This window comes from Nematostella vectensis, chromosome 9 (genome assembly GCF_932526225.1).
Source record: "Nematostella vectensis chromosome 9, jaNemVect1.1, whole genome shotgun sequence".
NCBI classification, from domain to species: domain Eukaryota; kingdom Metazoa; phylum Cnidaria; class Anthozoa; order Actiniaria; family Edwardsiidae; genus Nematostella; species Nematostella vectensis.
In genome coordinates, this window is record NC_064042.1 from 7,131,323 (window position 1) to 7,694,765 (window position 563,443).

General features: G+C 40.8%; 57 protein-coding genes and 6 long non-coding RNA genes across 97 annotated transcripts in view; 29 read left to right on the forward strand and 34 right to left on the reverse strand.

The window, feature by feature from the left end:
* The first annotated feature begins 221 nt into the window (after positions 1-221).
* Positions 222-7,903, forward strand: LOC5518191 (signal recognition particle receptor subunit alpha homolog). Its single transcript, XM_032362659.2, has 13 exons — positions 222-400; positions 524-607; positions 1,281-1,587; positions 2,367-2,517; positions 2,816-2,975; positions 3,163-3,290; positions 3,808-3,923; positions 4,241-4,327; positions 4,869-5,041; positions 5,356-5,569; positions 5,685-5,770; positions 6,449-6,625; positions 7,126-7,903. The coding sequence occupies exons 1-13, from the start codon at positions 230-232 to the stop codon at positions 7,252-7,254; spliced, it is 1,983 nt and encodes a 660-aa protein (XP_032218550.1). The 5' UTR covers positions 222-229; the 3' UTR covers positions 7,255-7,903.
* Positions 7,904-11,799: 3,896 nt separating this feature from the next.
* LOC116601858 (hemicentin-1) lies at positions 11,800-21,627 on the reverse strand. The gene is made up of 14 exons (XM_032362661.2): positions 20,776-21,627; positions 20,296-20,637; positions 19,024-19,275; positions 18,378-18,626; positions 17,961-18,221; positions 17,396-17,644; positions 16,925-17,188; positions 16,337-16,594; positions 14,982-15,239; positions 14,229-14,498; positions 13,593-13,895; positions 13,138-13,281; positions 12,998-13,016; positions 11,800-12,370 (listed from the first exon to the last, which is right to left on the reverse strand). Exons 1-14 carry the CDS (start codon positions 20,867-20,869, stop codon positions 12,250-12,252), a joined length of 3,084 nt encoding a protein of 1,027 aa, XP_032218552.2. The 5' UTR covers positions 20,870-21,627; the 3' UTR covers positions 11,800-12,249.
* An 812-nt stretch (positions 21,628-22,439) lies between these two features.
* Positions 22,440-27,075, forward strand: LOC116601860. Its single transcript, XR_004290172.2, has 2 exons — positions 22,440-22,537; positions 26,849-27,075. It is a non-coding gene; the product is annotated as an uncharacterized LOC116601860 (long non-coding RNA).
* Positions 24,039-39,564, reverse strand: LOC5518193 (hemicentin-2). 2 transcript variants are annotated; one of them, XM_048732320.1, is made up of 20 exons: positions 39,310-39,564; positions 38,155-38,273; positions 37,496-37,721; positions 36,702-36,959; positions 35,980-36,237; positions 35,344-35,598; positions 34,677-34,931; positions 33,564-33,821; positions 32,879-33,142; positions 32,368-32,628; positions 31,680-31,946; positions 30,267-30,530; positions 29,649-29,906; positions 29,218-29,333; positions 29,075-29,133; positions 28,068-28,327; positions 27,598-27,643; positions 26,948-27,026; positions 26,365-26,629; positions 24,039-25,113 (listed from the first exon to the last, which is right to left on the reverse strand). In XM_048732320.1, the coding sequence occupies exons 1-20, from the start codon at positions 39,365-39,367 to the stop codon at positions 24,923-24,925; spliced, it is 4,017 nt and encodes a 1,338-aa protein (XP_048588277.1). In that variant the 5' UTR covers positions 39,368-39,564; the 3' UTR covers positions 24,039-24,922. The 2 variants fall into 2 exon arrangements, with proteins under 2 accessions (XP_048588277.1, XP_048588276.1); XM_048732319.1 differs by having other exon boundaries at positions 26,356-26,629.
* Positions 39,565-42,104: 2,540 nt separating this feature from the next.
* LOC5518195 (bone morphogenetic protein receptor type-2) lies at positions 42,105-63,611 on the reverse strand. The gene is made up of 10 exons (XM_048732478.1): positions 63,505-63,611; positions 63,179-63,235; positions 62,046-62,438; positions 61,625-61,866; positions 59,049-59,174; positions 56,129-56,285; positions 54,868-55,013; positions 48,832-48,982; positions 48,503-48,699; positions 42,105-42,862 (listed from the first exon to the last, which is right to left on the reverse strand). The coding sequence occupies exons 2-10, from the start codon at positions 63,225-63,227 to the stop codon at positions 42,659-42,661; spliced, it is 1,665 nt and encodes a 554-aa protein (XP_048588435.1). The 5' UTR covers positions 63,228-63,235; positions 63,505-63,611; the 3' UTR covers positions 42,105-42,658.
* Positions 63,612-66,159: 2,548 nt separating this feature from the next.
* On the reverse strand, positions 66,160-82,836 carry LOC5518143. 2 transcript variants are annotated; one of them, XM_048732479.1, is made up of 22 exons: positions 82,316-82,836; positions 80,945-81,307; positions 80,197-80,754; positions 79,205-79,552; positions 78,349-78,681; positions 78,075-78,190; positions 77,763-77,973; positions 77,215-77,541; positions 76,468-76,800; positions 75,696-76,028; positions 75,230-75,367; positions 74,915-75,150; positions 74,459-74,561; positions 73,804-74,058; positions 72,196-72,450; positions 71,270-71,530; positions 70,611-70,868; positions 70,233-70,499; positions 69,729-70,001; positions 68,565-68,831; positions 67,685-67,927; positions 66,160-67,410 (listed from the first exon to the last, which is right to left on the reverse strand). In XM_048732479.1, the coding sequence occupies exons 1-22, from the start codon at positions 82,383-82,385 to the stop codon at positions 66,881-66,883; spliced, it is 6,078 nt and encodes a 2,025-aa protein (XP_048588436.1). In that variant the 5' UTR covers positions 82,386-82,836; the 3' UTR covers positions 66,160-66,880. The 2 variants fall into 2 exon arrangements, with proteins under 2 accessions (XP_048588436.1, XP_032218572.2); XM_032362681.2 differs by having other exon boundaries at positions 79,205-79,549; positions 80,191-80,754.
* A 628-nt stretch (positions 82,837-83,464) lies between these two features.
* Positions 83,465-90,132, reverse strand: LOC116601868 (cell surface A33 antigen). The gene is made up of 8 exons (XM_032362682.2): positions 89,950-90,132; positions 88,680-88,910; positions 87,405-87,533; positions 85,593-85,853; positions 85,076-85,207; positions 84,891-84,939; positions 84,747-84,816; positions 83,465-84,456 (listed from the first exon to the last, which is right to left on the reverse strand). Exons 1-8 carry the CDS (start codon positions 90,008-90,010, stop codon positions 84,361-84,363), a joined length of 1,029 nt encoding a protein of 342 aa, XP_032218573.2. The 5' UTR covers positions 90,011-90,132; the 3' UTR covers positions 83,465-84,360.
* Positions 90,133-92,765: 2,633 nt separating this feature from the next.
* On the reverse strand, positions 92,766-109,190 carry LOC5518144 (gamma-tubulin complex component 2). Its single transcript, XM_048732403.1, has 33 exons — positions 108,885-109,190; positions 107,762-107,837; positions 107,322-107,413; positions 107,167-107,224; positions 105,965-106,120; positions 105,273-105,375; positions 104,584-104,675; positions 103,411-103,485; positions 103,249-103,330; positions 103,089-103,166; positions 102,908-102,975; positions 102,631-102,675; positions 102,324-102,416; positions 101,730-101,791; positions 101,605-101,647; positions 101,178-101,249; positions 100,911-100,972; positions 100,413-100,470; positions 99,639-99,693; positions 99,373-99,523; positions 98,965-99,056; positions 98,813-98,900; positions 98,408-98,478; positions 97,857-97,904; positions 97,468-97,532; positions 97,109-97,179; positions 96,881-96,934; positions 96,374-96,494; positions 95,782-95,874; positions 94,991-95,041; positions 94,710-94,823; positions 93,978-94,194; positions 92,766-93,406 (listed from the first exon to the last, which is right to left on the reverse strand). The coding sequence occupies exons 1-33, from the start codon at positions 108,935-108,937 to the stop codon at positions 93,186-93,188; spliced, it is 2,880 nt and encodes a 959-aa protein (XP_048588360.1). The 5' UTR covers positions 108,938-109,190; the 3' UTR covers positions 92,766-93,185.
* On the forward strand, positions 93,333-95,120 carry LOC116601881. The gene is made up of 2 exons (XR_004290181.2): positions 93,333-93,470; positions 93,890-95,120. It is a non-coding gene; the product is annotated as an uncharacterized LOC116601881 (long non-coding RNA).
* A 232-nt stretch (positions 109,191-109,422) lies between the features above and the next one.
* On the forward strand, positions 109,423-113,388 carry LOC116601877 (methyl-CpG-binding domain protein 4-like). Of its 2 annotated transcripts, none has more exons than XM_048732405.1 (3): positions 109,423-110,124; positions 110,350-111,371; positions 112,442-112,575. In XM_048732405.1, the coding sequence occupies exons 1-3, from the start codon at positions 109,542-109,544 to the stop codon at positions 112,511-112,513; spliced, it is 1,677 nt and encodes a 558-aa protein (XP_048588362.1). In that variant the 5' UTR covers positions 109,423-109,541; the 3' UTR covers positions 112,514-112,575. The 2 variants fall into 2 exon arrangements, with proteins under 2 accessions (XP_048588362.1, XP_048588361.1); XM_048732404.1 differs by having other exon boundaries at positions 109,425-110,124; positions 110,350-111,402; positions 112,442-113,388.
* A 10,086-nt stretch (positions 113,389-123,474) lies between these two features.
* Positions 123,475-128,245, forward strand: LOC116601878. 2 transcript variants are annotated; one of them, XM_032362698.2, is made up of 6 exons: positions 123,478-124,944; positions 125,067-125,139; positions 125,289-125,357; positions 125,923-126,027; positions 126,189-126,370; positions 126,744-128,245. In XM_032362698.2, the coding sequence occupies exons 1-6, from the start codon at positions 124,843-124,845 to the stop codon at positions 127,158-127,160; spliced, it is 948 nt and encodes a 315-aa protein (XP_032218589.2). In that variant the 5' UTR covers positions 123,478-124,842; the 3' UTR covers positions 127,161-128,245. The 2 variants fall into 2 exon arrangements, with proteins under 2 accessions (XP_032218590.2, XP_032218589.2); XM_032362699.2 differs by lacking the exon at positions 125,923-126,027 and having other exon boundaries at positions 123,475-124,944.
* On the reverse strand, positions 127,201-130,532 carry LOC125572215 (gamma-tubulin complex component 2-like). Its single transcript, XM_048732407.1, has 4 exons — positions 130,222-130,532; positions 128,402-128,477; positions 127,964-128,055; positions 127,201-127,866 (listed from the first exon to the last, which is right to left on the reverse strand). The coding sequence occupies exons 1-4, from the start codon at positions 130,272-130,274 to the stop codon at positions 127,803-127,805; spliced, it is 285 nt and encodes a 94-aa protein (XP_048588364.1). The 5' UTR covers positions 130,275-130,532; the 3' UTR covers positions 127,201-127,802.
* A 227-nt stretch (positions 130,533-130,759) lies between these two features.
* Positions 130,760-134,503, forward strand: LOC125572214 (methyl-CpG-binding domain protein 4-like). The gene is made up of 2 exons (XM_048732406.1): positions 130,760-132,517; positions 133,551-134,503. Exons 1-2 carry the CDS (start codon positions 130,882-130,884, stop codon positions 133,787-133,789), a joined length of 1,875 nt encoding a protein of 624 aa, XP_048588363.1. The 5' UTR covers positions 130,760-130,881; the 3' UTR covers positions 133,790-134,503.
* A 1,775-nt stretch (positions 134,504-136,278) lies between these two features.
* On the reverse strand, positions 136,279-138,057 carry LOC125572218 (uncharacterized protein K02A2.6-like). Its single transcript, XM_048732418.1, has one exon. It carries the CDS (start codon positions 138,055-138,057, stop codon positions 136,279-136,281), a length of 1,779 nt encoding a protein of 592 aa, XP_048588375.1.
* Positions 138,058-141,247: 3,190 nt separating this feature from the next.
* On the forward strand, positions 141,248-151,620 carry LOC116601882. Of its 4 annotated transcripts, XM_048732408.1 has the most exons (7): positions 141,248-144,451; positions 144,627-148,315; positions 148,438-148,510; positions 148,662-148,730; positions 149,296-149,400; positions 149,562-149,743; positions 150,118-151,620. In XM_048732408.1, exons 2-7 carry the CDS (start codon positions 148,214-148,216, stop codon positions 150,532-150,534), a joined length of 948 nt encoding a protein of 315 aa, XP_048588365.1. In that variant the 5' UTR covers positions 141,248-144,451; positions 144,627-148,213; the 3' UTR covers positions 150,535-151,620. The 4 variants fall into 4 exon arrangements, 3 of the variants coding, with proteins under 3 accessions (XP_048588365.1, XP_048588368.1, XP_048588366.1); XM_048732411.1 differs by lacking the exon at positions 149,296-149,400; XM_048732409.1 differs by lacking the exon at positions 141,248-144,451 and having other exon boundaries at positions 144,602-148,315.
* On the reverse strand, positions 150,942-153,892 carry LOC125572216 (gamma-tubulin complex component 2-like). The gene is made up of 4 exons (XM_048732412.1): positions 153,587-153,892; positions 151,778-151,853; positions 151,337-151,428; positions 150,942-151,239 (listed from the first exon to the last, which is right to left on the reverse strand). The coding sequence occupies exons 1-4, from the start codon at positions 153,637-153,639 to the stop codon at positions 151,176-151,178; spliced, it is 285 nt and encodes a 94-aa protein (XP_048588369.1). The 5' UTR covers positions 153,640-153,892; the 3' UTR covers positions 150,942-151,175.
* Positions 153,893-154,124: 232 nt separating this feature from the next.
* LOC5518147 (methyl-CpG-binding domain protein 4) lies at positions 154,125-157,857 on the forward strand. 2 transcript variants are annotated; one of them, XM_048732417.1, is made up of 2 exons: positions 154,125-155,856; positions 156,918-157,228. In XM_048732417.1, the coding sequence occupies exons 1-2, from the start codon at positions 154,252-154,254 to the stop codon at positions 156,987-156,989; spliced, it is 1,677 nt and encodes a 558-aa protein (XP_048588374.1). In that variant the 5' UTR covers positions 154,125-154,251; the 3' UTR covers positions 156,990-157,228. The 2 variants fall into 2 exon arrangements, with proteins under 2 accessions (XP_048588374.1, XP_001638111.3); XM_001638061.3 differs by having other exon boundaries at positions 154,127-155,887; positions 156,918-157,857.
* Positions 157,858-158,007: 150 nt separating this feature from the next.
* LOC116601875 lies at positions 158,008-209,910 on the forward strand. 4 transcript variants are annotated; one of them, XM_048732413.1, is made up of 12 exons: positions 158,008-162,560; positions 162,685-162,757; positions 162,906-162,974; positions 163,540-163,644; positions 163,806-163,987; positions 164,361-165,179; positions 184,811-185,629; positions 185,918-186,736; positions 204,299-205,117; positions 205,406-206,224; positions 206,509-208,754; positions 209,128-209,910. In XM_048732413.1, exons 1-12 carry the CDS (start codon positions 162,459-162,461, stop codon positions 209,807-209,809), a joined length of 7,554 nt encoding a protein of 2,517 aa, XP_048588370.1. In that variant the 5' UTR covers positions 158,008-162,458; the 3' UTR covers positions 209,810-209,910. The 4 variants fall into 4 exon arrangements, with proteins under 4 accessions (XP_048588370.1, XP_048588371.1, XP_048588373.1 ...); XM_048732414.1 differs by lacking the exon at positions 184,811-185,629; XM_048732416.1 differs by lacking the exons at positions 204,299-205,117; positions 205,406-206,224; positions 206,509-208,754; positions 209,128-209,910 and adding exons at positions 187,025-189,282; positions 189,641-190,423.
* Positions 201,671-204,066, forward strand: LOC116601880. Its single transcript, XM_032362701.2, has 5 exons — positions 201,671-202,593; positions 202,719-202,791; positions 202,952-203,020; positions 203,484-203,588; positions 203,744-204,066. The coding sequence occupies exons 1-5, from the start codon at positions 202,492-202,494 to the stop codon at positions 203,938-203,940; spliced, it is 546 nt and encodes a 181-aa protein (XP_032218592.2). The 5' UTR covers positions 201,671-202,491; the 3' UTR covers positions 203,941-204,066.
* Positions 209,911-218,878: 8,968 nt separating the features above from the next.
* Positions 218,879-231,178, reverse strand: LOC116601909. 5 transcript variants are annotated; one of them, XM_032362781.2, is made up of 7 exons: positions 231,040-231,178; positions 225,848-226,262; positions 225,645-225,705; positions 222,578-222,625; positions 221,954-221,995; positions 221,740-221,832; positions 218,879-220,959 (listed from the first exon to the last, which is right to left on the reverse strand). In XM_032362781.2, exons 2-7 carry the CDS (start codon positions 226,115-226,117, stop codon positions 220,466-220,468), a joined length of 1,008 nt encoding a protein of 335 aa, XP_032218672.1. In that variant the 5' UTR covers positions 226,118-226,262; positions 231,040-231,178; the 3' UTR covers positions 218,879-220,465. The 5 variants fall into 5 exon arrangements, with proteins under 5 accessions (XP_032218672.1, XP_048588602.1, XP_048588604.1 ...); XM_048732645.1 differs by having other exon boundaries at positions 225,848-226,267; positions 231,040-231,173; XM_048732647.1 differs by lacking the exon at positions 231,040-231,178 and adding an exon at positions 226,671-227,354.
* On the forward strand, positions 225,141-231,365 carry LOC116601910. 4 transcript variants are annotated; one of them, XR_007313746.1, is made up of 5 exons: positions 225,141-225,221; positions 225,658-225,724; positions 225,993-226,099; positions 226,202-226,285; positions 227,352-231,365. It is a non-coding gene; the product is annotated as an uncharacterized LOC116601910 (long non-coding RNA). The 4 variants fall into 4 exon arrangements; XR_007313744.1 differs by lacking the exon at positions 225,141-225,221 and adding an exon at positions 225,310-225,571; XR_007313745.1 differs by lacking the exon at positions 225,141-225,221 and adding an exon at positions 225,310-225,518.
* Positions 231,366-233,300: 1,935 nt separating this feature from the next.
* LOC5518149 lies at positions 233,301-243,518 on the reverse strand. Its single transcript, XM_048732419.1, has 11 exons — positions 243,181-243,518; positions 242,117-242,161; positions 241,799-241,868; positions 241,289-241,635; positions 236,891-237,178; positions 236,266-236,332; positions 236,050-236,085; positions 235,576-235,635; positions 235,110-235,132; positions 234,709-234,775; positions 233,301-234,633 (listed from the first exon to the last, which is right to left on the reverse strand). The coding sequence occupies exons 1-11, from the start codon at positions 243,388-243,390 to the stop codon at positions 234,218-234,220; spliced, it is 1,629 nt and encodes a 542-aa protein (XP_048588376.1). The 5' UTR covers positions 243,391-243,518; the 3' UTR covers positions 233,301-234,217.
* Positions 243,519-245,175: 1,657 nt separating this feature from the next.
* On the reverse strand, positions 245,176-258,449 carry LOC5518200 (ectodysplasin-A). The gene is made up of 5 exons (XM_048732422.1): positions 258,437-258,449; positions 258,197-258,337; positions 256,496-256,521; positions 256,362-256,413; positions 245,176-247,391 (listed from the first exon to the last, which is right to left on the reverse strand). The coding sequence occupies exons 1-5, from the start codon at positions 258,447-258,449 to the stop codon at positions 247,006-247,008; spliced, it is 618 nt and encodes a 205-aa protein (XP_048588379.1). The 3' UTR covers positions 245,176-247,005.
* Positions 258,450-259,313: 864 nt separating this feature from the next.
* On the reverse strand, positions 259,314-261,511 carry LOC125556805 (collagen alpha-1(XXVI) chain-like). The gene is made up of 3 exons (XM_048732423.1): positions 261,021-261,511; positions 260,647-260,713; positions 259,314-259,432 (listed from the first exon to the last, which is right to left on the reverse strand). The coding sequence occupies exons 1-3, from the start codon at positions 261,291-261,293 to the stop codon at positions 259,314-259,316; spliced, it is 459 nt and encodes a 152-aa protein (XP_048588380.1). The 5' UTR covers positions 261,294-261,511.
* A 2,521-nt stretch (positions 261,512-264,032) lies between these two features.
* Positions 264,033-268,517, reverse strand: LOC5518150 (ectodysplasin-A). 2 transcript variants are annotated; one of them, XM_032362640.2, is made up of 6 exons: positions 268,069-268,517; positions 267,139-267,235; positions 266,881-267,033; positions 266,759-266,772; positions 266,558-266,609; positions 264,033-265,241 (listed from the first exon to the last, which is right to left on the reverse strand). In XM_032362640.2, the coding sequence occupies exons 1-6, from the start codon at positions 268,345-268,347 to the stop codon at positions 264,889-264,891; spliced, it is 948 nt and encodes a 315-aa protein (XP_032218531.1). In that variant the 5' UTR covers positions 268,348-268,517; the 3' UTR covers positions 264,033-264,888. The 2 variants fall into 2 exon arrangements, with proteins under 2 accessions (XP_032218531.1, XP_032218530.1); XM_032362639.2 differs by having other exon boundaries at positions 267,130-267,235; positions 268,069-268,508.
* Positions 268,518-270,035: 1,518 nt separating this feature from the next.
* Positions 270,036-274,082, forward strand: LOC116601928. Its single transcript, XM_048732424.1, has one exon. The coding sequence runs from the start codon at positions 270,036-270,038 to the stop codon at positions 274,080-274,082; it is 4,047 nt and encodes a 1,348-aa protein (XP_048588381.1).
* Positions 274,083-274,972: 890 nt separating this feature from the next.
* Positions 274,973-275,731, reverse strand: LOC116601843. The gene has a single exon (XM_032362632.2). It carries the CDS (start codon positions 275,729-275,731, stop codon positions 274,973-274,975), a length of 759 nt encoding a protein of 252 aa, XP_032218523.2.
* An 845-nt stretch (positions 275,732-276,576) lies between these two features.
* LOC116601844 lies at positions 276,577-280,623 on the reverse strand. Its single transcript, XM_048732425.1, has one exon. The coding sequence runs from the start codon at positions 280,621-280,623 to the stop codon at positions 276,577-276,579; it is 4,047 nt and encodes a 1,348-aa protein (XP_048588382.1).
* Positions 280,624-284,546: 3,923 nt separating this feature from the next.
* Positions 284,547-289,063, reverse strand: LOC5518151 (phospholipid scramblase 1). Its single transcript, XM_032362774.2, has 8 exons — positions 288,774-289,063; positions 287,807-287,935; positions 287,621-287,698; positions 286,969-287,161; positions 286,595-286,706; positions 285,911-286,013; positions 285,481-285,539; positions 284,547-285,171 (listed from the first exon to the last, which is right to left on the reverse strand). Exons 1-8 carry the CDS (start codon positions 288,961-288,963, stop codon positions 285,133-285,135), a joined length of 903 nt encoding a protein of 300 aa, XP_032218665.1. The 5' UTR covers positions 288,964-289,063; the 3' UTR covers positions 284,547-285,132.
* A 1,799-nt stretch (positions 289,064-290,862) lies between these two features.
* Positions 290,863-301,638, reverse strand: LOC116601871. Of its 2 annotated transcripts, XR_004290179.2 has the most exons (9): positions 301,475-301,638; positions 300,641-300,897; positions 299,515-299,623; positions 299,075-299,197; positions 298,258-298,383; positions 296,084-296,117; positions 293,286-293,409; positions 291,715-292,740; positions 290,863-291,499 (listed from the first exon to the last, which is right to left on the reverse strand). XR_004290179.2 is itself a non-coding variant. In XM_032362684.2 (8 exons), the coding sequence occupies exons 1-8, from the start codon at positions 301,542-301,544 to the stop codon at positions 292,270-292,272; spliced, it is 1,314 nt and encodes a 437-aa protein (XP_032218575.2). In that variant the 5' UTR covers positions 301,545-301,638; the 3' UTR covers positions 290,863-292,269. The 2 variants fall into 2 exon arrangements, 1 of the variants encoding a protein (XP_032218575.2); XM_032362684.2 differs by having other exon boundaries at positions 290,863-292,740.
* Positions 301,639-302,146: 508 nt separating this feature from the next.
* LOC5518202 (RING-box protein 2) lies at positions 302,147-305,554 on the forward strand. Of its 2 annotated transcripts, XM_001638067.3 has the most exons (3): positions 302,155-302,365; positions 302,494-302,541; positions 304,667-305,554. In XM_001638067.3, exons 1-3 carry the CDS (start codon positions 302,188-302,190, stop codon positions 304,783-304,785), a joined length of 345 nt encoding a protein of 114 aa, XP_001638117.2. In that variant the 5' UTR covers positions 302,155-302,187; the 3' UTR covers positions 304,786-305,554. The 2 variants fall into 2 exon arrangements, with proteins under 2 accessions (XP_048588298.1, XP_001638117.2); XM_048732341.1 differs by lacking the exon at positions 302,494-302,541 and having other exon boundaries at positions 302,147-302,365.
* A 2,054-nt stretch (positions 305,555-307,608) lies between these two features.
* LOC116601872 (DCN1-like protein 1) lies at positions 307,609-313,815 on the reverse strand. The gene is made up of 7 exons (XM_032362687.2): positions 313,702-313,815; positions 313,385-313,598; positions 311,756-311,924; positions 311,540-311,670; positions 310,256-310,338; positions 309,721-309,817; positions 307,609-309,647 (listed from the first exon to the last, which is right to left on the reverse strand). Exons 1-7 carry the CDS (start codon positions 313,702-313,704, stop codon positions 309,565-309,567), a joined length of 780 nt encoding a protein of 259 aa, XP_032218578.1. The 5' UTR covers positions 313,705-313,815; the 3' UTR covers positions 307,609-309,564.
* Positions 313,816-313,968: 153 nt separating this feature from the next.
* LOC5518204 (sorting nexin-24) lies at positions 313,969-315,443 on the forward strand. Its single transcript, XM_001638069.3, has one exon. It carries the CDS (start codon positions 314,127-314,129, stop codon positions 314,664-314,666), a length of 540 nt encoding a protein of 179 aa, XP_001638119.1. The 5' UTR covers positions 313,969-314,126; the 3' UTR covers positions 314,667-315,443.
* A 3,527-nt stretch (positions 315,444-318,970) lies between these two features.
* LOC5518152 (prolactin-releasing peptide receptor) lies at positions 318,971-328,464 on the reverse strand. The gene is made up of 3 exons (XM_001638123.3): positions 328,099-328,464; positions 321,202-321,291; positions 318,971-320,449 (listed from the first exon to the last, which is right to left on the reverse strand). The coding sequence occupies exons 2-3, from the start codon at positions 321,230-321,232 to the stop codon at positions 319,314-319,316; spliced, it is 1,167 nt and encodes a 388-aa protein (XP_001638173.2). The 5' UTR covers positions 321,233-321,291; positions 328,099-328,464; the 3' UTR covers positions 318,971-319,313.
* LOC116601907 lies at positions 321,838-330,804 on the forward strand. Of its 2 annotated transcripts, none has more exons than XR_004290200.2 (2): positions 321,838-322,290; positions 330,298-330,804. It is a non-coding gene; the product is annotated as an uncharacterized LOC116601907 (long non-coding RNA). The 2 variants fall into 2 exon arrangements; XR_004290199.2 differs by lacking the exon at positions 321,838-322,290 and adding an exon at positions 328,488-329,016 and having other exon boundaries at positions 330,298-330,617.
* On the reverse strand, positions 330,550-344,167 carry LOC5518205. 2 transcript variants are annotated; one of them, XM_032362775.2, is made up of 9 exons: positions 343,494-344,167; positions 342,637-342,772; positions 338,851-338,962; positions 337,775-337,894; positions 336,658-336,804; positions 336,017-336,094; positions 334,514-334,694; positions 331,889-334,374; positions 330,550-330,930 (listed from the first exon to the last, which is right to left on the reverse strand). In XM_032362775.2, the coding sequence occupies exons 1-9, from the start codon at positions 343,852-343,854 to the stop codon at positions 330,778-330,780; spliced, it is 3,774 nt and encodes a 1,257-aa protein (XP_032218666.1). In that variant the 5' UTR covers positions 343,855-344,167; the 3' UTR covers positions 330,550-330,777. The 2 variants fall into 2 exon arrangements, with proteins under 2 accessions (XP_032218666.1, XP_048589027.1); XM_048733070.1 differs by lacking the exons at positions 342,637-342,772; positions 343,494-344,167 and adding an exon at positions 339,598-339,824.
* A 3,596-nt stretch (positions 344,168-347,763) lies between these two features.
* Positions 347,764-349,475, forward strand: LOC5518206 (ras-related protein Rab-7L1). Its single transcript, XM_048733072.1, has one exon. The coding sequence runs from the start codon at positions 347,834-347,836 to the stop codon at positions 348,548-348,550; it is 717 nt and encodes a 238-aa protein (XP_048589029.1). The 5' UTR covers positions 347,764-347,833; the 3' UTR covers positions 348,551-349,475.
* On the reverse strand, positions 348,874-353,578 carry LOC116601905. The gene is made up of 2 exons (XM_032362776.2): positions 352,867-353,578; positions 348,874-350,460 (listed from the first exon to the last, which is right to left on the reverse strand). Exons 1-2 carry the CDS (start codon positions 353,387-353,389, stop codon positions 349,700-349,702), a joined length of 1,284 nt encoding a protein of 427 aa, XP_032218667.1. The 5' UTR covers positions 353,390-353,578; the 3' UTR covers positions 348,874-349,699.
* A 58-nt stretch (positions 353,579-353,636) lies between these two features.
* On the forward strand, positions 353,637-357,637 carry LOC116601906 (anaphase-promoting complex subunit 16). The gene is made up of 3 exons (XM_032362779.2): positions 353,637-353,785; positions 354,971-355,036; positions 355,913-357,637. Exons 1-3 carry the CDS (start codon positions 353,683-353,685, stop codon positions 356,011-356,013), a joined length of 270 nt encoding a protein of 89 aa, XP_032218670.1. The 5' UTR covers positions 353,637-353,682; the 3' UTR covers positions 356,014-357,637.
* Positions 357,638-357,979: 342 nt separating this feature from the next.
* LOC5518154 (disks large homolog 1) lies at positions 357,980-387,106 on the forward strand. 2 transcript variants are annotated; one of them, XM_001638073.3, is made up of 19 exons: positions 357,980-358,197; positions 358,298-358,429; positions 358,760-358,890; positions 361,697-361,786; positions 370,460-370,504; positions 373,471-373,551; positions 374,079-374,306; positions 375,925-376,134; positions 377,889-378,081; positions 378,687-378,825; positions 379,181-379,337; positions 379,663-379,765; positions 383,425-383,527; positions 384,233-384,409; positions 384,710-384,779; positions 385,529-385,835; positions 386,178-386,350; positions 386,620-386,821; positions 386,978-387,106. In XM_001638073.3, the coding sequence occupies exons 1-19, from the start codon at positions 358,179-358,181 to the stop codon at positions 387,082-387,084; spliced, it is 2,667 nt and encodes an 888-aa protein (XP_001638123.3). In that variant the 5' UTR covers positions 357,980-358,178; the 3' UTR covers positions 387,085-387,106. The 2 variants fall into 2 exon arrangements, with proteins under 2 accessions (XP_001638123.3, XP_048589028.1); XM_048733071.1 differs by lacking the exons at positions 357,980-358,197; positions 358,298-358,429; positions 358,760-358,890; positions 361,697-361,786 and adding an exon at positions 370,022-370,306.
* Positions 387,107-394,761: 7,655 nt separating this feature from the next.
* Positions 394,762-401,878, reverse strand: LOC5518155 (mediator of RNA polymerase II transcription subunit 4). Of its 4 annotated transcripts, none has more exons than XM_032362794.2 (9): positions 401,784-401,878; positions 401,445-401,517; positions 398,307-398,361; positions 397,816-397,931; positions 397,202-397,259; positions 396,876-396,962; positions 396,227-396,375; positions 395,760-395,845; positions 394,762-395,456 (listed from the first exon to the last, which is right to left on the reverse strand). In XM_032362794.2, exons 1-9 carry the CDS (start codon positions 401,864-401,866, stop codon positions 395,402-395,404), a joined length of 762 nt encoding a protein of 253 aa, XP_032218685.2. In that variant the 5' UTR covers positions 401,867-401,878; the 3' UTR covers positions 394,762-395,401. The 4 variants fall into 4 exon arrangements, with proteins under 4 accessions (XP_032218685.2, XP_032218684.2, XP_032218683.2 ...); XM_032362793.2 differs by having other exon boundaries at positions 394,762-395,459; XM_032362792.2 differs by having other exon boundaries at positions 396,223-396,375.
* Positions 401,879-402,094: 216 nt separating this feature from the next.
* LOC5518156 (transcription initiation factor TFIID subunit 9B) lies at positions 402,095-404,998 on the forward strand. 2 transcript variants are annotated; one of them, XM_032362786.2, is made up of 5 exons: positions 402,095-402,301; positions 402,621-402,757; positions 403,253-403,384; positions 403,828-404,112; positions 404,605-404,998. In XM_032362786.2, exons 1-5 carry the CDS (start codon positions 402,127-402,129, stop codon positions 404,815-404,817), a joined length of 942 nt encoding a protein of 313 aa, XP_032218677.2. In that variant the 5' UTR covers positions 402,095-402,126; the 3' UTR covers positions 404,818-404,998. The 2 variants fall into 2 exon arrangements, with proteins under 2 accessions (XP_032218677.2, XP_001638124.3); XM_001638074.3 differs by having other exon boundaries at positions 402,096-402,301; positions 403,825-404,112.
* Positions 404,999-405,477: 479 nt separating this feature from the next.
* LOC5518157 lies at positions 405,478-408,944 on the reverse strand. The gene has a single exon (XM_001638127.3). The coding sequence runs from the start codon at positions 408,696-408,698 to the stop codon at positions 406,140-406,142; it is 2,559 nt and encodes an 852-aa protein (XP_001638177.1). The 5' UTR covers positions 408,699-408,944; the 3' UTR covers positions 405,478-406,139.
* Positions 408,945-412,798: 3,854 nt separating this feature from the next.
* Positions 412,799-415,278, forward strand: LOC5518158 (60S ribosomal protein L35a). The gene is made up of 4 exons (XM_032362787.2): positions 412,799-412,906; positions 413,111-413,156; positions 413,663-413,963; positions 415,204-415,278. Exons 2-4 carry the CDS (start codon positions 413,140-413,142, stop codon positions 415,225-415,227), a joined length of 342 nt encoding a protein of 113 aa, XP_032218678.1. The 5' UTR covers positions 412,799-412,906; positions 413,111-413,139; the 3' UTR covers positions 415,228-415,278.
* A 1,998-nt stretch (positions 415,279-417,276) lies between these two features.
* On the reverse strand, positions 417,277-422,532 carry LOC125572219. The gene is made up of 2 exons (XM_048732427.1): positions 419,028-422,532; positions 417,277-418,913 (listed from the first exon to the last, which is right to left on the reverse strand). The coding sequence occupies exons 1-2, from the start codon at positions 422,530-422,532 to the stop codon at positions 417,277-417,279; spliced, it is 5,142 nt and encodes a 1,713-aa protein (XP_048588384.1).
* Positions 422,533-429,082: 6,550 nt separating this feature from the next.
* Positions 429,083-429,910, reverse strand: LOC125572220 (transcription initiation factor IIB-1-like). The gene has a single exon (XM_048732428.1). The coding sequence runs from the start codon at positions 429,908-429,910 to the stop codon at positions 429,083-429,085; it is 828 nt and encodes a 275-aa protein (XP_048588385.1).
* Positions 429,911-441,791: 11,881 nt separating this feature from the next.
* Positions 441,792-443,921, reverse strand: LOC116603642. Of its 2 annotated transcripts, XM_032365197.2 has the most exons (3): positions 442,595-443,921; positions 442,147-442,455; positions 441,792-442,058 (listed from the first exon to the last, which is right to left on the reverse strand). In XM_032365197.2, the coding sequence occupies exons 1-3, from the start codon at positions 443,900-443,902 to the stop codon at positions 442,023-442,025; spliced, it is 1,653 nt and encodes a 550-aa protein (XP_032221088.2). In that variant the 5' UTR covers positions 443,903-443,921; the 3' UTR covers positions 441,792-442,022. The 2 variants fall into 2 exon arrangements, with proteins under 2 accessions (XP_032221088.2, XP_048588497.1); XM_048732540.1 differs by having other exon boundaries at positions 441,792-442,455.
* A 5,576-nt stretch (positions 443,922-449,497) lies between these two features.
* LOC116617493 (uncharacterized protein F54H12.2-like) lies at positions 449,498-450,808 on the reverse strand. Its single transcript, XM_048732429.1, has one exon. The coding sequence runs from the start codon at positions 450,806-450,808 to the stop codon at positions 449,498-449,500; it is 1,311 nt and encodes a 436-aa protein (XP_048588386.1).
* A 2,700-nt stretch (positions 450,809-453,508) lies between these two features.
* Positions 453,509-454,651, reverse strand: LOC125572221. The gene has a single exon (XM_048732432.1). The coding sequence runs from the start codon at positions 454,649-454,651 to the stop codon at positions 453,509-453,511; it is 1,143 nt and encodes a 380-aa protein (XP_048588389.1).
* A 4,428-nt stretch (positions 454,652-459,079) lies between these two features.
* LOC116615314 lies at positions 459,080-461,933 on the forward strand. The gene is made up of 2 exons (XM_048732542.1): positions 459,080-460,618; positions 460,754-461,933. Exons 1-2 carry the CDS (start codon positions 459,980-459,982, stop codon positions 460,982-460,984), a joined length of 870 nt encoding a protein of 289 aa, XP_048588499.1. The 5' UTR covers positions 459,080-459,979; the 3' UTR covers positions 460,985-461,933.
* A 13,078-nt stretch (positions 461,934-475,011) lies between these two features.
* On the forward strand, positions 475,012-504,973 carry LOC5503221. Of its 2 annotated transcripts, XM_048732882.1 has the most exons (28): positions 475,012-477,006; positions 477,223-477,291; positions 479,522-479,633; positions 485,312-485,377; positions 485,521-485,586; positions 485,935-486,000; positions 486,595-486,660; positions 486,779-486,844; positions 487,287-487,352; positions 487,929-487,985; positions 488,077-488,142; positions 489,872-489,937; positions 491,414-491,476; positions 491,570-491,704; positions 493,120-493,185; positions 493,265-493,333; positions 495,103-495,171; positions 496,174-496,239; positions 497,227-497,298; positions 497,700-497,771; positions 498,905-498,985; positions 499,054-499,235; positions 499,817-499,951; positions 500,772-501,575; positions 501,871-502,189; positions 502,781-502,946; positions 503,466-503,649; positions 504,086-504,973. In XM_048732882.1, exons 2-28 carry the CDS (start codon positions 477,234-477,236, stop codon positions 504,778-504,780), a joined length of 3,933 nt encoding a protein of 1,310 aa, XP_048588839.1. In that variant the 5' UTR covers positions 475,012-477,006; positions 477,223-477,233; the 3' UTR covers positions 504,781-504,973. The 2 variants fall into 2 exon arrangements, with proteins under 2 accessions (XP_048588839.1, XP_032227459.2); XM_032371568.2 differs by having other exon boundaries at positions 475,012-477,291.
* LOC116610898 (tigger transposable element-derived protein 6-like) lies at positions 481,443-483,511 on the reverse strand. Its single transcript, XM_032371569.2, has one exon. The coding sequence runs from the start codon at positions 482,851-482,853 to the stop codon at positions 482,395-482,397; it is 459 nt and encodes a 152-aa protein (XP_032227460.2). The 5' UTR covers positions 482,854-483,511; the 3' UTR covers positions 481,443-482,394.
* A 1,418-nt stretch (positions 504,974-506,391) lies between the features above and the next one.
* On the forward strand, positions 506,392-508,895 carry LOC5503208 (50S ribosomal protein L17). The gene is made up of 3 exons (XM_032371544.2): positions 506,392-506,591; positions 507,273-507,326; positions 507,632-508,895. Exons 1-3 carry the CDS (start codon positions 506,424-506,426, stop codon positions 507,878-507,880), a joined length of 471 nt encoding a protein of 156 aa, XP_032227435.2. The 5' UTR covers positions 506,392-506,423; the 3' UTR covers positions 507,881-508,895.
* Positions 508,672-512,550, reverse strand: LOC5503209 (myb-like protein Z). Its single transcript, XM_001624272.3, has 8 exons — positions 512,396-512,550; positions 511,006-511,256; positions 510,602-510,727; positions 510,470-510,519; positions 510,160-510,234; positions 509,855-509,975; positions 509,575-509,628; positions 508,672-509,296 (listed from the first exon to the last, which is right to left on the reverse strand). The coding sequence occupies exons 1-8, from the start codon at positions 512,421-512,423 to the stop codon at positions 509,246-509,248; spliced, it is 756 nt and encodes a 251-aa protein (XP_001624322.2). The 5' UTR covers positions 512,424-512,550; the 3' UTR covers positions 508,672-509,245.
* A 7,155-nt stretch (positions 512,551-519,705) lies between these two features.
* LOC116610888 lies at positions 519,706-520,645 on the forward strand. The gene has a single exon (XM_048732634.1). The coding sequence runs from the start codon at positions 519,785-519,787 to the stop codon at positions 520,607-520,609; it is 825 nt and encodes a 274-aa protein (XP_048588591.1). The 5' UTR covers positions 519,706-519,784; the 3' UTR covers positions 520,610-520,645.
* A 458-nt stretch (positions 520,646-521,103) lies between these two features.
* On the forward strand, positions 521,104-523,116 carry LOC116610894 (beta-2 adrenergic receptor-like). Its single transcript, XM_032371559.2, has one exon. The coding sequence runs from the start codon at positions 521,476-521,478 to the stop codon at positions 522,421-522,423; it is 948 nt and encodes a 315-aa protein (XP_032227450.2). The 5' UTR covers positions 521,104-521,475; the 3' UTR covers positions 522,424-523,116.
* A 1,489-nt stretch (positions 523,117-524,605) lies between these two features.
* Positions 524,606-527,526, reverse strand: LOC5503210 (leucine-rich repeat-containing protein 58). The gene is made up of 2 exons (XM_001624273.3): positions 526,908-527,526; positions 524,606-526,106 (listed from the first exon to the last, which is right to left on the reverse strand). Exons 1-2 carry the CDS (start codon positions 527,369-527,371, stop codon positions 525,494-525,496), a joined length of 1,077 nt encoding a protein of 358 aa, XP_001624323.1. The 5' UTR covers positions 527,372-527,526; the 3' UTR covers positions 524,606-525,493.
* A 3,188-nt stretch (positions 527,527-530,714) lies between these two features.
* On the reverse strand, positions 530,715-533,103 carry LOC116610895 (transmembrane protein 256 homolog). The gene is made up of 5 exons (XM_032371566.2): positions 532,976-533,103; positions 532,555-532,595; positions 532,257-532,337; positions 531,642-531,685; positions 530,715-531,573 (listed from the first exon to the last, which is right to left on the reverse strand). Exons 1-5 carry the CDS (start codon positions 533,061-533,063, stop codon positions 531,474-531,476), a joined length of 354 nt encoding a protein of 117 aa, XP_032227457.1. The 5' UTR covers positions 533,064-533,103; the 3' UTR covers positions 530,715-531,473.
* A 23-nt stretch (positions 533,104-533,126) lies between these two features.
* Positions 533,127-540,507, forward strand: LOC5503223 (DNA polymerase delta subunit 3). Of its 5 annotated transcripts, XM_048733147.1 has the most exons (18): positions 533,127-533,231; positions 534,437-534,492; positions 534,560-534,662; positions 535,300-535,339; positions 535,412-535,544; positions 535,626-535,753; positions 536,138-536,172; positions 536,485-536,656; positions 537,148-537,349; positions 537,462-537,486; positions 538,095-538,143; positions 538,233-538,267; positions 538,387-538,427; positions 538,500-538,543; positions 538,704-538,781; positions 539,513-539,662; positions 540,250-540,424; positions 540,458-540,507. In XM_048733147.1, exons 1-17 carry the CDS (start codon positions 533,166-533,168, stop codon positions 540,414-540,416), a joined length of 1,524 nt encoding a protein of 507 aa, XP_048589104.1. In that variant the 5' UTR covers positions 533,127-533,165; the 3' UTR covers positions 540,417-540,424; positions 540,458-540,507. The 5 variants fall into 5 exon arrangements, with proteins under 5 accessions (XP_048589104.1, XP_032227453.2, XP_032227454.2 ...); XM_032371562.2 differs by having other exon boundaries at positions 540,250-540,507; XM_032371563.2 differs by having other exon boundaries at positions 536,141-536,172; positions 540,250-540,507.
* Positions 540,508-540,609: 102 nt separating this feature from the next.
* LOC5503211 (emopamil-binding protein-like) lies at positions 540,610-544,688 on the forward strand. The gene is made up of 5 exons (XM_001624261.3): positions 540,610-540,824; positions 541,878-541,947; positions 542,228-542,363; positions 542,459-542,502; positions 543,359-544,688. Exons 1-5 carry the CDS (start codon positions 540,651-540,653, stop codon positions 543,541-543,543), a joined length of 609 nt encoding a protein of 202 aa, XP_001624311.2. The 5' UTR covers positions 540,610-540,650; the 3' UTR covers positions 543,544-544,688.
* The window catches only part of LOC116610896, a 22,213-nt gene continuing 2,069 nt past the window's right edge, over positions 543,300-563,443 (reverse strand). The window contains exons 2-3 of the long non-coding RNA XR_007313887.1: positions 544,743-544,824; positions 543,300-543,495 (exon numbers count right to left, since the gene is read on the reverse strand). This is a non-coding gene — a long non-coding RNA (uncharacterized LOC116610896). The remainder of the gene's footprint in view (positions 543,496-544,742; positions 544,825-563,443) is intronic.
* Positions 549,278-561,856, forward strand: LOC5503212 (glypican-6). Its single transcript, XM_048733145.1, has 7 exons — positions 549,278-549,637; positions 549,743-549,901; positions 553,235-553,929; positions 554,930-555,189; positions 555,423-555,595; positions 557,365-557,451; positions 560,646-561,856. The coding sequence occupies exons 1-7, from the start codon at positions 549,493-549,495 to the stop codon at positions 560,843-560,845; spliced, it is 1,719 nt and encodes a 572-aa protein (XP_048589102.1). The 5' UTR covers positions 549,278-549,492; the 3' UTR covers positions 560,846-561,856.
* On the forward strand, positions 558,314-558,999 carry LOC125572542. The gene is made up of 2 exons (XR_007313888.1): positions 558,314-558,377; positions 558,704-558,999. It is a non-coding gene; the product is annotated as an uncharacterized LOC125572542 (long non-coding RNA).

Here is a 563,443-nt window from a genome sequence, read left to right on the forward strand (position 1 = left end):
TCTTTTTCCTCAGAAACCCACAGGAACGCTTGCTAAGAAGGCTAAGTCAGCCACTGTGTTGTTCGTGTAGCTAACAAAAGAAGGTGGGGGAGGTTGTGCTAAGTTGTTCGTTCATATTCGTTTGCAATGTGAATCATCTTGGTCGCGAATTCTTTTTGGTATACCTGTGGAGTTTATATATAGTACCCAGTCTGCAACGGCCATACTAAACATGACGTCAACGTTACAAATGCGCAGGCGCGTAACCCATAAAACAAGAATCAAAGAAAGGAAGCTTGCCGTCATGTTAGATCTTTTTACTATATTTTCCAAAGGAGGCATCGTCCTTTGGTGCTTCCAGGAGAGCTATCAGTCATTTACTCTGCCCGTGAATGAGTTGATCAAAGGAGTTATTCTACAGGTTGGTATTAGCGTACTGCGAAGAACCTTTTCGGGTGTTTTTTCGTTTTGAATGTTATCATCCTCGCTCTACCATCCTAACATTACCGGGAATATCTTCAAATATTATCTTTTTGTCTGCCAGGAAAGAGGAGGAAGCAATGCGTTCACACATGACTCTCTCACTCTCAAATACAAACTCGATAATGAGTTTGAACTGGTCTTCGTGGTAAGTTGCTAACTCAAATCGAGTATAACTTATGCTAGTATTTTTATCATTCATACTTATAAAAGTGGGTGGATTTTCCACCCAAAAAAGTGTAAATGAAAAATTTTGTTTTAATGTGTAATAAAATTTACCCCGGTACTTGTACTAAGTACTGATTGACCAAAAGATGAGTCAGATAAAATGGTCAAAACAAGTCAGTTCTTAAAAATCACCCTTTCCTTTATGTGCACAAAAACGTTTTTAAGAGCACTGCTCTTGTGCTTTGTTGATCCGTGCAGTTCCGCTTAAAGCCACATTGTCACCAGTTCACTTCCGGAGGTCCGACGGGAACCTCAACCGTTAAAAGACAAAAGAATCTATTAGAATCGGAGATATTTAACATGCCATCCGCTCTAAATTATCAATCACATCCTCAAAGAAACTTGCAATATACACACTGCTTTCAATATTTTGAAATATTTTTCACGTTTTCCGTTAAAAATCATCGGAGATTGTGACGTAATCAACCATAAGTAAACTGGTGACAATGCGGCTTCAAACCCCGAATGTGCCTAGATTAGTTCCACTAAGTGTGTCCACAGCAGTGACTATAACAAGAAGCTGTGTACAATTACTCCTGTAGCCTACTACATTATAACAAACATGTGAACCCTAGTATTTATCTCTCTTACAGGTTGCGTTTCAGAAGATATTACAATTATCCTACATTGATAAGCTTCTGAACGACATTCAGCTTGAATTCCGAGACAAATACAAGGATGAGTTGAATCAGGGAATTATACGAAACTTTGAGTTTTCAGATGAATTTAATCGGATTCTCAAGGATGCAGAGAATATAAGTAAAATAGAGGCTAAAATTCCAAAGAAAATGCGCACTTTTGAAGAGTCCAAGAAATCTCAGAAGACAGTTGCATCTATGATAATTGACAAAAATGAAGAGAAGACGGGAAAAGGGAAATCAAAGAAAGAACAGAAAGAAGGTATCTGTGTTACTTTTGTATCTCAAGCTCACAATATTCATCCAAAACTTTCAAATAAACCTTTGCTTCTCCTCTGACACCTTGCAAGATTTGTGAATGAAAAAGACAACCACAACATTTTATCATGCTGACCAGCTGAACAACCTGAATCCACTCGTTCTAAGTATTGATCTAAATGATGACACTTGTAAAAAAACATACAAACAACACACAAACAAGGATGGAAAGTGGGTTCAGCTTGTTCAGCTGCTGTTGTGGTTGATTTTCCTACCCCCAAATTGCACCTCATGTGCCTCCTCTTCCCTTGACAAGTTTCAAATACAGTAGCACATTTCCAAAAGTATCATTGGTTTTATTGCTTTGTTTGAATGTAGAAATGCCAATTTAACTATCTTGAAAAGGCATCATATTCTTACATGCCAACACACTCAGCGGCATAGCCAAGAGTTTTAACAGGAGAGGGCCCAAAAGGCCTTTTCAAGGCATTATCTCCTGTGTTTTAGATAATGTCTTGTACATTTACTGTATTTTTGGATGCTAGAAGGGGGGCATGGGCCCCCTTGGCGACCCCCTTGCCTACGCCCCTGACACTTAAGAAGTGACACTGAACCACCTTTGATTTCTATAGCAGTGTTATCAATTCTAATCAGTTTATTACTTGCTTGCTGTATATAAAGATAATTTATAACAGCAGTGGGATCAAGTTTTTCTTCTTATCTGTACTGTGCACTTCGTACACCGTGTACATTAATTGTATGTTGTCGATTATGCTTTTGCAGTGGCACCAGCCCCTATCACACCATCTCCTGCACCAGTTGTCCAGGAAACTGCTGGGAATGGCGGACTGTCTGCCGAGGAAGTCATTCAAAGGAACAGGGAGAAGTTGATGAGAAAGATGGCAGGCAAACCAGTCAAGGCTGCCGCCACGAGGTGCTGATCTTAAACTCTGGCGCATAAAGCCAGCATAGGTTATGGGTGGGTCTCACATTTTGAGCACAATCCATAGTCTCACCAAAAGTATTGTTATGTTTCTGGCATGTGTTTGTATTCCTTTCCCTTGGTGTGATACTGTCTGACAATCTCATACACATGCATACATACATTGTATGACAGTATTTCTTTGTTAGTACAACTACTTTACAACTTTATTTGTAATAAACTTTTTTAAATAATAGGTGAATGTATTACAGTTGGAGTTTTTTATGTCTATTCTTTGACATTTTCACAGCAAAGGGTCAGCAGCACAGCCCAGAGAGCGTAAAAAGGAGGCCAGGAAATGGGCCATGTCTGGTGACGGCAAGGAGGTGGAGACTCTGGATTTCAGTGGTACCAATGGTAGTGATCACCAAGCCAACGGGAAAGATGATGAAGAGGATCTTATCAAAATGGTATGTCTAGCTTTATTTACCTTGTACAAGCTATTGTGTTGGTTAACACTGTACCTAAAAAAATATCTTCTTTTGTGTGTCACTGGGTGTTGATTATCTTGTACTTTGTGGAATTGAGTTACCTGTGTTATACAGTTGTTGTACCCACTAGTGTTAATGCTATGATGTGGCCGTCTCTTTGTTGCAGAAACCAATGATTGGTTCCATGAAAGGCAATGTTAAGCCCTTGGAGTATGAGAGTGATAGTGAGGTGGAGCTAGCTGATGAGATGACAGAGCCACAACCAGGTCAACCCTCACAAAACACAAACCAGAGGTGAGATCAAATTGCAGATCTCACACAATAAACACACACCAGAGGTGAAGCATATCAAACATCTCACAAAATAAACACAAACCTTCATTGATAAGACAAAATAAACAAAAACTAGAGGTGGCAAGACACATTAATCAAAAACTAGAGGTGTTAAGAAAATAAACAAAAAACAGAGGTGAGAGTATATTACCCATCTCACACAATAAACACAAACCATAGGTGAAAAGAGACAATAAAAAGGCACAAGAAATGAAAAAACAGCACATCAGACATGATAAAACACAAAACAAAAGACATCATTTCACAATGAGGTGTCATGTCTGAGGACGTCACACAATACACACAATGGACACAAGCCAGAGTCTAGAATGAGCTTTTTCTCAGTTCCTCATGCCTGCTTTCAGTCTGTCTTCCATGTGATTCTTTCTTAGGCTCTCAATCATCCACAATTTTTCATCAGAATTGTCCTAGTTTGTGCTGGGCCTTGACTGAGCTGTGGCTTGTGTTTTTATTGCAGCGGGTCTAATGTAGGTGGAAGTGTGTTCTCATTCTTCAAGGGGCTGGCAGGACAAAGCACCCTGGCAAAAGAGCAGATCTCACCTGTCCTGGAAAAGATGAAGGAGCATCTCACATGTGAGTTACTTCCATGTGTTAGGGGGAGGGGAGGGGATAACCCAAGCATCTTACATTACTTATGCTGTTGTTTATTTGAGGGGGGGAAGGGACCAAGCATCTTACACAGATCAAGTGTATATGATATACAATTCATATTTTGTATGATGTAATGTGGTGAGATATTGTTTTCACAAACCAGTTATTGTACACTGTTTTGTACTGGGACCATACAGCACACGGTACTGAATGTGATTAGAAGGCACAAGTTATTATTGGTTTTAGGTCTATTATTTTCTATGAAAATAACCACTTGAATTTGTTGTTGTTTTTTTTAGCTAAGAATGTTGCTGCAGACATCTCAGAGAAGCTGTGTGACTCAGTGGCCACTAAGTTGGAGGGGAAAGTCATCGGGACATTCAGTGGTGGGTGAAGCCTTAAGTCCGGACTACACGTTTCTCAAGGAATGTTCTGTATGTTTTGTCATAGAAAGATGCGAAATGTACTATAGTCTATATTGATTTTGATATAACATATATCGTGTACATAGCTCATTCCATGCTCACAGAATTCCTTTCCGTGAGAATGGTGTGTGCAAAACGTGTGCATGGAACCTAAAAGCCATATGTACGTTTTCCATGGGGGTCACATTTTAATGCTTAACATATTCGTAAGCAATCAGGGGTTTCATTAAGTTTCAGAGTAGGTGGTGGAGATTGATAAGTAGTGGGTGGAAGTTATTTTATTTTTATCAATTCAAATAAAACTTTATTTGACTTTTGAAAAAAGGAGATGGCACTCGGAAAATAGTAGCTGGTCATTCCGCCGGCCCTCTGGCCTAAATGATACCCCTGGCAATGTCAAACATTATAAATAAAATAAGGGGCTCACTGGTTCAGCATGAATAGCAGAGATGTGAGCATAATTAACAGACAAATTCACAAACTTTTCTGTGTATTCCATCAGGCATAGCGTCAACAGTGAAGAGCAGCCTGGAAGAATCCCTGATCCAGATCCTATCACCCAAGAGGCGTGTGGACATTCTACGAGATGCCATGGAGAACAAGCGCAAGGGCAAGCCTTATGTTGTCACATTCTGCGGCGTAAATGGTGTTGGCAAGTCCACCAATCTGGCCAAGGTATTTTACCAGCTGTATTTGTTTATTTATTTATCTATTTATTTACAGGTTACCTCCACGACAATAGTGTGATGAGGGTTTAAGAACGAACACGAGGTCCTGGCTAGGCAAACCCCTACAGCTTTACTGTATATACACTACTGAGAATTGAGATAATTATCCTATAGAAGTGCTTTTTACCAATCTCTCTTTCAAAGCTAGAAAGTTTAAGGTGGGAGATTTTTAATTGAGTCGGACTGTCTGAGTGGTGTGAGTGGCCCTGCTCTCCTTATGTCGGAATAATGTTAGTTTAACACCTCTACTTGTTTTTGCAGGTGTGCTTTTGGCTGCTTGAGAATAATTTCCGTGTCATGATTGCAGCATGTGATACGTTCCGTGCTGGTGCTGTTGAACAGCTGCGTACACATGTCAGGCACTTGAACGCACTCCACCCCCCAGCACACGCTAATGGCCCTCCATCTGTCCTTCTCTATGAAAAGGGCTATGGCAAAGATGCAGCTTCTATCGCAATGGATGCTATTAACTTCGGTAAAGGATTAAACAATGCATGATTATATTATTTAAGTGAATAACTTTGGTTGTCTGTTAGACATTAAAAAGGAGGGCAAACTTTGAGATTGAAGTTTGTTTCCACTTATTTTAGCTCGTGAACAGCGTGTGGATGTTGTATTGGTAGACACAGCAGGTAGAATGCAGGACAATGAGCCACTGATGAGAGCCCTATCAAAGGTATGCTTCACTTGACCCACCAAAGAAACAGGCCATAGAACACACCAAGAAACACAGGCCATAGGACCCAACCATAAAAACACAGGCCATAGGACCCAACCAAAGAAACACATGCCATAGGACACACCCAAGAAACACAGGCCATAGGACCCACCAAAAAACACAGGCCATAGGACCCAACCAAAAAACAGGCCATAGGACCCACCAAAAACACAGGTCATAGGACCAACCAAAAAACACAGGCAATAGGACCCCACCAAAAAACACAGGCAATAGGACCCCACCAAAAAAACACAGGCCATAGGACGCAACCAAAAAAAACACAGGCCATAGGACCCACCAAAAAAACACAAAACACAGGCCATAGGACCCACCAAAAAACACAGGCCATAGGAGATATACAGGGACACATCCAAGGAGAAAGACCATAGGACATGTTCAGTGTGACAAACCCAATTTAGTATGCATTACACATGTCACACATTAATGTTCAAGTGAGATGTTAGAGTGAGATATCTGTACTCTTCTCTGACTACGCCTTGTGTCTTGTGTAGTTGATCAAACCTCAATGTGGTGCATATTACACACTTGTGACACATAAATCTTTCAATGGTTATGTTAGAGTAAGATGCTGTACTCTTCTCTAACTAAGCCTTGTGGTTCTTGTGTGTTATGTAGTTGATCAAACTGAATGACCCCGACCTTGTCCTGTTTGTCGGAGAGGCCTTGGTTGGCAATGAGGCTGTGGATCAGCTTAAAAAGTTCAACCAGGCACTGGCGGACCACTCAAGCCAAGACCGGCCTCGCCTCATAGATGGCATCCTCCTCACCAAGTTTGACACTATTGATGACCAGGTACTGTGAAGCATCAATGAATCCAAAATAACCCAACAAACATTCACTTCCACAAAATAAAAAATAAAAAAACACTACAACTAAACCAACTAAAACTAATAAATTTCCCAATTACTCGAACTGACGGTCATTTCCCTATGATTTGGACCTGAATCTCACGTATTTTTTTAATGATAATTTGACCAATTCCTGGATAAACTTCCTTTTAACGCAAACTTCTAACTGTAATGATTTTTTTCTTCCCTTGTTCATTTGCCCCCTCAGTTAACTTAAACTTTCCTTTTCTTACTCCACAAATTTAGATTTAGGTGTTTTAAAGTTTCTTGTTACTCTTGAGTGCATTCCACCATCCATATATGGAGAAATGGAAACTGCATTTAATATGTGCGTGTTTATCTCAAAGTTCGAGCTAGCTGGGTTCTGCTGTAGTATCTGGTATCCCTGTGGTGTGCTATCGAGGCTCTTTTGTTTCTTTACTAAATAAGCTTTGATCTATTCAGGTGGGCGCGGCTATTTCCATGACGTACACCACTGGCCAGCCTATCGTTTTCGTGGGCACGGGTCAGACCTACAAGGACCTGAAGAGCCTGAATGTGAAGGCTGTGGTGCACGCTCTGCTGAAGGCCTAGGCCGAGCTAACGACACAAGTACAAGAACATAAGAAATCAACTAACCGCATGCTTAGGAATGATAAGGGGGGGGGGGGGGGTGAATAGGTTTGCGGATCGGCAGATTCGGCCCCGAAATGTTCACGGATTACGGATTTTGACGATTATTTCAGCGGATTGGCGGATTTTGGAAATACGGCGGATCACGGATCACGGATCTGTCGACAATTTGGGCGCGGATTTCGGATTTTGACTGCTTTGACGGTCGAATTTCGGATTTTTAATGAATTTCATTCGATGTTATTACTTATCTGTCAAACCATGCGGATCTAAAAATATCTGCGGATCCACGGATTTGCCCCGAAAATGTATCGGATCGGCGGATTTACATACCCTTATTCACCCCCCCCCCCCCCCTCCCCCGATAGGACTACGTAATATAGAATATATTTAAAGCAGGAAATATTTAGTCCAGTCACCCTGGAGGGTCTTGATGATCGTGCATACATAAGAACGTACCCTCGCTCCATGTAGGCACTGTTACTGTTGTTACTGTTACCTGAGCCTTGAGTTAGTGGTCAAACATGCCGATGATGTGTAATCTACCCATTGCCAAATGTCAATGATGAAATGTGGGAATACATTAATAATAATAAATTATACCATGCAATTCCGCGTTTTTATATTTCATATCTTTTTGATGACATATTGTCTTACAGTTATTGCTGTAACATCTAAATTGAAAGATGTTGTGTAAGTCGTAGCGCGAAGAGCTTAGGGGGGTACATGCGGACTGTTGAAGTTTCCTATCTGTCTATCTGGGAGTAGGATGGAGGAAGACAATTTGGTTCTAGTGTAGTGTGAGGCTAAGATATAGCAAGGATGCTATTTCACCAGGAGGTTTGCCCCAATCAATAGGAGGAAGCTGAATACGACGTTCAAAAGCCATTTCTCGCTGTTTTTTGGACAGATCGCTTTAAAAAAAAGCGATTCGGACTGGCTTCAGTTCTCGTACTGCTTGAAATCTGGTTGAAAATCGCGTTGAAGATGAGTTAGTCAGAATTAAATTACCATCCTTGTCTCACTCTGGATAAATGATCATATGTTTTATTATTACTCTCCACCTGTATTCGATAGCAGAATAACAATACCTTTCGGTCTTCGGGCTCTTATTTTACCATTTACGCTCGTGTTTTAAAGTTCTTATTTACCTCTCGTTCATATTACGTAACATATGCTATTTACGAAAAAGTCTTCCTAAACCTTCCCACAAGCAATTTTTGTCTCAACTTGCAGTGGCAACCTAAAGTCGGGTAAACATTCCCATAACCCTTTGCCGTCACACTGTTTCTATTTAACAATTAGACTACGAGTTCGAGTTTTCTATGAGCCAATAAATAGTTGACTATTTGACTCATAGAAAACGAGAACGAGTAGTCTAATTGTTTTAGTATCAATCCACTCACATACTACATTCGAATAACTGACGATTTTAATAATAATTCATGTTGTTTTTGTTATCTATCGCTCAATACTGTCGCTCAAGACTGTACGGGAGCCAATCAAATTGCTGGTTTCGTGATAGTATGTGAGTAGATTTATACTAATATCCTATAGAAAGGACTAGAAATATGGGACTGACTAGTAGAAACGTGAGGGGAAGGGTGGTGGGCAAAAAGCCAAAAAAAACTACGCGCAACAAAAAATATGGAAAAAAATCGTGCAGACCATCCCTACCCCCACAAAGCCTTGTGCAGCAAGAAAAAAATCGTGCTAACCTGAGGTTTCGGGAAAAAAATCCATCTGACAAAAAACGCCTACTCCTCCAATCACTTTTCTACTGGTCCGTACCAAAGTCTATATTTAGCCAAATGTTTGATTGTTGTACCCGCGAGAACAACAGACGATGCGTATAACAAAAGGCCCCGTGGTCAAAACATTGTACACCTACTCGGCTGGATCGGCTAGATGCTTTGCCTGATTGGGCGCTGTGCCTTCGGGCTACTTGGATATGTTATCTCTAGTTTTCTAGAGACCATTTCTCTGCGAAACAAAATCAATATCATTCATCAGTTGATGTTTAAATGACTCCATTCTCAATGCGTGTTCAAATGCGAATTTCGCGCTAATACGCTCAAAGCAGCTAAGCATGTGTTTAATTACTTTTCTTTATCTTAAATTCTTCTATGCTCGTCAAGGATCGGTGACCCTTTTTGTCAGCCAATAAATGGTCAGAAGGAGATATTAAAAATATGCGACCAATATGTAGTTTGCTCTGAAATTTTGAACCGAAAACATGGTGCTTTGTGCTTCGTGTCGTTTCGCGTAGAAACGTGTTGAGTGTTATCTTACTAAAGCACGTAGGACGACAATCAATCTTGACCTGTGTAGCTTGTTAAATGATCTTTCAGTGAAAAAGACACGATGACAGCATCGCCGGAATGGATCAACAAGTCGTCTATTTCAGACTATGGCGCGGTGAAAGAACGTAAGATGAGTACAAGTAGCAATACGAAAGCCCAGCGGAGTCGCTCCGCTACCTACATATCAAGGCATGCGATAAGTCCCGGGAGAAACCAGGGAAAGCAAGGCGGAGTCCATCACACAGGGGCAGCGTTACTTGAATCCTACATGCCCGTGTTTACTAAGGACGATGTACCGATACGAAAATACAAAGATCTACAGTGCAAGTCCAGAAATGAAGAGCGATCAAGACTTGAATGGCACAGTCCGCGTGAGCCTCCCTCACTCACTTCTGGCATTCGAGAGATGATGATAGCCAACAGGGCTGCCTCGTCTGCCTCGTGTAGAGACTCTTTGTCAAGCTGGCGCTGCAGTTCCGTTTCGTCGACGCGGTCTTCCTTGCCTTGGATCGCAGTCGAACACGATCGCGCTCCGCGAAAAAAGAACATCAATGCCTGGCTCGGCAATGCCGACTTTTCGCACTTGTTCAGGACTTGAGAGTTTTAATATCGTCTTGAATTATAATCGCCTTGAAGGACAGACAAGAGGAAATATAAGAGTTACGGGCTCTTGGTAAATCATTTATTCAGACACACTTCGAGAAAGGAACAATTGTGTCTTACAGCAGTCTAACTGTAATGGTGGACGGATTTTAGGGCGTTACAAGTCACGCAAAAATCGGGTACCGCCATTTGTGATGAGAAACACGGGTACACACATTTGAGAATTTGATAGAAGCTACACTGCTACCTATTTCTCTAGCAGTAAAATTAAACTTTTTTTATGATTAAAATATAAGCAAAACAAGTGAGTTTTATAGAAAATAGCCTTTTAGTTGAACTCCGTTAATGGATACCGTTGGGTCGGTACCCACAAAATTGTCCTCATTTAAGAGGTTTCCTCATTAACGGGATCGCATTTGCATCCTTTTTGAACATCTTTCATCGGAACTGAAAACTATGTGTCCTAATTAAGTGGGTATCCTAAGAGTGGTTTTCTAATGTAACTGAATTATGAAAATGTAAATAAAATAAGATGATCCCGTCAAGCACAGGATGAGCGATTCGATATCCTGATGACCTAGCTGATACCCTTCAGTCGCTATTTTATTAACGCTCTAGCATATTCATGCCGACTTGCGTTGCTATGTAGAGACCCGTAACGGGTGGCCCTGATCGGTAACGGATGAATCTGTGAATATCATAAAGTCAGGATAATGAAGAGATAACTATGTGCGATGAGTATTGTTCTTTACAAAAAAATATTGGAATGGCCCTAGCATTTGTGGGTACTCCAGGGACGAGGGACATTATCCCGAGGGGGCTGGGACTCCACTGGACTAAGGTATAAAGCATGGACCCCTTCCCTAAGAGGCCTCTTTTCTCTGTATTTGCTGGGCTGGCGTTCGCGAGGGAAAAAAACGCCAGCCCAGCGAGATACAGAGAAAAGAGGCCTCTCCTCTGCTAGCAGGAAAAAGAACACCTGGATCAGCCACTGATTTAATGTTACAGAAAATATAGGATATACGAGGGCAAAGAAAGCAAGATTACCTTGATTACCAGGGATACCAACCATCTATTTTCAATGTTTTTATTATGAATATAGTACATCCGAACCTCTATAAAGCGGTCACCCTCTATCAACGGTTACTTACTAGGGTCCAAAATGTTCTTTCCATATTTGCTGTAATGTGACCCCTATTTAGCGGTTACCTCTATTAAAGCCACATTGTCACCAGTTTACTTCCGGAGGTCCGACGGAAACCTCAACCGTTAAAAGACAAAAGAATCTATTAGAATCCGAGATATTTAACAGGCCATCCGCTCTAAATTATCAATCACATCCATGAAGAAACTTCCAATAGACACACTGCTTTCAATATTTTGAAATATTTTTCGCGTTTTCCATTAAAAATCATCGGAGATTGTTACGTAATCCACTGGAAGAAAACTGGTGACAATGCGGCTTTAAGCGGGCGTGGTCACCATATTGGCGGTTCCGTTTGTCAACTTTGACTGTATTTGACCTCTATTAATATTCAGTCTATGCGGTCACTCGGCCGAAGCTCACCCAGTTTGTAATTCCCTTTTTCGTTTTCTCTAATAAGTGTAATCTTTTATATTTTATAGCTCGTTCATTTTTAACGCAGTGCCATCGTATCATCTTTATAGACTATTTGAGAAGCAATTGGCAATAATACTGAAAAATATACATTTACTGGTATGATGTGAATGTTTGTTTTGTACTTGTTATTTCTTCATATGGGTTTTCGGCTGAGCTTTTGGCAAGACGACACAAGCGCTATTCCAAGGCAACGCTGATTTTCAAAGGAGAAAACCAGATCTGTAGTTCCTGGAAATAAAAATTGTGGCAGCAACATTGCTTTTGGAACATAAGCAAGATCTTCTTTCCCAACTTGTCCGAAAAATCCGGCTTTTTGCCTATTTGTAGTTTGACGGGATCATTAACGCTGTCCAGTAGCATCACGTGATTATCACGTGATTGTCGCATGGTCACGTGATCACATGGTTGCATGGTGGTTATCTCGTGGTATCATTGTTTGCGGATGATTCCGTATGGAGTTTCGATCTCTTGTTTTTCTGGTAGTCGATCCATCCCTCGGGTGCCGTCAGTCGGGTTATCGTACATGTTCAAAGATCTTGGTGCGGGAGTCCTGTTTTTTCCACAAAATATCAGATAGAAAGTAAGCAACATTCATGAATCAAGAGAGGGACCGGTCGGCCTTAGGGGGGGGCATGGTTCAAGAGAGGGCTCGGTCTGCCTTATGGAGGGTTCATGGGTCAAGAGAGGACTCGGTCTGCCTCAGGGGGGGGGGGGGGGCATGGATCAAGAGAGGGCTGGTTCTGCCTTAGGGGGGGGTCATAGATGAAGTCCAGAGGGCAAAGTCTGCCCTAGAGGGGTCATTGACAAATTTAGGGCTCGATCAGCCTCAGGGGAGAGGGGTCATTGACGAATTTAGGGCTCGATCAGCCTCAGGGGAGAGGGGTCATTGACAAATTTAGGGCTCGATCAGCCTTAGGGGAGAGGGGTCATTGACGAATTTAGGGCTCGATCAGCCTCAGGGGAGAGGGGTCATTGACGAATAGTTGGCATGACCTGCCTTAGAAAGGCTTGTCTCAGAGGAAAAGCAAAAACGAATAGAGAAGCTTGGTAACGTCTAAGAGGAAGGTTAAGAAAGGAATGGAAAGCTTGGTTCAGGTATCAGGGGAAAGAGGTAAGAGGGCCTTGGTGTCTCTTTGATGGAAAAGGGATTCATGGTAAAAGATTTATTCAAACTTACATTTCTATTCCAAATGAGGCTGGAAAAATAAGAGAAAAATCAATAAGTGTTTTCAGGAAATGCATGAAATCCTAGCTAATCGAGTGAGATAAGAGATAAAGCGATGAGAATATCAAAGAAGGATAAGGCTGAATTTGTACCTTCTCTCGTTTTTTTCTTGTGCGCCACGATTACAATCACTATGATTAGGATGAGTACCAGTCCCCCTCCGACAGCGATCCCAACAATAGACTCCGTGGTCAGCAAACCGCTGCTCTCTGATGCTGCGGGCTCGCTAGGGTTTTCTGTGATATAATATATAGACAGGATTTTAAAATCACGGAAAAGATAGTACAGGCGGGCACATGCCGTCACAGGCCCTTTCAGCTCTCGCATGAAGCTTCCGCCATATTGGAAAGTGCGAGTCTGCGCGCAGAGCATCATGGAGCTGACAGCAAGGGAGTATCCTGGGAACGAGGCTAGATTTGCTGGAGGAAGGACGAGGTGCGTTGTCATAGATGGAAAATGCATAAGAAAATATCCACTTTACCCACTTACTGCCACTTTTTGTCTTATAAGTTGTAGATAAAAAAACAGAAATATTACAAGTTGGTACCTTCTAACATCTTGGTTCTCGCCACAGTCTCGGCCTCTGATCCCAATCCCGCGCGGTTTCTCGCGTAGACCCTTACCCAGAATTCCTTGCCGCTATCTAGTCCTTCCACAATACAGGACCTTGCCTCTGTTTTATTGATGACATCACTGCACAACAGCCAATCGCCGGTCCCGTCTTTTCGTTTGACCATCACGTGATAGCCGAGTATCTCTGCTCCACCGTCCGTGTCTGGTGGCTGCCATCGGATGGTTACCCTGTGGTGGAATGACGTCACTTCCAGCTCTTTTGGCGCTCCAGGGGGGTCTAAATCAGAACAAGCAAATTGTCAACTTTGGTCGATATTTAAAAACATTGAACAAAGAACTTTTAAAATGTGGCTTTGTCAGTATCGCCATTTTGTCACCTAATCCTAGCTCACCTATAGAGCAAGTGGAAGAAACCAATTTGCCTCTACAATCGCTTTGGCGTTTTAAGCGATCGGAATTGGTATACTAAAGTAGACGCTATGTCTTTTTTTGGAATGTTATATGCAAGGTAGGCTAAACAAAATAAAGGAGAGGCTGACTGAATCCCTTTAAAATCGATAGAGGTCCCATAAACGGGGACTGTAGTGTACTGTGGATTACAAAGACGTACCGACTCTTGTCAGGGTAAGGGTGTGGCTGTTCCATCCCATGATATTCCTTGCCATGCAGATGTAGTCCCCAAAGTCCCTAGACTGCTTAGGTATAACTTCCAGCACACTGCGCATGCGCACAGGCGAGAAGATGATACTAAACTGCGACCGCTTGCGTGACCAGGTTACGCTTGGCAATGGACCGCCCTCCACGTCACATGTTAAGTTTATGGCTTTCCCCAGGGACGTCTCAAAGTGCTTTTTTTTCTGCCTCTCTATCTCAGGAGCAACTAGAAAAAAGTGCTTTTTTTACTTACCCTTTGCGTTGACACACAAAAGTCGGGCCAGAAACCAAATTATTCATTAAATCTGAGGTTGTTATCCCATACTGGAAGATCAAATAATGGTGATTTAAGTGAACTACCAAAAAAAAGTTTAAACCTCTGGTAGGATACACAAGAATAAGCCGCTCTTACCAATGTTGTACAACAAGTATGAGCTAAAATTTGGTCAACTTACGCGTGTAATCAGTCGGTCACGTCGGTCACGTCGGTCACGTGATATCCCGGACCCGATTTGTGTGCACTAATCAAATAAGCATACAAACATTCACGTTCACGAAACTGGTTGTATTGAAAAGCTATTTTCCCTTGTTTACCAGAAATTTCTGCCTTTTCGCCTTGTGGCGTGCTTGTGTGTTTTACATGCGTTACCATGGTTACTTTACTATTTGCTCACGTGACTATGACTTGTGTGTGAATGACACTACTTACAGTTGACGGAGAGCACTGCACTGGCTTTCGCGGGTTTCCGAATACCATTATCAGCCTTACACTCGTAACTGCCCGCCTCCCGCCTGGTCACATTATAGAGGGTTATCATGCTCCCATTATGCTCTAGGGGCGCCCCTTCGTGTGACCACGTGATATTGGGAGCTGGGTCACCACTGGCGTGACATTTTAGAGTCACGCTGTCTGTGCGGTTTATGGTGACTGAGACGTCGGGTGATATGGCAGTGATTCGAGGACGTTCTGAAAATAATTTCTCGTTAGCGAGGTGCTACCCTGTCATGCTATATTACTAGGTAGAGAATTTGTAAGAGAAAGTAAAGAATGTGACGGTGGGAGAATGTGTAACAGTGAAAAATTGTGATAGTGTGTGTGAAAGTGACAGCAAGTGAATGTGTGACATCGAGAGAATATGTGACAGTGAGGGAATGTTTTACAGTGTGTGACAGTGGCAGTAAGTGAATGTGTGACATCGAGAGAATATGTGACAGTGAGGGAATGTTTTACAGTGTGTGACAGTGGCAGTAAGTGAATGTGTGACATCGAGAGAATATGTGACAGTGAGGGAATGTTTTACAGTGTGTGACAGTGGCAGTAAGTGAATGCGTGACAGCGAGAGAAAATGTGACAGTAAGAGAATGTGTGACAGTGAGGGAATGTTTTACAGTGTGTTACAGTGACAGTAAGTGAATGTGTGACAGTGAGAGAAAATGTGACAGTAAGAGAATGTGTAATAGTGAAAGAATATGGTACAGTAAAAGAATGTGTGACAGTGTGTGTGACAGTAACTGTAAGTGAATGTGTGACAGTAAGAGATTGTGTGACAGTGACAGAGGGTGAATGTGTAACAGTGAAGAATGTGTGACAGTAAGTGAATGTGTGACAGTGAGGGAGGGTTTGACAGTGAGATAAGGTTTGACATTGTGTGTGAAGTAACAGTATATGAATGAGTGACAGTGAGAGAATGTGTGACAGTGTAATTGACCGTACAGAACATGAATGTGTGATCTAGTGTGAGAATTGAGAATATGTGACAGTGTGAGTGGCAGTGAAAGTTAGTGGATGTGTGATCTATGTGAGCATGATGTGTGACAGTGATGGGAGAATGTGTGACAGTAGGAGTGATAGTGAATGTGTGGTAGTGTGAGAATGTGAGAGAATAAGAGTAACAGTGAAAAGATCTGTGCAGAGAATGTGCTAACAGTGATATTAAGGGAATTTCACGGTAATTAGGTGTGACAAATTTTCTTATATTCTTTCTTTAAAGCTAGAAGAAAAACATACGTAAGAGTATCACATACACTCACAGAAAACTCGTACATAAATATTAACACACTCACCATAAACTCGTACATAAAGTTGCGCAGCTTTCCCCCAACCCATGATATTGTACGCCGCACACTCGTGACTTCCTTGATCTGCCTTGGTCACTCTATGGATTACTCGCGTAGCGTTACTAGACTCCGTGACAGTGGTGCCGTTAACCTTGAATTTGTATCGGGATGGCTGTGGAACTGCATCCGCGAGGCACTTGAGCACTAGCGTCTCGTTAATGACGGCAATGTCGTGGATTGATAACCGTGAATCATCGGGTTTGTCTGCAGACGGACATCGCAATTATGCATTTGCATAGTGATGAGGAGAAATGATAAAGGATATATGATAATGATGCTGCTGTGTGGTGTTATTGACAAATTCGTAGTTGTTTGTTTTGGTGTCGTTATTGTGTTGAAAATAATATATCTGTGTTTGTAACATAAACTGTATGCCCATGGTCGTCTTTGTGTGCTGTTTGTGTGTTTTCGCTTTTGTTCGTGTGTTGCTGTTGTTACTATGTTTGTAATTTACACTGTATATCCACGATCGTCCTTGTGTGTTGTTTGTGTGTTTTGCTTGTGTTGTTGTTATTTACTTTGTTTGTAACTTACACTGTATATCGACGGTCGTGTTGACATGCGTCTGTCCAAGATAGTTTGTAGCGGAGCACGTGTAAGTTCCTGCGTCCGATCTGTTGTTCTTTCCCACTTGAAAAACCGACCCACCGATATTTCTAAGAAGAACTTTGCCCTGATTGATTGTTTTTACCCACGTGATGTTTGGCCGCGGGTTGCCTGTGGCGTTGCAGTAAAGCAGTATTATATCTGTTTCGTTGATGGTTTGGTGCGGTGTGATCCATTCGATAGATGGCGGATCTATAGAGCAAATTTAAACTGATAACACATGCCTTTAGCGATTAGCAAATGTGTGGTTTGCCTGTGGATGATGCATGCGATAGACTGGGTTGAGTAAGCTGCAACAAGATCCAAGCCTCATTGAGACGAATGACGAAAAAACAACAAATAACACTAATACAAATATCCTCTTTATAAATAAAAAGAGGTTAAGACGTCTGTACATACAATGTACATTGATCGTCACCAGTCTCCACGCGAACCCGACCACATTCTGCGCCTCACACGTGTAGTCACCAGACCCCTCGCGCTGTATTCCTTTCTTTATTAGGAGTGACGTCCTGCTTACGATGCTTCCGTTACTTCCGGTCCACGTGATAGAAGGCTCAGGGAAGCCGCTGGCCGTGCATGATATAATAAGAGTGGAGTTTTCTATGACGTCAACACGCGCCGGTACCGTCATATTCAATGGAGGATCTACGAAAAAAAAGCCGCCGTGTTTTGTTATGCTTAACAGTGTTGTTCCTTGCCGTGGTTATTGCATCGTGTCGTGTTCTGCCGTGTTGTCGCAAAACGTGCCGTGTAATTGACCGCGTTGAAACGCTCTGTGTTGAGTCACCTTGTCGTTTGAGTTCCGACGTTTGGTCTCGTACTGTGACGTGTCATTTGCTGGCGTTTTATATCATGTCGTGTCGTTTGAATCGTATCGTATTATACGTTTCGCGTCATGTCTTAAACGAACTGTGTCGTGTCTTATTCCCTTTTTTACCCTAACAAAGTGTCTCATACTTACACCGTACAAGCACTACCATAGTGCGTGTGGTGTTGCCATGACCATTCTTCGCTACGCATGCGTACTCGCCGCCATCATCAAGTGTGACGTCATTCTTCGTGTACTGCGCTTCCCCAAGAGACGAATTTAACACGTTGAGCCCACGATAAATGAGGACAGTGGCAATTGGGTTAGCCATGGCGTAACAATTCAGGCGTAACGCACCCGTTACATTAACTGTCACGCTTTGCCTCGAAGGTGGGTGGATGATTTCAGGTGGATCTATAAAAAACAAAAAACACACATTATCTTCTTTTTTAAAAAAGAGCAAAATCTCAGACTTGCAAAAGATGTATGACTGCGTAGTCCCCCTCTCCCCTAAGCAAATCTTGGCTACTGCTTTTATGCCGTGTTTGATAATACCGTTTCGACACTCACATAAGATGTTAACAGTAGCATTTGCTTTGTAGCTCCCCAAGAGATTGACAGCCAGGCATGTGTAGGTACCGCTGACAACTCTGTCCGTTTTGTTCAATGTAAGAAAATTTCCTTTGCCGATTGTCCTGTATGCTGAGTTTTGCCATAGGATTTCTGGCTCAGGATACCCTGTGGCATTGCAGTACAGAGAGAGCCTGGTACCCTCTAATATGCTATGGTTGCGTGGTGAAGTGACGATAGATGGCTTGTCTGAAAAGGAAAGAAAAGCTCGTTATGACTAGCGCAGGGTGGGGCGTTGGGGGAATTGGGGAGCTGGGGCGGAGGATAGGCTAGCGCCCAAATGAGCCGCAAACTACCCCACCCGTTACAAGGTTTTTACACTTATTAAACATCCTTTTTTAAATGTTATCTTAAAAGAATTGGACTCTTTAATCTTCAATTGTTTGTTCACAGCGTTTTTTGGGGATCAAGAAAAAAAGTCTATTAACTGAGAATTGGGAATTCATAGAGTGTTAACTTGTGTGTAACAGCAAAAATAGAATAATCGAATCTCTCCATCCCACCTCCTCTCATGTTGGCACATGCAACAAATAGTGTTAAACATGTGTTAAACTGTAATGCTATAAAACAGTTACTCAATACTCACATTGCACAGTGAGAAAGAAACTCGCAGACACAGGCTTCCCAAAAGAATTATTTGCTGTGCATGTGTACTCCCCTCCATCGTGCCTGTCAATCAAAGTCTTATTAAGCCACTGCGTCATAGACACGTGACCTTTGGGAGCATGTGACCACGTGATCAGGGGCTTAGGGCGACCGCTGGCCGTGCACTGTAAGCTGATGACGTCAGACACGTTGGCGGTCGTGTTGGACGGCGATGACGTCATAACTGGGGGATCTGTGCAAAAGATGGAGTTAGCGCAAGACGTTGTTTACAACCCGTGCGTCCCCCTTCGTGTTATCCCTTTTACAGAAAACAAATATCTTTTGCTGATAACCAGTATTATATCCCGCAAGAACAAGTCATTTCTTAAGGATATAATTGAACTCGCGAAATTGAAAGCTGAGCAGGTTTTACGGTCTAGAGTAGTGAGTCACTGATTGAAATTTTAAATTCATTCATATCAGCAATCCTTAGCTCTGGTAATATGGCATCAGTAGATCCATCTAGAAACGCTTTCTATCCAAATACACAAATAAAATTAATCATCTCCAACTACCATCGAAGGCATCAACCGAGCTCACACATGAGCAGGGTGGGGTCCCCCCCCCCCCTTCTTGACACGAGCCTGCTAAGTTCTTATTTCGCTCCCCCTCCTCCCTTTTGAAATGAGCTACACAGATTACAGGTGATCCTGTACGATTAAATATGAAAGCTCGCTTGCCTTTCGATTGTGTTTGCCTACAAAAATGGGCTAAGAATATTGACCACTTCCTCGGGGTAACATAATCTATTGACAAGCCGTTACTTCTTTACTCGACTCTGTCGAGTGTTTTGTCTTTGAGGAGACGCTAAGGTTTAGAATATCAGTCAGACGACGAGCATCTTCAGGGTTTTTCGAGGTTAGAATGGTCGGAAGCCAATCCCATTCCTCTATCCCGTCAACTCAACAAAATGTCGCGTCGTGGTCGTAAGATCATCCCTATTTACGAACTATACGCCTAACTTCCGGGTCCTACACATTATCTTTTATCGCCTCAGGTTAATAAAACTTTTTCGTTCACCAAAAAAGTAGGAATCGATGTACACTTGACTATAAAATGCATTTATAACATTTAGAGCATTTGTTGACGGAAACCATGCTTCACTTCCGGGTACCGTATTACACGGCGTATATAATCTTTTACAATAAAGTTCACAAAAGATGACCGGTTACATTGATCTTTTTCCGTCTTTAGATGTTTATAACTCACTCACCGACAACTTGAAACTCAGCACACGAGGTCTGTAAAAAACCCTGACTTTCTTTTAAATATTCCACTTCACAGCAGTATTGGTCCGCTTCGTCATTCACGGTCACATTGTACAGCGAGAATGTCAAATTCTTTCTGCCTTTCAGGGATACACGCTCGGTATATGGTGCAAATTTTATTATTTCACCACCAGAGTTTAACTTTATCAACTTTTTACTCGAACGTAGAATAGTTATCGACGAAATGCTTTCCGAGGAGGACAAATTGAAGTTCCACGCGAGTGTAGAGTTCTCCCCCAAGTAGCCATACGTCGGGCTCGCAGGCTCCTTTACCCACGAAAACGTCTCTGTGTAGATATCAAAGGGTTACAATTAAATATACATTATATCAAATAATATCAAATAAAACTTTACGAGCACCAAACAACGTTTATAGATTTTGTTTTTTTGTATCTTTCATCTTGTTAGAGAAAATTTAGACTAACCTGTTGGACTTGCTTGAAGAAGGAGAAACAGCACTGCAAGTTCCCCTAGTACTAAAATTGGATTTCTTCCCGTTTGAGATAATATTAAACTCATCTTCGGAGCACAATCACAGAGAGATTCAGTTCGGGCGCGTTTTACAACCTGTCAAACTTCAAAGGTCATACTACCAGAATGAAGAAAAAGCGTTGTGTGTATTCTCGAGTTTTTCGAAATCACCTCACTTGGCAGTAGTTTTGACCTGCGTAAAAATGAGGCGTTTTATTTTCTTTTGATCCAGTTTAAGCAGTCGAAATCCGAGATGTTGACACAGCCAGAGGTTTCACCAAAACATCAAGAAAAATCTTGACAGGGTTTGATATTCATGGCTAGACAAAGACAATAAGCACAAGTCTCCCCGAAAGTGTGTTGTCGTTTTTGTAGGTTTAGAGTAATGCCAAGAAAAACTAACGGCTTATAATGGCTTAACATTTCCTGAAATAAGCGCGTTATAATGCTATTAAGGTGTATACCCTTCGGAAGGAAAAGGAAAAGCCGTACAGTCGTATCGGTTTACGTCTCTGTGAGACGCTGTGGGGGCCGTTTAAAAAGAAACAGTCAACTCGGGTCAGCTCGTTAAAAAAGATTACCCTTCTTCTATTACAGAAAGTTGTCGTTTTAAGCTGGAGATATTCCTTTGTGGGAAAAAAACAAATGTTGAAGAAAATAAGAAATCATTCCAATGTGCAGAACGTATTGTTTCAAAGTATACCAATCGGCATCCATTTTTAGATGCCAAGTCATCGGATGGAATCCCGATAAGTCATGGGTTAAACCTTATTAGAAATAGCGACGGTTATCCTATGGCCATAGCGTTTTTATCCCTTATAAAGCCTCTAGCTACGTTTGTAATGTTCAAGCTGTCGTCGTTATGGGGCAGCTGAGCTCATCATATCACACAAATGATGACGCGACTGTCGCTAGCCCGCCCTCGCATGTTACGCACAAGGACAATGGGTCGTTTTCAGGATGATGTAATTTGAGGGCAAAAGCGAGGGTTTGACAGGAGTTTGTTCACAGCTTCCTGGCAAACATTGACCACAACAGCATTTTAAGTCCTTTAGCTTCAGGCTTTATTGTGAAACGAACAAAAAGTTTCTAAATTTGCGAGACGCCTCTAAAAAACAAACATTTGCCTAAGCCTCATTTTCGCGCTCAATTGACATCACCCGGAAACCCATCGCGTGGCGAATTAGTGATTAGTATGACCCCCCTTCAAGGGGTATTTGACTAACAATTTGTTTCATGGAGAAAAGGATGGACAAGGAAGTAGGAGACCTTAAATAGGAACCTTGATGTCATGCGGATTTTGGGGGAGCAGGCACCACGGACGCGGATAAGTTAACGACACACACTGAGATCGTTTGATTTTCTCAGTTTTAAGGGATAACAAAAATAAACTGTACCATGTTGAAATGTACGGGATTTATAAGGTTCAAGGTCTTAGGGTCAGGGACTAGAATTTTACGTATGATCGTCCTATTCCTTGGAGCATAAAATTTGCTCCAAGTACTACCACGTAGGATCTTCACTTTTAGTGAAACCTTGTAAATTTTATTTTTCCTTTTTACTACCTAATTGTTTTCTTGCTAATGAGTTAGAATTAGGCCACCCTCCCACCGCGCCTCTCATCTTTCGTCACTCGAATCCAAGATGGCGGCCACAAGCTACGACTTCGGGTTTTCTAGGGTTTTTCTTGCCGAAAACAGCATCTAAAGCCTACAGGTAGGCTAAGTTTATATCAACAAGTTTATACCAACAATATATCACTTATTTCTATTTTAGTCTGTGCAACCACGCGAGACTATAACTATTGAGCAAGGACCACTGATTTTCGCCTCTTCGTACTCAAGGTTTAGGCTCGACCGCCAAAGTCGAGCATCCATGGGTATCCATACCCTTCTTTGTTCTTCTTTGTTCAGTCATGCACGTGTTAACCTGTCTTTCGTGATAAGGGATAACAAAAATAAACTGTACCATGCTGAAATGTACGGGATTTATAAGGTTCAAGGTCTTAGGGTTAGGGACTAGAATTTTACGTATGATCGTCCTATTCCTTGGAGCATAAAATTTGCTCCAAGTGCTACCACGTAGGATCTTCACTTTTAGTGAAACCTTGTAAATTTTATTTTTCCTTTTTACTACCTAATTGTTTTCTTGCTAATGAGTTAGAATTCGGCGCATAGTAAACGGATCACTCTCGTCATCATGTGACCAAGTCTATCTGCCAATCAGATCAAAGGTGGTTGAGATATAACTCCATAAATAATTTCCTATTGCATCTCACTAATGAAGTCTGTTGTAAAAGAATTGATCACACTGTATGATACAAGCCAAAGTGCCTCATTATCAAAAAGACAATAGAAAATTGTTCATGATATCATATCTTTCTTGCTTTACTTGGAAAATCCCCCTAAATCTAATATTGCTTTAAGTTAACTATGCCGACCACGTGATTCAAGCTATTAAACAATAAGATGGGATATTCTCAATTTATAATACCTTGAATTATTTTTCCATTGTTTGTCGTCAATGAGGTAAATTTGAGATAAATCCCTGATTTTGGCCTATATGGCAACAATTGAATTGGTGTAGAAAACGGCCCAAATTGCCATATTATCGAAAAACAATAGACAAATTTTTCATGGCGCCGTAACTCCCTTGATTTTAAAGGAAACTTCATCAAAACTTTAAAGTAAATTAGGCCTACATCCTTAATAAGGTGACCCAATTTATAAGTAAATCAGATTTAACGCACTCGAGCTATAGGACCTGAATAATTTCCCCATTGTCTCTCGATAATCAGATGAACATCACCTTCGGATCGCACTGTTGAATATCCTTGCAAAACGATCCAAAACGCCTCATGATAAAAAACAACAATGTAAAAAAAAACTATGACGTCATATATTTTAAAGCTAAGAAGAAATTTTTTCAAAATATTATCATAAAAAGAATTATTAAACTTTGCCAAAACACACATTTTGTTCGAATTGGGCTGACCGATTGCGCCACAGGGCCTTGGACGGCACTACTTTTAAGCATTATAAAATTATGCATGAATATTCGACCATGGGTGGGATTGAACCCTTTCGGTTAACAGTCGAGCGCGCTAACCGGTTGCGCCACATAGAGTGGCACCTAATGGTTTCTTGTAATAAAGAAACTAAGGGAATATTGAACTCACATTTCTTGTGGGTGGTCTAAGTATACCAGTCCAGTTTTGTTACAATTATCAAGTATATGCTCTTTATTTAAAACAAGAAACATTACAAACTTAACTATGAAAGAGTAGATATCGGAACGGTCTTAACCTTTCCATACTTTTGGTTCTTGCGATGTGAATGCAAGTTATTCCATGCTAAATACAAGATTTTTTAACGTTTTTTTTTTCATTTAGCGTGCTAATATGATAACGCCATATTGATAGTTACAAGGGCATCATTTTTCTTATTTATAAGCTGAGCTATACTTTAATTGACATCTACTTTGCTATGGTAAACTTCATTCAAACTCCAATGAAAATCAATCAACAAATAAAGGCCTACCTCTGAAACTAAATGCAACTTTTCAAAAGCTCTAGGTGTTCTTGGGCCTCGTGCAAACAGCCAGCTTTAGCCAGTATTTCTGGCACTTTTTCGATAGTCTGGCAATAAAACGAAACGACTTTCAATCGACAATGCTGGCGTGGTTATTTGCACGGGGTTTATACATCTTCAACTACCTGAACGAAGAGTATCACACTTTTATTCGTCTACATAGGCTCCTCTTAGGGGAAAGGGCAGTTACAGTAAAGCACTTTACAGGGAGCACACGCGAACAGCAAACAACGTCAAGTGTAAAGGCATTCTTTGAGGAATACTAAATTGAAAAAATCACACAGAGTGTGATTGCAGAATAATTTTTCGGCGCGACTGGCCAAAACTCTGGTATCTTCTAGGCGCAAATCGAGCAAATAAACATCATTATATTCTAGAGGCGAGCATTCGAGCACAACAAATGTTATTATTAGACTGATACTGCAAGCATTTTTTTAAAAAGAGTGATCAAGGGGCAATGGCGAAGACAGTGAAGCTCTGTCTGTGCTAACTAAAGCCCGCCCTCTCGTCGCTAGATGCTTTCATTTGTGTACTCGACCGTGGACTCGTTCCCCACAGACGAGGTCCTGGGTCGAGCCTCACTCCCAATCCTATTGGCCCTTGGTCTTTGCTGATCTTTCAAAATCTCTAAGATGCTGTACTTCCGCTGAGGAACCGCGCTTCCGCTTATGCTTGGCAGGCGCTGGCGGCGCTTGGGACGACCTGTATAAACAGGACAAATAAACGTGTTAGTTTAGGGCAACCTGGATGAATAGGGCAAGTGAATAGGACACACTCAAGGCTGTATTAAATAGGATTCACAGGATTTATATGCACGGGTAAGCTAAGTTGATTGCAAGCTTGTTTTCTGATACCTATAACAAGTCTGTGAAAACTTTTGTATAAAAATTTAATTTTGCCTTCTTTTCTCTGTGTTTTCCTTTTTTGTTTGAGAGTGCAGACCAGTGCTGACTTACTATGGTCTGTTTTATCGCTTGGCTTGTTCGGGGAATCTTAATAAGTAAAAAGAATTGGATTAGTCGCCATTATCGCAAATGTAAATCTCTATCATGGCGACTAGATTTATCAAAAATAGAAATATCAAAATAAACCAAAAAGAGGTAATCGTTATTTCGCTTTTATTAACCCTGTGCCAGCTTCGAGCAAAAATTATCTTTTTATCGAAATATACTCCGTCTGTGTCTGATAAGCAGCTAGTGGACACAATCGAAAATGGCATATCAATATTTGGGTGACCTTCAAACCCGCTCGGTCAATCTCTGGGAGGCCTGGGTCTAAGGGCTTTTCAATATTAGTGAGATAAAAATTGGCCAAGCTGTCAGGTTTTTTTTTTACAAATTCTTGCCACGAGTCTCAAATTGACAGGGATCAGCATTTTTTACCATATTTGCTGGAGATCAGGGAGCGGGAAAACTTTAGCTCTTCTAAATATGGGCATCAATGACCATATAAGGCAATGCAAACGAAGGACACTATCCTTGGGGAATATGTTTGATATGCTACTAAACAGTCAGAGTGCTTGTGTTTTTACTGTTAGCCACCAATCAGAGCGTGCGTACTATTTCATTCATCCAATCAGAGCGTGCGTACTATTTCATTCATCCAATCAGAGCGTGCGTACTATTTCATTCATCCAATCAGAGCGTGCGTACTATTTCATTCATCCAATCAGAGCGTGCGTACTATTTCATTTTACCAACCAGAGCGTGTGTATTATTTCCCTCTACCAATCAGAAGGTGCGTACTATTTCATTCATCCAATCAGAGCGTGCGTACTATTTCATTTTACCAACCAGAGCGTGTGTATTATTTCCCTCTACCAATTAAAAGGTGTGTACTATTTCATTTTACCAATCAGAGCGTGTGTACTATTACATTCTACCAATCAGCTAAGGCGTGCGTACCACTTATTTCTACCAATCGTGAGAGAGCGTGCGTACTAACCTGGCTCACCTTTGGTCTCAAGCCAGGCGAGCTCCGCGTACAGTCTATCCTTGGTCCCACTCTTCTCCAGCACCGCGGCGTACTCAGTCGGGATGAACTGGTCCGAGTTGGTGGTGCAGGCCCCTTCCCCGTGGGCGGGGCCCTGGGCAGGGTGGACGCGGTTTTTGTGGAGGGGGGTGTGCGGACGGGAGCTAGGGGCGTGCTCTGTGCGGGGGGAGAGGCGAGACACTCTGCTATCACGGTCTGAGTACATGTCCATCTCGATACCTTCATCCTAAAGGAAACATTCAACTCCGTGAACATTGACATAATGGCGATGATGATGTGATGATCATTGTAGTATTCATGATGTTAAGTGTGATAATGATGATGTTGATGGCGGATGTAATTATAATGATGATGAAATAATATTGTCAATGATAATAATGTGATAATAATGATGATGATGATGATGATGTAAAGATAATGATGATGATTATGTTAATGATCGCAGGAGTTGCGTTGACGATGACGCCGACGTAATGACGAGCGCTGCTTGTTGTGTGTATGCTTGTGGGGATTCGAAAGAAGAAAAAAATAGAAGCAGGTGTACCTCGTTCTGTGGGCTGTTTTCTAGACGTTTCTCTGTTGTCCACGCTTGTCCCGTGGCATTCTCGTGCTGCGTCTTGTAACTATAGGGAAATTATAATGATATCCATTAAAAGAGCCGCGAATAAGCTGTTCTAAGGACTAGTACTGATAACCACAATGACATGTAGGAAGGCTCTGCACCCCCTGCCTTTTCCTGGACCATTCCAAAACGACTGTTCACAGCAGTCTAGATCTGTCGGACAACAACACAATAGCACATTTTCGAATTACGTTCCATTGCTCTCAAACAAAAGCTTCAAATCGAGGCTCTGTGCTAAAACTACAGTTTAAATAACAGAAATGAGCACAAGGCCTCGATTTAAAGCTTTTCTTTAAGAGCCACGTGGAGCGTAGTTCGGAAATGGGCTATATAAGTACGGCACGATGCATAGGTGTCAAGGTTGTTAGTTGGTGGTCGCGTGAGGCGTGAACGTAGCGTCTTCCATCAAAGGCAAACCCTCTTTTACCCCCCCCCCCCCCCCCGGGTCAGGGGGTGTGCCCTGATGCGCGAGGATTAGCCTCTCCTTGAAGCGTATTCAAAATGACTTTAATAAACGTGGGAATGACTCGTGGAGAACCTCCGGTTGTACCGGGAATGATATGATGGATTACCTTTCGTTTTGATCCTCTGCTTCTTCTTTTGACTCCACTAGGGTTACTGCAAACAAGCGGGTCAGTTAACAAAACAGTCAAAGCGCTGACAAGACCAAATCTCCGTTATGGAAAGGATGACGTAGGGGGAAATTTGTTTAAGCTTGGTGATACAGACTGAATAAAATTGTGTTTACTCGAACTGAATCGGACTACACTTGATTGGATTTAGTTTGACTCGTGCTGCACTGGTGTTAAGACAGCAAATTTCAGGCTCATACCTAGAGGGTGTGCTGGGTGCTCGCACCCTGTAAATGGGGTCAATCCTTATCTAGGAGTCATTTCCAATCTTCAAATGCTATGCTTTTCCATCTGATACCTATGACTGCGCATCCTCCACAATCATCCTCCCTCTCAGCCAATCCTGGGTACGCGCCTGAAGGTAACATGGGGACGGTTGGCGAGCGCTTAGCACTTTGTGTAATCCCTACCGTTTCGGTTCCTACTGCGTCGGTACAATAGCCCAAGTACGATCAAGACTATCAACAGGAGAAAGAATACTGTCACCACGGAACCAACAGTCGCCGAGTCACTTCCTTCACGCGCACCTGTGTTACTCGGTGTTGCCATTGCGACTTGCGCCTTCAGGTTACCAAGGTAACCGTCAGTCAGTTTCGCGTTGAGAGATGATGTCATGTCTATCTGGCTGTCGTTTCGCGTCAAGCGGAAGGAGGTTATTACACTCCCAGATCTACGGATGGAATAATCACCCATGGAATAACAGAACACATCGCCCATTAAATAACAGACGATCACCCAACACATCGCCCATGAAATAACAGACGATCACCCATGGAATAACAAAACACATCGCCCATAAAATAACAGACAATCACCCATGGAATAACAGAACACATCGCCCATGAAATAACAGACGATCACCCATGAAATAACAGAACACATCGCCCATTAAATAACAGACGATCACCCATGGAATAACAGAACACATCGCCCATTAAATAACAGACGATCACCCAACACATCGCCCATGAAATAACAGACGATCACCCATGGAATAACAAAACACATCGCCCATAAAATAACAGACGATCACCCATGGAATAACAGAACATTTCGCCCATGAAATAACAGACGATCACCCATGAAATAACAGAACACATCGCCCATGAAATAACAAACGATCACCCATGGTATAACAGAACAAACACCAATGAAATAACAGACGATCACCCATGGAATAACAGAACATATGGCCCATGAAATAACAGAAGATCACCAATGGTATAACAGAACAAACATCCATGAAATAGCAGACGATCACCCATGGTATAACAGAACACATCGCCCATAAAATAACAGACGATCACCTATGGAATAACAGAATACATATTATCCATTGAATAGCGGAACATATATAACCCATGGAATATCATAGCCAATTATAACCGCTTGCCTTCTATTCGTCTGTCTGTCTTACCTAAAGCCCTTAACTCCAACACCTCGAAGAAACGAGTCTTGACTGTATTCGGACCACACCTAAACAACCAAATTATCGAATTACTAAATTACCATTGGCACTTCATCTAGAGACTATAAATTATATGTAAACTTTATCCTTACCTGGGTGACAAATTTTTCCGCTAGCTTAGTGTAACTGGCACTTTGTTGGTCATTAAGCAATGAGGACCAGACTTCCTCGATCAATCGTATCTCGTGGTCCGACACCGTCACATTCACTACAAACAGATCCGTTGATTCAGTAGGTTGCCGAGAAGAAAAAATCCGTGCCCAGACAAAAGTAAAGACTGATTGATCGAAGCAAATCACAGACAAGACGATGATGCTTGAAGCAAAATCACGAGACAATAAGGTGATTAACGAGATAAGCTCTGTACTTGAAACTAAACTCCCAAATGCATGCGCCTTCAATCGAAATGGCTACGTTTTTGGAGACTAGGAAAGTTGACATATTATTTAATATCATGGTAAATGGGGTGACATAAGATGATTTAACGGTTTATGACGTCATATGACGTGTACACACTTCTAACCTTCTGTCCCTTGACCAGCGCCTACTGCATTCTGCGCATGCGCTCTAACCCAGTACTCGCTAGCGATCTTGACGTCACTGATAACACAGCTCCTGTCTGTAGTTGAACAGCTTTTCCACGTGCTTTTACCAGTTCTTTGAACGGACGCGACATAAGACACCACAGGCGACCCACCATCACTTGCTGGTGCTTCCCAATTTAGTTTGATCTCATTGTCTGAGGGCTCGACCCTTGAGATTGACGGCGATGATGGCGGTACTACGGACATGAACAGGCTTAGTAAGTGGCTACCTTGGCTATTTCTTTAATGCACCCCTCACCAATCCCCCCACCCTTTCTTTTGGGCAGAAGAAAGAAATAAGCTCCGGGTGCTTTTCAGAGCGTTTACTGTCATTGACTAAAAAGCCAGGTAGTTTCTTGGTGTTACGGAGCACCAGCACCAAAAACACAATGGAACAAAAGCCAAAAACAAAGACCTTAGAACGAGACAATAAAATAGAGTACAAAGGCCTTGAGCACCAAAAACAAAGCTCTCCGTAACACCAAGGAATACCCAAAAGCCACAAATGAATCCAAGGAAGTGCAGATATCCATAGCAGGCTACAAACTACTGCTCACCTAATTCTATCAACGCTATCCTTGCGTCAGCCGAACCCGCGGAGTTACTAGCGGCACATACATACTCGCCGAAATCCCTACTTGACCGCGGGGTCAGCGAGAGCTCACTTGTTGCCTGGTTACCAGAGACACTCGTAGAAACTTGTCCAGGCCTTGACCAGGTAATCTGTGGTGCTGGCACCCCTAGAGCACTACACGTCAGGCTGGTTGGCTTGCCAATCCAGGAACTGATGGTATATTTTGACACGGACATCTCTGGGCCATCTGTAAGATAAGGGTGGTGAGAGATGCTTACAGCGTTTGGTAAAATTTTTATCGAGTTTCTTTAAGGCATGAATAGGGTTGATTTATTTGGAAATTTTGTTTTGAGTTTCTTCTTAAGGCATGTATAGGGCCGATTTAGACAGCACGATTTAGTTGTATGCGACCAGTCTTAGCCCTGAATTACACACTTTGGTAGTCGAGCATTGAGCGGAGTCGTAGGCTGATTCACACTCTACGACTCGAGTTGTAGAAGTGTCGCGGGCAAGTCGCATACGACTAAACTGGCTGTCTAAATCAGCCTTAACATTTGGCAATTAAGAAGAAAAGTTGCGCCATTGTTTGATTAAGCTCCTGGAAATGAAGCTACAAGGCAGAATCATTCATCTTGGGCATTTCGTCTAGTGTGATGTAGAAAGAACTCAATCACTACGAATCCTTCACCAAGCGACAACACTAGCCCTCAATTCATTACACTTCACCATGACACGTGACTGTGAAATCTACCGCCAACAACATCAAGACACTTACATTTCACGGTCACATTACACCCACGGTCACATTAACGGTTTCCCTTGCAAAACCTACTGTGTTACGTGCAGTGCAGATATATAGCCGAGCATTGCGCCTCGTGACACCCGCTATTCCAAGCTCACACATATTGGTTTGGATGCTATTACTGATGTTATACATCTTCATTGACCACGAGATGCTAGGAAGTGGGTACCCTTTAGCGTTATAGTCGGAGGGTACCCCCTCGTTAGAGACTTGGTTTGGTGATTTAGACTGTATAGCTGGTGGTTCTGAGAATACAGATATGGAAACATGCTGGAATATAATCAAATTGGCTTCTTCATGACCTACAAACTTGTTTCCTATGGATGTGAAAAGCTCATCACTCCTCAGAGTCATGGAGACATGTTTGTATGTCGAGTTGATCATTTTGCTTATAACCATCTAGCAGACATTGGCAATAAGATGTTGAGTCAAAGATATATATTATATAATACTTATGTTGCCATGCGTCGAGTTCTATATGGTGTCGAGTTCTATTTATACAATGGAAGGTAATTCCAAAAAAAATTGGATAGGTTTTTCTCGGATTTTTTTAACTTATTTTATAACTTATTTTATTCTTTTATGCACACTTGCCTTGATATGTCATGTTAACCGTCACCGATTCTCCCTCCCCTAAGCGATTTTCTGGTACACAGGTATACATCCCGGAATCTTTCAACTGCGCATGCTCTATAAGAAATATGCCGTCGCTACTGACGGCCACAGCGATACCGTCATGGTGAAAACGGTAGATGGTTGGTGGAGGAACAGCGTCCGCTGAACAGTTGAAGAGGACTGTGGACTCATGAAGTAGCGTATTGCTGGTTGCGTTGGTGAGAAGGACTGTGCGGACAGGCGGATCTAAGATATATCAATCATGATCATGATTATGATCATGATCATGATTATGATCATAATCATTATCATCAACATCATCAGCGTCAACAACACCACAATAAAATCAGCAACACCACCACCACCATCCATTAACCATTATCATCAAATAAAACAACACCAACATCATCAGCAAAATCACCGACACCATCACCATCATCATCAACAATATCAACAGCAGCATCATCATTATTAAACATCATCAGCATTATCAATAACAACAGCAACAGTATTAGCATAATCCCTATCACCATCCTTAACAAAATCATCAACATCAACAAAATCAGCATCATCTTAATCAACAACAACAACAGCAACAGTAGCAAAAACAGCAAAAACAACGATTCTATCCATTACAAGAAAAGAAAGTATTTCTTGACGCACTTACGTTCTACTATAACATGAATGTGTGCCGTATCGGAGCCGAGCGAGTTTTGTGCTTTACAAAAGTAAGGACCCGACGTCTCCTCGCCAGCATCCGGGATAACCAGACTTCCATGCCACGTGCTTGAAATCGGCGTGTTATTGGACCCTTTAAACCACGTGACGAGAGGTGTTGGATTCCCGGATGTATGGCATGTCAGGTTCAATGACTGAGATCTGTTTAAGGTTATGTACGGTGAGGGTAGGGGTGAGATGGATGGAGAGTCTGTTGAATAGAATAAAGGAGTGGTTATGTACGGTGGGGGTAGGGGTGAGATAGACGGAGTCTGTTGAATAGAATAAAGGTATTGTTATGTACGGTGGGGTAGGGGTGAGATAGACGGATAAAGGGATGTTTATGACTGTCTGTTGGATGGATTTGAAATTGTACGTTTTCTGGAAAAAAATCTTAAATATTGGCAATCCTATCTACGATATTACAACTACAAAACTAAACAAAAGTAGAAGTAGCTTACATTGCACATTGATGTGTGCTTGAGAGATGACGTCATTTCCCACACCGTTACTTGCTGTACAGCGGTATATCCCAGTATTGCTTCTCAAAATATTCTGGATGATGACCTTCTCTCCTGTAAGTTGCCGTTGACCAGATTGCTCACTTATGCTCCATGATATTCGAGGAGGAGGGTTGCCTGTGGCGTTGCAGTGGAGTACTATTGTATCTGTTTCGTTGGTGGTGATGTTGGGTTGAATGACGTCAAACACAGGAGCCGTGAAAACTGTGAAAAGGGAGACTAGGGGTTAATGATAACGTCTCTTAAAGTTAAAAAGTGTATATTTAACATCAAAATATTGAAACCTTGATATAAGTAAACTACGGAAACGTTTTTTTATGATAAAAGCCACACAAAAGACGACATCAGACGTGGTCTCAATTTTGTGTTTCAAACATTAAAATGGTAGGCAAACAAACTTTGGTATAAGCCAAGTCGACAATTATCACAATCACTTTACTCTTTTTTATATTTCACTCTTTACTCTACTACCGTTTGGTCCTACACATATTCCAGTGTGTTTTTCCTTTCCGTTGTGCAGCCGCTGACTCCCCTACCCCCACCCCTACCCCCCCTCCCTACCCCACACTGTTGTAGCTACCCCTTCCACAAATAACTGCACTCAACCAATGATCAATTCTCTTACCAATGATAGTAACCATTGCTGTAGCGTTGCTAGGCAACCCAACCCCATTTTCTGCCACGCATGCGTATACCCCCTCGTCTGACGTCATCGTTTTATTGATTGAGAGCGTGTGACCATGACCAACTGTGACATTTTGTGAGCCGGTCTTGACCCAGGTGATGTTAGGTGATGGGTTTCCTGTGGCGTTGCAGTAGAGCGAGAGTGGGTTCGATTCGTTTAATGTTTGGTCCTTTGGGCCGATGTGGATCATGGGAGGGTCTGTGGAGAGAATGATACGATGGTTTCATGCCTTTACGCATGAACTGTTATTTGCCGCCGCTGACTTTTGTTGTACCTCTCGTCTTTCTTAACGTTTCAGTGAGATCGGACATAGCCCGCGTGTAGCCGCTGACTCGCGAGGATATTTCGCGAGTCAGCGGCTACACGTAGGCTAGATCAGACATGGAAATAATATGCAATTTTTTTTTTTAAAAAAACGACCTTTTGGAGGCCGAGTGGTAAAATGCAGCAACTTTCCTTGTTATGAGGCACATCAAATATCAGCAAAGCATTTTAAGAATTGTTATATAATCGTTATTGCTGACAAGGAACCCAGGGTTTATTGGGTAATAAGTGGTTAAATGCGGTGTTTGCGCCACGCAGAGTGAAGTGTATAATAGTGCTCGGTGTTGGGTGTTTAGCGATTGAAAGCATATCGGGTGTCATTATCAGATGACAGACAACATTTAACATCCACTACCATATGATAACATCCAATCATCAACAGATCCTCCGACAACACAGTGATGCATCTTACACCATTAATGGTAATATAATCGATCATAGAGATAAAACCGAGACGAGTTGCAAGTAAAAAGTTAGATGTCTAAGATGCAATCAAAACTACTTTATCCATCTAATTTATACAACAACAGAAAAAAACTAAAGGCATTTGTAACCTTTTGGGATTCAGATGCGACTGAGATATGATATTTTAAATTATGGTAAATGCATCGAAGTTGTATTTGTAGAACTATATGATAGTCTACTACTGTTTCACAGTAAACAGGTCGCGTCTATTGGTCTTAGTAACCTTGGCACAAGGCCCCTTTCATGGGTTAGATTATCACTTACATTGCACATCCAACGTCACTTTCGCCTGAGCCGTCCTGATAACTCCATTGTCAGCGGTACATCGGAAGGTTCCAGTCTCTCTCCGATGAGCGGCAGTGATTTGAAGGGTCATTCCACTCGTCACCAGGCTCCCATTCCCACGTGTCCATATGATGTTGGGAAGCGGGTTCCCTGTGGCATTGCAGTACATGGACGCTGGTTGGCCCTCGATGACTGTTTGAGAGCGAGGCTGGATGACGTCAATAACTGGTGAAACTAAAATAAAGAAAGAGACAGATACCCGGGTAGCAGAGGCACATTAGTCACGTGTCGAGTAGCAGGTCTGTGGTTTACTTTAATGTATAGACTGTGTTCGTAATAAAACCGATATATATAACCGTTATAATTGTATAAAGGCGTGTTCCTCGTATATCGAGCATATTCGTTATATTTAGAGCCTCTGAATATACAGTATAATCGCTATATATAAGAAGTATTTTCGTTTTATTTAGAGTTATTCGCTATACATAAGTATATTTGTTATATTTAGAATGTATTCGCTAAAAATAAGTTTATTCGTTATATCTCGAGCTCACTCGGTTATATTCGTTATATATAGAGTGTATTCGTTTTAAGAGAAGTACGTTCCTTAGTAGATTGCTGACATATAAAGTTCAGGCAGTCGTACCTAACACCTCAACGGTGGTTGTGCTCGAGGCGTCCAGTCCTATACCATTGGACGCGGTGCACACATACACCCCCTGGTCAACCCCCTGGACGCGCCGTATCGTCAGCGAGTTCCCGGATGAAAGGACTGTGACGTCACTACCCTTGCTCCATCGTATCGCGGGCGCAGGATTGCCAGTAGCGTTACAGTACAACTCCAGGGTCTGGTTCTCTGTGATCGGTGGAATTCGTGATATGACCTCAATAAAAGGCGAATCTGCCAAGCAAAAAACAAATAAAAACATTACATTACTGTCAAATGTGTCAAGTAAACGTCATACAGTTGTACAAGAAAACATATGTTATAAAAAAAGCTACAAAATGGCTGAAGCCATGGAACCCTTTTCTCTCTTGGACTTATCGTTAATGGATTCGTCTATATACACTATATGGAGCGGAGCTTAAGGTTGTTTCTCACTTGGACGTAAGCGCAAGGGCAACGCACGTAATTTTCCGATTCTCACTAGAACGCAACTGCCTGATTTTCTTCCGCTTGCGCTTGTGTTTGACCGATTCTCACTTGTGTTGCGCTTCCGTTTGCGCTTGCGTCCTAGTGAGAACCAACCTTTCTCCCTGAAGCCTGGAGCGGGCCACTTACACTGCACGTTGATGGTAGCATTTGCCAAAGCAGAGCCCAGGACCCCGTTACTTGCGGTACACAGGTAGTCACCAGACTCCGACCTGTTGATGTTATTTATAACCAAATGTTCTCCTGTTGCTATAGTTACACCGCTGGACATCTTGCTCCAAGAGATCGAAGGTGCGGGCAGTCCGGAGGCATTACAGTAGATGGAGGTAATATCTGATTCGTTTACAGTCTGGAGTGTGGGCGTGATGGTGGTTATACTAGGAGGTACTGGTTTAACACGGAAATGGTGTTACTGGTCGAACGCCCAATTAACAATATAAAGTAGAAGTGTTGGGAAAATGTTTACCTGTGCTTAAAGGCTCTTAACAACTACAACAAATATAATTACAAAGAACCAACATTTTTGTCGCAATGAACTAATACCGCAACCACACTGGGGGGATCCAGGGTTGGTTTCATGAGTTCATTTATTTTCTGTGTTTCCTAAATGAAATGATGATGACGACAGGGACGAACAACTTGAGGACTTTGTAATTGCTTTCATAAACCCTAAACCCTTTATGAATCATCCGCCACTGATCCAATATCCTTTGACCTATCAAAAGCGAGGAAATAGTACAAACAGCAGTTTAGGTCTGACATAGGATTGTCACTTCCCCTTTAAGTCATCCACAGTGATAGTGGATGCTCATAGTGATGTATAAGACCAAGGGGATATGGCTCAAACTCACAGTAAATGTACGTGATCTTGTCATCAGTGCCGTGTACATTCTTGGTAAAGCATCTGTACGCTCCCACATGGTCGAGTCTCAGGCCAGTGATGGTGTAGCTGTTGTTGTTGGAGTTTGTAGCGTTGTGCAGGAGCGTACCGTTAGGTGAATACCACGTGACATAAGGCACAGGGTTGCCCTTCACCCAGCATGACAGGGTCACGCTAGCGCCCTCAATGAAAGACTCGTTCTCGGAGATCCACACCACGGTGGCGGGAACTGGGCACAACGATAGGAAGTACATGTTAGTAAAATCACGTGATAATGGTTGGTGCGGTGTCATCGCGCGGCATTGTTTTAAACTGTTCTATGACGTCATTATAAAAAAGACCGGATCCAAAAGACCTACCTAATAGCTTAAACTGTACCGTGGCGTCATTAAAAACCAGAACTACCTAGTATATCAAATTGTACCGTGGTAACATTAGTCATTGACCTACCTACGTTAAACTGTATCGAGGCGTTATTATCAGAGCTACCTAGTACGTTAAACTCTACCGTAGCGTTATCATATATCAGACCTACCTAGTACGTTAAACTCTACCGTAGCGTTATCATATATCAGACCTACCTAGTACGTTAAACTCTACCGTAGCGTTATCATATATCAGACCTACCTAGTACGTTAAACTCTACCGTAGCTTTATCATATATCAGACCTACCTAGTACGTTAAACTCTACCATAGCGTTATCATATATCAGACCTACCTAGTACGCTAAACTCTACCGTAGCGTTATCATATATAAGACCTACCTAGTACGTTTAGCTTTACTGATGCTGGAGACAAGCTCATTTTACTCTCGATAGAGCAGCGGTATCTCGCGTGATCAGACTCGCGCACGTTCATGATAATAAATGTCGCTTCCGCGTCAGCGTCAACTAACACGTGACCTTCGTCCCTGAGGATGCTGATACCCGAGAGGGAGGACTTGACCGCGAGGTTCACCCATCCGTGGGGCTCGTGGCGCGCCCAGATTACCTACACATAATCTAGTCAGAGTCGGCATGGGAAAAAATCGCTAGGGCCACAAGTTTGTACGTTTTTTTTAACTTGTATGTGCTACCTTAGTTTTGAATAAAGATTCTACCCATCTAAAATTTCTCAAGAGATTCACAGCTGAATAGCAGTTACAGCCTCATTTTCACCAGGTTACTTCCGGAGGTCCGACGGAAACCTCAACCGTTAAAAGACAAAATAATCTATTAAAATCCGAGATATTAAACAGGCCATCTGCTCTAAATTATCAATCACATCCTCAAAGAAACTTCCAATAAACACACTGCTTCAATATTTTGAAACATTTTTCGCGTTTTCCGTTAAAAATCATCGAATATTGTTACGTAATCGACCGGAAGTAAACTGGTGACAATGCGGCTTTAATAGCTACAAGAACCAGCAGTCTTTAAAATACCTGAAAGAAGCCGTTTGTGTCCTCCCCGGGGTCCAACTCGTAGTCCCACGCTAGGCTCACGTTATCACCGAGCAGCACGTGCGTGGGATCTGTGGGCACTATATTCCACGACAACGCATCTACACAGCAAGCTCATTGGTTAGAAATTACCCTAGACTGCAAGCTGATTGGTTAGAAATTACCCTAGACTACAAGCTGATTGGTTAGTAATTACTCTAGACAGAGAGCTTATTGGTTAGAAATTACCCGAAACCAAAAGCCCATTAGTTAGAATGTTACTAGAGACTGCAAGCTCATTGGTTAGAATCAATACTGCAAGCTCATTGGTTTGAAAATTTCTCTAGACAGCGAGTTCATTGGTTAGAAATTACTCTAGAAAAAAAGCTCAATGGGTAGAAAATTACCCAGCAATAGCTTATTGGTTTGAAAATTACTCGAGCAGCGCGCTTATTGGTTAGAAATTATTCTAGACAGCAAGCTCATTATGTTAGAAATTACTCAAAACAGGAAGCTAATGGGTTACAAAAATTACTCTAGACAGCGAGTTCACTAGTTAGAAATTACTCAAGACAATAAGCTGATTTGTCAGAAATTACAAAGCAAGCTAATTCTTGAAGATATCTCAATTATAAATGTAAATTTAAACGCCCGCTACCGATTTCTGTTGTTCTTTTACGGTATAATTCCAAAGTCTTAAATCATCAACTTGCACATAGAGATAATCATTTTTAAAGAAATCACAAGAATGTGACATTCGCTTTCGCCAAGATAGGCATAATCCACAAGTTCATTAATAATGTAAATGTGACGTGCGTTAATAGCTAAAAATGCAGTACAAAGTTTGCTGGCCAAGTTGTCATGGAACTGTGACGCCCAAGGGCGTTATATCCGATTTTTTCATAGTTTTAAAAATATATATATTTTTCATTATAATACGGTTTACAACTTCAGGCAAACCGGATAAAAAATGGATTTGAAAGTTTTATTAAAGCTAGCTCAATCTTCGCCGGTGCTTTGAAACTAGTTATGGAGTGCTTTGCATTTTTTAACAGTTTGACATTTTACCAGCGTGACGTAACAAATCTAAAATATGTGAATGTTCTAAATAGAAAAATAAAGTAAAAGCCAATACAGATAAGCCAGAACTTTACTAACCTGTAGTAGACGCGAGTATGATAGAAGCGAGGAGCGGTGTCAATAGTGAACGAAACATGTCACACACTGCTCCTACCAACGTATTAACCAGCTTCACGATTTCTTCCTTAGGAAGGTACCCGTCTTTCTGGTAGTATCAGATTTCTTTTTTTTTCGACGTTTTCAAAAGAAAATTTGGGTTGTGATTTGATCACGCCGAGTCACTTTAAGTTACCAGTTTGTGTTTTGTGTTTGTGGAAATATTGGGTCTCTATGTGACGTATCTCGGGAATATTTGGGAGGGTCCGTAGTTTATATATATTGTGCTTACTTAGACTCCCTATTAGTAAACAAAACATTTTCCGGACTCTAGTATTAGACTCAGTACCATGATTTTTTTTGTCTGATTGCAACAACGTAAAATGAGTATTCAACGAGTATCTGTTTTTAAAATGGATATTTTTGGCATCAGAACACATTCAAACGACGAAATGTGCGATTTTAACGTGTTTCGGGGGGGGGGGGGGGGTCGTTGTATGCCACTGAAAAAACGTAGTCTTTTTTGCACAATATTTCCAAGAAAGCCGAGTCAAGTCCCCACTTAATGCTAGCGTTGCTATGAAGCAAGCCTGCAATTATGAGTAAGCCCAACTCCCGGATATTACAGGGTGTATAGCCGAGAGAATAAACAGAAACAACAATAAGCAAAAAAGAAAAATTGCCCTCGGTTAATGTCTTCGTATTGGCTTCCAGGCCCCGGCTCATTAGTAAACGAGATCTTTTGTCTTCAAGCTGCTAATGTGTGTGGAAATTGCTTCACTTGCGACCAATATCACTTGGTCCGATTTCACGAGTTTGTTTGTGGTTTTATCGGTATTCGTAAACACACGCTGAAACTGTTTCCTGTAAAGTATTGTTTGGGTAATACTTATCGTCTTTCAGTCGCAGTGTTTCCGCCAACAAGCAATCCGGATTTGGTAAAGCAAAAACAAAACAAACTAAGTAGGTTGTTGAAAACGAATACCTTTTTCTATGGAAAACAACCGAAGACAGGGTATCTATTAATTGAAACACAGATTTAGTACGGTACGTCGGTAGGCGGTTGCAATCATCTTCGTGAAACCCCGATAACTCAATCCTTCAAGACATTATAAACTACAGAAATATTATAAAAACCCTGATAACTCAATCCTTCAAGACATTATAAACTACATAAATATTATAAAAATAGTAACAAATCAAAAAACACTTCGCACTTCGTATTGCATGAAGCAATGTTATTCAGGGCCTCGAATTATAAAAACTAAACACAATCTACATCATATTGCGACGCGGGCTAGCGTGGTTACCTTGCAAAGTTTGTTTCACCTTGCAAACACCCAGTTTGGGTGTATAACAGGGATAAGACCTCCTCTTTTCTACATTCCATTTTTACCTTCCATTAGCCATGGTAGTAATATTGCCTAGACTAGGAATATCTTTCAGATATGAAAATGCTCAAAGCGAGGGCAGAGACACTGTTCGACTTACACGGTGGGTTTTCTTTGTAATTTTGCTTTTTAAAATCATGGACGATTTCAAAACGTAGGTTATAGAGCATACGCGATTTTGGTGATCGATTGTAAAACGCGACGTACTTTTGGTTTCTTCAAATAACACGAATGCATAACCCAAATGTAGCCAATGAACCGCCGAGTCGATTGTAAGCTAACACAACCATACAAGTTCAATTTTGCCATTTTTTGCTCCTGTCTCCCCTTAATCGAAACATCTGTAACCGTACTGTTTAGCATTTCATAACATCAAAATACATCTTTTTTTGTCAGTTTTTTGTCTAGCAAACAAAACGTATAACGTTAAAATGAAACGTTACTCTTGCAAACTCTAACAGAAACCCTTTATAGGGTTTGGATAGTCTAACAGAAACTCCTTATGGGTTTGGATAGTTTTAACAGAACCTCTTTATAAGGTTCGGATTTCGGATAATCTAACAGAAACTCCTTATAATGGTTTTGTCCCGGGGGGACAGGGGGGGGGGGGCGAGGACTCCCTATACCGAGATGACGGGGATGCTCGTAGTACCTTTTAGGGGTAAAAATCACGGGTTTTGTACCTTTAAGGGGGTTCGTTGTCAAGCGCTGGCATTTTTTTGTGACACGGTACCTTTTAAGGGTCAGAACAAGCTGCTACTTCGATATTTAAAAAAAGTTTTATGAAATGGATTTAAATGCTTTTCAACTACAAATTGTACGTTGGTACGATGTTCGTTAGTACCTTTTAGGGGTGAAAATTGGCTCGAGCCACGCCCTTTTTCGTACTTTTTAGGTGTAAAAATGAAATTCGCTACGAGCATCCCCGTCATTATAATATGGGAGTCCCCCCCCGGCGGTTTTGTTAGTCTAACAGATTATCAGAACCATGGGGGGGAGGGGGTTCTTCAGGATAAAAGTATTAGGGATGCTTGTCAGGAAATTAAAAAAAATGCCGCTAAAAATACATGGACACCAGAAATTGCTACCCTAAAAAAATACCCTAGAAGCAAAAATTATCACTAAAAAATACCAAAACGCAGATTGAAGTATATAAGATTTAAGTAAAAATGATGGTTGAAGGCTTTCATAGAAAGTGCTCAATACTCGAAAGTAGAGCGGTGTATAGTGTTGGTTTGAGAAAAATACAAACTACATAGGTTTCCCTACAGGTCTGTTTCGTGGTTGCCCACTCATCAGGGGATTTCCCTGATGAGTGGGCAACCACGAAACAGACCTGTAGGGAAACCTATGTAGTTTGTATTTTTCTCAAACCAACACTAAGATTTAAGTATATAACATAGTCTCACGTGACAAATTTTCAAAATGTTTTTTTAGAAGTTAGAAGTATAAATAATCTAGAACACGTTGGCTCTTTCTGCGAGCCCCTAAAAAATACCATTTCTAGTAGAAAAGCCTATTTTCTCTAAGAAACCCCCTTCGACGAGCATCCCTATCAGGACTACATGGGAAGAAACCTCCCGGACAGAAACCATTTATAAGGTTTGGATAATCAAACAGAAACCACTTATAAGGTCTGGATAATATAACAGAAATCCCTTATAAGGTTTGGATAATCTAACAGAAACCCCTTATAAGGTTTGAATAATCTAACAGAAACCCCTAATAAAGTTTGGATAATCTAACAGAAACTCTTAATAAGGTTGTATAGACTAACACAATTCACCTTATCAGTTTTGGATAATCTAACAGAAACTCTTTATAACGGTTTGGGTAATCTAACGGAAACTTCTTATCAGCCAGTGTATCTGAAATCCCTTATAAGGATAAGATATTCTAACAGAGACACTTATAAGGCTCAAATAATCGTGGGGCATCCCTTATAGCGCTTGGCCAACCTCATCATCGTGGATCATTATGCTGACACACTTGCACTGCTCTCCGCGGTTTTTCAACTCTGGTTTTTCGGACAAGATTCCCTCAAGTCGGAAAGCCATCAGAGCAGGGTGGATACGTGCATCTGGATCACTGTCCCAGCATTCCACAAGCGTCTGGCGTAATATATATAGAGCCTGTGATGATCCCTGTGTGGACACAAGGTGATGTAAGGTGTAGTGTAGTGATGAAACAAGGTGATGTAAGGTGTAGTATATTCCTGTGATCACCCTTGGTGATGTAAGGTGCAGTGTATGCCTGTGATGACACAAGGTGATGTAAGGTGTAGTGTATCCTGTGATGACACAAGGTGATGTAAGGTGTAGTGTATCCTGTGATGACACAAGGTGATGTAAGGTGTAGTGTATTCCTGTGATGACCCCTGGTGATGTAAGGTGCAGTGTATCTCTGTGATGACACAAGGTGATGTAAGGTGTAGTGTAGTGATGACACAAGGTGATGTAAGGTGTAGTGTATCCCTGTGATGACACTAGGTGATGTAAGGTGTAGTGTATCCTGTGATGACACAAGGTGATGTAAGGTGTAGTGTATTCCTGTGATGACCCTTGGTGATGTAAGGTGCAGTGTATCTCTGTGATGACACAAGGTGATGTAAGGTGTAGTGTAGTGATGACACAAGGTGATGTAAGGTGTAGTGTATCCTGTGATGACACAAGGTGATGTAAGGTGTAGTGTATCTCTGTGATGACACTAGGTGATGTAAGGTGTAGTGTATCCTGTGATGACACAAGGTGATGTAAGGTGTAGTGTATTCCTGTGATGACACAAGGTGATGTAAGGTGTAGTGTATCCTGTGATGACACAAGGTGATGTAAGGTGTAGTGTATCTCTGTGATGACACTAGTTGCTGTAAGGTGTAGTGTATCCCTGTGATGACACTAGGTGATGTAAGGTGTAGTGTATCCTGTGATGACACAAGGTGATGTAAGGTGTAGTGTATCCCTGTGATGACACAAGGTGATGTAAGGTGTAGTGTATCCCTGTGATGACACAAGGTGATGTAAGGTGTAGTGTAGTGATGACACAAGGTGATGTAAGGTGTAGTGTATCCCTGTGATGACACTAGTTGCTGTAAGGTGTAGTGTATCCTGTGATGACACAAGGTGATGTAAGGTGTAGTGTATCCTGTGATGACACTAGGTGATGTAAGGTGTAGTGTATCCTGTGATGACATAAGGTGATGTAAGGTGTAGTGTATTCCTGTGATGACACTAGGTGATGTAAGGTGCAGTGTATCCTGTGATGACACAAGGTGATGTAAGGTGTAGTGTATTCCTGTGATGACACAAGGTGATGTAAGGTGTAGTGTATCCTGTGATGACACAAGGTGATGTAAGGTGTAGTGTATCTCTGTGATGACACTAGTTGCTGTAAGGTGTAGTGTATCCCTGTGATGACACTAGGTGATGTAAGGTGTAGTGTAGTGATGACATAAGGTGATGTAAGGTGTAGTGTATCCTGTGATGACACAAGGTGATGTAAGGTGTAGTGTATCCTGTGATGACACAAGGTGATGTAAGGTGTAGTGTATCTCTGTGATGACACTAGGTGATGTAAGGTGTAGTGTATCCTGTAATGACACAAGGTGAAGTAAGGTGTAGTGTATCCCTGTGATGACACTAGGTGATGTAAGGTGCAGTGTATCCTGTGATGACACAAGGTGATGTAAGGTGTAGTGTATCCTGTAATGACACAAGGTGATGTAAGGTGTAGTGTATCCTGTGATGACACTAGGTGATGTAAGGTGCAGTGTATCCTGTGATGACACAAGGTGATGTAAGGTGTAGTGTATCCTGTGATGACACAAGGTGATGTAAGGTGTAGTGTAGTGATGACACTAGTTGATGTAAGGTGTAGTGTATTCCTGTGATGACACAAGGTGATGTAAGGTGTAGTGTATCCTGTGATGACACTAGGTGATGTAAGGTGTAGTGTAGTGATGACACTAGGTGATGTAAGGTGCAGTGTATCCTGTGATCACACAAGGTGATGTAAGGTGCAGTGTATCCTGTGATCACACAAGGTGATGTAAGGTGTAGTGTATCCTGTGATGACACTAGGTGATGTAAGGTGTAGTGTAGTGATGACACAAGGTGATGTAAGGTGTAGTGTATCCTGTGATGACACAAGGTGATGTAAGGTGTAGTGTATCTCTGTGATGACACTAGGTGATGTAAGGTGTAGTGTATCCTGTAATGACACAAGGTGAAGTAAGGTGTAGTGTATCCCTGTGATGACACTAGGTGATGTAAGGTGCAGTGTATCCTGTGATGACACAAGGTGATGTAAGGTGTAGTGTATCCTGTAATGACACAAGGTGATGTAAGGTGTAGTGTATCCTGTGATGACACTAGGTGATGTAAGGTGCAGTGTATCCTGTGATGACACAAGGTGATGTAAGGTGTAGTGTATCCTGTGATGACACAAGGTGATGTAAGGTGTAGTGTAGTGATGACACTAGTTGATGTAAGGTGTAGTGTATTCCTGTGATGACACAAGGTGATGTAAGGTGTAGTGTATCCTGTGATGACACTAGGTGATGTAAGGTGTAGTGTAGTGATGACACTAGGTGATGTAAGGTGCAGTGTATCCTGTGATCACACAAGGTGATGTAAGGTGCAGTGTATCCTGTGATCACACAAGGTGATGTAAGGTGTAGTGTATCCTGTGATGACACTAGGTGATGTAAGGTGTAGTGTAGTGATGACACAAGGTGATGTAAGGTGTAGTGTATCTCTGTGATGACACAAGGTGATGTAAGGTGTAGTGTATCCTGTGATGACACAAGGTGATGTAAGGTGTAGTGTAGTGATGACATAAGGTGATGTAAGGTGTAGTGTATCTCTGTGATGACACAAGGTGATGTAAGGTGTAGTGCATTCCTGTGATGACCCTTGGTGATGTAAGGTGCAGTGTATCCTGTGATGACACAAGGTGATGTAAGGTGTAGTGTATTCCTGTGATGACACAAGGTGATGTAAGGTGTAGTGTAGTGATGACATAAGGTGATGTAAGGTGCAGTGTATCCCTGTAATGACACAAGGTGATGTAAGGTGTAGTGTATCCTGTGATGACACAAGGTGATGTAAGGTGTAGTGTAGTGATGACATAAGGTGATGTAAGGTGCAGTGTATCCCTGTAATGACACAAGGTGATGTAAGGTGTAGTGTATCCTGTGATGACACAAGGTGATGTAAGGTGTAGTGTAGTGATGACATAAGGTGATGTAAGGTGTAGTGTATCTCTGTGATGACACAAGGTGATGTAAGGTGCAGTGTATTCCTGTGATGACACTAGGTGATGTAAGGTGTAGTGTATCCTGTGATGACACAAGGTGATGTAAGGTGTAGTGTATTCCTGTGATGACACAAGGTGATGTAAGGTGTAGTGTAGTGATGACATAAGGTGATGTAAGGTGCAGTGTATCCCTGTAATGACACAAGGTGATGTAAGGTGTAGTTTAGTGATTACACAAGGTGATGTAAGGTGTAGTGTATCCTGTGATGACACAAGGTGATGTAAGGTGCAGTGTATCCCTGTAATGACACAAGGTGATGTAAGGTGTAGTTTAGTGATTACACAAGGTGATGTAAGGTGTAGTTTATCCCTGTGATGACACAAGGTGATGTAAGGTGTAGTGTATCCCTGTGATGACACTAGGTGATGTAAGGTGTAGTGTAGTGATGACACAAGGTGATGTAAGGTGTAGTGTATCCTGTGATGACACTAGGTGATGTAAGGTGTAGTGTAGTGATGACACAAGGTGATGTAAGGTGTAGTTTATCCCTGTGATGACACTAGGTGATGTAAGGTGTAGTGTATCCTGTAATGACACAAGGTGATGTAAGGTGTAGTGTATCCTGTGATGACACAAGGTGATGTAAGGTGTAGTGTATCTCTGTGATGACACAAGGTGATGTAAGGTGTAGTGTATCCTGTGATGACACAAGGTGATGTAAGGTGTAGTGTATCCCTGTGATGACACAAGGTGATGTAAGGTGTAGTGTATCCTGTGATGACACAAGGTGATGTAAGGTGTAGTGTATCCCTGTGATGACACAAGGTGATGTAAGGTGTAGTGTATCCCTGTGATGACACAAGGTGATGTAAGGTGTAGTGTATCCTGTGATGACACAAGGTGAAGTAAGGTGTAGTGTATCCCTGTGATGACACTAGTTGCTGTAAGGTGTAGTGTATCCCTGTGATGACACTAGGTGATGTAAGGTGTAGTGTAGTGATGACACAAGGTGATGTAAGGTGTAGTGTAGTGATGACACAAGGTGATGTAAGGTGTAGTGTATCCCTGTGATGACACTAGGTGATGTAAGGTGTAGTGTAGTGATGACATAAGGTGATGTAAGGTGTAGTGTATCTCTGTGATGACACAAGGTGATGTAAGGTGTAGTGTATTCCTGTGATGACACAAGGTGATGTAAGGTGCAGTGTATCCCTGTAATGACACAAGGTGATGTAAGGTGTAGTTTAGTGATTTCACAAGGTGATGTAAGGTGTAGTGTATCCCTGTGATGACACTAGTTGATGTAAGGTGTAGTGTATCCCTGTGATGACACAAGGTGATGTAAGGTGTAGTGTATCCTGTGATGACACAAGGTGATGTAAGGTGTAGTGTATCCTGTGATGACACTAGGTGATGTAAGGTGTAGTGTATCCCTGTGATGACACTAGTTGCTGTAAGGTGTAGTGTATCCCTGTGATGACACTAGGTGATGTAAGGTGTGGTGTAGTGATGACACAAGGTGATGTAAGGTGTAGTGTATCCTGTGATGACACAAGGTGATGTAAGGTGTAGTGTATCCTGTGATGACACAAGGTGATGTAAGGTGTAGTTTATCCCTGTGATGACACTAGTTGAAGTAAGGTGTAGTGTATCCTGTGATGACACTAGTTGCTGTAAGGTGTAGTGTATCCCTGTGATGACACAAGGTGATGTAAGGTGTAGTGTAGTGATGACACTAGGTGATGTAAGGTGCAGTGTAGTGATGACACTAGGTGATGTAAGGTGTAGTGTATCTCTGTGATGACACTAGTTGATGTAAGGTGTAGTGTATTCCTGTGATGACACAAGGTGATGTAAGGTGTAGTGTATCCTGTGATGACACAAGGTGATGTAAGGTGTAGTGTAGTGATGACACAAGGTGATGTAAGGTGTAGTGTAGTGATGACCCTTGGTGATGTAAGGTGTAGTGTATCCCTGTGATGACACTAGTTGATGTCAGGTGTAGTGTATCCTGTGATGATACAAGGTGATGTCACTAATATTCTTATCTCGTGAACGAAACATCATGACAACCAACCTCGGTAGGTGTCATGTTGGTGTCAAGGGGGGTGCTCCAATATGCTCACGTGATTGTGACGTCATCAATGTAGAAAACATTCATATCTCGTGAAAGAAACATTGTATAACAACCAAACTTGATAGGTGTCATGTATGTGTCAAGGGCGGTGCGAAGATATGGTCACGTGATGCGTGACGTCATCGATGACGTCACTAAAAGTAAAACTACCCTGACGTCGTAACATCGTATGACAGCTAACTTGTTATGCGAGGGGAAGGGGGTTTGGCAAATTGGGCGCGTGATTTGTGAAATCGTTGAAATCGTCAAAGACAGAAATATTAAAATAATATTTATTTTTTTTAAATTATTAAGCGAGCAAAGATTTGGTCGTTTGGAGCTCCGCTTTTAGGCAATGCCTAAATCTATATATTACAAGGTTAGGTGAGGCAACAGAGTCAAGCCTTCAGTTACCGGGTTTTGTTGTCGGAAGATTCGAGGGAACTCTGGTCTTAGCCCGAGAACACGAACGTGTTTATCCAGCTCGGCACGAGTCGTATTCTTGCCGAGTTCGTCCTCATAAGCCTGTCGATAGTGCGGCACTGTTCCTTCAAGTTCTCTGTTTTCAAGACATTTCCCAAGGTCGTCTTTGTCCTGTTCTTCAATTGAGTCTGTTTAAGCAAAATTACTCAATCCCATTGCTCGACATTTATTTACAGCTGCATTTAAAGTTTTTTTTTAAACTAAAATACTTGCAGGTAATTTATTGGGAATAAATTATCTAGTAATTTCGTTTGTCGTACCTGGGTAGATGTCTCGGCAGCGCATGACAATCTCCCACACAATGAGGGAAAGAGAGTAAACGTCTGCTTGGCACAGAGATTCGCAGAAAAACTCAAAGCTAATCGCTTGATCGAGGAGCTCAGGTGACCAGTAGCGCATCGTACCAGCGATCTGATAAAAGGCAAACAATGCATCACCCTTCTACCGTGTAGTCAACACCACCATGGGTCGCGTCTATTGTGAATAGGCCTATTCCTCAACTATCTAGGGTATGGGTGGCGTCTATTGTGTAGTATTGTGTAAAGGCTCATACCTCATTATCTAGGGTATGGGTGGCGTCTATTGTGTAGTATTGTGTAAAGGCTCATACCTCATCATCTAGGGTATGGGTGGCGTCTATTGTGTAGTATTGTGTAAAGGCTCATACCTCATCATCTAGGGTATGGGTTGCGTCTATTGTGTAGTATTGTGTAAAGGCTCATACCTCATCATCTAGGGTATGGGTGGCGTCTATTGTGTAAAGGCTCATACCTCATCATCTAGGGTATGGGTTGCGTCTATTGTGTAAAGGCTCATACCTCATCATCTAGGGTATGGGTTGCGTCTATTGTCTAGTATTGTGTATAGGCTCATACCTCATCATCTAGGGTATGGGTGGCGTCTATTGTGTAGTATTGTGTATAGGCTCATACCTCATCATCTAGGGTATGGGTGGCGTCTATTGTGTAGTATTGTGTAAAGGCTCATACCTCATCATCTAGGGTATGGGTGGCGTCTATTGTGTAGTATTGTGTATAGGCTCATACCTCATTATCTAGGGTATGGGTGGCGTCTATTGTGTAGTATTATGTAAAGGCTCATACCTCATCATCTAGGGTATGGGTGGCGTCTATTGTGTAGTATTGTGTAAAGGCTCATACCTCATCATCTAGGGTATGGGTTGCGTCTATTGTGTAGTATTGTGTAAAGGCTCATACCTCATCATCTAGGGTATGGGTGGCGTCTATTGTCTAGTATTGTGTATAGGCTCATACCTCATCATCTAGGGTATGGGTGGCGTCTATTGTGTAGTATTCTGTAAAGGCTCATACCTCATCATCTAGGGTATGGGTGGCGTCTATTGTGTAGTATTCTGTAAAGGCTCATACCTCATCATCTAGGGTATGGGTGGCGTCTATTGTGTAGTATTGTGTTTAGGCTCATACCTCATCATCTAGGGTATGGGTGGCGTCTATTGTGTAGTATTGTGTAAAGGCTCATACCTCATCATCTAGGGTATGGGTTGCGTCTATTGTGTAGTACTGTGTTTAGGCTCATACCTCATCATCTAGGGTATGGGTTGCGTCTATTGTGTATTATTCTGTAAAGGCTCATACCTCATCATCTAGGGTATGGGTGGCGTCTATTGTGTATATTGTGTAAAGGCTCATACCTCATCATCTAGGGTATGGGTGGCGTCTATTGTGTATATTGTGTAAAGGCTCATTACTCATCATCTAGGGTATGGGTGGCGTCTATTGTGTAGTATTGTGTAAAGGCTCATACCTCATCATCTAGGGTATGGGTTGCGTCTATTGTGTAGTATTGTGTTTAGGCTCATACCTCATCATCTAGGGTATGGGTGGCGTCTATTGTGTAGTATTCTGTAAAGGCTCATACCTCATCATCTAGGGTATGGGTGGCGTCTATTGTGTAGTATTGTGTTTAGGCTCATACCTCATCATCTAGGGTATGGGTGGCGTCTATTGTGTAGTATTGTGTAAAGGCTCATACCTCATCATCTAGGGTATGGGTTGCGTCTATTGTGTAGTACTGTGTTTAGGCTCATACCTCATCATCTAGGGTATGGGTTGCGTCTATTGTGTATTATTCTGTAAAGGCTCATACCTCATCATCTAGGGTATGGGTGGCGTCTATTGTGTATATTGTGTAAAGGCTCATACCTCATCATCTAGGGTATGGGTGGCGTCTATTGTGTATATTGTGTAAAGGCTCATTACTCATCATCTAGGGTATGGGTGGCGTCTATTGTGTAGTATTGTGTAAAGGCTCATACCTCATCATCTAGGGTATGGGTTGCGTCTATTGTGTAGTATTGTGTTTAGGCTCATACCTCATCATCTAGGGTATGGGTGGCGTCTATTGTGTAGTATTATGTAAAGGCTCATACCTCATCATCTAGGGTATGGGTGGCATCTATTGTGTAGTATTGTGTTTAGGCTCATACCTCATCATCTAGGGTATGAGTGGCATCTATTGTGTAGTATTGTGTAAAGGCTCATACCTCATCATCTAGGGTTTCGGCGGCGTCTATTGTGTAGTATTCTGTAAAGGCTCATACCTCATCATCTAGGGTATGGGTGGCGTCTATTGTGTAGTATTGTGTAAAGGCTCATACCTCATCATCTAGGGTATGGGTGGCGTCTATTGTGTTGTATTGTGTAAAGGCTCATACCTCATCATCTAGGGTATGGGTGGCGTCTATTGTGTAGTATTGTGTAAAGGCTCATACCTCATCATCTAGGGTATGGGTGGCGTCTATTGTGTAGTATTCTGTAAAGGCTCATACCTCATCATCTAGGGTATGGGTGGCGTCTATTGTGTAGTATTGTGTAAAGGCTCATACCTCATCATCTAGGGTATGGGTTGCGTCTATTGTGTAGTACTGTGTTTAGGCTCATACCTCATCATCTAGGGTATGGGTTGCGTCTATTGTGTATTATTCTGTAAAGGCTCATACCTCATCATCTAGGGTATGGGTGGCGTCTATTGTGTATATTGTGTAAAGGCTCATACCTCATCATCTAGGGTATGGGTGGCGTCTATTGTGTATATTGTGTAAAGGCTCATTACTCATCATCTAGGGTATGGGTGGCGTCTATTGTGTAGTATTGTGTAAAGGCTCATACCTCATCATCTAGGGTATGGGTTGCGTCTATTGTGTAGTATTGTGTTTAGGCTCATACCTCATCATCTAGGGTATGGGTGGCGTCTATTGTGTAGTATTATGTAAAGGCTCATACCTCATCATCTAGGGTATGGGTGGCATCTATTGTGTAGTATTGTGTTTAGGCTCATACCTCATCATCTAGGGTATGAGTGGCATCTATTGTGTAGTATTGTGTAAAGGCTCATACCTCATCATCTAGGGTTTCGGCGGCGTCTATTGTGTAGTATTCTGTAAAGGCTCATACCTCATCATCTAGGGTATGGGTGGCATCTATTGTGTAGTATTGTGTAAAGGCTCATACCTCATCATCTAGGGTATGGGTGGCGTCTATTGTGTTGTATTGTGTAAAGGCTCATACCTCATCATCTAGGGTATGGGTGGCGTCTATTGTGTAGTATTGTGTAAAGGCTCATACCTCATCATCTAGGGTATGGGTGGCGTCTATTGTGTAGTATTCTGTAAAGGCTCATACCTCATCATCTAGGGTATGGGTGGCGTCTATTGTCTAGTATTGTGTTTAGGCTCATACCTCATCATCTAGGGTATGGGTGGCGTCTATTGTGTAAAGGCTCATACCTCATCATCTAGGGTATGGGTGGCGTCTATTGTGTAGTATTGTGTAAAGGCTCATACCTCATCATCTAGGGTATGGGTGGCGTCTATTGTGTAGTATTGTGTAAAGGCTCATACCTCATCATCTAGGGTATGGGTGGCGTCTATTGTGTAGTATTGTGTAAAGGCTCATACCTCATCATCTAGGGTATGGGTTGCGTCTATTGTGTAGTATTATGTAAAGGCTCATACCTCATCATCTAGGGTATGGGTGGCGTCTATTGTGTAGTATTGTGTAAAGGCTCATACCTCATCATCTAGGGTATGGGTTGCGTCTATTGTGTAGTATTGTGTAAAGGCTCATACCTCATCATCTAGGGTATGGGTTGCGTCTATTGTGTAGTATTGTGTTTAGGCTCATACCTCATTATCTAGGGTATGGGTGGCGTCTATTGTGTAGTATTGTGTTTAGGCTCATACCTCATCATCTAGGGTATGGGTGGCGTCTATTGTGTAGTACTGTGTTTAGGCTCATACCTCATTATCTAGGGTATGGGTGGCGTCTATTGTGTATATTGTGTAAAGGCTCATACCTCATCATCTAGGGTATGGGTGGCGTCTATTGTGTAGTATTGTGTAAAGGCTCATACCTCATCATCTAGGGTATGGGTGGCGTCTATTGTGTAGTATTCTGTAAAGGCTCATACCTCATCATCTAGGGTATGGGTTGCGTCTATTGTGTAGTATTATGTAAAGGCTCATACCTCATCATCTAGGGTATGGGTGGCGTCTATTGTGTAGTATTGTGTAAAGGCTCATACCTCATCATCTAGGGTATGGGTGGCGTCTATTGTGTATATTGTGTAAAGGCTCATACCTCATTATCTAGGGTATGGGTGGCGTCTATTGTGTAGTATTGTGTAAAGGCTCATACCTCCTCATCTAGGGTATGGGTTGCGTCTATTGTGTAGTATTGTGTAAAGGCTCATACCTCATCATCTAGGGTATGGGTGGCGTCTATTGTGTAGTATTCTGTAAAGGCTCATACCTCATCATCTAGGGTATGGGTTGCGTCTATTGTGTAGTATTGTGTAAAGGCTCATACCTCATCATCTAGGGTATGGGTTGCGTCTATTGTCTAGTATTGTGTTTAGGCTCATACCTCATCATCTAGGGTATGGGTTGCGTCTATTGTGTAGTATTGTGTAAAGGCTCATACCTCATCATCTAGGGTATGGGTGGCGTCTATTGTGTATATTGTGTAAAGGCTCATACCTCATCATCTAGGGTATGGGTGGCGTCTATTGTGTAGTATTGTGTAAAGGCTCATACCTCATTATCTAGGGTATGGGTGGCGTCTATTGTGTAGTATTGTGTAAAGGCTCATACCTCATCATCTAGGGTATGGGTTGCGTCTATTGTGTAGTATTGTGTGAAGGCTCATACCTCATCATCTAGGGTATGGGTGGCGTCTATTGTGTAGTATTGTGTATAGGGTCATACCTCATCATCTAGGGTATGGGTGGCGTCTATTGTGTAGTATTGTGTAAAGGCTCATACCTCATCATCTAGGGTATGGGTGGCGTCTATTGTGTAGTATTGTGTAAAGGCTCATACCTCATCATCTAGGGTATGGGTGGCGTCTATTGTGTAGTATTGTGTAAAGGCTCATACCTCATCATCTAGGGTATGGGTTGCGTCTATTGTGTAAAGGCTCATACCTCATCATCTAGGGTATGGGTTGCGTCTATTGTGTTTAGGCTCATACCTCATCATCTAGGGTATGGGTGGCGTCTATTGTGTAGTATTGTGTAAAGGCTCATACCTCATCATCTAGGGTATGGGTGGCGTCTATTGTGTAGTATTGTGTAAAGGCTCATACCTCATCATCTAGGGTATGGGTTGCGTCTATTGTGTAGTATTGTGTAAAGGCTCATACCTCATCATCTAGGGTATGGGTGGCGTCTATTGTGTAGTATTGTGTAAAGGCTCATACCTCATCATCTAGGGTATGGGTTGCGTCTATTGTGTAGTATTGTGTAAAGGCTCATACCTCATCATCTAGGGTATGGGTGGCGTCTATTGTGTAGTATTGTGTAAAGGCTCATACCTCATCATCTAGGGTATGGGTGGCGTCTATTGTGTAGTATTGTGTAAAGGCTCATACCTCATCATCTAGGGTATGGGTGGCGTCTATTGTGTAGTATTGTGTAAAGGCTCATACCTTATCATCTAGGGTATGGGTGGCGTCTATTGTGTATATTGTGTAAAGGCTCATACCTCATCATCTAGGGTATGGGTGGCGTCTATTGTGTAGTATTGTGTTTAGGCTCATACCTCATCATCTAGGGTTTCGGCGGCGTCTATTGTGTAGTATTCTGTAAAGGCTCATACCTCATCATCTAGGGTATGGGTGGCGTCTATTGTGTAGTATTGTGTAAAGGCTCATACCTTATCATCTAGGGTATGGGTGGCGTCTATTGTGTATATTGTGTAAAGGCTCATACCTCATCATCTAGGGTATGGGTTGCGTCCATTCTGTAAAGGCGCATACCTCTATCTGTTCAACTTTGTTTAGGTCTCTCGTGGATAACTTCTTTGTAAACTGGAAGTCAGTAAGTGCGCATGTGCCGTCCCTCTTGACCAGGATATTCGAGCTGCAGAGGTCGCGATGAGCGTATGCCTCTATAGACACCATGTCTGAGAGTAATGATAATTATGATCAATGTGCCGGTGATAAATTGACTCACCACCTCCACTACATGAAGTCTATTTTTTTTGTATTCATGATGATGAAGATTATAATGGCAATGCTAGTAAATATGATTATGTGCAAAACGATAGAGATAAAGATAACAGTACAACTGTGCTCCTGATAATGATACAGATGTGGCAATGATGATGATCATGATGATAACGATGATGATTACGGAGATATTGATATTGGCATTGATATTATGCGATAGACGTACGAAATTTTATAAAAAAAACATGGAGGGAACTGGAGAAGAACACAACAATTGCATGGGCTTATACCAGTCAGTGCAGCCATTAATTTCAGTAAGATCCATAACCGATAACCACATTTAGTCTAGACCTACATGAGCCATTTTCCATGTTCTTCACCTTACCTTATTACACTTAATTTTCGCGACGTCAAAATTTCGCGATTTTGAGATGGCGATATTTCGCGCCACTTTATTTTCGCGATTTTCCTATTTTTTTAAAAACCAGATCACTTTATTTTCGAGATTTCGCGATTTTGGGATGACAAGCAAAACAAGCGGGATTGAAATGTGCTGTAATCATCAAAACTGAAACAATTTGTAACAAAAAGATGCGTTGTCTAAATTTAGTTTCATAAAGATCTATAAATACAAGTCCAACTCAACCCCTTACCGTACTATATGTACATTAGTTGACTAAATAGACAAGGTGTTTCCATAAAGCTTATTAAAGGGCCAATATTCCCCCAAAGTCTTCTTGTGTACTCACTTAATTTCGCGCATCCTAATTTTCGCGACACTCAATTTACGAGTCACTTTATTTTCGCGAATCTTTCAAAATCGCGAAATTAAAGTGACGCTAAAATTAGGTGTAATAAGGTTCTTAAAATAGGTAGATACAAGGGATACACAGCCGTAGCAGGGAGAGGGGCAAAAAAAATAATTAAAAAATATAAGGGGATGGTCAAAAGGGGCGTGGCTGTGTCCCGCCCCCAATATTTTCTAATAGCTCAGTATTTTGCCCCCCCCCCCCCCCCCCCCTCAATGGTACGTGGCCTGCTACGGCTCTGGGATAATACACAGCAGTACCGTGTAGATGCGCTAGTCCACGGGCGGCAGAGGAGGCCAGGGTGCACATTTCAGCCCACGACACGCTTGTACGTGTTAGGTAGTTAGCCAAACTACCACATGGATGGTACTCAGTCACGATCGCTAGACGAGGCCCTATCACCGCGGAGGTGATGAGCTTAAAAAAACAAGGATAATATATATATCAAGTCACAGATTGAGGCCCTATCACCGCGGAGGTGATGAGCTTAAAAAAACAAGGATAATATATATCAAGTCACAGATTGAGATCCTATCACCGCAGGCAGAAGATATTAATTAATAAGACACAAATTGAGGCGCTATCACCGCAGGCAGAAGATATTAATTAATAAGACACAAATTGAGGCCCTATCACCGCAGGCAGAAGATATTAATTAATAAGACACAAATTGAGGCGCTATCACCGCAGGCAGAAGATAATTAATAAGACACAAATTGAGGCCCTATCACCGCGAAGGTGACGAGCTTAAAAAACAAGGATAATATATATTTAATAAGTCACAAATTGAGATCCTATACTAGGTCCTGAAAGCCTCGTTATACTAGGCCCTGTAAGCCTCGTAATAATAAGGTGCTGTGAGCTTCGTTATACTAGGCTGTTATACTCGTTATACTAGGTCCGATAAACATTCCACATTCCACTGGAATGTTTATCGAAGAATGGAAAAATGCACGTGTCTCCCCGATTCACAAGAGCGAGACCGAAGTAATAATAGGCCAATTTCTATTTTACCAGTCATCAGAAAAGTATTTGAAAAATAAGTTTTCCGGCAAATATATGGTAGTTTGAATAAAAAAAAAAAATCCCTACTGTACGAGTTCCAATCAGGCTTCCGCCCCTATCACTCTACAGTGTCAGCTCTGATTCAGATGGTTGATTCCATGTTTGAGAGTATGGACAAAGGTGTGGTTTTCCTAGACGTACGGAAAGCTTTTGATTCGATCGATCATGACATATTACTTGAAAAATTGAAGTACTATGAATTTTTGGATGTGGAACACACCTGGTTCCAATCCTATCCGCAAATCGCCACCAACAATGTTTTATTTATAGTGTTTTGTCAACACAACAAGAAATCATTTGTGGAATTCCTCAAGGCTCCATACTCGGTCCATTACTCTTTTTTATCTATGTAAATGACTTGCCGAATTGCCTCAGATCTACCACCCCGTGCCTTTATGCTGATGACACTCAAATCTTCTACACTCAAATTTTCTAAAGACACATCAGTACTTGTGGATTCACTAAATTCTGATCTCGAAAATATATGTGATTGGCTAAGTGTCAACAATTTTCAATCGCATCCTACAAAAACAAAGGCAATGATTAATACGGTCTGACTATGAACCAAAGCTAGAAATATTACGGATGCTAGCCAAATGGGCAAGACGGATATTGCACGTGTTGACTCACAGAAATGCCTGGGGGTCCAAATTGATAATAGGCTCGGTTTCAAAAGCCACATTGAGACAACGTGCAAAAAATCTGCTCTGGCATTGGTGCCATAAGACGCTTTCGGTCCTTTATCCCGTTATGTTCTCTTGCGGCCCTTTATCCCGTTATGTTCTCTTGCGGCCCTTTATCCCGTTATGTTCTCTTGCGGCCCTTTATCCCGTTATGTTCTCTTGCGGCCCTTTATCCCGTTATGTTCTCTTGCGGCCCTTTATCCCGTTATGTTCTCTTGCGGCCCTTTATCCCGTTATGTTCTCTTGCGGCCCTTTATCCCGTTATGTTCTCTTGCGGCCCTTTATCCCGTTATGTTCTCTTGCGGCCCTTTATCCCGTTATGTTCTCTTGCGGCCCTTTATCTCGTTATGTTCTCTTGCGGCCCTTTATCCCGTTATGTTCTCTTGCGGCCCTTTATCCCGTTATGTTCTCTTGCGGCCCTTTATCCCGTTATGTTCTCTTGCGGCACTTTATTCATCTCTAGTTCAGCCCCATTTTGATTATTGCTCCCCCTTATGGGACACTTGTGGTATAACTCTGAAGAATAAGCTGCAGAAACTCCAAAATCGTGCCGCGCGCCCGCGGGTCATAACGGGTGCAAAACACGATATCCGATCTAAAGATATCTTATACAATCTTCAGTTGGATGCCCTTGAAATAAGGTATGCAAAAATTCAATGCACTCTTATGTTCAAGATCTTAAATGAACACTATGCGCCTTACTTATCGAATAGTTTTACCAGGCTAAAAGATAAAGAAACGAGGTATAACCCGAGAAATCTTGAAACTGATCTAGCACTTGCCAGGCCTAATAATGCTCTGGAACAGTCTACCTCAAGAGGCAAAGAAGGCACAGACAGTGTCTCAGTTTAAGCGTCAAATTGCTTTGCATTCCTTTATGAAGACATGCTGACATTTTTAATCAATATATTTTAAACGTATTTTACGTATTACATATTTATACATAGATTACTATGACTTCAACAATTGTGTCACACCCCTTCTGGAAACCAGTTTGAAACAAGTTTTATTGTTGCTAGTTGTGGAGGCCATAGTGTGCTATAGTGTAAGTGTAGTGTGCATAGTGTAAGCTATTATTGTATTGTATTGTATTGTATTGTGTTGTGTTGCAGGTATTGTATTGTATTGTATTGTATTGTATTGTATTGTGTTGCATGTATTGTATTGTATTGTATTGTATTGTATTGTATTGTATTGTATTGTATTGTATTGTATTGTATTGTATTGTATTGTATTGTGTTGTCATACTAGTTGTATTGTTATACTAGGTCCTGTAACCCTTGTTATATGCTAGGTCCTGTAAGCCTCGTTATATTTGTAATTCTCGTTATACTAGTTCCTGTTAAGCTTGTTATACTAGTTCCTGTTAAGCTTGTTGAACTGGGTCCTGTTAACCTCGTTATACTAGACGCACCTCCCAATAATAACTCACCCTGCATATCCCCGGATGATTCCCTTTAGCTTTGTACACCATTACTTCGTTCCTCCAGTACTTTTCATTGTCATTCGTATAGAGTTTTACAGCAACTTCCTTGCCCTTCCAAAAACCAGACAATACCTGAACGAGAGATTTTAAATTGGTAAGAAACATAAATGGATTCTAAGGGCCCGAGGGTATACTGACTCCTCAGGCAAGTAGGACAGACATCTAGCCCCTGAGAGAAAATTCGGGAAATTTTTGGCTTAATAAAAAGATTTACCTCAAGCCTACCAAGCCCTACCCCCACAACGGCCGAAAGTCCACTTTCGGTTCTCAATAGACGTGCTATTTGTAGACAAAACTATAAAGCATATAAGCTAGTATGTCATCAATCCATAAGTCTGACTTCTTTGTAGCCAAATCCGACAATATCCCATGGAGATAGTGCAAAGGCACTAAAAATCGCTTTTGTTCTTTCGGGGGTGGTCATATTTCTAACAAAAAACTCACTCCCTCCCTCCATCCCTCCCCCTCCAAGAAAAATTAGGTCCTTTAATTCGGATGTCGCACCCGCTAAGAAAAATCCTGGGTACGTGCCTGAAACCTGTGAAATTAAAGGAGGAAAATACCTGTAAAAAATCTGCAAAAAATAACATTGAACTAACTGGTTGAAATTTCCTGTGAAATAAATAAGAGAAATTCTGGAGGAAAATCTGTAAAATCATATAGAGCAATCTGTGAATAAAGTTAGTGAAAATAAATAGTGAAATTATAGCGGTACATTCCTGTGAATAAACCTGTGAAATTGTTGAGGGATTAATTCCTGTGAAAAAAATCGCAAATAAATGCGATAAATGCTATGAAACTATTACCCTTAATTCTTAGTATTGCCAACAGTATATTTCTTTTGATTTTGGCACTCTTTTTTTGTTTTTTCTGGAGTTTTGAAGGCGTTGTTTGAATCCGGAAAACCCGATACAGTGGTCGGCATTTGTTTATAATTAGGGTCAAGTGGGGTCAAATTTCGGCTTGTAAAAAGGCGGATTTTATTTGCCCCTAAATTTTATTTCACATATCGAAAGTAGAAATGATGCTCTTTTCGATGAATGCAAACATTTTTGCCAAATCCACATCTCATTATCGGCGATATTGGACGATTATTCTAAGTCTTTTCAAATTCATCTCAAACCTTAAAATGTGCTGACAGAACACCATATCTTTAAGCCTGGGAGCTCCTTATTATCTATTCTTTAGGTTTATATTAGCTGCAGTTGTTTTATCACGAGTTGCCGATCCCGATCAGTTGACTTGGGCTTTATTGTTATACGTTTCAGGCGACTGTTGAGAGAAATACACAAGCACAATTGAAATTTTATACCCTAAAAGATGTGACGGTCATCCCTGTCTACTTTTCTGGAGTCCACTTTTCTGGATCCCCCGGGGTCCGACCTCTATCATCCGGATATTTTTATCCGCTGGATAACTTTTATTTGGGGTTTGTGTTACCAAATCAAGCCACTTGCATAAGTTTTATCCGCTGGATAAGGGTTTAGCCGGTAGAAGAACCGATGATTTTTTCACATGTCTGTTAAATGCTGAAACCTGTGCTTGTTTTGGTATTTCTCTCAAGTAGTGAGCCAAACCCAACCACCTCCATAGCCAAACCCAACCACCTCCTAAGCTCTCCCGCTACCTCCCAACTCAAACCCAGCCACATGCTAGGCCCAACCAACTACCAGCCAAACCCAACCACCGCACTCCCAAGCCCCAAATCCCCTTCCAAACATAAAAACCTCCCAAGCCCCCAACTGCTTCCAAGCCATATATTCAACCACCTACCAAGCCCAAGCCAATCACCCACGATGCCCCCCCAAGCCACCTACTAAGCCCCACCCAGTCACCTACCAAGTCAACGCAACCATCTAGCAAGCCAGCCTACCCATGCCAAACCCACCCAATCACCCACCATATCCCCCAGCCACCTACCAAGCCAAGCAAGCCACTTACCAAGCCCTTCTAGTCACCTCTCTGTCCCTACCAACCACCTACCGAGACCTCCAAGTCACCGCCCAGCCCCTCCCAGCCATGGCTGATCAAGCACTCCCTGTCACGGACTAGCCCCTTCCAGCCACCTACCAAGCCGTCACTTGTCATTCCTTCCAAACTACCTACCAAAGCCAACACAACCACCTACCAAGCAGTTCAAGAAACTTACCAAACCCACCCGGCCGCTACTGGTCATTTCTTTATAATTTTAGAAAAAAACTGAGGGGGGGCATATGGAATGCCTGGCCCCAAAAGGTGTCACAGCAATGATAGCACTTGGGCCTTCCAAAGTAAAGGAGAAGATATAGGACAATGTGGCATTTTTAGGGAGGAGTCCCTCTCAGTTTTTATGCCACACAATATATGTATATCAAAGTAGATATTTATTGTGTTGCAGGGTTAGGGTTAGGGTTAGAGTCTTGAAAGTGGGAACCTAATGGGGCTTCTGAAGGGACCCTGGACTCTAGGATAAACTTGAGCCGTTAATTAAAGGACAATTTTGTTTTCAAGCCTTACTTAGGAAATAAGTTTAGTTTGCTAACCTGGCCATATGTTCCACTTGCAATCAAATGGAACTTGGACAAGTCAGCATCGAACATTTGCTCAAATTCTGCTTCTTTTATGGAGTTGGCTGGTTGTCCAATGTCCCGAGGGATATCAGCTTGTTCAGAAATCGGCTCTTTCATGTGATATGGCTTGACAATGCAGTAAACCGCAACTATCAATATCAGCAACAGAAGGGACAGCACCACAATGAGGGCATAAATGATTGCTTTTCTGCTGCCTAAAACAATCAAGGGACAATTATATTAATTAAATTGGTTAACCTGCCTTCTCCACAATCAAGATCGGGCAATGAACGAGGGTGGGCTCTAACCACTATCTACTTCTGATAGAACAAGAGAGGACACTGCTCACACATTGAAAATTAAACTCCTTATTCAAATTTGTAACTTGACCAACCTGTTCTAGTCTCCTTAAATTCTGTGATTGTCAAAGGCTGCGTAAATGCTGTTTCCTTTCTATGGTTGTTTGGAGTCGACCAATGAGTCTTTGTCCTTGGTACACTGTAGTTCTTGTTACAAAAATCCTCATTGCAGCAGCAGACATGGATATCAGAGGATAATGTACTATTGTATTCTGGGGTTTCAATGCAGACAGGCTTATTACAAGGTTGGATAAAATCCTGATATTTTCCATCGTCGACACATCCCCTGTACAGTAAGGCGGGGCCATCAGGGGAATCAAGCCAAAGTACATAGCAAAACCACAACGGAAAGGCACCATCACAAACTTCAGTCTTGTTTGCATCTGGGTTTTCATGGTTATGGTACTCACATATTAGACCATCAGTCACTGAAAATCAGTATGATTCATTATTTGGATTAACCACAGGGCAGATAAGGATGTGAGCAAAGGGAGCAAGAGCCCTTTTTGCTTTTCGGTCTTTATTTTACAGAGCCATAGTAGGCTACGTTTGGGGGGTCACAATACAGAAACATAAACAAAATATTAGAGGGGGCACAGCCACGCCCCTTCTGGTCATTTCCTTATAATTTTTGAAAATATTGGGGGGCACATCCCCCCAGTACCCCACACCCTGTTCCGGCCCTGTTTTGTATACACCTATCAATTTATAGCATTCCTTAAGGCTAGTTTTGGGGGGTGAGTGCTGGGCAGCACATTTAAAGTCCATACTGTATCTAATAGCCTGTGGAGAGAGGGAGTGTATCTGTAACTTCTGCACCCCACAGGCCCTGTAATAGAGGGGGAATTTTATCATAGCTGTCAACCCAACTTGGACAGAAATCTTGTTAATCGGATGAAATACAATAAATATGTGAAAAAAACAACAACAGCGCCAATGCGGGTGAATACAAAGAGTGTATGAAAATTCTCACGAAAATAAGGCTTGTGATGAGGTCCAAAATCTTGTGACATCCGTCTAATGCGGGTGAGTTGACAGCTATGTTTTATTCCCATAATAAATTGTGCAAATTCCTAAACAGGTGTGTAAAAATGGTACGAGTGATTACCAGTCTCAATCAAAACAAATCGATCTCTTTCCCCAACGATTGTGGCAGAACATTACTTACCACGAAAACATCGCAGCATAATTATACACACAAGTAGTAAAATAGTCATCGTTCAACCTGAAACACAATAAAATACCTTATATACCCAAAATCAACCCGTGGAGCTTTTGCTTCAGGTAAATAACGAAAACAACTGAAAGTCCGTGAAAATCGAATGTCAACCATAAGCTTTTTTGAATGAAGTTAACAATTTTCTTTCTTCAAAAAGCTCTTTTAAGACTTGATGAGGGGTGTTTGCGAATATCCTGCGTCATTTCTAATCCTACACCTGTGTTAAATAAGAAAATGTTCCGAAATACGAGCGGTTTGTAACAAATAAAACTTACCTCGAATTCCACGTGCGAGCTTTTGCCAAGTTTTGTCAAGAGCGCGCTAGTCACGGGTCTTTTACTGTCAAATCCGTTGTATCGCGACGCCGCATTCTCAAAACCGATTTGTTTTTGTCTCTTGGGATTTTCTGTTTCGCCAGTCAAGTTATTCTAAGCCAATCAGATTATTGCCATCTCTCGCCTAGTGCAGTTGCCTGGCTTTCTGTCGCGACACTGTCTGGGTTTCGTCCAGTGGATAGCCAGGGAAGTGCACAAAGCGAGACTGTGATTGGCTCGCAGAATGGTTTTACTGACTGAACAGAAAACCAAAACAAATCGTGTTTTGAAAACGCGGGTCGCAATACAACGAATTCGACAGTAAAACAGACAAGTGTCTATTCAAGAAAGGTGTATTGAGTGAGGGAGGCATCAAAAGCATATAAGGGAAAACTCATTATTTATCGAGAGGGGGGGGGAGGTGCTGCTAAGTTGAATTTTTTTCTGGTTCAAAAATTCCGATCATCTCCCCAATCTAAGCACAAAAATGGTGACCCTTCCCCAAAAGGCGACCTAAAATTAAGCCCCCCCCTCCCCAAAACAATACAACAACAACAAAACTAAAAAGAAGCGGTTACTTTATTGGAACTATACTCTAGTTTTGAGATGCTTTTCGTACGCCACGTTCTTCCAGGAGCACCAGCAAATTCTTTAAACAAGGGCCGTTTCAGGGGGTGGGGCACTGGGGGCACGTTCCCCCCCCCAATATTGAAAAAAATATATACGGAAATGACCAGGGCCGTGGCTGTTCCCCCCGATATTTTCTTAACTTTCTGTATTGTGCCCCCCCCAATATTTCGAGGACTGCTACGGCCCTGTAACCGAATAAGGCCCACAATAAACAACAAAAAATGTAATAAACCGACATATGTAATAAGTAGTTGCCCGCAAATGTAGTAAACCTACAATTAGCACTTTTTACGTTGTAGTGTTGTACAAACAAAGAAAGGGGAATTGGGCACTTATAAATAACAAATATAAATTGTGGGTAGACAGATATCCCCTCCTCCTGCCGCACGCCAAAACTGTGTGAGGGGGGGGGGGGACTGACTTTGACATGCCCAACACATTCATTTATCTATTTTATAGGGGGGTTGGATTCCCCCCCCCCCCCAAAAAAAAAAAAAAAAAAAAAAAGATATTCCAGACTTTTAGGCTGGGCAATTGATCAGAATACATGTTCAAAAAATAAGGCGCATCAAAATTTGAGGCCCTCCCCCAAATTTATGTTGCAACGCGTGCTACCGTACGATGTTTCCACCAGCGAGCTCGTTGGCTTTACTAAACGTAGAGACGTTCGAGGCTCTGGACCCGGGTACGGTAGCACGTGTTGCAATATAAAAGTTCCCAGGATTTCTAAAATTGTGCCCCATACATTTATCTTTGTTTGGAAAGTAATAAAAAGGGGCCAGGCCCCCTTGCTTCACCCTTGGTTTCTCCTAATGAATAATTACAAAGCTGAGCAGGGGTCTGGTACCAAGAATTTCGGGTGTAACCTGGATTTTACGATCCTCAATTTTACGATGGCGTTCCTTTTCTTTTTCCCGGCGAAAATGCAGTGAAATGTATAAGAAATTACCTCGATCTATAGATATAGGATACAACTATATTCTCGATTTTACGATACAAAATGTCCGTAAATAAAAGGCGAACGTAGACAACATTTTTTGACATAAAAAAAGCGTCAAGGTAGAGATAAGTGCCTTTTCATTAATTTTCTCTACAGTTTTTGCCTCTGTTGTAGTTGATGATTGACCAGACCTCGCTACAACGAGATTTTCAACAGGGGCGGTAAGGGTTATTTTCGTGATCTGTGAACGGCCCTTTTTGTTTATCGTGAATCGTGAAAAGGACAAATTAAAAACCGTGACCCGTGATTGCTACCTTCGCCGTGATTCGTGAATAGCGAAATTGGATCAGCGTGAATCGTGATCTATGCTCTTTTTGTCGTCAGTTTATCGTGAAACGTGATTTTCGATTTTTGAAACTCGTGAAACGTGCTGGGACCCTCCATGCCGCCCCCGTTTTACAGCATTTTCCTTTATACCATAAGATCAAGGACCTGTTAGTTTGCAACGACACCTCGATTTTACATTACATTTTCTTTCTCCCGAGGCATATTGTAAAATCCAGGTTCCACTATAGTATGTGGTTACCGTAGAAATGACCTTACAGGTATTCCAAATAAGGAATTGTATACTTGTGAATCTGTTCGACAAAAACGACAATTTACTGCATTTTTTGTTGAGTTCCTGCCGGCAAAACAAAAAAAAAGGCAAGTTTTCCCAAAATAAGGTCTGGTTAACTTCGGTAAGCTTGAATTTTTGCATCGAAGTTCCTTATGTCATGTAAACCAACATATCAAAAAGTGTTTTTTTCTAAGGAATTCTTCTTCGAGGTATGAGACTTGAAGTTTCAAATGTTCAAAGTATAAATTCTCCTCGTTTTTAGGGAGAAGTCGGGCTCTGATCAGAAATTTAGCCAACTTTGCTCGCTAATATCTTATACAAGGAACTCCTTATATGCGGAAATTTAAGCTTAAATATTGTGAATTCAAATTTTTCATGCCATTTTTTGCTCTGTAGTTCCCGCCCAACACTGTCAAGCAAAAGCGCATTAGCATAGAATGTTATCTTTTATTAACTAAATACTTATTAATTTTCTTATAACTATGTAAAAAAAAGAGAAATGGAATACTTGAAAGTTCTCATGCCTTGATATATTGACTTAATGAGCGACAGAGGTAAATTATTTACTTTACGGGTCAACTAAAAATATAAAACATTGTCTTTCTTATGATAAACAACAAACGAATGCATTCTTGGAAAGACGATTTGATCCCTTTCACATCTCGTGTTCCTTTTGTGAGACTGTGCACGTTGATATTTTTACGATCCTTTGTATCTGTCTTATTTAAATAAATCATAAAAAATATTTCTTGAAAGAAATTATGTAAACCCAAAAACAGTTGATATGTGCAGCGAATGCAGACATCTTTACAAAAATAGTTTTACTATTTGTTTTTTATAAAGATTTTCAGAGTATTTATTTCTTGACACCAAAAGAGAAAAAACAACACAAGAAAGAAATCGGAAATGTGTAAACTATTTATCTTGAATGTATGATGAAAAAAGAATATTATTTACATTTTGAAATGTATCTAAAATATATATGTTTTTTTTGCTGGCTTGCAGCAAATGCATGTAATTTGTTCTAAATATTTACAAAATCTATAGATTTGAATTATGGATAAATATTACCACAAATGCAATGGTTTGTGCTATGGCACAAACCATTGCATTTGTCATGAAAACCATGCCTGGCCTTTCCAAAGGCCTTACGTACTGACTGTCTGCCGTATCCAGTCTTTAAAGTAAACCACGTCTGCATACACTCCGGCATATCCCGAGTCCGCGCACCCATTATAACTCCAACTTGTCACACCCATCAATACCCATCGTCCTTTGCTCTCGCAAACGAGAGGCCCTCCACTGTCCCCCTTACACGTGCCCTTAGGCGTCCCATAAATCCCCGCGCACCGCATACGCGCGGTGATCGGCTTGAGGTTCCTATACTGTTCCTCGCAGGCGCGCTGATCGACCAGCGGTATTGACGCTTCCTGCAGGACGTTAGAGCCTGGGGATGACTCTCCGATCCGTCCCCACCCTGATACGTAACAAGGGGTCCCGGCAAGCAGCGCGGCCTGAGGCAGGCATACCTGGGAGACATAGGCGTTAAACGTGATTGGCTGGCGTAGCTTGAGCAGTGCGATATCGTAGTCGAGATCATTGTAAGATGGATGGACCACGATTCCTTCTATTGGGATGTTCTGCTCAGAGCCGTCAAGCTGGTACAATTGGTGCTCGCCTGTTAAGTACACGTGTGTTAGTAAGATGATGATGATCTTGAGTATGTATAATGATGATGATGATGAATTTGAGTATTTGTGATGATGATTATGACAATGATAGCGATGATGATGATAATGGTGATGATGATGGAGATGATGATGGTGGTGATGGTGCTGGTTGGGGAAGTGGTTGTGTTGGGTAATTGTGGGTGATGGTGGTGGTGATGGTAATTGGCTGATGGTGATGATAGTGATTGTAACGAAATAATATGACAAGAATGCTTTACTCACCTAAAGTAACATTAAGATCACTAAATGCGTACATGGTGTAGCGTGACGCTCCTGGAGGTTTCGTAGTCACGCAATGGGCAGCTGTCACGATCCACTGACTATTCACGATGGAGCCCCCGCAGATGTGTCCCATTGTTTTGTAGCCGATTTGAACCTGCCATGGCCACGCGCCGTGCTCCGTCACCTTTCCACCCACGATCTGTTGAAGGCTCGAACCGACGATCGGCCGAATGCCACACGGACCTAAACGAAGCAGTTGAGTGAGGTATGATTGGATAAAGATAGCAGCCGACGATCGGCCGCAACGTCGCGCGGTGCTAAATCATGCATTTAGGTGAGTATGATCGGATAAAGGTCGTCCGAAAGCCGCATGGACCTAAACAAAACAGCTTAGTTTGACTAGAGGAGTCGGCAAATGTACGGAAAAGAGAGTTGAACCTCTGTGATTAAAGGACAAGTGTTACTGCAAAGTAGAAAAAAGAATGCTTGGAGAAAAACAGTTGTGCAAGCAAGCAAAGTACTTCATACACCACACTTACCGGTGAGCTTAAGGGCAAGGAAGGCGGGTAGTAACACACTTTATACACCACACTTACCGGTAAGCTTAGAGTAAGGAAGGAGGGTAGCAATACACTTTATAAATCACACTTACCGCTAAGCTTAAGGGTAAGGAAGGCGGATAGCAATACACTTTATACACCACACTTACCGGTGAGCTTAAGGGTAAGGATGGCGGGTATCAATACACTTTATACACCACACTTACCGGTGAGCTTAAGGGTAAGGATGGCGGGTATCAATACACTTTAGACACCACACTAACCGGCTCCGTTAAGAGTAAGGAAGGCGGATAGCAAAGTACTTTATACACCACACTTACCGGCGAGCTCAAGAGTAAGATAGGCGGGTGCGCCTTTGCCTTGGTTGTTTTCCGCCACGCATTTGTAGGTGCCGTTATCAGCCGCGCTAAAAGTAGAGATGTTATACACGCCGTCAAGAACACTAACAAGATACGCGTCATTCCTGAAGATCTTGTATTGCGTGACGGGCGGGTTGGCGTCCGCGGTACAGGTCAGCGTCACCGACTCATTGATGAACACAGTGTTCTGGATAGCGCTCGATGTCAGTTTTGTATCGTAAGGAATATCTGATAAAACAAGAGATGAATGTTGTCAGCTTTGCATCGTAAGGAATAACTGATAATAATGATAATAATAGAAAGAGATGAAAGTAATCAGCTTTTTATCTTAAAGAATATCTAACAATAATCATAATAATAATCACTTTATTAGAAATATATAATAAAAATCTCTTTATTAGTAATATTTTATTAGTAATTAAGAGATGCATGTTCTTTATATAGTAAGGAATATCTTACAATAACAAATACATTAAAGTTCTGAGCTTCTTTATTTACTTTTTGTTTAATCATATACGAAACTTAGCATCTATAAAACCACCGTTTCGAAAAATAAAACGCTAATGAAGCGAGCTTGCTGTAAATAACCCTGAAAATTACCAGCATTTACCTATGAATACGAAGAATGTTTTATGGTCTTACAAACCATGGTGGTCTAATTTGCGTAATATTGGAAGAAGATAATCTATTATTGCCTTTCAATAAAACTCTTTAAATGAAACCCGAAAGACCTCAAACAATAGGGGCTTTTCTGGGTGGCAAATTCAAAGCAAAATAATAAAACAAAAAAATCGGAAATGACTGCGCCCGTCACACCAGAGAACGACGAAAAAAATAAAATCTTTAAATAAAACAAAACCCCTGAGAACTAAGAATTATGTCTTTTTTCGTAAGCGCCTAAATACGTTGCTTTTTGTTGCTGTTATTTTGCCGCTAAAAGCCTAAGCGCACTAGTTTGCCACTCAGACAGTCACATGGTCTCTTAGCGCAAGTCTACTATTGTACGTCTTTTGGGTGAAGTGAATAAGCCTTATACCTGAGTAAGTATGGTAACAACTCGTTGCTTGATTTTCTCGCCTAATTCCTGGTTTTCCATGGTCCTATCGCGCAAATTCGAATACTCACATTTAACGTCAACATATGCTGTGGCTGACTCCATGCGGGCGATGCCATTTCTCGCCTGACACTCGTACATCCCCCTATCCCTTCGCGTGACACCTCTCAAAACCAGACTCTTGCCCTCCGGTAGCGTGACATTGGCGTCATTCAGCTTGACCCACGTGATACTCGCCGGAAGAGGCATCACGTGAAAGACAGACGTTGCGTTACAGAAGAGCGTGACATCAGAATTTTCGGCAGCGGTTACGTTACGTGGCGCATGCGTGATAGACAGGGTTCCTAAACAAGACAGCAGAATTAAAAAATAATAAGCTCTTTTATCACTCAATGTCTTCATAAAGAATACTTTGCTTATTGTGTGGATACTAGAGACTTGGAGAAGATACCTAGTCATCCTTTATCTTCTCCCTTGTTCTTCTGGAGACAAACTCCTGAGATTATAGTCAAAGTACTTTGCGGCATCGTTATTTTTAAACTAGCTCAGGTAGAAAATGAATGAATTAAACCTACCAAATACGCGTAATGTGACGTTAGCGGTGGTACCATTTCCCACGGCATTTTCAGGCACGCACTGGTACACTCCCTGGTCGTCTTCCTTAGCCTTGTCGATGACGTAAACACCAGATTGTGAAGAAGATACAGGGAACCCGTTACGGTACAATAAGTAGCGATGTACGGGTGGATATGCGTCTGCGGTACAGGTCAGCGCCACGCGGTCGTTACCTACGGCAACGTCATTTGTGCGATCCGTTTTAAGGATGGTTCCATCAGGTTTGTCTAGAAAAAAAACATATAGGTATTTACAGGAATTAAAAGCTCTCTAAATTTAAACATTTATCGACGTTTGGATGGAATGCTTTTCTAAAAAAGAGTACATACTGTACTTACATTTGATTTCGATATAAAACAGTGCCTCCACAGGGTTTCCGACTCCATTCGAGGCCTTGCATCTGTAAGAGCCCCTGTTCTGTTTCGTCACCGGCAGAGTGAAAACTGGGCCGTTATCCACGTGATTAGGTGCACCCTCCCTCCACCAGGTTATTGTCGGGATTGGGAACCCTGTGGCGTTACAGAACAGCTGGATGCTCCGCACGGGATCCTCTACCATTGATACATTATGAGGGGGAGTGTCAATGAGCGGGAAACCTGTTGCGAGATAACGAATACGATAGAGACGTCAACTCTCCCTACTTATGATAATGCGACTAATATCCTGGTCCCGAAGGGGGAACTCTGAATTCCGTTTTCCGTTTCGTTTTTCGGTTTCCAATCCAACCTTTCCTGTGTCCATACCATTTTCAGCTTGTTTACCCAAAATCCCGTTTCCGTTAATAAAGCCTATAACACCTATTTTCCCCTCTAAAAATGAGGGAATATCCAGTTCCCCCTTTTCAATCCCAATTTTACCCAAGGTTTATATCAAACACTTATATTTGGACGACACGACTTGCTTGTGGACGAGCTTGGTGTGGATAAACCGGCTTGTGGACGAAATGACATTAAACCTTGATATCGACTTCAAAGTGTTCCTATATCGGTATACTCACGCCTGACGATATTAACAGTAGCGTTTCTCGTGTCCACGAATCCTTTTCCGTTACTAGCGTGACACGTGTACACGCCTTCATCCGTCCGAGAGCTCCTAGGAACCACAAGCATTCCCTGTATCGGAAGTGCACGGTCACTTCCGACTTTCCTGATGGTCGTCACGGGTTTAGGGTTTCCGGTGGCGTTACAAAATAAAGTGAAAGGGTCTGTTTCGTTGATGTTCAGCAGAGAAGGAGAAAAGACGTGGATTTGTGGCCTCGCTAGGGAATAAAAATATAAAAAGCACTGTAAGACTTAAGAATATGGACTACATACACTCCCCGACTCACTCACTCCCATTACACGCTCAGCGTGTTTGCTGCACTGTCCGTGCCGTATTCACTCACAATACACGCTCAGCGTGTTTGCTGCACTGTCCGTGCCGTATTCACTCACCATACACGCTAGCGTGTTTGCTGCACTGTCCGTGCCGTATTCACTCACCATACACGCTCAGCGTGTTTGCTGCACTGTCCGTGCCGTATTCACTCACCATACACGCTCAGAGTGTTTGCTGCACTGTCCGTGCCGTATTCACTCACCATACACGCCCAGCGTGTTTGCTGCACTGTCCGTGCCGTATTCACTCACCATACACGCGCAGCGTGTTTGCTGAACTGTCCGTGCCGTATTCACTCACCATACACGCTCAGCGTGTTTGCGGCACTGCCCGTGCCGTATTCACTCACCATACACGCTCAGCGTGTTTGCTGCAATGTCCGTGCCGTATTCACTCACCATACACGCTCAGCGTGTTTGCTGCACTGTCCGTGCCGTATTCACTCACCATACACGCTTAGCGTGTTTTTTGCACTGTCCGTGCCGTATTAACTCACCATACACGCTCAGCGTGTTTTCCTGCACTGTCCTTGCCGTATTCACTCACCATACACGCTCAGCGTGTTTTCTGCACTGTCTGCGCCGTATTCGTTTGAGCAGTTGCAAGTGTAAACTCCTTGCTTGGACGAGTCGAAGGCAACCACAGCAACCCCGCCGACCGAGCTGATGCTAGCGCCTTGGAAGTATATGTTGCAGGCAGCCTGAGGATAGGCACGTGATGTGCACGTGATGGCCACCGTTTCGCCAAGTTTGGCAGTGTTGTGTGACACGTTGAATGTAAGTGCCGTGTTGACAGGCTCATCTGTAGATAATTACATATGAGTTATGTGGTGAGTCATTAACAGCACGTTCACTGTACATGCTATCATATGTAGCTTTACGTTATGTATTATACGTTATTATGCGTACTGCACGTTGGTATGTACACTGCTGCTTTGGTGTGTGCACGTCACGCTGGTATATTTACTGCACCTTGATATATGTATTGCACGTTTTTATATATACTGCACGTTGATACATGTACTGCACGTTGGTATATGTTCTGCACGTTGGTATATGTACTGCACGTTGGTATATGTACTGCACATTGATACATGTACTGCACGTTGGTATATGTATTGCATGTTTGGTATATGTACTGCACATTGATACATGTACTGCACGTTGGTATATGTTCTGCACGTTGGTATATGAACTGCACGTTGATACATGTACTGCAAATTGGTATATGTACTGCACGTTGGTATATGTATTGCATGTTTGGTATATGTACTGCACCTTGGTATATGTACTGCACGTTGGTATATGTACTGCACGTTGGTATATGTACTGCACGTTGGTAAATGTATTGCACGTTTGGTATATGTACTGCACGTTGGTATATGTATTGCACGTTGGTATATGTACTGCACGTTGATACATGTACTGCACGTTGGTATATGTTCTGCACGTTGGTATATGTACTGCACGTTGGTATATGTACTGCACATTGATACATGTACTGCACGTTGGTATATGTATTGCATGTTTGGTATATGTACTGCACATTGATACATGTACAGCACGTTGGTATATGTTCTGCACGTTGGTATATGAACTGCACGTTGATACATGTACTGCAAATTGGTATATGTACTGCACGTTGGTATATGTATTGCATGTTTGGTATATGTACTGCACCTTGGTATATGTACTGCACGTTGGTAAATGTATTGCACGTTTGGTATATGTACTGCACGTTGGTATATGTATTGCACGTTGGTATATGTACTGCACGTTGATACATGTACTGCACGTTGGTATATGTTCCGCACGTTGGTATATGTTCTGCACGTTGGTATATGTACTGCACGTTGATATATGTACTGCAAGTTGGTATATGTACTGCACGTTGGTATATGTATTGCATGTTTGGTATATGTACTGCACGTTGGTATATGTACTGCACGTTGGTAAATGTATTGCACGTTTGGTATATGTACTGCACGTTGGTATATCTACTGCACGTTGGAATATGTATTGCACGTTGGTATATGTATGGCACGTTGTTATATGTACTGCACGTTGGTATATGTTCTGCACGTTGTATGTGAACTGCACGCTGGTATGTGAACTGAATAATAGTAGTATGTGGGCTTGCATTGGTAGTACTTACGTCGCACAACTACTGCCGTCATCTTGCTGTCATTCCCGTGCATGTTGTTTGCAACACACAGGTATACCGCAGTGTGCTTAGGCTCTGCACCAATCACAGCATACGTAGCATTGCCTCGACCTGATGCGAGGATCACAGAGCCATTCAGGAGACTGACAGTTGGTGATGGGAGCCCTGTGGCCTCGCATGAGATGGTAAAGTTTGCTTGCTTTTCAGGCATTTGGGGTTTAGTAAGGCTGGTGATCCTACTTGGGACTAAAACAAAATCCACCATTAGTTAGTAGGACAGTCGGTTGGTCGATCCTTTTTGTCAGTCGGTCCGTTTGTCAGTCGGTCTTTTCGTCAGTCGGTCTTTTCGTCAATTAGTCAGTCTGTCTGTTCGTCAGTCGGTATTTTCGTCAATTCGTCAGTCGGTCTGTTCGTCAGTCGGTCTGTTCGTCAATTCGTCAGTCGGTCTGTTCGTCATCCGGTCTGTTCGTCAATTCGTCAGTCGGTCTGTTCGTCAGTCGGTCTTTTCGTCAATTCGTCAGTCGGTCTGTTCGTCAATTAGTCAGTCTGTTCGTCAGTCGGTCTTTTCGTCAATTCGTCAGTCGGTCTTTTCGTCAATTCGTCAGTCGGTCTGTTCGTCAATCGGTCGGTCCCTTGGTGCACTTACTTGCGCTCTCGGCGGTCCTGTTGCACGTGTATGTATGGAATGACACGTCGTCAATCGCGATATCTCCTTTGTCTGTGCCGCCATGAACAGCTTCAATGATGACCTGAATACACCAGGAATGTCACGAGAATAAGCCGGGAATATGTTCGAAGCACGAGACGAACTGAGTACGACATCAGGACATGGGTTGAGTACAGCACTACATAAGCCGCCGATCGCATCACGATACCAACCGAGCACATCACAATACCAATCGATCACATTACGAAGTAAACTTGAGTACCTCAGGATATGAAATGGTACATCACTACGCAAGCCGAGCACATCACGACACCAACCGAGCACATCACGATACCAATCGAGCATATCACGATACCAACCGAGCAATCACGAATTAAATGTCAGAGCATAATATTAGGACAGATATGGCGAACACATCTCGAACCGAAATCTTACTTCAAATATACCAAAGATGTCCAGCGCTACGGTCGCCTTTTGCCACTTGTTGCCTTGGCTACCACTGAGTTCCCACAGCACTTTGCCGCCTCCTCTGACTCTTAAAGAACCGACCCCGCTACCGTACATGTGGTAGTAGAACTGCATACAGGACGCGTTACTGTCCAGCAGAGGGCTTACTAGACGAGCTGACTCGTTAAGCTTGTTTGACGAGGACTCCACGTACATGTAAAAGCCTGTGATAAAATCCCGTTAACTACTGCCTCTTAATAGCCATTCCATTGAAGTATTATCATTAAGTGTTACTATGGTTACCATTGCTGTTGGTGTGGTCAGCGGTAGGTCCCGTGTCCGCGGAGGGCGTTGGGCCATACTTCCTCACCCAGTCAAACTGATCGCCGTCGAAAGTGTTTTGCCAGTGGCACATGCCTTTGGTGAAGTCACAACCGCCGTCTGCAATGTTGTCGCAATTAGATCTATTTTCAGGTGAATTTACAGGACAAACAGCTTTATAACTAGTTGAGTATGGTCAGGAGCAAATAAGTAGTCAAAGTACCAAAAAGAGAACAATGCTTTTTGGCTGAGACTGCGCATGCAATTGAGCTAAGCCAGAACGTCAACACAAAGGTTGAATCTGATTGGCTAATCCGCGCGTCTAAAAATAGCCTGATCCTAGGAAACGCCGTGACACCTATATAATATCAAAATATGGGGAAGTTGATTGCCCCTACTTATGAGCCTCTGGTATGGTGAACTAAGGCAAGTAAGGAGGAAGGCGTACCTTGAGGTCTGAGGGGTTTCCTCACACACACTACACCGGCGGCCTCATTAGGCGCGCAGTCATGCTTGCCCCAACCGTCACTTGCGCAGTCCCAGATATCACTCTCGTTGCCATGACAACCCACTTCATCGAGACCCATCGGTAATGAGCCCGCACCATAATGTCCAGCGGTAACAGCCTTCACGGCACCGGGTAGACCGAGCATGTGACATATGACGTCAGCATCCGGGATACCCCAGTTATCATCGCAGACGGTTCCCCATTGGTTGCCATAAAGAAGTTCCACGCGCCCCTCTGTTGGCGTGCTGCCATTGGTCAGCCGAACAATGGGGGCTGAGCAGACGCAAAACAGGGATAAGTATTGGACAAAGGAATGGGCCGATGTGCATTTCAAATCAACACATTACTCCCTTTCCTTATTAACAATAAGACATTTTGTCGTCCTCGCGAAATATCAATCAAAGATCATCCTAACCATTAGCTGAATTAATTGAATTTGGTAAAGTTTACAACTATGCATTTAGATGATTATTTCGGGATAACACAATTTGTCTTAAGCGAATGGAAAATGCCGAATTGCAGTTCTACGAAAGGTGCTTCTAATTATTCATACAAATAGAAGTGATTAATAAACTTCAGCAATACTACAGCCATGCATTGATTGTCTTTAATTAATTGCCGTATGATTTTTCCTTATTCTCCTGTATTCGGTAGAAATATAACGAGACCCAAAGTACAGTTCGGTCTTAGAACAGCTGATTTCTGTACTCACGTGGTTTCTCCTTGGGATCATTGCCGCATCGTACACCAACATCATGCTCGTGCTTGCAGTCATGGACTCCAAAAGGATTATGACGACACTGCGTCAAGCTTGTCTCGTTACCACGGCAACGCACATTGTCCAACCAAATGTCTCCAGACCCAGGATGCACCAGACCCCAGTTCCCGCTGTAGTAGACATACTTGTATCCCAGCATGCGACACGTGACGAGCCCCGCCATGTTGTCCCAGTCATCCTGGCATATCGTGCCCCAGAACCTTGTATGAAACACCTCCACACGGCCTTCGGCGGGACTGTTACCGTCACTCAACCGCACCTCTATATCTACAAGATGTACACAGATCTGATGAACATATAGCATAGGGGACATCTATGAAACACCTCCACACGGCCTTCGGCGGGACTGTTAACGTCACTCAACCGCACCTCTATATCTACAAGATGTACACAGATCTTATCAACACATAGTATAGGAGACATATCCTATATCTACAGAGCTGAGCAGCAACACAGTTTCCTAAGGGTTACTTTCGCTGGATGAGCTTTCCTAACCTTCCCCTCTGTTAAATGACAGATTGGGCTATGTATATAAGCAGCAATATATAGTGTATCCTTTGTGTTCCAATTTTCACACTCGTATAAAAAGGTTTGCTAGTCAGTGTAAGCATAATCGAAAAACTATTCAGTAGGATAGATAATATGCGGCTACCATGCAAGCGAGGAGAATTGTTTTCGTACCTGGTCCAGAAGTGTTGCTGCAGAAAAGCACTACGTCGTTGCTATGGTTACAGCTATGGACACCCCACCCATCGTGAGGGCAATCGGCCAATGAGGACTCGTTACCGCGACACTTGACGCTCTGTAGCCAAATGGGCCCACTTTCGGTGAAATGCGAGTTCACCACTCCAGACATGCGCACGTACTTGTAACCCAGCATTCTACACGCGACTTGCGCGCTCTCTTGGCCCCAGTCCTTAGCGCACACTGTGCCCCAGTTCCCCTCGTATTCCACTTCAAGGCGACCCACGTATTTGTAGGACGTGCCGGCAAGGCGGACCTGTATAACTGGAAGCGATGGAGGGGTCTTAGCGAGAATGAATATTATCTATAAACATGTAGTTTATTTTCTTCGATTCAAATCTATTTTCTGTTAAGTGGTCGCTCCAGTGTAGATGACGATGGTGGGAAGGATTGTGAAGAGGACTATTTACATCCAAGGTTATTCCAACATGACAGCATTTATAATGGGTAACATGACATCATTCTTGTGCAATATGATGTCATACCTGGTATGTGTGAGCAGAACACCCCTACGTCTTCCTTGTGATGGCAGTCGGTTTTCGCCGCACCCACATACGGGCAATCAAACACGGACTTTTCACTTCCGGTACAGGCGAGCTCGTCCATGTTGATGGGCCCTGATCCCGGGAGGAGACCCCCTACATTGAACCTGTCACGCAACATGAGGTAACGGTATCCTAGCATACGGCAGATGACCTGGGAAAGAACATATGTGTGAGATGGCGTGACAATATTCACAACATACCGCAACAGAAGCGGCAGAAGAAGTGATGCACTTTTTCGTTAATATTACTTACCGTGGCATCTTTAGCATCGAAATTGTCGTCACAGATTGTTCCCCACGCGTTATTGATGAAGACCTCAACTCGGCCAGCAGCTTTTGTTCCGAACTTTTCGCTTTCTGCTAAACGAACTGTCGAAAAAAAAATTCGACAATGATTGAAAAATTGGACAGGAAACAACCGAAGCCCCCTGCAGCTTAGATTTAGTTTCTTTTAGATACTATCAAGTCTAAGATTTTTTGGACTTTATGATATGCGTGACAGATACAAAATTGTGTGACGCACTTACCCATCAGGTCAGTGTCGTTAACACAGTGAATCCCTACATCCATTGCGTGAGTACAGCTTGTCACATTCCACCCGTTATGGCGGCACTCAGAAAGCGACTTCTCCGTACCATTACACCGCACATTATCCATCCAAATCGTACCACTACCAGGAATAGAACCACCAACCGAACCAAAAGTACGAGCGTATCGGTAGCCTAACATGCGACATACAACAATTGCATCCTTGTAGTCCCAGTTATTAGCGCAGACGGTCCCCCAGACACCATTGCGCTTGACCTCAAGTCGACCGAACGAAGGATGATTGGCGCCTATCAGCTGTATTTCGAAGGACTCTGAAAAGTGGACACTTTTTAGATGAAGGCGAACCTGAACGGAGTTGTTTCAAAAGAAGAAAAGGTTACAAAGTTAAAAATCACGGAAGGAGGGAGTTTTGTAGAGAAAAAAACATTGAACCCAAAACAATCCCAGAATCACCATTTCAGCCCGTAAGATGACCTTACTGAAACAGCAAAGTGCAGACGTGATGTGATTAAACTATACTCAGGCCCGTACCCAGGATTTTTCTCGGGGGGATGCGAAATCCGAAAAAAAGGACCTAATTTTTCCGAGGGGGGGGGGGAGGGGGGGCGAGGGAGTTCTCTGATTAAAATCTAGCCACCTCCGAAAGATTTTTTTTATGGCTTTGCAGTATCTCCACGGGATGTTTATTGTCGGATTTGGCTTTATACCAGAGTGATCTAGCTTATGATGTCTATAGCACGTCTATTGAGAACCAAAAGTGAACTTTCGGCCGTTGTATGGGGAGGGGGGCGTTCACACCCCTGCACCCCCCCTGGGTACGAGCCTGATACTTACCAGGAGTTGGAGATGGAGTGATTGGATTTTCGCACCATACCCCCACGTCCATGGTATGATTACAGCTGGACACGTTCCACCCGCCATGCCGGCAATCTGCCAAGGAACTCTCTGTACCATTACACTGCACGTTATCCAGCCAGATAGCACCATGACCAGGAATTGAGACCCCGACAGAGCCCGTCTGTTTGACCTGTTGAAAGTTCAACATACGACACACGACCACAGCGTCATTGTTGTCCCATTTGTTGACGCACACCGTTCCCCAGTCCCCGCCACTTTTCCTGACTTCCAGTCGACCAAACGAAGGATGGTCAACGCCGGTGAGACGAACGAAGATGGGTTCTGAAAGACAAAAGAATTCGTGAGGATCGCTCGGCAACATGTGACTACATAACTACAAAGACTAAACTACAACCTCCACATCACAGCTCATAATAAGTATCAAAGCTGTTATAGCAGGCGTCGAAATGTTGGGGAAGGGGGTACGATACATAAACATGAAGAAAACATAGGAGGGGCACAGCCATGCCCCTACAGGTCACTTGCTTATATATATATATTTTTTGCTATGGCACTGCATGTAAGGGATATCAAAAGCACATGCAACAGACAGGTGGGGGGTTAACAACTACAAGTATAATTTAGTTTTGTGATAGTGTGAGCCAATAAGTGACCAATTAGGTTTTCCTTAGGTGAAGATACAGCGAGAAGATCTAGATATGTAATGCAATCCAATCCTGATAACTGATAACAGACATCAAAATATAATTTCCTGGCTTTTTATACATTTCTGTATTTTCTACCACTTAAACTCTGGATAACTAGCACTAATTTTGTTTATCCTTAAGGACTTGATTAGTAGGACTTGATTGCTCTTTAAAGGATGAAGTGGGTGTCAGGTAGTACTAGCTGTTATAAATGATGAATGTGCAATGGTTGATGTAGGTGCTGTGAGTGTCTGTGAGTGGCTTAGTATCCTGTACCTGGTGGTGGAGATGTTGTAGGTCCCACGGAAGATGTAGGTGCCAGAGATGACGTAGGGGCTAAAGATGATGTAGGTGCTATGGAAGTATGTGCCATTGATGATCTTGTTGCTGAAGTTGGAATTGTTGTTGTAGGTTCCAGCAAGGAGGTAGGCACAACTTTTGTAAATGATGTAGGTAGTTCTGTAGTTGATGTAGGTGCTATGGTTGTTGTAGGTGCTTTGGTTGTTGTAGGTGGCTCCAAGCCATAACATGTGACCCCTGCATCCATACTATGATCACATTTATGCTTTCCCCATCCATTATGTGAACACTCTGCTAAAGATGCCTCTGTCCCTTGGCACTGCAGGCCACTGAGCCAGATAGGGCCCTGCCCTCTGCCACAGTTGCCCTGACACGACGAGAGTGAGGCTCCTTTGTAACCCAGCATTTGACAAGTGACCATGGCGGCCTTTAGGCCCCAGCCTTCTGTACAGACTGTGCCCCAGTACCCATTGTGAAGAACTTCAACACGGCCAGTGCCTGAGACACTACTACCCACTAGTCGAACAGATAACGGCGGGTCTAATTAGAAACATATCACTGTTAGTGAGGACAAAGGCAGAGAAATACACAAGGCAGACACAGACAGACACTAGATAAAAAGGCAAAGTAAGACAGATGTACAGTTGGACCGACAGACAGATGACGGCCAGACAAAAGGGGAGATGGATATACATATACACCAAAGCAGATGGACAAAAAGACAGCTTACCCTTCACATTTGGCAGTAATATGCTTGCGGGTGCAGCAAATGCACTAAAAAGTCTGCATCTAAATCGTGTTTCTGAGAAAACACTTGTATTTGTCAACAAAATCTTAAAACCCTCGCCATCCAATAATTTCACGCCTTCGGCAGAGGATGCTAGCTGGTAACGATTGTCATGAGGCTGTTTTAAACCAACAGATATCCACTCATCACTATACAGATATTTCTCTCGTTCTAACATCAGCAGAGAGTATTTATCAGCTATCTTCTGCTCAGCAGGGGAGAGTGTGTAAGTCCAGTGGAGAGTAATATTATCTCCTGGAAGGGCTTGACTAGGTTGGTATTCAGAGACCCATTGAAAACCAGAAACTGCAACAAAACATAAAATATGAGAAGGATATTAAGGTGACTTAGGCTCAGTTCTAGAGTTTTTTTTAACGATTGTTAACAGATGACGGAAAAACTTTGTTAAACAAGTGTTTTTTGGGGCTCCATAACTATGCTGACGAAAGGTGTCGCCCGAGGCCCTTCCATTTTGCAGATGTTTTTGTATATCGTTATGACAGTTCTCAAAGTTTCTCTCACAATGCGGAAGATAAAACAATTCGGTATTATTAGGCAAAAGCGCGCAGCACCTCGCGTGAAATGTATTATAGTGAACAACAATTATAAAGATTATGCGTAATTTCCGGCGAGGAGCTATTTATTCAAGGCACACAAAAGATAACCATTTTAAAAGAGAATGTAAACAAACTTGAGAACGACAAAATAATTTCATGTAGAGTGAGAAAAATTCCATAATTTACATATTTTCGAGTAAGTCATTCATGACGGCGCGACAATTTTGTCAGTAACTTTATTATCAACAACTTCTAACTTACAAAACGAAATATACATCAATGTTACAAGCTGTTCAAAGAAGAGTACAATATTTTTTAAGTCTATCTTAAAAAGCAGGGAGGGATTTTATATCATGCCTAGCAGAAGTCTCTTGTTATTGAAGAATGATTAATCGCAGCTTGAAAAGTTTCGTATCTTTATCGGCATCACTTTTCATTGATTTGCTATTTCGGCAAAGTTTTGTTTACCGCTTTTAATGTCATCTGCTCTTGAATGTAGTTTCTATACCCGGAAGGCTCTAAAACGTTTGCCCTGTGAAACTAATAAAGATGCCTCTCGTTTGAAGACAAAATATCTTGGTCGTAAACAACTTTGATTGAAGTGCGATAAATAGGTCCGTCAACCAAGATTGTCCAGTCTTAGTTTTAGACACACTTTGGTAGAGTTTACAGCCGAAATCATACCCACAATGTTATGGCGGCATTTCTGACTACTCTAGATTCGATCAGTCAATAACGGGAGACGTAATGTACTCACCTAAATGGCACCATAAAACGGCTGTCAGCACGATGATCGTATAGCGAGCAAATTCTAGGTTACTAGACATGTTTTGGCAAGCGAACAGTTTTACAGTTCGTAAATTGTGTCACGAAGTTCACTAGCTATCGTATGTGACTCTAATTATAGGCCATCCATCATTTCATTGCAATTACTTGCATACAATACGTGACGTCATAATATTCAGACATGACCGCTTTCATCACGTGTGATTCAAAGGGAGGGGAAGGGAAGGAATGAATGACAACGCTTATGCCACAAATAGCAACAATTATTGGTAAATATGTCTAGACATTCACCCGCTTCTACTATTTTCTAATTGTCTGTTTACACTTGACACACAAGTCGCGACTAAATTATTATGCTTGACTTAAGCAGTTTGAAAGGTTTATACTGTTTTTAATTTTAATTGAAGACTGGCCTATTATATTCTAAGAGCATGGAGATGGAAAATGATGTTATTGCTTATTGTTATAGCTATAGGCTATGTGGGTTGCCGCACTTCAAGCTGGAATTGCGGGAATGGACTAAAGGGAATGTAGACTGTTATTTTTTTATCAGTGAAAAGTCTACAATTTTAATTAATTAGATGATGGTTCACCAAAAACTGGTACCAGTTTGGTAAGCCATACTCATCACTCTGGTTAACGAACACTACTATTTGGGTATTTTGATTAATTCCTAATTATTCAGAGATATTTTTGCGACTATTCAAGATGATTTGACGGTACGCGGTCATTCGCTAGAATCCTTGAATATAGTTTTTAGGTAAATACACCACAGCATATCTAAATGATCAACATGAGAAAATGTAAGATATTATGCTAAATGGATGCCCACTGGCTGAGCTGCCTATCTTTTTGCAGTAGTTTTACTTGTCACGCTCCTAAAATACAATGTGTATGGAGGGCGGTGGAAAAAAACTGGGGAGGGGGTTCTTTAGATCGGTGGGAATAAAATCGGTGTGCGCTCTTTAAATTCGAAAACGCTCCTGGAACCCTGGCGTGTAGATAGGACTTGTTTGGCTAGGATTATCATTTCTTTGGCGGCCGAGGTGTGTTGAGCCTCCCCTCCCTCCAATTTCTCATTAACGAGACGTACCACTATAGAAAACCTGATGGAAAGATAAAAAGCGTAAAATTTTTATTTCGCCATTTTTATGTACAAACTATAAATAATGGTGGTAGTAATTAAAAAAACCCTGTCTACACATATTGTAAAAAATATTTATATTCTTGCTTTCACTTCCTTGCCTAGAGAATAGTTCCCCCTCTCCCTTCCATAGAGCGAGGGAGGCGTTGTGAATGATATAATACTAAAGAAAATATATCATTATAATGATTTTGCGACTTTAAGTGGCCGAAGTAGATGCAACCGGTCCTCCCACCTACACCAACCCATGGACGCTCATGTATGCACTCTCTCGAAAACTCCTCTCTCCTTTTTTAGCTTTGCTTTGAAAAGTAAAACAAAATAGTTTGTGACTTCTGGTCTAATTGCGAAGCTGTGAGAGCTGCGTGCAAATAGAACATTGTGGCGTCTTTAAAAATGTCAAACGTCTTAACAAAAAAATTATTAAAAAAAAGAATTCTGTAATTTTGAATCAACACGTTCGTGTCGCCATTAAAATGTTTGAATCCCGTGACGTCACATCTGTGTTTGGAGGGAATATCTGTTTCAAAGATTATGGTGACGTCATATCTGTTTGGTAGGCATTGTGACGTCATATCTGTGTTTCGAGGGCATAGTGACGTCATATCTGTCTTTGCAGGGCATGGTGACGTCATTGTGCGTTCTGGGCCATGTTGGCGCTATACCATTGTCAAGGCATAGTGACGTCATATATGAAACAGTGACATCATATGGAATAAAACACGTGTTCAACACGCTCGTTGCGCCATGACATGTTTTCAACTCAATGTGATCTCTGTGTGTTTCGAGGTCATAGTGACGTCATGGTAACGTTATGAATTTAACACGAAGACAAGGTGACGTCATTTATGTGTCAGGAGGGTATAAGAACGTCATAACTGGGTGACACGTGGTGTGCCGAGGTCGCAATTCTGCAGGCTGAGGGTGCTAGATAACCTGCATCTGCCAGTGATGTACTGGCTGTCGTTCTGAAATGAAACGATTAGGAGTTAGATCGAAACATTTCCATGCCTGGTGGCTATTGTACTCATTCTCCTGCGCCGTAGCAGGGGGTGGGGCAGTTGGGGCATGTGCCCCCCAATATTTTCAAAAATTATAAGGAAATGACCAGTAGGGGCGTGGCTGTGCCCCCCCCCAATATTTTCAAAAATTATAACGAAATGACCAGTAGGGGCGTGGCTGTGTCCCACCCCCCCCCCCCAATCTTACGTGGCCTGCTACGGCTCTGCATCTATAGGATGGGGAGCTTGTGACTTACCACGACTTCAAGTGATTGGCTGCTATACATTCCAGGGCCGACATAAGACTCAGCGGCATCCACTTGCATGCTGAAATAAAACATCTTTATTTAGTATTTGAAACACGGAGCTTTGCTATTACTCACTGCACTTATAGTACTTACACTACTGGCTTGTTGGTCCTCATACGGCATTTGGTCTCTGCACTTTCTTCTATAACGACAATTACAGAGAAAAGTCAAAGGCACGGTATCACAAAAAATAATCAACAGTGGATGACCCTTCCAAAATGCAAAGCTTATATGGGCTCGTAAAGAAATCTTTAGGAATCAATATATTACTTATATACCTGTTGGCTTTTTGTTGTGGCATATGATGGTGATGAGGATGATGATGATGATTAACAGCGCTCCACCAATTGCTGCTGCTGCGGCGATGTACTCTATACTCAGGGGGGAGCTGGGCTCACTTGGGCGGGGAGCTAAAGGATATAAATATTGATGCTGTCAACAACGAAAACAGTAAAGGCCCTGTCACACGTACGTTTTTTCTTTTGCGACTTGTCTCGCAAAAAAAATGTTGTAGGTCGCACGCGCATTTTCTAGCGTGTGACATCCCCTTTGCAAATTGTTTTGCATTTTTCAAAGTCGCACGAAAATTAGATCGCTCTTCTACTTTCTGCAACATATTGTCTCAGGAAAAACTTCACGTGTGACAGGGCGCGTGCGACCTGCAACATTTTTTTGCGAGACAAGTCGCAGCCGAAAAGTCAACGTGTGACAGGGCCTTAAAGGCTGTAAGAAAAGAGTCCCCGCCCTGTAATGCTACAACTCTTCCAACAATCACAAAACCACCCCTTTTCTTACCCAGCACTGAAATAGTCACAGTAGCTGCTGACCCCCTTCCTAGAATGTTTGTGGGCACACAAGAGTATGTTCCCCCGTGAAAGCGGGATGATGCAGTCTTGATAACGAGCTGACCAGATGATGTGTTCTGTAGAAGATTGTCATTCAGGAAGAATGCGTAGCTTGGTGCGGGGTTTGCACGTGCTTTGCATTCCATCTTAAGGCTCTCTCCATGCGGTATGGCAACGGCTTCGGTCGAGATTTGAGCATCCATCGGAGCAACTGTGCAAACAGTCAGAAGAGAGTGGTCATGGGTTATGCACTAGTCATTTGAAACCCCCACTCCCATGGTCCCGGGGAAGGGTGGGGTTAAGGTGGGGGTTTAGAGAACTTTTGAACGAGAATCTGTCCCGAGGGGGTGGGGGAATTGACAATTAACTTATCCCCACCGTGGGGGTTTGGGACAAGTGAATAGTGTCACAAATATCATGTTAGTTTCTGGCTTGAGACTCTTTTGCTTCTGTAGCGAGCAATTCCATGTATCAGCATGTGGCATGCTGCACGGCGACACGTGCAAAAACGAATATTAAAAAAAAAATGGCAGATGAAGATGATTTATTTTTCCGTCTTTTTTTGTAACTGTTACCTTCATAGTAATTGGTACAAATGTACTCGCTAAAGTGTACTGGCTTTGAGAGATAAAAAAAGCTTGTTTCAGATGACTTGTTGTCCGGTAGTTGCCTATAGTTTGCATCCCAAGGGGTAGTGGCATTAAACTGCTGTTTTGTCCCGAGGGGGTGGGGGCTTTTCTCAGTTTTGTACAGGGTCAAAGTCTAACGCCCCACCCTTTCCCGGGACCATGGGGGTGGGGGTTTCAATTGACTAGTGCATTAGAAGCTAAATATGTCATAACAAGATGCGGTGATTCTCTTTGTCAGGTTGGGGTCAATAATCTTTATAATTAGGGAGGACGAAGGTAAGGCCCCTTCTGACAAAGGAACTATCTGGCTTATTCGTAAATGATGAAGAAGTGCTTTTTGATATTGTGATTGTGTCATAGTGATGTAATAAGATGATGTCACAGGTGACAATACAATGAAACATTTAACAAGGGTTGTTGTGTTGTCATAGTGATGTTGTGATGGTGTTGTCATGGTGATGGTGTCATGGAGAAATTGTGATGGTGTTTTGTTGATATTGTGATGTTGTCAATGGTGAAATTGCAGTGGTGTCATAATAACATTGCGATGGTGTTGTCATGGTTATGGTTGAATTGTGATGGTGTTGTCATGGTGATGTTTAAATTGTGATGGCGCCAGAATGATATTGTTGTGGTGATGACATGACGGAAAAACATGGAAATGCTCAATTCGAGATAGATAAAGAAAACACGATTTCTTGGCCTTTGGTTCCTTGTATTCCGGAATGATTTTCAAAACACAAATAACATAAGACCGAAATGCATATACCCAGATTTTGGCTTTTTAAGATATGTTTTCTTGATCACCCTTGCGCTATGTATGGGCTCAGGGACGAAAAGCTCAAATTTCAATGACACTTTACAAAAAGTCGCATCAATTTAAAAAAAGTTGCATTTGATATTTTTTGGCTATTACTCACTAATTACTCAGATAAATTTTCCGCCTTATTAGATGTGAAATGGGCTTATTTAAAGCATCATGTCATGTTTTTCCATCATGTCTGTGGTGACCATAATGTTGTGGTGTTGTCATGGTGATATTGCTTAATGTAATAATATCATGGTAATGTTGTTATGTGTCACCAGATGTAAGATTTTATGGTGATGTTGCAAATATTTAAACTGATACTTACATAGCACATTGAGCTGTGCCACAAATGGTGTGGTGTAAAAGCTACTGCTAATTTCGCACTTGTAATTAGAGTCATCATCAAGTGATACTTGAGATATAATAAGCGTGTTATTTTCCATCTGTATTTGACCTAGAAATGAAAAGTAATTTCAGTGTCCGACCTACAGACTTCAGAAAATAGGATTTTTTGTTGATGGCTGCTCCCCCTGGTAGATCAGTGAATCACTCATTTCTAGGTTGTACAAATGATGATGCTTGACAAAATAATTAATCATATCACACTTTTCCAATCAGTTTCTACAAAAACTGAGGTGAAAACTAGATTGACAACTGTAAATTATAATAGAAAATATCATTAAAATTTTCAAATATCTTGATTTTCCTATTCTGATAAATGTTGGGATTAATGAAATTCAAATGCTTGTAACAATAATCCATCTTATCACACTTTGTCAAAATTGGAAGAATCCTTATGAAATCAGAATGATTGGACACTCTGTTATTAGCAGAAATATCAGTCGTTACCAATGACAATTCAGAAGCAGATCCAGAATTTTATAAGGGACTAGGGTGGATATCCTTTTTATCTACTCAAAGGATATGGCAGTGTATACACATTGAACCTAATAAAATCCTCAATATTTTAGTACCTCTGCAAGGAGGGGTGATCCATGTAAGTTGATCAACAGAAACGTAAAGCAAATGTTTTGGAACATAAATTGGTAGTGTTTCTTGGATTTGGGTGGGTGGGGGGAGGGGTGGGTGGGTGGGGGTTGTTCATCTTTAGCCCTACATATAAAATTTTAGCCCAAAGGTGCGGCACTTGGTCCTCTCCCTGAAAGCTACACCTATGTTGTAAAGTAAATTTGACTTGAATCCATTGCAAAAAAAAGCTAGCTACACCTATGTTGTAAAGTAAATTTGACTTGAATCCATTGCGAAAAAAAAAAAGCTAGCTACACCTATGTTGTAAAGTAAATTTGACTTGAATCCATTGCAAAAAAAAGCTAGCTACACCTATGTTGTAAAGTAAATTTGACTTAAATCCATTGCAAAAAAAAACTGTATGGTATTAGAACCGTAGCTGGCCACAAGATTGGGGGGGGGGGGCACAATACAGAAACAAACAAATATTGGTGGCAATACCATGCCCCAATAGCCATGCCCTACTGGTCATATAAGGAAATAACCAGTAGAAGCATGGCTGTGCCCAGTGTCCCACCCCCTGCTATGGCCCCTGGTATACCGATTTGCACAACGTCAATGATTGATTCACCTCGCTGGTAGATGATCTGGGGTTCAGGCTGTAAGCTCGACTTGATGGCTACACCAGTCCAGTTCCCACTTCCCTTGGGATCCTCCTTACTCCAAGCCATAACATGGAAGGTGCGCATGCTCACACGCTCTGATGATGTCAGCATATAATCACATGGGAGTGAAGCTTGCAAGCCAAGGCTTGTACTGGTCACATGACTTGACTGTTGGGCATCTGACCACTGGAACCCATCTTGGAATAATAAAGATAATGCATGGACAAATTTTGGAATAAATAGAAAACTTCTCAAACACGGCAATATAACACGATGAAAACCTTGGAACTACACAGTAGGATATCGCCCCATGCAGGTTCTCCAATAGGGTTCTGGATTCCGTATCCTAGTGTGTGGATTCCGGATTCCATGTGGGTTTTTTCTCGTGGATTCCGGATTCCAGCAGCATGGATTCCGGATTCCATATCTCATTTTTTCATGGATTCCGGATTCCATATCTCATTTTTTCATGGATTCCGGATTCCATATCTCATTTTTTCATGGATTCCGGATCCCATATCTCATTTTTTCATGGATTCCGGATTCCGGATTACCTGTCATGGGGCGAAGGATACCCTCAAGGAAAACATTCCAAGTTTTTCCGAGTATAAGTAGCCTGAATATCAGGCCCTCCGGGAGAGGGCTTATACTCAGGCTAAGATAAGCAACTGAAAAATAATATCTAAAGTACCTATCTAATAAGAATCAAAAAATAATAATAATAATAATCAAGTTTTATTTATAGGGCGCCAAAATTCATGTGAATATGCTCTAATGCGTCAAAGTTACTCAATGTATTAGTTACTCAAGGTATGAATTAGAGTTGTTCTTTGTAGCGTTTATTTGTCAGGTAAAGTATGAACCTTTGTTTTCTCAGATATTAGATCAAACACAACCTGAATTTAAACAAACGTATATGATTATACGCTTTTAAACAGAGCAAAACTTGGAATACCAGTCCACATAATTTTGTTGCGTCTATCAATAGAAGGTTCAAAAGCACTAAAAACATTCCAATTTGAGTCCAGATGTTGATTGCGAGAAATTCGAATCAGTACAAAATCAACTTTGAATCAGACCAAATTACATAAATACTTGAATATATCATAAGCTTTTCGATCTAAGATATACTTCGAAATAACTTCGAAAATTAAAGCATACAGAGCGAATGACGTGGTTATTCATGTAATGTCGGTTTATCGAGATAATGAGCGAATCCATGTCAGTTTGGCTTACCTGTTGAAAGGGAGTATTTAGATAAAAGTAGATAAAAGATCCATCGATGTGTTGCTAACATGTTGACCCTGCTTGTAAGATAAAAACTTAACCGAATTGTTCAATTAGTCACAATGTCTTATTCGTCATAACTTCTGTATGACATGACGGACGGAAGTTATGCGGCTAATTATTATTCAAAAACCCACTCAACCGGAAGTAAACAGAGAAAATCTTGGAATCGGAATGGACTACGATCTAAATGGAATGACGGAGGGGTGCTCCTTACTAATAAACAATAACTTGAAAACAACTTATGTCAACACCATACAAATTCAAACAACCGGCGCCATGGAACGTATATATCAACTAAACCGCAAAACACCACACCCTCTGCCTTGGAAGCCTGTGGTAAAACAGAAGATAGGTACGTCACGGGATAGCTATAAACAAATGAAGTACCGGGGCCGGTTATATAAAGCCTGGATAAGTTATCCGCCGGATAGGCGCTAACCGCCGGATAAAATCCCTATCCAGCGAATAGTTATCCGGCGGATAAAATAGCGTTGCACAAAGCGTGGATAGAAGACTGGATAACTATCCGCTGAATAGCCATCATTTACCCGGAGGGTACAAAATGCAGGTTGCAGGTGAGATGCAAGGTTGCAGGTCGGATGCAGGTCGGATGAAGGTCGGGTGCAGGTCGGATGCAGGTCGGGTGCAGGTCGGATGCAGGTCGGATGCAGGTCGGGTGCAGGTCGGGTGCAGGTCGGATGCAGGTTAAGTACACAATGCAGGTCGGGTGATTTTACGTTTTTTTTTTTTTTGCTCCCTCTATTTCATTCAATTTCTACGGCTCACGTGACACTCAGATTCTCTTTTATAATTAAGCATAAGCAATCCCGTGACTGCACATCTACCAAACTTGGGTCAATTAATGTATAATGTCAGATGGACAAGTGAAAAAATATGTATAGGTGGTAACGTCACAGATCACGTGACCGTGGGAAAACTACGAATATCTCGCCAGTGATTTGCTGCTCATCAACCAAAAATAAATTGAATAAACTCCAAAATGTGGTGACTATATCTGTTAGATAAATGGTTCACTTTCTAGTATATAGCTTTTTTGAATAAGTCCAATGGACAACAGGGGTGAATCCAGGCATTTTCGAAGGGGAGGAAGGTGGGTGGGGGGTGCATCGGTATGTTAAAAATGTAGGGGAGGAAAATTCGTGGGTTTACGTTCTTATACAATTTTTACTGAGATATTTATACTGTTATACATTACTTGACCCAAGTTTGCTTGATGTGCAGCAAATCGCTGGCAAGATATTCGTATTATTCCCAAGGTCACATAATTGCTTAGTAATAAACGAGAATCTAAGTATTCAGTATTTTAACGCGTCACGTGAGCCGTAGAAATTGAATGAAATTGAGAAAGCCAAAAAAAAAAACTGTAAAATCACCCGACCTGCATTTTGTACTCAACCTGCATCTGACCTGAAACCTGCATTTTGTACCCTCCGTCATTTACCACTAAATGGCTTCCCGTTTCCATGGTAAACATGCAAAGCGCGCGCAGTTTTTCCTTCAAACAAAATGGCGACCGTTGAAAAAGCTATAAAATTCGTCGTTTGCATGTGTTTCAACTTTCACTGTGTCTAAAATTAATCTAAATTATGACGAAAAATTTTGAAAGCAAGACGCTATTCCGTTTTTTCATCACATTTATTCGGTGGATAAGATTTTATCCTACCTCTATCATCCGGATAACTTTAACCGCTGGATAACTTTTATTCGGGCTTTGTGCAACCGAATCACGCAACTCGGATAACTTTTTAGTCCAGTCAATCTGTGGTTTCAGGTGGAACTAATTGCAATAGAATTTCTCTCAACGGATTTCGAACAAGTGATACAACCTAGTTAACATACTAAAAGTCACCAAAAATCCCTTTGGTGGAACATCCTGAAATTTGTGATTTTTCCATTTCGGAGCAAAACCACAGGGTACCCGCGTCGGTAAAACGAAAAAATAATAAAATACACGTCTGAATCAGTACATTTGAAAGACCATTTGTCAAAATTGATTAAATACCCAGTAAATACCCGAAACGAAGCAAATTGCCCCTGTTTTATATCTTTTTACAATATTTCTGTAATCCAAAAACCACAGGGTACCCGCGTCGAAAACACTAAACAAATTTGAAAATTTAAGCTTGAATCAGAAAATTTCAAAGGTCATTGGCCAAAAATGATTAAAGAGAGAAAGAGAGAAAGTCTATCGCAATAAGTTCCACCTGGGCCATAAAAATTTCATAGATTGACTGGACTATTTATCCGCTGGATAAGGATTAAACCGGTGGATAAGACTTATCCAGGCTTTGTGCAACCGGCCACAGGTTTATAGTAAACGCGCTTTTTGCGCGGGAAATGCGCAAAACGGCGAGGTCCATCCAAGGACGGTCTTGTTCTCACACACCCAAACCCGCGTTTAGAATATTGCCTACTGCCTGCTCGCTACGTTCACCATGTAGAAAACTGATAGTTAGTCTTTTTTAGAGAATTTAAGCTCTGACTAAAAAGTCTTTGAGCGAGTTTTCCCGTTTGTAAGAAACTAGGGGCAGTGTACGGAAGACACTAATGCAAAAAAAAAAAGCATGCAGTAGAACTCGCAATGGGACTCGCAAGAAGGGATACTTGGATAAACTGGACGGATTTCCCTTCTTCTTAAAATTGCCTGCATATAAGAGATTTTGTGTATAACGGACACAGGTACCAACTAGTCCCGTTTATGCGAGTTCATTTATAGCATCAGGGAATGAGAATACACTTTCTACACCAAATGTTCGGCTTTATTACACCAGAAAACACACTCAGCATAAATGCGTTCCATATCATTATTAATAATTATTACATACGAAATCTAGAAAGATAAATAGTATTTTTTTAAAGTTTACTGCCTTTCGAAAGTGGCGGAAGCTATGAGCACCTAAAATGTCTCTGATAACTTCACCCTCAAGCGCACTGCCTCACTTGGTGGCTTTTGGTTAGAAGGGGAGGGGGGAGGTGCGAATCTTCACGTAGATAGTATCGGCAAGTGTTCCTTACTTGGACATTATTTACGTAAAGAATTTGCGAACCAGAGATGGTAATGATTGCCTGTTGCTATTCTAGCTAGGGCGAAAGAGTCGTCACCAAAGCTGCCCCCTTTTCAAAGGCACTCTTGTCACTGCACCACCTTTTCCAAGGCACTCTTACCGCTGGCCCCGTTTAACGTTTGAAAGGTCAGGCATCGAGACAGGCTTCTGAAGCCCCCTCTGGCGCGCGCCTATTGGCTCAGAGGCACCCGCTGACCGGCTAGTACCGGTAGCTCGCTGGAATCCTGGGATGTTTTCGATGGCGTCCTCGTCCGCCTCGGCAAAGCTGCCAGTGTCAACCTGATAGTGGTCAATCACTTCCTCTGTCATCTCTGGCGCTGTGCACCAAAAAGAGGATGTTATGTTTCTGTATCATTACAGAATTTAGATTAGGAAGACCAGGTAAAGCTCTAAACAAGTGCTTTTCTTCTCTCTTCTTACTTTATTATTTCATCATTAAAGAATGTCGATCAACCCTTTGTTATTGTTTATAATTGAAAATACAACGGTTATTTCGAAAGGAAAATTCAAAATAACAATCTACGAACGAAGTCTGATACGTTATTGACGATATTTGATATCTTGGTTACTCGCTTGAATTAGTCGATGGAAATGGATGCTTTCTGTGACTCATAAAATGGAGCATAAACTGGCGGCGTGATTGGCCTTATTTTATATGTTATTTCATGTCTTTACATGACATCATCCATAACATCAAATAATGTGAGAACCTCCTTGCACCCCATTGACACCTACATGACTTTTTCAACTTTACTTGTCAAATGATGTTTGAATAACGATAAAAGAATCCAATTTTTTAGGTCTTTGATGATGTCATTGGTAACGTGAAACCCTGTTCTAAAAGTATACGAGGAAAAGATATGAGGGAAAAGGTAGGGCGGTTGTTACCTTCTGCGGCGCGTTTCTCTAGCTGTGCTGTGTAGAAGCCGTTATGGTCAAGCCTGGCGATGATGTTCAGCATCTGGTGCTCGCAGTCCGTGGTCGAGTAATGGCTCAGTTTCTCAAGCAAGTCCAGCAGGTGTCGAGAGAAGTTCTTGTCGAAATTCATCACCGTCCGCTCGAAATCTTCTCCGCTAATCATTTGGCTGAGATGATCCGCCTCGGCCTAATGCAATGATTTCCAAGTTAGATTATGAATGGTGATTAACAAAAGCTATTGTTGGTGGTCGTGAATGAGTGTGATGGTGATGATGGTTGAAGGTGCTGTTGTTGGTTGTGATTGAGAGTGAGGGTACCAAAAGGTAGTGCTTTCAGCGGTTCATTTACGCTCCTCAATACAGGCTGATAAAGTTATTCGAGAAGACATGGGACTTGGCCGCCAAATGGTAAATGAGAGAAAAAGGCGCCGCTGGGGGTCGAGGGGTCGAGTTACTCATTTACCAGGTGGCGGCGGCGGTTACACAGCGCGTCGTTTGAAAGGCCGCAAGCTCATAGGGACAGAGCTCGCTGCAGGAGCAAAACCAAGGCAAACACATCCAGTTGAAGTAGGGATACGTGCTTATTCAACACTAACAAGACATTAGACTGCATTTCGGAGTCAAATTATCTTATAGCCCGTGGCTGGCTTCTCAAAATAAAGCCCTGCGCCTCCCTTAGTGGGCGCGGGAGGGTCAGACTCACCCGTGAGGCTGTTTTCCGTTTTTCCTCTTGGTCTGGAGGCGGACCTTTCTTGTTCATGGGGCTCTGCCCCGGCGTGTCATCAGGTGCATCTGCGCTTGCACTCTGGGTAAATCGCTAATGAAAACGAAAGAGTCGTTTTAGAAGGCGTGAGACCCGAAGACTTTACTCCATTGTCGCAGTTGAACAAAACGATTGAGCTGATATGGAACAACTTCTGGGTTATTCAGCTTACATAGAGAAGATCCAATTTCAACCCATTTTACCAAGCGTTGTGATCTCACCTGCATACAGTTGGTAAATGTGACACACACCAGCATCATCTTGCTGACATTCTAGCAAACACAAATTAGAGTCAAAACATTTATCTAGTTATCTGTTTGTAGACAATTAAAAGCCTACAATAAACCCTGACTCCAGACATGCGCAGTACCATGACGCTGCCCCTTTAAGTGGGAGATAACTGAGTTCAAAAAGTATTTAATTTGATATAAATCAAAGGGCCGAACTTCTTTAGTCTGGCCTTTAAAATAAAGAAAAAGCTTTGGCAGAGTTGTTTAAATCTGCGTTTGGCGTGACCTATAACACCCTTGAAAGCTATAAATAATCATCTTACTAAATACAGAAAGTATAGAACAAAAAACCGAACCTCATTCTGACACAACTATATGGCAACAAAATTAACTTTTCATAGTGACAGGTTGCTATAAGTTACCATGGTGACCTGATGCGAAGGTGATGCGTTGCATGAAGGAGGCAGGTAAGTATGACACGTTACCATTGTAGTATCATAACATATCATACCTTGAGCAGGTCGGGTTTTTTTTTAAGCGTGCAGTCCTTAACATATCATACCTTGCGTGCAGTCCTAAACACATCATACCTTGAGCAGGTCGGGGTTTGTAAGCATGCAGTTCTTAACATATCATACCTTGAGCAGATCAGGGTTTGTAAGCGTGCAGTTCTTAACATATCATACCTTGAGCACGTCGGGGTTTGTTAGCATGCAGTTCTTAACATATCATACCTTGAGCAGATCAGGGTTTGTAAGCGTGCAGTTCTTAACATATCATACCTTGAGCAGGTCGGGGTTTGTAAGCATGCAGTCCTTGAGGCAGCGATCCAGGAAGTCGTTATGATGCTCCAGAACGCCATCAATATTCGTCACCTAGGAAGCATTAAAACACATATTACCCAGTGACCATACCAGGGAGGAGAAGGGCAGCGCTTTATTGATACAAGTTTGTAAACGATTTAAAACAAGGTGCTAAAAACTGTTTGCAGGAGTTTGGAGACTGATTGAAGTCTTGGAAGGTTAAAAGCACTTAAAAAAGGCCAATCACGCCGCCATTTTTTTGCTACCGCTCAATGCCGAGTCACACAATGAATCAATGAATCCATTTCTGTCGGCTAAATCAAACAAGTAAACACGATGTTTTCAATTAAATATCGTCAATAAGGTATCAGACTTCATTCGTAGATTGTTATTTTGAAGTTACAAACCGCCGCATTTTTAATGTTATCAATAACAAAGGAGTGGATGACCGACATTCTTAAAATAATGTATAGTAGTAGTAAATCATTATCAGAACATTTTATCTAACCACTATTATTTGCACACACACATTAGCATAAGAGAGATGGACCGGCAGCACATGAGGATTTACCTCTTGCAGGGCCTTGTCCATGAGATGCCAGTTGGGCTCCAGCACCTCAAACATCATGTAGTGTTCGAACGTCTGAACGAAATGGAGCATGCGCTGACGCAGGGCAAACGCTGACGCATACCTGTAGGCACAGAACAGTATCTACTTTATCTTATTCTATTTAATTTGCTTTGCTAAATCTAGCAGCGAAGCCGCTAAAGTATCACACCAGCTACTGCGGGTCCAAGTACTTGCTGAACAGATAATTATGTTGGTTGAGGTAGCAAGTATTATTGTAGAAAGTAGTTGGTGATGTTGGTGGTGGTTATGTAGTGGTATGTAGTATACCAACAGAAGTCGATATTGTTGACTATGGAATATATCATTTTTGTCACTTATGCTCTTGTCTCTTAGGAATAGGTTTTTATCGAGGTCTGGTTTGGTCATCAGTTTATGGATAGGCTGGATAAGATTGTTTATTCATGGTTTGGTACGAAGTCTTGGTCTTGCATGGTTTGTGGCTCTTACCACTTAGCTGACTGAAGTTGGAATTGCTTTGCTTTCTTGTTGCTCAGCCAGACACTTAAAAAAAACAGAGCACAATAGTTTTACTGTATTCGCACACCTACCAAGTGGAGAGTAAGAAGTCATTCGTTGCAACAAAAGATGTCAACATAAGATTCTCATCCCGTGATGACTTGAATTGTTCGTTGAAATGGTTAGAGGAAGTTACTAATTGATCAAATACGAACTCACCTGCACAGCTGTCTTTCCACATGTTTGGCGTAAAAAAGATGGCGGAACAGCATTTGGTACTTGGTCAATGCCTAAAAAACAACACTTTAAATCTTAGGCAATATAAGCAATATTTGTACATAGCGTTCGCATTTCCATTCTGGCGCCATGGAAACTCATCAAAGGATATGAGTTTGGTGGACGATAAAGCTGTGATGAAGCTTAAACCAACAGCTTGAAGTTTAAAGAAATGAAACAACATTATTAAAGCGAAGTCATGGCTTCGGGCTACCAAATATATTTAAAACTATCTTGTCGCAGGCTTTACGAAGACATAACAGAGAACACCAGTAAGATCAAGTGCATTCTTAAATAATTACCTTTTTGCTAAGAATTAGAGAGACAGGCCACTTGACAACATAGTCGAACGAGAAAGACTCAAGCCCTGAAAATAGAAGATCATCAAAGCTCATAGATTCCTAGGCTGTGAAACCCTATGCACATAAGACGATCATTTCAGTAGTGAATTGAATCTGCTTGAATCATGGTGAATTTCAATCCATCCTACAACTAAATCAAATCAATTCTATTTATAAATTTTCAAAATTACAGGAAAAGTTTATTTTCGAAAATGAGCCAAGCTTTGAATATTCAAAACAGAAACAAAAAACATCGTCGCGCTAGTCGGATCTACGGACTTTTACGGAATGCTGAGCACAGATAATCATTGGTGAACAGTGATGCTGGAGACAGATGAAGACCAAATCACCTGATATCTGCATCTCTGTCGGGCCATGCTGAAACTGGGACATTCCACCTGGAATACAACAAGCAAAGAGCTCTATCACCTAAGTTGAATGAGGATATACGTACAGTGCCTCAATCCGTCTGCAATAATAACAAGCAACCAAAGAGTTCTGTAAAGGAACTGACCTCTACAGGCCCGAGGCCCCAAGGCTTGGGAAAGTGCACCGCCTATTTTCAGTTATTTTTTAAATGATTATTATAAAAGGACGTTCTTGAAAACTCAAACCAAGAGGAGTGCAACTTGAGAATATTCTTTGGCGGTAACGCGGCTTCTACTGACTACAGTATATATTTGGACTATTCGTTTGAAAAAAAAAACGCACCACAACCCAAATCTAGCCTACGGGCTTGCTCTTTGCTCACAGGAAACCGACCGACCGACCCCCTATACCTACAATATCTTAACAGAGGAAAGAGCAAAGAGATGCCCCATGAGCGATGGGGTGTAAAGGGGTGAAGGGGTGCACCACATATTGTAGCGGGATTGACCAAAGGCTAAGACAGCTGGGTTACCTCGACTATCATAAGCCACAGAGAGAATGCGGAACAGCTGAGTGATAAGATCATATGGCAGCAGCTCCACCCTGGAATCAAACGACAAAGGTATTAGAAGTGGCAACAGATATGGAAGAGGTGATGCCACAGAGATGGTGCTGGGAGATGAACTCCTAGATATAGGAGTGATGTATCAGATATAGGGGGAAATATCACCTATATACTGCAGGGGTGTGTGACAGATATTAGGGGGATTATCTCACATGAACAACTGCTAGTGACATACATGTAAAGAGGAGGTTAAAGATACCAATATGTGGACTAATCCCCCAAAAACAAATGAACGTATTATCAGGAGGAATAGATTGACACATCATAGGAATAGATACTAGCGCAAGACAAGCGACAGTATTATGTTAGCACCTGAGATCGTCTTTAAAAGGGTCACTGTTTGCAGTGCTCGTCCTCAGGGCTAGCTCCAGGAGTGTCTCCAGACGGGACGGCATGATGTCTAAGAGAGAGATGGGTGAGTTACGATCGAATACACCATGTCACAATAAGAATCACCGAATTACCGTCCATATTCTTTTTCATTTCGTCCTCTGCGAGGTCCATAAACTGCACGAAAAAATCCCCAAGGTCCATCAAGAAATAATGCTTGATTGATCTGGAGACAAAATACACAAATTCAAGGTGGAAATACAGACTTTCGGCGTTTTAATTTCAATTAAAACGCCGTCAAAGTTGGCAAAGAGAGTATTTCCGGACAAAATTGGAAAAAAAAATAATCTTACTATATTAATCTGTATTAAACAACATGAAGAACTTGTGTCTAACCCGTGGAATCTTCAATTGCAGCAACGAGGCACTACCTCGTGATGCGTTAAAGCAGTCCATATACTGACAAGTAGATTCAGTTACAGACTAAGCCAATGTCTTGTGATGCTTATTTGCGGCATACAAATACTAAATATTCACTGCACCTGAGTCTGGCCATGAGCTCTCTCTCGTCCATCAGCATGTCAAGCAGCGTCTTGCTGGCGTAGTTGTACGCTTTCTCTATCTTCTCCACATACTCTCGCTCACGCAGCGTGTAGATGATCTCTTCTGCATCTGGGCACTGCACGTTACGGCCTGTGGATGAAACACACAAGCTTTATTCTTAGTAAAATTTTACAAGGGTTTCTTACTAAGTATAATATATATTGTTTGTGTGAATAATAAATACTTTTATTTTTGACACACTTACCACACTGCCGTATCACATTCAGGTATTTCCCTGTGCTCAATATCTTTTGTGCGACCTTAAAAAATAGAAATATTTACAACTTGTGATGGTACAGTATTAGTCATAATTACTATTCCATGCTATTTTAACCACTTAAAGAGGTTATGTCGCCAGTGTTCTTGCGGTCGATTACGTAACAATCTCTAATGATTTTTAACGGAAAATGCGAATGCGAAAAATATTTTTCAAACAAAGCAAAGCAAGTGTGTCATTGAATTTGTCTTAGAGGATGTGTGTAATTTTGCTGGTTCTATCAGATTCTTTTGTCTCTTGTTGGTTGAGGTTTCCTTTGGCCCTCCGGAAGTACACTGGTGGACATGACGGAAAAACATGGAAATGCGCAATTCGAGATAGATAAAGAAGACACGATGTCTTACAATAGCCATTGGTTCCTTGTATTCCGGAATGATTTTCAAAACACAAATAACGTGAGGCCGAAATGCACATACCCAGATTTTGGCTTTTTAAAATATTTTTTCCTTGATCATCCTTGCGCGATGTATGGGCTCAGTGACGGAAAGCTCAAATTTCAATGGTACGTCGCATCAGTTTAAAAAAAGTCGCATTTGATATTTTGTTGGCTATTTCTCACTATAAGTACTAATAGAAGTTTTCCGCCTTATTAGATGTGAAATGGGCTTATTGGAAGCGTCATGTCATGTTTTTCCGTGATGTCAAACTGGCGATAATGCCGCCTAAAATGAGAGCTAATCTTTAGTGGCAACCACACTGTACCTTCTCTAGGAATAGTGGGATGTTCTCTCTGACCACAGTATAGCGTTGTTCCCAGTACGTGTGACAAGTTAAGGCCACCACAACTCGACAACGTGTTGGCTGACATCATTGCATAATCATTACTCAAAATTCCTAACTGTATGGCTTGGGATAATTTACACGTTTAATAAATAGTGCATCATCATTTCTCAACTTTACACAGTAAATTTTTAGGCGATTTTTTCCAAAATTTTACCAAATACGACCCATGTACAAAATATTGGTCTTTGCACTAAATCGGTAGTCACAAAAAATTCAATATCAGATTATGGGGCGATACACCCTTTAAAACTTCTAAGAAAATTAACGTCAATCCCCAGGAATAAGAGTATGACTTAATATTAGAACTCATTGTTTTTCTAGTCTATATTGTTCCAGTCGTGAGACGTTTTGTACATCTCACAAGGTAAACAGGGCAAATGCTTGTTTGATAAGGTCTTGATGTCTTGTAAAGGATATGCATCGTTATAGTCCTCGGTGACTTTCTCTTTCTGTACAGAGCCGTGCTCAGCCACAAGAAACTGAAAAATGGATGCAACCAGTTATTAGTGAGTAACTGATAAAAATAAAACGCAGAGACAAGGTTCGGATAATTTGCATGAGGTTACATTAGTCTGTGGGCAATGTCAGGTACTAATAATCTACGTAGTACGGTTACCTTACAGGCTACTGCTCTCTCTATTGTGTTTTGACATAACATATTGTAGAAGTGTTTGATTGTCCTACCTCGGAGTAGGGGTCATTGATAATGCCTTTGTAGATCCACTGCTCAAGCAGGTCTAAGTATGGTGCACATGCCTGCCGTGATAAATATGATTGTTAGGAAGTATCGACAAAACATGCAGGAGTTGAGATAACAAGCTACGCCCTGAATAGGCCAAAAGATGGTGATGTCCAACGCCATAGTTGTAAAGATGGTAACGCTACAAGCTATTGACCTGAATGGGCCAAAAGATTGTGACATCGCCTACAAAAGTTTTAAGATGATAACACAAGAAGCTATGATCTGAATAGGCCAAAAGATAGTTATGTCCAACACCAGATTTGTAAACAAGCTATGTTCTGGATAGACCAAAAGATGTCCAAGACCACAATTTTAGATGGTGATGTATTTTCAACGACTTGGCTCATGCAAGTTGGTGGATGTACTTACAGCTTGGGTAAGGAAGAGGCACAAATCCTGCGCCTTGCTGTCCCTGGGAAAGATCAAGAGTTCACATTACAATACTGTTGGGGAGCAATCTAACTCAGGGCAGTGAACCGACTTGATATACATACCCAGTTAGAGCAACAGTCTTCTCGTGAAGAAGGGTCAAAACAGACCCTCCTTTGCACCCACCCTACAAAAAACAAGGGGATCTTATATATAGCAGACATCATATCACATTATACAGTACATCATCATTAAACATGTAAAGCACTGCATTATAAATTGGGGTTTTAAGTTAAGGTTTTAACTAAAGCAATCAACTAATGCCACCATAGCTTGAATTAGTGTTAACAACAAACACTGATTGTGTTGGCAATAATGATACCAATTTCAGGAATGGGTATAGTGGTGCTGATGGTGAGGGTGGCAATGGTGATGATGATGTTGGAGCAGGTGATGGTCGTGGTCATTGTGGTGATGTTGTATGGTGGTGGTAGTGATGATTATCATGGCAATGGTCATGACACTGGTCACGGTAGTGGTGATGACAAAGGTTATGAAGGTGATGTTTATTGTGTGGCAATAATGGTAGGTAATGGTGATGGTGGTGGTGATGATAACGATCATGGTCTTGGTAGTGATATTGTAGTGTGATAAAGGTAATGGTGATGGTTATGGTATTAGGGAAGCCTGGCTAGTCCAGACAGCGGTAAGTCACACACCTTATCCACAGCAACTGCTATTGCAGAGAGAATCTCCATTGTCCTGATGCATGGCTGGATGTAAAACCACAGCTTTTGAAGAGACAACTGACCCTAAAACAATGGTAAGAACCATTTGAAACATTTAGAAATCAGTATGATGGGTCCACCTTAAGGTTTCAGAAATATATGTGAGCAAGGCAGAAAACTGAAACCAGCAAAGCAGATGTTATTTTTGTTGACTTCGACTACAAAACAAAAGTAAATGCAAACAAAATTTGAGAGAGACTTTTACAACTGGTAGTACTGTATACTGTATTTGTCTTACCATTCTGAACTGATGCTCCAGCTGAGCCACGAGTATAAGGTACTCCTACAAGAAATAAAAAACATAACCAATAAAAAGCTGTTATAGCTAAGCCACTACTACTTCTACAAGCAACAAAAGGAGTCATCATTTAACAAAACCTTTCAGTAAAGCAACTAGTGTGATACAGTACTCATACCAATAAAAACAAACCAATGAAAAGAACCATATAGCTAAACCACCAGCAAAATAAAAGTGATACAAAATTTCCAAGTATAGTATAAGGTATACCGAGTACCTTCAGCAGAGTTCTCATAGCGGCACACAAGGCATGGTTTACAAGACCATACTCAAAAGATGACTTTTCTGCAAAGAAATAAAAACTTACAATAAAACAAGAACTCTTACTTATCAATAAAAAAATTCTCAAGTCCAATTATGTTGGAAGTTTCTGCAGGAACAACTATATATTACTGTACCTTCAATAAACCGACAGATGGTTGAGTAATGTGAGCACACAGGTAGGATTCGATGGACCATCTCATTCATAGACACATCTAAAAGGAATTAAAAAACACTCAGTGTTTAGTGAGTGTTGGATTTCTGCTTGCTTTTAGTTATTAATAAAACTGAACTAACCCAAAGTCTTGTCCACAATGAAGATCCTTGGTCCATGTTTATCCTTGAGTGGTTTTACACGAATATACTTTCCTTCGACACCCTGGCAAGCCACAATATCAAAAGGTTAGAGCTAAGCTGACAATAATCTAAAATAACTTATTTGGAAGATGAATACTGTACCATCATCAAGAACAGGAGGTCTTCAACAATAGCTAGTTCTTGCATCACTACTGGGAGCGTTTTTATGGTCACTGCCTGAAAAAAAAAGTATGCAAAAATAACATATAGGGTGTCTTATTACTACTTCTACCAAAATCTTTATCATAACAAACATAACCACCATCTTATACCATATTTCATCTCAACCATCCACCTCATCAATATCACCATCACCATCATTTATCATCAACACCATCACCATCACCACAACTACATCAACAATAGCTAGTTCCTGCATCACTACTGGGAGCGTTTTTATTGTCACTGCCTGAAAAATAGAGTATGCAAAAATAACATATAGGGTATGTTCATTGATATTTCTACCAAAATCTTTATCATTACAAACATTACCACCATCTTATACCATATTTCATCTCAACCATCCACCTCATCAACATCACCATCACCATCATTTATCATCAACACCATCACCATCACCACAACTACATCAACAATAGCTAGTTTCTGCATCACTACTGGGAGTGTTTTTATGGTCACTGCCTGAAAAATAGAGTATGCAAAAATAACATATAGGGTATGTTCATTGATATTTCTACCAAAATCTTTATCGTAACAAACATTACCACCATCCTTTAACATATTAAATCTCAACAATCCGCCTCATCAACATCACCAACATCACCAACACCATCACATAACATGATCACCATCACTACCACCACCACCACCATCAATTTTATCACTATCACCACCACCACTACATTTTATCACCATTGCCATCACCACCATTAATATCATCACCATCATCACCAGTACCACCACCACCATCACATAACATAACCACCATCACCACCATCATCACCACCACCACCATCACATAACATAACCACCATCACCACCATCATCACCACCATCATCACCATCACATAACATCATCATCACCATCACCATTGCCATAACTATTATTCTAGTCAATCTGTGGTTTGACTTAAAAAATGCATTTTTCTCAGTGGATCCTAGAAAATCCCTAAAGTGGAATATCTCAAAATTTTAGTAACAAACATTACTGTAATATTGTCTCTTGTCAGCCATCTATGAAATTATTGTAATTCACAAGTATCTCCACAGCAGCAAACTTTACAAGAGTTTGTCTGAAACTATGCATGAGCTTACAGGAGCTGTTGGCTTCTCCTCTGCCATAGAGACATAGTCAGCACTCATGTATGGCCTCTCCATCATCCACGATGGTGTGCCAGGAAGATTTCCTGAAGACATGAATAAGTGATTACTAGTATATGGATGTTTATCTACAATGTCTGTTGGGGCATAATTGAGGGCTGTTCTTATGGATGTTTGCAAGCAAGGGTGGATTTATACTTTTTTTATTCTTGTTTGGGTCTGATTGGAGGGGAAATAATTTTCTAATGAATCACCGCCACTGTCCTAAATGCTGTCTTTTCTGAGGCCAAATTGATTCCAAAATTGTTTACACTGCTATCTGGGTCTGTTTCACCTGAAACTGATCTGTTTGGCATTTGGGTGAAAAGTTTTACAATCTGTGATGGCGGTAAGATGTCTCATGGGTTCCAGAAACCTTAATTGAGTGAACAATGTGTTTTTGAGGCAATGGAAAAGGAGCTGGAGGATCAAAATAAAGGTATCTGTGTCTTGAGTTGTGTTTGCAAGTCTCTTAAAGTGTTTTGTAGCAAGGGGCAATTCTGCTATTTTTTCCTAGTTTTATTTAAGAACCTACTTTTTTTAAGAACCTATTATCTTTCATCCAAGATGCTATATTATATAAGGCAACACAAAAGCACAGCAAATTGGTGGTGGTGACCCTGCCATTTTTATCTTGAACACACCTGTTCGTTTGGCTTGTTTCTCTCTAAGAGCCTTGAGCACAGCCTCTGGTGTTGTTCCAGACATCGCTGTGCTGCTGGTAACAGTTGCAAGCTTACTTCTCAGCTAAAAAACAGCCATATGTCACACCACTCATGATGTTGGAGAATGACAATGATGAATCGAGAAATTTAAAAGGAGATATATTTTTCTGTTCAAAAGGATAAAGTAGGACAACCATGCAGCCATTTTATACTCCCACTAAATTCCTAGTCACACAAAGCATCCATTTCCATCTGCTAATTCATGTGTCAATAATGTATCAGGCTTCATCCATAGATTGTTATAAGTTTCCTTGTGAATAAACCTATGTATTTTCAATTATAAACAATAACAAAGGAGAGGTTAATCAACATTCTTTAAAAAGAGTTTCACCACTTATGTTTCTTTACTAGGTATGTTGTAGCCATTTTGTTTCAAAACAGCAGACATTAGACACATGTATGACCTGGAATTCTAAAGTGAGGACAATGCACAGCTCAGTAAAAATTAGAATTTAATCAACCATAAAACATGTATTTACTATACAGAAGTACTGTCTATATCTTGATGTGTGGAAAAAACAAGCAAACTACTTTTTCATCCCTACAGACCTGTTTCGTGGTTGCCCACACATCAGGTGAATTTAAGTACTCATTACATATATACAGTATACCTCATTGAGTTCTTGATGTGACATGGTGCCAGATGCTGGTATGGCATCTTGAATACTTTGGACAGCTCCTAGAGCACTCACTTTCCCCCCAGCAGTTAGGGCAGACAGTCTGGCTCGTGTGCGTCCTTTGGAGTTCCTCTCAAAAAATGATACCATCTAGCCAAAGAGTGGGGAAAAAAACATTTAGGCACAAAGTGGAAAAACAATACCATCTATGTAGAAAACAGTGTAGGTCAACGAAACCATCTCAACAAAAAGTGGGAAAATGGAAATGGAACACCATTTTTCTTAGAAATTCAGTCACTAAATACTTTGTGCCTCTTACATCAACTGTTTTGTGTAGGGGAGTATGGGGTGTTTCAGAAGCTCATTGGAAAGTGAGAATTAATGAAGGCTAAGTATGTTTTTTTTTCAATTTTCATTAGCAGCATATACAACCATATTAAACAATATATGTTATCTATATACCATAAGTTACTCATGTATAACAATAACTTTTTCACGCGAAAACAACCTAAAAAATTGTGGTGTGTATTATACATGAAACTTTTTGTTTGAGAGGTAAAAAATATGCATAATATAAGTAAAACAATAGAAAGCTCTAGGGAATTAACGCCCACAAATAAGTTAGTCAAGTTGTTTAAACTCCACGGGGCATTGTTTTGACATACTGTATACCAAATCTAAATCAATGAAAATGTCTGGAACGTGCCGTGAAGGACATAGGCAAGAAAGAAGTCTACTTGTTATCAGGGAGCATATTATAAATAAGTGCATATAATACAGGAGTAAATACAGTACATATGAGATTTTATATATGTTGTGGTTTGAAATGCTTCTTGGTTTGAAATTGTTAAAACCAGTTTGAAAAAAATTCAAACCAAGAAGCATTTCAAACCACAACAAATGTGGCATGGTTTGAATTTTTTTCAAACTGGTTTTAACAATTTCAAACCAAGAAGCATTTCAAACCACAACATACATTATATCAAGACAGAGAAGCTTTTCATTTACATCTAAAAACCACAATTATTTCTATAAGATGTATGTACACTGTTAAGGTATAAATACTGCTTTTAAAGGTGGGACTGTAAAAAGTGTCCGCTCAACAAAGGTATATATATAAATGACTATATATTGCTATATAAATGACTGACAAAAAATCAGGGTTTTAGACTTTCAGTCTGGCGGTTCCATTATACCTGTTTATCTTCTACAAGTTTGGAAAGCAAGTAAACAAGAGGGTCTAGCTCACGGACACTGCAACGACAAATAACAGACATGTATAGGATCTTCCTTATTCATTTGTCTAATTAAATGACATGTTAGCAAAAGCAAAGTAAACACAAATCCTCACTTTTTAGATTTAAGCTCGTCATATTTCTTGAGAAATTCTCTTGGTGTAGTTGAACACTCAGCAATCTTGCGCTTTGCTGTATGAGCCGACACCTACAGTTAACAAAAAGACAATTGGGTACAGTAGACACTTTATAACAAACTTTATCCCTGCGGTTGACAAATAAACAAAGGGTAAACTGAACTAGAGAAACACTAGTTGGCATGTCCCACAATATATATCCAGTGAAATTGTAACATACATATTTTATCTATTTAGTACAAATAAATACTACTGTGATAAGCTTAAAGTCTCTTTTATGGTTTATCTGTGAAAAGAGCCTTTCACTTAGTGTAACATTTCTACTAACAGTTTTTTTTATCCGTGTTGTAACTTAAGGTGTCATGTTTTTCATCACTTTAATGTAACGTGACAAGGCGTTTCTACTAGTGGTATTTTACCTGTGTTGTAACATAAGGTGTCATGTTTTTCATCAGCATTTCTGTGTAGACCTCGGGTCCCTCCCCTCCTGAAGCCCTGATAAAACAAGATGAGGGAATGTCACCCTTAGATTAATATAAGATAAGGCCAAGCAAAAATAAAAACATGTTTATCATCCTGATAAGATCAAAATAGGGAGCATGCGGCTCTTTTCATTTATTTTTTTCCTTACAAAGAAAATTTCTACGATGTTGCGAAGGTAAAAAAATTGTAAGAAAAGCCTTGATGAATGAACCACCACAGCTCTCCTAAATGCTGTCTTTTCTGAAACCAAATTGATTCCAAAATTGTTTACACTGCTATTCTGGGTGTATGACCTGGAATTGATTTGTTTGGCTTTGGGGTGAAAAGACTTATAAAAAACCATCTGACTTTGGGGAGAGGAGTGTTGACTGGCCCTCCCCTCGTGAATTTTCCCCTGGATCTCCCAGAATGCTTTGCAATACGTAAAGACATCTACGTGGTTGTACAATCCTTCAAGGAGTGGACATTGTGTTTTGAGGCCATGGAAATGTACCTGGAGGATCAGAATAAAGGTATCTATTTGTGTCTTGAGCTGTGTTTGCTGATCTCTCTCCCTTGTGTGGTATTTTGAGCGTTTTATTGAGAGGGGTGATCCTGCTTTTCTCTCCTTGTTCGATTTGAGATTTGTCAAAGAACCTGTGCTATTATTTGGCTTAAGAGTAGATGCCAACACCTTGGTTGGATGCATGAGTATCTTCATCTTGTTGTGTTTATTTTGCATTTATGAATTTTTTGGGTTGTGGGTACTTCCCAAAGCCGGTACAGGCCGGTTGAGGGGTCAATGTGTTAAAAAAGACCCTTAAAAGATCCAACTCTATGTATGTCCGTGGCTTTATTGCTAGTTATTGATGTTGATAAATACTGTTGTTTTCGTGGTATAGAAATTTTGTTAATTAATTTGCTTATAATGTCAGGCGGGGCTTGAAGTTAAAGTTGCATTGCAGGATTACAGTATCTTATAAGACTGCGGAAGATGTTTTGACACCCAGATCGCTCATTAGTATCACCCTTAACGATGCAAACAACTTTAATAAAAATATTAAATGATAGATGACATACCCAAGAAGAGAGAGTAGCTCGGAGACATGGTGATGGATTCTGAATTCACTCATGTTTTACGAGTTTGAATGTAAACACTTTTTTTTCTGAACTTGGCGGGAAGTTGATGCCCGACTTGATTCTAAAAATGCTCGTTCTTCTAATACAAATATTCTTCAATAATATGCTTAGTATTCCATTTTAACTGCAGAAATAAAGTACTCGCACGCCCATGAAACGATGGACATGCTTTGTAAAGAGGGAAAAAAGAAAAGGAAAAAAATTATAATCACGACAAATACCACAGACTGGCCGCCATTTTGTGTAAAAAATAACCGCTGCCCTGCAACTGCGTCTGCTATTTTATGTTCATGGGGGGGGGGAGGGGAAGCAATCATTAGAAAACTCTTCAAACTGATGAACGTCACATATTCACAACAAACACACAAGAGTGAAATATGTAGGCTTATAGGTTTCAGTTGGTGATGCTTTGGCCCTAGGTAAATATTCTTTTCATTTAATAAAAAACATTCCTGTAATCGGTCTCCCCTCCTCCCCACTCCCCCTTGGTACCGTTTGTCGCAAGTTATTCTACGGATGTGCGGATCGCGTCTCGTGGATTTCAGCTGTTGATCAAGGCTTTGAAATCTATTCGGCAGAACGCATAATACTCGTCAAATGGACCATCATCCAAGAGATCTGCCAAAAGGGTGGAAAAAGGTGTGTGTTACTAGAAAAAGCGGCAAAACGAAGGGACATGTTGATGTTTATATACACGATCCATTGGGGAGAAAGTTTCGCTCTCTTGCTGAACTTAAAAGACATCTAATCGAGGCCGATTTGGGACTATCTATTGAACAGTTTAGTTTCAGAGCAGATGGGGCGAATTTCCTACATAACGCAGCCCCGGAAAAGCGACCAAAACAGAGCGAGAGGAAGAGAGATCAATCGGGATCAAAAGGCAAACTTGCTGGAGGAACCCCGAGAAAAAGGAAGGCAAAGACCCCCCACATAGCTGTCACAAAAGCAAAAAGGAATAAAAAAGAGCGCAGCATTAAAGGGATAGTAGTTAAGATAGTTCTTGGCAAGACTAAGGCTGCCAAGCCTAGAAGACCATCTGTTGTTAATGAGGGTAGCCATTTCACAGGCGTGGTCCCAAAGGGCTGGACCAGAACGGAATATGTGAGGAAGGGGGGACGTACCCAGGGAAGAGTTGATGTAACTGTTATAAACCCTGAAGGGAAACAGTTCCGCTCTCGAGTTCAGCTTAGCGAATTCATTAAAGGGAAAGTAGTTAAGATAGTTCTTGGCAAGACTAAGGCTGCCAAGCCTAGAAGACCATCTGTTGTTAATGAGGGTAGCCATTTCACAGGCGTGGTCCCAAAGGGCTGGACCAGAACGGAATATGTGAGGAAGGGGGGACGTACCCAGGGAAGAGTTGATGTAACTGTTATAAACCCTGAAGGGAAACAGTTCCGCTCTTGAGTTCAGCTTAGCGAATTCCTTAAGGAGCAGCAATCCAAATTGAGCGTGGACGATTTTGGATTTTTTCCACTGGGAGGAAGAAAAAGAAAAAGCACTGAAAAGTCAAGTGAGCCAGGAAGAAAGTGCAAAGCTGTGATACCTAAAGAGCCAAAAGTAAAAAAAGTGGCTTCCAAGGCTGATTCTAGTGAAATTAGTAAGCAGACACCAAGAGGCAAAAGAGCAACAAGATCAAACTCTGTTCTGAGTTCAGAATCTTTGTCAAGAAAGCGGAACAAGATGCAAGTTGGAAAAAGTGAAAAAAACAATGGCGTGAGAAGTGCTCATCAAAGCCCCACAAAAGCAAGTCTAGAGAGTTCCTACTTTTCTTCTAAAAAGACAAATGGGAAGTCTACAGAAAGTTTGAAGCATCGTTCCCAGTTAGAAGTTGTAGCACAGAACAGAGCAAGTGTGATCACTAATGAAGGGGTGCCTACTGGGTGGGTTAAGATTGTGACACAGAGATCCAAAGGAAAAACTAAGGGAACCTATGATGTTTACATAGTGGACCCTGATGGAAGAAAGTTTCGCTCTAAAGCAGAGTTGAAGAGGTTTTTAGATAAATCACAGTCTGATCTAACCATTGAAGACTTTGATTTTCAACACAAGAAAATGGTCATAACCAGTAATAAGAAAGAGCTAGATAAAGAAAATGATGACTCTCAGGAACCCTTTGATGCTGATTCCACAGCATGCCCAAAAGATGACGATGATCTTGATGAAAGTCTAAGTGGTGATTCATTAGACTCTTTAGAAACTTCAGCCAAACAAGTGGAAGCAACACAAAGTCCTTACTTCAAGGATGCTGCTCAGCCAAAGACCCCCAAATGGACACCACCCAGGTCACCCTTCAGCCTTGTGCAGGAGACGCTCTTCCATGATCCTTGGAAGCTGCTGGTGTCTTCAATCTTCTTAAATCGGACTGCTGGTACCCAGGCCATCCCGATCATGTGGGAGTTCTTTAGACGGTATCCAGACGCTGCTGAGGCAAGTAAAGCTGATCCTGGGCCCATTTCTGGTAGGTGCAAATTTCACCTCACTTTTAACCTTATCCACCTATAGAAGGTTGATCTGATTCAATACGAGAAGATTGATCATAAATTTAAATCTCCCCTAACCTCCACACAGCAAACCTATTTTCACCTGTGTTAACAACATAAGTTCCTCGCTTTTTCATCCTATCATTCCTCTGCTCAGTGAGTGCTGTAGCAGTTGATGGACAACAGAGAATTTACAATGAGAATGTGCATACCTAATTCAAAATTATGAGTTAACATTCAATTAAGATAATAATGTGTATCTACATAGCCATGGCTATGTAGTTTGTACCTTTAATTAAACTTTATATCTACTATCCTTTGCTATATTCCTACTTTCTTAGTAATATCTGAGGGAATAATATGTGTCTGTTGTTACGTAGATCTCGTCAGACCCTGTTGGCCATGTGAGAAGTAGGCCGACACCCTTATACCCTTAGATTCTTAACTGATTCCCTTAAGTAATTCACCTATTAATGTAAAGCCGGTGGGGGCTGGGAGGTGCAGCAAGGGGCAGGGATTTGAAATTTGTGTCAGGCCAAATTTTGGAGCCAAATCTTGAGAAATATCATTACCCCTGGCTACTTTATATTATTGTGATCAAATATCCCTTGGCAAGGGCATACAGCAGGAGAAATATAGAGATAGCATGAAGTATATAACATGCAATTTCTTTTTATTGATCCGCTGAATAGTGTAAAACACTGAAACTTCCAAGAATAACAAATAAAGTTAAGAAGAAATCAAACATTCGCAATGTGCACCGAAAACATGCCAGTCTGTTGGTCACATGAGTAAGCGCTAGATCAATAGATCTACAGGGGAAAGGATGAGTTCAACAAAGATCTCCAATGGAATAAACTTGATGGTCAAAACCATCTACTTATGGGCCAGTTTAACTGTTTTAACCCCCCCCCCCCCCCCCCCCCGACCAGCTTAACATTGATTGGTTTAAAACTGCTAAGTAGCTCATGTAAAATAGTAGAATCTGATTAATATAGTATTGTTTACATTACTTAGACCTCCTCAGACCCCTTGGACTGCATGAGAAGCGGGCCAAGGCCCTTGTTCAATTCTCAGCTGAGTTTTTGAGTCGTGATTGGATCTACCCTGATACACTTTATGGAATAGGTAAATATGGCAGTGACTCTTACCGCATTTTTTTCCTGGGTGAATGGAAAGATGTAAAACCAGAGGACCACAAACTTAACCTCTATCATGACTGGCTTTGGAAGCAAGAGAGAGAAGGCTTATTGTAGGGGGTTCCTGTATTGTTAAACCAAATAATATGTTCTGTTTTGTTAAAGGTAAAAAGTTAATGTTGTCTCTAAAAAGGTTGTGCAAAGGATTTGCATTTGCTGTACAACTCATACAGTTTAATCGAAGTCATACAGTTATATCTCAACATAACAGTAGCATCTCAAGATCGAGATTTTAAAGGGGTGTAAATCATTCTCCCCACCATGCAATCCATATTTTTTTTCCATAAACAAGGCAAATTCCAAACAGTTCACTGAAAGATATACATACTGTTGTGACTTTTGAAAGAAAATTCAACTTTGTGTTGGCTGTAAATGACTTGTGCTAGTGTTAAAAACAACACAGCATAAAGTGTTTAACCTTCATGGCTGAATGCCAACCCTGTATAAATGACAATCCTAACCCTGCTTTAGGTTAGAGTTAGGCATTGGGTTGTCGTTTATCGTTTAACCCTGGGGTAAACCACAGGGAAACCACACATTTGCAGGAAAAAAAATTATATTCAATAAGTTTTTATTCAGTAGAAAATTGTCATCTTGTTTTATTCATTCATTATATTCATTATTCATTGCTCTATTGACATTATTATCATAGTTCACATTTGACTACTGGTTAGTTTAACGTTCATACCAAGGATGTTTAGCCTTGACAATGCACTAGTATGTACATTTTCAGCAGAAAAGAATAAAGATAAATGGATAAGTTAACCACATGCCCAAGCTAAATGACTCCTCTATTTAAGTCGACCCATGACTATCATGGACAAATTCTTACTTGTGTTTACCCTTGCGCAAGCGTCCAGGTTTGACTATTTGCAAAAACGTCTCAAGAAAAAAGATAACTCAATCCCTTCCCCCCCATCCCCCCCCCCTGAAAAATTAGTTCCACTTTTTTGGATTTCGCCCCTCCCCCCATCCCCCCCCCCCCCCCCCCAAGAAAAAAATTCTGGGTAGGGGACTGATATATGAAAAACTCTTGAAAGTCACAAAGGAACACATAGATACTGTGTAGTTTTGGAGGGATAGATATATTTTAAAATGAATCTGGGCAGTTTAAATTTGAGTAGGAGCTTGTTGAGGTAATGTACCAAGTTATCTCCAAGAACATTTATCCTTAAACAGTGATCATCACTCTCGAAATACGAGATACAGTAAACTTAATGTTATATGCCCTAAGTATAAGCGCGAGACCGAAGGTGGGCTCACCTTTGCTGTCTCCGCATCAAAACTATGGAACAGTTTAAGTTTAGATGCCAGAAAAGTAGACTCTCTAAGATGTTTTACAATTAATTTATGGAACAAAGCTCTACATGATCAAAAGATTTTGCAACATTTTAACGTTTAATTTCTATAGTGTTTGATTTATGTTTATTTAGTTTTATATAGCTTAATATAGATATATATTTAAATATACTTCTCTGCCATTTTTTATCATATATTTTTAGTAAGTGTAATTGTAAATTTTTAGTATGTAATAGGTGAGGGCCACAAGGTTATTAGCCAATTGGCTATTAAATGCTTCCTCTTTAAATAAAGTCTTTATTATTATATTATTATATTGAGGTTTTGAGTATGAGCTGAGTTGAGGTCTTTTTAAAAAATAATATGAAATAAGAACAACAAGAGAAGCATTTATTTATGTATCTATTTTTTATGAGCATTGAAAAATATTAATAAAAAAATTGGTTTCAATAAAAAAAACAATTGAGCCATTGCACAAACCATATATAACTTACTGATTTCACTATGAAATAAACATGGAACATCACGGGAGCTGGTTAGAATTTGGTGAATGAAAAGATAATATGGTACAATGTGCAGCAAAATGAGTCAATCTTCAAGCACTATTCTCTATGGTGTGAACTGGAAATATGGTCTTTTGTCAAGACCAATTCAAACCTTGAAGAGAATACCATTCTTGCTTAGGGAGTGTTCATTATTTATGGCTGAGGGGGGAGGGGTCGGTATTCAGCGCCACTCCACTTGAGTTTTCTGTACAACCCCCCTTTTGTAAAAAAAAAACTTTGTTGACCCCCCCCCCCAGGAGAAACCCAAAAACCTTTTACACCCCCCCCCCCCTCCTCTTTAAAAATCCACAAAACTACATTTATAACACGAAATATAGATACATATTTAAACAAATCATGCATTAAAAAAACAACCAAGAAATGATATTTTTTATTGTAATAAGTCAAATGTGGCGTTTTGAAATAGAAAAGAATATGTATCTATATCTATCTTCGCATGCCATATCAGTAGTCCATATCACGCAGGACAATTTTATTTGCCAACCTGGCAATTATATTCTCTACTTAAGGGTTTTCCAGTAGAAGTAATATATAGATTTAGGCACTGCCTAAAAGCGGAGCCAGCATAAACACCTTTTGTGTTGACTGATCAAAGGTATTATTGGGGGATCTAGGATCCTGCTCTCTACTGAGATTTATTTATTGTACCAACCAAATGGATCCAGGCCTTATTCAATAATTTAAATTATTCAGTACATCAAAGTTAACAAACACAATTCCTGGTGTGGATATGGCTGTCAAAGTTGTCAAGAGTCTAATGGTAAATTCTTATGTCCCATCATAGAAGTTCCATTATGAATATCTTTTTTTAATCAAAACAATACTCCCACAAGCTTTGCCCTTGTGCAGAAAATGTCATGGATGTAACAGCATGCCAAAGATTCAAAACAATATATTTAGACTGTTTAGATGCCATACTGTGATTTTTATGTATTGATTCAGTGGCGATTCTCTCCTTCATTGGACCGAATATTCAGAAAAATGTCTGGAAATTAAAATCTAAAAATATATCTCCTTTTATGCATTACATATTGGTGCACCCCACTTTACCTAGTGGCCTTGTTGTTGGTGGCCTACTCCCAAATGAATGCAATGAAGAAAAAACAGATTGAAAATGCTAACTTCTAATTTCAAACCAAACACTTTCATTGATCTATGTTTGGGGTAGAGAGGAATCAAAGAATATCAATTGACTAAAAAATAATCGACGGGAGAGGAGATATAAAGTGAATTGACTCAACTTGAAAGGTTTGGTGAAAAAAATATAACAGTAATGAAAATAATTTGATTGAGCATTTCTTGACATTTCCCCTTTCCCATTATCTTAACCCTTTCACCACCACAGGCCTCTAAAGAGGCCATGTCTATGCTATCCAAGCTATGTGAACAGAATTCTATTATTGAAAAAGAACAAGGTTGTTGCTAGTGTTATAAAGTTTTAGTATCTTGCCCTAAAAACCCTTCCCCTTAATAAAAGTTCCATTAATGTACATTTGTAAAGCTACATTCTGACAAGATTTGTTCTTGCGAAGAACAATGGATGAAACAGGATTTCAAAGATGGAATAGTGTCAGACACAATTTTAGATAAGATGCAATGCTGAAGATTTTAATGTACCATTTAAAGTGGTGATTTTCCATCCCCATGGGAATTAATATCTACAAATATATATCCAGTAATGCATTATATTTTGGTGTTTTGAGAAACCCTGGATCTAACTATTCCAATGAAATAAATCTAAACATCTAAAATAAATGTAATGAGCAAGAGACTTGGAAAGAAAGTCCTAAAAAGAAAATATAAAGTGAAAGTTATTAAAGAAAATTTCTAATTTCAAAATCAAATCTGTTCATTAATTTATTTTTGGTGTAGAGGGGAAATAGTAAAGAGCATCAATTGCATAAAAATAGTCAACAGGGAGAAGAAAAAGGAAGAAATATGACTCTTCCTTAAATGTTTGAAAAGAAAATATAATAACAATAATGTAATAATTATATTTTTTTTAAATATCCCCTTTCCCATTATCTTTAGGTTGATAGAAAACTGTTTTCTTTACAGATTTATTATTTAAAAAGCAAAAGTTTGTTTTTAGTTTTATATTATATAAGTATCTTGTTCTAAAAAAACCTATGAGTGTGTACTGCTGAATCACATAGTAATGAACTAGTCATTTGCACCCCTTCCCTTATGGTCCCGCAGAAGTCAGGGGTTAATGTGGGGTTTTAGACCACTTTTTGACCAGAATATGTCAAGAGGGGTGGTGGTATTGACTGTTTTTGACTCTTAACTTGGAAACAGGCTTTTATTAAAGTTTAATCCCCCACCCTTCCCTGGGACCATGGGTGTGGGGGTATCAAATGACTAGTGAATAAGAACATCCTACTGTTCTCTTCAAGACATGATTTTTAATTCTCATGTCTTCCAGTCTTTAGCATTCATCTTGGCCCTCAGGTAGTTCCTGGTTCATAAAAGAGTGAAAACAATTATTTATTATTTCTTTCAAAACAATCTTTTTATCAAGCCATTTATAATCTAACTAATTTTCCACAACTATTTGAAAAAAAATAAACACATGAGATGCAAGATGCAGACAATACAATACATATTGAAAATAGGGTTTTTTTTATCCTCGGTAAGGAAAATTTCTCTTGTAAGTTGAAAAAGCTGCTGTGTCTTCTAAGGATATGTATCTTCTTAGGACTAAGAGCACAGGATATAAAGACAAGAACGGTCTTCTTTAGCAGTATTTGACAAATGCAACACGATATTGGTTAGCCTTTATGAAATATCTCAACACAATCAATCTGCCCTGAAAGAAGTCTTATTAAAGACGAATTCCAGTTTTTGTTGCACGTATTTTATTCAACAAAATCAAGAATATAGATAAAACAAAGAATGTCAAAACAAAACCTGTTATGCTCAAATAATTTGATTACTAAGTTAAGTACTCGCATTCTCAAAGCATACAAAAAGGACAACAAAAAGCCTAATAACTGTCATATCCTCAATAGACAATACAAATCGTCGTCCGAAACTCACCTTGCATTGTTCTTTTTTTTGTTTTTTTTGTCGCTTTCTTGATGTTCTGTTCGCTTTTAAATGTGAACTGTTACTTGCTTAAATTTACTAGCTAAAACCAGATAAATCTTGACGTGAATGAATGTTAGTAGATCTCCTCTAGTTGACTTTATCCTTAAGTCAAAATTTGAGGCAAAATAAATAATTATCGCATAATCGACAAGAACTTTTTCCCTTGCTCCGTGATTGTATTTAGTCGCCATTTCGGGGCCGAGTGGGGCCTGGGAGCCGCGCGGCTGACTGACTGGCTGGCTGGCTGGCGAGTGACACCACAGGGTACCCGCGCGATGACCAAAAAAACCAAGTCGCATACCTATACCATATTTCTATGCCTATGGGGCTACGCGCGCGGCCTGCGGCCGCGCTTAGCTCCGCTATTAGCTCCGCTAATAACAACAAAAAACCTCTCCAGGCTCGAGAAGTTTGGAATAGTCTCTTGAGAAGTTTTAGCGGAGTAAATTGCCGGATGTTTTGGGCTCTTGGACGTTTCGTTAGACGAAATGGGTTATTACTTAAAAGCTAGAATTTGTATTTTTTTAAATATCCACAAAGTAAGATGATTAATAGTTTGTTTATGCTTAATTGATGATATTTTTTTAATCGGATCTCTTAGTATGCTTCTTATATTCTCTACTAACTGTATTTAAGGTTTTCCAGTAAAAGTAATAACAACAAAAAACCTCTCCAGGCTCAGTAGTTCCGTGTTTTTGCGGCGAAATCAATTGACTGTTTAATTCGGGAAAGGCTGTTCCGAAACAAAGCCATCATCCGAAGTAGGCAAGAACAAAAAGAGTGTAATTTGGTAAGAGAAACCAAAGGTGTGCCAAGTGTCCTTAAGTTGACGATTCCAATTTGACACATTTTAGCTGTGACCAATATTAAAGAGTTTGATCTTAGCACGAAGCATTTTAGATCCGTCTAAAGCATCAAGTGAGTACATGGTTAGAACATTTCAGCTGATCAATTAACTACTGTACTAAGAATCGGCAAGAATTGACACTGATGCTCAGAATCTTGGGATAGCTTCGTTCAAAGGCTTTGGTTTTGCTAGGACAAGTTCTGTGTGGGGATAACTTTCTGCAAACTGTAAAAAACGCGACGCGAGAGGTGGCAACAGAAGAGCAACTTTGTTCATCCCGTTCTTATGTCAGGAATGGAAGTTAATAACACTACTAGCTTCGGCACAGGTCGTGTCTGTTCTGGTTATTTGATAACACCATCAGGGATTGTAGTCGAGGATCAATTATATCCGAACATTTACATCAGCGTTTTACCTTACACGTTACTACACATTTGATTTTGTTTATTGGCGTTGCTTTATACAATCGATCGAAACCGGAAACCCATTTCCTCCACTAGTCCCGATTGAGCTCTCACTTACTGGTTTCATCTTTCTGTGTCTCACCGCGAGTCTGAATCCTATTCTGTATTTCTGGAGGTTCACTGAGGTTCGGGCTGCAGCGGTCTCTACTCTTAAGTCATTGTTAAGATGTTCACAAACATTCACAAACGGAAAGTAATATTTTTTTTCAGTCCAAATTTCTTTTTATAGTTAGATTAGATATTAATGTGAATATAATATCAAATATAATAAAACTGTGAATAGATTTGCTACGGCCTTTAATGCGAATGGATCCTCCCGCCGCAAAACACATGCGCGCAGGCAAACACGGACGATAGCTAAAATATGTAGATCCCGTAAACAATCATCTTTACTAGAACCCTTAAACCAACAGGCTGGATTTACAAACCGTTACCTACAAAACCTTAGGACAGTATGACCACTTGAGTTTTTGTCTTAGACAGAAGTCTATGTTGTCAATAGGATTACTACGTACATCCACACCTCCCTCTACTAGTGGGCGTTGTTTTGGTCTAGATTGTACGCATGCTTGCATAGAAAATCCTCCGGCAATATCTGAAAACAACTTCTTACGTTCAATAGTATGTAAAGCAGAGAAGGAAAAGAAATTAGAGGCGTAAAAATAGGGCCGTAGCAAGGGTTTGGGCACTGAGGGCACGTGCCCCAAAATATTTTCAAAAACTATAAGGGAATGACCAGTAGGTGCGTGGTTGTGCCCCCAATATTTTCTTAGTGTTTCTGTATCGTGCCCCCAATAATTTAAGAACTACTACGGCTATGGTAAAATGTTTACCCCTGCGCGTGAAAATAAATGGAAGCGAAGAAAACGCAAGCGCGGGTAATTGAGGAAGAACATTTATTCTTCCTTTTCTGTTCCTATTTCACGTATACCCCTGTGATTTTCGCATGCACGGAAACACTGCAGTCCCAGTCTGATTTTACTTCACCCACTTAACCGGTGGCTGCCAAAGCTAATAAGGAAGTCCCATATGCCACTCAAAGTGGCTTAGCAAGCTTTCTTTGTCGTACATATTTAATGAAAAAATACTCATAAGAAAGAATAACAAGTCGATGTACCTGATACGCCTTCGTATCTCGTGCAAGCTAACGCTTTGAAAATCTGTCGCGGGAACCCTCGTGCCGCTAGCAAACTGTACGTAGACAAAGATATTGGATTCTCTGTACAAATACGCCAAAGGACCATTACCCTCCCCTCCCCCTCCTTCATCCCCTCTTCACGGGCATCTTGACCTAGGGAAGCAGAAGGACTGGTAGGTCCACGGCGAGCTAGGGAGAGCTACCTACCTAAGTTTAAATCGGAGTAGGAGCTTGCTGAGTGAGGGTTTTTTATGGGATGGTTTTTATTGAAAAAAAAGGAAAAGAAGTGAAAATATTATTTATCTATATTTTTCGTTAACACTGAAAAAGATTAATGAAAAAAATACGTTTCCGTCGAGTACCGAACGCACTGATGAAGAAACCCCCAATAAATTCGCTCTTACCTACTCAATCTCTAATAAACGCTGTGTGAAGAATAACGAGGATTTTAATGAATGATTTATATGAAAAACTTTGAAAGTCACAAAGGAACACATATTTTCAATATTAACAGACAGATGGGTACTGTGAAGTTTTGGAGGGATAGATATATTTTAAATATATATAAAAGTATAAATTTGAGTAGGGGCTAGTTGAGGTTTTGAGTAAGAAAAAAAATTAGCCATGGCACAAACCATATATAATTTACTAATTTCACTATGGAATAAAAATGGAATATCACGAGAGCTAGTGGTTAGAATTCGGTGAATGAAAAGACAAAAAAACGGTACAATGTGCAATGACAAAGATGCTACTACCCAACACCTTTGGATATAACAAAAATATATGTATAATCTTGTTTTTTATTGTATATGCCATATCACAACACTGATTGGGGCAAGAAAGGTAAGAAGCATCATCTCTTGAGGTGGGGATGGAGTGTTTGAAAATTGTTAAATATTTCTTAAACATTTTCTTGGTTCACTGCCCTCAATGTGCTATCACTTAGGGGTAAGTTTATTTTAACACCCAAAGTGAGCTATATTGTATTAACAATATAATTTAGGTTATAAAATGATGGTTGAAGGCTTTCATAGAAAGTGCTCAATACTCGAAAGTAGAGCGGTGTATAGTGTTGGTTTGAGAAAAATACAAACTACATAGGTTTCCCTACAGGTCTGTTTCGTGGTTGCCCACTCATCAGGGGATCCCCTGATGAGTGGGCAACCACGAAACAGACCTGTAGGGAAACCTATGTAGTTTGTATTTTTCTCAAACCAACACTAATTTAGGTTATATATATTATTTCATTTATGTTAGTGCAAAGTAAATAACAATATCTATTAATGCTATTATATTGTTCAAACATTTATATTTTGTAGTCTGTAATATCCAGACTTGAAATTATAGCATATACATATCATTAATGGCACTAGAAAGACAACACAAGTCTCTAGATTTCATTGAAAATGTTCCATAAAATTAAAATGACATTCAATGAGGGATAAAGTTATTTTAGGAAGAGAACAAACATTATCTAAAGGAAGGACCAAAATACCAACAAATTAGCACAAAAATACCAAAATAACTTTCATAGTTTTACATATTTTACACTACACATGGCTACTGACATGTGTACCTCTAAAAAAGTTACCAAACCAAAGCAGCAGGCTCAAGCTTTTCTAGTTGAGTTACTTACTTAAGCTTATACAATATTTTTTTACGAATATTGATGAACGGCATTACTAAAAAGCGGAACCGGCGGAACCAGAATATTTCGTTTAGTTATAGGGGTAGGGATGTCATACTAGGATCACCATTTATTTCCTTTCTAATCTGAACACATTCCTTTGTGAAATGCTAAGACAACATCACTAAGCGCAGATGTGCTACGTTATTTCACGCACATTTGACATTCTGTCATATGCAATTTGTATCCATCTGTATCCTTGTTTAGAAGCGCGTCTCTACATCAGGTACAAGGTTATTTTTAATCCCTAGATTTAATTGTTTTACATACCTTAATCCCTAGATTTAATTGTTTTACATACCTTATTTGCTGTCTCGATTTTAAATTCCTTATAACATGTACACTTCGAGTGTTTTAATCAAGCATTGTCATCTCTGACTTTTAGCTGAGGCACTGCTATTACTGTAAGTAAAGTCCATTTTCTCAGAATATACATGCACTCACTGCTGGATGAAACCTGGGTATAATAAATTTCACCTTCTGTCATCAAAATAGATGTGATTATTACAATACTCATAATCAATCACTCATATTTGTTGTATATCCAGTGCGGTCATGAATATTGGGGGTATGCCATTGTCTTTATTTACAGGCTGAAATTATATGGCTTTCAAAATTATTTCAGGAAGAGGGGGTAACATGTCCCGTCACCCCCTGCTATGGTGCTGTATAATTCCACTTTCTGGTAAATTTGACATTATTGCAGTATTCTAGAAAAAGGATTACCTTCTATATTTTCACATTGTTGTCTTTTTGATATGGATATGGTTGTTAGCATGATGTACACAGGCACGTACCCAGGATTGGCTGTGGGGGGATGTGCAGTCATAGGTATATTTAAAAAGGATAAGAATTTGCCCATTTTTTGTGGCCGAAGGGGGGTGAGCATACATTCTGTGCACCCTCCTGTGTACTTGCCTGATACACATGCAAGAGAAAACTCGAGTGAAGCATATGAGAATTTCTCAGTTTGCAGCACTGGTCAACACCTTAGTACCAAGTGACACATCTTGGGGCTTCTCCTGATGGAATTATTATGATCCTGTCTGGTAAAAGATGATGATGGTGATATAAAACTCAGCTTCTTATTGTAGAGATGAGTTTTGTGATGTTGTTGGAACAAAACAATATTTTCATAATGCAATAATCTGTAAGAACATTATTGTTCTTTAGACTAATATTTTTTTTAACAAACTGCATATTACCATGACAAGCATGTTTATAAAGCAAAACATCAAGGCACTTAAATTGACATCAAATGTTATTAATGTTATTCCAAAACACCTATTCGATTTGTCCATTATCAACATAGAATTCAAGCCCTTTATTATCTGTTATTATATTAAGAAAAGAGCTGTATACTGGCCATGTTGTATATAGAGATTAGAAATTAGATATAGTTGATGAGCATCAAGAAACCATATGACTTACATATGTGTGTGTCTAAGACTTGTCTGTTGGGACAACAGACCCTGTAAGATTTGTACAGGGCACAACAAATAATGGCTGTGACTCCAGATCCAAATGCAAGTCAAAAATGAAATCCATGGGCAGTGTTGGTCTTGGTATATCCCTTTGAGGCCACTCAATGAGAAATTGCATTTTTTTATGCATCAAATCCAAGCCTCATATGCTAAATTCAGTTTACTGTGACACAAGTTTAAACAAAGTTGCGTAGGGACAAGTAATATTAGCTGCAAACAGGTACATAGCCAGGATTTTGGGTGTTGGGGGGGGGGGGGGGGGTGTCTATTAATTAAGTGTAAACAATTTCTCTTGGCTAAGGCTCCCTAGCTCCCAGTATTTCTCAAGTTTATCCCAATCTCAAGGGTCTTTTCTCTCAAGGGAAAAGAGTCTCCGACTTTTCTGTTCGGATAAAGTGAAGAGAACTCTTATCACAATTCACTATTCTGAGTTCCCATTGGACAAAATGTCATTACCAGTCATGTCTGTCTGGAAGGATACCTCTGTTACCATGGAGGAAGCCCATGTTCTGTCAAAGTGAGTGTATTTCAATGTATGAGTCAATTACAAAAACGTGATCATTTCGGTATATAAAAAGGAAATAAACAACCTTTACTTTCTTCGACATCATGTTCAACGCCCGATATGTTTGTAGTCTCATTCTGACTATAAAAAATACAATTTGTTGCGGGATTTAAACTCGCTGTACTGATGACATTCTACCGGCAAAAGAGAAATAAAGGGAGACTTAAACACACTATTACAAGGTTTATAGTTTTATTAATCGCGAAAAAGTAAGTTTTTCACTAACATAGTTATCTTAAACCCCCCCCCCCCCCCCACATTCTTTTATAAACTATTGAAAGTAGCCTTGGGCTACGTGTGACAAAACGGGATTTTAATATTTACAGCGTAATTACACATTTCAGAATTACTTACAACACCAAAGACGACATTGGGATGATTTTCATACCTTTCAAAAACGAATTACTAGAAACTCTTGCGATTTTCGACTCGGCTCCTTTTCATTTAGAGAGACGAATTTCGCAGCTTTTCACGCCATTGTTCTGTAAATTATTTCGCCTTTTAGTAAAAATTTCCGCAGAACCCTGAAGAAACCTTCCCTCTTTTGAATAGATCGATTTGTACACTTGAAAACAGCGCAAATATATGACATTTTAACAGGTGCACGGCACTTGTACGAAATGTAGAACAACCATCTTTGCGTGTCTGTTTTGACCACCACTTCAACTTTGGCATATCTAATGTGGCGGATGTGACGTCATTTGCAACCCAAGAATACTGTCTAGCTTGCGCGCGCGTACACTTTATATATTCGGCGATGCTTCGAAGCTCGCGCTAGAAACAAAAAGGATCATGGGAATTTATTGATGGATTATTCCAAACAGCCTCTGGTGGTATTTTATAATATGTGACGTCACATAAGAAACTACTCAGTTTCGTTTTGTATGGGTGTGGTAATTAATAATATGTTATTAATTAGGGGAAACGTATTTTTCAACTTTGGTGAAAGCTCGAAGAGAGCTCGAGGATGATTACGTACTGTCTGATGTCATAATCAGCATTCCCCCAAACTGATCTAAACGTTCATGAAAGCGAAACGATAAACAAGTATTCATGGAGCGTACCAAGTTTTCAAAATGATAGAGTTTTTTAAGGACCACCCCGTTCTCACCGGGCTAGCAGTCTGCACAGCAGGAGCCGCAGCGTTCTGCTATTGCAGAAGTAAATCGAGTGTCGAGGTACGTAGCGTCGTTTTGTGAGAAAAAGTGCGTGCGGTGGCGTGTTGGTGTCAATGTACAGCATGGTGTTTCTTTAACACTTCTATTTCCTTATTATTATTTGTTTTGTTGTCATTTTCTAGAGTGATGGTCAAGGAAAAGAGACCAAAGAAGAAGTACCCGTCGCGGTACAAGACGCTGTCGAAGATGTCTCCGGTGAGTCCCGCCCTTTCGGTTTTATAATTATTTTTAGTATATTTCCCAATTTGATAAAAGAGCTTCTTTTTCAACGTTCTACAAAAAAAAAAATTCTAAATGCATTTAGTTTCTAAATCTTCGTTTGATCAAGATGTCTTTTGTATTAGCGTGTTTTCCAGCCGACCTTTTGCAAGCGGAGAAGTCTTCACAATGTCGAGAATTGCTTGTTTATCAAGGTATGTGGCTGACTTAATTTTACAAAAAATTGATGGATAATATGTTAAGTCTTGACATTCCGTAGCATGTATCTTTTTTGAGTAGCTCAAGTCAATTTGTGAATATTTAGCTAAGAAGAACATACGCCATTCTGTTCCATACGCCTTTTGCAAAATTCCGATAGTACTCGGATAAATGTTATTTAGCAAATAGATCTCATTTTTTGGAAAAGTACGCAACTTGTTGCGTGACTGTTATTCATGACATGCTGTAACGTCATCTGTGCATCTTTCAGAGGACAGACGCGCAAAAAATAAAATCTATTTGTTTTATACAACAATTAAAATATTATCTTACATTATAATCTAGTGTATGCGTGTGCCCGTGCTGACGCCAAGCGTGCGAGTGTCTTATAACACATGGACCCTAGACCAATCAGAGCGTGAGATTTACTATTGTCGTTGTACAGATTCCAGTAATGTTTCCTAACGGATGTGCTATGGTTGCTATTATTGTCCTTTCTCTATTCTTATAATCTTTATAACCACTAAGTGATGATGCTTAACTGTTTTCTCGATTCTGTAGCCCGTTCTTGGGAGCTTTTGCTGCCCAGCTACAAGCAAGTGTTCCCGGAGCTCCACCCCCGGAACCTGCTTAAGATCTTCATCAAGCCACGACTGCTGATGCCAAGTTAGTGCAATAATGATTATACACTAAATTAATTTAAAACATTTAGCCATCGACTGATAAGGCCTTACTAAAATGATATACAGATACTTACTAAACTTATTAATACATCATCATTTCGCGTCAGACTAAATCAATTTTTTTATTTTTCTTTGTCTCTTTAGTTGTAGTCTTTCCCGTGGCTGCTCCAAGGCAAGCAATCGTTGTCTTTGAGTGTCCCGCTCCCACCGTCGTGCTGGGGGATATCCTGTACCTGATGTCAGCGGTTACCTTCGCCGCTCTTATATGCTTTGTTATCAACTTCGTCATGAAGATGCATATCCAGTCGAAGGTCAAATCCCTTCAGGTGAGCGTTTATTAAAGTGTGAAGATTCAAGAACCACACCTCTACACCAACACGACGGGCAAAATAGCATCTCCAGTTTTATTGTTATACTTGCATTCTTTTTTTTATAATTCTCCCATTAAAGCTGTTAGATTTCGGGGAATCATTCTGGCAACTGTAATTATTGTTATGTTTATACTTTCAGACGATTTGTATGGATATAAAACGAGTGTACTTTTCTATTTTCATTGAAAGAGTGACCCATCGATCACCTTTAGTCTTTGGATTAGGTGCGCTAAACAAAACCATTTCCTATTTGTACAACATGAAAACGATGCCTCGAAAACGTTTTGAGACGTATTCACAGTTGCGTTTATTGCTCTTACATTCTCAGGGACGCCCTCTTGCCAGCATCACCGAGGTGCACCAGATCCAAGAGGAGACTGGTGCTTGTCCATCTATTGTGTCGACAGACCGCCAAGAGAGTGATGCTCTCGTAACCACCGAGGTGAACGTCCAGCCGTCCTCATCCGTAAAGTCGATTGTGACTGCATCCTCTACAGGACTCAAGGAGCTCCGCCCTTTTGACCTGCGTGCATCATGGGACACACAAAGCCTCGAGAGCCTAGCAGCTTGTGCATCGCGCCAGGGGCGTCAGGTCACACTCCATCCGCATCTCAACAAAAAGTGGGAAAATGGAAATGGAACACCATTTTTCTTAGAAATTGTGTCACTAAATACTTTGTGCCTCTTACATCGACTGTTTTGTGTAGGGGAGTATGGGGTGTTTCAGGAGCTCATTGGAAAGTGAGAATTAATGAAGGCTAAGTATGTTTCTTTTTTCAATTTTCATTAGCAGCATATACAACCATATTAAACAATACATGTTATCTATATACCATAAGTTACTCATGTATAACAAGAACTTTTTCACGCGAAAACAACCTAAAAAATTGTGGTGTGTATTATACATGAAACTTTTTGTTTGAGAGGTAAAAAACATGCATAATATAATTAAAACAATAGAAAGCTCTAGGGAATTAACGCCCACAAATAAGTTAGTCAAGTTATTTAAACTCCACGGGGCATTGTTTTGACATATACCAAATCTAAATCAATGAAAATGTCTGGAATGTGCCGTGAAGGACATAGGCAAGAAAGAAGTCTACTTGTTATCAGGGAGCATATTATAAATAAGTGCATATAATACAGGAGTAAATACAGTACATATGAGATTTTATACATTATATCAAGACAGAGAAGCTTTTCATTTACATCTAAAAACCACAATTATTTCTATAAGATGTATGTACACTGTAAAGGTATAAATACTGCTTATAAAGGTGGGACTGTAAAAAGTGTCTGCTCAACAGAGGTATATAAATGACTATATATTGCTATATAAATGACTGGCAAAAAATCAGGGTTTTAGACTTTCAGTCTGGCGGTTCCATTATACCTGTTTGTCTTCCACAAGTTTGGAAAGCAAGTAAACAAGAGGGTCTAGCTCACGGACACTGCAACAACAAATAACAGACATGTATAGGATCTTCCTTATTCATTTGTCTAATTAAATGACATGTTAGCAAAAGCAAAGTAAACACAAATCCTCACTTTTTAGATTTAAGCTCGTCATATTTCTTGAGAAATTCTCTTGGTGTAGTTGAACACTCAGCAATCTTGCGCTTTGCTGTATGAGCCGACACCTACAGTTAACAAAAAGACAATTGGGTACAGTAGACACTTTATAACAAACTTTATCCCTGCGGTTGACAAATAAACAAAGGGTAAACTGAACTAGAGAAACACTAGTTGGCATGTCCCACAATATATATCCAGTGAAATTGTAACATACATATTTTATCTATTTAGTACAAATAAATACTACTGTAATAAGCTTAAAGTCTCTTTTATGGTTTATCTGTGAAAAGAGCCTTTCACTTAGTGTAACATTTCTACTAACAGTTTTTTATCCGTGTTGTATCTTAAGGTGTCATGTTTTTCATCACTTTAATGTAACGTGACAAGACATTTCTACTAGTAGTATTTTACCTGTGTTGTAACATAAGGTGTCATGTTTTTCATCAGCATTTCTGTGTAGACCTCGGGTCCCTCCCCTCCTGAAGCCCTGATAAAACAAGATGAGGGAATGTCACCCTTAGATAAATATAAGATAAGGCCAAGCAAAAATAAAAACATGTTTATCGTCCTAATAAGATCAAAATAGGGAGCATGCGGCTCTTTTCATTTATTATATTTTATTTATTTTTTTCCTTACAAAGAAAATTTCTATGATGTTGCGAAGGTAAAAAAATTGTAAGAAAAGCCTTGAAATGGTAATGTCTGCCATTATTTTAGTGCCCAGGCACCACTAACACACGAAATTTGAACTTCTGAGGAACAAACAATCAAAAAAGCAGCAGAAATAGCTAAATAAAAAATATTGATGTGGCCCTGAAAAAAAATGCAGGCGGGGATGATTAACATGTCTTTTCTTTTACTTAGCCTAAATACAAGATGAGTAAAGTTCACCCTTAGAAAAATACAAGATAAGTGAATTTCAAAACACTAATCCCTTTCCATATGCTAACTACCTGTATGACTGGGTACCCCCTCTCAGCGAATCCTGTGTACAAAGCTAAACCCATTGACTCCTGGCTTTTTTAGCTGAATTTACAAAAAACAGACTGAAAACAGATACCTCCCCCCCCCCTATTCTGAGTTTTATACAGCCAATCAAACACAGCTGCACCTAGTCAGCGCGGTATCCAAGCTTTCCAACAGTGCTTTGCGGTCCCCACTTTTAATCCCTCGCGTTGTGCTGAAGCCAGCACAAGTTGATGGTTGCTTGTATTTTTAATCAAAAATACAGCTATGATCATATTAGGAGAGTGTCTCAGGACATCATGAAGTCTTTTGGGGCATAATTGAGTGCTTTGCTTATGGATATTTGCAAGCAAAGGTGGATTCATGATGATTTTTTCTTGGCTTTGCCTGGATAACAAAATAATTTTCTAATGAACCACCACAGCTCTCCTAAATGCTGTCTTTTCTGAAACCAAATTGATTCCAAAATTGTTTACACTGCTATTCTGGGTGTATGACCTGGAATTGATTTGTTTGGCTTCGGGGTGAAAAGACTTATAAAAAAAACATCTGACTTTGGGGAGAGGAGTGTTGACTGGCCCTCCCCTTGTGAATTTTCCCCTGGATCTCCCAGAATGCTTTGCAATACGTAAAGACATCTTCGTGGTTGTACAATCCTTCAAGGAGTGGACATTGTGTTTTAAGGCTATGGAAATGTACCTGGAGTATCAGAATAAAGGTATCTATTTGTGTCTTGAGCTGTGTTTGCTGATCTCTCTCCCTTGTGTGGTATTTTGAGCGTTTTATTGAGAGGGGTGATTCTGCTTTTCTCTCCTTGTTCGATTTGAGATTTGTCAAAGAACCTGTGCTATTATTTGGCTTAAGAGTAGATGCCAACACCATGGTTGGATGCATGAGTATCTTCATCTTGTTGTGTTTATTTTGCATTTATGAATTTTTTGGGTTGTGGGTACTTCCCAAAGCCGGTACAGGCCGGTTGAGGGGTCAATGTGTTAAAAAAGACCCTTAAAAGATCCAACTCTATGTATGTCCGTGGCTTTATTGCTAGTTATTGATGTTGATAAATACTGTTGTTTTCGTGGTATAGAAATTTTGTTAATTAATTTGCTTATAATGTCAGGCGGGGCTTGAAGTTAAAGTTGCATTGCAGGATTACAGTATCTTATAAGACTGCGGAAGATGTTTTGACACCCAGATCGCTCATTAGTATCACCCTTAACGATGCCAACAACTTTAATAAAAATATTAAATGATAAATGACATACCCAAGAAGAGAGAGTAGCTCGGAGACATGGTGATGGATTCTGAATTCACTCATGTTTTACGAGTTTGAATGAAAACACTTTTTTTTCTGAACTTGGCGGGAAGTTGATGCCCGACTTGATTCTATAAATGCTCGTTCTTCTAATACAAATATTCTTCAATAATATGCTTAGTATTCCATTTTAACTGCAGAAATAAAGTACTCGCACGCCCATGAAACGATGGACATGCTTTGTAAAGAGGGAAAAAAGAAAAGGAAAAAAAATACAATCACGAGAAATACCACAGACTGGCCGCCATTTTGTGTAAAAAATAACCGCTGCCCTGCAACTGCGTCTGCTATTTTATGTTCATGGGGGGGGGGGGGAGGGGAGGCAATAATTAGAAAACTCTTCAAACTGATGAACGTCACATATTCACAACAAACACACAACAGTGAAATATGTAGGCTTATAGGTTTCAATTGGTGATGCTTTGGCCCTAGGTAAGTATTCTTTTCATTTAATAAAAAACATTCCTGTAATCGGTCTCCCCTCCTCCCCACTCCCCCGTGGTACCGTTTGTCGCAAGTTATTCTACGGATGTGCGGATCGCGTCTCGTGGATTTCAGCTGTTGATCAAGGCTTTGAAATCTATTCGGCAGAACGCATAATACTCGTCAAATGGACCATCATCCAAGAGATCTGCCAAAAGGGTGGAAAAAGGTGTGTGTTACTAGAAAAAGCGGCAAAACGAAGGGACATGTTGATGTTTATATACACGATCCATTGGGGAGAAAGTTTCGCTCTCTTGCTGAACTTAAAAGACATCTAATCGAGGCCGATTTGGGACTATCTATTGAACAGTTTAGTTTCAGAGCAGATGGGGCGAATTTCCTACATAACGCAGCCCCGGAAAAGCGACCAAAACAGAGCGAGAGGAAGAGAGATCAATCGGGATCAAAAGGCAAACTTGCTGGAGGAACCCCGGGAAAAAGGAAGGCAAAGACCCCCCACATAGCTGTCACAAAAGCAAAAAGAAATAAAAAAGAGCGCAGCGTTAGAGGGAAAGTAGTTAAGATAGTTCTTGGCAAGACTAAGGCTGCCAAGCCTAGAAGACCATCTGTTGTTAATGAGGGTAGCCATTTCACAGGTGTGGTCCCAAAGGGCTGGACCAGAACGGAATATGTGAGGAAGGGGGGACGTACCCAGGGAAGAGTTGATGTAACTGTTATAAACCCTGAAGGGAAACAGTTCCGCTCTCGAGTTCAGCTTAGCGAATTCCTTAAGGAGCAGCAATCCAAATTGAGGGTGGACGATTTTGGATTTTTTCCACTGGGAGGAAGAAAAAGAAAAAGCACTGAAAAGTCAAGTGAGCCAGGAAGAAAGTGCAAAGCTGTGATATCTAAAGAGCCAAAAGTAAAAAAAGTGGCTTCCAAGGCTGATTCTAGTGAAATTAGTAAGCAGACACCAAGAGGCAAAAGAGCAACAAGATCAAACTCTGTTCTGAGTTCAGAATCTTTGTCAAGAAAGCGGAACAAGATGCAAGTTGGAAAAAGTGAAAAAAACAATGGCGTGAAAATTGCTCATCAAAGCCCCACAAAAGCAAGTCTAGAGAGTTCTTACTTTTCTTCTAAAAAGACAAAAAGGAAGTCTACAGAAAGTTTGAAGCATCGTTCCCAGTTAGAAGTTGTAGCAGAGAACAGAGCAAGTGTGATCACTAATGAAGGGGTGCCTACTGGGTGGATTAAGATTGTGACACAGAGATCCAAAGGAAAAACTAAGGGAACCTATGATGTTTACATAGTGGACCCTGATGGAAGAAAGTTTCGCTCTAAAGCAGAGTTGAAGAGGTTTTTAGATAAATCACAGTCTGATCTAACCATTGAAGACTTTGATTTTCAACACAAGAAAATGGTCATAACCAGTAATAAGAAAGAGCTAGATAAAGAAAATGATGACTCTCAGGAACCCTTTGGTGCTGATTCCACAGCATGCCCAAAAGATGACGATGATCTTGATGAAAGTCTAAGTGGTGATTCATTAGACTCTTTAGAAACTTCAGCCAAACAAGTGGAAGCAACACAAAGTCCTTACTTCAAGGATGCTGCTCAGCCAAAGACCCCCAAATGGACACCACCCAAGTCACCCTTCAGCCTTGTGCAGGAGACGCTCTTCCATGATCCTTGGAAGCTGCTGGTGTCTTCAATCTTCTTAAATCGGACTGCTGGTACCCAGGCCATCCCGATCATGTGGGAGTTCTTTAGACGGTATCCAGACGCTGCTGAGGCAAGTAAAGCTGATCCTGGGCCCATTTCTGGTAGGTGCAAATTTCACCTCACTTTTAACCTTATCCACCTATAGAAGGTTGATCTGATTCAATACGAGAAGATTGATCATAAATTTAAATCTCCCCTAACCTCCACACAGCAAACCTATTTTCACCTGTGTTAACAACATAAGTTCCTCGCTTTTTCATCCTATCATTCCTCTGCTCAGTGAGTGCTGTAGCAGTTGATGGACAACAGAGAATTTACAATGAGAATGTGCATACCTAATTCAAAATTATGAGTTAACATTCAATTAAGATAATAATGTGTATCTACATAGCCATGGCTATGTAGTTTGTACCTTTAATTAAACTTTATATCTACTATCCTTTGCTATATTCCTACTTTCTTAGTAATATCTGAGGGAATAATATGTGTCTGTTGTTAGATCTCGTCAGACCCTGTTGGCCATGTGAGAAGTAGGCCGACACCCTTATACCCTTAGATTCTTAACTGATTCCCTTAAGTAATTCACCTATTAATGTAAAGCCGGTGGGGGCTGGGAGGTGCAGCAAGGGGCAGGGATTTGAAATTTGTGTCAGGCCAAATTTTGGAGCCAAATCTTGAGAAATATCATTACCCCTGGCTACTTTATATTATTGTGATCAAATATCCCTTGGCAAGGGCATACGGCAGGAGAAATATAGAGATAGCATGAAGTATATAACATGCAATTTCTTTTTATTGATCCGCTGAATAGTGTAAAACACTGAAACTTCCAAGAATAACAAATAAAGTTAAGAAGAAATCAAACATTCGCAATGTGCACCGAAAACATGCCAGTCTGTTGGTCACATGAGTAAGCGCTAGATCAATAGATCTACAGGGGAAAGGATGAGTTCAACAAAGATCTCCAATGGAATAAACTTGATGGTCAAAACCATCTACTTATGGGCCAGTTTAACTGTTTTAACCCCCCCCCCCCCCCCCCCGACCAGCTTAACATTGATTGGTTTAAAACTGCTAAGTAGCTCATGTAAAATAGTAGAATCTGATTAATATAGTATTGTTTACATTACTTAGACCTCCTCAGACCCCTTGGACTGCATGAGAAGCGGGCCAAGGCCCTTGTTCAATTCTCAGCTGAGTTTTTGAGTCGTGATTGGATCTACCCTGATACACTTTATGGAATAGGTAAATATGGCAGTGACTCTTACCGCATTTTTTTCCTGGGTGAATGGAAAGATGTAAAACCAGAGGACCACAAACTTAACCTCTATCATGACTGGCTTTGGAAGCAAGAGAGAGAAGGCTTATTGTAGGGGGTTCCTGTATTGTTAAACCAAATAATATGTTCTGTTTTGTTAAAGGTAAAAAGTTAATGTTGTCTCTAAAAAGGTTGTGCAAAGGATTTGCATTTGCTGTACAACTCATACAGTTTAATCGAAGTCATACAGTTATATCTCAACATAACAGTAGCATCTCAAGATCGAGATTTTAAAGGGGTGTAAATCATTCTCCCCACCATGCAATCCATATTTTTTTTCCATAAACAAGGCAAATTCCAAACAGTTCACTGAAAGATATACATACTGTTGTGACTTTTGAAAGAAAATTCAACTTTGTGTTGGCTGTAAATGACTTGTGCTAGTGTTAAAAACAACACAGCATAAAGTGTTTAACCTTCATGGCTGAATGCCAACCCTGTATAAATGACAATCCTAACCCTGCTTTAGGTTAGGGTAAGAGTTAGGCATTGGGTTGTCGTTTATCGTTTAACCCTGGGGTAAACCACAGGGAAACCACACATTTGCAGGAAAAAAAATTATATTCAATAAGTTTATATTCAGTAGAAAATTGTCATCTTGTTTTATTCATTCATTATATTCATTATTCATTGCTCTATTGACATTATTATCATAGTTCACATTTGACTACTGGTTAGTTTAACGTTCATACCAAGGATGTTTAGCCTTGACAATGCACTAGTATGTACATTTTCAGCAGAAAAGAATAAAGATAAATGGATAAGTTAACCACATGCCCAAGCTAAATGACTCCTCTATTTAAGTCGACCCATGACTATCATGGACAAATTCTTACTTGTGTTTACCCTTGCGCAAGCGTCCAGGTTTGACTATTTGCAAAAACGTCTCAAGAAAAAAGATAACTCAATCCCTTCCCCCCCATCCCCCCCCCCTGAAAAATTAGTTCCACTTTTTTGGATTTCGCCCCTCCCCCCATCCCCCCCCCCCCAAGAAAAAAATTCTGGGTAGGGGACTGATATATGAAAAACTCTTGAAAGTCACAAAGGAACACATAGATACTGTGTAGTTTTGGAGGGATAGATATATTTTAAAATGAATCTGGGCAGTTTAAATTTGAGTAGGAGCTTGTTGAGGTAATGTACCAAGTTATCTCCAAGAACATTTATCCTTAAACAGTGATCATCACTCTCGAAATACGAGATACAGTAAACTTAATGTTATATGCCCTAAGTATAAGCGCGAGACCGAAGGTGGGCTCACCTTTGCTGTCTCCGCATCAAAACTATGGAACAGTTTAAGTTTAGATGCCAGAAAAGTAGACTCTCTAAGATGTTTTACAATTAATTTATGGAACAAAGCTCTACATGATCAAAAGATTTTGCAACATTTTAACGTTTAATTTCTATAGTGTTTGATTTATGTTTATTTAGTTTTATATAGCTTAATATAGATATATATTTATATATACTTCTCTGCCATTTTTTATCATATATTTTTAGTAAGTGTAATTGTAAATTTTTAGTATGTAATAGGTGAGGGCCACAAGGTTATTAGCCAATTGGCTATTAAATGCTTCCTCTTTAAATAAAGTCTTTATTATTATATTATTATATTGAGGTTTTGAGTATGAGCTGAGTTGAGGTCTTTTAAAAAAATAATATGAAATAAGAACAACAAGAGAAGCATTTATTTATGTATCTATTTTTTATGAGCATTGAAAAATATTAATAAAAAAATTGGTTTCAATAAAAAAAACAATTGAGCCATTGCACAAACCATATATAACTTACTGATTTCACTATGAAATAAACATGGAACATCACGGGAGCTGGTTAGAATTTGGTGAATGAAAAGATAATATGGTACAATGTGCAGCAAAATGAGCCAATCTTCAAGCACTATTCTCTATGGTGTGAACTGGAAATATGGTCTTTTGTCAAGACCAATTCAAACCTTGAAGAGAATACCATTCTTGCTTAGGGAGTGTTCATTATTTATGGCTGAGGGGGGAGGGGTCGGTATTCAGCGCCACTCCACTTGAGTTTTCTGTACAACCCCCCTTTTGTAAAAAAAAACTTTGTTGACCCCCCCCCCCCCCAGGAGAAACCCAAAAACCTTTTACACCCCCCCCTCCTCTTTAAAAATCCACAAAACTACATTTATAACACGAAATATAGATACATATTTAAACAAATCATGCATTAAAAAAACAACCAAGAAATGATATTTCTTATTGTAATAAGTCAAATGTGGCGTTTTGAAATAGAAAAGAATATGTATCTATATCTATCTTCGCATGCCATATCAGTAGTAGATAAGAGTGCTTCTTTTTCCTGTTTGCAATGATGTTTTATTACATGAACGAACGGAATGATAAAGAACTACAATGAGTTCTGACCGGGCTAGTCCCAGTCCTTCCACAGGGACTCCAAACAATGCTCTATCTCCCCCCAAGTATTTAGTGTTCCTGCATGGTGGGGATGATAAATACTGATATATAACATAACGATATAACAATGTGTCCTTTTGACTAATGTTTGTGTTCATTGTTCAAGTAGTTCTTTCTTGTTGTAGTCCTGTAGCCTCCTTAGGGCTAAGGGTATCTTCTTCTCGAGTGGGGGGTTGGATGGTGGTTTGGCTGGGCTTACTGGTTCGGATGCTTCCGCTGATCCTGGCTCAGTTTCTGGTGGTCTGGTTGGTGTATCACTGCCTGTTGTCCCAGTTCCTGGCCCAGTGTCTCTCGTGAGCGGGGGGCTAGGTCGTGTGGGTGTTTCGACGGAAATTCCAGTGGGGCTTGTTGTTGCTGTGCCTTTTGGGAGTTTGGTTAGGCTTTCTTTCGGTCTTGCTTGGGTTGCTCGGCTGATGAATTTGAGGTCATCGTTGAGTATCCGTGGTGGCTGTGGTGCTTGGACAGGGATGTATTTCCGTAGGAATTTCCGGTTACGGAGAGTTATCATTCCGGAGCCGTCGACACGCACAACGTATTGGTCAAATTGCCGTACCTCAATGACAATGCCTGTCTTGTCCCATCGTGTTGGATTGGGGCCTGTCTGGTTCTGGATCCTCACGTGGTGTCCTATGGCAAGAGGGGAAAGTCTCTTTGTATGTTGTGACCATCTCTCTGCTGCCCTCATGTGTCTGTTCCTTAAAGCTTCTTCTCTGAGGGCAAGGGTGTCCCGCCAAGTGGGGTGTGGGATATAGTGCCCTGGGAGGATCGGGATTGAATCCTTGATTGGTCTGCCGAATATGCATTGTGCTGGTGACAGCTTGGTGCTTGGGTCTGGGGTGTTGCGGTATTGAAGTATCGCTTGTTGGAAGGCATTGGTGTTGAGTTCACCATGTGGGCCGGTGTTGTTGGTGATGAGCCGCTTGACGGTTTTCACTCCTATTTCAGCTCTACTGTTGGAGTGGGGAAACGCTACTGAGGATAGGCGGTGGTGGACTCCCCACTCCTTGAGGAACTGCTGTGTAGGATTGGCGACAAATTCTGGTCCACCGTCACTTGCGCACTCATCAGGGATGCCAAAGGTGCAGAAGGTGCGCCTCAGACATTCTACTAGGCCGGCGGAGCCATCACGAGCCTTTTCGACGATTGGCCAGTTAGAGTGTCTGTCCACTGCTACCAGGTAAGTGCTGCCTTTGTAGTGGAAGAAGTCAGCACAGATGCATTGGAATGGGTAGGCTGGCAGTATTGGTGGGTAGGGTGGGGCGCTTGGCTGTGAAGGTGTTATGCGGTTACAGTAGGAGCATCGTTCCCGTAAGGCGACAATGGCAGGTGTGATTCCTGGCCAAAAGACTGATGACTCGGCGCGGGCAGTCATGGATGTCACGCCTTGGTGTGCAGAGTGGAGTGCTTTAAGTATCACCTCTCGTAGGGTTGGGGGAATGACGATGCGATCCTTGTAAAGGATGACTCCATCGATGGTGTGGAGGTCGTGCCGGAATCTGTGGTATTCTTGGAGTGCTGGGGCGAGGTCGTGCTGCGCTTCTGGGAAGCCGGACTCAATGATGGCGGTCAGGGAGTGGAGATTTGGGTCGCTGGTGGTTTCTAGTTTCACCGTCTCCCAGGTAACGGCCATGGTGTTGAGGGTGGATGTGGCTGAGGATACCAGCTCTTTGTCGATCCCGTAGGAGCAGGATTCTTCTGGTGGCTCCCTAGTGCGAAGGCTTGCGAGGGCAGCGTTGGCTGGGTGAGGGCTGTTGGAGGCATCGATGGTAGCTATGTCGTCAGGCAGCGTCATCATTTCAGGGGTTGTTGAGCCCGTTGGGTGGCGTGAGATGGCATCCGCAGCTTTGTGTCTTGCTCCAGGGATGTGGACCATGCGGAACTTGTAACGGAGGGTCTTCTCTTTGAGGTTCCTGAGCCGGCTGTTGGGAATTTCATCAAGGGACCGATCACCAAATACCTTCAATAGGGGTTTGTGATCAACGGCGACAATTAGGTTGCTACAGCCTAGGACAAAGAAGCGAGCCTTGTCTTTATCATAGATAAGAGTGCTTCTTTTTCCTGTTTGCAATGATGTTTTATTACATGAACGAACGGAATGATAAAGAACTACAATGAGTTCTGACCGGGCTAGTCCCAGTCCTTCCACAGGGACTCCAAACAATGCTCTAAGTAGTCCATATCACGCAGGACAATTTTATTTGCCAACCTGGCAATTATATTCTCTACTTAAGGGTTTTCCAGTAGAAGTAATATATAGATTTAGGCACTGCCTAAAAGCGGAGCCAGCATAAACACCTTTTGTGTTGACTGATCAAAGGTATTATTGGGGGATCTAGGATCCTGCTCTCTACTGAGATTTATTTATTGTACCAACCAAATGGATCCAGGCCTTATTCAATAATTTAAATTATTCAGTACATCAAAGTTAACAAACACAATTCCTGGTGTGGATATGGCTGTCAAAGTTGTCAAGAGTCTAATGGTAAATTCTTATGTCCCATCATAGAAGTTCCATTATGAATATCTTTTTTTAATCAAAACAATACTCCCACAAGCTTTGCCCTTGTGCAGAAAATGTCATGGATGTAACAGCATGCCAAAGATTCAAAACAATATATTTAGACTGTTTAGATGCCATACTGTGATTTTTATGTATTGATTCAGTGGCGATTCTCTCCTTCATTGGACCGAATATTCAGAAAAATGTCTGGAAATTAAAATCCAAAAATATATCTCCTTTCATGCATTACATATTGGTGCACCCCACTTTACCTAGTGGCCTTGTTGTTGGTGGCCTACTCCCAAATGAATGCAATGAAGAAAAAACAGATTGAAAATGCTAACTTCTAATTTCAAACCAAACACTTTCATTGATCTATGTTTGGGGTAGAGAGGAATCAAAGAATATGAATTGACTAAAAAATAATCGACGGGAGAGGAGATATAAAGTGAATTGACTCAACTTGAAAGGTTTGGTGAAAAAAATATAACAGTAATGAAAATAATTTGATTGAGCATTTCTTGACATTTCCCCTTTCCCATTATCTTAACCCTTTCACCACCACAGGCCTCTAAAGAGGCCATGTCTATGCTATCCAAGCTATGTGAACAGAATTCTATTATTGAAAAAGAACAAGGTTGTTGCTAGTGTTATAAAGTTTTAGTATCTTGCCCTAAAAACCCTTCCCCTTAATAAAAGTTCCATTAATGTACATTTGTAAAGCTACATTCTGACAAGATTTGTTCTTGCGAAGAACAATGGATGAAACAGGATTTCAAAGATGGAATAGTGTCAGACACAATTTTAGATAAGATGCAATGCTGAAGATTTTAATGTACCATTTAAAGTGGTGATTTTCCATCCCCATGGGAATTAATATCTACAAATATATATCCAGTAATGCATTATATTTTGGTGTTTTGAGAAACCCTGGATCTAACTATTCCAATGAAATAAATCTAAACATCTAAAATAAATGTAATGAGCAAGAGACTTGGAAAGAAAGTCCTAAAAAGAAAATATAAAGTGAAAGTTATTAAAGAAAATTTCTAATTTCAAAATCAAATCTGTTCATTAATTTATTTTTGGTGTAGAGGGGAAATAGTAAAGAGCATCAATTGCATAAAAATAGTCAACAGGGAGAAGAAAAAGGAAGAAATATGACTCTTCCTTAAATGTTTGAAAAGAAAATATAATAACAATAATGTAATAATTATATTTTTTTTAAATATCCCCTTTCCCATTATCTTTAGGTTGATAGAAAACTGTTTTCTTTACAGATTTATTATTTAAAAAGCAAAAGTTTGTTTTTAGTTTTATATTATATAAGTATCTTGTTCTAAAAAAAACCTATGAGTGTGTACTGCTGAATCACATAGTAATGAACTAGTCATTTGCACCCCTTCCCTTATGGTCCCGCAGAAGTCAGGGGTTAATGTGGGGTTTTAGACCACTTTTTGACCAGAATATGTCAAGAGGGGTGGTGGTATTGACTGTTTTTGACTCTTAACTTGGAAACAGGCTTTTATTAAAGTTTAATCCCCCACCCTTCCCTGGGACCATGGGTGTGGGGGTATCAAATGACTAGTGAATAAGAACATCCTACTGTTCTCTTCAAGACATGATTTTTAATTCTCATGTCTTCCAGTCTTTAGCATTCATCTTGGCCCTCAGGTAGTTCCTGGTTCATAAAAGAGTGAAAACAATTATTTATTATTTCTTTCAAAACAATCTTTTTATCAAGCCATTTATAATCTAACTAATTTTCCACAACTATTTGAAAAAAAATAAACACATGAGATGCAAGATGCAGACAATACAATACATATTGAAAATAGGGTTTTTTTTATCCTCGGTAAGGAAAATTTCTCTTGTAAGTTGAAAAAGCTGCTGTGTCTTCTAAGGATATGTATCTTCTTAGGACTAAGAGCACAGGATATAAAGACAAGAACGGTCTTCTTTAGCAGTATTTGACAAATGCAACACGATATTGGTTAGCCTTTATGAAATATCTCAACACAATCAATCTGCCCTGAAGAAGTCTTATTAAAGACGAATTCCAGTTTTTGTTGCACGTATTTTATTCAACAAAATCAAGAATATAGATAAAACAAAGAATGTCAAAACAAAACCTGTTATGCTCAAATAATTTGATTACTAAGTTAAGTACTCGCATTCTCAAAGCATACAAAAAGGACAACAAAAAGCCTAATAACTGTCATATCCTCAATAGACAATACAAATCGTCGTCCGAAACTCACCTTGCATTGTTCTTTTTTTTGTTTTTTTTGTCGCTTTCTTGATGTTCTGTTCGCTTTTAAATGTGAACTGTTACTTGCTTAAATTTACTAGCTAAAACCAGATAAATCTTGACGTGAATGAATGTTAGTAGATCTCCTCTAGTTGACTTTATCCTTAAGTCAAAATTTGAGGCAAAATAAATAATTATCGCATAATCGACAAGAACTTTTTCCCTTGCTCCGTGATTGTATTTAGTCGCCATTTCGGGGCCGAGTGGGGCCTGGGAGTCGCGCGGCTGACTGACTGGCTGGCTGGCTGGCGAGTGACACCACAGGGTACCCGCGCGATGACCAAAAAAACCAAGTCGCATACCTATACCATATTTCTATGCCTATGGGGCTACGCGCGCGGCCTGCGGCCGCGCTTAGCTCCGCTATTAGCTCCGCTAATAACAACAAAAAACCTCTCCAGGCTCGAGAAGTTTGAAATAGTCTCTTGAGAAGTTTTAGCGGAGTAAATTGCCGGATGTTTTGGGCTCTTGGACGTTTCGTTAGACGAAATGGGTTATTACTTAAAAGCTAGAATTTGTATTTTTTTAAATATCCACAAAGTAAGATGATTAATAGTTTGTTTATGCTTAATTGATGATATTTTTTTAATCGGATCTCTTAGTATGCTTCTTATATTCTCTACTAACTGTATTTAAGGTTTTCCAGTAAAAGTAATAACAACAAAAAACCTCTCCAGGCTCAGTAGTTCCGTGTTTTTGCGGCGAAATCAATTGACTGTTTATTTCGGGAAAGGCTGTTCCGAAACAAAGCCATCATCCGAAGTAGACAAGAACAAAAAGAGTGTAATTTGGTAAGAGCAACCAAAGGTGTGCCAAGTGTCCTTAAGTTGACGATTCCAATTTGACACATTTTAGCTGTGACCAATATTAAAGAGTTTGATCTTAGCACGAAGCATTTTAGATCCGTCTAAAGCATCAAGTGAGTACATGGTTAGAACATTTCAGCTGATCAATTAACTACTGTACTAAGAATCGGCAAGAATTGACACTGATGCTCAGAATCTTGGGATAGCTTCGTTCAAAGGCTTTGGTTTTGCTAGGACAAGTTCTGTGTGGGGATAACTTTCTGCAAACTGTAAAAAACGCGACGCGAGAGGTGGCAACAGAAGAGCAACTTTGTTCATCCCGTTCTTATGTCAGGAATGGAAGTTAATAACACTACTAGCTTCGGCACAGGTCGTGTCTGTTCTGGTTATTTGATAACACCATCAGGGATTGTAGTCGAGGATCAATTATATCCGAACATTTACATCAGCGTTTTACCTTACACGTTACTACACATTTGATTTTGTTTATTGGCGTTGCTTTATACAATCGATCGAAACCGGAAACCCATTTCCTCCACTAGTCCCGATTGAGCTCTCACTTACTGGTTTCATCTTTCTGTGTCTCACCGCGAGTCTGAATCCTATTCTGTATTTCTGGAGGTTCACTGAGGTTCGGGCTGCAGCGGTCTCTACTCTTAAGTCATTGTTAAGATGTTCACAAACATTCACAAACGGAAAGTAATATTTTTTTTCAGTCCAAATTTCTTTTTATAGTTAGATTAGATATTAATGTGAATATAATATCAAATATAATAAAACTGTGAATAGATTTGCTACGGCCTTTAATGCGAATGGATCCTCCCGCCGCAAAACACATGCGCGCAGGCAAACACGGACGATAGCTAAAATATGTAGATCCCGTAAACAATCATCTTTACTAGAACCCTTAAACCAACAGGCTGGATTTACAAACCGTTACCTACAAAACCTTAGGACAGTATGACCACTTGAGTTTTTGTCTTAGACAGAAGTCTATGTTGTCAATAGGATTACTACGTACATCCACACCTCCCTCTACTAGTGGGCGTTGTTTTGGTCTAGATTGTACGCATGCTTGCATAGAAAATCCTCCGGCAATATCTGAAAACAACTTCTTACGTTCAATAGTATGTAAAGCAGAGAAGGAAAAGAAATTAGAGGCGTAAAAATAGGGCCGTAGCAAGGGTTTGGGCACTGAGGGCACGTGCCCCAAAATATTTTCAAAAACTATAAGGGAATGACCAGTAGGTGCGTGGTTGTGCCCCCAATATTTTCTTAGTGTTTCTGTATCGTGCCCCCAATAATTTAAGAACTACTACGGCTATGGTAAAATGTTTACCCCTGCGCGTGAAAATAAATGGAAGCGAAGAAAACGCAAGCGCGGGTAATTGAGGAAGAACATTTATTCTTCCTTTTCTGTTCCTATTTCACGTATACCCCTGTGATTTTCGCATGCACGGAAACACTGCAGTCCCAGTCTGATTTTACTTCACCCACTTAACCGGTGGCTGCCAAAGCTAATAAGGAAGTCCCATATGCCACTCAAAGTGGCTTAGCAAGCTTTCTTTGTCGTACATATTTAATGAAAAAATACTCATAAGAAAGAATAACAAGTCGATGTACCTGATACGCCTTCGTATCTCGTGCAAGCTAACGCTTTGAAAATCTGTCGCGGGAACCCTCGTGCCGCTAGCAAACTGTACGTAGACAAAGATATTGGATTCTCTGTACAAATACGCCAAAGGACCATTACCCTCCCCTCCCCCTCCTTCATCCCCTCTTCACGGGCATCTTGACCTAGGGAAGCAGAAGGACTGGTAGGTCCACGGCGAGCTAGGGAGAGCTACCTACCTAAGTTTAAATCGGAGTAGGAGCTTGCTGAGTGAGGGTTTTTTATGGGATGGTTTTTATTGAAAAAAAAGGAAAAGAAGTGAAAATATTATTTATCTATATTTTTCGTTAACACTGAAAAAGATTAATGAAAAAAATACGTTTCCGTCGAGTACCGAACGCACTGATGAAGAAACCCCCAATAAATTCGCTCTTACCTACTCAATCTCTAATAAACGCTGTGTGAAGAATAACGAGGATTTTAATGAATGATTTATATGAAAAACTTTGAAAGTCACAAAGGAACACATATTTTCAATATTAACAGACAGATGGGTACTGTGAAGTTTTGGAGGGATAGATATATTTTAAATATATATAAAAGTATAAATTTGAGTAGGGGCTAGTTGAGGTTTTGAGTAAGAAAAAAAATTAGCCATGGCACAAACCATATATAATTTACTAATTTCACTATGGAATAAAAATGGAATATCACGAGAGCTAGTGGTTAGAATTCGGTGAATGAAAAGACAAAAAAACGGTACAATGTGCAATGACAAAGATGCTACTACCCAACACCTTTGGATATAACAAAAATATATGTATAATCTTGTTTTTTATTGTATATGCCATATCACAACACTGATTGGGGCAAGAAAGGTAAGAAGCATCATCTCTTGAGGTGGGGATGGAGTGTTTGAAAATTGTTAAATATTTCTTAAACATTTTCTTGGTTCACTGCCCTCAATGTGCTATCACTTAGGGGTAAGTTTATTTTAACACCCAAAGTGAGCTATATTGTATTAACAATATAATTTAGGTTATAAAATGATGGTTGAAGGCTTTCATAGAAAGTGCTCAATACTCGAAAGTAGAGCGGTGTATAGTGTTGGTTTGAGAAAAATACAAACTACATAGGTTTCCCTACAGGTCTGAAACAGACCTGTAGGGAAACCTATGTAGTTTGTATTTTTCTCAAACCAACACTAATTTAGGTTATATATATTATTTCATTTATGTTAGTGCAAAGTAAATAACAATATCTATTAATGCTATTATATTGTTCAAACATTTATATTTTGTAGTCTGTAATATCCAGACTTGAAATTATAGCATATACATATCATTAATGGCACTAGAAAGACAACACAAGTCTCTAGATTTCATTGAAAATGTTCCATAAAATTAAAATGACATTCAATGAGGGATAAAGTTATTTTAGGAAGAGAACAAACATTATCTAAAGGAAGGACCAAAATACCAACAAATTAGCACAAAAATACCAAAATAACTTTCATAGTTTTACATATTTTACACTACACATGGCTACTGACATGTGTACCTCTAAAAAAGTTACCAAACCAAAGCAGCAGGCTCAAGCTTTTCTAGTTGAGTTACTTACTTAAGCTTATACAATATTTTTTTACGAATATTGATGAACGGCATTACTAAAAAGCGGAACCGGCGGAACCAGAATATTTCGTTTAGTTATAGGGGTAGGGATGTCATACTAGGATCACCATTTATTTCCTTTCTAATCTGAACACATTCCTTTGTGAAATGCTAAGACAACATCACTAAGCGCAGATGTGCTACGTTATTTCACGCACATTTGACATTCTGTCATATGCAATTTGTATCCATCTGTATCCTTGTTTAGAAGCGCGTCTCTACATCAGGTACAAGGTTATTTTTAATCCCTAGATTTAATTGTTTTACATACCTTAATCCCTAGATTTAATTGTTTTACATACCTTATTTGCTGTCTCGATTTTAAATTCCTTATAACATGTACACTTCGAGTGTTTTAATCAAGCATTGTCATCTCTGACTTTTAGCTGAGGCACTGCTATTACTGTAAGTAAAGTCCATTTTCTCAGAATATACATGCACTCACTGCTGGATGAAACCTGGGTATAATAAATTTCACCTTCTGTCATCAAAATAGATGTGATTATTACAATACTCATAATCAATCACTCATATTTGTTGTATATCCAGTGCGGTCATGAATATTGGGGGTATGCCATTGTCTTTATTTACAGGCTGAAATTATATGGCTTTCAAAATTATTTCAGGAAGAGGGGGTAACATGTCCCGTCACCCCCTGCTATGGTGCTGTATAATTCCACTTTCTGGTAAATTTGACATTATTGCAGTATTCTAGAGAAAGGATTACCTTCTATATTTTCACATTGTTGTCTTTTTGATATGGATATGGTTGTTAGCATGATGTACACAGGCACGTACCCAGGATTGGCTGTGGGGGGATGTGCAGTCATAGGTATATTTAAAAAGGATAAGAATTTGCCCATTTTTTGTGGCCGAAGGGGGGTGAGCATACATTCTGTGCACCCTCCTGTGTACTTGCCTGATACACATGCAAGAGAAAACTCGAGTGAAGCATATGAGAATTTCTCAGTTTGCAGCACTGGTCAACACCTTAGTACCAAGTGACACATCTTGGGGCTTCTCCTGATGGAATTATTATGATCCTGTCTGGTAAAAGATGATGATGGTGATATAAAACTCAGCTTCTTATTGTAGAGATGAGTTTTGTGATGTTGTTGGAACAAAACAATATTTTCATAATGCAATAATCTGTAAGAACATTATTGTTCTTTAGACTAATATTTTTTTTAACAAACTGCATATTACCATGACAAGCATGTTTATAAAGCAAAACATCAAGGCACTTAAATTGACATCAAATGTTATTAATGTTATTCCAAAACACCTATTCAATTTGTCCATTATCAACATAGAATTTAAGCCCTTTATTATCTGTTATTATATTAAGAAAAGAGCTGTATACTGGCCATGTTGTATATAGAGATTAGAAATTAGATATAGTTGATGAGCATCAAGAAACCATATGACTTACATATGTGTGTGTCTAAGACTTGTCTGTTGGGACAACAGACCCTGTAAGATTTGTACAGGGCACAACAAATAATGGCTGTGACTCCAGATCCAAATGCAAGTCAAAAATGAAATCCATGGGCAGTGTTGGTCTTGGTATATCCCTTTGAGGCCACTCAATGAGAAATTGCATTTTTTTATGCATCAAATCCAAGCCTCATATGCTAAATTCAGTTTACTGTGACACAAGTTTAAACAAAGTTGCATAGGGACAAGTAATATTAGCTGCAAACAGGTACATAGCCAGGATTTTGGGTGTTGGGGGGGGGGGGGGGGTGTCTATTAATTAAGTGTAAACAATTTCTCTTGGCTAAGGCTTCCTAGCTCCCAGTATTTCTCAAGTTTATCCCAATCTCAAGGGTCTTTTCTCTCAAGGGAAAAGAGTCTCCGACTTTTCTGTTCGGATAAAGTGAAGAGAACTCTTATCACAATTCACTATTCTGAGTTCCCATTGGACAAAATGTCATTACCAGTCATGTCTGTCTGGAAGGATACCTCTGTTACCATGGAGGAAGCCCATGTTCTGTCAAAGTGAGTGTATTTCAATGTATGAGTCAATTACAAAAACGTGATCATTTCGGTATATAAAAGGGAAATAAACAACCTTTACTTTCTTCGACATCATGTTCAACGCCCGATATGTTTGTAGTCTCATTCTGACTATAAAAAATACAATTTGTTGCGGGATTTAAACTCGCTGTACTGATGACATTCTACCGGCAAAAGAGAAATAAAGGGAGACTTAAACACACTATTACAAGGTTTATAGTTTTATTAATCGCGAAAAAGTAAGTTTTTCACTAAAACATAGTTATCTTAAACCCCCCCCCCCCCCCCCCCACATTCTTTTATAAACTATTGAAAGTAGCCTTGGGCTACGTGTGACAAAACGGGATTTTAATATTTACAGCGTAATTACACATTTCAGAATTACTTACAACACCAAAGACGACATTGGGATGATTTTCATACCTTTCAAAAACGAATTACTAGAAACTCTTGCGATTTTCGACTCGGCTCCTTTTCATTTAGAGAGACGAATTTCGCAGCTTTTCACGCCATTGTTCTGTAAATTATTTCGCCTTTTAGTAAAAATTTCCGCAGAACCCTGAAGAAACCTTCCCTCTTTTGAATAGATCGATTTGTACACTCGAAAACAGCGCAAATATATGACATTTTAACAGGTGCACGGCACTTGTACGAAATGTAGAACAACCATCTTTGCGTGTCTGTTTTGACCACCACTTCAACTTTGGCATATCTAATGTGGCGGATGTGACGTCATTTGCAACCCAAGAATACTGTCTAGCTTGCGCGCGCGTACACTTTATATATTCGGCGATGCTTCGAAGCTCGCGCTAGAAACAAAAAGGATCATGGGAATTTATTGATGGATTATTCCAAACAGCCTCTGGTGGTATTTTATAATATGTGACGTCACATAAGAAACTACTCAGTTTCGTTTTGTATGGGTGTGGTAATTAATAATATGTTATTAATTAGGGGAAACGTATTTTTCAACTTTGGTGAAAGCTCGAAGAGAGCTCGAGGATGATTACGTACTGTCTGATGTCATAATCAGCATTCCCCCAAACTGATCTAAACGTTCATGAAAGCGAAACGATAAACAAGTATTCATGGAGCGTACCAAGTTTTCAAAATGATAGAGTTTTTTAAGGACCACCCCGTTCTCACCGGGCTAGCAGTCTGCACAGCAGGAGCCGCAGCGTTCTGCTATTGCAGAAGTAAATCGAGTGTCGAGGTACGTAGCGTCGTTTTGTGAGAAAAAGTGCGTGCGGTGGCGTGTTGGTGTCAATGTACAGCATGGTGTTTCTTTAACACTTCTATTTCCTTATTATTATTTGTTTTGTTGTCATTTTCTAGAGTGATGGTCAAGGAAAAGAGACCAAAGAAGAAGTACCCGTCGCGGTACAAGACGCTGTCGAAGATGTCTCCGGTGAGTCCCGCCCTTTCGGTTTTATAATTATTTTTAGTATATTTCCCAATTTGATAAAAGAGCTTCTTTTTCAACGTTCTACAAAAAAAAAAAAATTCTAAATGCATTTAGTTTCTAAATCTTCGTTTGATCAAGATGTCTTTTGTATTAGCGTGTTTTCCAGCCGACCTTTTGCAAGCGGAGAAGTCTTCACAATGTCGAGAATTGCTTGTTTATCAAGGTATGTGGCTGACTTAATTTTACAAAAAATTGATGGATAATATGTTAAGTCTTGACATTCCGTAGCATGTATCTTTTTTGAGTAGCTCAAGTCAATTTGTGAATATTTAGCTAAGAAGAACATACGCCATTCTGTTCCATACGCCTTTTGCAAAATTCCGATAGTACTCGGATAAATGTTATTTAGCAAATAGATCTCATTTTTTGGAAAAGTACGCAACTTGTTGCGTGACTGTTATTCATGACATGCTGTAACGTCATCTGTGCATCTTTCAGAGGACAGACGCGCAAAAAATAAAATCTATTTGTTTTATACAACAATTAAAATATTATCTTACATTATAATCTAGTGTATGCGTGTGCCCGTGCTGACGCCAAGCGTGCGAGTGTCTTATAACACATGGACCCTAGACCAATCAGAGCGTGAGATTTACTATTGTCGTTGTACAGATTCCAGTAATGTTTCCTAACGGATGTGCTATGGTTGCTATTATTGTCCTTTCTCTATTCTTATAATCTTTATAACCACTAAGTGATGATGCTTAACTGTTTTCTCGATTCTGTAGCCCGTTCTTGGGAGCTTTTGCTGCCCAGCTACAAGCAAGTGTTCCCGGAGCTCCACCCCCGGAACCTGCTTAAGATCTTCATCAAGCCACGACTGCTGATGCCAAGTTAGTGCAATAATGATTATACACTAAATTAATTTAAAACATTTAGCCATCGACTGATAAGGCCTTACTAAAATGATATACAGATACTTACTAAACTTATTAATACATCATCATTTCGCGTCAGACTAAATCAATTTTTTTATTTTTCTTTGTCTCTTTAGTTGTAGTCTTTCCCGTGGCTGCTCCAAGGCAAGCAATCGTTGTCTTTGAGTGTCCCGCTCCCACCGTCGTGCTGGGGGATATCCTGTACCTGATGTCAGCGGTTACCTTCGCCGCTCTTATATGCTTTGTTATCAACTTCGTCATGAAGATGCATATCCAGTCGAAGGTCAAATCCCTTCAGGTGAGCGTTTATTAAAGTGTGAAGATTCAAGAACCACACCTCTACACCAACACGACGGGCAAAATAGCATCTCCAGTTTTATTGTTATACTTGCATTCTTTTTTTTATAATTCTCCCATTAAAGCTGTTAGATTTCGGGGAATCATTCTGGCAACTGTAATTATTGTTATGTTTATACTTTCAGACGATTTGTATGGATATAAAACAAGTGTACTTTTCTATTTTCATTGAAAGAGTGACCCATCGATCACCTTTAGTCTTTGGATTAGGTGCGCTAAACAAAACCATTTCCTATTTGTACAACATGAAAACGATGCCTCGAAAACGTTTTGAGACGTATTCACAGTTGCGTTTATTGCTCTTATCGTTATCAGGGAGGTCGTCTTGCCAGCATCACCGAGGTGCACCAGATCCAAGAGAAGACTGGTGCTTGTCCATCTATTGCGTCGACAGACCACCGAGAGAGTGATGCTCCCGTAACCACCGAGGTGAACGTCCAGCCGTCCTCATCCGTAAAGTCGATTGTGACTGCATCCTCTACAGGACTCAAGGAGCTCCGCCCTTTTGATCTGCGTGCATCATGGGACACACAAAGCCTCGAGAGCCTAGCAGCTTGTGCATCGCGCCAGGGGCGTCAGGTCACACTCCATCCGCATCTCAACAAAAAGTGGGAAAATGGAAATGGAACACCATTTTTCTTAGAAATTGTGTCACTAAATACTTTGTGCCTCTTACATCGACTGTTTTGTGTAGGGGAGTATGGGGTGTTTCAGGAGCTCATTGGAAAGTGAGAATTAATGAAGGCTAAGTATGTTTTTTTTTCAATTTTCATTAGCAGCATATACAACCATATTAAACAATACATGTTATCTATATACCATAAGTTACTCATGTATAACAAGAACTTTTTCACGCGAAAACAACCTAAAAAATTGTGGTGTGTATTATACATGAAACTTTTTGTTTGAGAGGTAAAAAACATGCATAATATAATTAAAACAATAGAAAGCTCTAGGGAATTAACGCCCACAAATAAGTTAGTCAAGTTATTTAAACTCCACGGGGCATTGTTTTGACATATACCAAATCTAAATCAATGAAAATGTCTGGAATGTGCCGTGAAGGACATAGGCAAGAAAGAAGTCTACTTGTTATCAGGGAGCATATTATAAATAAGTGCATATAATACAGGAGTAAATACAGTACATATGAGATTTTATACATTATATCAAGACAGAGAAGCTTTTCATTTACATCTAAAAACCACAATTATTTCTATAAGATGTATGTACACTGTAAAGGTATAAATACTGCTTATAAAGGTGGGACTGTAAAAAGTGTCTGCTCAACAGAGGTATATAAATGACTATATATTGCTATATAAATGACTGGCAAAAAATCAGGGTTTTAGACTTTCAGTCTGGCGGTTCCATTATACCTGTTCGTCTTCCACAAGTTTGGAAAGCAAGTAAACAAGAGGGTCTAGCTCACGGACACTGCAACGACAAATAACAGACATGTATAGGATCTTCCTTATTCATTTGTCTAATTAAATGACATGTTAGCAAAAGCAAAGTAAACACAAATCCTCACTTTTTAGATTTAAGCTCGTCATATTTCTTGAGAAATTCTCTTGGTGTAGTTGAACACTCAGCAATCTTGCGCTTTGCTGTATGAGCCGACACCTACAGTTAACAAAAAGACAATTGGGTACAGTAGACACTTTATAACAAACTTTATCCCTGCGGTTGACAAATAAACAAAGGGTAAACTGAACTAGAGAAACACTAGTTGGTATGTCCCACAATATATATCCAGTGAAATTGTAACATACATATTTAATCTATTTAGTACAAATAAATACTACTGTAATAAGCTTAAAGTCTCTTTTATGGTTTTTCTGTGAAAAGAGCCTTTCACTTAGTGTAACATTTCTACTAAACAGTTTTTTTTATCCGTGTTGTAACTTAAGGTGTCATGTTTTTCATCACTTTAATGTAACGTGACAAGACATTTCTACTAGTAGTATTTTACCTGTGTTGTAACATAAGGTGTCATGTTTTTCATCAGCATTTCTGTGTAGACCTTGGGTCCCTCCCCTCCTGAAGCCCTGATAAAACAAGATAAGGGAATGTCACCCTTAGATTAATATAAGATAAGGCCAAGCAAAAATAAAAACATGTTTATCGTCCTGATAAGATCAAAATAGGGAGCATGCGGCTCTTTTCATTTATTTTTTTCCTTACAAAGAAAATTTCTACGATGTTGCGAAGGTAAAAAAATTGTAAGAAAAGCCTTGAAATGGTAATGTCTGCCATTATTTTAGTGCCCAGGCACCACTAACACACGAAATTTGAACTTCTGAGGAACAAACAATCAAATAGCAGCAGAAATAGCTAAATAAAAAATATTGATGCGGCCCTGAAAAAGGATGCAGGCGGGGATGATTAACATGTCTTTTCTTTTACTTAGCCTAAATACAAGATGAGTAAAGTTCACCCTTAGATAAATACAAGATGAGTGAATTTCAAAACACTAATCCCTTTCCATATGCTAACTACCCGTATGACTGGTACCCCCTCTCAGTGAATCCTGTGTACAAAGCTTAACCCATTGACTCCTGGCTTTTTTTTTAGCTGAATTTACAAAAAAACAGACTGAAAACAGATACCTCCCCCCCCCTATTCTGAGTTTTATACAGCCAATCAAACACAGCTGCACCTAGTCAGCGGTATCCAAGCTTTCCAACAGTGCTTTGTGGTCCCCACTTTTAATCCCTCGCGTTGTGCTGAAGCCAGCACAAGTTGATGGTTGCTTGTATTTTTCATCAAAAATACAGCTATGAGCATATTAGGAGAGTGTCTCGGGACATCATGAAGTCTTTTGGGGCATAATTGAGTGCTTTGCTTATGGATATTTGCAAGCAAAGGTGGATTCATGATGATTTTTTCTTGTTTGGCTTTGCCTGGATGAGAAAATAATTTTCTAATGAATCACCACAGCTCTCCTAAATGCTGTCTTTTCTGAAACCAAATTGATTCCAAAATTGTTTACACTGCTATTCTGGGTCTGTATGACCTGGCATTGATTTGTTTGGCTTCGGGGTGAAAAGACTTCTAAAAAACCATCTGACTTTGGGGAGAGGAGTGTTGACTGGCCCTCCCCTCGTGAATTTTTCCCTGGATCTCCCAGAATGCTTTGCAATACGTAAAGACATCTTCGTGGTTGTACAATCCTTCAAGGAGTGGACATTGTGTTTTGAGGCCATGGAAATGTACCTGGAGGATCAGAATAAAGGTATCTATTTGTGTCTTGAGCTGTGTTTGCTGATCTCTCTCCCTTGTGTGGTATTTTGAGCGTTTTATTGTGAGGGGTGATTCTGCTTTTCTCTCCTTGTTTGATTTGAGATTTGTCAAAGAACCTGTGCTATTATTTGACTTAAGAGTAGATGCCAACAGCTTGGTTGGATGCATGAGTATCTTCATCTTGTTGTGTTTATTTTGCATTTATGATTTTTTGGGGTTGTGGGTACTTCCCAAAGCCGGTACAGGCCGGTTGAGGGGTCAATGTGTTAAAAAAGACCCTAAAAGATCCAACTCTATGTATGTCCGTGGCTTTATTGCTAGTTATTGATGTTGATAAATACTGTTGTTTTCGTGGTATAGAAATTTTGTTAACTAATTTGCTTATAATGTCACGCGGGGCTTGAAGTTAAAGTTGCATTGCATGATTACAGTATCTTATAAGACTGCGGAAGATGTTTTGACACCCAGATCGCTCATTAGTATTACCCTTAACGATGCAAACAACTTTAATAAAAATATTAAATGATAAATGACATACCCAAGAAGAGAGAGTAGCTCGGAGACATGGTGATGGATTCTGAATTCACTCATGTTTTACGAGTTTGAATGTAAACACTTTTTTTTCTGAACTTGGCGGGAAGTTGATGCCCGACTTGATTCTATAAATGCTGGTTCTTCTAATACAAATATTCTTCAATAATATGCTTAGTATTCCATTTTAACTGCAGAAATAAAGTACTCGCACGCCCATGAAACGATGGACATGCTTTGTAAAGAGGGAAAAAAGAAAAGGAAAAAAATTATAATCACGACAAATACCACAGACTGGCCGCCATTTTGTGTAAAAAATAACCGCTGCCCTGCAACTGCGTCTGCTATTTTATGTTCATGGGGGGGGGGGGGGGGGGAAAGGAGGCAATCATTAGAAAACTCTTCAAACTGATGAACGTCACATATTCACAACAAACACACAACAGTGAAATATTTAGGCTTATAGGTTTCAATTGGTGATGCTTTGGCCCTAGGTAAGTATTCTTTTCATTTAATAAAAAACATTCCTGTAATCGGTCTCCCCTCCTCCCCACTCCCCCGTGGTACCGTTTGTCGCAAGTTATTCTACGGATGTGCGGATCGCGTCTCGTGGATTTCAGCTGTTGATCAAGGCTTTGAAATCTATTCGGCAGAACGCATAATACTCGTCAAATGGACCATCATCCAAGAGATCTGCCAAAAGGGTGGAAAAAGGTGTGTGTTACTAGAAAAAGCGGCAAAACGAAAGGACATGTTGATGTTTATATACACGATCCATTGGGGAGAAAGTTTCGCTCTCTTGCTGAACTTAAAAGACATCTAATCGAGGCCGATTTGGGACTATCTATTGAACAGTTTAGTTTCAGAGCAGATGGGGCGAATTTTCTACATAACGCAGCCCCGGAAAAGCGACCAAAACAGAGCGAGAGGAAGAGAGATCAATCGGGATCAAAAGGCAAACTTGCTGGAGGAACCCCGGGAAAAACGAAGGCAAAGACTCCCCACATAGCTGTCACAAAAGCAAAAAGGAATAAAAAAGAGCGCAGCGTTAGAGGGAAAGTAGTTAAGATAGTTCTTGGCAAGACTAAGGCTGCCAAGCCTAGAAGACCATCTGTTGTTAATGAGGGTAGCCATTTCACAGGCGTGGTCCCAAAGGGCTGGACCAGAGCGGAATATGTGAGGAAGGGGGGACGTACCCAGGGAAGAGTTGATGTAACTGTTATAAACCCTGAAGGGAAACAGTTCCGCTCTCGAGTTCAGCTTAGCGAATTCCTTAAGGAGCAGCAATCCAAATTGAGCGTGGACGATTTTGGATTTTTTCCACTGGGAGGAAGAAAAAGAAAAAGCACTGAAAAGTCAAGTGAGCCAGGAAGAAAGTGCAAAGCTGTGATACCTAAAGAGCCAAAAGTAAAAAAAGTGGCTTCCAAGGCTGATTCTAGTGAAATTAGTAAGCAGACACCAAGAGGCAAAAGAGCAACAAGATCAAACTCTGTTCTGAGTTCAGAATCTTTGTCAAGAAAGCGGAACAAGATGCAAGTTGGAAAAAGTGAAAAAAACAATGGCGTGAGAAGTGCTCATCAAAGCCCCACAAAAGCAAGTCTAGAGAGTTCTTACTTTTCTTCTAAAAAGACACAAAGGAAGTCTACAGAAAGTTTGAAGCATCGTTCCCAGTTAGAAGTTGTAGCAGAGAACAGAGCAAGTCTGATCACTAATGAAGGGGTGCCTACTGGGTGGATTAAGATTGTGACACAGAGATCCAAAGGAAAAACTAAGGGAACCTATGATGTTTACATAGTGGACCCTGATGGAAGAAAGTTTCGCTCTAAAGCAGAGTTGAAGAGGTTTTTAGATAAATCACAGTCTGATCTAACCATTGAAGACTTTGATTTTCAACACAGGAAAATGGTCATAACCAGTAATAAGAAAGAGCTAGATAAAGAAAATGATGACTCTCAGGAACCCTTTGGTGCTGATTCCACAGCATGCCCAAAAGATGATGATGATCTTGATGAAAGTCTGAGTGGTGATTCATTAGACTCTTTAGAAACTTCAGCCAAACAAGTGGAAGCAACACAAAGTCCTTACTTCAAGGATGCTGCTCAACCAAAGACCCCCAAATGGACACCACCCAGGTCACCCTTCAGCCTTGTGCAGGAGACGCTCTTCCATGATCCTTGGAAGCTGCTGGTGTCTTCAATCTTCTTAAATCGGACTGCTGGTACCCAGGCCATCCCGATCATGTGGGAGTTCTTTAGACGGTATCCAGACGCTGCTGAGGCAAGTAAAGCTGATCCTGGGCCCATTTCTGGTAGGTGCAAATTTCACCTCACTTTTAACCTTATCCACCTATAGAAGGTTGATCTGATTCAATACGAGAAGATTGATCATAAATTTAAATCTGCCCTAACCTCCACACAGCAAACCTATTTTTACCTGTGTTAACAACATAAGTTCCTCGCTTTTTCATCCTATCATTTCTCTGCTCAGTGAGTGCTGTAGCAGTTGATGGACAACAGAGAATTTACAATGAGAATGTGCATACCTAATTCAAAATTATGAGTTAACATTCAATTAAGATAATAATGTGTATCTACATAGCCATGGCTATGTAGTTTGTACCTTTAATTAAACTTTATATCTACTATCCTTTGCTATATTCCTACTTATTTAGGAATATCTGAAGGAATAATATGTGTCTGTTGTTAGATCTCGTCAGACCCTGTTGGCCGTGTGAGAAGTGGGCCGACACCCTTATACCCTTAGATTCTTAACTGATTCCCTTAAGTAATGCACCTATTAATGTAAAGCCGGTGGGGGCTGGGAGGTGCAGCAAGGGGTGGGGATTTGAAATTCTTGTCAGGCCAAATTTTGGAGCCCAATCTTGATAAATATCATTACCCCTGGCTACTTTATATTATTGTGATCAAATATCCCTTGGCAAGGGCATACGGCAGGAGAAATATAGAGATAGCATAAGTATATAACATGCAATTTCTTTTTATTGATCCGCTGAATAGTGTAAAACAATGAAACATCCAAGAATAACAAATAAAGTTAAGAAGAAATCAAACATTCGCAATGTGCACCGAAAACATGCCAGTCTGTTGGTCACATGAGTAAGCGCTAGATCAATAGATCTACCGGGGAAAGGATGAGTTCAACAAAGATCTCCAATGGGATAAACTTGATGGTCAAAACCATCTACTTATGGGCCAGTTTAACTGTTTTAACCCCCCCCCCCCCCCCCGACCAGCTTAACATTGATTGGTTTAAAACTGCTAAGTAGCTCATGTAAAATAGTAGAATCTGATTAATATAGTATTGTTTACATTACTTAGACCTCCTCAGACCCCTTGGACTGCATGAGAAGCGGGCCAAGGCCCTTGTTCAATTCTCAGCTGAGTTTTTGAGTCGTGATTGGATCTACCCTGATACACTTTATGGAATAGGTAAATATGGCAGTGACTCTTACCGCATTTTTTTCCTGGGTGAATGGAAAGATGTAAAACCAGAGGACCACAAACTTAACCTCTATCATGACTGGCTTTGGAAGCAAGAGAGAGAAGGCTTATTGTAGGGGGTTACTGCATTGTTAAACCAAATATGTTCTGTTTTGTTAAAGGTTAAAAGTTAATGTTGTCTCTAAAAAGGTTGTGCAAAGGATTTGCATTTGCTGTACAACTCATACAGTTTAATCGAAGTCATACAGTTATATCTCAACATAACAGTAGCATCTCAAGATCGAGATTTTAAAGGGGTGTAAATCATTCTCCCCACCATGCAATCCATATTTTTTTTCCATAAACAAGACAAATTCCAAACAGTTCACTCATACTGTTGGTGACTTTTGAAAGAAAATCCAACTTTGTGTTGGCTGTAAATGACTTGTGCTGGTGTTAAAAACAACAGCATAAAGTGTTTAACCTTCATGGCTGTATGCCAACCCTGTATAAATGACAACCCTAACCCTGGTTTAGGTTAGGATAAGGGTTAGGCGTTGGGTTGTCGTTTATCGTTTAACCCTGGAGTAAACCACAGGGAAACCGCACATTTGCAGGAAAAAAATTATATTCAGTAAGTTTATATTCAGTAGAAAATTGTCATCTTGTTTTATTCATTCATTACATTCATTATTCATTGCTCTATTGACATTATCATAGTTCACATTTGACTACTGGTTAGTTTAACGTTCATACCAAGGATGTTTAGCCTTTACAATGCACTAGTATGTACATTTTCAGCAGAAAAGACTAAAGATAAATGGATAAGTTAACCACATGCCCAAGCCAAATGACTCCTCTATTTAAGTCGACCCATGACTATCATGGACAAATTCTTACTTGTGTTTACCCTTGCCCAAGCGTCCAGGTCTGACTATTTGCAAAAAAGTCTCAAGAAAAAAGATAACTCAATCCCTTCCCCCCATCCCCCCCTGAAAAATTAGTTCCACTTTTTCGGATTTCGCCCCTCCCCCCCCACGGGCATCGGGACCTAGGGAAGCAGAAGGACTGGCAGGTCCACGGCGAGCTAGGGAGAGCTACCTACCTAAGTTTAAATTGGAGTAGGAGCTTGTTGAGTGAGGGTTTTTTATGGGATGGTTTTTATTGAAAAAAAAGGGAAAGAAGTGAAAAAATTATTTATCTATATTTTTCGTTAACACTGAAAAAGATTAATGAAAAAATACGTTTCCGTCGAGTACCGAACGCACTGATGAAGAAACCCCCAATAAATTCGCCCTTACCTACTCAATCTCTAATAAACGCTGTGAAGAAGAATTACGAGGATTTTAATGAATGATTTATATGAAAAACTTTGAAAGTCACAAAGGAACACATATTTTCAATATTAACAGACAGATGGGTACTGTGAAGTTTGGGAGGGATAGATATATTTTAAATTTGATCTGAGAAGTTTAAATTTGAGTAGGGGCTAGTTGAGGTTTTGAGTAAGAAAAAAAATTAGCCATGGCACAAACCATATATAATTTACTAATTTCACTATGGAATAAAAATGGAATATCACGAGAGCTAGTGGTTAGAATTCGGTGAATGAAAAGACAAAAAACGGTACAATGTGCAATGACAAAGATGCTACTACCCAACACCTTTGGATATAACAATAATATATGTATAATCTTGTTTTTTATTGTATATGCCATATCACAACACTGATTGGGGCAAGTAAGGTAAGAAGCATCATCTCTTGAGGTGGGGATGGAGTGTTTGAAAATTGTTAAATATTTCTTAAACATTTTCTTGGTTCACTGCCCTCAATGTGCTATCACTTAGGGGTAAGTTTATTTTAACACCCAAAGTGAGCTATATTGTATTAACAATATAATTTAGGTTATATATATTATTTCATTTATGTTAGTGCAAAGTAAATAACAATATCTATTAATGCTATTATATTGTTCAAACATTTATATTTTGTAGTCTGTAATATCCAGACTTGAAATTATAGCATATACATATCATTAATGGCACTAGAAAGACAACACAAGTCTCTAGATTTCATTGAAATGTTCCATAAAATTAAAATGACATTCAATGAGGGATAAAGTTATTTTAGGAAGAAAACAAACATTATCTAAAGGAAGGACCAAAATACCAACAAATTAGCACAAAAATACCAAAATAACTTTCATAGTTTTACATATTTTACACTACACATGGCTACTGACATGTGTACCTCTAAAAAAGTTACCAAACCAAAGCAGCAGGCTCAAGCTTTTCTAGTTGAGTTACTTACTTAAGCTTATACAATATTTTTTTACGAATATTGATGAACGGCATTACTAAAAAGCGGAACCGGCGGAACCAGAATATTTCGTTTAGTTATAGGGGTAGGGATGTCATACTAGGATCACCATTTATTTCCTTTCTAATCTGAACACATTCCTTTGTGAAATGCTAAGACAACATCACTAAGCGCAGATGTGCTACGTTATTTCACGCACATTTGACATTCTGTCATATGCAATTTGTATCCATCTGTATCCTTGTTTAGAAGCGCGTCTCTACATCAGGTACAAGGTTATTTTTAATCCCTAGATTTAATTGTTTTACATACCTTAATCCCTAGATTTAATTGTTTTACATACCTTATTTGCTGTCTCGATTTTAAATTCCTTATAACATGTACACTTCGAGTGTTTTAATCAAGCATTGTCATCTCTGACTTTTAGCTGAGGCACTGCTATTACTGTAAGTAAAGTCCATTTTCTCAGAATATACATGCACTCACTGCTGGATGAAACCTGGGTATAATAAATTTCACCTTCTGTCATCAAAATAGATGTGATTATTACAATACTCATAATCAATCACTCATATTTGTTGTATATCCAGTGCGGTCATGAATATTGGGGGTATGCCATTGTCTTTATTTACAGGCTGAAATTATATGGCTTTCAAAATTATTTCAGGAATGGTGCTGTATAATTCCACTTTCTGGTAAATTTGACATTATTGCAGTATTCTAGAAAAAGGATTACCTTCTATATTTTCACATTGTTGTCTTTTTGATATGGATATGGTTGTTAGCATGATGTACACAGGCACGTACCCAGGATTGGCTGTGGGGGGATGTGCAGTCATAGGTATATTTAAAAAGGATAAGAATTTGCCCATTTTTTGTGGCCGAAGGGGGGTGAGCATACATTCTGTGCACCCTCCTGTGTACTTGCCTGATACACATGCAAGAGAAAACTCGAGTGAAGCATATGAGAATTTCTCAGTTTGCAGCACTGGTCAACACCTTAGTACCAAGTGACACATCTTGGGGCTTCTCCTGATGGAATTATTATGATCCTGTCTGGTAAAAGATGATGATGGTGATATAAAACTCAGCTTCTTATTGTAGAGATGAGTTTTGTGATGTTGTTGGAACAAAACAATATTTTCATAATGCAATAATCTGTAAGAACATTATTGTTCTTTAGACTAATATTTTTTTAACAAACTGCATATTACCATGACAAGCATGTTTATAAAGCCAAACATCAAGGCACTTAAATTGACATCAAATGTTATTAATGTTATTCCAAAACACCTATTCAATTTGTCCATTATCAACATAGAATTCAAGCCCTTTATTATCTGTTATTATATTAAGAAAAGAGCTGTATACTGGCCATGTTGTATATAGAGATTAGAAATTAGATATAGTTGATGAGCATCAAGAAACCATATGACTTACATATGTGTGTGTCTAAGACTTGTCTGTAAGATTTGTACAGGGCACAACAAATAATGGCTGTGACTCCAGATCCAAATGCAAGTCAAAAATGAAATCCATGGGCAGTGTTGGTCTTGGCATATCCCTTTGAGGCCACTCAATGAGAAATTGCATTTTTTTATGCATCAAATCCAAGCCTCATATGCTAAATTCAGTTTACTGTGACACAAGTTTAAACAAAGTTGCATAGGGACAAGTAATATTAGCTGCAAACAGGTACATAGCCAGGATTTTGGGTGTTGGGGGGGGGGGGGTGTCTATTAATTAAGTGTAAACAATTTCTCTTGGCTAAGGCTTCCTAGCTCGCAGTATTTCTCAAGTTTATCCCAATCTCAAGGGTCTTTTCTCTCAAGGGAAAAGAGTCTCCGACTTTTCTGTTCGGATAAAGTGAAGAGAACTCTTATCACAATTCACTATTCTAAGTTCCTAATCCATTGGACAAAATGTCATTACAAGTCATGTCTGTCTGGAAGGATACCTCTGTTACCATTGAGGAAGCCCATGTTCTGTCAAAGTGAGTGTATTTCAATGTATGAGTCAATTACAAAAACGTGATCATTTCGGTATATAAAAGGGAAATAAACAACCTTTACTTTCTTCGACATCATGTTCAACGCCCGATATGTTTGTAGTCTCATTCTGACTGTTAGCTTTCTTACAGTATAAAAAATACAATTTGTTGCGGGATTTAAACTCGCTGTACTGATGACATTCTACCGGCAAAAGAGAAATAAAGGGAGACTTAAACACACTATTACAAGGTTTATAGTTTTATTAATCGCGAAAAAGTAAGTTTTTCACTAACATAGTTATCTTAACCCCCCCCCCCCCACATTCCTTTATAAACTATTGAAAGTAGCCTTGGGCTACGTGTGACAAAACGGGATTTTAATATTTACAGCGTAATTACACATTTCAGAATTACTTACAACACCACAGACGACATTGGGGTGATTTTCATACCTTTCAAAAACGAATTACTAGAAACTCTTACGATTTTCGACTCCTTTTCATTTGGAGAGACGAATTTCGCAGCTTTTCACGCCATTGTTCTGTAAATTATTTCGCCTTTTAGTAAAAATTTCCGCAGAACCCTGAAGAAACCTTCCCTCTTTTGAATAGATCGATTTGTACACTCGAAAACAGTGCAAATATATGACATTTTAACAGGTGCACGGCACTTGTACGAAATGTAGAACAACCATCTTTGCGTGTCTGTTTTGACCACCACTTCAACTTTGGCATATCTAATGTGGCGGATGTGACGTCATTTGCAACCCAAGAATACTGTCTAGCTTGCGCGCGCGTCCACTTTCGTCGATGCTTCGAAGCTCGCGCTAGAAACAAAAAGGCTCATGGGAATTTATCGATGGATAATTCCAAACAGCCTCTGGTGGTATTTTATAATATGTGACGTCACATAAGAAACTACTCAGCTTCGTTTTGTATGGGTGTGTTAATTAATAATATGTTATTAATTAGGGGAAACGTATTTTTTCAACTTTGGTGAGAGCTCGAAGAGAGCTCGAGGATGATTACGTAATGTCTGACGTCATAATCAGCATTCCCCCAAACTGATCAAAACGTTCATGAAAGCGAAACGATAAACAAGTATTCATGGAGCGTACCAAGTTTTCAAAATGATAGAGTTTTTTAAGGACCACCCCGTCCTCACCGGACTAGCAGTCTGCACAGCAGGAGCCGCAGCGTTCTGCTATTGCAGAAGTAAATCGAGTGTCGAGGTACGTAGCGTCGTTTTGTGAGAAAAGTGCGTGCGGTGGCGTGTTGCTGTCAATGTACAGCATGGTGTTTCTTTAACACTTCTATTTCCTTCGGCTTATTATTTGTTTTGTTGTGATTTTCTAGAGTGATGGTCAAGGAAAAGAGACCAAAGAAGAAGTACCCGTCGCGGTACAAGACGCTGTCGAAGATGTCTCCGGTGAGTCCCGCCCTTTCGGTTTTATAATTATTTTTAGTATATTTCCCAATTTGATAAAAGAGCTTCTTTTTCAACGTTCTACAAAAAAAAAATTCTAAATGCATTTAGTTTCTAAATCTTCGTTTGATCAAGATGTCTTTTGTATTAGCGTGTTTTCCAGCCGACCTTTTGCAAGCGGAGAAGTCTTCACAATGTCGAGAATTGCTTGTTTATCAAGGTATGTGGCTGACTTAATTTTACAAAAAATTGATGGATAATATGTTAAGTCTTGACATTCCGTAGCATGTATCTTTTTTGAGTAGCTCAAGTCAATTTGTGAATATTTAGCTAAGAAGAACATACGCCATTCTGTTCCATACGCCTTTTGCCAAATTCCGATAGTACTCGGATAAATGTTATTTAGCAAATAGATCTCATTTTTTGGAAAAGTACGCAACTTGTTGCGTGACTGTTATTCATTACATGCTGTAACGTCATCTGTGCATCTTTCAGAGGACAGACGCGCAAAAAATAAAATCTATTTGTTTTATACAACAATTAAAATGTTATCTTACATTATAATCTAGTGTAAGCGTGTGCCCGTGCTGACGCCAAGCGTGCGAGTGTCTTATAACACATGGACCCTAGACCAATCAGAGCGCGCGATTTACTATTGTCGTTGTACAGATTCCAGTAATGTTTCCTAACGGATGTGCTATGGTTGCTATTATTGTCCTTTCTCTATTCTTATAATCTTTATAACCACTAAGTGATGATGCTTAACTGTTTTCTCGAATTTGTAGCCCGTTCTTGGGAGCTTTTGCTGCCCAGCTACAAGCAAGTGTTCCCGGAGCTCCACCCCCGGAACCTGCTTAAGATCTTCATCAAGCCACGACTGCTGATGCCAAGTTAGTGCAATAATGATTATACACTAAATTAATTTAAAACATTTAGCCATCGAACGATAAGGCCTTACTAAAATGATATACAGATACTTTCTAAACTTATTAATACATCATCATTTCGCGTCAAACTAAATCAATTTTTTTATTTTTCTTTGTCTCTTTAGTTGTAGTCTTTCCCGTGGCTGCTCCATGGCAAGCAATCGTTGTCTTTGAGTGTCCCGCTCCCACCGTCGTGCTGGGGGAAATCCTGTACCTGATGTCAGCGGTTACCTTCGCCGCTCTTATATGCTTTGTTATCAACTTCGTCATGAAGATGCATATCCAGTCGAAGGTCAAATCCCTTCAGGTGAGCGTTTATTAAAGTGTGAAGATTCAAGAACCACACCTCTACACCAACACGACGGGCAAAATAGCATCTCCAGTTTTATTGTTATACTTGCATTCTTTTTTTTATAATTCTCCCATTAAAGCTGTTAAATTTCGGGGAATCATTCTGGCAACTGTAATTATTGTTATGTTTGTACTTTCAAACGATTTGTATGGATATAAAACGAGTGTACTTTTCTATTTTCATTGAAAGAGTGACCCATCGATCACCTTTAGTCTTTGGATTAGGTGCGCTAAACAAAACCATTTCCTATTTGTACAACATGAAAACGATGCCTCGAAAACGTTTTGAGACGTATTCACAGTTGCGTTTATTGCTCTTACATTCTCAGGGACGCCCTCTTGCCAGCATCACCGAGGTGCACCAGATCCAAGAGGAGAATGGTGCTTATCCATCTATTGCGTCGACAGACCGCCGAGAGAGTGATGCTCTCGTAACCACCGAGGTGAACGTCCAGCCGTCCTCATCCGTAAAGTCGATTGTGACTGCATCCTCTACAGGACTCAAGGAGCTCCGCCCTTTTGACCTGCGTGCATCATGGGACACACAAAGCCTCGAGAGCCTAGCAGTTTGTGCATCGCGCCAGGGGCGTCAGGTCACACTCCATCCCTCACTCGCCGAGTTTCTGAATACGCTGATGAGACCCCTCAGCTTAGAGCTTGAGCAAATGGAGTTTCCGTCATCAGCTAAAAGACCTGTGCTTGTTACCATGCATGGTAGACATGCAATCATTCGACATCGCGTCAAGGTTCATCTGATGGATTACTGCGCAACAGAACCAGACAACATGTCTACCCTCATATCTTCTGTCAGCCAGGTGTCACATGATGAGCATGAGTGGATGGTGGCAGAGATGTCTGAGCACCTTAAAGCTAACACAGTCAGTGTAACCACTCTGCAACTAGGCCTTGAGGGAATTGGCATGGATTTCATTGATACAACAGCCCGCCCTCTATCAGTGTCTGTATTTGGATGCTTGGAGGGGGAAGCTCAGGTCGAGACTAAACAAAACCAAGCTTGCATCATGGCGATTGAAGACATGTTCAAGCCGTCCTCGCGAGTGAAACAGATGGTGACGGAATTGCTTTGCGGTTTCAAGAAGCCTTACCGTCCTCACATTTGTGGATCATTGAAAACTCAAAGTGCTGAGGTGAGTGTTTATTTAATTGGGAAGATTGAATAACAACATCCCTACACAAACACGGCGGACAAAATAGCCTCTCCATTATTATAGATTCAAACAGTTATACTCGAATATTTTCATGTTATCATGTTTCCGCTAAAGCCTGTTTGAATTTATGGTAGCTAATCGAACATTTTAAGTATTTGGACTAGAAGCGCTAAACAAACAATGAATTATTTTTACATCAAACAAACGATGCCACGAAAGCGGTTTAAAACGTATTCACAGTTGAGTTCATTGCTCTTATCGTTATCAGGGAGGTCGTCTTGCCAGCATCACATAGGTGCACCAGTTCCAAGAGAATACAGGTGCTTGTCCATCTATTGCGTCGACAAACCGCCAAGAGAGTGATGCTCTCGTAACCACCGAGGTGAACGTCCAGCCGTCCTCATCCGTAAAGTCGATTGTGACTGCATCCTCTACAGGACTCAAGGAGCTCCGCCCTTTTGACCTGCGTGCATCATGGGACACACAAAGCCTCGAGAGACTTGCCGCTTGTGCATCGCGCCAGGGGCGTCAGGTCACACTCCATCCCTCACTCGCCGAGTTTCTGAATACGCTGATGAGACCCCTCAGCTTAGAGCTTGCTCAAATGGAGCCTCCGTCATCAGCTAAAAGACCTGTGCTTGTTATCATGCATGGTAGACATGCAATCTTTCGACATCGCGTCAAGGTTCATCTGATGGATTACTGCGCAACAGAACCAGACAACATGTCTACCCTCCTATCTTCTGTCAGCCAGGTGTCACATGATGAGCATGAGTGGATGGTGGCAGAGATATCTGAGCACCTTAAAGCTAACAAACCCAATGTTTCCACTCTGCAACTAAACCTTGAGAGACTTGGCATGGGTCTTATGGATATGGCAGTCCGTTCTCTATCAGAGACTGGATTTGGTAGCGAGAAGCAAGAAGCTTGTAAGGAAGAATCCGAGGAGACGAAACAAGACCAAGCTTGCTTTATATCAACTGAAGAAATGTTCTCGCCGGTGAGACAGATGGTAATCGATTTACCTTCCGGTCTCATGAAGCCCTACCTTCCTGGCATTCGTGGATCACGGAAAATTCATCTAAACTATGACTATGCCACAGCGCCAGAGCATATGGCAGCGCTTCCATCGTCTGCCATCCTGCTGTCACAGGATGATCATCAGTATTTGGTAGCAGAAAAGAGACCGGATTGCCTCGATGCAACTCCTGCAACAGATCTTGGAAGAGTAGACGCATGTTTACCAGCTATAGCAGTCCCTAATTCAGTGTCTGTGCCTAAGTCAGCTTCGTTTGGGGAGGAACGTCAAGGCGAAAACCCTGATCTTAAGCATCATGAATGTTGTGAAGAAGAGCCTCAGTACCCAATGACAGAGACATTACTCAACGGTGTTACTACGCTGGGAACAGATTTTGCAGGAGATTTACCAGATACACCAGTCCCAGCACCAGTGTATGAGTCTAAATCATCTTCGCTGGGAGAGGAAAGTAAAGGCGAAGACACTGCGCTAGAGCAGCATGAATGTTGTGTAAAAGAGCGTAAGAGTTTCATGTCAGAGATGTTACCCGAAGATATCACTGACGGTGTATCTATCAAGTATAAGCAGTATCTCAAAAAAGACTTAGAGTCGTCAAGTGTAGAAGAACCACAGCTGGTCATTGGAGGCGAAGAGGATCGGGTATCGAAGAATGACAACGATGCTAACCTAGCAACTGATGCAGGTGTTGTGCATACTCCAAATGATGGCGTTGATCGGGAGCTTCCCTCGGATTGCACACCTCCCATGTCTACTAATGATGGGGACACTAGCAAAGAAAACCAGCAGCTTCTTCATAAATGCGCCCAAGCACAGAAGAAGAAGGCAAAGCGCAAAAACCAAAGACCAAAAACATCTCAACGCAAATCACGGACAGGGAAACAAGAGTGTCAGAAGAAAGAAAACGAACCAGAATTATCGGTAATAGGAAAGGAATCCATCCTTCATAACTTCAATGCAGAAGCTATAGTCGAACAAGACGTCGTATCTGCTAAGCAATACCCCATGACACAGTCATCAGACGCGAGACCTGATGAAATCAGCCATCAGGCTGAAGAGAGGACTCCTCAAAAGACGCCGACAGCTTCTGAACTAGCCGCAAGTATAACGGATGCACAAGAAGGAAAGGTCAAGGGGAGTAATAAGCTAAACGTTCGGACAAAGCAGAGCAAGTCGAAAAACACGAATGCAGAGGCTGAATTATTGTCGGTGCAAGGAGTTAAGATCAATCTCCGAGAGAGCAAAAACCAGAACAGAAAGGAAAGCAAAAAAGGGAAGCATCGGAACAATCATGTCGATGATTACCCCAGAAAGGGCCACGCCTGTGGAGTAATGGGTAGACCTTCCACGCCTTCCACCACCAAGAGGAGTTCATACGCCACAGCGGCCCAAAAGGGAAACAGCACAGGGAGAGAAAACCACAGAGAATCATACCAGATGAATGGTATGGTACAAGATGGTGCAAGATCAAATAATAGGTAAGAGGCTAAGCAAGTTGATTTTTTTTTTCCGCTGGGTAGGTTTCCCTCGTAGGGATTTGAAAATGAAAAAGATTTATGATCAAAAACCTTATTTCATAATATGAGTAGACCTTGTCTATTAAATAAAATGACAACTTGAGTAGCGTGGATAGCAAAATATAAGAAAAAGGAAGAAATTTGATTGGAGGTTGGAGTGTTGGATGGAGGTTGTCTTTCTCACGAGTGCTACTCTATCATCCTGCATTCCTATTTTTGAGCTTTTTGCGCTATGCAGGTTAAACGGCTGAAATGGAGAGCGGGTGATATAAAGAAAATGCTAAATTGTTCAAAGATCATAAACTAGACGTTTTGTATTTCTGTTAATAGCTTGGATTCACGTGATGCGAAGAGCAGCTCGCGTCTTCTCGTCAAGGCAAACATGCACCAAGGGGATGCAAGACTTGTCATCCCAGGAGTTCAGTGTTGTTCCATTGCTCTCTGTGCCATCCTCAGGGCGTCCGGCAAAAGCCCATTGCTCTGGACGCCCGAGGACATGGACGATATAATCCTCACCGGGGACAGAAAACACAGGGAGACTCAAGAGAAGATGAATCGCTCCAAAACCTCGTTTCTCCACATTGACGAGATAGAGCTAGATATCAAACTACGGGGTCGGCACTTCCACTTGAAGAGAAGTGATGTAATGTGTGGTGACATCATGAACGATGGCTCAGACAAGAACAGCCCGCTACCAGGCATTGAGAATAGCATTGAAACTCTAAGCGAGTATGATATGTTTATTGTTAGATATTTATTGTATACAATCGCTCTATTTAAGACATCTCAAACATGGTTGTTGTTTGACTCGCATAATCGCGATCAGAATGGATTTAGACATCCTAACGGGAAGGCCGTTCTTCTCGAGTTCAAGACTCTAAGAAGTGTTGCGTGTTACATCAGGCGGTTCGTGAGTTCCAACGGCTTCAGTGACGAGACGAGTCCACGCCCGCTAGATGATTCGCAATTGAGCTATGAACTGGCCGGCATAAAGGTAGCAGTGCTTAGCTGAACCAGGATCCTTTGCGGTTGGCAATTACTGGCGATCCTTTGCTTACTATTCTTATAATATTGTATATTTTGTATATAGCTAATAAAATACGTTCAATATCATCTGTTCTTCCTATATACCCCGTCTGTTGATTAACAGGCTCTCTGGGTAAAGAAAGGCTCCCTTTTCGCGTGTTTTTCACCCCCCCCCCCCCCCAGTTTTTGAAACCAGTCATTTGGCCCCTACAAGTGTCAGAATTCCTCTATTATTCATACCCAAAATTTATCAAGGGACGGACTATCATAATCAACTAAATGGTTGATTATATGAAAATCAATTCTCATTACTGATAAAACCAAATCCATTTATTTTTATTAAAACATACCGACCATTGTATTTTTTAAATGAACTTCTTGAGTCTTGAGAACTTTGTCTATTTTGATTATGTTCGCTCAACAGTGCTATTGCGGGGTTGGTGTTCAAACGACTGCGCCTGAATGTTATCTGGAAAGTAAATGTCACATTTCACAGAAAAAAGTAAATCTCGAGTTAAACCTAAAACTTTGCGTTTGATTTGCCGTATTTTAGTAAATGTGTTCTTCGCACATAACACTTGAGCTGTATTTGAAAAGTTCTACAAATGTAATTGCAATTCTGTAAATTCACATCAAACAAATGAGCATTGGCCTTGCATTTAGTTGGAGAGTAAATCTGATAGCACATGATGTTTACATCGCATTTGAAAAGGTTGAAAATCTAATAACAAACTTCGGGCTCCGTATTAGATTTGCAATGTCGGCAAACATGCGTCAAAAGCGGAATTTACCGGATTTGTTTGACATCTAAATGATTTTCAATTCTAATGTTTACTTTTTAACAAATACAATCTATGTAAATTCGGAATTAACTTTAGATTTGAGTTAGCTTTGAGGTTGATGTAAATCCGTTTTTTCGTGCAGTGTTTGGAAAAAAAAAAAAAAAAAAGAGTGCAATTTGGTACGAGCAACCAAAGGCGTGCCTGTCCTTAAGTTGACGATTCCAATTTGACACATTTCAGCTGTGACCAAAATTAAAGAGGTTGATCTTAGCACGAAACATTTTAGATCCGTCTAAAGCATCAAGTGAGTACATGGTTAGAATATTTCAGCTGAGCAGTTAACTACTGAGAATCGGCAAGAATTGACACTGATGCTCAGAATCTTGGGATAGCTTCGTCCAAAGGCTTTGCTTTTGCTAGGACAAGTTCTGTGTGGGGATAACTTTCTGCAAACTGTAAAAAACGCGACGCGAGAGGTGGCAACAGAAGAGTAACTTTGTTCATCCCGTTCTTATGTCAGGAATGGAAGTTAATAACACTACTAGCTTCGGCACAGGTCTTGTCTGTTCTGGTTATTTGATAACACCATCAGTTATTATAGTCGAGGATCAATTATATCCGAACATTTACATCAGCGTTTTACCTTTCGTTTTCATCGCTTTGTCTGCTATTATTCTGAACGGCACGGTTTTGCTGGCCATTGCTAAAACTCCGTCACTCAGAACACCTTCAAACTTAGTAATATTAAACCTAGCAACAACTGACTTTGGTTTAGGGATCTCGCTCTTGGTATTTACCTCACCGGCGAAAATAGCTTTCAGATTCTCCGGTGAGGGTGTATATTGCCCGATACTCGAGATTTCAGAAGCGTCTTTCAACGTTTTGACTTCGGCCTCCTTTTTGACCCTCTGCCTTTCTGCCCTAGAAAGATTCCTATTTGTCAATCTCCATCTTCGTTACGAATCAGTCGTAACTGTCAAACGGGTTGGGATCGCGATAGGCGGGACATGGGCGGTGTCAGTCCTTGGAAATATTTGGCGTCAGTCCGGTTGGGCCCAGAAGCAGCTATTTCTATTCATATTGATCGTTGTTGCCTTAGGACTTATCTTGTCTGCACTATGTTATGCGCAAGTACTTTGTGTTTTACGTCGCCATCAGAGTCAAATTCAAGATCAATCGACGGAAGAACAGAACAACATTTCCAGGAAAAAAATAAGAAAATCCGTTCTAACGTTGGTATTTATCTGGCTCATTTATTTGCTTTCTTACACTACACATTTGATATTGTTTATTGTCGTTGTTTTGTACAATCGATCGAAACCGGAAAACCAATTTCTTCTACTAGTCCCGATTGAGCTCTTACTTACTGGTCTCATTTTTCTGTGTCTCACCGCGAGCCTGAATCCTATTCTGTATTTCTGGAGGTTCACTGAGGTTCGAGCTGCAGCGGTCTCTACTCTTAAGTCATTGTTAAGATGTTAACAAGATTGACTGTAAAAAGACTATTACAGAAATGATGAAGGAGCGGAAAGATGCTTGTATATGAACCTTAATTTCTCCGCACAAACTCCATTTCTCTTGACGCCAGTAACAGCATCTAGACTGTTATTATCACATCTTAAAACGCTTATCCGCATTGTCACCAGTTTACTTCCGGTCGATTACGTAACAATCTCCGATGATTTTTAACGGAAACGCGAAAAAAAATTCAAAATATTAAAAGCAGTGTATTTAGAGCGGATGGCCTGTTAAATATATCGGATTCTAATAGATTCTTTTGTCTTGTTTCCGTCGGACCACCGGAAGTAAACTGGTGACAATGCGGCTTTAGTCGCTTATCCACAGTCGGAAAGTAATTTTTATTTGTCCAAATTTCTTTTTATAGTTAGATTAGATATTAATGTGAATATAATATCAAATCTAATAAAACTGTGAATAGATTTGCTAAGGCCTTTAATGCGAATGGATTCTCCCGCCGCAAAACACCGCGCGCAGGCAAACAGGAACGATAGCTAAAATATGTAGATCCCGTAAACAATCATCTTTACTAGAACCCTTAAACCAACAAGCTGGATCAAGAAATTTCCGGCATACAATATTTCTATGATAGCCTTTGATAGGCTATAGAAATTCATTGTGTTAGTATAAGAACATGTGAAACTAGTCTAAAAAAAAATCAGTCCGATTGTCAAAACGCCCCAATTTTAAACTAAGCCTGATCTTTGAAATCGTACGTTATTCTTATATACACAATTCAATGTTGACAGTATAACCACTTGAGTTTTTGTCTTAGACAGAAGTCTATGTCGTCAACAGAATTACTATGCACATCCACACCTCCCTCTACTAGTGGGCGTACTTTTGGTCTAGATTGTACGCATGCTTGCATAGAAAATCCTCCGGCAATATCTGGAAACAACTTCTTACGTTCAATAGTATGTAAAGCAGAGAAGGAAAAGAAATAAGAGTCGTAAAAATAGGGCCGTAGCAAGGGTTTGGGCACTGAGGGCACGTGCCCCAAACTATAAGGGAATGACCAATAGGTGCGTGGTTGTGCCCCCAATATTTTCTTAGTGTTTCTGTATCGTGCCCCCAATAATTTAAGAACTACTACGGCTACGGTAAAATGTTTACCCCTGCGCGTGAAAATAAGGCGCGGGAAATTGAGGAAGAACATTTATACTTCCTTTTCTGTTCCTATCTCACGTATACCCCTGTGATTTTCGCATGCACGGAAACACTGCAGTCCCAGTCTGATTTTACTTCACCCACTTAACCGGTGGCTGCCAAAGCTAATAAGGAAGTCCCATATGCCACTCAAAGTGGCTTAGCAAGCTTTCTTTGTCGTACATATTTAATGAAAAAATACTCATAAGAAAGAATAACAAGTCGATGTACCTGATACGCCTTCGTATCTCGTGCAAGCTAACGCTTTGAACATCTGTCGCGGGAATCCTCGCGCCGATAGCAAACTGTACGTAGACAAAGATATTGGATTCTCTGTACAAATACGCCAAAGGACCATTACCCTCCCCCTCCCCCACCTTCATCCCCTCCCCCCCCCCCCCCCCCCCCATGGGCATCGGGACCTAGGGAAGCAGAAGGACTGGCAGGTCCACGGCGAGCAAGGGAGAGCTACCTACCTAAGTTTAAATTGGAGTAGGAGCTTATTGAGTGAGGGTTTTTATGGGATGGTTTTTATTGAAAAAAAAGGGAAAGAAGTGAAAAAATTATTTATCTATATTTTCCGTTAACACTGAAAAAGATTAATGAAAAAATACGTTTCCGTCGATTACCGAACGCACTGATGAAGAAACCCCCAATAAATTCACCCTTACCTACTCAATCTCTAATAAACGCTGTGAAGAAGAATTACGAGGATTTTAATGAATGATTTATATGAAAAACTTTGAAAGTCACAAAGGAACGCATATTTTCAATATTAACAGACAGATGGGTACTGTGCAGTTTGGGAGGGATAGATATATTTTAAATTTGATCTGGGAAGTTTAAATTTGAGTAGGAGCTAGTTGAGGTTTTGAGTAAGAAAAGAAATTAGCCATTGGCACAAACCATATATAATTTACTAATTTCACTATGGAATAAAAATGGAATATCACGAGAGCTAGTGGTTAGAATTCGGTGAATGAAAAGACAAAAAACGGTACAATCTTCTTTGAGGCGATCTTCAAGCACTGTTCTCGATGGTGTGAACTGGAAATATGGTCTTTTGTCCAGACTGATTCAAACCTTGAAGAGTTCTCTTCAAAAAAAGAATAATAAACAACAAGCGAAACGTTCCGAAAAAAAAAAACATTTAATTAATGTAGCGCCTTTCATATCTCGAATAAGTTTTTCGGTTTTAAAATGATCAAGTAAACAGTTTTACATTTACGAGAAAACACGTTTGCCTTCCTACACGGTGCTCGAGAAGTTTAGAATAGTCTCTTGAGAAGTTTTAGCGGGGTAAATTGCCGGATGTTTTGGGCTCTTGGGCGTTTCGTTAGCATTTCTCGCATTACTTTAATTGAGTTGTTGTATTAAACGTCGGGAGACCTGTGGTCCCAGTAATTGATTAATCATCCGCATGTATAGCATATACATATCATTAATGGCACTAGAAAGACAACACAAGTCTCTAGATTTCATTGAAAATGTTCCATAAAATTAAAATGACATTCAATGAGGGATAAAGTTATTTTAGGAAGAAAACAAACTTATCTAAAGGAAGGACCAAAATACCAACAAATTAGCACAAAAATACCAAAATAACTTTCATAGTTTTACATATTTTACACTACACATGGCTACTGACATGTGTACCTCTAAAAAAGTTACCAAACCAAAGCAGGAGGCTGAAGCTTTTCTAGTTGAGTTACTTACTTAAGCTTATACAATATTTTTTTACGAATATTGATGAACGGCATTACTAAAAAGCGGAACCGGCGGAACCAGTATATTTCGTTTAGTTATAGGGGTAGGGATGTCATACTAGGATCACCATTTATTTCCTTTCTAATCTGAACAAAAACAAACATTCCTTTGTGAAATGCTCACAACATCACTAAGCGCAGATGTGCTACGTTATTTGTATCGGATTAGTAACAAAAAAGACCTTGTTTTAGAAGCGCGTCTAGTTATAGGTAACACATGCTAGCGTTCGTAGGTTTAGCCTTCGTAGGTTTAGCGTCCCGATTTCCGTTGAAAGTTCCGAATAAGAAAAAAAAAATCCTTGTTTAGAAGCGCGTCCTGTTAGAGATAACGCCAAATATCATACTTTATGTTACCTAAAGTTTTGATTGACAACGGCAACCTTGGCTTGGCTATAATTGCATATTATCTCTAACAGGACGCTATGAACAACACTACTAACGCTACTATCTGGAACCTTCAACGAAAATGGGATACAAATTGCATATGAATGGATGTCAAATATGCGTGAATCGTAGCGCACTTGCCATTACTGAAGTTATTTTGGCAAGTCACAACGGAATGTTTAATCGCCTCGCCTTGCGTTTTGTGCATGGTACGTTACAGTACGCCGAGTGTTCCTAAAGCTATTAAGCCAATTGAATTATCAATCGCCGCTATTATCGCCTTTATCTACTGACAGAACCAGTTACTGATCAACGGACGCTATGAACAACGCTACTAACAAGACGCGCTTCTAAACAAGGATACAGATGGATACAAATTGCATATGACAGAATGTCAAATATGCGTGAAATAACGTAGCACATCTGCGCTTAGTGATGTTGTCTTAGCATTTTACAATGGAAGGGTTTTTTTTGTTCAGATTAGAAAGAAAATAAATGGTGATCCTAGTATGACATCCCTACCCTTATACCTAGGCGAAATATACTGGTTCCGCCGGTTCCGCTGGTTCCGCCTTTCCACCGCTGGTTCCGTCAAGTTAAGGAGTGAGTGTAAGGTATAGGGGTAGGGATATACAAGGATTACGATTTATTTTCGTTCTAAGGGGCGGACCATTTGACTTTTGAGGGGGGGGGGGGTGGGTGGTTTTGAAAAAAAATATCCTGCAAGCTACATTTCAAAGATAAAGATTGCATGCAAAGCAAATGAGCAGAAAAAAAATATATGCACAAGTTTAAGAAAAAGAATGTTGCAAAGCCATTGTGTGAAAAGATTAACTCTATGAAAAAAAATCAAAAGTCTGTGATAACTTTGATGTTTTTACTCTATAAAACTTTTTCCTCTATATTTTGCTATGTGTATTTTGTATTTCTCCTCACCATATTCTTGAAAGTTTCTATTGGTTGAGACTCGCCCTTTCCACTATCACACCTAATGTTGAAACTTAAATCTATATATTACACTATTAAACTAAATCATATATCCAACTTAAATACAGTCAAAGCTCTCTGAGCGACCGCTCTCGTAAGCGACCAGCCCCGATAACGACGACCACGATCACGAACCACCGATTGAATTGTCACACAAACTCTGTAATTCTAAGCTCTCGTAAGCGACCAGCTTATCGGCAGCCAACTGAGATTTTCTTTTATTTTTAAGCTCTCGTAAGCGACCACAATGATTTTTGGCTTTTCAACATCAGTCAACACCTGATAAATATCATATAAAATGCATGCTGAAATCACATATAAAGCGGAAATGTTGCAATGTTTCACAAAAGCTGCCTTTCCAGTAGACAACTATTAAAGAATTTCATAATTTCAATTTTCTAACTTCAATTTCAACCATTTCTTTGTCTCCAGAAAATGTGTAAATGCAAGGAATCTCTAGTCCATTGCCAGCTCAACGATTTATCCTTTTTCCAGTTACAATAGCCATCCACTTGTTTGTTGCACGCTTTAGAAATCGGCTAACAAAAGACGCCATGCGATCGTCGTAGACGCAGAAGATATTCTCATGACGAAAAGCTTAAGTCGTCGATATAAACGAGCATAACGAGCTATTTTGCGTAGAATGAATTGCAATTAAATAAAACAACTCACTCTCATGATAAGTCAAATACATAGTTTTAAAATCAAGCAATAAACCAAAATATCACAGCGTTGTTATTATCACGATAACTTTTAGATTTCATTTCAATTAAGCTCCCGTAAGCGACCAACACCTATTGTTCAAGTTTTTGGCGCCCAGTGGTCGCTTATGAGAGCAAGCTCTCGTAAAAGACCAGCTCCGTTAACGACCACAATTCTCAGTTCCCAAGGTGGTCGCTTACGAGAGCTTTTAAGCCTGATGCACACTGGCAATATAATAACATAACAAGATAGGCGCGCGCATTCTTATGTCCTTATTTTCAAGTGTGAAGGGTGCGACTTATGGCAATAACGTCGACATAATAACGTGGAGATAACGACATAAAAGAAAAAACATGTTTTTTCCCTATGCCATTATGTCAAATTCTTATGTTGTTATGTCGTTATATCGCCAGTGTGCATCAGGCCTAACTGTGTATCTAAATCTATATAATACACTATTAAACTGGGAAAAACAATCCATGCAGCAAATATGCCAATAAGATCAAGAGACCACTCAAACTCCATCTTCCGAATGAATATACTGGCAAAAAAAAATCAATTAGCAAATGTTTGATATGAAGGAGTTAATCGAAAATATCCCATTTGAAAAAGATAATAAAAATCATAATTTATTTGCTGAAAGACTGTTTACGTTGCTTTGTTATCCACAAACCAGACTTTGTAAAGGATCAGCCCATGATATATCGATAAAAGCGCCGGTTCATATTTATCTAAAAGGCAGATGATGTTGCTCTGCATGTGTAATTTCTTGTGCAAAGACAAAACTCCTCTCAGCCACTCAAACTTCGATAAGCATTCTCAGATATTTGTTAATTAAAAAAACGGCTTGAATTGCTAAGAAATGCAATGATTAAGTCATCTGTGTACAGGATTTTTGTTTAACACTGAGAAAACTACTTGGTTTTCGTCAACACTTTTGATAGCTGTATTATACGGTTGACCTATCGCTCTTCAAAACTAAATTTGCAGAAAAATTGTAAACTTTCTAAAAAAGCAACATTGAAGAGAGAGAGAGAGAGAGAGAGAGTTTTTGTTCTTTGTTTAAATACTTTATACATAAAGCTTTGTTTTACAAAAGCCTAAATCAACAACAGTATTTTCGAGTGATAATTTTAGTCCATAAATAGAAAAAAAATTATATAAATGTTACATTTCCGACTTGCCCCAAATTCAATGAGAGCCGGACAGCACGTTGTCTAGAGTTGACTCAGCCATTATTTTTATATAGTAACAAAACTGTGATGTCAAGAAGATTGCTGGTGGTGTTTCAAGTCATGTGGCGGTATAAATTTGGGGGTGGGGTGGGGTGGGGTGGGTGATTGGGGATAAATAAATGAATGAATGAATGAATAAATAAATGCGTTTTTGTTCAACCTTTACCATCATTAAAATGGCACAGATCTTCACATTCACGCATGAAAGTCTATGATAAATACAGACTAGTACTTGACAGTCGCAAAAAAGAGAAATTTTCTCTTTTTGGAAGGCTCAGTTTTCCAATTAGATCTCAAATAATGGATGTGCTGGCTGGGACAACTATATTATACAGGAAAGAATAAATCTGGCAGTGTGTCGATTTGGTTGACGAATTTTGAGCACTACGCAGAATGACTGTTGTAACACAAAAAGCGGACGCTAAGCAGATTAAATGACGGTTAGCTAGAATAGCATACTGGAAATCGAGCTAAATGATCAATGGCCCAACTGAATTAGCCTCGTCCCCAGGAGTCGTGACAGCTCTCTGTTGAAACGCATTCTATGCGATAAGCTGTCTTATGACGTCAGGCAAACACTAGGACCTGCCCGGGGATGGGTGTGACCCCCCATAAAAACAGACGGGCAAAATCTATTTTAACCCTAAGAGATAACAATTTCTAACTTAATAAAAATAGTTTTCTTAAATTGCGGTCCTTTAGACACCATCACAGCATATCTTTTTCCTGGCTACATTCATGTCCAGTTGTTATTTGGATGTGATTATCCACTAGCGAGAGAACCCCTAAGAGATAGCAGATAGCTCGTTCCCACGGCCCTCTCACTCGATTTAGGATAGATAAGAATTGTTTTACAGGTGTTAAACAGCAAAGTTATTCGGAGCTCTACAAATCGCGTGTCTGGACGCCATAAGAGCTAGACCCAGAATTGCTACGATTTTTCATCTTTGAATTTTAAGATAAACAAAGACGCGCCTAAAATTTGAAAGATTTTGAGGCAAAATATTTTTCGGGTTTCGTTCATTTTACGCGCGCAAGAAAATAGCGTTATAACCAACGAGCGTGCTCTGTTTTGTTTGATTTTGTGTATGATTTTTGCGGGTGTTGCAAATTCTTGGGTTTCAGTGACGTGAGTTTTAGCGTGTGAACTTACTTCCGGTTAATAAAGTGGTAGTCAAAAACATCAACGCGAGAACATGGCAGCTGTAGGCGAAAACCGCGTTTCTCTCACATTTTCCAATTAATTTTGCACTTTAAGTCTAAATATTCGATGGCATTACTTGCAAACGATGTGTTTTTGTAACAGAGCTGTCCCATGCATTCTAAAAAAATAGATTTTTAACAGATTTTCAACTTTTATCCTCTACTCGTCTTTCGCTTTGCAGTCCTCTTTTTATTCTTCAAATAAGATGAAAGATTACAAAAACATGCAATCCTACAACTTATTGTTTGTGGATGATTGAAAGACCTCGGTATTAAATGGATGAAAAATGATTGTCTTCTGGTAAGTGTATTTAATTATGTTTTGTTTGGCGAATTTACCGGATTTGTTTGACATCTAAATGATTTTCAATTCTGATGTTTACTTTTTAACAAATACAATCTATGTAAATTCGGAATTAACTTTAGATTTGAGTTAGCTTTGAGGTTGATGTAAATCCGTTTTTTCGTCCAGTGTTTGGGAAAAAAAACAAAAAGAGTGCAATTTGGTACGAGCAACCAAAGGCGTGCCTGTCCTTAAGTTGACGATTCCAATTTGACACATTTCAGCTGTGACCAAAATTAAAGAGGTTGATCTTAGCACGAAGCATTTTAGATCCGTCTAAAGCATCAAGTGAGTACATGGTTAGAATATTTCAGCTGAGCAGTTAACTACTGAGAATCGGCAAGAATTGACACTGATGCTCAGAATCTTGGGATAGCTTCGTCCAAAGGCTTTGGTTTTGCTAGGACAAGTTCTGTGTGGAGATAACTTTCTGCAAACTGTAAAAAACGCGACGCGAGAGGTGGCAACAGAAGAGTAACTTTGTTCATCCCGTTCTTATGTCAGGAATGGAAGTTAATAACACTACTAGCTTTGGCACAGGTCTTGTCTGTTCTGGTTATTTGATAACACCATCAGGGATTATAGTCGAGGATCAATTATATCCAAACATTTACATCAGCGTTTTACCTTTCGTTTTCATCGCTTTGTCTGCTATTATTCTGAACGGCACGGTTTTGCTGGCCATTGCTAAAACTCCGTCACTCAGAACACCTTCAAACTTAGTAATATTAAACCTAGCAACAACTGACTTTGGTTTAGGGATCTCGCTCTTGGTATTTACCTCACCGGCGAAAATAGCTTTCAGATTCTCCGGTGAGGGTGTATATTGCCCGATACTCAAGATTTCAGAAGCGTCTTTCAACGTTTTGACTTCGGCCTCCTTTTTGACCCTCTGCCTTTCTGCCCTAGAAAGATTCCTATTTGTCAATCTCCATCTTCGTTACGAATCAGTCGTAACTGTCAAACGGGTTGGGATCGCGATAGGCGGGACATGGGCGGTGTCAGTCCTTGGAAATATTTGGCGTCAGTCCGGTTGGGCCCAGAAGCAGCTATTTCTATTCATATTGATCTTTGTTGCCTTAGGACTTATCTTGTCTGCACTATGTTATGCGCAAGTACTTTGTGTTTTACGTCGCCATCAGAGTCAAATTCAAGATCAATCGACGGAAGAACAGAACAACATTTCCAGGAAAAAAATAAGAAAATCCGTTCTAACGTTGGTATTTATCTGGCTCATTTATTTGCTTTCTTACACTACACATTTGATATTGTTTATTGTCGTTGTTTTGTACAATCGATCGAAACCGGAAAACCAATTTCCTCCACTAGTCCCGATTGAGCTCTCACTTACTGGTCTCATCTTTCTGTGTCTCACCACGAGTCTGAATCCTATTCTGTATTTCTGGAGGTTCACTGAGGTTCGAGCTGCTGCGGTCTCTACTCTTAAGTCATTGTTAAGATGTTAACAAGATTGACTGTAAAAAGACTATTACAGAAATGATGAAGGAGCGGAAAGATGCTTGTATATGAACCTTAATTTCTCCGCACAAACTCCATTTCTCTTGACGCCAGTAACAGCATCTAGACTGTTATTATCACATCTTAAAACGCTTATCCGCATTGTCACCAGTCACCAGTCACCAGCCATCATCTCCGATGATTTTTAACGGAAAACGCGAAAAAAAATTCAAAATATCAAAAGCAGTGTATTTAGAGCGGATGGCCTGTTAAATATATCGGATTCTAATAGATTCTTTTGTCTTGTTTCCGTCGGACCGACCGGAAGTAAACTGGTGACAATGCGGCTTTATTGCTTATCCACAGTCGGAAAGTATTTTTTTTCATTCCAAATTTCTTTTTATAGTAAGATTAGATATTAATGTGAATATAATATCAAATCTAATAAAACTGTGAATAGATTTGCTAAGGCCTTTAATGCGAATGGATCTTCCCGCCGCAAAACACATGCGCGCAGGCAAACAGGAACGATAGCTAAAAAATGTAGATCCCGTAAACAATCATCTTTACTAGAACCCTTAAACCAACAAGCTGGATCAAGAAATTTCCGGCATACAATATTTCTATGATAGCCTTTGATAGGCTATAGAAATTCATTATGTTAGTATAAGAACATGTGAAACTATTCTAAAAAAAATCAGTCCGATTGTCAAAACGCCCCAATTTTAAACTAAGCCTGATCTTTGAAATCGTACGTTATTCTTATATACACAATTCAATGTTGAATGACCGATCAAATTTTAATATTTACAAACCGTTGCCTACAAAACCTTAGGACAGTATAACCTCTTGAGTTTTTGTCTTAGACAGAAGTCTATGTTGTCAATAGGATTACTACGTACATCCACACCTCCCCCTACTAGTGGGCGTACTTTTGGTCTAGATTGTACGCATGCTTGCATAGAAAATCGTCCGGCAATATCTGGAAACAACTTCTTACGTCCAATAGTATGTAAAGCAGAGAAGGAAAATAAATTAGAGGCGTAAAAATAGGGCCGTAGCAAGGGTTTGGGCACTGAGGGCACGTGCCCCAAAATACTTTCAAAAACTATAAGGGAATGACCAGTAGGTGCGTGGTTGTGCCCCCAATATTTTCTTAGTGTTTCTGTATCGTGCCCCCAATAATTTAAGAACTACTACGACTATAGTAAAATGTTTACCCCTACGCGTGAAAATTAAAGGAAGCAAATAAAATGCAAGCGCGGGGAATCGAGGAAGAAAATTATTTTTTCTGTTCCTATTTCACGTATACCCCTGTGATTTTCGCATACACGGAAACACTGCATTCCCAGTCTGATTTTACTTCAGCCACTTAACCGGTAGCTGCCAAAGCTAATAAGGAAGTCCGATATGACACTCAAAGTGGCTTAGCAAGCTTTCTTTGTCGTACATATTTAATGAAAAAATACTCATAAGAAAGAATAACAAGTCGATGTACCTGATACGCCTTCGTATCTCGTGCAAGCTAACGCTTTGAAAATCTGTCGCGGGAACCCTCGTGCCGATAGCAAACTGTACGTAGACAAAGATATTGGATTCTCTGTATAGCGAGAGAACCCCTAAGAGATAGCAGAAGAGGAAAGATTTCCTATGGGATAGCAGTTAGAAGAGTGCTTGACACCTAGAGTGGGCCTTTGAGGGCCACATGGTAGAAAACTGTAATTCGGTTAATATGCTACCCTCGGTAAATAAAGATTATTGTATTGTTGATAAGAATTGTACCAAATCCACGTCCCATGGAAATATACCCCCTGTTTTCCGGGCTTCTTTACAGAAAACCGTTAACATAATTTTAATTATTCAAGTTTTTTTTTGCTGTCGAAAAATACCGAAAAATCCGCCAATTTTTTTCGAAAAATGCATCCCCCCAACCTCGTTCCCTTGGCCCTCTTACTCGATTTAGGATAGATAAGAATTGTTTTACAGGTGTTAAACAGCAAAGTTATTCGGAGCTCTACAAATCGCGTGTCTGGACGCCATTAGAGCTAGACCCAGAATTGCTACGATTTTTCATCTTTGAATTTTAAGATAAACAAGGACGCGCCTGAAATTTGAAAGATTTAGGCAAAATATTTTTCGGGTTTCGGCAAAAGATGATTATTTTGTTTTGAACTTGTTTTATTTTTCATGGTTGTAGACGGGCCCCCTTCAATACTAGCGAAGTTTAAAGCGCAATAACAATTTTCTTCCTTTTTTATTTAAAATATCCTGCGTACCGTATGATTTTTGCGAGTGTTGCAAATACTGTCTAGCTTGCGCGCGCGTCCACTTTGTATTCGGCGATGCATCGAAGCTCGCGCTAGAAACAAAAAGGCTCATGGTAATTTATTGATGGATAATTCCAAACAGCCTTTGGTGGTATTTTATAATATGTGACGTTTTTTTTTTTTTTTTTTTTTTTTTTTTGGGGGGGGGGGGGGGTGTTGATAATATGTTATTTCTAAGTGAAATCCTGGAATTGATAAATTTTGTTTTGAGCACGAGGATGATTACGTATTGTCTGACGTCATAATCAGCATTCCCCCAAACTGATCAAAACGTTCATGAAAGCGAAACGATAAACACGTATTCATGGAGCGTACCAAGTTTTCAAAATGATAGAGTTTTTTAAGGACCACCCCGTCCTCACCGGACTAGCAGTCTGCGCAGCAGGAGCCGCAGCGTTCTGCTATTGCCGAAGTAAATCGAGTGTCGAGGTACGTAGCGTCGTTTTGTGAGAAAAAGTGCGTGCGGTGGCGTGTTGGCGTGTACAAGTAGTGTTTCTTTAACACTTCTATTTCCTTCGGCTTATTATTTGTTTTGTTGTCATTTTCTAGAGTTATGGTCAAGGAGAAGAGACCAAAGAAGAAGTACCCGTCGCGGTACAAGACGCTGTCGAAGATGTCTCCGGTGAGTCCCGCCCTTTCGGTTTTATAATTATTTTTAGTATATTTCCCAATTTGATAAAAGAGCTTCTTTCCCAACGTTCTACAAAACATATTTATATTTTTTATTTTTCTAAATGCATCAAGTTTCTGAATCTTCGTTTGATCAGGATGTCTTTTGTATTAGCGTGTTTTCCAGCCGATCTTTTGCAAGCGGAGAAGTCTTCACAATGTCGAGAATTGCTTGTTTATCAAGGTATGTGGCTGACTGATTTTACTAAAAATTGATGGATAATATGTTCAGTCTTGACATGCCATGCTCTTCCATACGACGTTGCCAAATTCCGAAAGTACTGGGAAAAATGTTATTTAACAAATAAATCTCAGTTTTTCAAAAAGTACGCAACTTGACGCCAGTCGAGTTGCGTGACTGTTATTCATGACATGCTGTGACGTCATCTGTGCATCTTTCAGAGGACAGACGCGCAAAATATGAAATCTATTTGTTTTATACAACAATTAAAATGTTATCTTACATTACAATCTAGTGTAAGCGTGTGTTCGTGCTGACGCCAAGCGTGCGTATGTCTTGTAATAACACATGGACCCTAGACCAATCAAAGCGCGATTTACTAGTGTCGTTGTACAAATTCCAGTAATGTTTCCTAACGGATGTACTATGGTTGCTATTATTGTCCTTTCTTTATTCTTAAAATCTTTATAACCACTAAGTGATGATGCTTAACTGTTTTCTCGATTCTGTAGCCCGTTATTGGGAGCTTTTGCTGCCCAGCTACAAGCAAGTGTTCCCGGAGCTCCACCCCCGGAACCTTCTTAAGATCTTCATCAAGCCACGACTGCTGATGCCAAGCTAGTGCAATAATGATTATACACTAAATTAATTTAAAACATTTAGCCATCGACTGATAAGGCCTTACTAAAATGATATACAGATACTTACTAAACTTATTAATAATCATTTCGCGTCAGACTAAATCAATGTTCCTTTTTCTTTGTCTCTTTAGTTGTAGTCTTTCCCGTGGCTGCTCCAAGGCAAGCAATCGTTGTCTTTGAGTGTCCCGCTCCCACCGTCGTGCTGGGGGATATCCTGTACCTGATGTCAGCGGTTACCTTCGCCGCTCTTATATGCTTTGTTATCAACTTCGTCATGAAGATGCATATCCAGTCGAAGGTCAAATCCCTTCAGGTGAGCGTTTATTAAAGTGTGAAGATTCAAGAACCACACCTCTACACCAACACGACGGGCAAAATAGCTTCTCCAGTTTTATTGTTATACTTGCATTCTTTTTTTTATAATTCTCCCATTAAAGCTGTTAGATTTCGGGGAATCATTCTGGCAACTGTAAATATTGTTATGTTTGTACTTTCAGACGATTTGTATGGATATAAAACGAGTGTACTTTTCTATTTTCATTGAAAGAGTGACCCATCGATCACCTTTAGTCTTTGGATTAGGTGCGCTAAACAAAACCATTTCCTATTTGTACAACATGAAAACGATACCTCGAAAACGTTTTGAGACGTATTCACAGTTGCGTTTATTGCTCTTACATTCTCAGGGACGCCCTCTTGCCAGCATCACCGAGGTGCACCAGATCCAAGAGGAGACTGGTGCTTGTCCATCTATTGCGTCGACAGACCGCCGAGAGAGTGATGCTCTCGTAACCACCGAGGTGAACGACCAGCCGTCCTCATCCGTAAAGTCGATTGTGACTGCATCCTCTACAGGACTCAAGGAGCTCCGCCCTTTTGACCTGCGTGCATCATGGGACACACAAAGCCTCGAGAGCCTAGCAGCTTGTGCATCGCGCCAGGGGCGTCAGGTCAGACTCCATCCCTCACTCGCCGAGTTTCTGAATACGCTGATGAGACCCCTCGGCTTAGAGCTTGAACAAATGGAGCCTCCGTCATCAGCTAAAAGACCTGAGCTTGTTACCATGCATGGTAGACATGCAATCATTCGACGTCGCGTCAAGGTTCATCTGTTGGATTACTGCGCAACAGAACCAGACAACATGTCTACCCTCCTATCTTCTGTCAGCCAGGTGTCACATGATGAGCATGAGTGGATGGTGGCAGAGATGTCTGAGCAACTTAAAGCTAACACAATCAGTGTAGCCACACGGCAACTAAGCCTTGAGGGAATTGGCATGGGTTTCATTGATACAACAGCCCGCCCTCTATCAGTGTCTGTATTTGGATGCTTGGAGGGGGAAGCTCAGGTCGAGACTAAACAAGACCAAGCTTGCATCATGGCGATTGAGGACATGTTCAAGCCGTCCTCTCGAAAGAAACAGATGGTGACCGAATTGCTTTCCGGTTTCAAGAAGCCTTACCGTCCTCACATTTGTGGATCATTGAAAACTCAAAGTGTTAAAGTGAGTGTTTATTTCATTGGGAAGATAGAATACCACATCCCTACACAAACACGGCGGACAAAATAGCATCTTCATTATTATAGATTCAAACAGTTATACTCGAATATTTTCATGTTATCATGTTTCCGCTAAAGCCTGTTTGAATTTATGGTAACTAATCGAACATTTTAAGTATTTGGACTAGAAGCGCTAAACAAACAATGAATTATTTTTACTTCAAACAAACGATGCCACGAAAGCGGTTTAAAACGTATTCACAGTTGAGTTTATTGCTTTTATCGTTATCAGGGAGGTCGTCTTGCCAGCATCACAGAGGTGCACCAGTTCCAAGAGAAGACTGGTGCTTGTCCATCTAATGCGTCGACAGACCGCCAAGAGAGTGATGCTCTCGTAACCACCGAGGTGAACGTCCAGCCGTCCTCATCCGTAAAGTCGATTGTGACTGCATCCTCTACAGGACTCAAGGAGCTCCGCCCTTTTGCCCTGCGTGCATCATGGGACACACAAAGCCTCGAGAGCCTAGCAGCTTGTGCATCGCGCCAGGGGCGTCAGGTCACACTCCATCCCTCACTCGCCGAGTTTCTGAATACGCTGATGAGACCCCTCAGCTTAGAGCTTGAACAAATGGAGCCTCCGTCATCAGCTAAAAGACCTGTGCTTGTTACCATGCATGGTAGACATGCAATCATTCGACGTCGCGTCAAGGTTCATCTGTTGGATTACTGCGCAACAGAACCAGACAACATGTCTACGCTCTTATCTTCTGTCAGCCAAGCGTCACATGATGAGCATGAGTGGATGGTGGCAGAGATGTCTGAGCGCCTTAAAGCTAACACAGTCAGTGTAACCACTCTGCAACTAAGCCTTGAGGGAATTGGCATGGGTTCCATTGATACAACAGCCCGCCCTCTATCAGTGTCTGTATTTGGATGCTTGGAGGGGGAAGCTCAGGTCGAGACTAAACAAGACCAAACTTGCATCATGGCGATTGAAGAAATGTTCAAGCCGTCCTCGCGAGTGAAACAGATGGTGACGGAATTGCTTTGCGGTTTCAAGAAGCCTTACCGTCCTCACATTTGTGGATCATTGAAAACTCAAAGTGCTGAGGTGAGTGTTTATTTAATTGGGAAGATTGAATACCACATCCCTACACAAACACGGCGGACAAAATAGCATCTCCATTATTATAGATTCAAACAGTTATACCCGAATATTTTCATGTTATCATGTTTCCGCTATAGCCTGTTTGAATTTTTGGTAACTAATCGAAAATTTTAAGTATTTGGATTAGGAGCGCTAAACAAACAATGAATTATTTTTACATCAAACAAACGATGTCACGAAAGCGGTTTAAAAATTATTCACAGTTGCGTTTATTGCTCTTATCGTTATCAGGGAGCTCGTCTTGCCAGCATCACAGAGGTGCACCAGTTCCAAGAGAAGACTGGTGCTTGTCCATCTAATGCGTCGACAGACCGCCAAGAGAGTGATGCTCTCGTAACCACCGAGGTGAACGTCCAGCCGTCCTCATCCGTAAAGTCGATTGTGACTGCATCCTCTACAGGACTCAAGGAGCTCCGCCCTTTTGACCTGCGTGCATCATGGGACACACAAAGCCTCGAGAGCCTAGCAGCTTGTGCATCGCGCCAGGGGCGTCAAGTCACACTCCATCCCTCACTCGCCGAGTTTCTGAATACGCTGATGAGACCCCTCAGCTTAGAGCTTGAGCAAATGGAGCCTCCGTCATCAGCTAAAAGACCTGTGCTTGTTACCATGCATGGTAGACATGCAATCATTCGACATCGTGTCAAAGTTCATCTGATGGATTACTGCGCAACAGAACCAGACAACATGTCTACCCTCCTATCTTCTGTCAGCCAGGTGTCACATGATGAGCATGAGTGGATGGTTGCAGAGATGGCTGAGCACCTTAAAGCTAACAAACTCAGTGTTTCCACCCTGCAACTAAACCTTGAGAGACTTGGCATGGGTCTTATGGATATGGCAGTCCGTTCTCTATTAGAGGCTGGATTTGGTAGCGAGAAGCAAGAAGCTTGTAAGGAAGAATCCGAGGAGACGAAACAAGACCAAGCTTGCTTTATATCAACTGAAGAAATGTTCTCGCCGGTGAGGCAGATGGTAACCGATTTACCTTCGGGTCTCATGAAGCCCTACCTTCCTGGCATTCGTAGATCACGGAAAATTCATCTAAACTACGACTTTGCCACAGCGCCAGAGCATATGGCAGCGCTTCCATCGTCTGCCATCCAGCTGTCACAGGATGACCATCAGTATTTGGTAGCAGAAAAGAGACCGGATTGCCTCGATGCAACTCCTGCAACAGATCTTGCAAGAGTTGACGCATGTTTACCAGCTATAGCAGTCCCTAACCCAGTGTTTGTGCCTAAGTCAGCTTCGTTTGGGGAGGAACGTCAAGGCGAAAACCCTGATCTTAAGCATCATGAATGTTGTGAAGAAGAGCCTCAGTGCCCAATCACAGAGACGTTACCCAAAGGTAACGCAGACGGTGTTACTACGCTGGGAACAGATTTTGCAGGTGATTTACCAGATACACCAGTCCTAGCACCAGTGTATGAGTCTAAATCATCTTCGCTGGGAGAGGAAAGTAAAGGCGAAGACACTGCGCTAGAGCAGCACAAATGTTGTGTAAAAGAGCCTAAGAGTTTCATGTCAGAGATGTTACCCGAAGATATCACTGACGGTGTATCTATCCAGTATAAGCAGTATCTCAAAAAAGACGAAGAGTTGTCAAGTGTAGAAGAACCACAGCTGGTCATTGGAGGCGAAGAGGATCGGGTATCAAAGAATGACAACGATGCTAACCTAGCAACTGATGCAGGTGTTGTGCATACTCCAAATGATGGCGTTGATCGGGAGCTTCCCTCGGATTGTACACCTCCCATGTCTACTAATGATGGGGACACTAGCAAAGAAAACCAGCAGCTTCTTCATAAATGCGCCCAAGCACAGAAGAAGAAGGCAAAGCGCAAAAACCAAAGACCAAAAACATCTCAACGCAAATCACGGACAGGAAAACAAGAGTGTCAGAAGAAAGAAAACGAACCAGAATTATCGGTAATAGGAAAGGAATCCATCCTTCATAACTTCAGTGCAGAAGCTATAGTCGAACAGGACGTCGTATCTGCTAAGCAATACCCCATGACACAGTCATCCGACGCGAGACGTGATGAAATCAGCCATCAGGCTGAAGAGAGGACTCCTCAAAAGACGCCGACAGCTTCTGAACTAGCCGCAAGTATAACGGATGCACAAGAAGGAAATGTCAAGGGGAGTAATAAGCTCAACGTTCGGACAAAGCAGAGCAAGTCGAAAAACACGGATGCAGAGGCTGAATTATTGTCTGTGCAAGGAGTTAAGATCAATCTCCGAGAGAGCAAAAACCAGAACAGAAAGGAAAGCAAAAAAGGGAAGCATCGGAACAATCATGTTGATGATTACCCCAGAAAGGGCCACGCCTGTGGAGTAATGGGTAGACCTTCCACGCCTTCCACCACCAAGAGGAGTTCATACGCCACAGCGGCCCAAAAGGGAAACAGCACAGGGAGAGAAAACCACAAAGAATCATACCAGATGAATGGTATGGTACAAGATGGGGCAAGATCAAATAATAGGTAAGAGGCTAAGCAAGTTGATTATTTTTCGCTGGGTAGGTTTCCCTCGTAGGATTTGAAATTGAAAAATATGTATGATCAAAAACCTAATTTCATAATATGAGTAGACCTTGTCTTTTAAATAAAATGACAACTTGAGTAGCGTGGATAGCAAAATATAAGAAAAAGGAAGAAACTTGATTGAAGGTTTGGATGGAGGCTGTCTTTCTCTCGAGGGCTGCTCTATCATCCTGCATTCCTATTTTTAAGCTTTTTGCGCTATGCAGGTTAAACGGCTGGAGTGGAGAGCGGGTGATATAAAGAAAATGCTAAATTGTTCAAAGATCATAAACTAGACGTTTTGTATTTCTGTTAATAGCTTGGATTCACGTGATGCGAAGAGCAGCTCGTGTCTTCTCGTCAAGGCAAACATGCACCAAGGGGATGCAAGACTTGTCATCCCAGGAGTTCAGTGTTGTTCCATTGCTCTCTGTGCCATCCTCAGGGCGTCCGGCAAAAGCCCATTGCTCTGGACGCCCGAGGACATGGACGATATAATCCTTACCGGGGACAGAAAACACAGTGAGACTCAAGAGAGGATGAATCGCTCAAAAACCTCGTTTCTCCACATTGACGAGATAGAGCTAGATATCAAACTACGGGGTCGGCACTTCCACTTGAAGAGAAGTGATGTAATGTGTGGTGACATCATGAACGATGGCACAGACAAGAACAGCCCGCTACCAGGCATTGAGAGTAGCATCGAAACTCTAAGCGAGTATGATATATTTATTGTTAGATATTTATTGTATACAATCGCTCTATTTAAGACATCTCAAACATGGTTGTTGTTTGACTCGCATAATCGCGATCAGAATGGATTTAGACATCCTAACGGGAAGGCCGTTCTTCTCGAGTTCAAGACTTTAAGAAGTGTTGCGTGTTACATCAGGCGGTTCGTGAGTTCCAACGGCTTCAGTGACGAGACGAGTCCACGCCCGCTAGATGATTCGCAATTGAGCTATGAACTGGCCGGCATAAAGGTAGCAGTGCTTAGCTGAACCAGGATCCTTTGCGGTTGGCAATTACTGACGATCCTTTGCATACTATTCTTATTATATTGTATATTTTGTATATAATTAATAAAATACGTTCAATATCATCTGTTCTTCCTACGTACCCCGTCTGTTAATTAACTGGAGGCTCTCTGGGTAAAGAAAGGCTCCCTTTTCGTGTGTTTTTTCACCCCCCCCCCCCCCGTTTTTGAAACCAGTCATTTGGCCCCTACAAGTGTCAAAATTCCTCTATTGTTCATACCCAAAATTTATTAACACATTGACCCCTCAACCGGCCTGTACCGGCATTGGGAAGTACCCACAATCCAAAATATTCATCAATTCAAAATAAACACAACAAGATGAAGATACTCAGGCATCAGTCTAAGGGATAAATGGTCTTGCAGATATGCATCCAACCAAGGTGTTGGCATCTACTCTTAAGCCAAATAATAGCACAGGTTCCTTGACAAATCTCAAATCGAACAAGGAGAGAAAACCAGAATCACCCCTCTCAATAAAACGCTCAAAATACCACACAAGGGAGAGAGATCAGCAAACACAGCTCAAGACACAAATAGATACCTTTATTCTGATCCTCCAGGTACATTTCCTTGGCCTCAAAACACAATGTCCATTCCTTGAAGGATTGTACAACCACGAAAATATCTTTACTTATTGCAAAGCATTCTGGGAGATCCACAGGAAAATTCACGAGGGGAGGGCCAGTCAACACTCCTCTCCCCAAAGTCAGATGGTTTTTTAGAAGTCTTTTCACCCCGAAGCCAAACAAATCAATTCCAGGTCATACAGACCCAGAATAGCAGTGAAAACAATTTTGGAATTAATTTGGTTTCAGAAAAGACAACATTTATGAGAGCTGTGGTGATTCATTAGAAAATTATTTTCTCATCCGGGCAAAGCCAAACAAGAAAAAATTATCATGAATCCACCTTTGCTTGCAAATATCCATAAGCAAAGCACTCAATTATGCCCCAAAAGACTTCATGATGTCCTGAGACACTCTCCTAATATGCTCATAGCTGTATTTTTGATGAAAAATACAAGCAACCATCAAATTGTGCTGGCTTCAGCACAACGACGAGGGATTAAAAGTGGGGACCGCAAAGCACTGTTTGAAAGCTTGGATACCGCTGACTAGGTGCATCTGTGTTTGACTTTGACGGGCTGTATAAAACTCAGAATAGGGGGGGAGGTATCTGTTTTCAGTCTGTTTTTTGTAAATTCAGCTCCAAAAAAGCCAGGAGTCAATGGGTTAAGGGACGGACTATCAGAAAACTGAAGGGGAGGGGATGGGTAAAGATAAAAAAAGATCATACACTATTAAACTGGGTAAAAAAAAAAACAAGCAAGCCAATATGCCAATAAGATCAAGAGACCACTCTAACTCCAAACTTATCTTGGATGAATTTTCTTCCAAATTAATATACTGGCAAAAAAAATAAATTAGCAAATGTTTGATATGAAGGAGTTAATCGAAAATATCCCATTTGAAAAATATAATAAAAATCATAATTTATTTGCTGAAAGACTGTTTTCGTTGCTTTGTTATTCACAAAGACTTTGTAAAGGATCAGCTAAAGATGTATCGATAAAAGAGTTCATATTTATCTAAAAGGCAGATGATGTTGGCGTGTAAAGACAACACTCCTGTCAGCCAATCAGGGCGCGGGACGGAAACAAGACTTCTTTAAAAGGTGTCAGACATCCTCGGGGACCCAGGGCGTCGCGGACATCGGGCACACAGGGAGCGCGGCGCGAGAAAGAAACAGGCTGAAAGACGCCCTGGGAAACTGCTCTGTAAAACCCATTTCTAAAAACTAAATCAAACTCACTCTCTGATTTGTCTCATTTTATAATTAAATTAAAATGAGACCAATCAGAGCGATCCTTGTGAATTTGAAAAGCAGACAGACCTCACGCTCAGAAACACTTCACAAACACCTAAATAACAAAGCCTGCTCGGTTTGGTAAAAGTCTCACGATCTGCTGGAGTCTGCAAAGGGTAGAGCGAGCAAGGAGAAACGTGAGCACAATATCCAAACATGTCTTTGCCCGCTCAGCTCCATTATGAAATAGCAGGGAATATACTTTTTGCGTACATCGGAGAATGCCCTAACATCGATAGGATTATCGAAGAGTGGACCACCGACTTCCGAATTATTTTCGGGCCCAAGGTTCTTGTTAGAAATGAACGATTTTGTGCATCATTGCAATACGAAATATACCACAGAAACGTCGTAGTACTTCTAGTCTGTGACGATAGGCTCATGCTCATTTCGAATGCGTTCGATTTCTCGATCGTGAATATTGTGTACATCAAAGGTTAATTAAATGGAGTTCAAGTAAAACCCCTCAAACTTGACTCAACCCTTGAAATGTCTAGAATAATTTAAGCCTTTCCATAGAATTTTCCCAAGTTTATTTGTTATGTTTAGCGCATAGTTTTTCTTTTCCCTCTTGATATGTAAATTTCGAGACTGTTTTTACAGGCGCTAATTGGAAAAAGGCGCCAGGTCTAGTCGGGCGACTAATTGGATTAGAAACCCTTTCAGAAATGGGTTTTACAGAGCAGTTGCCCATTCCCTGCTAGCAGAGGCCTCTTTTCTCTGTATTTCGCTGGGCTGGCGTTCGCGAGGGAAAGAGACCTCTGCCATGGGTCGAAACTGTTTCTGTTGCGCATGCGTTTGCATTAATAAGCGACGGACGTGCCAAAACCCGTACCATCGCGCGAAAGCTGTCAATATGCTAATATACTTTGCATGGGTTTTGTCGGAAATCATGAATCAAACTCCGGTTAGTTCTCCTCTTCGAAAAAAGAAAACAACTGTTCAATTTCAATCACCTAAAACGTCATTTAAAAGATTGAACAACAAACGCAGCAAAGACGAGTTTTGTCTTGTTTGTGGGATTAATTTCAAGACATCTGGACAGGCGAGTTTCTTCAATGTAAATATCGCACAGTTGGATTCGAAGAAAATGTTACAAAAGTTTTTGGTAGATCAGCTATTCCCAGAAGAATATGCAAAACCTGTAAACGGACGATTGACTCGTTAGTCAAAAGAGAGAAAATCCTGAATGAAGATAAGGCATTGAATAGCTTCTTTTATAATTCGTCGTGTGATATTTCTACGGAGGACGCCGTTTCGAATGCGGGCTTATTATCCCGCAGCGGATATACGTTTCATGCATGCGCTAGTCATTGTGGGCTCAAAATTTGGCCAGTAATTAACGAACGGAGCATGCGCTCTGGATCTCGTCCACGATCGTGGACGGCGGTTTGATCAAACGAACTTGCGACCCATGGCAGAGGTATCTTTTCCTCGCGAACTCCAGCCCAGCGAAATACAGAGAAAAGAGGCATCTGCTAGCAGGGAAAGTTGCCCAGGGCCTTCAAACAAAATAAACTAAATTGTATTTTTTTTCCAGTAATAGCTAGTGAACTTTGAGAAACTCAAAAGGATGCATCTTGTCTTGACCAACTTAAATCATATACATATATATATATGGTCTCCTCCTTTCAGATAAAACTAGTTTCCAATGGTTTTATTTTAGAAATTACAATCTGAAATAAAACAGTGCTGATGCTGCAGATTTTTCAATGATGATTGCTATAATGCCCTTTGCAATCATTTTAGAAAAAATTACCAAAAAGTTTACTTGTACAACAGAAGTCACAAACTTGAAATACCTTTTATTTATTTGTTGTTTTATTAAGACTTAATAAAACAACAAATAAATAATTTAAAAGGCTTAATAGATCAATATATAAACTGTAACATCATATTGTATATAAATAGATAAAATAGATAAATCTTTCATAATTAATTTGATGGACTTCTCCAAAATAAGATATAATGTGAATGAGGAAACAACTAAAATGGTTGTTCCCTCTTTGTGTTCACATATAGGCAGAGATACCAACCATCGATTAAAATTCAGGAAATGGGATCTATATAAATGCTCACCCCCTAAAGATTTCCTTGTTTTGTGGAATATTTCAACAGAACCTTAAAAAACATTCTAACAAATGTGAGTAATTTCAAAGAAGCTTTTTTTTGCTATTTTATCTGACTCAATATGCAAGGTAAGAGCTTGATAGCGAAGACTTGTTTGGCTATGACACGAAGGTATTACCATGTATAATCCCTATACCTAGTGAGTTTATTGAATTATAATTTTAATCTATTCGAAGGTAAAAAAAATGAAACACAACGTATGGAGTTCTATATTAGAGATATAGGACGAGAAAAGAAAAAAAAAACAGTGGGTAAAGGCAATAATAGCGGCGATTGATAATTTAATTGGCTTAATAGCTTTAGGAACACTCGGCGTACTGTAACGTACCATACACTTAAACATTCCGTTGTGTGCGCTAAATTATTTCACGCATATTTGACATTTATTCATATGCAATTTGTATCCCATTTCCATTGAATGTTTAATCGCCTTGCAGAATAGAAAGGTAATAAATGGTGATCCTAGTATGACATCCCATATCCTAGTATGACATCCCATATATTTTTATTAAAACATACCGACCATTGTATTTTTTAAATAAACTTCTTGAGTCTTGAGAACTTTGTCTATTTTGATTATGTTCGCTCAACAGTGCTATTGCGGGGTTGGTGTTCAAACGACTGCGCAGGAATGTTATCTGGAAATGCTAAGTAAATGTCACATTTTACAGAAAAAGTAAATCTCGAGTTAAACCTAGAACTTTGCGTCAGATTTGCAATATTTCAGTAAACCTAAAACTTTGCGTTTGATTTGCCGTATAACATTTGAGACGTATTTGAAAAGTTGTGCAAATGTAATTGCAATTCTGTAAATTCACATCAAACAAATGAGCATTGACCTCGCATTTAGTTGTAGAGTAAATCTGATCGCACATGATATTTACATCGTATTTGAAAAGGTTGAAAATCTAATAACAAACTTCGGGCTCCGTATTAGATTTGCAGAGTCGGCAAACACGCGTCAAAAGCGGAATTTACCGGATTTGTTTGACATCTAAATGATTTTAAATTCTGATTCTGCGTTTAGAGCGTTCTCCTTGGCGTTACTGGTCGCTTTATCGCCAGCCTTGGAGCGAAGCTTGCTCATGTTTTCTGACTGTATGCCCTGCTCCAGGCAATCCTCTCTCTCGACCTTTGACAGGTAAAGCTCCTCATACGTCTTGAAGACGTCGTAGCGGTTGGTGTCCTGGAGCGTTTCTCCTGCAAACGAGATTTTCAGGCGGCTCACGAGATTTCGGCCGACGTTGTTCACGACGGTATTATTCACATGGCCCTGAGACTAAGAGATCGAGACCGACCCTCAAGGAGCCAGGCACGAGTGTGACGCCTTCCGATAGCTTTGGGACCGCCACATATAGCGTCTCGCCTGGGGAGGCCGTCGACGGGTTGAGAGTGACCCAGTGAACAGTTCTCTCGGCTTTCAACCCCAGAGGAATTCTGGGTGTTCGCTGGGGGTCGAGTTTATCGCTGACTGACATCGTATACGTGTATTCACATAAAGTACGAAGTCGCGTGGCTATGGTGCGGACTGTTAGACATGTCTAATATAACATAGCACGAGTTATGCGCACGCATCATGGGTGACGTTGACGTTGACGATACCTTGCCGGGTGCGTCCGCCGATCGCGGGGCGGGGGACGACGAGACGACGCCCCTTATCCCGTTTGACCCCGGCGATGGGGAGTCGATCCCAATGACGAGCACGTCGTCGCGTACGCATGCTGCGCATAGCATGGCTTCGCGAAGCGCAACGGACCGCTGAAACCTCGTTCACCACAGGGGATGCAGCGACAAGACTCGGTCTCCTGTCCCTCAGGAAGGAATACCCAGACCTTAACGAGGATCTGATACGGTTCCAGTCAGACTGGAGGGGAAAGACGCTAATACAGGTTCGCGACCTCAAAAACGGAGGTTGGACTAAACCAAGACGGCTGTTCAACGAGGACGGGGGCGTCCGACAGGACGTTGCAAAGCTGAATGGCTTCAAGCTGGCGATGGGGCCCGTGGCAGAGGTAGACGCGGTCATCCAGGAGAACACAGAACGAGTCCAAGAGCTGCAAGGGGTGGTAGCCGCAGACAGGGAGACCATCGACGACCCTAACACGTCAGAGAGTCGCTGCCAAGAGGCCCGTGAGCGCAACGAGGAGAGGCTGTCCGAGATTGACGAACTAGAACGCGAAAACCGAGAGCTCGAGAACCAAAAGCCGCTAAGAGAGCGCATCAAAGCCATCTTCAAAAAGTACCGCTTTACCGTCACCGCTATCGGGTTGGCCGTAGCGACGACGATCGCGGCCATTGTGACGTCGCTCGGCAAGTCGCTCTCCTCCGTGGCCAGAGGGGTCGGTAACGGGCTTAAGGCCATCGGGAAAAAGCTGGGCGAGCTTCTCCCTGGGCTAGTAGGCAGCATCGCGAACTTCGTGTTTAAGGCCGCAGGAGAAGAGGTGAAATTCCTTGGCGAAAATGCGTGGCTGCTCTCTCTCTTTGAATATGTCTCGGACCCTAGTCGTGAATGATTTGTCCTCAGCCACGTGTATCTCCAGCTGCGTGAGTAGTGGGGTGATGTCTGAGGCCGTGCTCTCCACGGGGGTCGCGGGCACGGCGTAGAGCAGATTTTGCGCGAGGGTCAGAGACCTAGGGAAACCGGTTTTTGCGCGTTTGACTTGTTCGGCTATAGAGGCTCCCGCCGCAGCTGCCGCCTTCTTCGTCTCCTCCTCCTTCCTTCGGGGAACCTCATTCAGCATCTGCCAGCCTTCCCAATCCATGCTCAGCCCTGTTAAACACAAAGGCGGGCTATGTTCAACACAATGGTGATCCTACATGCTGTGTTCACCGGAGGCGAACTGACGCTCTTCTTCGAGCAGCCGATAAGGCGCCCACGCTTCGTGGCGCTCCGGCAGTGCCCGCTGTTTAACAGCTGGTATAATCTCGAGCGGGGGCATCAGATAACGACTATAGCCTCCCTCCCCCCCATCGCTACTCTGCCAGCCGGGCACCACACGGCCGAGTCCATCGTGGAGACGATCAACCGGGCTAAGAGCGATATTCTGAACGCGAAGCTGGATCCCCTCACCGTGAAGATCGTGCTCGTGTCCGGTGGCATTGTGTTCCTGAACGCCGAGCTTTGCGCATTATTTGGCCTGGAGGCTAAAGACGATCAGATGGGTATGCGGGGCCTCGCACTGCCCTTGGGGGCGCCCCCACTTAAGGTGACTTGCCGAAAATAGAGGCCCTCTACATCTTCTGCGACATCGTAGACCGCTCGCAGTGCCTCGCCTTAGACGAGCCTTCAGACGTTCTCGCTTGCCTAGAAACCCGCGGGAGGCCGCACGAGAAAGTCGTCTATGGGCCCGACATCCCCGTTTGTGTCGCAGTGTCTTCCTCTGAGTTTGTCTCGAGTATCCAAATATGGATCAGGGATGACCGCGGTAGACGGGTGGACTTTAAGGACAAGCCCGTTTGCCTCGTATTAGAGCTAACCTAGGCCCGACATAACAGGCATGGCGAACAGCGACGTTAGCAGCGGTGGCATATACCCCTCGCTCCCCAGCGTCTGCCCCCCCCCCCCCCCCCGCAAACGCCTACCGCTCCGGCGAGCACCGGCGGCGACGCGCAAAGTTACCAAGTCCAGATAATACGTGACACTCAGGCGGCTCTAGACAATGAGATAACGCATTATCGAAATGTGCGGAAGAAGTATAAGCGCGCCTTTGCCGTTACCCATGCTGTGTCTGTGGCATCCGGCATCGCTGCAGGGGCGCTTTCCAGTGCCGGGCTGGGAGTCTCTTTGAGTGGGATAGGGGTTCTGATCGGCGCGCCGCTGGCAGGGGTCGCTGGGCTGGTCGGTGCCGTGGGCGCGGGCGCGGGGGTGGTCTCTAGGGGTCTTACGAGAAAGGTGGCTAAACACGAAGACACGATGGTTTTAGCGGAGAGTAAGAAAAACTCGATCAGCGAGCTGGTCTCTAAGGCTCTGCAAGACGGGCGTATCTCAGACGATAAGTTTCGGCTAATACTTCGGGAACTAGAGAGATACAACGAGCTCAAGGCCGCTATCAGAGCTCGACATGGCCTCGCACCGCGCGATGAAAAAAGCGGGAAAGGGCCCTCCACGAAGGCACGCGAAAAGGCGAAAAAGAGAGTGCGAAAAATTCGCGAGGAGTTAGGGAGCGAGGTGTTCGAGTAGAACTCAGGTTTAAACGCCACGCCAGCGGCTTTGAATTTACGGCCGAAAAACGGTTATTCCGCACCCCGTAGGTTGGCGGCCCTCCTCGTTTTCGCCCCCCCCCCCCCCCCCCCGACGCCATCGCTATTTGTCCCAAAAAGTCGTGTACGCGAAACGCGCCCGGCCTACACCCTAATTATTCATGTACGCGAAACGCGCCGGCCTACAGCCCTAATTAATTATTTATGCACGCGAAACACCTGCAGCCCCCAGGGGGGTTTCACTCAACTACCCTGTCCCCCCCTTAGTGGGAGGTTTAGGGATGGCCTTGTCTGTCGGCGTTTTTGTTGCGACAATCGTTTGGGTCTTGGTTTTGTTGTGGTGCAGCTTGTGGATAAGTGGAACTCTGGGGCTCAGCTTAGGGAAAGGGAAGGCCAGTGGGCTTATCGGCTTAAGTCTATCTACCCGCGGGGTCTTAATAGTGATGACTTTTTTTGTAGTAGGAACCAACGTAGAGATGTAGACAGTTTGGGCTTTTTGATTCTATTCGTATGATTTTTGCGGGTGTTGCAAATTCTTGGGTTTCAGTCACGTGACTTTTGGCGTGTGAACTTACTTCCGGTGATGAAGTGGTGGTCAAAAACAGCAACGCGCGAACATGGCAGCTGTAGGCGAAAACCGGCTTTCTCTCATATTTTCCAATTATTTTTGCTCTTTAAGTCTAAATACTCGATGGCATTACTTGCAAACGATGTGTTATTGTAACAGAGCTGTCCCCTGCATTCTAAAAAAATAGATTTTTAACAGATTTTCAACTTTTATTCTTTACTCGTCTTTCGCTTTGCAGTCCTCTTTTTATTCTTCAAACGAGATGAAAGATTACAAAAACATGCAGTTCTACAACTTATTGTTTGTGGATGATTGAAAGACCTCGGTATTAAATGGATGAAAAATGATTGTCTTCTGGTAAGTGTATTTAATTAAGTTTTGTTCGGCGGACCAGCATTATCACTCGAGAAAAAAAGCTTTATTAAGGCTATTTAGTATCCTGAAGCCAATCGCTTCTCTACATCAGGTACAAGGGTATTTTTAATCCCTAGATTTAATTGTTTTACATACCTTACTCAATGAGCTTATTTTGTCGGTACATTTGCTGTCTCGATTTTAAATTTCTTTTAACATGTACACTTCGAGTGTTTTAATCAAGCATTGTCATCTCTGACTTTCAGCTGAGGCACTGCTATTACTGTAAGTAAAGTCCATTTTCTCAGAATATACATGCACTCACTGCTGGATGAAACCTGGGTATAATAAATTTCACCTTCTGTCATCAAAATAGATGTGATTATTACAATACTCATAATCAATCACTCATATTTGTTGTATATCCAGTGCGGTCATGAATATTGGGGGTATGCCATTGTCTTTATTTACAGGCTGAAATTATATGGCTTTCAAAATTATTGAAGGAAGAGGGGGTAACATGTCCAGCCACCCCCTGCTATGGTGCTGTATAATTCCACTTTCTGGTAAATTTGACATTATTGCAGTATTCTAGAAAAAGGATTACCTTCTATATTTTCACATTGTTGTCTTTTTGATATGGATATGGTTGTTAGCATGATGTACACAGGCACGTACCCAGGATTGGCTGTGGGGGGATGTGCAGTCATAGGTATATTTAAAAAGGATAAGAATTCACCCATTTTTTGTGGCCGAAGGGGGGTGAGCATACATTCTGTGCACCCTCCTGTGTACTTGCCTGATACACATGCAAGAGAAAACTCGAGTGAAGCATATGAGAATTTCTCAGTTTGCAGCACTGGTCAACACCTTAGTACCAAGTGACACATCTTGGGGCTTCTCCTGATGGAATTATTATGATCCTGTCTGGTAAAAGATGATGATGGTGATATAAAACTCAGCTTCTTATTGTAGAGATGAGTTTTGTGATGTTGTTGGAACAAAACAATATTTTCATAATGCAATAATCTGTAAGAACATTATTGTTCTTTAGACTTTAGAATATTTTTTTAAGAAACTGCATATTACCATGACAAGCATATTTATAAAGCCAAACATCAAGGCACTTAAATTGACATCAAATGTTATTAATGTTATTCCAAAAAACCTATTCAATTTGTCCATTATCAACAAAGAATTCAAGCCCTTTATTATCTGTTATTATATTAAGAAAAGAGCTGTATACTGGCCATGTTGTATATAGAGATTAGAAATTAGATATAGTTGATGAGCATCAAGAAACCATATGACTTACATATGTGTGTGTCTAAGACTTGTCTGTTGGGACAACAGACCCTGTAAGATTTGTACAGGGCACAACAAATAATGGCTGTGACTCCAGATCCAAATGCAAGTCAAAAATGAAATCCATGGGCAGTGTTGGTCTCGGCATATCCCTTTGAGGCCACTCAATGATTTTTTTTTTTGCATTTTTTTATGCATCAAATCCAAGCCTCATATGCTAAATTCAGTTTACTGTGACACAAGTTTAAACAAAGTTGCATAGGGACAAGTAATATTAGCTGCAAACAGGTACATAGCCAGGATTTTGGGTGTTGGGGGGGGGTGTCTATTAATTAAGTGTAAACAATTTCTCTTGGCTAAGGCTCCCTAGCTCGCAGTATTTCTCAAGTTTATCCCAATCTCAAGGGTCTTTTCTCTCAAAGGAAAAGAGTCTCCGACTTTTCTGTTCGGATAAAGTGAAGAGAACTCTTATCACAATTCACTATTCTGAGTTCCTAATCCATTGGACAAAATGTCATTACAAGTCATGTCTGTCTGGAAGGATACCTCTGTTACCGTGGAGGAAGCCCATGTTCTGTCAAAGTGAGTGTATTTCAATGTATGAGTCAATTACAAAAACGTGATCATTTCGGTATATAAAAGGGAAATAAACAACCTTTACTTTTTTCGACATCATGTTCAACGCCCGATATGTTTGTAGTCTCATTCTGACTGTTAGCTTTCTTACAGTATAAAAAATACAATTCGTTGCGGGATTCAAACTCGCTGTACTGATGACATTCTACCGGCAAAAGAGAAATAAAGGGAGACTTAAACACACTATTACAAGGTTTATAGTTTTATTAATCGCGAAAAAGTAAGTTTTTCACTAACATAGTTATCTTAAACCCCCCCACATTCCTTTATAAACTATTGAAAGTAGCCTTGGGCTACGTGTGACAAAACGGGATTTTAATATTTACAGCGTAATTACACATTTCAGAATTACTTACAACACCAAAGACGACATTGGGATGATTTTCATACCTTTCAAAAACGAATTACTAGAAACTCTTGCGATTTTCGACTCCTTTTCATTTGGAGAGACGAAATTCGCAGCTTTTCACGCCATTGTTCTGTAAATTATTTCGCCTTTTCGTAAAAAATTCCGCAGAACCCTGAAGAAACCTTCCCTCTTTTGGATAGATCGATTTGTACACTCGAAAACAGCGCAAATATATGACATTTTAACAGGTGGACGGCACTTGTACGAAAAGTAGAACAACCATCTTTACGTGTCTGTTTTGACCACCACTTCAACTTTGGCATATCTAATGTGGCGGATGTGACGTCATTTGCAACCCAAGAATACTGTCTAGCTTGCGCGCGCGTCCACTTTATATTCGGCGATGCTTCGAAGCTCGCGCTAGAAACAAAAAGGCTCATGGGAAGTTATCGATGGATAATTCCAAACAGCCTCTGGTGGTATTTTACAATATGTGACGTCACATAAGAAACTACTCAGCTTCGTTTTGTATGGGTGTGTTAATTAATAATATGTTATTAATTAGGGGAAACGTATTTTTTCAACTTTGGTGAGAGCTCGAAGAGAGCTCGAGGATGATTACGTATTGTCTGATGTCATAATCAGCATTCCCCCAAACTGATCAAAACGTTCATGAAAGCGAAACGATAAACAAGTATTCATGGAGCGTACCAAGTTTTCAAAATGATAGAGTTTTTTAAGGACCACCCCGTCCTCACCGGACTAGCAGTCTGCACAGCAGGAGCCGCAGCGTTCTGCTATTGCAGAAGTAAATCGAGTGTCGAGGTACGTAGCGTCGTTTTGTGAGAAAAAGTGCGTGCAGTGGCGTGTTGGTGTCAATGTACAGCATGGTGTTTCTTTAACACTTCTATTTCCTTCGGCTTATTATTTGTTTTGTTGTCATTTTCTAGAGTGATGGTCAAGGAGAAGAGACCAAAGAAGAAGTACCCGTCGCGGTACAAGACGCTGTCGAAGATGTCTCCGGTGAGTCCCGCCCTTTCGGTTTTATAATTATTTTTAGTATATTTCCCAATTTGATAAAAGAGCTTCTTTCCCAACGTTCTACAAAACATATTTATTTTTTATTTTTCTAAATGCATCAAGTTTCTGAATCTTCGTTTGATCAGGATGTCTTTTATATTAGCGTGTTTTCCAGCCGATCTTTTGCGAGCGGAGAAGTCTTCACAATGTCGAGAATTGCTTGTTTATCAAGGTATGTGGCTGACTGATTAAGTCTTGACATGCCATTCTCTTCCATACAACTTTTGCCAAATTCCGATAGTACTGGGATAAATGTCATTTAACAAATAGATCTCATTTGACGCCAGTCGAGTTGCGTGGCTGTTATTCATGACATGCTGTGACGTCATCTGTGCATCTTTCAGAGGACAGACGCGCAAAATATGAAATCTATTTGTTTTATACAACAATTAAAATGTTATCTTACATTACAATCTAGTGTAAGCGTGTGTTCGTGCTGACGCCAAGCGTGCGTATGTCTTGTAATAACACATGGACCCTAGACCAATCAAAGCGCGATTTACTAGTGTCGTTGTACAAATTCCAGTAATGTTTCCTAACGGATGTACTATGGTTGCTATTATTGTCCTTTCTTTATTCTTAAAATCTTTATAACCACTAAGTGATGATGCTTAACAGTTTTCTCGAATCTGTAGCCCGTTCTTGGGAGCTTTTGCTGCCGAGCTACAAGCAAGTGTTCCCGGAGCTCCACCCCCGGAACCTTCTTAAGATCTTCATCAAGCCGCGACTGCTGATGCCAAGTTAGTGCAATAATGATTATACACTAAATTAATTTAAAACATTTAGCCATCGACTGATAAGGCCTTACTAAAATGATATACAGATACTTACTAAACTTATTAATAATCATTTCGCGTCAGACTAAATCAATGTTCCTTTTTCTTTGTCTCTTTAGTTGTTGTCTTTCTCGTGGCTGCTCCAAGGCAAGCAATCGTTGTCTTTGAGTGCCCCGCTCCCACCGTCGTGCTGGGGGATATCCTGTACCTGATGTCAGCGGTTACCTTCGCCGCTCTTATATGCTTTGTTATCAACTTCGTCATGAAGATGCATATCCAGTCGAAGGTCAAATCCCTTCAGGTGAGCGTTTATTAAAGTGTGAAGATTCAAGAACCACACCTCTACACCAACACGACGGGCAAAATAGCTTCTCCAGTTTTATTGTTATACTTGCATTCTTTTTTTTATAATTCTCCCATTAAAGCTGTTAGATTTCGGGGAATCATTCTGGCAACTGTAATTATTGTTATGTTTGTACTTTCAGACGATTTGTATGGATATAAAACGAGTGTACTTTTCTATTTTCATTGAAAGAGTGACCCATCGATCACCTTTAGTCTTTGGATTAGGTGCGCTAAACAAAACCATTTCCTATTTGTACAACATGAAAACGATACCTCGAAAATGTTTTGAGACGTATTCACAGTTGCGTTTATTGCTCTTACATTATCAGGGACGCCCTCTTGCCAGCATCACCGAGGTGCACCAGATCCAAGAGGAGACTGGTGCTTGTCCATCTATTGCGTCGACAGACTGCCAAGAAAGTGATGCTCTCGTAACCACCGAGGTGAACGTTCAGCCGTCCTCATCCGTAAAGTCGATTGTGACTGCATCCTCTACAGGACTCAAGGAGCTCCGCCCTTTTGACCTGCGTGCATCATGGGACACACAAAGCCTCGAGAGCCTAGCAGCTTGTGTATCGCGCCAGGGGCGTCAAGTCACACTCCATCCCTCTCCCGCCGAGTCTTTGACTACGCTGATGAGACCCCTCAGTTTAGAGCTTAACCAAATGGAGCCTCCGTCATCAGCTAAAAGACCTGTGCTTGTTACCATGCATGGTAGACATGCAATCATTCGACGTCGCGTCAAGGTTCATCTGTTGGATTACTGCGCAACAGAACCAGACAACATGTCTACCCTCCTATCTTCTGTCAGCCAGGTGTCATATGATGAGCATGAGTGGATGGTGGCAGAGATGTCTGAGCACCTTAAAGCTAACACAATCAGTGTAACCACACGGCAACTAAGTCTTGAGGGAATTGGCATGGGTTTCATTGATACAACAGCCCGCCCTCTATCAGTGTCTGTATTTGGATGCTTGGAGGGGGAAGCTCAGGTCGAGACTAAACAAGACCAAGCTTGCATTATGGCGATTGAAGACATGTTCAAGCCGTCCTCGCGAGTGAAACAGATGGTGACGGAATTGCTTTCCGGTTTCAAGAAGCCTTACCGTCCTCACATTTGTGGATCATTGAAAACTCTAAGTGTTAAGGTGAGTGTTTATTTCATTGGGAAGATAGAATACCACATCCCTACACAAACACGGCGGACAAAATAGCATCTTCATTATTATAGATTCAAACAGTTATACTCGAATATTTTCATGTTATCATGTTTCCGCTAAAGCCTGTTTGAATTTATGGTAACTAATCGAAAATTTTAAGTATTTGGACTAGGAGCGCTAAACAAACAATCAATTATTTTTACATCAAACAAACGATGCCACGAAAGCGGTTTGAAGCGTATTCACAGTTGCGTTTATTGCTCTTATCGTTATCAGGGAGGCCGTTTTGCCAGCATCACAGAGGTGCACCAGTTCCAAGAGAAGACTGGTGCTTGTCCATCTAATGCGTCGACAGACCGCCAAGAGAGTGATGCTCTCGTAACCACCGAGGTGAACGTCCAGCCGTCCTCATCCGTAAAGTCGATTGTGACTGCATCCTCTACAGGACTCAAGGAGCTCCGCCCTTTTGACCTGCGTACATCATGGGACACACAAAGCCTCGAGAGCCTAGCAGCTTGTGCATCGCGTCAGGGGCGTCAGGTCACACTCCATCCCTCACTTGCCGAGTTTCGGGATACGCTGATGAGACCCCTCAGCTTAGAGCTTAAACAAATGGAGCCTCCATCATCAGCTAAAAGACCTGTGCTTGTTACCATGCATGGTAGACATGCAATCATTCGACGTCGCGTCAAGGTTCATCTGTTGGATTACTGCGCAACAGAACCAGACAACATGTCTACCCTCCTATCTTCTGTCAGCCAGGTGTCACATGATGAGCATGAGTGGATGGTGGCAGAGATGTCTGAGCACCTTAAAGCTAACACAGTCAGTGTAACCACTCTGCAACTAAGCCTTGAGGGAATTGGCATGGCTTTCATTGATAGAACAGCCCGCCCTCTATCAGTGTCTGTATTTGGATGCTTGGAGGGGGAAGCTCAGGTCGAGACTAAACAAGACCAAGCTTGCATTATGGCGATTGAAGACATGTTCAAGCCGTCCTCGCGAGTGAAACAGATGGTGACAGAGTTGCTTTCCGGTTTCAAGAAGCCTTACCGTCTTCACATTTGTGGATCATTGAAAACTCAAAGTGCTGAGGTGAGTGTTTATTTAATTGGGAAGATTGAATTCCACATCCCTACACAAACAGTGGACAAAAAAGCATCTCCATTATTATAGATTCAAACAGTTATACTCGAATATTTTCATGTTATCATGTTTCCGCTAAAGCCTGTTTGAATTTATGGTAACTAATCGAAAATTTTAAGTCTTGACTAGGAGCGCTAAACAAACAATGAATTATTTTTAAATCAAACAAACGATGCCACGAAAGCGGTTTAAAACGTATTCACAGTTGCGTTTATTGCTCTTATCTTTATCAGGGAGGCCGTTTTGCCAGCATCACAGAGGTGCACCAGTTCCAAGAGAAGACTGGTGCTTGTCCATCTAATGCGTCGACAGACCGCCAAGAGAGTGATGCTCTCGTAGCCACCGAGGTGAACGTCCAGCCGTCCTCATCCGTAAAGTCGATTGTGACTGCATCTTCTACAGGACTCAAGGAGCTCCGCCCTTTTGACCTGCGTGCATCATGGGACACACAAAGCCTCGAGAGCCTAGCAGCTTGTGCATCGCGCCAGGGGCGTCAGGTCAGACTCCATCCCTCACTCGCCGAGTTTCTGAATACGCTGATGAGACCCCTCAGCTTAGAGTTTGAGCTAATTGAGCCTCTGTCATCGTCAGCTGAACGATCTGTGTTGGTTAGCTTTAATGGAAGATACGCGACCATTCGACGTCGCGTTAAGGTTCATCTGATGGATTACTGCGCAACAGAACCAGACAACATGTCTACCCTCCTATCTTCTGTCAGCCAGGTGTCACATGATGAGCATGAGTGGATGGTGGCAGAGATGTCTGAGCACCTTAAAGCTAACAAACTCAATGTTTCCACTCTGCAACCAAACCTTGAGAGATTTGGCATGGGTCTTATGGATATGGCATATAAGATATGTTCTCTATTAAAGCCTGGATTTGGCAGCGGGAAGGAAGAAGCTCGTAAGGAAGAATCCGAGGAGACGAAACAATACCAAGCTTGTTTTATATCAACTGAAGAAATGTTCTCGCCGGTGAGACAGATGGTAATCGATTTACCTTCCGGTCTCATGAAGCCCTACCTTCCTGGCATTCGTGGATCACGAAAAATCCATCTAATCTATGACTGTGCCACAGCGCCAGAGCATATGGCAGCGCTTCCATCGTCTGCCATCCAGCTGTCACAGGATGACCATCAGTATTTGGTAGCAGAAAAGAGATCGGATTGCCTCGATGCAACTCCTGCAACAGATCTTGCAAGAGTTGACGCATGTTTTCCAGCTATAGCAGTCCCTAATCCAGTGTCTGTGCCTAAGTCAGCTTCGTTTGGGGAGGAACGTCAAGGCGAAAACCCTAATCTTAAGCATCATGAATGTTGTGAAGAAGAGCCTCAGTGCCCAATCACAGAGCCCAACGGTGTTACTACGCTGAGAACAGATTTTGCAGGTGATTTACCAGATACACCATTCCCAACACCAGTTTATGAGTCTAAATCATCTTCGCTGGGAGAGGAAAGTAAAGGCGAAGACACTGCGCTAGAGCAGCATGAATGTTGTGTAAAAGAGCGTAAGAGTTTCATGTCAGAGATGTTACCCGAAGATATCACTGATGGTGTATCTATCCAGTATAAGCAGTATCTCAAAAAAGACGAAGAGTCAAGTGTAGAAGAACCACAGCTGGTCATTGGAGGCGAAGAGGATCGGGTACCAAAGAATGACAACGATGCTAACCTAGCAACTGATGCAGGTGTTGTGCATACTCCAAATGATGGCGTTGATCGGGAGCTTCCCTCGGATTGCACATTTCCCATGTCTACTAATGATGGGGACACTAGCAAAGAAAACCAGCAGCTTCTTCATAAATGCGCCCAAGCACAGAAGAAGAAGGCAAAGCGCAAAAACCAAAGACCAAAAACATCTCAACGCAAATCACGGACAGGGAAACAAGAGTGTCAGAAGAAAGAAAACGAACCAGAGTTATCGGTAATAGGAAAGGAATCCATCCTTCATAACTTCAGTGCAGAAGCTATAGTCGAACAAGACGTCGTATCTGCTAAGCAATACCCCATGACACAGTCATCAGACGCGAGACGTGATGAAATCAGCCATCAGGCTGAAGAGAGGATTCCTCATAAGACGCCGACAGCTTCTGAACTAGCCGCAAGTATAACGGATGCACAAGAAGGAAAGGTCAAGGGGATTAATAAGCTCAACGTTCGGACAAAGCAGAGCAAGTCAAAAAACACGGATGCAGAGGCTGAATTATTGTCTGTGCAAGGAGTTAAGATCAATCTCCGAGAGAGCAAAAACCAGAACAGAAAGGAAAGCAAAAAAGGGAAGCATCGGAACAATCATGTCGATGATTACCCCAGAAAGGGCCACGCCTGTGGAGTAATGGGTAGACCTTCCACGCCTTCCACCACCAAGAGGAGTTCATACGCCACAGCGGCCCAAAAGGGAAACAGCACAGGGAGAGAAAACCACAAAGAATCATACCAGATGAATGGTATGGTACAAGATGGTGCAAGATCAAATAATAGGTAAGAGGCTAAGCAAGTTGATTATTTTTCGCTGGGTAGGTTTCCCTCGTAGGGATTTGAAATTGAAAAAGATTTATGATCAAAAACCTTATTTCAAAATATGAGTAGACCTTGTCTATTAAATAAAATGGCAACTTGAGTAGCGTGGATAGCAAAAGATAAGGAAAAGGAAGAAATTTGATTGGAGGTTGAAGTGTTGGGTGGAGGTTGTCTTTCTCTCGAGGGCTGCTCTATCATCCTGCATTCCTATTTTTGAGCTTTTTGCGCTATGCAGGTTAAACGGCTGGAGTGGAGAGCGGGGCTAGGGGGATATAAAGAAAATGCTAAATTGTTCAAAGATCATAAACTAGACGTTTTGTATTTCTGTTAATAGCTTGGATTCACGTGATGCGAAGAGCAGCTCGCGTCTTCTCGTCAAGGCAAACATGCACCAAGGGGATGCAAGACTTGTCATCCCAGGAGTTCAGTGTTGTTCCATTGCTCTCTGTGCCATCCTCAGGGCGTCCGGCAAAAGCCCATTGCTCTGGACGCCCGAGGACATGGACGATATAATCCTCACCGGGGACAGAAAACACAGGGAGACTCAAGAGAGGATGAATCGCTCAAAAACCTCGTTTCTCCACATTGACGAAATAGAGCTAGATATCAAACTACGGGGTCGGCACTTCCACTTGAAGAGAAGTGATGTAATGTGTGGTGACATCATGAACGATGGCACAGACAAGAACAGCCCGCTACCAGGCATTGAGAGTAGCATTGAAACTCTAAGCGAGTATGATATGTTTATTGTTAGATATTTATTGTATACAATCGCTCTATTTAAGACATCTCAAACATGGTTGTTGTTTGACTCGCATAATCGCGATCAGAATGGATTTAGACATCCTAACGGGAAGGCCGTTCTTCTCGAGTTCAAGACTCTAAGAAGTGTTGCGTGTTACATCAGGCGGTTCGTGAGTTCCAACGGCTTCAGTGACGAGACGAGTCCACGCCCGCTAGATGATTCGCAATTGAGCTATGAACTGGCCGGCATAAAGGTAGCAGTGCTTAGCTGAACCAGGATCCTTTGCGGTTGGCAATTACTGGCGATCCTTTGCTTACTATTCTTATAATATTGTATATTTTGTATATAGCTAATAAAATATGTTCAATATCATCTGTTCTTCCTATATACCCCGTCTGTTGATTAACTGGAGGCTCTCTGTGTGAAGAAAGGCTCCCTTTTCGCGTGTTTTTCACCCCCCCCCCCCCATGTTTTTGAAACCAGTCATTTGGCCCCTACAAGTGTCAGAATTCCTCTATTATTCATACCCAAAATTTATTAAGGGACGGACTATCAGAAAAACTGAAGGGATGGATAAAGATCAAAAAAGATCATACACTATTAAACTGGGTAAAAAAAACAATCAAGCCAATATGCCAATAAGAGACCACTCTAACTCCAAACTTATCTTGGATGAATTTTCTTCCAAATTAATATACTAGCAAAAAAAATCAATTAGCAAATGTTTGATATGAAGGAGTTAATCGAAAATATCCCATTTGAAAAATATAATAAAAATCATAATTTATTTGCTGAAAGACTGTTTTCGTTGCTTTGTTATTCACAAAGACTTTGTAAAGGATCAGCTAAAGATGTATCGATAAAAGAGTTCATATTTCTCTAAAAGGCAGATGATGTTGGCGTGTAAAGACAACACTCCTAGCTAATCAGGGCGCGTGACGGAAACAAGACTTCTTTAAAAGGTGTCAGACATCCTCGGGGACCCAGGGCGTCGCGGACATCAGGCACACAGGGAGCGCGGCGCGAGAAAGTAACTGCTCTGTAAAACCCATTTATAAAAACTAAATCAAATCTCACTCTCTGATTGGTCTCATTTTATAATTAAATTAAAATTAGACCAATCAGAGCGATCCTTGTGAATTTGAAAAGCAGACAGACCTCACGCCCAGAAACACTTCACAAACACCTAAATAACAAAGCCTGCTCGGTTTGGTAAAAGTCTCACGATCTGCTGGAGTCTGCAAAGGGTTGCGCGAGCAAGGAGAAACGTGAGCACAATATCCAAACATGTCTTTGCCCGCTCAGCTCCATTATGAAATAGCAGGGAATATACTTTCTGCGTATATCGGAGAATGCCCTAACATCGATAGGATTATCGAAGAGTGGACCATCGACTTCCGAATTATTTTCGGGACCAAGGTTCTTGTTAGAAATGAACGATTTTGTGCATCATTGCAATACGAAATATACCACAGAAACGTCGTAGTACTTCTAGTCTGTGACGATAGGCTCATGCTCATTTCGAATGCGTTTGATTTCTCGATCGGAATTATTTTGTACATCAAAGGTTAATTAAATGGAGTTCAAGTAAAACCCCTCAAACTTGACTCAACCCTTGAAATGTCTAGAATAATTTAAGCCTTTCCATAGAATTTTCCCAAGTTTATTTGTTATGTTTAGCGCATAGTTTTTCTTTTCCCTCTTGATATGTAAATTTCGAGACTGTTTTTACAGGCGCTAATTGGAAAAAGGCGCCAGGTCTAGTCGGGCGACTAATTGGATTAGAAACTATTTTAGAAATGGGTTTTACAGAGCAGTTGCCCAGGGCGTCTTTCAGTGCTCTTTCTTTTTCAAGCGCTCCCTGTGTGCCCGATCTCCGCGACGCCCTGGGTCCCCGAGGATGGGTGTCAGAATATTTATTGAATTCCACTTCCTATAAAATCTCGACAGGAGAATAACTAATTTCTTTGGCTGGGCTAAAAAATAGACAAGACTGCCATTTATTAGCTGTTTACCACCGAAAAAGAGGATTTTTAAAGCAAAATGACGTGTCGCTATTTGAAAGTTATCGACATTGAATCAGAAGGTAACCTATGTAGGGCCATCAAAAATAGCAAAGACAGTCTCAAATGGTTTAACAAGAAGCATTGAGAATTGCTCAGAACTGTTGCTATCTGACTGAATCAAGAAAATAACCATGGAAAACATGGTTCACGAAGAAATTGCACCAAAACGGGTGATTACATTGCCTTTACTCCTTTGAAATGTTTGATAACTCTCGCCATCATCATCGGCAATTCCTTGGTGCTAGTAGTCCTCAGCAGACAACGAAAAACAGCGAGTCAAAGAGTGTTCACCATTTTTCTTGGAAATCTTGCCTTCATGGATTTGTCAATTGCGCTTTTAATAATGCCATTATCCATTTCTACGTATATTCACGGAAAATGGCCATTCGGAAGGGTTGTTTGCGAGGTGAATGGTTTTACAACAATGCTATTGGGAATACTGTTTCGAATACTGGTGGCAAATTAATTGTATTTTCTTTCTGAACCAGCTTCACGTCAGAGAAAAACTCCTCATCTCAGTAGACAAGATCGTGAAATGGATGACAAATGAGTTCATGTTGGCGTTGCTTATGTTTTTCAAATATACTTATCATTGCCATTTATGACAAAGAAAACCTGAAGTTGGCTAAAACATATTACAAAATGAGTTCGATTTCCTTTGAACGAAGTCCAGGAAACAAAGTTATAGGCTTTGATGAGAAGAAACAAAATTTCATAAATCGTACATTAAAAAAGCGGTAATTACAGAAACGGATTATTCCTGAAGAAGAAGTGTATTAAAATATGTGATATTATTTGTTTCCGTGGGCAGCCTTCAAACAAAATAAACTAAATTGTATTTATTTTTTTTTCCAGTAATAGTTAGTGAACTTTGAGAAACTCAAAATGATGCATCTTGTCTTGACCAACTTAAATCATATACATATATATATGGTCTCCTCCTTTCAGATAAAACTAGTTTCCAATGGTTTTATTTTAGAAATTACGATCTGAAATAAAACAAGAGTGCTGATGCTGCAGATTTTTCAATGATGATTGCTATAATGCCCTTTGCAATCATTTTAGAAAAAATTACCAAAAAGTTTACTTGTACAACAGAAGTCACAAACTTGAAATACCTTTTATTTATTTGTTGTTTTATTAAGACTTAATAAAACAACAAATAAATAAATAAAAAGGTTTAATAGATCAATATATAAACTGTAACATCATATTGTATATAAATAGATAAAATAGATAAATCTTTCATAATTAATTTGATGGACTTCTCCAAAATAAGATATAATGTGAATGAGGAAACAACTAAAATGGTTGTTTCCTATTTGTGTTCACATATAGGCAGAGATACCAACCATCGATTAAAATTCAGGAGATGGGATCTATATAAATGCTCACCCCCTAAAGATGTCCTTGTTTTGTGAAATATTTCAACAGAACCTTAAAAAAAATTCTAACAAATGTGAGAGATTTCAAAGAAGCTTTTTTTTGCTATTTTATCTTACTCAATATTCAAGGTAAGAGCTTAATAGCGAAGACTTGTTTGGCTAAGACACGAAGGTATTACCATGTATAATCCCTATACCTAGTGAGTTTATTGAATTATAATTTTAATCTATTCGAAGGTAAAAAAATGAAACACAACGTATGGAGTTCTATATTAGAGATATAGGACGAGAAAAGAAAATAAAACAGTAGGTAAAGGCAATAATAGCGGCGATTGATAATTCAATTGGCTTAATAGCTTTAGGTTCACTCGGCGTACTGTAACGTACCATGCACTTAAACATTCCGTTGTGTGCGCTAAATTATTTCACGCATATTTGACATTCATTCATATGCAATTTGTATCCCATTTCCATTGAATGTTTAATCGCCTTGCAGATTAGAAAGGAAATAAATGGTGATCCTAGTATGACATCCCTACCCCTATAACTAAGCAAAATATATAGGTCCCGCCGGTTCCTCTTTTTAGTAATGCCGCAAAAATACCTAAGATGAAAATTTTCAGCCATTTTTAAAACACAGTACAAGGTACCAAATTGCTGGAAGATGCAACTACAAATCTTTGTGAATACAAATATTTCAATTCACTAAAAAGGGAAAGAGTGAGTTAAATGGCCCCATTACCCCAAGAGACAAGAATAAAGTGAGTCCACCATGTTTTCTTTAATTTCCTTTTTTTCATACAAATTCTCTTGCGTACTAGAATGTAGAATACAAACCGAGTGCTTGGGTTACCTGTGCTCGCCCTGCACCCGAGAATGCCCCAGGATGGGTTGTTCAGGCCTAGGGCAGAGTCTTCTGCTACAGCTCAGCGAACACTTGCAGAGATATCTCGATAGCTATACGCAGATAGTAGAGCCTTCCACGGCTTCCTGATTTTTAAAAATGGTTGATTATATGAAAATCCATTCTCATTACTGATAAAACCAAATCCATATATTTTTATTAAAACATACCGACCATTGTATTTTTTAAATAAACTTCTTGAGTCTTGAGAACTTTGTCTATTTTGATTATGTTCGCTCAACAGTGCTATTGCGGGGTTGGTGTTCAAACGACTGCGCAGGAATGTTATCTGGAAATGCTAAGTAAATGTCACATTTTACAGAAAAAGTAAATCTCGAGTTAAACCTAGAACTTTGCGTCAGATTTGCAATATTTCAGTAAACCTAAAACTTTGCGTTTGATTTGCCGTATAACATTTGAGACGTATTTGAAAAGTTCTGCAAATGTAATTGCAATTCTGTAAATTCACATCAAACAAATGAGCATTGACCTCGCATTTAGTTGTAGAGTAAATCTGATCGCACATGATATTTACATCGTATTTGAAAAGGTTGAAAATCTAATAACAAACTTCGGGCTCCGTATTAGATTTGCAGAGTCGGCAAACACGCGTCAAAAGCGGAATTTACCGGATTTGTTTGACATCTAAATGATTTTCAATTCTGATGTTTACTTTTTAACAAATACATCATTGGCAGTCCGTCGAGGCGACGATGACTGTTCTATTGTGTTGGTCCTTTGATCTTAACTCTCCATGCTGGACGATCCCGAGCAGTGGTTTGCCAAGAGTTTGAGCTTATATCCCTCCACTTCAGGTTCCTCTTTACCACATCTTTGAACCTGAGTCTAGGCCGACCCTGATTCCTGGTCCCTGTCGTGAGCTGAGAGTAGAGCAGCTGCCTAGGCAATCTGTCAGTGTCCATGCGGTGAACATGCCCAGTCCATCTGAGATTTTTCTCAATGAGTGTGTCAGCCATTGACCGTAATCCGGTCCTCTTGTATATCTCTTTGTTTGTGACTTTATCCATCCAAGTAATTTTCATTATTTCTCTCAGGTGTCGCATCATATATGCATGTAAATTTTTCACCTGGCTGCGATATACAGTCCATGTATGCAAAGGGTTGCGCAAGCAAGGAGAAACGGGAGCACAATATCCAAACATGTCTTTGCCCGCTCAGCTCCATTATGAAATAGCAGGGAATATACTTTCTGCGTACATCGGAGAATGCCCTAACTTCGATAGGATTATCGAAGAGTGGACCACCGACTTCCGAATTATTTTCGGGACCAAGGTTCTTGTTAGAAATGAACGATTTTGTGCATCATTGCAATACGAAATATAAATCTTTCATAATTAATTTGATGGACTTCTCCAAAATAAGATTTAATGTGAATGAGGAAACAACTAAAATGGTTGTTTCCTATTTGTGTTCACATATAGGCAGAGATACCAACCATCGATTAAAATTCAGGAGATGGGATCTATATAAATGCTCACCCCCTAAAGATGTCCTTGTTTTGTGGAATATTTCAACAGAACCTTAAGAAACATTCTAACAAATGTGAGGGATTTTAAAGAAGCTTTTTTTTTTTTGCTATTTTATCTGACTCAATATTCAAGGTAAGAGCTTGATAGCGAAGACTTGTTTGGCTAAGACACGAAGGTATTACCATGTATAATCCCTATACCTAGTGAGTTTATTGAATTATAATTTTAATCTATTCGAAGGTAAAAAAAATGAAACACAACGTATGGAGTTCTATATTAGAGATATAGGACGAGAAAAGAAAAAAAAACAGTAAGTAAAGGCAATAATAGCGGCGATTAATAATTTAATTGGCTTAATAGCTTTAGGTTCACTCGGCGTACTGTAACGTACCATGCACTTAAACATTCCGTTGTGTGCGCTAAATTATTTCACGCATATTTGACATTCATTCATATGCAATTTGTATCCCATTTCCATTGAATGTTTAATCGCCTTGCAGATTTGAAAGGAAATAAATGGTGATCCTAGTATGACATCCCTACCCCTATAACTAACTAAGTTCATAATTGCAAAATCCCATGTGCTATTTGTCATATTTCGAAAGTTTCGTAATGTTTTCTCAATAGGAACTAGAGAAAATGTTTTTTCCCACGGTCACGTGATTGATGACGTCCCGAGAATAACTAATACGGCGTTGTCTTCGTTATTACATTTGTACACTTAGGTTAAAGTTTGATGACTATCGGTAAAAAGGGGACGTAGATATTGCGACAATTGTGATGTAACGACTTGCCTGCTGGAACGTTCAACGTCACACAGTCACGTGATTAATAATATTTGATATCGTACATGCATGAATATGTTTGTTGTACTTTTTGTACAATCGTGTCAAAATTTCGTGACAATCGGCCATATACCTGCCGAGATATTAAACAAATCATCACATTTGAGTTGCCTGCTAACTTCACCGAGTTGCCTGCTGAGTTGCCTGCCAGCTTTACTATGGTAGCGAAATATATTGTTTCCTCCGGTTCCGCTGGTTCCGCCGGTTCCTCTTTTTAGTAATGGCGCAAAAATACCTAAGATGAAAATTTTCAGCCATTTTTAAAACACAGTACAAGGTTCCAAATTGCTGGAAGATGCAACTACAAATCTTTGTGAATACAAATATTTCAATTCACTAAAAGGGGAAAGAGTGAGTTAAATGGCCCCATAGCCCCCATGGACCACAAGAGACAAGAATAAAGTGAGTCCACCATGTTTTCTTTAATTTCCTTTTTTTTCATACAAATTATCTTGCGTACTAGAATGTAGAATACAAACCGAGTGCTTGGGTTACCTGTGCTCGCCCTGCACCCGAGAATGCCCCAGGATGGGTTGTTCAGGCCTAGGGCAGAGTCTTCTGCTACAGCTCAGCGAACACTTGCAGAGATATCTCGATAGCTATACGCAGATAGTAGAGCCTTCCACGGCTTGCTGATTTTTAAAAATGGTTGATTATATGAAAATCCATTCTCATTACTGATAAAACCAAATCCATATATTTTTATTAAAACATTTCGACCATTGTATTTTTTAAATAAACTTCTTGAGTCTTGAGAACTTTGTCTATTTTGATTATGTTCGCTCAACAGTGCTATTGCGGGGTTGGTGTTCAAACGACTGCGCAGAAATGTTATCTGGAAATGCTAAGTAAATGTCACATTTTACAGAAAAAGTAAATCTCGAGTTAAACCTAGAACTTTGCGTCAGATTTGCAATATTTCAGTAAACCTAAAACTTTGCGTTTGATTTGCCGTATAACATTTGAGACGTATTTGAAAAGTTCTGCAAATGTAATTGCAATTCTGTAAATTCACATCAAACAAATGAGCATTGACCTCGCATTTAGTTGTAGAGTAAATCTGATCGCACATGATATTTACATCGTATTTGAAAAGGTTGAAAATCTAATAACAAACTTCGGGCTCCGTATTAGATTTGCAGAGTCGGCAAACACGCGTCAAAAGCGGAATTTACCGGATTTGTTTGACATCTAAATGATTTTCAATTCTGATGTTTACTTTTTAACAAATACAATCTATGTAAATTCGGAATTAACTTTAGATTTGAGTTAGCTTTGAGGTTGATGTAAATCCGTTTTTTTGTCCAGTGTTTGGGGAAAGAACAAAAAGAGTGCAATTTGGTACGAGCAACCAAAGGCGTGCCTGTCCTTAAGTTGACGATTCCAATTTGACACATTTCTGCTGTGACCAAAATTAAAGAGATTGATCTTAGCACAAAGCATTTTAGGTCCGTCTAAAGCATCAAGTGAGTACATGGTTAGAATATTTCAGCTGAGCAGTTAACTACTGAGAATCGGCAAGAATTGACACTGATGCTCAGAATCTTGGGATAGCTTCGTCCAAAGGCTTTGCTTTTGCTAGGACAAGTTCTGTGTGGGGATAACTTTCTGCAAACTGTAAAAAACGCGACGCGAGAGGTGGCAACAGAAGAGTAACTTTGTTCATCCCGTTCTTATGTCAGGAATGGAAGTTAATAAAACTACTAGCTTCGGCACAGGTCTTGTTTGTTCTGGTTATTTGATAACACCATCAGGGATTATAGTCGAGGATCAATTATATCCGAACATTTACATCAGCGTTTTACCTTTCGTTTTCATCGCTTTGTCTGCTATTATTCTGAACGGCACGGTTTTGCTGGCCATTGCTAAAACTCCGTCACTCAGAACACCTTCAAACTTAGTAATATTAAACCTAGCAACAACTGACTTTGGTTTAGGGATCTCGCTCTTGGTATTTACCTCACCGGCGAAAATAGCTTTCAGATTCTCCGGTGAGGGTGTATATTGCCCGATACTCGAGATTTCAGAAGCGTCTTTCAACGTTTTGACTTCGGCCTCCTTTTTAACCCTCTGCCTTTCTGCCATAGAAAGATTCCTATTTGTCAATCTCCATCTTCGTTACGAATCAGTCGTTACCGTCAAACGGGTTGGGATCGCGATAGGCGGGACATGGGCGGTGTCAGTCCTTGGAAATATTTGTCTTCAGTCCGGTTGGGCCCAGAAGCAGCTATTTCTATTCATATTGATCGTTGTTGCCTTAGGACTTATCTTGTCTGCACTCTGTTATACACAAGTACTTTGTGTTTTACGTCGCCATCAGAGTCAAATTCAAGATCAAGCGACGGAAGAACAGAACAACATTTCCAGGGGAAAAAAAATAAGAAAATCCGTTCTGACGTTGGTATTTATCTGGCTCATTTATCCGCTTTCTTACACTACACATTTGATTGTGTTTATTGACGTTGTTTTGAACAATCGAACGCAACCGGAAAACCAAATTCCTTAAAGTCTCAATTGAGCTCTCATCTGCTGGTTTCACCTTTCTGACTCTCACCGCGAGTCTGAATCCTATTCTGTATTTCTGGAGGTTCACTGAGTTAAGATGTTAACAAGATTGACTGTAAAAAGAAATTATGAAGAAGCGGAGAGATGCTTGTATATGAACTTTAATTTCTCCGCACAAACTCCATTTCCCTTGACACCTAGTAACAGCAGTTAAGATGACTGTTATTATAACATCTTAAAACACTTATCCGCATTTTCAACAGTTTACTTCTGGTCGATTAGGTAATAATCTCCGATGATTTTTAACAGAAACGCGAAAAATTTCTTCAAAATATTGAAAGCAGTGTGTCTATTGGAAGTTTCTTTGAGGGTCTGATTGATAATTTAGAGCGGATGGCCTGTTAAATATATCGTATTCTAATAGATTCTTTTGTCTTGTTTCCGTCGGACCACCGGAAGTAAAGTGGTGACAATGCGGATTTAGTCGCTTATCCACAGTCGGAAAGTAATATTTTTTCAGTCCAAAGTTTTTTTTATAGTTAGATCAGATATAAATGTGAATACAGTATCAAATCTAATAAAACTAAAAAATAGGCCTTAAATGCGAAAGGATCCTTCCGCCGCAAAACACATACGCGCAGGCAAACAGGAACGATAGCTAAAATATGTAGATCCCGTAAACAATCATCTTTACTAGAACCCTTAAACCAACAGGCTGGGTCAAGAAATTTCCGGCATACAGTTTTTCTATGCTAGCCTTTGAAAGGCTATAGAAAATCATTTTGTTAGTATAAGAACATGTGAAACTATTCTAAAAAAAATTAGTCCGATTGTCAAAACGCCCCAATTTAAACTCAGCCTGATCTTTGAAATTGCACGTTATTCTTATACACACGTTTCAATGTTGATGACTGATCAAATTTTATTATTTTCAAACCGTTACCAACAAAACCTTTGGACAGTTTAACCACTTGAGTTTTTGTCTTAGAAAGAAGTCTATGTCGTCAACAGAATTACTATGCATATCCACACCTCCCTCTACTAGTGGGCGTACTTTTGGTCTAGATTGTACGCATGCTTGCATAGAAAATCCTCCGGCAATATCTGGAAATATCTTCTTACGTTCAATAGTATGTAAAGCAGAGAAGGGTAAAAAGAGAGGCGTAAAAATAGGGCCGTAGCAAGGGTTTGGGCACTGGGGCACGTGCCCCAAAATATTTTCAAAAACTATAAGGGAATGACCAGTAGGTGCGTGGTTGTGCCCCCAATATTTTCTTACTGTTTCTGTATCGTGCCCCCAATAATTTGATAACTTCTACGGCTATAGTAAAATGTTTACCCCTGCGCGTGAAAATCGAAGGAAGCGAAAGCGGGGAAGTGAGAAAGAAACGAAAATTTATTCCTTTCTTTTCTGTTCCCACTTCACTTTTCTGTCATTGTGATTTTCACATGCGTGCGCATTTAACCGGTTGCTCCCAACGCTGTAAAGCTGTGAGGGAGTACCATAGGCCACTCAAAGTGGCGTAGTAAGCTTTCTTTGTCACACATATTTCATGAAAAAGTACGCATAAGAAAGAATAATAAGTCGATGTAACTGATACGCCTTCGTATCTCGTGCAAGCTAACCTGCTTTGAAATTTTGAAGAGTGTTTATTGCGCATGTTGTTAATACCATTGCTGCTGCCGTCTTTTACGTATCTAGCGGGCATCAAGTAGCGCATAGCGCATGTCTTTAGTTTTGATAACCGCTGTCGTCCCTCGCCCAAACTAACTGCGCCTCAAACATGTTCATGGTTAGGGGCTTGTGTAAGACGAGCTTAACGTCTATTGCGGGAACCCTCGTGCCGCTAGCAAACTGTACGTAGACAAAGATATTGGATTCTCTGTACAAATACGCCAAAGTGTTGATGGAGACCATTACCCGACCACCCCCCACGGGAATCGGGACCTGGGATAGCAGTATGGTTCTATTCCTGGGAGACTTTTCCATGCATATACCGATTGTGCTGATATTACTAGCGAGGCGTTCTTTCAGTGTGAGCTGCACAGCAAGTCTGTAATCTCCCGCTATCTTAATCTTGATGTTGCCTTCTTTACCACTTGCGTTAATTTTGCCCTTTTTTCGCAGGGTTCGGAACTTTTGTCGTTGATTTGAGGCAAAGTTTCCCTTTTTACCCACTTTTGGAGGAAGCGAGTCCCAATTTGTGACTTTATACAGGTCGTTTCCTGAAGAAGAGAAAATTTCAATATCAGTACTCTCTGAACCGAAATTCTAGAGGACTAGAAAAATGATTTCCATACTACAACCTTCATGTGACTCTTTTTTGTTATTGAATAAACATTCGAAAAAGCAGCGGATTATTTCTAAGGAAACTTACTTTAAAATAGCCAACATTATGATGTCAGCTATATATATATATATACTGTACAATACTGTATATACTGTACAATATCAGTATCGGCCAGTACCATGACTCTTGGATTGTGAAGAGCCTAGTAACGGTTCCAAAATAATAAAAATGTGGTCTATAATGCGGCCAATATGATTGATTACTGTAATTTATTTTCTCGTGACTGCTAAGAAAGGCTAAATTTTTTTGTAATCTTTTTTTTTTTCTACTAACTTTTGTACAGGCAAAAGTTTAGTATACACATGTCTTTTGTACAGTTCATGTCAGCCTAGTCCCAGGCCTTCTTTTCGGGTTTCCTGTGGTGGGGTTTTCTGTGGGTGGTATGGGTCGTGACGTCACAGGAAGTGGGTGAGCTCGTCCCAGCCCCATGCTACCTCACGGTGAATCTCCGAGCACAGGAAACCCGATAAGAACGCCTGTGACTAGGCTGCAGTTATTGTGACATATCGTTAATTCTCTCAGCACGGGACCCATAGTGATCATAACTCCAGCAAATTTCGATCTGACTTAGAGAAAGTACAAGTTATAGAATTCAATTCCACGATAATCTTGGATAATAAGAGACATCTACTTATGACCGCTAACCAATACCTACCCATGAGCAGAAGGGGCATTCTCCGCCTTCCAAGCAAATGAACAAACACCGGTTCCATCTCGTCGGCCCGTGTATCTACCCTGTAAGGTAAGCCTATAAAAAGATATACAATAAGTCAGAAACGAAAGACATGAAGGAGCAGAAACACACAGAATTGGCATCCCCACCCCTCCTAGTCACGTGCCCCCCCCCCCCCCCCTGGGTCCAAACTTACCATTAGCTGTTCTGTTGAGTTTGTTGTTGATTTGCCGCGCGACTAGAGAGACAACCAAAATAATTTTAGGAGTTAAAGAATTTCGATCAACCACTCCATTGTTATTGTTTATCGTTGAAAATACAGTGGTTGTTTATGCGTGCGCAAGGAAAGTTAAAAAGGACAATCTACGAATGAAGTCTGAAATGCTGTTGACGATATTCGATTGGCGTGACCGGCCTTCTTTAACATATAGTTTGCGCATGTGCATGCGCATGTATACCATGTTCACGAGTTTTTTTTAAAAAAAGTGCGAAAGATAGGGTCGCAAAAGCAAGGCGACACGAAATTATGTTTTTGCATAGAAAAGGAAAGAGCAACAGTAGTGTTGCCTCGAAATAATCGCAAACCGAGGCGTAAAACTGGATTTATAGTAATTATATCCGTTTAGTGTGTTTTGATGCATTGTAAATAAGTAGATATACTTTTTAAAATCATGCTAGCTACCCAGGCGAAAAGTAATACTTAATGTCTACATATTTAATACTTAATTTGATTGTTTATCCTCTATCTTCTGATTGTTTGTTTTCTATTATTCTCCCTCATAATATCAATAATTATAATAGTATTATCATGATAAGACACCTTCGTCGACGATGTATCTACACTTCTCTGGGCGTTTGAAGGGGCACCCTGTGAAAAAGAGTGATGTAAGCGGTTTTTTTTTTCTCTCATTTTGATTCCCCTCTGAGGAGTGAGACTGAGAATTTACTAAGAGTACGCTTGGGTTACCTGTGGAGAGGGCATGACCTTGAAAAAGGACTACCGCAACTCTATGGCGTCATATCCCCGCCAAAATTCGATCTTGCGATTTGACCTTCAAAGGACTTTTCAATGTGCAACTTTTGTCATGCAATATTTGACGGTCACAATTTAACATGCGTGCATCTATAATGCGATTTTCTATGTTCACAATTCAACATGCGTGCTTACAATTCGACATCCATGTCCATAATGCAATGTGCTTTTTATCGCAGTTCAACTTGCTTCTTAAACCATTTGACACCGCACCTTAAAAATTCAATATTAATTTTGCAATCCAACATTCATTGTCGCAATTCAACATTACTGATGGAATCCAGAATTCGTGTTCGCAATCTAACATTCAAGTTCGCAACATTGAACTTCGCGCTTGAGTGATCTGACCTTGACGACCTAAGCCGCTGGTGTAACGCGGGCGCTTCGATAACCCGTCAAACCGGTTTGTTAACTGATACCGACCGGCGGTTTCCTGCAAGGCGGTGATTGAAGATGTAGATGGTGAAAGGTTGAGATAAGGAGGTGGAGATGTGGTTGTGTAGGGAATGGTGAAACTTAATTTATGTTTGTGAAGTTGCAGTGTGAAAGAAGAGAAAGGGGTGATGGGGTTATCAGGTTATGTTCGGGTGGTTGAGATTATGGATTATGAGACAACGAGTTAAGGTTTTTACAAGAGATGGGGTTGATAATAAAACGGCATGAGAGTTATGAATGAAGGGGTTTTTGTGTTGAGTGGAGAAGGTGGTTAGTAAATATGTTATTATGTGGGGATTGAAACAGTTCTTATCGGTAACTGGTGGCGAGTGTTGATGTGAAGAGGTGATGGCGGCATTAGTGAAATCTGATGAGGGGAGATAATGCGAGTGTGAAGGGGTGTGAACAAAACGATTGGTAGGAATATTGTGACAAGACTGTGTAGTTTTTTTGAGAAAGTGTGTTGTGTGTAGGGTAGGAAAGTAATATGTAGGATAAGAGAAAAAAAAGTGTTTATATTGTAGAAAGAAAATAGTGAGCGGTAATGGAGAAGGTGAAGTATGTGTGGAGGTATGTATCTAATGAAGTGTGTATGATTGACAGGTGAAATTAAAAAATAATAGAGATTGGAAGAGTGTTGCGAAAATGCTGAGAAAAAAATATGAAATACTGTATACGGTGAAAGGAAGTATTGTGGATAATGGAAAATGATGCTTGTAAGACGGCGAGAAGAAGATGAAGTAGGGGCGCGGGAGGTGACAAAGGGAGTGTGGCGAGAATGGAGATCAGGCCCGTACCCAGGGGAGGGGGGGTGCAGGGGGTGCGAACGCACCCCCCACAAGGGCCAAAAGTCCACTTTTGTTCTCAATAGACGTGCTATTTATAGACAAAACTAAGAATAATAAGCTAGATCCCTCTTGTATGTAGCCAAATCTAAAATTAAACGTCCCGTGGAGATACTGCAAAGGCATGCTTCAAAGGCAGCCTTCGTGGTTAAATTTTTATCAGAGAACTCCCTCCCCCTCCCCTCCCCCCCCGGAAAAAATAGGTCCACTTTTTCGGATTTCGCACCCCCCCCCCAAGAAAAATCCTGGGTACGGGCCTGGAGATGACACTGAAACGTAGATAAGACAGGGAGAATTGTTTACCCTAGATGAAGCAATAATCGGTGGTAAGAGATATGGGGAAAAGGCCAAAGGCATGAAGAAAACAACCGGCATGTATATGTAAAACAAACATAACAAAATAAAAGCAATAAGAAAAAAGTGTGTAGGCTATTTCAAAGAGCTCTGCGAAATATAGAACTAAAGTCATATAACGCCAACCAAGACTTCTCATCAGGGGGCGAGGTCTATTGGTTGGTCATATACGAACCTGGAGCATAAAGCGGGGAAAAGCTAGGGGAAAAGCGGCGATGATGGTGGGAGTACGAGTCTTCCAACTTGCAGGAAACCGCCGGTCGGTATCAGTTAACAAACCGGTTTGACGGGTTATCGAAGCGCCCGCGTTACACCAGCGGCTTAGGTCGTCAAGGTCAGATCACTCAAGCGCGAAGTTCAATGTTGCGAACATGAATGTTGGATTGCGAACACGAATGCTGGATCCATCAGTAATGTTGAATTGCGACAATGAATGTTGGATTGCAAAATTAATATTGAATTTTTAAGGTGCGGTGTCAAATGGTTTAAGAAGCAAGTATAACTGCAATAAAAAGCACATTGCATTATGGACATGGATGTCGAATTGTAAGCACGCATGTTGAATTGTGAACATAGAAAATCGCATTATAGATGCACGCATGTTAAATTGTGACCGTCAAATATTGCATGACAAAAGTTTCACATTGAAACCTCCTTTGAATGTCAAATCACAAGATCGAATTTTGGCGGGAATATAACGCCATACAACTCTGGTTTAACACATGATACAATGAGTGACAGTTCCTTCCTTTCTGGGAATGGCAAACTCATCACATCCTTATCAACTTCCCCTCTAGGTAAAACCAACTCAAATACTGTTTCTTATAAAAACAAATGTCAATTATATGCTTTTAAACTACGAGTACTGTTACTCCCTAAGTTAAAGCAAAACGCAAAAGTCTATGTTATAATAGTTGTTTGAAGACCGGATTGCATGAATTTAGTCATCACTTATTTATACATAACGGGTCGCCCTTCCGGCAAATTATTTGTTTAGAGCCTGAAACGAGGGGCCGTAGACTCGGAAGTAGATAAATAGGTCAAGCGTCGTAGCTCAGACGAGAGTCATAAGCTCACACCAAGGCTCTCGTGTGGTCAGTATTCATTTGAGGCTGTGTGTTACACGAGTCCAGACCGCGCGGCAAAGGTCAATGCATTGAGCTCAAGCCAGATTTCAAGCAATTTGGTACAAACTTGAAAAGATTATCTGAGCTACTTACCATTTATTCGCAGGCCGCGTTTGGTGCGAGGAAGATTGGGTGTGATTTCTTTCTTGTCTTTCTACAAAAAGGCAAAAGGTGTAAGTATGTGATGTACAAAGTCCACAACTCCATAACCATCAGCAAACACAATGAATGGTTTAATGGTGATCAAGCAATTGGCATACGTCTCTAATGAGAGATCGAGGGTGCATGATGTCTACCTGTTGACGTCTAATCGAATAATCCTGATCCATCCTGGATGGCTGTATAGAAGATTTGTCCCCCGCATAGAATTGCGCCTTCGCCTCGTTACTGTTGATGAATAGTGTTCCATCTTTCAAGTTCACTCTGTTGTCTGATTTTAAGGGATACGCGGACGATGAACTGAGTTCAGAGGTAAAAACGACAATGGCCGCCAATGATATATTGATGATCAGCCTTCCATTTCGCCTATGCCTCTCTGTAGGTCTAAGGTACTCGTAACTACCCATTTCGACTGAATGCCTTGTTATTTATAGAACGGCTATATGGCATTCATATGCGGTTTAATGTTCTTGTTCTGTGTGTCGATGCAGGGTAGGCCAAGAAGGAGCACGTCTCCCTCAGCCAAGCGATCCACGTGATCTCACGTAGAATCTGAACTAAAACAGAGAGAAGTTGTAAGTGTTGCCCTATATATATCGTGCGTGTAAAATATTTATTTAGTGATATAGGCCTCATGAACTAAGAATTCTCAGTGATTTGAGTCTAAACTTGTTAAAATCATACTAAACTACGAAATTGTGAAAACATTCTAAGCTTCTTGAATATAAAATTGTTGGAAAAGAGAGATAAATGTTAAATTTATCAGGGTAATTACTACAATTACCCATTTTTTAGGTACTGTGTAATAATAATCTTTAGGGGGTGTCCGTAAAATGAGCTTCGAATAATGAAAAATTACTTAGGACCCCATCCCCAACAGCGTCAAGTTTATCTCTGACCCCCCTCCTGTTTTTTAAAAATTACGAAGAGCTCCCTCCTCCCTCCTACATTCATTTATACCTGTAGTCACTTGTTTCCTAATGCATTCTACTTGAGGATAAACATCAGCACCACATATAACCTAGTTCGACTAAACCGCCAAATGTCCGCACTTCAGAATATTTCCTTTTCTGGAAACAGCCTAGCCGAAAGAGGTTGTGACGTCATCACTCCTCATCTCTCAAGCCTCTTTGATCTTTACCGCCGGAAAGAAAAGATATTCGATTTCAAAGCTATTTCCGATCTGTCTTTGAAAGTTTAGTGCATGCAATATGATAGATCATATTTCAAAGACACCTCGTGCAAGTTTTCGAAGCAATGGAGTGATAACATGGTGACGGTGAGTATTTATTCGAAGTGAGTTGGCGCTGCGCGACATAAGTATAGGCAACAAGGGCCCTCCCTACACTATCAAGTGGACTACTTCGTTTGATAGCTAGCCTAGCCGTATTTATTGCTATTTTTATTTTTTTGCTTTTTCTGGCTGATTTTAAAACCAGAAATCTTATACAGCGCTGCCAAAGTTATCATTAAATAGCTTAATTGAATAAAAATAAAATAAAATCATTGTGTGAGGCTGTAGTTTCAATTGGCTCCTCTGCAATAAGGCCATCATAAATAATAAGCTACTGTACTCTATAAATCAAATTGAAAATAAACCCCTTTCTCTTTTCTAAATATATTTGTTACAATTTATTTCAGATATTGACCATGGCAAAAAAGATGAAGATAAGTAAATATATAAGGATGGACAGAGAAATCATTGAATTTTCTCCTTTGTATTCCACTGTTAGTGATAAAAAACTTATACTATTCTTTTTTTTTTAAATATTTGTTTTATTTGTTCAAGCTATGTGTTATTGAATATTACATTTTTTGAAAGTATGGTTACAAACTGACCCCCTAGTTCTGTAGCACTGCCAAGAAAATAGGGGGGACCCCCTTCGTATTTACAAAGACGATGCTTAAAGAACGCTGCTTGGTGGAAAAATGGTATGAGATTATATGGCTTTCAATGTTAATTGAGATTTGCACCCCAGCCTCTGCTCATGAAAATAGGTTTTCTAGTAATAACATGTTTTCTAGCGAGGGAAGGTTTTTTCGACTTCTATTATGATCCGAGTATAAACCAAGAGCATGGATGAAGGTTGGTTAAAAAGTTTCTATGTATTAAATCCCCAGAGCTAACACAGTATTATACTTCTGGGTTTTTTAATTCGCACTACAACATTATATAAGACACTGCATATTGTGCATACAAAAGGTGCAATGGGCTTTTGAAATGAGAGGGGATCTATGATTATTTCACATCACTTTTATATATGGTGCTTGATTGTTAAAATTGTATGATTGGACAAATTGTTTCCACTTTTCTGAAAATTTTCTACCAGAAAGAATTCAAATCATTAGAATTCTGTTGGAGTAAAATTTTTGAGGAGAATGATAAGCTCATGAAAATGATTTGTTTTTTAGACATATTGCATTATACATATGCTGTAAAAACATTTACAACATAACATGTGTCCACTGCATTTCTTTGGGATTGAACATTTTACCAACAGGCTTGTGTATTTTGGGGGTGGCAAATTTCCATCATTTTTGGGTGTATGACATTTTGAGCTCTGTTTGACCATTCCATAATGTTTATAACTGAATACTGCCCCCCCTTCCAACCCCCCCTGGGCAATTATCACTCTAACCTTCAAGGCATATAAATCCTAAGCCCATTCAGCCTTTCGGCTATTAAGTCAAAGCCCATTCATGCTCTAGGGACATTGTCAAATATTTAAATTTAAGAGTTATACAAAAGATGGGCTTTGCGCCCAAAGGCTTTTCTACAAGTATTTCAAGTTTTGATAAGTCTAAAACCCTACCAAAAAGCATAAAGATACTGTTTTATGCTCTTATTCTCGTCTCTCTATGGCCGCCATGGTTTTTTTACTTAGGTCCAGCGAGTGTTATGACGTCATCTTACAATTTGATCTGTGATTGGTTGTTTCAATGTTTTGATGCCTCGAATGTCAAAACAAAAAAGTGTTTCCAGAATAAAAGGAAATATTCCGAGTTGGTCCGGGAAACAGTTGTTGAAAAATAATATCTTGCCTATATAAAATTAAGGACCAAAAAGCCCAAAGCGTTTCATTAGAGAATCTGAGAATTTTCTTTTTCTGGAAATGGTCCAAAGGAGATTGTTGTACGCGGCGTTTTTTTTTTTTTTTTTCATTTTTTTTTTTTTTTTCATCTAGGAGATACCTCCCCTTAATGCTTAACAAATCTTTAAAAACAATTCTTTAACTTTGTCGTCTTGGATATGGGTGCTTAAGTGACCGCTTCCTTAGTTTGAGCTCAGGCGACATCAAAACAAACAACGAGCTCATTTTGTCGCTAAGGGTTGAGAGATATATAGAGATTTATAGAACAGAGCGGTCCTTAGTGAGACAACTGCAAAGAGGTTCTTAAAGTTTGCATCGGTTTAGCGTTTAAAGGAAAAGATGATATATTTAACCATTTAAAAATTTTTAAATTTTGATAAATCTGGATACAAAATAAACTCTGGTTCATTTTGTAAAACCCTTTGGTTTTACAGCCCCCCCCCCCCCTCCTCCTGATAATTATTGCACAGTACCTTACTACTTCATCCCTGCTTTTTTTCAAGAGAGGAACGGTATAGTGAATCTTTCTCACTCGAGTTTGCTCATTTGGCTGTTTAATTTTTATGTTGTTTTGATACTGTTGTTGGTTGTTGATTTCAGGGTCGTACCAGGCCTCGAAATACAGGGGGAGGGGAACCACAGCCTCCTAATAGGCGTTTCAGTTTAGTCTGATTGTTTGCTGTTGTGTTAGCTAGAGAATTCTTGGATACGTTTAGATGGGCGTTCGTTGGTCTGGTTTCTCTGTTGGTTTGTGTTTTGGTCGTTGGCTTAGCTTCTTGGTCTGCTGTGCTTTTTAAATTTTTTTTGGTCTGTTGGTTTTTTTGGTTTGGTTTGTTGGATGTTTTTTGTTGTTGTGTTGTTTGGTTGTTTGGTAGTTTGTTGATTGTTTTTTGTGTTGTTTTTGATTGCTTTATCTATTGGTTTTAATATTTTATTTGCACAATAATTGACAAATTTATTAAGAGTCTAATGGAAAATTTTCACGGATTTACTAAAAAATGCATTTGCATTTTGTGCTAGCTAGAGAATTCTTGGATACGTTTAGATGGGCGTTCGTTGGTCTGGTTTCTCTGTTGGTTTATCTTTTTTTCGTTGGCTTAGCTTCTTGGTCTGCTGTGCTTTTTAAATTTTGTATTTTTTTTTGGTCTGTTGGTTTTTTTGGGCTATTGGTTTGGTTTGTTGAATGTTTTTTGTTGTTGTGTTGTTTGGTAGTTTGTTGATTGTTTTTTGTGTTGTTTTTGATTGCTTTATCTATTGGTTTTCATATTTTATTTGCACAATAATTGACAAATTTAATAAGAGTCTAATGGAAAATTTTCACTGATTTACTAAAAAAATGCATTTGCATTTTTCCCACGATCTTTATAATCCAGAGGTAATAGATGGAATAATCTTCCTTCTTTTGGGTTATTTTTCCTTTATGACTGGTACAAAATAAGCGTTATAACATTAGGAAGTAATAATGATAAGAAATGCTTGCTCTGATATTTGTTGTTAAATCTAATTTTTGTGTGAAATGGGTTATTTCCCAAATCTGATGCAAAGCATTACTCATTTTAGGGGAATGTTTGTGGGAAAATGTCGAGCTTGCAGTCATAGAATAATTGAAGTATTAGAATGATTGAAGTGTTATTCAAGTATTTAAAACTAAAGATTTTAAAGAGAGCTGAAAATAACAAAACCCTATTTCCCATCAATTATAAATAATTACATAAATAAGGTAATTTGATTTGATTTAAAAAAACACAAATTCCGTGTTGTGACGCTTCCATGACAACATACAATCGCCCTAAAATAATACACAGTAATAAAATGACCCCCTCCCAAAAAACAATAACAAGGATAATTTTTTTGTAATTATTTGATTTTTGCTTGCATTCATGTACTTTTTCTGTTGATAGATATACCCTTTCCTGGCAGGCAAGGAACTTCTGTATTTTTGGCAGTGGAAAAATAAAGCGGTCGAATAACCCAAAATGCTGTTACAATTCCCCTTTTCAAACAAACAATAACTATCAATAGAAATGTACTACATTTTACTGGGTAAATAATAGACAGCAAATTCGAAAAGACAGCGAACTCGATTTTAGGTGCATTCAAAGTCCTTGTTTTGGTAGTGCCAGGTTTTCAAGAAAACAAATACTCGTGAAATACTAATACTGCTCATTGTGCGAAATACTCGTAATTCTTATTGTTGCGAATACTCCACTCGCTTATTGAAACCCATTACAGTTTACCTGCAGTGCTAAGGGTACAACACTCGATGTATCGAAGAACGCCTGCGAGTTATATCTCACCACCCTTGCCTCAATTGATCTAAACAAGACCTGGGGGTTAGCGCCGTTGATAACAGATCATTGGTGTATTCCCCAAAGCCTCGTAGATTGCATCATCATCAAAAATTAATTCAGAAGAACTGCAGTAAAATGACATTTTGACAGCCGTTATTAGCATAGGTTATGTAAAAACTGGAATGGCGTGGAATTGATTGGATCGTACTATTCTACCATAATTGTTTGTACATTGATTATGAGAGTAATAAAAACACAGTTATACACTCAGACAGAGTTATTTTGTGCTTATTTTGCTGCTAACCCCATCTCCCCTGGTATGGTAAGACTGACCCCCCTATCTTGGCAACATTTTAACTTAGTGCAATCATAGCGATACATCTGTACAGGACCCGAAATGATCCCAGGACCCGAAACGATCCCAGGACCCGAAATGATCCCCAAAAGTACCCCAACTGATCCCCGGACTCGAAACGATACCGAGGAGTCCCCGAAATCAACCCCACGGAATTGCGGTAATGGACAAAGGGAAAGCAGAAGAAAGCACTTCCCATTTTTAAAGCATAATAAAGGGTTGACAGTGAATCTATTTCTAAATAACATGACTTAAAAAAAATAAATTCCAATACAATACTTCTATTTATTACATTGCCCCGGCGGTAAATCCATAAACAGAGTCCAAAACAAATACACAACTTTTAATTGCTACTGAAAGAAGTACAACATAAACATAGCACAGCCAAAGCACAGCCTTGCTCAGAACAACCAAACTTTTGACCTTCGAAACATTTGCAGTTCCATCACATGACTCTGACACTATAAATCTCGTTTCCGGTAAACATCACCTCTAAAAAATCTATATTCATTTGGCAACCAAACGCGTATTTCACCACGAAATCCATGTTCACACGGGCGAATATTTACCGACAGCCGGTTTGGCCGAGAAGATGGAATGACAAAAGCACACTGAGTAATGCACTCGAACAACCCTTTTACTACCGTTGCAAAATATTATGAGATGTGGATTTGGTTGAAAGCAATATGTGAGTTTTGAAATTCCTTATGTAGTAGTGTGTACACCACTGCATGATTTCTCTCTATCCCTCTTTATGATAGGTCTTTCATTCACCGAACACAAACAAACATTTTCCTACGGGAAAGCAGAGGCATGTCTAATCTGTGGATACTTTCTTTTATGGCTTGTTATGTATAAATGATTTATTCACGCCTGGTTCTTCAGGCGTTCATTGGACCCCAATTGCTGACTCAACCAAGCTGTCGAAAGCTCGAAAGCTGTATTTCCCGCGAAGTCGTAAATAAAAATCTTAATGCTACGGTTTTAGTTAATTCAAATTTCTGAATAGTAAAAAAATGACGCTAAAATGTTTAATATGTTTTCAAAACTGAAAGCCAATCCTTCCACATTCCTTTTGTTTGTCCATTACTGCAATTCATTGGGGTTCATTTCGGGGACTCCTGGGGATCGTTTCGGGTCCCGGGATCAGTTGGAGAACTTTTGGGGATCATTTCGGGTCCTGGGATCGTTTCGGGTCCTGGGATCATTTCGGGTCCTGTACACACGTTCTTATGCACAATATATTTTGTTTTATAAGGGACTGTGTATTAAAAAGAGCCATTTATCACATACAGAATGAGACATTTATCACGTACAGAATGTCACGCTTGCGAGCCGCGGAATGTCACGCAAGATAATCTAGTCTTCTTTAAAACAAAACAACAAACGAAATGTCATTGCAGAATAATAACCATTAGTTTGAAAATAACATCTGACAACTCTAGCACAATTAAAAATACCTTCACCATTCAACGAATTCTTTTCTTATTATTTCACTTCCGGTAAGATCATATGACCAACTAGGGGTTTTCCCCAGCCTCGTTTCGGCACGAGGCTGCAACGATCGAGTGGAGAAATTTGTGCTTAGTTAGGCAAGTTTCAAGCGCGAGAAAGGTCCTGTTTTTGTCCAAAAGCAAGCATGCTCTCCACTACGCATTAGGATCTGATCAGACACCAACACATGGCGCATTAATGAGGTGAGTTTGACCAAAACCGGCATAGATTTCTGTCAGGGATTTTAAGGTTAAGTCAAAGAAAGGGGCTTGAAATGTTACCATTAAAGATGTCGTACATAGCTCGTTTCTTCCAACATATATCTAGTCTAATCAATATAAGCAAAGTTACTATATGATTAAACCGTGAACCAAGCGATACTTTAATTCATTCTATGCTATGTTTAACATGGCTTGTTATTCGTGCTTTTTTATTAAGTTAATATTGGGTATTTTTGTCAATGTGCTTTACAAGCAGTTTATTGGAATATAACTTGTGTTGTGAGTTATCTTATAAGGTGTTTTACAAACAGGATTTCTATAGCATTTTCCTATGTATACAAAAACATTGCTATTGTTTCATTGAACCAGCGACTTACCAGCTATATACAGTATACACATATATTCGTCTTTAATGTATAACCTTTTTCTGACTTCTTTATTATTCTTTTTTCGCCCATACGTACTTCTGTTCTCACCTACAAGTGAACCTTATATATAAACTATAGAAATAATCCACAAAACACTGATATTGCATTCGTGAAAATTGTTCGCTTTTGCTGTTTATTCAAGTAGGGTGTGCATCTCTTCAATGTATACTCATTGCTCTTCTAAACGTCTCAACAAATTCATGTAACCTTATATATTGCACCAGGCATAGATACTTCAGGGGGCGAACCCAGGATTTCCAATAAAGTAGAGGCTGAAGCACAGATTTTGAAATGAGGGGGGTATCCTTATACCTCATATCTTTGAAAATAGAGAGGCCAGCGCCTGCTCGGCCCAACCTAAATCTGCCCATATACTTTGTGAAAACAGGGGGAGGGGTTATCTGTGATTGGTGAGTAGACCCATATTTGCTCCATATGGCAATTTGTGAATAATAATTGTCCGATGTGCATGCACCATATACCCAACCATATCTACATACTTTAACATAAAACTACTTGAGTTATAACTTGTTATATATCAAGCAAGGCCAAAATGAGGGAGGGGCTTAGATATGAGAGGTGGGATGGTTGAAACTGATATGAACTACTGATATCATGGAACCCTCCTATTTCTGTCTTGATTGTGTAGGCCTGATAGGTCTGTTACTAGTAGTTGTGGTTGCCGATGTAGCAGGAAATAAAAGAATAGCGCCAAAGTAGCTTGTGTTGCTGTACATAAACAGATATCTACTAAAGGGAACTCTGATACTTATTCTGTCACCAGCTTCAAGGAAAAACACCCCACCATTAAAATTAGTGTTAAACTTGCGAAAGGGGCCTTTCGGTACAGCACTTATACTCCTTAGCTTTGATTCTTCATTGATGTACACATCATGGCTCATGTATCTTGTCATACTATCATAGTAGTACATCTGTGAGTAAACCCAATAGTACCCAGAGGTGCCAACCAGCAAGACGCCTTCACGAATAAATCTCATTTTTCCTGTGATAAGACTTGTTTTCCAGTTTGTGATGTGATGAACTGTTGAAGTAATAAATTTGTTATGTCTACAGAAATATAGGCTCCAATAGAATTACACTTTATAGTGATACTAACATTTTTTACTACCTGATTTGGGTTTTATCTCTTCGCCATAACCTTCAATGTGTGCCAGAGATGGGGACTATATAAAGACAAACAATTGTTTTCCTTATTATATATACTATTATGTATAAATAAAATTAATACTGACATTAGTTTATACAGCACAAATATGTATTGTTGTTACAGTATTAATTGCTCTAAACTTAATCAATCAATAGTATCAGTATTACATAACAAATGATTACTACAAGTGTTGCATTGCATTCTGTACACATATTACAGTTTACGTACAGTAAATAAGCACATTGAATTGAGTTAACACTAAAACGTTATCAGAATGCTAGCTATTTTAAAAGCTAGATAGATGTTGATGCTCTGTGATTTATAAAGCCTTACTAAAATTTTATCCTTACCATATTTGTTTGGGAACTAAATTCTGAAAAAAGAATAAAGCATGAGTGACAGCTCATTTGGTTAGATTAATTTTTCATATTTTTACTGTGGTATGGTCTCATGCAATGTGTAACCTTATTTTTTTTCTATTTTACTCTGGTCTGCTTTCATCAATTTCAATGCTATTTACCATTAGTAGAAATGATTCACTATTTTAGACAAATATGTTGGAACAATTGCTGCATGAAGACAGTGCCGTAGCCAACCTCAGAATATTGGAGGGGCACAATACAAAAACATTAAGAAAATATTGGGGGGCACGGCCACGCCCTTACAGGTTATTTCCTAATATTTTTTTCAAATATTTGGGGGGGCACGTGGACCCAGAGCCCCACCCCCTGCTACGGTCTCGGAAGATATGTTATTTTGCTGACATGCACTGCATATTATTGTTTTTTTTACTTTAAACTTTAAGTTTTGAATTACCTCTTAAAATGGCATCATTTTGTTGGTGTTTACAAGGCTCTCCTCTCTCCCCTTTTGCACCTGGGGGCGAACCATAAAAACCCAGATAATGATCTTAAATAAAATCCACTTAGTTTAAATTTTTGGGTAGCTGGGTGGTGGGAATGAGAAATTCTTTAAAAAAATTTATATATAAAGGATATTGAATGGTAGCATATAGTAAGAGCAGAAGTTAAGCTGAAGTAATAATACAGATCAGGAGTTCCCAAAAAGGGGGTTTGAAGCAGCGGTTTCAAGAAAGGGAAAAGATATTAATATTCTGCCATGGATCTCCTTATATTTCTTCTTTATTCACCAATAATAGCTATGGAAATAATCCAATCGTACAGTCCTTTTTCTCAATGAATATTTTTTCACTACATTTTTCATTTGAAATATGTCCACGATAATTTAACCTGATTGTTCTATCTTGGGTCTACCTTATCTAAGTCTTACCTCTTTTTCCTCTTGGTCCCTGTGGACCCCTGGGCCCTGGGGAGGCAAATGTGTAAGTACCACATTGTAATGACAAATTTGAGGAGCCACCATTGTCCCTGATAGATGTTGGGTCGGCCATTTTTTTAAATGGGCGAATTTAAAAAGGTTTTGATAAGTTAATATTTGTTATTTTGGTTTGTTTTAAAAAATATATAAGTCACGATTAATACGAACCTCTTCTTCCTCTCCTACAACGACACTGCTTAGCTGCCCGTGGGACCCTACCCTCGGCTTCTTTCGCCTAAACACAGGATGTAAACAGTCCGCACAGGTCAAGTTTAGCAAGCACGTATAATTCTTTACGAACAACATTGTCTTTGGAACAATAACCAATGACCCTTTAGCACTGCTATTGTGTCTTATCTAATAACGTAAGATCGTTTAGATCGATATCATAGATCGATCAAAATGAGTCGATTTGTCGAAATTTATGAAGCCGTTTATTCTTTTACTAACAGAAAACCGATCGCAGATAAACATTGAAAATTTGACTTGATAATATTAAGTCAAATTCGAATATAATGGTTTAGAATACTATTCAAATTCGCTGCTTGCAGTCACCATATAAATGCATTATAATAATAGGCAAAGAATTTGAATGCACGTCTGACTAATCAATAAATTACAGATAGTGATATGCTGTAATAACTGCTTCATGACTCAACTATAAAAGCTGCTATGTTTACTACACGTAGTGCAGACATCATGTTTACGAGGTGCCACAGAATTTTTTTTAGGAGCGCGAGTCCTAAGTTTTTGCACGTTAGGGTACAGGGGGCAGGCTTAAACATGTCCATACCTTGATTACCAGTTGATTCAGGGTTCGCTCAAGTCGTCTGACTTCTACCAGCTCTCGTTTGAGTCTTTCCCGTTCAACGGCAATGTCTTCCTCGTCGCTATTGAGTCGCGCTAGTCCATTACTCAACCGAGAAGCTTCTGCTCTCAAATTGACAACTTGCCAGGTCGCCATGATAGATAGCGCAAATGATGCTAGCATTAGGCCAAACACAAACACCACTACCCAACAAGGCAAGGCAACTCGCTTAGAAGCCTTTTCCATCGCGTCTAGTGTGTATTTCTGCCTATTCTAGCAGCGATTGATAGATTTCAAGTACGTTTCGCTGGAGAAATTCTCGGAAAGCTCATCACGTGGTGTTTTAATAAATTCTATTGTGTGTTGTTGTGCGAGGGTGGAGTTATGGGATCGGGTGCAAGGAGTGAGAGCTGTTTTGCCTCATTTATAATCCTTGTAAGCCGTACGAACCGATTTTAACTACGTTTTCCATCCTCATTCTTTCATTCTCGATATATTAAACTCTGGCATATCACCAAAGTATTGTACCGGTATATTATATGGTAATGCCACCAACTGCCCACCTCCCTCGTACGATACTCAAGGATCTGTGGGGGTGGGGGTTACGCAGTCATAGATCTCAGATCGATTGAGTGATCGATGGGGGGATCTTACATTAATCCCATCCATTTAAATAATCTATTATCTTAGGTTCATAAACACAGTATATATGCCCGATAAACGTAGTCAAGTAGGCCAACAGGGCCTTCTACAGACTTTTCTCTATTACGGACTTCCACCTCTCAAACACGGGCACTAGGCTCTCAAATACGGAGAGCCACCTCTCAAATACGGACACTTTTACACAAATACGAACACCCAACTCTCAAATACGGACAACTACTCTTGAATTCGCAAGCGGGCAGCATATTTAAATTCAAAATCGATTCTACCCATGGTATACAAAATATATAGGCATTTCTGCTAACATTTTATTCCATATCTAACAATTACAAGAACTACGAGTGTGCTCAACCAACCACCCTATCACAAATATGAAGAGTTGGCCATATATGGGCATGGTGGGTGGCGAATTAGACAAATATGGACAAATGGGTGAAGAATTAGCCAAATATGGACATAATGGGTAGAGAATTAGCCAAATATGGACATAATGGGTGGAGAATTAGCAAAATATGGAGTTAATGGGTGATGAATTAGCCAAATATGGTCATAATGGGTGATGCATTAGCCAAATATGGACATAATGGGTGATGCATTAGCCAAATATGGACATAATGGGATGCGAATTAGCCAAATATGGACATAATGGGCGATGCATTAGCCAAATATGGACATAATGGGTGATGAATTAGCCAAATATGGACATAATGGGTGATGCATTAGCCAAATATGGACATAATGGGTGGAGAATTAACCAAATATGGACATGAAAGGTGGGCACTTGATAGTTAAAGAATTCGCCAAATATGGACATAGTGGGTTGCGAATTCGCCAAATATGGACATAATGGGTTGCGAATTCGCGAAATATGGACTTGAGGGATGGTGAATTCGCCAAATATGGACTTAGTGGATGGTGAATTAGCCAAATATGGACTTAATGGATGGTGAATTAGCCAAATATGGACTTGATGGATGGTGAATTAGCCAAATATTGACTTAATGGCTGGTGAATTAGCCACTTAATGGGTGTTACAGCATAGTTCGGCCGGATAACAAGTACGGTCAAAAGACCGGGAAATCACTTCGTGACGAAATGAATTAGACGTCTTGTTTACTCATATGCTGCCGATTCAATTCAGTTTTTTTTTTTTTTGCCGTCTACACCCCGTTGTTACTGTTAAAGCACATCGATCGAAAGTAGACGAATACATTTGGTCACTCGCGCTAAAATATGGGGCGTTTAACTTGTCTCGGTTTCACGAAAGATGAACTGCGCGTTCTCCACCAAACTTTTGGCGGAACTGCGCTGGCACTTCCGGTCGACAAATTCGTTGTTGTACTTGTTGTTCAGGTAGCAGCGAACCTGGTACGCTCCCTGATTGGTCAGCGTATGGTTCTCAATCACGTGACTCCCACGTGACCCACAATCATGTTTAATACTACTGGTTTCGACAATACGCTCTTGCACGATTTAGAACATTATTTCTTTATGCTAGATGTATTTGCGCCCTGATTGGTCATTGTTTGCTTCTCGATCACGTGCCCCCTCATGAGCCACAATCGTCATGTTTGATTTTCCTGGTTTCTACTATACTCGATTGCACGATTTAGAACATTTCTCATGTCTATGCCAAATGTTTTTTTTATTATCTAGAAAATGTATAAAATTATATATTGGCTAGGTAATTTTTACTTTTTGGTGCCAAATATTTGCTTACATACCAAAAATGTTCAAAAATCTCATCCAAAATTATTATTTTAAAATATTTGGGTATCCAGAAAACTTCATAAAATATTTGGACAAAAAACAACCATTTTTTCGTAATGTCGTCTGGAAGTAGTCTTCATTAAGTTCTTGTTTAAATTCTATCGATTTCTTAAAGGTGTTATAGGTAATGAAACTACGTCTACTGAATCTAAGATCACTGATAATATTATAAGCATCAAATACACAAATCTTTGAAATGACAAACAAACAAAAATAAAAGCGACCTTTTGCAACACCCTATTGTCTTTCCCTTTACAAACAGTAAAATAAAGTATTTCTTGGATCAATCACCTTTGTTGCGCAACTTGCGGCAGAAAATCCGCCAATGCCCGAATGGGACTGACATGTTTATTAAGCATTATTTGTCATTTGTTTTCCCCGTGGGTATACCTGGGAACCTTCCAGCACTGGCAACGTTATGATAAGTAAGCCTGGAGTATCGTTTGGAGACAAAACTCTGACCTTACACTAGTCTGTCAATCATAAATCACTATAAAAAAAAAACTGCCATAACAGACATCCCACTATTACGGACAATCTAATATCCTGAACATTCCGCTATAACGGACAATTAGCCTGCTTGCAGCTGGTACTTGGTGTTATCATCACGGAAAAACCCCGCACCCTTCGGTGATGATCGGACGCCATCTTGTATTTCATGCCGCGTGATTCCTGGGGGCGAGCGCAAAATCGGACGTAGGGCAGGGGGAAAGAAGAAAGAAGGGGAAAAGACAGACACCTGATTTTATGGACACCTCGTTATTACGCACACCCCGCTATTACGGACATCCCGCTATTATAGACACCCCACTATTACGGACACCTCGTTATTACGGACACCCCGGTATTACGGACATCCCGCTATTACGGACGCTCCACTATTACGGGCACCCTGATCTTACGGACATCCCGCTATTACGGACACCCTGCTATTACGGACACCCCACTATAACGGGGGGAGGGGTGGTAAAGATTGCGAGCTTAGATTGTAAATTTCGTGTGAAACTTTAAATTTTAAGGTATTCTATTGTTGTAACGGCTTTGTAATTGTTGAACTATGATTTGGTCATCTCTTCCTTAAAAAAAAAATCTTTTCCATGCTTTATGTTTTAGTGGTTTTTTATTGTGCATTCTATATCTACCAACGAGTCTGTGTATTCGGGTTATGCTGTCAGTCATTTCACAGCTATAAATAAAACATGGACAAAAATCACCTGAAATGAAAAGTTTTATTTTACACTCTATAAGTATGTACATGGGTCCTAAACGGCGCATTGATACAAACGAGTGGACATTTCACTTTACGAGGTCTACGTTCGTGGTATTTAATTACCAATTACTGTGATGTATGCGAGGGTTTTATTCTTCGAAGTAGTCGTCGGCGCCCTGCATTTGCGCTTCCCACCTCACAAGAGACAGAATCGTGCTTTTGCGAATAAGTTATCCATTCCATGCATCGCATTACCTGGGGCGGATCTGGGGGTGGGCACCCGCCCTCCCCTCCTCATTTTTAAGATATTTGGCTTAAAAATAACAAGAAATATATGGAAATCCACAGAAGAACAATGAATCCCTCCCCCTTTCTTGAAGCCCTTACTCCCCCCCCCCCCCTCGCTCCTTTTTGGAACACCTAGATCCGCCCCTGATAACTGTCACACTTTAAAAATACAGGGTATGACTTCAGTATACATGCAATATACATGTAGAATGATAGACATGTTCCATATATAATATAGATATAAGCCTGGTACAAGCTCTTTTCGTGTGTCGCGTAGTCTTTCTTGCTGTTGGACCTGTGAAGGCGAGTTCACTTACCTTTTACTTACCTTGTCTCTTTTATAGAAAAAATACCTTATTTAGCAGGCACTGGGCTTGTTTATTATATAGAATTCGCACTTATTTTTAAGCGAACCTCCTTATTCGGCCTACCCAGTAACCTTTCATTCAGACAGCGGCGACAAGGAATGCGCCGAAATAGCTTGCGGCGGCGTTCATGTTAAATCTTTTATGTACGAAGGGTATGCGAATACTGATCCTGTCGCCGTCGCTGAGTAAAAACACGCCTCCCTGGTAATTAGTCTGCGGCTTGTTCCGCTTGCTGGAGCTCGTAATACTTCGTAGTACTGTTTTACTATTGACCAATGTCACGTGGCTTGTCAGTCCGCCGCTGGCGTAGTTTATCTGGCTGTATATGAAGTAATAGCCGGGAGTGTAGACGGTGATGTAGCCCCAATTTGCGTCAAAGTGAATACTGCCAGTTGAGCGCATTACCCTCCAACCCATGACCTGACGATAATCTGGATAAAACAAGGTGTGCAATTGGTCAGTTATCAACGTATCTGATTAGAACAAGACATGCGATTTGTCAGTTACCACCCCATCTGATTAGAACAAGGCATGTGATTTGTCAGTTACCACTCCATCTGATTAGAACACGGCGTGTGATTGGTTTGTACATACCCACATGTCTGTGCGGCTGTGGCATGGTTTTCAAGGTGTTGTCGCCGACCACATGTATTGCCACGCCCCCCTAGAGGAATAACATATTGCGTGAGGATTTTTACGACAGATTGTAGGCAATGGTTCTTACCATGATGACAGAATAGGGGACACTTATAATACTATATTATAAGTGACTTGTAGAGTTAGGATAATAAATAAAAGATCATTTCTCGGTGGTAACATTATAACTCCTGCAACAATGTCAAGTACTGTTGTCAAGATGGTGTCAAGTACACTGACATTGCCCTTAGCGGTTCAAGTAATCGGATTACCTACCGGAAGAGATCTCACACGACTGGATAGATTCTGATTGAGGCTTCTCTGTTGAAGCAAAACAGAGTGTCACGGTTTGAGTACAGTTGTAAGGTGTGTGGTGGAAGAAAAAAGGAGGGAGGGGAGGGTTTGGAAAATGGTCCACCTACGTTTCTAACGAGAAACACACTAACATCTGAAGTGGCCGGCTTCTTGATCAAATTGAGAGCTGATGATCGCTAAGGATTCAGGATCCTTCTGCAGCGCACAACTCAAATGACAAATAACTGATCTCCAAGGTCACAGCATCGAAAACAAACAACAGGCTGTCATGGGATCCCGCCAGGACTAGTCAAGCAAAGCGCAAAAGGCAAAAGGTCGCAATGTGCATAACACGTTTGGCGCTACTTGTCAGAGCGTATATGTCTGCAAGCTTGTGTTTCTCAAGCTTTTGTTGTGAGCTCTAGCGTTCAAAAGAACCAATAACAAATAGTTCCTCGATCCAAAACAAGAAACAGCTCTAGGCTACTTGTAAACTAGATAAAATCTATAATTCGCTGTTTTGTCTTAAATGTAAAAAAGGACCTTGGATCAGTGGTTTAAATAAATGTTGACCTCCTGTTGAAGAGATAAACTGGTTTTGGGCAAAATTCCACCATAGAATTTTGACATGAAAACAACTTTATAATTAATCCTATCTGTAGTCCAGATGCGAATTCGGGGAAAACCCGGAAATGTAGATAAGCAGACGAAAACCTTTGATCATATGATCATATGAAAGTACTTTTTTTGCTTAATTAGCATATACGTCACGTCATATATATGTCACCCTCAGCAGTTTTGAGTCGAGCTTTTCATGTTCAGTTTCGAAAACATATTCCGGGTTTGCAGTCTCTTTCCTTAATAAAAAAAAAACAGCGCTTTGTTACTATATTTTATACAGGAATAACTATCAACCGTTTATTTTTTTATCATGAGTGCTTTGAGCGGTCTGTGGGTCTGTTGGGATCACATTACCTCGTGCTATATGATTTTCCCTGGTAGTGTTTACATGCCTTAAATAATCTACAAAGCCAGCCTTATCTCACCTTCGCATGTTTCGATTCCTCCGTTTTATTCCCCGGTTCTTTAGCGGCTGTTTGACTGCCCTCAAGTTCGTACAGTCTTGTCTTGATGTCTGTTAACTCTTGTGTAGTGTACAATGCAAATGTTATAGCTGAGAGAGTGAGCAAAGCACAGGACAGCATCACGATTCCTAGTAGGAAGTCGCGGCGCTCGGGGAAGAAGCGCTCCGGCATTGCTTTTGGATAGTACGCGTGTACAGAATTAGAAAGAGGCAAGCGAACGGACTGAAATCCGAAGCGCTTAGACAATGGTGCGATTCAGCTGCTTGACCTCATGATAAACATGCTGATTCTGGGAACTACCTTATTACACTTAATTTTCGCGTCACTTTTATTTCGCGAATTTCGCGATTTTAAAATATTCGCGAAAATAAAGTGAAGCGAAAATTAAGTGTCAAGAAAATTAGGATGCACAAAATTTAAGTGAGTACACAAGAAGCCTTTGGGGGATATTGGCCGTTTAATTAGCTTCATGGAAACACCTTGTCTATTTAGTCATCTAATATACCTATAGTACCGTAAGGGGCTGAGTTGGACTTGTATTTATAGATTTTTATTAAACTAAATTTAGCCCACGCATCTTTTTGTTACAAAATGTTTCAGTTTTGATGATTACAGCTCATTTTAATTCCACTCTTTTTGCTTGATTTTATTATCCCAAAATAGCGAAATCGCGAAAATAAGGTGATCTGGTTTCTACGAAAATAGGAAAATCGCGAAATAAAGTGTCACGAATTATCGCCATCTCAAAATCGCGAAATTATGACGTCGCGAAACTTAAGTGTAATAAGGTATACACTGGATGTTACTAAAACGAGGAACGGGGAACAGGGAGCGGGAAACAGGGAACGAGTGATCAGCGGTTATCGACAAATGCAAGATGGCGTCCTTCTGGGCTGTCAAAAAAGCAACACCAAAACGTTTTCTTTCTATTCCGGGTAAGCATTTATACATGATAACAAAATATAATGAAATATAATATAATATAAAATAAAAAAAAATGTCGGTTCTGATGATTCTAACAGCCCACATTCCGGCACAAGACAATACGAAAGCAGACTCGAAACACTCGAAAACAAAAACGCAAGAAATAAGTCAATAGAAACAATACGAACACGCTTCGTTAAAAATTCTTAATAATTTTCTGTTGGTCAACGCATTAAACCATTTATTTGATAAAAAAAGTGCAAAATAAAAAATTATATTAGAAAACAGTATGTACTTATACTTACTTCAAGAAGCCAAAAATATATTAACAGAAATGGGTCAAGCATGTACTAAACAGAGCATACTTTCAAGTGTGTGGCTTACTGTTTAGGAATGAACCAGGTATAAATCGGATCCCTGTTCCCTGCCCCCCGCTCCCCGTTCCCCGTTTTAGTAACATCCGTATACACAGATTAGACCCGAATAACGTTGCGTGACAAGGTTGAATACAATTATAGCATAATAGACATGTTGTTAGCTCGGGCATCACGCTAACTCTACTCAATAAAGGCTGGTTTCCATGTGACCGCACACGGTCGCACATGGCCGCACACGACCCCACCGATCGCCTGCGTTCATATTTAATTATGCCTTACTGCCGAATCCGTTGTATCGCGACGCTGCATTTTCAAAACATCGATTTGTTTTTGTCTTTTGGGATTTTCTGTTCCGCCAGTCAAATTATTCTAAGCCAATCAGATTTTTGCCATCTCTCGCCGAGTGCAGTTGCCTGGCTTTATGTCGCGACACTGTCTGGTTTTCGTCAAAAGGATAGCCAGGGAAGTGCACAAAGCGAGATTCTGATTGGCTCAGAATGGTTTTACTGACGAAACAGAAAACCAAAACAAATCGTGTTTTGAAAACGCGGGTCGAGATACCACGGATTCGACAGTAAAACCCAAATATGTGGATGTGCTTCATGTTTTTCCTTGTTTCTTACCCTCAATAACCTGACAGGAATATCTTTAAGTATAATGTTGAAAAAATATTTTTCTTTTCTTTTTTTCTGTTACAAATAATGGTCCTATCGCCCTTGTATGATTGCCTTGTGAATGTGTAGTTCTAACTCGGTTGTCCTATCGCCCTTGTATGGTTGCGTTGTATGTATAGTTCTAACTCGGTTGTCCTATCGCCCTTGTTTGGTTGCCTTTTGAATGTGTAGTTCTAACTCGGTTGTCCTATCGCCCTTGTATGGTTTTGTTGTATGTATAGTTCTAACCCGGTTGTCCTATCGCCCTTGTATGGTTTTGTTGTATGTATAGTTATAACTCGGTTGTCCTATCGCCCTTGTTTGGTTGCCTTTTGAATGTGTAGTTCTAACTCGGTTGTCCTATCGCCCTTGTACGGTTGCCTTGTATGTATAGTTCTAACTCGGTTGTCCTATCGCCCTTGTATGATTGCCTTGTGAATGTGTAGTTCTAACTCGGTTGTCCTATCGCCCGTGTATGGTTGCCTTGTTTGTGTGTAGTTCTAACTCGGTTGTCCTATCGCCCTTGTATGGTTGCGTTGTATGTATAGTTCTAACTCGGTTGTCCTATCGCCCTTGTATTGTTGCCTATGTATAGTTCTAACTTGGTTGTCCTATCGCCCTTTTATAGTTGCCTTGTGTATGTTTAGTTCTAACTCGGTTGTCCTATCGCCCGTGTATGGTTGCGTTGTATGTATAGTTCTAACTCGGTTGTCCTATCGCCCTTGTTTGGTTGCCTTTTGAATGTATAGTTATAACTCGGTTGTCCTGTCGCCCTTGTATGGTTGCCTTGTATGCATAGTTCTAACTCGGTTGTCCTATCGCCCTTGTATGGTTTTGTTGTATGTATAGTTCTAACTCGGTTGTCCTATCGTCCTTGTATGATTGCCTTGTGAATGTGTAGTTCTAACTCGGTTGTCCTATCGCCCTTGTATGGTTGCGTTGTATGTATAGTTCTAACTCGGTTGTCCTATCGCCCTTGTATTGTTGCCTATGTATAGTTCTAACTTGGTTGTCCTATCGCCCTTGTATAGTTGCCTTGTGTATGTTTAGTTCTAACTCGGTTGTCCTATCGCCCGTGTATGGTTGCCTTGTATGTATAGTTCTAACTCGGTTGTCCTATCGCCCTTGTACGGTTGCTTTGTATGTATAGTTCTATCTCGGTTGTCCTATCGCCCTTGTATGGTTGCCTTGTATGTGTAGCTCTAACTCGGTTGTCCTATTGCCCGTGTATGGTTGCCTTGTATGTGCATAGTTCTAACTCGGTTGTCCTACCGCCCTTGTATGGTTGCCTTGTATGTGTAGTTCTAACTCGGTTGTCCTATCGCCCTTGTATGGTTGCCTTGTATGTGTGTAGCTCTAACTCGGTTTTCCTATCGCCCGTGTATGGTTGCGTTGTATGTATAGTTCTAACTCGGTTGTCCTATCGCCCTTGTATGATTGCCTTGTGAATGTGTAGTTCTAACTCGGTTGTCCTATCGCCCTTGTATGATTGCCTTGTATGTGTGTAGTTCTAACTCGGTTGTCCTATCGCCATTGTATGGTTGCGTTGTATGTATAGTTCGCCCTTGTATGGTTGGCTTGTGTATGTGTAGCTCTAACTCGGTTGTCCTATCGCCATTGTATGGTTGCGTTGTATGTATAGTTCGCCCTTGTATGGTTGGCTTGTGTATGTGTAGCTCTAACTCGGTTGTCCTATCGCCATTGTATGGTTGCGTTGTATGTGTAGTTCTAACTCGGTTGTCCTATCGCCCGTGTATGGTTGGCTTGTGTATGTGTAGCTCTAACTCGGTTGTCCTATCGCCCTTGTATGGTTGGCTTGTGTATGTGTAGCTCTAACTCGGTTGTCCTATCGCCTTTGCAGGGTTGCCATGCACGAGGAAGGCGCCGAAGTAGCTCATACTTGAGTTCATCTTGAGCTTGGTTGGGGCTCTACGGGTGAGCCGTACCGATAAAAGGTCCCCCGCTTGAAGCTTGAGTACGCCACCGCTGAACATGCTGTTGTACTTTACTTCAGGGCTGTGAAGGCTGCCTCCGAGGACTTGATAACGGTTCACGAACACGCCATATGACACACGGTAAGCCTTATCATCATAGTACATGACCTGGCTGTACACGAAGTAATACCCTGCTATGGCTATTTGAATCTCGTGTGTGCGCCTGCGGTACTGAATGCTGCCGATGCGATGGTCTAGGCGCCAGGCCCCCACTCGGAGTCTCCCTAAGAAACATCGTTGAACATAAATCGAGAGCTTTGGGATCGTAAGGTATTTGTGATTGGTCTATGTTGGCGAATGCGCGTTGGCAGCATCCGGTACCCTAGGCTTATTGTGTGAGGCTAGACGGGATCCCTGTGGAACCTTCGGATTCCTGTCTGCAAAGCGTACGTCTGAATCACTTTATTATGAATAGCGTGTTATTTACAAAAGTTCAAATGATTAGGTTAATAGAAAGTCCTCGTTGTAGTAATGGTCGACTCTAAGTCGACGCTTTAAGCTTATAGCATTGTGAGTCGTCAAAGGTGACGGTTTTACGGCAGATATGTAAACTGGATCACCATGGGCATTAGGAACGCACCACGTGATACGCAACCTTCGCACGTTTTTATTTCTAAACAGCCAGTGGCGGATCCAGAAGTTTCAAAAAAGGGGGGCCGAAGCAAGGGTCTCAAGAAAGGGAGGCAGGATTGATTGTTCTTCCGTGGAATTCCTTATGTTTCTTGATATTTAAAAGCCAAATACCTGAACAAGGAGGGACCAAGGGCCGCTTAGCCCACCTCTAGATCCGCCCCTGACCGCACCCGGACTTAGCATGAGGGTGAAGCTTTAAACTTTTTGAAGCTGAAATCTATTGTAAAGAACGATTCTAATCATATAAAAGACCTTCAGAAAGAACATTCTTTCTTGGTCATCACGAGTGAGAAGTCTATACCGTGCCTTTAACAGGCCCGTAGCCAGGAATTGGACTCGGTCGAACCCACCCTGTCGAGTCGATGGTCCGCTCAAATGAAAGACAAATGATCCATAGACGATACCTCCCGCTCAAAACCATGGTTACGGGCCTGCTATAACACACGATCGAGACCAAGTGAATCGAGAGCCTATGTCACCCGCCATTTTCGCCGGCTATGATTTGTGGAAACCTTTTGCGGTATGTTCGACTGAATTTGGTAAATGAAGCGTACAATGCTATTTTTAGGTGGTGATTTCTTCAATAGTTTGTCTTCTAAAAGGGCCCTATAAGGAGACTTCTACATCGCTATCATGAACTACGAAGAATTCTACATCTCTATCAGTGAATTAAGAAGACTTGTACATCTCTATCAGTGAATTTAGAAGACTTTTACCCCTCTATCAGTGAACTAAGAAGACTTCTATCCCTCTATCAGTGAACTAAGAAGACTTTTACCCCTCTATCAGTGAACTAAGAAGACTTTTACCCCTCTATCAGTGAACTAAGAAGACTTCTATCCCTCTATCAGTGAACTAAGAAGACTTCTACCCCGCTATCAGTGAACTAAGAAGACTTCTATCCCTCTATCAGTGAACTAAGAAGACTTCTACCCCTCTATCAGTGAACTAAGAAGACTTCTACCCCGCTATCAGTGAACTAAGAAGACTTCTACCCCTCTATCAGTGAACTAAGAAGACTTTTACCCCTCTATCAGTGAACTAAGAAGACTTTTACCCCTCTATCAGTGAACTAAGAAGACTTCTATCCCTCTATCAGTGAACTAAGAAGACTTCTACCCCGCTACCAGTGAACTAAGAAGACTTCTATCCCTCTATCAGTGAACTAAGAAGACTTCTACCCCTCTATCAGTGAACTAAGAAGACTTCTACCCCTCTATCAGTGAACTAAGAAGACTTCTACCCCTCTATCAGTGAACTAAGAAGACTTTTACCCCGCTATCAGTGAACTAAGAAGACTTCTATCCCTCTATCAGTGAACTAAGAAGACTTCTATCCCTCTATCAGTGAACTAAGAAGACTTCTACCCCTCTATCAGTGAACTAAGAAGACTTCTATCCCTCTATCAGTGAACTAAGAAGACTTCTACCCTGCTATCGGTGAACTAAGAAGACTTCTATCCCTCTATCAGTGAACTAAGAAGACTTCTACCCCGCTATCAGTGAACTAAAAGACTTCTACCCCGCTATCAGTGAACTAAGAAGACTTTTACCCCTCTATCAGTGAACTAAGAAGACTTTTACCCCTCTATCAGTGAACTAAGAAGACTTTTACCCCTCTATCAGTGAACTAAGAAGACTTCTACCCCTCTATCAGTGAACTAAGAAGACTTCTACATCTCTATCAGTGAATTAAGAAGACTTGTACATCTCTATCAGTGAATTTAGAAGACTTTTACCCCTCTATCAGTGAACTAAGAAGACTTTTACCCCTCTATCAGTGAACTAAGAAGACTTTTACCCCTCTATCAGTGAACTAAGAAGACTTCTATCCCTCTATCAGTGAACTAAGAAGACTTCTACCCCGCTACCAGTGAACTAAGAAGACTTCTATCCCTCTATCAGTGAACTAAGAAGACTTCTACCCCTCTATCAGTGAACTAAGAAGACTTCTACCCCTCTATCAGTGAACTAAGAAGACTTCTACCCCTCTATCAGTGAACTAAGAAGACTTCTACCCCTCTATCAGTGAACTAAGAAGACTTCTACCCCTCTATCAGTGGACTAAGAAGACTTCTATCCCTCTATCAGTGAACTAAGAAGACTTCTACCCCGCTATCAGTGAACTAAGAAGACTTCTACCCCTCTATCAGTGAACTAAGAAGACTTCTATCCCTCTATCAGTGAACTAAGAAGACTTCTATCCCTCTATCAGTGAACTAAGAAGACTTCTACCCCTCTATCAGTGAACTAAGAAGACTTCTATCCCTCTATCAGTGAACTAAGAAGACTTCTACCCCGCTATCAGTGAACTAAGAAGACTTCTACCCCTCTATCAGTGAACTAAGAAGACTTCTACCCCTCTATCAGTGGACTAAGAAGACTTTTACCCCGCTATCAGTGAACTAAGAAGACTTTTACCCCTCTATCAGTGAACTAAGAAGACTTCTATCCCTCTATCAGTGAACTAAGAAGACTTCTACCCCGCTACCAGTGAACTAAGAAGACTTCTATCCCTCTATCAGTGAACTAAGAAGACTTCTACCCCTCTATCAGTGAACTAAGAAGACTTCTACCCCTCTATCAGTGAACTAAGAAGACTTCTACCCCTCTATCAGTGAACTAAGAAGACTTCTACCCCTCTATCAGTGAACTAAGAAGACTTCTACCCCTCTATCAGTGGACTAAGAAGACTTCTATCCCTCTATCAGTGAACTAAGAAGACTTCTACCCCGCTATCAGTGAACTAAGAAGACTTCTACCCCTCTATCAGTGAACTAAGAAGACTTCTATCCCTCTATCAGTGAACTAAGAAGACTTCTATCCCTCTATCAGTGAACTAAGAAGACTTCTACCCCTCTATCAGTGAACTAAGAAGACTTCTATCCCTCTATCAGTGAACTAAGAAGACTTCTACCCCGCTATCAGTGAACTAAGAAGACTTCTACCCCTCTATCAGTGAACTAAGAAGACTTCTACCCCTCTATCAGTGGACTAAGAAGACTTTTACCCCGCTATCAGTGAACTAAGAAGACTTCTATCCCTCTATCAGTGAACTAAGAAGACTTCTATCCCTCTATCAGTGAACTAAGAAGACTTCTACCCCTCTATCAGTGAACTAAGAAGACTTCTATCCCTCTATCAGTGAACTAAGAAGACTTCTACCCTGCTATCAGTGAACTAAGAAGACTTTTACCCCTCTATCAGTGAACTAAGAAGACTTTTACCCCTCTATCAGTGGACTAAGAAGACTTTTACCCCTCTATCAGTGGACTAAGAAGACTTCTACCCCTCTATCGAGTGAACTAAGAAGACTTCTACCCCTCTATCAGTGGACTAAGAAGACTTTTACCCCTCTATCAGTGAACTAAGAAGACTTCTACCCCTCTATCAGTGGACTAAGAAGACTTTTACCCCTCTATCAGTGGACTAAGAAGACTTCTACCCCTCTATCGAGTGAACTAAGAAGACTTCTACCCCTCTATCAGTGGACTAAGAAGACTTCTACCCCTCTATCGAGTGAACTAAGAAGACTTCTACCCCTCTATCAGTGAACTAAGAAGACTTCTACCCCTCTATCAGTGAACTAAGAAGACTTCTATCCCTCTATCAGTGAACTAAGAAGACTTCTACCCCGCTATCAGTGAACTAAGAAGACTTCTACCCCTCTATCAGTGAACTAAGAAGACTTCTACCCCTCTATCAGTGGACTAAGAAGACTTTTACCCCGCTATCAGTGAACTAAGAAGACTTCTATCTCTCTATCAGTGAACTAAGAAGACTTCTATCCCTCTATCAGTGAACTAAGAAGACTTCTACCCCTCTATCAGTGAACTAAGAAGACTTCTATCCCTCTATCAGTGAACTAAGAAGACTTCTACCCTGCTATCAGTGAACTAAGAAGACTTTTACCCCGCTATCAGTGAACTAAGAAGACTTTTACCCCTCTATCAGTGGACTAAGAAGACTTTTACCCCTCTATCAGTGGACTAAGAAGACTTCTACCCCTCTATCAGTGAACTAAGAAGACTTCTACCCCTCTATCAGTGAACTAAGAAGACTTTTACCCCTCTATCAGTGAACTAAGAAGACTTTTACCCCTCTATCAGTGGACTAAGAAGACTTTTACCCCTCTATCAGTGGACTAAGAAGACTTCTATCCCTCTATCAGTGAACTAAGAAGACTTCTATCCCTCTATCAGTGAACTAAGAAGACTTTTACCCCTCTATCAGTGAACTAAGAAGACTTCTACCCCTCTATCAGTGAACTAAGAAGACTTCTATCCCTCTATCAGTGAACTAAGAAGACTTCTACCCTGCTATCAGTGAACTAAGAAGACTTTTACCCCGCTATCAGTGAACTAAGAAGACTTTTACCCCTCTATCAGTGGACTAAGAAGACTTTTACCCCTCTATCAGTGGACTAAGAAGACTTCTACCCCTCTATCAGTGAACTAAGAAGACTTCTACCCCTCTATCAGTGAACTAAGAAGACTTTTACCCCTCTATCAGTGAACTAAGAAGACTTTTACCCCTCTATCAGTGGACTAAGAAGACTTTTACCCCTCTATCAGTGGACTAAGAAGACTTCTATCCCTCTATCAGTGAACTAAGAAGACTTCTATCCCTCTATCAGTGAACTAAGAAGACTTTTACCCCTCTATCAGTGAACTAAGAAGACTTTTACCCCTCTATCAGTGAACTAAGAAGACTTTTACCCCTCTATCGAGTGAACTAAGAAGACTTCTACCCCTCTATCGAGTGGACTAAGAAGACTTCTACCCCTCTATCAGTGAACTAAGAAGACTTCTACCCCTCTATCAGTGAACTAAGAAGACTTTTACCCCTCTATCAGTGAACTAAGAAGACTTTTACCCCTCTATCAGTGGACTAAGAAGACTTTTACCCCTCTATCAGTGGACTAAGAAGACTTCTACCCCTCTATCGAGTGAACTAAGAAGACTTCTACCCCTCTATCAGTGGACTAAGAAGACTTTTATCCCTCTATCAGTGAACTAAGAAGACTTTTACCCCTCTATCAGTGGACTAAGAAGACTTTTACCCCTCTATCAGTGGACTAAGAAGACTTCTACCCCTCTATCGAGTGAACTAAGAAGACTTCTACCCCTCTATCAGTGGACTAAGAAGACTTTTACCCCTCTATCAGTGAACTAAGAAGACTTCTACCCCTCTATCAGTGGACTAAGAAGACTTCTATCCCTCTATCAATGAACTAAGAAGACTTCTATCCCTCTATCAGTGGACTAAGAAGACTTCTACCCCTCTATCAGTGAACTAAGAAGACTTCTACCCCTCTATCGAGTGAACTAAGAAGACTTCTACCCCTCTATCAGTGAACTAAGAAGACTCCTATCCCTCTAACAGTGAACTAAGAAGACTTCTACCCCTCTATCAGTGGACTAAGACTTCTACCCCGCTATCAGTGGACTAAGAAGACTTCTATCCGTCTATCAATGAACTAAGAAGACTTCTATCCCTCTATCAGTGGACTAAGAAGACTTCTATCCCTCTATCAGTGGACTAAGAAGACTTCTATCCCTCTATCAGTGAACTAAGAAGACTTCTAAATCTCTATCAGTGAACTAAGAAGACTTCTAAATCTCTATCAGTGAACTAAGAAGACTTCTACCCCTCTATCAGTAAACTAAGAAGACTTCTACCCCTCTATCAGTGAACTAAGAAGACTCCAAAAGAGCTCGTCGTATCACCCATCTGTTGTGAGGTGTTGGCGACTGCAGGTCTCACTTTAATCTGATCATCCACTTGAAGGTCATACAAAGCGCCACTGAACTTGGTATTATAATACTTCCAGCTCCCGCGGGAGGGGCTTATCATGCTTTTCAAGGCTGGCTTGTTGTTGATATAAACTATATGGCCGAGAAGGGACGACCGGTCGTCGGTATAGAAGAGCTGTGCATACACGAAGTACACACCTGGGTGATGGATGATTATTGAACCGGTTAGCCTGTGGTATCGAATGCTGCCCTGCTTATGCGCCGGTCGCCAGTTCACAAAGCTCTGAGATATGGCTGAATACAAAAGACGAGATGAGGGGGGACATGAAGGCAAGAGGAAGGCCCACGTTAAACAGAAATGTATAGCATAGATTTCAAATTTCTCTGTGAATCCTACTCGACTGATCTTTACATGCACCCCCCTTGACTGCCCTCTACAGGTTAAAGAAGCACTGCAAAAACCAAGCTCACGTCACTTGGGGTAGAATCTACGCTGTTTGGCTCGAGAATCCCGTGGTACTATGCTAGGTCTCGCATCCCTACTCTTCCATCCCCCTCCTTTTAAAGCCGCATTGTCACGAATTTTCTTCAGGTCAATTACGTAACAATCTTCGATGATGTTTAACGGAAAACGCGAAAAATATTGCAAAATTGTCAAAGCAGTGTGTCTATTGGAAGTTTTATTGAGGATGTGACTGATAATTTAGAGCGGATGGCCTGTTAAATAGCGCGGATTCTAATAGATTTTTTTGTCTCTTAACGGTTGAGGTTTCCGTGGGTCCTCCGGAAGTAAACCGGTGATAATGCGGCTTAAATCTACACAGGCGAATCCCTGGGACGGATAGTCGGGTTTCTTGAGTACACCACAAATCTTTCCATCCACGCATGCGCCTAGTCCCACGACACACCAAGTTACCATGGCAACACAAAGCAGCATCCGACACATTCGACCACCAAGTTTATATAATATGTTTCACACCTTTGTGTTAACAATACTAAGCTAGTGCTAAGGAGTTTCCAAAACAAGTCCTTGCTTCATTTTGTGCACTAAGCATTCCGGATGAGCGTACGTCGTTATAGAAACTTTATTGTAAAGTAAAAAAAAAAACTTTATTGTAAAGTAAAAAAGAAACTTTATTGTAAAGTAGCATATGGTGATTAGCCTGCGTGCCGACAGCAGAAACATTCTGTGAGGATTATTTCCCGATGCATATCAGGATAATAGTGATCCGTAAGTGATTGGAATGGTCCGCGAATGGAAGTTTCTTGAAAACGTCATACTCCTTAGGAGGGCGAAATGGCGCTGTTACCGAGGCCTGGTCACATGTGAGCAAGAGCTACTCAAAGGTCAAAACAAAGCCTCTCTGTGTAAGGATGGAGCTCTGATCTCGATCCGACCCCTGCGATTCAGTTCAATACCTCAAGGTCCAACTTTAAACTCGCCGAATCTACAAAGCCTTTGTTGTACGAGGTATGCCCTTTGTGAAGCTTGTACTATGATCTCGATCCGACCCTTGCGGACCAGCTCAAGTAATCTCAAGTTCCAACTTTAAACGCGATTGATATACGTAGCCTCTGTTGCATGCAGTATCCCGTGTGTGAGGATGGAGCTCTGGTCTCGATCTGATCCCTCTAATCCAGTTCCAATCACCTCAAGGTCCAACTTTAAACGCGCCGAATCTAGAAAGCCTATGTTGCATGAGGTATGCCCTGTGTGAGGATGGAACTCTAATCTCGATCCGATCCCCCCGATCTAGTTTGAGTAATCCGCCGTGTTGCTTGGTTTGGTAGAGCGTGTATCCGCCGTGCTGGGGCGTGGAACTATGCCTAAGTACGCTTGCACTTTCCATGAGGGCCTCGCCATTCACGCACGTCATGTGACCGATAGTGGAGGCCCGGTCATGGTAGTAGAGCTGAGAGTACACAAAGTACATACCGGGAGCCGCGATCTCTATCATGCCGGTCAGCGGCCGGTATTGGATACTGCCCTGCTTGTGTTTCAGTCGCCATGCCTTTATGTTCTGGGACGCTGCTACACACAGGGAAACCAAACCATCAGGGGATCGCAACAAGACACAGGGAAACCAAACCATCAGGGGATCGCAACAAGACACAGGGAAACCAAACCATCAGGTGATCGCAGCAAGACACAGGGAGATCAAAACATCAGGATATCGCAGCAAGACACTGGGAAACCAAACCATCAGGGGACCGCAACAAGACAAAGAGAAACCAAACCGTCAGGGGGTCGCAGCTAGACACAGGGAAACCAAACCATCAGGGGACCGCAACAAGACACAGGGAAACCAAACCATCAGGTAATCGCAGCAAGACACAGGGAGACCAAAACATCAGGATATCGCAGCAAGACACAGGAAAACCAAACTAGTAGGGGATCGTCAAGAGACACAGGGATACGCAAACTATCAGGGTACCGCTGACACAGGGAAACCAAACCAGTAAAATATCGGCACAAGACACAGGGAGACCAAACCATTAGAGGGTCTCAAGACATAGGGAGACCAAACAATCAAGGGATTGCCACGAGACACAGGAAAACCAAACTCTCAGGGGATAGCAAAGGAAAACAGAGCCTACCACAGCACTCAAGGGGGGAGGGGGATAATCCTTAGGGGGGAGGGGGATAGTCGTTAGTGGGGAGGGTGATAGTCACACAGGCCTGTGCAACGAGACTGATTTACGTCTACCTCTACTCTAGCGTGTCTTTCTTGGGATAATCACAAGATGCCTAACAGCACTCACGTGGAGTAACATAATTCCGTATACAGTCAGCCAAGGTACTTACACGGTTGAATGACAGCCTGATTATCCCCCACCAAGTGTATGCTCTCTGCATCCTAAGCAAAGAAAAATCGCTTAATGCTGCGAACTGTCTTTATCCCCTCATCGCCTCCCCACTGTCTCGTGGCTGCTACTTACCACACGTCCGGGGGGTCCTTGTGCACCTGATAAAGAAAGATAAAGTGTAAAACTAACCTGCACAGTGCGTGACACAGTGCGTGACAGTTGTGTGACACGTGTGACACAGTGCGTGACAGTGTTTGACCCAGAGTGACGCAGTGTGTGACACAATGTGCGATTTAGTTCATTGTGTGACGCATTGCTTGCAAAAGGTGGACCACCTTATTATGTAAGAAAGTCAACTAAATTTGCTAGGCTCTACACCTTTTGCTTTTCATTACCGAGAAATAACCATTCATTTTAGCCAAAATTACAAACATTTACGCCGATGTACTGTCATTTAAGCGAAAGTAAAATCATTCGAACTAAAAGAAAATACATTAACGAACTTTACATAGTTGAGTGCACACAATTGCATTTTTTTCACATTAATTTACACTATTCGACAACCAGGAATAAAAAATCTATTTTCATTTGCTCAATGATACATAACAATAACACTTAAAACAAAATATCAATAATAAAAGACCTCGCAATCAATACAGTGAACGAAATATTCATTAACATTTTTATTACAGCAAGTGCAAACAATAGTACTTTGTGAAAGTCATTTGCGTGCTTCTTACAAACGTTAGCGCCTCCGTACAAACAATAAGCCCTTTATGACAAACAATATCCTAAAATAATTATTCAATTACTTCTCGTTTATTTGCGTCCTAATAATGCACATACATGCAAAATAAATGATACTAGTACCATTTATTTTGCATGTATTTGTATTATAAGGGCACAAATAAACGAGAAGTAATTGAATAATTATTTTAGGATATTGTTTGTCATAAAGGGCTTATTGTTTGAACGGAGGCGCTAACGTTTGTAAGAAGCACGCAAATGACTTTCACAAAATACTATTGTTTGTATTTGCTGTAATAAAAATGTTAATGAATATTTCGTTTACTGTATTGATTGCGAGTTCTCGTATTATTGATATTTTGTTTGTGCTATTGTTACGTATCAACGCGCAAATGAAAATTGATTTTTTTTTTCTGGTTGCCTAATGTTGTAAATGGATGTCAAGAAAATGCAATTGTGTGCACTCAATTATGTAAAGTTCGTTAATGTTTTTCCTCTTAGTTCAAATGATTTTACGTTCGCTTAAATGACAGTACATCGGCGTAAATGTTTGTAATTTTGGCTAATAGGACTGCGTATTTTTCGGTAATGAAAAGCAAAAGGTGTATTTCCAGTCGGTGTCAGTCGTTGCACTCATACCATCCTCGACGCAGCGATTCAAGACGAAGGGATCGGAATGTCACACTACTGTGGTTTTTCAACTCGCGACGCAGTATTAGTTGGGTTTCAAGTTCGAAGCGTCGCGAGTTGTAGAAAGTGTAGATGCGATAAACTGCCGCTCGCAAAGTTGCGAGACAAAAGCAAACACACAAAAAGACACCTTTTTATTTTAACACGTAGTCAGCTTTCTAAATTTCAAAAACATTCTTGACAAAATCTTGCAAGCGTGAAAGGTAACCAGGCAAATCAGATTATTTTATAACATCCTTGCGTTTTGAGCTGTAAAAATGATGCGTTATTCTCATGGGAAAGTTAGGCCAGATATAAAATTTAAAAAGTTGCATGCGGCACAATGTCTGGAGGCGGGCGGCGACCAGAAATGTCAATTTTTGTTTAAGTGACCTTATCTACAGCATCTTTACTAACCGCTCTCTCCCTTTGCTCCAGGTGTCCCTGGCTCGCCTTTAGGGCCCTGATCCCCCTGGGGCCCCTTCTCTCCTTGAAGTCCTCTGGTTCCGTTTGGTCCTTGAGGTCCTGTTACAAAAAAGGTAAAACTATTTACTTCCGCTTAAGCGCATCTAGGAAATAACAGCATGGCAAATTATTAACAGGCACTTAACGTTTGAAAAGAAACATCAATGGAGTGATTAGTCGACGGAAACGAACGCATATTTGTCATAGTGCTAACGCTAGCCAGGAGGCAGGGGGAAGTTGAAGCTAGCCAAGGCTTACTTAAAAAGGGAGGGGTGTCACTAGTCAGGGCTTACTTAGGGAGGGAGGGGTGTTACTAGCCAAGGATTACTTAGGGAGGGAGGGGTGTCACTAGTCAGGGCTTACTTAGGAAGGGAGGGGTGTCACTAGTCGGGGCTTACTTAGGGAGGGAGGGGTGTCACTAGTCAGTGCTTACTTGCTTACTTAGGGAGGGAGGGGTGTTACTAGTCAGGGCTTACTTAGGGAGGGAGGGGTGTCACTAGTCAGGGCTTACTTAGGGAGGGGTGTCACTAGTCAGGGCTTACTTAGGGAGGGAGGGGTGTTACTAGCCAAGGATTACTTAGGGAGGGAGGGGTGTCACTAGTCAGGGCTTACTTAGGAAGGGAGGGGTGTCACTAGTCGGGGCATACTTAGGGAGGGAGGGGTGTCACTAGTCAGTGCTTACTTGCTTACTTAGGGAGGGAGGGGTGTTACTAGTCAGGGCTTACTTAGGGAGAGAGGGGTGTCACTAGTCAGGGCTTACTTAGGGAGGGGTGTCACTAGTCAGGGCTTACTTAGGGAGGGAGGGGTGTCAATAGTCAGGGCTTACTTAGGGAGGGAGGGGTGTTACTAGTCAGTGCTTACTTAGGGAGGGAGGGGTGTCACTAGTCAGGGCTTACTTAGGGAAGGCGGGGTGTGGCTAGTCAGGGCATACTTAGGGAGGGAGGGGTATCACTAGTCAGGGCTTACTTAGGAAGGGAGGGGTGTTGCTAGTCAAGGTTTTCCTAGGGGGGGGGGTTAAAATTTGAGGAACACATGCATCCATATGACGTGAGAGGCAGGGGGGAGGGGTTCATGGGGGATTTCCATGGGGGGTATTAGAGTGTTTACCTTTGGATCCTGTATCTCCCTTGTCACCTTTAGATCCGGGGGGGCCCTGCTTACCGGGGGGACCAGGGGGTCCAGGGGGTCCTAGCACATTAGAAAGAGTCATTAGTTCGCATCAACTTCTTCATGCCAACAGAACAAAACAACAACAGTTGAAATGATTATGGTTTTATCTATTGAAACCCGTAACCCTAACTTAAAAGAATATTTTGTTTACAACTAACAAGGATCTAATTTATCTCTTGACCAACTATTAGAAGGTATCCAGGAGATGGATGCCCGTTGGTAATTTGCAGATAGTTCGATTTATGAATCAATTTTTATAAAGTAGTTTTTGCCATACTAAAACTGCTCATTAATGTGCCGTATTTAGCTCCTGCTGTATTGGGATTTAATTACACCATTTGTGATGCTAAGATGCTGCTAATTATTCTAGGTGAACAAAGGTGAAGGTTTCCAATTATCGTCTCATACAAAAATTATCAAACCAGATCGTATTTCTGTTGGATCTTTTTTTATTTCCTAACAACGAAGCTCACAAGGAAATTGTTTTAAATGAGCGTACGTCGATGGCAGGGGGACAACCTCGCCGAGACTTCGTCCTCCCCCCCCTACTTTCCTGTGAGCAGGAGCCTCTAATCAATGAAGCAAATGGATATATTATCGAGTGGCCGTATCGCTGACTGAAGCTCGTAGCTTCCAGCCGTACGATTATTACCATTACATTATTACCATTAGCATTACACGTATCGGAAAATATTCACAATTTTATCGATTAAAAGTTTCAGCAACGCTGTTAACGTTTAATGATTTTTTTGGCGCGAAAATAGAGAATTTCAAATTTGTATAGCACGGCCAGTAGTTGCAAGCATCAATTAAAATTGCTTACTCTAAACATCATCCATTCTTTAAACGTAACACATGTAGATATAAGTTATAAGGTTATCGATCTATTTAGGTTATTGCATTAGCGGTGAGACGTTTTATAGTATTTCGGTCAAAGGTCTTCGTCTTTTGGACAATAATACGATAACATTTGCATAAACCGGAAGTAAAAAACGTCGTACAATGAAATTTATCGATCGAATGATAATTTTGGTATTTGCTTATCAATTATGATAAAAATTATAAAGCGTTTACAGAAATCTTCTATAAGTAGAACGTAAGAATTGGTAAAAGATCTTGCTAAAACTCTCTTTGGCTAGTGGCCGGGTAAATGTTTTGAGAACTTTTGAGGTACTTTCTACGAAATTCTGTTTAAAAAGAAGCTCAACACTTGCACGGATTTGATGTTGTACCTTGCACACAGGGACAGTACGATGAAAACTGTCTTCTCTTCCTCGCGGTAGGATCAGTGGAGATGTCCTGAAAGTATTATCCAACAAACACATTCAATACAAAAACATGTTAGTGTAATAATGAAGACTTTTGTGTTTACATCTGTATGCAAATGCTGATAAATGTTGTGAGTTAGGTAATATTAGTGCTCCTGATGGCAAGTAAAGCTAAGATCACTTAGAGACGCGAGACCCGGGTTTTATTCTGTTACTTTAAGGTGATTGCGTGGTAAATATTGTGTTGGAATGTGGCCTGTATGTGTGTGTTGGGGAGCGAATTCATGTGTGTGCCCGCCAAGTAGACAGTGTCAACACTCTCGCACACATCGTATCACCTTGCGTCTCGTCTCCGTGTTAGCATCACCTCTCCCACCCTCGTCCCTCGATGGATGGTCGCGAGCTGTAAGGAGTTCCTTCTCTAGCACGTCAACGCGCCGAGATAGGCGACGAATCGATCCTTCTAGTTCGTCCATCCTGGCGGACTGTGCAATTGCTTGTCTTCCTTGTAGTGCAATAAACACTGTCGTTAACACCACAAATAGAAGCACAACAGACACAGTGACACACAGCAAGATACGCTCGGAGTTTCGTCTCTCGGTTGTTGGCATGGTGGTGGTTTACTGCCCTGGGACTGGTTGTGCTTGCATGTCCTATTGGCCGCCTGTTCAAGGTGTTCTGCTGCTAGCTTGTTAACTAAGGAGAACTTAACGCCTGGCTGATCTTTGCGCGGTTTCTTGGAAAAAGAAGCCACAAGTGCGCATGCTTCAGACTTTGATTGACATCTAAGATTACTGTAAGTTGGACAGTCAGTGTTTCTCAATGATTTGTCAGTGTTGGTAGGACCGGAACAAGCTTTCAGTCACGAAGGTTCGTAGAAAAAGAGATTCAGTCGTATTGTTTTTACAGTAGAGGCACTCAGACCAATAAGCTGAAGGGTAATATCATACACTTCCCATGATAACCAGTTCTTGGAAGATGCATGACACCCACACTCTCGAACCCTCATAACTGAACTACTCCTACCAATACAGATGAGTCACTTGCCTTACGCTGTTTTCCCTTTCCCACTTTACACTTTTCCCCTCCCTTTCTTTCCCATATACCGTTCAATTCCTTTACATTTTCGTTTCATGACCGTCTTACCGTCTCGTGTTTTGCTTTTCTTTTAATGTCCATCCAACTTACTCCCCTCCCACTGTCTCTCGTGTTCTTTGTCTACCCGTTCATTCCAAGCCTTTCATAGTTCATCACCCTCTCTCTCTCTCGGCCGCCGGTACAAACACATTTTTTAGTAACAGCCCCCTCTCCCTCCAGTCTTTTAAGTCATCATAACGACCAGATGTCGAATAAGCCCGTGTACACTCAAGTAGTTTGTAAACAGCAAGATATAAGAAAAGAACCTGTCTTCTCTCTCTACGTCCAAACGTGTGGAGCACGCACACACCAATAACGCGATAATGCATGCGCACATGAGCAACACGACTGAAACCATGCTATCACGCTCGTTTTTTTAATTAGATTTTAGAAATTTTTTAGGAACAGTACAAAACAAATCCTAGAATAATGGGGTGGATTTTTACCATTCCCACGAGAAATATCGATGTGCGAAAAATTGATGAGATGATGAAACTAGTCGTGATTTCGGTGTGCCCACGATTCAAGGAGCGACGCAAAAACAGCCTTAAACTGAGCTTCGTTGTACTCGGTCAAACAAAATTTGAGCGCCTTCCTTAGATCCGTTTATTTCCTGCTGCAGTACTAAAACTGCATCGCTATTATTAATTTCACGCTGTGGTTCTATTTAGGAGACGCACACTACGCTATATTTTTTCTATACAACAGAAAAAGCGTTAAAGTAAACAACGCCCGCATTTTCAAACTCCATTTTCCTAGGCTTAGGCGAGTTATGCATGCATTTCCCCCCACGACCTCATCGGCTAATCAGGGCGCGCAAGACTAGGGTAATAATAATAATAAGGGTTAGTGATTACCGTTGCAAAGGGAAGACTCTGTCGTTCTCGCCGGTGCCATGGCCCCTAATGTAATTCTTCTTTTTAATAACTGCTCGTATCATGTTCTTCACATAGATGGCAATTACACATCTTTGAGGACTGGAACTCTTTCAGACCTTAAACTCTTAGATAACTTTTCTACCTTCTTTTGCACCTCTTTTGGAACAAAGTATTCACAATTTTCATGAAATCACTATAGGAGTTTTTTCGGAAATTAGGTTAGTGAATCACAATCGCTTCAAAAGGTTTCTCTAGAGAAAAGACTTTAAAGTCCTGTACAAAATGCGCCCACATTAAGCAGCATTGCTGGCACCGCTACGTTCGGTTGGCCACAATGGAAATAATTTCACAGCACGTTCCAACATCGTTTACAAACGGCGCCAGTATTGTTGGGCAAAGTCTCTCCAGCTTTTTTGTGGCCTGGTACTTTATGTAGCCATCAATATAGTGTCCTAGATGCTTACTAAGTACTTCATGTAGCTAACACTATAGCCTGCGAGCAGCTACCCTGGGTACCAGAGGCTGCGAAGCTCGGAGCCTCTGGTACCTAGGGTAGCGAGCAGCCGGCTCTTCTGTGCGTTTTCCCTAACCCTATTGATCCCTAACCCTATTGATAATAGCCAGCTCTCCAGTGGGTTAATTTGGAAATTCTTGTTTTGGGGGTGTCGGGATTCCCCCACTTTTGATTTTTTTACGCCACGGGGATCCTTAACAACGAAAACACACAGGAGAGCCAGTTTGCAGGCATTATTGATAGCTACATAAAGTACCTTATTATACTTAATTTTCGCCACGTCAAAATTTCGCGATTTTGAGATGGAGATATTTCGCGACACTTTATTTTCGCGATTTTCATTTTTTCGTAAAAACCAGATCACTTTGTTTTCGCGATTTTGGGATAATAAAATCAAGCAAAATCAAAATGTGCTGTAACCATCAAAACTGAAACAACTGTAACTGTAACAAAAAGATGCGTTGCCTAAATTTAGTTTCATAAAAATCTATAAATAAAAGCCAAACTCAACTCCTTACCATACTATAGGTATATTAGATGACTAAATAGACAACGTGTCTCCATAAAGCTTATTAAAAGGCCAATATTCCCCCAAAGGCTTCTTGTGTATTCACATAATTTTCGTGCATCCTAATTATCGCGACACTTAATTTTGGCATAGTTTTTCTTCAGCAATGCTGCCGCTGTTTGTTTTAAGGCATTTTTTTTCACTGTGCATATATTTTGGGGGATGGAGGACCGAGTTAAACTGTTGTATCAAGGGGCCTTGAAAACTGCCGATAGCATACAGGGAAACACCAGTTTTTGGAGCGAAACAAAAATTGCGAAAAATGAACAGTTTATTAGAATTACATATTTACACATTAGAAACTACTTATTTACATTGTATCAAAATTTTGTAACCTTCCAGGTTTTGTTTAAAACCTGCATAGCATTTTTTTTCCTAATAAAAGGTGAGAAGAATGTCTTTGTACAGAAATATTATGTTGTTTGTGTAACGTACTAAAAATCATATATATGGTCAGCAAGATATTTTTATTTCAAATAGAATATTTAATGGAAACCCCATTGTAACAAACCATTTGATCTGGGATAGGAAGGTAACACATTTTTTCCTGATTTTTTTTTATCAAGAATTTTCACAGTGTTTCAAAGGCCATGTCAAACGTGAGTTTTTTCTCTAGCGACCTGTCTCGCGAAAAAAACTGTTAAATGTCGCACGCGCATTTTTTTGCATGTGACATTTCCTTTCATTGTTGGGCCCTTCACCCTCCTAGCCCTCCATTGGCGACACACTGGTATAGCCACACCCCTTACTTGGTGTACGGTTAACCCTCACTCACCTTCCCCATTTCTTTCCACAACTCTTTGAGACACAATGTTAAAACAAGATTGGGGACAAACCTTGCCATCTTATTTACAATTATGCCTCCTGACCACGGTTTCACATGGGCTTTGAAAAAAGTTGTGAGAAGACATGAAGAAGGTGAATTATAATAGTGAGAATGATCTTCTGTTTGCAGTACTTAGTACTGTTAATTTCTAATGTTTCCAAAAAAAGGAAAATATTACTCCATCTAACCAGTTCTCATGCCCAGGTATGCCAGTGATCAGAGAGTCTTGTAGCAGTAACAGCACCTTCTCTGTCCTCCAATAAGGCATAACGGCTCCCTCACTCTACTCAGGATGTATCATAAACATACCAAAGTAGCTATATTCCGGTCTCATGAGGTAGATTTTACTAACCAGTACAGTTACGCACAACTTGTCCCCTTTCTGGAGGTGGAAAACCCCTCCATGATAGTTCGTGTTGAATTTCCGGTCTCCACCGATAATGCTTGAAGTACTTCCCAAGATTTTCTGGTTATTTTTTAAGGTGTAGTGACTAAGAAGTTTTGTACTTCCATCATAGTAATACATCTGACTGTAGACAAAGTAGAACCCAGATTTCTCAATTGTAATTTCCCCAGTATGTCTGTTATAACGCATACTTCCTCTACGATGTTTTTCATCCCAATATTTCACAACACCTAAACATAAAGACAGTGTTAATGAAAAGATATAAAAAGCAAACATCACTGACCAATCAAAACAAGGTAAAAGATCAGGGTTAATATAAAGTGAGTGTTCTGTGATTCTATGTAGGTGTGTCTGATGTTACCTTGGATTGATCTTAGAGTTAGTTCATAATCATAAAATAATAGACAACTTAAATTTGATTACATGCTACCACAAAGTCTAGCTTCCTATTGCAAGGTTAGAGGAACTTTAGCCTGATAATCACTGCGCTGCATTTGTGAAGGACCATTTAGAAATACAGGGTTTCATCACTCGGTCTCATTTCTTTGCTTTCTCGCCCCAGTCAGCCTTGGCCTTCATGCACACCACAGGGTTCCCAAGGTTTAAAAAGAAAAGATTTCCAAGTTACCCCGAATGAGAGCTGGCTAGCATGCAAGAGGAACTTGGCAAACAACATTTTTATGTATGTAGCGAGTAGACTCAATCTCAAAATTTATAATTTTTTAAGAATTCATAGTTCTCAAGTACTTTATGGGTTCAAATAGCATCCATGCTGTATGTGTGGTGGATTAAAATCAGTAGGGGGAGATAGCTATTGTTAAAAGATTGATATGCAGAGCATAAAGGAATGGAAACAATCCTCACCTAAATACTAATTGGAAGGTGTTTAATGCCCCATTCTATCTTAAATGTAGGTTTGATAAATTTTGTTACACAGTACTTGGTAACTCTTTTTAGAAAATAAAGGTTGACAAGTTTCGAAAAACATTTCTTACAGTAGGTTCATGTCAGGTGCATACACAGGGGGAGGCATGCACCCCCCCCCCCCCCCGCATTGGCGGCCAAAAGTGGGTCATTCATTATTAAGTAATCTTCAAATACTATGCTTTTTCCATATGATACCTATGACTGCGCATCCCCCAGTGAAGTGAACACCTTTTGTATATTTTATTTGCCCCCTCTTGTCTTATACCTAAGAGAGACCACTTATTGTTAAAGGTAACTGTAATGTGGTGGACAGAGTGTCTGGTAAAAAATGTGAACATCATAGCCACCATCTGCATAGGTAAATTACATACAAACTTACAACATGACTTCTTCTTGTGTTTTTTAATGTCTAGAGGTTTATTACGTTCTTTTTTTTTTTCTTGACAAAAACACATCAGAAGTGATGTTGTAAGTTTGTATGTAATTTATTGAAATTCACAACAAAACACATGGCAAATAGTGGGCTTAGGAATTACACTCATCTGCTCATACAAACACTGTTATTTCTCATCGGTTTACAGATACATTGCCTGGGCTACCTGTGCCATCTCATGTATACCTGAGTGTTGTTTTCTTTTACCGTCCCCAACAAGATGCACACTTTCAGCAATCTAGAGTCAAAGAAAAGGTACAACTTAATCTTCCTGCCTCCTCTTTCAATATATCCAGAAATTTTCCTTAATCAAGAAATCCCATGGTTGTATTGTGCAAAATAGACTAGGTGTATCATTAACAAAATATATATCTGCTGATTACTTACCATTGTAAAATTTGCTGGAAAAACATAAGAGAAAAAAAATTAATTAGTTTTATTAATAAATATCAAAAGCTTGAAGGGAAGTCATTTTTTATATAGGCCATAATATCCAGATAAAAAAATACCTGCTTTCCCCTCTAGTCCTTGGGGTCCTTGGGGCCCCTGTGGTCCCTCAGGGCCTCTTATTCCTTGGGGTCCCTGGATCCCCTCAGGTCCTTGGTCGCCCTTTGCCCCTGTGGGGCCTTGTGGTCCTGGAGGTCCTTGTGGACCTGGTTCACCTACAATAAGGGACCATTTTGATATTGAGTGTATAATGTATATATAATATCGATATTAAGGTATTATGACCAGATTTCAGTTTAAATGAGGTGTACCTTTTTTACCTCTCTTCCCTCGCCGACTCTTGCATGTGATACATTCTTTCCTACTGTCTCGTTTATATCTTCCATCTAGAACCCTATCAGATACTGCCTTCCTGGACTGTTGGGGAAATAGTACAGCAAAGAGTTAAGCATACCAAATATGGAAACATGGTACAGAGGGCAACAGTAATACCAGATATGGAGCAATTGGAACATATATCTGGTTAGCAATAGGAACCCTGAGCTCATTGAAACAGAAACGGTGAGAATTGATGTCAACATACCAAGTATAAAGTAACTGGAATAAAGAAAGTGTTAACAAACCAAATATTTATATGGGAGAAATGATACAAATAAGATATGTCATCGCTAACCATTTTTAGCAGTCGAAGAAAGATTTCCCATCAAGCTAATTGAAGACATCACATCCATTACACTAAACATTAGATGATTGTAAAATAAGGCTGATTTTATTCTTTTTTCTATTTAAATGTGTTGATGTATGGATGTATTTTAGCAATTATTTTTCAAAGCGTGAGTTAAATTTGACCATGAAACCGATCTCTGTTGACCTTAACTCTACAAATCCTTCAGAATCCTACTAAGAATTCGGCGCGCTTTCCTAGTCGAATGTTTGATAATGTGACGCACAAACTCCACATGGATTATGCGAATAGTTTTTAATGCTTCGTACGTGTTCCATATCCATTGTTCTACTGGATAAACAACGGCTGGCAACCTCCAATGAAAATTATCCGCAATCAGAGATGAGATCGCAAATGTGCAAGCGATTACATCGTTGATAAACTAAACATTACAGCATTATCAATTACTGGGCTACCACAACTGAAGTGCAGTCCAAAATATTCTCTTCTGATGTGATGGAATGTTTATATACTTTCTTCTACTCTACCGTGTCTAGTATAATTGATTGGCAGAATAATGATTTACCTCAGTGAATAATTGTTCCTTGTGAGTCAGTTGTTTCGCGCTGAGCTCTACTTCGTTGTATTCAGGAGTCTGTCGAGTTTCGAGTCGTTTTTCCACCGAGTTAAGTCGCCGTTCGATCTTCAAAGTATAGGCTTCTAAAGCCCAGTGCTCTCTAGCGAGTAGCGAAACGAACACAGTCAAACTAACGCAGTACACGACCAGAAATAACACCGAAAACGCCACAAAATAACGTGAGCACTGTGAGCTTTGCTTGTCCACCATCTTTAGTTCCGGAATCATTGCATTTGCATGAGTGAATGGTTCCTTAAAACGGCGCTACGTACATGGCCCTCACTTACTCGACGCCTCTCCTGTTCTTTTGTTGTTGCGGTTAACTTGAGATGGCGCACTTCCCATCCGACTTAGTTCCGGGAAACTGTTATCTGATTGATTGACAGGTGTCAATCACGAGTCAGACAAAAGACGAAAGGATTTTGAAGTGATTTCAATAAAGATTGGCATGATTTGAAAGACTTTGTGCATGAATGAAAATGGTTATTTTTGCGAGTTGGATGTAATAAGTCAAAGTTTGTTGAACGCAAAAGGAAAGTTAGTGATGTTTATAAATTCGTGCGTTGAGTCAGTGTACACAAGAGTTCGCGCCCATCTCACCCCGCCCTTGTACTGTGTGTTGTATCATAAGGAAGCGGAAGGTAGCCGAGCCAGAGATCCGCTAAAAATAGGCCTTGTGGATGCCGTAGATAAAGGCATGAATAAGTCTCTAATATCAGAATCTTCCGTGACTATATCACGGAATCATTTACAACACGGAATTATTAGAGTAGGTTGGGTGAATATTCAGTTTTGTGTGTCGGGCGGCATCGTGAGCTATATTGATATTTTTAATTTCTGTTTGATATTGGAACATTCTGTATAGGCTAGTTGTTGGTAATTGCGTTGTTGTAATTACGCTATACGTTACTGAGATAAGACGGACAACGAGTTCATTGTGTTGAGTAGGCAAAGCCATAAATACCTCAACGCATCACTCGCGAACTTCTCTCGCATTGCCATGAAGCAAGTACACTTTTTTTTTTATAAAAACCTTTTTTTTTATAAGAACGTCCAGCCTGATATTTCACCAAAATTTAAGAACATGCTAAAAACATGTCGAGGCTCAGATAGCAGAAAAAAATATTTTTTTTAGTCCTAATGCGTTCTGAAATGCAGTAGTAGGGAAATGGCGCAGCTGGCACAAGTTTTTCATCTCCCCAAATTTCATTCCAAAAATGGCGCAAAAGTCTCCGCACACCTCCGCCAAGCCTCGCGACCTGCGCATGTGCGAGTTTGCCCAAGACTCCTTGCACACACGAACAAGCCCACCTGTCAATCACTTTGTCACGAACACGACCACACCCACCTGTCAATCACTTTGTCACGTGATAGCCAAGCCCACCTGTCAATCACTTTGTCACGTGATAGCCAAGCCCACCTGTCAATCACTTTGTCACGTGACGGACACGCCCACCTGTCAATCACTTTGTCACGTAACGGACACGCCCACCTGTCAATCACTTTGTCAAAAAAACCTGTCAATCATTTTGTCATGTGATGGCCACGCCCACTTGTCAATCACTTTGTCACGTGACGGACACGCCCACCTGTCAATCACTTTGTCAAAAAACCTGTCAATCATTTTGTCATGTGATAGCCACGCCCACCTGTCAATCATTTTGTCATGTGATGGCCACGCCCACTTGTCAATCATTTTGTCACGTGATAGCCACGCCCATTTGATCGTCGAAAATGGCGTGATGAGTTCGGTCGGCTAGGTGGAGGGGTGTGGGTCGGGGTTTACACTTCCGAGCTAATTTGACCAGAGAGATATGTCCCTCCCAGAGGTCCTCATACCAGCCCCAGGTTACCATGGAGATGAAAATGACTCCTGTGGTGGGTTGATGGAACTCCTGCGGAGGAGGTTGTGAAGGATGGGGGTGAGTCCTCTTTACACCACTGAGAAGCGTCTCAATGTTCTACCAACACAGACTGGTGAAGACGTGTCGGAGTTGTCCCACCAGACCCCCAATGGGATTCTGGAATCTTGGTTTAAAGACATAACTGGTTTGATAGAAATGGAAAACCAAACGGTGAGACAGTTGAAGGATCTGAAGGTGAAAGATCTGAAAGCCCTCGCCAAGGAGCGGGGTATCCCAAGATATTACTGGATGCGGAGAGACGAGCTCGTCGGGGCGCTGACCAACACGTCACCACCACCACCACCCCGACGGGTCCCTTTGCCCAAACTTCTCAAAGGGCTACCACGGCCACCCCGCATTATCCCATCCAACGCGTCGGAGAGTATTCTCGACGGTCCGATACCTGAGATTGATGTCCCCATTCTCAAACCCTCCAAACCCACACGGAGTTCCCACGTCCAATCACTCAAGCATTTTGCAAACAGGGAAGTCAACTCGATCAAGAGCGAGTTAGATGAGTTTGCGGATTGGATACTATCTTATGTCCCTGAGCCCGTCAAAAAGACCGCCAAAGAGGCTGTAGATAAACGGGTCAAACGTCTGAAGGAGAGGATTAAGCGTTTACACGGGGAAGCGGAAGATCGCTTCACACCCAAGGAGCAAAAGACGGCGTTGAAGGGATATCTTAAGACTTATGGGATAGCCGGACAGGAGGGTTACGGTCCCAAGGAGTTTATCACCAAGATCAGACCAAAGGTTATCAAACTCGTCAATGACCGAAAGAAGCCCATCAAGGTCAAGTTTGTCTTTACCTGCAGGTATATAAAAGAAAATCTGGCTACAGGTCAGATTGAGGAGGAGCTGGGATATCATCATACAGAAAAGCCTGAGATCGTGACGGAGTCGACTGATTTCTCTGATTTGTTTAATGCAATGACGAATCCTTTGATCGGATTAGTCGAAAAGTTCCAGAAGCAAGGCTCTGGGTGGCAGTTTGATCGGGTGGAGTACTTTGATATTAACATTGATCCCTTTGATCCTCTCTCCGGGAGCTCGTATGTTGAACTACCAAAGGAGTTAGCGGTAAAGAAGGCGATTATCAATGTGAGGAATGAGAATGATCACAAGTGTTTCAAGTGGGCGGTAACCTCCGCCGTGTACCCCAAGAGGGATAACCCTCAAAGACTCAGTAGAAAGATGATGGAGAACTCTGAGAGATTCGACTGGTCGGGGATAGAGTTCCCCGTCTCGTTGAGACAGATCGACAAGTTTGAGAGACAGAACCCACATACAGTCAATGTGTTTACGTATGAGGAGAAGAAAATATGTCCATTGAGGATCAGTGGGAAGGATCCATTCAATGCAATCAATCTACTTCTCATCTCAAACGGCGAGACGAGTCATTACTGCTGGATAAAGGACGTGATGTCGTTAGTGTCTAGTCAAATTGATAAGTATCACCATACCCGATTCCTATGTTTTAGGTGTCTAAACTCGTTTCGGTGTAAAAAGGCGTTGGAGAAACATTACGAGTACTGCTCAAAGAACGAGTCGGTCAGGATAGAGATGCCGATGGATAAAGACGGTAAGCCCCTTTACACTAGATTCGTGAACTTTAACAGAAAGATGCGGGTCCCCTTTGTTGTCTACGCAGACTTTGAGAGCTTCACAGAGAATATAGACACTTGCTCTCCAGATGAGAGCAGGAGTTTCACTAAACAATATCAGAAACACAAACCGTCAGGCTTCTGCTATCTCATCAAATGCAGCATTGATGACGGTGTGTTTTCACCCAAGCTGGTTCAGAGGACGGTCCAAGGGTCTGCCGAGGATGTCGCGCAGCTGTTTGTGGAGTCTCTCGAGTCAGACATCAAGGAGATTTACAATAAGTTCAAGTTCCCCAAGGAGGTGGAGATGACGCGGGAGGATGAGATGAACTATGACAATGCCACTCACTGCCACATCTGTGGGGGTGAGTTAGGAGAGGACAAGGTTTTGGACCATTGCCACCTCACCGGAAAGTACAGAGGTGCTGCTCACAACGCATGCAACCTTCGATTTAGAGCTCCAAAGTTCTTTCCTGTTCTATTTCACAACCTGTCTGGATACGATTCACACTTGTTTGTCAAGAATCTTGGTACGTCGGAGGGTAAAATAAACTGCATACCTAATAACGAGGAGAAGTATATCTCTTTCACAAAACAGGTTGTGGTCGACAGGTTTACGAACAAAGAGGGCAAACAGGTTGACGTTAAGCGTGATATCAGGTTTATCGACAGTTTCAAGTTCATGTCCGCTAGCCTCGACAGTCTAGTGAAGAATTTACCGAGAGAGTCTTTCAAGAACCTCATGATTCACTACAAGGGGGAACAGTTACAGCTGTTGTTGAGGAAGGGCGTCTTCCCATACGACTGGTTCTGTAACTTTGATCAACTAGACGCTATCCAACTTCCGCCTAAAGAAGCGTTTTACTCGACTCTCAACGATACGGACATATCGGAGGAAGATTACCAACACGCGCAAAAAGTGTGGGAAACCTTCAAGATGAGCACCATGAGGGATTACCACGATCTCTATCTTGAGTCGGACGTGCTCCTGTTGGCAGACGTTTTCGAGAACTTTAGAGATGTCTGTCTCGAGAACTATGGCCTGGACCCAGCCTGGTACTACACAGCACCCGGACTGGCTTGGGATGCAGCCCTAAAGATCACAAGGGTAGAGTTGGAGTTGCTGACCGATTGCGATATGTTACTCATGTTTGAGGAGGGTATTCGCGGAGGTGTCTCCATGATATCCACCAGACATAGTAAGGCAAACAACCCCTACATGAGAGAGTACGATCCCAACCTACCGACAAAGTACATTACCTACCTGGATGCAAACAACTTGTACGGCTGGGCGATGAGTAAACCTCTGCCCACTCACGGGTTCAGATGGATGACGGACCAAGAGCTGAAGGAGTGGGGACGTCACCCATGCGTCGTGGAGGTTGACATGGCGTATCCACGTCACCTTCATGATTCACATGATGACTACCCGTTAGCTCCAGAGAGCATCAAGATTAACAAGGTAGGCAAGTTGATCCCAAACCTCAACGACAAAACAAAGTACGTCGTCCATCATGAGACTCTGAAACTTTATGAAAGTCTTGGGTTAAAAGTCACGAAGGTTCATAGGGGTATCACCTTTGAGGAGTCTGGATGGTTGAAGACCTACATTGACCTAAACACGAGCCTCAGAGCAAAAGCGACAAACGATTTCGAGAAAGATTTTTTCAAGTTAATGAACAACTCTGTTTTCGGGAAAACCATGGAGAACATTAGAAACAGGGTGGACATCCGGCTGATCACAAACGAGAAACAGGCTAGGAAACTAATATCAAAGCCTAATTACAAGCATCGTACCATCTTTTGTGAAAACCTTGCGGCTATCCACATGAGGAAGACGAGACTGGTTTTCAACAAGCCCGTCTACTTGGGTATGTGTATCCTGGATCTGAGTAAGAATCTCATGTATGATTTTCACTACGGTTACGTTAAACCAAAGTATGGTGACAAGGCAAAGTTGCTGTTTACAGACACGGATAGTCTGATGTACGAGATAGAGACGGAGGATTTTTACAAGGACATTAGCGGTGATGTGAGATCCATGTTTGACACAAGCAACTATCCAAGGAATCACCCGTCTGGCATCGAGTCAGGGTTGAACAAGAAGATCATTGGCATGTTCAAGGATGAGACTGGAGGTCTACAAATCACAGAGTTCGTCGGGCTGAGAGCTAAACTCTACTCGTACAGGATGGACGGTGGTGGAGAAGCGAAGAAATGCAAGGGTGTCAAGAGGGCAGTCGTCAAGAAGAGCATCGGTTTCGATGACTACAAGGATTGCTTGTTTGGTAAGGAGCCTCAGATGAGGATGATGAATGTCATCAGGAGTCATGGACACAATGTCTACACCGAGACGGTGAACAAGAGGGCGCTATCTCACGAGGACGACAAGAGAATCATCTGTGACGATGGTATTCACACCCACGCTCACGGTTATCTCGGGAGTGTCTGAGACAACCAACAGAGTGTGCTGACGAGAAAGTACGAGTCTACTTAAATCCTACGAAGCATACTTTTAAAACACTTTAGTGTTATCTTGGAGGAGAGTGCACTAAAATCAAAGAAGTATCGGGGAGAAATAAGTAGGATCTCGAGCATAACCAAGATAGATATTGAGTACACCTGAGCAAGCTCTTGAGCACACCTGAGCAAACTCTTGAGCACAACTGAACACAACTGAGCAAGCTCTTGAGTACAACTAAGCAAGCTCTTGAACACACCTGAGCAAGCTCTTGAGCACAACTGAGTAGGCTCTTTGGCATAACTAGGGAGGTTCTTGAGAGTAACGTCAGGCAAGTCGATGTTTTGTGACGTAGGACGTGTTACAAAACTGGGTGGGTCAACGTCAATTCACGATGCACATCTTGCAACGACCCTTTCGTTCGCCGTGCCCGCATATTTGAGACCCTCCACATGGTTTACAGAATTGTCTCTGTCTGTTGTGCTCACATATCCGAGATCCCCCACACAGCCTGCAAATAGACTTGTGCTTGCCGTGCTCACATATCCCTCCCCCTTTACAGTCTTTGCAAACGTATCTTGTCCGTCCATGCTCACAGACACTACCGCCGCCGCACTCTCTGCATCGCGTCTTTCTTTTATTATGATGACATATCAGGTTACCCCGGCAGTCTCGTTTCACGGGGAGTGTCATCAGATCACCCACGGTAAGGTACTCTGACCGATCTGCTGTTTGTTCCCTCATTTCTCTAAACCAATCATGTCTTTAGACCAAGATTCCAGAACCCCATCGATGGAGTGTTGATCTGCCAATACGAGACTCTCCGCCAACCGGCTCTTCTCCTCCTCATCCAAACACCAATCCCAAAACCTATCTGGATTTCAGGTGATTGGCATGAGCTCCTCCTCCAAAACCTTGAAGAACTTTCGCTTGTGGTGGTGTCTGAAAAGCTCCTCATGCACCTCACCCCAACCGTAAGCTGGGTACAAACCTTTGAGTCTCCTGGGGAGGTGACACGCCATGAATCTCATAGTCCGCCCAAAACTCTTTGCTCCCCAACCCAGCAGCATCTTGACAACCCCCGTGTGACAGCCGGTGGCTACTCCGCGCAGGGCTCTCTCATACGATTCAACCCCCGCCTCCCTGCATCTCTTGACAGTCTCAACGTCTCCCAGGGTGACCGCCAGCGTCGTGGCATCGTCAATGTCGTCGTAAAGGTTCTCACCTAGCTCCTCACACACATCAGCCACGAGATCATTACCCACCATCACTGCAGCTGCTGAGGCATCACCAAAGTCTCTCAGACCACACTCCTGGAGAAGATGTAGAACGTCAACGTGACCACCACGCGCTGCAGCCACCAAGGCTCTCCTAAGGTCTCTCGCACCAAACTCTACACACAGTTCAACAACCTCTTCATGCCCCTCCCGCGCCGCAGCCTCCATGGTCTCTTCAAAGTCTGTAGCACCCCACTCTTCACACATCTCAACAATCTCAACGTGACCTCCCACCACCGCTTGGACCATAGCCCAGTCGAGGTCTACCGCATCATACTCTGCATACTTTTCGACAACTTCTACAAGACCCACCCGTGCCGCGTATGCCATCACACCGTCGACGTCTACCCCGAACCGCTCCATCCTGCTGAACCTGCCGCGTCTCTAGAACACTTTCTTCAAATCCTTTTGACACTTTGTGTTAGGTGCCCTCTCAGAGATGACACCCAAGCAGCTGAAACCTCTCTCACCATACCTGACCGTTGTTACTGTGACGAGAACAGTGTCGCCCTCCTTAATCCTCTCACCCTCCCTCACGTAGCAGTTGGAGCACGCCTCAAAGACGTACCCGTCGAGAGAGGTAGACGGGATCACAACCTTTTGTATATCTGAAACCTCCAAGAGGACACCGCCGGCCCAGACCATCCGCACCTCCCCAACAAGCTCACCCCCAACCCGCGGCCTCAACGTCTCCACCTCAAAACTCACTCTAAAGATGGTGTCACGAACATTGACAACCTCCGTCAAGCGTCCCACCGAGAGGACCCACCCGAGCTCCCTCGTGCACTCCCCCACCACCGTACTGACGATCTCATCCCTGACGTGGTTCATTATTTCACTGTCCAAGTATTTGGGGTCAAGGAACAGACGTCTCTTGATCACCACCTTCCTCAGAGCGTCTCCCATCTTTGTTGTAGCCGCAACACCTTTAGGCCTCCTCAGCGATGTGGTGTGAAAAAGCTCATTATTTTCACACTGTGTGGAGAGGAGCAGTCTCCACCCTTCACAATCATGGTTGAGGGTCCTCCGCAGGATTTTAAGATCTCCTGTGACGGTGTTAGCATGAATTGCTTAGCAACTGTGAGGAGACTGCTAGCAAGTACTGTCATCCGAGATGGTAGGAGCATAACACTAAAGTGTTTTAAAAGTATGCTTCGTAGGATTTAAGTAGACTCGTACTTTCTCGTCAGCACACTCTGTTGGTTGTCTCAGACACTCCCGAGATAACCGTGAGCGTGGGTGTGAATACCATCGTCACAGATGATTCTCTTGTCGTCCTCGTGAGATAGCGCCCTCTTGTTCACCGTCTCGGTGTAGACATTGTGTCCATGACTCCTGATGACATTCATCATCCTCATCTGAGGCTCCTTACCAAACAAGCAATCCTTGTAGTCATCGAAACCGATGCTCTTCTTGACGACTGCCCTCTTGACACCCTTGCATTTCTTCGCTTCTCCACCACCGTCCATCCTGTACGAGTAGAGTTTAGCTCTCAGCCCGACGAACTCTGTGATTTGTAGACCTCCAGTCTCATCCTTGAACATGCCAATGATCTTCTTGTTCAACCCTGACTCGATGCCAGACGGGTGATTCCTTGGATAGTTGCTTGTGTCAAACATGGATCTCACATCACCGCTAATGTCCTTGTAAAAATCCTCCGTCTCTATCTCGTACATCAGACTATCCGTGTCTGTAAACAGCAACTTTGCCTTGTCACCATACTTTGGTTTAACGTAACCGTAGTGAAAATCATACATGAGATTCTTACTCAGATCCAGGATACACATACCCAAGTAGACGGGCTTGTTGAAAACCAGTCTCGTCTTCCTCATGTGGATAGCCGCAAGGTTTTCACAAAAGATGGTACGATGCTTGTAATTAGGCTTTGATATTAGTTTCCTAGCCTGTTTCTCGTTTGTGATCAGCCGGATGTCCACCCTGTTTCTAATGTTCTCCATGGTTTTCCCGAAAACAGAGTTGTTCATTAACTTGAAAAAATCTTTCTCGAAATCGTTTGTCGCTTTTGCTCTGAGGCTCGTGTTTAGGTCAATGTAGGTCTTCAACCATCCAGACTCCTCAAAGGTGATACCCCTATGAACCTTCGTGACTTTTAACCCAAGACTTTCATAAAGTTTCAGAGTCTCATGATGGACGACGTACTTTGTTTTGTCGTTGAGGTTTGGGATCAACTTGCCTACCTTGTTAATCTTGATGCTCTCTGGAGCTAACGGGTAGTCATCATGTGAATCATGAAGGTGACGTGGATACGCCATGTCAACCTCCACGACGCATGGGTGACGTCCCCACTCCTTCAGCTCTTGGTCCGTCATCCATCTGAACCCGTGAGTGGGCAGAGGTTTACTCATCGCCCAGCCGTACAAGTTGTTTGCATCCAGGTAGGTAATGTACTTTGTCGGTAGGTTGGGATCGTACTCTCTCATGTAGGGGTTGTTTGCCTTACTATGTCTGGTGGATATCATGGAGACACCTCCGCGAATACCCTCCTCAAACATGAGTAACATATCGCAATCGGTCAGCAACTCCAACTCTACCCTTGTGATCTTTAGGGCTGCATCCCAAGCCAGTCCGGGTGCTGTGTAGTACCAGGCTGGGTCCAGGCCATAGTTCTCGAGACAGACATCTCTAAAGTTCTCGAAAACGTCTGCCAACAGGAGCACGTCCGACTCAAGATAGAGATCGTGGTAATCCCTCATGGTGCTCATCTTGAAGGTTTCCCACACTTTTTGCGCGTGTTGGTAATCTTCCTCCGATATGTCCGTATCGTTGAGAGTCGAGTAAAACGCTTCTTTAGGCGGAAGTTGGATAGCGTCTAGTTGATCAAAGTTACAGAACCAGTCGTATGGGAAGACGCCCTTCCTCAACAACAGCTGTAACTGTTCCCCCTTGTAGTGAATCATGAGGTTCTTGAAAGACTCTCTCGGTAAATTCTTCACTAGACTGTCGAGGCTAGCGGACATGAACTTGAAACTGTCGATAAACCTGATATCACGCTTAACGTCAACCTGTTTGCCCTCTTTGTTCGTAAACCTGTCGACCACAACCTGTTTTGTGAAAGAGATATACTTCTCCTCGTTATTAGGTATGCAGTTTATTTTACCCTCCGACGTACCAAGATTCTTGACAAACAAGTGTGAATCGTATCCAGACAGGTTGTGAAATAGAACAGGAAAGAACTTTGGAGCTCTAAATCGAAGGTTGCATGCGTTGTGAGCAGCACCTCTGTACTTTCCGGTGAGGTGGCAATGGTCCAAAACCTTGTCCTCTCCTAACTCACCCCCACAGATGTGGCAGTGAGTGGCATTGTCATAGTTCATCTCATCCTCCCGCGTCATCTCCACCTCCTTGGGGAACTTGAACTTATTGTAAATCTCCTTGATGTCTGACTCGAGAGACTCCACAAACAGCTGCGCGACATCCTCGGCAGACCCTTGGACCGTCCTCTGAACCAGCTTGGGTGAAAACACACCGTCATCAATGCTGCATTTGATGAGATAGCAGAAGCCTGACGGTTTGTGTTTCTGATATTGTTTAGTGAAACTCCTGCTCTCATCTGGGGAGCAAGTGTCTATATTCTCTGTGAAGCTCTCAAAGTCTGCGTAGACAACAAAGGGGACCCGCATCTTTCTGTTAAAGTTCACGAATCTAGTGTAAAGGGGCTTACCGTCTTTATCCATCGGCATCTCTATCCTGACCGACTCGTTCTTTGAGCAGTACTCGTAATGTTTCTCCAACGCCTTTTTACACCGAAACGAGTTTAGACACCTAAAACATAGGAATCGGGTATGGTGATACTTATCAATTTGACTAGACACTAACGACATCACGTCCTTTATCCAGCAGTAATGACTCGTCTCGCCGTTTGAGATGAGAAGTAGATTGATTGCATTGAATGGATCCTTCCCACTGATCCTCAATGGACATATTTTCTTCTCCTCATACGTAAACACATTGACTGTATGTGGGTTCTGTCTCTCAAACTTGTCGATCTGTCTCAACGAGACGGGGAACTCTATCCCCGACCAGTCGAATCTCTCAGAGTTCTCCATCATCTTTCTACTGAGTCTTTGAGGGTTATCCCTCTTGGGGTACACGGCGGAGGTTACCGCCCACTTGAAACACTTGTGATCATTCTCATTCCTCACATTGATAATCGCCTTCTTTACCGCTAACTCCTTTGGTAGTTCAACATACGAGCTCCCGGAGAGAGGATCAAAGGGATCAATGTTAATATCAAAGTACTCCACCCGATCAAACTGCCACCCAGAGCCTTGCTTCTGGAACTTTTCGACTAATCCGATCAAAGGATTCGTCATTGCATTAAACAAATCAGAGAAATCAGTCGACTCCGTCACGATCTCAGGCTTTTCTGTATGATGATATCCCAGCTCCTCCTCAATCTGACCTGTAGCCAGATTTTCTTTTATATACCTGCAGGTAAAGACAAACTTGACCTTGATGGGCTTCTTTCGGTCATTGACGAGTTTGATAACCTTTGGTCTGATCTTGGTGATAAACTCCTTGGGACCGTAACCCTCCTGTCCGGCTATCCCATAAGTCTTAAGATATCCCTTCAACGCCGTCTTTTGCTCCTTGGGTGTGAAGCGATCTTCCGCTTCCCCGTGTAAACGCTTAATCCTCTCCTTCAGACGTTTGACCCGTTTATCTACAGCCTCTTTGGCGGTCTTTTTGACGGGCTCAGGGACATAAGATAGTATCCAATCCGCAAACTCATCTAACTCGCTCTTGATCGAGTTGACTTCCCTGTTTGCAAAATGCTTGAGTGATTGGACGTGGGAACTCCGTGTGGGTTTGGAGGGTTTGAGAATGGGGACATCAATCTCAGGTATCGGACCGTCGAGAATACTCTCCGACGCGTTGGATGGGATAATGCGGGGTGGCCGTGGTAGCCCTTTGAGAAGTTTGGGCAAAGGGACCCGTCGGGGTGGTGGTGGTGGTGACGTGTTGGTCAGCGCCCCGACGAGCTCGTCTCTCCGCATCCAGTAATATCTTGGGATACCCCGCTCCTTGGCGAGGGCTTTCAGATCTTTCACCTTCAGATCCTTCAACTGTCTCACCGTTTGGTTTTCCATTTCTATCAAACCAGTTATGTCTTTAAACCAAGATTCCAGAATCCCATTGGGGGTCTGGTGGGACAACTCCGACACGTCTTCACCAGTCTGTGTTGGTAGAACATTGAGACGCTTCTCAGTGGTGTAAAGAGGACTCACCCCCATCCTTCACAACCTCCTCCGCAGGAGTTCCATCAACCCACCACAGGAGTCATTTTCATCTCCATGGTAACCTGGGGCTGGTATGAGGACCTCTGGGAGGGACATATCTCTCTGGTCAAATTAGCTCGGAAGTGTAAACCCCGACCCACACCCCTCCACCTAGCCGACCGAACTCATCACGCCATTTTCGACGATCAAATGGGCGTGGCTATCACGTGACAAAATGATTGACAAGTGGGCGTGGCCATCACATGACAAAATGATTGACAGGTGGGCGTGGCTATCACATGACAAAATGATTGACAGGTTTTTTGACAAAGTGATTGACAGGTGGGCGTGTCCGTCACGTGACAAAGTGATTGACAAGTGGGCGTGGCCATCACATGACAAAATGATTGACAGGTTTTTTTGACAAAGTGATTGACAGGTGGGCGTGTCCGTTACGTGACAAAGTGATTGACAGGTGGGCGTGTCCGTCACGTGACAAAGTGATTGACAGGTGGGCTTGGCTATCACGTGACAAAGTGATTGACAGGTGGGCTTGGCTATCACGTGACAAAGTGATTGACAGGTGGGTGTGGTCGTGTTCGTGACAAAGTGATTGACAGGTGGGCTTGTTCGTGTGTGCAAGGAGTCTTGGGCAAACTCGCACATGCGCAGGTCGCGAGGCTTGGCGGAGGTGTGCGGAGACTTTTGCGCCATTTTTGGAATGAAATTTGGGGAGATGAAAAACTTGTGCCAGCTGCGCCATTTCCCTACTACTAATGCAGAATCTAATTGTGCTCAAAGAAACAACCCAAGACTTGAACAACCTTATTATTGCTATTTATCATTAGTGTAATTCTCTTCCTAATAATTCATTGGGTATTATATTCTTATATACACAAATTTAAGAACATCGTTAAGAACATATTCAGCCTTAAAATGTCCCAAAAATAAGAACGTCTCAGTCTCAACTGAAAATTAGACGTTCTTATAAAAAAAGAGTGTACTTATCACTTTGAGTTCAAAGCGCTCGTAGATCTCTCATCTCAAAGCGCGCGTAGATCTCTCATCTCAAAGCGCGCGTATATGTCTTATCTCAAAACGGTATAACTAGAAAGACTACTGGCAAGCTGTAGAAAAACTGGATGGTCTGCGTAGGTGTGTAGACAAGGTATGAATCAACACAAGGTTAAAAAAGGTATGTTAAACGCCTCTGTGGAACAGAGTGGTTGCTCTGACGTTTCGAGCGTTAGCCCTTCTTCGGAGCAAAAGAAACTGAATAGGATGGGGGAGTGGTATATATGTAGTATAGTGTGCGAACAATAGGCAGTAAGCCGGCGCCGCGCGCGCGGTCTGACAAAGGAACAAAGAACAATAGGCAATTATAGCGGGGCGCGCTAAAGAAATCGTAATTATCTATGCAAAGGACAGTTTTCGTTTATACCTACCTAGGGGGGCTCTACAGCCAAGAGAGAAAATAATTATATTTTCTTTCTGGATGCGAGAGTCATTGGATCCAATGGGGAGTCGTACTCTGTCACGGACCATATCACATGCTTTGACAAAGTGTATCATGGGAAGGGTGTCATACCCCCCTAATCTCAAAGCGCGCGTAGATCTCTCATCTAAAAGTGCGCGTAGATCTCCCGTCTCAAAGCGCGCGTAGATCTTTCTTCTCAAAGCGCGCGTAGACCTCTCATCTCAAGGCTTGCTGCCTGTTGACGTCATTTCCGTATCTCCGTTCCCAACGCTTCGCTATACGGCGGAGAAACCACAACTTTAAAAACAAATAAACAAGTTCTTAACCAACTTACATTAATAAGGCAAACACTTTTATAATGATGCTATACGGGAGCGTTGTAAGAATCGATGCTCTCCTGACGTCACAGAAGAAGAAGTTGCGCGTGTTTCTTTTTCACATCCGGGATTCCAACTCTCAAACTACCGTAACTCTATGTGACGTAAATTTTAAACGACACACCGTAACCTCATTCGGTGTATAATGTCATATATATATTAGTCATTTTGCGGCTTGTTTCCGTTTCCACGTTTTGCCCGAGAGTCCCCTTACACTGTCCGGAGACCTGCCCTTCCGTCAGGAAGAATGGGGTTTAGCTGGTGAGAATTCCACACGCGTATGCTCAAATTTTAGTGGGTCAGCTAGCAAACAACAAGGGAGGGGGAGGGGTGCAGAGACCGTACCCAAGCTACGTGCGCCCGTCACCCCCTGGTCTGCTGTGATTATGTCTAGCCAGCCCTTATTACAGGGATAAGGCGAAAAGTATAGTCCGATATTTGACCAGAATTGCAACAGTTAACCTTATTGGCTATAATAGCTTGGAGCTGTTGGATCCCATTTGTTATAATAGGCTGGACTAGGGGACTTGCGCTAAAAGATCATGTGACTTTTTGTGTGGCAAACTAGCACGCTGTCAAATTAAGCCAAAAGTTTTTTTTTTCCGGGAAAGGGGTTTATTTTCATTTAAAGATTTTATTTTGTCGTCGTTCTCAGACCACAGACGTGACCGGGGCAGTCATTTCTGCGATTATTATGGCTTGAATTTGTCACACAAAAGGAAGCACGGGTGGCCTAGTGTGTTAGCTCGTCGGCCTCACCGCTGTGGCCCAGGTTCGATTACTGGCTCAAACTGGGGATTTTTCCGGGTTCTTGCCTTGATTCGAATGTGTCACAAGTGAGTTGAAGTTATACTCCCGTGTTTCCAGTCTTCTCGGATAAGGACACTAAACCGGAGGTCCCGTCTCTTCAAGCTGCACTACACTAACTTGAACCGAAGGGACGTAAAAGAACCACTGGGGACGCAATAAACCCTCTGGCAGTGACCATCCCCAGTGACAGTGCTTACTAACCGAGGGCCATATGTTAGAAAACTGTATATTCGGTTAAATATGTTACCTTCGATAAACAAAGATTAAACTGAAACTGAAACAAAAGGTCATGTGATCCCCTAGCGCATTTCCCCTATTTTCGTCTTATATAGCCTACAGTTTGTTGGTATTCACGTGAAGAAAAGGCCGCCATTAATTGTTTTTCTTTTTCGGGAACACCGAGTAAAGCTTGTGCGAGCAGGCTACTACGCCTAATATACAAGGGCAAAAAACGGATCTGTTCCTCAAAATATCTGTTCCACAGACCGTTCTTTTGCTGGCTGGGAAGATGTTAGACCCCTCGGTTGCTGGGGAAAAAATTATCCCAAATGATTCTGCTGGCAAATTTGTGGAGTCGAACTAGTTGTCTGGGAATATTTTTTAGGGCGCTGGAGCGGGTGCTTTGGAAAAAAATCGTCCCGATCGGTTATACGGGCAATTATTCATGTGCTAAAATGCCTAACCACTGCTGACTGGGAAAAAGAATTCCTAACCAATGTTGGTTGGGGGAAAAAAAATGGTCCCTACTGGGAAAAAGGAAAAGATAATTTTTTCGTTGTATGCCCTTGAATATAGACCTCATAGTTTTACGCTCAATACAAAAAAAAATGTAAACGCCCTAAGCTTCTGTGAAAAAGCTTTTATCTATTTCTTGGTTCGAGGGAGAGGTGGTGTTTCTAATTTTGCCATTTTGTGTACCCTCCTGTGCAGTGCTCTCTGTGTTCGTTACCCAGAAAGCTCTGCGCAGGACGGTACATTTTGGAGGGTTGACAAAACTTGTTGAAAAAAAAAAAAGAAGTTGACATAACCGAAAAAGTGTAGCGATAGTCCATCTTTTTTTATCCATACGCACAAATCTTTGGAGAATTTGTTTGGGTATGTCAATCAGGGCCGTAGCAGGGTGGGGCACTGCGGGTACATGCCCCCAAATATTAAAAAAATATATAAAGAAGTGACAAGTAGGGGCGTGGCTGTGTCCATATTTTCTATATTGTGCCCCTCCAATATTTCAAAGCTTGCTATGGCACTGCTAATGATTAAAGTCCAACAGTAAATTGTGTTTAATTATAGTGTTTATTTTATATCATGTGCTAAAACTCTAAAAAGGCACTGAACAGTATAATCACATGCTTTTTTCTTTCCAACATTTTTACAGTAAAATCATCGTTGAATGTAATTACCACATAACTCTTATATCATACACTAATACAACTCTGAAATATAAATAAAATTTGATAATGAATGAAATGATCTGACCTCAATCACCAAAACAAAACATAGGAGTTATTTAAAAAGCTTATGACACAATGGCGGAACCAGGGGAGCCCTTCAGATGGAAACTCCTGAAGAAATGTATGGAATGGGAGCTAAATTCTACAAATTGACTTGCACCCCCTCCCACACCACCGCTGGAACCCTGGGTCCGCCCTGGTGACACAAACTTGATTTTTTAAGAATTAGGGCTTTTAGCTGTCCCCTGAAAAATAGCTTTTGCACAGCAAGCCTACTTGATAGTTTCAGCCAATCTAATCACTTTCTGGGCAAGAGCAAAACATGAAGGTGGGGGGGAGGGGCACTACCCCCCCCCCCTCCTCTTCTTATTGTGCAGATTCTGTTTCAAGCTTGAAATACTGTTGGCTCTCAATCCTCATTTGGAGCTTTCTCAAAGAACATGAAGTCCTAGACAAAAAGAACAACAATGATAACAATGACCAGGTACAACCAGGCAGGACTTACATAAACAAAATGTCATAAAGATAACTTTGTGGGGCATTCCATGTCCATTGCTCCAACGCACCTTTGCTGAAATAAATAGCCCCATGGCAAGTACAAGAAATTTGTGCACTATAATGAGTGAAGTATAAATGTTTGATTTACTGTAAAAGCTCTATTATTGAGCACTCATCTCTTTAAAGTTTCCAAAACGTTCATAGGGCTTTTACGGTATTTATGAAGGAATTTGTGCAATACATGAGTGGGTGTACTTACAATCAAGAAAGCTGTACCAATGATGACTGCCTTCATCTTTACATCAAGGTCCATGGGGACTAAAGAGGAACTCTTAGTAAGCAAAGATTACCCAAATACATTCAACGCCAATTACTTTACTCAAGTAAGCAAATATGACCAGATTACTCTCAACACTAAGTTTTATCCACTATATCCACCTAGTTCAAAGGGCTGCCCTTGAGGACCCATGTAAGTGGCAATACATCAGATACTCAGAGGTTATTAAGTAAATCAATACAGTTGTCTCATGGGGAGGACTTTGAGACTGACACGAAGATGGGTCAACAGGAGACTAAGAAATAAACAAATAAGAAAAATGAGTCCAGGACTGGAGACATTATTCAGGTTTATCCCCTCCCATGAAGGATTACTGAATCTAACACCAAGGAAGGATGTACTGACTACTCACATGTAACACCAAAATTGTCGGCATCAGTGAAGGCTTCCTTGACTAGCCCTGACCACTGCTTGGACACCTTGCCCACCTGGTTCTGACCATCTGCCGACAACACCTAACAAAGAACAGTTAAAACATGGATTTTGTGATATGACTCAGAGAAAAATATGTACTATAAAACCAAGGTATTTAGGGCCTCATTTTACAATTACGAATGGAAAGAAATAAATATTATTGTATAGGTTTGCTATACCATTAATAAAATAAAAGAAATCATGTTTGCTTTTTATTTATTGACTGACTATTTTAGACAATACTAATGTCAGAGTGTATTATATTCCTGTATAAAGCTCAAATTATGCTAGGAAGAAAATATTTGCATTGTTGTAACATCATTCCAGCTCCATAAGTGCATTTGTGTAGAAAGCAACATTGTACAAAATCCAAAATAGCCTAAGCTACTGTAGGGAATTGTCATATCAAGAAGATCATTATAACGCTATTATGTTTTCTCCCCAAACAAAAGGAATGGAATTGACCATAGCTCTTTGTGAGACAACAGTAGAAGCTCCCTGAGACACCACAATTTTCAGTTCTCATGGGTGGTGGGGCTTACAAGAGCTTTGACTGTAATTCAGTAAGTGTCCCTAGCAACAAGATACTGTATGACAAACAAGAACGCAGGATGTGCAATACCTGGAACTCAACATCTCCACAAATGTTAAATGTACAAAGTGGCCCCTCAATCTGCAGTATGGTCTGTCGGTTTGCATCTTGTAATGTGTATTTGGGTATACATATGGACCACCTGGTTAAAAAAACAGCATATTTCCTGCCTGCATTCACATCGTATGAACAGAAAAACTGTAGTAAAGATTATTATTATTACCACAATATGTCAAATGCCAATTAACATTTTCTGTCATAGAGATGGATAATACAATGTACATACTGTAATGAAGATAGAGTGCATTGTAAAGGTAAAAAGAAAAGATTATGTTGATCTGGAATCCATTCCTGATGACCCATGGTGTCCACCCTACAGGCCACAAACTAGACAAACAACTTACGACTGACAGCAGTATCCCACGACTGTCCCAGGGGGAGATTGCACCTCAACCTCCTGCAGACAACATGGGAACCAGCATGATGAGCACCTCAGTGGGCGTGTCAGGTGTATCACTTCTCGCTGGGTATTGTCCATAATCTTAATATCAAATGGGCGGGATGGTCCACAGCACTGTCTGGTACAGCAGTCTGTATCTATAACGCAATCACACAAAAATCAAGTGAATAAAATGCTTTTTTCACTTAGATTAGCTTGATTTGTTCCTTTCTTTTGTGACATTTTTTTTTAATTCTTTTGTGGAATGTGCAAAATAAAATGCTTCTTTCTCTTTTTGTAAATGCTTTAACACTTAAGGGACAAACTACAAGTAAAAGCATTCTCTTAGAGAGAGGCTACAGACTTTAGCATAATTCACCATCAGCACCAACATTTACCATTTGACAGCCTACAAACATCTTCCACAATGCCCATATCTCAGATGGATTCATGGGATGAAACAAAATATTCCATAAAGAACAAAAAATTCATGATAATTGAATAGACTCTTATTCTTATACATTATTAATTCATAAATCTATTCAAAACCAAATGAAGAAGAACATAAAAGACTAGCAAAGACCCAAAATACAGTTCTTCTAGAATGAAATACATACCTTCTGCAGCAAAAAAGACTTGTTGACCAAGATTATTTGTAATCTTGTATTTATTATTGGTCTCAAACCCAGTAAAAGCTAAAACAGAATTTAAAATAAAGGTGAATAATTAACCTGCAAAATTAACAACAATTAAAAAATTTTGAAACTATCTGGGGAGATGTAAATAAAGAAGAAATATTCTACCTTCCAGCAATTCTACTTGTTGTTTAATAAGAAGCTGGTCCACCATGGTCAAATACTCTAGTCCAGGGGGGCAGTTCGCGGGGGCTGCTGGGGGAAGAGGCATCCACCCGGATGGAGCCATTTGCCCACCTTGAAATAAATAAAATATATATTCCTAACAAATATTTTAACATCGTAAAATGTTACTTTTTTTTAATATGATAATCAAGCCAACGTTTTTGGTAAATAAACATGTCATAAAATCCAAGATATGTATAATCTATGCAAAGTAAAAAATAATGATAGAATGCGGTTCAAGTCGTGCGGTTCAAAGTTCAAGTCTTGGCTTGATGTTAGAGTTTGTAACAGGTCTGTAATTTATCTTGCCGCATTATTTTAGATCGCGCGGTATTCTTGTCGAGAAAAAATGTTTATAATAGTCAAAGGTGTTTATGCCATCCAAGCGGAAAACAGACAAGTTTTATTTTTTTTCTCCCGCTGACTAAGGCAGTTGTTGAGAATAGGTGAAAGTAATAAATAGTGTCGTTTACAAGGAAAACATACAGCATTTATTACAAACATTTAGTTAAAAAGTGAGGAAGAAATCGTATAAGCGATTTTAGTCTTCCTTCTGAGTTGTACAGAACAGATCGTAGTATAAAAATTAAATTGCGAGTGCAAACGAGCCACGGCTCGACCTTTAACTTAAGTTATTTTAAACACCCACCACAACCTCTATGCCCACTCAAAGATGACACAAAAATGCACTACTTAAACTCAACGACACCTCCTTCTTTCCCAATAAAGCTCTAAAAGAGGAAATTATGATTTTTTTCAAAGCAAATAAACGAGTGAAAATAAAGAGCGCGCGAATTCACTCGACCAGAAGTAGAAAGGTTGAGCAAAGCATGAAACTTTTAGTACACTAGCCGAATTTCTAGTGATAAAAAGCATCAGGAGTTATCGTATGTGTGAGCAAAGTACATACCCGGTGGAGGGTAGCCGGGTTGTTGCGCCACTGGGGCTCCATACCCCGGTTGCTGCGGGTTGTAGCCCGGTTGTTGTGGTGGCGGGTAGCCGCCTTGTGGCGGGGGATAGCCTTGTTGCGGCGGTTGACCGGCATACCCTGACTGCACGTCGACAGGAGGAGGATGGCCGTATCCTTGAGGCTGAGCCATTGAGATTTAGAGGAGAAAATACAGCAAAAAAGAAGCCCTTTGGGTTCACGACCGTTGTGAATGAATCTTGTGGCGCGAAGGCTCATGCCCAGGCCCCACAAAGCTTCAGTCACGGAAGGTCCACATTTGCTGATTAGAAACAAAATATTATGGGGTCGTCATTGGTTACGGGCACTGTGAATAGGAAGTGTAAATAAACAAACATTTTGGAGGATTGAAATTATCACGAGATCAAGTGTTGCAATTCGTTGAAATAAAGTATTTTAAGGGCTGCACAATAGAAGACGTAAATATGAAAAACTCATGAAAAAAACTGACTGAGTAAATGATGAATGACTGACTCTTTGCTTGAGGAGAGAAATGTTATTTTATTTTGCTCCAGGCTACTCTCCTTACTCCACAGGTAGCCCAGGCAATGGTTGCTTGTTCGTAGCTCGGAATCCGGCTGTATCTGAGAGGGGGGACGAGTAAAGCGTTTTTTGTGAAATGTTGTCAATAAAATTGCCTTAAAACTTAGAATTTGCTTTGTTGTTGACAAATTCATGTGTAATACACGATTAAGTAGGGGGAGAGAAGTCATAAATTCCGTTGAGAGCCCCCCCCCCCCCCCCCAAAAAAAAAAAAAATCGTGTATTACACGTTAATTTGACAACAACAAGGCATGTTCTAAGTTTCACACAAAAACGCTTTACTCGTCCCCTCTCAGAACAGCCGAATTCCGAGCTACGGGGGGGGGGGGGGGGGGGGGGCTAGAATAAAAAAAAACACAGTTTGGATTTTGTAAAGGCTTTGCAACGGCGTAGCCAGGATTTTTAACAAGAGGGGGCCCAGAAGGGAATGTCAAGGCAATTTCTCTTGTATTTTAGATAACGTCTCATACATTTACTGTATTTTTGGCTGCTTAAAGGAGGGGGGCCCTAGGTCACCCATGGCTACGCCCCTGCTTTCAAACTTCTGCAATTTAAGTCGTAGATTGTAAATCAGCCCACGACTCCGCACATTGCTCGGTTGAGTTTAGTGCAGGCCCGTACCCAGGCCATCCGAAGGTCCACTTTCGGTCCGACGTGCTATCTGTAGACAAAACTATAAAGCACAAGCTAGATCACTCTGGTTTGTAGCCAAATCCGACAATAAACGTCCCGTGGAGATACTGCAAAGTCATAAAAAATCCCTCTTTGTTCATTCGGGGGCGGTCAGATTTTTATCAGAGAACACCCCACCCCCCCACGGAAAAATTAGTTCCACTTTTTCGGATGCCGCACCACCCACCCCCCAAAAAAAAATCCAGGGTACGGGCCAGCAGTGTGTACTTCAAGGCTAAGACATGTGACAGGTCACGACTAAATCGTGCTGTCTAACCGCCATCTAGGTCGCAGCATGCAAATCCCCCTAAGTACATGCCCGTTTTAGCGCCATAAATTTAGATTTTTTTTTTTTGGGGGGGGGGGTTGCTGTTTGAAACGCTTATTTTGAAATTGAGACTTTAGCTATATGAATAGCTTTATTTCAAGTATTTTAAAAACCTAGCCAGCGTGCATCCGTTTTACAATCACAATATAATAAGAATATACACGCAGGCTATACAAACCATGCTAAATCCAACAGTCATAAATTAAACACCTTCGACAAAAATCCTCGCTTTCGACCCACTATCTTTCATCTGTTCATAGGACGCCCATTAGCTCGACACATTGTCTGTAAACATTTTAGATAAAAAAATGCATTAATTCTGTGTTGTAACTTTTGCACAATTTAATCCTTTTTTTTTCATAAAAATCCGACGTTTTGTTGTCCGTGATATCTAACAGACAGCAAGAGCAATAAACATATAAAAAAATTGCATTAATTCTGTGTTGTAACTTTTGCAGAATTTTATCCTTTTTTTATAAAAATCCGACGTTTTGTTGTCCGTGATTTTATTATTACACTGTAGAACACTTATATGTACAATATCTATAGCACAAATCCATGCTTTGTGGCAAACAATACAACACCAGTAAAACCGTATTACACTTATTTTGCGCGAAGTCAAGAAATCGCGTTATTAAAATACCGATATTTCGCGATACCTTATTTCCGCGAATTCACCCATTACGTAAAATGCAGGCCACTTTATCATCGAGATTTTGTTACAATAATAAATCAAGCAAACAATTTATAATCAAAGCAAAGAATAACGCTCTAGTTATTGAATACCAATCAATAAAGTAATAAAATATAATTCAACAATTATAATATCAATCAATACAGAATAGAAAAGGGTGTATCCATAAAGTTTTGTTAGATAAATATTTCATCCAATGTCTTGGCTGTGTCGTCGTGTACCGATTCATGTAAGTAATGCAATTGTTTGACCAATGACGTAGTTCGGAACTTAATTTCGTTTAGCGGTACACGGACACAAGTCTTTGTGTTTACTCGTCAGGAGCGGATCTTAGCTTTTCGGGGGAGTTTGGCTCAGTGACAAAGGGAGGAGGTTTTTTTTTACATATGGCCTTCTAGCACCCCCTAAACACTCCCACTAGATCCGCTATTGCTCTTTCGCGCATCCCAATATTCGCGTCACCTTGTGACTTGTGAATTTTGAAATTCACGAAAATAATGTGCACGAAACTAACATGTAATAACTATATTATACACCAATTAATAAGGTTGCACTCGAGAATCCATTTGTCGTAGCGCCTACTGGTCTCTAAAAGCCATGTAAATGTTTCCGAGGTACATAAAAAAGAATACTTCATCTTTCAAAACCTGGATTTGTTTTTGTTTACGCTTGTTTATTTGATTCCCATGAACCACGGGCTACGACGCATAGATCCTCCGAGTGAAACCTTATTTGAAATAGGTGTATAAAACAAGGGCAGTCTAAAAGACAATCGAGATAATTGATTGGTCCAAATGAATTGGCTTCTCTAGTGACGTCGTATAATCACGTATAATCAATCTCTAGTATAGCTCATACTCTCTATTTTTGAGCTGTCATATAATGTTCCTCTATCAAGCAAATTCTTATTAAGGTTTTGGTGCACCCCAAAAGTGGGGGCGGGACTAAACTCAACTCAAAATGTGGGCCCAAGATCAACATAGCAGAGTACAAAAGCTTGACAAAAAATATATAAAATATTTAAATTATTTGTTCCTTCATTGTTATACTATTAAAGAGGTGGAGACATTCTGAATGTAGACAAATGGGAGTGAGGGAGGTCAAGCTCATGTTTCAGCCCCTGGGTGAAATGGGACTATCGGGGTAATACTGTCTATAACTAACCCAAAATATTACCCGGTTACCGGCTTTTTCTTTAAGAGCTATTTTACAAAAATATACCCAAAAGCTGAAATGTGTCTTCCTTCTTCATAGTTCCCTACCCGGTAACCACTTACAATAGTCCCAAATCCTAGTGCACTATCAGGCGAACCACAATGGTCTTCATTATTCCCCACAATTCCGATGCGAACCTTAAGGCCATTATTAAAGCCATTTCTGCCACAATTCTCCTGTAGTTTTGAGCCTGCGAGCAAGCCCAGCCAATCATTTCTCGCCATTGACAACTCCTTGAATTCCCCATCAGCAATGACGTCATACAGGGACTCAGAGGGATAGTGTAAGTTAAGCCATCTCAGGTCATCCCTGACCTTCATCCCGATGCAGATGTCTTTGAATGGAACATTCCAGTAGGTGGATAGCTTGGTCTCGTGTTGGTCTAAACCGGTTAATCCTGCTTCAGGGTTGTGTTCAAGCTTATTTGACCAAAGGGGTGAGTAATATTTAAACGTTTCCTGGAAAATCAATAGAGAGTTTTTTTTTATTTTTAGAAGCCGGGTCTCGGGGAGAGAGGAGGCTCTCCCGAACAGGGGAAGGTTGAAAGTTAGGATTTATCACTATGAAAATATTCCGTTCTTACGAAACATATTCTGCAATTCAATCAATACGAAATAAAAACTTAAGATTCCGAACTAATCACTGCAAGTGCATGTCTGACGATAAGGTGTCAATGAAAAAGATCAGCGAAACCACACACAAGAAAAATGCAAACCCCCAAAGCTGACCTCTTTACAGCTAGATTTCGGTACCAGCACCGCTTTCCAGAGATAACTGTTTGCAATTCTTAGGCACCAAAGGCAGAGGGACCCTCGTATTTAGTGAGGAGGCGATTACTAGGTTCCTAGCACAGTCTTATTCAGTAACGCCACACACAGCTTGCTGAGTTTATGATTGAGGTTATCATACCCAACCCCCTAGAGCCAACTGAATGCACAAATGTCCCTTCACCAGAGCAGCATAGGACAACAAAGAGTTAAAAGGGGCAAAACAGACTACTGACGTTTGAGCCATCTGCTTTCATGACCAGCGTCCATCCACCACTTCCGCAGATACTTGACATTTGGCAGTAAACGTCAGTCACTTTTGAGCCCACGAGCATAGTGTACACCTTGTCCATGCGCATACTGTTAGAAAAAGGTAAAAACGGGAATATAAAATCTCACGGTATTAATACTGATTGCTTATAAAGCTTCGATATGAGGCAAGAGACATGATATGAGCGTTATTGGGAAACGTTGTGTGACAGAAACTAAAAGGGGCTGCGAGGAGACTATAAATTTACGAGATAATAAAAAGGAGTTACTTTTTAACATTTGCACATATTAATGAGCTTTGATTCGATTTGCATGTGTTTTATTAAGAAGACGAACAAATACAAGAGTGGGCCATGACTCCGCGACGTTGTCTCGCTCTAAGCGTGAAAACTGATCACGTGGATATAAATGTCACACAAACTGCCGTAGCATACTAGCGTGACAAAATGTTTTAAAAAGGTGCTTTTGGTCTTTTAAAATAACACGCCCCGATATGTATGATGCATTATAAATATTTATTACCCATGTATGGCCGCCGAGGTTGTTTTGGCTAAACATCTTTTACTAAGTTCCCTATATTAGACTCATTTTCGGCTCGATTTTCGTAAATTTTTCAGATTTTATTAATACATCTATGCTTTGTCAGATCCCGCAAGATTTACACTTGTTTGAAATCAAATTATTATTTTTCATGCATTGTAAATGGAAGCAAATTTTTTTAATTAAAATAGAAATATCGAAATCTGCGCGATGATTTTTTTTCTAAATTCACAGTAACACCTAACCATACTCCAGCTTGAAGCACACGAATTTTTGGCTTAAAACTGACCTGTCAAACTCCGCGATTGATGAATCTTTATTTTACGCCAAAATTGTCCTCGCAATCTTTGAAAAAATAAATGCACTCTTGCCTACAAAGATCCATCCCCGAATTTACGCCCCCTGCTAAGCCCACACCCTAAGGCATCTTGTGTGAGAGGGGCAAGAGGACCAGTGTTGCACAAGAATAAATTCGAGATGGTCAGTTCGAGAGTATTATTATTAAGATAATTTGAAAACTAAATCATTTATTCCTTTTCAACATTTGAGCCTAAGCCGCGCCTCTTCTAAACTATTACCCGACGCTATGGCTAAAATAGGCCTTACCGCAAGTACTTGCTTAATGCAGTTGCATGTCCAACCTGCGTTTACGAGAAACTATAATCGAAAGTTGAGGATATGAACGCGCTTCCAACGAAGCCCACGCCAGCGTCACACATGGTAATCGACGGGCTGCCTTGTTTGTTTCACATGTGACAAATTTGCACGAGCGAAACTGAGATCCCATGCATCCCGGGTTGTGCATTTCATACAGATATCTCCTATTCTATTCTATTTGGTTATGCTACCGCCTTTGAACTCTTATTCTAGACTCCACCCGTTTAACCGTTTCGATTTTTTGAAATAAAAAATACATAAAGTACAAAACAAAAACTAGTCATGTGAGAGAGAGAGAGAGAGAGAGAGAGAGAGAGAGAGAGAGAGAGAGAGAGAGAGAGAGAGAGAGAGAGAGAGAGAGAGAGAGAGAGAGAGAGAGAGAGAGAGAGAGAGAGAGAGAGAGAGAGAGAGAGAGAGAGAGAGACTTTGTCACATGTGAAAGAAACAAGGCCGCTATCGTCGATTAACATGTGTGACACTAGCGTAGGCTTCGTTTGAAGCGCGTTCAGATACTCAACTTTTGATTCTAATTTCTCATAAACGCAGGTTCGACATACAACTACATCAAAGCAAGTACTTCCGGTAAGGCCTATTTCACCAAATGAGTCGGGTAATAGTTTGGAAGATGAGCGGGTTGCGCCGAAATGTTGAAAAGGAAAAATTCTTTAGTTTTCAAATTATCTTAACAAAAATACTCTCGAATTGACTATTTAAAATTTATTCTTGTTCTTGTGCAACACTGGTCCTCTTGCCCCTCTCACACAAGTTGTCATCGGGGAGGGATCTTTGTAGGCAAGAGTGCATTTATTTTTTCAATTATTGCGAGGACAATTTTGGCGTGAAATAAAGATTCATCAATCGCGAAGTTGCCAAAAATTCGTGTGCCTCAAGTTGAGTATTGTTAGGTGTTACTGTAGATTTAGAAAAAAATTCATCGCGCAGATTTCGAGATTTTTATTTTAATATAAAAATATTGCTTCCTTTTAACTTGCATGACAAAATATAATTTGATTTCAAACAAGTGTGAACCTTGCGGGATCTGATAAAGCATAGATGTATTAATAAAATCTGAAAAATTTACGAAAATCGCCCGAAAATTAGTCTTCTGTAGGGAACATAGTATATAAGCTGTTTAGCCAAAACAACCTCGGCGCGCCACTTAAAAACACACTTTTTAAAATTGTACATACCTTTTTCGGAAAAATGGCATATATTTTCAAATTATGCACTAGTCATTTGAAACCCCCACCCCCATGGTCCCGGGGAAGGGTGGGGTTAAGGTGGGGGTTTAGAGCATTTTTTCATTATTTTACTCAAAAAGGGGGGTGGATATCCACCCCTTCCACACCATGTAGGGTGGGGGTTTCAATCGTCTAGTGCATTAAGAAACACTAAAATATATGGATAATCATCAATTCGTGAAAATAGTTTGAGTTATGTGTTTTTAAACTCGTCTACTCTTGTTTGTGCACACATTTTAACACTAAATGCCGGTGCTAACACATGTGTCACCTTCGTATATTCTGCGAACGTAAAAAAATTTTAACGGAAACCTATTAATACAAACCTGGATTTCTCGAAGATATCTTTGCATGACCAATCTGCATCAAATGTACTCAATAAGTATGAAATGCAAATAAAGCAAATAAGGATGTAATGTAAAACTGCTACATAACCAGGATGTAGATTGGTTCTAGAAAACTGACATAACGACGTTAGAAAAAAAGCATGTTTTTTTTCCTCTTATGTCGTTATGTCCATGTCTTATGTCGATGATAAGCCCCGTCTACAAAAGCAACTTTCAGGTGACGATGTTACATTTTTTTAATTACCCGTGTAGATGAGCAGAATTGGCCAATTTTTGTGACAACCTGTAGTTGCCGTGCCAACTTGTGACCGCGGTGATCCTAGATAATAATCCCTCAGATACTAAACAGATACTAAAAATCGGTCAGGGGGGGGGGGGGTACTTCATAAAAAAAATAAAATACTAAAAGTAGATATTTACCTACTAAAATCAGCTAGAATCGATGAAAGGCATTATAAATATGGTTTCTTAAAATATTTACAGCAACCTCTGTAATTTGTGTGGATCCTAGACTAATGTCTGATTACAATACCTTGTCTGGTTTAGACGTTTTGCAAATTTCTATGCAATACCTACACAAGGGAATAGCTATAACGTGCATTTCTTAAACGTTTCTATACCGATTTAGCGCTTAGTTATTGCTAAGTTTTCAAACAGCAACCGTCTACTTTTGTACTTTTTGGCGCCGACATAATGAATGTTGTCGAAGGTGAAGACCACCCAAGGAAGTCACCCTTGGATCGCGCGCTTGGAAGTCTGGCTAGCTACGTCAAATACAGAACTGCGCTAATCGCAACAAGTTAAATATAAACTGGAGAGTTAAAAACTGGACTCGAATTGATCGTGATAAAATCAAATCACCCGAAAGAAGGAGATATTTTTTTCCATTTGAGATCTGATGATTTTTTGGACCAGTTTCTGATCTGTTTAAACAACAAAAAAGAAAGAAAAAAAAACATTTTTCATACCCAGCTGCTATTGATACGAACAAATCCAAGTTCGTTCCCCCGTATTTTTTATTTAGTTGTATTAAACTATGTGTATGTGTAGGATTGCCATCTGAATATTTCACGCTAGTGATGACTAAAATAGAAATTTAGCCTAAATCCGCTACGCTGTAAAAACTATTTTGACGTATTTCCAGCCCTACTCTCTAATTCTATGCAGAAAATAAGTAGTTTTGATATCTTTGTTATTAACAATTCACCCCCCCCCCCCGGCTATTAGTTTCTTATTAGTATCTGATTTAGTTTCTGATTATTATCTGTTTAGTATCTAAGACTATTTTAGTATCCAAGATCACCGCGGTGAACTTGTGCAACTTAAAATTATCACATACACTTTTTTTTATTAGAATCTTTTTCTAAGAACGTCCAGCCTGAGATTTCACCAAAATTTAAGAACATGCTAAGAACATGCCGAGGCTGATATATCAGAAAAATATTGCTTTTTGCTTTTTTAGTCCTAATGCGTTCTAAAATGTAGAATCTAATTGTGCTCATATAACCTCATATATTATTGCTATTGATCATTTGTTTAATTCGCTTCCTAATAATTTATTTGGTATTCTATTTTTATATACACTAAAATTCAAGGACATCGTTAGGAAAATATTTAGCCTTCAAAAATAAGAACGGCCTAGCCTCAACAGAAAATTAGACGTTCTCATTTAAAAAAAGAGTGTATAAAACCCTTCTGCTGTAAGTCGGCAATCTTTGTGGCATCTATTGAAAAAAGCTAGCAGGTTTGCTTTGTCCCAGCTATTAGAAATTGTCACAAATGAGAGATTGCTGGTTGGATACAGCAAATAAAAATGTGTAGTTCCAGAAAATATCCATACCCCCCCCCCCCCCCCCCCTCATTGAGGGGATTAGAAATTCCAGGGGAGTGGGGGGTTCAAACGCCCAGGAATTTCCAGAGGGGAGGGGGAATAAAATGCCCTTTTTCCTAGTTACCGTATTTTTTTTTTTTTCAGGGGGTTTGGAAATTTCAGAGGGGTGAGGGGTCATACCTCCGACCCCCTCAATAGGAGGGTATGGATATTTTCCGGAACTACACAATTGGCAAACTATTTTGCTGTTCAAAATAAATGCTAGCGCCTAAAAATTTTCATTTATTGCTCGAGTGGTTGCTAATAATGTAACTCTCAGTACCTTCTGGTAGACAAGAAAAGCCATCACCATGATAAGATGATTGACAGCTACAGCTGTACGAACCAATGGTATTATGGCACGTTGCGTTCACATTGCAATCATTCGGCCTTTCGCATTCATTGACATCTTAAAAAGAGATGAGCGGATAATTAACACGACTCTGATTGGCTTAACACATTTAAATTTTCAGGTAATTCAGTGCAAAAAAAAGTAATTCAGTGCAGAAAAAAGTTAATTCAGTGCAAAATTACTGGACGCTGATTGGCTTTCAAACAAATAAACCATAGAATACTCAAAGAGCCAGACGTGAAACGCACACTGAAATAGACTGTCTGGTATATTTCAACCGTTGTCCTCTAAATCACGACCATCTTTGAGACACAAATAATGTGTCTGTTTCTATAAAATTTTGCCATGTATAATCAAAACTCATGTTAACTCGTTTTGCCTTTTTAAGTATTCAACGAGCTTTTCCCTGTCCTGTTCACGCTAGACAATCATACCAGCGCTAAACCGGACACACGGTTGGGAGCAGACTACAACAAGTAATCGTCAATCGTATCATTCCAACAAGTAATCGTCCGAATGATACCCCTCCCTACCCCACCACCACCACCGCCGCCAAATCCTTCCATGTATATCCTGGCTACGCGGATTATAAGGCTTATAAAATTTCAAACAACGGAGTGTTTATCGATAAAAAGCGTAGTTCACTAGGTAGCAGAGGAAATGAAACAAAATAATAATTTAAAAAAAAAACAAGACAATAGAAATACACAGTAGCCACTTACGTTTCAATAATGCTTATTCTTCTTAACTGTGCAAATAAATCCGTCTCCGGTGAATCCCTGTGTGCATACGCACACGTAAGAACCGTGAGTGTTACTGCAGGTTGCGTTCGGGTGACAAGGGAAATCATCGCTTAAACATTCATCTACATCTGAAATAGAAACGCAATTTCAAGTCCCGTACAATCAGCGCCAACATTTACCAGTGTTGCTGGCACGTCCACGCTTGATTGAGACAACAAGACTATATAGATATGGGTAGACCGTACTGATAGTTGTGCTAGAAGTGGTAGTTTAGTTGGTAGTTATTGCGGTGTTGGCGGCGTGGTACATCCACCACTTTGTGTTTGTACCAGTGAAAGTAGTTGTAGGGAAGTGCTAGTTGTTTTCGTAAGGTTGCTGCACGTCGTAAGGGGATGGAAGTTGTAGGGTGGTGGTAGCTGTGTTTTTAGTGGCTGTTATTACAAACCATTTTCACACTGGGCTCCCGTATATCCTTCTGGGCAAGTGTGCGTGTCAGGGTTGAGTCCAGGGAAACACGTGGCATTTTCCGGGAAATGGTGCGACGAGCAGCCGTTCTGTTGAACCCAAAAATTAACAAATCAGTGTGATTCCCCTTTTCTCTTTATTTGTTTGTCTTTCGGGGTTATTTTTCAGGGTTATTTTTCGGGGTTATTTTTCGGGGTCATTTTTCGGGGTTATAAAATCAAGCCAAGTTTGAATACTGTACGTCACTGAGGACAGTTTTGCTGACGTTTCGACCATTATCCCCGGGGAATGGGGGAATCCGATAAAAACAGACGGGGGTGATCGACGGCAAAATCGATTTAACCCTAAGGGAAGGCACTTTGGGTGTGGTCAACATAAATTCTTACCCCTAAGAGGGCAAATTGGGCGTGGTCGATGGGATTTTTAATCCTTAGAGATGGCAGAATCGAAAAAAAACGTTAAACACCCCCTTAGGAATAGCAATTAGTCGAATTATATATTTTTTAGATTTTAGGTACACCCTATATCAAGTAGGGCAGAGGTTAGCCTTCGCTGTGCATGTTTCTCACTTGTGTAATATCTGGCGTTTATCTGTCATCAGTTTAACAATTACTGTTTGCCTGTTACATTCTATTTAAAGGCATCGTGTCCTTATTTGGAGAGCCACACGCTGTGTATGTTATAGTTGTTGTGTTGTAATAAATTAGTCTGTCTTGGCATTCGTTGCGAGAAGACATCCTGAGTTTGCTCTCCCTGCCTCCGAACCATCCTAAGAACCGACCTTAAATCCACCTGGTCACAAATATTTGTATGGCATTTTTGATTTGTACATTCAGATTTGTATTTCCAAACGATTCCTATTTTATAAAAGTCCATGCAACTCTTTATAGGCAAAAAGATTTGTCAGTTTAAGTATACACCAGCCCCATACACGCAGGCTAAACCTTTTCGTCTGCTTTTTACTGAAAAAAAAATCCTGGAGGCCTATTACTCGTTAAAAAAAATCTTGCACGCCAAATGCTTTGAAAAATAAATCCTGCGCACAAAAAAAGCCCCCCTCCCCACCCCCCTCAAAAGTCAAATGGTCGATCCCTAATAACTCCAACCTTAGTTCCACGGTACACGAATCCTGGCTGGGGGACAAGATCCTGTGGGTGCTGGAGGTGATCTGATGAGCTCAGTTCGCACGTGACCCCGTCAGATGAATGCTGATAGTTTACAGATGCGCACCGCGGGTTCAGGAAGCATTTTGTGGCGCAATTTTTCACGGTATCCAGAGACAAGTTAGCGATCACGTGGTTTTTCAGGGCGGTGTCATTGGATGCTGGGAGCAACGGCAGAATGCGACATGGGATTGATGCATCTAACGAGTAAAGAACATCAATGCCGTTTTAGGAAAAGGAGAAACTATAAACGTTTTCAGAAAATACATTAGTAAGGTCGGCAAAGAAAACACAAAGCTTAAAAATTTACGTTTGTTACGTCCCGTCGAGTTTTAGGCCCCTCCTGTCAAATTTTTCATGGAGGTAAAAAAACAGATTGTAAGATGTACGAGCCATCACCTGAAACTAAATGTCCTTGGAACATTTTAAAAGACAAGGAATTTGTCGAGTTTTGGCCGGTAGCCGTAAAGATTGTTTTTGTTTCAAATTTTTTCAAAAGATTTTCGAGCTAAGCGTTTCTTGCTTGATTGATTTTTTTTAAATCCCCAACTTGTAAAGGTATTTGGAAGAAGTATTTGTAAACGGTATTTGTTGAATACGCGAGGACGAAAAAAGCCGTAGAAACCTCCACCATTTACCGATCGCGATGAAAATCATTATGATGTAAATATAAATTTTGAAAACAGCAATAAGAAATGTCTTTTAAGCTAACACTTTTCAAACTTCCAAATATTATTTAACACGTATCTTCGGAAACACATGCCGCTCCTAACTCACCAGTTCCACCGAACACTACAACCGAAAGAAGCCCAAGAAGGGCCAAGATAACGAAGGACCAAGCTAACATTATGACCTCGACGATGGGTAAATTCTCTCTCCTAGCGCCCTTATTCCACTGAACTTGTGCCTTGGAGTTTAGAACGCCTTATAGCAGTAGCGGATCTAAATAGGAGCGAAAATAGAAGAGTACTGGCAGATGTTAAGGGCCCATCTGCAGCTGTAATTCGCTAAGACCTCTTATTGGCTCGATCTCGTCTGCACCAGACAAGGAATGTAAATAAGCGCTGGCTCACAACAAGACAAATAATGGGGAGTTTGTCCTATTTTGAAGTCAGTTTCGAAAGGGTTAATACGTCAATATCACTCTCAAAATTCAAAATTTAATCCCATTATCAGCTAAATAAAAACAGGGTAGTTAGTTTGCACTGTTGTCAAGACGGATTTGAAAGGTAAGCGTATTTTGTGCAGTTATTTGGTGTCTTTACTGTATTAATAGATTGATTCCTCGGTATTTAACCCTTACTTATTGTCTGATAAAAAAGTGATAAATTTTATGTCTGCTAAACTGACAGTGGAGAACTTCATTTCATAAATAAATAATACCTTACTCTAGGTCATCAAAACTAGGACAATATGTCTTGCGATCACAAGTTTTATGGGTTTCCTGTGCTTATTTCCGACAAGCCTGGGTCGAGTGGAGTTGATCCAATATGGCGTCCGAAGGGAAAGGAACAAAGATAGAACAAGATGTTGTTATGGAAGATCTGACCACTCCAAAGGACAAGGAGTCGCAGAAAATGTTCTCTCTAAAAAAGTGGAATGCCATAGCGATGTGGTCGTGGGATGTTGAATGTGATACATGCGCTATTTGTCGTGTGCAAGTCATGGGTAAGAAATTCATATCTTTTTACTAGTTGTAAGCTTACTAAAGTACTAAGTATATATATATATACTTACTTGACTTGTAAAGAAGAGTGGCAGTGAGTTTTTATTTGTAATATTTTTTTGCTGTACAGATGCTTGCCTAAGGTGTCAGTCAGACAACAAGCAAGAGGAATGTGTTGGTGAGAACAATCGAATTTTTTTTTTCACTTTAATCAACAGAAATTAATCCCAAGTTTCTGTTGAATGCGGTACTCTACACAAAATGTATTCTTATCCTTTTTGCGAGATGTCTCTTGCTTCACAACTCAGAGAAATCCATAAAATACTGGTGCAGTCGATCTCCTCAATACTTTGAACTGAAGTTTTGAGTTAAGAATCTTAATGCTGCTACGTGTTCTCGGCTCTGTAGGAGTTTGTGACATGCTCGAACTCTTGCTGATCTTAAAGTCAGATTTTTCATCTCACCTCAAAATATGGGTTGCATAACACTCTAGTTCATTACATTGTTCCAAAAACTGCCTAATTGTAGCTTATGTTGTCATCTTGATTAGAGACATGATTGATGAGTTAAGGATACCGTAGACGCAAGCAGTAATTACCCCGATCGTCCTGGCAAAATTGCTCGCGCTCGCGTCGGATTAAAGCAAATGCCAGCAAACTATATATCAATTTTAAGCTTAATGGGGGGGGGGTGAATAGGTTCGCGGATCGGCAGATTCGGCCCCGAAATGCTCACGGATTACGGATTTTGATGATTATTTCAGCGGATTGGCGGATTTTGGAAATACGGCGGATCACGGACCTGTTGACAATTTGGGCATGGATTTCGGTCGAATTTCGGATTTTAAATGAATTTCAATTGGTGCTATTTTGTTTATCTGTCAAACCATGCGGATCTAAAGATATCCGCGGATCCACGGATTTGCCCCGAAAATGTTGCAGATCGGCGGATTTACATACCCATATTCCCCCCCTAATGATTGTACTTTCCTCCTAAAATAATCATTTTTTATACGCGCTTAATTTTGAGTGCTTTTGCCTGGTCCGAAGTGCGAAATCGACCACTTTTAAACATGCGAATGATTTATACACCAAAAGCGCATAACCTCCCGGGATCTGCCTTATATCTTTCGTCATGTACTGAACTGACAAACCGTGTCTACAATTGACGTCACACAGCCTCGTTGATTAATAATCAAGGGTCAAAGTTAGACGTGGAATAATTTTGCTTCTTTGGCTACAATGCGCTAATTAAGTAAAAGCTATTGATTATCCGCGGCACGGTGTGACAGAACAATATCTATACTAGACGCTTGCCAAGTTGCGCAGGAATCGGGCGGTTAGAAGTGTACCTTCATTTCACATATTTAAAGTAAGATGGGGTGAAATTTGATTGCGAGATATCAGTGATTGGAGTTGTGTAAACATTAGAGGCAGCGTGACAGTAATGACAGACGAAGAGCAAATAGAGCCGCGTATGGCAACCAATCACATTGCACGCTCTACACGCAGCGGGAAAACTCTTAGGCACTCAAATGTCATAGCGCTAGTCATGCAAGTGAAGGAAGATGCCTAGACAGAAGCGAGCTTGCACCGAAGAAAAGAAGAGTGCGGAAAACTTAAAAAGACCGCGAACGGAGACAACTCTATGTTTTGGGCTTTCTTCCTCACTTCTTTGAAGGAAGCCAAGGATTCTTACTTAATCTTGGCGTAGTTTACAACTATACAAAATTTAGAGTAAACGCTTATAAAGTTGATATAAATACGGATAAATCTCAGATAAAACGTCGATAATGATACGCGCTTGTATGCAGGGGATGTAAGAGGGAAAAGCCGTAAAACTAAGTTCCCTGGATGTTGATCGCGGGACTTTGAGCTAAGTAAACATGATTATGGGATTATCGACACCTTCAAGAATAACGCTACACTCGTTTGAATTCAGTTTTTCTTGAATATCTGGCGAAGTATTTAAAATTTTGGTGGTATTTTTTTGCTAACATCTAGAGTGTGCCTATTGTCATCGAATGGCATAATAAAAAAATTTCACCCGAAATGAAGCCATTTGGGTCTACGGTATCGTTAACAGCTCACTTTCAACTCAGGTTCATATGCGTACAGAAGCATCATTTTAATATTTCTAGAATTGAAAACATTGATCACTAGGGATTTCAAAAGAGAAATTAAAAGCATAACAATAGGCAACAAAAGGATTTTGCTGAAAGATCTTTCCATGTCTCAACCAGTAATCAAACCTGTCAAAGCAGAGGGGAAAGGCCTGATGTAATTTTGATCTCATCTTTGCAGTTGTATGGGGAGAATGTAACCACTCATTCCATAACTGCTGTATGTCCCTATGGGTCGTCCAGAACAACAGATGTCCCCTCTGCCAGCAAGAATGGGTGGTGCAGAGAATTGGAAGATAGCAATGGATTCTCAATGATTACAGCAAGAGGAAACTTTTCTCATTAAGAACACTGGGCTTTCACTGTTGTCAGTGAAAGCCCAGATGGCACAGACTTTACCAACCTACAATATTTGAAAATATTCAGAAAAAATTTACAGAGCAACAATTTTCTATTTCTCAGGCAAAAATTGGTGTCCCAATGATTCTCTGGAAGGGACGAGTTCTAATCTGAGTATTTACCTGATTATTTTCTAGCAGTGATCCAACTAATAAGAATTTAAAAAATAGAAAAGTATTAAGTTGGATAGTTTAGTATGTAACATTTAAAGTTGAGGTTTCTGTCTCTATTAGATCTAACTACTTTAAACTATTATACCATCTGATGTTTGCACATTTGTTTCACAATTTGTTGCACAATGTATGATAATTTTGTGATTACCTAGGTATGATAGTGACTGAAACATCTACCAATCTTGTTCCTGTCAAGCAATAAGCCTAAAACACTGTTGATCAATAATTCTTCTTCTAGCAAAAACAATTTTTACTAGCTAATCAAATTTTTCTATGAACTTGCATGAAGGCTGTAGCTAGAAAACTTAAGGAGGCCAGTTTTCAGATTCTTGCTTCAGAGGCAGATATTTTTTCATGTCTTTTTTAAAATTCCTAAAAGCCCCCCTACCCTGCCTCCATGCTCGCTACGGCCCTGTGTGTCGAATTTTTGGTTGGAATGTCAGTGTGTTATTTATTACTATATTGTTCTGTATAATATATGTAAAGGTCTGAAAGCATTTTGTTTTACAATTACTGATTGATAAGAGTAGAACGTTTTTTTGGGGTAATCTATACAATAAGCAATTCATGTTGACCTTGTAAGCTCTTTCAACTAGGACAAAGCTTACAAGGTACCCCCCTACCTCTTAGATGACAAAGCTTACAAGGCACCCCCCTACCTCCTAGATGACAAGGCACCCCCCTACCTCTTAGATGACAAGGCACCCCCCTACCTCCTAGATGACAAGGCACCCCCCTACCTCCTAGATGACAAGGCACCCCCCTACCTCCTAGATGACAAGGCACCCCCCTACCTCTTAGATGACAAAGCTTACAAGGCACCCCTCTACCTCCTAGATGACAAAGCGTACAAGGCACATCCCCTACCTCCTAGATGACAAAGCTTACAAGGCACCCCCCCTACCTACTAGATGACAAAGCTTACAAGGCACCCCCCTACCTCCTAGATGACAAAGCTTACAAGGCACCCCCTACCTCCTAGATGACAAAGCTTACAAGGCACCCCCCTACCTCCTAGATGACAGAGCTTACAAGGCACCCCCCCTACCTACTAGATGACAAAGCTTACAAGGCACCCCCCTACCTACTAGATGACAGAGCTTACAAGGCACACCCCCTACCTCTTAGATGAAAAAGCTTACAAGGCACCCCCCTACCTCTTAGATGACAAAGCTTACAAGGCACCCCCCCTACCTCCTAGATGACAAGACACCCTCTACCTCTTAGATGACAAAGCTTACAAGGCACCCCCTACCTCCTAGATGACAAGGCACCCCTACCTCCTGGATGACAAGGAACCCCTCTACCTCCTAGATGACAAAGCTTACAAGGCACCCCCTATCTCCTAGATGACAAAGTTTACAAGGCACCCCCTACCTACTAGATGACAAAGCTTACAAGGCACCCACTACCTACTAGATGACAGAGCTTGCAAGGCACCCCCTACCTCCTAGATGACAGAGCTTACAAGGCACACCCCCTACCTCTTAGATGACAAAGCTTACAAGGCACCCCCCTACCTCCTAGATGACAGAGCTTACAAGGCACACCCCCTACCTCTTAGATGACAAAGCGTACAAGGCACATCCCCTACCTCCTAGATGACAAAGCTTACAAGGCACCCCCCCTACCTACTAGATGACAAAGCTTACAAGGCACCCCTACCTCCTAGATGACAGAGCTTACAAGGCACACCCCCTACCTCTTAGATGACAAAGTTACAAGGCACCCCCCTACCTCTTAGATGACAAAGCTTACAAGACACCCCCTACCTCCTAGATGACAAGGCACCCCCCACCTCTTAGATGACAAAGCTTACAAGGCACCCCCTACCTACTAGATGACAAAGCTTACAAGGGACCCCCTGCCTAATAGATGACAAAGCTTACAAGGCACCCCCTAGAGGACAGAGCTTACAAGGGACCCCCTACCTACTAGATGACAAAGCTTACAAGGCACACCCTGCTACCTCCTAGATGATAGAGCTTACAAGGCACCCCCCTACCTCTTGGATGACAAAGCTTACAAGGCACCCCCCTACCTCCTAGATGACAGAGCGTACAAGGCACACCCCCCTACCTCTTAGATGACAAAGCTTACAAGGCACCCCCTACCTCCTAGATGACAAGGCACCCCTACCTCCTGGATGACAAGGCACCACCCTACTTACCAGATGACAAAGCTTACAAGGAACCCCCCCACCTCCTAGATGACAAAGCTTACAAGGCACCCCCTATCTCCTAGATGACAAAGCTTACAAGGCACCACCCTACCTACTAGATGACAGAGCTTGCAAGGCACCCCCCTACCTCCTAGATGAAAAGGCTTACAAGGCACCCCCTACCTCCTAGATGAAAAAAGCCCTCCCTATCTGCTAGATGACAGAACTTACAATGCAATTTATGTGAGGGTCTGTGCAGAGGTTTGTGTGTTGCACAGGGAGGGGCGGGGCGAATTTGATTGGTTTCCAACATGCATATTAGATGAACATCACACTTGATGATCATAAATATAAAATATGAAATCCTTTGACAGTTGGTTGTAGTCAAAGTACTGACAAATGTAACAACTCTTTATTAGTATTTTTCAATGTGTCATCAGTTGTGGCTGTACAAATTGCAATGAGTTATGATGCTATCTAGGAACAAATATGAAAATAGTTCTTACATCAAGATTTTCTATTTTAAAAGTATTTGACTAACAACTAGTTGCTCTGTATCCCTCAAAATATGTTGACATTGAGGCGTGCCTCTCTGATCCAAACATCGACGACTTAAAAAGCATGTCAGCAACCAATTTTTTTATCTTAGCAAAGTAAAAAGAATAAGCCATTCTTATCGGCTTATTTTGGAAAACTGTTACAAAATTTTCAATTGAATTTGGTAATAAAGAATAAGATTTTGTATTCAGGTGGTTATTTTGGGGTTTCTTCTAATCATTTGTCTTCGCATATTGGTTGAAAGCAACAACAAAGGTGTGGCTGACAAGGGCTCTTTAAGTTGCTTGTAAGGCATTCACTTCATAGACAATTTTCATATTTTTAGTAAAACAATAGTGAAGAGACTTGGGCATTATGCTAGATATAAGGCCACTGCAAATAATTTCATCTGAAAACTGTCCACACTATGTATACAGGTAAACCCGAAAGGGTGAAGGATCTATGGAGTACGCTAAGTTTCATTACAAACCAGTATTTTTGGACAGGTGGGATTCTTTAGATACAGGTGATTAAAAAAATAGGTATGACTTATATTCTTAAAGTAACAGTTGCTTAAGTAATACATTATTATATATACAAGGTACAGTCCAGTTTTTCATATTTTATAAAAGAATCAAGTCTATGTTTTACATAACTGAAAAGTTACAAGAGTAAACTATAAACCATAAAACCTCATAAACAAGCCCAGTATTCATCTTGAGAAGAAGCACTCTGTTTTATTGATTTGGAATGAATGAGAATTTCATATAAAAAATTGAAAATGAGCCTATAAAAGGTCAGGGTTGCTTGTTTGATGAGCCATATTTCTTAAGGGAGGTTATGCTAAAAAAAACTCAGAAAACATACTTTAATATGCTGCATCAAAATTGATGGCCATAACAAAACAAAAACAACACAAATAATAGACTTGCTTACAAGATTTTATGCCATACTCTGTAAGAAGCAATAACTGTGCCTGGAAGAAATTACCAAGAAACCAGACATGTCTGTCCTGCCTGATATTTGATACTCTTATTATCAAAATCAGCTTTCAGATAAAATGTAGCAACTAGCTGTTGAATATATATTGGAAATAATCACATAATCCTAGAAATAGTATGAAAGTTTTTATTTAATTGTAACAAATCCCTTAATACATGAAATTTTCACAACACTTAAATTTTGAAAATTTATAATTCTCAAAATAATGCTAAATGAAAGATGCAATTAAAAGAAATTTTGTAAAAGATGACATAAAAACATTCACATTAAAAGGATTGGAGAAGGTTTGCATCAGCAATTTAAAGCCTAGTCTATTTCTAGGAGGTAATGTCTAGTTCTAGTTAAAAGTTTTGTACTTTTGTTGCATTTAAAAATCAAAGTTTGTTTTAGTAGAAAAGTTTGTTTTACTTGAAATGTCACAAAAATTTCATGTAATAAGATACAGTGTTTACTATACGTACAGCATTCTGCTCTGACCTACTATAGCCCAGCCCATCCCTTAGATAGAAAAACTGCTTTATGGGAAAAAACATGATAGCCAGATGATATTCCTAAAAAAGGTAATTTTCACAGGAAGTTGCACAGCTAAGCTGCTAACATTTAATTGGAATTAATTGTCAGAGTTTGCTATATAAGTAGTACTATAATCACCATGAAATCATGGCGTACTACTGTAGGTCCAATATTGATGTGCAAACTCTAAGAATCGTTGGCGTAGCAAACCACTACCCATTTGGGGGTTATCAGGCACCTAAACAATGTTGAGTGCTACGAATGCTCACCTCACGCTCGCTCAATCACTTCACATCATACTGTTGTCTGTTTACCAGGTTGGGTTATCCTAGGCTTAGCATACTCTACAAATTCATCAATCAACACAGGCCAGGCTCCTGCAAAACGGGAAAAATCAATCATCTCTATTTTATAAAGATAAATAAACTTATTCCATATGGGGTAAAGTACCTTCTTCGTCATAATTGCTCATGTCATCCTCAATCATGTTGCTGAAATCCAGCAAAAGGTTCCATGTATCTCTAGATATTGCCCTCTTATGATGATTCTGACAAGTGAAAAAACAAACAAAAAACAAGAAAACGATTAACAAAAGTGTTAGAGGAGGGATGGGCTGATTTAACCACATATGGGTAAAGGTTGGAGAGAGCATTAGGAAAGCGATTTAAAGACACTTAAAATGCTGTGTTATGCTCTATAAAATGTCCTACATGTAATCTTCTAAACACATGTTAGAAAAAGAATCAATCAAAATACTAATCAACATAGTTGTGTTCATTAACCAGAGTATTGAATTTGGTTAACCAAAAACTGGTACTTTTTCAAATGTTCGTTTTTTATAAGACTTTTTCACACAGACTGAAGAAGGTAAACTGGGTAAAAGGGAGGAACTGCCATCCACCCAGACCCCCTCCCCTACCTCAATAATAAAACATTGTGTGCAACAATTTAGCAAGTAAACAGAAACAAATTAGTGAGTACATACCAAAAGAAATTCACACCAGATGTCAAGAAACTTGAATCTTGAGTTAAGCACTATTCTCCAATATGCAATAGCCATTTCTAATTCTAAGCAAAGAAAAAAAAAAGAAGACTTTTATTATGACTTTAAAGAGATTATCTACTTAGAAACTGTTTAAATCTGTACTACCACAAAAGATTTCAAATTGAATGGGATGAGGGTTCCCCCCTCACCTCCCAAGGTTGTATGCAACTGAGTAAAATGACTACCATACAAGTAGTTCTAAAAAAGCACTGGAGCTCATAGAAACTAGACAAGAAAGAGACAAATATTTAATGGACGAAAGTTTATTGAAAAAAGCTATCAAGTTGTAAAATGATATAGAGAAAAAAAACTGTTGTAGTTGTATAAAATTGATATTAAATTAATAAAAACACCTTCGGTCTTTTGTGCAAACTTTTTGTGCCTCCCTAAAATAAACACCTCGTCTGAGAGTCGAAAAATTTAATAAGTGCCAGGGCGCTTATTCAAGTAAATACGGTATCTGTTATATGGAGGAGGGTGTCCGTTATATGGAGGGTGTCCATTAATATGTGGGAGGGTGTCTGTTATATGGAAGAGGGTGTCTGTTATATGGAGGAGGGTGTCCATTATATGGAGGAGGGTGTCTGTTATATGGAGGAGGGTGTCCATTATATGGAGGAGGGTGTCTGTTATATGGAGGAGGGTGTCCATTATATGGAGGAGGGTGTCCATTATATGGAGGAGGGTGTCTGTTTTATGGAGGAGGGTGTCTGTTATATGGAAGAGGGTGTCTGTTATATGGAGGAGGGTGTCCATTATATGGAGGAGGGTGTCTGTTATATGGAGGAGGGTGTCCATTATATGGAGGAGGGTGTCTGTTTTATGGAGGAGGGTGTCCGTTATATGGAGGAGGGTGTCCATTATATGGAGGAGGGTGTCTGTTATATGGAGGAGGGTGTCCATTATATGGAGGAGGGTGTCCATTAGATGGAGGAGGGTGTCCATTATATGGAGGAGGGTGTCCATTATATGGAGGAGGGTGTCTGTTTTATGGAGGAGAGTGTTCATTAATATTGAGGAGGGTGTCTGTTTTATGGAGGAGAGTGTTCATTATATGGAGGAGGGTGTCTGTTATATGGAGGAGGGTGTCCATTAGATGGAGGAGGGTGTCTGTAATATGGACCCTCCAAGGCACTATGGATCACGTTTCTAATAAAGCCCTCCTAAACAATAAGGCCTGTCAGGAGTTATACAGTATGTCATGAAACATAGTAATTGACTCACCTAAACTTTTCTGCCCTGGATTTTTGGCAAAGTTGAAGGTAAATTGATATAAATCTTTAAACTTTGAGGAATCTCGAAGTTCATTTTCTAGTGACGGAAGTTTACTTTTAAGCTTGTCAATGGAATCACAACTGAAAAAGAACATATAAACATAAGTAAGGGCTTCACTATCCCATGCAACATCTACCATGACATTTATATACTGAGAGCCCTTACCCTAATTCTGTCATCCCATCTGTGAATTCTTTCCGACTAAACTCGCATTGTGTGGCTGCCCTGAACTTCCATGCTATAATTAGCACCTTAAGGCTTGCAGGGTCTAGACTTAGATCTTGGCAAAAATGGCTGATGCCCTCAGCTAATATCTTATCATCCTCATCAGGCTCTAAAGCAAAAAAAAAAACATTCATTGAGTTGCCTTATCACCGTAGAGCTAGCATCAATGGCTCCATCCTTGATATACAAGTACAAACAGTATGAAGTTCACAGAGGGACATCAAACCAACGTTTGCAGGATTGTAATTTTCTCTTTCTTTTTTGAAAATAGAACACCTCTATCAATTAAAAAAGTTGATTTTGCAAACAAATGAGGCTTTCATAATTCGCGTGTCATCCGTCAACCGACCTGTGAATTCTGACAATCTTTTGCATTTTTTGGGGGGAGGGAGGGGAGAAACGAAAAGAAACATGTCCTAGTTAAAAATGAAACCCCAAACATGGCCCAAGTAGAAGAACCAACAAATTTTGAAGTAAATGCTGTTTGAAATTAAAAGCAAAAGTTTTTAATTTTCAAACTATGCCAAGCTTGACTGAACTACTATTATGCATTATCGGAAAGTGCAATAAAGCTTGGCTGAAGTTCTATATACTTTAAAGTGCAAGAAACTAGAATTACTGTAAACAGAACAAGTAAAGATAAGCATTTTGTTTCTTTTGTTGACATTGTCCAGGTCTTTTCTGTGTGACAGCCAAGAAAATAATAACTCAAAGATCAAGTAAAAAAACTAAGAGCCAAGTTAAACGTACCTTCATTTTCCCCACAAAGAATTTTACCATTGTTGCAGAGTTTTGCTGACACAGAAACTAATATATAGGAATATACCAAAATCACAGAGGTAATTACCTAAATTACTTCCTTTAAAATATTCTACAGTCTATTACCATCAATTCGTGATCAAAACAAACATGGAAAGGAACAAACTGTACAACAAACATTGTCCAGGTCTTTTCTGTGTGACAGCCAAGAAAATGATAACTCAAAGATCAAGTAAAAAAAGTAAGAACCATGTAAAAAAATTCCTTCCTTTTCCCCACAAAGAATTTTTTAACCATTGTTTACCCTTGCAGAAATTTGCTGACACAGAAACTAATATATAGGAATATGTAATGAATAGGAATATACCAAAATCACAGAGGTAATTACCTAAATTACTTCCTTTAAAATATTCTACAGTCTATTACCATCAATTCGTGATCAAAACAAACATGGAAAGGAGTCTCCTTGTTTCTAAGGTAGAGGTAGACCTCTGTTTAGTTCCAGGTTATTTTAGTGCATAGGATGTTATTATCGGATGTCATAGGGTATATAAATAGGTGAAACGCTGGGCACCTCGACAAGTGTGCTTGGGAGAATGAAACGCTCACTGTCCAGTGGAATTTTGTCTGTTTTGTCTCATGTAGCCCCTATGATCATTTATGCCGGAAACTCCAATATACTTATGACAAAACAAAATATATAAACACGAGCTATTTATCCGAGGGAAACAGAAATCCTGCCATGGTTTTCGATAAGAACAGAATCGTAGTACGCGAAGTAAAGCTGACATTCAGGGTCATCTTACTCACCTTTATAGCGATCAAACAGACTAGACAGCTTCTTCTTATCCAGTATCACTCTACTCTCGGTATCATATCGTTCAGGATTCTGGAAATAATTGTCTGAGGCAACATCTAGCCGCCAGTCGTGCTGGTTTAAACATGTAATCGCTGTCCTCTCGTTTGTCTCAGTGAAGGCGATGAACTGACGCACTTTTTCGCGTTGGGAAGATTTTAGCCTGTGCTGTTGGGACACAAATAATATTCCACGACATTAAGCATTTGCATGTGATCAATTGGGGAAAGTGATAGAGGTATTGGGTTGTTAATTCACGGGTAAATCTCACCATTTCCACATTACAATTTGCTGAACCAACCGCCCTGAGTACTAGAACACAATCCGCGCCTGCAGTGCGGTCAGCAGATACACTACCCTCTGTACCCTAGAGATAAAAAAAAACGCTTTAAAATACTTCAACAGTTCGAAGCAATTTCTGTCACTGCGATTAAATTACAATACAATAAACAATACTTGAATAATTTAGCTTTTTGCTTTATTTTTCTTATTTTACTTTTAATAGACAAAAGTTTATAATGTTTTAGCTAGAGCGATAGGACTACCCACCCCTCCCCTCCTACACCAATCTGTGAGCCATGTTAGAGCAGAGCGTATTTTTGGTAGATTGCATCGTGACAAGTTTTCTTTATGAATTTCTCGCAAGATAGCGACAAAAATTAAATCAACGCGGAATATCTTGGATTTTTACAGACCATGATTCGTATAAGTATCCCCAAGTACCGCAAAATCCGAGATGAAAGCGGGGAATACACGGTTTTCGAGATTCGTGTAGCTAGGCCAGGGGGTCAAGCAATGGTAGAGCGAAGGTACTCAGAATTCTCGAAATTTAACAAGAAACTACGGGAGATCATAGAACCACCAACGTTACCCCCAAAGACTATTCTAAACAAGAGCTCAAGGCTTTTAGAAGCGCGAAGAGAAGGCCTTGAATACTATTTACAAAATCTTATTGGGATTTATGAAGTGTATGGACTTTTAGGGGAATTTCTGGACATGGTCTTACCAACTGCCACTCCATCTAGATCAAGAACAAGCTCAATAGATGATGTTGATGCCGAAGTGGACTATGTATCGCAGCCAACTCACCAGAATCTATTACTGTTCACCAAGGATCTTGTCATGGAATATTTTGGTAATGGGGAGAATGGCTGCATGGACAGGAATTCATTACCAGATACTGTGATAAAGGGAGTATTGGATGGGTTATATGGGGACCAGAGGACAGCCAGGTAGAACTAGACAATTAGATCAGAAGAATCAGATTATTTGAGCATCCACACAGTCATAGCTTAAAGAAATCTTCGAATCAAGCAATGTGCAATTAGAATTGTATTTTTGAATGACTTCTGCTCATCTTGGAGAATATTTACTCCATAAAGCCTGCAAGCTCTATGGAGTAAATTAAAATTTTGTGAAGAATTAAAATTTTGTGGAACTGTTCATAGATGCTACAAGCCAAAAAAATACATGATTTTGTGGAACTACACATAGACACTGCAAACCAAAAAAATGTATTTTTTGTGGAAGAAGGCACTTTGTCCAGCCATAAAAAATTGAGTCTCATTTTTATACACCTATTAACTCTTAACTCTTAATAACCTATTATAGCTAAACGCTAATGCCTAGGTGCAACAGGCGACAGGTCTAAAGACATTGCAGGTGGCCAGGGATCTGCAAGGGTCTAATTGCTAGCAAGGCACTTGACTTAAGGAAGCTAAAGATGGAGCGTCCACTTCCTCAGAGGGTAGCAGGTTCCACACCCTAACAGATCTAGGGAAAAAAGAATAACCATGCGCTAGAATACTGAATTGTATCTGCCTATATTGGTAAGGGTTTCTTCTGGTAGATCTTGGATTGAACAGGATACACGGCAATAATTTAGCGTTCACAAATGTGTTGCAGATTTTATAGAACAAGCAGGCCTGGGATGGCTATTTCAAATAAGCTTGCATTTGAGGAAACAATGTTTTTTCAAGAATGGAGAAATATGAATAAATTGAAACAATCCAGGTTTGGAGAGTTGTATTATTCTTGTTTGTGAACATTCACGTGGCTTTAAGAGACCAGCATTTAGCCATTTATACATCATCCATTAACCAAAGTGGGTGTTGAAATATGGATTCTCAAGTGAAACCTTTGAAGGGGGTGAATAATATAGGCTGAAATACAAATCATGTATTACTGTTTGCCGTTAGCAATTTTAAGCTTGTTACCAAAATACTTATAATCAAATTCAATAAACCTATCCCTTCCTAGCTTTTTCAAGCCAAATTTAGAGAGAGAAACAAAAAATAGAATAAAAAGCAAAAAAAGCAAAAGAAAAACATCCTCCTATATCATGTTCCACACAATCAGTTCAATTTGACTACCACTGCCTTGAGAGATAAATGGCTGAAAGCTCCCAACAACGTTACGAAGTCACCCCTCAGTATTGTTTTTTTTTAGTGAGAACCTGCTGTTAACAGCTCAGGTGCGTACACAGGGGGGTTGCAGGGTGCAGGTGGCCAAAACAAATGGGTCATTTCTTACAAAGGAACCCTCAAATACTATGCTTTTTCCATATTAATACGTATGACTGCGCACCCCCCTTGGTTAACCCTAGGTATGGGCCTGCAGCTTTCCTTTTACTTTTACACATCAGGATACTGGGCTTGGATGTCATTAAAGAGACCATGACACGAAAAATACATAAGCTCTTATAACAAAATATAGCTATTGATGTTTGGTTTTAAAAATGCCTTTGCGCTCATTGATTACATTTTGAAAATGTCTTGTCTTAGCACCTTTTTTTTTTATTGTATGACGTCAAGAGTTGTACACACTTGATGGGGTTCAAGTCGAACTTCGCTTGCCATTGTATGAGGACGAGCATATCTCTTGTATTTGTTCTATTCCTCGCTTTACAAGACTTGGTAAAGAAAGATAATTGCATTGTTCAAAAAATGGATCCAATAATAACTTTTTCTATCACTTAGATGGGAGTTTAATCGAAACCTGAATTGAATGGAATAAAAAGACATCTCTGGAGTATTTACCAGTTCGAATCGATCGGTTCATTCAAGCAAATGAATTTCAACCGGGTTATTTTGGCTTGTTTTGATCACTACGCCTCATTTTTACCGGTAAGGATGAATGGTTTGATTATTAGAATATGTTCTATTGGATTGGACTTCATTTCAATACATTTTTATTCACAAACTGAGTTATTTATCTACAAAACGAACTGTCGAATTATCGACAATAATCAGTCCTTACAATCGGGAGGGAGGAAGGGTAAACATAAAATTCGAATTTGTTCTGGAGCCAAGAAAAGCACGGTGAAGGGTGCACGTTTTCTTGTGAGTGTTTTCTTATCGCAACGTACGCTTTGTTTTGCCAGTAAATGTACATTTGTGCGGTTGTTGTGCATTCCCTTTCACATATACCAAGTCTTGATGGCAGTTTTTTAAGAACTATTCAGGGATTATAATGCTAGTACCATCTACTGCATTTGTTTGTTTTTTTTATTAAAAGAGAATTAAATACAATCGAGTTTTTTTTTTTTTGCCGTTCACTCATTATGAGTTTCAGTCCTCGCATCTCAATCTACTTTTTCCAGTCGTTTGATATCTTGACGTTTTTTTTATCTCTTTAGAAATTTATAGCTTGCATCCCTTGTAATCTATAGGTTTCATTATTTAGTGCATTGTTAAGTGCGAAAAAAATGTTATTCTAAGAGCGTGTTTTGTTCTTGTGACAATTCGCAATAAATTGGACAAAAAAAGTATAAACATTTTTTTCTTTGTATTATTTGAAAGAGCATAGACGCTTTCAAAATATGCATTCTGCTTTGCAGAAAATATAGTTAATATAGTTACTTTTTGTCTTGTAATATCGTTTCGCAATTATTTACAGTGTACTTATATCTTATTGCTTTGATCACAATTGTGATCGAAAAAGGAGTGAGTTTGCCGAAAAGTTGGCTGATTCGCGCGCTAATGGTGTTCAAAAGTTTATAAAAAAATATTAATAAAAATCACCGCTCTAATTGCTGCAGGATTTCCTTATCGATTCTTTGCTCAGCTTACACTCAGCTATTTTCTGGGTAAGATTCGGGCTCCAAGATCAATTACATGTGTATTTTGGGTGGGGGGCGTCCTATTTTGTATTATTTTGTCAAATGTTTATCACCCACTTGTACAACTCTTGACGTCACAAGTGATATGCAAATTAGATATTCGGATGTCGCTGGTTTCATGCGAAAATTTGCCAAAATTGCTCATTTTAAAAGGATCAAAAATCAGGTTTCCGTTTAAATCAAGTATCGAAAATTGGAGGAATTATTGTTGGGATATTACGCTACGATACTAATTAGTCAATTTGTCAAAATAAGCAAAAGAGAATTTCGTGTCACGTTCTCTTTAAGTTTATGGATGTTTGTATTAGGGATGATTTTTTGTTCAGGCTTCACCTAATGAGAATTTTATAATGAATAAATCAACTAAATTTACTAAAACAGTTTTCAGACTTATTCTAGGTTCTTTTAAGATGGAAATGTTTTGTTCGGTATTATAAAAAAATAACGTTATTGGAGTGGAGGAAAAGTTTGGTACACCTCCCTTTTTAAACACGAGGTTCCGCTATAAAAGGGAAAGCTCCTTCCACGTCCAGGCTCAAGGGCAATCAGTTATCAATCAGCCGTCAATTAGAGAACATGTCAGGACAAAGCAAACTGACCCAAACTGAGCGCAAAAATTAAGATTTCGAATTGGAAACCTGAGTGGATAGCAAAACACTAATTTATCAATCTCTTTAAACAACTGTATTGTCACCTGTGCAAAAATAGTTTTATTCCAGCCAATTGAGCTGGAATAAGCAATCTTACAGGAGACTTATAATTTGTGACTGCTAGCTTGGCAGTGTTGTTATTATAATTGCAAATCCGAGCCCGGGGGTGAGAGGAGCTCTCCCTTTTATAGCGGAACCTCATATGTCCCATGATGCACTGCAGACATCATGCTGCTTGTGATCAGCAGTATTGGTGGTATATGATTCCAGCTGATGTCGGTAAAATAAGAACTTTTCTTAATGTTTCTGTACTTTGCCCCCAAATATTTCGAGCCATGCTACGGCATGAATCCCTATCACATTAATTTAGGGTTGGCCCCGTGGATTAAAAAAACTGGGGGGGGGGGGGGGCGGTGGGCAAAAACCCCAATCGGTTGTATAATGCATCTGCGTGTACCCTTTAGTTATACTGGAATTTACGTGCAAAAAAACGTCATCTGCTCAAAATAGTGTCCCCTCCCCCATACTAGTCCAATACTCTCACAAAAATTTACATGCAAGGCATTGTTCCTTACCATTGTTTTACCTTTTGTAATACGCTCCAGTGGCCTTAATTCTTACAGACAATGTTATGTCAGAGTATTGAACAACCCTCCGACAATAGTCCAGATCTGGCGACGTTTGATTTATGACAATTTGGGTTACATTTATGGGCGTTTGGGGGCTTATAGGGGTTAAATGGTAAATAACAAATCAAGGCTTCAATCGAACATGGTTGATTGGAATTTTTTTTTGTAGTCGAATGATATAAACAATAACAGCTAAGAAATGGTGTATCAATATTCTATTGTCGTATATGTAGCCTCTTTGGGACCGCGATCGTAAAGCCCATGGCCCAGAAATGTTGGCACTGATTGTCCATCATGCTGGAAGGTGCTTTGACGTTGTTCGCCAACATTTTCTTTGTCTTTTGGTCAACCGAGCGTAGCAGCGCCAGCAATGTTGGTCGATGTTAACACACGCTCTATTTCAACCAGGGGGGTGCGAAAAAAAATGCAGCCATCATGGAAGCTTTTGTCGGGGTATTATATTGTACACGGTTTCCCATAGCGCTCAGCGGTTTCCGTTGAATAGCTTTTTGTTCATGTCTTTCAGTTGGATAAGTTCGCTTGTCGAGCGCCTTTTGTGGTCAGGACACGGACTCAAGCTATTTCCGTATAAGGTGGATCGTCGCCTCCGATCAAGTATCGGCGTGGTGTTCGGAGTGCGGTCGGGAATGGTCGTAAATCCAGGATACATCTCGTGCTTCTGAGACACACGACAAAACAAAATGTTCGCGAATTCGCGGCGGTACTTTTCAGAAAAAATACCATAAAGAAGAGGGTTAATGGCTATATTTGATATTCCTATCCAAGGAAGAACTATGTCCACACGAAGAGGAATCTCTAAGTCCGGCGCATTCAGTTTCAAGAATTCGCGGATCTGTAACGGCAACCAGCACACCGCAAACACCACGACCACAGTTATCAACATGGCAGTGGCTTTCTTACTGGACGCATTCACTTTCTGCTGTGCAAGTAAATTCTCATTTCCAGGAAGCTTCCTTGACCATAACTTGATGGCGGTGGCGGCGTAAAGTGCTGCCACAGTTACTAGTGGCAATAGGTAAGTACATACCATGTAGGCCGATATAAACGCCTTAGGGTTGATCATTGGGTAGTCTGTCCAGTATTCATTACAGATGACGCCATTTGGTGTCTCTCGTACGCCAGTCACTATCATGACCGGGGCGCTGAACGCAACTGAAGCCAGCCAAATTCCTATGATGCTAATCTTCAGGACGGACCCTTTCATTGCTTTCTTCAGAGGACACAGGATGGCACAGCACCGATCTAGACTGATGAACACAAGCGTGAACACAGAAACGGCGATGGAGCCGGGCTGCGCGGACATGGCCGCCTTGCAGAGAAATCCCCCAACCCAACGACCGCCAAACCATTTCTCGTGGACAAAGAACCACTTTACAATGAACGGGATGTCGATAGTGAGGAGAAGGTCGCCCAGCGCCATGTTGAGGATGAGTACATTAGTGGACGTGCGCATGTGCTTGCGGGTACACACGATATGGATGACAAGGACGTTCCCGATCATGGAGAGGACAAATAATACGGACGCAAACACAGTGAGACCGATGGTCACATCAGATGGGAACTCCATAGCGCTACTGTTAGAGTTTGCAGAGGCGTTGCCTGGAGAGAGAAAAACCCTTTAACTTAGTTTTCAATAAGTGCGAGAGAGTCATTAGCTGCCTTCCACTATGTAATATCATTTTTGTGCCGCACTATTTTCAGGGACAAAATGTGATTTATCATACTTGCAACCATTAAAGGCCAAAAAGTTATTTCGCCTCAGGTGAAATTAAAAATTCAACAATGGACAAGATAAGATGTGTTTTCATCTGGCATGCATATGACCAAGATGTTGTTTAAATGCTGATTTCGTGAAAATTTCATGCCGTGACTTAATTTGAGGATAGTAGTAACCTACAAACAAGCATTTCTGTACCTTTTTCCATTAGGAGAGATCCTCAATTAAAACTCACAATCTGCAGTTTATAATGTGCTGGAACACTCTTTTGACAGGACATAGTTTCTAGTCTCCTAATTACATCATAGTATTTGAAAGACTTAATCAAAAGGGGGACCGCAGTAATATTAACAAGACGTGATAAAATATAATGGTTGTTTCAGAGCTTCATCTGTTTTTATCTCATCAACTTGAGCTCTCCCGCCGTGCGCAAGTTTAAAAACATCGCAATTAAATCGCATAATAAGAAAAAAAAATGTGATTCAAACAAGAAAACATTAGCTCTGTAAAAATAAAAAAAATATTTCAATCCGGCCTGAAGGGTTTGGTCTAGAGATGTGTAAAATATGATAATAATGGTGGGTTGGGTTGATTTTAAGGCGCGCTTGTAGGGGGAGACACGGGTAATTCTTACCTGAGCTTGGCGAGCCGAATGGTTCGGTCATGGCTTCACAACTTAATCGCTGTGCTTTCTTTTATGTGATCTTCTCAGGTAACTGAACCGCTGAGGATATAACAACAAATGTCCCAATGACGTCATTCACTTAAGAACTGTATTCATTACAGGCGTATTATTTTGAAAATGAACTTTTGGTGTTGATTTGGGTATTTGAAACCCAAATCAGGGAAGATGACTGAATCACATCAAGGTGTTGAACTTATCTACTATTGTACTGGGTTGTACAATGTCATAATCATCGATATTTATTACGTTAAAACGATTGGTGCGCGGTAGTTTATATGGTCTTAAGTATTTATAGCTTTTTTTACTTACTTTTTAACTGGAAATCACAGGGCTCGAAATTCTACGACTAAGATTGTACCAAGTAAACAGTGCAACGATGCAACAAGAGAAATATTTTCAGAAAACGTAAAAATTTACACTTTCAAGACTGACACTTCATAATAAAGCACTTACAATAAGTGAGAATAAATGCGGTTAAGAGTAATCTTAGAAAATAAAAACGTCATAAATAATTAAAAGCTCAAGAAAACTGCTCTTGAAATAAAACCACAACTTTGTGTGCTTAACCCACACATTGAACCCAATGTGGCAAAGCTTCGATAGAGATCAACTCATTTGAAAAAGGACAGATACAATCTTAAATACAATCATTGATGTGTACCGTTAGAGTTTTGAGATTTGGGGCAGATGAATCGATGTATTCTTTCTCTTGGTTTTCACATCAGAGTGACATATGTACTTGGAAACTTTGTTGCTTTGTTCAGGAAGTGATCCAAAACGTCAAAGTGCTGGATTTCCCCTTTTCGAAAACTACTTTGCATCAAATGTAAAACTAAACAAACTAGAGGAGAAATCGAGGAAGTCGCAAAGTCATAACCATACTTTTAATTAATGAGCTACCATCCTTTCGATGTGCGTTTGTTTGTTTGAATGGGGTGTTTTATAGGGTGACAACGATGGACATTAGAAAAACGTCGTACGTGTTTTTCTATTTTTGAAAGAGACAGTTTCCTTAAAAATAGCTCAATCTTCCTCAAGGTAAGAGGCGTAGTTTTATCTTCTTAGTTAACTTATGAAAGCACGTGTCGCAAACTCATCATTCGAGATAAAACCGCATTTTATCAGTAATTGAATTAATTATTTAACACAAAAATAATGTTATATTTCTCTTTTTTCACGTACGTTGGATGGAGTAATTTCCGCTAAGAATTTTTATCGCGCAATGTAGGCACACTTTTCTATAAAGATGGTTTAATTATTTATATTGGCGTCATCAAAAAGAAATGCGGTCTATTTCAATGACAAAAATACATCAAATCATGACGGAATCGTATTCGCAGCACGAGACATTAAGAAACAAGACAGCATGTAAAACCGTAGGGAAATGCAAATTACCGGTGTCAATCGTAAATAGAAGATCTAGTGCATATGTAACAGGGCCGTAGTAGGGGGTGGGGCACTGGGGACACATGCTCCCCCCCCCTAATATTTTCTTGTTATAATTAAATGACCAGTAGGGGCGTGGCTGTGCCACCACATATTTTCTTCATGTTTTGTTTCTGTATTGTGCTCCCACCAATATTCCGAGGCCTGCTACGGCACTGCGTTAACACACAGTGTCTGTCAGGTCTTTTTTAAAAGGAGACCGTCTGTGTACTTTCTCACTCACACGCGCAACTTTTGAGTGTTTTAAAAATAAACTCCTTGCTTAGCTCCCAGGAGTTTACTCGGTGTTTCGCGGAGAATTAATCCATGTTTCTTTATTTGGTAAACGAAACCAGGGCCGGGCTTTTAGAAAGCAGGTTAACGCTAACCCAAAGATAAATAAGGTTGTTATCCAATCAAATGTCTCGATAACCATATTTATCCGTAGATAAGCGCGAACCTGCTTAGTATGCTACAGTATGCCCAAATATAGACTTAAAGGCTGTAGTATGCCCAAATATAGACTTACAGGCTGTAGTATGCCCAAATATAGACTTAAAGGCTGTAGTATGCCCAAACATAGACTTACAGGCTGTAGTATGCCCAAATATAGACTTACAGGCTGTAGTAAGACACACTGGACCTGCTTCTTATAATAATCGTACTCTAAAAAGTGGTGAGATATTTCTTTCTACATTTAAAGAGCGTACACTACACTATAACAAATACAAGGGGACTTATACATGTTAACCACAAATAGACGTGATAGAACAATGGACACTTTATTAAAAAGAAAAAAGATAGTGTTTAAAATCCCGTTTCCTTTTAAAACAAAAATATATGAATATCCACAAAAACAAATGGAAAATGAATATCAGCAAGCTGATATTAAACTTAATATCAAAGTGTATAGTTTTTTTGCGCCATTCCATCTTGTTATATAAAATGAAAGTAATTCTATAGCTATATAAAATTGTGGTAGAGTCAATTGGTTCTACAACAGTAACACTATTAGTACTGAAAATCGTGAGTCTGATATATCACCTAGTTATAGTATACTACATATGCATAGTTTAAAAACATGCAGAAGTTAACTAATTAACGTGATGCACGGGCACGTAAGCACGTCAGACTGCGTCATATTGTACGTATACTTGTATCCAGACGTTGGCCTCGATTCGGAAATTAACCAACGTAGTCCTTTTCAAGAAGTAATTTGATAAATTTCCGACAATTTTTTTAAATGTTTCATACTAATATTTCAATGTTACATAGAAAAACTACGCACATGTCGTTATTCTTGCCATTTCGACTAGAATGTAACGACAATACAAAACAAAACCACATGAAACAAAAAAAAATTTCATATTCAATTTCCTTTTGCTTAGGTTTTGTGTCACTTGACGTCTAGACGCACGCGGAAGCTTTCTCTTCATTTTATATATTAATAACCTCTGGGTAACAGATTTGATGTATCCATGACAACACTTCCAAAAACCAATACTAAACAAACCTTCCGGAAATGCAAATTATACCACGTCTGTATGATGTCAATGTTTTGTGCGGTTTTTTTCTTTTACTTATTTGTTTCGTTCACTTGTTTTGTAACCGGAATCGAAAACATGCATTCTTCCAAAGTCGTTAACCTCCTCACTATATGGAGACATGTTACCATTTCGCTTATGTCCTGAGGAAACTAGCTTTATTGCGACGCGCTACAATGGCAAACAGTAATTAGCATGTGAGAATCACAGTAGTTGTGATCGACACAAACTTCATAACTGTAGTATTATGCAATAGTTAAGTAATGTATGTATGTTCCCTGTGTACATCCGGGACTTGGGAGATAGTCCGCAATCTTGGATTAAAAAACATTGTTTTTGATGTTCAACTGTGTGCTGGAGCTAATATATTTTAATATAACAATAACTAGAATACCCCGAAGTGCTATGATAAGCACTCAAGTATTTCTTTTTTTTGCCTCGGTGTAAGTTCTTGTCAATCTTTTCTCGTATCCTCATTGGATTACTCCACAAAACTGTCAAGGTGGCCACGGTAGCGCGCGTCGTACTTTATAAGAGCTTCGAGTCATTTTTACACAAGTACTTTGGAAATAAAAGGAATCAATATTGATTTCGTGAATAAGAGAGGGTTTTAGTAAAATACTTAAAAATCGCACAAGCTTACAATGGTGTAATACGACGAGACTTGTTTCAAGTGGTGAAGAAAATAAAAACGGAAGAGCATTCTCTGAGTATTTTGTAAAGCGGCATTTTTAATATCACTTTGATAGGATTGTGTAAGACAGTAAATAAATGCAGCCTTTTTACTGACTGGAGATAAACGTACTATACTTCATTATTAAGCCTCAGCCTCATCAAGACAGATTTGTTCGAGGTTAACGATTTCTATCTAATCAAGATAACATTATTCAACAGCAGACATTGTTTTGCTCTGGAAATAGTAAAGAAAGTGCTGAGCTAAAACAAAAGATTGGCACAGTAATTGTATGATTGAAAAAATTGATATAGATTGATAACATTTGATAACAATCAATAATCAAAATTTTAATTGAAAGAAATTTATATGTAATCTAATTGACACCAATTGACATGAAGTCAATATTAATTAATAGATAGGTAATTTATAACTGGAATGCGCCGAATTATTTGATAATATTTGATATCAAATGATAACAATTGATAACGGGAAAAATTTGAGTGACTATCAAATTCGTAAATTGATATCGATTATCATCAAATTTATCAATTGCCTTTCAGTAGCGGATCTATTGGGGGTTAGGGAGTTAAGACTTCCTCCCCCGTTGGGCTGCCTTTTTTGATTGTTTTCATTGTGTCTGTTTATTCCAAAATCGTCACGAAGGTAAAATTATTTTTTGGGTCAAACCCCCCCTTAGCAAAAAGTTAGATTCGCCCCTGCCTTTTGATTATCAATTTTTATCAATTAGTTACGTCGGGAACAAAAACTACAATAAGATATAAAGAAGTGCTGCATACAATATTTTATTATATACATACTGAGAAATACTCACTGAAAATATATTCATAAATTTTCGTTCGTTTACTGGTCTCAGCTAATCAGAGGCGCGAACGTTGTTTTTTCACCGTGTAGAAAAGTCATTCGCGGTTCTGATTGGACGAACGATATTTTATCGTACAAGCATTTTCAATTTAGTAATTCATTTATTTCATAGATTTTGAGATTTTAGAGATTAAAAAATCCACTACTTGTGTAAAATGAGCTACAGTCTTGTGCCTGACATTAGCGAGACAGATTCATTTCAATGTAAGTTTCTGTCTGTCTTCAACTGAACCGTCGAACAGCACAAACCTCGGAGCCTCTGCAGCCAAGTCTAATAAAATGTTATGTAATAAGCTTATTATAAACTTCTCAGTATGTATATAATAAACAAAATACAAAATAGAAAGTGCTTTGTACAGTTTTTATTCACTCGTTGTTTTGTATTAAAATACTCACTCGTTCGCTGCACTCACTCGTTCGTTTTTTTTATACTGCACAACTCGTGAATAAAAACCGTAAACACGCACTCTTCATGTAGTATTCTCTATATAAACGCATCTAGCAAATCAAAGCCACGTTTCTTTTTGTGAAAAAACGGGAGGATGTGTGCGAGCAAAAAGTTGGTAATTTCTTATTAAGGATTCCCTCTTAGCCAACCCCTGGTGCATGTCTTACATGACGTCATGAAGGAAGACGGTTTCGTATATTAAGCCCAGTGCAAACTGCACCAGCACCAGCCAGCATTGCTGGCGAATTTTCGCTTGACTGACTATAGGAAAAAGGAAATGTTAAAATGGGAAATGGACTTTCTGACTATTCCTTTGTCTTGTGGTCAGTCGAGCAAGAATCCGCCAGTAATGCTGGCTTGTGCTGGCGTAGTTTGCACAGGGCTTAATCCTCCGCCAGTCACATGGAGCAACCACAGGACTCGCATGATTATATGGAAACGTACTTGAAAGGCGATAGTGTTATGAGAAAGCACCGAATCACTCAATCGCGGCCCTTGTAACTTTTCCATGCGATTGCAGCGATTATTCGGAAACCAGCTTAAAAGTGCTTTCCCCGTATTTCCGTTAAGTGCTTCCTCTTGTATTGTAGTTTCAATAAAAATAGAACATAAATCTATTTTAAAAAAAATGTTTGAAAATGAAAGAGAAAATGTAATAAAGGAGAAAATTCGAAGGATTGGCATGTTTTTCGTATGTTAGCGCAGGAACGAATTGCGATAATTTGTGGTCGATACTCAAATTCGAAATGTTTGCCTATTGGTGTTCCGTGTGACTGATGTCAGTTGAATTGATAGAAAAATAAACACTAAAGAAGGCAAGGAAATAGCCCATTGAGTCGGGGCGCCTTTATTAGAATAACTCAGATAATTAAAAATGGAAAATTTACCGCTTTTTTATCAATTTTGCCTTTGCTAGGAAACCATTTTACGAAAAAAAAAAGAAAAGGGAATTAAATTCACATATATTGCGAATTTAGTTTAAAAAAGGCGAATAAAAGTCATTTAGAGCAGTGTAAATAAAATCAAGTCTCTACAAACGTGAATTAGAAATATAACCTGTTATTACAATCATCATTACGGCATTTAATTTCTAAGTAAATTAATGGTGTCAGCCCGTGGGATAAAGTTCTTATGAAAGTATATGACTATTTTGCTTAGTTGATCCAAAACAAGAAATGTTCAAGTGACAGTAATTGTAAATCTGATGTGACTGCGTGTCGTGTTTGAACTACTCGTTCAAGAAAAGATCAAAATTTTTTTAGTTTAGGGTAGCCGGTTTCTAAAGCAATATCGTCGAGCCTGTAAATATATTTTGAGAAGGGGGTAAAAGCTTTCTATATTGCCCGGCTTGCGTGAGTTTCCTTGAGTATTAAAGGATACATTAGGACCTAAAGTCTGTGTACTTCATGGTGTATATTAAATATTTAAACTAGAAATTAAAATATAGAATTGTAGCACTGTTTTGTGATATCTTTACCACTCAAGGTTATAAGAAAATCCTTATCGTCTCCGAACGAATATTCTACCTGAAAAGTCTACCTGAGAAGTAAACCCGTTTCGTCAAGTGAAAATCGCAACTCTTATCTTTAATAACATTTTTAATAGAGTACTGAAAAACTATGGATTATTAAAGATGAAAAGTTCTTTTAGAAAGCTCTGCATGCATTTAAACGAAAAGGGTGAGCTATGGTTAACTAAGTCGAAGGAGAAGTTTAGTGATAAGGGTAATAGAAGGTGCCCAGAAAGTAAAAACAAAGGTATTTAACAAACAAGTAAATCCTCGCCGTGATTCTGCTATTGTGAAAAACCGGAAAGCCTTAAAAGTGAGTACCCTTTATAAATGAAAACAAATGAAAAAAGAAAACTCTCACCTTTCGCTCAAAGTTAGCAAGTAGTGTAACGCTGTCTAACCGACGGTAAACGTATTGATGGAAGTGTTCCACTTTCCTTTTGCCGCTTGCAGAGCGCCGTGAGTTGTTCTTGATGTTATGAGGTGTTGAAGAGATTTCAACTCAATGTCTCACACCGTGTCCTGGCCAGCAACTTACCGAAGAGGTTATTGTTTACTTTGCCCCCAGTTGAAGCTCTGAGAAATCCGTTGCTTACATAATCAGTATACGGCGGTTATAAATTGATAGAGCTAACAACCGAAAAGTCTGTTAGGAGAGATACATTCTTTTCGAATTTGAGTAAAAGTAGGGCGACAAAAAGAATTTAGAAAATTGTTGATAACAAAAGATCTAAGGCCGCAAGGGGAAAGTCCTGATATAATTATAAAAGTTAATGCAAATGATCAATGGAAAGCAGCTGCGGTTATTATTCCTAATTCAGTTGCTTTAAATATTTTTTAGGGCACGGCAAGTAGTCAGAGCTCTTATGCAAAGCATTTTATGGTCTTTTTAAATAAAAAAAGACCTTGAAATTTATCATATTATACACTATTTGCGTCTTGGGAAGTTATTTTTCCATTAGCAGTTATTCGTAATTTTTTTACAGCGTGGAACCCAGGGGATGGTTATGCATATAAGCATAGGCAGTGTATTATGATAAACTCCCTACTATCGAATTATCTCCATCTGCACGGCACACGTTCACCGAAAGTCAAACAAAGAGTAACTTTAAGATCCTTAAAACGAGTCTTTATAAATATCTTTAATAAAGCACGGCTTATTTTGTTTATCTAGTAAAGTTTTGGGTGTACCTTTTGTTATCATTAAATCGCTTCGTTATAACGAGCTTTTGGTGAGTAGCAGTAGGATATAAACAACAACTCACAAAAACAGTCGGGGGTAAGCGGAAGCCACATGCGAATTTATACAACTCTACTTATCAACCACAGCTAAGCATAAGAAATTTAATTAGGTGTACTGAAACCTTTAATTTCCCGTGGTTTAAGTGCAAAAGGAAATTATTCAAATATCATTCTTTACACACTTATATGTCAAAAACAGTGACATCATGTTCCTAACTTTTTTCACATCATTGGAGCTTTTTGGGAATGAAAAGTTGAATTCTTGTAGTATTATAACAAATTTAATAATTTTGCTGGATTTGAAGAGGGTAATGTGGAAGAACCAAAACATAAATACTAAGCGCTAATTTATATATGCCGTTTCCCCGCTTGACACGTTCATTTGTTCACTTGTTCTGTTTCCTTTCTTCTGTGACATGTAACATGACATAGAAATCGAAAAGTAAATACAACGCTATAGCTAAAGATGGAAATTCAGTAAATGAGTTTGGTCATTATAAATCTCAGAACCTCATTAGTTTGCCGAGGTACTAATATATTTTTTAATTAAAAAGTGGACGGCAAAGTTTAAGTAAACCTGTTCAAGCCAGCGACAGCCCTCAAAGCTCGTTGAATTTTTTTTATTCGCAGAAAAAAAATAAATGAATATACCATCATTATTTTCCACAGTTCTGCTTTTTTTCTTATACATTTGTTATCTATCCTAAATCGCTATTCACATTTATTCATTGAAGGCCCCAGCTGGGTTAACACATCAACTTTGTCAATCAACTATACGTCAACTGTCAATCACGACCACGTCATTTGTCAGTCATCCATGGAGAATGAAGCTAAAATACCTGGTTCACTTGAAGCACCTGAAGCACCTTCGGACCCCAAAATGCAATATTGTCAATAAAAGAAAAATAACTCAATAACATTGCAATAAAATTAACGGCAGGGGAAAAACATCTATTTTTATGAAAGGAAGTTATCGCATTTCGGGTATAAAGAAGAACAAGAAAAGCGTTTTCTTCTTCAATTCTTCGGTCAGCCCGGTTAAAACTTAGTGAATTGATTATATCAGCAATGATAACCAATTGGTAGTTTTAGTGGCTACCAAGGGGTTATGAATCCCCTTGGGGATAATCTGTTAACCGATTAGTCGTGAACCGTTATTATAAAGGTCAACGTTGGCGAACGTTGTCGCGCACTCAATAACATGGTGTAGAAACAGCACCAATCCAATTGACTAGGCGATTTAGCAACTAATTTTAAAAATTGGCATCGAGTGACATAAATAGCTAAGGTTTTTATTTTTATTGATTTGTTACGACAGGAAATAGAGGAAACTTCTTTGGTTAGTGGTTGGCCAGGACACGCTGTTGATGTTGAAACTTCTTCAGTACCTCATCACATCACTCACGGCGGTCTGCAAGCGGCATTAGAAAAGTGGAACATTCATCACTATGTTTACCGTCGGTGATACAGCGTTACAATACCTGCCTAACTTAAAATGTTTAAGAAGAAGTACAGAGATGGAAAAACGAGTAACACAGAGCTCGCTTAAGGACAGCGATCAAGGTTGATGTAATGGCTTAAAATAGTTTATTTAGAATAACAAGTAAAAATATTTAAGAATTACAGCCTTCAAACTCTGCTAATAATCCTTTATTATAAAAAAGTTGAAATAATCATCAGGAATTTCTAAACAAAAAAAAAAACTACAACGTCATTTTACAAAATAAAAACTGTGTGTTAAGATTAACCATAATATAATTTATTGCTTTATACATCAGCTAAGAAATGGACTTGGATGTCAAGAACTTGTCATCAGGAGTTCAAATAGGTTGACATCTTCATTGTTCTCAGAACCACTTGACGACCGCTTCTCACAGAAGCGTGACACCACTCGCATGACGTCACACACTCTTGTGTTACGTTGTCGCAAAGACTGCTGAACCATAAAGAACTAGAGATCAAATAATAAGTTTATTTTAGCGTCTTTGCTGGAATCGAAGAATTGGACAAGGGAGGAGATGAGAAGGGGAGGGGGCAGGAAGGGGGCTGTCTCGATAACCTACCACCTAGACAGGGTACAGTCATATGTTCGAAATAGACTAAGGATCTGCGAACGGGCGCTAATTCTTATAAACGAAAAACTGGGTAAACATTTCTTTCTTGGATTTTCTGGTTGCATACAGCAAGAAACCCAAGCCATTGGGTATACATGAAGACATACGTCGTGCTCAGGCTTGACTAAGGGCTTATACGCGGAACAAAATAAGTTTCCTGAATACCTCGTGAAGTATACATGGTATGGAAATAAAGCTTGGCATAGTGGTAGATCGTGGTAACTTACAACAGTTGAAATTGTTGTTGCCATGGAAGCGCATTAAATCGCATTAATTTAAATTTTAATTAGCTAGAATCATTCAAGTAAAAATGGGGAACATTTAGGCAAAACAATTTGGAAATCTTAAGCCATATTTGTTTATTGACATTACACAGATATGAAATAGCCTTTGCACCTTTGCAAAGCAGCACATTTGCTGCTTCCATGGCAACAGACTGTGCAGATCATGTTTTTCTCCTATGGTTATTCACCATGCAAAATTTGGTTGTTGTAGGTTACCGCAGTCTTGTATTTTCGAAAAATCCTGGGATGTCCGCGTATAAGCCCGCAGTCAAGCCTTAATTTGCCTGAGTGGGGGGAGGGAACGATGCAATTACAAATATAGATATAAATTGCAAAGAGCTGAAAAGTAGGGAGAGCAGGGCCAGGGTCTGAAAGAGTTGGGACTCGATAAAATTAAGAGGGTGCGATTAAGAACCAATCTGGCGACGCCTCATAGTTCTAAAATGCTAAAACTACCCCCACATCCTCTATTTTCCGCCGCCTATAGAAAGTGAAATGGGGTGTTTCTCACCTTTGACATTTCCCCGTATCCATACGTGTGGTAAACGAGGACAGGGCAGCCGGCAACAGACGCCGCTAACCATTGAAGCACCGCCTTTAACTGCGGGTCCCCCCGGAACAATCCACATCCCCAATTACCAGTAGAGACGGGATATGGTGCAGGAGTACCTCCTGAAAGTCGTTCCATTGTGGAGACGAGCGAAGAGGCGGTCTGGATTGTTTGCTGAGACATGACGCCCGCGAACTCATGTAACATGGCGTGCGGTAGGTTATCAGGCTGTACACCGATACATACTACATCCCCACTTGCATTACTAACCCCTTCGACATTTACTCCATCACAAGCATCGATAACTATTCCCTCAGAAGCAACAACTTCTTGTTTATCAACAATTCTGTTTCTAGCTTTGTCTTCCAAGATCATTTCATCATCTTTGATGTAACTGGTATCATCACCTGTAGAACGTATCGGCCTATTATTCTCCTCAGACGCTTCATCACCTTTATCTCTTCGCTCTCTATTTTCATAATCCTCGTCCTCAAGTGACTGTGATATTTCTTTGCTTGCCTCCTTGAGGGCATCTTGCAAGATGGCCTTTGATATTAGCTCGGCGGTGTACGCTATCGCATCAGAATCATCCTCATATGATAGGGTGTAATTCTTATTCTCGAGACCACGTTCATTTACAGGTTGCGCCTGCTCGTCATGTTTTACCGGTACAGGCTGCGGCATCTCAACAGGCTTTACTGGTTCAGACTGAGCCTGCTCGACAGGTTTTACCGGTTCATGTTGGGCATGCTCAACTTGTTTAGTTTCGTAATCTATTTCATATTCCTGTTTAATTTGAGTTTGATTTAATTCTAACGATAGAACAGCTTCTTTAATTCCACAACTTATACAGTTTCCACTAATCTTTGCCGCGAAATCTTCAATTTCTTTTCCCAAATCTGTGAAACTAGAGTAAACTACTTCTTCGTCAGATAGTCGATCAAGGTCAAAGAAGTTGTCTTCGATTTCTTTCTCGATGTCTGAAGAATTCCAATCTCCATCAAGATCATTCCCATGATCGCTGTCACTCTCACTGTCGTGACTAACGTCCGCAGATACATCATTGTCACGCATGCTACCTTGTCTGTCATCTGTGGTGTCACGCATAGCTAGTAATGCATTGTTGCCCTCAGGAATTTGTTGAGTGCTTTGGCGCATCTTCAGAACATCGTTTTCAATCTCCGGATTAAGATTTAATACATTGTTATTGTCACAAGCCTCTTGGTCACGCAACACTTTTAGATTATCACGCAATACCTTCCGGCTGTCACGTAGCATGCGTTCTACTTTCATGTCCTCCTCGTTTAACTCAAAGTCATCTTCTAGGATGCTGTCACATTTCTCTTCGTATACAGCCTCGTCACGCATTCCATTTCCTGTGTAAACCTCATCAACTACAACCTCGTCACGCTCACTGTCGTGCACATCGCTCCTGTCACTTCCGGTGCTATCATTATCGCTTTCTGTCACCTCGTCATCATCGCTTTCGATTTTGTTCACTTCCCTCGTGTCGTGCAGTGAGACAGGGCTATTGAATAAGCCGAAAGCAGATTCCATCACAGACCTTGCCAAACATGAAGCGTAATCTTCGAACAGATTCAGTGCAAGCTCGGCTAGACTCGTTCGCCTCGCCTCCAACTCTTCCTCTGAACATGCGCACAAGTCGAGATAATCGGACTCCCTTGGAGAGTCCACTTGAGGAATACCACCTAAAGACTCTTTCCTCGACCAATCAGATTTCTCAACATCAATGACTGACGTAAGATCTTCGGTAAACTCGGATATCGTCTTGTAATTTAACTGCTTCGGTTGAACATCACTTGCGTCGTCGTAAACTTTCTGAGACAAGTACGACATGAATTTGTCCGCATTCTTGACGGGAGATCCAAGATCCCTTGGGCTTCTCCTAAATGTCTCCTTAGCAACCGATGCCGCCTCCAGTGGCGTGTTAGCAATTGTTGTTATGCTGTTTGCAAGTGATGACGTCAGAGACACACACGAGAGAAGAGACTTGGAGAGCGAGTCGGCAAAGCTTGTGCTGGACAGTGTAGATTGCGTAATTGAGCACGTGACTTGCAGGAAGAGGGGAGATTGGGTCCCACTCACGTTCTGGCTGCAAGGAGGGGTACTGGGCACAAGTGGTGACACAGATGCACTGCTTTGCTCGCCATGCTGCAGGCATTTTGGTAATAAGGCGGAGTTAGTTACGTGCTCCGTGTAAATACGTACTTTCTCCGGCGTTTGCTTAAACACTTCCTCTACTGATTTCTTTATTAAACTTGTGAGTAGTTTACCGCTGTCATCTGTATGTCGGTCGCCATTTAACGTCATGTCGTCCCAGACTCCTTGCAGGACGCGGTCAGCTATGAGTTGGCCAAGGTTGTGAATACCTGGTACTGTTGCCATAGCAACAGGCTCCTCCTGCGTAACTGTAATGTCAACGAATTCTGTGGACAAAACATAATCATCAATTAAATAACTCCAAGAGTGTATACATCATACTTCCCTGATTACTCTTAACTTGGTAATATGCATTTTTTATCTATGTTGTTTTAACTTTGTTGGCTGGGTAACATCAAGACTTACCGGTATCCCTTTTACGTGACATCCTGTTAAAACCGACTTCCGGTGAATGAAACCCCACCAATGCCTTGTTGAGCTCCCTAAGCACCATGCCCTGCTCGTACTGCTTGTCACGTGGCTGGTGCTTGAATGACGTGGCGTCTATGGCAACCACGGTCGTCTCTAGGTTTCCAAACATGTCTCGCTACAAAATTAACGTATCACAGGGTTATTAGTAACCTCCCCCGCAGGCATCGCTTTGCCCAGAAAGCAGCAGAAAAGAAACACAGGCGCTCGGGATTCCTGTGGCGATGCTACTAGAGCGCGGTTGTTTGTCTACCACAAGAAACCAGCGAGGGTCTTAGATTCAGTGTCGGTTTAGAGACACTGAATCTTAGAACGTTTAGAGACGCCTCTAAAAGGAGGCTAGGTTAGTAGCTGTTGGACATATTTTGACATTGATATTTTTTTAACTTTGGTAATTTAAGAATCTTAAAAAAACAAAGTTGATCCTCAATTTTCAACAATTATTCCTCGAGACCAAAAGGGCTATTGGCTCAGTGACCACGAAGGCGAGGGTATTATTGTTTCAGTCAAATCACACTAGTAGGCCTGCTCAGTGAAGAGATTAAGAGGAGAGGATGCAAGATGATAGGACATATTCTGCGATAAAACAAACAGAGCCACAATTGCGTAGGCTCTATCGTGGACGGCTGAAGGAAAAAGGAAGAGAGGAAGGCTTAAAACCACCTGGCTAGAAAAGTAGAAAGAGAAAGGAATATTGCGGGAGGGAAGGCATGGGATGGGGCAAGGCTGCTGCCAACAACATGACGGAAAAACCTGGAAAACGCGCAATTCCAGACTTAGAGAGAAAACACAATTTCTTACAATGGCTATAGGTTCCTTGTATTACGGACTGTATTTCAAAACACAAATGACGTGAGGCCGAAGTGCACATAACCAGATTTTGGCTTTTTAAGGTATTTTTTCCTTGATCATCATTTCCCTGTGTATCAGTTCAGGGACGAAAAGTTCAAATTTCAATGACACTTTACAAAAAGTCGCATCGATGTAAAAAAAAAAAAAATTCGCACTTGATAGTTTGTTTGCTATAAGTTTCTAAGTACTCAGAGAAATTATCCGCCTTATTCGATGTGAAATGGGCTTATTTGAAGCCCACGTCATGTTTTTCCGTTATGTCGCTGCCAACAGAACACACTGGAAGCATTTTGTGGATGACTTATGTAACACCAGTACAGTGTAACATCAATGTGTAACAGTGTAACACCAGTAGGTCAACTGTATAGCTAAAAAGTCTCCCAGATCGAATCTGGTCAGTCGCGATCGCCCCTCGGTGATCACTTAAGACCGCTAAAAGCAAATAGCTCGTTTATCAAACTCTACATATCTTAATCGTATGCATTTCAAAAATATTTGTAATATTTCGCGCAGTTGGTAGTAGTGTGCACCAGGCGCAAAGAAGATGACTAAACAATAAAAATGACCAAAACAGCGACTCTGTCTTACCTGGGCCAGGTCACGGACGTCCCCGTCGTAGCGGAATTCGTCTCCATAACCAGTATACGACGAGAACCTCTCTGTACCCTGTGACAATTTATTTTACAAAGAAAACATTTCATATAACAAATAGCACGTTTCAGTTTATCCTGGCATCTCATTCCGCCGCACCAAGGTCTGAGAAAACGGGTCCGTGATGGGATGTCGTTGCCTGAAGTCAAGGAAAATGGCTATCGTTCTCCATATTGATACCCTCCATTGTCTCAAGGAGCGCACTTTCCTACTCCCCCCACCCCGTGTCGATCTATATATCGGCGATCGTTATAATGGTAAGGCTCCACTAAACGTAGCCTCCTCGCAGGCGTCTTTGTGGCGTATTTTTAGCTTCTTTCTCGCATTTACAAGATTTGGGCTTCCTTTGGTGCCGGAATTGCTAAAGGAGTGGGGAGAAGAAAGAAGAGAAGAGAGACTTTCTTTTTCTTTCCTCTTTTCTGCCCCTCGCCTTCGATTCCTTCTCGTGCCTAGTCTTGCGCGTTTTCACCCCAAGACAGCCAACGCCCAGCAGCTAGTAGATATTTACCACAATATGAGTTGGAAGAGGCTCTACTAAAGGTCCCCCCCCCCCCCCCCCGTGTTCTGCCCATACCGACCTTTATAATAATCGCCTCATTATCCTCCATTGCCTCCATGAACAGCATGGATATCATCAACTCTGGACTCACGCAAAATCTAATCTCCTCCTGGGTGTTACCGCAGCCGAGTACGCCCCCTCCGATAAAACAGTTAGCGAAGTCAACCTGCAGGAAATGACAGAGGAAAAAATGGGATGAAATTTTCCAATTCTTAATATATAAGCTCAAGATTCCGCATACAAGGAGTTCCTCTTACCAAAAGCTAATATAAGGAACCGCTACGCAAAAATTCAACCTTACCGAAGATAACCAGACCTTATTTTGGGAAAACTTCCCTTTTTTTGCTCTGCCGCAGGAAATACATCGCATGTTCTGTATGATGCTTGTATGTTCTCATGGCAGGGAGGTTGGCAAATTGCAGCTTTATACTCTGGTGGTCGACTATAGAGCCGTTAGTTTCTTTTGCAGCCTTCCGCGTTTGTCAGTCTACAAAGCGCTTTCGCAACCGACAAACACAATTTGACTTCAGAAAGAGGGAAATGTGAAAAAAATATTTTGATAGGTTTTATCGTACAACCGAGAGGATTCGAGCGGATCTATTTCGTTTCACCCTAACATTGATCGAGTGCGAGTATACTAGATGGTGCGGGTGCCATATGTGCGGGCAGACATAAAGTATGTGAGCACCCTATGCCCCTCTCCTCTCATATTTTCTCAAGTAATGGTGAGAAATCAATCGCCTCCAAACCTGTAATAAGGATGTATGATGCTTGTATGTTCTCATGGCAGGGGGGTTGGCAAATTCCAGCTTTATACTCTGGTGGTCGACTATAGAGCCGTTAGTTTCTTTTGCAGCCTTCCGCGTTTGTCAGTCTACAAAGAGCTTTCGCAACCGACAAACACAATTTGACTTCAGAAAGAGGGAAATGTGAAAAAAATATTTTGATACGTTTTATCGTACAACCGAGAGGATTCGAGCGGATCTATTTCGTTTCACCTTAACATTGATCGAGTGCGAGTATACTAGATGGTGCGGGTGCCATATGTGCGGGCAGACATAAAGTATGTGAGCACCCTATGCCCCTCTCCTCTCATATTTTCTCAAGTAATGGTGAGAAATCAATCGCCTCCAAACCTGTAATAAGGGGCCGTCCGCGTCCTCTATTGGATGTCGCGTGTCGACTACGACAGGGCATAGTGGGACATCACATCGGCTCCAGTCGTCAAAACAAGGTAGCTCAGACTCACTTATTAACTAAAAAACACACGATTAGCTTGTTAGTGAATGGGAGAATACAAAAAAGTAGGGAAGTCATTTCTCTATTAAACAAACAATTTCAAATTGCAAGTTGCCGTCCGAAAATGCGCCCAAAAGTCACGAAACAACCCCGATGTCCTTTTGTTTCAAGTGTTACACAGCAGATAATGAACAATTATACCATTTCCATTGAGAGAGGTAGATATTTTTAAAGCCACCGAAATGGAAATGGTATAATTGTTTTAGTATATAAAACGAGCTTTAGAGCAATTTTCTTTTCGGAAACACTTGCAAATCGGCTGTTACACCCGCCATTTTGTTTGATTTCGAGGCGCAGGAAAATATCCACCTCCTAGTGTATATTGAATTTTATCCCGAGTTTCTCAACCAATCAAATCGCTTGTTCTTGCGAATTGAGAGGGTCCTGAGTTTTATATACTAACGGTAAATATGGGCAATTTTTTTATCTGCATGCTGTCATCTTTTTTTGCTCCCTTTTCTTTATATTTCTATTCCATTTTCCGCTGTTGTTTTGTTATATATAAAATTCGAAATTTCACATCGAAAATACCGAACAAGCCATTTTCGCGCCTTGGAAACGCCCGCTTGTAAACCGGAAATTGCACGCACATAGCAACCAAGTTGCATAACAAAGAGATACGTCCAAAAGAAAAAGTCAACAACAACGCCACGCCGTTTCAGAAAGTGTTCAGCGGCGTGGCGTTGTTGCCGATATTGTCTTTAAAGTATTATTTCATAATCAACTATCGACGCAGACCACAAGGTCCGAAGCACACCAGCAGATAGAGGCTGTCCGGTGGTTTTCTTTTTATCTATAAGATTGATGGACGTGTGATTATTTGAAGGGACAGCTTGTACGACTGGGGCAAATATATGGCAACAATGCGTTGTAGTGTATTGGCAATAGCACAAAATAATGCTCTTGATGATACCTGTCGTGTGAAGATTACATTGCCAGGAAGATCGAGGTTGACCTCAGCAAGACGCTCAAAGTAATGCAGGAAACACCGCAGTTTGGCAGCTTGTGTTTCTCGATGTCCCGGACTAAAATGACATTAACTCGTCATGTTTGGTTACAAGGAACGTTGGCAAATAAGAATATTGTTTAATTGACACGTATTTCACTAGCCAATCGTAGCGTGATAGATATGCTACATTCCAATGGCCAGAAATAGCGAACCGGAAGCCATTTTGATGTTATTTTCGAGCTCGCGCGCTTGCCAATCAACTGATTGTTTTTTCTGGTCTGTCATTGACTTATTTTCCGAACGGCGCGTTTGTTTATAAAATGGCGAAAAGACGGAAGGTTTGCTTTTACGCTACATTAAATCAGTTAACGAGCCTTGGTTCAAGTCCTATTGTCATATAAAGACAAGTTAAAGGGAAAGGAAAGCTCTGGGAAGTGGAAAGGCTGATCACTTCACGCCAAATTGCCAAAAATAAGGTAAGAACTAAGTTGTAATCAGGGAGAAGCGAGTTAACCTGCCGACTAGCTTTTCGTCGTTTTAGGGCACGTTGCTCTCGACGAGGTTTTAACGTTATCCGCCGTATTAGGGCCCCTTGCCTTCGGCTGGATTTGGTGGAAGTTTCATCCGTAAGGCGACCTATTTTCGCATAGTCTTTCAGTGCAACTAAGTTGATAATCAATTCTATTTGACAACCACGTGTAGTTAGAATACCTGGTGCTTTGGAGGGGTTTACTCGACGTACGATTCATTCATCTGATTGCATCCGGTATAAACGACGTTTAGGCATAAAATCAGCGCGTACATGTACATCTGTCAATTTGGTTATATTCAGAAAATTATAAAATGAAATTTGTCAGAGGGCAGAAAAAGTTCCTATTCTACGTCAGTTATTCAAAGCAAACAAACACTGGAATATCCTAGTTATAGCACAGGTAGCCCAGGCAATGGTTTCGAAGCTTGTCCGTAGCTTGGAATCGGCTGTTATTCTTAGAGGTAAAACGAGTGGATTGAAGTCGCGATTTTTTGTGAAACATTGCCAATAAAATTGCCTTAAAACTTAGAACATGCCTTGTTGTTGTCATATTTGTGTGTAATATACGATTTTGGGGGATTTTCGTAACGGAATATATGACTTATCTCCCCCTACTATAGTAGATTCTCTATGGTCAGCCAGTAAGCTTCTTAAAAGACTGTCAATCACCTGGAGCCTGTCCTGGTGTTGTTGTCATTTCACATTCATTGTTTAGCTTTTATCTGCACTTGCTGTTTCTTGCTAGATTCAGCATCAGAAATAGATGAAGTTATAGTGTTACTAGAGATTCAGAAATAGATGAAGTGAGAGTTTTGCTAGATTCAGCAGCAGAAATACATAAAGTTATAGTGTCACTAGAGATTCAGAAATAGATGAAGTGAGAGTGTTGCTAGATTCAGCAGCAGAAACTACATGTAGATGAAGTGAGATTGTTGCTAGATTCACCAGCAGAAATAATATATAAAGTTATAGTGTCATTAGAGATTCAGAAATAGATGAAGTTATAGTGTCATTAGAGATTCAGAAATAGATGAAGTGAGATTGTTGCTAGATAAAGCAGCAGAAATTACATGTAGATGAAGTGAGATTTTTGCTAGACTCAGCAGCAAAAATAGATGAAGTTACAGTGTTACTAGAGATTCAGAAATAGACAAGTGAGATTGTTGCTAGATTCAGCAGCAGAAATAGAAGAAGTTATGCTAGATTCAGAAATAGATGAAGCAAGAGTGTTACTAGATAAAGCAGCAGAAATTACATGTGGATGAAGTGAGATTTTTGCTAGACTCAGCAGCAAAAATAGATGAAGTTACAGTGTTACTAGAGATTCAGAAATAGACAAGTGAGATTGTTGCTAGATTCAGCAGCAGAAATAGAAGATGTTATGCTAGATTCAGAAATAGATGAAGCGAGAGTGTTACTAGATTCAGCAGAACTTGACACGAGAATGCCGGATGGTGTAGATGGATTAGATGGTGCACATTCAGCTGTTGTAGTGATGCTTGTAAAAGTCTCGGCTGTCTCTATGAGGAAAGCATCCCCAGGAACATTTCCGTTGAACCTAATCTTACAAGTAGTTTCGCACTGGATTGTTCTTCTCCACTCGGCAAGAAGTCCGATATTAATCTTGGGCCAGAACACAACTTTGTTTGCGTTTTGCAATTGATCCCTAACGTAACTTTAGCTTAAGAGTTTTGTGATTCTGTCAGAACAACCATAGATGGCTTAGAGTCTGACATTTTACCTTTGATCTCCTATGACATCTTGTTTTCATAGGACTCGATTAAAGCAAAACAAAACAAAAAGTGACTCGCGCTAAAACAACTTGACAAACTTGTTGCTATGATTGCTATGGTATTGGATGGGTCCTCATTACTAGGCTCTCTCGTGTTTGCGTTTTGCAATTGATCCCTAACGTAACTTTAGCTTAAGAGTTTTGTGATTCTGTCAGAACAACCATAGATGGCTTAGAGTCTGACATTTTACCTTTGATCTCCTATGACATCTTGTTTTCATAGGACTCGATTAAAGCAAAACAAAACAAAAAGTGACTCGCGCTAAAACAACTTGACAAACTTGTTGCTATGATTGCTATGGTATTGGATGGTTCCTCATTACTAGGCTCTCTCGTGTTTGCGTTTTGCAATTGATCCCTAACGTAACTTTAGCTTAAGAGTTTTGTGATTCTGTCAGAACAACCATAGATGGCTTAGAGTCTGACATTTTACCTTTGATCTCCTATGACATCTTGTTTTCATAGGACTCGATTAAAGCAAAACAAAACAAAAAGTGACTCGCGCGAAAACAACTTGACAAACTTGTTGCTATGATTGCTATGGTATTGGATGGTTCCTCATTACTAGGCTCTCTCGGCATGGAATGACAACGCCTAGTACATTTTCAGCAAATATGGCGGCGATCAGCACTCAAGGAGTCGAACAAAACACCGTTTTCTCGTGTACTCGCGCGATATTAGAGAAGTATTTGATACAAGAACACACGTGCGACATTCGCGACGCAATCATTGATAAAATCGCTATCATTTTAGTGGCAAAACCGAAGCGAAATCTTTGAAATAACGTTTTAAAAAAGGATATGTCACTGTTTCATTGTTCGGGATTCGAAATCAAGGCCGTGCAATTGTTGCTTCACAATCAATGATGCGGAAACCGAGGCAGCAATGCTAGAACTTCTGCAAATTGCCGCCATCACCCAGTGGATTACACGAGTTCCACAACCCGAATTGTTTTTTTTTTTAATCGAAATTAACTATGTTAGCCAAACAAACATTCTATACTTGCTCAGTAATCCAACCAAAGGCCGTGCAATGTGCGAATTTTATCATTTCTTTAAATATCAAGGTATGTAATTCTGGAGTCGAATACTTTACATTGATTCTTATCCTGCGAAAAACGCTGTTTTTTTTTTCAAAGTCTCGCGCGCTACTGCGCATGTCAGTTCGGTATTTCTGGCCACAGGGTGAGGGAGGAGCATTTACTTTTCCCTTGTGCCATCTTCTAGCTATATGCTTGCTTCTAGCTATATGCACCTGTGGCGTGCAAAAAAGAAATCCCGAAACTGAAATTCTTTAATTTACCCTTGGTACCAGGGGCTCCAAGCTTCACGCATCACTCGGCAATTATTTGGTACAGTGAAGCTTGGAGGCCCTGGTACCCAGGGTAACTAGATTTCTATAAATAAATTTTAGAAGTCATATATACCGGTGAAAGTAGGAGAAAAAGTTGGCAAAGTTGAGGGTTCTTGTACTTGACTCCTCTGGAGTAGGAGGAAGAGAACACAAAAATCCCGATGCCAGGACTGCAGAGATGAAGTTCCTGTTCAGAGGGACGGAAGACTCTGTAAAGTAGCAAATGATGGTATAAAAATATTATGAATATCGCCAGAATTCTCGAACATAGACTAAATCTGCTATATGTTTTGATTCTACTGTATGCAGTACAGGTAATAAGCATGGCTCTGCAAAAAAGGCTGTATTTGTGTCTTGAAAAAAATCAATCGTTTTGCCGCGACTAAATTCAAATATAACAAGAATCGAACAGAAATATGCCGCGAAAATTAGTAGTGTTTTAGTAAATACTTATTAATCTTTAATTGAATTCCTTGATGGCTCGTTACTAACGTGATGATGTAAACAATAAAGTCATTCATTGACAAGTTGACAATAATTAGATCAGTTATCGAGGATTTTTAATTGGCTTACATATACGTACTGTGAGCGACAAATAGTTTTCTGCGTGCGGCAAATTAACCAGGCCAAACACAGATCTCTCGAGCGTTAAATATTTTCATATCCACAGCAAAACTCTGTTTTGTAAATAACATGTAAGGCTATTTACATTAAACTAAACAAGCGATAAAAAAGATCAATTCATATCAAACAATTACTTGATATGCGAAGGAATGTATTTAGCGGTGAAATCCAGTAGAAGTATTCCGTTGTTTAGCGGCATAATTACCACAGCTACTTAAAAAATCTGCGGCTGTAAAATGGTCCAATTGAACGTTAAACGGTGATTACACACGTGATATTGTACACAAAACCACAATGCATACTCACCGGTCTGTCGACAAACAAACTCGAGTCCTTCGCTTTGACTATACTCCGTCAATTTCGACGCCAGACTTATAATCACCGGTAACAAAACATTAACAAATCCCTGTTTTTCCTCTGGCGAGGCGATTTCCTCGAGGAATATCTGCAAGCCTGTAAAGGGCCAATTCTCCACGCTTACGCCAACTTCCTGTGGTTTCCTTCCTTCTATTTTATTCCCGCTGGTTTTATGAATCTTGCGTAGTGTTGAGATGATTTCTTGGGAGGTTGTAGCGTTTCTCAGGGCGCAGAACAGCTCTTTGATCTTCGCCTGTTGCTCTTTGTCTTCTAAAGTGAGCCGTACCGTGCTCACTGCTATGTCTTCCATCTTGAGCTCCTTTCGAGAGCTCCTATCTTAAACAGAAGCGATCATATAATACTCCTTGCCGTCTCGGGCATCATGATCAAGATAACTAATGGCAGGGCATAAAGTTTGCGTCTTATATGCGCGCTCACCCGAGGAAAGAACTCGATACAGCACAGTGTGCGATCATGCGGAAATGTGTAATTCAATCTGGCACGCTCTCATTATATAGATCGCGGGAAGGTCACACAAGTAGTTTAGAAATTTCAATTTAGAAATTCGCTGCTGTTTTGGAAGAACTGTAGACTTCAGACCTTAATTTCAAATGATTGGTACGCTCAATAACTTGCTAGGTTTTTAAACGCCTTTCCTTTTTCTTTTCCCCTTTCACAGGAATCCCGAATCTCCTGAGAGCTAGCAGGCTATCGCGCGAAAAGCTGGAAACAGACACAGGGATCCCACTACCACAGGAGTGCAAAATCATATAGCAGTTTTCCTGATGAACAGGTTCATCATCGAGCACATCTCTTTTCTGGCTATATTCATGACCAATTGTTATTAGGATGTGAGGATCCACTAACGTGAGACCTCCCTAAAGGATAGCAGGAGCGGACAAATTATAAGTACCCACTTATGCCTAGTGCACACTAATGACATAACGACATAACAAAACAGGAGCGCGCACTCTTTAAGCCCGACATAACGACATGGACATAATGACATAAAAGAAAAAAACATGTTTTTTCTCTTATGTCGTTATGTCCATGTGGTTATGTTGGGCCATTCACACTTGAACATTTGAACATAAGGGTGCACGCGCCTATGTCATTATATTGTTATGTCCTTAGTGTGCATCAGGCATTACACGCACGCGCACTATAAAAGGGAGCTCCCTAGCAAAGCTCCGAAAAATCTGTCAATCAAATCAGTCGAGTCAAGACTTCAAAGCGTGCGGACGTGTTTCACGGAGCTCCCGACAAACCAGAAAATGAGTCGAGCTACAGTGCAAGTAAGTAAAAATTTGGTATTTTGTTATCAGAAACGTTTTAAAATGCAACGGTATCTGTAGCATAAAAGGTACAATGTTTTACAGCAGAAAATACACATCTCCATTGTAAATAGAATAAATTTTCTCCCCGTTTTACGTGAGTGCTAAAGTTTTCCCGTTCGGACTAAGGCATGTTTGTGACTTTATTTCATCATTAAATCCTGAAAATTGTTGAAAAGAGAGAAACCGGTAGGTCCTTCTCTCTCTTTTTAAAAAAATCCCTTACGGGTTTTAGATACCGACGACGTAAATGTAAACAAACGAGCGCACAACTTCATTTGTGTCGCTCGTATTTCGCTTCTAAAGTCCAAGGAGAAGTTTTTTGGCACTTGAGTTGTACATTTGCCAATGACTTATCCGCTTATGAAGTGCTTTTCTCAATCTTTACCCAAGTTGCATTGATTCTTTGCTATAGTATTCATAATAACCATTCCGCTTCTCAGTGAAAAAATGGCATAAAATCTTCTAAAAATAGAATAAGCTAATGCCTGTAAAAAACATTGATTGTTGCACTTAGATCATGTGTTGTAAATAAAGCGAATATAATAATTGCTTTTCTTCCTTTTTGTCACTTTACCTTTGACCTATTTACATTTCAATCACAGACCTATCCAAGTGCACAAAGTTTGAAGCCAAAGTTCCAATGGATCTTTTACTACTACCAGCTCTCCACTACCAGTACAATGTTAATATTTGTTTATTGTGAATACCTGGATTAGGCTTGATCAAGTGTGCTTTACATGCACAGACTGATCTATGCAGTTTACAATATCATTAAGGGAGTAAGTATGTAAGCACTGTACCTGAAGATTTTCCCAAAATATAAAGTGTAATTTAGTGTAAAATAAAGCATGAAAACATTAATAAAAACTACTTGTTGTTTGAGTTGATTAGGCAGCATGCCTATAGTCATCCTCACATTGTATCATATATGAGCCAACACTGATGACAGTGCATTACAAAATATGTCTTAGTCATCAATTGGTATTCTACTGGAGGCAGTCTCAAGGGGGAAGTAAGATGTGAAGGCTAATCCAGATTATGAGAGCCATGGGAGTGTAAGTTTGTATTTTCAAGGATGCATCAAATCATCTTTATTTTAATATCTGCATTTTCCTAATATTGGATGCAACTCCCAAATCGAAGCATGGGAGAGTTAGGGGTATGGGGGCCTGTTCCCTTTTCTCAAAATATAGGAATCAGAAAACTCTTGTTGTATAGATTGTTTGTTTTATCTGTTTTGAATGTTTTCACAATGATGGGAAAATAGACTGCATTGTTAGGAAAATTTAGGTTGCCTTTGTTATTGAATAGTTACACAAAATAGTTGTATAGGAAAGATGTGTCATGAACTACACAGAAATAACACACCAATTAAATATATTCAACATATATATTAACCGAGATGTGTTGTAATGCATTACGATGAAAAATATTTTATAAAAATAAAGATACACATTTTAGGAACCTGTGCATATGGAGAGGGGCTATCATTTGATAGTATGTCCTAACATGGCTTGCTGTCTTTTTCAAATTTAGATTTCTGGAGCACATAGCCATGAATTGTCAAGGGGTGTGCCCTGACATAGATATCATGCAAAAAGCAGAAGATTTATGTCTAATAATAAAGATGATGTACACACACCCTGCCAAAGACATGTATATGCAAAGCTACTGTATAAAACATAACAAGTCAACAAATGTTGTAGTATTGCTTGTTCAAAATCCTACACAGGACACTAGAACATTGTTCGGGTGAGGCGTGGGCGATGATTCAAAGAGGGGCATTTTAATTTAATTTTTTATGTCTATCCAAATATCTTCACATCATATCAGGGCTGCATCACAAATACCAGCATATTGTCTCTGTGATCAGTTGATTTTAGGCCATGAAGCATCATTCTGAACAGTAGACAATATAATGATTCTATTGTAGTCTTTATACATGACATTTCAAACTAATGAAGAAAGATACACAAACATCTTACCTAATTTTGACTTAGTATTTCACCACACTTCCAGATGACATAGTGAGTTTATCCACTACATGGAGTCACCGCAAACACATTGCATCTGCACGCTGACAGAATGGCCCTCTCTACAAAATGCAATGCTTTGCGGGTCAGAAAAGACTACAAAACGAACACTTTCGTTTTTTACTAAAAAAATAGACTGAGTGAATATATAAATTCATTGGACTGGCTTCCTGGGATTTAATCGAAAGCTATATGATAGGACTGAAGAGTTGAGGAAGGAACTTCAGCGTGAATAAGTAAGTTATAAGTACATATCAGTTGTTTATTGCTCGATGTTCGTCGCGAGTAGTGCTTCGATCAAATTGGCGTTCTGTGTCGTTGAGGTTTCCTTTGATGAACCAAGACGGGATTTGCAATCTTGTTGTTGATCCTTAATTCTCTTAAGTCGACCTTCGTCTCCTGTAGAAAGCTCTATGTTGAACAGAGTGCTTCGGTCTCAAAAAGGATTTCGCCACCATTGCAAATGGCCGTTGCACTGATAAAAGACTCGCGTTCGTGTTTAATTTAAAGCCGCATTGTCATCAGTTTACTTCCGGAGGTCCGACGGAAACCTCAACCGTTAAAAGACAAAAGAATCTATTTCAATCCGAGATATATAGCAGGCCATCCGTTCTTAATTATCAATCACAACTTAAAAGAAACTTCCAATAGAAACACTGTTTCAATATTTTGAAATATTTTTCGCGTTTTCCGTTAAAAATCATCGGAGATTTGTTACGTAATCGTCCGGAATTAAACAATAATTTTATTCCCTAGCACAATAACCCCCGTATTCTATGAGCCCCCACCCCTATATATATATAAAAAAAAAGAAAACCAGGCGATTGCGATTTATCATCCGTTGGCCGGTCTCGCTTTTTTTTTTCTCGACTCAACTCTATTTCTGGTAAAAGCGAGTTTGGACTCCCTGTGTTATTCAATGTCTAAGAATGTTTTTCCGCTTCCGCTCTTCTGTGTAAAACGTTGGGGCATCATTACTCCAAAGATGTCTGAAAAAAAGGCCGTGCCTCTGCAAATGCTCAATCAATACACGAGGAATTTCAAAGTACTGGTTGTCGGTGACATACTTACCGGGAAGCAATCGTTTGTTAAACGCTATGTGAACAACATATGGCATCCGTTATACAAGCCGACAATAGGGGTTGATTTTGCACTCAAGACTATTCAATGGGCACAAAATACTACTATCAGGCTTCAGATATGGCTTATAGCAGGTCAAGAGAGATTTAGTTCCATGACCAGAGTGTACTACAAGGGGGCTGATGCGTGTGTTGTCTTGTTCGATTTAGAACGCCAAACTACATTGGACGGCGCCATTAAGTGGAAAAAAGACCTTGATAGCAAGTACAAGCTTCACAGTGGAAAACCAGTCCCTTGTATATTGGTTGGCAATAAAAGTGATCTCCCAGATAGACCTGTTGACAAGGAGATTATCGACAAACTCTGCAAGGAACATTCATTCCTATGCTGGACTGAGATGTCCGTCAAAGAAGATATCAATGTTAAAAAACCTATGGAGTACCTTGTGAAGCATCTTATGGAAGATGGCAAGGAGGGGTCAGTTCCATACAAACCAGTGATGGACCAAAAGGATCCATTAGAGAACTTTCCAGAAGAGCCAGACAGGTTTATATAGTTTATATAATGTGCAGGAATAAGAAGTTGTTCATCCTTGGGAACCCAGGAGTATTTTCCTAGAGTGAAAGGTTAGAGGAAAATAACCCTGGGTTTCCGAGGATGGCAGTTGTTTAGACAAGTCAATAAATTAATCAAAGTGACTGGGATTAATAAGCAGAACTCGTTACCAAAATGGAACCTAGGAATCCATCCCTGTTGTATTTACAGACGTTATATACCATCACTTGACTCCTATCAGCAGACTGCTGAAAAGGTTTTCTCTTTTTCTGAATTGTTGCTATAAAGTAGAGCTCACGAAAAACAAGCCTAGTTGGGACCAAATGCTCTTCACCATTATATATTAAACCAATTTTATATACAAGGAATGTGTAGTGTTGCAAACAGTGTCTTTTATAGACACAGTGTGTCACCCTGACATGAATAGTGTCTGATATGCAAGCATGGTTTATGGTTCTACTGTACTTTTCACCTCACAATTTGCTTTGATATAAATAATATTAGTCCTTCACACAACACACTACAAATCTAGTTTGTCAATGTTACATATATCTAGCACATCAAACAATTATAAATATATAGAGTAAAAGAAAATTCCTTATCTGTATTAGTATGAGCTGTTGTGTAGATTCTTTGGTTTATCATTAGTTCTTTCATTATTATTCTTATTTGTAAGTAAAATATATGACCATATATGGCCTGCATTTAAGACCCTCTGTAGACTGTGTAACAGTAATGTGAATTTGGTGCTCCTCTATAGTGCTGAGTGTTGGCACATTGTTAATGCAGACTTGGATAACACCAATGTCTTCCACACCAGGTGCCTGAGGAAGATACGCCACATTTTCTGGCCTTTTCTGAACTGTATGACAACAAGGGCTCAAACAACATCATGCAAGAAAATAAAATGCTGTTTTCTAAAGTGACTTGGCCATGTTTTTAGAGCAGGAAAGGATCCCTCAAACATCGACTTGGTGGACCCCATTAGGGGAGCAAAAGCCTAGATGCCCAGAACAACTAGGCAAAGAATGTTTCAGGCTTAGCTGTTATAGATAGGGCTGACCTGGGGTGCCTAAGTTAGTGAAAGACCGCCAAGAGAGGCGTCACTGTGCTTCAGCCCTAATGCCAATAAGTAACACATTACATAACACTAAAAAACGGTCCCTAATGCTTCAAACCATGCCAAGAGGGTACTGTCGCATGTGGCCCAAACTTTAAACTCCTCATATGAGATCTCGCCATTCTTATCTGCATCAGCATAGGCAAACACATGCTCTACCATTTCATCTATAGCATCCTGTGACATCGCTTCCATGACAGGCCATGTCCCATCCTCCTCTCTTCTACCTGAGCCAGGGTGGTGAAAATGCATATTGGGTTTTCCTGAGGTTGATGGTTCAGTGTCACTAGGGATAGGCGCATTGAACACTGCAGACACAGGTTTGTCACCAGCATCATCAAATGCTGCCATCATCTCTTCCTCACAAGACCGGACAACATCTCGTACCAACTCTAAACTCACATTAAAATAAGCCTTGAACATTTGCCTTAGGTTCTCCTTGGTTATGTACCCTTTCTTCTCTGTGTCATACCCTTTGAATGCATGGGGTATTTTCTCTTCCTGGCTCCCTTTTACAAGGATAGACAGTGCTTGAATAAATTCTTCCAAGTCTATGATATTATCACCATTACTATCATAGAACTTAAACATCTGCTCCATTACTAGGTTGCTTTGCTGGCCTAAAGGCCCCAGGCATTGATCAAACACTTCTCTTGTGATACCCAAATCTTCTGTAGCAAGTGTCTTGAACTGTTCTATAAGAGCTTCTATTTCAACTTGGTCAAAATGACTCTTGTCTTGAAGTCGTCGAGTTTCCTCCCAAGAAAGTTGGCATGGGTGAGATTTATTTCCTGGAAAAAAATATGCAAAGATTATAAACGGCTGGTAACTTTCTTAGTGTCTTTCGCTATATATTCATTGGAGTCTGTTAACACAACTGCACGCTTTGGTTTGCGAATATAGAATGATATTTAATCACAGTATTTACAACTTATGGCATACGCCATGACCATATATGGTATTACAAATAATTATTATCAATAACGTCATCTCTGTTATATGATACTTAAGTAAAGTGTGCTAATACACTACATCCCTCCCCTTTTAGATAAAAACCTAAACAAACTGCGAGAACGACCCCTAATGGTTGACAAGGTAGTCAGCAAACTTGGCTGGTGGGTTCCGCACTCGTCCGCTCCGTCTGACTTCAGGTGCTGAAGTTTCGGTCGCCATAGTAACCGCATCTGGTCCTGTATGCTCTGTTTCCGGTTCAGGCTCTGAAACTTCTACTTCAGTATCGGGTTCTGCTACTTGTACTTTCTGCGCGAACTGAACATTCCGCCCTAACAGAACTTCCATTCTCCTTTGATTGCACTATCATGTCTGGACCATTAAGGTTGATTACCTTGTACTTTTCTGGTCAGAAATTTGGTTATAATTTACCTTTTGTCTCATTCCGCATTACTACTATATCTCCTTCCTGAATGTTGCTATCTGCCGCCTTCTTGTCTGCATAGTCTTTCATCTTTAGCTTATACTCCATATCTCTTTCTCTTGCCACTTCTGGAATGGCAGCAGCTGAATAATCTAACTGTGGTAGCTTATTCCTCATTTCTCTTCCGCACATCAGAGAAAAGGGAGTACACCCAGTACTTGTATGCGGAGTTGACATGTATGCTACTAGGAACTTCCTAAACTCTTTCTGGAGATCCTTTTTTCTCTACTGTGGCTATTTAAAGTATCTTCTCTATGGTTCTGTTAGTCCTCTCTACAAGACCATTTGCCTGTGGCCACAACAGAGTAGTTGACACCCACTTGACGCCATTGCTTTTAAGGTATGCCTCAAACTCTACCGAAGTGAACTGTGGCCTGTTGTCTGACCTGAGGGCTTCTGGGTAACCAAATCTCGTAAAAATGGCATCCAGAAAATCTATGACTGCCCCTGTCTTAGTAGATCTGAGCAATGCTGCCTCAAAGTACCTACTGAAGTAATCAATTATCACTATAACGTAACGACCATCTGGAAGTGGGCCTAGCAAGTCTGTACTACAAAACTTCCAGGGTGATTTTGGCATCTTTGTTGTTGCTATGGGAACTGGTCTGTCGTAACTAGACACTAGCTGGCATGACTCACATGATTTACACAGTTTCCCTACGTCCTTATCAATGCCTACCCACCACACTGTGCTTCTTAGACGTTGTTTACACTTGACAATACCCTGGTGTCCCTCATGAGCTAGCCTTAAAACTCTATCTTGTAAACTTGATGGAATGAATATCCTTTTCCCTCTCACGATTACACCATCACTCTCACTGAGTTCTGATTTGACTGCTTTGATGCTTGTTGAACATTTCTCCCATATTCCTGTCCTAATTGCTTCCTTGACTACTTGTACAACCTCACATTCATCTGAACTGGCCTTGATTTCCTGCCATGACATAGCTTCCGGCACTGCCTCCTGAACAATCATAGAAATATACTCCCTAGTATCATCTCCTACAGGAAACTCTACATTACCTCTGCAGCTCAACCTAGACATCGGGTATGCAATATTAGACTCGCCTGGCCTATAACTTATAAGGTGCTAATCGTAAACTCCACCTTTCTAATCTAGGTGTCGATGCTCACACGCCCACACTAAAGCCAAAGCTTCTCTCTCCGTCTGTGAATATTTATTCTCCACATCTGACAAACTACGGTGTCCATAAGCAACTACCTTTTCAGTTCCTCCCTGCTTCTGTATCAAAACTGCCCCAAGCCCTACAGGACTAGCATCCGGCACTACGAGAGTTTCTGCCTACCTATCAAAATAAGCTAAGGTCTCGCTGGCACTTATCACACGCTTGATAGCCTGAAAACTATCTTCTTGTCTGGGGGTCCACTCAAAGGTCACTGACTTCCTAGGAAGTTCCCTTAAAGGTGAGGAAAGTGTTGCTAAATCTGGGAGATACCTGCCTACATACTGAACTAAGCCTAAGAATCCACGTAGCTCTGTTACATTAACTGGTGCTCTAGCCTTGACCCTTTGTCTGAAATTACGTGTCCTAAAAACGTAAGGGGGGCCTGACAAAAATACATTTAATTCAATCCATTTACCAAACATTTACAGGAACTCCAACTCCAAGGGTGACAATTCCCATGATGATGATGGGATGGAAAATGGCAACCTTCACATTTTTCCAACCAAGCCGTTCCTATTCCGGAATAACAGATAAAAAAAATATTACTCATAGAAAGTCAAGGCAGTTCAACTTACCTGGGTAAAGTGATGGAAGGCATGGTGTTCTAGGGTTCGCGAGAGGTGGTATAGGAATACGAATTTTGATAAATGCGTGCGTTCTGTTATGCCTGTCTTGACTTTCACACCTCTCGCAAATGTCATAATCTACACAGTTTCCACATTTGTACCGCACACCGCATATTGGGCTAGCCTGACAGGTATTACAAGTAATACCGCGGTGAATGTAGCCTTCTTTGATCGCCTGATCCTCAGCAATGCAGTATAGAACGTTCAAGACATTTTGCGTTTTATCATCGGGTTGATCGGGTTCGGTCGAATTTGCTCCGATGTCGCCGTTTGTCCTGACAGGGGTAACAGCACTTCGTATTGAGCGAGCTCTTTCCTGTGTAGTTGCACGTCGCTCAGGAGTAATCACTTCAACGCCTGGCGTGGGATTGTTAAAATTGCCTGATAAAAATCCGTGCCGCAAGCGGGATGCGGCGACGAACAAGCCGACCCCTACAGCCGCTCCGCAAACAAACTGCAGCACAGAACTCATCGAGTCTCCGATTCCTACCACACACACTCACTTGATAAGACCAGAACCACAATACAATATAATATGCACCCTACTTGGACAGTAAAATAATCTAGTATTCGACGAGCAAAATTGATGAACACTCTGAAACAACCACACACAGTTATTTCTTTGGAGATGGCGCCATTGCGCCTGCAAGATATCAGCGGGTGTATGCTCTGCGCATGCGGTCTAAGCGATATTAGCGAGCCTGCGTTACTGTACTCCGCGGATAACAGTAAAGCGCATGCTCCTTGTGCTGTATAGTTTTAAAAATGGCGGCGGCAAAGAAGAAAGTTGCTGCTGGTGATGGTTTGAGAAAAGCTCTCTTCCAGTCACCGATGACAGAGGAAGAGAACGCTACGGATAAAACTACCGGTTAGTCATCTCACTTTGTGTTTTAAAATCAAGTTTTACATTATAGTATCACCCCATACAAGTTGTCTGCGCACGGTAGCTAAGATAGGATACTTTGTGACTGACAATGTCAGTGAATCACGAATAAAAATAAATTAAAGAAACTCTGTGAATAATGTTTTCATTACAACCTTTATTGTGAAATATCTCTTACCTCATAAGTCAGCGAATTCCGTAAAATGTTGCTGTAAAAGATATTCTAAATAGGCCATTACAGCATGCACACATTCAACAAGGAAACCTACCTCAACTACTGTCATGCATTGTGGCTTCGTTTATTGCGTGCTTTAAAAGGCGCCGCTGCATTCTGATTGTCGAGGTAGGTTTCTATGGTAATGCACGGGCAAGCTTATAGCTGGAATGGCCTAATCTTTGTATGGGTTACCGGCCTGGGTATGCACAAACCTAAATTTGGATTTATGTTTCACCTAAAAATAAGGACAGAGTCAATGTCTGTTCTAAAACCTGCTCATACATTCATGTATTTGAATCTTACCCAGAAAAGAGTGTCTGTCAACTCATCAATCATGTCTCCCACCATCAAAACATTAGCATAACTAAGCATGGTTTGGAATAATGAAATCTAGCCTAGTTTCACTCCCTCCCTATTTTATTTACTGGAGGCAATAAGTACACAAGCTGTGTCAAATGTTTTGAGAGTTAAAAACATTAATCGCTAGGGTTTTGAAACAATATAAATAAAAATATAACAAGATACAACAAAATAATTTCTCTGAATCATGAGACATTTCGTGCTTATGTTAGGAACTATTCTATTCAGGTTCAATTTTTTTACATATAAGATTAGGGTTTATCCTAACTCCCATGGTCTTAAATTGTACCAGTTTTATTTGTGTATCCAATTAAAACTCTCTCTCTTCGCCATATGCCATGTAACATGCATACTAACAACCCTTATCCCAATATTTGGCATAGTGTTTCATAACGTGTAACTACCACCACAGGTATCCCAAGCCCATCATGAGTTGAGCATTTTACAGTTTATTAAATTTGATCAATGGTTAAATGTTCATTGATTCATTCGGATTTGTGTCTATTGTGTTAAATTTTTGTTTATCATTTCTCCTTGAGCCTCTAATTGTGCTTAACTATGACATGCACTCTTCATTGTTATTATTTGTTTAGAGGCTCTATTGAACAAGTTGCAAGTAGAAATTGAGGTGGACAACAACCTGACATCACTAGACAAAGGTACAACAACAAATAAAGACAGAAAAAATAGAAATCAAGTACAACAACAAATAAAGACAGAAAAAAGAAAATTAGGCACAACAACAAATAAAGACAGAAAAAAAGAAAATTAGGTACCACAAAAAATAAAGACAGGAAAAAAGAAAATGAGGAACAACAACAAATAAAGACAGAAAAAAGAAAATTAGGTACAACAACAAATAAAGACAGAAAAAAAGAAAATTAGGTACAACAATAAATAAAGATAGAAAAAAGAAAGTTAGGTACAACAACAAATAAAGACAGAAAATAGTACATTAGGTACAACAACAAATAAAGACAGAAAAAAGGAAATTAGGTACAACAACAAATAAAGACAGAAAAAAGTAAATTAGGTACAACAAATAAAGACAGAAAAAAAAAATTAGGTGCAACAACAAATAAAGACAGAAAAAAGAAAATTTGGCGATGCTATTTGTGTTTGTTACAAAAGGTGACATAAAACTTGCCAAATACTGTGATCCGTTATGCATGCATTATGCACCTTGGCTTTGTAACACCTACAAATAGCATCTCTTCCTGATTAGATGTTGATTAACCAAAGTGGCTGTGACATTGATGATCTTTAGGACAATGAATTTGTTTTTGGTTGTTAATGAACTAATTTGCGAGCCTCTTTTTTAAAGAGGATAGCAGTTTAGAAAATGACATGAGTTTTAAGTATCCAAAACGAAAAAAAAATTGTCATGCATCAGTAGATAGTATTGGATCAGTAAATAGTGTTTTATAGAGTCAGTGGGTCCTTGTTCTTCTAGTGATGAGCCGAGTACACTATTGCTTTAATTATTGTTAATGTTACTACCATTATTGCTAATTGGTGTGTTTTCTTTTCCTCAGAAATGCATGAGCAAAGGTTATCAAAGCTACGTAAGGAGCTTGATCACAACAGTCAGGATGAGTGGAAATACAAACCAATTGAGCAAATCATTAGATTCTGAGAAGAAGAATAGCATTCTCCTTGTATATAAAGGACAGCATGAGGATGACAAGGATAAAGAAGAAGGAAGTGGATTAGGAATGTGAAGCAAATCAGATTCGTACAAGTGTACCGTCTCCTCAGAGGGGTGACTTAGGAAAGTGGTAGACAATATCTTCTCTCTACATAGAGTAGGTGCATACATAGGGGGTATGAAGGCTGCCAAAAAGTTGGTCATTTCTTATAGAAGGATCATCAACCATGTGCATACATAGGGGGTGTGCAAGCTGCCAAAAAGTTGGTCATTTCTTATAGAAGGATCATCAACCATGTGCATACATAGGGGGTATGAAGGCTGCCAAAAAGTTGGTCATTTCTTATAGAAGGATCATCAACCATGTGCATACATAGGGGGTATGAAGGCTGCCAAAAAGTTGGTCATTTCTTATAGAAGGATCATCAACCATGTTCATACATAGGGGGTGTGCAAGCTGCCAAAAAGTTGGTCATTTCTTATAGAAGGATCATCAACCATGTGCATACATAGGGGGTGTGCAGGCTGCCAAAAAGTTGGTCATTTCTTATAGAAGGATCATCAACCAACCACAGACAAAAAAGTTGTATGCCTCCATACTCTTCCAGGCTTTCATCTGTTTGGCCGTGTAGAATGATGTCTGGACAAAGAGGTAGTTCGAGATATCAGGGAACTTGACTTTGGGGAATTTATCTAAAACCATCGCACAATCTTTCTTCTTTAATGTGTAGGGGTCGATCCCTTGACACAATACAACTTTTTCTACAGTATTGTTCCTTCACATTTGGCTCTAAGCTTTCAGCATACTCTGAGAGAATCAAATTGTGTGCTTGCACAACGGCGGCCATGTTGGTTTGTTTGACCACTGCGCATAAACCGGAAGTGAACGCACACAAAAAAGTCACGTGACTGAATCTCAACAAATCCTTGGTATGACCCTGTAGAGGTGACATTACTTAAGTAACACACACGATGAGAGAGAAGGTCTGAATATGTAGATCCAAAGAGCAGTGGCAATGAGAAAAGAAAAAGAATATCATCAAGAGGTTTTTTTATGACCATGACGGGCATTTGAAATGTTTTTGGTGTCTCATGGCATATACTTGAAAATAAATATTTTGGGATTGTTTTTTGTGAATATTGTAAATATGGATACAGTTTGTGTACAATAATTTTTGAACATTTTCAATTTCTTACCTTTCGTGCTTCTTTATTTCAATACATTTTGTGAATATTTGTTAAGTTTCTAATTTGTGTGGTGTACAAGCACCAGTTAAAAAAAAGTCATCAACAATTTTTTTATTCTTCCATCATTCTATAATATTCAAACTTGAAACAATAGAGCTGAAAAAAGTGTTAATGAACAAAAAATAAATAGGCTCGATCTTCTTTTGTGATAACGAGTCTTAAGACGTAGGAAATGTGGGAATAACCTCTAAAGTATCTCAGGACGTGATTAGAGTTAGTTTCCTCCACAGCCACAGTGGGGCCTAGGTCATTGAATGCCCCCACCCTCTCCCCTTCAACTAGATAAGTGTGATGTGAAGTGATATTAATAAACTGTAAATACAGCACATATGTTGCATATAATAAAGTTAAAAGCCATACAAAAGCATTGCTAAATGCTCTCTCCCCCAACCACATTCTGAGATTTTTTTTTGCAATGTTAGAACCCCATCTCCTGCCCTCATGATTAAAATACCCCCTCCCATGAGGATTTTCTTTAAAAAGGACTCTCAGTTCATTTCTGCAAAAATAAAATCAGTTCGGATATCTGAGTTATACGTTTTTTTGCAAAAAGTTCATCCTTTAAATAAGTAAGCCGTGAAAGAAAGTAAGAATTTTGTTCCATCGGAAAGCGTTCGCATAGCGATTGACCAATCGTTAATGTGTATTTGGGTCAGATGATGCAGATTTCGTGACACGATTGGTGTATTTGTATCACGTGACATGTTCTCGAACGCAAAAGGCGTTCATGTTTGACTTCATTACATTGACTCCGAACTAAGTTTGTATCGATCGGGAAAACTCAGCCAAATCTCAATCTCTCTGTCCTTTAATAATTGCTTGAAATTGGTCATAGACAAAGCCTATTCTTTGTACTGGTTCTATGAGGTCTTTAGAGCGAATCCCTAGGTAGGACAAGCTGAAGAATGCCGGTTAGAAAGGAAGGTAGGTGAAGTATGCAAAGCGGTGCTATGCTCCCCATCCTGAGTTTGGCCTTGCTTCTGGTCACAAATCTAACGTTATTATTTTTTAATATATAAACTAGATGCTGACCGAGCCCTGCAGCTACTAGAAAGTTACCACGAAAAGCTGAACAAGCCACAAGATAAAGCTCTCCGCTCCGCAATCGAGCGAGTCATCAGAATATTTCAAAGTCGACTATTTCTTGCTCTGTTAGGTGAGAGTTTACGGTGCTGCAGTCGGAAATAACAAATGGAAATACATGGAATATTAATGCTAAATTCCCACATAGTACACGTTAAATCTCGTATAAATCTTTTGTTCGTGTGAACCGTAGACTAATATCAATTATAGGGGATCGCTAGTCGTATATCAGCTCAGATTGTCGAGTCAAATTTTAGCCCCATCATAATTTAGCTGATCTACTAGGTAACGACAATTTGTGCTGATACGAAATTTGCTTATAGTTTCTAACACTTCAACTAACAACATGCTCATTTTAGCGTGTCCACTTAACAATAAATGATTGCAATGATCGATTTTACAGATATTCAAGAATTTTATGAAGCTACTTTACTAGATGGGTCTAAATCGCCAGAGCAAAAAGCAAACGAGACGATTGAAGCTGTCGAGAAATGGGAAAACCAGCCAGAGATGGAGTCAACTCCGCTACCCAAGGTTGGTACAGAGAAGCGAGGAATTTCTGTTTTGTTTGCATTCATAACAAAACAGTGCTTAGGAGGCGGTTTCACTTCGTTGGATATTCGTGTAGCTGCAATCAGCGTTCTTTCCGGTTCAATGATTGCGGTTTTCAACGTTTCAAATTTTGTGACCATACGGATTAAAATTCGACAGCGTTCTATCTTTTGCGTCAACATGTAATTTTTGCCTAAAACCGCATGAAATCCGAATAATCCTATGTTGTCAATCATAATAGTTTGGGCTAAAATCTTTGTTATTTTATAAAAGAAATATGGAAAACTATGCCAACCCACCATCATACAAAGAAAATTATTTACACTTCGAAATTGGCCACACAATCAATTAATTTAACACAATAGATCAAACAATTTGTTCAATTTTCAGTTGTTTGACCAACGGTTCTTCAAGAGTTTTTCTTTAACGACCTTGCCTTTATTGCTATGCTAAATCCAGCTGGTTATTTGAATATTTTTCGCATGTTTGGGTATTTTCCAGTAGGGGGGCAAGTGATTACTAAAGCTCACAAAAGTTACTTGTGTCGATACTTATAAAGAATCGATACTTTCTATTTGTAATCCATTGGCTTATCTTTACAATAATATTCCCTATAACCCATAACACCTCCTTCTCTGTGACCTTAAATTGCCTTGTAAACTGATGGAATGCTAATTTGGTTTATCTCAATTTATCAGAGCCTACAATAGGTTCCTACTTGATATCCCTCATTTGTAGCAGATTTCACCGAGTTTTTGTAGCAAAAATGGAAGAGTCATTGACTGACAAAAAACAGCACCATGTTAATGACTTTACAGGATAGAACTCTATTTTGTTTTTTGAATCTTTAAATATCTAGCGCTCTTCGATCATACCAAAAATCTTTCTTTTTTATTAACATTTGTGTTAAAAAGCCTTGCTAGACATAGATGTATGCCTAGCTGTCTCTTTAGTGTCAGAACTTTGACTTCTGCTTTCAACACATGTGTGCGCATCATGGTTATAACAGCCATGGGACATGATGTTTTCAATTTAGCTTGATTTACATTATTTTTAGTAAGTTATGGCAATGAAGCGATAGCATTTTTTTACTGTTGCTAGAGTAGTAGCTATGAGGGGTCTTTCTGGGTTGTCTAGGACTTGTATAATCTTAATTCAGCAAGTTCTTGCTTGTAATAGGAACCATTGTTTGGCTTTATTGTAAGACTGTTTGCCAGTGGCATGGCTTTGAGGGGTCCTAACAAATACTGTATTTTGTGCATGCCATTGTCTTTAACTTACTTTCGCTTATTATTACTCGATTTTAAAAGGTCATTCCAATAAAGATTGTATCAAATCTAATTTTATAGTAAAATGTTAACTGTATGAAGTGGCATAACTATGGGTAGATCTCATTTGACAGATGTTCACAGTGTACTATTACAGTATATGTATGTTCCATATGGGACTTGCTTGATCTTAACTCTTCCAAGTTATGATTCATCTTGTAAAAGAAAACTTTCTTTGCACTGAAGGTTACGTTTAAAAAGACTTTTAAAACATTTGTTACAAATGCAAAATACAAATATTGAAAAATATAACAATTGCGGTAAGGCAAAAAAACTTCCGAACTTTACTTCCTTTATGTATATTTGAAAATTATACTACTCGTTTTCGTTTTATATGAGTCAATAGATAATCAACTAGGCACGTTTCTGTTTGCTCCTAGAAAACGAAAACGAGTAGTCTAATTGTTTTAGTATTAATCCACTCACATACATCAAATAAATGATGATTTAAATAATTCTCAGTTATAAATAATATAACAAAACACACAAAAAAAGTATTTTACAAAATCAAAACGTGCGCTCGTTTGAAATGGTGTGTTTTCTAGTGCTTTTGCGAGGGCATGCAGATAAACAAAAATTGAAAACTTTAGCTTTAAAAACTTGCAGTTTTCGTTACTCTTAGTGTCCTATTGGAGGGATGGAAAATAAATTTGCTAGAAAAGATTGTGAACCAAATTTGAATCAAGGTTTTTCGTCTCTTTTGCTTCAGTGGCTTTTTCGCCTGCTTTTTCACTACTCACTATCTATGGCTCAGTAGATAGTGAGTACAGGGCCAATCAAATTGCGAGATTTGTGATAGTATGTGAGTGGATTTATACTAAAATGATATATTAATGGAAGGCTCTTTCTTCTATTTATACTAGAATACTGCTCCTTTGTTTTTGCCAGCCTTCCATCCTACCTTTCTCAGGTTATCGAGCAAGTGCAAAAGCATGCTCTGTTCATTATATTTCCAGGCCTACCATATGATAGTGCCCTAGCTGCGGCAAACATAGGCTCACTGGCACAAATAAGGTCAGACGCTTGCAGCAAAGTCATCAGCTCCATACACCAAGACAATCACCTACATTGCTTGGTCAAGGACCGAATTACGCAGCGTAACACCAAATACACCATCAGATCCCACGGTGTACATATCATTAAGCCATGCAATACGACATGATTTTCATCTTTTGTCACAAACCAGTATGCTATAGACATTTTGTAACGTGGAAGTTCTGTACTTTATACTTATCTATACTTTATTATTGTAATTATTGTATTGTTGTCTGCTGACTGCAACTATAATTTAGAAGTCAGTTCTACAAGAGTTGCAATTAAACTAATCTATCTACCTACCTAATCTATTCATAATTTGGGATTTTAATCAGAGATGACTTGAAATGACTGGATTTTTTCTGTCTTGCGTACTGTCCCTATAAGACCTCATCATAAATTTATGCCAATTGTTGATTTTGCAGTACTACACTTCACCACCAGAAGATGAGCGTCCATTGCCAATTACATTACCATCCGAGCCAGCACCAACGTTAGAACACTACCCTGTACAGGTACTGTAGGCCTTTATCTATACCTACTGACCCAAAACCCCGAGATAATGATTTGTAGAAATAAAACTTTGTAGTTTGAAGAGTCTTTATTCAAATGAGATGTCCTTTCAAAGCTTTTTTGCACAAGGCTTTTGCTACTCACTACACGGCCATGAGATTTTGGGGGAATAAGGCATGTTAAAATCACCCTGAAGCACGATTTAAAGAATGTTTACTTTCTTTGTAAGTTAATCTTGGAAGAAAGGAATGCAGATCTAATAAAACATGACAAAGCACGAATTACTGTTTCAGGAAACTCTGACATATCGCAGGAGCACTCCATTGACTGAATATCGCAGGAGCACTCCATTGACTGAAAGCACTCTTTGAACTTCAGAGTTTTGTTACAAACTTTAATTACATTTTGCCACACTTGAACAATTTTAAAATTTTTTTGTTCTTTTTGAGGTACTCTTCAGCTTGATTTGTGTTGATTATGAGAAGGGGGCTCATACAATTCTTTGAAAAGAATCTGCCATTTCTTTGTTCGTGAACTATCAGACAAAATCATAATATCAGGGCTTCTGGAATTACGCGCTTGTGCGGAAGCGCGTAATTTGGCTTTTTCCGCGTAATACACAAATTTCCGTGTAATCCCGCGTAATTTAGCTAATATTTGAAAGACAAAACATTTAAGTGCACAGCTGGTGTGTTCTTTTTAGGGTTCTTACCTCTATTTCTTGTAAAAAAGACATAATTTTTCGTAAGAGTGTGATATTTCGAACTGAATTTCGAAAACAAATAAAATGACTAGGCGTTCTTTGCTAAACCGCGAAGGCCTAGGACTAATAATAAAATACATTTTTTAATTGGCTGGAGCCAATGAAAACTCGTGCAAAAAAAATAAATCTTTTTTAAGTTATTTCGTGCTTTTCTTCGGTACAAAATGTAGTTTTGGCGTAACCCTTGATATTCCATGTAATTTAGCGCGTAATTCGGTAAAGAATCCCAAAAAAAATTTGATTTTTAAAGAAAAATGTATTGCAAAATCACGTGTAATTTAGTGCCTAATGATTGATTTTCCGCGTAATTTAGCGCATAATTTAGCAAAGAATCCAGCATAATTTTGATTTTTTTCCGCGTAATTCCAGAAGCCCTTAATATGTTTGTTTTTATTTAGCGATTGAAATAATCAAATTTTCAATAGAGAGACTCCTGCAATTTATATAATCTGTAATCAACAATCCATCATATTCATTACCTATGAAACCCATTCAACTCTTTGATTAACAGACACGGTGAAATAGCTGTTCATTGCTAGCTCACAAGAACATCCAGTTATAGTTTCATCAAAAGGGAATCCCGCTACAGAAATGTCTGTTAACAGAGTTGATTGTGTTTGGGTCATTGATCTGATTTTGTATTTAATGATTTTTATTAGTTAATAATGGCATAATATAAACATGAAACCATGCTATAAAAGGGTATATGCCAGGAATTCGTCAGCTTCATTTGTCATTCAACCTCTCAGTCAACAAGAGCTCCCACTAGTGCTTTGACTAAAGAGGAATATTTTTTCCTCCATCCTAGAATATTGCCAAGCATTTCAACTTAGAATATCATAGAAAGTACAAGGAAAGCTTAAAAAGTCCTTGCTTAATGCATAATCAGAAAATGCAAACTTACATTGATATGTGATCCTGCTTTTTGGAGCATCATGTATTACTCCAGCACAAACCATCTGCTGGTAGAAAACCTGCAATAGTTCAATGGTTCAATGAAGGATCAATGAATAATTTCCTTCTAACGATTCAGGAATTACCCAGAGATATCACCTTTTTTTTTTAATTCAGAACCACAAATTGTATAATTGCTTCTTCGTTTCATTTTTGCTACAGAAATCTAAGATATAAAAGCAAATCAAGGCAATTCATCTGTTCAATTTGAGTTGCGTTGCCACCAGCCCTTTTTGTTTTAATTCAAAATGTTAATTTGTGGATAGTACTTACTTTTTTATTACATGGTTTCGTGTTTAAGCTTGGTAATTGACCAGGTAGGTTGTCATGGTGAGCTACATGTGTTATTAAAATTCTTGTGGTGCTAAGTTCTCAATGCACAGGTGCACATTTCACAGCATTGCGCATGGCTTTTATGCATGTTTCTTCAGTGCCTGTTAAATTATGCTGATTTTATTGGTTATGTTGGTAGGTGTTGCTTGAGTGTTGCATTAGTGGTTTGTTCAAGTGCTTTTGTTTGCATTGCTGGTTTGTGAAGGTGGTCCCTCTTGTATATGATAGCTTGCATGGTACATTAATAATAGTCTCCTATGTTGTTTTTTGAATCTTTATCTAGCGCTTCTCAATCATACCAAAAATCTATCTTTTATTTATCAACATTTGTGTTAAAAAGCCTTGCTAGACATAGATGTATGCCTAGCTGTCTGTTAGTGTCAGAACTTTGACTTCTGCTTTCAACACATGTTTGCGCATCATGGTAATAACTGCCATGGGACATGGCATGTGTAGACTATTCTCTGGTACAACCGTCTCATTCATCAGCATATTCATCAAGCAAGTCATTATGTGCATCAATTTTAAAATCCTACAAGAGGATACAAAAATTTCAAAGCCAATACAGGAAAACAGAAAAAATAAATCAAAGTCAACTTTTGTTATTAACAATCAATTTAAAAATCCTACAAGAAGGTACTAAAATTACTTTTTTACAGCCAAATTTGTTGTTGTGCGACCTCAGCGAATCCAAAATCCTTGTCTAGTTTGGGAATAGCGCGTAGTCAGACACAAGCTTTGAGGGTGGTTTGTCTGGTTTTGATTGTTTGGTTTGATTGACTACTCATTTTTCCCAAACGAAGAAAGGAATTTTTGATTCTGGTAGGTCGCGCAACAATGAATTTGGCTATAACCAAAACTGGTTCAATGTGACTTAATATTCATTATGGGCTAATGTGCGACAAAACAATATAGTTCTTAGAACAAAAAAGTTGGAGTAACTCTGAATCAAAGCTCAATCTTCTGGGTTATAATTTTTAAGTCTGAAGGCTTACAGGTATACAATAGTTTTTTTTTTATCAAGTATAAAGTTCATGACAAAGATGTACTTTTTAATGAGAACTTATTTACCTATATGGTCATATGCAAAATATCTTGGTCAGACCATATATCTATGGTCAGAGTATAGCAAATAGCTGAAGTTGTCTCAGTACTAGGGTTCTGTAATTTTTTTCCTGTAGAGTCATCTTTGTTTAAGCTCTTTCTTTTTAACCTTTCTTGAGTTATAAGCTATATTGCATAACACATCTTGGTTGCTGCAACGTTAGGTGAAAGCCTCCCTACTCTTAAGGAGACTTACTCTTATCAAATCATGCTGCCTGTTCCACAAGTTTTCCAAATTGAAATGCTAATTTGCTAATCTTACTAACAAAATAGAGAAATGATCATCACATTGCCCATAATGTTTTTTTTCTACTTTTAAGCTAATCAAATGAAGTATAAATAAATTTTTCATGGGTTTTCATAAATTTGTTATGGGTGGGTTCAGGTTTCTTTTACAAACTTGTTGTCTTTATCAGATTTAAAACATAGACTGAGATGGTATCACTATTTAGAAAATGACTTGTATTCGACTCTTGATCCTTATAGCTTAGACACCAAGCTTGAGTTTCCTGTCACCTTTATCTAATCCTCCACCTCTGCAATAACAAGGGCAAGAGGTGATAAAGCCAGACAACCCCATTTACATGCTGGTACCATGTCAGACTATACTTTTATGATGATTGGCAGCTTGTTGTTAAAGCGTCACGATCCATCTAATGACTTTCTCATCAGACAATCAAAATTATTAATTCATATCTGAATCACCACAAAAAAATTAATTGGGGTTTTTAAAAAAAGAATCCTAAACAAATAGGCCAAAGTGTTGATGATTTTTCTTTGCTCAGAGTTATAGTTTTCATTCTATTGTTGTTTATAGTTATTTTTCTGTGTTTTTAGGTTCAAGAAAACGGTAGCTCCAGCGATTAGTGGGAGAATTCCACAAGTGCAATCTATAAAATTTCCAATTGCAATATATTCCAATTAGGCAAATGTTGCCAATATAGAATTAATCCCATACAGTACAGTATAGCTAATTACACATATTCACATACTATCACATACATATATACCTACCATACATTTTTTAATAAACAGAGAAATGCTAGGTTTCCATTAAAATTCCCAATTAAAAATATCTCATATATTTTTCAGATGCTGTTTTTAACCTATATTTTGAGGAAGAGAAATGTCAAATGCAGCTCATTATTTTTTCATGCTATAATTCAGATCATTTTCAGAATGTAACGTAGACTAACATTGTATAACCTTGTCATTTAAAATAAAATAATTATTTGGAAAACTTGTGGATTGTCTCAGTACCAATGGCATTTGTAAGCCTAATGCCAATGTAAAAACTCAAGTGAATCTGGAGAAAACCCTAATTTTTGCAGAATGTTGTTTTGAGTTGATGCTTGAATAGGGTGTGGTACGGAGGTAAATTGTTGTGGCTCACCTTGGTGCAAACATCAGACCACATAGAATTTAGTCATTGACTTTTTCCCAGTAGAAACCTTAATTTAATTAAAAATTGAACCTTGCCTTTGATGGTTGTGTCTCACTGTTTTGTACTTTTCTTTAGTTGTATTTAGATTTGTTTTTCTTAAGGACAAGATTTTCATTTGTAGGTAGAATTTTCAAGCTTTCTCCTGGTTATTCTTCTTCTAGTAGTACTTCCAATTGGAGGGTTATAGTTGTTTGGTAGCAGATATTTTTTTATATAGGGATAAACCTTCAGAGGGGATATAACATTTTATATTAATGTTCAGGTTCAAGAAAGCTGTAATTTACATTAAAATCAGCACCTCAGCTGTGTTTTATAGGATAATGAAAACAGAAAAGAAGCTTGGAAATTTTCAAGGTGAAGTAATGCCTAAAAGCAAACAGTTGTAATCTATGAAGCTTAGCCTTTCAGGATTTAAAATAATTTTGAAAATTGCATTTCAACTGAATGCATAGCAGCATACAATAAAAATTAATATAAATTAAATTTCATAAAGAAATTCTAGACAATTACATGCTATCCACCTTAACATAACATAACATTAAATATTGCTCTTAAGGCACTCACAATTATCTGTGAGTTGCCACCTGAAATGTATTCATACAAAAGTAAATTTATTGCTATTTCATATCCACCAGTACCCATAGTGGGAATTAATAGCTAACACACCACATATTATCTTTTAAAGGAAGGTTAAATCCATCTGCTCCAAGTTCAATGCTATATTAGTCATGTAAAACCCACTATCAGAAAAAGGAACAACTTCAGCTTGCTGGGAACAAACACAATGTTGGCTAAGGTATGCCAATAACTGCTACTAAGACTTATGGTCTTGGAATTATCCTCTGACTTTGGAGACAAAATTATGACAGATGTCCAAAGCATGCTTTTTGTCATTGCTTTGTTTGTTTGTTTTAATCTAACAATCTAGATGTCAGCAAACCTGTTACTTTTAGAAAGAGATGTTTTGCTGATGAAGGGTTTGCTTAGATCTATTCAAGGAGAATGTATTCTAGTCTTGAGTTTGAACTGTTTAATTATGTATTAAATGCAACATTTTTTTGGCACTATGTTTTTGACTATTATAGGTGTTGAATTTGTCTGATTGTTTTGCTAAATATTTTCTCTTTGTGAAAATTCAAGTGAAAAGCATGATCAAACTAAAATAAGACTTTGTTAGTTTTTTTTTTTTCAAATGTAACCTAATTGGTGCTTACCACATGATAGAGAAAATCATGTAATCAGCTCTTCTGGCCTTTACATTTTTCTGTAAAGGCCAGGTAAAAATGGGCAGGGCTAAAACACAGGTCACCGAGTCTCAGGGTCACCAGAAACGGGAAAAGTGATGGGGGTGCCAAACGAATTGTACATGCGGCAAATATTCAAAAAAAATTCTTCTTCTCTCTGACTAGGCTCCGTTGTGGTGTCGTTTTCTGCAAAAATCCCCCCTGGAACTGAGCCTACTCTCTGACAAGCCCTCCATTATTTTGTCAATACAGCGGTGTTATTTACAGGCGCATAGAATGGTCATTTTGACTAGTGCGCACGGGTATGTACAAGCTTCAAAACTGTTTTTCTTCAAATAAAACAGATCTCAAATGGAAAAAGTCCCACTTGATAAATGTATATGCGTAAAGGGCGCTATGCGCCTGATTTACTATTTCTGTATGTGAAAAAAATGCCAACATTTTTTCCAAAAGTGTGTAGCTCGCGCCATGCTGGCTATGGCCCACTCCCCTTCACGGGGTATCCTTGCAGCCGGAAAAGAGCAATGCTGGATCCTCCAGCAAAAAAACCTCCCCCCTTCGCTTTTCTTTGAGGAGAAGAAATATGATTGACGTCTGAGAAGGGATGCCAGCCCATAAGCCAATCAGGTTTGCCCGGTGTTTTGGTCGCGTCAATTGTCTGGCTACTATTGTCCACCCGTGGGAAATTCACTTCGCTCTCTTGGAATCAGAAGAACGAAATGGTGAGTGAAGAGAGCGATGTTGGCGAAGTGTCTTTCCATTAAAACGTTTGACTTGCAAAAGTAAAATAAAATAAGTAAAAAATATCAAATAGATGGTGACCTGGCAACCTGTGTTTTAGCCCTGCCGGGTCAAAATTGTTAACTTTCTTGCTTTTCAATGACTTTTTTTTTTTTTCAAAATAATACCTATTCCATGTTAACCATATCTACCAACTGGCCCACAAGGTTGATTCTATCATCAACCATATGTTGTTTTTTTTTTTGCTCAAGTACCACCACTATATTTCATATATTTGAGCAGATTCGTCCATTGAAACTGCATTGCATAAAAATAGAAATAATAACTGTGTGTGAAAGGGTAAAAAGGTTTTAATGTTTGAAAATTAATTCAAATAAAGACATCCATGTTTGCTGAATCATAGCCTTTGGTAGTGTTCATTAAATACCCCGGAGGGGTGCCTGAGGGGTGAGGGGGTATTTGGGAAGGGGAGCTCCAGGTATTCTTATCCACGCAAAGGGGGCTCCCAAAAAATGGGCCTTCTAAGGGGGACTCTGAATGTTTTCTTAGCTCTTCTGAGATCCTGGGGTTTAAGGAGAGAAATGTTTTATATCGAAGGGGGGTTTTGTGAAACTCTTCCCTTCCACCCCTTATGGTATTTAATAAAACACTTCCTTAGGCAGCATGAAATTGCTGTCTAGAAATAAAGAGCATTTTATTGTCTGCATTTTGGTGTCAATGTTAGTGTTCATTGTATTACAGTCTACAAGTTTCACAACAACAAGTTTCTGTTTATTTTGTCCTGTGGAGTAAAAAGGTGAAATAAAAAATCCCAGGATGAAAATATAGGACAAAATATATACACCCTCTTGGTTATCAAAAAGGATTTTTTGCACTTTGCCAAATAACAGTTTAATACCTTTAACAGCCTACTTGGATGTGTGTGTGGTAGTGTGAAATCACTTCAAGGAGTGGGATTTTATGTTGTTATCCTTGAAGTTGCTGTCAACTCCTTGCTAGAAATATCTAAATCCTATTAGAAAAGTTTTTAGTATAATCCCTTTTACATTTTGTATCCAAACCTCATGCTACCCAGTGTTTAGTAACTTGTGGTTTTGTCTATTAGGGTTTCTTAAGTGGATATCTATATCCTGTAAACAAAAGGGATATAACCACAGAATATTAGAAATACCCCTGAAGCCACCATGGTCCATTTATACATTAAAATTAAAACCATCACTTCCTAAGCATGTCATGTCAAGAAATCAGTGGATTATGCTCTCTAATGTTGCTTGTACTTTTGCACCCAGTTGAAAAACAATTGCCACATGGCTTTATAAATAACATTTTCACTCAGTTTGTCATAAACATAATTTACATGTTAACTAGTTTTTTTTATTGATTTTGGGTAGCTATTGAGAAGATCACACTCAATCAATCAAACCTTTATTGCCTCACATTTAAATTCAATTTGATTCTCACTTCTTCACAGATGACTGTTAGTCATTGTCTCCAAGCACAACAGCAATACCAGTCAACCATATTACATAGGCAAAGTGAGGAGAGAATAGACATGATTACATAACATGATATGTGACTTCATGTAAATTCTCATAACTGAGGTTAATTAGGCAGACATTTTGATCTTATTAAGATTCAGCATGAGTCACAGAATAATTATTATTCATGGAATGGAGTACACCCTCTGCCATATGTATTGAATACAAATGTTTCACAGTTCTGGCCTAAACTGATTCCTTCAATCAACAAATTCATGGGACTTGTCTATCAGATTTCAAGCCAAGGCTAAATCTACATCTTGTGTTGTGATTAGCATATTCTACAGACCGCCATATTTCTGTGACTGCTTTTGGTTTGAAAATGTCTTGAGTTTGGATTGGAAAATGATTCTTGCATGATGGTGAAGGCATTTGCTTGTTGTGGTAGCTCTTCAGCAGTGGTAAATACAATGTTTTGCTGGTTGATTGTTTTATTTAGCACTAGATATAAGTGAGTTTATCCACACCATGGCAAACCAATATTATTTTACACACAGCCATGTCAAGGGAAGTTTTCCCTTCTCTGTTCTTATATTTTATATCTTTATCCTTAGCCTGATGCTGCCCCGCTTCCTAGTCCAACCAAGAGTACACCTAAAGTAAGTAAAACATTTAATGATAACACAGTTATAATTCTCTTATTCACCAAACCATTCCCCTCTTGAATTCGTGATCCTGAAGCTTAACAGTTGCACTTTATGAATATTCAATTATGTTCACTCAAGCCCTATTGTGTCACTGCATTTAGCTCCATTTCCTTCAAATAGTTAGGACAATTCTCTAAATTTCTGTGACATTAAATGATCTAAATATTTTAAATGCCATATTTGCACTTTTACTAATCTCCATATGGTCTGTTTGCTCTGCTGTGGTTGGTTTTTATCACTCATTCAAGAGCTTGTCTGTCTGCAATCTACAACCTTTGCTCCATTCTCTGTCATTTTTATTCTTTCACTGTAAATATATTGATTCATCCTCCATTTGTAGGCAGCTGCATTTGTTATTCTGCCTTGGTTTGACCCACAAGGTTTCTGTGCTATTTGTTTGACTTTTGTTATGCTGATAAAAGTGTATAGGCTTATTCTTTGCCCTACTCCAAAGATCTTCTAGGTCACTATTATCTCATTGTGATAATTTTCTTTTACTTGACTCTGAATACTAAAGCTTGATTTTTATATTGCTCCACCTAGGATAGATTTATTATGAAAATGTACTCATCTGTAAAAATCCAATAATGGAAACCAAATATACGTATTTCTTAGGTGTGAAACAATTTGAATTCATACAGTTATAGTCATCAGAACAATGTGCATGCCCCTCATAGCAAGAACTGACTATTTCATATTTCTCATTATCTTTGTATATCTCTAATCAGCAAAGCAGTATCACACAAAATGTCAAGAAATTTCTTAATTTCCTGTGTGGTTTCACCACACCTTGAAGTCAGCCCTGTTGAAACTAACTGTATGTGTATAAAAGTATGAATTTTGTGGGTTTCTATGAGTGATCTACCTATCCTTTGTCTCACATATGTTTGTCTCAATGTGGTTTAGACACACAATAGAAAGCCCTGTCGAGCTTCTTTACAATTTCTATTGTATAGCATTTATTCTCTGCATGAGACTTTAAGAACCAAGTGGTTTTACCACAAACCTTCATTGCTTTATCAGTTTCCATCAGTTTCTGAGAGCCGGTTTATTAATCATTTATTCTCTTAATGTATCAATAAGAGAAACAAAATCAGCATAACCTATGGTGGTACCTACTTTTTTGCTACAAAAAAAATGCTTTGATCCTGTCTGCACCACTGTATTTATGTTAAGGCTATTGCCAGAAGAAATATAGTTCAGTATAAAAAAACAAAGTTTAAAATTGAAAATTCAATTCTTTTCTCAAAGAGAGAAACATTTGTAGAATAACTATTTTATTTTGTTTGTCAATAGGTTTGAATGCTTCTATGTTTTTTTGGTAGTCAAATTCCATTGTTGCTTTTATCTGCAATCTACCACCATTAGGCTTGTCATTGTTAGATAACTTATTTATTGACAGTGTCTTATCAGGTATATAGGTTCAAGCTCTTTGGCAGCTTATTATCAACATGAAACTGTAGCTCCATGGATTTGTTTTTATTTGATCAAGTGTTAAGCTCTAGACACCTTTTAATTGAAAAAAAAAAAGATCAATATTTTCATTGTGGTTGCTGAATTTTGGCTATTCTATTATTTAAGATATAGGTTGTTTATATGCAGTGAAATATTGTGATTTGATTTTACTGCTGTTTATGCTTGGGAAGAGATGCTTTTTTTTCAATTTTATTTTCTACTACAGTTTTGTAGTGCACTACAGTTTTGCAATTGCAATGTGGTCTTGGGTAAGATATCCTTGCTATGTTCATAAATAATAGTGCATTTAATAAATTATTAGTATGGTTATCTTTTTAGTGACAATGCACTTTTTTTAGAAATTGCACTTTTATATTTTTTGTCTTTATATTTTTTATTACATCGAAATTATTTAAACAATGGAATAAAACATTTATAAATTGCAATAATCATTGCAGTGACCAAAAAATGCTTGTTCTTCTTTCAAACTCAGATTGGTTATCATACCTTTATTTCAAAGCAAGATCTGTCACACGTCCAATAACACATGTAATTGAACAAATGTCGTTTCTTAGGCAATGTATATATCACATTGGAGATTATTCCTATTAGGAACCTTTTTTGGGAAGTTAACAAAACACATATTTTTGTTGATTTCCTACAATGAGGCTTAGTTCCAGTGAAAAGAAATTAAAAATAAAAAACATTCAGCATTTACAAAGGATGTAAAAGGAAATAGTCAAATTGTCTATGTTAGCATAAAACCACTTGAAGATCATGTGGGTATTTTTCAGTCATGTCTACACCTGTATATGACATGTAGAAAGAAGTTGAAATTAATCCTTTTGCAGTTATAGCACATTCTTTTTCTGTCCTTTTTGTGCCAATAGGTATGATATCAGCTTTCTTGACAGAGAAAAAAATATTTGGAAAACTTGTTTTGTTATGTAGCAAAAACAAGTATAACTTTTACTCTCAAACTTGATGCAGGAAAGCAATGTTTGATTTTGAATTTTTGCCCTACAGTACCTGAGATCTTTTGATGTACACTTTTGATGTGCATGTGGCAGTGCATGTGACAATAGCGCCATTTTACTTCAGGTCATTTATGTTACATGCTACACTTTACAATCACCATGGCTTACTTGAAGCCCTAATTTTTAACGGAAATCGCAAAAATGCATTTCAAAATTGTAAAAGCAGTTTGTCTATATGAAGTTTCTTTGAGGATGTGTCTGATATAGTCATTTAGAGCAGATGACCTGTTACAGCAAATAGCATGAATTCTAATAGATTTGTTTATCTGCTGAGGTTTCTGACAGCCCACCAAATTTTTATGTAATCAATCCAAAGTAAACTGCAATTGCCACTTTAAGGGGTACAATTTCAGAGGCAATGAACTCTTACTCTATAGTAATTTTAACTATATCATATTAATAATATATTATTTGTCTGTTTCATAGCCAAAAGAAGAGGACAATGTTGAACAAGTAGTCGCATTGCCAACAACAAACTATGAAACTCTTGAAATCACTTTGGAAAGGGTAAGTTTATTGGAATATAACTGTGTATGCAGTCGAAAGCTCTTTTTCTTAAAAAAAAAACTGTATGCTTTCTGTTTTTATGAAGCATTGTATTAAGTGATAAATGCTGATTTTGTGGCTTTGTTTTTTTTAGCACACAAAAGGTGACTTATGCTAACAGTTTACATGACTTTTTGGTGAAAAATTTGTGTGCAATTTATTTTTTTAATTGTTTTCTGGCATGGGTCATTTCTGTGTTTATTTTTGCTTGAATTTCCACTCAAAATAGTCATGTGATCAGTCAGTTAGTGCAATATTTATATTGTTTACACCTCAGTTCCTAAAGGCATCTATTTCTTATGCAAAATTGGGTCCTGAGGAAGTGGTCTAGATCCCATTGTCTCACCCATTTTTGTTTATCAACCCATCTTCCGCTGCTGTTAGCCACAAAATCCATGAATAAAATCCTGTTCCAGTAACCCAGGGTCCCCTTTAGGGACTTGTCAAGGGTGTCTCCAGTGTTATCCTAAGTTATCCTTTTGTTGCAGGGAGGGTCTGGTCTTGGATTTAGCATTGCCGGAGGAACAGATAACCCTCACGTTGATGATGACTTTGGTATCTACATCACTAAAGTAATCCCAGGAGGTGCAGCTGCGCAGGATGGCAGGCTACAGGTCAATGACTGCATCCTGTCCGTAAATGGCACTAACACGGTTGATATTGAACACCAACAGGCTGTTGACGCTCTCAAGGCTGCTGGCAGCCAAGTCACACTGGTGAGGTTATACCTTATGTACCATAGATACCAAGTCACACTGGTGAGGTTATACCTTATGTACCATAGATACCAAGTCACACTGGTGAGGTTATACCTTATGTGCCATAGATACCAAGTCACACTGGTGAGGTTATACCTTATGTGCCATAGATACCAAGTCACACTGGTGAGGTTATACCTTATGTGCCATAGATACCAAGTCACACTGGTGAGGTTATACCTTATGTACCATAGATACCAAGTCACACTGGTGAGGTTATACCTTATGTACCATAGATACCAAGTCACACTGGTGAGGTTATACCTTATGTACCATAGATACCAAGTCACACTGGTGAGGTTATACCTTATGTACCATAGATACCAAGTCACACTGGTGAGGTTATACCTTATGTACCATAGATACCAAGTCACACTGGTGAGGTTATACCTTATGTACCATAGATACCAAGTCACACTGGTGAGGTTATACCTTATGTGCCATAGATACCATGTCACACTGGTGAGGTTATACCTTATGTGCCATAGATACCAAGTCACACTGGTGAGGTTATACCTTATGTACCATAGATACCAAGTCACACTGGTGAGGTTATACCTTATGTGCCATAGATACCAAGTCACACTGGTGAGGTTATACCTTATGTACCATAGATACCAAGTCACACTGGTGAGGTTATACCTTATGTACCATAGATACCAAGTCACACTGGTGAGGTTATACCTTATGTGCCATAGATACCAAGTCACACTGGTGAGGTTATACCTTATGTACCATAGATACCAAGTCACACTGGTGAGGTTATACCTTATGTACCATAGATACCAAGTCACACTGGTGAGGTTATACCTTATGTACCATAGATACCAAGTCACACTGGTGAGGTTATACGTTATGTGCCATAGTTACCAAGTCACACTGGTGAGGTTATACCTTATGTACCATAGATACCAAGTCACACTGGTGAGGTTATACCTTATGTACCATAGATAGAGTGGGGGGACAAGGGGTTACGGGCTATGTCTGAAATTTGAGGATTTCGAATGCATGGAAGCTAAAGTCAGCAATCTTTATGTATTTAATGTATTGTTCCCCACCTTTAGGATAGTCCCCCATTCTAGAATCCCTGGTGTTGCCCCTTGGAAGAATTTTTGGCAAGGATTACAACAGAATATGCCACAGAATAGATCAAAAGCCTCATCTTTTTAGCATTGGTAGACTGAAATTGAGGACTGCTTTTTGCATTGCTGCTGCCATCTTGGAATTCACTATGTGCAGATTTTTTGTTTTATATGTCCCCAACCCTCTTGGCTATAACAGGTGCCTAGAAAGGATTTGCTGAGGGGTTGTACAGTTATAAATATCATACAGAAAAAGGATAATATTGGATCATGGTTTGATAAGAAATGTCGAGAGGGGTGCACACACACCCTGCTTATCCCCCTAGTTGGCAATGTCACATCCATTGACACAATTGCAAGGTGTTATCCCCTATTACGACCTCTCCCATGGCAACCGACCTGAAACTTCAGATATCATGTTTATCAAATACATAAATGCAATTTCTTGTGCTTACTTAATAGAGAAACCATCGAAGCCTTATTTTTTTACACAGGTTATCAAAAGAGAGAAAAAACGGGGCAATGCACCAACAAGAGAGGAGATTGTTTTGATCAAGGGAAGCAAGGGCTTGGGGTTCAGTATAGCAGGTGGCAGTGGGAATCAGCATGTGCCAGGGGACAATGGCATTTACATCACAAAGATCATAGAAGGGGGGGCCGCCCAACAGGATGGGCGACTTCAGGTCGGCGACAAAATTATTAGTGTAAGTATTAAAAGATATTACATGATAAGTGCCATTGAGAAAAGTATTGTAAATTAAAATGTGTCAAATTGTGATACATATTTCCTTCTTTTGTATATCGTTTCATTGAATTAGATTTTAAAATTTGCTGTACGAAAAGTGTTTCTTTATGCCAAGAATGTTATTATACCAATTCTGGTTATATCAATATACATTTTACTGTCATTTTGCCGGGACATTTTGATTGTGTTATAGAGAGTATTGCTATATTGCTATTTTATTAGTTAGCTCGAGGGCATTAATACATGCCTAACAAATAATTCTGGGTAGCACAATACAGAGACATTAAGAAAACTAGGGGTTGGGGTGGGGGGTGCACAGTCATTCCCCTACTGTCATTTCCTTATGTTTAAAAGAAAAAAACTGGGGGAAAGTGGGGGGGGGGGGGGGGTGCACAGTCATTCCCCTACTGTTATTTCCTTATGTTTAAAAGAAAAAAAACTGGGGGAAAATGGGGGGGGGGGGGTACACAGTCATTCCCCTACTGTCATTTCCTTATGTTTAAAAGAAAAAAAACTGGGGGAAAGTGGGGGGGGGTACACAGTCATTCCCCTACTGTCATTTACTTATGTTTAAAAGAAAAAAAAACTAGGGGGAAGTGGGGTGGGGGGTACACAGTCATTCCCCTACTGTCATTTCCTTATGTTTAAAAGAAAAAAAAACTAGGGGGAAGTGGGGTGGGGGGTACACAGTCATTCCCCTACTGTTATTTCCTTATGTTTAAAAGAAAAAAAAAACTAGGGGGAAGTGGGGGGGGGGGTACACAGTCATTCCCCTACTGTCATTTCCTTATGTTTAAAAGAAAAAAAAACTGGGGGGAAGTGGGGTGGGGGGTACACAGTCATTCCCCTACTGTCATTTCCTTATGTTTAAAAGAAATAAACTGGGGGGAAGTGGGGGGTGGGGGGGGTACACAGTCATTCCCCTACTGTCATTTCCTTATGTTTAAAAGAAAAAAAACTGGGGGGAAGTGGGGGGGGGGGGGGGGTGCACAGTCATCCCCCTACTGTCATTTCCTTATGTTTAAAAGAAAAAAACTGGGGGGAAGTGGGGGGGGGGGGGGTACACAGTCATTCCCCTACTGTCATTTCCTTATGTTTAAAAGAAAAAAAACTGGGGGGAAGTGGGGGGGGGGGTGCACAGTCATCCCCCTACTGTCATTTCCTTATGTTTAAAAGAAAAAAAACTGGGGGGAAGTGGGGGGGGGGGGGGGGGGTACACAGTCATTCCCCTACTGTCATTTCCTTATGTTTAAAAGAAAAAAAACTGGGGGGAAGTGGGGGGGGGGGGGTGCACAGTCATCCCCCTACTGTCATTTCCTTATGTTTAAAAGAAAAAAAACTGGGGGAAGTGGGGGGGGGGGGGGTACACAGTCATTCCCCTACTGTCATTTCCTTATGTTTAAAAGAAAAAAAAACTAGGGGGAAGTGGGGTGGGGGGTACACAGTCATTCCCCTACTGTTATTTCCTTATGTTTAAAAGAAAAAAAACTGGGGGGGGGGGGTGCACAGTCATTCCCCTACTGTCATTTCCTTATGTTTGAAAGAAAAAAAAACTGGGGGGAAGTGGGGGGGGGGAGTACACAGTCATTCCCCTACTGTCATTTCCTTATGTTTAAAAGAAAAAAAAACTGGGGGGAAGTGGGGGGGGGGCACAAGCCCCCTGGCTATACAGACTGAATTATTTGTAACTCAAGGGTATCGTTTTTATATCAGGTTAACCTTCAAAATTTAGAGGATGTATCACACGAGGATGCCGTACAAGTCTTAAAGGCTACAAAAGAGCGAGTGACAATTGTGGTCAGTCGGCTTACTGCATATTACAGTGAACAGACAGACTCAGCACCCTCCCCGCCAACACTACCCAAGCAGACTCCTCCACCTCCCACACCTGAAGTCATTGAAACGGGTAAGTGTACATCCACCATTTGTCTCATAATTTTAGAACCATGTTCTTGGAAACTCATATACAGTGCAAGCTTGTAACCATGGCCAGAAGGGGCTGGCAATGATGTACAAAATAATATATAAAATAATATGGTGGGGGGTCACACCCTGTAATTACCGATTAGTGTTTTCTTAGCCGTATATTGATTCTAGTTCACAGTGGTAGTATTTTTTACCCCATTTGAGTGGACTTCCTAATTTGACTCTCACTGGCTGTGTAGGCTCAGTGCACATTAATTAAACACGATCATAATTCAGTCTAAAAACGTCCATGTTACAGTCTGAAACAGGCATATGGTGGTGAAATATTTAAAGAGCTCTTGTCAGCCACGTCTTTGTTATTGTTTTAAACCAAATTTACAAAAAAATATAAAAAAGTGACCACATGAAAACAAAGTTCCGTGCTTGTTCTACCGAAATCAATCGAAAATACCACACCACCTTCCCAAATCAGCCGGTGGAAACGGATGCTTTCTCACACTTGATACTTTGCTAGGATGACAAAATGGTGGCAGACATTTCTGTACCCCAGTAATCACTGCAATTATATTTTATTCACTTTTTCAGCACCCAGCCCCTCCCCTGGCGAAAATGGTGAAGTGAACCACGTCCCCCCTGAGTCCCCCGTCCCCCCTGCTAGCCCTCAGAGCACAAATTCCCTGCCGAAGAAGACCCCTGCTGTACCTGAGGACGATGATTTCACCAGGTATTTACACCTACCATGTAAATAGTATCTGTTAGGAGAGCCCTCCACTCATATAGTACAGAATAACACAAGGGATCCATTGGTTGATAAGGTCTTTTATGTTTTTTGTTTTTCTCAGAATTGAGCCATCCATTTTTCCATGGGCTAGTATTAATATTTTTTGTGCCTTATCTTGATGTCAAGTAATCAAGCCTTTTTTATGATCCCGAAATATTCATCAAGTCTATTGTTCTTGCATGTGAAACCAAGTCTTGTTGTATTTCATTGTGTGAATCAAGTCTTGTATTGTAAAATGTCACTGAAGCCGTTTCTGGCATGTGTAGACCAAGCCTTATTATGTTTTCACGTGTTACAGGGAAGAGAGGAAAGTCGTTCTTCATAAGGGCAACACCGGACTTGGCTTTAACATCGTTGGCGGCGAGGAGAACGAAGGCATCTTCATCTCGTTCATCCTCGCGGGCGGAGTGGCGGACCTGAGTGGCGAGTTGCGCCGAGGAGATCAAATAAAAGCCGTAAGTAAAGTCCCTCGTTAGGAGTGTGTCATGGGTTCGCTAGGGTCAGGAGCACAGTTTTTTCAGGAATGCTTAGAGGGGATGGTTGAACTTCTATCCATCCCCCTTTTTAGTATCTACAATTTGGTTGAATTTTCATTGAAGCACACATCCATTGCATCCTTTCTAGCTTGTGAATGCCAAAAATGAACAGGTAATAAGTGGTGGCGATATTACTCGTCTTAGTGGCCCCGTTTGGCGTACAAATTGAAATAAAAGCAGAAGAAACCTGTCACGTGCTAGACGCCTATTCGCGCGTGCGCTGATTGGCTTGTTCATTTGACAGGTGAATGACGTCGATTTGACCAATGCCACTCACGAACAAGCGGCTGCCGCCCTCAAGGGTGCAGGGAGCACCGTCACGATAACGGCCCAGTATAAACCAGAAGGTACGTGACCAAGCTATGCCCTATGCCCTAATTTAAAGAATGGGTTTTTTTTCTGGATTTTCCTGGCCACGGCTTTGCGAGCGCGAGCTCTAGTTAACGCACTCGAAAAAGAAATCTAGCGCAGTGAGGCTGTTACGTACACAAGGGCTGCCCCCCCATTTTCCCACATACCTTAATTTTCGCGAATTTGTTAAAGTTTAAAATCGCGAAATTAAAGTATAAGGTTTTTTTTTAAAAAACCGCAGGACTGGACAATTATTTATGCCGATAGTATCGATAAATAAGAATTATTTATTTGACGTTTGACCAATTTTTGTTCATGTTCATACTTCTATTTTCAATATTTTCTATTTGACGATTGATTTAGAGCGTTAATGATAAGATCGTTTTCCTAAAAGGAAATTGAATATACAATTTGCCTGAGATTTCACCAAATTCGAAAAACATGCTGAGAACGTGCCTAGACCTAAAGAATATATCGTTATTTGATGCGCTTTTAAATGTGGAATCAAATAAAGTTCATATGATACCGACCCTAAATATTATTGTTATTTATTTCTATGTAATAACGTTTTTATACTTCATTAACATTACTTCATATAATGCTTCATAGCAATTTGCACAAACAAGACTGAATAACCTAAAAAATACGAAATACGAAAAAACAGCCTTGAAATGCTCCAAAAATAAGAACGGCCCAGGCTCAACTGATAATTTTACGCTCTTATAAAAAAAAGTGTAAAGGCACTTCGCATCTCTGTTCTACTCGCTATATATAGTATGCAAATGTGAGATCAATCTTACATAATTCCAGCGAAAGACTTGATAAACAGGGAGAGTTTTATTTTTAGACTGTTTCTTATCTGAGGATTGATTAATTGATGACCAGCGCTCTATTCGTAGCCAGCAGGCGATTTCTCGCTTTGTCACAATTGCATCTCGAGCAAATCAAATACACATTGACGTCGTTGTCAGTAACGCGTTATAGTTATTGGGGCAGTAACGCATTTCACCCATCGCGGGACGTAAAAGTGCTATTTTTTGCGTGTGGAAATAATCTAAGAAAGAGGCACGCATTTAAAGCCAGACAGAAACCTTTTACAAAATCATGACATCGTTGTGTTACGGTAACGCTTAAGTCCAGCGTGACGGTAACGCAATACACCCACCGGGAGATTAGCGTACAAGTGCAGCTGTTTGCGTATGGAAATAGACGAGGCGCGCTTTGTGTGTAGCCGGCAGCAAATTGTCGCTTTGCCGCAGAACACCGCTCGCACGACCCGCTCCCATCACATGTCCTCGGCGTAGGGCATGACCCAGTGTTTCCTCTCAACTTGCTCGTCCGACCCTCGCCCCAACACGAATGGTAATGCTATCTTGCTAGCTGAATCTTACTGATAGTATAGTACACCAACATTTCCTGGCTTCGTGATTGTACTCCCCAATGCTTGTTTTTTTTACCATGTGTTTGAACTAGTACCGTCTTGCTCTATGAAGAGTCGATATTTTACCCAATATTTTTTCGCCGTAGTATTTTTCTCGCGCTAGGAACATAATAGCATTATGAGTGTTATTTTATACGAGGGCAGGTGATGCGAACTGTAAGTAAGCTGTCATTTATGCAGCCCTTCTGGGCTATTCAGGCTCATGCTGAATGCAGAGTATCTCATCTAAGAGCACCTGACACGGTTCTCTTGACACAGACTCGGAAAAGAGTGAAACTCGGGCGCGATGTCTAGCGGTACTCTCATTATAAACTTCCGCTCAACTCAAAATTCGAATACGATCTACATAAGGTTTTGCTTTATTATCGGTTCCATTGAATTCCATTTAAAACCACATGTAGTCCTTCGCTTCCCTCCGCATGGTTTATTTTATTTGATATCCGTGACCGCGAATAAATATCACGGTACGACCAATTCCAGAGAAAAAAATTGCCTTATCTTGTCGTTTTGTAATTATCCTATGACTTGAACATAATTTAGTCTTTGTTTGCACTGGTTTATCTTTACATAATGCAAAAATGCTTCCCTAAAATGTGTAATTTGCAAATTAACGCAAAAGCCAAAGTGAACATATCTAATGCTGTGTTGTTCACACGAAGATGTTTGCTCTGTCATAATTGAATCTGAACAAATATGGAATTATCTGAGCGCACAAAATTAAGCTAGAAGACTTTTCGCAACAGATACACAAACAAATACGCATAACAATCAAAATTTCATACGATGTGTGGTATTTAAAAGAACAGAATATTTGATATATGTTAAAATGTCCACCGTATATTGCTTTGTTGATAACATTTGCAAATAAGCTTTTTTATTTGCAAGAAATCGTTAAAAATATCCACCCTTGATTGTTATCTACGACATTTCAGTTTTTCAATATTTCAGTTACTCGCAAGAATTATAGATGAACATGGATGCATTGTGTGACTCGTGTGGGAGCGTAAAACGGCGGTGTGTTTTTGCTTCCTTCGAAATGGTTGATTATATCAACGCGCAATCAAATAGATGGTACATTAAGTAGCTCCAAATGTAGAATCAAAGGAAAAAGCGCCGAAGTCTTTAACGGTCGAATGAGATCCGGTCTTCGTGTGTTTAAAAGAAAAAGCTGGTTCGTTACTCATGCCTTGTAATCTAAGTTGAGTGATTTTAAAGAAGCCAATGGTAGTTGATTGCTAGACAAAAGAGGCTAAGTAAGTCACAGTATATTCTTCTCGCTGGTTAGCTACAGTTGACGTGGGTTTGTTTGCGCCTATCTCCTTCCTTCTGCGACATGATACGTCCCAGCACGGTCACGGCACAGCTTTGTCTCTTCACATTTGATTCCCAATCTTGTACAATCCTTATCACTTGGTCAGATAGCGGCAATAATGCTTTCTAGAAACCCTGAATAAATGATAATAAATCATACATATTCATTTATTCCTCATAATTCATTTATTCCTGTAATAAGTGTTTGATTGACGGCGCTTCTTTAGAATCAATCTCACTTCTGTGTTTGGTACTATCGGTCTGTGGGATCATCTCATTTGTGTGTGTGTGTGTGTGGTGCTACCAATCCGTTGAGGACTTTTCAAAGAACTGAACATAACAAAGAACTTTGGAGAGAATTTTTTTGTGGGGTGCTAAGCACTTGGGACCCTCTTGCCACGGGAATCAAGACTTCGGGCGGGTCTAAGACACAGAGGGCGCGAATCGATAAAAGACACCATTGAAATGGCATGCCAACTTTCCCTTAGCCGCCAGAAACACATTCAATGTACGGTTAAAGCCGCATTGTCACCAGTTTACTTCCGGTCGATTACGTAATAATATCCGATGATTTTTAACGGAAAACGCGAAAAATATTTCAAAATATTGAAAGCAGTGTCTTTATTGGAAGTTTCTTTGAGAATGTGATTGATAATTTAGAGCGGATGGCATGTTTAATATCTCGGATTTTAATAGATTCTTTTGTCTTTTAACGGTTGAGGTTTCCGTGGGACCTTCGGAAGTAAACTGGTGACAATGCGGCTTTAACGAAAACGAAAACGGTGTGTAACCATCCCTCTTCCTGAGGCGGTGCACTTTTACTCCCCCCCCCCCCCCCCCCCCTACTCAGCCTCAGCAAGGTATTGTACTTGTCTAACCAGTTTTTCCGGTTTCCTCCCACAGAGTATAACCAGTTTGAGACCAAGATCCACCACCTCCGCGAGAAGATGATGGTGACTAGTAACCAGGGGGTCGTGACGTCAGTCAAACGTCAACTCTACGTCAGGTTAGTCACGTGACGCACACAAACCAATCAGGTTCACACCCTTTCATTTAAACACCACGCCCTCCGTAACTCCTGTTGGACCATGGAAACTTATTACTGTAAAAGAAGGTGTTCAATAGCTATGTACTGCAGATGCCCAGAAGCACATAAACAGCAATTACGGGATATTTTTTTTTATTAATTACGCAACCCTGAAATTTGCTCCAAGTGGCTCTCAGGGTCCCCAAGGTCGTTACTAAGCAAGAAGAACACAGTCGGAACTTTAAATTAAGAAGGTGTACAAGTCGGGCATTATTTTTGTCATCAAAGTTTTGATGAGTGCTAAAGCCTATGACACGCTAGGCTCGTAAGAGCGAATTTCAATCGCCGTCTAAAAAACGCCAGGTCTCTTTGCAGCCGCGGTGGCGAATTCGCCAAAATCTAGTCTGATTTGTCCGATACTGGCGATCAATTCGCTGGCGATCGCCGGCAATTTAATTCGCTCATACGAGCGTACAAGATCGTCTAATGTGTCGTAAGCTTAACACGGCATGCAGTTCTCCAAACATGGATTAGTTTTTACTTGCGCTTGCACTAAATTTCCCATTTTTGCTACTCGAGAAGCACTACCAACACAGAAATTTATTTGAAATTTTGTTTGTATAGTCCAAACCTAAATTCTCCCCAAAAGTATGCTGAGGTCGATTCTGTGATTTTTTTTTACAGGGCGCTGTTTGATTATGACAAGACAAAGGACAGCGGTCTTCCCAGTCAGGGGCTCAGCTTCAAGTACGGCGACATCTTGCACGTGACCAACGCCAGTGACGACGAATGGTGGCAGGCGAGAAAACTGAATGCCGTGGGGGAGGAGGAGGGTAGAGGTGTTATTCCTAGTAAACGAAGGTACAATATGCGAGGATGGGTCAAGTATGTGTAAATGCCAGATGTGTTATTCTCGTCATCTTGTCGTTATATCTTGCCATCATTAGGCAGTGTGGTCATATCAGAAACGTCTGGTAAATGAACCTACCTTTGAGGACTTAGGGATATATGACAATAGTTTGAGCTAAAAATGGAATAGATAGAAATCTTGGATTGTCTCTATAGTAAAAAGTAAATTGATGTGTATTTCTTTGCTCCATCTAGAGTATATTGTTTCTATAGTAAAAAGTAAACTGACGTGTATTTCATCACTCCATCTAGAGTGGAAAGAAGAGAAAAAGCGCGAATGAAGAGCGTTAAATTCACGAGGACGAGCGACGATAAACTAAGGGTGAGTGTGATCAGTATCAGCGATTGTTAAGCCGCTAGTGCCGGTTTCGTAAGGTGTCGGTGTGATTGACTTGTGTGTGGTGTCGTGTGTCGGTTTCGTAAGGTGTCGATATAGTTGCCTAATGTCTGGTATCGTCTTACTGTCTAGAAACGTGACGGTTTGATTGACTCATGTCTGGTGTCGTTCTTGTATCATGTCGGTATAGTTGTCTAATGTCTGATGTCGTCTGTCGGTCTCGTATCGTGTCGGTGTGATTGCCTGATGTCGTCTGTCGGTCTCGTATCGTGTTGGTGTGATTGTTTCATGTCTGATGTCGTCTATTGCTCTCGTATCGTGTCGGTGTTTGTCGGCATGATTGTCTCATACCGTGTCGGTGTGATTGCCTCATGTCTGATGTCGTCTGTCGGTCTCGTATCGTGTCGGTGTGATTGAATGATGTCATCTGTCGGTCTCGTATCGTGTCGGTGTGATTGCCTCATGTCTGATGTCGTCTGTCGGTCTCGTATCGTGTCGGTGTGATTGCCTCATGTCTGATTTCGTCTGTCGGTCTCGTATCGTGTCGGTGTCATTGCCTCATGTCTGATGTCGTCTGTCGGTCTCGGATCGTGTCGGGTGATTGCCTCATGTCTGATGTCGTCTGTCGGTCTCGTATCGTGTCGGTGTGATTGCCTCATGTCTGATGTCGTCTGTCGGTCTCGTATCGTGTCGGTGTGATTGTCTCATGTCTGATGTCGTCTGTCGATCTGCAGGGCTCGTTCAATGACGGTACCGGCAGTGTGCGCAAGCGCAGTTTCAAGTTTTCCAAGAAGCTGCCTTTCTTCAAGAAGGAGTCGGACCTGGAGACGAGCGACGTGGACCCGAGTTACACGTCCAACGCGAGCGATTCCGAGAGCAGCACGAGCGCGCGCGCCGAGGAGCCGATCTTATCGTACGAAGCTGTCCAGCAACACGAGCTGAAGTACACGCGGCCCGTCATCGTGCTCGGACCTCTCAAGGACCGCATTAACGACGACCTCATCTCCGAGTTTCCTGACAAGTTCGGCAGTTGCGTCCCACGTGAGTAGCACGCGAGGTTACCACGCGAGAGCACGCGAGGATAACAGGGGAAATTTGCGTCACACGGTACAGTGCGCGAGAATAAACGAGAGGACAACACGCATCATGCGAATGTGAAACACAATTTGACGACACAAGAGTACAGAACGGTAGAATTATACGTGAACTAAGCACACGTGTGAGCCATATATTCTAAAATGTAACAGAACAGGCAAATATGTTACAAAATATTCCTGTAGAGCTAACTAAATAACAAGACAAAGTACTAGTAAATACACACCTTGTATTGTACGACTTGTGCTGTGCAATTTGTTGAGTTTTACACGTGTGTTATTTCTGCAGACACGACACGCCCCCGTCGCGAATACGAGAAGGACGGGTTAGATTATCACTTCGTGGAATCGCGCGAGGAGATGGAACGAGCCATTCAGAACCACATGTTCATCGAGGCTGGTCAGTACAACGATAACCTGTACGGCACGAGCGTGGAGTCCGTCAAGATCGTCGCCGAAAAGGTAAACGCAACACTAGTTGATTAACGCGCGTGATAATGCTAACAAAATGACTGCAAACATCCAGCGCAGACTTGTAGTAGAAACTTGGGCACTGGGGGCACGTGCCCCCCGCCGATATTTGAAATATATAAGGAAATGACCAGTAGCTGTTCCCCTCTAATATTTTTTTAATGTTTCTGTACCAGATCTTTCCATTTTTTCGAGCTTTCCGAAATCACACTGAAATCACTCTTCAGCAGTTGTGATATAAATGTTTCTATGTTCTGCAGAGTAAACACTGCATTCTAGACGTCAGTGGATACGCCATCAAGCGATTACAGGTCGCCGGTCTCTACCCCATCGCCATTTTCATCAAACCTAAGTCCATGGAGTCCATACGGGAGCTCAACAAACGCCTCACGGAGGAACAAGCACAGAAGACATTCGACCGCGCCCTTAAGCTGGAGCAGGAGTTTGGCGAGTACTTCACCGGTGAGTTGGATGAAACGCTTCGGTTCCCGCCTTTGCGTATTTCACACTAACAGCTAAAATATTCTGATATCTTGTTTGGTCAGTCCTGGCGCTGTTTTAAGGAGCTAAAGTAGCAAAGAACTGTTTGACTGATGGATCGTTTTATGTGTTTCGTAGCCATTGTGCAAGGGGACACGTACGACGAGCTGTACAATCGTGTCAAGGAGGTCATCCGACAGCAGAGTGGCCCCGTCATCTGGGTCCCATCTAAGGAGAGGCTCTAGACACTACCCACCCCTCCCTCCCTACTTTCCCCGATACGCATACGCTGCGCGGGCTTCGCACATGGAGTCCAAACGCGCTACATCCGGGGTAATGTGTGCGGTGTGGCCCAGGCAGACATATACTCATGTGGATTTTAAAATATTTTCATTCATGAATTCTTTCTACCTCTGGGACAACCACATCACAGATTCCTTGCTACTGGGCCTTATACTTCGGCGATTGGACGATCACATTGCATCACAGATTCCTTGCCTAATACGTCGGCGATTGAACAATCACATTACATCACAGATTCCTTGCTGCTTGGCCTCAACCTCGGCGATGGCACGATCACATTATATCACAGATTCCTTGCTACTTGGCCTAATGCCTCGGCGTTGGGACGAGCACATTACATCACAGATTCCTTGGGCGATGGAACTACCAAATCCCATAACAAGCGTTAGATTCCTCGCTATCCCCACTCATATGATATATTTTATTTTCGGGACTCTTAGACGAGGTGATGGAATACCTACAGCATAAGTTAATACTGAACCTTCTACAAGATATCCTACCTTTAGGGCAAGCCACTGGCACCACCTTCAAGAGTGGAATATGCCTGTTCGCCTTGTGCTATAGGGGAATGCTGGCGTAAAATAAAAACCCAAAGACTTATAGGGTTTGCTATATCAGCTGCGAGTGATCGCTACTTCCATTTCCCTTGCAACGTATATCATTAAACTGAAAACAGGGCTCCGTCTGCCTGCCTTTTTCTGTAGTAAATACTGGTATAATACTGTACCCATATGGTCATGTCTGGGTGTATTGCTCACACTGACGTTGACGAGCTCGCCAGGTATATTGTGGTGTAGAGCTTTATACGCGATGAGCCACAGTTCAAGGTCGTAACTCGCAAGCGACAAAGGGGTAGATGCCGCGCCCACTTCGAAGCCTAGGATTTTGCCTTGTTGTATGCAAGTCAAGTACAGTTGACGCCTCCTCCCTTATTAAAAGAAACGAAATTTGATCAGTGTTTTCTACAAAAAGATATGGGTACGGCCCTGCATTGACACGATTAAACACAAGGTGATATATCCCTATAATGACCTTTTCAAACCCCGTTTCGTATCTTTTTACTCAAGACTTGTATTTGAACATTCAACTACATATGAAATATAGGAATATTAAAGAGATTTGACGTTTCAATTCTTTTTATGGTTTTCCTGCGAAAGAGAGATCAACTCTAGAATTCAAATGTTAATGTCTTGGATTTATATACAATGACTTCATAACGACTAAGACTGTAGAACGTACAGTGCCATGTACGGAACATACTGCATTAAGAGAAGACACTCGTAGAAGGCACTCGTACATTGGGCCTTTTAAGTTCGTTGTAACGTTTCGTGATATCCCACGTTCCTTTCCCTGTCGTGATGGATGTACCGTGTCGTGATATCCCACGTTCCTTTCCCTGTCGTGATGGATGTACCGTGCCCTTGTTCACTTCCGTGTCGTGATGTTGTAACGTGTCGTGACATTGTAACGTGCCGTGATGTACCGTGTCGTGACATTGTAACGTGCCGTGATGTACCGTGTCGTGACATTGTAATGTGCCGTGATTATGCGTGTTCATTTCCGTCCCGTGATGTAGCGTGTCGTAACATCCGTGCCATGTTCCGTGTTCTTTACCGTGTCGTGCCGTGCCATGATGTTCCGTGTTCATTGTCGTGACGTACCGTGCCATGATGTTCCGTGTTCTTTACCGTGTCGTGACGTACCGTGCCATGATGTTTCTTGTTCATTGCCGTGACGTACCGTGCCAAGATGTTTCGTGTTCAGTGTCGTGACGTACCGTGCCATGATGTTCCGTGTTCTTTACTGTGTCGTGCCGTGCCATCATGTTCCGTGTTCATTGCCGTGCCATCATGTTACGTGTTCTTTGTCGTGACGTGCCGTGACATGATGTTCCGTGTTCTTTACCGTGTCGTGACGTGCCGTGCCATGATGTTCCGTGTTCTTTATCGTGCCGTGACGTGCCTTGCCATGATGTTCCGTGTTCTTTACCGTGTCGTGACGTGCCGTGGCATCATGTTCCGTGTTCATTGCCGTGCAGGATACGATGAGAGTCGTACAATATACATCGTCAAGTGCTTACTGTACGTTCTCACCGGGTCCTGACACGACTCTTATTGCATCTGACGTCTCAAAGATCGGCGTGTCGCACACATGACGGGGCCCTATCTGGTTCTGACCAAAGAGCTACATTACATGCGGTTTTATTTAGGCATGTTAGCTTCTTAGCTTACTGCGTTGGACATTTACCTCTATTAGTCCATAACTATGGTCTTTACAGTGAATGAAAATGGGTATTTAGAAAAAAACAGCCATTTTACGGTGTTTCAATTTTAACAAGCAGCTAATCTACATTAAGCCACTTAAAAATACTTGCTATTCTGTAAAAAAAAGCTTGTATTTAGATACGTCAACTAAGCGACAACTTGTCTCGGTCCGGTGGGTGGCCTTCTCATTCGCCGCCTGTTTCTGCCATTCTAATCTTGTGTGTTTTCTTGTCATGCGAGCGCACATTTACAGCAGAATATATTTTTTTGCGAGACACGGGCTGCGAATTTTGCGGCGATTTGATCGCAACCAATAAAGCGGCAATTATGACGACGATTTTTCTGCCATTTTTAGGCCTTTATAAATCATGGCTGATGAAAAATATGCTGACATTGTTGTATGCGCTATTGGCAGTTAATTGACACAACGAAGTCGCAACAACCCCCCTCTTTTCAATAGTTCAAACCAGGAAAGTGCACTTCTTTGTTAAAACACCTCTTTTTATTAGCCGCTAATTTGCATGTTGTTTACACGCGCGATTTGGGTGCGATAAAAATCGCCGCACAAATCACAGGTACGTGTCGCGCGACAAAAGTTGCTAGTGTAAACTGGCCTTTAAAGAGATACCTCAAATTGATAACCTTAAAAAAGTTTTAATGACGAACCAACCTTTGAATTTCTCCAAGCTTTAAGACCTCCTACTTGAAAAGCTAAAATAAAATTTTCGAATTATTAAAATGACATTTCAAACCGCGTGTTCCCAAACTTGTAATTTCTCCACAACTTTTTCGTCTCTTGGAAACCGTAAACTCAATGTGGTGTTATAAGTGAGCACACTGTGTGGTGTGATCTCAATTTTTCTCTGTAAATCGCGCACTTAAACTAAATAGATGATAAACTATCATTACTGTAAACGTGGAAAATTTTTCGTGCGCTTGAAAATTTTGTATTTGTTGTCATGGTGTTTATGTTTTTATATGCAAGTTATAACGACTAGAAGCGGAGACATAAATGTATTCGAATAAAGAAACATTTAAAGACCCTCTACTCTCGGTAGACCGCAGTTCTCGCTTGAAACGTCTTTTTTTACGGGACTACTAAACTCTAAACGAACTATTACAACAAAGGACTTGGGTTCAGATGACTGAGATACGTTTTTTCCTGTCAATTGAACACGAAAACAACAACGTGCTTTAAAGGAAAACTTTTTGTGTCATGCGCGCGGTTTTGTTTTGTAGACTACAGATATACCACCAAAGAGAAAAGCTTTTCAATGATATTCTGGAATTAGTGAAAAGAATGATTTAAATATTTAAAGCAAAACTTCGTTAAATCATATCCTAGTTAGCGGGGTTGGTGGAAAATTTATTCAAATGTCAATTTTTGGTTATTTATACAAAGTCAGCAGTTTTTGAAAGGGGGAAGTTAGAACGGATTTTTTCGAAACGCACATAAATAGAAATGACACAGCATTTAAGCTCATATTACATAGAAATAAACATATAGCACAAATATATAGTTTTGAATTTGGGAATCAGATGAAATTTAGTAACACTTTTTGGTCGATTTTTGTGATGTCAAAGCATTTAAACGATTGGTAATAGGGTATTAAGTTTAAAGCTTATTTTTCGCAGAAGTTATGATACACTTACCTTAGATTATTATATACATTTACCTCTGCTTTGGGATGAGAAACCCATTGTTTATTGGCTTCGTATTTCAATCGTGACAGAGTGTCGTAGCGTGGGGGATTTGCTCGGCTTCTTATATACTTACTCATGTTGTGTCGGCCCATGTGACTAGTGCCTGCCTGGGCTTGCGTCTAATGCATGCTTGTGACGTGGGCGTTGTACCGTGGGCGGAAAGAGCACAGTCATTAGACAAATTCTCAGCCATTTAATTTAGCTTTTAAGCGCTCTCCCACACAGAAAAAATATGAGTTCTTCTTCCTGAATTTACATTGAGAAATTGATGTTTCAGTCGACGGGTGTCTTGTTGTGAATAATTGAAGCGACATGTCATAGAAAAGAATGTCCGAACAACGTGTTTTCTATGCGGTTGAGATACCTCATAGATCAATATTATGCTCAAATTACTTTTCTTGTTGCAAGCGACAACTTGCACGTTGCTTAATGATGATATGAAAAAACTTTTCTCTTTAAAAAAAATCCATTTTCTTTTTCATATCATCTAAGCAACGTGTTTTTTCAAGGATAAACAGTGGTATAATTTCTCTGCGTTGAACGCCAGCCCATGAAATACAGAAAAAAGAGGCATCTGCCAGCACCAGGGAATTAGACTGTTAGATGTTACCTTATACTAGTTCACCCCTTTTTTTCGTGCTCTTTCGTCCCTATATCTCTTAATTTTTTAATGCACGTCTCAACGCTGCCATCCCCTTAAACCTGCCATTTTATAGCCCTTGAAATGAGCGCAAGTAAACAAAAGAAAAATATAACTTCTTTCCGAAACAACCCACACGCTCTTACTATTTCCTATCACTTTTTTGCTTTTTATCATTTCGCCCCCTCTTTTCTTTACCGCTTTTCATCTTATTCTATAACTATGCTTTTCGATTGCATTCGGTTCGACTTATCATTAGTATATTTAGTATATATTTTCAAAAAAAAAATACATCTTCACCACACACAATTATAAGGCTATTACTTGGGCTTTTTGGTATACCTGTGGTCTTGAATGTAATTTCGAGGTTGTTGCACGAAGAATAAAATAATCTTTCTTGACGCTAAAATCACATCTCAAATTGTACTCCAAACTTTTTTTTATAATGTTGTCGTGTTTGAACTAGGAATTCATAGACACAAAACCGGCGACAGTAGCAACTGTATTTGGGTATATTTCAAATTTCAAAACGTAGTTATTTCTTTGTAAAATCATTTTTAAAGAACTTTGCCCTACCGCGAGCTGTACACCGGTTCAACGTAGCTGTAGTTATGAGGCCTAGTGGGTGATAGTTAAAAGAGTTCTATTTTTGCGGAGATTTTCCTCCGATTAGTAGCCAATCAGGGGGTTTGTGAGCGCCATGCGTCAAGGGGTACTATGGAGTACTATAGCTAGCTACCCACGGCACGGTTAGGCAGAGAGAAGGCAGAGAGTGGTCAAGCGGGGATACGCATTTATAAAACGTGACCCGCTTTTAATTTAAGATTAACAAACATTTTGGATACATTTAAAAACGAAATTAAGAATTTATTACTAGGCCTAAATATAATCTATACAGCCGCGGGTATCAATATAGACAAAATAAAACGGTAACGCATTGTTTTATTTGAATAAAAGCGTGTTTAACGCAGCACTCCATGGGAGGGCAAAGCAAACGAGGGTCGACCAGACAACATGTCGTGTCCGAGCGCATCCCAACTCTTGTCATTTTTTTGGCAGTCTGTATCAAAAGAGCGTACACACACGTGGCATTACACACGGCATGTCGTACCTGAGTTATCCGCTCAAACAAATGTAAAGGCTTTAGGTTACAAATAGCGTTTTAGACCTTTTTTTGTAGAAATTGGAGTGCCTGCCAAAATATGTTGCTTTTTATACTTTATAAAATCACTTTAACAAGAATAAGAATGTGAAAACAGACAAAATAGGTTCAATAGACAATGGGCGGATCAATAAACAAAGGGGAGACACCAAAATCAAATCAGGTTTGAAAAATGCACCTATCATTCACATTGCACACAGAGAAAAAAAAACACCTGTATATCGCGTCTAATGTCCCTAGGGGTTGTTTTTATTTGTAAAAGATATGTAGAAGCTAATGAATAAGCCCTGCTTCTCGCAGATATTTTATTGCTTCTTTGTCACAAGCTGCTGTTTGTCTTGACCAAATTATGAGCTCCCGAAGCCATTGAAGTGTCGATTTGCTGCAAACGAATTTCTTCTGCGGAGGTAAATCGAGAAACATTTTTTTGTAAAAAAATAGGAGGGCTTCTACTTTTACATTTTGTACAAAGTTCAAGTACTTTTTTTTGTTATACGTTGACCCTTAATTCGACCACTAAAATTATTGGCCAATAACACCGCGAGAAAAGTGCATGTCTTAATAAACAAAAACGTGATAAAATACCACACTGCATGATTGGACGCAAAAGGTATCATAGGTAGTCACATCAACTGCTGACAAAACCCAGGACTCAAATGGTATCATAGGTAGTCACACCAACTGCTATCAATATCCAGGACTCAAATAGTATCATAGATAGTCACACCAACTGCTATCAATATCCAGGACTCAAATTGTATCATAGGTAGTCACACCAACTGCTGACAAAACCCAGGACTCAAATGGTATCATAGGTAGTCACACCAACTGCTATCAATATCCAGGACTCAAATTGTATCATAGATAGTCACACCAACTGCTGACAAAACCCAGGACTCAAATGGTATCATAGGTAGTCACACCAACTGCTATCAATATCCAGGACTCAAATTGTATCATAGATAGTCACACCAACTGCTATCAATATACAGGACTCAAATTGTATCATAGGTAGTCACACCAACTGCTGACAATATCCAGGACTCAAATAGTATCATAGATAGTCACACCAACTGCTATCAATATCCAGGACTCAAATAGTATCATAGATAGTCACACCAACTGCTGACAAAACCCAGGACTCAAATGGTATCATAGGTAGTCACACCAACTGCTATCAATATCCAGGACTCAAATTGTATCATAGATAGTCACACCAACTGCTATCAATATACAGGACTCAAATTGTATCATAGGTAGTCACACCAACTGCTGACAATATCCAGGACTCAAATAGTATCATAGATAGTCACACCAACTGCTATCAATATCCAGGACTCAAATTGTATCATAGGTAGTCACACCAACTGCTGACAAAACCCAGGACTCAAATGGTATCATAGGTAGTCACACCAACTGCTGTCAATATTCAGGACTCAAATTGTATCATAGGTAGTCACACCAACTGCTGACAATATCCAGGACTCAAAAGATATCATAGATAGTCACACCAACTGCTATCAATATCCAGGACTCAAATGGTATCAAAGGAAATCACACCAACTGCTGACAAAACCCAGGACCCAAATGGTATCATAGGTAGTCACACCAACTGCTGTCAATATCCAGGACTCAAATAGTATCATAGATAGTCACACCAACTTCTGTCAATATCCAGATGAGGTAAGCAGCCATTTGTGGCGGTACAGGTAATGGTCATGGTGGGATGTAGGTTATCTTGAAATCAAGCTCACATTATCAAAATTAACTGATACAACACATTTTAGAGACACCAGACCCCACATTGTTTCTGTGACACCCACAGTGCTTAGCATAGAACTAGAAACGATGCATATTATGAAAGTTTATTTATAAAGAGTAAGATCAAAAGCACATCACGTTATTTAGGGTAATATTTTTAATAATAAATTTCTACCTAATTCATTATCATTGGCTATTGTTTCTTTAAATGGATTTTTTTTTAATTCTTTTAACGGATATCTACATTTGTACAAAAAATATATAAATATTGCAGACATCATAAAAGAGTTAGGGGCAGGCACGTAGCTGCAGTGGGGGAGTGATGGCGAATGCACCCCTTTTCCGAGGGAGCTGACAACATGTAAAGGGCATTGTTCTCACTAGATGGTCACTGAATAATGATGATGCTGATGACATTATTGGCATGTGTCATGGTCTACCACTGGATGATGATGACATTGTTAGAAGGTGTCATGGTCTACCACTGAATGACGATGATGACGATGACATTATTGGCAGGTGTCATGGTCTACCATTGAATGATGATGATGACAATGACATTGTTGACAGGTGTCATGGGCTATCACTGAATGATGATGGTGACATTGTTGACAGGTGTCATGGGCTATCATTGGATGACGATGATGATGACATTGTTGACAGGTGTCATGGGCTATCACTGGAAGATGAGCATGATGACGATGACATAAACTCCACTTCTTCTGTCGTTAATTCATTCCTGCCATTTGCTGCTCCCATGGTAACATCATTTCCAATAGATGTCTGCTGTTAACATATAGATATAATATGAGTCTCTTTTCATGTTATTTAATCAAAAATAGTGTCTTTTTATGAATTGAAATGAGGTATTCAAGCAATTATAGTAGCCAAACTAGAAGCAAAAATATCTAAATCAGGGGAGCTTTTAGAGGAGCACGCTCATCCTAAATATTAATAAGCCTTGATTACCGGCAATTTAGGTTAGCAGGCAGTACAAGCCCAAGGACGGTACCACTGCTCCACCCACCATCAGCTGATTATAGAGCCTTGGCATGTACCCTAGTATCCTAGCTCCTGCGGACTCACCTCTGTTGTGCTAGGAATCCCAATAGCATGAAGGCTTGACTGCCACGATAATGACGATGCAGAAGGCCCATTGGCAACACCATCCACTGTGACATAAAGAGAAAATGAGCTGATATAGCACAGGAAGAGTCTCAAGTACACAACAAAAGTTAATGGGAAAGCAGCTGAGTTTTGCAAGTACAATATCCATGTGCTGGTATGACATGTGTGGTTCAATAGTACAATTACGGACTTTGATGGCCCTTTGGGTCAACCCCACACATTGAGTGCATGTACTGTAGCTTGCTTCTGTGATGCTAAATCAAGGATTTTCTCTTTCTTCTACTCCTACCAACTAAGTACTTTGCTGTACTTACTTGATTGCGTTAAGTGGCCGGGAATGTTTTGATAGTAAGGATGGGATTGTACACACAAGCAATTCAAATTACTAAAAATATTCAACCAGGGTATAACCTTGACATACCCACTCCATTAACAGGTGCGGTGACAGCTGATGTTTCAGCCACGCCCACAGTTGAGGTGGGAATCTCAGTTTCCATGGCAACACCCTCTCCAAGTCTGCCGAGGAGCCCTGACCTCATCTCAATATCTAGAGGGTAAGGTCTTCTTGGGTCGCCTGCAGGAAAGAAGGCCAACCATGTCATCATTTTATCCTCCCACACAAAACAGAATAATTCAAGCAAGTAACAGCTTCATTCAAATTGTGTTAAAAACATCACAATAAACCATGACTATAGCTATACCTAGACTAGACTACCATACCCACAATGAAATAGGAGCAGGTATTTTGTCTTTGCCTTTACATTTTGTCAATAAGTGACAAAATTGTGACTTTCAGATAAAAAAACCTATCCATAAAGGGGCACTTGCATTGTGCTCAAACCTTGAAACTGCTTTTAAAGTTTTTTAGTTACACACTTTTTCATATTTTATTGAGCATGTTGAGCTTTCTGAACATGGGTGCAAGTGTCCCTTTGAAGTGATACTGTATCCAATGGGTGAACTAATTTATGACATGATAGTGAAAAGGCACAAGACCCTGACCCCTTTAGGGACATGCTAAGATGACTTATTATTAGAAGTGAACTCTGTAGTTATAACTTTTGCTTGACTCACCAGCCATCCAGGTGGTGGGGGCCTCTACTGCGTTACTGCTACTGATTTGATGGGCATATTTGATGAGTTCTTCAGATGAAACAGAGCCTGAGAATACAAAACTGGTCTGTGAATGACAGAAATGATTACTTGGGTGTGATAATGTCTAGTACATTCATCAAATAGTTAAGGATCAAAATCCATTCATCATTGGTTTATGCTCAAAACACAAATGAATTCACTATTGGTTTATGTAGGCTCGAAACATATTCATCATAGGTTTATGTAGGCTTGAAACACATTCATCATAAGTTGATGTAGGCTGGAAATACATTCAAAATAACTACCTTTGTTTGCTTTCTCAATGGCTGTTAACTTTTTCTTTGCTTGGAAAAGAGCCTGTGACTAGGAGCATAAAACAAAATGATCAATAGCTCACCAAGTAAAATCAAGAATAAGCTACTCCACACACACAAAACACAGTGGATCATCGATTATGGATCACTCCACATACACAAAACACAGGGGATCATTGATTATGGATCACTCCACACACACACAAAACACAGGGGATCATCGATTATGGATCACTCCACACACACAAAACACAATGGATCATTGATTATGGATCACTCCACACACACAAAACACAGTGGATCATTGATTATGGATCACTCCACACACACAAAACACAGTGGATCATCGTTTATGGATCACTCCACATACACATCATACAGCAGTATAGCTAACACCACTAATTGAAATAGTCAAGAATACAAATACACCTATTTCAATTGAGATAAGCTATAAGAAAATTGAAAATTGTGAGTGTCTTATATCAGAAGTAAAGGAGAACTAAACTTTTACAGCGGTGAGAGGGACAGGCACAACAGAGCCACGCTTTGCCGATCGCACCATATATCCATCCCCAAGCACTCCCTATTGTCCATACACTACTTACAAGTATCTGTTCAGCCTCTTTTAACTGTACTTCAAGGGCAAGTATCTTCTCATCCTTCTTGGCAATGTGAAGTTTGAGAGATTCGATATCCTGTTGACGCTTCTGCTGTTCTTTTGCTTGATGTTAAGAAAAAAATACATATACCCTGAATCTTTTATTTATAATCAGCTATACAATACATTACAATAATATTTATTAATCGAGGGTAACACAGACTCATAGTCAATGTTCAGTCTTAAACTGGCATTTCACAACCTCCTTTTGTTACTTGAAAATGTATTCTAACTCAAGAACTATACTTGTTGGATCATGATTAAAAAAAGTGTCCAAAACAATAAAAGTCTTCAGGAGTTGTAGTAAACAAGGGTAAAAAGTACTTGGGGGAAATAGCAACTACTATGAGTAAGTGAGGGTGAGATTCAGTAGGTTTTGAGAGCTCAAGTTATCAAGTTTTTTTAAAAATCAGTATGGTAGTTGCCAGGACATTATACCTTGTGCAACTGCAGCTTGTAGTTCTTTGTCCTTTGAGGTCAACTTTTCCAAAACCTGCAACATGAGTATCATGGTATGAACAGTTGAGTATATAATATGTATTTTCAACCAATTTCCATGGTCAGAGGGGGGGCGTTCATTAGATAGGAGGCTTTTATTAGAAAGGGGCGTTCTTTACAAACTATGAAAATACAGTTAAAGCTCTCGTAAGTGACCACCTTAAGAACTGAGAATTGTGGTCGTTAACGGAGCTGGTCTCTTACGAGAGCTTGCTCTCATAAGCGACCAATGGGCGCCAAAAACTTGAACAATAGTGTTGGTCGCTTACGGGAGCTTAAAAAAATGGAATCTAAAAGTTATCATGATAATAACAACGCTGTGATATTTTGGTTTATTGCTTGATTTTAAAACTAGGTTTGGAATATCTCTAGCTCGGCACATAACAAGACAACTGCTCACTTCGATTCGTATTGTAGATTAACTTTATTCTTCAATTCAGATAATTATATAGTATACACCTTTGACCTTACATGGCATAACAATCACTTGTCACGTAATCATTACATACATAATCAATTACATCATCACTAGTGTTAATCCTATAAATAACTCAATGCTAATACACTACACTAGGTATTTGACTTATCATAAGGGTGAGTTGTTTTATTTAATAGCAATTCATTCTATGCAAAGTAGCTTGTTATGCTAGTTTATATTGACAACTTAAGCTTTTCGTCATGAGAATATCCTCTGCGTCTATGACGATCGCATGGCGTCATTTTTTAGCTGATTTCTAAAGCGTGCAACAAACAAGAGGATGGCTATTGTAACTGGTAAAAGGATAAATTGTGGAGCTGGCAATGGACTAGAGATTCCTTGCATTTACACATTTTCTGGAGACAAAGAAATGGTTGAAATTGAAGTTAGAAAATTGAAATTATGGAATTCTTTAATAGTTGTCTACTGGAAAGGCAGCTTTTGTGAAACATTGCCACATTTCCACTTTATAAGTGATTTCAGCATGCATTGGATATGATGTTTATCAGGTGTTGACTGATGTTGCAAAGCCAAAAATCATTGTGGTCACTTACGAGAGCTTAAAAATAAAAGAAAATCTCAGTTGGTGTTTTGAAATTGTGGTTGTTAATGGTCGCTTACGAGAGCTTAGAATTACAGAGTTAGAGTGACAATTCAATCGGTGATTCGTGATCGTGGTCGTTATCGGGGCTGGTCGCTTGCGAGAGCAGTCGCTTAGAGAGCTTTGACTGTATAACAAATCCAACAGGCCTGTAACCAGAATCAAAGTTTTACCAAGGCAAAGTTAGCCACTGGATGATAAATCCAGCAGTACATGTAGATGGTGTCTTTCTTGGTACTTTTATATCACATCGCTCCCTTGGAGGTGCCCTCCTTTATCTTGCTACTTATACTTCAGCTTCTCTATTAGCACCAGGACCCCCAGGAATTTCTACTGCAAGATTAATATTGGGTACAGGATAAGCCTGGTTTGGTTTTCCACCAATAAAGTGTTCTGAAAAAATACTTGAACCTGTGGTTGGTTGCCAGATCTTTCCCATTTTAGAATCTTTTTTGTTGACTATTTTAATCCACTCCACCGTCGGTTGTCACCATCAATCTTTTCCGAGGGGAAGGAAAATAACATGAATGGTGGATTGCATTCACAACTTCGCTGCTTTGATTTGTGTATGCTGCATTCTGAGTTCCTCCATTTCTCGAGTTTATATGTAGAATTGGAGCAGTGTTCGAAAACACAGATTCTCATCTCAATTGAATCCGGAACGTGTGAGAGAATAGATTTAACAGCTTAATGTACTTGTTTTGAATATCGAGCAATTTTAAAATAACCACGCTGCCCTGCTCTCGAAAACCTCTCTGTTTTCATTTGTTTAACCATTCAAAGCACACGATTTTCTGCTGGATTTGCTGGAACAAGTAATAAACTAAATTTTTATCAAGTTTTTTTTTGCCAAATAGCCAAGTTTTACAATGTAAGAGCTAATTTCGTTCACCAAATATTTTGCTTCTGTCCGTAATGAATGTATGGGAAACACGCAACTAATTGAAATTTTGGTCCGAGTTAGCGCCAGTCCCCCACGGTCATCACTAAACTCAAACTTGGCTAATAGAGGGAGGCAATTATTAGAAAGGGGTGTTCATTACGAACTTGTAAGCTTAGGGGGGCGTTCATTAGAACAGAGGCATTCTTTAAATAGGGGTTGTTTACTAGGTCATTTACGGTACTGGAAGAGCACTTGGAAGACTTCAAGCTAGACCAGGAAAGTTGCCAGGTATGTGTCACCATAACACACACCTTTACATCACCCTGCCATAAAACACACCTTACGGCACCATAAGACACCTTTACGCCAACATAAACACTTTTACGCCAACATAAACACCTTTACGCCAACAAAAGACACCTTTACGCCAACAAAAGACACCTTTCGGCACTATAAGACACCTTTGCGGCACCATAAGACACCTTACCTCCAACATAAGACACCTTTACGGCAACATAAGACACCTTTACGGCACCATGAGACACCTTTACGGCAACATAAGACATCTTTACAGCAACATAAGATATCTTTACAGCAACATAAGACACCTTACCTCCAACATAAGACACCTTTACGGCAACATAAGACATCTTTACAGCAACATAAGATATCTTTACAGCAACATAAGACACCTTACCTCCAACATAAGACACCTTTATGGCACCATAAGACACCTTTACGGCAACATAAGATATCTTTACGGCAACATAAGACACCTTTACGGCAACATAAGACACCTTTACGGCAGCATAAGACACCTTTACGGCAACATAAGACACCTTTATGGCAACATAAGACACCTTTACGGCAACATAAGACACCTTTACGGCAACATAAGACATCTTTACAGCAACATAAGATATCTTTACAGCAACATAAGACACCTTTACAGCAACATAAGACACCTTTACGGCAACATAAGACACCTTTACGGCACCATAAGACACCTTTACGGCAACATAAGACACCTTTACGGCAACATAAGACACCTTTACGGCAACATAAGATATCTTTACGGCACCATAAGACTTACAAGAACGGGACGGTGACACTCACCTGGGTAGAGTCTCCAGTAGAAACATCCTGTCGAGTACCTTGGTAAGGCGAGGAAAAACTCTCAAACAGCTGTCTAATTTGATAAACAGGGGGTACAAAAGTAAGTTTTTATAATATTAATGCACTTGTGACGATAGTTTACAGAAAAAAGGGATGTAAAACCTTTCCATAAGTTAGGAGAATTTACTACCTGACTGCTCGTCTGTATTTACAACGATAGATAAAAAACGATTCCCTAAACTGATTTTCTAAAAAACAAAAAAGCTAACTGGACAATGCATTTCACAAAAAAATAATCAAAAAATACATAGAGATTGAACTTATAAAAAGGTTTCTTACTTTGTGAGCCTCTCGTAGTCATCTAGTAGCCCATTTACTCTCTCTTTCGTATTTCTCCCGCGAATCGACTCACGGTCCGCCATATTGGAATGGATGAACGCAATGGCTGCTGGGTAATGTGAGAAAATAAAATAAATAAAACAGAATAAATTAAATATTAAATAAATAATAAAATATAATATAAAATTCTAACAAAACAAATCGCTTGCTTGACAGTGATTGTATCACTTGCAAAGCTTTTTTTATTGTCATTTCTACTTGTTTTTTGATCGCGGTGAATGCAGCGCCTGCATGCTGTACTAACTAGGCCAGCGGCACCCCCATTTTGATTGTTCGTTCCAAGATGGCGGCTTCTTCGAGTCAAGCAAACACAAACACATCTCAGACCGTGCCCGATGGAAATACCCCGGCGCGGAGTACGCCAAAAGATGCACTCGTCATGGCTGCCATCCTCAAAGAGATGGGAATCAGTGATTACGAACCGAGAGTCGTGAATCAAATGCTAGAGTTCACATATCGTAAGTTTGTTGAGTGTGTCTAGTCTCATAAAATAAGAGATTAATAACTTTAGTATGTTCAAATGTGTTGCATATAGAATAGATATGTAATCAATGTGCGATATCCGAGATATATCACGTACTTTCATCATCTTGTTTTATGTTTTGATGTTTTTAATTTCGTGGCTTAAAAGACTATTGTGTTGAGTGCTCCCTTTTAGCAGCTTTGCGCCGTCAATAGAGATTACCAGGCATTGTTACTCTTTGCTATCTTCTCTGCTTGCCCCTGATTTTAACACAGGTGATGAGCTAAAACCCTATGGTGTTTTCACTTCTACAGGCTACATCACCACTGTACTTGATGATGCTAAGGTGTACTCAAGTCATGCAAACAAGAAAGAGATTGATGCTGATGACGTTCGACTTGCCATCCAATCACGTCTGGACCACTCATACACCAACCCACCACCGCGAGATGTAAGTTGTATGTGTCTCAGGCACATTATGGATTCCTAAGACACTTTACATGATCTCCCCAATCTTACTGTACTAGATCTTAACAATTTGGAACTGACCCATATTTCGTCGAATATCACATCCTCTGATACACTCCACATGAAAGCAGGAGTGATTTTGCATAATTTCTCAAACTACTACTCCAGAGGAGTATCACTCCTGTCAGATATACACATGCTGTCTTATGGCCCTTTGTCATGACAGCTTTTCATACTTCTGGGTCCACCCACAGGCTCACCAACCTCTCAGTCAGTCTTCAGTCAATCCCAGTAACTAGCTCGAATATTTTCACCATTGATCACCTCCTGTATAATTGTCCTGGGATTGACTGGAGACTGACTGAGAGGTTGGTATGCCTGTGGTCCACGCCTCCCCCCCTTGAACCCCTACAAGCATTTCCCTATCTTATTCTTGTCTGTTTTACTGTTTTTCAACTGTGGTTTATGCATATTCCAGTTCTTGATTGAGATTGCCAGACAGAAAAACAGGACACCACTTCCTCAGCTCCAGCCCAAAAGCGGACTACGTCTCCCTCCTGACCGCTATTGCCTGACAGGAACAAATTACAAATTAAAAGCACAGAAAAAGGTTAGTGTTAATAACCTATGTCATGCTCATAATCAATGAGTAAAAGCGTCTACCACTTACTGGACTAGAGTCCATTAAACGTTAGAGAACAGTACCATAGTATTACCTGAGATAAAGAATAGTGAAGAGAACCAGAACATTTGCTTCAAATCTGCTGCTTGTAAGTAGATTCCCAAGAGGAGAAAGTGCAAAAGTGCTATTCAGGGTTAATATACCTTAGCTTGGGGTACTTTTTAGCTTGATTGATTATAGAACCCACGAATATGATCTGAAATCCACATGTTCATGCCCCGACATGTTTGATACATATAATGCTCCCCTTAAAAGATCCTTTATTCGCTCTGACGTACCTTGTCAATGGTATTAATAAAAAAACCTGTTTCCCCCTCTTTCTGAGTAGTAGTAGTAAGTGTGGTCCAACTATACCATGTTTTTTTTAGCAGACAATTCGGCCTGCACCTATAACCAGCAGGGTCCCATCCCTCTCTTCATCAATATCAGTCGGCACAGGTATCAAACCAGCTCAAGTAGTAATCCGCACTCCCTCTACCTCGACACCCATCTCTACCTCGACACCCATAGTAGCCACACTTCCTAGGACAGTTGCTATGGTAACACAGACAGCAACCCCCATCATTGCTGGGCAGACCTTAAGTCTGGTTACGGACGTGAAAAAGGAACCAGTTGTTGGCGTATCAACAAATCCACAGACCCTTACACAGGGGAAGGTTGGTCTTGTATGTTAATCACTTTAGTTTTAGCAGCTGTTAAAGCAATCTTAGCCTGTGCATAGCGGACATTTTCAGAGGAGTTCTTTGCACCCAGTTCTTTATTTTAATAAAAGGAGTATAAATGAAATAAGCAACCAAAAATAAATATATAAAAACTATAAACTAAAATTGAGGAATTTGATCACAAACCACAATATATCCCTTGCTATGTTAAAAAGACATGTTTTCTTTTTTGAGAAGCCTAGGAAACTGTTGTCTCATTATCATTCTGATTTATATGGGATCAATCAATGGAGTAGTAATCTTTCCAAGTAGTTAAGCTTTAAAAATTCTGTTTATCATGTTTTTCAATCTACCTTCTATATATTGTTTTCAACTGTAATCATGTCATAAGAGTTTAATCTTTTCTATTTACTAAATTGGTGTACATCATGGTGTACAAGAGTTTAATATTATCTTAGCATATTAACTATGTAAATCATTTCCTAGGTAACAATAGCAGAGAGTTCTCCAGCACAACCCAAACAAGCCACGCAGGTCACAGCAACAACCACAGCTAAAGGTGCTAGCAACACTGGTAACCCAGCATCCATGGTGACTATCTCCGCTCTGCCGAGTATGGATGAGACCCTTGCAAGCGCCCATCAACCCCTTATAACACCACTTAAGAGAAAACTTGATGAGGATGATTATGATGTCTAGTAAGATGTAGTCTCTCAAACAATGTTGCTTGGATATAATTTGGTGATAATACACATATTATATTGTACATTGTTAACGTTTTACACACACGCACAAAACAAATGTCCCAATGTACTGTAATAATTGTAGCTAGTATTGTATAATCGCATATATAAAATAAATAGTACCCTGTTTACTCAGAGAAGGTTTTGCTTACTGTATTTATCGGACTTACCACCATAAAATCCAAGGACAAAAAAGTGTTTTTTTCCAAATTAAATAGACTTATTCAAATGAGGTCCTATTGTTGGGAACCCAGGGCTTCGAGGTCTTAGGTGTAAGTACAAGAGGAACAAGGCGGGTGTAGAGGGTAGGGGGTGGGTGAGGAGAGAATGGAGCACGAAGACGTCTTCTTTTTCCTTTCTCTTCCCTCCTGTCCCATTCCCTCTCCACCACCTTGTTCTAGTGCCTCATTACACTGACCTCTGGGTGCCTGAGGATACACTGTAGTTCTTTATGTGTGTCATGAAGTAAATAAGTCAATAGGCATAATTGAACTTGAGAGTATGTTTGAGATGCTGTTGTATCCATTGTCTTTCGGACACAGGGTTTTTGTCATTTTTGAGCTACTTTTGTTGCGAATTGGGTCAATGCCACATTGATCTCAAGGAAGCAACACCATTTTTTACCTCAAATATCTACTTAATATTTTATTAAAACTAATATATACAAGTCAACACAGTTGAAAAGTATATTATAGAGTACAAATAAACATTTTTTGTACATGTATTAAAAATCACTCTGAGTCATTTGTGGCAATATGCATAAGAAAGAATTCTCGTCGATGATAAAGCTATCTTTGTTTAACCATAATGGTGATGTATTAGGAGTATTGCTTGAGGAACCAGTGTACTTTGTGGGCCATTTAAAAGGTCACTACTGCAGAAGTAATGACCTTTGGGAGTGCCAGCAAAGTAAGCTGGATCCTCGAGCATGATTAGGAGTGTGATGTAGAAACCATTTTCTATATGTATATACTGTATCTTGTACTATTGTGACATTACTTCCAACCATATTGTTTGAGAATATGATACAGCTGGTATCTTGTATCCTAAATCTTTTCAGTATGATTGACATTTCAGTGTGACTGGCATTTCAGTATGATTGACATTTCAGTATGACTGGCATTTTAGTATGATTGACATTTCAGTATGATTGATATTTTAGTATGACTGGCATTTCAGTATGATTGACGTTTCGGTATGATTGACATTTCAGTATGATCGACATTACAGTATGACTGGCATTTCAGTATGATTGACATTTCAGTATGATTGATATCATCAATCATACTGGTAGCCCTCAATATGCTTAATGTGCCGTGCAGTTGTTCTCTTGGAGTTGACAGCTGCAATGGTTCGTGCGCTCTCTATTGTTAACAGTTTTGTATTTGGGGGTTTCATTGTGGCCTCAGCGACTCTCAGTAGTTGCTGCTTAGTCATGGTACTTGATAGAGAAGGACTCTTCTCATCTGACTGTTTGGCTCTTGCTTGTACAACCTTGTCTGCAACAGAGTCACGGATGATGTTGGTAATCTGCATTAATGCCAGATACCCAGTGATCTGTGATAAGCGCATAACATTCACAGAATCCTCAGAGTCTTGAATGTGCTCAACAGACTCTGCAAACAGTCTGCGTCTCATTCTCTCTGATGCCAGTGGGCAGATGTTATCAATGGCTTCTGTGAACTCTATATCAGTCATAAATCCTGGTCTATGTCCCGGATGTGACAGCAGTTTGACCTCCATGTCTTGAAAGCGTGGTTCCCTGTATTTGAGGATGATGTAAAGAAGGTACTCTGAGACAAGCTGGTTGGAGATTTTATTCTCGCTAAAAGATGTGTAACCCATGGTGAACTGCTCAAGGTCTTCCTCGTGCATAAAAGGGTAGACGCACTGAGCAAACGTACGGATGTCTTCAACTGCCGCCCAGTCTACCAACTCAATGACATAGTTGATCAAGAGAACATACCGAATCACTACCGGGTCTAGACTTCCACACATTGCTTGGGCAAAGAGCTCTATGCTTCGACATTCCTGGGCATACTTCACCACACCTGATATGAAGTCATGCATTGCTAAGTATGCAACATTAGGCACAATATACCGGTCCTGGAAAAAAGTATGCATAGTCTCCAGAATAGACACAACATGCTCTTCTTCCATTGCATAATCATCCTGCCAAATCAGAGTGGAATAAAACTGGGTTATGATTGACAGCACTCGCTCTTTGCTTATTGGCCGTGGCAGCAGTCTACGCACATCAGTCCTAGCTGCTAGGTCATCCCACAACCTCTTGTAAGAAGTTGTCAATCGCTGCTGTGCTCTTACAACATGCTCATCCCCGTATGAGGGGGTGGCCGATCCTGAAGCTGACATGAGACGCATACTGTCTGGGGTGCCAGGAGCAGATATGGGCCTCTTATCGCCTTGTAGTATATGAACAGCTGGTCTCAGAATCTTGATGTGCGTTGAGTTGTGAGGAAGCGATATGATCTTCTCATCTACCACTTTGTGAGGGCACAAAAGAGTGGACTCTCCACAGCTAGGGCAAAACTTGGCGTCTTTGAACTCATGAAAGTTCTTTCCATGATTGCATGAGTAGTACATCATAGCAGCATACTTACTCAAGATACGTTCATGAGGAATAAATGGGTCAGCCTGACCAGGAGTGCTCATTATCTTCACAAAATCAATATCATCATCATCATCATCATCTGATTTCGCAGCTGCTTCGGGTCTCTTATCAAGAAAGCTTGTTCGTCTTTTTGGCATCTCGTCTCTCATCTCGTGCTCTGCATCTTGATGACTAAGTTGATCCTCCAGAGCAGACTTGTGAACTTCTATAAGTTGTAGCTCCTTCTTTATATCAGCTATGCTCTTCTTGTAGCGATTTTCCATATCCTGCTGTGCTTTAAGGTATCTTTTCATCTCTTCACTCTCATCATCCCACTTTTGAGTAAAGTTTGTTTGACTCTGTCCTGGCTCAAGCTCATTGTTGTTATCAGGCTTTACTTTATTCTCTTCTAGGAAAGTGTCATATTCCTCAATTATAACATTTTCCATCTCTAGAAGCTGTTGCTCTAATTGCTTTGCTGAGGCAATCTCTTGGACCATTTGAGCCCGTTTCGTTAGCTTTACTGGTTTGTGTGGTCTTTTCACAAAAACTGTAGAATCATTAAAAGCTTCTTCCAAATCATCATAGCCGTCTTTGTAGCGCCGAAGGAATTTAACCATTTTCTCGCATTTCTCTAACTGGTCTTTGAGATTTGTGATGCGTTTCTCATACCTTTCCTTGGTCAGTGCGTGAGATCTCTGCTCCTGCTCCAAATCCAATCGAATTTTATTCATTTCCAAATCAGAATTTTGTAGCTCCATCTTCAAGTTGAAAATTTCATCTTCATTTTCTCTAACTTTCTGGGTGAGCTGACTGACTTGTTCTTTTGCTGCGTTTAGTTCTACCTGAGTTGATTCCATGTTCTTACGAAGTCTCTCAATATCTTCTTGCAAATCATCCGCTCTCTTGTCCCTCTCTTCGTAAACACGGTTTACCAAGACGAAATATGGGATCCTCTGTAGGATTGGAGTCCTGTTTCTCCCCTTTTTGGGCGGGATGGTGGTGTATTCTTGGCTATGTACTGCTTCGTACAGCTCGTCACGTAACATAGACATGATCTTGCGGTAAACACCTAGCTGAGGAAGGATCTCATCGAGTACGTTGAAGCAAATTGGCATTCTCTCGTCGCACGGCCCCTTCTTCCTGTTAGCGACGTCTTCTAGTAGCAAAACCTCGTATTTAGTTGAGGGGGATCTCGAAGACAAAACTCTCCTTTCGTGGTCCATTTTCCCTTCTTACGCAAACTCAACAATATGTAGTAAACTTTTAAAAGTAATTTCGTTGGCTAGAACTTGTTCCGAGGGCTATGTTACTGCAACATTCTATGTTTTTTCTTAATTATTTTGACTTGTTCATTTGGTAACAGCCGCCATGTTTGTTTTCTGTTGCTAAGAAAGCTACCAAGCCACAGGTAACCCAAAAATAAATGTGAAAGCAAGTGAACAATATCATGGCCAATAACTCAAAAATTATAGATTGACAAAAAAGCTGTGATAATTGAGATGATACACACTCCTTCTTTCCCTGTAAGCTTATTTTCACATTTTCCCGTATTTTTAATTTCTTGTTTGAAATTGGTCACGGTAGACCTTCGTTTCCATCACCCAGGTTGCCCTTGGTCGTGAGAGAACTGGGAACTAGTCTACGCTCGGTTACGAACTTATCACCCGAACGACGGTGAGTTCCGAACCTTTTCCCGAACAATTCGCTGAACCAAAGACTGCCAAAAATACAAGTAACGTTCACATGAAGACATAAATCATCGCTAGAACAACCCATATGGATACGTTTTTCTAGGAGTGGTTTAATATTAACAGCACTGGCTTGATAGTCTTGGATTTACGAAAAAGGGCTGTCTGAGTTATGGAACCGAGCACATTGTTTACAGCAGGCCTCGTTTCCATAACTCATATTGACCTTCTCACTTACTTTTTCTGATACTTATAAGGGCTTGAAATTATAAAGATTAGTCTATTTATCTAGGTATTTTTTTAGATTTACTGTTAATTTCGAAATTCACAACAGCTGAAACTGACCCACATCTCTAATTTAAAACTCAAAATTAATTCCATTTTTTTATGTCATTAAGTTATATACAAAAGGGGTTAACTTAATGTACAGCTGCCTGTCGTACAACCTAAAAAATACCTCTGTTGGAAAAAAAACTACAAACTTAAACTACAAACCCCAATAAATACCAATAATTTTATTAAAACCTAATTCTAAGCAAATTGAGGAGTGTGCTTTTTTGCTGTCTTGAAAATTACAATATGGATAACATATCATATCTCATCAAAGCTTTATTTGTTCGTGCATTCTGAGACCCTAAAAAATAATGCAGCTCTGAAAAAAATGTAGTTTGCTTAAAGCCCTAAATAATACCAACTGCATATTTACCTGTGATAACAGTTTTATTAGATGACCCACAGGGGTTTCGGAAAAAAATGTGGCAACATTTTATTGCTATTTTTCTCAAATTCTTTGTTCTTTTGTTTGTAAAGTGAAGGTTGATGAAGGGGCATATGCATGTACCTGTATCAAAAAGACACTCATCCTTATCATTTAGTTACCATTGTCCTGCAGCAAAAACATGCAGTTTTATCATAATATCATGTTCTCTATTACCCTGGCTCCAGAGACTTGAACGGCTATCTATTTAGTGGCCAGCAAGCTTGAGCTTTTGCGGGCCACTAAATAGAGAGACGTCGAGGTTCTGGAACCAGGGTGGTTCCCTATATATCTTATTGGTGATTTTCAGTGGTGAACCAATCAGAAGAAGCAAGAACAATAGCTGCTAGTTGTCTGATAATATTACAAGGTTCCCCACATAAAATTTACCTTAAGCTGTATCGTACATAATAATTAACCCTATAACCAAAGTTAAATTTTTGGAATCATGTTGTGTTATGTGTATCTTATAGTATAATTTTTTGTTTTAGCTAATAAAATTTCTAGAATTAGGACCGTAGCAGGGGGTGGGGGTTTAAAATGATTAGTGCATTAGTAGAGCACTCTCTTATGGTTCCAAAATGCATATGGGGCGATACTATGCCTTGCATCTCGAGCACTGGGTATAGGCTTATTTCTGTTGTTTGGGAGCCGACAAACACAGTACACTTTTTTCTGAGTGTATAACCTAGTAAGCCTGGATCTTAAGATTGTCATAAGTGGGAACTGACACATTTTGAGTTCCTCTAGGCAAGCAACATAGTGCTGCCTACATACCTTGTTTAGTACTCCAGTTTCACTGGGTCATCCCCGATGCACAAAGATGTGGCACTTGCAAGGGCAAACAAGCTAAAATCTTAATTTACTGGTAAAACTAGAAAGACTACATACAAGCTGAAAAAAAACTAGATGGTAAGCATAGGCATGGTGTAGACAAGCTACATGCTGTATGTCTCTTTGTTTTGTTTTTCTCCAACAAATATTGCTAAACTTGGAACGTCAGTGCGACTCCACGAGGCATATAACATACTTTTTCAAACTTGTGTTTACTTCCCATTTGGATCTGTACATTATACTGATGTAATGTTCTGGGCTTTTGTATGAAGTGTAATAAAAAAAATTGTAAACATTAATTATATGTATATATACTTTAAGATAGAATATCATAACAACAATAAAAAGACTTCCAAGAACACAACGTTTAATGTGTTATACAATGTATATAATATACATATAGCTCTGGGGGGAATCCTATGTTTGGTAGCCTATGTTTGGGTATAGGGGTACCGCTGGGGGGTTTTGAAGCCTGACCCTGTTTAGGACAAAAATTCTGAAAAACCATACCCTGTCTAGGCCAACACCCTTGATTTTAGGACCCTGTTTCAGGACAACACCCTTAATTTTAGGACCCTGTTAGCATGTGAGAGAAAGCAAGGCAATCAGATGGCGGCAGAGTCAGTGGTTTAGCAAGGCAACCAAATTAGTACCCTGTTTAGGGCAGCCTTGTTTAAAATTATGTACCCTGTTCAGGACAAAGAGGCCTGAAATATATACCCTGTTCAGGTCAGAGAGGCCTCAAATGTATACCCTGTTTATGACAGAGAGGTCAATAACCATACCCTGTCCGGCGGAACGTCCCTGTATAGCCCATATAAGGGAGTACCTCCCCCCCCCCCCCCCCCGGGACATATAGCATATAACATATAATATGCTCATTACAAATGGTTATCCCTATAATTGAGAATCAGGTTAGCTATAGCTATGCATATTATCAGTTCCATTGTGTTCTGGTTAACCCCCAACCCCTCGGGAAAAAACTGCAGTCAAGTCGAGCCCTTATCTTTCATAGCCAGTACACTTAAGCGAGTCAAGGCTGTAGCAGGGGGTGGGGCACTGGGGACATGTGTCCCCATTTGTACCAATTACTATGAAGATAACAGTTACTAAAAAAATGGAAAAGTTAATAATTTTTATCTGGCATAAGTTATCATTTATATTCGTTTTAGCACATTTCGCCGTGCAGCTTGCCACACGCTGATACATGAAAATGCTTGCTACAGAGGAGAAAGAGACTCAAACCAGAAACTGACTTCTATCGTAGCAACATTTGAGTTCACTTATAGAAAAAAAAAATGTCCAAGGCTAGTAAGAAAATGTTTCTTTCCCTGTGGCTAAAAGGGTTCAGAAATTAGGAGGCATTTGACGATTGTATAAGCCTTTGAAAAACGAGCATCGTTTTGCCCCTTCTCGGCCGCCATTTTGGATTCCTTGAGACAAAGTCAATTTTTCCGCCCTGTCATCTGATCGGCTAATCCGCGCGTCTAAAAATAGCCTGATCCTAGGAAACGCCGTGACACCTATATAGTAACTACCAGAATGTTGGGAAGTTGATTGCCCCTACTTATGAGCCCCTGATACCTGCTATTCACATAAAAACTGTAAAATCTAAAAAAAAATTACCTGGATAAATAGACTAACCTTTATAATTTCAAGCCCTTATAAGTATCAGAAAAAGTGAGTGAGAAGGTCAATATGAGTTATGGAAACGAGGCCTGCTGTAAACAATGTGCTCGGTTCCATAACTCAGACAGCCCTTTTTCGTAAATCCAAGACTATCAAGCCAGTGCTGTTAATATTAAACCACTCCTAGAAAAACGTATCCATATGGGTTGGTCTAGCGACGATTTTTGTCTTCATGTGAACGTTACTTGTATTTTTGGCAGTCTTTGGTTCAGCGAATTGTTCGGGGAAAGGTTCGGAACTTGCTGCCGTTCGTGTGATAAGTTCGTAACCGAGCGTAGACTAGTTCCCAGTTCTCTCACGACCAAGGGCAACCTGGGTGAAACTGGAAACGAAGCTCTACCATTGGTCACCTGGCTACCTGTGGTGTGTAAGCTTGGACACTAGCAAACCGCTGGTGTAAGGCCCCGGCCCGCGGGCTCGGTCTTCCTCTTCGAACTGAGTTTTAAAAGCGACCGAGTACCGAGTAAGTTATAGATCAAAATCTTCTTCCATCGTCTCCGTTTCTCTGTTATATCTTTATTTCTGTAGATTTTATTATTAGAACTATATTGTGTAATTTATCTGTTATGATTTTGTGTTGTATTTTATCAAGGATGGTTTCGAATGAGCCATTACAATTTGGTTGATATATGCATGTTGACTCTGTTCTTGCTAAATTGTTGTTTAGGGTGCAGAGTCGTGAGGATTACTACCATCATGTCTCAGCCAGTCCGGTAAGACGATGTTACACTTCATCAGGGTTGATATTTTTACTTGATAGGATTTAGGATAGGAATCTTTTTAGCTATTATCGTCAGCGATCGTCAAAAATCAACCTTTCGAAACGTTATGTGATGTTCATATTAAGAAGTCTTCAAAGTAAATCAAGTACAACAAACCTTGTTATGAATAAGCTCTGTACATATACCAAATAATAACCATAGTTTCAAAAAAAAAAAACACTCCTACATAGTATAATATGAAGTCCTCTAGTTTGTTACTGGGAAATGAAGAGACACTGGCTAAAGTTTACCCCACCTCGCTAAAGTTTATCCCCCCCTCCTAAAGAGGGTTTATGTTTGAAACATCAGAGAAATAACTGTTTCAGGGGCATCTTGTAATAATTCCCATGTTCCAAGTCATATGTTTTAAAGTTAACACAGGGCACTTTTGGGCAGGGCACGATTGTTTTATTATCCATGATTCTGTGTTGTCAAATAACAAAAGCTTAAATTTACAGTTTATACACAAAAGGCATTGTCCTTGGCTTCAAGAGGGGCCTGCGAAACCAGCACCCCAACACCTCGCTTGTCAAGATTGAGGGTGTCGATGAGAGGAAGAACACAGAGTTCTACTTGGGAAAACGCCTTGCTTTTGTTTACCGTGCCAAGAACAAGACCGTTGCTAAGGGTGACAAGAAGGCCACCAAGCTCCGCGTGATCTGGGGCAAAGTTACACGAGCACATGGTAACAGCGGTGTAGTGCGAGCCAAGTTCAGGCATAACCTGCCACCGAAGGCTATGGGGGCAACTGTGCGTGTGGTAAGTCAAACGTAGCAGTGGAATAAGTTCAAATCAAAGAACTTGTTGAGCTCAACACAAAACACAATCCTTGTCACAAAACTTGGGAAGAACAGGGCACAGTCAACAACAATCAGTGCAAAACATGACACAACACAAAGTGTGACACAAATCTCAGCCAGGGGTTTCATTAGAGGGTGGCTAGCGACTATGAACCGCCGACTAATTCCATGCTCACCATCGGCAACTCTAATAAAAATTGCAAATGATGCGCGATTAGTGATAAAATACTAAATTACATTATGCTATTCTCACTATCATCTATTCTTGTTCTTAATTATTCTCCTAAAGCTAATTGTCTGTTACTTTAGAATATATTCATTCTTTATATCGCTTGAGAATCATAGCGTTTCCGTTGCCACCATCTTTGTATTGCTTCAAAGAGGATTATGGGGAATTTTGAGCACAAACTGTACAGTGGTCTTTGCTTTCTGATCAAAAATAGCAAGAAAACCTTGTTCAGTATTCTTCTATCATTTATCTTTTTATGAGAGGTCACATCTGTCGCTGTTGTAATTTTACATTGTATAAAGTAGCATTAGCAATTAATCAGATGATAGATTTGGGATTGGTCGAATCAATCTTTTGAACCCATATACCTTGATATTTTTTAACCAATTGCATAATCATTTTCAATGGAAAGTAAAAGACAATATTTACTGGCTATTCTGTTTTCACATGAAGGATTGCACCATTTCCATTGTTTTTAGTAGATCAATTTTTATCAACAAATTTTTATTATCAAAGCCCCAGCCGCCTACTTCCCAAGCACAACCTGCTACTTCAAAAGTTATTGAAATCCCTGCTCAGCACAAAACTAACACTTGGCAATAAACATGACACAAAAACAAAGTTCAGCATAGAGTATTTTACATGAAACTTGGCACAAACATGAAGCAACACTAGGCACAAAACACAAAACAAAACATGTTACATGAAACTTGGCCCTTGACAGACAAAGCGATCAAAAGTAAAGATGACCATGTCAATTGACACCTTGCCTGAGCTAACCCTGAGCATACCATCATGCCCCTTCTGGTCATTGCCTTATATTTTTTTGGAAATATGTTATTTTTTTTTTTTTGGGGGGGGGGGGGGCACATGTCCCAGTGCCCCACCCCCTGCTATGACCCTGACCCTACAGTAAATTACTATTGCAAATTTTGCAGACTTGTATTCTGATGCTATTTTGTCTTTGTAGATGCTGTACCCATCAAGAGTGTAGAAGCCAACAGTTGCCTAAAAATTGTATAATAAAGACAAGAACAACACCAAACATGTGTTCTTTCTACTGTTAGCTTGTAGTGGAGTAGGGGGGTTCAGGTCATGCAATTGGACCCTCATATGGAAGATACAACTGCAAGCTACGACACATATTTAGCCTCCCTCGCAGGCGTTTTTAGGCAGGCGTCGCTCGCTCGCTGCGATATATAAGGCCTACATTAAACGGTGTGCAAGGGTCACATAATTGTGGCGCCCTAGAAATGCCATTTTTTTGCACACTGAATTAGTGAGAAGCTTGATCCCACACTTGGTACTGCTCTACAGTCGAACCTCAAGGGTACCACAATAAATATGTCCACTGACTGGTCCTCATTTATCTGGCCAAAAAATTTTTTTTCGATAAACACTACAGTGCTATTTGTCAATATCTGTTAAATTGGTTACTTGATATTAATGGTACCAAAAAGTTAGTGATGTAAAAAGTCACAACTGACGTCAAATTCTAAACAGTTACTTAACAATATAACACATTCTGGGCAACATTAATATGAATCTTGGTACAATACTACTTGTTACCCTATCATGCTTTCAATTAGAGGAAAGTGTCACACAACACACCACTTGTCACTTTGTGTCCTCTGTTCTGGAGGTGTGGAAAGTGACATGGTGACAGAACCTTCCAAAGATCTGTTTTGGGCTACCTGTGGTAGACCGATGCATCTTGGGATTTTTCCCAATGTTTTGCGCGCGGAGATGTCGCGTGTTGGAAGTGGCGACACTGGCTCATTTTGCCTTCTGGTTTTGTCTTTCTCTTCCAACTGCTTGTAAACCATCCCCAAACGTTCGTAAGGTAAGATTAACTTGACTGCGTACCTTCGGTTGTGTGCAAGCAATTTCAATGAATGGTTTGAGACGTTTGTTCATGGAGGTGAGCGTCTTCACCAACTCATCTAGCAGCAAAATGAAAAAGTCGACATTTTACTACTACTACTAAATTCACTTTTTATAGCTTTTTCTTGAATTAATAGGACTTTGAATATATTCCTTAAACAGATTTCGGGTGCGGAAATTGATCCTAATTAACGGTGTCGTCTAACACTTATCAAAGATATGAACCACTAGAATCATCTTATTCTTATCTTGAGTTCGTACCAGAAGGTCCAACTACCCGATTTTGATTGAATTTTTCAAATTTCGAACATTTTTGTGATAGGAAAATCCTGATTTACAATAACGATAAGCGAGACACTTGTGGGGGTTTTGAGTGTAGTCTGTGTGTCTCCGTGCCAGGATCATACGATAATCACATGATGGGGATATCTGTTTACAAGTTTGGGTGAGTTAAACGGATGTCCTCACGTCTTCGACCTTGTAACAAAGCAAAAGTGTTATACATAATTTGCTGCTCATGGTCACTACTGGGAGGCAAAAGTGTTCTACATAATTTGCTGCTCATGGTCACTACTGGGAGGCAACATGTGAAATTAATGTAAAATTTGTGTGAAACATCATATGAAATTGTCACTGGTTTTCACATCATTATCATTTGAAATAATGATGCGAACCCCATTTGAACCCTTGAAGTTCTTTTCACATTAGTGATAATATGCCCATTTGTAGCAATATTCAATCATTGAATACATTGAATATTTTTATTCAATCATTGGATTCAATCCTATACAGTATTTTTATTCAAACATTCCGGATATATTCATCTTTAATCATTGAGTTTTCATATTCAATCTTCCTGGGGCGAGTGCGATCACTGCTCAGGCCTGGTCTCTTGACTCAGTGTCAGGGACAACCAAATAAACTCACTTATATTCTCTTTACTTTATTTCTTGATCACAAACTCTCCGTAGTTATAGTACACTCGCATCTCAACTCTAGGGGTACAACCCCCTTTTTTACCTATCTCGAATTACAACATGATCACATAACAAAACTAAATATGTAACGTAATACAGTATTATAAAGTAACGCAATCTTGCGGGTTTTCTACTTCCGGACACCCTCCCCCCATTTATGTGTCTACAGCAGCATAAATGTTCTAGTCTCCTTCCAGTAAAAAGATGCCCTTGATGTTGTCCTTGGCGCTGTCTTTTGCCTGACGTCTTGACCCAGCTCTTGGGATGAATACTTGAGCCTTAGGGTTTAACTTGATCCCCGGATCATCCCCACCAATCTCTAGGTCGCAAATCAACTGAAGAGGGCGTTCTATCACATATCCGTTCCCCATCTTCAGTTTGACTCCCCGGACTACGCCGTCTCTTCCTGTAATCTTCTCCACTACTCGTCCAATCTTCCATTGAGCCTTATTCTTGACATCCTCCTTGAGCAGGACTACGCGCCCTTTCTCCGGCACCTTCAGCTGCTCGCCACTGCGTTCTTCGTGCTTCTGCTGTCTCTCCTCTAGAGATTGTACGTACTCTCTTGTGAATCTCTTCTTCAGGTCTTCCTTGCTACGCTGTATAAACCTCATCCGTCGTGTCACGTTTCCGGCATCTGACAACTTCTCTAAGTCTTCTTCGAGGATGGGGACTGGTCTCCCCCTGAGCAACAGGTTGGGTGTGATGACGGGTTCATCAAACTCTTCCCCCTGGTACACTAATGGTCGGTTGTTCATTACCGTTTCTACGTCTAGGAGCGCATCCTCAAGCTCGCAGTAGTTGAGAAGGCTCCTCCCAACTGCTTTAGAGAGCGCATTCTTCATGACTCCGACTAGGCGCTCGAAGAAGCCTCCCCACCAAGGTGCTCGTGACATGTTGAATCTCCAGATGATCGCTTGAGAGGCCAAATAGTTTGATAGACTTTCGTCCTTCTTTAGCACTGAAAGCCATTTCCCTGTTGCCACAAAGGTCTTTCCATTGTCACTCACGATCATCTGAGGACATCCTCTCCTTGCGACAAACTCTTTGAGCGCTCTCTGGAAGTTTGGTGCTGATAGATCCGGGCAGAGCTTTAGATGGACTGCCCTAGTGGCTGCACACGTAAACAGCGCGATGTATGCCTTGCCTTGCTCGGACTTGGTGCGATAATAGATTGGGCCTGCAAAGTCGACCCCTGTTACGTCGAAAGGCTCAGAGAACTCCGTACGGAATGACGGAAGCTGTGCTGAGGCTGTTGATCCCGGAGTCAACACTGGCTTTATCCGATATCGCTTACATTTGTTGCAGTTGTGTATGACCCTTTTTACTTGAGCCCTCAGCTTTGGTACCCAGAACTTCTCCCGGACTAGACTCATAGTCATTGACACTCCCCCGTGTATGGCTTTCTCGTGGACTTGTTTGATGATCAAAGTCGTCAGCTTGTGGTCTCTGGGTAGGATGATGGGTTGGTATCCGGCGATGCGTCCGACACATTTAGCTATCCCATCTTCGCCTATCTGCACCTCCATGGAAGCCTCCACTTTCTCCCTCTTTGCCACTTGCGCACGACGAATCAGTGTGGACTCGGCTTTGTTGATCTCCTCTGTGGTGAGTGGTCCTGTGCGCTTGCTCTTGGATCTGCAGTTATGACCAAACCGTTGTATGTAAGCAACGACTCTCCTAAGCTTCCAGTAGGACGAACACTGCTCGAGCAAAGCGTCTACCTGTCCCTTTTCCTCTGGTTCTTCTGTCGCCACCAGTAATTTCTCCTTGCGGCTCTTCACCGTCTCACTCGCTACCTCATCGTTGTCTGTTACCTCTGGTTGTGGAGGCTATTTCGCCTTGTCTGACAGCTAGTTAGGCCCATGCAGCCACATGTCGCTTAGCTCCCCCGGTCCCGCTCCTCTGCTTCCTATGTCTGCTGGGTTCTCACCCGTTGGGACGTAATTCCACTTGAGGTAGTCCCTCTCTTGGATGACCTTTGTCCGGTTACGCACGAACTGTGACCAGGTACCTTTGCCCTTGATCCAGTAGAGGATGGTGGTGCTGTCGACCCAACACTGGTAGATCTGGATAGGTTGACCCTGCAAAACTTCCTTAACATGAGTCATTAGTTTTGTGAGGGTGTGTGCGCCAACTAATTCCAAACGAGGAATGCTCTGATTTTTAGGGGCTACTCTTGACTTCGCGACAAGCAATGTCTGCCTAACAGAACTGTCTGCGTGATGGGCTACTACATAAATCGCAGCCGATACGGCTGTCTTGCTCGCATCTGAGAACCCATGTAGCTCTATCCTTGTCACGTGCTGATCCACTACACTGCGCGGAATACTAACTGATGGACATGCCTTCATGCTCTTAAGCCACTTGTTCCACTCTCTAACAATCTCTACGTCTGTAATCGCCTCGTCCCACCTCTTCTCACTAAGACACACCTTGCTATACAGTACTTTGCCAATCACAGTGACTGGCGAAGCGAGTCCTAGCAGATCGTAGATGCGATTGATCACTGCTAGCATCTTCCTCTTTGTGAGTGCACCACTCACCTCTTCTTCGGTGGAATCGCTGAATGCGACCGTAAGCTCGTCCTTGTTCTTGTCCCAAGGTATTCCTAGGATCTTTACCGGTGGCCTGTCCACGGCCCGGTCTGCTCTCTCTGCTGAGGTACTCTCCTTCGCCTCAAGGACATTGCTGTGCCATTTGTGAAGCTGGAATCCTCCACTCTCCATGATCTCGCTTGCTTCCTGCTTAAATCGAAGCAGCTGTTCAGGGTCGTCTCCACCTGTCTGTACATCATCTACATATGTGTTAGTTAGTAACTGGTACACAGTCTCTGGGTACTTGTCACTGTAACTAGCCACATGTTTCTGCAGAGTAGCGCCCAGAATATAGGGGCTTGGGCCCGAGCCAAAGATTACCCTTGCGAACCTATACTCTACAATGTTTCGGTCTTTAAGGTTGTCGTACCAAAACAGTCTCATGCAGTCTCTATCCTTGGTGTCAACTTTAATCTGCAGAAATGTTTTTTGAATGTCTCCCGTGAGACAGAGACGATTCATGCGGTTGCGCAATAATATGTCAAATAGCATAGGTTGTAATGGAGGGCCTACTTCTAAGCAGTCGTTTAGAGATGGGGTGTTGTCATCCTCTCTTGCTGAACAGTCATAAACGATGCGAAGCTTGCTGGTCTGAGCATCGTCCCTCGTCACCATGGTATGTGCGATATAGTGTACGTTCTCCCCTGTTGGAGTATCTGGAGCTGGCTTTAAGATCCCTTCCTTCAGTTGCTCCATCATAATGTCATGGTACTCCTCTATCCTCCCAGTCTTCTCCAGTCTACGGGTAGTGCTCGCCAAACATGCTAGGGCTAGTCTTTTGTTAGACGGTAGGGATGTGTGATCTGGTTTCCATGGTAACCGGGTGGAGTAGGTTCCATCGTCCAATCTTTGCAACCCCTCCTGGAAATTCTTGTGGAATTCTCCTCCCTCTTCATCACTGTCCTTCAGTCCAAGTACTTCCTGGGAGCACATCTGGTTGAATTCTTCCTGTGAGTTGCTGAGGAAGAAACCCTTTTCTGTGTCTGCGGCGGAAATCGCTGCTTTGCCTCCAATCACCCATCCAAGCATGGTGAACTCAGCTCCGGGGTCTTTGTCTGGGTCGCTGCCAAGCACCGCTGGCTCAGTGGACTTGATGCGCTGGATGTCAGCTGCGCCAAGTATGACATGTACTGGTAGCTTGTCTTCTGTCGAGGTTTCATCACTGAAGGTCAGTCTTCTGAGTTTGTTGTATTTCTTCTTTAGCTCTGGGATCCTCGGGTTGGGAAGGTGAGTGATGATAGGTTTCTCTGCATTAATGCAGTGGAGCTCCATTCTAAAGCTGTCAAGGACAGTTGAGCCCAGCTGTATTTTGTAGAGCTCTACCTGCTTATCTACCGTCCCGTACATCTGCTCAATGACCCTCCTTTCGACCCTGCTTGGTTTAAGGTTTAATTTTGTTAGTAGGTTGGAGCTGATGTATGAGCTCCCAGCTCCACTATCCAGCATGATGCGCGCTGGGATGCCATTGACATTCGCTATGGCCGTAGCGTGTAAAGTAGTATGTACCTGGTCCACTGCCCCATAGAATCTATCTCTAGAATTACCCGGGTTGGCTGGGGTTGAGGGTGGGAGGCTGCTTTGTACTCTGTCGCAGATAGAGGTGTGATGCCTTGAATTGCACTTTGCACAGTTTCCCGCTTTGCATTTGGTAGCCATATGCCCCCCTTTGGTGCAGTTGTAGCACAATTTCTTTTGCATTAGGATTTCTCTCCTGCTGGCCGTGTCTAACACTTTTGTACAGTCCTTTGATTTATGGGATTTATCACTGCAGTAGACACACTGTGGGGGGTGGGGTCCCTGATTCTGCTGGTGCATTAACATTCTTTCCCTCCCATTATGTTGCCCACCCTGACCTCCCTGGGGCTTCCTCGTAAGTGACAGGGTGGGGGTATCTTCCCCTTGCAAGATTGGGTTTCTATCAACGTACTTCCCAAGATTTTCAACTAGCTGGATAAGTCCCCACCCTTCCCAGTCATCATCCCTTTGCACTATCACCTCCCGGACTGGCCCTAATTTGTCTAACAGCGTGTAAACAGCGCTCTGCGCACTTTCTAATTTTTGCATGGTGGAGAGTGTGCGCACAATTCTGGCTAATTTGTTATAAAAATCGTGAATACTACTTAATTTAGTAATGTCACTGATGGTCGGTAAATCCTCCAGGTCTTTAATAAGGGCGCGGTGGACTCTAATGTCCTTTCCATAGGTATTTTGTAGAATCCTTTTTGCCTCTTCGTAGCCCTCAGGGGTGTGGGGTAAGCCTAAAATATCATCCCTTGGTTTCCCTTTCACTAATTCTAATAAGTAATTAAATTTGCTTATCTGTGCTATGGTTGATCCATCCACCTCCACCGTGTACTGATTCCAGAACCTTGTCCAGTCCTTATAATCTCCTTCAAATGGCGTGATGGTGTACTTTTGTAGTTTGACCGCTTGAACCATTCCGGGTTTCCCTGGACTGCTTTCAACCATTCCACTATTTCCAGCCTTAGCAGCCAAATCTCCGAACTTCTTTTTCATTGCAAGCTCCTTTTCCATTTCTTCCTCCTTCTCCTGATCTCTTGCGTTCTCCAGTCTCTTCTTTATTTCGAGTCGCATCTCCCTAAAAGGCTGGATTTCCGCTTTCGCTTTAGCACTCCACTCCTGAATGTAGCTAAGTTCCTTCTCGTTATCGAGTAAATAATCCGCCGTAGCATCCTTGACTTTCTCCAAACTCTTGATGATGCTCTCTGCACTCTCCAATGCGATTTCTAGCTCTCCAGTATCCTTGGTTGTAGACATTATATCCTTTAGTTTGATATCGGCAAGTCCAATGTGCTTGGTGAACTTCTCTTCGGTTGTCATGTTTTCAAACTCCCTCGTTGGTTGAATTCCTCTCGCAAAACTCGCAGAAATGTAGCCGCACCGGGCGTTAGAACTCCTCAGATATGTGTCCTGGCGTGGTCGCCACTTTTGGTGTCGGGGACAACCAAATAAACTCACTTATATTCTCTTTACTTTATTTCTTGATCACAAACACAAATCTCAACTCTAGGGGCACAACCCCCTTTTTTACCTATCTCGAATTACAACATGATCACATAACAAAACTAAATATGTAACGTAATACAGTATTATAAAGTAACGCAATCTTGCGGGTTTTCTACTTCCGGACATCAGAGCAAAAAACAAAAGGGCTTCCGACGACGGCGATGAAAAAGTGACAGCATTGTTGAAATTTGTCCTGGCAAAAAACAAGGAAATAGTCCTACGAAGGAAGCCCATCCTATGATTTTCAAACCAAACTTCTCTCTCATATAGATTTTCTGGGCAAAGTAACAAACTTGCTCCTTGAAATTGAGCAGGATCTTCTGCAATGAAGTGGAAAGATCTGCTAAGGGTTTTCAGGGAAATTTAAAGAGAAGTCTTTGTTGTTGTTGATTGTTATTTTTGCAATTTTAAACTAGTTTGTTTACTACTAGTTGAGTACTGAATGCCAGTTGTATATGGGAGAAAAACAATTACATTCATTTGTTGTTATCAGCATCTTCTGAAAAACATCACATTCATTATTGCCTGATTGATTGTTATTTCTGTAGAAAATGCAAAAAACTAGTTTGTTTAGAATGCCTTTGTAATAAAGATGTTTGACATTTTTAAAGTTTAAATCAAGTCCAGTAACTTGAAGTATTTTGAACAAAAAGTTTGAATAAAATATTCAGTGATTGAATAAAATATTCAAGGCAAAGTAGAAACTCCAATATTACCACCAGCTAGCTATGTAGTTTGGCTTAAAAAATATTAGGTCAGGTTTAGCATTATTCATTATTTAACACAATTATTTTTTTTTTCGAAAAAAGAAGCATACCTGCTTTGCCCTTTTCCAATACTTCTTATTCTTCTGCTGTTTCCTTTGATAAATCAAAAGAAACAGACAAAATGACCTTCCTATAGCCTTCCAGCTGAGGATGCTGTTGGATCACCTTTTGAAAGGAAAAAAAACAGCATTTCAATGTGTTTTTGTTCATAACCACTTCACAGAGACAGATAAAACATTTTTCAACTAATGACATTTTCATTATGGTGTATTCTGTATGGCAGACAGGACTCACTGCTCCCGTTTCTACCTCAGGTGGTTGAGTCGCAGGGCACTCAGTAAACTCTGGGGTACCTACTGCTGGCTCAGTTTCCGTTATCCTGGGAATGGGCAACTCTCTAGTTTTAGGAAGGTACTTCTGATTCCTCCGATAGACTGCCTTCTCAATGCAATTGTAAATGGGCAATAAGCAATGTAAATGGGTGAATTTCCCCTCTCTATTCTTCTGCCAACAACTAACAGGTCTTCTTCTCGTGTGGAATTGTTCCACAATTCTCTCGGCTGAAAAAAAAAATCTTCTCTCCCGAAGAGTTTCTTAATTAAGGGTATTAAGAGGAATTTTCTTGATACTCCTGGAGGTCATCTCATCTGCTATCTTGAATAGATAAACGGTTTTGCCGTTTACTGCCCTAATCGGGTGTTAAGATGTTTGTAATGCGTCTCTCATATGACCTAAGGTGGCGTGCAGGTTTTCGACATGATTAGCCTCGCATTTACCTAATGCATTTTTTTAAAGAAACCGGAACAGACCAAAAAAATGCAGCGTGGCAGAACCAAGAGCTTCGTTTTGCGCGAAAAAATGTGCCTAACAACCAGTGTTTCTCATCGGCTGAAATTTGTACGCAGTTTTCAAGAGCCCAATTCTTACATTCTGCGGCTGAAGGTTTGTAACCCCATCCGCATATCATTCATGAGATCAAGGCAATTTCGTAATGATATAAATTTGGCAAAAAATGTATCACACTCAATCAGAACAGAAAGCAACATCTGTCAAAACCTGGTGTCTCGCGTGAAATGAGCCGTAGTCAAAGGTTGATTATAAAATTGTGTATGGGCGGTCGAGCATTTGTTATCTGACATACGGGGCTTGGGACCTAATGGAGGTGCTAGCATCTGAGCCGTAATATGAGCCAGTTTAGTGTCTTCATAAATGTTAGCTGACGTGAGTGATGGTTTACATAGAGGGACAAGGGATAGAAGGTGACTTTTTCATCAAACTCTCCGAATTGTTGTGTGTTTACTCCTACATGCCCAGCTTGGTTTCCCGTAAAACAAGGACATACCATACTCCACTAGCTACCGTTATCTGAAAGAAAGGGTCAGAGAACTAACTCTGGGTTTTAAAAGGGATTTATCTAATAGAAAATTCGATTACATAAGGATACACCATGCTGTTTAACTCTATCAACTTTTGTTCCCCCCAGAGATAATTTGAGAAAGAATTATTGGGACTTCATGCAGACTTGAAATGTAGAAAAATTCTAATTTTTTTATAAAACAAGAAGATATATTGTGAGAGGAACGTCGATAGTATTGAGAAATAAAAAAGTTGTTGTATATGGATATATGTGGCTCAGCGAGTGACTAGTGTAGACGATGTACCCATTAGCTATGGTGTCAAAATAATCTTCGACTGTGTCAAGTGTGTATGAGCAGTCATCGATTGCCGGTTCCGAATCCAGCTCCCTCCCTGCGAAGGTGGTGGCTTCCCTTTTTCTTCTTCCTTTTATTTAGGGGCCTCTGGCTGGTCCTTCTCTGCTTGAGGTTTCTGTTGGTCCGTCCAGAGAATTTAGAGTGTGGCATCCAAAAGGGATTGCTGATATGCCTCGAAGGAAGCACACTCTGACATTTTATTTATGGCGAGGCGAGAGTACCCTGCCCGCCAGGCTACCCAGGTAGTCTCCATGTAGCCCCTGGTGAACACCTGCAGACTTGCGGGAGTGGACTCCCATCTCTCCTGGTAGTCCCAAATTTCCTGTTGTAAAGTTTTTTCCAGAAATTTTTTTTTAATTTTTAGGTGTACTGCTAAATTGATTATGGCCGGCAAAGGAATGCTTGCCAACATTGTAATGCCAAATGATCTAGAAACAAAATGGCCTCTGTGCTTTCGTTACACAGGAAACCCGCCACTGTTATGCTAACCTCAGCTAGCACTCTAACGTCTGGCAACTCCGCTTTCCTGGCAAACGAAAAGAGGTCTGCCGCTATGGTAATGAACTTCTTAATAAAATGTAAGGTTATCTAAGATAACGTTATCCTCTATTGCGTTATTTTCCTCCGTGACAGAACAAACACATTAAACACCGGAGCAAGGGCAAAACAACCTGTAATTATTTATAAATCCAATCTTCTCTGGGCCTGTCACAGGCAATTCAAGCGGGTGTGACAGGCTGGAACACTGAGAAGCTCTCTGCTTTCTTCTCAATGCAAAGTGGCCTGGCTCCAATTTTTTTTACCCTTGGAGCTTCATGCGTTGGTTTGCCAGGGTTAATGTCATGAGGTGGCTAAGCCCTCGCTGTCTTGTTGTAATGAGCGACCCCGCTAGGGACAGCAGGGTCCTATAACGACGACCCATCAAGCGCTGGACGGGAAAAAGCTAAAAGCTCAGACTGTTCAGAAGCCTTGAATTTTCTGAACAGACATTTAACTGTTCTCACTACATTCTCTGATTTGCCATGGTTGAATTCCTACATGCAAAAAGTTATTGCATGTTCCATTTAGAATAATAATAAACGATAATGATATTTAATATATCTTGAGTGCAACTTAACATACAATGTTATGATAAAACGCGCTTTACAATAATAAATAATCAGTGATTCTAACGAATGATGTACTCTAAAAAAATACAATAATATGAAGGTAGAAATGATGTTAGATTTGTATATTATATCTAAATATTAAAAGTATTTTTTTTTTAAAGTTAGGTCTTAAATAACGATTTAAAGAAGTTAGATCCCCCTGGTTTCTAATATTTAATGGAACTGCGTTCCACACTTTTTTTTACACTTTATTTTGTCGACTGAAAATATACCCCATTGTTGGAGGAACTGAGGGAATCACAGGGTGCCTGTTTCAGCTTACCTAACGAGGCCAAATGTGATGGAGGTAAACCATGGCTACTGCTATTTTTAAGTCAATTATGATAGTTCACTGGGAGCCAGTGGAGGTCTTGAAGCGGTTGTGTAATGTGTTTACATATTGGCAATGAGCACATGAGGCGAGCTGCAGCATTTTGGACTTGTCGAAGCTTGTTGATGTGGGTTGCTTGGAGACCATATAAAAAACTATTGCAGTAGTCTACCCTTGACATTGTTATTGCTGTATTATTGTTTCACTGTCCTCATAGCGTATACATTTCTTAATATGTTTAATATTATGTGCATGATAAAAGTCTGAATTATTTTAACATTTGTCTAAACTACATGAGCATTTTTTCTGCTGAAAAGTAGTTGCTATCATTTTGGTTGGATGCTTACAGCAAAGACCTTACAGTGAAATTGTTAATTATTGATTGCTTCGATAATCAATAGATAAAACATTCTCAAACTCCGTCCATGGACCAGATTTGATTTCGAAACCATGCTCTGCTAAGTAAATGTTGCCCTTACTACACTTGTACGTGGGGTTCATCTTTTTTGCTGTTGCAACCGTTAGCAGTGGTTGGCATGCATTCGGAGTTATTAGAGGAATTATTGTTGCCACAATTAAAACACTTGCACAAAATAGAGCTGTAAGCATTATTGCGTATACAGGAGCATTTGGAATGTCCTTAAAGAGTGTCCTTGCATGATACGTGTTTATTGTCCCCCTTCTTTATAATACCACATGCACATCCTTTGGTCAAAGATGTAGACATGACCACTTTTTTGGATCCATTTTCGCACTCGACACAGCGACACTTCCTCGAACACTTAGCCTTCATATCAATACGTTTACCACAGTCCCCACACTTGTGGTACAGTTGGCAATATGACCAAGAATCCACATCCTTCTTCTTCTACCCAACCGACCCTCTAGGTTTGACACGGCGGTGATTCTCGAAACACGTTGGTGTACGGAAATATCTGTTGCACTCGGTACAATGTTTCCAGTTCCACCGGTGATCTTGTTCAGGAGGTGGTACCAATGGAGAGCACCCACTCTCACCACACCCATAGCACTGGTTAACACACTTGTGCCGCGCATTGTCGTACCCTATTTTGCACACTGTGCAATAATAGCAGCGTCCAAGCAACCCGCCATGCTGCTTATGTAATCGAAATGGCCCTTAGCGTAGTAGAGGTAAAGCTTGTACTTTGTACTGCCGTGTTCACATATTTGAGACCCTCCGCATAATTTACAAAACCATCTCTGTCTGCCGTGGATACATACCCCTTTCCCTTTGCAGTCTTTACAGATATATCTCACTCGTCTGTGCTCACAAATACTACTACCATTGCAATCTCTACACCGCGTTTTTCTTCGATTATGGGAGCATATTTGAGACCCGTGACAATCTTTGCAATAATATTTTACTTTGCCGTGAGGACATTTATAAGTGTTAGGTGTCGGTTCATCAAGAATATTATGTGGTGGTGGTGGCTGCTCTTCAGCCGTACGTTCAACCGTTCGTTTCTCCATTTTATTAAACTATTCATGTCTTTAAACCGCTTTTCAATTTTTTACGCCTCGATACTCACCCTCCTAGCCTGCCGACGTCTACCTGGCGAAGCATTCTTCCAACATCTCCTTTTCTTGTTCGTCTAGACACCAATCCCAAAATCTATCTGGATGCCAAGTTTTGGGGTAAAGTTCTTCTTCCAGAGCTGTGAAAAATTCGCGTTTGTGACGGTACTTGAAAAGCTCCTCGTGGATTGCATCCCAGCCGAGACCTCCACGACATATCGCCACGATCGTTTCCTCATCATTATCATATGCGATGTCCATGGCCGATTCAAAGTCCGTGGCGCCCCAACTCTTACACAACTTGACGATCTCGACGTCACCAAAAATCGCTGCGTTAATCATAGCCTCGTCAAAGTTCGTCTCCCCCCACTCTTTGAACAGCTTGAGGACCTCAACACAACAACTCGACGCCGCCTCATGCATAGCCCAGTCTAAGTCCGTCGCACCCCACTCTTTACACAATTTAACGATCTCGGCATGCCCACCCATCGCCGCGAGCGCCATGACCTCGTCAAAGTCCGTTGCACCCCACTCTTTACACAATTTAACGATCTCGATGTGTCCCTTCCTCGCCGCGAGCGCCATGGCCTCGTCAAAGTCCGTTGCACCCCACTCTTTACACAATTTAACAATCTCGATGTGACCGCGGGACGCCGCTTCTCTCATAGCTCCATTTAAGTCCGCCGCGGCGAGGGCTTTCAGATCTCTCACCGTTAGACTCTCCAACTGTTCCGCTGTTCGGTTCTCCATTTTTATTAAACTGTTCATGTCTTTAAACCATTTTTTCGAATTTTTTTAGACGTGCCAATTTACATCTACTCCGAACTGATAGTTTTCTGGAAATTCTGATTCCAGAGAAATCAGGAAACATCACACCACGTCGGGCGTACCTAGGACTGTAGCCACTTCCCTCGCCCCCCTACCGACGGTCAACTCGGAGGGGCCGGCCCTTTCGGAGAAATTTTTAAGAGTAATATCGATCCCCTTTAGCCGTACCCAGTAATAGGTTAAAGCAGCCGCGAAGGACTGTGGGCGAGCGCGATTCAACTTGGAAGAGCGGTTCTTAGATCTGTAGTAGAGCTGGACCACTTCTTCCTTCTGTGCGGGGGACGCCGAGAATCTGTACATCACGTCGCGAATGTGATCCACGACGGTGGGAGACGTTCCGTGTAGTAAGTAATCTTTAGGCACGTTAATACTAAAGATTTTTAGACCCTTAAGGCAACTCTTCTTGCTCAATCCAAAAGTTTCCATCAAGGTTTTCGGTGTCTGACACTTACCGGACATCTTGTAGGCGTAGTAGATACACGCAAAGACGATCGCCTTCCGTGGGTCGCCGCGAAAAATCTGACCTTTCGTCACCTGAGTGTATATCTCGTTAGCTTTGGCTACAATTACCCCACTAAAACCCATGTTTTCCACATCCTTGTCAATATTTCTATCCTCAGACCTACGCATCTGGACCCGACTTGGATTCGAAGACCGTTTGCCGCCGGAATGTCCGTAAAAACGCCATTCCCTTTCGTGCGCGATCACGCGCTGCATCTGTTCTCCGCACTCTAAGCAACTAGTGACCCCGTTTTCCGTGACTAGGTCGTCATGATTGCAAAGGGCGTTACTACTACCCTCGTCTCCCAAGGAGGCTCTACTAGTCTCGTATTTGGCGAGGGCCCGGTCAAAGAGCACAAATTCCGACATATTGGGGTTATTTTAGTATAGTTTTAAACCATTCCACCCACGCATTTCATTCCCAGCTTACCGGTCTCCTTCCATCGACTTATCAAGTTCGCGAACAGTCTTTGTGCTACTCCAAAAACCTTTGTGCTAGGTGCGATCAAAAATCTTTGCAGGACCCGTAGGGTTAAGGGTCAGTGAGCTGAAGCTGAATAACATGATATGTGCGGTTGCTGAGGCGCCCGGAGGGGTCCGCGCGGGGCGGTGCGATCTGAAGTCTCCGCACACCTTCGCCAAGTCCCGGACAAGGAGGACGATCAAAAATCTTTTTGGAGCGGTACAAAACTTTTGTCCCAGAATCGGCAATTTCCAACTACTGCCGTAGTCAAAGGTTGATTATAAAATTGTGTATGGGCGGTCGAGCATTTGTTATCTGACATACGGGGCTTGGGACCTAATGGAGGTGCTAGCATCTGAGCCGTAATATGAGCCAGTTTAGTGTCTTCATAAATGTTAGCTGACGTGAGTGATGGTTTACATAGAGGGACAAGGGATAGAAGGTGACTTTTTCATCAAACTCTCTGAATTGTTGTGTGTTTACTCCTACATGCCCAGCTTGGTTTCCCGTAAAACAAGGACATACCATACTCCACTAGCTACCGTTATCTGAAAGATAAGTCAGAGAACTAACTCTGGGTTTTAAAACGGATTTATCTAATAGAAAATTCGATTACATAAGGATACACCATGCTGTTTAACTCTATCAACTTTTGTTCCCCCCAGAGATAATTTGAGAAAGAATTATTGGGACTTCATGCAGACTTGAAATGTAGAAAAATTCTAATTTTTTATAAAAAAAAAAAGAAGATATATTGTGAGAGGAACGTCGATAGTATTAAGAAATAAAAAAGTTGTTGTATATGGATATATGTGGCTCAGCGAGTGACTAGTGTAGACGATGTACCCATTAGCTATGGTGTCAAAATAATCTTCGACTGTGTCAAGTGTGTATGGGCAGTCATCGATTGCCGGTTCCGAATCCAGCTCCCTCCCTGCGAAGATGGTGGCTTCCCTTTGTCTTCTTCCTTTTATTTAGGGGCCTCTGGCTGGTCCTTCTCTGCTTGAGGTTTCTGTTGGTCCGTCCAGAGAATTTAGAGTGTGGCATCCAAAAGGGAGTGCTGATATGCCTCGAAGGAAGCACACTCTGACATTTTATTTATGGCGAGGCGAGAGTACCCTGCCCGCCAGGCTACCCAGGTAGTCTCCATGTAGCCCCTGGTGAACACCTGCAGACTTGCGGGAGGGGACTCCCATCTCTCCTGGTAGTCCCAAATTTCCTGTTGTAAAGTTTTTTCCAGAAATTTTTTTTAAATTTTTAGGTGTACTGCTAAATTGATAATGGCCGGCAAAGGGTGCGAAAGGAAACGCAGCGCAGGCGTGTCTGGGAAGAATATGACATCCACGAGGATGTCGAATGCTTGCCAACATTGTAATGCCAAATGATCTAGAAACAAAATGGCCTCTGTGCTTTCGTTACACAGGAAACCCGCCACTGTTATGCTAACCTCAGCTAGCACTCTAACGTCTGGCAACTCCGCTTTCCTGGCAAACGAAAAGAGGTCTGCCGCGATGGTAATGAACTTCTTAATAAAATTTAAGGTTATCTAAGATAACGTTATCCTCTATTGCGTTATTTTCCTCCGTGACAGAACAAACACATTAAACACCGGAGCAAGGGCAAAACAACCTGTAATTATTTATAAATCCAATCTTCTCTGGGCCTGTCACAGGCAATTCAAGCGGGTGTGACAGGCTGGAACACTGAGAAGCTCTCTGCTTTCTTCTCAATGCAAAGTGGCCTGGCTCCAATTTTTTTTTACCCTTGGAGCTTCATGCGTTGGTTTGCCAGGGTTAATGTCATGAGGTGGCTAAGCCCCTTTATAGAGCCTCGCTGTCTTGTTGTAATGAGCGACCCCGCTAGGGGCAGCAGGGTCCTATAACGACGACCCATCAAGCGCTGGACGGGAAAAAGCTAAAAGCTCAGACTGTCCAGAAGCCTTGAATTTTCTGAACAGACATTTAACTGTTCTCACTACATTCTCTGATTTGCCATGGTTGAATTCCTACATGCAAAAAGTTATTGCATGTTCCATTTAGAATAATAATAAACGATAATGATATTTAATATATCTTGAGTGCAACTTAACATACAATGTTATGATAAAACGCGCTTTACAATAATAAATAATCAGTGATTCTAACGAATGATGTACTCTAAAAAAATACAATAATATGAAGGTAGAATGATCTTAGATTTGTATATTATATCTAAATATTAAAAGTATTTTCTTTTAAAGTTAGGTCTTAAATAACGATTTAAAGAAGTTAGATCCCCCTGGTTTCTAATATTTAATGGAACTGCGTTCCACACTTTTTTTTTACACTTTATTTTGTCGACTGAAAATATACCCCATTGTTGGAGGAACTGAGGGAATCACAGGGTGCCTGTTTCAGCTTACCTAACGAGGCCAAATGTGATGGAGGTAAACCATGGCTACTGCTATTTTTAAGTCAATTATGATAGTTCACTGGGAGCCAGTGGAGGTCTTGAAGCGGTTGTGTAATGTGTTCACATATTGGCAATGAGCACATGAGGCGAGCTGCAGCATTTTGGACTTGTCGAAGCTTGTTGATGTGGGTTGCTTGGAGACCATATAAAAAACTATTGCAGTAGTCTACCCTTGACATTATTATTGCTGTATTATTGTTTCACTGTCCTCATAGCGTATAAATTTCTTAATATGTCTAATATTATGTGCATGATAAAAGTCTGAATTATTTTAAAATTTGTCTAAACTACATGAGCATTTTTTTCTTCTGAAAAGTAGTTGCTATCACTTTTGTTGGATGCTTACAGCGAAGACCTTACAGTGAAATTGTTGATTATCGATTTCTTCGATAATCAATAGATAAAACATTCTCAAACTCCGTCCATGGACCAGATTTGATTTCGAAACCATGCTCTGCTAAGTAAATTTTGCCCTTACTACACTTGTACGTGGGGTTCATCTCTTTCGCTGTTGCAACCGTTAGCAGTGGTTGGCATGCATTCGGAGTTATTAGAGGAATTATTGTTGCCACAATTAAAACACTTGCACAAAATAGTGCTGTAAGCATTATTGCGTATACAGGGGCATTTGGAATGTCTTTCAAGAGTGTCCTTGCATGATACGTGTTTATTGTCTCCTTTATAATACTACATGCACATCCTTTGGTCAAAGATGTAGACATGACCACTTTTTTGGATCCATTTTCACACTCGACACAGCGACACTTCCTCGAACACTTATTGCCCCTTTTCAAACAGAAACGTCTTGAAGTGCTACTACTTTAAGCAATACTTGAAAGATATGATATGAAATGGTTTAATGAGCTTCATGCAAAGCTGGTATTACAACAGATTAATTAATATGCACCAAAATGCAAGGTTTTTTTTTGCGAAAATAATAAAGGAAAAAAAGGAAATAAGGAAAAGAGATCAGCAAACACAACTCAAGTTACAAATAAATACCCTTATTCTGAAATTCATGGTAAATTTCCACACTCAAAACACAATTTCCCCTTCTTGAAGGTTTCTGTAGTCTCCCGCGCAGCCATTTTTGTGTCGGTCACGCAACGCTCCCATCCCCACTAGTTTCTGGGACACATGGCAAACTTTGCCACCAGTACAGATTGTGAAGCATATTATGGGAAATCCATGGTTAAATTGTGGTGCATGTGATGGTCAAACCTGTGTAGCGTTTGGCTCCGCCTGAGTACATGACTTGGTCTGAAAAGTAAAAAGTAGCGCGCGGGGAATGAGGTAAAGAGAAAAAATGAATAGAGGCTGAGATAGGAGGGGGAAGTGTGTAGTGAACAAAATGGTGCATGTAAAGGTACTTGCTAGTAGCTGTATGTGGTGAACTAAATGATAAATAAGTGTGGGAACTAGTGCATTTAGCGGGAAGGGGAGAGAATACGGGTGTCTTGATGTGGTGGGTAATATATAGGATGTGTGGAAAGGAGGTGTGTATCGGCAGAGCTTCGATTGCGTGGCTTGAAGATATGCCGTATGCAGCGAAGTGAGGGGTTATGAGGGGATTGCGCGCGTGGTTATACGAGTGTTAGCTAAAAATAGATACAGCTGTTTCCGGATCTGGTTATGGTACATCCGGGTATTTATTAACATGATTGCGGTTTGGAAGTGGAAGCGCCTTTGCACATGTTTGCCCCAGTTGACGACTTTCTGTTTAGTCATGATGAACATTAATGCCTTAGCTTTCTGTCTGTAAGAGTACACATATAACTTGGTAACTGGTCTTTTCAGTTCCCCGTCTTTCATGGGCACCACAGCTTTGCGTGAATGATCCAGTAGGAGAATGATGATAGATCCACTGATAGAATAACCAATTACGTAAATTGGTGCAACAAACATGAGATTGATTGGTGTCACGCTTCAAAGGGTGAATTTTCCCTCTATTCTTCTGCCAGCGACTAGCGTGTATTGAGGGACTTTAATCTACTCTCCTTTGGTATTAGTTTGTGAAATTGTTCTATTGTTAGGGGACTAGCCGAGATCTTTAAGACGAAAGCGAAGACAAAGGCGAGGCTGATGTTTTCAAACTTTAATTGTAACTGAAATTATAACATTATTCTAATCGCAACAACATAATCAAATAAGAATAAACAAGTACATAACAACTGAAAACTACATTTCAACTTAAAATTTGCCCCAAAGTTCAAAAGTATAAAAGTTTTTTCTTCTCTTATTCTGTGGTTTTGTTCTCCACCAGTGTTAGGAGTCTCTATATCTTCTAGTTCATTCTTTTCTTCTGTCCTTTGCACTTTTTGTTCTCTGCCATTGTTAGGTGGAGACGAAGGTGGGACCGGTGTTTTCAAGGTTTGTTTGCCCAAGGGCCAGTACACAGCAGCAAAACATACAAAACGAAGCTCGCTATAATTATACGCTAGTACCAGACATCAAGCTATGGGGTAGTCCCACATGAAAGGAAATAAATGTAAAGCAATTCAAGAGGGAACGGGGAGAATTGGATACATTTGGCAAAACGAACCAATCAGGCAAAAGCGCGAGGGCCTAACATAAACAATATTACAACCCGTCCTTAACATACCCCCCTTGTCTACTTCGTGTTTGTCCCCAAACACAATAAATTATGAAACAACTATTTCAAAAGAAAAATGAACTTGGATCTAAGATCGTCCTATGCTCATCCTCCGAGTCTATTAATACTGGATTCTGTCGGCTTCCCTCTGGATACTCAGACATAGAACTGCTCTCGGAAGAACAATCTGAATTATAGTATTGCGATGTAGACACGAAACTGCTTTCGGAAGAATCTGAATTGCAACATGGCGATGCATGAAGGCACTCCATTCCTCCCATCATGGGACTGCTACAAGAACTAGAGCATTGTGGCGATGCAGGTGGATATTCTGCCCCTCCCGATTTAATTGGGTATAAATCAAGAAGTTCGTCGAAGTGATGCGGGTTAAGCATAAGGGTGTATCTAATGCCATTGCTGATGATTTAAGTCTCCTCTTTCCGCAAGAGCTGCAGTTTTTCTTTGAACGAGAGACTTGCCATCTGTGTAAGAAGCAGGACAGAACATGAAATCCACACAAAGCTGGCGTCGTATACAACAAAATTTCGTCAAAGTTGGTGAAAATACTTTCTTTAATTTATTTCACCAATGTCCATCTTACCTTTCCTCAACTTAGGCAGTAGGCCACCACTTATACATCTTCATGCTCTGTGGCATTCTATTTTTTTCTTAATCTTCTTCCAATTTAACCCAGCTCCTTCTTGTGAAAAATTCCGTGTGGGAACGGTGCAGGTTTCAATAAAAAACGGGGGGGGGGATGCTGTCTGGGTTTAGAAAAATAATAGTATAAATAATAACAATAATAATAATAATAATAATAGAAATGGTAAAAAAGAAAGATTTACTTTGACCTTAAAAGTTATTTTTTTGCTCATCTGCAGCAGCATCTCTTCATCAATCTCGTCTCCAAAGGTTTCTTTGATTGACGCCCGCTCTGTGAACTATCTAAAATACATTAATAATAAAGGGATCATATTTTCATAATCATTCATTTTCGTTTCCTGTGGTACGCTCTCCTCTCCGCTCGCCACGAGAAAAGGGAGGTCAATTGAGGGGTGTTCTGTATATCGACCGCGTCCTCGTAGTCTGATGGCGGCTCTTCCTCCCTCTGCCAATTGAAAACGCAATCCTATACCTTGTGCTCTCTGCATCCATTGTGGTCTTACTGGCATCCTCCCCGGATGTGCCCGCTTTGGCTGCAGTTGTGGTAGGGTAACATTCGGCACTCTACAGGTCCACAGTTGACATGGATACGTCAAGGTAATTCCGACCTCACTGAAATTCAGGTAGTTCGGGATGTGATCCCTTAGACGCATTCATACATTGGCGTAACCCGTTCTCTATAGTGCTGTCATTAAGCTTTCCCCTTCTCACAGTGAGTGGGAGATGAGTTCGTCGGGGAACTTGTAAGGTGTGCCATATATCGTTATGCAAAACACTGGGTGGTCGACATCATTAATCACCAGCACCTTAACGGGGAGTGCCCCCTTATAATCAGGCTTTCTCTGACTTTAAAAGTCCTCAGCGTGGCAACCAGAGTGCTTTGGTTCAGTTTCTGGAGCAGCAAAATGTCTTTTTGTTCCATCCCAGCGTCCTTCAAGGCTTCAAGCCAGTCGTGGCTGTTCGGTGCTGACTGGGGAATGCTCAGTGTTACGCTGGTTCTCTTGGGGCCTAGAGATTGGTTTCTTCCTCTTTCTGACTGTTGCAGAATCTTTGTAAGGTTCTCTTTAAGCTGAACTACTGTATACTGCTTCTTAAAACTCGACTTCTGAATAACGTTCTTATCAGGGTAAACAGCCCCTTGTACTTTCTTCCTCAACGATACCGTATACCCAAATGGCTTCATTTCGGGTGAAATTTTTTTATTATGACATTCGATGACAAAAGGCACACTCTAGATGTTAGCGAAAAAAAATACCACCAAAATCTTAAATACTCCGCCAGATATTCAAGAAAAACCGAATTCGAACGAGTGTAGCGTTATTCTCGAAGGCGTCAATAATCCTGTTTACTTAGCTCAAAGTCCCTTAGATCAACATCTGGGCAACTTAGTTTTACGGCTTTTCCCTCTAATTAGCATACAAGCGCGTCAGTATCATTTTCGACTTTTTATCCGAGATTTATCCGTATTTATATCAACTTCATAAGCGTTTACTCTAAATTTTGCATAGTTGTAAACTACGCCAAGATTAAGTAAGAATCCTTTGCTTCCTTCGAAGAAGGCTAAGCGAGGAAGAAAGCCCAAAACAAAACATAGAGTTGTCTCCGTTCGCAGTCTTTTTAAGTTTTCCGCGCTCTTCTTTTCTTCGGTTAAAGCTCGCTTCGGTCTAGGCATCTTCCATCACTTGCACGACTAGCGCTATGACATTTGAGCGCCTAAAAATTTTCCCGCTGCGTGTAGAGCGTGCAATGTGATTGGTTGCCATACGCGGCTCTATTTGCTCTTCGTCTGTCATTACCGTAACGCTGCCTCTAATGTCTACACAACTTCAATCCCCGATATCTCGCAATCAAATTTCACCCCATCTTACTCTAAATATGTAAATTAAAGGTAAACTTCTAACCGCCCGACTCCTGCGCAACTTGGCAAGCGTCTAGTTTAGATATTGTTCTGTCAAACCGTGCCGCGGATAATCAATAGCTTTTTTTGCTACGGACTTAAATTAGCGCGTTGTAGCCAAAGAAGCAAAATTATTCGACGCCTAACTTTGACCCTTGATTATTAACCAACGAGGCTGTGTGACGTCAAATGTAGACACGGTTTGTCAGTTCAGTACATGACGAAGGATATAAAGCAGATCCCGGGATGTTACGCGCTTTTGGTGTGTATAAAAAATTCGCATGTTTAAAAGTGGTCGATTTCGCACTTCGGACCCGGCAAAAGCACTCAAAATTAAGCGCGTATAAAAAATGGTTATTTTAGGAGGAAAGTACAATCATTAAGCTTTAAATTGATATATAGTTTGTTGGCATTTGCTTTAATCCGACGCAAGCGCGAGCAATTTTGCCGGGACGATCGGGGTAAATACTGCTTGGGTCTACGATATCCTTAAATGCAGTTACGCGTGCTAAGCCAAGCCTCCACACTGAGGTCAATCAAGAATCTCTTCAGTAGGCTTTCAAAGACCACCATGTTCCTCTATCTTCTCCACTAGCTTTCCTCTCTTATCTGTTTGCTGGCCTGGCAGTTGTTACACGAGATGTTTAGCAAGCATTTTCTTAGTTTGACCAGTAATTGTCAAACACAAGCTCAAGGATCTGCTTGTCATTGTATGCCAGTAATCACTGAGTTCAACCAACTTATTGAAAATGGCATCCTCAGTCCTGGAAAGAGCCTTTCTTTTCCTATGAGGACATCTTCAGCATCATAACTACACTCTCGTCCACATATCAATGTGCTGATATTTTTTGCTATCAGCTATTTAGTATTGAGAATTTACTTCACTCGGGGCCCATTTTTGAACTTCGTAAAAGTCATCAATATAACGGCAGACAACTTCCTTTTTGCTGAGAAAAAAAAAGGTTACCCCTCTTCTTTATGCTCGAAATATTTGACGGAAGGTTGAGATCAGGCTTTAAACAGCTTAAAGAATTTCAAACAAGAGACTCATGTGTCCCATAACTGCCATCATGCATAACAATGGAATCAATTGTTCGAAATAGCCGAATTTGCCAAAGCAAACTCTTGACTCATCATTCCATCTTACCAAATGCCAGGCTCATGTGAAAAGCTATGTCTTATCTGTTTGCTGGCCTAGCAGTTCTTCCCCGAGATGATCAGCAAACATTTTCTTAGTTTTGACCAGAAATTGTCAAAGTGCACTACTTGTCCTTCCAGTAAGAAAAGTAAATCACACCATGGAATTTTATTCGGTGACCACCTGGAGTCGTTCAAAAATATGCATTCGGCAACATCGACCCCTACCAAGGTAATTGACCGTCACGGTTTGACCGTCTACCAGCTCATGCATAAACAATTAGTTCGGCGGGGGCTTTTAATGAGATTATTTCCAGGCAATTCACAATAATTTTTTCTCTAAAAGTATATATTCGCAGTTAATGTTATTTCATATAATGGCAAGTTACAGGTGCGGAGGTGAAGCACCCAAAAATTACGAACGCCTTTGTTTTTGTGGAAAAACAGAAAGTGATAATGTCTATGTTTATGTAAAGATACTTTATCTCGGAAGCTTTTTTTTTTGTGTTTTATTTTCATAGTTGCTTTCTAAACTATTTGCGCTCAATATTTTATCCGATGGCCTATATACTTTATTACAAGCTGAATACCTTATTCGTTGAGGCTATTATGGTATCAATAGTAGGTGGCATAAGCGATTTAAAAGTAGATATAACTATTTTGGAATTAATAAATGCAGTAGAAACCCACAAAATTTATTTAAAATACACCTACTTTGAAATACTGTAAACTGCCTCGTTTTTAATTGAAACCTTGATATTCTTCACACAAAGATAATTTATTTTGCTAACATGTGGTACAATTGTTTCTAATTTGTTCAATTTCCAGGGGGGAGGGTTACAATCAACTAACATCCAAAAACGCATATACATGCCACGTTTCATAGATACATCTTTGTTTATTTTTAATAGCTGTTCCAATATCACAACCCCTATAAAATGCCAAAGGCAACCAGGGTCATACATTGGCCCTTCTGCCTCTTTGTTGTTGTCCTTGCGCTTCTTGCGTTTAGCTCTCTGAAACTCTTCAGTTTGGCATCATCAGTGGACTTCTGAGCTGCACCATACAGTCTTTGCTGGTCTATAGCAGTAAATCCAGCAAGATTTAACTTCCCCACCTCAAGACGGAGTCCTCTTAGCATAGCTGCCAGGGTGTGGGCACCACCAGCAATCGTGCAAGCCGAGACTACAGTTTCAGGGCCACCGAGGCACAGGGGCAAATGTCCAACAAGGTGATTTAGGGACTCATTTTCGTTTTGAGTGAGCCCCTTTGCAACACTTTGTAGCAAGTCCCTCTCACAGAGAGCAAGGAATGTAAAAAGGACCTGCCGAGTCCACCTTCTTTGGTTCGAAAGTGGAGGTCCCATTCGCTTGGCCTATTTGCCACTTGCACCAGGACTTAGAACCAGCTGGGCAGTAATGGTGCTGGGGTTCTTCCTCTGTTGATGCATAATGGTGCAGATGGCCCGTACAGCTCTCTCCATTGCATCTACGTCTCCTTTATTCTGGCGCAGGGCTTTCCCCATAATATCTCTGGAATGTGTCAATCAAGTTGTTTGTCAGGCGGTTAAAGAGTTTCTAAAAATGAAATCAGTTTTAGTTTAACCGTCTAGCCTAAAATTCCATCGACCTTTTCCCGAAAACCCCACGACTTCATCAAAAATTAGCAATTGTTGTCTACTCTAGTAGATACCACTTTTTCTATATTTTTGGCTTGCTTGAAAGGACTGGGGCGAGCCTGAGATTTGACCTTTCGACCCCGGATGTGACGCAAGGTGTTTTACAATAACAGTAGTATCATACGTATATTTGGTCCGCTTTTGGTCCGCTAGGGGAGGGGTGGTCAAGCTCGATTCTGATTGGTGGATATATGGTCCGGTGTGTGACGTCACAGGTGGTGTTAGCCAATGGGAATGGAGATATCTGGTTAGGGGTGTGACGTCACGCGGTACAGGGATTGGCTCCCGCGCGCGCGACGCCACGGTGACGTCAGCGCGGGAAAGGATATAACGGTGCGACGTAGTGAGACGAAAGCTACCTCACACACCTGAGAAAAAAAAAAATGTCAAAGACCTATGTAATGGATGTTGAGAAGAAAATGGCAGAGACACATATTACTAAGCACCATGGAGGAGAGCCAGAGACGAAGGAGAAGCGCCTAGTCAGGGAAGCACTGAAAGCGGAGAGGAGCTTGGAGAACCCTTGGGGTGAGAAAGAGCTCGAGAAGGAGGTGAATGTGGAGCTAGGAGCGTGGATGGAGCACGTGGGCGTGTGGGGTAAGGACTTCGACTGGGAGGAGTGGTCAAAGATAAGAAAGGAGGACGTCGCAGCGTACAAGGAGAGGAGCGCACAACGTGCGAAGTCGTTGGAGGAGGACTACCAAGCGGCACTGAGCAATGGGAGCGCCGCTACCTGCCGTTGCATGAACCCATGGGAGTGCACGGGGTTACCAGAAGTGGTCAGCCCAACCTTTTTGAACATCCCTAACATCCCTCTCAATATCCCCATCGACAAGGTGAAGAAGGAGGGTGAGACCGGCAAGAAAGGGGTGACGTTCGAGATGCCTGACGCCCGTGATGCCAACAAACTGGTGCAAGCCACCAATTTCTACATCTACAAGGTGATGGCTACCGCCGTTGACGCACTCATGTTTAAGTCCGATGCAAACGAGAGCTACTTCACAAACCCAAACCTCTATAGGCAACGCTGGGTCAAGTATTTCGACCACGTTAAGTCGAAGGCTACTGACGCCATCTGGTTTGGTACCAAACTACTGAATACAGCGCTGAGGGTATCCCCGCCACTACCTGATCTCAAGAATTATATTGGAGCGGTACTTGCTCTCCTCACCCCAGATGAGTTGATAGAGATGATGCAAGATTGGGTGGATGGCAATACGAACACACCAGAGCTGATAAGAAGGGGAGAGAAGACGAAGAAGGCTGTTTTTCACCTAATACGCCAGGTTGCCCTAGGCATAGTGGAGACATACCCCTACAACGATGAGTAGGGTGTTTTTTTGTGAAAAAGAGAGGACACTAGTCTTATGCTTGTAGCAGTTTGTGCAATTTTTTAATAAAAAAGGATATAGTAAAGAGAGAGTTGTCTTGTTTACAAAACTACTTTTTTTTTTTTTTTAGCTACCCCTTATTCGTAGTAAGTGTCCATTATCAGTCCTAGACTAAAGCGCTGGAACTCCTCTATCTCTTCTTCCGTTGGGAGGTGTGCAATCTGTGCGGGGGACTCTATGGAATTCACATGGCGTTGTACCACTGCGTCTATGTGGGCTCTGACCTGTTCGTAGATTCTTGGGTCTACAAAAGAGGAACGGGAGGTTGGGTGGTTTACTGACATACGCTCCATTATATAACGTACGTTGCCTGCTTCCATCTGTGACTGTACCTCTGGTCCTTGTTGATCCGAGGGTGGTGGAGTTATACGTGATGGTTGTGGTGGTGATGGTTGCGGTGGCGTCAGGCGCAAGCGTAGTCGCGGGAGAGGTGGATGTCCCCTACGCTGCAATAGGCTAAGTTGCGCCAGGTTCCGACTGGTTTCTTCAGTGCTTTGGGCCGTGGGTGTCCGTACACGTGTGGGTGATGGTTGTCTTCTGAGTTGTCTTGTTCTTTGTTGGTTAGTGGGGAAGGGGCGTATCGTCCTCCCCCTGCGTAGGTTGTAGACAACTTGTTCACTGTTCCGTACATCGCTTGCAACCTGCAGGGGGAGTAATGTGTTAGTTGTGTTCTTACCCTAGCAACACCAATAGTAGTACTAGTAGTATTATTAGTGATCCCCCCACCGAGTTTATTATCCAAACTAGACGTGTTAGTCGTTTATTATTCTCTTGTATCACCTGTTGCTCGTTGGGCGATGGTGTCCGTGTAGCTGCCTCTCTATCCACCTCTTCGGTTTCGTTGTTGTTGTTGTTATTGTTGTTGTTGTTGTTGTTGTTGTTGTTGTTGTTGTTTTGGTAATCTGCGCGTACTTGCATTAGGGCTAGGGCTATTTGTCTGGCACGATACCGTTGGGATCTGCGCGAGTGTTGTGGGTTGGCTGGTTGGTTGGCCAATAACACCCCTTCGTCGTCTTCGTCCTCGTCCTCCCCATGGCGTTCGGCCCAAGTGGTAGGGGGGTTGAGTAGTGAGTGGAGTAGTGAGTTGTCTTCATCTTCATCTTCCGGTGAGTTGTCTTCATTCTCATCCTCCGTTTCGTCACTGTTGCTGCCATCGTTCTGTTCCGTGTAGTCGCGGCTCCAGGGATGGTCGCGTGAGCGCCATCCTATAGGGTCATGGGCGTACCTCTCCCATAGGAAGTGGGAGTAGGGGGGCGGTGGTACCACAAAGGTGGCGTCGTAGGTCTCCCAAACCCATTTACCGGTTGGTAAATCTAAGGCCCACGCAGCGTAGGAATCTTTGAAGGCGTGGACGTAGGATTGTGGATGGAAGAGTGAGGTGTCCACGTTCTCCATGAAGGCAACCCTATCGCTTTCGTATTGGGCTCTTTTGTCGTGCCCCTCTGGGGGTGGTGGCGGTGTGATATCCTCCCTGAGCCAATGATACTCGTTATTTGCGTCTACTTCCCAAAGCCACTCACCGTACTTAGTGATTTGGTTGTTGTATTGGTGGGAGAAGGTGCTTATTGAGCGGCGTGGGAGTAAGAGAGGGAGCTCGAAGTCGTGGCGGTCTTCCTTTTCGCATATTTTTTGGGCTATAGGGTCGCATCTCCTGCACAGCACCCCAATGAAGAAACGACTCCTGTAATGGGCGGGGTAGAGTGCCATGAATTGTTTGAACCGGTCGAAGGCTGGCTGTATTTTGGTCTTTTCCTCTACGATGATTTGCTCCGCTGGGTGGTCATCGTACATGGGTTTAAAGTTACTGTCGACCCATAAGACCACCCCTCTTGTCGTATCTGGGAAGACGTACCTACAGTGTGGGCATGTGATACGTTCGGTGCGGTGGGTGTGTATCCATTTCCAGAAGCATTGCTGATGGCATGATTGTCCACAACAGGGTAGACGGCTCAATAGGGTGAGGGATGTGTTACTGGTCTCCCTGTCGTCTTGGCAAATGATACACGCCAACCTCTCAGAGTTGTAGATGTCCTTTGCTAGTTCACAGAGCTTTTTGGTGGGAGGCTCTAGGTGGGATGCCCTAGCCATAGTTGTGCTAGTGTGAGAGTATTTCAGGGTGAGTGCTGCAATTTATACGCTTGTGGGGTGACGTCAGCTCTGACGTTTTATGGGGAAGTGTGCTGTGATTGGCCTAGAGTTTTGGGTACTACTCTCTTATTGGTTTAGGTGTTTCTTTTGTGATATAACAAAGTGTGTGATTGGGTAGTATTGTACATCGATGCTGATTGGTTTGTGAGGGTGTTTCCAACCTATATATAAAAGGGTGAGGGCTTATTAACGCGTTTCTTTGTGCATCCATGGCGCCAGTGTGGGAGGAAGCTTTCACCTCGTTCGTCAGAGGGTGTTCGTTTGGGGTTGGTCTCTTTTTTGGCGCACGTATCACTTTCTCCTTATTGTGTTGGGAATTTACGGAATGGCTACAGGGAAAGATCCCAGTGGAGAGCAAGAGAGTGGAAGATGGGTCAGTGGATGGGAACAGTGGGGAATGATACCAGGCATATTGGACTACACCAATTATGTACTGCGTGGGCCTTTCCACGACACGCTCCGTGGTCCCTTTGAACCATGTGTTGCGCAAGAGGGTGTCTTCCAGAGCATTACATGTATCCTCGACGAGGATGGGTTTTATGTGAATGGCGTGTTCCATTGCAAGGAGGTGGGGTTCTTTCATCACAATGACGAGGTGATTGGTAGACACTTCACCTTCCCTATGAGGTACAGCGAGCTCTCCCAAAAAGACAGGAGGGTAGCACGCTATGTCACGCAAAATGTCACAGGGCTGAAGTTTGACCTTACAGCTGGCTCCAGCATCCCTCACGCTGAGCTGGGACGTGTCGTCAAAGGGTGGTACGATTTCTACGGTCAAGGGGGAATTGTTGGGTACAAGGGTGGTAGCTGCGAGCGTCGGCTCCTTATGGACCTTAGCATTCCTTTCGTGAACTTGGAGGTGTTTGGTTGTCCCAAGTACCAAGAGTTGCATGAGCACTACAGCAACATGCACGTGAGCTTTATGACGGGTGCTCACGAGAAGGCATGTAGGCATCATCTTTACTCCGCCTTCTCCGACACCCCCAAGCACTGCCCCAAGGCTGAGGTCTATTTGTTTGGCAAGTGGTTGAGAACCAACCAACGGCGTGTGTGCATGTTTACCGACCCTGAGAGCTGTCTTGAGTACGACAAACGGATGGAGTGCTATAACCTCCAAAAGGATGTAGAGGAGTGTAATAAGATATGGAAATGTACCCACCCTGTGTGTGGGGGCGCTGGTGTTGTAAGGGAGGGGGTAGGGGATAAGAAGAAGAGCCTACTTGAACTAACTAGGACCTACTAGTAAGGGTCATTACAGTACACATGTATTAAGGTGTTTTTTATTGCTATTAAAAAAAAAAGAGATCGTGCGTTACAGTGTATTGCTTTCCTCTCAAAGATCGTCCCATCGTTCTATTGTTTTCTTTGGTTTCTTTCTTCTCGCACCACTCCCGGTTGGCTTTGGGGTTGTAGTGGCAGGTAGGCGCCGTTTGACGTTTCGCCACGGGAATGGTCTTGGAATCCTACTCTTTGGTGTGTTAGTGGGCGGTGTTGGTAAAATCCCAAAGGGTGTGCTTGGTGACTCGCTTGGTGGTGAGGGGAGGGGGGTCCTGAGTTGGGCATCGGTCTCTTTACTCCTACCCTTTCCACTCTCCTTGGCTTCTTGGATCCAATCTAACCATTGCGTCAGTGCTGTGTTGTAGAGGCGTACTTTTACCTCCAATGGTAATGTTTTGTTGTTTAGGATCCTCTGTATATCTTTGTCCAGCCGTGCCACAATCTGCAGCTGTGGTGCCATGGCAACCTTCTCTTTGGTTACCAGTAGGTTTGCCATATGCTCAGGTACCAATGCCATACGGTAGGCTCCCCCTTTTTGTGTTGACATGGTGACTATCTTGGGTAGACTGGGTGGTATGGTTACCCCTTGGCCTTATTTATATTTTTCCGATGAGTTTCTGGACCAGGGGTACCCCTGCGGTACCTCCTAGGGCTCCTAGTAGGAGTGGGATAGCCCATCCCCCACGTTGGCTTACGAGCATTTTTTTCCTCTCCCTTGCTGGTAGTCTCTTGTTTGCTAGGGTACGTAGCCTGTGTTTGTGGACGCTTAGTTTGCTCCGTTGTACTTTGCTGAGGGGGACGTTGCCTCTTAGCAGGTTGTGGGCAATCTCGCCCAACGCGTTTACTTGCTCACCAGAGGCTTTTTTTAGGAGGTATTGTCTTGTTCTACCTTTGCTGATAGAAAGGTTGTTCAGGAACTTAGCGTTCCTCTTCAACCGGCGTGACATGGTGAAATGGTACCGATGGAGTACCTCCCCTTTTTTTATAGGGCTGCTACAGCCATGCAGGGTCAACCCTATCCAATTCACGTCCTGTCGCCCAGAGTTTCCGGTAACGCCCACCATGCTGTACCGTTTTACCAGTGTACACTCCCCTACGTGTATGTCTTCCCCTTCTGACGCGTGTGACACGTTTGGTGCGTCTTCTCGCAAAGCGTCCGCTCTTTCTCAATACCATGGTCGAGTGATTGGGGTCATTTATCGGTGAGGGCTTTTACAGTATCGTAAATAGCACCGATGTAATCTTTGGGTCCACGTTGCGTACCCCTACCACGCTGCGTACCCCTACCCCTCTGTCTGTAGCGATGGGGTCTACCCCTTTTCTTACACACTGTCCTCCTCCTCCTCAACCTAGTACGTTGGGTCCTTCTCACGCGGCGTCCCATAGCGGAGTGGTGTAGTGGTGTTCGTCGTTCGCTATTTATCCTAAAGCGCTTTCCATTGGCTTAGTGGTATCCCAAGGAGGTGCAATTCTTTCCTACCCCTACCACGCTGCGTACCCCTACCCCTCTGTCTGTAGCGACGGGGTCTGCCCCTTCTCTTACACACTCTCCCCCTCAACCTAGTACAACGGTTCTTGCTCACACGACGTCTCATAGTGGAATGGTGTTGTGGTGTTTGTCACTTGTTATTTACGAGTTTTTTTCATACCCAAACGGATCTCCATGGTGGATTATTTGCAGCACTGTCAACTCCACCAACACCGCCACCAACTTGTTGGTTGTCTACACGTTGGGTGGTGACGCACTTTGTTTTGGTGACATTGGTCCCATCTGCGCGACGTCTCTTTTGGGTGACGCACTTTCTTGTTGTTGTGGTCGCTCTTCCACCTCTCCCTCTTCCACCCCTCCTCCTCCCTCCTCTACCGCCACTACCGCCACTGCCACCACTACCTCCACTCCCACCTCCACCTCCCCCACTCCCCCCAGCCCTGCGCCTTGACCCCCTACGAGAGGTACTCCTGGAGGGTGTGGAGGGTGTACGGATCGTGGAACCATGTGACCCTAGTGGTCTTATCGCCGAGAATGTGGTAGGTGACCCATAGCTCCCAGGCGAGCGTAACTGGCTTTGGTCTACCGTCGTATTGGCAATTGCAGTTGCTTCGGGGCTGGGTAGTGGGTTTGCTCTCCCCCAACCCAGGAATCGTTGGAGAAGACCTCCCTGTGGCGGTGATTTCTTCTTATGATGAGCGCGCCCTGCGGCACTGGACGCCCGTTTTGGTGTCTTTACTTTCTTTTGCCGCTTTCTGCCAGGCTCACTGTATACTCTCTCGGGGGAAAGCGCTAGTGACGCATCCGATAGGCCTGAATAACCAGCCCAAGTGGGGGTACCCTCCAGGGGGAGAGTCGATTGTGGTAGATTGGCTGGGGTCGATGATGCTAAGGGGGAGAGTGATGGGAGAGCTGTGTTGAGTGGTGTTGGTAATGGCTGCGGATGTGGTGATGATGATGATGATGATGATGCTGATGACAATAATGGCCCTGGCCCCGAGCGTTTGCTGTACCGCGAGAGTGTTCGTGGTGCAAACTGGGTCCATGATCGCGGTGACGATGGTGGTGGTGGTGTTGACGACTTGCTAGATGAGGAGAGGGGGGTAACTCCGCTAGGGGGTGTTGGTGGCTCCAACCCAAGGCGTTTGTTGTACCGTGCCTCAGCCCTGTACTTGGCGCGGGTGTACTCCGCGGGCTTACGCCTTGCGCTTGCCGTGGGACGTACACGGGTCGCTGGGGTCCACCCTCCCCTTGGACCTCTTCCTCTTACGTTGGGCATCGCTGACTGATGTGGTACACCCATTCTCCCCCTCTATATATGCATCCTTACCCCTAGAGTTTTTGGGGAAGTAGGCGTACATGGGAAACCGCTCTGGTAGGATGTTGGAGCGGAGGCGAAGGTTGTCAGGGGTTGTTTGGTGGAAGTCGACCAACAGACAACTATAAGGGTCTTTAGTAGCTTGATCGTAAGCATCCATAACGTAGTCTAATTGTCCCGGGAATGCTTGCTGCGCTAGCGTGCGTATCCCTAACTTGTTCCTAGGGTCCTTGAACAACACAAAGAAATGGCTATTGATCGAAGCGGTGCGTGATTTTCCCCCGGGGAATAGGTTCTGTGAGATAAATATAGTTGTGATATCATGGTGGTGGGACTCTTGGGTGAAGATTTTCAAAGCCCTATCGATTTGGTCCATCAGGTCGTCTATGATGAGCAGACCAGGGGTGTCGTGCTTCCCAAACAGGTCAGTGACAGAGTCAGGCAGTCCTTGGTGGAACTCAACCCCTAGTTTTTTCTGCAGCCAATCGTACTTGGGCTGCCACTGTCCGTAACAACAAACTATTTTATGGAACCGTTTGTCAAAAGCCATAGGGGCTTGCCGTAACAAACTCTGCACCCATGTAGTTTTTCCTGATTGACTTGGGCCAACTACCATAATGGCACACGGACAACGGAACCGTCGGTCCTCCATCCTGGGGTGGCTGAGGGATCTAGTGCCGTCCACTTTTTACCCTCACCAGTATATATAAGCGATGGGGAATAATGAGTCAAGACACAGGGTACCCATTACATGTTTTTTTTTTATTGTAGTGGACCACTCTACACTAGGGCCACATCCATAGGTTGTGGTTGTTATAATTATTATTATTATTATTGCTATTGTTATTGTTACTATCGCCTAGCACTAAATGGTGTTGTTTCACAGCGCATTGGCGCCAAGGGCATCGTCTGCGTTGGGCGCAGTCCCTACCAGCGCCATGACAAACTAGATCGTGCACAAACGAACACACTACTTGGTCGTTCCAATTATACTGACTACCAAACTTTGAGACGATCTCCCTTAAGGTAACTCCGCGGGTACGGTGGTACAGAAAGAATAGGCAATACTGTCCGCACACGGCCGAGTTTAAAGCTTGGAGACGGTGTGGGTTCGTCACCAACCGGGGGCGCAAGGCGCAAAAGTCTGCCATTACATTTCCGTAGGCCTCAGGACCAAACCCAAAACTGTCAAACCACTCGCAACGGTCTGGTGTGAAGAAGGCTGCTAGCCAGTGGGTACCAGGTCTGCCACTAGGGTCAGTGTTCATGATGTATGCTGAGTAGCCATACCCATTCTCAGGGATAGTGGTTGGTAGAAGGTCCGAGGGGTACACCCCTTCGAACACAGGTTCTATATGACGGTCACGGAGGGCTATAGTCTCCAGCTCCTCTGTGGACATTGCGTCCTGTTGGAGGTCAGCATTCATGTCTTTTCTTTTTTTCTTATCCTTTACCCTTGGATGGTATACATTACACGACGGGCGGCGTCTATCTCCATGACGTTGTTGAACTCTCCGTACAGCACTACTGTAAGCACCTCGGTGGGAGCTGTACTGAAGGTTAGGTCCAGTGACACCGTGCCTTTATACTGTGGCTGAAAGTACCCGGATGAGGCGTTTCCTGCCGCTGTAAGATCGTAGACAATCAATCCATATCCCCCAAAGAACTCATCACGGTTGATGTTCAGGCCTTTTGTACGCCCCGTTTTGCCATTTATGCCTTCGTGCATCATGTAGTACAAGTCTATAGCATCCCCAGCAATGTTTTTGATGCTTGTGAAGGGGGTCTCAACACCATTCACCCGCAACTCAATGTTAGTAACGTTCGTCAAGAAGAAATTGAAGGGATTCTTATCGTAGTCCCCAGCGTAGGCAGCGTTGGTGATAAGACCAAATACCATTCGCTTTGGGATGAGTCCGTTCCACAGGTCATTGAACTTTTTGGTGAGTTTTCCGCTCTCAACCTGCTCTGTTTTAACCACAGCTGTGGTCACAGGGTATTTGGCTAATTTGTGCTGGACCAGTGCAGTGCCATGAGTTAGTGCTATAGTATCTGTTGGGGTGACGTGATACAATCGGAGGGTTGAACCTGGTGTTATGACAAACTTCCCACTTCCCATGAGGGCAAAGGCTGGCGTTGACATCTCCAACCTGATCTTCATTGGGACACCACTCAACAAGTATCGCCCACACTTGAAGAGATCAACATCTAGGTTGATGATTAGACCAACCTCCGCACTCAGGGCTGTGTAAGAGTTGCGTTTGTTCAGGCCTTCGTTTGTTGCTCCAGCACCCGTTACAGCGGTGACGTCCATTTTGCCGGCTGTGTCTTTATGCCAAAGACTAAGGCCTAAGAAGGAGTCTTGTCCCTCCCTGGTGTAGTTGAGTAGGTTACTGATGTAGGCTTTAAACGGATACGAGTCCGTTTGTAGAGTGATTGGCATATTGTTCAACTCTACCTTGACTTGTTTGAACAAGGAATGGCCAACATTGTTCACAAAAGTGGCAGCCTCATCGGCCGTGAGGTTCTGGTTATTGGTCTTAGTGATCTTGACTTTCAGTTTTATGTGTGTTTTTTGAAGGTCAATGTAGGTGGTAGTAGGATGAATGTACCACTCAATGTGGTCGGAGCTCTCATCGCTGGGTGTGTAGGGTATAAACTTCCCATCTTTCAAAGCGACATCCGTGGCTGGCATAGTGAACAATCCCATACCGGGGTTGGCCACTTGCTGTGACCCCTCGAGAACATGCGCAGTACTCATGGTGTAAAGGGAGCTCTTCTTCGTGGCAAGGGTGGGTGTGAACTGGGGGTATGACGTCACTTGTAGACAGTTTTATCTTTTTTCTCTCTAGTCGAAGATATCCATAGGTCTTCTCCCACCCCTTTGACGTCTGTGAGAGGGTGTGACTTTACGGCGCCGATGGCTTCTCCGAGGTACCCCTGTGGAGGGGGTGCCGAGAGGTACAGTCTTTGGCATAATTTTCACTCTATGAGCAATTTGTCTCCCCGTGTTGGGGGAGGTTGTCCCGAATGTTGTATGGTCAATTGGGATACTCCCCGAGGCGTCGAAGGGTAAGTCTGTGTTGAGTGACCCAAGGCCACCCCCAGTTTGTACCACCACAGGGTAACCGCGGAACGCTTCACCATGGGCGCTCCCCCACCCCAATTGACCAAGGGGAGCACCTTGGAACGCTTGGCTACCCATCCCCCGTTGCTCCATATCAATGAAAGGGGGTGGGTTTCTAATGTCATACCCTCTTATTACACCAGCGTCGGCTATTGCATGGGAGCCGCGCCCTTGTTGTCCACCAAAGAGAGGAGCAAGGATAGGGGCTAAGAGAGTTCCAGCTAACCCTGCCAAGAGGGGGAAGACCATAACTGTGCCTTGCGCCTAAAATGAAGTGTTACCTCGAAGCCCCCAGACAAGAATGGTATCGTTCTGCCTGTGTCATCTGTTATATAGAGGTGGATTTCGTTGATGAGTTGTAAGCGTAGGGGAAAGTAGAATGGTCTGTCGAAGACCCGCTCCACACCTATGTCACCAGGTTTCCCCCTGTCAGCCATTACGCGTAATACATTTCGGGTACTGCTCCCTAGGATGTAGTTGCTGGCGGTGATATTCGAGTACAAATACATGTTTTGGAAAGTTTTGACATCAAAAACAGGGTGGGGACTGGATGAATACTCACGGACGTTTGTACTCCCTTTGGGGAGGGAGTAATCAAACACAGTCCATTGAGGCAGCAGATGTGAAGTAGCAGACGTCTCAGGTAGGCTTGGGGGCTCTCTCGCGGTGATGGGGTAGTCAGGGGGAAGGACACCCTTTATCGCTAATGGGTGAGTAATGTCTCCTACACTGATTGGTGGTAATAACGTTGCGTAGAATGGTCCCTGGTCGGATAGAGAGGCGTCACTGTAGCCAAGCCTTGCAGCGAGCCGTTTCCGTATCAACACACGGTTACCCCATCCCACTTTGAACACAACTTTCTCGTTGTACTCATCGGGTACCATTTCTAAGTCTAGGTAATCCTGTTGTAGCGCTTGTCTCGTGGTTTGCCGGGATGTGTTAAACCCATCGATTACGACCCGTAGGTTCATTGTCAATTGCAACCAATTGCTTATCCTTGACTGCCGAAGGGTCAACTTATGCCATTGGAGGTAAGGCACAGCTGATGGCGAGTACGAGTGCCTGCACATAATCCAAAGGTCGTGCTCCTCGTCGGCGAAGGTGTCGTAGTGGGGGCTGTAGTTGACGGATACAACTCCTACCTCCCACCTCCCACCGCGCAGGTCAAGCGTCCTGGGAAACCTCACAACAAAATTGCCAATTTCACCACCCAACTCCCGGTCAGCGCTGGATACGTGAAGTATGAGCTCCCTGTTTGTCATCGTTCAAGCGAACGGAATAGGTTTAAAATGCAATGTCCCCACCACGGCACCAGACTGGAATGAGATGGGCCGCCCTTTGTCGTCAGTTATATAGAAGCGGATCCTATCCACAAGTTGGGTACGTGCTGGGAAGTAATAGGGTACGGTGAAATCACGCTCCACGGCACCATGGCCACTCCCCCCGGGTGTTATCACACGTAAGAGGTTGCTGCTATCACTCCCTATGACGAGGTTCCCCTCGGTCATGTTGGAGTACACATACATGTTTTGAAAGGGTTGTAGCTCCTCAATGATAATGTCAGACTCCTTAGAGGAGAATGGCCGTGTAGCTGGGGGGTTGAAGTCCTCGGAGCCCGGGAACAAGCTCAACTCATCATAGCTAAAGGGCACCCAATTCAATAGGGTCCTGTGTACTTCGGTTGGGCCAAACTGGTAATTGGGTGGAGTGACTCCATCGTTTGTAACTAATTGCATGAGCCACTCCCCAGAGACCCATTGTCTGAACCCTAGTGCCATTGCAGTCCGTGGCCGTAGGAGAAGTTGGCACCCCTTTGCTATTGCTATGTTGGTCTGTCTCGTCGGTGTGTCTATAGTCATAACCACATCCCACACACTACCTTGACCAAGTTGCTTTCTCACCCACACCCTACCCTCGTTGAATATGTCTATAGCTTTCTTGAGGCTGAAGGCGACTTCATGCCACTTTGGGACTTTGAAATCATCCAGCTTAATATGCGTCCATTTATTCTTTATTTTATCTTGAGGGATAAGGGCCTGTGGATCGTCCTTGTCAGCCCAACTGGCATACCAATTGGGGTCCGGGACTTTATGATAGATCCAAACGTCAGTATCCTCGGGTGAAAACTTTAGCCATGTCCTAGGGTAGATGAGGTGTACTAGCCCTACTTGCCACTTTCCATCACGTAAGTCGAACGTCTTTGGCGTCCGTATGGTAAAATCGCTGATGGTGTTACCAGGGAAAGCATCTTCGATAGCGTTACTGGGTAACGTGACGTAGAATGGCTCTTGGTCCGTCATGGTGCGTGAGCGTAACTGAGAGAGAACGTGCGTCTCACGCAATTTTATGCATTTGCTCAGCAGACACCCAACTGTTGTACTTAGCAGGCCACCCGCGCCATTTCACAAAGTATTCTTTACCCCTCCCCTTCCCACGTGACTTGACTACTCTTTCGATGCGGTACAGCTCCCCCTCCTCGTCGATGTGGACAGGTTGCAGTTCAGGTTCGTAAAACCGCCCCTCTAACCACGACCCGTCGTACTCACGAAGACGGTACGCATAGTCTTTCTGTTTTGGGTCATTGTACCGCTGGCCCACCGTGAACACCTCCTCCGTCCAGTTTGGGGTGTACCCTTTGGCGAAGATGTGTTTGACTTTACTGATTCGCACTTTATCCCCAACATGGAATTTTGGTAATGGTCTCTTTTTCGCTTTTTTGGGCTTCACACCCGTCTTTTTACCTCCATACAAGACACCCCATACCTCCTGAGCATCATCGTACGTAACTACATCCGCTGGGGCACGACGAATACTACGGTGGTAGGAGTGGTTGTAGTTGTCGACCAGCTCGGGTAACAACTCAATATACCGTCGGGTCTCCTTATGAGTAAACCAACGCCACATCCAAGTCTTAAGGGTACGATTAAACCGTTCCACCACAGAGGCCTTTAGCTCACTGCGCGTGGAGAAGTAATGGATCCCCTTCGATTTAAGGAACGCTTGAAATGTTCGGTTCTTGAACTCAGTCCCGTCATCTGTCTGAAGCTTTTCAGGTTGACGTCCACCCTTGAAAATTCCCTCAAACGCCTTAACGATCTGAGGACCTGTCTTGTCTTTCAAAGGGACAGCCCACCCATATTTGCTCAATATGTCAATCACGGTGAGTATGTATTTGTATCCATCATTCACCGAACTATACGCTTGCATGTCACACAAATCCGCTTGCCATTGCTCATCCATTCCATTCACGATCACTCGTTGGCGCGAGTACCGTCGCCTATAGGGTTTATGGACCGTGTAGGTGGATTGGGTCCGGAGCCACGCCTCCACTTGGGCACGACTTACTCCCTTGGAGCGTACCGCTCGGAGTAATTTGTCCACTCCCCCCAAGGCTGCTGGATGCTCCGGATTGTAATAGATTTGTTGGAGAAGATGGTAGGTAGCTTTCTTGGTCATCCTCTTCTCCCTCCCCTCCATCTTCCTTACTACTGACGTACCCACCCTTCCCCTCCCCCTCTTCTTCTTCTTCTTCTTCTTCTTCGTACCATACCCTTTTTCCACTTTCGTTTTTGTCGGGGGCTTTGCCATCGAGTTGCGAGTCCCGAATGGTGATGTTACCCCCACAACATGCGAAGAGACAACGCATGCGTTCTAACGCTGTACGGCAATCAAAACGGGGGTGGAGAGGATCCGCACCAAAGCAACCCATACCGCAAGTGATACCCTAGCCACACCCACCCTCTTATTTATGCTGAGAATAAGACGCTGACCACCACAGGTGAGGAACCCTCTTTTTTATTGTCATTACCATAGTTATTTGATAGACTTACAGTGAGTAATACCCATAAGGGTAGGTGAGCATCCCCCTACGCACCCGTTTGTTATACACCATTTTAAAAGTTTTATGCGCTGGCACAGTGTGCAAGGTCCTACCTATCGTATTACGGACAATAGTGTAAGGGAGAACCACATGACGTTCTTCGTCCCCCTCACCAGTCAAGAGCTCTATCATAGTCTTCTGGTTAACAATACCAGCCGTACGGACATTCAAGTGCAGTCCTTTCACCTTACATACAGATTTCCCACTGTAAGTGGTATACGCATAACTCTTTGGACCAGTCGAGGAGTAACAGTCGATGAAATCCCCCTCGTCTAACTCACTAGTCAAATCCCCTAGGTAGTCACCAAGGGGTGGCTTCCACTCCCCAGGGCGGTGTAGGAAGATGACACTATCCGTATCATGATACAGGCATCGAGGGCCTAGGCGTCTCATTACCCCAAACAATGCCAGCCGTGCAAACGCTGTGGTGAAGGCCGCTATGATAACATTAGTATGTGGCTTCAACTCTTGAAATCTCTCACCCAGTTTATAGTGAACTTGGATAAGGTCATCACTCACAATGAACACATCGTTCACCTCAATGCTATCGTTCGTCAGTAAATCAAAATACTCAATAGGCTCGCTAATGTATTTGGTCCGCCTTGGGTTTGGCTGCTCCCCAAACTTCCCCCACATACAATTTAACCCCATCTTTGCCACACTGCGGAGGCCTGGGTTCTTTGCGATCTTCTCTTTGTCCAATCGAACACCTTGGTGTTGCTCGTACTCGTCAATGTAACGCTGCTTATCCGAGTCAGTGTCACACCACGCTGGCCACCCCGAAGCCTCCTGCTTGAATTTCAAAAAGGTATCGATATACCCCTTGAACAAGCGCTCCCACTTCTCCCAATGCCATATCTCGTAAACACGGAGTACAGTGTACCCCTCCTCGATAGCCTTGAAGACCTCGGGGTGACACCACGTGCCTGTGAACGCCCGCTCCTCATCCGAATGGTTGCAGCTCCCTTGCTCCTCCATCTCAGCACAACTGCGACACAGTGGAAACATCAGCTTCTGATTAACCCTGACAGGGAGGACTGGAAAGAAGAGGTCACGGGGAGGTAGGACACGGATCTTCATGAGCCCCTTGTATGCGTGGAGGTCTTCATTAAAGTTCTCGGTGACAATCGCGTCGGGGTGGCCAACGGGGTACTCGCACGTGGCGTTTACCCAAGGGTACAAGGATGTGAAGTCGTAATAATGTATCCGTTCGCCCTCACAGACCTTTGCTTCGTAATGCAATTGAATGGCATTTGTCCTGCCACCAAAAAAGGCATCACGGGGGTTGAGGGGAATCGAATGCTCCACCTCCCCCACAAGGGCTTGCAGTTGTACATCACTGCTCAGCCTAGCGTCGAATTGACACTCCCATACCTCCTCGTAATTATACCCTAAAGCTCTTAGGCGTAACTCTGTAGCACGTGTGTGATCGCGGAGCTCCCTCATAGTAGTATGTGTCAAGGGGTTCACAGTATCAGGTAGGAAGCAAGTAGGACACCCATGGTAAAAACAACCTTGGTATTGGTACACAGTGTTAGTGTCAGCAGCATAACCATCCACCTTAATTCTACCAGCTAAGCGCACCTCGCCTCCATTTCCCGCATGTCGGATACACACACCGTCACGACGCTCCAGGTATTTCAGCCACTGTAGTGCCTTCAAAGACTGCACATCGTGCCCACGGTACCCACGTAAAGGGACTAGGCCAATTTTACCCTCCTCCAAGAACTTTGAGCGCAGAATCCGACTAGATAGCGAGGCTATGGTGATAGCTATCTTGAATGGATGGAGACCAACCGCATCCATGATGAGTTTATCGAAGGCTACCACTGCCCTCTTCAGTACTTCAACATCTTGGTGACAATAGTTAGCAAGTTCCTCCCTCAAGTTGAACACAACCCCACGGGTGACTTGCTCCTGATGCCATTGAGCGACAGCGTTTGCGTCCTCCTCCTTCATACTCCGTAAGTCGTAATAACTCAAATCTGGCATAGGCCCTACATAATCTTGGTGCTCGGTAATATTAAAAAAGTGAGGAAATACACCTTTCTGAGTGATGTGGTCGAACCCAAAAGCTTTTGGGAGCTTACTCAGTGGCATTTGAAAAAAATTCAAGGTACACTTCATCTCAATGTTTAACGAGTCCACCTTCAAATGCATCACCTTGCCACCAGTGAAGATAACATTGGGCTTAATACCATTCTCAAAAAGGTACTCCAAGATAAAATAGGAGTCGTACCCCTTAAAATTGTGTGCCAGGCAGGTGTACCCAGCATTACTGCCACCGAATAACCAGTCGCAAAACGCACGGGTACTGGTAAAACTATGCTTTCGGACCCCACACGTGGTGCACTCCAAACGATCCATGGGCCACTCCTTACACGTGTCGCACAGTTTTTGAGCGCCCACAAAATTAGGCTCGTGTTTATCACCCAATGGCATCGCCTCGACATCGAAAACGATAAGACGCATGCTATCATCACCGTCTTTGTCCTTTGGTAGAGCATTGGCACCAACAGTCACGTAACACAAATGGTCTGGGGGAACCACCTCTTTGCAGACAGTACACTTGTACTCCCCACATACATGTGACGTCCCCTCCTTCCGGGTGGCAAGCATATCAATACGTTTACCACATGTCTCGCATTTATGGTACATCTGACAGTACGACCGAGGGGTAACATCTTTCTTATTGGGTAACCCTCTAGGTTTGACGAGTTTATGGTTGTCGAAGCACTTAGGGGTACGAAAGTACCTGTTACACTCTGAGCAATACTTCCAATCCCAACGGTGGTCTTGCTCCGGTGGCGGCACCAAAGGGGAACAATCCACCTCTCCGCAACCATAACACGAGTTCACACACTTGTGCTGTAGCTTGGAGTCGTAACCCTTCTTGCATATTGTGCAATAGTAGCAACGCCCCAACAAACCGGGCATACTCTTAACGTAATCAAAATGACCCTTGGCATAGTATAAGTAAAGCCTATACTTTGGGTCAGGTAAGTCCCCAGAGTAGATCACAGTATTACCATGCTCTCGGGACACCACATTCAACTCGAACCCTTGACCCCTCAGATATTGTTGGAATTGCTGGATCTCAGGAATCCCACAAGGCCCTTCAGGTACACCAGCCTCGGCATGCAACACCTTGGCACGTTCCGTTTGCAAGGGGAGCGGGGGGCCACGCGTACGACCCCATGTGGGCTTATACAACTTGGTAGCATTAGGGTCCATGGTTAGGATAGCCATCCCAGTCACAATAGAGCGTGCAGCACATAACTCGTCGCTGTTCTCAATACGTATAATACTTTTTTTCCCCTTCCTCCATGCATCCAAATCGCACGTGTTCAATGTACAAGAGTTCTTCAATTTGTTTTTCCCAGCCCCTGATGGGAGATGAGTACGAATCACATGGAGCCTGAAGTCACCCTCAAACACAAACTGTTGGTTAGATTGCACAACCGTCTCTATGACGCCCATGATCCGTTGAGGGGTAAGTTGTTGACGTCGCATAAATGGTAACGAAATTGGGTTCCTCAAAGAGGGAGCATCAATGGTAATACGTGCGTAGTCATGCCCTTGCACCCCACGTAACGTGTCGTCTAGCACCCTGTCTAGCACTCCCTCAACATCCTCCAAAGCCTCCTCTAGATTATCACGTAGGGGTAAATCGACCTTCAAATCGTAGTCGGAGCAATTGGTGCGCATTTTGGTAGACCGCTTGGTGGATGTTTGACGCAACTCATACATCACATCATCCTTATCACTAACGTCCTCAGGGTCACGCTTCCGCTTCACTCCCCCGCTGCCGCCGCCTTGTTGTACACCCAAAGGGGTTTCCACATCCATAAAAGGGTCCTCGAAAGACACACAGTCATTCTCTACTAAATTGTTATAGTAGTTTATGTAGTCAAACAACTCATCGAGAGAAGCAAACTGGGGTGTGTCAGTAAGCTCATCATAGAAAAAATCAGGGGGGAGCTGTGCACCCTCTTCATCCTCCTCCTCATCCTCACTTGGGTCTGGTAATATCCCCAACAAGCGTCTAAGCCAATCGTCATCGTCGTCATTGTTGTTCGCCATGGTTGGAACAGTCGAAGGGACTGAGACCCTAGTAATGCACAGCCTCTTTTATAGAACTATCCAACCAATAAAACACCTCTTTGAAAACTACCCAATAACAGACCATGTCTTATAGGATATTATGACGTCACACACCACCTAGGCTGGCGATTGGCTCATCCGACAACCATAGTTCACCTAAACCAATCAAAAACCCTCCCAACGACCTTGCCACTATACTGTCTAGACAGTCCAAAAGGTATAAAAAGGGACGCATAGCACTAAACTCTCAGTCGAACAGGCACCCTAAAAAAACACACCATGGCTAACCCAAGCTTCGCCAACCTACCATATTGGGCAAGTAACCTCAGCAGCGTTGTAGATTGCAAGGCACACCGCATAATCCGTGAAATAGGAGCAAGATGGCAAAAGGGAGAGCTAGTGGAGCACGAAGCGATAAATGCAATGTGTAATTACTTTGCAACAGAGAACGAAACCCTCCGCTACAGAGTGATAATGCTAAATGAAATACTAGAAGAGAAGGAGCTGCAAATCGAGAACCAATGCCGCGATATCGAAGAGCTGAAGTGGGAGCTGAATAAAATAAGACGCGAGAAGAATGGTAACCTTGGAGAAGAACCCAAAGAAGAACAACAAGCCTGATAACCTCTTGACCCACTGTCTAGACATCCTAAGAGGCATTATAACCTAGAACCTATCAAAAACAAGTAACCTTAACCACTAACCAATCAGAGACTTAGCTAACGACGTCATCGGCGTCCCCTAAACACTTCTAAAGGGTATAAAAGGAGACGCACACCACAAAAACTCCTCATAGTCTAACCAGACCAAAAAAACACAAGATGACCAACCAACCTACCACTCAAGTCACCATCACCACTGAGATAGAAGATGAAGAGGAGGAGATCTCGGAGGGTAGCCACTATCTCACCTCGCGCTCGGCAAGAAACATGAATGCACTCAGCGAAGCGTTCCGCGACCACGTAGGAGCCGTAGGGGACTTTATGACCGGGAGATTGTGCAGAATAGCAGGACAAGTGGAAGAGGCTGAGAGGGAAAGCACTAGGTTGCGGGAACTATGCAACGATCACGAAGCGGAGATCTCAAGCCTCAATAGCAAGGTGTATGGTCTAGAAAGAGAAGTGTTGGAAGAACAGTCCACCAGCAATGCAAAAGACCTAGAGATTGCCAACCTCAACTACCAAGTTAGTGTTCTAGAGGGACGTGAGGAGACCCTACGCATGGAATACGACCTCCTGCGCATGCAAGTGGACTATGGTGATCTTAAAGACACCTGCGAGAAAGGGACGCAAGTGTCACACCCTGCCAGCAACGCAAAAGACTTAGAGATCGCCAACCTTAACCACCAAGTCAGCGCTCTAGAGGAACGTGAGAAGACCCTGCGCACGGAATACAACCTCCTGCGCGTACGCTACACCGATCTTATGGGTCAAGCGTCACAGCCAAACGAGGACCCACGGGTAATACACCAAAAAGAGAGACGGGTGAAACTAATACTTCACCTTTTAACCATACTCATAATAATTGGGATAGGACTAATGATGATGCTGTTGATAATCGCTAAAGTCATCTAACACTGTTCCAAACCCCAACAGGACGCGGACCAACCCAACAGCAACTACGAGTTAGGGTACAGCGCTGCAGTACGTACGTACCAACCAATGCTACTGGAGCTAGACGCTCAAGTGCATAAGTTCATGGGAAGCAACATGAGAGAGAAGTCCCAGAGAAACCAGCTGCTGAAAAAGCTCAAACGTATCCGCAACAGGTACAAGGATAACACCCGCAAACGGCGAAATGTGGACCAACACCAAGAGACTGAGTGACTTTTTTCACTACAAACACTTTTCTTTATTACCCTATAACCAGTAAATACATTTTTTTTTTTTTTTTTTTTTTTTATACTAATCATAGTGGTAACAATAAAAAAACACTAAAAAGTAAACAATGACTACAGTGTCTCTACATTTCCCCAATTGGGAACAGGTGGGCTACCCTCCCTATACGTTGGGCTGTGTCCCTGGTGGTTTCCCAAACCTCTGCCTCCTTCCCCTCTAGTATTCCTGGCAACTTCTCGTCACGGCACAACTTCACCATATCCCTTGGTACGACCCTATTGCTCACTAGATCCTCCATGTAGGTGAACCAAGGGCTCCATCGCATGGTGAACCCAAGCGCTTTCGTCATCCTGTCCAACCCTTCCCACATGTGACCAGTGTTCTCCCTGATGGCATCCCTAACCTCATAAAAGGTGTTCAACCAACTGTCCTTCGTACCTTGCTGGTGCTTGTAGTGCAACACCTCACCCATCAAATCCCATACCACCTTCTTAACGTAATAGTCCACACTATATAGATTGTTGGCAGAGTCCACTACATCGTTGTAGACGGTACCGGAAGAGACACCACCCACACCACAATCACTGTCGTCACTGTCTACCACTACCACCTTCTCCTCCACCTCGTAACTGTTGTTGCTATCGTCATTGTCTACAACCACTGCTTCTTTTGCTTCTTCATCACAGGTGCAATTACCTCCTCCTCCACTACCTCCTCTACCATGCCCTCGTCCTCCCCCTCGTCCTCCCCCTCCTCTACCACGCATGGGACCTTGCTTGGTGGTGGCGGCGGCTGTGGGACGTTTGCGTTTGCGCTTGCGCCCATGCGGGGGGTGAGGGTTTGCTTCCTGGCCCTTGCTGGCGCTTTCTTCTTCTTCATACTGGGAGGTGTCCATACTGCTGCAGGCTTCTTCCTCTCCGAATCTTTGGGCTCCTCCGCCCACACAAACTGCTTGCATTTTTGGTTGGGTGCCTGCACTGGACACTGAAAATAGACACGCCCTCTGGAGAACTGACCGGCGCTTACCACTGGCTTGCAGATGAGGTTGTGACCCTCGCACACAGGGAAGTCGAAGACTGTGTTCCCCTCAGGGATGTACTCTTTTATACTCTTGGCTTGCTCGATGGTAAAATAGTACCCACAACCAACTTGGTCGTTTTTATAGTCGATGTTGGCGCCACACCTCAACGCTGACCCTACTTGTTTAGCCTCGACACCGCAAAAGCACTTTACATTCATGGCTGAAAGGTTGCTGCTTAACCTGAAAAAACACCTAGAGCCTTATATCCTTTCCCGCGCTGACGTCACCGTGGCGTCGCGCGCGCGGGAGCCAATCCCTGTACCGCGTGACGTCACACCCCTAACCAGATATCTCCATTCCCATTGGCTAACACCACCTGTGACGTCACACACCGGACCATATATCCACCAATCAGAATCGAGCTTGACCACCCCTCCCCTAGCGGACCAAAAGCGGACCAAATATACGTATGATACTACTAATAACAATGCGAACTACAAAGAATCTCTTGGCACATTTCGATAGAAAGCGCACAAGAACGAAATAATGTCGGATAGTGAAAGTTTAAGTGACAGTGTCGAGTACTCAGCTGACAGAAGTCAGCCATCAAGCATTAGTGATTCCGATGAAGGACATTTATCGGAAGTTAGCGACGATAGTACCGAGGAGTATAGTACAAGCTTCGCTCCCTACGAAGACGAACCCCTTGCGCGTCCCGGCACTATAGAGGACGAAGAAAAAGGAGAAGAAAATGTGGATTTAGACGGGCTTACACACAGCATCTAGCGGAGAGAGAGGACGGGATCGTTCAACTAGAGCAATGGTGAGATATCTAGAGCACCTGAACTTGCGCGCGTGTTTATATTTTGTTGCTAACAATCTGAAATCGAACGGATGATTTTCAGGTGCAAGGGCTAGGGATGCAGAACTGAACGACTCGAGGTAGCACTCGAGCATCGTTGCTTCAGAGAGATAAAAAACATTGAAGCCAAGCTGGTGTGGGACGGGTCTATCGATCGGATAAATTTACCATCATTCAGTTTTTTATCTTTTTTGTCCCTTTTGGGCCGCCTTACCCTGCCTTCCATCCTCTTATGTATGTGGCCGACACATTCCACTTTCGTTATGTTGACAGCACCCTATGGACGAGAGTTTGATACATCTTTAAAACTGGAGCAATCGCCATCCCCAACAAACTCTGTATACCGGAGCTTATTTGTAGTAACAGATCTGTTCCTCATATCCACGGCCCTTCCGATTCCATGGCTTTGGATGTCTCTTTCGTTGTTTTACGACGTAAAGCTTGCCTCCTTAGCAATGACGTGACTATTGAACACGTTCTCAGTGGGATTGATATCAGGACTTCTTGCTGGTATTTTTTAGGAGGTTTGAATTTGCGCGTCTCATGGCGTTTTGCGCGCTTGCTGAATTCTGGCAGGGATCGCCGTCTTGTATCCACATGCGACTCGGTCCTTTATTTGCCCATTAGAACATTGAATCAAAGTGTTCGTCGATGAACTGCTCAAAATATTCGCCAGTCAGCTTTATAACGCAACCACTTGTTCCCTGTTTTTTCCCTTTAGCGGTAGGACCTGTTGTGAGTCAACACATTTCTCCAAACTCTTTCTTTCTGGGAACGGGCCTGATCAAGCGGATATCGCTAATATCCAAACCCGGTTCCATCGAGAATCTCTTAGTCCATACATCGGGATTGAATTCTTTTACCATTTTCCGGGCGAATATGAGCCTTTTCTTAATGTCAGCTGCAAACAAAAGTCCCTTTTTTTCTCGCTTGAAGAAAACTGTACCCCCTGTTGTGAAGAAAACGCCTCAGTCATAATTCTCTGAGCAGAGAAATTTCCCTCTTCTTTTCTCAAATATTTCAGGGCCTTGACGATCCGTCTTTGTTGACGAGTGGTTTTCGGACGACCAGCAATGGAACGAGTCGTTTCTGTGTATAGGAATTTCTGATCCGCCACACGGTAGACCTAGGAATAGCTTGTTTATCTGCTACTTTACGGATAGACATATTTTGCACTTCATTGAGGTAAAATATACGAGCTTTCGTCTCCGCATCCACACAGCTCTTCTTCAATGTGCTTTATTGAACAACTTGAAAGTTGTCTTTGCGGTTTTCGGTTTGTGCCTATTATACCTTGTCATGCCTTCTTGTTTTCCTTTTTTGAACATTGCCCTTAATTTATTTACTGAGGTCGGATTGGTTGGATGGTTACAAATTTCTTGGAGTACGATGTTCTTGCAGACTCATTTTGGGGAGTTGGTGACTTGGCTATAATTAGATCGAGATCCTCGTTGTTCCTCGATTACTTGTGCGAGGCAAAAATTATACAACAAATTTGGAAAGTGGTTATGCAGTGACGGGTATGAACTTTCCATTCTAACCCAGGGAATGCTCTTTCCATTCGGCCTTTCCATTCCCGCCCAGGCATTCCAAACAGCCCTGTCCCATCGCAAACGTTTGATCTATTATATAGAGAAGCTTTGCAGGAATGAGCTAAAGAAATATGGCCTTTTGATTAAAATGAAGAGCTTACTGCTCTATAGTGCTACTACAGCTAACGATATATGGTAAATAGAAAAATAAAACGAAACTGTGACTGCCTTAGCTGGCAGTTAGTCTCGATAAACCCCAGCTTGTGACAGCTCACTGTCTATTGATGCAAGTTAGCGCGATTTCGATAAACCCCAGCTTGTGACAGCACACTGTCTATTGATGCAAGTTAGCGCGATTTCGATAAACCCCAGCTTTTGACAGCACACTGTCTATTGATGCAAGTTAGCGCGATTTCGATAAACCCCAGCTTGTGACAGCTCACTGTCTATTGATGCAAGTTAGCGCGATTTCGATAAACCCCCAGCTTGTGACAGCACACTGTCTATTGATGCAAGTTAGCGCGATTTCGATAAACCCCAGCTTGTGACAGCTCACTGTCTATTGATGCAAGTTAGCGCGATTTCGATAAACCCCAGCTTTTGACAGCACACTGTCTATTGATGCAAGTTAGCGCGATTTCGATAAACCCCTAGCTTGTGACAGCACACTGTCTATTGATGCAAGTTAGCGCGATTTCGATAAACCCCAGCTTGTGACAGCACACTGTCTATTGATGCAAGTTAGCGCGATTTCGATAAACCCCAGCTTGTGACAGCTCACTGTCTATTGATGCAAGTTAGCGCGATTTCGATAAACCCCAGCTTGTGACAGCACACTGTCTATTGATGCAAGTTAGCGCGATTTCGATAAACCCCTAGCTTGTGACAGCACACTGTCTATTGATGCAAGTTAGCGCGATTTCGATAAACCCCAGCTTGTGACAGCACACTGTCTATTGATGCAAGTTAGCGCGATTTCGATAAACCCCAGCTTGTGACAGCTCACTGTCTATTGATGCAAGTTAGCGCGATTTCGATAAACCCCCAGCTTGTGACAGCACACTGTGTATTGATGCAAGTTAGCGCGATTTCGATAAACCCCAGCTTGTGACAGCACACTGTGTATTGATGCAAGTTAGCGCGATTTCGATAAACCCCAGCTTGTGACAGCACACTGTCTATTGATGCAAGTTAGCGCGATTTCGATAAACCCCAGCTTGTGACAGCACACTGTCTATTGATGCAAGTTAGCGCGATTTTGATAAACCCCCAGCTTGTGACAGCACACTGTCTATTGATGCAAGTTAGCGCGATTTTGATAAACCCCCAGCTTGTGACAGCACACTGTCTATTGATGCAAGTTAGCGCGATTTTGATAAACCCCCAGCTTGTGACAGCACACTGTGTATTGATGCAAGTTAGCGCGATTTTGATAAACCCCCAGCTTGTGACAGCACACTGTCTATTGATGCAAGTTAGCGCGATTTCGATAAACCCCCAGCTTGTGACAGCACGCTGTCTATTGATGCAAGTTAGCGCGATTTCGATAAACCCCAGCTTGTGACAGCACACTGTCTATTGATGCAAGTTAGCGCGATTTCGATAAACCCCAGCTTGTGACAGCACACTGTCTATTGATGCAAGTTAGCGCGATTTCGATAATCCCCAGCTTGTGACAGCACACTGTCTATTGATGCAAGTTAGCGCGATTTCGATAAACCCCAGCTTGTGACAGCACACTGTCTATTGATGCAAGTTAGCGCGATTTCGATAAACCCCCAGCTTGTGACAGCACACTGTCTATTGATGCAAGTTAGCGCGATTTCGATAAACCCCAGCTTGTGACAGCACACTGTCTATTGATGCAAGTTAGCGCGATTTTGATAAACCCCCAGCTTGTGACAGCACACTGTCTATTGATGCAAGTTAGCGCGATTTCGATAAACCCCAGCTTGTGACAGCACACTGTCTATTGATGCAAGTTAGCGCGATTTCGATAACCCCCAGCTTGTGACAGCACACTGTCTATTGATGCAAGTTAGCGCGATTTCGATAAACCCCAGCTTGTGACAGCACACTGTCTATTGATGCAAGTTAGCGCGATTTTGATAAACCCCCAGCTTGTGACAGCACACTGTCTATTGATGCAAGTTAGCGCGATTTCGATAAACCCCAGCTTGTGACAGCACACTGTCTATTGATGCAAGTTAGCGCGATTTCGATAAACCCCAGCTTGTGACAGCACACTGTCTATTGATGCAAGTTAGCGCGATTTCGATAACCCCCAGCTTGTGACAGCACACTGTCTATTGATGCAAGTTAGCGCGATTTCGATAAACCCCAGCTTGTGACAGCACACTGTCTATTGATGCAAGTTAGCGCGATTTTGATAAACCCCAGCTTGTGACAGCACACTGTCTATTGATGCAAGTTAGCGCGATTTTGATAAACCCCCAGCTTGTGACAGCACACTGTCTATTGATGCAAGTTAGCGCGATTTCGATAACCCCCAGCTTGTGACAGCACACTGTCTATTGATGCAAGTTAGCGCGATTTTGATAAACCCCAGCTTGTGACAGCACACTGTCTATTGATGCAAGTTAGCGCGATTTTGATAAACCCCAGCTTGTGGCAGCACACTGTCTATTGATGCAAGTTAGCGCGATTTCGATAACCCCCAGCTTGTGACAGCTCACTGTCTATTGATGCAAGTTAGCGCGATTTCGATAAACCCCAGCTTGTGACAGCACACTGTCTATTGATGCAAGTTAGCGCGATTTTGATAAACCCCCAGCTTGTGACAGCACACTGTCTATTGATGCAAGTTAGCGCGATTTCGATAAACCCCAGCTTGTAACAGCACACTGTCTATTGATGCAAGTTAGCGCGATTTCGATAAACCCCAGCTTGTGACAGCTCACTGTCTATTGATGCAAGTTAGCGCGATTTTGATAAACCCCCAGCTTGTGACAGCACACTGTCTATTGATGCAAGTTAGCGCGATTTTGATAAACCCCCAGCTTGTGACAGCACACTGTCTATTGATGCAAGTTAGCGCGATTTTGATAAACCCCCAGCTTGTGACAGCACACTGTGTATTGATGCAAGTTAGCGCGATTTTGATAAACCCCCAGCTTGTGACAGCACACTGTCTATTGATGCAAGTTAGCGCGATTTCGATAAACCCCCAGCTTGTGACAGCACACTGTCTATTGATGCAAGTTAGCGCGATTTTGATAAACCCCCAGCTTGTGACAGCACACTGTCTATTGATGCAAGTTAGCGCGATTCCAACTCAAACGGGTTGATTTAAAAACGATTTATTATGTACACGGAATCACACAAATAATCAAATGTTGAATAGTAGATAATATGAATAGTAAGATATGGAATCCGCAATTCGGGTCGCAATACCGAAATCGGAAAGTAGCAAGTCACTAGGCAATGTTCGTGGGTAGCGATGTTCTTAGTCCGCAGACTTTTGGTGTAGAGTTGATGAGTTAGTAGATTTGCAGAATTGTAGAATTTGTAGGTTCGAACTGAAAAAGAATGGTTAAATACAATTGTGGATTCTACTTCAAGGTACTTAGATACTAGAATAGAATAATATGATATATCTTGCGTTTGCAAGTGACATAGGGAAGGCATATGTAAAATACGGAGATATTCTGCTCCGTTGCAGAGTTGATGTGTGTCACGTGCATACGCGCACAACTTAAAGTACTAAAGCATTATCACTTCGGGAAGGGTTTACAATATCGGGGTGTAAACGGTAACAATAACGCATAGAGCCTAAATTATTACATGAAGTAGTGTTGCACTGTACGTTTAGATATATAGGCTTAATTCGTGGTTTAAGCAATAATAACCTTGCAGACATAAAACGCGAAATGATAGCCAAATTTATGACAGTTCAAAAAGACTAGAAAATAATAAAGAGGTTAACCTACTTTGGTTTACGCTTGCACCAATCTTGGTAGCAAAAAGGAAGCAGATCCCATTTTACTGCTGGTAGCGGTAGACTAACTAACTAAACGAATTTAGGGGTTGTATATATATATATATATATATATATATATATATATATATATATATATATATATATATATATATATATATATTTATCCCTGTTTGGGACGTGTCCTAACCTACGTGATACGTAAGACGTGGGCGAGCGTCGCGGAAATATAGGGCGTATTGCGTATTTCCTAGCAGTAATATTTACGGTCATGTAGGCGTTTTACCGACGTTACTTTTCCCAATTCTAGAAAAATCTACTACTAATAATAATCAAGTTGTCCTGTCAATCAAGAAATTAAAATACAGTTTCTCTAAAACTAACAGAAACAACATGTTAATAAATGAAATACTCCATACTCTTATTGCACTGAATGGCCTAACACCAATCTACATCACTAAAATGCTGTTGGTCAATGCTCAGGTCTGCCTAAAAAGATTTAATGAAACAGCGTTTAGCTAAATTAACTACATATGGGACACAGGTCTTTTTCATACAGTGCACCCAGACTCTTGAAAGCTACGTCACAGCTTACCTTTGCCTACCTTTATTACACTTAATTTCCGCGTCACTTTAATTTAGCAAATTTTGCGATTTTAAAAGATTCGCGAAAATTAAGTGACGCGAAAATTAGGTATCGCGAAAATTAGGATGCGCGAAAATTATGTGAGTACACAAAAAGCCTTTGGCCGTTTTTTAAGCTTTATGGAAACACCTTGTCTATTTAGTCATCTAATGTACATATAGTACGGTAAGGGGTTGAGTTGGACTTGTATTTATAGATTTTTATGAAAATAAATTTATCCCACTAATCTTTTTTTTAATTGTTTTAGTTTTGATGATTACAGCACATTTTAATTCCACTTGTTTTGCTTGATTTTAATACCCAAAATGGCGAAAAATAAAGTGATCTGTTTTTTTACGATAATAAGAAAATCGCGAAAATTAAGTATAATAATGTAGTTCAATATATTTATCTCTATTTGTTTTGTATCTGCGTCTTCTTTTTTTCATTCTCAATTGGGTTTTTATTTTCCTTCTTTATGTTGTATTTTATTTAAAAAAGCCTTTGTGCTTCAGGAAATGGAGCTATATGAATAAATTATTATTGCGATTACCATTTATCATTACCACCACTATTACTACTGCTGCTGCGGCTACTATCATTCTCAAGTATATTAAGGCCTGGTTAGATTGCTTTAGCATCGAATATAACTTTTCGCCATAAACTTTGTTAACATCGCCTTAAATTCGTTCTTTTTGGCAAGATGATTAAAGTCGACGGCCTTAACATTTTCGTAATGTTTTCTTGCTGGTGTTGACGTCACATAATAGATCACGTGACAAAATAGTTTTTTGCCTTTCCGCCGGTGGGGAAAACAGCTTGGACAAAGATGTTTACTAAATAAGTGTTAACTTTATGTGTGTCATATGATAGCGTTTTAGCATCCAAACTTTTCTCTGCCGTTAACAAGATATTAATTATTTTGTTAAGTCACGTGACCTGCTGCGAATTAAAATGTTGATTTGTGACAAAAAGGTAAAACGTTTCTTGCACATCAGTGTGCAGATGTGTTTCAAAGGAACATAAAAACATGCGATGTTTTCTTTTTCATAGCGTATCCACCAGCGCAGAATTTTTGGAAATTTTGATTTGCAAAAGTCACGTGATCTGCTGGATGACGTCATTACTCAAAATAAAACATTACCAATCAGCTAACATTGCCGAGTTTGATGTTTTGACCAAAAATGGTGCATTTAAGGCAATGTTAACTCACTTTAAGGCAACTTTTAAAATTTCAACTGTTTTAGCTTAGGATCCAAGCCTTAATACACTTGAGTTATCATTGTCATTATTATTATTACTATTACTATTAATTACTATTATCATCTTGTTTGTTAAAAGGTTTTAATCTCTAATTTTGGCCGACAAAAATCTTCTTTTATTACTGATATTTAAAACAGAATACCACTTTGTTCGACATGTATATAGCAGAAATAGCAAAAGGAGCATTAATACCGCGACCTATCATTTGGCATTTCCAGCCATGTGTAATCCTGGTCCTGGTTCCAGCGACTGAGCTTGCTTTAGTAACTCAACAGGGTTTTCGATGTCATGGACTTTTTCGGATGATATGCAACTTTCGATAACTGGCTGTAATAGACACTGGATGACTGGATGAATGTTTTTCTGCCTAAGGTACCACATTCCCTGATGTTTCTGGGGCAGCTCCTAACAACTTTCACTCAACTCCATGTTAGCGACGGTCTTGTATATTTCATCAGCTGTTTTTCTCTCCAATTATCCCAAAGTTCATGATCACTTTTCCATCCAATCCCGGTCGGTGCATTAAGTAATCCTCCTGAGACCATGTACATTTCAGTTTAGTTTCAGTTTCTTGTTTTGTCACTTAATACATTTTTTTAAATAAAGATAATAATATAATAATTTACATAGTGTGACAAGGAGGACCGTAAGAAACCGCAAGGCTTATACGAGACGTATAATACATATTTGATAGTTCGGACAGTCAGATTAATTATATAAATATTTGTTAGGAGAGCTTTCATATTTTTTTTCATACTTAAAACATACACACACACAAACACAAATCGAGTCTTTAACTTATTACAAAAAGAGTTAAGCGTTTTGGCAGACTGAATATCAGAAGACAATGAATTGAAATATTTAGGTCCCTGATGTCTTAACGCAAACTTATGTATATTTGTTCTAAACTTTGAAATATAGAACAAGTTAGAGCTTCTCGTGTAAAAATCGTGAATTTGAGAGTAATAATAATAATAATCTTTATTGAGGAGAGCTTTTTCATTTAAAATGATTTTCAAAAAGGACCTCGACTTATAAATAATAACAGTAATCTATAAAAAATATATGGAAAAAAAAATTAAGAAAAAAAATATATTGTTGATATATCGTTACATTAAAAAAATACTATAATCAAAATACCTAGGTTAAAATTTGAGAAATACTACGTTTAAAAGTACAAATATTTGTGCATCTCTTAATGTCCTGGCTAAGTGAGTTAAAATCCTTGACTGCATGGTACTCAGTTCTTTGTTTGCCCCAGTTTCTTTTCACACTAGGGAGCCTAATATTACATTTGTTTCTGGTATTATAATTATGTTGATCTTCGGGTTTTAACAGATCCATTTCATGCTCTACGAGACCATTTAAACATTTAAAGACATATACACATCTTCTAAGAAAACGCCTCTTTTCTAGAGGTAACCACTTAAGTTTGGCTAAAGCGTCTGTTGCCGACGAGTACAGTGGTCTATTAAGTATTATTTTTGCAGCCTTGTTCTGGAGGATTTGTAAATTTGACATGATAGTGACATTATGCTTATCGCCCCAAACTAAATCAGCATATTCGAAAAGGGGCAGAACTAGACTATTATAATAAAGAAGTCTAGCTCTAAAAGGCAATAAATGCTTAATGCGCCTTAGAAGACCGAGTCTTTGGTTGATTTTGCCAGATAAATATTCAACATGCTCTGACCATGTCAAGTCGGAAGATATGAATACTCCAAGATATTTGAAATTACTCACATTAGATACATTGTAATTTGAAATCGACACAGAAAGTTTGATTTTACTCTCTAGTTTCCTGTTGCTGCCTAAGAGCATACATTTCGTCTTTTCCAAATTTAGTGTTAGCTTGTGATCGTCCATCCATTTAGCAACGGCCAAAAGATCTTGATTGAGGTTATCGCTCAACTGCTTAGAGGAAGAACCATAACAGTAGATCACAGTATCATCCGCATAAAGAGAGGCACAGCAGGACTCCAAAACATCGGGCAAGCTGTTTATGTAGATGACAAACAGCAACGGGCCCAAGATGCTTCCTTGGGGCACCCCGTGAGTGACTGGAAGTTCCTCGGACAATGAATTACCGCAACATGTGCGCTGTGTTCTGTTGGCCAGATAAGAACGGAACCATGCCAGGGAGTTCAATTGAAATATCCTGTTAAATGTTTGGGGAAGTAACCTATTTTTAAATTGATACATTAACTTACCTATTTGAAATAAAAATAAATAATTGAATTTCAATATGTTTAGATTCCTATTTATCGGATCAGTGTGTGCATCATAGGATGCTCCAACAATTATACGTATTGCTCGTTTTTGAAGCATGAGAATACGATTTAAATTAGATGGATAAGTGGATCCCCAAACACTAACACAGTATTGCAAGTATGGATATAACAAATAATAATACATCGTCAATAGTGATTGCTTTGAAAGGCAAAAACTAGCTTTATACATAATTCCTACAGCTTTTGAAACCTTACGCGCGACATTGGTAATATGTGATAACCATGTCAAGTGTTCGTCAAGAATAACACCTAAAAATACTGTTTCTTTGACTCGCTTTATGTTCTGATCACCTAAGGTGACCTTTATATCAAGGTTTTGCCTATTTTGCTGTGGCCTTAAGATAATACAGTTTGATTTTTTTATATTTATAGATAACTTGTTTGCACAAAACCAATCTGTTAATTTGGTAAGTTCATTATTGATTGTGAGACATAATGAGTCTAAGTTTTTATGGGAGAAAAATATACTTGTATCATCAGCAAATAAAAGTATGTCTAAGGCGGTTGAAACGCTACATATATCATTGATATAAATCAGAAAGAGAAGCGGCCCGAGCACGCTGCTTTGTGGGACACCGCACTTCACTAATTTACGACAAGAAGAAACGCCATTAAAATTTACAAACTGCTCTCTATCTGAAAGATAACCTTCAAACCATTTGAGAGGAGTTCCACGTATTCCATAGTTATGCCTTTCTAGTAAAATGCTATGATTGACCGTGTCAAACGCCTTTGACAGATCAATAAAAACGCCTAGAGTATATTTTTATAATCAATAGCACTAGATAGAGTATCGTATAAATAAAGAAGTGCAAGAGCTGTCGAATGGTTCTTTCTAAAACCATATTGGTTATTTGATAGAATATCATATTTAATCATGAAATTATATAACCGTTTATACACAACTTTCTCGAAAAATTTCGAAAAAACTGTAAGACGTCTATAGTTTGCATAAAAAGCCTGATCACCAGCCTTAAACAGTGGTAAAACGCGTGCCACTTTTAACTTCTTTGGGACTATACCAGACCGAGTAGATAAATTGATAATATCAGCTATTGTTTGGAAATGATATCAATATTTGGCTTTATAATATCCATGTGTATATTGTCAAACCCAGCAACTGTGCCAGGACGAAGGCTTGAGCAGATCTCAATGATTTCTTGGTGATCAGTATCAGGAAAAAATATTGAATTAAGAATATCATTGTTCAGAAAACTAGAGAAACATTTATCAGAAGATGGTACTTTCTCCGCTAACGAGGGACCAAGATTTGTGAAATAATCACAAAAACCATTTGCAATCTCCATCGGATCGCTGACTTCACGGCCGGCAACCTTAAATGTAGAAGGCAAACGTGAATTACTTTGACGACGATTAATACCAAACCATAAGCTTCGTCTGGATCGCCTCTTTCACTTTAGCTTCTGAATCGGCTCACGACTCTCCTGGACTTTCGGGTATTCCGGACACACGTATATTATTACGTCTCGACTGGTTCTCGAGATACTCGAGAGCGTCCTTTACTTTAACAACCTCGCTGTCAGTCTCTTTAACTTTCTTGTTGATAGGCCCAAAGCGTTCAACCTCACTCTGAGTGAACTCAAGGCTTGCCTTTAGGCCCGAAACCTTCTCTACCAGGTCATCGACCCGGCTACTTATCTGCGATACCATTGATTCAAATAGGGATCTCATCATGGATTCCTGGACGGCCAGAAGATTTTTCACGGCCGCCATTGTAACCAATTCCTCGTCCTCGACGATAGTAGTCGGACCGGGAGATAAAGAATCAGTTCGGTTCTTCGCTGCCTTTTTTGATGACTTTCTCGACATGATTAAATACAAAGACGCAACAAATTAAAAGAGCAAACTAAACAAAATGGAAATAAAAAATGACTAGTTATGTTCTCCCATCAATGCTGTACTTTGATAAGTACATGTACAGCACCTCTAGCGTGTTACATTCCGTTAAAGTGTCGTCTACCAAACATCCTTTTAAGGAGTGACCTCTTTGCCTTGCGTCTCTTCACTTGGTGTTCTAATTTTAGTACCTTCTTGTCGGTGCTTTTTAAAATGGCTTCGTAGGCAATGACTTTCCCCTCTAGCGCCATGCTTTTTTTCTTTATCTCACAAAAACTTTCCCACAGCTCTGCTACTCTTGACTAGCCAGGCCCGTACCCAGTATTTTCGGAAAACGAAAATATTGACCTAATTCTTGCGGGGTGGGAAGGGAATATGTTCTCTGATAAAAATCTGACCATCCCTGAAAGAACAAAAGGGATTATCCACGCATCCGCCTCGATTCCGTGTAACCCGAGTAAGACCTTCCCGACGACGGGCTAGTGATAATACACACTGTCTCATAGCCATCCCCTCCACACCCCCCCCCCCCCCTCCCCGAGTTCCCCGGAGGCGTTAGAACCCCCTCAGTCCCGGTTCAACTTCGCCTACAATGCATTTAGCCACATTAAAACTAAAAAATCAACGACTCCTTGATTGCCTCACGTATGGTTGTTTCACCGTCTACTTCATTAGGAAGCAGCATATCCCGTTTAATATAACTGAGTCCCATTTCATGTGCTCCACACTCTCCTTACACTTTAGAACGGCGAACTAGATCTCTTTGTCTTTGGTTTTGTCAGCTTGTTTAACTAGGCTAGCTTCCTTACCACGCCGTTATTTCGGATAAGCAGGAGCTGCTGTTCGGAGCTGTTCGCTTCTGTTCAGCCTCAGAGAATTTTAAAAGCTTCCTCATATATATTCGCTACCCGCTCTGAGTCCTTAGTTTCGTTAGCCATGTTTGGCGAGGATTGTAGCGTTTCACCAAAATAAGAGAAGTGAGACAAATGAAGGAAGCTCCTTGCTGTGTTTATTTGAGCGTCTCATTAGAGAACTGAGAACCAAGTGGCTCATAGGCTGATTTCTTATATAGTTTCTAAAGGATAAAATCATCATCATTCTTCAAGACGTCTATCTCGAGATGTTCAAATTCTTATAATAGATTTAGAACAAGATCGACCCAACCTAATATTGCTTTATTTCAAAGGCGCATTGTTTAAACCCAATTTATTCCTTACATCATATTTGAGAGGGGTGTAACATTTTTTTTTACTACAGTCGTCTTTTTTTTTTTTGTCAAACTTGAACCTTCGTTTAATTATCCTCAATTGGTTTGGATTTACCCTAGCAGTGCAATAAACTCCTAATCTTCGGTGTTTCATTAGGGAAATTAGGTCAATATTGTATGTGGGCGCTTTGAAAATGTATTTTTTTAAGCCAGTTCTTTTAAATGGACGCGCGGTACCTTAAGGCGGGCGTTAAACCGCCATCCAATGAGAAAACTCCGAGAAGCACTAGAAGTCAAAAACAGACAAAGAGACAAACGCAAATGCACATTAAATCAACAACGATGCATTATTTATTTACTGGCATAGTGTTTATCAGTATTTTCTCGGTGGTGGTAGGTAGCATAACGAACCACTATGTTTTTTTTATTGTCGTTGTAATCGATCTAAGGCTGTTGCAGATGCAGTATTGGAACATTCGAAACTTATAATTGCCACCACGTGACCACTATGTGTGACTGAAATCGGAACTTTAATGGAGCTCTACCTTATAAATACTAGCAGTTAGGGTTTGTTTGTCAACTTTTAGGATCATCTTGGTCTCCTACCGGTATTTTCGAACTTGCTTATCATTTTGGTGTTGATTGTGCTGGTCAAAAAGCGATAAAAAATCCCAACCCTATGTGTGCAATTAAAACTCGTAACTACGCAAAACAATTCGCATGTTAATATATCTACTTCCAGTCTATCCAAGTCATTTATCTGAAGAATTTCATAATGACTTTGTTAATTTTACGCGGGTACGTAGAGGGTTTGTGGTTTAAAAATATAGAAAATGGTCCCAGCCACTCATGATAAAAACGGCTGTTGATCTCGACAGCCTAGAATAGATACTTTTGAAAATTTTATATGATCTTTGATAGATTGCAGATTTCTAAAAATATCAGACAATCAAATCTAAAGTGGCATTTTTCGTATTCTTATCAAGTAAGTAAACTCAAACTGTTAAACTGTTTGCTTTCCTTAACTTGAGTCATGGTCCGTCTATCAAAGTTTTATTTAAATATCGCCGGAAGGCTTCACCAGTATTGAACTGATAATGTGTTTTAGAGGCATTGAAAATCATTTCGTTCGACCTATTTAGTAGAAATGAGTTTTAGCTAACAATATAAAAAAGCGGAAAAAAACGAATCATTAATTGCGCCCGAGTGTTTTTTTTTCAAAGTCATGGAAGATAATTGTATATTAAAAAAGAGTTAATTGAAACGCTCTGCACGATATCAGAGGCATTTAGGATATAAACAGTAGATGGATACTGAATGGGAATATGCACCTGAATGCAGGGAGTCGATGCGGAATGCTTTTGATCTACTGGGCTGGTGATAAAGTCACATTTGTGAGTACATTCCCAGATTTTGTTTGTTTTGCGACTTACGTTAGACCCATATTCGCGCGATTAGTAGTCCTATCGTCCGTCCTTTACCTATACCAATAAACTTTGTCATGTCAAACCCATTTTTTTTTCTGTGCATACAACTTAAAACCTTACCAGCTTTTAACCTGTTAATTTTATTTTGTTAATAATACAATTGCATACGGCTTGTGTCCACAGTCCTCTCCGTCATGGTGTTACCATGGTTCAAGCTTCTCCTTATGTCTGAGCTTTGCATTATTGTCCAAGGTAAGAATCGGAGAACACTGAAAACCGTTTACATTGTCATTTCTATTGCCGTTTGATATTTGGAAATATAAGCCTTTGATAGTTAAGACGGGGTGTGTATGTCACAAGGGCTTTCACAATTCGCAAGTTTAGAAAAAGTTATTGTTATTGTCTTTTTTTTTGGCATATCCACAGATAGGATCTTTTGGTAGATTGGTTATGCCTTAGCGAAAGAAGTTTTGTGAAAAGTCTCGTAGAATTCCTTGAATGCAATAAGTGGTGGGCGTTTAAAAGGAACCTGCCCGAATTGCGCAACACGCATACATACATACACATTCCACTCAAGGACACTACTTACACACCTGCAAAAAGAAATCCTTCTCTCCTGTAAGCGAACACTTGTAAACGGACACTAAAGCTGTCTCGAAAAAAAAACTGAAAACTGAAAAGTATTCTGAAAACTCTCTTACTGTGCGAGAAATCTATGTTATATGCCTGGAGAAGGCAGATCTCAGTGTAAAGAAACAAATAACGTTCGTCTGATGATGGGGAAGATCAATGGAATCAAAATTGAATCGTGTTTTGACAAGTGTCGCCGAGAGCGCATAATTGATGCCTGGATTAGGATATCCTTAGGAAGCTTATGCCTTAATTTTTGGCATTCTGTTAAAGCCGGTTAAAGCATAGTACCTTGTTACCAACCTGTGACAGCTTCGGAAATTTTTCGCTAGAGCCGTAAAGAATATATAAGCTAGTATTTTCAGAAAAGTCTTCGATGTGGGTTGAGCGTGCGCATGCGCCTTCGTCACTGACGTCAATCGATCTTCTACGGTTCAGTCCAATTCAAGTTTTAAGTTTGTAAACAAAACAAGTAGAATGCTAGTAAAACTTTTGATTTCTCTTTGTCTCTTTGTTGTGGCCGATTCACGTCTCTAGGTTTTTGCGTTGTTTGATTGAATTTGTGCTGAAAGAGCGACTAGCCAAAACTGCGACTTTCAAGTCCGAGAAACATGAGATAAAGGTTCTGTTAGCTGGGTCTCTGTTTGCAGGGTAATAAGAAAAAATGCCTCTGTTCTAAGGTAAAAATAGAAGAGGATAGATTTCCACAAATTAATTTTTCCCATTCTTCCCAGTCAACTAAACTAAAAATCAAACAAACTCGTACAAACACATGGCCCCTACTTATTCATCGAATAGCGATTTTGCGCCTTTCTAGAGTGTTAACATGCACAAAACACATTGTATGACAGTAGCGTGATCAATTATTGCGGGAATTTTATTTTGTTTCCTGAAAGAATATGTTGATGTATGACATGCTAGCAAAATGTTTTTCGATCCGTACGATACCAGTAGTAGTAAAACTAATTTTAGTTGCACGTCGAGTCAGCAATGATACGTTAGTCCAGCGGTGCGGACACTTGCCCACCACCGCAGCGACCCGAGTTCGATTCCCACTAGTAGCGCATTTTTTTCTGTTTTTTTTATTTTATTATTTTTTTGTTCCTTTTTATAATAATAATGAATTATACTGTTCTTGGTGTGTCATGACATCGAAAAAAGGGATAAGGGAATTTTATGTACTTTCAGCATCATGGATGTGTTCATGTTATGTTCAGTATCCTGTATATGTTTTATGCACACAAGAAAATAACTAATTAGATACATCAATCACGAGTTGGCTCACAGAGCCTTTGGTTGTTTTTTTTTTCTTCGTGAGACAAACCAAGTACTGTATCTACAAAAATTAAGAAAAAAATTTCGTTCAAATTTATAAAAGAAAACAAGTGACCAAACCGCCGAACTAACGTTCGTTTGCTGAACTGGCAACTGACTAAAATAAATTTTTATACAACTTGTATTGAATCGAACCGATGAAGATCGATAAACGTCGGTAATAAATGCTATGCACATGCGCACGCTCAATCTACATGGAAGGCTTCTGAAAACCTAGGGTAAAGATATTTTACGGCTCTCTTTACACATTGACTATTGCGGTTACCAAATGATCTAAAGATTGGTGTAGGGAAAGAAAGTTTAGGGATGATCCATCCAACAGTCGAGTGATGTAGAAGTCCCCCTAATTTATATTTTTTTCTGATTTTCCGTATGAAGTTTTTAAATATAATACAGAAAACACAGGGCATTGCTGTTCTTTTTGTTCTTTCTAATCCTTTTAGCCTTGCACATGTATAATTCATACTAGACACGTTCCGGAGGGACCTCTAGAGCTGATTTTGGTACTTTAACACAGGAAGCCAATCGAAAGGGTGTAAAATCGTGACGTGGAGGGGAGTCGAGTTGGACTGTGTCAATGCAGGGCTGACCTCAATACCTACCGACATACCTCCAAACATCACTTCCATGTAAGTCTTTTTTGTAAGTCTTTTTTGCTCATTTTAATAAGTGTTGCTAGGGAAAATATATAAATAAACAATTAAAATTGTTTATTTATATATTTTCCCTAGCAACACTTTATGGGTAGATACAAAACAGGGTATTGCAAAAGTTTGTCTCTTTTGGTTGTTATTTCAGTGATTTGTGAATTTGGTGTTTAAAAATATTAAGCTATTTGTGGTCTAAAATAGACCGAGACAATTTTAAACCCTATATTAGTCTGATAGGGGGGGGGGGGGGGGGGGGCAGAAAACGAGCGAAATCGCTTCAAGCAAGCCAAAACCGCTTTCACTTATTAAAAACGCAGACGGGTTTTTAGCCCACTAGGTCGATGTTATATAATGTTATTTTTATGATGCTATTATTTAGATTTTCCATGCAGAGGAAGGTACGAACCTTTGTTTTCGTTAGAAAACATTTTAGAAACATTTCAGCTTGTTATTGATATCTTCGCTCAGCCTTTCACACATCGCATACTCACAATGTTTTACTTATTTTTAAATAAAGTTTGGGCTTTTGCAACACCTTGTTATAGCCTATTTGGAATACCTCGTTTATCTTGAGGTCATCGTACAAGCAGGCTTGGGAATTTACTTCGAGCATGTTAGACAACGATGATGAAGGAGATTACTCCGGTAGAAAGCAAACAAAAATGGTATTCTTTCGATGCAAAAAAAAAAAGCGTAATCAACGCGCGGTTCCATTCATTTCTGTTCTGCGGATTGTAAACTTTACTTTACGAGTATTATATAGCCTGATTTTCAGCCGGCGCATGGGTCCTACGTTTCACTACACCCTCCCCCTTCCCCCTCAAAATGAAGAACACGTAGAGTGAAACGTAGGACCCAGGCCCCGGCTGAATATCTGGCTAAGTATTATGCCAATGTCTTGCGATTTTCTCCGAAACCACACCTCACTTATACATTCTATTTTCCATCCGTTCATGAATCAAGAAATTTCGACCTCACCGTTAATACTTTCCGGACATGTGTTTTACCCAAATTCGCGATATTAAATTGACGTGATTATATCAAGTAATAAGTACTTTCAAGGTTTCATTGAGAATATTTGTGTCGTATCCAATTTTGTAGGTAACGCATACATAAAAAAATATTGAAATCCACACAGATACTTAGACATATCAAAACATCAAAAAATATTTGTGGCGCTGTTATTTGATAACCTTGAGGCAACGCGGGCTACAATACTACCCTATTTTGAATAAGTGTTTGACAACAGATTACTATTAATTGAATATAGTAGACAAAATGTCTGGTATTCCTGTTATGCCATATAATTGTTTGCGCGCTCTTTTAATTGTTGAGTTGCATATTGCATTAGGCCCCAGATTTGAGAATGCCTGTTTTCCCTATTTTATATAGTCATTCAAGCGCTACTCAGCCCAGATGCGGATCTAACTTTCCACTGAAGGGGGGCGCCGTCTTCGTCCCCTCTCCCCCCCCCCCCCATCGTCATCTTAAAGCTGCATTGTCACCAGTTTACTTTCGGAGGTCCGACGGAAACCTAAACCGTTAAAAGACAAGAATCTATTAAAATCTGAGGTATTAAAGAGGCCATCCGCTCTAAATTATCAACCACATCCTCAAAAAACTTCCAATAAACACACTGCTTTCAATATTTTGAAATATTTTTCGCGTTTTCCGTTAAAAATAATCGGAGATTGTTACGTAATCGACCGGAAGTAAACTGGTGCAATGTGGCTTTAAGTCCACTATTGGACTACGAGGACGGGAAGAAGTCGGTTATACTTTTTTGTGTTTTTGGTGAGGATAGCTTCATCTCGTAAAGTAACTCATTTACTTTACATAACGCCAGCGAAAGCTGCTCGTGTCCATAAAATTGGGCAAAGTCTTTGAGTTGCTCCGCTAGCCGGTCGGCTTGCAATACCGTCTTAATGGCTGGTTCTTTTAGCTCTGGATCATCGTCGTCATCTCCAACGACCTGTACGTCAGCACCGACTTCTGAATTTGTTTCATCATGTAGGTCATCACGTAGGTCCTCTCTCCAGTGTGGATTCAAGGCATCAACTAGAAGCAAACAAACAAGTCTTTGAGTTGCTCCGCTAGCCGGTCGGCTTGCAATACCGTCTTAATGGCTGGTTCTTTTAGCTCTGGGTCATCGTCGTCATCTCCAACGACCTGTACGTCAGCACCGACTTCTGAATTTGTTTCATCATGTAGGTCATCACGTAGGTCCTCTCTCCAGTGTGGATTCAAGGCATCAACTAGAAGCAAACAAACCGGTATCTCTTCTTCGTTTGAGAGAAATGTGCTCGCATCACAGGAACCGCCCACTTGAAGTTCTTGTAGGGCTGTTAACTCATCCTCGCCTTCAAAGGGATCATCCTCCTCTTCCATTTCCTCGGGGAACAGCTTCGTTTTCTTAAAACATTTAACTATGGTATCGGGCGATACCTCGTCCCAGGCTTGCTTTCCCCATTCAATCGTCATAGCCACGTTAATACCTTTGGCGATGTCGCTGGCAGTCTGCTCTCCATCAACTTTGGAGCAGACATACCTCAGTAGCTTTTTCTTGTATTTCGCCTTCCAGTTTGCGATGATGCCAGCATCAAGAGGCTGCGTCTTTGATGTCTTATTCTTGGGGAGAAACTTGACAGTGATGTTTGAAAAACTATCGGCAAGTGATTGGGGGTGACAGGAAGCGTTGTCCATGGACAGCAGTATTTTTCTACTTTTCTTTTTCAGCTTTTCATTCAATCGCCCTAGCACTTCTTCCATGATTTCTGACGTCATCCAGGCTTTTGGCTTTGGAATAGTACCAGCATCCATACGGCCGTTTGAGGTTTTTCATGTTTTTGAAACATCGGGGCTTTGCGGCGTTTCCGATAACAATCGGATCTTCTTTCTCTCCAGTAGAGTTGGCAAAAAATGCCCACGCGTTTCTCTGCTTGGCCGACTTTCCTCCGTTGCAGCGCTTTCCTCTCTCATTCAAACTTGAGTCTGGAAGTCCTTTCCAAAAACTCCCGGTCTCGTCCATGTTCCACACATTCTCTGGCTTCCATCCTCTTGTGATTTCTCTTACTCGCTCATTCCAGCTTTCCAACGTTTCCAAACTCACATCCCCGTCTTCGCCAGCAGTGGCCATTCTTTGCATGTTGTAAATGCTCTTTGAAACATTGAAGCCAGCCATTAGAGGCGGTAAAGCCATCTGCACCCAACTCCTCTGCGATAATCAAGGCTTCCTCCTGCAACACCGGACCACTACCTGGGACATTAGATAATCGGCAAACTGTATACCAATCCCATAGAGCGTCGTTCACATTTCGATAGGTTTCTGTGCGAATCCTCTTTTTCTTACTGGGTCGGACGTTGGTTTCATATTTAGAGAGAATTGCCTTACTCTCCTTGAGATTTTCTGCGCTTGCGTCCTTCCGACACCAAAATGTTTAGCGACTTTGCGGTAGCCTTCATTAGGGTGATCTTTCCCGTAGTTAATCAACTCGACTCTTTGTTTCAAACTTAAACAGTTCCTCTTTGGCGCTGTAGTTTCCCTGGCTCGTTTGCGAGATTTGGCTTTGGAATTGCCGTCAGCTTCGGTATTGACACTATCTTTATTATTTTCACCGTCCACGTGGCTGGAACTGGTGGTACATGACCAACACTGATACGCAAAACCAGATTTCCAGTTAGGGGTTTCCTCAGCCAGGGGTTTACCCCACTCCGATCTGTTGCATACGGCTCTTTCGCAGATTAAACAAATGTACTTGGTTTCTGCTTTGCAACTTTTGCAAAATAGCACAGAAGACATATTTCACTGCTGCTTCGTGTCAGTTTACATCGTCCGACCTTTAGCTATAAGATTGACGGCCGGAAACACAGGGAGCTCACCACAAAAGCTTGAATTCTGTGAAATTTGTGTGTTTTGTCGTTTTTTTTTTTCTCACGCTCAGTAGAGTTCCCTAGTGGTTTCGTTCTTTGTTGTTATGCTGTTATCTGTAATTTGAGCAATACACGTGTTCAAAGCGGGCCGTTGCCTGCTGAGTCCGCGCAATGTGATAATGAGACGTGTAGAAACAATCAGTTCCGTTGAAGGCTTGTTACATTGTATTGTACACAAGCATGTCGAGATGGCTCTAGTTGTGAAGGTGGATTCATTCATTCGGGGATACCATGAATGCATGACCAAGCCCGTAGCCAAGGGGGGTTCGGAAGAACCACCCCACTCAACTGGAAGGTCCGCTCTTATGAAGAAAAATTTAGTACCACAGCGAGCCAGGGAGAGCTTTTTAATAGAAAAGGTCGGCTAAATGGGTAAACGAACCCCCCCCCCCCCCCGCCAGCACTAGAAGATGTTTACAAACTTATGCGGGAATCAACTAACATAGAGGATCCGAATGCTGTTGCAATCGTAAGATGGAAACGGTCACCCGAATACTCTAGTTGTCGATTACGAAGTTATCGGGCATATTCTCAAACTGATGTCAACGTGGGTTACCAAGTATCTCAAGAGACCTAAGAACTGTTGGAAAGTCGTAGTCAAAGGGAAGCGGGTGAACAGAGGTGGTGGCTATGGACTCGAGATTCCTTGTGAATACATATTTGAAGGTGACAGTTTTTCTTCTAGCTGGCTAAAGCGGAAATTGGTAATCGAGGAATTTGATGCCACTGATCCGCACAAGACCACACAAGTCTCAAAAGACGATTAGCAATAGTAATTAGATTAGACAGTTAAAAATATGACAAAATATAACGTGCACTATCTGTTGTCATGCTAACAAATATTGATGATGACCGTTTAATAGAGGTGAAAAACAATAAAATCAACCAATTGGGACCCTCCTTTGGTGACCGCGTCCGCTTAATAGAGGTGACCGCTCGATAGTGGTCAAATTTACAGTCAACATAAGAGGGAAAATTTGGGACTTTGGTAAATGACCGTTGTATAGAGGGGGACCGCTCAACAGAGGTTCGACTGTCTTACAGGGCAGGCCATAGGTTGCAGCGCTTGCTGGTGTAAGAGTGGGGCCTGGCGCGAGCTATTATTTTCCAGCAAGTGAGGCTCCTGATATATTTGCCTAACTCAGTTCTTTTTTTAGATTTTTGGTTTAAAACAAGTGTGTTCGGTTCCTATATTTAGTTTTGAACTCTTATTGAACTTCTATGTCTCTTCCTCCTTGCTACTCTTGACCGTAGCTTGGTAAACGTAGCTTGGTCCTGCGTTAGGCGCATTCGCCTTGCAGTGGACACTCGTGTTTTTTTCCTGCAATTGCAGGTCTTCGCTAGTGCTTGGTCTTTTGAAGGACGTTTCCCTTGCACTCGTTTAATGTGTGCGCTGATCTCGTTTCCGATGTTTGCAGGAGTAGCTGAGCTTGGGCTTCAAAGTGTCCTTGTTTTAAAAATCTGCCGTAGCGGATAATCTTCTCTAAACGTTTTCTTTTTTTCTTTCACCTCTCCTCGTGATTTTGCTTCTAATGTTTCGGCAATCAATGTTTGGTGTCAGGGAAAGACGCTAAGGTGAAAAACAACAGTACTTTCAGATGACCTTCGTGGCCTGTGAGATAACCATCCAGTGGATCGCGCCTATCTGGAAAATAATGTATCCGAACTTTGAGCTACCGGCTTCCAGATGTTTTTTTTTTCTGATGCCTTTGCCTTTTTTTTTCTAGGGTTATTGAATTTAACAACATTACCATAATTGAAGCTGGGAGTCTGCCTGATTCTTTGACGTTTCTGTAAGTTGATATATAGCTTATACTTGCCATTTTGGGTCAGAACTTTATTTATATGAACACACATTGAAATATAGAAATCCTATTTATCTGTCTCCTGTATAAGAATTGGGATTGATCAGGAATCTTTCTGGATTCTATTTCAGCAATCTCGGATCTAACAACATTTCGACACTGCCTATCGGAGTGTTTCCTCGAGGACTCACGAGTCTGTAAGTATATCGATCATTTGCAGTAAGTAAGGTATGAACGCTCAAATATAGCATAGTAAGAGGAGTCCAAGGTGGGCCTTTGAGTGTAGAGTCAATTTTATCCTATTTGCATGGGTAATGCACCGGTATAGCGATTAGGGAAGTTTACTTGAATGCTAAAGTGCAATCCTAGCCGTTTTGTAAATGTTTGGTTAGTTTTTCACTAAAGGTAAAAGGTAAACTTTTCTGCTCGGTAGTAAAACCTTGGTCATTTATTCCACCCATTTATTTAATGCCTTCATCGACTCTGGCAGTTCGCTTTCAGTGATCCATTAATGGCAAAGTAATGAGTTTTCTTTGATATTCCAGGAAGCTCTCTAACAACAACATATCTCTTTTGGAGAAAGGAGTTTTCCTAGAAGGGCTTTACTTTCTGTAAGTGTTTTGATTTATTTAATTTTTTATACATATCTGGACATACCTGGATACAATAACTCTTAGCCCGGCGAAAAAAACGAACAATTTTCAAAGCTCTGTAGACATTTCCACCAAGCTGTTCATTTTGCAGAACCTGAAAGCCAGATCAGGCGCGCACCCAGGATTGGCTGAGGTGGGAGGTGGGGAGGTGGTGCGCAGTCATGGGTATCATATGGAAAAAGCATAGTATTTGAAGATTCCTCAATACGAAATGACCCACTTTTTGGCCGCCAAGGGGGGGGGGACCCTGCGCACCCCCTGTGTATGCGCCTGTAGATTACTATAAGTGAGACTCTTATGAGGAGATGGACAGTAATAACGAGATGATGTGTGTTTCACACTTGCGATTCACAAGACGCCATGTTGAATCATTCACGTTTTATTCCAAATATGGATTAGCCATATAAGGCCTTCAACCGGATGTGGCAGTACCGGAATGACAACTCGTGACACTGACGCTCGACTAAGAAATACAGACGCAGAAATGATTGGACTGCAGTTCTGTTGCTCTAATGCCTTTTAATTGAACGTATGATATTTCTTATTCTTTAGTGACCTCTCATACAACCAGATTGCTACCATACCGACGGGTATCTTTCCTCAAGGAATACATACTTTGTAAGTGCTGCAGCATGATGGAATCTCTTTTGTGAAAAGACAGTTAGTTTCAGCGGACGGGTAATTACTAATTGGAAGAACAGAAAGACGGGATATAGTGTTCTTTTTTTTTTTACAGGCGGTTGGGAAATAATCTATTAAAGAGCCTGGTTAAAAACACCATTCCTAGTTCTACAATGGAACTGTGAGTATTACAATACAGCTGTTAAGCTTTTGCTGGTTAGGTAATTGTGCGTCCTAGAACTATTGACGCATTATTAATGATATACTTATGGATGTCTGAGCACTGAAATTGGTTCAATTTGGAAATTTTTTTTTGTTCAAGCTTCACCGAGTGAGAAATTAATTGTCTAGAGAATTGTCTCAATACTCTTTCTTGTGGCTTTTTTTGCTAACCAACCTTGTTAAAAATATTTTCCCCGGTCTTTTTCTGGACCTGAAAATTTTTGAGAAACTATTGTTTATTACCATAATGTAGTGCAGGCAAGGAATCGGATGCTGAGAATGGCGATCTACAAATGTTGTAATCTTAAAATAGAGAAAGAGATTATTCTTAAAAAATTGTATCTCCAGGTTTATCTTCATATAAGCCTCTCAGGTCTCATTCTTCATTTTCTACTTTGCAGAATGTTGCAGAACAACCGGATACCGTATATCGCGCCAAATGTGCTTTCGTGGCGAATTTTAACAGTGTGAGTTATACAAAATGTCAGGTTAATCTATTTCAAATAAGGTTGCACTGGGAGAATCTATGTCGTAACCCGCAGTGTTTCACAAGTATCAAATAAACTATAAAATAAGCGTAAAAAAAAACAAAGCAAAAGCATTCTTGTTTATGCACCTCTAAACGTTCACACAGCGTTCAGAGATCAGGATTCAGCCATTTATTTTTGCATTAGTTATTATTTGGGGGTTATTTGCCTAGATTCCCCCTCCCCTCTCTTCCCCCCACCCCACCCTCCCGCCCCCCCAAAAAAGAAAAAAAAAACACACAAAAAAGCTTTCCTAACCAAAACATATTTTCATTTATTACAAAACAATGTTAAACATTTCAAAGCCGGCAAAGTATAATGTTATAGTTATGAAAAAAGCGCGAGTGAATTTATGGTTTCGACTTTTTGGGCATGTTCTACAATAACAGATATTGTTTATCGAAGTTACTATCTACCAATAAACACGGTATTATCGATAACATTTTATTTGTATTTTGTGCCATGTAAATGCATTTTCTTTTTGCTGAATTGTTTTCGGTGTTTTCTATCTTTTAGTGAGCTTACCAATAACTTGCTGACGGAGGTTCCTAGTGGTATGCATCCTGTCAACCTGTAAGTACGACAGACAGACACACGCACACGCACGCACGCTCGCACGCACGCACACACACAAAGTAAAGTTTTTTGTTTGTTATTATTTTAGGAAGTTAGAAAATAACAGGATTTCTGATCTCGGACAGGGATTGATTTCCAGTGAAATAAAGCAATTGTAAGTATCGTATGTTTAGTTGCGTTGTAATCTATATGCAGACTATTAGATACTATGGTATTTTTAAGTTCAATTAAGTCTTTCATTACTATAACGTCCTGAGACGCTCGTAAAATATAGGCCCAACTTCAAAACGTGAGAAATGCAAACTAAACATCACCAGACCCGGATACTCATGGATTAATCCAAGGCAAAGACGACCTTCAAAAGCGCATCCAAGCAATGTAATAGAATTGACTCCATTTCAAAATATTAACCTTGAATTCTGACCAATTTGTAAACAAATGCTTAAACTCAGAAACATTCCATACAAAAAAAGACACGAAATTCCGTACTACAAATAGACAAGTAAAAACAGATCAAGTCAACAATAAATGCCTTTATTGCGCTCCGTCAGGTCCCATTTTACAGCAATCAGTCACAATAATCAATGCAAAACCTCCATTAGAATCGAGTCTCCATGTTTAGGCTAAATTGCATGCCTGCACTGCATCATGGGAGGCTTGGAAACACCTTGACAGAAAGGCGGGCAATCTCCTCCCCCAGAATCATAACAGTTTTTTTTTATAAGTCTCTTTGCCCCAAAGCCAAACAAAACATTTTCAGGTCCAAGGAACCCAGAATAAGCATGAAAACAATTTTAAATAAGGTTTGGTAGCAAAGATGTACCTCATTGGATATTATGAGGCCTTTCACTAGAAAATTCCTTGCTCACTTGGTTAAACCCAAACAAGGAGTTATCCCATTGAATCAACCTCAGCGTGCAAACATCCATAAGCACAGCATGAATTATGCCCAAATAGACTTCATGATGTCCTAAGGCACTCTCCAGGTGTGAAAAAGCTGTAATTGTTAAGCAAATTACAAGCAAAACTGTTGTAAGCAACAGGTTGTAGCAATGGGATACTCTTGGGCAATGTAACACAATCCGTCTTCAAAAATTGCAAAATAGGGCGGCAAGGGTGATCACAAACAGGTCAAATGACACCCCTGCCACAGAGGCTCTAGCTGAATTGGGCTGGCAAACTTTAGAGACCCAGCGAGCAAAGACAAAAGCCAAACAAATGTTTAAAGTTTTGCATGATATGGCTCCAAACTGTCTCACGGACCTTTTCAGCTTAAAGAAAAATATTACAAATTACAATCTCAGAGGCTCCTCCACCTCGCTACAGCTGCCACTCCCAAAAACTGAATTTATGAAAAAAAGTTTCAGCTATGATGGAGCTAAATTATGGAATTCCCTCCCAGAGGCTAGTCGAGATTGTACAAGTTTATCATCATTTGTCAGAGAATTAGAGGCTCACACTTTTATCTAAACAAATAATTAGTTTAGCGTATTTATAGTATTATATATCCACATAGATCAAGTTTTTTTTTTTCTTTCGTTATTTATTTAAATACTTTTACTTATAGTTATATTTCTAATTATTATAGATATATATATATATATATATATTTTTTTTTTTTTTTCCACACGCCCCTTGTGGAAATCAGCTGTTGTTGACGGGGCAAGCGTGTCTTAAATAAAGTCTATCTATCTATCTATCTATCTATGCCGTCGCTAGATTAAAAAGACACCGCAAAGCAATTGCTGGAAACTTCAAGGCTTACCGTCTTGGGTCAGCGGTAGCTTAATTTAAATGGTAGTGTTGGACTTGAAATATACTATAACGTTTCTATCCTTGGGCTCGTTTCTAAAAGCCATAATCTGAAGTACGTCTTTTTACAGATATCTCAAGAACAACTTGGTGTCGACTTTGCGCAATGGAAGTTTACCGCCAAATATGTATACTTTGTAAGTCTTTGACTTAATACAACTGACTGACTGACTGACTGACTGACTGACTGACTGACTGACTGACTGACTGACTGACTGACTGACTGACTGACTGACTGACTGACTGACTGACTGACTGACTGACTGACTGACTGACTGACTGACTGACTGACTGACTGACTGACTGACTGACTGACTGACTGACTGACTGACTGACTGACTGACTGACTGACTGACCCACAAACATTTGAAACACTGGATATATTTGTCTTCCTTAGTGCGTGTAGGATATAAAATGCCGATAAACTAAGTAGCGCCTAGTACCGCCAATGTAGATTGTCAAAGAAGGCCAATCACGCCGCCATTTTATGCTCCCGCTCAATGCCGGGTCACACAAAGCATCCATTTCCATCGGCAAATTCAAGCGAGTAACCAAGATATTTTCGATCAAATATCATCAATAACATATCACACATTCTTAGAATTAAGTTTCCTTGCGAATAAGCCGCTATATTTTCAATGATAAACCATGAGCGAATACCGACATTCTTTAACATCTGGCCAGTGGTCGCACGACCAAGACCCCGTTGTTCTTGCTTCAGGCGCCATGGCTGTGTAATGAGCGTGCATGATGTAGTGCAGTAGCGCACCTCCTGGCTCAAATTTGCAATTATAATCAGAACACTACCACGCTAGCAGTCACAAATTATAAGCCTCCTGTAAAATTGCTTATCTTTGAGCATCAGTTGGTTGGAATAAAGCTATTTTTGCACAGGTAACAAGACAGTTGTGTCAAGGGATTGATATGTTAGTGATTTGCTGTCCACTAACGTTTTCTGTACAAAATTTCAAATTTTGCGCCATTCGTTATCTAACGCATCTATTATGGGCTGTGATGAAAATGCTCGTCTTTTAGAGCGAACACAGCTTGGTATAGCATTATTTTACTATAAATATAACTATTTTAGGTGGACAAGGGACAGACTAGAATTGACATTAAATAAGGTTTTGAATAAAAAAAAATTGAATTTAGCGCAATTGTTCTGAAATATTGTGCATTGAGGGCTGATTGATAACTGATTGTTCCTGAGCCCGGGGGTGGGAGGAGCTTTTCCTTTTAAAGTGGCACCTCGTGTTTAATCTTTTTCTGTGGGCCACCAAACCATACCCCTACCCACTCCCCCGACCGAGCGTTTACAACTGCCACCACCGAAATAACAAAACGGGTTTTTTTTATGCCTTTGCAGTATCTCAAAGGGACGTTTATTGTCTGATTTGGCTACAAAAAAGTCTGACTTGTGGATTTATGACACACCAGAGTGATTAAACTTATGCTTTATATAGTTTTTTCTACAAATAGCACGTCTATTAAGAACCGAAAATGGACTTTCAACCGTTGTGTGTACGTGTTGGGGGGCGTTTGCGCCCCCTGCATCCCCCCCTGGGTACGGGCCTGTATTTATGTGGTTTTGTTGTTGGTGTTTTTAATGACAGGGACGTGAGTGGTAACGCAATCGAGGAGATCGAGGTGGGATCCATTCAGCAGCTGAGATATTTGTAGGTTTGGAAAAGATTCTACTCTTCATTCTGGTACATTTTATTTTGCATTCATTAAGACACACCATAGCCAATAATCTTTTATTTCGGTAGAAACATGGAGTACAACAAAGTTAAAGTTCTTCAGACCGGCCTACTCTTCTCTTCCACGTGTATTATTTTGCTTATAAACGATAATGAGCTAACTGAGATTCAGCCATGGTCACTACCAAACAGCCTTACTTCCATGTAAGTCATAGCTACTAAACTAGTAGTTATTACCTACCATCTAGGTAGTAGTTACCAACTATTATTACGTTTTTACAGTGGCAGCTATACCTGTAAGAGCCCTCTTCTATGTTAGTCTAGTCGTAAGCAGGGGCTCCCAATCCAAACTCGGGGACTTTCGGCACGTAAACAACACTGGAAAAATTTGAAATACCGCAGCCAATTCTTTAGCCTGCGTGTGCCTGCTTTGGCTTATGCATGGAAGATAAATCATATGGTTTTGCTTCTATGGCTTTAATTGCATGCTCGAGGATCCAGCGTCCTTTGCGGTAGTGACCTTTGGAAGCGCCCGCAATGTACGCTGGATCCCCGAGCATGTTTTCAGTAAGGATCTCGAGTTTTTCCTGCTAACAATGCCTGCATCATGAACGGGCCATTGTTTTCTTGGCCTTCCTTGAACGCTGGATTGTTTCACTTTGGTTTACCATTATTGACAATCGAGTACGCGTGGAATTTAGTATCACGATAAAGCGTGCCATGCAGGCGTGTGCGTCTAATACGAATCCCGGTCTTTCAAACAATGGGAGCACTAAAACTATTTGCGCCACTTCCAAGAACACAGTTCTTAGAAGTGGCTCACCATTTATGCTAGAAGGATCAGGTCAAAACAAAAAAAAAGGGCGATTCTACCGTTTACAACCATACAGAATCCTAGACCAGGTTCACTCAAAGAACTCTGATGTAGTTCTCATAAATCTGGCGAAGTAGCACTTCCATTGATAAATAACTTTTTCCCCTTCTCTGACTATGCCATCTACATGGTTGCGCTTGCCTCCTCCCGTCACCCGTCTCTCTTAATTAGCGCTTTGCGCTAATTAAGGCCCTATTAGCCCATCGTTCCTTCCATTAGCAGACAGCCTATCACTTCTGAAGATAATTCAGGGTTTCCAAGGGTACCTATAGCTTCAAAAGTGTTCTTCAGATGGTCAATGTTTGCCAGCCTGCTCCAGCTCATGACATCCTTCCTTCGGGCAAGGTCTGCATGGGAGAGACTTCTTCTTTTGAGCAGGGCACTTTGTTCTTAACTCAACGAGCTTTCTTTAATATAGGAATAGAAGTGCTCCATCGCGCTGTCTATTGCTAGGAGTTCTCCCCTTCTGTAATGATAACTCTTCTTATTTTTTTCCAAAGGCTTTCTTTGGGAAGTTTCTCAACAGTTTTGTCCAGGATTGTAGCTCCGACTGATGTATTGAGTTCGAAATCCGTGCGATGAGGCCGTCGACTAAGCATAAATATCATGGCTTTGCTCTTGCCTTAAAAATAACTTAGCAAATTTGTCGCGTTTCCTAAGAGAGCTGGGATATAGCCCATAAATGAGTGGCAAAGTTGTTAAATACATAAGTAACAATGTTTTTTTTGTGATTATTTTAACCTAGGGACGCAAGCTCAAACCGCTTGGAACGGATTTTACCTAATTCTTTAGCTTTCACATCTTTAATTTCGTGAGTATTACTAAACAATAAATATTTCTAATTCTAACGCTATAACCAATAGAGTATAATATTTCTGCGTTGCTTGCAGATTGTACCTTCGGTCTAATAAGCTTAAGAAGATGGAAATGGATCTGTTGCCCAAGTCATTAACTATGCTGTGAGTTTAGACTTGCAAAATTGATGTTATCACATCATAGCCTGGCCTGAATTATAATCTTTATCGCTATCATCAACAAAAGTACATAATACCATGATCACCTCGGGTTTTTTTCTGTTTTCTCGGGACGATTACCAGCGACATTCCCCGAAATTCCCTCGAAAACAATTGATGGTTCTAAACTTCCCCATGCATTAACAATGTCCCTCGTGCATTAATAATGAGGGAAGTTTAGACCCTCGCCAAAGGCCAGAGTGTTTGATCTCGTGATACCACAAATCAGACAAAATGTTCGTGTATCAAAAATTTTCTTTAATATGTGTACTGAATATATCTGTTATAAAGCCAATTTATTGTAGTTATGTTGTCCTAGACTGATTTGGTTCCGTTTTAGCTGTGATTCGTAACAGTTTAGGCGGTTTTCCTCCCTCATCTCGGTTCACCTCCTCCCCACTCGTAATGAAATGCAACAGGAAGCTCCACGCCCTGGCAAACACAACTTCGGCTCTTCGAGGCAACTTTTTCGGCCGGGCCACAATAGAAAATACAATGCAATGCCATGGCAACTGCTGAGACCATTGTATTCTGTATTGTGTCCAGGCCCCGACCGCGCTCAGGGGACCGACAGTTTGTCAGCACCCTGGAAGAACGATAAATTTCAACTTTTCAGCGAAAAATTGCGGCGAAATTCTGGTCTTTTGGATTATTTTCTTCAAAAGACGTGTTCAGAAACTATTCTTCTATGGCATATAGGATTTTGAAGAGAAAAGCTGTCCATTTTCTGCCGAAAAAGTTGCCTCGAAGAGTCGAAGTTGTGTTTGCCAGGGCGTGGAGCTTCCTAACCACCTGTTGTATTTTATTACGAGTGGAGAGAAGGTGAACCGAGATAAGGGTGGAAAATCGCCTAAACTGTTATGAATAACGGCTAAAACGGAACCAGATAAATCTATGAAAACAACTTCAAGAAATTGGCTTTATAACAGATATATTCGGTAAACAAATTTTAAAAAAATATTTGATACACGAACATTTCGTCTGGTTTGCCCGTGGTAAGAATGTCGTGATCTCTAGAGGGATAAACAAAACAATGCGTATGCAATGCCCTGATCTATTGAACCGTGACGCTCATCCAAGTAATAATTACTCGTAGTTTTGAGTTTATTTCCTCGGTGATCATGGTATTACAAAGTTATAGCATGGCATCTCGGAGAATTTAGTGATGAAAAGTTCCCTCAACAGGATGACGGCGGCGTCGGGACTTCAACTAATCATCCCTCGGTTTCGGGGACATTTAATCACTAAATTCCCCTCGTGCCATGCTATAACTTATAATAATCACTTTTATTATAACTATTACTCATTTTGTTTGATCTTTAACATCATCACAAAGATTATGATCACCATCACCATCACCACTATAATCTACCGAATCTATCATACTTATATCACCATGACAGTAATATCCAGAAATCATCTTCATCGTATAATTTTCGGTAACTTTCGTGCATTATTATCTTAATCAAACAGCTTAAATGATGTATTTCGTGGCTTGTTTTCGGGAACCATGCTTATAACACAGGTAGCCCGAGTCGTGTTTTTTGTTAAAAATGAACATCTATAAAATCAGCTCCCGAACCGATCATCATCATCATCATCGCCATTAATATGTTTCTTTTACAGCACGTTAATCATGAGATGTCTCGTGCGCTTATCCATCACAATTCTAATTTATCACACAAAAAAATTTCTAAGGTTGCGGTTTCTTACAGAGACTTCAGTTTCAATCGAGTAAGCCAGTTCCGAGGTAGACAAGACGGCGAGTGCAATCTTGAGCATTTGTGAGTATAGCAATTTGTAATATCAAGATTACCTCAAGTGCTCGTGGCTTAACTGCAGTACTAATGCCTAGTGCACACTAGCGACATATCGACATAAAGACATAAGCGCGCGCACTCTTATCTTAGACATAACGACATAAGAGAAAAAACATGGTTTTTTCTTTTATGTCATTATGTCCATGTTGTTATGTCGGGCTAAACATAGTGCGCGCGCCCATGTCGTTATGTGTGCACTAGGCGTAAACAGTGTATAATGCCTAGTGCACACTAGCGACATACCGAAATAACGACATGGGCGCGCGCACTCTTATCTTCGACATAACGACATGGACATAACGACATAAGAAAAAAACAACATGTTTTTTCTTTTATGTCATGATGTCCATGTCGTTGTCGGGCTAAACATAGTGCGAGCGCCCGTGTCGTTATGTTGTTATGTTGCTAGTGTGCACTAGGCATAAGCCGCGCGAGGGAAGCATTTGGGGGTCGAACGTTTACTTATTCGTATGCAGTGTATGCAAGCTGCCTTTGACATGTCTGCTCTGAATTGCACACTATGTCTTTCGTAATCGATCAACGTAGCGGAGTCGTAGGCTGATTTACACTACGACTCGAGTTGCAGAAGTGTCGCGGGCAAGGCGCATTCGACTAAATCGTGTTGTCTAAATCAGCCACTATCCAAACGTTACTGACGTCATCTGAATGTGTTTGGCAACTATATGCGTCTAATTTTATTGTGGATTGTCGGATTTGTTTCACTCACTTGGATTATAGGGAGCAGGGTGCAGAACAATTGAAATCTAAAGCGAACGCCCCCTGAATGTCAATATAATTGTATTTTTTTTTGGCAAAAGTAACGCTTTGGTGTACGCAGGCTACCCTGGTTTAAAAAAAGTTCGAGCAAAACATTTTCTAGGCTTTTCTTGTTTCGCTAGCGCTCAATAAATGTTTACTTGTTTCGATTAATAATATCTCTGTTGTGAACTTTATTCTCATTGGCAGGTGGATGACGAGTAATCAGGTGGAATCTTTATCATGGGTGCACCGTTGCAGCAGACTTCAACTTCTGTGTGTATTCAAATGAGCCCTTAATAAATGAATGAATAAGTGAGTGAGTGAAAGTAAGCTATTAATAAATGAATGAATGAGTGAAAGTAAGCCCTTAATAAATGAATGAATAAGTGAGTGAGTGAAAGTAAGCTATTAATAAATGAATGAATGAGTGAAAGTAAGCCCTTAATAAATGAATGAATAAGTTAGTGAAAGTAAGCCCTTAATAAATGAATGAATGAGTGAGTGAAAGTAAGCTAAGATCTTAAAGGGTAAGGTGCGAGTGAAGCAGAGAGAGTGATCCTGAGTAAGAGGCGAGTAAGAGTGATCCTGCGCGTAAACGAGTTATCTAACGAGTAAGGGGCTAGCGAAAGAGTAATCCTGGGAGTAAGCGAGTTATCTAACGAGTAAGGGGAGAATGAAAGAGTGATCCTGCGAGTAAGCGAGTTATCTAAAGAGTACTAGAGGCGAGTGAAAGAGTGATCCTGCGAGTAAGCGAGTTATCTAAAGAGTAAGGGGCTAGCGAAAGAGTGATCCTGTAAGTAAGCGAGTTATCTAACGAGTAGGAGGCAAGCTAAAGAGTCATTCTGCGAGTAAGCGAGTTATCTAACGATTTTAGAGGCGAGTGAAAAAATGGTAAAAAGATAAGTAAGAGAGTTATATACAGTGTGAGATTGAAAGTCGCCAAAACGTTTTTAAACTTTTCAAGAGTACGTGAAAGAGTGATGTAGCGAGTAAAAGCGAGTAAACGAAAGAATTGCCTGAGGAGTAAGTGAGTGAAGATTACTTTAAGATTCAGGCTAAGTTCAAACGTATTATCAATGAGCCGTATTCAGCCGTAATGAACCGTATTTAATGCAAATGCATGGAAATGAAAATAAAACAATCGTCTTGATTCATTTGCATGAATTTGCATTGAATACGGCTCGTGGATAATACGACGTTTGAACTTAGCCTTAAAGATTAGAATCTTTCATGGTTTTAATGAATCGGTTATAATTTTAGGCACATTGGAAATAACAACTTTGAAGTACTTAATGCATCTACGCTTTCTTGCCCGCCAATGGTCAAAGTACTGTAAGTAGATAGTGAATATATCTTGTCAGGATATATCTTGTGGAGGAAGCGAAAGTAAATATTTATACTTTTAAATTCGGTAATACTTGGTACACACTAGCAACAAAACATAAGAAAACAATAGAAATACTCAGTGTTTTAACATGGCATGTTAACATGTTGCATTATTGCTAGAATAATTGTCAATTATTTATAAGCTGACGTCAAGACAAGAGTAGGGCAAAATCATTAAAAACAGCACATTTGACGTTAAAGACAGGCGAACCAACAGACGACAGACAAACAGACAGACAAAATTAGAAGACAGAAACCACACAGAATGTAAGAGACCAAAACAAGTAGAAGATATGTCAATGGGAAGATGAAACATGGCACTAATGTTTACAATGTTTACAATGTAGGTTCATTAGCAACAACCGCATCGAGACACTGTCCAACTCATCATTTGTGAAAGCGGCGTCGCTTGAAATACTGTAAGTGATCTGCTCTGTTGATGAATAGTATTTAAGGGACACCCCAGGCGCGTGTCCAGAGGTGGCGGGGGGTCCGGAAACCACACCCTGCTCATGTGACAAAATGAATTCGACTCCGGTTGACCCCTTTTTTGGCTGTTAAGATTAAAGCCGCATTGTCACCAGTTTACTTCCCGTCGATTACGTAACAATGTCCGATGATTTTTAACGGAAAACGCGAAAAATATTTCAAAATATTGAAAGCAGTGTGTCTATTGGAAGTTTCTTTGAGGATGTGTTTGATAATTTAGAGCGGATGGCCTGTTAAATATCTCGGATTTTAATAGATTCTTTTGTCTTTTAACGGTTGAGGTTTCCGTCGGACCTCCGGAAGTAAACTGGTGACAATGCGGCTTTAAGATTAAGTTTATGAATGAGATTGAGATTAACATTAACATTAAGATTATTAGTTTAATGTGTGTATTTGGATAAAAAAAAGCTTCTAGATGGATCTAGTGATCTAGTACCAGCTCTTAGGATGCCGATTTGACCTTAGTTGATCAGTGGTCAGTGAATTACTTATACTCTGGACCCCAACCTGCCTTTTTTCTAGACACGCCCTACACCCATAGTGCATTGCCTTGGTGATTGTATGATAAATGAAAGATTGGAACTTTCTAAAGCCTTGTAAACTTTTTAATTTGTCTTTCCTAACAGCATTAGTATCACACCATCTTTACTATCGTCGTCAGCATCAGAACAACATTCTATCGTCGTTAGATACACTATTATGATACCACTATCATAATTATCATTAAAGCCGCATTTTCACCAGTTTACTTCCGGAGGTCCGACGGAAATTTCAACCGTCTATTTAAATCCGAGATATTAAACAGGCCATCCGCTAAAAATTATCAATCACATACTCAAAGAAACTTCCAATAAACACACTGCTTTCAATATTTTGAATTTTTTTCGCGTTTTCCGTTAAAAATCATCGGGGATTGTTACGTAATCGACCGGAAGTAAACTGGTGACAATGCGGCTTCAAGCACCATCAGCGTCTTTTTCTTCTTTATTATCCATTAATGCAATCTAGTAAGTGCATTTTATTATGTCGTATTATATATTTGACTTTGATCATTACGTCACAGGATGATCGACAGGAATAACATTCAACAGGTTCCCATGTGGGAATTCCAGAACCTTCCATGCTCAAACTTGCAAATCGTCATGTATGTATTGATCATGTTGGTGACTTCCTACCGTTCACATCCGTTGAAGCACTTGCATTTCTCTGTAGAGCTCAAGATGACACCGTTAACTTCGGTGGGATTGTAATGTCAGGGAGATTCTCCAAATTTGCCCTTATGAGAGCATCCGGTTATATCTGTCATAGCAGAGGCCTAAACCAATTTTGTTACTCATGTGTGGCCGGTACTTATATGAAGGAGAACCCATCCGGTTGCGCTAAGTGCCCAAAAGGTGAGCAAGCTCGTTAAGTCAAGTTAGACATTAATGCCAAAGCAAACTTGCACTGAGCGAAATTAAACATACAAAGGATGCCTCACGCCCGAGAAAAAAATGCTTCAATGAAAATATGCCCTTTCTGAGAGAGAAACTTTCTGGCTGACTCATAAGCGCTGAATAAGTTTCTTTTTGTTGTTGTTATTTTCCCACTAAAAGCCGCGCAACTTGGCCACCCAAAAGGTCACATGATTTGTTAGCGCAAGCCGCCTATTAGATGACAGGCTGTCAGAGTGTCACTATGCCCTCCCAGTGCCAGAGTGAGTAGAGTTTGCCCCAAGGGAATTTCCACCGGTTTCTCTTCTCAACAAAAACGACAACAACAATTTCGTGATTGAGCTGTGCCTCGTAGTTCAGACAGTCGTAGAGTGGCAGCAAAGTGCTTCCCTAAGTTCGACAGTGTCTTATCTTTACCCAGGCTATATCTGTATCTTTACCCTCGTAATCCAGCAGTAGCCTTCAAATCAACCCAAACAATAAGCAATTAGGGTTTATAACGGATTATAATCGACTGATTTGTTGTTCTTGTTGTGGTTCAGGAGGGTTTTATCAGGATCAAATTGCATGGACTCAAATCAACGAGTTTGGTAACGGCTGTAAAGTCTGCCCACCGGGGCGATATTCAAATGAGGAAGGCGCGAAGTCTGTGCTGAGCTGTGTATCGTGCCCTGAAGGTGAGCAAGTGTAGGGAAGCTAACCTAACAGTTATTAAAAAAAGAGATTTTCAACTCAAGCATATCGGCTCAAGTATATCACCTAAGACAGGAAATTGCCATTTACTCAATGTTACCCCTGATGCATGTTACAATACCCAAACACCCAAAAGTGCACCTATTTCAATAAAGGTTGTCAGTGCAAATGGCGATTGGCAAATGGCAGTTCTACGACCGAAAGTAACCATGCGTCTCGAAGAATATGGATAAATCGAAACAATTATTCATTAAAGGTTACCAATGCTTGGCTCTGACATTGCTGGACTTTATTTAACACCTTTAATTTTACGAATAATTAGTACCCATAAGCCATTTACCATTCGCCATTTGTACAACAACCTTTTGTGAAATAGGTGTATATGTGGAAGTGTATTGTCTGTCGAATCACAAGCGAGGATTAAGATAACTGAAAATTGTTGAGATTTGTCTGTATTTGACTGATTTGAATACCTCGCGTGTGATTGGTTGTAAACAACGGGGTTAAGATTACTGCACAGCTTTGGAACGTTTCTGATTGACAGCTCAGACCACGTGGTCTACAGCTTAAAACCAGTTCCGCCTTCACAGAAGGGACCAGAGTAAAACTCAAGAAACTTAAAAAAACATTTTCATACACCAAGCTTCGAGACAAACAAAGGCGAGGTTCCAGGTGACAATGAAGATAGTGGGGAGCAACTTTGTGTTATATAAGTTTGCCGTTGACAGGCTTGAACAGCCAGATTTAGTAAAAAAAAACTGGTTTGAAGTCCCATCCATCCACAAAGTTTTTCTTGCTTTCCAGGAACCAAGTATAACGAATTCGCGGGGTTTCGAGCCTGTTTCTGTCGTAAAAACCATCACCGATTTGACCGCTTTGGCGCTTGTTTTACCTGCCCAAACGGAATGATATGCAGCAACGAGACCTTTACCCTGGCACCGGGGTACTACTGGAAGTGGGTGTCGCGACAAGCGGCAGAGACATTTACACGGTTCTCTACCGAGCTACAGCTAAAGAGTGACTCGTACGACAAACAGAACTCAAAAATAGACGTAAGCTTGATCCCTATGGCTTATTGGTGCCCAATTGGAGGTTCCTGTCTCGGAGGTCTGGAGTCTACTTGTGCGGATGGATACACGGGTACCCTGTGTAGTGAGTGCACCAAAGGACGGTTCAAAAGAGCCCATATTTGCCGACACTGCCACACTTTGACAAGCATAGTCTTACCGATTATCGTTATCATACTGTCAATTGTTCTAATTATTTTTCTGTTCACGCGAACACCGCCAACGATTGGTGGAGTAACCCGTGCTCTGACTGAAACTGTGTTATCAAGGTGTAAAATCATAATGGGATTTTACCAAGTGACGCTGAAAACCCTGCATAGGATGCCGTTCAAAACAAGTGGCGTACTGTTGGGAGTGTTCGAGGCCGTCAAGTCATTGGAGCTCGGCCTGCTTGATGTTCTGCCGATTGAGTGCATCAGAAAGGGATTTGACACCGAGACGAAACTTCTGCTTGCATCAGCAGTGAATGTTGCGGTTTTGATTTTAGCTCTACTGTGCTGCTGTATTTCACCAAGAGTCAAGGGGAGAGCGGGGCATAAAGGTTGGAATATTTAGTCCTGCACTTAATGATATGCCAAACAAGTGGTATGGCCTCTAACGGCCCCCTTTTGACATTCTTTCAAATTACCAAGTGAGAGAACATGCATTTCTTTCGATTGATTTTATGAAGCTCTATAGCAATGTTTTCCATTCAATTTAGTCAATGACACATAAAATTAATTCTAGTATATTCTTGTTATCGGGATATCACAAATGTATTAGTGATGTAGCCTGTCAAATTTCGAAACTGCAAGCATGATTGCATAATATTGAACATTACTAAATGTTTCTGCTAGGACTACGGGCATGTATCGGCGCTGCACTCTTTTTGCTGGTCCTCCTTTTCCCGTCGTGGGTAGAAAAAGTGTTCTCCGTTCTTCCCTCTACATGCTTTCGCATCTGCTCCGACCTAACGAAAAAGAACTGCCACTCTTACCTCAGGTCCGATGTGAGCATCGTCTGCGAGGGGGAGAGTCTCGACAGGCTGTCACTGTACGCGTATCTTGGAATTCCTCTAGTCCTGGGAATGCCCTTGATAATACAGTGTATGCTGCGCCTTTACACGAGGCGGGATGATGAGCACGTGAAACAAGGCATGAGATTTCTATATGAAGGGTAAGCCGGGTTACTAGAAACTCTATATGCTTACAGAAGCCCAGGTGGCGCAGTTGGCAGAGCGTCGCTCTGTAGTGCCTGTGCTTCTCACCACAGGTTTCCCGGTCGCTCTGTAGTGCATGTGCCTCTAACCACAGGATTCCCGGTCGCTCTGTAGTGCCTGTGCTTCTCACCACTGGGTTTCGGGTTTGATTCCCCGTTCCGGGTGAGTTGAGTTAGTTGGTCTTGCCGTTGCTCTGAGGGTTTTTCTTCGGGTTCTCCGGTTTTTCTTCCTCCACAAAACCAACAATTTCAATCTTAGCTGTGATCCGTGGTCCGACATGAGTTGTATGGCAGCTGCCTGACGCGCTTTCCCATACATTCAACACGACCACTTCCGAATCTGCGCTCCCGTAATTCAGCATCTAGCAGCCATGAGAGTGATTAGCTACTCCATTCTATTTATTTTTTTATGTTATTAACCGGTATTAAGATCTGGTCTTATTAAACTTGCTCTATTTACATCTACAACAAAAACATTTTTGGAGAGGAGTACTAATTAATGCTCTGTCTCATTTGTCCATCTGCATGATTTTTTTCTTTTTTTTCAAGATACAAACCGGAGTATTACTACTGGGAATTGATCGAGATGTACCGCCAGTTCGTGGTTGTATCGTCGACTGTTCTTATGGATGCTGTGAGTCGTACCTTCATCGTGCTGCCTGCCCTGATCTCGGGGATTTACGCCGTGGTTTTTGCCTACGTAAAACCGATGAAGGTAAACGCTGAGCCAGATAGTCGCCTTTATTCTTTCATCGGAAATCTTTTATACTAACATTTCTTTAATGTCTTTGTTTCGGCTTTCTGTCACTCGGCCTGCTGTTTCTTTGTCCACTTTTTTTCTGTTATGTGTCTGTTTTGGCTTTCTTTCATCCGGCCTGCCAATAACTTTCTGTTTATTGGTCCGTGCTGTCCTGTATTGTTTCTGTTTTTGCTTTCTGCCATTCGGCCTACCAATAGGTTTCTGTGGTCCATGTTGTTCTGTAAGGTGTCTGTTTTGGCTTTCTGTCATTGGCTTGCCAATAAGTTTCTGTTTGTCCACCGTTTGCAGTATTGCTTCTGTTTCTGCTTTCTGTCATTCGGCGCGCTAATTTGTTTGTCCATGGTGTCCTGTAATGTTTCTGTTTTGGCTTTTCTATTACCCGGCCTGCTCATTGGTCCATGGTGTCCTGTAATGTTTCTGTTCTGGCTTTCTGTCATTTGCTTGTCAATAAGTTTCTGTTTGTCAATTTGATAGCACACTTGTGACCACGTGATGCAGATAACTGCGCTCATCATGACCACGGTGAATGCTCAGGTCGCCATTCTTATCAGGATCCCTGAGGATGAGCTTGAGTACGTGATTGACAGGCAGACGCACTCAGATGGCTTACTTGTGCTAGTGTTGATTGGTAACATTCTGGTTTTACTGATTGCTGGAGGTGAATATGAAGTAGTTATATTTCCCCTATCATTAAGGTAATCATCATAATAACGGGATAGTCTATACAGATGAACAGGTACTTTCCCCAAGACGTCTGTTAGTATTAATCCTTTTTTTTTCAGCGCTACTGTATGCTCATGCTCGAAAATCCAGCGTACTTTGCGGGCGCTCCCAAAGGTCACCCCCGCATAAGAGTGTCCTTTGGAAACGCCCCCAAAGTACGCTGCGTCTTCGAGCATGTAATTACGCGATGTTTGTCTGGACTCAATTTTACATGGATGCGATTAGAAGACACATGGCACGCGGGCTGATGCTTCGCTGATCTGCTTTCAAATTTTCCGAAATAGATACCTCGGTTCTTGTAACACGAAAAACTACGAACATCAACACCTATTGTTTTTATTTTATTATTATTTTATTGTTATTACTTGCAGGTTACCTCATTTTCGCTATCACCACATTCCTGAGAACGACAACTTTCTCCCCTTATCAAGTAGCGGAGAATCGTGGAGTCGTTGGGGGCCATGAGGATAACCAAGGGTTTGTAGGAGATCAAAGCGTCGAAGGAGACAAGTTTATCCCACCGTCCCGACGGACCAGTTGGACAGATCACGTTACTGGCCAGAATCACGTGATAACTGCTGATACAGGGGGCGATGAGGATAACCAAGGGTTTGCAAGGGGTCAAAGTGTCGAAGGAAACGGGTCTATCCCGCCGTCCCGACGGACCAGTTGGACAGATCACGTGACTGGCCGGAATCACGTGATAACTGCTGATACAGGGGGCCATGAGGATAACCTAGGGTTTGCAGGAGATAAAAGTGTCGAAGGAGACGAGTCTAGTGCGCCGTCATCCCGACGGACCAGTTGGACAGATCACGTGACTGGCCAGAATCACGTGATAACTGCTGACGTACACGTGACCGATGCACGTGACCGAGACGTTAGATCTGAAAGCACTGAGAAGCTGGAAATGGATGTTTTGGATCGCATGATAGACCAAGATCACATGACTCAAGCTGGAACTCAACCAACAACCGCAAAGCATCATGGTTCTAAAGCACGTTTGCAAGAAATGTTTGAAAGTGAAAAGTCTCCTGATGAGAACAGTTTGGAAACAGCATTCTGAATTCATTGTCACTCATTTTGTCGATTTGGGTCCATTTCAAGAGTATCTATCTATAAACACTTTAATATCAACCCTTATTAACCTATTTGATAATCTTAGATGTTTAAGCGTAAGTAACGATATGTAACTGACAGTATGTCATATATATATATATATGAAATATGAAGAATCAAATAAAAATATTAAAACTCGTGTTGCCAGTGTTGTCAGCCCCAGGAGAAGGCACGGGGGTGATCGTCCTATTTTTTAGGGGGTCTCACGCTGGCAACTTGAAAGGACCGCAATTCAGGAAAACTGAAAAGGGGTTTGTTTTTAGTGCTTTAGTACTCATTGCGATTTTTCACAAGTCTTTTTCTTACACGAAGTATCTAGCCTACTGTCCTACGTCATCGCAATGCCTAGTTACCAGAAACCTTCTGCATAGTTTAAAACTGTGTTATGGCCGCCATCTTGATTTTGAGATCCCAGCTCTCAGATCCATGTTATTTGTGCAGTTGAAGGCCCGATTCGCAAATTATTAACTGCATATTTTACCATAGTCTCAATTTTTACCAAGTTATTTTGGAAAGTCATCTCATCTTGGAATGATTTCGCTGTATTTACTCGTGTTTCCATTTGCAACCCGAAGAGACCCGAAAACACGTGGATGCTCGAGATAGGAATTAAAGTAAAAGGGATGCTCGTCGGAAATTTCGAAAAATACCCCTAAAAAATACCAGCACGACCAAAAATTGCTACCCTAAACAATACCTCAGGCTTTTCTCTTAAATGGTCATTTTAAGGCTCCTTTTTTTTTTCTCTGATACCCCCTTAAAAAATTCCTGAGGCCCGATTTTGACCCCTAAAAAATACGACGAGCATTCCTATCAAGTCGACATGGGAAGAAAAATATTGTATTAGAAAAGTTAAAGGCCTGCTGCTTTGTCTTTTACATCTATTTATAGGTAAACATGTCAGTAGTCATGTGTAGTGTAAGATATATAAATCTATGAAAATTACTTTGGTGATTACCTTTTTGTATTTTGGTGCTTCCTTTAGATAAGTTTTATTATTTCCCTAAGAAAACCTTTATACCCTCATTGTCATTTTATTTTGATTTTTACATTTTCAATAAAATCTAGAGAATTGTTTGAACTTTGTATGTGTTGTTGATCTTGAAAATATGTATATGCTCTAATTTCAATAGTCTGGATATTCTATAGCCCTCTCATTTGACTTCGAAATAAATAAATGTTGTTGTTTACTTGGCACTAACATAAATAAAATAATACATTTCAATAAAATTATATTGTTTTTATTACTCACTTTGGGTGTTAAAATAAATTTACCCCTAAGTGATCAGCACCGTCTACTGTCATGGAGCACGACCTTGAGTCCACCCCCACCTCAATAGATGAGGCCTCGTACCTTTCTTGCCCCAATCAGTGTTGTGATATGGCATTTACAATAAAAACCAAGAATCTATATACTTTCTTTTATTATATACAAAGTGGGCAGTCACAACGCAGTGCCCAAACAAGTTGCAGATCTCAGGTATCCCAGTCAACCCTGCGCGCGCAGGGTCTAATTAAAAAATATGTTTAATGTTGGGTTCTCTGTGTTTTACTTACCGTTAGAAGACTGAGGAGATTTTAGAAGGCAAAATGGCTGCCACGAGACTGCGAAATTTTGAAGGACTACTAAAATTCAAGATTAGAAGTCGCGAACGGCGTAAACATTTGTACAAAAACCTTATCACTGCTCTTGTACAACACGAGAGGATAGAAACCACGCTAACCCGATGTCAGGACTTAGCGCGAGTCACTGAAAGGGTAAGATATTCGAGTTGGATATTTACCGTACGAGAGGTGTAGTTTTAGTTAGAGTGAGTAGAAGTGCAACAAGTAGACGTTTATCAAGCTGAGGCATTGTGTATCCCAAATGCGGCAGTAAGGGATGTCTCTATTTAATATTGCTATCACGGAGAGACTAGTGCTCATTGCCTCTCCTTGCCAACAATGAGGTAAATGGGTTATGGACAGCGGCAACAGGGATGGTGGGGAAGTTCACCCCTCACCCACCCCCTAAAAAGCAGGCTAACAGAGGAAAATGATATATTTTCGACCAGTTTTTTCTATTTATAAAGTATGCCCCCTCCTTAGCAAAACAATTTAATTTCTTCTGAACAAATTGCCCCCCTTTTTGCTTTTATCATATTTGTGGTTGTGGCTTATTCTTATGCCTGGTGTACACTAGTGACATAAGATATGAGTGCAGGCAAACTTATCTTGTTGTGTTCAAGTGTAAATAGTTCGACATTTTGACATAAGCCAGACAAGAGGACATGGACATAACAACATACTTGAGTCATTCATGTCGTTATGTTGGGGTAAACAGAGTGCGCGCGCAAATGCAGTAATGTCACTAGTGTGCACCAGGCATTAATGATCTTGAGTTCATGCAACTCATTTTGATGATGAAATTGATACTTTTTGACCTTGTATTCATCTCAGATGATTGATCTAGCCAAGCAAGGAGATGAAGAAACAGTTAACAGCTGGTTGATGGTGAGTGGCTATTTCCTAGTGGATTCCTATACAAAGATCTCCACTGCTTTTTTTCCACGCACTTGCCATTTTTAATCTCCCATTTCGAAATGTTTATTCCACTACTCATCAGTCTATCTGTCGAGTTGGGATGGCAGGATAAGAAATGATAAAAATGATGCAGAAGAAAACAGTCAGGGATTCTCCTTTGAAATAGAGAAAACACAATAGAAGGAATAGACAAAACATAGTTGTAATGATTATCCTAATTCTTATATGTTTATCATCTGAAAAATGGCCTGTTACTGTTTTAATTTATTTTTTAGAATAAAGACCTAGTTCCTAAAGTATTTGCTGAGCTTCTACCTCGATATGAAGGAATCACAAAAGGCTACACCCAAGTGTATAGAATTCCACCAAGGAAAACTGATTCAGCACAAATGGGGATTGTAGAACTTGTAGGTAATGACCTGCCTCAGTTGTTACCCAGTGACGAGGAACTGAGGCAGTTGAAGATTAAGAAGTTGAAGGAGATGCAAGAAAAGCAGATCCCCCCTGAAGGAACCCCTGTCTAACAATCATTATCTAAGTAACACAGTGGATTTAGTTGACCTGTGTTATTGTAGCTGGAATGCTGCTGAATTGCAAGTCTCCTCCACTTTAGATTACCTTTTGTAAATAAACTAAGTGTAAATTTAATCAATTGTTGGATTAATTTACCCCAATGTAAAATACTGTTTTTTGGGGACAATAGCATTCCCTGATTTTATTGCCAACTTCTCGAGTCCAATCTTGTCATCACTTTCATGGACTTTTGGTCAGTGTATCAATATCTACGGTAATTAAAAAGTAGACAGGGTTGGGTTAAGGTTATGTTGTATAATACCAAACATAGAATGTCACTTGTCTGATTTCTTTATACTTTCATTGTTTTTGTTCTGTGTATAGAGTGGTTTTCAAAAACCAGTGAAATACTATTTAGTTTATTTAGTACTAATACACTGTAATGTCTTTGTTCTCTTTTGTTATTGCTTGACTATTACACTATAAAAATTACATTTTGTTGCACAGGATTTTGAAAACCACTCCATGTTCTCATCAAAATACCATCTATTTGCATCACCTTTTTACACTCATGTTCTCCAGATGTGGTTGCATATCAACACATGAGATGCCGTACTGATTCAAAAAAAGTGCTTGACCTCAAATTTTGGAATAAGCATTCCCCCTCCCATCCTACTAGAAAAGTCTCAATCTTTTCATTATATTTAGCTCTTTTCAGTTTATCTAAAATTAAGTATTCAGGGCTGATTAAAACATTGCGAGCAACAGATAAGAAAACAACTTTATCACATAAACAACTTACTGGGTTTTATATTTTATTTTTGTAAAAAGATACAATAGTACATACTATTTGTATCAAGATAAAAAGCCTTAAGAAAGCCCTGTCAGATAAAATTTCTATGTCACAGAATAAAGTCCTTGTTTTAGCAGTAATCGATCTGCCCATGTCTAACTTGTTAAAATAATATTTGAGCATATAAAATTATAATAATCTTGTGTATAGTTGAATAAAACTATCACTATGTATCTTTCCATAAAATGTTTCCTAGCCAACATGGCAACAAAGATATAAATGCGGCAGAATGGCCAAAGAGTTGCTTTTTAGTAGCAATTTATTGCACTTTAAACCCCACAGAAACTCAACATTCTAAACTACCTTGACTTTAGGTGGTGGCTCTCACACTTGGGGCTTATCCCTAAGGCTAGTTCCCAGTGAACTATTACTAGCCATGTTTAAATTGTCTGCTTCAAAATCTGCTCTACTTCTATGTACGTTTTCTGTTGTATCGTATCTAGTTCTTTTAGTGATGAAAAAGCAGGCAATTTAATAAAATTAATAGTAAAATACAGGTTGGTTTGACATCATTATAAGCACTTTAAAACCTAATCTGCCTAGTAGTGAAGCGGTCATTCAGTGTCTTTTGGGTCTGAAAAACACAGGAAAACAGTCTATAAGATAATTTTGTATCAAAAGCAAATTTTCTTTTCGTCTGCTTAATAGAAGTTTGATTTTCAGAGTTTGAAAGACAAGGCTCCTTTTCAAATAGTCTCAATAACAATGGAAGGTGAAGCCACATCACCCTCTGTAAACAGTCAAACAAAATAGACACATCAGCTACCAAATTTCACAAATGTTTTAGGTGAAAATTTAGATTATTAAAAGCATTTTGCTTTGTTTCTTGAAATCATGTGTAGTAGAACATACCTTTCCAAGAACGAAGTCGAATCTTTTATTCAGATTGAAACTCTTGTTTTGGTTCTGAATAATTAAAGGGAATGTTACATGATTGAACCACAAAATCTGTTTGTCATCTTTAATAAGTTCATAGATGACATCACAGCATGCCATGAACAAAAACAAATGCTAAGATGAGACAGTGATATCACAAAAAAGTGATTTAGTCTAACTAAAATTTTGCAGGCCTCAGGCCAATCCAAGTAAACTGTTTTATAAAAGACATGATACATTCATCCCCATGCATTACCTTTCGTGTGTTGCTGTTGTTGAGTGATATCCTCAGCTCACTTAAATTTGGTTTGTTGTTGATATTTTGTCGTCCCCTTCTCCTTGGCTGGTTCTGAGACCGTTGCTGATTCTGATTTTGTCTAAAAAAGGATTATTTAGACTTTCATTTCATACATGGTTAACGTTGTGTTTTACATTGCTAAGCTTCCAAAATTTTACTTTATTCAAAATTTTACTTCGTATCACAATCTTGGTGATAAGGGTCTTTTATTTTACCTAAGTTCAATATAAAACATAATCATAAATAATTCCAACTTAATGTACCTTCTTCTTTGGTTATTATTGTTGTTGACAGATACTGTCAGTTGGCCACCTTTTCTTGGGTTGCTATAATTTTGCCTGAGAACAAATAAAGAGCACCCACTTAACACTGTGTTATTGTTTTTTTTTTGTAATGCACAATGAACGTTTTTTCATGGGTTTTAAATATCATTTTATGACACAGATTGTTTTCCTTGAACATGGGATTTCAAAGTCTTGTGCATGTTTCTGTATGGAGGAACATAGATAACAATTTGGTGCACCCTGTAATGCTACAAGAAGTTATATCAGCTTACAGTACTGTAAGCTGTACCTGTTTTGAGGGCCTTGCCTGTTTCTTGGGATGTTCTGCTGTGCTCCTCCCTATGATGAGTAAAATAAATTCATGAACACACTACTACACCACCTTTATAGGAATTTCAGTGATGCTTGCAGAGAACAGTACCTGGATGCCCCTACGCTTGTTGATAAGGTTTTGTCTTGCATCTTTTCTCCTCCCCTGTTGTGCCTGTGTATTCTGTTGACGTTTGTTTGCCTGGGCATTGACAGCTCTGTTTAACATCTGCCTTCCCTGAACCAAACATAAAATGTATATTGTAAATCGTTGGTAAAAGAATAGATTTATCTAAGCCAAAATGAAACACAGTAGTCACGATTACCAGCAAATTCTAAGGTCATTCCCTAAACAGCCTCAATGTGATGCTAAGTAACCTTGAGGTCCCAAAGGGATAAAATGCTCAGTAGATATATTTCCACAATCAATCAATTCATTGATTAATTTGTACTGCTATGGTTTGTTCTAGGTCTTCTTTATTTTTGGCATAAACTGACAAGTCTATCTGTTCGTACCATATTTCTCAAAGCTTGCACATTCTTAAGCTTGTTGATGACTACTTTCTGCCTCCTTCTTGGGTTGGCTTTGGCTGGCTTCCCGCCCTGGTTGACACCTGTCCTGTTATAATTTCCTTGTGCTGCACCTCCTACAGCTTTTCTGGTCTGTTTGTTTGCAGGAAAACCTTTTGCTTTTGACACAATCTGTTGCTTCTTCTTCTGCAGAAGTTCTTTTCTCCTTGCTTTTTTCTGATCTTTGATAATATCATCTGAAAATAAACATTCAATTGAAGTTATTATATAATGATACCCAATTACAATGAAGACTGAAAAAGTAATGAGCGTCTGAACAGAAGAAGTCACAAGAGTTAGAACGATGACTGGAGTCCTGAGGATTAGATAAAGACTGGAAGGCACCATCATGTAGTCAGGTTGTACTGTTTATACAACATTCATATGTTTATATTTGTGAAAATTTGCATAACAAGGAAAGCCATTTTGTATAAAGCAAATTTTAAAAGGAACAAGAAATATAATTGTATGATTAGCTTGTGACCAGAAAAATAACCTATCTGTGTTTTCCATAACAAACTGGTAATAAGTAGCAGATTACAAAACTCAAAAGATCTTTGTCAGGCAAAAGTTTAGAAAAGGGAAGTATGGTATAGAAGCTTAATACATTTATTTTGTCTTATAAAGAATTATTTTCCCTAGAAAATTGACATTGAACAAGATACTTTGGAAAAAATCCAGAAACCACACAGTGAAAAGCAATGCAATATGATTTACTGATAACCGTCCCCAGACACAATGGCCAAAAGGTATAACTCTGGGTGTCTTTAAAAAAGGTATGCTTCGTGAACAAGAAAAAAGTTGTCCTGAAACTTAATTTAATTGCTTCCCAGGAAGGTTATTTGACAAGAAGAAATAGGATAATACAATAGTTTCAAACCTAACAGACCAACGTTTTGTAGTAGAACACATTGCGAAGATAATATCAGACTCATGCGTTTGGAATAAAGGGGGGCAGTTTCTAGGATACGAGGATAAAACCTCACTTGCACTTCAGTTGACTAGCAACAATTTTCGTGAGTGGAGACAAAAACGAAAGCTGGGCGACAAAAAGCACCAGTAGTAAGACCAGTAACAAGCTATTCAACCTAGAAACATAAGCCAAATGTCGTATAAAGTGAACCTTTCTCGATACCCTAGTATATAATAATACTGTAAATAGAATAATAGAAGTATAAAATGATTTAGCAGAAATTTTGATTTGGTGTTTGCAAAAATTGACCGACATCTTGACAAATACCGGTATCAAAATTTTGAGGAAAAGCAAAGTAAACTCGTGTTTTCGATGGAATGAAAACCAACGGATGGTATGTTTAGTCAATAACATATAACTTACCTAGCGACCTATCAATATTATCGCTCATACTTGGGTTAGAGACGAGAAATCTTTGCAGAGAGGAGATAAAATGAGGCGACCAAACCACAACAATTTATTGCAAAGGACGCTGTATACCTTCAGCCTCGACCTTATGCGACTACCGCTGGACAATAATCATGTGTTCGCGCCCCATTTGTTACACGAGCTTTCCACTCTATCAAGGGCGGTAGTAGAGTGATTTTTAGGCTTAATTTTTATTATAAACCACGAATTTCCCTCTTATTTGTATAAGTTTCCCTCTTATTTGGCCTTGTTTACCCAGGCACGTTCGGCTAGTGCGTCGGGGACAGTTCGTGCGCCACGAAGTAGTAGATAGGATCCGCAACGGAATTTGTCCGGGTTTTCTAATCAAACACGGAGAGCTTGTCGCAAAAAAGGCACATTTTTAGCCGAATTAGAGGGGAATTCCTGGTTATTATCGGAATTTGGCCCAACAATCATTGTTCCTACCGCCCTTGCTCTCTGTTTATTTCGATTCAACTATTAGCTGATATATAGATTTAGGCGGAGCAAGCATTTTTTCACTATAAACCTGCTTTGGATCAGTTGAAAATTGTAATCAGCCAGTAAGAAATGAGAGAGTAAATCAAGCTTGATATGCATCATTTCTTTCCCTTTAGTTTTTCTTATTTATTCTTTGTTTATGTCGACATTGTTCCACTTTGCTTACAAAGAGAGCGGATTTTACTCCTCTTTTTAAAAACTGAAATAAAAACAATAAAAAAAGCTAAAGGAGAACGCGCCAGACAATATGTCTAACGATACGCCCGCTTCTCCCGTCACGCTAATATCCAAGTACCCCTAATTGACAGGTGTTTGAGAACCTCCACGTAAACAGTGACCCACAATTTTGAAAAGCATACTAAAACATCCTTTAGTAAGGTAAGTCTGCCAATACCGCCCTAATTTCAAATGTTTTGTTTTTTTTACTAAAAATGGCCCGGGTAAAGAATAGAATAGATTATTCTAGAATAGTTTAAAATCTTTTATTGTGATATATTCATTTTCAATTGACATAAAACAGGTTAACGGGTGTAAAAGGGAGAACAAGCGTTTTACTGATTAGCGAAAGACACGCTTGAAAAATTCGTTTTGTCAAAGTACGGAGTTGCGCACGAAACGAAACTTTCATTCAGTCCTTATTGAATAAACTGACATAGTAATTCTGAATAGGGAGAAATTTCGATTTGATATATATATATATATATATAAACTTGAGTGAAAATTCCAGTCAGCCAACAGCCAGTCTATCTAAAAGGATCCAAGATACCAGGGCTCAGTAGCGAAAATATAAATATAGTAGTGTGAAGAAAGATGCTACGATTCCCAACTTTTAGACATTATTAAAAATTTACTAAACGTTTCGGCCCTTCGGCCTTCTTCAGTATAAAATAAGTTAAAAAGCTTTTAGTAAATTTTAGTTTAGTAAATTTTTAATAATGTCTAAAAGTTGGGAATCGTAGCATCTTTCTTCACACTACTATATATATAAATCGACTCTGCCAAATTTTCGTCTTTAATAAGACTTCTTCAGGGCAGACTGAAGAAGGTGAATCGTTACAAGCTTATTTACATCAGAATAGTCTGCCCTGAAGAAGTCTTATTAAAGACGAAAATTTGGCAGAGTCGATTTCCAGTTTTTGGATTATTATCTTTATTGTTCTGGTACGAGATCGCGACAGTTTGGGCTTTTTGATTCTATATATATATATATATAACACAATCTCGGCCCTTTCAGAGATCTTATGTTCCCATAATACAAACCTTTAATGGATTTTAAAGATCAATAAAATGGGCCTACCATGAATACAAAGTTCGCTGTATCTCGGCATCTTTTAATCTGTCCTATAATCAGCACATGATTCATTAGTGGAGATGGTCTTATGATGGTTTTAGTTGTCTGAGGGAGGGGGGGGTCGCAGTCATAGTTGTCTCATGAAAAAAGTATCGTATAAGAAGATTCCTTAACCCATTTACCAGTTTACTCCTGGCTATTTTTGAGCTGAATTTACACAAAACAGACCGAAAACATATACCTCCCCCCTATTTTGAGTTTTTTACAGCCCGTCAAAGCCAAACACCGCTGCACCTAGTCAGCGGTATCCTAGCTTTCAAACAGTGCTTTTCGGTCTCATCCCTAATCCCTTGTCGCTTCGCTGAGGCAAGCACAAGTTGATGGTTGCTTGTATTTTTCATCAAAAAATACAGCTTTGAGCATATTGGGAGAGTGTCCAAGGGCATCATGAAGTCTGTTGGGACATAATTGAGTGCTGTGCTTATGGATATTTGCAAGCAAAGGTGGGTTCATGGTGATTTTTTCTTGTTTGGCTTTGCCTGGATGAGAAAGTAATTTTCTAATGAATCACCATTTAAATGCTGTCTTTTCTGAAACCAAATTGATTCCAAAATTGTTTACACTGCTATTCTGGGTCTGTATGACCTGGAATTGATTTGTTTGGCTTCGGGGTGAAAAGACTTATAAAAAAAACATCTAACTTTGGGAAGAGGAGTGTTGACTGGCCCTCCCCTCGTGGATTTTTCCCCCGGATCTCCCAGAATGGTTTGCAACCCTATTAATTGCATCTCAGTGGTTTTATTAGCCTCCTCCGCAGGCGTCCCTGAACGTTAGAAACCGAGACTCGGGATTCCTGTGGTCGACAAATTCCTTTGTTAAGGGGGGGGGAGGAGACAATGCCAAAAGCGGAAAAAGACCCGCTCGACGCATCGCTACAGAAATCCCGAGCGCCTGTGTTTCTTTTCTGCTGCTTTCTGGGCAAAGCGATGCCTGTGGAGGAGGCTATGGTTTTACAAGCTTTCAAGGAGTGGACATTGTGTTTTGAGGTCATGGAAATCGACGTGGAGGATCAGAATAAAAGTATCTATTTGTGTCTTGAGTTGTGTTTGCTGATCTCTCCCCCTTGTGTGGTATTTTGAGCGTTTTGTTGAGTGGGGTGACTCTACTTTTCTTTCCTTGTTCGATTTAAAACTTGTCAAAGAACCTGAGCTATTATTTGACTAAAGAGTAGTTGCTATCACCTTGGCTGGATGCATATCTTCAAGACCATTTATCCCTTAGACTAATGCCTGAGTATCTTCATCTTGTTGTGCTTATTTTGCATTTATGCATTTTTTTGGTTGTGGGTACTTCTCAAGGCCGGTACAGGCCGGTTGAAGGGTTAATGTGGTAATAAGAAATGACCTCCTTTTTGGCGCGCACCCCCCTATGTACGCGCCCGATTCCAAACATATGGATTCCTTTGGTTCGGATCCCGGATGTTATTCTCCGGATCCCAATACTACATGGGTTCTGAATCCCGGAATCCCTTTACATCAAGTGCAATCTCACTGAAAAATACCGATGTTTTGCTTCAGTTCTCAGCTTAGAACCCATAAAAATAAGGTTTAACAAAAAAAAAAGTTTGACTCGACCCTTTCCCCCCGGAGGCAAGTAATAGAAAAACAAAATATCAAATACGACTTTTTGTGTCATTGAAATTTGAGCTTTTCGTCCCTAAGCCCATACATAGCACAAAGATAATCAAGGAAAAAATATTTTAAAAATCTGTGTACGTTATTTGTGTTATGAAAATCAGTCCGAATTACAAGAAATCGATGGCCGTTGTAAGAAATTGTGTCTTCCTTCTCCATCTAGAATTGCGCATTTTCCAGGCTTTTCCGTCATGTCTTCCCGGAGTCGATAAAAGAACCGAAAAAATAAAATAAAAATTGCTGGAAATATATATAAGGATTGAATACCCTTATAAATTTTTAGTATTTTATGCTCAATTTTTTCGTGGTCGTTTGAGGCCGTGGAACAAGTGAGGTGGATGACATCATCATAACTCTTCATCTAGTTGTGAACGAAATTTTGATTATTTTATTAGGATCAAATTCTGATTTGATTCCCATCGAGAGGCCTTTAGTGACATTTAGTGGCAGGTTGACAGTACGCATAACAGCGAGTGGTGCATAACAGCGAGTGGTGCATTACAGCGAGTGGCGCATAACAGCGAGTGGCGCATTACAGCGAATGGTGCATTCCAGCGAGTGGCGCATTACAGCGAGTGGCGCATGACAGCGAGTGGCGCATAACAGCGAATGGTGCATAACAGCGAGTGGCGCATTACAGCGAGTGGCGCATTACAGCGAGTGGCGCATGACAGCGAGTGGCGCATAACAGCGAGTTGCGCATAACAGCGAGTGGCGCATAACAGCGGGTGGCGCATAACAGCGAGTGGCGCATGACAGCGAGTGGCGCATGATAGCGAATGGTGCATTACAGCGAGTGGCGCATAACAGCGAGTGGCGCATAACAGCGAGTGGCGCATTACAGCGAATGGTGCATTCCAGCGAGTGGCGCATTACAGCGAGTGGCGCATAACAGTGAATGGTGCACAACAGCGAGTGGCGCATTACAGCGAGTGGCGCATGACAGCGAGTGACGCATAACAGCGAGTGGCGCATGACAGCGAGTGGCGCATAACAGCGAGTGGCGCATAACAGCGAGTGGTGCATTAAAGCGAGTGACGCATTACAGCGAGTGGCGCATGACAGCGAGTGGCGCATTACAGCGAATGGTGCATTCCAGCGAGTGGCGCATTACAGCGAGTGGCGCATGACAGCGAGTGGCGGATAACAGCGAATGGTGCATAACAGCGAGTGGCGCATAACAGCGAGTGGCGCTAAACAGCGAGTGGCGCATAACAGCGAGTGGCGCATAACAGCGAGTGGCGCATTAAAGCGAGTGGCGCATTACAGCGAGTGGCGAATAACAGCGAGTGGCGCATAACAGCGAGTGGCACATTAAAGCGAGTGGCGCATTATAGTAAGTGGCGCATTACAGCGAGTGGCGCATGACAGCCATTGGCGCATAACAGCGAGTGGCGCATTACAGCGAGTGGCGCATTATATCGAGTGGCGCATAACAGCGAGTGGCGCATAACAGCAAGTGGCGCATTAAAGCGAGTGGCGCATTACAGCGAGTGGCGCATTACAGGCCCTTGGCGCATTACAGCGCGTGGCGCATAACAGCAAGTGGCGCATTACAGCGAGTGGCGCATAACAGCGAGTGGCGCATTACAGCGAGTGACGCATAACAGCGAGTGGCGCATAACAGCGAGTGGCGCATAACAGCGAGTGGCGCATTACAGCGAGTGGCGCATTATATCGAGTGACGCATGACAGCGAGTGGCGCATTACAGCGAGTGGCGCATAACAGCGAGTGGCGCATTACAGCGAGTGGCGCATAACAGTGTGTCATATTTATTATAACCGTGTGCCCCATCATGGAAAAGGCCTTAGAAACCGATATCTAAACCGAAAATATATGATATAATTCAGCCTAGTTTAGGAAAGAAATGTTCCTCCATTTCGTTGAAAAGCATGCGCCTTTGTGCACTAAACGAGTCCGATTATCCAAATCGCCTTGGATTAACTCGGATTTGAAAAAACTAATGCATCAGCGAGATGTCTTTAAAATCAAGGCTATTCGCTCTAAAGACGTAAACGATTGGAAGATATTAAAAAAGTATCGGAATTTCGTAAATTGCCAAATCAAAATTGCCAAGCAAATATATTACGGTTCGTTCGGATTTGAATATCCCTGATCTAGAAAACTTATGCATAGAGATAAATAAACCTCGTTCTACTCCTTTTTTGGTAAATACTTGGTATAGGCCACCAAATTCGCCTGTCAGTATATTCGCTTCTCTTGAAATATTAATTGGCAAACTAGACTCCATGAATGTCGAATATTTTTTATTAGGTGATTTAAACTGTGACCAAACCGCTGTAATTCCAGGCAATAATTCTAACCTGATGAATAATATTTCTGACATTTATGGCTTAACACAATTGATCAAAGAGGCCACACGAATCACCGAGAACAAGGCAACACTGCTCGATGTTTTTTACACTAATCACCCTGACAGAATTGCCTGTTCTAGTGTTTCGCATGTTGGTATAAGTGACCATAGCCTGGTTTACGCCTATCGCAAATTGTCAATTGTCCGCCTAACAAAGGACACTCTACTATTATATATCGCAAATTCAAAAATTTCAATTCTGATGCATTCCGCGCTGATATTGCATCTCTGAACTGGAACTTTCTTATTTCCTACAATGACCCGAATGTCATGTGGAATAATTGGAAAGAAATGTTCCTCCATTTCGTTGAAAAGCATGCGCCTTTGTGCACTAAACGAGTCCGATTATCCAAACCGCCTTGGATTAACTCGGATTTGAAAAAACTAATGCATCAGCGAGATGTCTTTAAAATCAAGGCTATTCGCTCTAAAGACGTAAACGATTGGAAGATATTCAAAAAGTATCGGAATTTCGTAAATTGCCAAATCAAAATTGCCAAGCAAATATATTACGACAATGCTTTTCGCGAAAATGAAGGTAACATTCGGAATACCTGGAAAGTGATCAGCGAAAAAACGAAAAACGAATAACTCTACTATAAAGGAGGTAAAGCTAGATGATGACCATTCTATTACAGATTCGCTCAGCTTGTCCGAAGCCTTTAATTCGCACTTTGCGACAATCGGACCTAATCTAGCGAATAACATAGCTGCTAGTAGCGATTTGTCTCATCTTAATTTCTTAACCAGAGCAGCAAATAACAATTATTTCAATCTGACCGTAACTAGCCAGTCTAAAGTTTTGGCTCTTCTTCGCAAACTAACTAAAACAAAAGCCACAGGTTTAGACAGAATTCCCGCTCGGATTCTGAGAGAATGCTCCGATCTAATTGCAGCATCTCTTTGTTTAATTTTTAACCGTTCAATTATCTCTGGAATTTTTCCTGATGAATGGAAAAGTGCTAAAGTCACTCCATTATTCAAAAATGGCCAGAGGTCCGACATAAACAATTATAGACCAATCTCTGTCACTCCTATTGTGGCGAAGATTTTTGAGAGAATTGTTTATTAACAATTGTACGATTATCTCAGTGAGATACATTTAATTTCTAGCTTTAAATCAGGTTTTCGGTCATTGCATTCCAGTGTCACTGCCCTTCTAAAAGCAACTGACGACTGGGCTTTTAACATTGACAAAGGGAATGTAAACGCAGTGGTCTTTTTAGATCTTAAAAAAGCCTTTGACGCCGTAGATCACGGCATTCTTTTGTCCAAATTAAATTTCTACGGGATCTCAGGTATTGCACACGAATGATTCAAATCCTATTTACTTAATCGTACTCAAAGGTGCTCTGTGAATAATTCTCTCTCGGGTCCCAAATTTCTTACTTGTGGTATTCCTCAGGGGACCATTTTGGGACCATTACAATTTTTGCTTTACATCAATGATCTCCCTAACTGTCTTGTTAATTCTTACCCACACATGTATGCTGACGATACTCATCTGACGTATGCCAGTAATAATGTGGGGAGCATAGAATCAAATTTGAATCAAGATCTCGCTAACGTCAGTGATTGGCTTAAAGCCAACAAACTGACCATTAATAAATCTAAAACTGAATTCATGCTGGTCGGCTCGCGCCAAAGACTAAGTACTTTTGAGAACTCTCCTCGTTTAGTTCTCGATAATTCCCTAATTAAGGAAGTCCCTAATACAAAATCTCTAGGAGTCTGCATCGATCAACACCTCTCCTGGAACGCGCACATTATTAATATTTCCAAAAAAATTGCTTCTGGAATCGGCGCAATCAAGAGATGTCGCCCATTTGTTCCACTCGAAACACTAAGGTACGCTTTTAACGCAATTGTTCAACCCCATTTTGATTACTGCGATGTAGTATGGGGAAATTGTAATAGTACCCTTGCCACAAAACTCCAGAAGCTCCAAAACCGTGCCGCGCGAATTCTGACTTTTTCCAGTTTCGATGCCGACGCTCACCCGCTCATCGAGAGCCTAGGCTGGTCGAAGCTGGTTGATCGACGCAGGGCTCATATGGCTACTATGGTGTACAAATCTCTTAACGGCCTAGCCCCGGATTACCTTCAATCTAAATTCGAACACCATCTAAGCCACTACCAAATAAGAGATTCTGTAAACAAACTCTCTGTTCCGCAACCCCGCACCAATTATCTAAAGAACAGTTTCCATTATAGTGGTGCAGTTTTGTGGAACAGCCTTCCTCCATACCTACGTCAAGCAGAATCTCTTAACAGCTTTAAGTCCGGCTGTGGGAATTTCTTTTTATAATAACACGGCTTCATGGAAAGCAGGCAATCATTGTAATATCATAGTTTAGATTATATAGTGTATATAAGGTGGTTTTTAATATAATAGTTTAGATTATATAGTGTATATAGAGTGTTTTTAATATCATAGTTTAGACTATATAGTGTATATAGAGTGTTTTAAGCCCTGTTTGTTTTACCGTGTATAAAATAAAGTTACAAGTTTACAAGTTTACAAGTTACAAGTTTACAATAAAGAGAGGGTGATTAGGTGAAGAGGCGGGGGTCAATTCCTTTTATTTCTTTTGCAATTTTCTTATTTAACAAAGGGAACTAAAAGCTACCCCCTGCCCCCAAGAAATAATTGTATTTGACCCATTATGTAAGTAAAACTAAACACAAAATGATTATGAATTTTAACAAGACCAAATTGATGCTCTCTTGACTTTGATAAAAATCATTTTTAAGATAACAAATATATCGAAAAACGTTGAGAAGGTGTCTATCATTGTAGCTGTGTACCTTATCTGCGGTTCTCTGCTAGCAGAGACTTATTTTCTCTGTATCTCGCTGGGCTGCAAAAGAGGCCTCTGCTAGCAGGGAATATCTGCGGTGGAGGCCGCTTCGCTTCTAGTGTTATTGTAATTGTTCGACTGAGTCGAATGACGGATGCGTGTCATTTCCCGTACCCCTTGTCATCGCTTTTCCGAAAACGGACCTATTCATTACTTGTCAAATTGACATTGTTGGAGTTAATTCGTAGCCCTCTCTTTTACTCTTAATGTCTGCTTTCGTCACCTAGGTAAATTCAAGCAGATGTTAAATGTATGGAACAGAGTACTGCACACATCTCAGATTGGCTGCTAGTCAAACTTCAACTTCGTTAAAATGTGGAACTCGTCAGAGCGATCGGTTATTGTGGGAGCTGCTTGTTCATCCTTGCCCTTTACCGTTAACATGGTACAGTACGTCCCTTCATTTACTGCATATTTGGTTACTCTATTTACATGCGTGTTCAATGGTATCTCCTGTTCGCTGACATTTCTTGCCAACTTACTAGTTTTCGCCGCAATTTTGAGAAAAATGGAGCTGCAAACGGCTCAAAACATTTCAATCTTGTTCCTGGCTGCTACCGACCTTCTGGTAGCTTTGATCGCGCAACCCTCGTTCCTGGTATTTCAAGCGAGCAAGGTCAAGGATACTAATGGTTTTTCGTGCCATGCTCTGGCGGTCTACACTACAGCAGTGTTTATATGCAGCGGATTATCTATTGTAACCGTTATTTTGATCACTCTGGAGAGATATTTCGCGATTTTCTATCCCTTTAATTATCAAAGATTTGTTACAAAAAGCAAGAGCGTTTTTTTTATTTCATTGGTGTGGTCCGTCTGGGTATTTTTCGTGTGCTACATTCGTTTTAAGCCTGGAACAAACACTACTATTCTGAGTACAATCGCATCTGTTTTGATACTAACTTGCTTTGGCTTGACTGCGTTTGTGTACTTCAAAGTCCAAAAGCTCGTTCGAAGGGTGCATTCAGAGGCAACACGGACGGAACAAGAACACAACAACAACACAGGGAACAGATTGTCTGATACAAAAAGCTCAAAGACTGTAGGTCTGATTGCTTGTTCACTAGTTTTGTGTCTTCTACCGACCCTCTTAACTTCAATAGTTTATCAGGTAAAGGTTGTAAATAAGAACTACATCTACCACATCATCTACCCAATCACTGATTCTTTTATTTTTCTTAGTTCATCGCTGAATCCCGTGATATACGTTTTCCGAAGTAGCAGGGTCCGTAGTAGCATGAAACAAATGCTGAAAAGGAACTAGCACCTTTTTCCTATGCACATAAAATACACGTAAATTAGAACGACTAAAAAACTAATACCGTAATTTGTAAATAAGAGACAAATGCCTTATTGTTAACTTCGATTATGTGGAGCATTGTGTTTTAATCTCCTTGTATACTTTTTCAAAACACAGCTTTTGTTCTTGTTATTTACCGATCTGTACATAATCCAGAATTACTCGTCACAAGAGTACGCAGCTATCAGTTTTTTTTTCTGTCCAAGTGCAAAACAAACTTTTGAACTCGACTTCTGTTTAAAGAGAAAAAATACAGGGAACGGACGCCAGGTTTTGCTCTTTGTTTGTTTACAATTAAAAACAAATACTCTGTTAAAAAAATGACGCGGTATCTATACTTTTTTTTACGAATTCGGTGACTGGTCTTGATTAATTTTATTTCTTCCCACCACCTGCTCCAGAATCATCTTGATTGACAAATATTAATTAGAATATATGTGTCTAGTTGAATATGATTTTTTTCTAGTTTATTACTATTTGCTGTAGATATCTCCAAGCCTTTGTCTTCACAGCAGTTCGAATAATAAACTTTACGAAAAATTGTCAGTTCTATTAGACATTTAATGAAAATGTCTTGAGTCTTGGTGTGTTTGTCGCAGTTAAAACTCTTATAACAGCGCCGTAGTAGGCCTCGAAATATTTGAGGGGTACAAATACACAAACATTAAGAAAATATCGGGGGGCACAGCAACGCCCCTACTGGTCATTTCCTTATAATTTGTGAAAAAATTGGGGAGGGGGGCACGTGCCCCCAGAACCCCACCCCATGCTACGATCCTGTATAACGGATAACCTAAAAAAAAAAGGATATGGTCACTGACCAGGGTCCCTATTGCAAAAGAGAAGGGGGTCATGTATGTTTGAGTTACGAGGGGGAGACAAAATGTTTTTGGCCGCTTATTTGAGGTAAAATACAAGTTTTCTTGGGAGCTAGTAATGGTGGCCGTAACCAGGTAACCGCTAGTGAACCTTGTTTCGTTTCACGCTGCCAGTGTACAAAACGGTATTTATTTATCTTTTTATGTATTAATATGTTTAGTATTTATTGCAAGATGTATTATGTGAGTAAATGAAAGATTTACAGGCGCGTACCCAGGATTGGCTAAGAGGGGGGGGGGGGGGGGGGCGAGTGCGCAGTCATAGGTAACATCGAAAAAGCCTAGTATTTGGTATTATACCTAGCCTGGTATTTGAAGATTCCTTAATAAGAAATGACCCACTTTTTGGCCTTTTACGCTCCTGAAATTCAACTGTCTGACTGTAGTCTCCTCTGCATATAACGCATCTGCCCAGGAAGGATCACAGGAAAAAAGAAACAAGGCTATTCGGGGGTTCTGTGGCGAGCGACGAATGCGTAGCGCTAGGAGCATTGTCCCCTTCCCCCTTAGCAATGGAATCTTTTGACCACAGGAAGCTTCGAGGGCAGAGGCGCGAGAGCGAGGCGAAACAAGGCTGGTGGAGGGGAAGAGGGTATGGGGCGGCTGAGAAAAGGTACTACTGTATCCCAGTTATTATGAACCCCTATTCTTGGGGGAAAACGAATTTTCGTCGTGTTTCTTCCCATGGTCAAGTGTCGGCCTTGATTTATATCTTATTCAATTTCGTCAATGTGGATTAAAAATCCATGTTTTCCTTGCCTATTACCACATGGTCGAGGGTTATGGCGGAACACTCGGGCCCAGACAGGCCAGGCCAAACTCCTCTGTCTTCCCCTAGATCTTTTCCACATAACCAAGTCCTCTAGGAAATAGATAAAGACATATCATAGACAGGTTAAAATCTTTTTTGTCTCCCGATAGTACAGTGATCGCCATCACGTCGTCAAACTGCGCAAGCGTTATTGCATAGATTTTCCCATATTTGGTCATCCGGTATGCAAGCGTTATTGCATAGATTTTCCCATATTTGGTCATCTGGTATGCAAGCGTTATTGCATAGATTTTCCCATATTTGGTCATCCGGTATATAGCGTACAGAGGGTTAGGTTTCTTGAAAGTGAACCTTTTTTCAGTATAATGCTATATATTTATAATGAAATTGTTGAACCAATTTTATTCTTGAACTTATGATGAATAATTACCACAAATAAAGTATTATTAGTCTTAAAGTATTATGCATCTATCTATCATTACAAATCCCATTAAACCATTTTTTAAATCTTTAAATTCACTAGCTACATTCATGCTATACATTTGCATGTTTTTTTTTATGTAAAATATCTACCAAACTTTTACATATCTACCAAACTTTTACATATACATTTGACCTCCCAAGCAAGGAAAAAAAAAATTGAAAACTGGGTGGTGGTTTTTAAAAACCTGTGAAATATTATCGAGTTTATTTAGTACTAATACACTGTAATGTCTTTCTTTTGTTATTGCTTGACTATTACACTTTAACAATTACATTTTGGTGCACGGGATTTTGGAAACCACTCTGTTAAGTAATACACTTTATCTTATCAATAACATAAATTGATATGAACACATCAAAGTAGCTTGATTGTAAGTTTTTTTTTCTAAATTAATGTATAATAAAATTTCTTTATGCAGCTTTTTTTTCGAATTTCCTATGTAAATATTCTGTCACAATTATCAGTGTAACTTCACCATTCAAACAGATGGAACTTCATTCTTTTTCCAGTTTTCATATTCCTTGCTCAGCAACATCTTGAAAAGATCCCAAGTATTTTACCAGGAAACTTTTACAAAAAGCTATATTACATTCTATATATAGAACACGGGCAGATCTAGCTTTATGCTAGAGGGGGGGTTTGGCTTAGTGACAAAGTGGGGAGGGGGTAATTCTATTTTGTTACATATACGCTACTGCAGAAATACATTATCAAATATCTATGTGACCTAAATTCATATCTAGAAGACAGAAAACATACATGAAGTAATTCAAAACCTATTTCTCCCCAATCTCATATCCTCATTAAAAAATATATATTTTTAATTATCTGCCATCTACCCCAACCAAAAATTTGGATCAGCCATTTCTCTTTTCTACAAATTCTGCCTGTTGGTCTCCATCACCCCAAGAGGACTTTCTTCATCTTATCTTCAGGAACAACATTCTCCTCTTCATCGCTACTGGTTGTAAATCCGCATGACAAGCTACCATCATCTGGTCGATAGTTCTCATGGGGTGAGCACAAGTACTGTTCAAGCGGCAGCCTGTACTTACCACAGAAATCAACAAACCTCACATTACGGACACGTGCATCAAAATACACACCCTTGCAACACGGGTTTACACATCTTCTGGCACTATTCAGGTAGCTTAACAACTGTGGTGGTAGATCCTCCTTTGAGTATCGGACACTGTTGTTCTTGATGCAGCGACCACTCAGTTCTAACAGAGAGGGAGGCTTAAAAGCCATATCTCGGACAAATCGGACGACTAGAGGGTTGTCCCTAAGGCTTAGCTCTTCTAGATTCTTAAGCTTGACTATCTCAACAGGTAAGGTTGTCAGACGGTTGTTGTGCAGACTTAGTGACCGTAGCCGTGAGAGCTTCGTCAGGGTTGAGGGGATGCTCTCAAGCTTGTTATCACATAAATACAGGGCTCGGAGGGTGCGAAGTTGGCCTACTTCAGGTGGGATGCGTAGAAGGCTATTACCTCCAAGATACAGAATTTCTAATCTGTAATAAAAAAAATATATATGGCTTGTAAGAATTTATACCAATAAAATCAGACTATTGACATAACAAGGCAGACTTGTTACGTAATATTAATTATTATTACATTTATGCGTAGAAGGCTATTACCTCCAAGATACAGAATTTCTAATATGTAATAAAAAATATATGGCTTGTAAGAATTTATACCAATAAAATCAGACTATTGACATAACAAGGCAGACTTGTTACGTAATCAGTAAAGAAAAGAGAATAGTATATTGTGATTAGAGTTATATACATCAGTACCTGTTTCATGATTTTCACATAATATGTCAGACAAAAAATGTACATTATATTTTCACGTCATATGATAAAAAACATATAATAAGCATTAGATATGAAATGAGAGAGATATTTTAAGCCCAGTCTTTACTTTAAAAATAGACATGAGTATAGACAAATGGTATAACCAGAAAGACAACAGGCAAGCTGTAGAAAAACTAGATGGTCTGCGTAAGCATGGTGTAGACAAGGCATAAATCAACACAAGGTTGAAAAGGTATGTTAAACGCCTCTGTGAAACAGAGTAGTTGCGCTGACGTTTTATTTCGAGCGTTAGCCCTTCGTCTAAGCAAAAGAAATATAAATTTCAATATTTGGGAATTTTTGTTGAGATTGCAGCAATATTACATTTATGTGCTTAACATTAGTGGGCAAAATGTCTATAGTAAAACCCTTACTTTACAATCCAATGAACATTGGATCTCGTATCCGAAATATCATAACAATTCAACAACAAAACGTCCGAAGAAGATTACTGACCTTTTCATTTTGTAGATTTGAGGCGGTACATTGTTGATCTTATTTCCACCCAACAGAAGGACTTTCAGTTGAGTCAGCCGAAAAATCGATGGTCCGAACGACTCCAATCTATTACCACTAAGATTCAATTTCTCAAGCTTCGCTAGGCTTCCAAATTCTTTAGGTAACTCATCAAGATTATTATTTCTACCGATGAAAGTCAGTAGTTTATCCAGCTCTGAAATCCGCGCTGATATATAAGCTAGACCATTTGAAGACACATCTAAATGAACCAGGTTCTTAAAGTTCGATATGGAATCTGGAAGAACAGAGATTATGTTCCCTTGTAAAATAAGACTGGTGACTTTCAGTGGGTTGAAGCTGAAAACGTGGCCATTGTCGGGTAGTGCTTCCAAATGTCGGTGTGATAAATTGAGTTCCACGCGCTCGATCTCTGTGTTTTCTCGATGCCTTTGATCGTCCATGTCTTCTATGGGATTTCGATCTTCTTCAAGAAATGTCCGGGCTCTCTATAGTAAAGCTAAACTTGATATAATTACTGTTTGTAGCGACTACATGGGGGATGTTGTTGTCTTCTCGCCTTGGTTGGCCTCGGTTGAGTCATTTTAGTGCAAAGTTCACGAGATTATCACGTGAACAAACATAAAATAAAAAAAAGGGAAGCTTCTGATTGGGTTTTGTGAAATGTGGGTTTGTGTGCTATGTTGACCGCCCTATATCTTCAAGCTTGAATTATTATTATCCACAAATATTTCACCATATACAAGGCAGCAAAGTTATTTTATTGTTTTTGGTGCAACGTGAATTTACGCGTGCCAAGCCCCACTATCGGGACCAGACATCATCCTCGGTGACCCAGGGCGTCGCGGAGATCAGGCACACAGGGAGCTGTACAGGACCCGAAATGATCCCAGGACCCGAAACGATCCCAGGACCCGAAACGATCCCCAAAAGTACCCCAACTGATCCCGGGACCCTAAACGATCCCCAAGAGTCCCCGAAATGAACCCCAAGGAATTACAGTAATGGACAACTAAAGGAATGTGTAAGGATTGGCTTTCATTTTTAAAAACATATGAAACATTTAGCTTTGTTTGTGTTATTAAAAGGAAATTTACATTAACTAAAACTATAGTATTAAGATTTTTATATACGACTGCGGGGGAAATACAGTGGTTGAGTCAAAAATTGGGGTCAACTAACAACTCATGTGATAGTAATTTGAGGAGCCCGGCGTGGATAAATCATTTTTACATAACAAGCCATAAAAGAAAGTCTTTACAGATGGGACATGCTGCTTTACATAGGAAGCGAAATGTTTTAAAGTTATTTTTTGGCATGTTTGTTTTCGGTAAATGAAAGACCTATCATATCGTGAGATCATGCCGGGGTATACGCACGACTACATGAGGAAATTCAAAACTCACATAATATTGCTTTCACATCCTCTTAATATTTTGCATCGATAGTAGAAGGGTTGTTCGAGTGTATTACTCAGTGTGCTTTTGTCATTCCATCTTCTCGGCCAAACCGGCTGCCTAAAATGTGTAGGTAAATATTCGCTCGTGTGAACAAGGATTTCGTGGTGAAATACATGTTTGGTTGTCAGATGAATATTAATTTTTAGGGGTGATGTTTACCGGAAATGAGATTTATAGTGTCGGAGTCATGTGTCGGAACCGCAAAATGTTAAGAGTGTAATGGAAGGTCAAAAGTTTGGTTGATCTGAGCAAAGCTGTGCTATGTTTATGCTGTATTCCTTTCAGTAGCAATTTAAAGTTGTGTATTTGTTTTGGACTCTGTTTATGGGTTTAACGCCGGGCAATGTAATAAATAGAAGTATTGTGTTGGAATTTAATATTTTTAAGTCACGTTGTTTAGAAATCGAGTCGCTCTTAACCCTTTATTATGCTTCAAAACTTGCAAGTATTTCTTCTGCTTTCCCTTTGTCCATTACCGCAATTCCTTGGGGTTGATTTCGGGGACTCCTCGGTATCGTTTCGGGTCCGAGGATCAGTTGGGGTACTTTTGGGGATCATTTCGGGTCCTGGGATCGTTTCGGGTCCTGGGATCATTTCGGGTCCTGTACAGAGCGCGCGAGAAAGAAAAAGCATGCACTGAAAGACTCTTTCTCGCAGGAGTCACGAGCAGTGACTGTATCCAAGGTTAAAATTAAAAACAAATCAAACTTGATCTATATAGGCTTGTCCAGATATTATTAATGAAACGTGGATGACTGTGCCTCCCCCGAATATTTTCTTAATGTTTCTGTATTGTGTCCCCCCCCCCCCCATACCTGTCAACCTCCGAAAATCTCAAGGCTTGAGAATTTTTAGGGGGGAGGGGTGGGGTATATTCATATTTTGGGGGGGAGGGGTGGGTTTAACCTTGCAGGCGTTTGCCGTATAAAAAGCTTTCACGAACAAATCCACTTATGGATCGCACGAGGGTGTTAGATAAATTGCGCTACGCAAATGAATTATTGTCTCAAATATTTTAGTAGAAAATAGTCAAAATGACGATTTTCTATAGAATAATTTTTCGGAAGCGATAAAAATCGCTAAAAAGCGGGAGATTTGGTGCTCAACGCGGGAGAGCGGGAGAAGGGGTCCAAAATCTTGAGACTCCCGCCTAATGTGGGAGAGTTGACAGGTATCCCCCCCCAATATTTCGCATGCCTGATGCTACGACCCTGTACCCGAGCTTGTTCTAATTTATTTTTTGTTGGTGATCAATACCATATCACAACTACAACGTGTGTATTTTTATGGCAAGGGGGCCAAGGGGGCGTTGGCAGGCTGGCCATATTCTCTTTACTATATTTTGCAAAAACCTTTCAAAATTCTGGTGGTTGTTAAAGAGGGAATTTTTGGTGCGAAATCCAGATTAGCAGACCTAATTTTTCTGGGGGAGGGGGATTGAGTTGGTGGAGTGGCTGAATTTCCCGTTAAATATCTGACCAACACTTCAGGGGCGGCGGAAGGGGAGGGGCAGCCCCCCACTTTATTGAGTGGATGTTCTTTAGATATATATGAATGTTTTTTTTTTAAACCAACGGGTTTCAAGCGGTATATATGCAACTGACAACAAATTTGTTGAAAAGTTTAAAATCCCCGCGTTCTTATAAATAGGATTTGGAACCACCACCCAACCCTCCCCCCTGAAACCACCACTCCCCCTGAAACCACTAACCAGCCCTCCCCCAAACTGCGCCCCCCACTTATGGGACCACTCTCCCGCCCCTGACCTTGCACCCCCCTGGGTACGGATGTGGGGTGGGGTACCAATTTTTTTTTACACTGAAGGGGGGGGGGGGGGGGGCGAGGTGTGGAATATTAAGGTGTTCTTAGCCAAAATGCTAATCTAAGTGAGATTGGCACCTGAAAAAGATGATCGCTAATAACAGCATGAGACATGAGGCTACAGGATATAGCCTTTACTTTTTACTATTTAGGAGGAGACCACAGTTACAGATTGAGCGCTTTCCCCCTAACTTGTTACATTTGGAATTCATAAGTGTATAATTGCAGATTGATCAAAATGCTGCCGCTCCACCTTGCTATTGTTGTACTCTGACCTCCTAAATAATAGGGATCCATTTGCAAAGAGGGGTTAGGATAGAGTAGAGAAACCCTTTATACTCTGACCTCCTAAATAATAGGGATCCATTTGCAAAGAGGGGTTAGGATAGAGTAGAGAAACCCTTTATACTCTGACCTCCTAAATAATAGGGATCCATTTGCAAAGAGGGGTTAGGATAGAGTAGAGAAACCCTTTACGTTTTCTTTACAAAACACATAGAATGCAACAGTTGCAAACAATTTTAATTTAAAATCAAGTTTATCTGACTATGCACAATTCAATTTTCTTTTAAAAAAATCATTTGGCAAAAGAAAAATTATAAGATAAATAATTACATTTTCAGAACACCCGTTAATAGCACTATTTGGTGATTTTCACATTTCATTTCTGTAATTCCACTCATTTGTTAACTACCACCCCCCCACCCTCACTCCACCAGCTTATTATTACCAAGGTCTCAACTTCCTTACCTTGGTCTAAGGCCTGATTAAAATGATGAACCAATTAATTTTATCAATTTCATTATAGTTGCAGAAAAAAGGGACAGTTTCAGGGTTTCAGGCTGTCAAGTTGTTTTCAGAGCTGGCAACAGAGGTCAATAGAGTCCTAAAACTTGGTTTTAAGAGTATATTTATGAACACCTACAGTAACTGACCTTTCAAAATCAGCTCTCAACAAAAATGGACACATACATGCTTCCTAGTCTTTTTCTAAAATGTGACTTTCACTAAGAAATTATGTGACTTTTTGCATGGCAAATGCTACCAAAAAGGTAAAAGCTTTCAATAAAAATAAGCCCTTTCTAACAAAGAAACTTTCTGGCTGATTAGTAAGCACTAATATTTCAAGCACACAATAATTTGCCACGCAAAAATTCAAGCGATTTCCTAGTGAAAGCTACCTCTTCCTTTTTGATAAACCCCAGAACACTTAAGGCAAATTGAATAAGACAGAAGGGGTGATCTATCTATCCAAGTTTTGTGGTTACAGCAGCAATGTTAACCAAGCAGCCATGAGTGTGACCCCACCAATAGGAGCAAGGAGACCATTGCGTCTATTCTGTGTTATTGCAGCAAGGTAGCAGCTATAAGAAAAAAAACACAGCATGGGAAAAGAAAGGTTTAGGGAAAAAAATAATGAACAAAGCATCACCTGCCAGAGAAGAGAACCATTCCAGCACACATAAGTCCTCCAGTCTGGAGACAGACATAAAAAACATTTATTGACTAACAACTAATTAAAAAAAAACTTCTTGATCACATGCTTAATTACATGGATTTTGGGGTTGTTCAGAAATCTAGAAGATGGAAATAAAGAAAAGAGCGGAATGAGTAGAAATGATAAAAAATATATATAATACAGATTATTCTCATGGTTAGGTAGTAAACATAAACAATATCTATATGACAGATTTACCTACTGGAAATCAGCATGCTCTGAGGTTTTGGCCCACAAGAGAATTCTTAGTCTATTTAAATTTATTGTTATTTATTATTGATATTTTTTAAATTTCAAGGAATTCTTTGAAGCACCAAATCTTCACCCAGTTTAAAACCCAGTTTGAAATAGGACATTCATTTTGAGGATGGAGTACGGAAGGCAGTGGAGATTGATAATTAGGGTTTATTTTTTTATTAGTTCAAATAAAACTAAAATCAGCTTAAAAAAAAGTAGCCTCGCTTGGGGGAACATAGCTGGCGGCCAGCTGCCAGGACATAATGAGACCCCTGGAGTACAAAAAAAAAAAAGGTTTGTTAGAGAATTTACCAAATTAGGTCTGTTAGAGAATGGTACAGCAAGCAGTCCAAGGGTGTGGATCAGATGGTATAAGTTTCCTGTCTCCATCACCTGTAGAATCAATAAAACAGACTTATCATATAACCATACAAAGGGCATAATCAGGATCTTGGAAGTTGGGGGGTTCAATCGTACAAATCATATTAATATTACAGATTTCAAGCTGTTGTTTGCGGATCTTAGGGTCTTACAAACTATTGGCTTTAGCGCCACCATAGATTGCACACATGCAGACACTTTACTTAAAACAAAAAGATGCTAGTATTACCTTCTGGTGAATCTTTCCTTCCTGTTTCATAAATTGAGGAGCTAAAAAAGCAAAATATATAATTCTAAAATTCTGGCCTATAAAATTTATCCCTTGGTTATAAAAAGGATATCTATATTAAATAATAAGATTAAATTATCTTATCTAGCTTATGTAGGATAACGGGTCAAGTGTTTTCCGGACCTTTGCTATCTTTTATGTTGTTTAACCTGAAACGGAAAAGCCTATAGATTTAAAGTATCCGCATTATAGGAAAGGAAAGAATCTAGAGCACTGATTGGAAGCTTGAACGAGAAGACAGCTCCACGAGGTTTTCTTGTTGTTATGTCATAATTTGAAGATGTCTATTTTGCTAAAAAAAAGATAAACGCGATAAACAATTTTGATTGCATCATATTATGCTATGAGAAATATTAACTACCATGGGCACCATAGGCTCCTGCGACAACTGCTACAAAGCCAGACACCCCTGCTATCCGATAAAATATAGAGCTCCCTGCGGCAGCCATCTTTGTTGTTACAGTAAAAAATGACCAAAACACAGGTATCCCAAATATCCCATGATGCAGTGCAGCGGAAGTATATTATTTGGCGCGAAACTTCGATCCAAGATGGCGGGCGATGGTGAACTGTTTATGGACAATTTGGAAGAGTTCGTTTACGACGAAGACCGAATTGTAAGTGTACTGATATTAACACTGCTTTCGACGCCTTTTTTTGGTTGTGACAATCCATTTTAAACCCAAAAAAATATTTTTTTTATAAAAAAATGACATGTTTATGCTATGTTAATTATTGTTCATGGTGCGTTCGACAAATAGAATTTACGCAAATTGTCTGTACTCCTTGCCTATAGCTAAAAAGAGTTGCCCCAAAATAGAAAATAACCAGGTGTTTCGGAGTATCTCTGACTTACCGACAGAGTACATAGTTAATCCAAACTAAATCACACTCCCAAATCAAATTCTAATCACCTTACAATGCAATGAGGTTGGAAATGCAGTCATACACAACTCATACATATATTTAGCCATATAGTTAATGGGCAGACTAAGGGATAGGGGACTGGATGGTTGGAGTGCTGGAATGGGACCAGGCGCGCACCCAGGGTTGGCTGAGGAGGGATGTACAGTCCTAGGTATTTTTAGTACAGGGCTTCTGGAATTACGCGGAAAAAAACTCAAAATTACGCGGGATTCTTTGCTAAATCAACCGCTTAATTATGCGGAAAATCAATCATTATGCGCTAAATTTTGCTGGATTTTGCAATACGTGTTTCTTTAAAAAATCAAAATTTTGCAGGATTCTTTACTGAATTACGCGCTCAATTACACGGAATATCAACTGTTACGCCCAAACTACATTTTGTACCTAAGGAAAGCACGAAATTACTTGAAAAGGTTTATTAAAACAGGTATTTTATTATTAGTACTAGGCCTTCGCGGTTTAGCAAAAAAACACCTAGTCATTTTATTTGTTTTGAATTCAGTTCGCAATATCGCACTCTTACGAAGAATATCTCTCTTTTTTTTATGAGAAATAGAGGTAAGAACACATCAGCTGTGCACTTAAATGTTTTGTCTTTCAAAATTTAGCCAAATTATGCGGAAATTTGTGGTTTAGAAGCCCTGTTAGTATTATTATATTTAAAAAAGACAGTATCTGATGGTTATTCAATAATGAACCACATTTCGGAGGGGGTGCGTGGAGAACAGGGACAATAGAGACCAAGATTTCTCACACATCCTAACTTTATTACTGGCCACAAACTATTGGAAACAAAATCACATGTAGGTCAGTTATCATCATCATCATCATATAATCACAAGACACAGTGCAGCTTTATAAAATTTGTTACTAATGTTACTCCTACACTATATAGGTTACCTACAAATGGTTGAGCAGAACACTCACAGTAACAGCAAATCAAGCCAAACAGTAAGACTGTTTAGTAGATTCTTTTGCTGATTGCTTTAGTCCTTATTTAAATTCCTTTTTTTTTAAGGATGCTGTATGCATTTCTTACAACACAACAAGAAAAAAAGAACAAACCTCAACTTTCAGTAACCTACCTTGTTGGTGGTAGAATATTACAACATGGAGAAATGGTAAGGGAGCTTTACAAATTATTATGGTTAGGTTATTTTGAATAGTGACTTTAGTAAAGTGGAATAAGTGGTGAAAGGATTTCTTTTGTGTCTATAGTATTAGTCGACATGACGGAAAAATCTGGAAAATTCGCAATTCGAGATAGAGAAAGAAGACACAATTTCTTACAATGGCCATTGGTTCCTTGTATTCCGGACTGATTTTTGAAACACAAATAACTTGAGGCCGAAATGCACATACCCAAATTTTTGCTTTTTAAGATATTTTTTCCTTGATCATCCTTGCGCTATGTACTAGCTCAGGGACGAAAAGCTCAAATTTCAATGACACTTTTCAAAAAGTCGCATCAATTTAAAAAAGGTTGCATTTGATATATTATTTGCTATTACTCACTAAGTACTTAGAAAAATTTTCCGCCTTAGTAGATGTGAAATGAGGTTATTTGAAGCGTTAAGTCATGTTTTTCTGTCATGTTGTATTAGTCACAATTAGCTACCATTTCATTTGTTTCAAAAACAGTAAATTTCATCAGATATTTACAGTTTTGGATAATACTATGTTAGTCATTCAAATTACACAAAGTGCAATATCCACTGATTAATGACTAATAAAACAAATAATTTGTTATCCTTACAGTGTAGTCAGTATGTCCTAACGACTGATGATAGACTAGAAGGTAAGTTTTTCATCTCATTTTTTCCTTGTCTACATCCTCTCTCTTTTAACGATGCATTATTCTTGTTCCTAGAAACCAAATCCCAGTTTGACCCTGTAACGTCAGTTCACATCTACAGTATCCAGAAACAAACCCTGAAAGACTCCAACTCACTGTACATGGTTGACTATGATATAAGTCGTGAACATAAGCATGAGGAAAACAGGTACACTGTCTGATCTTTGATCTTGAAGCCCTGGCACACGTTTGTAAAACCTTGCATTAAAATACAGCTGTATTGTCTCAGGTGGAGTCACATCTACTGCAAAGAAGCTGCTCGGTTAGGGGATGGGGGTGAAAGTCGTGCTGCTGCAGGGCGCTCAGCACTTGGTAAGGAAAACAGCCACCCAGGACTGAAAACAGCAAATGGTCATAGTAAGTAATGTGTTTGAAATGTGACAATGTGTGTGTCATTACTTTGAGCCCTACCCAATTCTCTAGCTTTAAAAGTATTACACAGTAACTGATCTAGGGGGCTGGTTAAGGGAGTTAAGACCCTCCTTTGAGCTGCCAGAAAGCCATATGTAACAAAATATAACTACCCCTTTGTAACTGGGCCTAATCCACCCCCCCCCTTTAGCTAGATCTGCCCCTGTTACACCATATAATTGGTTATTTAATTTTTTTGTTCTTTTAGTGAAAACTAAATGACTCCAAATTTTCTGTAATTATCTGCTACAATTCATTCCTCCTATCTGGATTTGCCTGTCTGGATTACTCTTTGCAGTATTCTGATTTGTGTTCTTATATGCATTGAAGCAGGCAGCTCAGCAACAGATGTGCAAAAGAATAAGGTAAAAAACTCAAGTGTAATAGATGATAATTAAAGATGTCCATATCTGTATAACATCAAACACATTTTAATAAATACATATAATAAAATATTAGTAGGGTACAATGTTTTGTGACAGTCTCTATGGAACAATAACAAACATCTCATGGCAAAAGAACGTGACATGTAGTAATGCATTACATCATTTTCCAAATGCTGACTTTATAAGGCTCATATCCACCACATGTATTTTTTATGACAAAGTGAAAAGAATAGCTGTGTGTCTGGCACTACAACTTATAAATTGCTTTTAATCAACGACATTTGATTTTAGGCACCTCCTCAAAAGTCAAAAAAGGGCCAACTTCCTACCATGGGAATGTTTGCTGTAAAGACAGAAAAGAAACCAGAACCAAAGGCTGAGCCTGTGAAACCACCAGAGACCAAGAAACAAGATAAATCAAACTCTGGAGGGATGTTGTCTTTCTTTGGGAAGCCAACAGCAGGTCAGTTAAGGCCCTTCCATGCCCGTGAAAAGTGGGAAAGGAGAAGGGACTCATTTTCAGTGCATGCGAAAGGTGGGGAAGGGAGAGGGAGCTGCTTACAGTGCATACAAAGGGTAGGGGGAGGTGTAGGGTCTTCTAGTGCAAAGGAAGGGTGGTGGAAGCAGAAGGGCCTTCCTTTGTTTTTAACAGAGGCATAAGTCATACCATTTGAGCCTTTTGTTGAATTATTTTCCTGAACTAAGAAACAGACACACAAAGAAATGTATGTTTATGTATAATTGAAGTATGGTAGACTTGAATTGACTTGACTTGAATGAAACATGTCAAAATTCACAGACACATTTATTTCGATTTAGTACCAGAAATATGTAACCCTTTTGGGGTATTTATCAGACCCTTGGACCTCTTGGGGTGCATAGCTATATGGACAGCCTGGATCATGTCATGTCACCTTTACCACAATAAAGCATTGTGTTTTTTGTTTCATTAAGGTCAGTCCAGAAAGACTGAAGCAAAGCAAGAAAAAATTGAAAAGAAATCACAAGAGCAAAAGCCAAAAGAAGAGAAAATTCATGAAAAGGAGTCTGCTACTTCCAACGAAAAAAAGGAACAAGAAAAAGAAAGGAACAAAAGTGAGGGAAAACCAAAACCAAGATCAGAAAAAGAAAAACAGCCAACCAGAAAACGGGTTAAGTGAGTAATAGCTGAAATGAAGTGACATTTGAGAACTTTTTCTAAATTAATAATCAAACCTACATTATGCAATAATAATAATAATAATAATATGTTTGTTTTGGATGTTTAGGAAGTTTGAATCTTCTGATGAAGAGGTAAGATAATTGTTGTCACCCTTAAACTGCCCTGGCAACTGTCCTTAGGGGAGGTTATGAGTGACAATGGCTGCCTACAGTTCCATAGACAGGAGTCTGAGCAGGTTTTTCCACCTTAACTGTTCTCAAAGTATCTTCTTTCATTTCTAATTATTTGTAACATTGTAAATGGCACGCTTTATCTTTCATGTGGGCTTTTTGTGTGGTGGTTGGAAAACTGTTTGTATCAAATCTCTGGTCATAGACCTGGCCTAGCTTTCGCCCAGGCAGACCCAGGGCGTTTCCCAAGAAGAAAATAGATTTTCACTTTATGCTGGTACTCTGACTTCTCTTTTTCTGGTTACATTGTTAAAAAAAAAAAAAAGCACAATAAATGGGTAGAGGCATGCAGGTTAGAGGAATGCCTAATTGAAGCTCCATCTCACAAATAAGAGGGAATTATACATATACACATAGGCTACTCATAGGCTACAATTTCCGGAATGAGAATGAGATTTCACACCTGAACTCCGTAGTCTAGGTCAATTACCTCTAACAGGTGTTAAAACCCCCAATCCCCCTCCCCTCCCATAGATCCGTTACTGACAGCTTGCTCCCCTTTAAACTAGGAGCCGCTGCCCAGTAGAATCACAGCTGCAGGCAAAGACTTGGATTCAGGTATTCTATTACTTTTTTTAAATGAGGAAAGACATTAGGTATTTAGTGCAAAAACAATTGACAATGTAATGAATTTGTCTACTTTTCAGAGGAGGATGAACAGCCAATAAAGTCAAAGTCGGAAGTAAGTTTAGTCATATCTTGACAAAATACCGATGCGTTTATTGAGTTTGGGCGACACCATTGTGAAAATAATTTAACATATTTTCTGCCTAATTGTTTATTTGAATTTGTTATTTCCAGAAGAAAAGCAGGAAAAAATCAAATGATAATAAACGTAAAAAGTGAGTAATAGTAAGCGCTAATACTGAGTATGGAAATTGAGAATTTGTAACTCATAACTATTAAACATTTAGGAGCACAACTTCGAAACAATCCACAAGGAAGTCCTCTTTAGAAGGTAAGCAAGCGCAAGGGAATAAAGTTGCTTGATTTTCTGTGACTTTGCATTCAACCAGTTCTCACTTGTGTTGCGACTACGTCCTTGTGAGAACAAGCCTTAATAATTCCCTGATAGGATCATATCGAAAACAACAAAAGCTCACTCGGATTTGTTCCAGATGAGCCGGCTGGTGAGAAGACAAAACAGAAAAGAAAAAGGGCTAAGAATGTATTATCGGACGAGAGCACAGATGACGGTAAAGCGTTATAGAATTTCGTTGTCTTTACTTTAGCCACAGAGGTTACACCTCGTTGCATGGCGAACCCGTAAGTGGACGCCCTCAAAGAATGTAGGTAAAACCACCATAATGATTAAAATAAGCGCCTCCTTTAACCCCCCCCCCCCCCCCCCCCTTCCCCACATCCTCGACCTCGACTGTCTTTAATGTGCAAATATGCAAATTTGGTCCGCCATTACGGAAAAATCTTTATTTGCGTATATTACTTTAAATTTTGGAAACTGCCTTACCATAATGCTTTTTACCACCCTAATTAGAAGGTCAACAAACACAATAAAAGTAAATTTGGGATGATAACATACTTTCTCAGCATACTACATAAATATGTAAATTGTGGGTATTTCTCGTCAAAATGTATAATAAGCGCCCCCTCTTTAATAAGTGCGCCCTCTCTCCAGGAGACCCGAAAAATTAAATAAGCGCCCCGGGGCTTATTCGAATCATTACGGTACTTTCGACATCATGTCATCAAGAAACTGCCCCGTGCTACCAGGACAAGTCAAATCGGGAAATCGAAAAGGTGTTTTGTCCGTATAGAATTGACTGTATTTTCGCCGGAATTTTTGTTTTTGTTTTCTCCGCTCTTAATTTGTTATCATGTTTACATTTCATTTTCGCGGAAATGCCTCATAGCTTTTACTCGTAGCATTAAAAACGAAATAAACTAAAAGATCAATTGATTTTTGCAGAGTCGCCGCAAGCGAGCGAGCAGTCCGTCATTTCTGAGACACCTGTCGCCGAACAACAGACAAAACCTCGAGTCAGCGAATCAGCAAAGAGACGCAAGCGTCAGAAAGTGCTGCATTCCAAGACCTACATGAACGACGAGGGCTTTATGGGTAAATCACGTGCGAAAGCTTATTGCTGGAAATAAACAAAACACTTGGTGAGGCGGTAGAGCTGTCCAACACCGACCCGCATTTCTTACACCGCCGTGCGCGACTGACCACAGTACAAAGAAATGTGTTGAGAGAGTTCGCAGAATATTGGAAATCGCTATCATTTGAGACAGGAGCAAAAAATGGCAAAGTTCAAACTGTAAGGTTGTGTGAGCTTATAATCGCTTGATTTTTTGCATAGATGTTCCTTGTGTTACCCAAAATAAACCCAAATAAGCTTTAGTACTTTTTGGTAGATAATCCGTTCTTTAGATATTGCAAATTGTGAGAATCTTGATTTGTCTGAAATTTCCCAAATTTGGGCGAAATTGCTAATTTTTTCATGATTTATGGCAACTTAGCTGAATCGTATCTCCAGAACAAATCATCTACCAGAAAGAACCAAAGCTTTTTTTGTTTTATATGACCAAAGGAACCTTTAGACAAAATATCAACAAAATATAAGCTAACACAACCTTACAATTTGAATTTTACCATTTTTTGCTCCTGTCATCTTTTGATTAATGATTGGAACTTTTGTTTTTCAGTAACCGAGAAGGTGTACGAAAGCGAATCGACTGATGCCAGCGATGAAGAGCCTGTTGAAGTGAAACCAGCTGAGCCTAAAAAGACAAGTCCGCAGGCCAACAAGAAAGCACCCGACCCCAAATCCGCCAAACAATCTTCTCTCATGAGCTTCTTTGGAAAGAAATAATGTAAAAGCCAAACTTTCTTTCAAAATTTGTGGTTATAAAACGAGTTGTTGGAGGGAAATTGAATAAAATAAAATGAATGTGTCCTCTTTATTTTATGCTCTTCGACTAGTAGCTGGGGATTCTTAGTCTTTTTGGACAAATAAAATAAGTGACAAGTATCGCCCTCCCCTTTCCCAAACACCACAGGTATCCCACAACATAGCAGTCGTTATTTTGGCGCGCGTTTCTCCAAGATGGCGGTTGTTTACGAAGAACATGCAGTTAGCGCTGCAAGCCTTGGCTTAATGGCTACGCTTTCCCTGATCGCCTGTGCGCTTGGCCATTGGTCAGGCAGCAAGCTACCCTCGAGCTATGACCGATGGGTTTTGACGTGGTTGTTCTTTGATTTCTTTACTCATTTGCTTTTGGTAGGTAAACGCCTCGTCATCATACCAAAGAATACATACACATCATGAGCTTTATTATTGCAAGTGGGAATTGGGGTCTTAAAAAGAATACTTAAAACTTGAACAGAAACAATTAAAACTTGTACAGATCTTATAGCAATCGCCTTTAAAACGCGCAAACTTATTACGATAAATCGAGAGAGTTTTGTAAATTCTATTTCATCAAAACCGAAATTTTGGCCCCCTGAAATTAAGAAATTAGTCATTAAAGCTAATTTTTACCAAAAAAAAAACTAGAAAGAAAGACAATTACACACAATCTCTTGCAACACACCTTTGTTTGATTTCAAACATCACACCTCCAACAAAAGGCTGTTTGTAAAAATTTGTTTAATCGATTAGATTTGTTCCTTTAATTTTAGGTGGGTAAAATATAAATGTTTTATCCCTTCATTAGATAAAAATCACCATAGAAACACCAACTTTCACATTCATCTTATCCTGTCCTAGAAACGGCTTGCAAGGTGCAGGCACAGAGAGTAAACACAGAGACTAAAGCATAAAATTAACAAGTGCCAAATCCCGTGCCAAATACCCGATAACCGGGCAGGGGCGGATACAGGGTGTGGATTGAGTGGATATCCACCTCCTTTTTGAGTAAAAAAAAGTCACTTTGTTTGAAGAAAATAAATGTCTCTGAGGGACGGGAGATACATACTTTCCATGTGCCTTCACCTGCTTGACTTTGCGGATCCGACTTTGCTGATGCAACAAATCCAATTCAGCATGAAGTATGTAAGATATAAGTAGTGACCTACCAAGAACCACTGGGTCAGCTATAAGTGGTCTATCCGGCCATTATCCACCCCCCATTTTGAAATCCTGGATCGGCCCCCTGCCAGAGCATATGCCCAAATACTAAATACTGGGCAACTTTGAAGATTTTGTAAAAATTAGCCATATAATTCATATTTATAAATCCAAAACCATGTAGCTTTGTTAAGAACTTGGAAGCAATTCTGATATACTAGGTGTTAGTAATGGTGTTCCAGTGATGGTTATTGTTGGTTACAGGAGGGAAGCTTTGTGTACATTTCTCTAACAGGGACAGTTAAAGAGTCAGACAGCCCTTTGGCGATCCTCTGTAAGTATGTCTCTTGATTAAAAATGCTCAACTTGCACCAAATACTTGATCAAAAGCATGATAATTATCAGAAAATATGGCATAATTAGTTTGGACAATGATTGGCAGATAGTACTAACTCAAGATGTCTGTTAGATCATCACCACAATTGCACATTATTCTATCTAAAAAAGAAAATTTAAGATGGAAATCTCTATCATAAATCCTGAGTAGAGAAACAGGGTTTAGAAACCATATTTTTTGACCTCACTGAAAGTCTGCATTGACCATTCATTTTTAGGGAAAGAGTATGGCCATGCAGACAACCGCTACCTGAACTCTGACCCAACAGTTGTGGCTATTGAGCTGCTTACTGTAGTACTGTGCTTGGTTATAGTAGCCCTGATCCATGCCATCTGCAATAATACCTACTACAGGTTAGTTAGTTTCAAAATTGGAAGTGTTTGTGTTTCAATTCCTTGAGCCAACATGAGCTTTTTTAACACAAATTATCTGGATTTCTTTTTCACAGGCACTTTCTCCAAATCATTCTCTGCATTGCAGAGCTGTATGGAGGTAAGTCTATGAGTGTTATGTTTATGGATTTAGGCAGTGGAACAAAGAATATGAGGCCTTTTTTTTAGACAAGGACCTGCGGGCGCAAGGCGCACGCCCACTCCAAGTTGTCACTCCCACTAGAGTACAGAGCTCCATAAAATGAAGCTAAATAATGGGATCACGTCCGAAAATATGTCTTAAAACATTAATAGTTCAAAAAGAACTACATTTTTAATATTCTCTGGTGACTGGGCATAAAAGAAATAGAATTTGAAGAGATTATGAAGCAAAAATGTTTTCAGGTTTTGTAATTTTCATGCACACGCTAAAAAATAGCGTCATTTCCAATTAGTGTGCACTGTTTTTGAATTTTTTTTTCAATCACAAATTTTGTCGTTGTTGGTGTAGAAAACCACTTCCAAGAAGCTCGCTGTTATTGCCTTGTGTATACAAAAACAAAACATTCTTATAAACTTACAAATGGTTGAGAATAATCTACGGCTCTGCTTTTTCAATATTTATGGAACTCTATACTTGAGGTGGTCCAGCAGGAATGACGACTTGGACCAGGTCCTGCTGTCTTGCTGATTTGGTTGATTTATTTCAGATTACATATTGCAAAATAGTCATTAGTTATTTGCACTAATGTAATTTATCTCATTTCCACTGAATGGCAAATTTGGAAAATGTGTCATTTATTCTTGTGATGAATCTGCATTTCACTGACATTAATAAACTTGAAATCGATGTAGTAAGCATTTTAAACAAACCATATGTGAAGTGTGCGAAAGTAAAAAGTATTTGAAAAAGTCAACAAGACTGACTGATAATTTATTGATTTAAAAATATTTAATATTACTTGATGTACTTCTAGGCTGGATGACATTTTTCCCTGAATGGCTAGGCGGATCACCAAGTCTAGATACCTCAGACCCTGTCCACCATTATCTGTATCTTTGGTTCTTCAATGGCATATGGGTGCTTGTCCCATTTCTGCTCTTGTTCCACTCCCTGATGGCAATGAAAGACAGCCACCTTGGTCACAGCAAGAGGGACTAGGGTCACAGCGAGAGGGACTAGGGTGGCACAGGCTCATCAAGTGAGGGGAGGGTGAGCAAGATGATGGACAGTTGAAAACTAGATGATAGACAGACAGACACTTGATTAATGATGACCTGACAAGAGTCAGTTGGTAATAAGACAGATAGATAGATGAAGACATACAGACACTTGATTATTGATGATTTGGCAAGAGTCAGCTGGTAAAAGACAGATTGATAGATAAGGACAGACAGACAGACAGACAGACAGACAGACACTTGATAATTGATGGCCTGTCAAGAGTCAGCTGGTAAAAAGACTGATGGTTAGATGAAGACATACAGACAGTTGATTATTGATGATTTGGCAAGAGTCAGCTGGTAAAAGACAGATAGAGACTGACAGACAGCATATAGACAGACACTTGATTATTGATGGCCTGGCAAGAGTAAGCTGGTAAAAGACAGATGGATGATGAAGACAGACAGACAGACAGTTAAATACAAGTTGAAAGGAGACTATTGAGGTATGTTCAGGGAGTTTAACGTCATAATGACATACTTATGCCGCACAAACTCATCACTGGTCCCTATGCCATATTAAAAGTTATGATTGTAAGTTGACCAAGCATACAAGATGTAGATCTTAGAATAGCCAAATTTGTTGTTACGCGACCTCAGCGTGTCCTGTCTCCTTGTCTCATTTGTGAAAAGCACGTCAATCAAACATCTAAACCAATTGATGGCTTTCATGTTTTCATCTGACTGCACACAGCAAGTTAATTGATTGGTCATGGTGGTATGATTTGACTATGCACCTTTTTCAGACGAGAAATGGATTTGAATTCTCGGCGGTCGCGCAACAAAGAATTTGGCTATAAAATTACTATAATACTTGGTAACATTTGCCTCCCATAAAAATAGTTTTGTTAACCTTGTCTAGTTGTGTCTTCATAGCAAAGTTCTCGTTTATCTTTTCTTGTCTAAAAAGTTAAAGTAGATAATTGTATAGTGTGTTCGTAGACAGTTGTGTTTGTAAATTAAATTGATAAAAGTTGCATAGCATAATTGGGGAGTACTACCTGTACTACCTAGTAAAGAAATAGAGCCCTTTTACTAAATGTTGTATTGTGTGTGTGCATATTAAATAGCAGCACGTAAAAATGCGTTTTATCTGATAAATTTCAAATTTTCATAAAATTTCCACCAAAACACTACCTGAAAACTCCAACTTTCACGGACAATTGAAGACGCGGTAGTTTGCACCGTAAACTTCTCCTCCTGTAAACGACGCTCGCTCCTGTAGAAAAAATAGGACAATAAGTTGACTTTTGTAGGGCATAACGTTTATTTGTGGCCCTAGTAGCATCATTTGCGCCCGAGCTCAAAATCTTCGAACATTCCTTTGTTTGCGCACTTGTTGTTTGGTTAATATAATAGGTAAGGCGTTTTTTTTCCTATGCTAGGTTATTTTGCAGATTTTCTTTGTGTACACGCCAAGTTGGGAGAGAAAAGTTATAGCCGATGCTCGCACATAGTGGTTTGTGCCACAAACTCGCACTAAAATGGTATCCTCATCTCATTGGTCGAGCGTGGCAGCAGAGCGCGAACATCAGAATAAGGGCGGTAAACTCCATTTGTGGCCTGCACTGTTGCTATTTGGCCCGCACAAATAGATCGTTTTAGAGATGGCTATTTACGGTTTGGGCGCGCGTAGTGATAATAATGTCCTTTATTTATATTGGTCTCTGCCAATAATGTTTTGTTTATTCCATTGTAATTAAATTGGAATTAATCGCCAAGCGAACACATTTCTTTCGATAACGCTGTCGCAGCCGAAGGATGACGGCCCGCTAACAAAAACACCCCACTCAAATTCAAACAGGCAATCCTTCCCTTAAAAGAACAGCGACATTCCAGAGAAAAAAAGGAACAAGCAAACTATGAACAAACTTGCCACGGAAATATTATGTTACGTCAGAGCTGTAGCAAAGGGGCGGGGGATGATGGCACGATACAGAAAAATTAAGAAAATAATGGAAGGCACAGCCGCGCCCCTACTCGTCATGTCCCCATATATTTTTTATATTTGGGCGGGAATGGGGGACACGTGACGCTAGTCCCCCAGACCCTTCTACGGCCGTGTACCTCCCCGTTGATGTCGATGGGGTTTGATGCTCACGCGGTGAGTGTTTTAAGGCAATCGGATCTCTTCTTCTATCACCACAGGTTATGTCTTGTCTTCTACTATTTGTTGACTAGACCGGGGATAAAAAGGCGTCACCCCAGGCGGTTTTCGCTAGGATTAGACGTTAAGGTTATCTTCGACTTCTTTTCCATCTGTATAAGGACCGTCCCATTCGAACGCACGATTCAAAAGCGCTGCATTGGTTTAATCTCCAAAGTTGATGTGCGTCTTGTTATATATAAATTGTAGATAAGGTCGGAAGCAATAAATCACGCTTTGGGCTTTGAACAAGTCTAGCCTTTTAGGGATGGAATTAATTAGGATTTTATTTATCTGCCAGTCAGTGGTAATAAACGGGAAACCGCTACAGCCTTTCTTCTTGTATTATTTTCATGGTGACTTTTATTCATCTATAACTATTTATGATTCTATGGGAAATTGTCCTTTGCAGATGTTTTTGACACACCCTGCGTAACGATGATCCTGCTCTGTACGTAAGCCGCTGATTATCTTGTTATTGTACTAACAAAACTGAAGTTACAGACCTCCACAGTTCTGCTCCAGACTTTCGCTTTTCCGTCGTGTCCAGCATAGTTAGCTTGGCTTGCGCTTATTTTAGGACAGTCATTTGTATTTTTTAATCATCGCCTGGTTCGTCTGCTAATATCAGCTACCCTTTGCCCTTCTTACCCGTCAACCATTCAAGCCTTAGGAGAGCGGTAACCGTTCACACATAGACTATTTTTACCACCTCTTCTATGACAGAGTCCCGCGGTCGAGTGGTTATCACCTAGAGCCTTAACACGCATTTGCCTCTTTTCCATAACAGGGTCATGTGGTTTTTACCTAGCCTAAACAACCGCTAGCCTCCCTTATAACAAGGTCACGTGGTCTTATTACATACAGGTCCCATGACCTCATTTCAGCCTAAACATAAGCGCATGCCCAAACACGTAAACATTAACATGTACCTCTTACATTCTTGCAAGTTTTCCGATGGCAAATTTGTGAAATATTTTCGTTAGCTCTTGAGGAGATTATGATCACTTCCCTTTTGTTGTGAATGGGGGAAGATGTGTTACGAGGGGATTCGTTCCATATACGTATGGAAACTCAGACCGATGAAAAATAAAAGATATATTTTATACGCATATTCCTCGTTATTTTGCTTTGTACTATAGAACTTTGAGAAATGATAATCTCTGATATCTATGTCGTTACATGGAGCTTTCACTGTATTTACTTATGGCGTGTACTGTCAATATTCCACACCTATCTCTTTTCCATCAAAATGACGTGCGTCTGTGTTTCAGCGAAAAAATATCAACCAACAAAAATAATCAAAATTCCTAACTCTTCCCTTTTCCTTTCCAAAAGAACCTAAGGACTTTGACTCAGCATGACTTATGCATGCGGAACCCCGCGCACAAAGATAGGTTTACCATAGAGATAACACGAGAGGCCGCCAAAGACGTCATTTTGCAAACACGACCAGCTCTCACGAAATTAAGAATACCGCATTCTATCCATATTCCTCTATACACGATAAGCCTTAGGTTATTTGAAGCCGGTGATTTGACCCGAGGAGAGGAATAATACTTCACGAGAGAAGATCTATTTTTTTTCTATTTTTGGTTTGGAAAGAAAGGTGGATGCGGTGAGGTATGGTGAGTATAGTCGAAGCCAATCAAAATGCATCTCAAATATCACGTGACTCGAAGCTGAGAACCGGCCCTAACGATACCCTGGAATGAAAATAATTCATGTTGTCATTTCCTCGCCTAGCATAGCCATGCATCGGAAAGGGGGGGAGTATAAGATACTTGTCTAGCCCCTCTCTTGGCGGTTAGGGTGAAGAAGGCATGCCCTGCCCAGCGGTTGCTTGCAAAGTTTGCTTTGCAGTCTTTTGCTTTGCGTGACTTTTTACGTCAACAGTATTTTTTACCCGACATTTGGGAAGGCCAATTATTTCTAACGGAATGTTTTTTTTGCTGTTAAGTCGAAAATCGCGAAAAATGAGAGAATTCTTCGTCAGACATTTGGCGCATTCCTATGACAGCTGTAAGTTGAGCATGATTTCTCAGACGGAAAAAAACAAAATGGGATTGGCGCTTGACTGCGATCGATGACCTCCGGTTATCGGACATGGCGCCCGCCCTCCTCACACCGTCCGGCTGACACGAGCCTGGAGGGTGTGTATCCCATGCATTTCTTGATAAATTCCGTATATGGAGAACCACAAGGTCGCTTACATCGACTCCCAAAGACAACCGGTAACGCTCTGAGGAAATCCGGCACTCTCAATAATGACCTGATTGTCTTGCCCCGCTAAGTTTTGCTCAGCTGGGATATGCTGTTTTTGTTATTGCGTCATATTTATTAAAAACAATTTTATACTCAGGCACATGTTATGATTACCTCCATATGTCGTGACTATTGCGTTTTGTTGTTGAAAAAAATTAAACCGACTTCGACAAGACAAGTTTTATTGGACGGGCATCGGAATCATGCTACTAGCACTCGATTGGGTTTCGAGATATGGCCAAATGAGATGGTTTTATTTTTAAATGTACAACTCTTAGTGATGCGTGGCCTTAATTTTTAACGAGAAGAAGACGTCCTCCTGGGAGGGAAATGAGATTACAAATGAGTCGCTCAGTTTGAAAAATGATAAAATACACAGAAAGGTAGAAAGGTACTTGCCGCGGAATGGCTTTCCCTGTCGAGGGATTTTGACTGCGAAATGGTCTCCCCTAACACCTCAAATGGCGCACTACGAATCGGCGTTGGCTACCAATTTTCTATCCTTGTAATAAAACCAATAATGAATTATGTTTGTTTTATTTTGAAGAACAAGGGGATGGAATATTCTTAATTATATCGCTTTTAACTTGAAAATGAAACACACTACTTTTGATTGCTTACTCCGTTTAATATTTTAACCTCTTTATAAAGGAGACGCAATATCGAGGCCTTCATTAGGAATCGCGCACAATACACCAGAATTTCCAATTGCATTAAAAAATTGTTTCAAATAAAGTCAATATTGAGGATACTAAATTTTGGCCCAAAAGCAACTAAGTATTTTTTAGTCAGTGCCGTTTTACAGCACTGTTGCAGTCATCCGTTTCTAATAATGGTATTAAGATTTGTGACGAAACTACTTCACGGCCGATCACGCTGATTCGCAATAAAAAAAAAAACTCACATGGAAAACTCAACATGCCAAAAAGAAACACCACAAAACTAATCAACTAAGTCATTTCTGTGGTGAATTGACGCATTGTGCTCTTTGCTTTAAAAAATTAAACTGGTTCTTTTGGATTATTATGACAGCGATTTTCTGTCAAGACTTGTTCATAGCTAGGTTTATATCGAAGTAAGAGAGCATTGATTTCATGTCACTCGCGAAGTCCGCTATCCTCAGCTGTTCCTGGTTACAACTCATTGGCAATTCATCTATCCCGTGGGCTCTTTTTCTATCGTGTATTGTGTTTATTGTGTCGGGGATCGATTAATTAGTTTGCGACCAATACGAGAGGCCAGTGCCTCGGACTCCAGTTGCGCGTGCCTAACTCAACCTGTCAATTATCTACTGCGGCCCATGAGCTATGACCTTTCAAACTTCCCAGCGTACTAAGAAATAGAATCAACAACCACCAAATTGTGCTCGGCTTGGGGAGAGAAAGAAGGAAATCCCGTGCTTGGAACATCGCGTGTTTTCGTCGCATCTCCTTCGTTATAAAGGACTTTAATAGTCTCTCACACTTAACAACTACAATGACACAGTTTCGCGGGCTATGGATACCTTGTTTACTCTCATATATGGCGTGTTTATGGACTGGCTATGTGGAAGCTAACGGCTTGAGCTGTTCAAAGTCTCTAGGAATAGGAACGCCGGCGAAACCCGTCTATGCATTACAAGGTTTGTTTGATCGCGCTGGGCTCACACACACCAAGGGATAGGGGCTCTATGAGCGGCCAGTGTTTGAATGTGTAAGTGAATCATGTTTTTCTGCTGTTATTTTAGGCTCGGCGCCGCAAATATGCGTGAGCGAAAAAACATGCTGTACAAATCAAATGGAAAACACGCTGAGGCGAAAAGCTCTAGCCAAAATGAAGGCGAGCATCGTCAGGAAGCTAGAAGGTCGAAAAGATTCGACTAGATCGTTACGCGAAGACATCAAAGGTAAGCTTACGGTAGATGATTAGTGCCAATAATAAATTAAATGAACTTCTCGAGCGGGAGAAATAGAAAGAGGCTTACATCTAATTCAGGGGTCTGTTGAATGGAGGCTTCATCAAGGCTTTCTCCAAGTGTTATTCTATTCTTTAGATGTGTTAGATTTCACTCACTCAGACACAATACGCTCAGTTGTCGAATTAAGTACCGACTTTGTACGCACACGATCTAGCCAGCGAATATTAAATGCTAAAACCCTTAGGGAAATCATCTAATTTCAGTGCTTTATGCTCTAAATTAAGTGTCCGTGTCGAAACAACTTGATTGACTTGCCGAAAGCAAATCACTGACTCGAAAGCTGCCTTATTGTACCTCATCGAATATGACATAGGCAGACTGCCAACAGACTTAAGTACGTATAACCTTTAGTTTGCGAATTGATCTAAAGCTGATTTTTCATGTTGTGTAACAAATAGATACTCGAAACCCCACTCTCAACTACTCTTATGCATCTTTGACTACTTCAAGTAGCAATAGTCTGTGTGTTTGACGATCCACCAGCCTTCAATTTTCAAAAAAGCTAAGCTGCCATTTCTATTTATGCTTGCCGTTTCCGGCGGCGAATTCGTGCCTCGTGTTTCTAAACGCAAAAAGCCACCAGTTTCTTCTGGCGACTTATTTATAGTGGTTGCCGCAAATTAAGACATTCCTTCGGGGTATAGGTAAAGTGTGTATGCTTCTTTTAAAATTGTTCAATTATTGAAGGTTTCTGGCGAGCGTCTTAGGATACCATATGGGTATACGTTTGTGATAACGTCATTGAAAAATTTACTTCGCTTCTAATTTAAAGCAGATTTCAAAGTTTGCCCAGTAATACATTCGGTTTCATTGCCTAGCTAAACAAGGCCCTTGTGGAAAGAGCTTGGTTCACATCTTGTGCAAATAGTGGCCTGATGAGCCGTCAATTTGTCTAGCGGATTCTATAATTATTTTTCACTTCGCTGAAAATTAAAGGCATCTAGAAGAGCTAGCAGCTGAATAGGTTCCTTGCAGACTACCGATCTCAGCGGGCGGGATATTTGCACGTTTTCAATTGAATCACAGTGCTTCAAAGGATTCATTCGAATCCATTCAAATACATACATGCTTCCAGTTTAGCTCGAATCTCAACAAAAATACAGAAGGACCACAAATACATACTTCGTCTTAAATAGACGTTCACGAATTTATTTTTAAAACGTTGATCCGAGTTATTTAGCTTATACTTAATTCTTCTCAAGTTACCGTGAAATCAAGACATGGAAATGTAAAGACTTTAACTCGACATTTCTGATTAATTAAGGCATCTTTTCTGATTTAGCTGAGTGAAAAGCCCTTATCTCAGCAAGTGCAATTGAAATTCGTTCCTGGAAAAATATTGTCTTTTTTGAAAGCCAATTTTAAGGCCCTTGCCTACAAAAAGACAAAAAAAAACATTTTTTTTCTAAATCACCCTTTCATTACAAACTTGCCAAGCTTTCAAAAAATATATTAAATATTGGTGGATTTGTTTGTTTTATTTACGAATTATTCAAGGTAGGTCTCCAAAAATACTTCTAAATTTACTCCATCTGATAACAGCGTTTCGCGGACAGGAATTGATAGAGCCCTCCTAGGAACTTTAATTTATTTCCGTGACTATTCCTTTCTAAATGTTATGTTTTCCATTTCTCTAATTTACAGTACAGTTTAGGTGTGAGATAGAAACATTCTTTTTGCCTGTTTTTGTCTGTGGCCATATTATGCCAAGTGCATTTTGGTGAATCGCTAATTGTGGTTGGATTTAATGAAAACAATACGTTTAAAAGATAGTTTACTTTAGAGAGGATTGGTATTGACAAGCACTCGCGATTTGAATAAAGTTTAATGTGCATGGCAAATGACATCGATTTCCCCAATCAACAAACATGGTTTTGCTTGGTTCGGTTAGACTGAAACAGACCTAACTTCCCGTGTTGTATTCTCAGAACAAGAGACATTTTGAATTATTGTCAAATCATCAAACCTCTTTGTAATCCATTCGACTGGATTTATGGGGGTGGCAAAGGGACCCAACATGAACATTCGATAAAATCGAATGCTTGCGGAAACCGTTTGAAGGGGGGCTGAATTGCTTTTCTCTGTCTATTGTGTCTAAAACTATTTACAGATTTATAAGGCGTCAAGAATGTCACAAGATTACTGCTTTATTGTAGTTAATTGACCCCGAGTTCCTAGGCGTTTATCGTGTGCAAATCGTATTGTATTTTAGTTATAATAAAACTATTGAAATATCCCTGTAACTCAGTTGAGATAAGTGTGGTATGGAATTCGCGATAAGGATTTTTTAATTTTCTGATCATGCACGCCGTGAGAGAATAACATTGGCTTAAGGAAAAATATACATTTATTTGAAATAAGGTTGCCCTCGAGAATTCATGTGTCCTAGCTCGCGTAGACTCATGGGTAACATATTTTTTAGCATTTATGCTATTTTTTTATACCCGACAAGCGACACATGGATTCTCCGGGTGCAACCTATTAAAAAAAATATTTATATTATTAAATTATGATATTATTAGCTTGGTGAAAGCATGGGAGTGGCAATATATAGCAATATAAACTTTGGAAGGCATTACATTGAACATTAGTGTTAACTTGGAATTCTTTTTTATTCTATTTTCTGTCTTCTACAAATTGGGATCAACTCTTTCTGCCCTGTCCCCTATAGGACCCTTGAATCCCTCCTCCCCCCCCCCCCCCCCCCCCTCCACACACACACACACACTCTACCAAGAACCTTACATAGCTACCAAGGTTACCTTTGATGTTCCCTGCCCAATGTGATTTTTAGAATAACTGTCAAGGATATAAATTTACGAAATCACTAACCGCCATAAGAAGGGGCCTACTTCACACAGGAAACCGTAACTCATCTTTTCCAATTTCTCCTTTTCGTTCACTTACACTGACGATATCCTACGATCATAGAATACCATTCTTCTTTGTCACGGTCACGGACATAAAACTTTGAGGTCATATGGAAGTAGTTTCAGTTGGCTTCTACCTGTTATCTTTTCTCCTTATCTCTCTTATTAGAGGGCTTCGAAATGGTCAAATTATTGCCTCAGGATGAAGGTTCTAAATTCCATTCCAAGGCTCCGAGCACATTCTTCGATTTCAATTTTCTTTAAGAGATTTTGGATTGCCCTTTTTCGTTATCGACCCATCATATTTCAAATGGTCGGTCCCTTTACCTGATGGCCTGTTAATCATGAATATTTTAAGAGAAGCTGAAGTTGATCATCTAAATATTCTCAGGTTACTTCAAGAGTGTTGTGCAGGACGGCCATCAGCACAGCTTGCAGTTCCTTAGCACTTCAAACGTGAACCTCTCGCGCGCGGGACGCCCGCTCCTCGCGAGATTCTTCCAGCGCGTGGAACTCTCCATCGACAACGAGAACGTGAACCTTACGGATGTTGTCCTGGAGTTCTTCCGTGGTTCATTTCCTCTCTTATACAAGTACGCTTCGGGAAGATCTGAACATCTTTCCTCTCGCTACGAGAAGTGCCTTCGGGATCGCATGGAGGACATCCAGCCATTTGGCGACCACCCGAAGCAGATTGCGAACGGGCTGATCGAGGTGATCAAGCCTGTACAGGTGTATCTTGACAGCTTGACATTCGCGATGAAGATCATAGATGGGTCACGGCTGCTCAGCTTCACTACTGGATGCGACCCTGTGCTCTTACAGATGACCTACTGTTCCTTGTGTAAGGGTTTATCCGAAACGTTAAAGCCATGTCACCAGTACTGTCTGGAAGTGATGGAGAAGTGCTTAGCGCCCACCCTGCAGCTTCAGAAGTACTGGAAAGTGTATTTCGAGTCGCTGGATTCGCTCGCAAGTAGCTTGGCCGGAGAGAAGAGTGTTGGGTCTGTCATGACGTCTGTGTATAAGGATCTCTCGACTGCTGTAGCCCAAGTTCTCACCAGGGTTAATGAGGTCAAGCGCAAGGTTGGTGCTGGTTTCCTTTGTTTATGTAACAAATAGATAGACTTGAAAAACTTCATTACTGAATAACGTATGCGCATGCGCGTGTTCTGGCAAAAACAAACAAAATCTCAGTGTTGAATCGTTCGAGTAAAGGTACGAAAGGCTGACTTCGGTCGCTATTTTGACTTACTGTACAGCATTAAAACCATACTGTACAAAAGATGGCAAATTTTTTTGATAATGAGGGAGTCATAAAGAAAATTATAGCCTTAGGTTTGGTCTAGTTTTCTTAGCATTTGCCAAAATGTGACAGTTCACCGGTAAAAAGCCGCCATTTTAAAACAAAAAGGCTGGTTTAACCGCGCGGTACTGGAACAAGTCTTGCGTTTTTCAGCACTGTCTTCGCCGCCACATTTACCGCACATGCGCGCCTTACTATTGGGAAGTTACAGGCGTGTTCCCAGGATATTGACTGGGGGAGGGGGGGGGGGGGTAATAAGTAATAAGAATCATATGGAAAAAAACATAGTATTTGACGATTCTTCCATAAGAAATGACCCACTTTTTGCTGGCCAAGAGGGGGGAGGGTGGGGGGTGCACGCTGCGCACCACCCTGTATACACGCCTGAGTTATATGTCCACCATTCCTATCACCATCTTCCACAAGCTATATTAACAACACCACTACGAGCAGCGCCATGACCCCCACTATTCCCATTGCCCCATACAACAACCAATAACACCACCATCATAATAACAACCACCCCTCCCCTTTTGTCATCATCACTATCATTGTCATAACGAGCTCTTAATATCACCGTAGTTCTTTATTCCAATTTATCATATTTTGCTCAGTTAAAACACTACATGAATTGTATTGTCGTTTAAAGTATCAACAATTTCAAATGTGCAAAAAAAGCGCGCCAAAATAGAAAAAAGGGAAATGCGTAGCAGGTGACGTTGCTAAAAAATATCCATGTTTACAATCACCATAGTAACAGGCTATTCTCCGTCCTCCCAGGCGTACACGTATTGTGGGACTCCCCAATATGTAAATGAAGCACCTTCCTTGCCTAGTGCACCCCCTCCCCATAGACCAACCAGTGATAGTCACCTCCGGACCCCCCTGGAATCCAAGATGGAGGGTGCTAAGTCCAAGATGCTGCTCCTAAACACGCTGTTCGGTGAGCTGCCCAGTCTCGTTTGTGTTGCGGACGGCGTGGCTGCAGTTAGCGAGCGAAAGGGAGTAGAGAAATGCTGGAATGGAACGGCAATGGCCAGGTAAAGAACGATGGAAGGATCGGAGTGGAAAAATAAAAATGATTAAATTGTAAGATTTGATTGAATGATTAATTTGTAGATTGAACTATGAAAAAGGACTTTGAGCGTATAAGGTTTTGCACTATTTTTACATGCTAGTAGTCACAAAATCAGATCAGCTTCTTGCTAAGAAAGGTGGCCTTTGTGTGATTTGTACTTGTTATTGCTGGCTTTAATAAGTACCTAAATTGTAGGTACATCGGTCCTCTGAGCGCATCAATGGACGCATTCCAAATCATCGCGATTGATAACGCCAAGATCAGAACTCTTGTCAGCGAGATGAAGCAAACCATTAAAACGATCCAGCGTCACACGCGGAGAGAAAAGATAGACACTGGCAGCGGAAGCGGAGAAGGTGGAAGTGGAGGTGAGGGTTATTTCGCGGTCTAATCGCGGTTACGAGTATATCGAGGTCAAATCGCGGTTACGAGTATATCGAGGTCTAATCGCGGTTACGAGTATATCGAGGTCTAATCGCAGTTACGAGTATATCGAGGTCTAATCGCGGTTACGAGTATATCGTGGTCTAATCGCGGTTACGAGTATATCGAGGTCTAATCGCGGTTACGAGTATATCGAGGTCTAATCGCGGTTACGAGTATATCGAGGTCAAATCGCGGTTACGGGTACATCGAGGTCTAATCGCGGTTACGAGTATATCGAGGTCTAATCGCGGTTACGAGTATATCGAGGTCTAATCGCGGTTACGAGTATATCGTGGTCTAATCGCGGTTACGAGTATATCGAGGTCTAATCGCGGTTTAGAGTATATCGAGGTCTAATCGCGGTTACGAGTATGTCGAGGTCTAATCGCGGTTTAGGGTATATCGATGTCTAATCGCGGTAAAGAGTATATCGAGGTCTAATCGCGGTTACGAGTATACCGAGGTCAAATCGCGGTTACGAGTATATCGAGGTCAAATCGCGGTTACGAGTATATCGAGGTCTAATCGCGGTTTAGAGTATATCGAGGTCTAATCGCGGTTACGAGTACATCGAGGTCAAATCGCGGTTTAGAGTATATCGAGGTCAAATCGCGGTTTAGAGTATATCGAGGTCAAATCACGGTTAAGAGTATATCGAGATCAAATCGCGGTTAAGAGTATATAAGGTCAAATAGCGGTTTCGTGTATATCGAAGTCAAATCACGGTTAGGAATATATCGAGGTCAAATCGCGGTTAAGAGTATATCAGGTCAAATCGCGGTAAAGAGTATATCGAGGTCAAATCACGGTAAAGAGTATATCGAGGTCAAATCACGGTAAAGAGTATGTCGAGGTCAAATCACGGTTAAGAGTATATCGAGGTCAAATCACGGTTAAGAATATATCGAGGTCAAATCGCGGTTTCGAGTATATCGAGGTCAAATCGCGGTTACGAGTATACCGAGGTCAAATCGCGGTTTCGAGTATATCAAGGTCAAATCGCGGTTTCGAGTATATCGAGGTCAAATCGCGGTTACGAGTATATCAAGGTCAAATCGCGGTTTCGAGTATATCGAGGTCAAATCGCGGTTACGGGTATATCAAGGTCAAATCGCGGTTTCGAGTATATCGAGGTCAAATCACGGTTAGGAGTATATCGAGGTCAATTCACGGTTAGGAATATATCAAGGTCAAATCGCGGTTTCGGGTATATCGAGGTCAAATCGCGGTTTCGAGTATATCAAGGTCAAATCGCGGTTTCGAGTATATCAAGGTCAAATCGCGGTTTCGAGTATATCGAGGTCAAATCCCGTTTTTTTGCTCTTGTGTACGTAACATAGCGATGGAATCTGCACAAATGGAAGTAAAGGCGTGATGTTATCGCGAAGGGGTCAAAAGTTACCTGGTTTCTTTCGGACATATGTATATGTTGCGGGCAAATAGCCCTAGGCTACGCGGCAATATTTCGAACGTGCAATATGTTGGCCCTTGAGTGACATTGTTGTTTGCATCTTGCGTGACATTATCATGTGCGCCTTGCGTAAACATTGTTATGTGCACCTTGCGTGACATTTTCATGTGCACCTTGCGTGACATTTTCATGTGCACCTTGCGTGACAATATCATGTGCGCCTTGCGTGACATTATCCTGTGTGCCTTGCGTGACATTATCCTGTGTGCCTTGCGTGACATTGTCCTTGTTCCCTTGTAGGTTCCAATGTCATAGATGGTAGCGGATGCGATTCAGACGACGACGATTGTGCCAGTGGAAGTGGAAAGAATACGGTGGACTTCAGAGGTGAACTCGAATAAGCAGCTTGTAGAGCGAAGCGTATCTTTTACACCACTGTTATATTTTTTTGCCCGCCTGCCTACCTGATGCTAAATTACTAGGGCGTAGACAGGAGCTGGTTGAGTCTCTCACGTCTAAAAGGCCGACGTATAGACATACGGAACTTAGCCCATTACTAGGAGTGCGCGACAGGGGGAGCCCATCACTAGGAGCGCGTGACTATATCATTGTCTTGAGTGAGCCCATCACTAGGAGTACACAACACAGATAGCCCATCACTAGGAGCGCGTGACTATATCATTGTCTTGAGTGAGCCCATTACTAGGAGCGCACAACACAGGTAGCCCATCACTAGGAGTACACAACACAGGTAGCCTATCACTAGGAGCGCGTGACTATATCATTGTCTTGAGTGAGCCCATCACTAGGAGTACACAACACAGATAGCCCATCACTAGGAGCGCGTGACTATATCATTGTCTTGAGTGAGCCCATCACTAGGAGTACACAACACAGATAGCCCATCACTAGGGGCGCGTGACTATATCATTGTCTTGAGTGAGCCCATTACTAGGAGCGCACAACACAGGTAGCCCATCACTAGGAGCGCACAACACAGGTAGCCCATCACTAGGAGCGCACAACACAGGTAGCCCATCACTAGGAGTACACAACACAGATAGCCCATCACTAGGAGCGCGTGACTATATCATTGTCTTGAGTGAGCCCATCACTAGGAGTACACAACACAGATAGCCCATCACTAGGAGCGCACAACACAGGTAGCCCATCACTAGGAGCGCACAACACAGATAGCCCATCACTAGGAGCGCACAACACAGATAGCCCATCACTAGGAGCGCACAACACAGATAGCCCATCACTAGGAGCGCACAACACAGATAGCCCATCACTAGGAGCGCACAACACAGGTAGCCCATCACTAGGAGTACACAACACAGGTAGCCTATCACTAGGAGCGCACAACACAGGTAGCCCATCACTAGGGGCGCACAACACAGATAGCCCATCACTAGGAGCGCGTGACTATATCATTGTCTTGAGTGAGCCCATTACTAGGAGCGCACAACACAGGTAGCCCATCACTAGGAGCGCACAACACAGGAAGCTTATCACTAGGAGCGCACAACACAGGTAGCCCATCACTAGGGGCGCACAACACAGATAGCCCATCACTAGGAGCGCATGACTATATCATTGTCTTGAGTGAGCCCATCACTAGGAGCGCACAACACAGATAGCCTATCACTAGGAGCGCACAACACAGATAGCCCATCACTAGGAGCGCATGACTATATCATTGTCTTGAGTGGGCCATTTAAAAGACTTGCTATTTAAACCTTGCAGAGGGCTCTTGGCCAGTGTAGAAGATCTATGAGAGACTTAATGCTACTCAGTCCCATCTATTCTAAGGTGTCTCTTGTCTCTATAACGCTTGTCGCGCTGCCTCTTCAACCGCAAAGTAAAGAAAATTCAAGAACGCCTGCCCCCAGTTTTTCGATGTCGGTTACGTCCTTGAATTCAAACAGCAAAGTAGAGAAAAGGACATGACGGAAAAACCTGGAAAACGCGCAATTCCAGATAGAGAGAGGAGGCACAATTTCTTACAATCGCTATAGGTTTCCTTGTATAACGGAGTGATTTTCAAAACACAAATGACGTGAGGCCGAAGTGCACATAACCAGATTTTGGCTTTTTAAGATAATTTTTCCTTGATCATCATTGCCCTGTGTATCAGTTCAGGGACGAAAAGCTCAAATTTCAATGACACTTTACAAAAAGTCGCATCAATTTAAAAAAAGTCGCACTTGATGTGTTGTTTGCTATAAGTTACTAAGTACTCAGAGAAATTCTCTGCCTTATTCGATGTAAGATGGGCTTATTTGAAGCGTCACGTCATGTTTTTCCGTCATGTCAGAGAAAAGGGGTTTAGTGCGCATCAGAGAACTGCATAATCCTTCTAGTCATGAAGTGTCTTCGAGTAAAATCTGTGATCGTCGCATGTGCTAATTAGCTAAACCAAGAGAGCATAAGATAAGAGAGGGACACTTGGGTATTACCCGCGCGCCATGTCGATTCCCATCCTGGCTATTTTTAGTGACCACCACCCCACCACTGCGCGTGAGAATTTGCTCCTTTTATTTTGTCCTACTCCCCCGCGGGTTGCGTGTTGTTGTTTTGCCAACTCGATAGGAATGAAAAGAGATCATGTAAATAACTCGGAAGAAGAAAACAAGTCTAACTTAAGTTACCAAGATTGGCAAATATACTCACAGAAAGCTAAATCCCTGAATAGTTTGACTTACAGATTTCGTTTGACCATTAAGAAGATAATGAATGTTGAGAAACCACGAAAACGCAGCAAGTTAGAGCGGAAGCGGTGTTTGAAGCACGAGGTTTTTCCGCTCTTGATTTTGAATGAAGTCGTTTTTAATAATAATAATAATATAATAATAATAATAATGGTTTATTACAGATTCCAACAATTAAGAGGCTCTTCTTCTGTAAGATACTTACAATTAACAATGCACGTTTTCGAAATCTCGCAATCCTCGAAGAAATACATCCCCTTAATAAACCGCAACTGTCTGTATCCTTGTTGCTAGAATAAAATTTTCGATGCTATTTGTGCAAATAGGGTGTTTTTTTCGGTTTCAAGTCACAAAACAGCGGCAAACAACAAGATGTAAATGCCAAAGCGCGGGGGTAGGTAGGGTGGTGGTTACTAAAATAAGCCGGATTCGGACGCGACATGGCGCGCGGGTAATACCAAAGTGTCCCTCACTTATCTTATGCTCTCTTGGCTAAACTTTGTATTGGTGGTCACGGTAGCGCGCGTCGCATGGTTAACTTTGTCTTAGACCCCGTCCCCACTTATCCGTTTTCGTTTTAAAACGCAACCTTTTTGTTCCGTTTTCGAAACGATCCGCGTCCACACGAAGCGTTTTCATTTTTATACGACCCGTCCCCACGAAAACGATAACAAGTTCTACAGCGCCTGCGTACTCGCGCGCCAAGTGGACTGCGTTTTGAAACGAAAACTGATACGTGGGGACAGGGTCTTAGTGCGCGTGTCGCATGGTTAACTTTGTATTGGTGGTCACCGTAGTGCGTGTCGCCCTAAAACTAGTTTCCGCGCACCTTTAATGTTACTTTTTCTAATGTTTTTGTTTTTACAGGCGACGGAAGAAAAGACGATGGCGACTTCTACCTAACCGACACCACCACAGCAAACCCAAATGGCAAACCCACCGTGCAGCTTGATGGCGGAGTCCTGGGCGCCAAAAACGACAAACGCAGCGCGGCTACAACCGCGGGACTTCATCATGCGTTACTCGCATGCGTGACCGTACTAGCGGTCCTTATACTCGGAGTATAGCCCTCGGCGGGGTTCAAATAGTGCATTAATAGGTTCCCGGGTCAATACGGTAAAAGGCGTCGCTAATGACGCCCGCGCTTTTAAAGACTTTTAGAAATTGGGACCATAACTTTCCTTGACAAAATTACACGCTATTTTTGAAATAAGGTTTCGCGGATACCCTTGAAAATTGCGAACGTTTACGAAGGGTCCTATGATATCCTACTTTGTAAGAACCCTGAATCCGACCATGGTAAGGACAGACAAGGTTTATGAAACAAGAAATACTCCCTTGCCCCCCTCTTCTTAAAAAGAGACATTTGTCAAGGAATGTGAAATTAGCCGTTTACAGTCAATAAGGACTCACACCCGAATATTACAACCTTTAAGTCAGCCGTTACATCACCGCCGAATAGTACCGAGTACGAAGCCGTCACGAGTCACCTCGGAATAGAACCGGAGTCACCCCGACTCGTGCCGACTTACAACGGAATATTACTGCCATTAAGTGAGCCGACAATTATCAAATTTCCTGAAAAATGAAGCTCCATACATTTTCTATAAAATTAGTTAAGGGACCGCTTTGGTATCTTATGGGTATGTTACAAAAATCCCCTAACAAATTCGAGGGATTCAAAAATTTGGGGAAAAACGAACCTGCCAATCCTTGGCTTACTAAAGGAATAGCGCATTTCAGAGGAAGAAAGTCAAGTTACCCAACTACCTGTGGAAAAAAAGATATCGAGGGGTAAAGAAAAACTACCCGTCGCATATCAAATAGTCGGTCCTTGACCCGTTTTACCAATGGCAAGGGGCCAACGGTGATAACGGGTTTCTGCTAAACAGTGCTAAGCTGTGTGAATCGGTTTCTGTAAATCAGACTTTATCCTTACTATCCTGTAATGATATTATTCTTTGTGTACTCTTGCTGATAACTCCTACTAGTTTCGAAATTATTGTAAATAACTACAATTTATTAATCTTTATTTGGTACATGATACAACAACGTGACATCATGACATTGTTATTCTTGTTTGACTGGTGTGTTTTTATCTATAGGGTTAGACGATCAAAAGCTTGGGATTAGCGATATCTAAAAAATGTCCTGCTTTATAGTATGAAAAATGTAGCCTATTTTCAGGCGTTTACCCGTTGTTTTTCGCTATGTTTACCTGGTGTTCTTTGCTATGTTTACCAGGTGTTTTTTGCTGTTTACCCGGGTTTTCTCGCTATGTTTATCCGATGATTCTCGCTATGTTTACCCTGGTTTTCTCGCTATTTTTACCCGGTGTTTTTCGCTATTTTTACCCGGTGATTTTCGCTATGTTTACCCGGTGTTTTTCGCTTAGTTTATCCGGGTTTGTCGCTGTGTTTACCCGGGTTTACTCGCTATGTTTACCCGGGTTTTCTCGCTATGTTTACCCGGAGTTTTTCGCTATTTTCACCCGGTGATTTTCGCTATGTTTACCCGGTGTTTTTTGCTTAGTTAACCCGGGTTTTCTCGCTGTGTCTATCCGGTGATTTTCGCATTGTTTACCCGGTGATTTTCGCTATGCCCCTAGTCGTGGCTGCAATCTTGATTTGTTCTGGCCGCGCGCGAGCTGTTAAAAAGAAGAGGTATTGAGAGAGGTATTGTCAAAACTAATTTCTCTAATACCTCTCCCCTCCCCAGCTCGCGCTAGCACACAGGCCATGACAATATGAAACACAGGAAGATCTCTAAAATATAGACATTGTCATACCCTATTTTTCTCATTTTAGGAAAACGAAAACCTTTGACTGATTCGCACATTTTTTCCCGCGCTTCGTCATTCCTTAGTCTTTTCGCACCATTTAGTGCGCAGTACCATTTCTATCCATGACAAGGAGAAGTTACATGGTGTGCGCGGTGTTTTGAAGGTTGTAAATTTCTTGGGAGAAATCTAGACTATTATTGAGAGTGCATTGCAACATACAATTGGTCATTCTCTAATACCTAGCGTACTTGCTAGAATAAGCGCTTCCCCCCAAATGCGCTTTTCTGGGAATGAACACCTCGCCTAAAAGAAAAATACAAATAAGTCCCTTCCAAGAATAAGCACCTCGAATAAGAAAAAAAAGGCGAATATAGTGCAACTATAGCTGATGGGGGGTGGGGGGGGGGGGGGTGGGGGTGGGGGTGTACGTTTGAAGAAGTAACGAAGACTGACAGTTCTTTCTGAAAATATTTTTTAGTAATTCGTGAGCGCGCGCGCCGTTTTTGATGCCGTTCGTGTTGACTTGCTTAAGCTCTCTAATAAGAGGCCTGCTACGCACGGCTATGACATTACTTGTGCTACTAGATGGGCAGACCATATTGCCGTAGACCACACTGCCGTGGGCGCTTGGTCTGAATGGAAAGACCACACTGCCTTGCGCGCATGGTCTTGGTAGCCTGGTCTGGTCTGGATGGGAAGACCACACTGCCTTGCGCGAAGAGTCTGAGTGGGCGAACAATAATGCCTTAGTAGGCGCCTTGCCTAGACCTACTGGCCGTCACGTGTTTGTTTTCATTTTCACTGCCCTTTTCCTCCTTTTACGCAGTTTGAATGCGGCCTTTTGTCTTTCCTTTGGCCTGAAATATCGTCCTCGCAATTAGCA

Bases quoted from the DNA above. Each gene is read 5' to 3' on its own strand.
- LOC5518191 (XM_032362659.2), top strand. From the start codon at position 230: ATGCGCAGGCGCGTAACCCATAAAACAAGAATCAAAGAAAGGAAGCTT. The intron at 401-523 runs GTTGGTATTAGC...TTTGTCTGCCAG, and splicing joins TCAAAGGAGTTATTCTACAG to GAAAGAGGAGGAAGCAATGC. The intron at 3,291-3,807 runs GTGAGATCAAAT...TTTTTATTGCAG, and splicing joins TCACAAAACACAAACCAGAG to CGGGTCTAATGTAGGTGGAA.
- LOC116601858 (XM_032362661.2), bottom strand. From the start codon at position 20,869: ATGAGTTTAATATTATCTCAAACGGGAAGAAATCCAATTTTAGTACTA. The intron at 19,276-20,295 runs GTGAGTGAGTTA...TCTTTTGCACAG, and splicing joins TGCTGAGTTTCAAGTTGTCG to ATCCCCCAGTTATGACGTCA. The intron at 17,189-17,395 runs GTATGTACAGAC...TTTGCTCTATAG, and splicing joins GGTGACGATCAATGTACATT to ATCCGCCATCTATCGAATGG.
- LOC5518193 (XM_048732319.1), bottom strand. From the start codon at position 39,367: ATGTTTCGTTCACTATTGACACCGCTCCTCGCTTCTATCATACTCGCG. The intron at 36,960-37,495 runs GTAGGTCTTATA...CGTTGTGCCCAG, and splicing joins AGTAAAGCTAAACGTACTAG to TTCCCGCCACCGTGGTGTGG. The intron at 31,947-32,367 runs GTAAGTGCGTCA...GATATATCTTAG, and splicing joins CATTCATGTTATAGTAGAAC to ATCCGCCTGTCCGCACAGTC.
- LOC5518195 (XM_048732478.1), bottom strand. From the start codon at position 63,227: ATGACTATTTTACTACTTGTGTGTATAATTATGCTGCGATGTTTTCGT. The intron at 61,867-62,045 runs GTTGGTCAAGTT...TGATTGTTTTAG, and splicing joins ATTTAAGGAGACTAGAACAG to GCAGCAGAAAAGCAATCATT. The intron at 55,014-56,128 runs GTACTGCTGTGT...CATTACTCTCAG, and splicing joins TGGACTAGCGCATCTACACG to ACATGGTGTCTATAGAGGCA.
- LOC5518143 (XM_032362681.2), bottom strand. From the start codon at position 82,385: ATGTCTAGTAACCTAGAATTTGCTCGCTATACGATCATCGTGCTGACA. The intron at 79,550-80,190 runs GTACAGGATACT...TTTGTCTTTCAG, and splicing joins TACAACATCTCCACCACCAG to AACCCATCTTCGTTCGTCTC. The intron at 74,562-74,914 runs GTAAGATTTCGG...TGGTGTATTCAG, and splicing joins ACATCTTTGGTATATTTGAA to GTCATCATTGAAGCTGTTCA.
- LOC116601868 (XM_032362682.2), bottom strand. From the start codon at position 90,010: ATGTTAGCAACACATCGATGGATCTTTTATCTACTTTTATCTAAATAC. The intron at 85,208-85,592 runs GTAAGAAAAGGG...TATATCCTTTAG, and splicing joins TGTGACTATTTCAGTGCTGG to CTCCCCGCCCAAGTGAGCCC. The intron at 84,817-84,890 runs GTAAGTACTATA...GTTTTATTTCAG, and splicing joins AGGACCAACAAGCCAGTAGT to CATGCAAGTGGATGCCGCTG.
- LOC5518144 (XM_048732403.1), bottom strand. From the start codon at position 108,937: ATGAGTGAATTCAGAATCCATCACCATGTCTCCGAGCTACTCTCTCTT. The intron at 107,838-108,884 runs GTATGTCATCTA...TTGTTTTATCAG, and splicing joins GAGCTACTCTCTCTTCTTGG to GGCTTCAGGAGGGGAGGGAC. The intron at 101,648-101,729 runs GTATGTATATCA...GATCTTTCCCAG, and splicing joins AAGACTGTTGCTCTAACTGG to GGACAGCAAGGCGCAGGATT.
- LOC116601877 (XM_048732404.1), top strand. From the start codon at position 109,542: ATGGACCATCATCCAAGAGATCTGCCAAAAGGGTGGAAAAAGGTGTGT. The intron at 110,125-110,349 runs TTCAGCTTAGCG...TCCGCTCTTGAG, and splicing joins GAAACAGTTCCGCTCTCGAG to TTCAGCTTAGCGAATTCCTT. The intron at 111,403-112,441 runs GTAGGTGCAAAT...TACATTACTTAG, and splicing joins TGATCCTGGGCCCATTTCTG to ACCTCCTCAGACCCCTTGGA.
- LOC116601878 (XM_032362698.2), top strand. From the start codon at position 124,843: ATGATAGAGTTTTTTAAGGACCACCCCGTTCTCACCGGGCTAGCAGTC. The intron at 124,945-125,066 runs GTACGTAGCGTC...GTCATTTTCTAG, and splicing joins GAAGTAAATCGAGTGTCGAG to AGTGATGGTCAAGGAAAAGA. The intron at 125,358-125,922 runs GTATGTGGCTGA...TCGATTCTGTAG, and splicing joins AGAATTGCTTGTTTATCAAG to CCCGTTCTTGGGAGCTTTTG.
- LOC125572215 (XM_048732407.1), bottom strand. From the start codon at position 130,274: ATGAGTGAATTCAGAATCCATCACCATGTCTCCGAGCTACTCTCTCTT. The intron at 128,056-128,401 runs GTAAAATACTAC...TGTTAACTGTAG, and splicing joins CACCTTATGTTACAACACAG to GTGTCGGCTCATACAGCAAA. The intron at 127,867-127,963 runs GTGAGGATTTGT...TTGTTGTTGCAG, and splicing joins GACGAGCTTAAATCTAAAAA to TGTCCGTGAGCTAGACCCTC.
- LOC125572214 (XM_048732406.1), top strand. From the start codon at position 130,882: ATGGACCATCATCCAAGAGATCTGCCAAAAGGGTGGAAAAAGGTGTGT. The intron at 132,518-133,550 runs GTAGGTGCAAAT...TACATTACTTAG, and splicing joins TGATCCTGGGCCCATTTCTG to ACCTCCTCAGACCCCTTGGA.
- LOC125572218 (XM_048732418.1), bottom strand. From the start codon at position 138,057: ATGGTCCACATCCCTGGAGCAAGACACAAAGCTGCGGATGCCATCTCA.
- LOC116601882 (XM_048732408.1), top strand. From the start codon at position 148,214: ATGATAGAGTTTTTTAAGGACCACCCCGTTCTCACCGGGCTAGCAGTC. The intron at 148,316-148,437 runs GTACGTAGCGTC...GTCATTTTCTAG, and splicing joins GAAGTAAATCGAGTGTCGAG to AGTGATGGTCAAGGAAAAGA. The intron at 149,401-149,561 runs GTTAGTGCAATA...TTGTCTCTTTAG, and splicing joins GCCACGACTGCTGATGCCAA to TTGTAGTCTTTCCCGTGGCT.
- LOC125572216 (XM_048732412.1), bottom strand. From the start codon at position 153,639: ATGAGTGAATTCAGAATCCATCACCATGTCTCCGAGCTACTCTCTCTT. The intron at 151,854-153,586 runs GTATGTCATTTA...TTGTTTTATCAG, and splicing joins GAGCTACTCTCTCTTCTTGG to GGCTTCAGGAGGGGAGGGAC. The intron at 151,429-151,777 runs GTAAAATACTAC...TGTTAACTGTAG, and splicing joins CACCTTATGTTACAACACAG to GTGTCGGCTCATACAGCAAA.
- LOC5518147 (XM_001638061.3), top strand. From the start codon at position 154,252: ATGGACCATCATCCAAGAGATCTGCCAAAAGGGTGGAAAAAGGTGTGT. The intron at 155,888-156,917 runs GTAGGTGCAAAT...TACATTACTTAG, and splicing joins TGATCCTGGGCCCATTTCTG to ACCTCCTCAGACCCCTTGGA.
- LOC116601875 (XM_048732413.1), top strand. From the start codon at position 162,459: ATGATAGAGTTTTTTAAGGACCACCCCGTCCTCACCGGACTAGCAGTC. The intron at 162,561-162,684 runs GTACGTAGCGTC...GTGATTTTCTAG, and splicing joins GAAGTAAATCGAGTGTCGAG to AGTGATGGTCAAGGAAAAGA. The intron at 186,737-204,298 runs GTGAGTGTTTAT...TTACATTATCAG, and splicing joins TGAAAACTCAAAGTGCTGAG to GGACGCCCTCTTGCCAGCAT.
- LOC116601880 (XM_032362701.2), top strand. From the start codon at position 202,492: ATGATAGAGTTTTTTAAGGACCACCCCGTCCTCACCGGACTAGCAGTC. The intron at 202,792-202,951 runs GTGAGTCCCGCC...CTTTTATATTAG, and splicing joins CGCTGTCGAAGATGTCTCCG to CGTGTTTTCCAGCCGATCTT. The intron at 203,589-203,743 runs GTTAGTGCAATA...TTGTCTCTTTAG, and splicing joins GCCGCGACTGCTGATGCCAA to TTGTTGTCTTTCTCGTGGCT.
- LOC116601909 (XM_032362781.2), bottom strand. From the start codon at position 226,117: ATGGGTAGTTACGAGTACCTTAGACCTACAGAGAGGCATAGGCGAAAT. The intron at 221,833-221,953 runs GTAAGTTTGGAC...ATCTTTTTATAG, and splicing joins ACTCAACAGAACAGCTAATG to GCTTACCTTACAGGGTAGAT. The intron at 220,960-221,739 runs GTAGGTATTGGT...TCTCTTCTTCAG, and splicing joins AATGCCCCTTCTGCTCATGG to GAAACGACCTGTATAAAGTC.
- LOC5518149 (XM_048732419.1), bottom strand. From the start codon at position 243,390: ATGCCGGAGCGCTTCTTCCCCGAGCGCCGCGACTTCCTACTAGGAATC. The intron at 241,869-242,116 runs GTAGGTAATCCG...TTATTCCTCTAG, and splicing joins GTCGTGTGAGATCTCTTCCG to GGGGGCGTGGCAATACATGT. The intron at 236,086-236,265 runs GTTCGTATTAAT...TTGCCTCCCCAG, and splicing joins TTGTAGGAGAGGAAGAAGAG to GGCCCAGGGGTCCACAGGGA.
- LOC5518200 (XM_048732422.1), bottom strand. The intron at 256,522-258,196 runs GTTAGTAAAGAT...TTTCTTTATCAG, and splicing joins TGGAGCAAAGGGAGAGAGCG to GTGCACAAGGACCCCCCGGA. The intron at 256,414-256,495 runs GTAAGTAGCAGC...TTCTTTGCTTAG, and splicing joins AAGGACCCCCCGGACGTGTG to GATGCAGAGAGCATACACTT.
- LOC125556805 (XM_048732423.1), bottom strand. From the start codon at position 261,293: ATGCCAACAACCGAGAGACGAAACTCCGAGCGTATCTTGCTGTGTGTC. The intron at 260,714-261,020 runs GTGATACGATGT...TAATACTTTCAG, and splicing joins ACACGGAGACGAGACGCAAG to GACATCTCCACTGATCCTAC. The intron at 259,433-260,646 runs GTACAACATCAA...CTAATGTGCTAG, and splicing joins GTACTGTCCCTGTGTGCAAG to GACCCCCTGGACCCCCTGGT.
- LOC5518150 (XM_032362639.2), bottom strand. From the start codon at position 268,347: ATGATTCCGGAACTAAAGATGGTGGACAAGCAAAGCTCACAGTGCTCA. The intron at 267,236-268,068 runs GTAAATCATTAT...TTTCCCCAACAG, and splicing joins AGGAACAATTATTCACTGAG to TCCAGGAAGGCAGTATCTGA. The intron at 265,242-266,557 runs GTATACATGAGA...CTTTATGTTTAG, and splicing joins TAAAAGAAAACAACACTCAG to GTGTTGTGAAATATTGGGAT.
- LOC116601928 (XM_048732424.1), top strand. From the start codon at position 270,036: ATGGGGGTGAGTCCTCTTTACACCACTGAGAAGCGTCTCAATGTTCTA.
- LOC116601843 (XM_032362632.2), bottom strand. From the start codon at position 275,731: ATGGAGCGGTTCGGGGTAGACGTCGACGGTGTGATGGCATACGCGGCA.
- LOC116601844 (XM_048732425.1), bottom strand. From the start codon at position 280,623: ATGGGGGTGAGTCCTCTTTACACCACTGAGAAGCGTCTCAATGTTCTA.
- LOC5518151 (XM_032362774.2), bottom strand. From the start codon at position 288,963: ATGGCTCAGCCTCAAGGATACGGCCATCCTCCTCCTGTCGACGTGCAG. The intron at 286,014-286,594 runs GTATTGCACATC...GTTCTTTGTTAG, and splicing joins GTGGAGATGTTGAGTTCCAG to GTGTTGTCGGCAGATGGTCA. The intron at 285,172-285,480 runs GTAAGTACACCC...CTTTTTGTCTAG, and splicing joins TTGGTACAGCTTTCTTGATT to GACTTCATGTTCTTTGAGAA.
- LOC116601871 (XM_032362684.2), bottom strand. From the start codon at position 301,544: ATGTTAGCTTGGTCCTTCGTTATCTTGGCCCTTCTTGGGCTTCTTTCG. The intron at 299,198-299,514 runs GTTTGTAATAAC...TTTCTATTTCAG, and splicing joins GGGAGCCCAGTGTGAAAATG to ATGTAGATGAATGTTTAAGC. The intron at 293,410-296,083 runs GTTTGTATTAAT...TTTTTCTAACAG, and splicing joins GATATCTTCGAGAAATCCAG to TATGCGCATGGACAAGGTGT.
- LOC5518202 (XM_001638067.3), top strand. From the start codon at position 302,188: ATGGCGTCCGAAGGGAAAGGAACAAAGATAGAACAAGATGTTGTTATG. The intron at 302,366-302,493 runs GTAAGAAATTCA...TTTGCTGTACAG, and splicing joins TTGTCGTGTGCAAGTCATGG to ATGCTTGCCTAAGGTGTCAG. The intron at 302,542-304,666 runs GTGAGAACAATC...TCATCTTTGCAG, and splicing joins CAAGCAAGAGGAATGTGTTG to TTGTATGGGGAGAATGTAAC.
- LOC116601872 (XM_032362687.2), bottom strand. The intron at 310,339-311,539 runs GTGAGTCAATTA...TTCTTTGCTTAG, and splicing joins TCCAGGGCAGAAAAGTTTAG to AATTAGAAATGGCTATTGCA. The intron at 309,648-309,720 runs GTACTTTACCCC...CCCGTTTTGCAG, and splicing joins GAGCAATTATGACGAAGAAG to GAGCCTGGCCTGTGTTGATT.
- LOC5518204 (XM_001638069.3), top strand. From the start codon at position 314,127: ATGATTCGTATAAGTATCCCCAAGTACCGCAAAATCCGAGATGAAAGC.
- LOC5518152 (XM_001638123.3), bottom strand. From the start codon at position 321,232: ATGACCGAACCATTCGGCTCGCCAAGCTCAG. The intron at 320,450-321,201 runs GTAAGAATTACC...TTCTCTCTCCAG, and splicing joins ATTCGGCTCGCCAAGCTCAG to GCAACGCCTCTGCAAACTCT.
- LOC5518205 (XM_032362775.2), bottom strand. From the start codon at position 343,854: ATGGAAGACATAGCAGTGAGCACGGTACGGCTCACTTTAGAAGACAAA. The intron at 338,963-342,636 runs GTATATATGACT...ATGTCATTTTAG, and splicing joins TTTTTCTCCTACTTTCACCG to TCCGGGACATCGAGAAACAC. The intron at 334,375-334,513 runs GTAAGTCTTGAT...TTTTGTCCACAG, and splicing joins GTCACGTAAAAGGGATACCG to AATTCGTTGACATTACAGTT.
- LOC5518206 (XM_048733072.1), top strand. From the start codon at position 347,834: ATGTCTAAGAATGTTTTTCCGCTTCCGCTCTTCTGTGTAAAACGTTGG.
- LOC116601905 (XM_032362776.2), bottom strand. From the start codon at position 353,389: ATGAGTTCTGTGCTGCAGTTTGTTTGCGGAGCGGCTGTAGGGGTCGGC. The intron at 350,461-352,866 runs GTAAGTTGAACT...ATTTTTTTCCAG, and splicing joins CCTTCCATCACTTTACCCAG to GAAATAAATCTCACCCATGC.
- LOC116601906 (XM_032362779.2), top strand. From the start codon at position 353,683: ATGGCGGCGGCAAAGAAGAAAGTTGCTGCTGGTGATGGTTTGAGAAAA. The intron at 353,786-354,970 runs GTTAGTCATCTC...TTATTTGTTTAG, and splicing joins CGCTACGGATAAAACTACCG to AGGCTCTATTGAACAAGTTG. The intron at 355,037-355,912 runs GTACAACAACAA...TCTTTTCCTCAG, and splicing joins CCTGACATCACTAGACAAAG to AAATGCATGAGCAAAGGTTA.
- LOC5518154 (XM_001638073.3), top strand. The intron at 378,082-378,686 runs GTAAGTGTACAT...TCACTTTTTCAG, and splicing joins ACCTGAAGTCATTGAAACGG to CACCCAGCCCCTCCCCTGGC. The intron at 379,766-383,424 runs GTACGTGACCAA...TTCCTCCCACAG, and splicing joins GGCCCAGTATAAACCAGAAG to AGTATAACCAGTTTGAGACC.
- LOC5518155 (XM_032362791.2), bottom strand. From the start codon at position 401,866: ATGGCGGACCGTGAGTCGATTCGCGGGAGAAATACGAAAGAGAGAGTA. The intron at 396,963-397,201 runs GTAGTTATTTTG...TTGTATTCTCAG, and splicing joins CATTGAGAAAGCAAACAAAG to GCTCTGTTTCATCTGAAGAA. The intron at 396,376-396,875 runs GTGAGTCAAGCA...TCTTTCCTGCAG, and splicing joins CCCCACCACCTGGATGGCTG to GCGACCCAAGAAGACCTTAC.
- LOC5518156 (XM_001638074.3), top strand. From the start codon at position 402,127: ATGGCGGCTTCTTCGAGTCAAGCAAACACAAACACATCTCAGACCGTG. The intron at 402,758-403,252 runs GTAAGTTGTATG...TGCATATTCCAG, and splicing joins CCAACCCACCACCGCGAGAT to TTCTTGATTGAGATTGCCAG. The intron at 404,113-404,604 runs GTTGGTCTTGTA...ATCATTTCCTAG, and splicing joins AGACCCTTACACAGGGGAAG to GTAACAATAGCAGAGAGTTC.
- LOC5518157 (XM_001638127.3), bottom strand. From the start codon at position 408,698: ATGGACCACGAAAGGAGAGTTTTGTCTTCGAGATCCCCCTCAACTAAA.
- LOC5518158 (XM_032362787.2), top strand. The intron at 413,964-415,203 runs GTAAGTCAAACG...TTGTCTTTGTAG, and splicing joins TGGGGGCAACTGTGCGTGTG to ATGCTGTACCCATCAAGAGT.
- LOC125572219 (XM_048732427.1), bottom strand. From the start codon at position 422,532: ATGACAACCGAAGAGAAGTTCACCAAGCACATTGGACTTGCCGATATC. The intron at 418,914-419,027 runs GTGAGAACCCAG...CTCCACAACCAG, and splicing joins GTGGAATTACGTCCCAACGG to AGGTAACAGACAACGATGAG.
- LOC125572220 (XM_048732428.1), bottom strand. From the start codon at position 429,910: ATGTCGGAATTTGTGCTCTTTGACCGGGCCCTCGCCAAATACGAGACT.
- LOC116603642 (XM_048732540.1), bottom strand. From the start codon at position 443,902: ATGGCTAGGGCATCCCACCTAGAGCCTCCCACCAAAAAGCTCTGTGAA. The intron at 442,456-442,594 runs GTGATACAAGAG...CTCCCCCTGCAG, and splicing joins CATCGCCCAACGAGCAACAG to GTTGCAAGCGATGTACGGAA.
- LOC116617493 (XM_048732429.1), bottom strand. From the start codon at position 450,808: ATGAGTACTGCGCATGTTCTCGAGGGGTCACAGCAAGTGGCCAACCCC.
- LOC125572221 (XM_048732432.1), bottom strand. From the start codon at position 454,651: ATGGAGGGGAGGGAGAAGAGGATGACCAAGAAAGCTACCTACCATCTT.
- LOC116615314 (XM_048732542.1), top strand. From the start codon at position 459,980: ATGACCAACCAACCTACCACTCAAGTCACCATCACCACTGAGATAGAA. The intron at 460,619-460,753 runs GTAATACACCAA...AAACCCCAACAG, and splicing joins AGCCAAACGAGGACCCACGG to GACGCGGACCAACCCAACAG.
- LOC5503221 (XM_032371568.2), top strand. From the start codon at position 477,234: ATGGTGTTACCATGGTTCAAGCTTCTCCTTATGTCTGAGCTTTGCATT. The intron at 485,378-485,520 runs GTAAGTTGATAT...ATTCTATTTCAG, and splicing joins CCTGATTCTTTGACGTTTCT to CAATCTCGGATCTAACAACA. The intron at 499,236-499,816 runs GTGAGCAAGCTC...GTTGTGGTTCAG, and splicing joins TTGCGCTAAGTGCCCAAAAG to GAGGGTTTTATCAGGATCAA.
- LOC116610898 (XM_032371569.2), bottom strand. From the start codon at position 482,853: ATGGCTTTACCGCCTCTAATGGCTGGCTTCAATGTTTCAAAGAGCATT.
- LOC5503208 (XM_032371544.2), top strand. From the start codon at position 506,424: ATGGCTGCCACGAGACTGCGAAATTTTGAAGGACTACTAAAATTCAAG. The intron at 506,592-507,272 runs GTAAGATATTCG...TATTCATCTCAG, and splicing joins TAGCGCGAGTCACTGAAAGG to ATGATTGATCTAGCCAAGCA. The intron at 507,327-507,631 runs GTGAGTGGCTAT...TTTATTTTTTAG, and splicing joins CAGTTAACAGCTGGTTGATG to AATAAAGACCTAGTTCCTAA.
- LOC5503209 (XM_001624272.3), bottom strand. From the start codon at position 512,423: ATGAGCGATAATATTGATAGGTCGCTAG. The intron at 510,235-510,469 runs GTACAGCTTACA...ATTTGTTCTCAG, and splicing joins AGGCAAGGCCCTCAAAACAG to GCAAAATTATAGCAACCCAA. The intron at 509,976-510,159 runs GTACATTAAGTT...ATCCTTTTTTAG, and splicing joins AATAATAACCAAAGAAGAAG to ACAAAATCAGAATCAGCAAC.
- LOC116610888 (XM_048732634.1), top strand. From the start codon at position 519,785: ATGTATGCTGACGATACTCATCTGACGTATGCCAGTAATAATGTGGGG.
- LOC116610894 (XM_032371559.2), top strand. From the start codon at position 521,476: ATGTGGAACTCGTCAGAGCGATCGGTTATTGTGGGAGCTGCTTGTTCA.
- LOC5503210 (XM_001624273.3), bottom strand. From the start codon at position 527,371: ATGGACGATCAAAGGCATCGAGAAAACACAGAGATCGAGCGCGTGGAA. The intron at 526,107-526,907 runs GTCAGTAATCTT...TTTTTATTACAG, and splicing joins CAAATCTACAAAATGAAAAG to ATTAGAAATTCTGTATCTTG.
- LOC116610895 (XM_032371566.2), bottom strand. From the start codon at position 533,063: ATGGCTGCCGCAGGGAGCTCTATATTTTATCGGATAGCAGGGGTGTCT. The intron at 532,338-532,554 runs GTAATACTAGCA...TTGATTCTACAG, and splicing joins AAGGAAAGATTCACCAGAAG to GTGATGGAGACAGGAAACTT. The intron at 531,686-532,256 runs GTAAATTCTCTA...GTCTGTCTCCAG, and splicing joins TCTCTAACAGACCTAATTTG to ACTGGAGGACTTATGTGTGC.
- LOC5503223 (XM_032371562.2), top strand. From the start codon at position 533,166: ATGGCGGGCGATGGTGAACTGTTTATGGACAATTTGGAAGAGTTCGTT. The intron at 534,493-534,559 runs GTAAGACTGTTT...TTTTTTTTTAAG, and splicing joins ACAGCAAATCAAGCCAAACA to GATGCTGTATGCATTTCTTA. The intron at 535,340-535,411 runs GTAAGTTTTTCA...TCTTGTTCCTAG, and splicing joins GACTGATGATAGACTAGAAG to AAACCAAATCCCAGTTTGAC.
- LOC5503211 (XM_001624261.3), top strand. From the start codon at position 540,651: ATGGCGGTTGTTTACGAAGAACATGCAGTTAGCGCTGCAAGCCTTGGC. The intron at 541,948-542,227 runs GTAAGTATGTCT...ATTCATTTTTAG, and splicing joins CAGCCCTTTGGCGATCCTCT to GGAAAGAGTATGGCCATGCA. The intron at 542,364-542,458 runs GTTAGTTAGTTT...TCTTTTTCACAG, and splicing joins TGCAATAATACCTACTACAG to GCACTTTCTCCAAATCATTC.
- LOC5503212 (XM_048733145.1), top strand. From the start codon at position 549,493: ATGACACAGTTTCGCGGGCTATGGATACCTTGTTTACTCTCATATATG. The intron at 549,638-549,742 runs GTTTGTTTGATC...CTGTTATTTTAG, and splicing joins ACCCGTCTATGCATTACAAG to GCTCGGCGCCGCAAATATGC. The intron at 555,596-557,364 runs GTGAGGGTTATT...GTTCCCTTGTAG, and splicing joins CGGAGAAGGTGGAAGTGGAG to GTTCCAATGTCATAGATGGT.